Consider the following 500951-nt stretch of genomic DNA (forward strand, 5'->3'; position numbering starts at 1 on the left):
ATTTGGTCCAGATCTGCATTCAAGTCCTGGATATCTTTGTTGATTTTCTGTCTCATTAATCTGTCTGATATTGACACTGGAGTGTTAAAGTCCCCCACTGTTATTGTGTGGGAGTCTAAGTCTCTTTTAGGTCATTAAGAACTTGCTTTATATATCTGGGTGCTCCTTTATTGGGTGCATATATATTTAGGATAGTTAACTCTTCTTGTTGCATTGATCCTTTTGCCATTATGTAATGCCCTTCTTTGTCTCTTTTGATCTTTGTTGGTTAAAAGTACGTTTTATCAGAGACTAGGATTGCAACCCCTTCTTTTTTTGCTCTCCATTTGCTTGGTAAATCTTCTTCCATCCCTTTATTTTGAGTCTATGTGTGTCTTTGCATGCGAGATGGTTCTCCTGGATCTAGCACTCCATTGGGTCTTGTCATTTTATCCAGTTTGCCAGTCTGTGTCTTTTGAGTGGGGCATTTAGGCCGTTTACATTTAATGTTAATATTGTTATGTGTAAATCTGATCCTGCCATTTTGTTACTGGCTGGTTGTTTTGCCCATTAGTTGATGGTGTTTCTTCATTGCATTGTTGGTCTTTACTGTTTGGTATGTTTTTGCAGTGGCTGGTGCTGGTTGTTCCTTTCCATGTTTAGTGCTTCCTCCAGGAGCTCTTGTAAGGCTGGTCTGGTGGTGACAAAATCTCTCGGAAATTGCTTGTTTGTAAAGGATTTTATTTCTCCTTTGCTTATGAAACTTAGTTTGGCTGGATATGAAATTCTGGGTTGAAAGTTCTTTTCTTTAAGGATGTTGAATATTGGCCCCCAGTCTCTTCTGGCTTGTAGGGTTTCTGCCAAGAGATCTGCTGTGAGTCTAATGGGCTTCCCTTTGTGAGTGGCCCGACCTTTCTTTCTGGCTGCCCTTAGCATTTTTTCCTTCATTTCAACCCTGGTGAATGTGATGATTATGTGCCTTGGGGTTGCTCTTCTTGAGGAGTATCTTTGTGGTGTTCTCTGTATTTCTTGTATTTGAATGTTGGCCTGCCTTGCTAGGTTGGGGAGATTCTTCTGGCTAACATCCTGAAGAGTATCTTTCAGCTTAGATTCATTTTCTCTGTCACATTCAGGTACACCCATCAAATGTAGACTAGGTCTTTTCACATAATCCTATATTTCTTGGAGGCTTCGTTTCACTCTTCATTTCTTTTCACTCTTTCTTCTCTAATCTTGCCTTCTCATTTTATTTCATTGAGTTGATCTTCAATCTCTGATATCCTTTCTTCTGCTTGATCCCTTCAGCTATTGAAACTTGTGTATGCTTTGCAAAGTTCTCGTGCTGTGTTTTTCAGCTCCATCAAGTCGTTTATGTTCTTCTCTAAGCTGGTTATTCTCTTTAGCATTTCATCTAACCTTTTTCAAGGATTTTAGTTTCTTTGCATTGGGTTAGAACATGTTCAGCTCAAAGAAGTTTGTTATTACCCACCTTCTGAAGCCTGCTTCTGCCAATTTGCCAAACTCATTCTCCATCCAGTTTTGTTCCCTTGCTGGTGAGGAGTTGTGATCCCCTGGAGGAGGAGTGGAATTCTGGTTTTTGACGATTTCATCCTTTTTGTGCTGGTTTCTTCTCATCTTTGTGGATTTATCTATCTTTGATCTTTGAAACTGGTGATTTTGGATGGGGTCTCTAAGCAGACATCCTTTCTGTTGATGTTGAGGCTATTTCTTTTCTTTCTTTTTTTTTTTTTTCCTCCTAACAGTCAGGCCCCTCTGCTATAGGACTGCTGGGGGTCCACTCCAGGCCTTGGCTGCCTGAGAATAACCCACAGGGGCTGTGGAGCAGTCGGGATTGTTGCCTGATCTTTCCTCTGGTAGCTTTGTCCCAGAAGGGTACCCGCCTGGTGTAGCCTGAGCTCTCTTGTATGAGGCATTTTTTGGTTCTGCAGGAGTCAGGGAGCTGCTTGAGGATGTCGCCTGTCCCTTGTTTGCCTGCCGAGGCACTGCTGGCCTGACTCGGGCTCAGCCTGGCTGCTATATAGGTTTCCTCTGGTTTAGCCCTGCCTTCACAATGGCAGACTCCCTTCCTCCCACCCAGCTGGATCTTCCTAGGTGGAGCTCAAACTGATGTGCTGGCTGCAAAACTCTCAAAGCAAGAGGATTTCAGTTTGCTGGACTTTGTGGGGGTGGGACTTGCCAAGTGTATCACCTGTCTCCCTGCTTTCAGCTCTCCCTCTTTCTGGGTGGGATGGGTAGCTCTGTCTGGCAGTCGCTCTCAGTGCTAGTCAGATCGCCTGTCCGGATTTGTGCCAATGACCTGCAGCTGTTTTTTTGTTTATTTAATTTTTAGAGACAGGGTCCTGCTCTGTTGCCCATGCTGGAGTGCTGGAGTGCAGTGATGTGATCACGGCTCACTATAGCCTCAACCACCTGTGCTCAAAGGATCTTCCCATCCAGCCTCCCAAGTAGCTGGAACCACAGGCATGTGCCACCATGTCCAGCTAGCTGTTTTGTTTTTGTTTTTGTTTTGTGGAGAAAGGGGGTTCATTCTGTTGTCCAGGCTGGTCTTGAACTCCTGGGCTCAAGCGATCCTCCTACTTCAGCCTCCCAGAGTGCAGATATTACAGGCATGAGCCACCACACCTGGACACACATATATTTGCATTTGACTGACATTGCACAATATAATGATGAACAGTAAATTCATGCTAATAAAAATTTTAATTTTTCTTTATTTACAATGACACTAAATTTAAAAAGACACCATAATAAGTTGAGAGAAACTATAGAAGAAAAGAAAAAACAAATTTCAGTACTTTAGTGGCACTTTTGCCTTTCTCTCTTGAATAAAGCATTCACCATTTTCATCTTACATGAAAATGATGTAACAGGTCCTACACAATACATACCTTCCTAGGCTGTAGTTGGCTCTTTACTTGCTCAATTCCCACTAGGTTGCCATAGCTGAACACATGGTAAACAGGATGGAAATGGCAAATAAAAACAAATCTGGATGTGGGCAAGGAGAGACTTGATTCAAAATGATTATTGCAATAGGAGGAGAGGGACTACTGCAATAAGGAGAACACTCAGACCACACAATCTGCAAGTTTCTCATTGGTCTTTATAAGGAGATTAGAATATAGACATGTGCATGCACAAAGGAAGGACAATGTGAGGACACCACCGTGAGAAGACAAGGCTTCTAGCATGGCAGGCTATCTGCAAGCCCAGGAAAGAGACCTCAGAAGAAACCAAATCTGCTGACACCTTGATCTAGAACTTCTAACCTCCAGAACTGTGAGAAAATAAATTTGTGTTTTTAAGCCACCCAGTCTGTGGTATTTTGTTATGATGGCCCTAACAAATTAACAGGCTTCTTATTTTTGAGATATTTTGTGTATTCCATACACAAGTCTTTATCAGGTACACATATTGCAAATATTTTCTACTGGACTGACTTACCTTTTCATTTTCTGAAAAGTATCACCTAAAGAACATTAGTCTTTAATTTTCATAAAAAATTATTCCGTTCTTTTATAGTATGGTTTGTGCTTTTCTTTTTTTCTTTTCTTATCTTTCTTTTTTTTAAGACAGGGTCTCACTCTATCACCCAGGCTGGAGTGCATTGGGGAGACCACAGCTCACGGCAGCCTCAAATTCCTGGGCCCAAGAGATCCTCCCACCTCAGCCTCCTGAGTAGCTGGGACCACGAGTGTGCACCACCACACCTGGCTATTTTTGCTTTTTATTTTTGGCAGAGACAAGGTCCCACTATGCTTCCCAGGCTGGTCTTGAATTTCTGAGCTGAAGTGATCCTCCTGCCTCAGCTTCCCAAAGTGCTGGGTTTACAGGCATGAGCCACCACACCCAGTTGGTTTGTGCATTTTTGTGGAGTCATTCCCAAGTCACTTCTCTGCCTCATTATATCAACCAGGGATAAATAAGGAGACTAAAAACATTCCAGTTACATCAACAGAAAAGTTTAATATAAATAATTATTAAGTAGTAAATATGGTGAACTACTAAAAGAGGCAAAAGAGGATTCTAAACAGTACAGAAATAACAACTGCAGATGGTGGCTATTACCTCTAAAGCCAATGGATAGTGCACAAAGAAGAAAATTTTTAAATTTAGAGGGGGAAAGCCAGGCACAGTGGCTCACTCTTATATTCCCAGTACTTTGGGAGGCTGGGCAGGAGGACCACTTGAACCCAGGAGACTGAGGCTGCAGTGAGCCATGATCGTGCCACTGTACTCCAGACTGAGTGACAGAGCGAGACTCTGTCTCGAAAAAATATATAATAAATAAATAAATAATTTAGAGAGGGCATCTTTCCCACTAAGGCTGAGAGTCAGACCTCTCAGGAGAGGTATGACTGCCACAAAGACATTCAGCCTGCTGGTGGCATGGAAACTTCTGGAGGATGGGAGCCCAGCAAACCATCCCTGGGTGACAGAGGAACTTGGTGAAACGTACAGATCTTAGGAGGTTAACAGGACTCACTGACCACAGCTCTGGTCTCAAGATATGTATTGGTTAGTTAAAAACACTCCAAGCAGGAGGGGAGAGGGAAGGGGAAAGAGGAGGGGACCCAGGACCAAGAAGACTAAAAAAGAGCCAAACAGCAAAGTGGGGAGTAATGGAATCTGAGAGTCGGGCATTTAATGCTGCTAAAAGGATTGTCCCAACATCAATCTTTTGTATTTGAGATTTCTTTCTTCTAGCCCATCTTCATTTAATTCTATTTAACTTTTTATCTTCCCATATCTGCCTAGATATTGTCTCTTCTGGATGCCTCCTCAAACCTGCCACCAGCCCCAGCACATTGCCAGTGCTCCTTTGGCTGCCAAGCACCCTTGTACTTACCCTTGTGATAAAATTTAAGCTCCTTAAAGTAAGAGATTATGTTCTATTCTGCATTCTATCTGTGAATCATAACATACTCCTCAGCATGTTGTTGGTATTTCAACATTTGATAATTTTTAAAAATCTGAATAAATCACTCTTCTCTGTCCCTTACTCTTTTTACTTATACTTTTATCATGGAACCTACTAGCTATTACGATTTTTGTAAATTGTCTTCTCTCCCAGAAAAACGATTAACTTCTACTAATCTTTGGATTCTTTTGATTGACAAGCACTGTGCATTGCACAAAGTAAGCATTTACGATTATTTGCTGTATTAAATGTCACCAAACTCATGAAAGGTAATTGCAATGTTGCAAAACTCACTTTGTGGTTGGCTTATACACTGGCTCTGAAGATATTTTTAAAATAACTTTATCAGAGGCCAGGCGTGGTGGCTCACGCCTGTAATCCAAGCACTTTGGAGGCCAAGGCGGGCGGATCACCTGAGTCGGGAGTTCAAGACCAGCCTGACCAATGTGGTGAAACCCCGTCTTTATTTTTAAAAATAAAAATGAAAAAAAAATAATTTAATAGAAGACATTCAAGGATCTTGGAGTATTGGTTTACACTCATTTGACTGCAGGAAACAGAAACTATAAAATTACGGGTTGAGTATTCATCACTTGAAAACCCAAAATCTTCAAAATCCAAAACTTTTTGAGCACCAACATGACACTCTAAGGAAATGCTCAGTGTAGCATTTTGGATTTCGATCGTTTATACTGGGGATACTCAACCTGCAGTTTAAGTAGAAAGGAAGGAGAGTTTCTTACTATAAGGAGTAGGACTACAGCTGAGACTCTGGAATGGGCTGAAATCAGACCCTTAATTGCTGGCAGCAGTACTCTTAGTGATACTTCATTCACTCTTTCATCCTTTTCCTCCTCCTCTTCCCTGATATCAATGAATGGAATTAGAACGTAGAGGAGGGAAATGCTGTTGGTAAGCATTCTATCTGGTTGAAGATGACCCTCAACAGCTCCAGAACGCATAGCTCCTCCGTTTAAGAGATTCCAAACTGAGACCAGATTATTTTATCCTCAGTCCCAAATTGAGAGTGAAAGGACTGTTATTTACCTTTTCAAAAATCAACATTTTGTTTTTGTCAAGTGCCTACTCCTAGTCCAAGCAACTAGGGTCCAAGCAGGGCCACATAGTGCAAGAATGGCTGTAACTATGAGAACCAGGGAGTAGATGGGGGTAGCGAAGAAGGAAAACTCAGTGGAACTGGAGAGAAGCATTGTAACCTAGGACCTCAGTTTTAAAAATATTTTTTAATATTCCATTCTCTTTTTCTCCCTTCCCTTCTTCTCTTACTCCTTCATTTCTTCCCTCTCTAGACACTCCTCTCCAGCAAGGCAAGCTTATCTAATTATTATTATTATTTTTTTCTTTTGAGACGGAGTTTCGCTCTTGTTACCCAGGCTGGAGTGCAATGGCGCGATCTCGGCTCACCGCAACCTCCGCCTCCTGGGTTCAGGCAATTCTCCTGCCTCAGCCACCTGAGCAGCTGGGATTACAGGCACGAGCCACCATGCCCAGCTAAATTTTTTGTATTTTTAGTAGAGACGGGGTTTCACCATGTTGACCAGGATGGTCCCGATCTCTCGACCTCGTGATCCACCTGCCTCGGCCTCGCAAAGTGCTGGGATTACAGGCTTGAGCCACCGCGCCCGGCCCTCTAATTATGTTTATACTTAAGAAATTCCAGGCCAGGGCGTGGTGGCTCATGCCTGTAATCCCAGCATTTTGGGAGGCCGAGGCAGGCGGATCACCTGAGGTAGGAAATTCAAGACCAGCCTAGCCAACATGGTGTCTCTACAAAATTAGCCAGGCATAATGGTGGGTGCCTGTAATCCCAGCTACTCTTGGAAGCTGAGGTGGGAGAATTACTTGAACCTGTGAGGCGGAGGTTGCAGTATGCCGAGATTGAGCCACTGTACCCCAGCCTGGGAGACAGAGAAGACTCCATCTAAAAAAAAAGAAAGAAAGAAAGAAAGAAAGAAAAGAAAGAAAGAAAGAAATTCCAGAGGCTAATCTTGAAACAAACCAGGTGCGGAGTCCCAATTGCAGCCTTCTTCCACTTCGCAGGGGTCACAAACAATTAGTCCACCACCATTGGGCTGAAGTCAAGATAACGCCAAGCAGACCTCCAGATAGCATTATGCAATCTAGCCATCTGAACAAAGATGCACAGACCCCACATCCTGCACCACTCCCCCAGGTTTCCCATAGCAAATTTCCTTTTAAAAACTCTAGGATACATTTTAAAATTTAAGATAGCACTGTAGATGGCTAGTTCACTATCTTCCAGGTTTGCTGGCTCTCCAATTAAACCTGCTTTTCCTCCCACCTACCCTTACCTCTCACGTCTGGCTTTTCAGCTATGAAAAGCCAAATCTGAGTCCAGTTACAGTATCCTAATAAGTTACCCACCGTACCAAATCACCCAGTTTAGAGGTTAAAAAGAAGAAATGAAGCCTGCCAGGAAACCTATACAACTGTGGGACTGACCCTAAATTTTATAGTAAGCAATCCAGTAGGTAGAGCTGGGTCAGGTCTGATGTGACTTGGCGGACACAAAGGGCTTAGGTCTCATTCCCGTACACATCAGACACAACCACTGAGGGGGCTGAGGCTCCTTATACAGCTTGCTTAGTACTAGTAGCTTGAACCTCTGCCTCCTGGGTTCAAGCAGTTCTCCCTGCCTCAGCCTCCAGCATAGATGGGATTACAGGTGCCCAGCTAATTTGTGTATTTTTAGTAGTTTTGCCATGTTGGCAAGGCTTGTCTTGAACTCCTGACCTCAGATGATTCACCCACCTCAGCATCCCAAAGTACTGGGATTACAGGCATGAGCCATCATGCCCAGCAGGACTAAAAAATGTTGACCCTTATGATTTTGAGTGTATTTTGAGTATTAGCACTGTATTAGTTCATTCTCACACTGCTATAAAGACAAATCTGAGACTCGATATTTATAAAGAAAAGAAATTGAATTGCCTCATGATACTGTGGGCTATACAAATGTCTGCTTCTGGGGTGGACTCAGGAAACTTACAATCATGACAGAAGGTGAAGGGCAAGGAGGCACATCTTCACATGGCAGAGCAGGAGAGAGAGAGAGTGAAGGGGGAAGTGCTACACATTTTCAAACAACCAGAACTCATGGGAACGTAGTCACTATTATGAGAACAGCAAGGGGGAAATCTGCCCCCGTGATCCAGTCACCTCCCACCAGGTCCCTCTCACAACACTGGGGATTACAATTTGACATGAGATTTGGGTGGGAACACTGAGCCAAACCATATCAAGCACATTGCTAAAAATAAGCGTATCATTACCCAAGCTGATTGCTTTGAAAGGCAGTATCTGTTTATCTGGCTATGTTCTGGGAAGTATGAAAAAAATTAATTTCATTATATTGTATCACAATTCATACCATTTGTCCGATATTTATCATAGAAGATGACATTGAGCATGGTGTATACTTCATGTTTCATTTGTTTTACAAAGAAATGACAAAAAAAAAAATTAAATCCCCAAATTAGTTAACATTATGAGATCTATTCTGCTGTCTTATTGTCACATGGTAACTACTTGCCTGGAATCGTATACATTTTAAAAATCTTAACTCATAACTCACTGACCAGAACTGGTCCCATGATCCAACCTAACCACCATGTGCAGTGCAGCCAGGTGCTGATGTTGGAACGCTAGGACAACCTGGTGGCCGCAATACCAATGATTTTTTTCTCTGCCATGCCCTTTGCCCAACCATGTCCCCACCCTAACACTGTAAAGTTAAAATTCAAATAAAGTGTTACCTGAACTTTAAAATAAAAAGAAATAGTACAATCTTATCAAAACAGAGTAGATTCTTTTTGTAATAAAGACAGGGTCTTATTCTGTTGCCCAGGCTGATCTTGGAACCCTGAGCTCAAGTGATCCTCCCAACTTAGCCTCCCAAAGTGGTGGGATTACAGATGTGAGCCACCGCACCCAGCTCAGAAAGCAGATTCTTATTTTTCTTTTTCTTTCTTTCTTTTTTTTTTTTTTTTTTTTTTTTTGACGGAGTTTCGCTCTTGTTACCCAGGCTGGAGTGCAATGGCGCGATCTCGGCTCACCGCAACCTCCGCCTCCTGGGTTCAGGCAATTCTCCTGCCTCAGCCTCCTAAGTAGCTGGGATTACAGGCACGCACCACCATGCCCAGCTAATTTTTTGTATTTTTAGTAGAGACGGGTTTTCACCATGTTGACCAGGATGGTCTCGATCTCTTGACTTCGTGATCCACCCGCCTCGGCCTCCCAAAGTGCTGGGATTACAGGCTTGAGCCACCGCGCCCGGCGTAGATTCTTACTTTAAGTTGCAAGGTACATGTGCAGGATGTGCAGGTTTGTTACATAGCTAAACCTGTGTCATTGCTACACCTATCAATCCATCACCTAGATGCTAAGCCCAGCACGCATCAGCTGTTTTTCCTGATGCCCTCCCTCCCGCCACTCCCCCTGACAGGCCCCAGTGAGAAAGTAGATTCTTAATGTTGAAATGTGAGGTGTAAGACAAGGGGATTACAATGACAAACAGAAATTGGCGTAGATACAGAAATTCCTGTCCTCTCAAACGAGACGACTGCATAAACAGCTTTACTTAAACAGGTCCATGGTGCTGGGACTGTTCAAAAAGTGTTACATGCTATGGAGTGTGGAGTTGAAGGATGCTAGCAGCATTAAAGAATGTTAATTTATTTGATTCCACCTCATCCTCGTCTGTAAGTCAACATATACAAATTGTTCCCCTTTTTGATTGCCTAGAAGTAAGTACTTTTATCCATTCAATTTTTATATTCCTATGCATTGCTTTCAAATCAATTGCATGAATGAGACTCTTCTCATTCATCACATTCCTCTCCACGCCAGCGAGTCTCCTCAAGTCAGAGCACATCTACATACTGTCCACCAGATGGCGGTGGAAGCCCACCGACACTGCAGACCACCTAAGAAGAGAATTCAGATGGAAAAGGGGATAGGGCTTTGTGATTTTTTTTTTTTTTCTAACTAATCATTCGGGAGGCTGAGGCAGGAGAATCTCTTGAACCTGGGAGGCAGAGATTGAAGTGAGCTGAGATCGCGCCGCTTCACTGCAGCCTGGGCTACAGAGCAAAGACTCCGTCTCAAAAAAACAAAAACAAAAACAAAACTTAATCATTAAAATGAAGAGGACTGTTGGATTTTAAAGCCTCAGATTGGGGGATTTTTTTTAAGCACCATATTTTTTTAATTGTTAGAAAGATATGGCAATGACAAAGTAATTTTAGTGATCTAATTAGATTATATTTTTTCTTGTTTTAAATTCTGAGTAATCTGCCCATTGAAGCTAGTTGGCTGGGGAAGGAATTGAAAGTGTCATTCCTCAGTACGCTTGAAATCTCTCATACTCTTCATGCCCAACTAAGACACAGAAGAGAAAATCCTCCAAAACCTAAAATGCAATAAAAATTAAAAAATAAAAATAAATAAATAAATAAATAAATAAGAGAAAATCCTGTTAGTGGCCATCAGCAGCTGCTGGACAATGGTTTTTTTGTTTGTTTTGTGTTGTTTTTGAGACGCAGTTATGCTCTCGTTGCCCAGACTGGAGTGCAATGGCGTGATCTCAGCTCACTGCAATCTGTGCCTCCCAGGTTCAAGCAATTCTCCTGCCTCAGCCTCCCAAGGATTACAGGCGCTCACCATCACACCTGGCTAATTTTTTTTATGTGTAGTAGAAGCAGGATTTCACCATGTTGGCCAGACTGGTCTCAAACTCCTGACCTCATAATCTGCCCACCTTAGCCTCCCAAAGTACTGAGATTACAGCTGTGAGTACTGCACCCAGCCAAGAGAATACATCTTTATATCCAGATTCTGGAGTCTTTCAGGCAACCCTTCCTTCTTCCTCTTTGACTTCTATTTATCATTCAACTCACCAGATTATTGGGATAATCGTGTGTAGAGGAGATTCTCAATCTCTTTGAGTTTCAGATTTCTCATCTGAGGAATTAAAGTATCTACTCTTTTGAGGAAATAATATGTGAACAAACACTGATATCCCAATTACCCTGATTTGATCACTACACATTGTATGCATGTATCACTACCCATTGTACATGTTCCCCAGAAATACATATGATCAATTTGATGTATGATCAAATTTGATTTATCAATTTAAAAATTAACAAAAATTTAGTTTTAATAGACAAATACAAATTGGAAATATATTCTGGGGTACAATATAATGTTTTAATATCTGTTTACATTTTGGAATGATTAAGTTAATGAACAAATCCATTATTTCACATGCTTACGTTTTTGTGTGGTGAAAACATTTAAAATCTATTTTAACAATTTTGAAATAAAAAATGTGTTATTATTTATTATAGTCACCATTCTGTGCGTAGATCACTAAAGCTTATTCCTCCTAACTGAAACTTTGTACTTTTGAATCATCATCTTCCCATTCTAGCCTGGGCAACTTAGCAAGACTCCATTTCTACAAAAACATTCTTAAAAATTAGTCAGAGGAGGTGGCATATGCTGAAGGCTGAGGTGGGACGATCACTTAAGCCCACGAGTTCCAGGCTATAATGAGCTAGGAAAGAGCAACCATATTCCAGACTGGGCAGTGTGTATATATCACATTTTCTTTCTCCTTCCTTCCTTCCTTCCTTCCCTTCTTTCTTTCTTTCTTTCTTTCCTTCTTTCTTTCTTTCCTTCCTTCCTTCTTTCTTTCTTTCTTTCCTTCCTTCCTTCTTTCTCTTTCCTTCCTTCCTTCCTTCTCTCTCTCTCTTTCTCTCTCTCTCTTTCTTTCTGAGAGGCTCTCACTCTGTTGCCCAGGCTGGAGTGTAATGGTGCAATCCTAGCTCACTGCATCCTTGAACTCCTGTGCTCAAGGAATCCTCCCACCTCGGTCTCCCAAAGTGCTGCAATTACAGGTGTGAGCTACCTTTCTCCAGACCACATTTTCTTTATCCATTTATCTGATTCACCGAGATTGATTCCATATCTTACTTATTGTGAACAGTGCTACAATGAATATAGGAATGCAGATATCTCTTGGAAAAACTGATTTTCATTCCTTTGGAGATATACCCAGAAGTGGGATTATTGGATCATATGGCAATTCTACTTTTAGTTTTTTGTAGAAATTCCATAGTTTTCCATGATAGTTACATTAATTTACATTCCTACCAACAGTGCATGAGTTACCTTTTCTCCACACCTTCACCAACACTTATCTTTTGTCTTTTTGATGAAAGCCATTCTAACAGGTGTGTGGTGATATCTCATTGTGGTTTTAATTTGCATTTCCCTGATCATTAGTGATGATGAGCATTTTTTTCATATATCTTTTGACCATTCTTATATCTTTTGAGAAATGTCTATTTAGTTTCTTTGTCCATTTTTTGATTGGGTTGTTTTCTTGCTAGTGAATTATTTAAGTTCCTTACATATTTTGGATATTAGCCCCTTCGCAGATATATGCTTTGCAAATATTTTAACTCCCAATCTGTAGGCTGTCTCTTAACATTGTTTCCTTTGTTGAGCAAAAGGTTTTTAGTTTGATGCAATCTCATTTATTTTTGCTTTTGCTGCCTGTGCTTTTCATATTCAAGAAATCTTTGCCCAGACAAATATCATGGAGCTTCTCCCCATGCCTTCTTCTAGTAGTTTTATAGCTTCAGATCTTTAAGTCTTTAGTCCCTTTTGAGTTGATTTTTGTATATGGTGTAACATAAGCTTTATAAACACCCTGCCATCATAGTGGTGCTCTGACTTATCAATACTCTTTTTTAAAATTGTGTCCTTTCAAACTGAATGAGTTATGCGCAACTATTTATTTATTTATTTATTTATTTATTTATTTTGAGACAGAGTATCACTCTGCTGCCCAGGCTGGAATGCCAGTGGCACAATTATGGCTCACTGTAAGCTCAACCTCCTGGGCTCAAGTGATCCTCCTATCTCAGCCTCCTGAGTAGCTAGGATCACAGGCCCACATCACCACACCTGGCTAATTTTTTAACTTTTTGTACAGACAAGGTCTCACTCTGTTGCCCAGGCTGGTCTCAAATTCCTGAGCTCAAGTGATCCTTCCACCTTGGCCTCCAAAACTTCTGGGATTACAGGGATGAGCCACCATCCCTGGCCCAACAACATTTTTTTAGTCTGTCATTTAAAAAAATAAACAGCTGTGGTTTTTTTTCCATCTAATTGAGGTTTATCCTTTCAACTAGTAAAAAAAGTTTTTAAACCAATCCTCTGTAACATGGAAATAACCCTTCTTATGATCTTTTTTTTTTTTTTTTTTTTTTTGAGACAGAGTCTCACTCTGTCCCAAGTGGCACAATCTTGACTCACTGCAACCTCTGCCTCCTGGGTTCAAACAATTCTCCCACCTCAGCCTCGAGTAACTAGGATTACAGGTGCCCACCACCATGCCTGGCTAATGTTTGTATTTTTAGTAGAGACGAGGTTTCACCATGTTGGTCAGGTTGATCTCAAACTCCTGACCTTGTGATCCATCTGCCTTGGCCTCCCAAAGTGCTGGGATTACAGGCATGAGCCACCACACTGGGCCTCTTATGATCTTTTAACTTAGTTTTATAAATAAACATAAATCTAGCCTGAACCTGGTGGCTCATGCCTGTAATCCCAGCACTTTGGGAGGCCAAGACTGGAGGAATCACTTGAGAGACCAGCCTGGGCAATATAGTTAGACTTCATCTCCATAATTTTTTTTTTTTTTTTTTTGAGACGGAGTTTTGCTCCTGTTACCCAGGCTGGAGTGCAATGGCGCGATCTCGGCTCACCGCAACCTCCGCCTCCTGGGTTCAGGCACTTCTGCTGCCTCAGCCTCCTGAGTAGCTGGGATTACAGGCACAAGCCACCATGCCCAGCTAACTTTTCTGTATTTTTAGTAGAGACGGGGTTTCACCATGTTGACCAGGATGGTCTCGATCTCTTGTCCTCATGATCTACCCGTCTCAGCCTCCCAAAGTGCTGGTATTACAGGCTCGAGCCACCGCGCCCGGCTAAAAATTTTTTTAAAAACTAGCCCAGTGTGGTGGTGCACTCCTGTAATCCCAGCTACTTGGGAGGCTGAGGCAGGAGGATCACTTGAGCCCAGGAGGTCAAGGCTGCAGTGAGCCATGATAGCACCATTGTATTCCAGTCTGGGCAACAGAGTGAGAGCCTGCCTCAAATGAATGAATGAATACATAATCTACCTTCTGGAGCCATAGCGTATCAACTTTGCCTCCTTCCAGCAGATGGCACTAAAGATTGTGCACAGTAATTTTAGTCTAGGGCAGTGCTTCCCAGACTCTTCATGTTATAACACAGCTAGAAAATAAGGATATTTTTGTCAGGTAAAAGACAAGGTTGTTTGCAACCAAAGGAGACTAGCCTGAGGATCACTTGAGTACCCCCTTAGCTGTCCCAGCGTCTGAAGAGGATTAAAATCTTGGTACATCTTTTAATGAATTGCACTCATTCAGTGTGCCCTGGTGTAGTGGTGTCCTGATGGAGGTCATCTTTTTATTAATTTGGGGCCTATTATACTAAGTTTATGTTTTAAAAATTTGCTTTATAAATATTAATCTCAACATCTATGTCAGTGAGAAAGAAGTGAGAATTTTGAAGGTGGTAGTAACAGTGATTTGAAGATAAAAAAGAGATTTGGCCGGGCGTGGTGGCTCACACCTGCAATCCCAGCACTTTGGGAGGCCACGGCGGGCGGATCACGAGGTCCAGAGATCAAGACCATCCTGGTCAACATGGTGAAACCCCATCTCTCCTAAAAATACAAAAATTAGCTGGGCGTGGTGGTGCCTGCCTGTAATCCCAGCTCGGGAGGCTGAGGCAGGAGAATTGCCTGAACCCAGGAGGCGGAGGTTGCAGTGAGCCGAGATCGCGCCATTGCACTCCAGCCTGGGTAACAAGAGCGAAACTCCGTCTCAAAAAAAAAAAAAAAAAGGAGAGATTTAAAAATGAGGCCGGGCGCGGTGGCTCAAGCCTGTAATCCCAGCACTTTGGGAGGCCGAGGCGGGTGGATCACAAGGTCAAGAGATCGAGACCAACCTGGTCAACATGGTGAAACCCCGTCTCTACTAAAAATACAAAAAATTAGCTGGGCATGGTGGCGAGTGCCTATAATCCCAGCTACTCAGGAGGCTGAGGCAGGAGAATTGCCTGAACCCAGGAGGCGGAGGTTGCGGTGAGCCGAGATCGCGCCATTGCACTCCAGCCTGGGTAACAAGAGCGGAACCCTGTCTCAAAAAAAAAAAAAAAGAAAAGAAAAAAAATGAAAATTCGGCCGGGCGCGGTGGCTCAAGCCTGTAATCCCAGCACTTTGGGAGACCGAGGCGGGTGGATCACGAGGTCAAGAGACAGAGACCATCCTGGTCAACATGGTGAAACCCCGTCTCTATTAAAAATACAAAAAATTAGCTAGGCATGGTGGCGCGTACCTGTAATCCCAGCTACTCAGGAGGCTGAGGCAGGAGAATTGCCTGAACCCAGGAGGCGGAGGTTGCAGTGAGCCGAGATCGCGCCATTGCACTCCAGCCTGGGTAACAAGAGCGAAACTCCGTCTCAAAATAAATAAATAAAAATAAAAATGAAAATTCATAAAAATAAATATATAACAAAGTGGTATGGCCCGCTTGAAATTAGGAACAATTCTAAAAAGCAAAGAGAATCATGCCATATGAAAAATGCCATTTGCTATGGACTGAATTCTGTACCCCCCAAATCCATATGTTGAAGCCCTAACCCCCATGTAACTATATTGAAGACAGGGCCTTTAAGGAGGTGATTAAGGTTAAATGCAGTCATAAAGGCAGAGCCTTGTCCAGCAGAACTGGTGGCCTTATACCAAGAGACAGCAGACAGCTTACTCTCTCTCCATCTCTGCCTGCCATGTAAGGACCAGTGAGAAGGGGGCCATCTACAAGCCAGGAAGAGAACCTTTACCAGAACCTGACCATGCTGGCACTCTCATCTCGGGATTCCAGCTTTCAGAATTGTGGGAGAATACATTTCTATTGTTTAAGCCACCTAATTTATGGTATTTTGTTATGGCGGCTCAAGCAGACAAATTCACCATTTTTCTATAATGAACGATAATCAGTAAGAAAAAAAGTAATTGACAAAATGCCCAAACTGTTGAATATGTGCCAAGAGGATCAGTGTCAACCTTGGGTACCCATTAACTCATTAGGAGATGATCCAAGTATCTTAAAGGCCTAAGAAGGTACAGTTGTTATGGAAAGCAAGGGAAATGCTAGGCACATTTTAATCTATACAACATCAACATGAGTGGTAGCAGGTGTGAATATACTGCAGCTGCTAAGAATTTCCTTTAGGATCATCAAGGAGGGGCATTTCCTTCCTTAAGGGACTTTGAAATGTAAATGAAACAAAAAAAAAGGCCCTTTGGAACCTTACTACTCTAAGTGTGGTCCATGGATCAACAGCATCAGCATCACCTGGGAGCTCGCCAGAAATGCAGATTCTAGGCCATCCTAACCATACCCTATAAGCATGTTCATTTTAACATGATCATCAAGAGATTCATACATGCATTAGTTTGAGGGACACCACTATACAACTCATATCAGTAAAAAGGAGAAGGGTAAGTTTGGTTCTAAAGTTTCAAAGGACTGGCACACTTTTCTGTTTTCTGGAAACGTATATGTGGCTTACTTTGGACTTGTGAGTATTGGAACTAATGAACAATGAAGATTTTGGAAACTAACCTGTTCATATGCAAAAGAGTTTCTGAAGTTCCAAAATGGGTTCTATATTCCTCCTGTCTTCTGAAGCACAAGTATAGAGCATAATTTAATTTTTCTTTGTAATTGAGGGCCAAAGCTACGAGTATCTTTTCTGGTCCTGATATATCGTGATGTCATAAAGTGCTTTCAAGTTATATAGCAGGTGTTCAGTATACGATAGTTCCCTTCACTTTATTTCCTTCAGAATACTAGGTTCTAAATTTCTCAGATAGCAGAGACTTGTGGATTATGTTTATCATAATTCCAGTGGAATAAATAGGGTTGTTCAATGTAACTAATTGTCTCAGACTACTGTGCATTTTTCTTTCATTTTTTAAAATTTTCTTTTTTTCTTGAGCTTATTCTGCCAACTAATAGTGATTGCTGCTTTCAATGTACCTATATTAACAGCAGTTCCTTCGTTGCCTTTCGATTCATAGTTTCTAATCTGCTGTGGGCTAGATAAGCATGTAACTACAGATAAATTACAGCATATCTGAAAGAATAGCCAGAGTTTGTGATAATCTGAGAGAATTTCCTGTAAGTGCATGCACTACTGTTCATAGGTTGATTATGTGGTAATTATTTGCCTAATAATCTCATCTTTTATTTTCCTTTTAGTATCTTGGTTGTATTTTAGACTACTGAAATTTAATGAGAGTTAAATAACATCAACATTAGTGACCCAATATTACTAAAGTCAGTGAAATTATTTCTTCCCATGATAATGAGGGGTGAAACTCAAATTGGAATGGCATAATGAAAAGAACAAAGATTCTCAAAGAGCAAAAAACAAAAAATACAGCAAGTATATATTTTTTAATTCAAGAAATCTAAATACAAGTCAGTAGAAATATATAGAAAAGTTTCTGCATAACTTTCAGAACAGACTATATCTTATTCATTTTTGTATACCCAATACCTGGCCTATTACAAAGGTAATAAATCTGTAAATAGATGAGATAAAGGAAGAGAAAGAAGAAATTGTTTCTTCATATTAGGAGAGGGACGCCTAATAGAGAATGCCACTAAAAGAGGGCGTAATCTGCAAAGCTCAAATGTGATTTAAAAACTAGAGAATAAAAAGGCTGTTGGAGGAGTATGGAAAACCATGCTACAATAAATAATTGACATTTCTTGGCCAGGGGCGGTGGCTCACATCTGTAACCCCAGCACTTTGGGATGCTCAGGCAGGCAGATCACCAGAGGTCAGGAGTTCAAGACCACCTTGGCCAACATGGTGAAACCCCATTACCTACCCAAAACACAAAAATTAGCTGGGAGTGATGGTGCACACCTATAGCCCCAGCTACTCAGGAGGCTGATGCAGAAGAATCACTTGAACCCAGGAGGCGAAGGTTACAGTGAGCCGAGATCACGCCACTGCACTCCAGACTGGGCTGGGCGGCATTCTCTAAAAATCAAGAAAAAGAGCTGACATTTCTTAAGCTAGATATGTATTCATTTGTCCACGGCTCCCATTTCTGTTATAGAGAATAGAGTCCTAAGTTGGGAATGATAAATAGTAACACAAGTGTTACAATTTGATAGTCATCAAAAATTTTGCTTTGATACATGCAGCAGAGATTAATTCAATTACCCACTTTCCCCCTGAATGTAGACTTGGCCTCAGCATCTGCATCAACACTACCCCTCAAAGAGTCTGAGTTGACAAAGGAAACATTACAATTGGCATTTGTGATACTATAATCACGAATCTACAAAATACCACTTTTATTGGTCTAAAAAAGATTGAAAAGATGTCCTGCAAGAAAGGACCATCAACTTCCAAAGTAAAAGGGAATGAACCAATTCAGCTTAACTTTGCTATTCAAAAGCTGCGGTCCTCAAACTTTCCCAGGCATCAGAATTGCCCGGAGAGCTTGCTGTAGGGCCCTATCTAAAAGGCTTCTGAATCAGTAGGTCCCAGGTTTGGGCCAACAAATCTACATTTCAAAAACTCTTGAGATCTACATTGTAAAGTATACTGGAACAAATTCTAAGTACAAAAAACTGAAAATCCTTTGATAGCAAGGTAGTATATCATGACTAGCATAGCTTTAGGAAGAAAAATGTAAATTAAAGCAGTATAGTTTGTAGTGAAGCAATGGTCTAGAGCTAAATAAGCCTCGGTTTGATCTCTGGTTCTGCTAATTCCAGGTACATGATTCCAGGTACAAGATTACTTGAGCTCTATAAGCATTAGTTTTTTTTTTGTTGTTGTTGTTTTTAATTATTATTATTTTTTGAGATGGAGTTTCGCTCTTGTTACCCAGGCTGGAATGCAATGGCGCGATCTCGGCTCACCGCAACCTCCGCCTCCTGGGTTCAGGCAATTCTCCTGCCTCAGCCTCCGGAGTAGCTGGGATTACAGGCATGTGCCACCATGCCCAGCTAATTTTTTGTATTTTTAGTAGAGACGGGGTTTCACCATGTTGACCAGGATGGTCTCGATCTCTTTTTTTTTTTTTTTTTTTTTTTTTGAGACAGAGTTTCGCTCTTGTTACCCAGGCTGGAGTGCAATGGCGCGATCTCGGCTCAACCGCAACCTCCGCCTCCTGGGTTCAGGCAATTCTCCTGCCTCAGCCTCCTGAGTAGCTGGGATTACAGGCATGTGCCACCATGCCCAGCTACTTTTTTTTTGTATTTTTAGTAGAGACGGGGTTTCACCATGTTGACCAGGATGGTCCCGATCTCTTGACCTCGTGATCCACCCGCCTCGGCCTCCCAAAGTGCTGGGATTACAGGCGTGAGCCACCGCGCCCAGCTAAGCATTAGTTTCTTAACAGATAAAATAGGGATAAGTAAGGCCAGGCGGTGGCTCAAGCCTGTAATCCCAGCACTTTGGGAGGCCGAGGCGGGTGGATCACGAGGTCAAGAGATCGGGACCATCCTGGTCAACATGGTGAAACCCCGTCTCTACTAAAAATACAAAAAATTAGCTGGGCATGGTGGCACGTGCCTGTAATCCCAGCTACTCAGGAGGCTGAGGCAGGAGAATTGCCTGAACCCAGGAGGCGGAGGTTGTGGTGAGCTGAGATCGCGCCATTGCACTCCAGCCTGGGTAACAAGAGTGAAACTCCGTCTAAAAAAAAAAAAAAAAAAAAATAGGGATAAGAAAAATATCCCATGGAGTTAATGTTAGGATTAAATAGAAAAAAATATATATCTAAAGTGACAAGCACAGTGCCTAGTAGATGGTTCAATCCTATTCATTCAATCTTTCATCCTTTTTTTTTGCCACTTAACAGCAGTAATGGAAAATAAAGCAAATGAGTGAAATATTTTCATAAAGGTTGTAGGGTTTGTCATGTAAAAGATTCTTGTAAATGTACAGGAGGAAAAATATGTTTTCCTTCTACCCTTCTAGAAGGTGAACCACAGTGGTGACAGCACAAGGCCTGTGCATGTGGGGTCCCTGAAACAAATGAAAGGCATATGAATGTCTAATATTTAAGTAAGTTTTACATGGCACTGGAGCCTTAATAAGGAAATGAAGACCTGAATAAACCTGGTGTTTTATACCAGGCTTGATAAAAAGCAGACTGTCATGGAAAAATGTGGTAAGACAAAAAAGATGAGCTAACAGCAGTAAACTGGGGGAAACCTAGTAAGGCCTATTTATAGAGATTCCTCTTGGCATCTTTCTGTCTTCACAGATTAGATTGCTTCTTTCCTCTAGGTATAGGTGTAAGATTGCTGCTTTCCTTCATCTCTCACATGAGGGTCTTATGACCTACTTCACAGGAAGATCAGAGTCCTTTTCACACCTGCCATTTCTCAAATTCCATCAGCTTAAAATATTCAATAAGCAAAGGTGTTATATTTTGGGGCAGTGTGCCCTGAACACCATCATAAACATGCTAGAAAAATTCTACAGCAAATTAGTGGACAAGGGGAAGTAGTTTAGGTGTTAAAGATTGCAGAGAAGATCTATTAAAACACAAGGCCCCAATCCTCCTCTTAAGGAGTCTTCCCTTAAGAGACAGGGTTCACTTTCATCCCATACACTTCTGATTAAAATGGGCCTCTTATACCCAGAAGAATACATTCCAGAGGCAGAAAGCCAATTACCTAGTTATTCCCTTACCCACATAATTATAGACCTTAATCCAAATTCAAAGGACTCCTGGGAGATGCTGGAATCTGTACTTGTGTAATCTCTTGGATGAAGCACAGAGTGTGATCTTTTGTTCATGTGGGTCTAAGCTTCTGTGAAGAAGCTGGAAACGCTGTGGAAAATGGGTGCCCGTTTTGTGTATATGGATCCTAATGTAGTTGAAATTCCTAGAAGTCAAAGGTATAAATCTAACTACTAAAATTCTATTTGTAGTTCATTTTGTGTATTGAAATGCCAGTTATTAATTTATGGCAACAACTAAAAAGCAGCTTTGTGTTATTCCAGGACTAGAATGCAATTTATGCTTTGCATAATCATTCAGCAAATGACTTCTTATTGCTCCAGAAATACCATCTTGCTAGATCCCATTCTGAATTCAGTGTTTCTGAGCAATCTCATCTCCAATACAGAATGATGACATACTCAGGATTCCAAGACGGCAAAAAGACTTGGGTAATGTAGTCTAGGGCTTGCCAGTGAGGATGGTGAGACAGACCAGAAAGACTTAAAGATTCCACTAATGCAGACAAAGCAAGCTGAGCCACAACTTCCCCGAACACCAGCAGGATGCGCCAACTCTTGGCCAAAAAAAAAAAAAAAAGAAGATGAAGTTTGTCCTCCAGCATTCTCTTACTTTATTTTCCCCTTCCTCTTCCCTAGATACTTTACGGGAAAATAAAGGGAATCTAGGGGGAAAAAAGTAGATACTTTAGTGGGGAAAGTTCTGAATAATTCAATTATGATTAAGATTCTTGTGTTTATCAGAGAAGTGTTTCCTCTTTCTTTGCCAAGAAATTATATATTCCCAACAGACATGGAGCTTGAATGCTATATTTCCTTTGGAATTAAGAAAGGAGAGGTGGAGGAATCAAGAATTAAAAACCAAACCCAAGCCATTGTTCCTCTTCGAGGAAGGGCGCACGGTCGGTCGGATCTGGCGTTGCCCGAGCTCCGGATCTCACCCTGCGCGGCTCTCAAGTTCCCCTCCCAGGAATGCCGGGCCCAGCCTCGCCGCGGACGAACGGGCCTCCGCCCGAAGCGGGAACGGGTCACCCGGTCCCTTCACCCAGCGAAGCCCAGGCCTCTCGCCTCAACACGAAGGCAGCCTGGTCGTGCAGGAGCAGCCGTCGCGCGAACCCCGGGCCCGCCTCCGGCCTGGGCCACCTGGCTCCGGCCTGCAGGGGGCGCTGCGGCGGCGCCGGCGCCAGGCCCGCGCGTGCGGGGATCGACCCCAGGTTGAAGGCCCGCGGCGTGGGGCGCGCGGGGCAAGGCGGAGCGACCCAGGATCGCCGCGGCTGCGGCGGCTGAGCGGCGGCTCTCGGCTCGCGGAGGAGCGTGGGCACCTGAGCCACGGTCCCGGCGACTCCCTCGGTGACGCCAGGCGCGTTCCTTCCTCTTCCTCTCGCCTCTCCAGCCCCGCCTTCCCTTCCCTCCGCCCACCTCCCCGAAGCTGAGCCGCCGTCGCCAGCAGCGCCGTCATGTCGGCCCCCGCCGGGTCCCCTCACCCGGCCGCCAGCGCCCGGATCCCGCCCAAGTTCGGTGGAGCCGCCGCCTCAGGAGCCGCCGCGTCCGCAGGCCCCGGCTCCGCGCCGCACCAGCAGAATGGTGAGGCGGGCGGCCCGGGCGGAGAGCGGGGCCTAGCACCGGTTGGGCGGCCTGCACGGCCACATCGGGGTGGGGCGGGCCAGGAAGGGCGTCGGGGCAGGGAAAGGGGCGCGGAGCGGAGGCCGCGGGGTCCAGGCTAGGCGCGGGTGGGGGCAGGGAAGGCGCGGCGCTGGGCGCGGGGCGCGGGGCGCGCGGCGCGCGGGGGGAGGGGCGCCCCTGGCGTGGGGGCGGGGGCCGGCCTGGGAGAGCCGGGGCCTGGGCGGTTTATGTAATGCGACCGCCGGCCAGAAACCGCCGGGAGCGACTAAGGGAGACCGAAAAGGGGGAGTCCACGTAGTAAAACCCAGTTACCCAGCCTGGGCGCGGGCGAGTTGCCCCGAGCGACCCCTCGGCTGCAAGAGCGGGCCAGAAGCCGAGGCCGCAGAGTGCGTGGTCTGGGGAAGGCTGCTGCAGCGATCCGGTAGGGTGGCGTGTGCCCTCCTGTCTCGGAAAATTGCTTCGGTTCCTGAGGCCCAGCGAGCACGCTGCCTTGAGGAAACTGAAGTTTGCACTCAAGTTTGTGGACAAAAGGGTGTAAATATGCTACATACGTGTAACTGTAACCCTGACCCAGTTCGGCCTCAAGATCTGTTATTGCCGCTGTGGCTGCTGCTCGAGCGTTTGGAGTTTGCTTGTAGTGTTTGAAAGGGAGCAGGTGTAAACGGGTTTAAACGAACATCTTTAGATCTGGGTGTTTTTCCTAGCTCCACTTTCAGAGATGGCAAAACGTGCCAGCGTTGGCCCTGCTTCGAGGCAAGGCCTTCACACAGGCAGCAGCCAAATGCAACGCGAAAGCCGCTTTGATGCTAAGGTCGTGGGCTTTAGTAGGCTGGAAAATGATCGTCTCGAGGATATGCATGTCCTAATGTTGAGATTTGGAATGTTCGCAGGTCGGGGCCGAGAGTGGGGGAATTCTTATAGACTTGATAGTATGTCAGATGAGAACTCTGGAAAGTAATTGACTGGATTTAGAAAAATACCTCTGTCCTGTGTTGGTACGAGTGAAACTGCATTAGTACCCTACAGATGATTGACCTGTTTTTATCTAATTTGCTAATGAAAATCTACTGGGCTTTATGAATTAGTTTAACCAACATCTGAGTTTTACAACTGATGCCTTTCAAACGTGAAGTTTATCGTTTGTCCTGAGGATCAGAGGTTGATTTTTTTTTCATAAGCAAAAGTGATACTGGATCACCTTTACCTATCAATAATGCATGCTCTTCTCTCAGTAGTCATTGTTACTATAATGGCTTTTAGATATGACCAGTGTTATTGGTGTTGTACACCTGTTCTGAACAAATGTAAAAATACTACTTGTGAGCAGTTTTTGTCCTTGTAACCTTAATATAAGTTATTGTTTTTGTATGTTTTTAAAATAGCTTTGTGAAGGAACTAGAACACAGTAATTTAGTAAAAGAGCCCAAGTCTTTTAAAACATTGTAGACCCATGTTTACCAAGTGATTCAAGGATTGTGTCTTTCCTTGATTTTCTGAACATGCAGTTTTGAGAGTGGCAAATGTTTATTTCAGTCTTATAAATCTTGTGAACACTCAAGAATGCCAGGATATGTACTCAGCCAAATATAATCAGGATGTTAAAATCTGTAGGAACAAATCAATGTTTTGATGCCAAATATAGATGATGCCTGGGTTCTCCTGTTTACAATGCTTGAGTTTCCTTTAATGTTGCAATAATCATTTCAACATTTATTGCATGCTTATCAGTTGGGGACTCAAGGTTAGGGTAGCAGATGAGACAGAGTCCCTGCCTCTCTCCTAACTTGTCCTGTATTTGGTAATGTTTGAATTGGTTCTGGCCTTGAGGGACTTGACATGTTGAGGTGGGAGGGAAAGGTTGAATCTAGGCAGAGGTTACAGTGTGAACTAAAGTTTGAAAATAGGAAAGTGCAAGACATGCTAGGAAAGTGGAAGCAGTCAAGAGGTGCAGAGGGTGCTGGGTGGCAAGAGAAGCTAAGGCATTGAAGCTGAAAAGAACAGATTAAAAGGGGTCAGCTTGCATAAAGGCCTTAAATATTATGCTAGGAAATTTGCAAGTTAGGGTAAAATGTAAGAACTAGGGTCAGGTAGAGAAAAGGTCACCCTGTGTCTGCTGGGCTCAAGTGATCTTCATACCTCATCCTCCAGAGGGATTTTTTTTTGTTTTTGTTTTTCTGGAAGGGATTAGTTTAAGTAGAGAAGCAATAAGATTAAATCTGTTTTTATTTTGTTTGCTAATCTTTTTTTTTGAGGAGGAGTTTCGTTCTTGTTACCCAGGCTGGAGTGCAATGGCGCGGTCTCGGCTCACCGCAACCTCCGCCTCCTGGGTTCAGGCAATTCTCCTGCCTCAGCCACCTGAGTAGCTGGGATTACAGGCACGCGCCACCATGCCCAGCTAATTTTTGTATTTTTAGTAGAGACGGGGTTTCACCATGTTGACCAGGATGGTCTCGATCTCTCGACCTCGTGATCCACCCGCCTCAGCCTCCCAAAGTGCTGGGATTATAGGCCTGAGCCACCGCGCCCGGCCTTGTTTGCTAATCTTAAAAAAAAAGTTTGCTAGGTCGGGCGCGGTGGCTCACGCCTATAATCCCAGCACTTTGGGAGGCCGAGGCGGGTGGATCACGAGGTCGAGAGATCGAGACCATCCTGGTCAACATGGTGAAACCCCGTCTCTACTAAAAAATACAAAAAATTAGCTGGGCATGGTGGCGCGTGCCTGTAATCCCAGCTACTCAGGAGGCTGAGGCAGGAGAATTGCCTGAACCCAGGAGGCGGAGGTTGCGGTGAGCCGAGATTGCGCCATTGCACTCCAGCCTGGGCAACAAGAGCGAAACTCCATCTCAAAAAAAAAAAAAAAAAAAGTTTGCTACGTGGTATCAACATCTAGTAAACAGTCGTTTGGGTTTCTCATTTATTTTTCAGCCCTACCTAAAGTAGTTAGCCTTTTAATATATCTCTGTGGAATTCCAGACATGGTGAAAAGAAATAGGTCAGAAATATGAGCATAAAACAGACAGAATTGTAAAACTGGAATGGTACATAAAGATCATTTACTTCAGTGTTGTGTTGTATTGTGAAATATATTTGGCTTTCGTCCTGGGTTCCTGTAACAGCTCTTAAAACCCTTATAATTTCAAGTGTCACTTGTTACTCATAAGGAGCCCCTTTTGATCACATTTGAGTTTATGCTAATTAGATGACTCAGGATTCGTTTCCTAGACAGTCTCAGGCTGGAGCTGGTCACCAGAAAGACCAAATGATTATAGAGTTGGGACTTTCAGTCCTCACACATAAACCCCTTTGAAGGGGAGTGGATAGGCTGGTGATGAAGCTTTATAAAAACTCTGGAACAGTAAGCTTGGTGACCTTCTGGGTTGCTGAACGTGTGGAGATGCTGGGAGGGTGGCAGCACCTGCACCCATCCTTTGCCTTGTATATCTCTTTCATTTAGCTGTTCATCTGTATCCTTTGTAATATCCTTTAGAATAAACAGTAAATGTAAGAGTTTTCCTGAGTTCTGGGAGCCCTTCTACCAAAGTAATTGAACCTAAGGAGAAGGTGGTAGAAACTCCAGTTTATAGCCAGTTCCTCAGAAGTACAGATGGCAACCTGCTACTTATGATACCTATGATAGGCAACTGAAGTGGTGAGCTGTCTTGTGGGACCGAACCCTTCATCTGGGGGATCTGAGTCTTAACTTCAGGTAGCTAGTGTCAGAATTGAATTGGAATGGAGGACACCCAATTGGTGTCTGCTGGGGAAAAATGAAAACGAAAACCCACACATCTAGTCACAGAAGTAGTCTGTGCAGAAGAAAGTAGAGTGAAAACAGTTTTGGGGGTGTTTGTTTGTTTGTTTTAGAGACAGGATGTCACTCCGCCACCCAGGCTGGAATCAGTGACACAGTCATAGCTAGATGCAGCCTCAACTTCTTGGGCTCAAGTGATCCTCCGGTCTCAGCTTCCCATGTAGCTAGGACTGCAGGCACGCACTACAGGCATACAAGTACCTAGGACTACAGGCATGCATCTGGCTAACTATTTTTATTTTTATTTTTGTAGATACTGAGTCTCACCATGTTGCCCAGGCTGGTCTCAAACTCCTGGCCTCAAGCAGTCCTCCTGCCTAGACCTACCAAAGTCTTGGGATTACAGGAATGAGCCACTGTGCAGGGCCATTTTTTCTTTTACAAGTAGTTAGCAAACTGCAAATTTTTTTAAAAAAAGATTTGTTTTTCCAAAGGACATTGTGTATAGACCCCTGATAAAGAAATCAGAAAAAAGCAAAGTGGTTGTCATTAAAATAGAATGTCAGTTGTTTTTGAGCACGCTCTGAAAAACACGCAGTTCAGTGCCCTAATTTTACAGATGAAATGAAGATTCAGAAAGGTTAAGTAGATAGCTTTGTGAGGGTAGCAGCTTTTTCTGTCTCTTGTTCACGTTGTATGAGAGCCTAGAACAGTATAGGGAGGTTACAGGTATTCATGCATTAGACATGTATTAAATGAAGTCCAGTTTGTTTCTCCTAATTCCAACTCTAGGTCTCTTTTTTAAAAAATTCATTTATTTTAGAGACAGAGTCTCACTCTCACCCAGGCTGGAGTACAGTGTTGCCATCATAGGTCACTGCAACCTTGAACTTCCGGGCTCAAGCAGTCTTCCTGCCACGGCCTCCTGAGTAGCTGGGACTATAGGTATGTGCCAGCATACTCAGCTATCTTTTTTTTTTTTTGAGACGGAGTTTCGTTCTTGTTACCCAGGCTGGAGTGCAATGGCGCGATCTCAGCTCACCGCAACCTCCGCCTCCTGGGTTCAGGCAATTCTCCTGCCTCAGCCTCCTGAGTAGCTGGGATTACAGGCACGCGCCACCATGCCCAGCTAATGTTTTGTATTTTTAGTAGAGACGGGGTTTCACCATGTTGACCAGGATGGTCTCGATCTCTCGACCTCGTGATCCACCCGCCTCGGCCTCCCAAAGTGCGGGGATTACAGGCTTGAGCCACCGCGCCCGGCCCCAAGTCTTGATTATCACTTTTGCTTGTTTCCTTGGCGTAACTGCCACCATGTTTCCTCCCCTTATGCGAAGATATGGCTCGACTTGACTGAGTCTGTAAAGTCTTTCTCTTAAACTTCTTTCTTTGTTGTTGTATTTCTATCCTGCATTTTTCCTTGAGTGATGTATGGATTTTTAGAATTATTTGTATTTCCATACCAAGTATTAACTGAATATTTCTTACCTTTTACTCTGCCTTTTGGGATTCCTTCTAAAACTGAGTTCTCAACATAGGAGGACTGAGTAATATAATAACCTGGTAATGATCTTGTTGGGAGGTGAGGGGGGGCTCAGATTTAATAATAAGCTGCTGCTTTTTAATATTATTTTTAGGAAGCAAATGGTGGTCATTTCAAATGCAAGTGTATTTTAATTCTTCCATATGCCCTTTTGCAGAATGAAACTATGGTTTTATCACTTAAATTGTCAATAATGCAAGAAAGGTGAGATAGTAATGGGAATTATTAGACTTCACCATGGAAGATGTAGATAAATATACCATTCATACGGCAATACTATCGGGTCAGTCACAGGAAACCCTTCAACTTTGAGGGCACATAGAACATTTAAAATGATACAAATCTCTCTAGTATATCTCAAATAAGTTCCTTTTGATCAGAGCCACATCAGTGTCTGAGATTTCTGGTCTTCATTTATAGCTAACTCGAAGCATCAGGCCCTCTCATGAACATACCCCTATGCTATTAAAGTAACTATGTCTGAATACATAATTTCTGCCGGGCGCGGTGGCTCAAGCCTGTAATCCCAGCACTTTGGGAGGCCGAGGCGGGTGGATCACGAGGTCGAGAGATCGAGACCATCCTGGTCAACATGGTGAAACCCCGTCTCTACTAAAAATACAAAAAACTAGCTGGGTGTGGTGGCGCGTGCCTGTAATCCCAGCCACTCAGGAGGCTGAGGCAGGAGAATTGCCTGAGCCCAGGAGGCGGAGGTTGCGGTGAGCTGAGATCGCGCCATTGCACTCCAGCCTGGGTAACAAGAGCAAAACTCCGTCTCAAAAAAAAAAACAAAAAACATAATTTCCTTCTAAGTTGATTAATATACATCTCAAAGATCTTAAAGTATTCACTCCATATGTAAACAAGTGTCTATCTGGGTTTAATTTTTATTTTTTTATTGCTATATATATTGCTTTAGTTGTTCGTAATGTGTTTTCATACTTCTGGAGACTGGACATCCAACATCAGAGTGCCACCATGGTCAGATTTTGTTGAGGGCTCTCTTTCTGGCTTGCAACCAGCTGCCTCACCGACAGTTTACAAATTTTGGAGAAATTATGCTGCTGATCCCAGGGCCAGAGTGTGCAAAACTCCTGAGTCTCTGTGTGTGTGTGAGTGGCTGCTCTGCCGAGACTCCACACAGTCGTGTAACAGACCCAAGGCCCTGGTGGCGTGGGCTCAGAAGACCTCCCCCTCCGCCCAGTTTTCTGGATTGTAGCAGTAATTTTGTAAGCCATATTTATTGCCACCACTAGTATTTCATGTAACTTTTTCTTTCCAATTCATCTGTAATTCCTGAAGTATTTCATGCTAAAGGTATTAAGATAGAAGAATTTTCTTTCCTAAAAATGAAGCATCTTTATTGTCAGCATTGTTAGAAAAGATCATATTATATATATTCATCCCTGGAGAAGCCGCTATTTCCAATAGGCTAAACATACTCAGAGTGTGCTTATATGTATGCTTTGATACAGCCCAAATTTTTGTGGAGGAAATAACTTAACATGCTTTGGGGTATAATAATACCTTTCTTACAGAGTTGTTGAGAGAATTACATTAAATGAGGTACTATTTTTATTTATTATTTATTTATTGAGACAGAGTCTTGCTCTGTCGCCAGGCGCCAGGCTGGAGTGCAATGGCGCGATCTTGGCTCACTGCAACCTCCGCCTCCCGAGTTCAAGCAATTCTCCTGCCTCAGCCTCCCCAGTAGCTGGTATGAGGTACTGTTTTTAAAGTACTTAGCCCTAGAAGGGGCTTAGCAATGAGAGGCCCTCCCTTCCATTTTCTTCAGAACACCATTTTATAAATTCTTCAGATGGCAGAGCCATATGGGTTTTCTTCATCATGTGCCCAGTAGCAGCATGTAATAGGCACTCAGTTGAGTAACTGAACTTGGCTTCCTACTCATTATTGCCACTAACAAGAGTCTGTGTGTGCCAGCTCCCTCTCCGCCTTTTTTGTATTTAAGGCTTAATCACTATTTTAGTCTTCTGTTTATTTTCTTCTGCTTTCCAGTCCTCCATCCCTTATTCTCACAAATCCATTCTTGGAAGGTTTCTGCTAATAGACCCTCTACCTTAGCTAGTTTGCTGATGAAAGGTAAGCTTAATGGGTTTTAAATTTTCTAAAGTTGTGTGCCAAAAGCCATTAGTAACAGGAACTGAAGAAAAGCAGGATGAAGTAGTGAAAGGGAGTGGTAAAATCATGTCTTGCCTAGACAGTGGCCAAGTCTTAACTTGTTTGCCTTAGGATTTCTGATTAATGGGTATTATGAAATGAGCCTGGCTTTGGAACCAGCAATACCTGGCTTCATTACTGCTTAGCAACCATTTGAATTTGTATGAATTAGTGAGCTTTCATGGCCCTGTTCATTTGCCTGTAAAAGATGATAGTAATACTTCACAGAATTGTTTGAGAAGTTTATCAGATTATATGTAGAAAAGCAAGATATCTGGCTTGTAGTAGATTCTGAATCAATATTAGTTTTCTTTTCTTTCTTTCTTTCTTTTTTTTTTTTTTTTTGTTTTGTTTTTGTTTGTTTGTTTTTTGAGATAGGGCCTCAATTTGTTGCCCAGGCTTGAGTGCAATGATACGATCGCAGTTCACTGTAGCCTTGACCTCTCCGGGTTAAGGTGATTCTCCCACTTCAGCCTCATGAGTAGCTAGGACTACAGATGCATGCTGCCATGCCCTGCTGATTTTTGTAGAGGCAGGTTTTTGCCCTGTTGTCCAGGCTCAAGTGATTCTCCTACCTCAGCCTCCCAGAGTGCTGGGATTACAGGTGTGAGCCATTGTGTGTGGCCTGGTTTCCTTTTGGGCCCTCGCTCATAGCACTTGTTGTGGTATCTGAGAAGGATAATTGATGTTGTAGCAGGAATAATCTATACTTAATGCAGTGAGATTTTTTAGTCCAGTTGTTTACATAGCCTGTGTCTGTAGGTTCTGTCCACCAGCAGTGACTGGAACAGTTACCTTTGTCCTCAAGTATATTTGTAGTTTATGGAATGTAGGAGAGAAAAAATACAAGAAAACTTTTATCTCAGAGCTTAGGAAACTCTATAACTGTTAGCCTTGCATGAAAAAGAATAATCTAGGATATACAGATGTAATCTGAGACTTCTCATTTTTGAAATCACCAAGGTTTTTAATTGTCTGTTTCCTTTGGGGTGTGTGGGTGTGCAAGCATGCACATTTTTTATGCTCATTAAAAATCTGTTTTTGGCATTGTTAGTGATACTTTATTGGCAGGGAGAGTATATTAAAATATTCAGTAATTAGTACTGAGTACACTGACCACTAAATGGATACCAGCCTTCATACCAGAGCAGGCTCCTATAGAAGCTTATAAGCTTCCAGCTGTGCCAGGCATTAATCCTTCAGCTTCTGGATTATGAGAAGGTCTGGGGCTATCATGCTGGGGTAAAGCAGGGGAATAGGACCACAACTGTGACTCATTACCAACTGATTCAGTTATTTTAATATTTTCACAAAGATAATAGTTAAAATGCATACCTGGGTGCATACTGACTGTTAGCCTACTTCTTGGTAACTAAGTGTTCAATGAATTCAGTGATGAATTCATTGATTGCATTCTGAGATCTGATTCTGCCTCTCAAAGTTAGTATAAATTTATCTTAGTAGGCCAGAGGAGCTTGTATTTTGCCAACTTTGATGTTTGTGTTAGATAATGAAAACTGAAATCTGACTTTGATCTGACTGAAAAAAAAAGTTGGAATTTGATTCAGGAAAATACTAATGAAACAAATGTTTTGATATTAAAATATTCCTTTGTTGGGGAGGTGGAATAATCATGCTATTATGAAAATCTTAGAATTACACAAATTAGAGACATGGTTTTTATTTTCTCTCTTCATTTTTTTCTTTTTAAATGATGTAGTATGGTGGAAATCGTGACTTATAATCTTATTCAGGTAACTTGCTGTATGTTTCTGTTTTGCTGTATGTTTATATTACTTATCAATTTTGCACATTTATAGTAGAGTTGGTAACCTTTTTATATAAAATGTTTTTTCCAATGAAATGACTGCTTTGTAATGTTGGAATAATCCTATTTTGATGCTTTATTTTCTTTGAAGTTTCCTTACGTTTAAATTTATGATAATATCTCTTAAGTGAGCTCTCAGCACCAGTTAGTTTTGTGGTATTTCCCTGCTCCATTCCCATTGTCACATGCTCCCATGTTCCCTCAAAACCTTAATATCTTCTCTCCCTGCCTCCCTTTTCAATGATGACCCTTATTTTACTAAGAAATAGAAAGCAATCTGACAATCTGAAGATAATGTATTACTCTTCTGCCACCAAATCTATGTCTTCCTGCATATTATTATTCTAGCCTTATCTGAGACAAATTCAGATTATTTGGGTACAGAATTCCATTCTCTCTCTTTTAAGAATTTTGTCCCTCTGAGTATCTCTTTTACCATCAATTTTGACCTTAAACACCTGAAACTTATTTTATGCATTGCATATGTAATCTTGACAGTTATGTATAACTTTTATTTTTTTTTTTTTTTAAGAGATGGGATCTCACTGTGTTGCCTGGGATGGTCTCAAACTCCTGAGCTCAAGTGACACTCCCACCTCTGCCTCCCAAAGTGCTGGGATTACAGGCATGAGCCACCACACCTGGCCTATAAATTTAATTCACAATTCCTAGCAAATATTTATTTAGCTCCTCTTTATGTAACATTTTGTGCTAGATGCTCTGGGCATACAAATGTGAATGTTCTCTGCACTCCAGGAGTTCTCTACCCCTCAGTAAAAGAGGAAAGGACTGTCAGAACTGAACATCTGTTTCCTTCATAAGGGCTGTGAGAATGCTGCTGAGAGTTCTGAAGAGGGAACAGTTCTTTTTGGTTAAAGTAATAGAGAATCTTAAGGGAAGAAGTTAGGTAGAACTTCAGCTGTATCTAAAATGATGGACACATTTTGAATTGTCAGGTAAAAATGCACGAATCAAAGGTAAGGAATTTAAAAAATGTACTTTGAGCAGTAGAGGGGTACAAGGGAGAGAGAGTAATGAAAGAATAGTTTTAGCAGGGCCCGGTGGCTCATGCCTGTAATTCCAGCACTTTGGGAGGCCGAGGTGAGTACATCATCTGAGGTCAGGAGTTTGAGACCAGCCTGGCCAACATGGTAAAACGCCGTCTCTACTAACAATACAAATATTAGCTGGGTGTAGTAGTGGGCACATGTAATCTGAGCTACTCAGGAGGCTGAGGAAGGAGAATTGCTGGAACCTGGGAGGTGGAGGTTGCCGTGAGCCAAGATCATGCCATTGCACTCCATCCTGAACAACAAGAGCAAAACTCCACCTCAAAAAAAAAAAAAAAAAGAAAGACTAGGTTTTACAAGTATGTTGGGGCTGTTAATGGAGGTTCCTGGAAGTTGTCCTAAGAAGATTATACTTCATTTGGATCAAAGAAGAGCCACTGAAAATTGTGTGGAAAGGAATGTTAAAAAGTACTCTGGTGGCGTTAGTGAATTAGAGGAAAGTAGAAGTGGAATGAAGAGAGGTCAGAGAATTTTTCAAACCAAATCCTATTTCATATGCATGCCCTAGAAAGATCCTGTGATTTTTTTTTTTTTTTTTTTTTTTTTTTTTTTTGGTATAGGGACTAGATTTGCATGAAATGTTTGTTTTATAAATTTTAATTTTCATGTTATGTTTGCTTGAAGCAGGAAGAGAATCAGTTTTCCTTTAGTGAGAATCTAGTGTCTGAAAGATTATGTTACTGAGAGATACATCCTTAGGGTAGATCTTGTGCTAATTTAGTCTTGCTGAGGTGGGCATATAGAAAATCATAGGCTGTATCAGTCAGGCTGACCAGTTGAGCAGCTGTATCAAAAAGATTATGGACCATTTGTTAAAAATCTTTTATTTCTCCATTCAGATTGGTACCAGGGAGTAGGTACTGTGTTAGTATCATTTGTTTCCTTTTTTTATTTAACATACTTCACTTGACACTAAGAATATAAAAATTCTTTCGAGATTATATAAAAACTGAATTTTTTAAGTTTTATTTGTTTGTTTTTTTGTTTTGTTTTTATGCAGGGTCTCACTCTGTCAACCCAAGCTGGATTACAGTGGCACAATCACTGCTCAGTGCAGCCTTGATCTCCAAGGATCATGTGATCTTCCCACCTCAGCCCCCTGAGTAGCTGAGACTAGAGGTGTATACCACGACACCTGCCTAATATTGTGTAATTTTTGTAGAGATGGAGTTTCGCTGTGTGGCCCAGGCTGGTCTTGAACTCCTGGACTCAAGCAGTCTGCTGCCTCAGCCTTCCAAAGTGTTGGGATTACAAGCATGAACCACTATGTCTGGCCGTTTTAAAATTTTTGTTTTCTTTCTTTATTATTTTTGTTATTTTATTTATTTTTCAAGACAGGGTCTCACTCTGTCACCCAGGCTGGAGTGCAGTGGTGCAGTCTTGGCTCCCTGACTCACTTCAGCCCAGCCGGTCGAGGCTGCAGTGGCTCAGTGGCTGACTGCAGCCTCGACCAGCGGGGCTGAAGTGAGCCTAGCACCTCAGCTTCCCAAGTAGCTGGGACTACAGGCACAAGCCACCACACCTGCCTAATTTTTTATTTCATTCTTTTAGAGATGTGGTCTCACTTTGTTGCCTGGGCTGGTCTCAAACTCATGGATGCAAGCAATCTCCTTGCCTCAACCTCTGAAAGTACTGGGATCACAGGCATAAGCCACCATGCCCAGCCCATTTTTTAGTTTTTCAATGATTATTTGAAAGGCACTGTTTTGGGGTATTTAGTTGATGCAATAATCAAACCAATTATTAATTCTAAAATGCCTTTTTTTTTTTTTTTTTTTTTTACATTTCTACCTCTGAAATTGGGGTTCATTTTAGAATAACTGGGATTTTATGTACTTATTTATTTATTTTGAGATGGAGTCTTGCTCTTGTCAGGCACTGTCTTGGCTCACTGCCACCTCCGCCTTCTGAGTTCAAGCAATTCTCCTGCCTCAGCCTCCCGAGTAGCTAGGATTACAGACGTGCACCACCGTGCCCGGCTAATTTTTGTAATTTTAGTAGAGATGGGGTTTTGCCATGTTGGCCAGGCTGATCTCGAACTACTGACCTTGTGATTCACCGGCCTCAGCCTCCCAAAGTGTTGGGATTACAGGTGTGAGCCACCGTGCCCGGCCAAATCACTGGAATTTTCAACTTGCTTTCCATAAAGTGGAAGTCATGATGTAGTTGTGTGAATATCTGCCATTGAACCTGCTGTGGTAGGGTGAATAATGGGTCCCCAGCTGTGTCCATGTCCTAATCCCTGAAACCATTGTGGTTGTGATTTAAGTTAATGATTTTGAGATGGAATTTTCTTGGAACTTGATGATACGCCTGTTATAATCACAACAGTTTATTAGAGAGACACAGGACAAGTCAGAGCCAGCAGCAAAGGTAATGTGCAGACAGAAGCAGAAGTAAGAGTGCTTCTGGAGGAGGAAGCACTCTATGGAGATGGAGGAGGGGGCCACAAGCCATGGAATACCAGTGGCCACTAGAAGATGGAGAAGGCAAGGAAATGGGTTCTCTCTTCAGAGTGTCTGGGGGAAACCAGCCCTGACCCTTAACACTGACTGTAGCCCAGTGAAACTGATTTTGGACTTCTGACCTTCACTACTGTGAGAGAATAAGTTTGTGTTGTTGTAAACACTGACTTTGTTGTGGTTTGTTATAGTAGCAGTAGAAAATATACCTGTTAAGATAAAAAAAAAAAAGTGGCAGTATCAAAACACACCTTAGATGTAATGAAATACAATAGATTTTTATTTATTTTTGTTTTTTATTTATTTTTTAATACACAAACCCTGGCATTCTTTTTGTTATGAACACTGTTCTTATACTTGAACAGAGTAAAAAATGTAAAATGCCAAAGTAGAAAAAAGACCTGTTTGTTTTTGTATTATGGTATAAGTTATTTTACATAGTGAAAGCTTTTGAAGTTACTTGTTCTTTGTTTTTAAGTAGCATATAGTATTCCTTAGTGATACATTGTGATAAGTGCCTGACGCAGAAATACTTGATTGTTTACTAGACTTCATTTTATAAAAATACAGTAATAGTTTCCATGAGCCAGCTGTTACACTATGCTTTGGGGATAGGATAGAGCTAAGAGCAAACTAGACTCAATTTTTTCACTTGCAGAATTTACAATTAGACAGTTACAGTTACACTTCCATGTGAAGTTCTGTCATAGGGGTCCAGACTACTGTGGAAGCAGCATTATGTAATGGCATGCATTCACTTGTAGGATTAGAGATTTTTTCCTAGAGGCAGAGCTGAGCTGAGATCTGAAGAATAAGTTAAGAATTGGTCAGATGGGCTGGGCATGGTGGCTCACGCCTGTAATCCCAGCACTTTGGGAGGCTGAGGTAGGCAGATCACCTGAGGTTGGGAGTTCAAGACCAGCCTGACCAATGTGTTGAAACCCTGTCTATACTAAAAATACAAAAATTAGCCAGGCATAGTGGTGGGGACCTGTAATCCTAAGCTACTCGGGAGGCTGAGGCAGGAGAATCTCTTGAATCTGGGAGGCAGAGGTTCCAGTGAGCTGATACTGCGCTATTGCACTCCAGCCCAGGCAACAGAGTGAGACTCCATCTCAAATAATAATAAAAAAAGAATTGGTCAGTTGAAGCAGAAGAGGGTCTTTTGGAAGGTTCCAGGTAAAGGGAAAAGCCTATCTGAAGACTGAGAGGTGAGGAAATATGACTTGAAAAAAATGTAGTGTGATAAGGATGTGTATAGAACAGTGATTCCAGCCTTTTCATACTCAGAGTGCTAACATTTTTGGTGACCTTCTTAAAGGAATTACACTTTGAACCCTTGTATTAAGAAAAAGGTTTCAAAATAACATATATTCACTTGATTCCCTTCAGAAACCTTTTAAAAGACAGCTTAAAGTAAAACCATCTTCTGCCCTGATGAACCTCTTTTAGGGCCTCTTGAGGCAAAACTCAAGCATACAATCTTACTTGATGTTGTACAGTTTCGTCTTTGCTTTTTTGTGGCAAGCTGTATTGTTTCCCAGCAGCTCAGCATTCTGTTTGATTTGACCATATCAGTAGGCATCTGAAATGTAGCAAAATTAAATTTTATTTATTGATCAAATGTTGGCAGAGGCATATGGAAGACTTGCAGCATACTGGTATATTTAGGCATACCTCTTCAAAATTAATTGTGTGAAGAGGTGAGTGGTAAAGCAGGAGTGAGAAGCAAGGAGAGTCTTTGCATTGTTTTCTGTTTACTGCTGTAACAAATTGCCACAAATTGGTGACTTAAAACAACATGAACTTCTAAAAGTTAGAAGTCTACCTGAGCTAAAATCAAGGCGTCTACAGGGCTGCATTTCCTTCTAGAGAATCTAAGGGAGAATTAATTTCTTGCCTTTTTCAGCCAACTTCTAGATGCTGCCCACATTCCTTGGCTCATGGCCTACTTTCTCCATGTTTAAAGCCAGCAACATTGCATCTCCCTGAGGATTCTTCTGTTGTCACATCTCCCTCTGACTCTCTTCCCTGTTTTGCTTTTTTTGTTTGTTTTTTGAAGCACTCCAGCTCTGTTGCCCAGGCTGGAGTGCAGTGGCTCGATCTCAGCTCACTGCAACCTCTGCCTCCTGGGTTCAAGCAGTTCTTCTACCTCAGCCTCCCAAGTAGCTGAAACTACAGGCGTATGCCATCATGCCCAGCTAATTTTTGTATTTTTAATAGAGATGGGGTTTTACCATGTTGGTGAAGCTGGTCTTGAACTCCTGACATTATGGTCCACCCATCTCAGCCTCTCAAAATGCTGGGATTACACGCTTGAGCCACCACGCCCAGCCTGTTCTGCTTTTGAGGATGCTTTTGATTATATTGGTCTCACCTAGGTAACCAAGCATGCACTCTATTTTTTTTTTTTTTTTTTGAGACGGAGTTTTGCTCTTGTTACCCAGGCTGGAGTGCAATGGCGTGATCTCAGCTCACCGCAACCTCCGCCTCCTGGGTTCAGGCAATTCTCCTGCCTCAGCCTCCTGAGTAGCTGGGATTACAGGCATGTGCCACCATGCCCAGCTAATTTTTTTGTATTTTTAGTAGAGACGGGGTTTCACCATGTTGACCAGGATGGTCTCGATCTCTTGACCTCATGATCCACCCGCCCCCGCCTCCCAAAGTGCTGGGATTACAGGCTTGAGCCACCGCGTCCGGCTCGCATGCACCCTATTTTAAGGTCAGCTGATTACATCCTTAATGCCATGTGCAGCTTAATTTCCCTTTGCCAATTATCCGAACATATTCACAAGTTTCAGAGATTAGGATATGGACATGTGTTTTAGTGGCCATGTTAAAGAATTTGGTTTTTTGTTTGTTTGTTTTTTGTTTTTTTTGTTTTTTTTTAATGGCAAGAGAAACCATTAGAAGCCATCAAACCAGGGAGTAACAATATCAGATCTGCGTTTTAGGAAAATCACCCTGGCTATATTTGGTGTGGTCATTTGTCTACAAAATTGTGTCAAACAATTAATAGATCATTTCCAGCACCTTTTTCTAATGATGTTTAAAAACTTTGCAATAATTTTAGATTTATGGAAGTGTTGCAAAGATAGTACAGAAAATATAATACCCTTCAGTTAGCTTCCTCTAACATTAATAACTTACAAAACTGTGTTTGTTTGTTTCTTATTTTGAGGAGTCTCACTCTCTTGCCCAGGCTAGATTATAGTGGCATGATGTCGGCTCACTGCAACCTCTGCCTCCTGGGTTCCAGAGATTCTCCTGAGTCAGCCTCCCAAGTATCGGAGACGACAGGCACTTGCCACCGTGCCTCGCTAATTTTTGTGTTTTGTGTTTTTGGTAGAGATGGGGTTTCTCTATGTTGCCCAGGCTGGTCTCGAACTCCGGACCTTGATTAATCTGCCCTTTTTAGCCTCCCAAAGTGCTGGGATTACAGGCATGTAGGCACCCAGCCTATCTTCCAAAACTTTGATACATTTATCAAAATCAAGAAATTAACATTAGTGAAATACACTTAACTAAACTACCAATTTTATTGATATTTCACCAGTTTTTACACTAACGTCTTTTTTTTTTTTTTCTGTTCCAGGATTTAATTCAGGATATGTTGCATTTAGTTGTCATTTCTCCTTAGCCTGTAGTCTGGCAGTTTCTTAGTCTTGTCTTTTTATTTTTATTTTTTTTATGACCTCCTCAGTTTGAAGAGTACTGATTAGGTATTTTGTAGACAGTTCCTCACTTTGAGTTTGCTGATGCTTTCTCATGATTAGATTGGGTGTATGAATTTTTCGTGAGAATACCACACAGGTGAAGTATACTTCTTATTGAGTCAATTCAGGGTTTAGATGATACCAGCTTGTTTTATTACTCATCATGTTAACCTTGGGCACTTGGTTAAGAGGGTTTCTTAGTCAGCTCAGGCTGCTATAATGAAACACTATTGGCTGAGGCTTAACAGACATTTCTTCTTTTTTTGAGGCACTGTCTCACTGTCACCTAGGCTGGAGTATAGTGACTCCATCATGGCTCATTGAAGCCTTGACCTCCCAGGCTCAAGCAATCCTCCCACCTCCGCCTCCCAGTACACCACCATGCCTGGATAATTTTTCTGTTTTTTGTAGAGACAGTTTTGCCCTGTTGCCCAGGCTAGTCTTGAACTTTGGACTCAAGCATTATCTGCCCACTTTAGCCTCCCAAATTGCTGGGATTGCAGGCATGAGCCACTGTGCCCAGACATTTATTTTCACAACAGTTCTGAAGGCTAGAAGTTTGAGATCGGAGTGTCAGCATAGTCATATTCTACTGAGGGCCCTCTATTCATCTTGTCACTGTATACTCACATGGCCTGGCCTTGGTATGTGCACATGGAGAGATCTCTCTCTTCTTTTAATAAGGGCACTCATTCTATCATGGGAGTCCTGGCTTTGTGACCTAATGTAAATTATTTCCCAAAGGCCCCACCTCCTAAAACCATCAGATTGGCCTTCAGCATAGATTTGGGGGGTGTAAACATTCAGTCCATACTAGCAGGATGTCTACAAGGGTCATCCTCTGTAAAGTTATTTTTTCTTTTTCATGCTCTATTAGGAGTGATTCACTTAACTTCAACCTACTTTCAAAAGAAAGAGAAGCTGGATGCAGTGGCTCTCACCTGTAATCTTAGTACTTTGAAGCAGAAAGTTTACTTGAGGCCAGGAGTTCGAGACCAGCCTGACTAATGTAGACCTCATCTCTGCAAACAAAGTAAAATTATTACCAGGGAGTGGTTGCCCTTGCCTGTAGTCCCAGCTACTTTAGAGGCTGAAATGGGAGGTTTGCTTGACCCCAGGACTTCAAGGTTACAGTGAGCTATGATCATACCATTGTAGTCCAGCCTAGGTAACAGAGCAAGACCCTATCTCTTAAAAATGGGGGAGAAAAAGGGAATGGGAATTAAACTCTACCTCCTGCAGTGAGGTATAGCAAATGATTTGTGGACATATGTTTAAATCACCACAGTAATTAGTAAATATTCTATGGCAGATACTTTGAAGTTGTTCTACCATTCTTTTCTTAAAATTTCACTCATGAACTTTGCTTTCACCTGCAACAATTAGTACTGTGCAATTCTTTTTTCTTTCTCTTTTTTTTTTTTTTTTTTTGAGACAGAGTTTCACTCTTGTTACCCAGGCTGGAGTGCAATGGCTCGATCTTGGCTCACTGCAACCTCCGCCTCCTGGGTTCAGGCAATTCTCCTGCCTCAGTATCCTGAGTAGCTGGTATTACAGGCACGCGCCACCATGCCCAGCTAATTTTTTGTATTTTTAACGGTTTAGTAGAGACGGGGTTTCACCATGTTGACCAGGATGGTCTCGATCTCTTGACCTTGTGATCCACCCGCCTCGGCCTCCCAAAGTGCTGGGATTACAGGCTTGAGCCACCGCACCCGGCCCCTCTTTTTTCTTTTTAAAAAACCGGAGTCTTCCTCTGTTGCTGAAGATGGAGTACAGTGGCTATTTACAGTTGCAGTCCCACTACTGATCAGCATGAGAATTTTGATTTGCTTTATTTCCTGCCTCTGTCAGTTTACCCCTCCATAGGCAGCCTGGTGGTTCTCTGCTCCCAGGAGGTCACTGTATCTACTTAGTGTAGTTACCCAGTCAGCATAACACATTATAGCCCAGAACTCCTGGACTCAAGGGATCTTCTCTCTTCAGCCTTCCCAGTAGCTGTGACCACAGATATTTGCCACAGCACCAGCTACTATGGATTTCTTTTTTTCTTTTCTTTTTTTTTTTTTTTTTGAGACGGAGTTTCACTCTAGTTACCCAGGCTGGAGTGCAATGGCGCGATCTCGGCTCACCGCATCCGCCTCCTGGGCTCAGGCAATTCTCCTGCCTCAGCCTCCTGAGTAGCTGGGATTACAGGCACGTGCCACCATGCCCAGCTAATTTTTTGCACTTTTAGTAGAGACGGGGTTTCACCATGTTGACCAGGATGGTCTCGATCTCTCGACCTCGTGATCCACCCGCCTCGGCCTCCCAAAGTGCTGGGATTACAGGCTTGAGCTACCGCGCCCGGCCCGCTACTATGGATTTCTAATGATAATGTTCTCTTTCCCTGTTTCTTTTTGTTTGTTTGTTTGTTTTTGTTTTTTTTTAATTGCATTTTAGGTTTTGGGGTACATGTGAAGAACATGCAAGATTGTTGCTTAGGTAAACACTTGGCAGCGTGGTTTTCTGCCTTCCGTCCCCTCACCTGTATCTGTCATTTCTCCCCATGCTATCTCTTCCCACCTCCCCACCCCCCCGCCCCTCCCCCGTTTCCCCCCAACGGACCCCAGTGTGTAGTGCTCCCCTCCCTGTGTCCATGTGTTCTCAGTGATCAACACCTGCCTATGAGTGAGAACATGCAGTGTTTGATTTTCTGCTCTTGTGTCAGTTTGCTGAGAATGATGGTTTCCAGGTTCATCCATGTCCCTACAAAGGACGTGAACTCATCGTTTTTGATGGCTGCATAAAATTCCATGGTGTATATGTACCACATTTTCCCTATCCAGTCTATCATCGTTGGGCATTTGGGTTGGTTCCAGGTCTTTGCTATTGTGAACAATGCTGCAGTGAACATTCGTGTGCATGTGTCCTTATAGTAGAATGATTTATAATCCTTTGGATATATACCCAGTAATGGGATTGCTGGGTCAAATGGGATTCCTATTTTTAGGTCATTGAGGAATCGCCACACTGTCTTCCACAATGGTTGAATTAATTTACATTCCTACCAACAGTGTAAAAGTGTTCATATTTCTCCACATCCTCTCCAGCATCTGTTGTTTCCAGATTTTTTAATGATCGCCATTCTAACTGGTGTGAGATGGTATCTCAATGTGGTTTTGATTTACATTTCTCTAATGACCAATGATGATGAGCATTTTTTCATATGTTTGTTGACCTCCTGTATGTCTTCTTTTGTAAAGTATCTGTTCATATCCTTCACCCATTTTTGAATGGGCTTGTTTGTTTTTTTCTTGTAGATCTGTTTTAGTTCTTTGTAAATTCTGGATATCAGCCCCTTATCAGATGGGTAGACTGCAAAAATTTTTTCCCATTCTGTTGGTTGCCGATTCACTCTACTGACTGTTTCTTTTGCCGTGCAGAAGCTGTGGAGTTTGATTAGGTCCCATTTGTCTATTTTGGCTTTTGTTGCCATTGCTTTTGGCGTTTTGGTCATGAAGTCCTTGCCTACGCCTATGTCCTGAATGGTTTTTTTTTTTTTTTTTTTGAGACGGAGTTTCGCTCTTGTTACCCAGGCTGGAGTGCAATGGCGCGATCTCGGCTCACCGCAACCTCCGCCTCCTGGGTTCAGGCAATTCTCCTGCCTCAGCCTCCTGAGTAGCTGGGATTACAGGCACGCGCCACCATGCCCAGCTAATGTTTTGTATTTTTAGTAGAGACGGGGTTTCACCATGTTGACCAGGATGGTCTCGATCTCTTGACCTCGTGATCCACCCGCCTTGGCCTCCCAAAGTGCTGGGATTACAGGCTTGAGCCACCGCGCCCGGCTATCCTGAATGGTTTTGCCTAGATTTTCTTTTAGGGTTTTTATGGTGTTAGGTCTGATGTTTAAGTCTTTAATCCATCTGGAGTTAATTTTGGTGTAAGGTGTCAGGAAGGGGTCCTGTTTCTGCTTTCTGCACATGGCTAGCCAGTTTTCCCAACACCATTTATTAAACAGAGAATCCTTTCCCCATTGCTTGTTTTTGTCAGGTTTGTCAAAGATCAGATGGTTGTGGGTATGTTGTATTTCCTCTGAGGCCTCTGTTCTGTTCCATTGGTCTATCTCTGTTTTGGTACCAGTACCATGCTGTTTTGATTACTGTAGCCTTGTAGTATAGTTTGAAGTCCGGTAGTGTGATGCCTCCTTCTTTGTTCTTTTTGCTTAGAATTGACTTGGCTATGCAGGCTCTCTTTTGGTTCCATATGAAGTTTAAGGTGTTTTTTTCCAGTTCTGTGAAGAAGGTCATTGGTAGCTTGATGGGAATAGCGTTGAAGTTGTAAATTACTTTGGGCAGTATGGCCATTTTCACGATGTTGATTCTTCCTCCCTGTTTCTTATAAGGGAGATTTGCCCCTTTAATCCCATTTTAAAATTTATTCAATCATTCGTGTATGTAATTATAAACTCAAATATTTTATTTTTTGGGATATAATCTAATGCTATATAAATATAGAGAGAGACAAGGTCTTGCTCCATTGCCTAAGCTGGACTGCAGTGGTGCACTCATGGCTTGCTGCAGCCTTAACCTCCCGGGCTCAAGCGATCCTCTCAAGTAGCTGGTGCCATCTGCCTAGCCAAGTTTTTTTTTTTTTTTTTTTTAAGAGATGGAGTCTCACTACGTTGCCCAGGCTGGTCTCAAATTCCTTCCCTCAAGCAATCCTCCTACCTTAATTCCTAAAGTGCCAATACTATTGATACTTATTTTTGTTGCTCAGATTATTCTAGCTGTGGCCATTGGGAGCTCTTTCAGGTTGGCTTCTGTGTCCCTTTCCCCCATCCTTTTGTTGTTTGGGTACTTCCTTTCTGACACTACAAGTTACTCTTACCTTATACTTGCCCTGTTCCAACACGAAAAGCAGCCCTATGTCCAAGAGACTCTGATTTCTTTTATTGGAGGATGGTATTTAGAAACCAAGAATTAGGCCTTGGATATGCTTATTACAACTGGGGTGTCACTGCTTTAGGCTCTCAAAGTGGACAGAGCTAGGAAACGTGAGTATGTGTATGTATATGCTAACCCATCTGTAATTATTTTTGTATCTGTTTATCTGTATTAACCTAAACATCGTTCAGTTAGATTATTAGACATTTGTAATTCAAGTAGACTGATCTGTCACAGTCTGTATTGTAGCCTAGGTTTTCTTGATATCCTGGTTTATTTTTTAAGGAAACTTTGCTTATGATGTATTTCCTTTTATTGTTTATAGAGTACAGCTCTCTAGGTTTAGATAAACACATGTAATCATTTATCTGTTATGCCACCACAGTACCATATGGGACAGTTCCATCACCATGAAAAAAAAAATCCTTTTGTAGTCAGTGCCTCTCACCAGCCCCTGGCTGCCATTTCTCTGTTCTCTATCCCTGTTATTCTGAATGTCCTATAAATGGAACCATATAATATGTAGCATTTTGGATCTGGCTTCTTTCTATTTTGTTTTCCTTTTAAAAACAATTTTTTTTTTTTGAGGTCTGGCTTCTTTCACATAGCTACATTCATTCATCCAGCTGCACAGATTGATACTCTGTTTCCTTTTATTGCTAAGTAGTATTCTGTTGTATGTGTGTGCCATGATTATTTGTCCCTTTCTCTGTTGTCAGACATCTTGGCTGTTTCCACTGTTTGGTAGTTACAGAAAAAGCTGCTCTAAACATTCATGTACTGGCTTTTGCATGAACACAAGTTTGCAGCTCACTTAGGTAAATAAGAGTGGGACTATTTATAATAAATATATGCATAGTAAATATATACTTAAGTTTATAACAAATTGCCAAATTATTTTTCAGGGTGGCTGTACTATTAGGTATTCTCTCCAACAATGAGTGAAAGTTTCTCTTTGCCAGCAGTTGATATTTTCGGTTTTTGATAGTGTCTCATACTTTTACTTTGTATTTTCCTAATAATGAGCATCTTTTCATGTATTTATTTTACATTCATATATCTTTTTTGGTGATTATCTTTTCAGGTATTTTACCAATTTTTGGTTGGGTTGTCTATTTTTTTTTTTTTTTTTTGAGACGGAGTTTCACTCTTGTTGCCCAGGCTGGAGTGCAATGGCGCATTCTTGGCTCACCGCAACCTCCGCCTCCTGGGTTCAAGCAATTCTCCTGTCTCAGCCTCCCAAGTAGCTGGGATTACAGGCATGTGCCACCACGTCCGGCTAATTTTTTGCATTTTTAGTAGAAACGGGGTTTCACCATGTTGGCCAAGATGGTCTCTATCTCTTGACCTCGTGATCCACCCTCCTCGGCCTCCCAAAGTGCTGGGATTACAGGCGTGAGCTACCGCGTCCGGCCCGGGTTGTCTATTTTTTTGTTGTTGTTGAGTTTTAAGAGTTCTTAGTGTATTCTGGATACAATTTTTTAATTGAATATCTGATTTGCAAACATTTTCTTTCTGTTATTGTTTTAATTTTCCTAAACATTTTTTTGACCGTGTCTTTTTTCTTTTTTAAGACAGAGTTTCCCTCTTGTCCCCCAGGCTGGAGTGCAATGGCATGAGCTCATCTCACTGCAGCCTCCACCTTCTTGCGTTCAAGCGATTCTCCTGTCTCAACCTCCTGAATAGCTGGGATTACAGGCATATGCCACCATCCCTGTTAATTTTTGCATTTTTAGTAGTGATGGGGTTTCACCATGCTGGCCAGACTAGTCTGTAGCTCCTAACCTCAGGTGATCCATCTACCTCAGCCTCCCAAAGTGGTAGGATTATAGACGTGAGCCACAACGCCTGGCCAACTGTGTTTTATCTTTTAATCTCCCTACTTCCTTTCACAGAGCAAACTTTTTTTTTCATTTTGGTAAAGTCAACTTTATCAATATTTTCTGTTGCTGATTATGCTTTTAGTATCATAGGTAATGTTGAGGCTCAGAAAACAAAACCTCAGGCTGGGCGCAGTGGCTCATGCCTATGATCCCAACACTTTGGGAGGCCGAGGCAGGAGAATTGCCTGAGCCTGGGAGTTCGAGACCAGGCTGGCCAACATGGCGAAACCCTGTCTCTACTAAAAATGCAAAAATTAGCCAGGTATGGTGGTGGGTGCCTGTAATTCCAGCTACTAGGGAGACTAAGGGAGGAGAATCACTTGAACCCTCAGGTGGAGGTTGCAGTGAGCTGAGATCACAGCACTGCACTCTAGCCTGGGTGACATAGCAAGACTCTGTCTCCAAGAAAAAAGAAAAGAAAGAACAAAACTCCAAGAAAAAGAGAGAGAGAGAACAAAACTCCAAAATAAAGGTCTTAGAAGTAGCCTCAGAAGCAAAAGTTTTTCTCTGACTTTCTGATGCCCTCCTGTCTCTCAGTCCCATTCTCCCCTTAGGCCAGCTGTAGAAACCAGATTCCCTCTTCCCCAAGGCAGGTCATAGAAACTAGAACCGCTTTGCACCAAAGCAAGCCATTAACCTAAAAATATCACTGTAACTTTTCCTCTGCTCTATCTGTAAAAACTGGCCTTAAAGAAATTATCTCACCTACCTTGTTTGAGTATAGGTCATAAGACCCTCCTTCCAGAGAGGGTCCTGCTCCATAAGCAGAAGGAAAGATTGTATGCTCAGAGAGGCCAAGATGAATCGAAATACATAGGCCTTCCTGGGTTTCCCCATCCCGTCTATTCACATTAGATTGTACAGCCTTTTTATCCAAACATATTTCTGCATGGCTGTCCATACTTTGTTGAACCTAAGCGTAAAAATGGACAATTTCCTCTGTGTCTTTGGGTCTCATTCTGAAAGCTCCCATGTATTGCACATTAAATAAATTTCTATGTCTTTTTTCCTGTTAATCTGCCTTTTGCAAGTTGATTTTTCAGCACACCTTCAGAGGGCCAATGGGAGCTGCCCCTTTGGCCTCTATAATAAGAATTTCTTGTAAATCCCAGATTCCTTTCAAAAATCTGTATTTTCTCTTAAATGTTTAATTTACAATTAAATTATGATTCATTTTTTGTTTTTTGGGTTTTTTGGAGATAGAGTTTCACTCTTGTCACCCAGGCTGGTGTGCACTGGCACAATTTTGGCTCACTGCAACCTCCACCTCCCAGGTTCAAACGATTCTCCTGCTTCAGCGTCCCAAGTAGCTGGGATTACAGGCATGTGCCACCATGCGTAGCTAATTTTGTATTTTTGGTAAAGATGGGGTTTCGCCATATTGGCCAGGCTGGTCTTGAACTTCTGACCTTAGGTAATGCGCCCATCTTGGCCTCCCAAAATATGGAATTACAGGCATGAGTCACCATGCCTGGCCTATGAATCGTTTTGATTTAATTTTTGTTTAAAATCAGAGGTATATGCCGAGGTTTTTTTCTTTTGTCACGTGGATATTTAATTATCCCAGCACAATTTGTTGAAAGAACTATCTCCCCTCAGTTGCATTGCCTTGGCACCTTAGTCAAAAATCAGTTGACTGTTTTTGTGGGTCTGTTTCTAGACTGTTGCATTCTGTGTATCTGTCCTTTCACCAGTACCACACTTTCTTGATTGTTGTAAACTATAAAGTAAGCTTTAAAAATTGGGTAATGTGAGTCCTCCAACTTTGTTCTTTTTCAGTTATTGTTTTTGATAACTTTGCATGTCCATAGAAACTTTAGAATCAGCTTGTTGATATCTGCAAAGAAAGCCGGCTGGCATTTTTTTTATTATGATTGCATGGAATCTAGAGATCAAAATTGACTTAAGTTACATCATAATATCAAGTCTTCTAATCCATGAACACGATATATCATTCCATGTCTTTATAACTCCTTGATTTCTTTCAGCAGTGTTTTGTAGTTTTCTTTATATAGATTCTGAACATACTTCATTAGACTTATATCTAAGTACTTCTTTTTTTATGCTATTATAAATGATGCTGTTTTTTAAAATCTTAATTCCCTTTGTTACTGATCTTTAGAGACGTAATCGTTTCTTATATATTGACCTTATATTCTATGACCTTGATAGTCATTAGTTCCAGGCATTTTTGGGAAGATTTTCTTGAGATTTTCTACTTAGACAGTCATGTCATTCTGCAAATAAAGACAGTTTTACTTAATCCTTTCCAGTCTATCTGCTATTTATTTATTTTTCTTGCCTCACTGAAATAGCTGTTAGATCTTGTACATTATTGAATAGGAGTGATGAGAAAGGACATCTTGCCTTCCATGTAATTAATGTTAGGATGAAAGCAGTCTGTTTCTTACCATTAAGTATGGTTTGCTATAGGTTTTTAGTAGATAGTTCTTAAAGGTTAAGAAAGTTTCTTTCTCTTCCTAGTTTATTGACAGTTTTCATCATGAATGGATGCCAACTTTTATCTAGTGTATTTCTGTTTCTATTGATGTGATTATAAAGTTTATCTTATTTTTTTTTTTTTTAGGCGGAGTTTCGCTCTTGTTACCCAGGCTGGAGTGCAATGGCACGATCTCGGCTCACTGCAACCTCCGCCTCCTGGGTTCAGGCAATTCTCCTGCCTCAGCCTCCTGAGTAGCTGGGATTACAGGCATGCGCCACCATGCCCAGCTAACTTTTTGTATTTTTAGTAGAGAGGGGTTTCACTGTGTTGACCAGGATGGTCTCGATCTCTTGACCTCATGATCCACCCGCCTCGGCTTCCCAAAGTGCTGGGATTACAGGCGTGAGCCACCACGCCCGGCCTGGTTTATCTTCTTAAGTCTGTTAATATGGTGAATCACATTGAATGTATTTCAGATGTTCAATCAGCCTTGTATTCCTAATATGAACCCCATTTGGTCATGATGTATTTTACTTTTAGTATATTGCTGTATTCTATTTGCTGAAGTTTTGTTCAATGCTAGAGCTTATAGCCAAGTTAAACAAGTACTTTTCCTCAAGATAACATTTATACTTCAGTGTGCAATAAAAGTCCTTTACGTTTACTCCCGTTTTTATCACAGAGATGATTGTTTTTAGAGTAATAAAATTAATAATTTTTACTGCTTTATTTAGGACATTCTTAGGGCCTCTGGCTTAAAAATACATGTGAGTGCATGGTGGTGAAGGATATAGTAATAGGTAGTATTGCTTGGTGTTGTGATATTGGGGTTCAGGGGTGCCCCCTCAGTTCCCCTGAGAGGGCATTTCTCCAGGTTCTTGGTCAGTCACTCCCCAAGAATGGGTAAGGAGACCACGGTACAGTGTTCAATAAATGCTGGACTCTAGAAATGTTGTAAAAAGTGATTTTATTTAGGTAGAGGGAGAAAAAGGAGAGACAGGAACAGCTAACTCACACTGAGTGAGAGAAAGAAAAGCTACTCTCACACTGAATGAAAAGGGGGAAAACCAGAGAAGGAAAGCTCCTCTCACACTGAGTGAGAGAATCCAGAAAGATGGAATCCAGGAGAGGAAATGTTATGTTGGGGTTTAGGAGGGGAAGACAGGCTTCCATGAGAGAGTGTGGAAGGGGACTGCAGATGGAAAATCCAGGATAGAGAAAAACAGCTTCCACTAGAGAGTGCTCATGGAAGGAGATCCAAACATGGAGTCCCAAGGGGTGTGGAGGGACTTTTCACCTAGAAGGAACCCCCACCTTCCTTAAGACCCCTGGCCAATGAAAGAAGTTCCTTAGAACTTCTGCTGGAGTGATTGACTTTTGATTCTTCCTGCGTGGTGAAAATGAAAACTGTTAAATCTCCTGGATGGATTGAGATGGGAGGGGGGCGTGACTCTGGGAAGTTCTTGCCCTTAAAACTACGCCCCCTTGTGGACCTGGAAAGAGAACATTCCCTCAGTGCCACTGCTTCAGTTTGTGCCCCAGGGTTTGCATTGCCGCCATCATTGCTTTGTATCAGTAGTACAACTGTCAACACAGTGAAAAAGGCAAGTATCATCATAGTACCATTATAAAAATAGTTTTTACTCATGGATTTTCCCCAAAGAGTTTCTGGCACTGCTAAGGTTTTATATACTACACTTTGAGAATTTCTGTTCTACATCTTTATTAATTTCTTAGAACTGCTGAAACAAATGGCTACAAACTAGGTGACTTAAAACAATAGAAATGTATATTTCTGTAGGTCTGAAGAGAAATGTGTGTTTCTGCAGTTCTGAAGACCAGAAGTCTGAGATTAAGATGTTCTCAGGGCCGCTGTCTTAGTCCATTTTGTGCTACTATGACAGAATACCTGAGACTGGCTAGTTTATAACGAACGAAAATTTACTTCTCACAATTTTGGAGGCTAGGAAATCCAAGATCAAGGTGCCAGCATCTGGCTAGGGCCTTCTTGTTCTGTCATATCATGGCAGAAACCATCACGTGGCAGAGGACAAAGATGGGGGCAGAGAAAAGGAGACTAGCCCTTTTATACCAGTCTGACTTCTGCAGTAGTGGTATTAATATATTCATAAGGGCACGGCCTCTAAATACTGTTACAATGGCAACGAAGTTTCAACAGGAGTTTTGGAGAAGCAAACATTTAAACCATATCAGTCACACTCCCTTCTGTAGGCTGTTAGGGGAGAATATGTTCATTGACTCCTCTCGCTTGTGTTTGACTCTTGGCATTCCTTGACTTTTGGCTACATCCACTCTGTGCTTCAACTTCATATTGCCTTCTCTCTGTTTATGTGTATGTCCTCTCTTCTGTATGTGTATTTTATAAAGATACATGTGATTGCATTTAGAACCCACTCAAGTAATCTAGCAGAGACTCTTCTTAAGATCTTTAACCTAATTATGTCTTTCATCGTTTAAGGCAATAATCACTCTTTTCCATATAATTTTCAAAGGATTGGGAGATTTAGGATGTGCACATATTTTTGGGGGGGGGCACTCTTTAGCCCACTACATGCTTACTGATTATACAAGTGTTAGACTGCTTTGTGTTATCCCACAGGTCTCTGGGAAAATGAATTTTGTTCCTTTTTCTTCAGTCTTTTTTTTCTCTATGTTTCTTAGATTGAATCATTTTCTTGAGCAGTCTTCAAAGTTGATCAACTCCATCAAGGATCATTGAGTCTTCTGCCATGCTGTAGAGACCATTTAGCCTATTTGTTTGTTTTATTTTGAATATTTTAAATTTTTTTTTTTTTTTTTAATTTTAGAGACAAGGTTTCACCATTTTGGCCAGGATGGTCTCGATCTTCTGACCTCATGATCCACCCGCCTTGGCCTCCCAAAGTGCTGGGATTACAAGCATGAGCCACTGTACCCAGCCGAATATTTTATTTTTTAAATACTTTTCATTTCTCATAATATCCCTCCTCTGTTTACTCAACTGGAAACACTTCCCCCCTATTTTTAGAATACATATTCTTTTCGTTTTTGGGATATATTTATAAAGACTTTGAAGTCTTTGCCAAATTTAGCTTCTGGGCCCACTTTAATTCTGTTCACTACCTCCCTTTTTGCTGGGCATCTTGACATCTCCCATTTCTGCACAGTTAAGCTGCCAGCTAGGGACTTGACCCAACAATTGCAACTGATAGGAAGTTATTTTTAGTAAAGTGAATGAGCACAAAAATTTATCTGCAGATCTATTAATTATGTGGTTTATGTTAAAAAAAAAAAGTGAAAACCTAAATGGCAAATAGAAAATTGATTAAAATATGGTAAATTTATGTAATGGAATATTATTCAGACCTTAAAAATTATGGGAAGATATTCGAATCATGCTAAATGAAGAAATCATTTAAAAAGGTACATTATAATCCAACTTTTGCTTGACTAAATTATACATACATATGAAAAAAAATTCTGGGTGGATATATATCAGAAAGTTAACAGAGGTTATCTCAGGAAGATTACAGATGATTTTTATTTGATCACTTTCTCTCTCTTTTTTTTTTAACAATGACTATCACGTTTGTGATAAGAAAGTTATTTTTCATAAGTTTGACTCTATGCATAACAAATTTCTTTTCTCCTCTACAACTTTTATCTCTATTTTAGAAGTATTAAAATAACAGCAGTCTTTTCATACATGCTGCAGAATTCCAAGAAAGATCACAGAGGAATAATTACAGGAGTTTTGTCTTCAGATAAGTTAAACATAATATGTGTATATATGTGCATAATCACTGTGTTGCTCTACTCTTAGAAAAATAATTCTTTCTTGGAATATAATATTTGGAAGCCACAGAGCTTAAATAAAATATGGAAAGAAATTGAAGCAGCTACACTAGAAAAGAATAAACGGAGAAACTACTGAGGGCTGAAAATTTAATCTGTCATGAGAGGCAGAAACAACTGGAATCATAGACATATGCTATAGACTTCACTGTCCAGTGTGGTGGTCACTAGCTCTACATGGCTATTGATTGAGTACTTGACATATGGTTGATCAGATTGAGAAGTACTCTAAATGTAAAATACACAGTGATTTTTAAAGAAATAGTACAAAAAGGCTGGGTGTGGTGGTTCATGCCTGTAATCCAAGCACTTTGGAGGCCAAGGCAGGCGGTTGGAGGCCAAGGCGGGCAGATCACCTCAGGTCGGGAATTCAAGATCAGCCTGACCAACATGGTGAAACCCCATCTTTAAAAAATATATATAAATAAAAAGAAGAAATCATACAGAAAAAAAGCAAAATATCTAAGTAATTTTAAAATACTGAATACATATTAAAAATGATATACATTTATCTCTTTACTTTCAGATACTTTTTTTATGCATTTGTAACATTTAGATCTTGATGTAAAGTAAGAAATGGTAAGCATCCACATACACTTAGTTATGTTAGATATTCCTGCCCCCATGTTTTCCCAGAGTAAGTATCTTTCTTTGATAGGCTAGAAAGTAAATAGACTTAATTCTGGTGGGTAACTCACTTTTGTTAAATTTCAGCAGATAGAACATTCTTGTTATTTTTAAAAGAATGACATTTGAATGCTTGGGACATAATGATTCTTTCTTTCTTTTCAGATCACATAGCATGGATATGCCAAGTCAATCATTAAGTGGGTAGATATTTAAACAGATTTCTCTAAATCTAACTTGGCTTTTTATTGATAAATTTTACTAATGGAGAGTTTTCTGACACTATAGTGAAAGGTAGCATATCCATCTTTTAATGTGTTTAGGAGAAAGGAGGACAACATTTTACTTTTGTCGTGTTAATGAAAGATTTCTAATAGACTTCATTTCCTTAAGTAAATAAATTCAGATGATTTATGACCATGTAAAATAATCTGTAAGAAAAGTAAACTGTATACCTGGTAAAATAGTATCATCAGTATTTTGGTTCTCTGTATACTTCTTGGAATTATAGGAGGAGCGTAGATGATATTTTTCCCTTGCAGCTTGACTGTGTAAGTTATCTTTATGATGGCCATAGAATATAATTACATGATCAGAAATGAAGATTCCATTGCATTATTTAGTAGAAATTAAAACAATTAGAAAATGTACACTTCATTCTTACCTCTTTTATAAACAAATTTTTTTTTTTTTTTTTTTTTTTTTTGAGACGGAGTTTCGCTCTTATTACCCAGGCTGGAGTGCAATGGCGCGATCTCGGCTCACCGCAACCTCTGCCTCCTGGGTTCAGGCAATTCTCCTGCCTCAGCCTCCTGAGTAGCTGGGATTACAGGCATGTTGCCACCATGCCCAGCTAATTTTTTGTATTTTTAGTAGAGACAGGGTTTCACCATGTTGACCAGGATGGTCTCGATCTCTTGACCTCGTGATCCACCCGCCTCGGCCTCCCAAAGTGCTGGGATTACAGGCTTGAGCCACCGCGCCCAGCTTATAAACAAATATTTTAATACATTATTCTTTCAAAGCGTATAGGGCACTTCCTTTGTGTATTTGTGTCAGTGGAGTTAAAACGGCTTGTTAGTTTTCTGTTACATTATCCTTTCATTTGAGAGAATGGCACTGGTACCTGTTTCCTTCCACAGGACAGAAAAACTAGATTCCAAGGTAATTAAGATTTGCCCAAAACCCAAAGAAAAGTAATCAGAACTAAGACTAGAATTCTGTTGTTGGGACAATTAGCCATTTGCAGTGAGGGGCAACAGATCGTTGGTTAAAAGCATGAACTTGAGCCAGATTCCAGCCCAGTTAGTTCCTACGCATGTAACTGTGTCAAACATACTAACTTTTGTGCCTCATTTAACTTACTGATAAATGGGTTTAATACTATTTGCTTTAGAGGATTAAAGAAGTTAATATATGTTAAGCATTTAGAACAGTGAGTGGCATATCATGTTATTTAATAACATTAATATTAATAAGATTAATATTAGGATTAATATTTCGTTGGTATAAAATAAATATATGCCATTATTATCAAAGATGTAAATATATAAAAGTATAAAACATTAGAATAAAACATGGTTTTATAGTTTTATAATCTTGAAATGGAGAAACCTCTACTAAGTATGATTTAAAAATCTGTCAAGCATAAAAAAGAATTTTACTACATAATGATCAAGAAACTGTAGCAAAAGATACCATGAACAAAGTCAAAACGTAACAGTAACCCAGGGAGAATACTTACAGCACATAACATTAGGCTAATTTCCTACTCTGTGAGAACAGTTAAAAATTACTAAGGAAATCACAATGCTGTAGAAGAAAAGCAAACAGCAGAGAAATACCCAAATGAGAGTCTCAGCATCATTGAAAGTTAGCTACTGTAAACAAAAATGTTTCTCACTTTTCAGATTGGAAAAGGTTGAAATAGACTCAGTGTTGGGACAATGAGGCAATCTAAAGCATTATTGATGGGAGGTATAAATTGGTAAACTTTTTAGGAGATATTTGCCGCTGGGCATGATGGCTCACGCCTGTAATCCCAGCACTTTGGGACACCGAGGCGGGCTGATCACAAAATCAGGAGTTTGAGACCAGCCTGACCAACATGGTGAAACCCCATCTCTACTAAAAATACAAAAATTAGCCAGCATGGTGGCACACACCTGTAATCCCGCCTACTTAGGAAGCTGAGGCAGGAGAATTGGTTTTGCAGTGAGCCTAGATCATGCCACTGCACTCCAGCCTGGACAACAAAGCGAGACTCCATCTCAAAAAAAGTAGCTAGGATTACAGGCGTCTGCCAGCACACCCGGCTAATTTTTGTATTTTTAGTAGAGACGGGGTTTCATCGTGTTATCCATGCTGGTCTCGAACTCCTGACCTCAGGTGATCCACCCACCTCAGCTTCCTAAAGTGCTGGGATTACAGGCCTGAGCCACCACACCCAGTCAAACATAAACCTTTTGAACTTCCAGTTTGACTTCTAGAAATTTGTCTTATAGCTTCATCATGGAAGTTGACCTCATAAATTACATTTCACCCCCAAGATAAATATTCATCAATGGAGATTTGGTAAATAATGTTATATCTCTACAATGAAGTACTGTATGTAAATTTTTTAAAGAATAATGAGGATTTATATATGGTAACACGGAAGGATATTCAGCATATATTAAGTAAAATAAAAAGCAAGTTGCAAAACTGTAATATCCTTTTTATGTGTTTAAAAAATCAAGTAAATTGGCCGGGTGCGGTGGCTTATGCCTGTAATCCCAGCACTTTGTGAGGCCGAGGAGGGTGGATCACGAGGTCAAGAGATCAAGACCATCCTGGTCAACGTGGTGAAACGCACGTCTCTACTAAAAATACAAAAAATTAGCTGGGCATGGTGGCACGTGCCTGTAATCCCAGCTACTCAGGAGGCTGAGGTAGGAGAATTGCCTGAACCCAGGAGGTGGAGGTTGCGGTGAGCTGAGATTGCGCCATTGCACTCCAGCCTGGGTAACAAGAGCGAAACTCCGTCTCCCCCCCAAAAAAAAAAAAATCAAGTAAATTATATACATGCTTACATGTGCATTACATAGATACATGGATATACAAAGGATATATAACCATTAACTGTAACTATATCTCAGAAATAGGATATAAGCTACTAGGCAGAGATTTTTACTTTATATTCTTCATTGTTTGAATTTTTTTCTACAGTGGTTGTATTGTTACTTTTATAGTTAGGGAAAAAAAAAACTTTAAAAGTTTTGACTGTGTACAGGGGCTCACGCCTATAATCCCAGCATTTTGAGAGGTTGAGGAAGGAGGATCACTTGAGTCCAGGGGTTTAAGACCAGCCTGGGCACACAGTGAGACCCTGTCTCAACAAAAAATAAATTTAAAAACATTAGCTGGGCATTGGTGTATGGGAGACCAGCCTGGGCAACACAGTGAAATCCTGTATCTGTAGAAAATAAGTAAGTAAAAATTAGTTGGTCACCATGGTGCATGCCTGTAATCCTAGTTACTTGGGAGGCTGAGGTGAGAAGATTGCTTGAGCCCAGGAGAACAAGAATGTAGTGAACCGTGATCATGCCACTGCACTCTAGCCTGGGTTTCAGAGCAAGACCCTATCTCAAAAAAAAAAGTTTATTCTTCCAGGCTGGGTATGTTAGTTTGATAGCTGTATAACAAAATATCCCCAAAACTTAACAACTTAAAACAACAGTTTATTTCACGGTTTCTCAGGGACATGAAGGAGCAGCCTAGCTAGGTGGTTCTGGTTGAGGGTCTCTCATGAGATAAGCTGTTAGCTAGGCTGTAGTTGAATCTCAAGGCTCTACTGAGTTTGAAGGATCTGCCTGAAAGCTCAGTCGTGGTTGTTGGCAGATCTTAGTTTCTCTTTGGCTATTGGCCAGAGTTAAGTTCCTCACTGCATGGGCTTCTTTATAAGGTTGTTCACAGCTTGGAGCTTGCTTCTTTCAGACTGAGTGATCTGAGAGACGTGTCATCACCTCTGCAGTATGCTATTGTTCATACAGACCAGTCCTGGTACACTGGGAGGGAGGACTACACAAGGATATGAGTAATAGGAGGTGGGGATCATTGGGGACTTGTTGGAGGCTGGCTACCATAATGGGACTATAACAGTGTATATCTTTTTTTTTTTTTTTTTTTTTTAATTGCATTTTAGGTTTTGGGGTACATGTGAAGAACATGCAAGATTGTTGCATAGGTACACACATGGCAGTGTGGTTTTCTGCCTTCCGTCCCCTTGCCTGTATCTGTCATTTCTCCCAACAGTGTATATCTTTTGTGATAAGTTGGGATTATGGAAAAGAAAGTTATTGGGTCAACATTTAAATGGGGACTATGTTTAAAAATCAGTTATCTCTTTACTAGTCCCTGTAAATATTTGCTTTTCTTTTTCAGGTCCAGCCCAGAATCAAATGCAGGTTCCATCTGGATATGGATTGCATCATCAAAACTATATTGCTCCCTCAGGACATTACTCTCAAGGACCTGGGAAAATGACCTCATTACCATTGGATACCCAGTGTGGTGATTACTACTCTGCTCTCTATACAGTACCAACACAAAACGTGGTGACTCCTAGCACAGCAAACCAACAGCCGGTAGCACAGCAGATGTACAGCAGGGGTCCTCCTGCCCCTCATATTGTGGGATCCACTCCAGGATCTTTTCAAGGTGCTGCATCATCAGCATCCCATTTGCATACGAGTGCCTCCCAACCATACTCCTCTTTTGTGAATCACTACAATAGTCCAGCCATGTACTCTGCCAACTCTTCTGTTGCTTCTCAGGGATTTCCCTCTACTTGTGGTCATTATGCTGTGTCAACTGTTTCTAATACTGCGTATCCTAGTGTTTCATATCCCTCTCTGCCTGCTGGTGATACATATGGGCAAATGTTTACCTCACAGAATGCTCCGACTGTTAGGCCAGTTAAAGATAATTCATTCTCTGGTCAAAATACAGCTATCAGCCATCCATCACCACTTCCACCTCCACCATCACAACAGCACCACCAGCAGCAAAGTGTTTCAGGATACAATACTCTAACGTGGTCAGCTCCAGGCCTTCTATCGACTCAAGACAATCTCATCCGAAACCACACGGGATCTCTGGCTATAGTGAACAACAACCCAACAGTTACTGGTAGGTTAAATGAAAAGTTAACCAAAACATGTTTGATAATCCGTGCATTCCCAATCAAGTTATTATTTACATGAAGATTAAAGGTGGTATTGCCTAATAGAAAAATTGAAAGTTTGCTCAATTCTGTTTTTTTGCAGCATCCCTTTGAACCCTTCTCATACATTCCCAGTTAGCCACCCAACCATCTGCCTTGTCTAGCTTTGTTCCTTGACATGATCAGTCAGTATTTACTGACATATTTTATATATCTGCAATTGTTGTCTTTAATGTGAATGAGATACAGGGCAAAATGGAAGGATCTATTTTGAGGATATGTTGGCTACTATTTTCTCTTTTATACTAGTTCAACCTTGGGACAAGGCTAAAAACCTTGTTTTTTTAGCCAGAGCCGAACTTAGAAGGAAGGATGACTTGCCGCAGTGCACTGGTTTCCTCAAGTTAGCCCTGTTAGCGACTCCTGCAGAAGGTATCTTTCCTGCATGTAAACAGTATTCCTCATTTTCAGATTAGCAAGTTAGGCCGAAAGATGGGGAAGGGAAAGGAAGATGCATGAAGAATACCCTGGTATTTAGCCTTTCTGACCTTCCTAAACTACAAGGGCATTGTTAAATTTGTTCATTTAAAATGTATGTAAGGTGTAGCCTTTTTTTTTTTTTTTTTTTTTTGGAGACATGGTTTCACTTTATCACCCAGGCTGGGCATGATCTTGGCTCATGGCAGCCTCATCCTGCTGGGCTCAAGCGATTCTCCCATCTCAGCCCCACAAGTAGCTGATTACTACCATGCAGTCTTTCAATAGGATAAGTGTAGTGTTGCCATAAGATATACTCATTTTAATTCAGTTTGCGAACTTGGATTTAACAGAATCTCCTCTTGAACCGAATGAAAATGTATTTAAAAAATGGGAATTGGTAAAGCTGTGGTAACTTTCGAAATGGTGTCTTTGCATTTTGTATCATTGTCTGGGTAGCCATGCATCAAAGATGTAGAAAGGTATTCTTCTCTGGACAATTAAATTATTTAAAATTAGAACTTTAATATTAGATCTGAGTTGTACATTTGAGATCATCTCCTCTTTCATTGCTATGTCCTTTAGAAATGCTTTCAGCCACAAGCAACTAATAGTAGTTTAAACAAAAAAGGAGGTATGCCGGGCGCGGTGGCTCAAGCCTGTAATCCCAGCACTTTGGGAGGCCAAGGCGGGTGGATCATGAGGTTAAGAGATCGAGACCATCCTGGTCAACATGGTGAAACCCCGTCTCTACTAAAAATACAAAAAATTAGCTGGGCATGGTGGTGTGTGCCTGTAATCCCAGCTACTCAGGAAGCTGAGGCAGGAGAATTGCTTGAACCTAGGAGGCGGAGGTTGTGGTGAGCCGAGATCGTGCCATTGCACTCCAGCCTGGGTAACAAGAGTGAAACTCCGTCTAAAAAGAAAAAAAAGTGGGGGGTGGTATTTTCCTCACATCGCTAGTCTAGGTGGATCCAGGTGTTCTTGGTATCCTTTTTTCTCTTTCTACTCTGCCACTCTTAGCATGTAGGTTTTAGAAACAAGATACTTCTGTACCTATAGACATTCAGTCAGAATTAAAAGCAGGAAAAAAAGAGAGGAGAGAGGACTGGATAGTGGCATTGACAGACTTCATTTTACAGATCATTTGCCATAGCTGTTTAAAAGACCATTCTTAGCTTCAGGGAAGGCTGGAAAATGAATATTGAGCCTTTTTTTAGCATCCGTAGTAGAGGCAAGCAAGAAAGGAGTTAGCACTGACTTGGGTGAGTCAACTGAAAGTGTCTGTCACAGTTCCCAAATCTGGCTGTCTACCAGAATCACTTGCACAGATTGTGATTTTCAGCTACAATTTACTGAGCTAGAATAGAATCTCCAGGGTACTCTTGAGAATCTGTTTCTAACTAGATCTTAAGTAATGCTGTGAAATAGATCTAAATTTTACTGTAATCCTTTTGTTTTACAAATGAAGAAGGCTATCCAAGTTGAATCTTGGCCTGGAGGTCAGTTTCTTCTGTCTTGCTCAGAACCAGGGTTTTTTGTCTTCTAGAAAGTCTGTTTTCCTCTCTGCTTTCAGCCTTCCTTTTGCAGATCCACTTATCCTAATGTCCTTTCAATTTAAGGGTTTTGTGACTTTCATGACAAAGGAAATACAAGTAATTTCTGTGTTAGTCCTGAGGTAGGAACAGCACCCTGGATGGAACCAATTAATATTGAGGTGTGGGTCACTTGGCTAATGAACAGAACAAGTAATTGGGAAAGGCCTATCATTAAAAAGATATTAAATAAAGGGGGAGAATAAATTACAAAGCTGTTCTCTATTTGAATAACTGCTCCAATGGACCCTGTAGGCAGAGAGGCGGGATATATTTTCATTCTTTTAATCTTAGTACTATATTGTGAGTGCCATAATGAATATATTTTAGAATTTAATTTGTGTTCAGAAGTGGAGTTTTTTTCTGCCTTTAGATTGGTAAATTACTTTTTACTTGAATTTCAGAGGTTGACAAATATATCTCAGATTAATATGACACACGTGCTTTAGCATTTCAAAAGAAATAGAGGTTACTTTAAAAATCTACTTTAAAATTAAATATTGCCAAAGTTGCCAAACTTCCTCAGTTGATGTATTTCAATATTTTTTCAAGTGCCCCATGTAACTTAGTAGTAGTTCATAAGGTATTTGACACATACCACTTTTTCTTGACAATTTAAAATATTCCTTGGAAACCTGTGAGTTTGTTGCAGTATTTTGGGGAGCCTAGGTAAAAGTACCTTATACTATGTACAGGGTATGGGAATATTGAGTTTGATGTTCTAGAAAGGCAGGCAACATAATTGCTTTCGACATTCAAATTATATTTTCACCTTAAAATGAGATTCTTAGGTATTAAACATAGTTTTGTGTGAAACTCAGCCTTTGAATAATCGACAGAAATGGTTACCTTTTTAAATATTTGATTATACCAACTTCATTGTCAGATATACTAAAAGTCCTCAGTCATTTTGTATAGTTGGAGATGCAAAAGCATAAACCTGAGTTAAGCGACTATCAAAAATGTGATGATAGATGGAAACATACTGCTATTTTAAGGCAGTTAATGAATTCATATTCAAAACATAGACTGAAGGGGACCTTTAAATATTATTTGCTTTATTTTAGAAAAGCATATTAGTACATTATAATTCAGTATTAAAACTTCAATTATTTTGTTAAAAAGTTCACTCCAGGCCGGACATACAGTGGCTCAGGCCTGTAATCCCAGCACTTTGGGAGGCCAAGGTGGGTGTATCATGAGGTCAGGAGTTCAAGACCAACCTGGCCAACATAGTGTAACACCGATTCTACTAAAAATACAAAAATTTGCTGGAGCCAGGTGTGGTGGCACACGCTTATAGTCCCAGCTACTCGAGAGGCTGAGGCAGGAGAATCACTTGAACCCAGGAGGCAGAGGTTGCAGTGAGCTGAGATCGCACCATTGCACTCCAGCCTGGGGGACAGAGTCAGACTCTGTCTCAAAAAAAAAAAGTATGTGTGTTTTCCACTCCAAGTATGTGTGTTTTTAGTGCCACATTACTTGTTAACTTAGGTTGCACTTTTGGCTAGTGTTTAAAAGGTGTCATTTCATTAGGCCACTGAAAATGTTTTAAACTATCACTGTAGGTGAATCTCTAGTATAGTCAAGTAATTTAGTATAGAATTGTAATAGATAATAAGTACAGAAGCTCTTTGTTAGTTTGAGGTGAAGTTGCCTGAGTGTGACTTGGGGATGTAAAGATGCCCTTTTTTTTTTTTTTTGAGACTGAGTTTCGCTCTTGTTACCCAGGCTGGAGTGCAATGGCACAATCTCGGCTCACCGCAACCTCCGCCTCCTGGGTTCAAGCAATTCTCCTGCCTCAGCCTCCTGAGTAGCTGGGATTACAGGCGCGCGCCACCATGCCCAGCTAATTTTTTTGTACTTTTAGTAGAGACGGGGTTTCACCATGTTGACCAGGATGGTCTCGATCTCTTGACCTCATGATCCACCCGCCTCAGCCTCCCAAAGTGCTGGGATTACAGGCGTGAGCCACCGCTCCCGGCCAAAGATGCCCATTTTTGACAGCAAGATGAGTACCAAAACTCTATAGATTAATTTAAAATCATTTTCTTTGTGTGTCTTCAGTGTCTCTTTGTTTTAAAAAGCACATAATTTTAAAAATTAGCAAGATAAGTCTTGTTGCCAAAATGTAGGATTTTGACAGAAAAATTATTTTGATTAAAATGAATTATATTGAATATTTCTTGCTTAATAAAAACCACATCTTGATAGCATATTATAAAATAGTAGTGTCTGATTAATGCTGTTTTGAAATGCACAGTTTTATATAAAAGCAATTAAAAAGCTACTTGAGTAAAAATAAGCATTTTTTTTTTTTTTTTTTTTTTTTTTTTTTTTTTTTTGAGACGGAGTTTCGCTCTTGTTACCCAGGCTGGAGTGCAATGGCGTGATCTCGGCTCACCGCAACCTCCACCTTCTGGGTTCAGGCAATTCTCCTGCCTCAGCCTCCTGAGTAGCTGGGATTACAGGCACGCGCCACCATGCCCAGCTAATTTTTTGTATTTTTAGTAGAGATGGGGTTTCACCATGTTGACCAGGATGGTCTCGATCTCTTGACCTCGTGATCCACCCGCCTTGGCCTCCCAAAGTGCTGGGATTACAGGCTTGAGCCACCGCACCCAGCCAAATAATAAGCGTTTATATAATTCTTCACACTTGATCTTAGCCAAAGGCCGAGAAGTGGTATATAATTCTTGAATAAAAGTCCGCTACACATATGACAGTAAGATACAGGCACCGATAAGTTAATATTGTATTTGTCATCTCTGGGTGATAATGTGCCTGAAGAAAAGCAAAAACAAATCCTTGTAGGACATGATTGTTTGGACATAGAAATATAAATAAGAAATAAATTAGCCGGGCGCGGTGGCTCAAGCCTGTAATCCCAGCACTTTGGGAGGCCGAGGCGGGTGGATCATGAGGTCAAGAGATCGAGACCATCCTGGTCAACATGGTGAAACCCCGTCTCTACTAAAAATACTAAAAATTAGCTGGGCATGGTGGCGTGTGCCTGTAATCCCAGCTACTCAGGAGGCTGAGGCAGGAGAATTGCCTGAACCCAGGAGGCGGAGGTTGCGGTGAGCCGAGATCGCGCCATTGCACTCCAGCCTGGGCAACAAGAGCGAAACTCCGTCTAAAAAAAAAAAAAAAAGAAAGAAAGAAATTAGACAACCGCATTGGAAAAATAAAGTGCTCATACAAAATACAAGTAGTGCAGTACAAGAGACTATTTTTTAGCTTTAAAAACTTGTGTGATTGCAGTTATGGGAATAGCGTAATTTTACTCCCTCACATTCTTACTCCTTCCGTTTTTCTAAAGATACTCTTGAACCTTATCATCTTTTTTCAACTTTGTGCCCACTACTTGTAAATTTTTCTGCATGTTCTCCTCCAAGCTCAGAAGATGAGATATCCATCTTTGTGTTCACTGACTTCAGATTTTGGCTTTAACAGTTATCCTTTCTCCAGAATATCAACCTCAATTTCTCCAGGACTGTGGCATTTGGATAGGTGAGAAGAATTAATGATGGACATATGCCTTGTCCTATATATAATCAGCAGCCATTAAAAGTTTATAAGCGCCGGGCGCGGTGGCTCAAGCCTGTAATCCCAGCACTTTGGGAGGCCGAGGCAGGTGGATCACGAGGTAGAGAGATCGAGACCATCCTGGTCAACATGGTGAAACCCCGTCTCTATTAAAAATACAAAAAATTAGCTGGGCATGGTGGCACGTGCCTGTAATCCCAGCTACTCAGGAGGCTGAGGCAGGAGAATTACCTGAACCCAGGAGGCGGAGGTTGCGGTGAGCCGAGATGGCGCCATTGCACTCCAGCCTGGGTAACAAGAGCGAAAACTCCGTCTCAAAAAAAAAAAAAAAGGTTTATAAGCAAGGTGATGGCACTATCAGATTTGTGTTTCAGAACTTTCTTCTGTGAATAGTGTAGTAGATAACTGGAGGAGGAAGAACCTAGAACAGGAAAACCAGCTAGAAAGGAATTACTACAATTATCTAGGTGAAGGATGATAACTTAGACTGGATTCATTTATACAGAAGACAGATGAGAGAGATAACTTCAAGGATTTGTTGATACAGTTTATGAAGGAAAAAGAATACAAGATGATTTAAAATTTCTAGCTTGAACAACTTGAATGGGTGGTGGTACTATTAACAACTTGAATGGGTGGTGGTACTATTAACTGAGAATTTATTTAATCTCTCCTAGTTCCTAAGGAATTTTATGTGCCCAGCGCAGTGGCTCACACCTATAATTCCAACACTTTTCGAGGCCGAGGCGGGGGGATCACCTGAGGTGAGGTCAGGAGTTTGAGACCAGCCTGACCAACATGGGGGAACCCCATCTCTACTAAAATTCAAAAAATTAGCTGGGTGTGGTGGCACATGCCTGTAATCCCAGCTACTGGGGAGGCTGAGGCAGGAGAATCACTTGAGCCCGGGAGGTGGAGGTTGCAGTGAGCCGAGATCATGCCATTGCACTCCAGCCTGGGCAACACGAGGGAAACTCCATCTCAAAAAGAAAAGAAAAGAAAAAAAAAAAATCAGACACTGTGGAAAGGTTGAGAGTTTTTTCCTCAGAAAATGGGATGTAAAAAAAAAAAAAAAGAATCTTGTGCACAACTGATTAAGATAGGGCTTACTGGCCGGTCGCGATGGCTCAGGCCTGTAATCCCAGCACTTTGGGAGGCCGAGGCGGGTGGATCACGAGGTCGAGAGATCGAGACCATCCTGGTCCACATGGTGAAACCCCGTCTCTACTAAAAATACAAAAAATTAGCTGGGCATGGTGACACATGCCTGTAATCCCAGCTACTCAGGAGGCTGAGGCAGGAGAATTGCCTGAACCCAGGAGGCAGAGGTTGCAGTGAGCCGAGATCGCGCCATTGCACTCCAGCCTGGGTAACAAGAGCGAAACTCCGTCTCAAAAAAAAAAAAGATAGGGCTTACTTTTATAGGATTATATTAATAAAGGAGTATTCTTTTCAGAGGCTATCTACATACCTAATCCTCATATGTGTTATGCATGAGGAAGTGAATTCTAAGTAACTAACAGGGAACTAAGGAGTTACTGAGAACTAACTAAAGGGTGGACATGGTGGCTCAGCCTATAATCCCAGCACTTTGGGAGGCCACGGCGGAAGGATCACTTGACCCCAGGAGTAAAAGTAAAAAATTAACTAAGCAACTACCTTAATTATCAAAAACAGAATATATTCTTGAATCATAATTTTCTTCTCTCAGGAATCACAACTCAGAAACTAAACGGTGCAGCAGTGCATTTTGCATAGTTCCAGTTTTATGTGTTGTTTCTTTTGTCAAATTCCCTTTGTGAAAAGAGCAGCTTCTTGGTTGGCATTCTTCTCTAGTCCTTAATGTTGGTAGACCTTATCTGCATTCTTCCAACAAATACTTGAAGCCAACTGTGTTCCACAAGTTGTTCTAGTGTTGGGAGATGAAATAGTGAGTAAAAACACTTAATGCTAGCTATCCTCCTACTAAAGTTTGCAATTCACTTAGAGAAGCAAACATCCAAATAAACACAAACGAATGTAAAATTCCTATTATTTAAGTATCATGAAGCAAAGGTGTATGGTACTTGGGAGCATTACTTTAGGTGCATTTAGCCTGTTAGTCATGATGCCTAGAGGAAGTATTCCCTAAGGAAGTAATACTGTAGCTTTACTCTGAAGGATAAAGTCTCCATGTATAAAATTAATTGCAGGCTAAGTAAACGTGTAAATGCAAAAAGCCAAAACTTTAAAACTTTTCAGAGAAAATACAGGAGACTATCTCTAGGACCTTGGAGTAGGAAAGGAATTTTTAAGGACAGTGCACATAATGCTAGCCATAAAGGATACACATGATAACTCATTCCTAATTTAAAACTTTACTTTATTGAAAGACAACATGAAGAAGAACAAAACACAAGCTGTGAACTGGGAAAAAATATATATACTTACAGTATTTACCCAGAATACACAATGCTACATAGAAATTAATAAGGAAAAGACCAACAACCAGAAGAAAAATAATTGAATAGACATTGCACAGAAGATGAAATGAAAACATACTTAATCTCATTAATAAACAGTGAAAAGCAAACTAAAACTAGAATGGGATATCTTCTTATACCTAGTATCAGATGGGTAAAAAATAGAAAGTCTAACAATAGCAAGAATGGTGAGGACATGGAGTAACAGGGAACTCTTAGACACTCTTGGTGGGAGGGTATATTCATTTGTGTTTTAGGAAAATTTGGCATTGGTCGATTGAAAATAACCATACCCCACATCACAGCTATCCCTCTTCGATATACTCTAAAGAAGTCATCAAGCTATGCATGTGTGTCACCTGGGATCTTGTTTAAATGTAGGATAATTCACCAGATCTTTTATGGCTTAGCTTGAGATTCTACTTTGTAACAATCCTCCACATGAGGTGTTGCTAGTTTGTAGGCTACACTTGGAATAGGCCATAAGCAGCACCACTTCCTGTTTTAGATGGATGCCTCTTATGGCAAATAGTATTTTTTTTTTAAGATCCCAGACAAAGAGACTAGTCTGCTTTCTAGGCCAAAGACCTCATTTCCTACAGAGCCGTTCCCAGGGCTGAGGGATTCTACATCCCTTGCTGCACACCTCCGAATATTTGAGCTGTGGCATATATGTGGAGAAGCTCTGCCCTAGAGAAACTTGAATATCTATGCCAGGGACAAGTGCATGAGTGTTCATAGCTGCACTGTTTGTGAAAACAAAAAATTGGAAATAACATAAAATAATAGCAGGATGAATAAATAAATTATATTCTATTGGACTTTGAACACAGTGAAAATGAAATAGAGCTACACTCTTAACATGAGTGAATCCTAGGAATGTAGCACAAGAAATGTGGAAGAATACCTGCAGTATCTTGTTAAGAAGTTTACAAAACAAGCAAAAATAATATCTAGGGATGCATATATATGTGGTAAGCTATTTGAAAACAAAAACGAGAATAATAAACATGATTCAGGAGGGACAGGGGAATGCTTTCTGTGAGGAGCATATTGAGAGCTTCAGCAATATTAGAAATGTTTTATTTTCAAAATTGGATGCTGAGTTCATGGGTATTATGCTTTATATATATTCATGTGTATTGATACATACATATATATACACATACACCTGATATGATTGATTTTATATTTTTGAGACAGAGTCTCCTACTTTCACTCAGGTTGGAGTACAGTGACATGCAGTAGCATGATCTTGGCTCACTGCAACCTCCTCCTCCTGGACTCAAGCCATCCTCCCACCTGGGTCTCATGAGTAGCTGGGGACCACAGGTGCGCACCACTGTGCCCGGCTAATTTTTGTATTTTTTAGTAGAGATGGGGTTTCACCATGTTGCCTAGGCTGGTCTCAAACTCCTGGGCTCAAGCAGTCTGTCCACCTTGGCCTCCTAAAGTGCTGGGATTATAGGTATGAGCAACCACACCCGACCCTAATTTTAAATAAATACATCTTTCTCAGTTTTTATTTGTATACCGTTAAATATTTTTAATCACTGTTTTATGTTGGCAGTTTTAGTGATAATGTCAGTTATTATTGCTGGTTTAAAATAACAATGATTTATTATTTTTCTTGGTTTTATGAGTTTGCTGGGTAGTTCTGATGGTTTTTCTTGAACTCATTCATGTGAATTCATTTAGCTGGAGATTTGCAGGACTAGAAGATTCTAAGACGGCTTCACTCACATGTCTAGCAGTTGGTGCAGACACTTTACTGGTGTGCCTAGGTCTTTCTCCACATGGCTAGACCAGCTTCCCTATATGATAATCCACGCAGCATTTCATAGGGGAAAGGCATAAGCTGCGATGCTCCTTAAGACTTGAGGTCTGGGACTTGTACGCTTTTATTTCTGCCACATTCTGTTGATTAAAGCCAGTCACAGTTTGCTCCCATTCAGAGGGTGGTAAAATAGACTCCATATTAACAGAAGGAACTGTAAAATACTGTGATGATGTTTTCAATCTTCCGGAAGGACAGTTTCTCTTCCTACTAAAAATGATGAAGCAGTCAACATATTTAGACTACCTTCTGCCTTCTTTCCCTGTTCCTCATGCCTGTTTATGTTGTTTTTACACCATTAGGATATATAACGCATTTTGTTTTGTCACCATATTCCTATTTGTTTGAGTCCCAGAACTAAGATTGTTTACGTATATATATATGGTATGTGTATATATATATATATATGGTATGTGTGTGTGTATATATATGGTATGTGTATATATATATATGGTATATATATATGTCACACACACCATACAGAGAGCCATATACATATATGTGCAAGTATATGTATGTAGATTTATTCAGTATATAGTGACTGCTCACCGCTAGTCTTTTACCATAGGTTTTTCAGTTATCTCTTGGTTGGATAATCTGGAAGATTATCTTCAATAACTTACCCGTTGTTTCTCAACCAGGGACGATTTTGCCTTCTAGGAGACATTTGGTATTTTGAGCTATCACAAAGACCCACGATGAGTCATGTACACTTTATTCCAGAAGTTCAACCTCGTGTTATGGTTAGGCCCTTATTTAGTTACATGTGAAATAAGGCATCTGGTTAGAAACAGCAAATGAGAAGTGGCAGTTGATAGTGCAAAACGAGATCTGAACTGATACTGGAAGTGTTTATGGAATTCAGAGACCACATTATTGCAGAGTCAGAAACCTCTATTCATCTCCTTACCTGAGTCACCATTGCATAGTACAATAATCTGTACAATAGTTAGTGTTCGTAGAGATCATTAGTAAGTGAAAGTTGTTTGAGTTCATTTTGTTTAAGAAGGTAAGGAAGATTGTGAAATATTTTAGGAAAATTGTCAATAAAATTTGTTAAAACATTTGATGAGTTATTTTTCAATTTTTAAAAAATCCTTTGGACCACCATCTTTTCCAGATGTACTAGGTAAATGTGATACTATTGAAGTTTCTACAAGGACTTCAGACAAACTGTATTTTGTTAGTAATATATATTATTATATATAATTATAATACATAGTTATATATTACATTATTCTATATAGTAATATTTATTATTTAAATATATTTCAAGTTTCTGTGGATGAAATAGTTTCTTATCTTCAATTGCAGATTCTTTATCCTGTCCTGTTATGCAAAATGTTCAGCCTCCCAAGTCCAGCCCAGTAGTTTCCACTGTTTTATCAGGATCCTCATCAACAAGAACACCTCCCACTGCAAATCACCCAGTTGAGCCTGTGACCTCAGTTACACAGCCATCAGAGCTATTACAACAGAAAGGTATTTGAGATATTTATTATTGTATGCACACACAGACACACGTACGTATTTGAATACCTGATTTTAAAAAGTTAAACTGTAGGATCCTAATTTATAGAAGATAGGAAAAAAGTTATAATCTCAATCCAAACACAACTTTTAGAATATTAACTATGTCTCATATATGTTTTACATAATTACGTACCATTTTGTATTTTGCGTTTCTGTTTATTAAATTACACATAGTCCTTCATATATCTTTTGAGTCTTTATAGCTCTTTCTATGGCTAATTACTCATTGTGTCAATGTCTAATAGTTTATTATTTTATCCTTCTGTCATGGAACATTTATTTCCTATTTTTTAAGGGTAGTATAGTTTCTTTCAGGATAAAGTAGCCAAGACTTAATTATTTAGTGACTCTCCATATCCTATTTGATTGTTTCTGTGCTTTTTTTACTGATAGTAGAAAATAAGCTTTGACACAATTTTGCAAATGAAGGGAGGTGAAAATGAAATTGTAACCCATACTCTTGCGTCTTTGACGAACTATATGATTTATTGTTTGTTTAATATTCTCCATGTGTTAAGTAAGTAAAGGGTAATAAAATGTGTTTTGATCCTGCTTCCCCACGTTGTTTCTTTTGGCAGTTTTTTTTTTTTCTTCTCCTGTCTGGCTAAAATTCCAAAGTAGTGATGTTTTAGGTTAATATGTGGCATTTTTCATTGGATCAGAGATGATCGAATTTTTTTCAAGAATCTATAGTTTGTATGTCCAGAGCAACCATGTATTATTTTAGGGACTACACTCACTGAGTAGTGACAGCTCCTAACCTTATGTATAAAGAACCTTCTTATAGTCCAAAACTGAGAAAAGGAAAAAAGCATGATAAATTCCTAGGGTGATCTCATTCCTTCTATCTGTTGAGTGTCTATGTGGTCAACAGAGACCTTTCTATCAGTTGATCAGATGAGACATTATACATTTTCTTACTTGGTTTTTTAGGAAAAGTAACTGCAGCACCAAAGAGTATCTGTTGATTCTCAACGAACCAGTGGGTATACTGGAAATAGAATTTAGCTTTTAAAAGTATTTGCCTTCAAAGTGAAGAGCCAGTAGTAGTTTTGCTTATCACAAATCAAAAAAGCTTTTTGGATAGATCAAAGCCCTAAATGAATGGTATATTTTCTTGTTTTTCTTCTACATTGATGACTGCCTTCCACTTCTTAAATATTTTGCTTTTTTTTTTTTTTTTTTGACGTTTTACATTGCCCCTGCTGATTTCTTTCTTCCTGTCATATTTTCTTTTTGACCATCTTACTTTGAATACCATCCTACCATCTTTTTATAAATATTGTTTTGTAAACGGTTTGCCCACTTAACAATTACATTTCTTCTTTTTCTATTAAAATACATTTTGAAAGTAGAATAAGCTGCCATTTATTGTACGTACAATATACCAAGATATTTTATATCTCATTAATTCACATATTAATCCTGTGACATAGATATTCTTTCTTTCTTACAGATAAGAAAAGTGAGATTGACAGAGGCTAGGTAACTTGCCCAAGACTGCAAGTTAATAAGTAGAGTAGCAAAGCAAAAGATTTTTAACTCAGATCTCTCTGTCTTTTATTCTTTCTGTAAAATAAGGCTGAATTTTTTTTGTCATTGGCTGTTGACAAACTCCTGATTTATCTAAGATAAGTTTCTTGCTTAAGTAACAGAAAAGATCATACTAGAGACATCTGAATTGTAGTTTTTATTGTTCCTTTTTCATAAGTAGGAGAATGGCCTCTTAATGACTTCTTTGTCTTTGGATAGATCTGGGCTACACAACCTAGTTGAGTCAGGGCTACTGCATATGGTGGTGCAAATTGTCATCACATGAATGGAGCCTCTTGGAATTGTGCAGTATGTCATCTGCATAGGGTTTACTGTGGGCCTGATACGACCTACTAAAGTGGTAATACTTAAAAAGAGATTAGCTTTTTTTCTTCCAGCTGCAAAGACACCTTTGCTTGGTTGTTCTCCCAAGGCTAAGCATTTTTTACCTATTTTTAGGAGAGACATCAAATTTTTGTTTGACTAGCCCCTATATATTTTTTTAATAAACTACCCACTAGAATATATTTTAGATTGATATCTAAAATTTTTCATGAAAAATTTAAACTACCTCCTTGAACATTTTTTAGGTTGATACCTAAAATTTTTCATCAAAAATTTACTTGTAATTGTGTAATTTAACATAGTACATATGTTGTCTGACTTTTAAAACAGAGATGTTACATTAGTCTTTCAAATGTATCCTTTGAAACGATACCTACCATCAACCTTTTGCAAAAAACACAAGTAGCCCTTCTTTAGCATTTGGAAAGTTTACATTTTTCTTTTTTCTCTTTGAAGACATATCCCCTTTCCTTAATATAATAATGTAATATATTTTTAAAGTAGAAATTCTTTTATCACTCTACTGTGCTGTTCCATGACAATAATACATAAATTGAAATGTTAAAATTTATTATCTATGATTGTAAGTCTCTAAATAGTATTTTTTTTTTTCTTTTCAATTAAGGCATCAATCATTGTAACTTTTTTTTTTCTCTCTCTCTCTCTCTTTTGTTTTTATATTTTTGAGACAGACTGCCCTGTCACCCAGGCTGGAGTACAGTGGCATGATCTTGGGTTCCTGCAACCTCTGCCTCCCAGGTTCAAGAGATTCTCATGTCTCAGCCTCTTGAGTATTTGGGATTAAATGTGTGTGCCAACATGCCTGGCTAATTTTTATATTTTTAGTAGAAATGGGGTTTCACCATGTTGACCAGCTTGGTCTCAAATTCCTGGCCTCAAGTGATCCTCCTGCCTACACCTCCCAAAGTGCTGGGATTACAGGTGTGAGCCACTGTCCCCGATCATTCATTACAACTTTTACTGTTTGTATAAAATTGGTCAAAACAACATAAACATCATGAATTTTTGTGTTTATTTAAAGTATGTTTTTATTGGAAATACATCTTTCATTGAAATGAATGGGCTGTTCTCCTCTCGCCACTATAGCTTTGTATCTGAGTAGCATATGATTCATTGTTAGAATATGATAGTGTTCAGATGAGTTTCATTCCCAGTTTTTATTTTCATACATGTAATTGCTGACAAACATTGTTCACATAAAATAGATTAGAATTACATTGGAAGAGTTCTACTAAAGCAGTATCGTTCTATTTTGCTTTATTTTGCTTTGACTCTTTAATCTTCTGAGTTACATGTCAGAAATTATTGTTTCTTAGATTTTATTTTCCAGGTGGTAGTTGTTAACATTATTATTTCATATAGCAGTTTGTAATTGCAAATTCCTTTAACTTTTTCTGTCTTACTTTCTCATCACATGGAACAAGCATATCATATCTTTGCTTCCTTTTATAAGAGAGGAAATTGAAGTTTAGAAAGATTACATGTCTTACCTAAAGACCTATAGAGTCGGTAGGATAGTTACCTAGGCCCAGTGCATACCTTTTGCCTTCAAATTCAGTATTTGTTTTACTCTATCAGCAGTTACTCAAAATATTTTGAATTTCCCTCAACCATGGCCAATTTATCTTTCCATACTCTTTATTTATTATTATTTATTTATTTAGAGACAGGGTCTTGCTCTGTTGCCCGGGCCAGAGTACAGTGGCAAGATCTCAGCTCACTGCAGCCTTGACCCTTGAGCCCCTGATATTCCCATCTCAGCCTCCTGAGTAGCTAGGGCCACAGGCACACACCACCACACCTAATTCTTTAAAAAAATTATTTTTAAGGCCGGGCACGGTGGCTCAAACCTGTAATCCCAGCACTTCGGGAGGCCGAGGCGGGTGGATCACGAGGTCAAAAGATCGAGACCAACCTGGTCAACATGGTGAAACCCCGTCTCTACTAAAAATACAAAAAATTAGCTGGGCATGGTGGCGCGTGCCTATAATCCCAGCTACTCAGGAGGCTGAGGCAGGAGAATTGCTTGAACCCAGGAGGCAGAGGTTGCGGTGAGCCGAGATCGTGCAATTGCACTCCAGCCTGGGTAACAAGAGCGAAACTCCGTCTCAAAAAAAAAAAAAAAAATTATTTGTAGAGATGAGATCTTACTGTGTTGCCTCGGCTGGTCTTGAATTCCAAGGCTCAAGTGATTCCCCCGTCTTGGCCTCCCAAGTGCTGAGATTACAGGTGTGAGCCACTGTGCCTGACTACCATACCCTGTAAATGTATTTGTATCAAAAATGTCAAGCTGTTATAAAGGCCATTTATTTTATGGATGATATCTCCATGTAACCTAATTGACAAGAGCACTCCTCAAAACATGTCAAAGTATATACTACTAAGTACTAGTTGATTCACTTGTTGGTAAATACTTTTTTGTTAAAGGGATATAGAAAGTGTTAAATATTTTATAAAATACAAAAATTAAGAATTGACTATTATATTTTATCTTTAAAATGTTTTAAAATATTTTCTTACACATCTCACATTGACTCTGAAAGAAATCACAGAATTTTTTATCTGTGAGTTTTAGTGAGTATATCTTAAAAACACTTGGTAGTCCTGGAAAATATTCCATTTGGTTTTAAAATAATTATGACTAGGCATGGTGGTGGCTCACACCTGTAATCTCAGCATTTTGAGGGGCCAAGGTGGGTGGATCATTCAGGAATTGGAGACCAGCCTGGACAATATGGTGAAACCCCATTTCTACTAAAAATACAAAAAAATTAGCTGGCCTGTAATCCCAGCTACTTGGGAGGCTAAGGCAGAAAAATTGCTTGCACCCAGGAAACAGAGGTTTCAGTGAGCTGAGATCCTGCCACTGCACTCCAGCCTGGGCAACAGAGTGAAACTGTCTTATAAATAAGTAAATAGCAGGACTGAGTATACTAGTCAGGTTGGTGAGAGGTTCTTTTTTTTCTCACTAATCATGTGTCCTAAAAAGAACAGCTGAAAATAATTTAAATATACACAAAAATATGTTTTTAAAGTTAGTGATATAGCTAACCGTTATTTCGTATTTGGTGTATGTCATGCACCATTCTAAGCATGTGAAATATTAACTCATTTAATCCTTACCACAGCCATTTGAAGTGTTACCCCATTTTATAGATAATATAAATGAAGAACAGAGGTTAATAGCTTGCCCAAGGATGTACTAGTAGTAAGTCATAGAACCTAAAGTTGAACCCAGAGTCCCCATCTTTATCCATAATGTCATGCTGCTTCTCTGTTCAGTATTTCGTACTGTGTACTATATAATGAGAGACTTGTATACATTAGAGCAATGTATCATGGTAAGAATTAGGATAAGCTAAGGTCATGTGTTCCTTTTGTAAAGTAAAAGGAAGGTTGTCATTAACACAGGCACTTTGTTAGGAGGATAAGTTTGAGGAAAGAGAGTACTTACGGGAATTTATATCTGAAAACTGGTTCCCTTAAAATCATTCTTTTGTGGGGACCCTGGAAAAGTCTTTAGTATGTACTTTCTAGTTTAGGAAAGAGAGCAGTTACTCAAAAGTCTGAACTCCTGAATTTAAAAAAGCTAATCTGTCCAAGAGATTTGTTCTCTTAAGATTAGTTTGATTTATTCCTAGTATAGCTGTATCTAGGGAACACTGAAGAATATTAGCCCCAAGGATATGGTCCCCTGGAAAATTTTGCCTGAAGGTACTTTAATGGTAGGTAATTTAAACTAAATGTTCTTTCTAAAATATTGGAGCCCTTTGAGTAACAGTGCTACCTCATGTTAGATTCTATAAAGTGTTTCATGTTTCTTGTTTTAGTAGATTTATACCTTGGAAGCCCTGGTTAAGATAGAATAAATTATGATGTAACATTTGTGGTGGTGATGGTGGTGGTAGAGGTAGCTACTCCATGTACATACATTTCTACAATGGGTTTCAGGCTGAGCTCTGGGAAAGGATGTCATATTTTACCATCTTATGTAGTTGATCTATGTATCTCATACCTACATTCTGGCTCTTAAAGAGAATCTGAATTAGAGGCCCTTTGGGAAGCTCATATAGTCATTCACTTATGCTAGAATAGATGACTTGGCTATCAACCCCTTTCTGACTATAGCTCCCCATTTGTCATAGTCTGTATGTGCTGTACCCAACCTAGAGCAGGACACCATTTACTTTTTACAGAGATGGGGTCTCACTGTGTTGCCCAGGCTGGTCTTGAACTCCAGGCTTCAAGTGATATTCCTGCCTGCGCCTCCCAAAGTGCTGGGTTTATAGACATGAGCTATTGTGCTTGGCTTAAATTTTCATTTTAATTGGGCTTTTGTCACAGGAACATGCCACTCTGAATTTGTTTTTTCAGATATTAAGTTTGTTTCTTGAATTACTTGAACCTATTTTACATTGATTTTTATTTTCTCAGATCAATTTGTGATACTATTTTACTGATATCAAAAGATGTTTCAGCAAAGCTAGCAGATTTTTCCATGACTTTTTAGTCGTAGTTTAAAGATCAAAGCTTCATTCATCTAACAGTTTAACCTTTGCTTCTAAACTCTTAATTTTTTTCTTTAATAGCTTTTTTCTCACTCTGGAAATGAGTTGTTTATCCATGCTAATCAAGTATGCTGGTCACCTGAAAAAAAAATAAACAGAGCATTAAAGCACTACCATGAGATTTTGACGAGTCAGGGTTTCATCGTACCCCCCATTACTAGGAAGCATTCTTGAAAATCCCCACTATATTTCTGAGCTTTCTTTTTTCTTTTTTTCAAATTAGAGCTATGAGATTTTCCGTACAAGGATGTTTATTCTTATTTATGAAGTGTTTTCATTTTTAAGATTATTTTTATTTTCTCTCTTAAAAATTGTAAAGCCGGGCGCAGTGGCTCAAGCCTGTAATCCCAGCACTTTGGGAGGCCGAGGCGGGCGAATCACAAGGTCAAGAGATCGAGACCATCCTGGTCAACATGGAGAAACCCCGTCTCTACTAAAAATACAAAAAATTAGCTGGGCATGGTGGCGCATGCCTGTAATCCCAGCTACTCAGGAGGCTGAGGCGGGAGAATTGCCTGAACCCAGGGGGCGGAGATTGCGGTGAGCCGAGATCACGCCATTGCACTCCAGCCTGGGTAACAAGAGCGAAACTCCGTCTCAAAAAAAAAAATTGTATAGGTGTTAAATTTTAAAGTCCTGATTCTGCCAGATCAAATCATAGAAATACCCAATTACTTTTTTTTAAAGAGAAATGTACCAATACCAGTTCATTGTGCCCTTTTCTACAGAATCTGCCTTCTGTTAGTATATTTTACACAGGACCAGTCTTATTCACCTGCTTCGGACTCACATGTAGGCAACAAGATGATACTGACATGACTGGCTGTCTCAAAAAATTAAGATTTTTGTAATTGTCACACTTGTAGGGTCACAGTAAGTCCTGCAAGCCCCTTGCCCACCCCCACCCCCCAACTCCCAGAGTATCCACTGTTAGCAGAGAACTATACTGAATACAGTTTTTTTCTTTGACAGTCATTCTTTTTCCGTTATGGGAACTGAGTTGCCATCAAGGTGACATTAGCAGAAGGAAGGTACCAAGTATGTGTTTTGTATGCTGTACAAAATCAGTTCACTATAAATGATCACTGCCCACCAAAAATGCAGAATCCCAAAGGAAATATATAAGGGCCCTAAGGTCAAAGAAGATAAACGTATATATAGAGCTCAGTAAACCTTTCAGAGAATATTATTTCAGCTTCCTAAATACTAACAGTGTAATGTACAGTACATGATATATACCTTTTCACACTTAAGCCAGTTCATATTAAAGCTGCTTTTACTAAACTGCTTTGCAGAGATTTTTCTAATGGTTCTAGTTTTGATAATAAATTTGCTAATATTAATATGCATGTTGGGATGTTCTTTGGAATGTCAAGAGTTCTTTCTCACTTTTAATGCAATGTCAAAATTTTGTTTCTCATCTTTCCTGTTGGTTTGACTCTTATGTTTGTGCTTTCCACTTTACAGGCATGCAGTATGGTGAATATGTTAATAACCAAGCTAGCTCCGCACCAACTCCCTTGTCATCAACTTCCGATGATGAGGAAGAGGAGGAGGAGGATGAGGAAGCAGGTCTGCTTTAGCTTTACACCAGTTCTTGATCTTTTCCTGCTCAAATTTTCTTTTTATTTCCACAGTCTTTCGTAGCCTTTTAAAAAAGAGTCTTTGAAGATTTAGCATGATGAACTTACGAGGTTTGCATCATAGAAGCTTGTGTCACATAAAATGAGGTGTTTGTTTGCTTTGTTTTTCCTCCTTTAGACATCTTTGCCATATTGTAAATAATAGAATCCGAGTACCTCTTTCATGATAGTAAAGTGCATTCTTCCTTCAGAAATGCATTTCCTCCCATGTCACATGCAATAGAATGAGTCCTGACTAAAGCTTTTGGCTGATGATTGCTCTAGCATCATTTTAGGAATAATGCTTCATTTTCTGCTTTGCATGCTACTTTAGTCTAATCAAAATAAGCCGTGTGGATTTTATCATAGGGACAGAGAAATAGGACAGTGTTTCAGTGATGTCCTTTTGGCTCTTCTTGTCATGTATTCAGAAGGCCCAGAATTTGTAGTTATTTTATTTTCCTGCTTCATGAATTAGTAGTACATATCTTGCTAGTTGAAGAAGTTGTGTGTATGGTTATGTGTTGCCAGCTGTTGAATATCTTTTTCTGCCTTTGATAGGTAGAACACTGCTAAAAATTAAGCAGTTCAGTTCCTCCATTAATTCTAACACAGGTTGAATATCCCTTATCTGAAAGGCTTGGGGCGAGAAGTGTTTCAAATTTGGCATTTTTTCAGATTCTAGAATATTTGCATATACGTAGTGAGATAGCTTGAGGATAGGACTCGTCTAAATACGAAATTCATTTATGTTTCACATACACTTATAAACTCAAAGTGATTTTGTACTATATATGTTTTTTTTGTTTTGTTTTGTTTTTTTGTTGTTGTTTTTTTTTTTTTGAGACAGAGTTTCGCTCTTGTTACCCAGGCTGGAGTGCAATGGCGTGATCTCGGCTCACCGCAACCTCCGCCTCCTGGGTTCAGGCAATTCTCCTGCCTCAGCCTCCTGAGTAGCTGGGATTACAGGCACGAGCCACCATGCCCAGCTAATTTTTTGTATTTTTAGTAGAGACGGGGTTTCACCATATTGACCAGGATGGTCTCGATCTCTCGATCTCGTGATCCACCCTCCTCGGCCTCCCAAAGTGCTGGGATTACAGGCTTGAGCCACCACGCCCGGCTACTGTTTTTTATTTTTAAGACAGGGTCTCACTCTGTCACCCGGCCTGGAGTGCAGTGGCACAATCATGGCTCACTGCCACCTCGGCCTCCCGGGCTCACGCCATCCTCCTGTCACAACTCTCATGTAGCTGGGACTACAGGCCACCATGCACAGCTAATTTTTGTGGGTTTTTTTAGAGATGGGGTTTCGTCATGTTGCCCAAGCTGGTCTCGAACTCTTGCTGCACTCAGGCAGTCTGCCCACCTCAACCTCCCAAAGTGCTGGAATTACAGGCATGAGCTACCTCACCAGGCTTGTACAATATTTTTAATAATTTTGTACATGAAACAGTTTTTCCCATGACTTGTCATATAAGGTGTGGAATTTTCCACTTGTGGCATCATGTCAGCCCTCATAAAATTTTGGATTTTGGAGCATTTGAGATTTTGGATTTTCAGATTAGTGATGCTCAACCTATGAAATTGGACCAGTAAGTGATGATCTTTCAAGTTATTCTATGTGACCATGATTCTCCTGTTGTAAATGGGAAGATCTGTTCTACAGTCATTTTAAACACAAATTTTTCTTTCCTGTACATTTAAAAATATTCAAATCATTTTATGTGACTTTAGGGGATAAAATTAGGAGTGCCAGGTGGGAAATAATTTTTCTTACTCTATGTAAATACCCATCTATGTTTCTGAAATTTTTTTTTGTAATTTTTTATTTTAACAAAATTTCAGACTCACAGAAGTGTAAAAGCAACTCTCATGTACTCTTTACCCAGATAAACCATTTTTTCCACACTTGCTTTATAATTCTCTTTATCAATATATTTTTTTCTATACTATTTGCAAGTAAATTGGAGACATCATGAACTTTACTTCTAATACTTTATTGTATGTTTACTAACCATAAGATCAATGTCTTAACCAAAATACAGTTATCAAGAAATTGAATGTTGATACAGTAGTATCTGATAACACAATTCATTGTCAAATCTCAGTTGTCTCACGTAGATCTTTTATAGCTGTTTTCATGGTCCAGGATCAATCTGGACTATGCATTGAATTTAGTTGTCATGTTATTTAGAGTTCTTCACTCTGCAGCAATTCATTAGCCTTTCTCTTTCTTTGCCTTAATATTTTCAAAGAGTACAAACCAGTTATTTTGTAAAATGTTCCCCAGTGTGGGTTTATCTGAAGTTTCCTTATGATTAGATTCAGATCATACACTTTTCAGAGAATCACTACTAAAGCCATGTTGTGTTCTCAGTGCATCCTCTTTGAGGCACATGATGTCCGTTTGTTCTCATGTTGATGAGGTTAAGTTTTATGGTTTGAATAAGGTGGTATCTGCCAGATTTCTCCACTATAGAGTTACTACTTTCCCTTTTTGAAATTAATAAGTAATTTATGGGGAGATTCTTTGAGACTATGTAAGTGTTCTGTTGTCCGGAAAAGAGAGAGATCAAAAAGATTGAGCAGCCAGGTGTAGTGGCTCACACCTATAATCCCAGCACTTTGGGAGGCCGAGGCAGGTAGATCACCTGAGGTCAGGGATTTGAGAAACAGCCTGGCCAACACGGTGAAACTCTGTGTCTACTAAAACTACAAAAATTAGCTGGGCGTGGTGATGCACGCCTGTCCCAGCTACTTTTGAGGCTGAGGCAGGAGAACCTGGGAGGCCGAGGTTGCAGTGAGCTGAGACTGTGCCATTGCCCTCCAGCCTGGATGACAAAGCAAGACTCTGTCTCAAAGAAAAAAAAAAAAGATTTAGCATTTATAGCTTTTTTCTAATGTCTTGTTTATTGTTTTTCTTGAGTATATTATAGATTAAAAATTCCTAAGCTCTTAAGGCATTCGGTTTTTTTGTTTTTTTTTTTTTTTTTTTTTTTTGAGATGGAGTCTTGCTCTGTTACCCAGGCTGGGGGCAGTGGCACAATCTTGGTTCGCTGCAGCCTCCACGTCCTGGGTTCAAGCAATTCTGTTACCTCAGTCTCCTGAGTAGCTAGGACTGCAGGCACATGCTGCCATGCCCAGCTAATTTTTTATTTTTAGTAGTGATGGGGTTTCACCATGTTGGCCAGAATGATCTTGATCTCCTGACCTCGTGATCCACCTGCCTCAGCCTCCCAAAGTACTGGGATTATAGGCGTGAGCCCTTAAGGCAGTTGGATTTTAATAATGCCTAACGTTTTTAGCACTCACTGAACACTGGTAATAGCAGTATGGATCTAGTATGTCTCCTTTGGTTTTCGTGTCAGTTTTTCTATATTCACATCCCGACTTTGTCACCTTCTAGCTTTGTGATAATTATAGTAACAATTTCATATAGTTGTTTTTTGTTTTTTGTTTTTTTGGGACGGAGTTTCGCTCTTGTTACCCAGGCTGGAGTGCAATGGCGCGATCTCGGCTCACTGCAACCTCCGCCTCCTGGGTTCAGGCAATTCTCCTGCCTCAGCCTCCTGAGTAGCTGGGATTACAGGCACACGCCACCATGCCCAGCTAATTTTTTGTATTTTTAGTAGAGACGGGGTTTCACCATGTTGACCAGGATGGTCTCGATCTCTTGACCTCGTGATCCACCCGCCTCGGCCTCCCAAAGTGCTGGGATTACAGGCTTGAGCCACCACGCCCGGCCATATAGTTGTTTTAAGGATTGAAGATACTGTTTGGAAAATGCTTAGAAAAGTATGTGGCAAATGTTAAACATTCAGAAAGATTAGCTGTCATTACCAGCAGTGAGATTTGTGTTCTTGTCTGTTCTTCTCAACAATTCTGCAAGGAAGAAATAATCAACACTATTTTATAGATTAATTAACTGCAGCCTGAACATGTTAAGTAGCATTTGTCTGTGATCACACAACTGGTCAGTAGACAGAATAGGGATTCAAACTGAGGTGTCTCTGTAGAAGAGTATGAAAAGGAAAGTGTCTTCCTATCTAGTGAGAGACTATAAACCACTGGAGTAGGTGGAAAGGGCACATGACAGTAGTCACTACAGTATTAAACCGTGTTATCTTACTCCTGTCTTTTTTCTACTCTACAAAATAAGACTGTATTATTGACATTTGTACTAGAATCTTGGTGTTCTCTATTCAAGGTTTTTTTAAATGGTATTTTTGTTGGTTGCAAATTAAACATTCTCAGTGGTGGGAGAAAGGGAAGAAAGTCTAGCTTTAGAAGAAATTTTAATTTTATTTTTTTAAATCCTACCCAGTTACAATAATTTTTTCATATGTACAGAGGTAAAAGAAAGTGCCCGAAATTGGTATGGGGATTACATGTTAAGTGTCTTAATAAAGTAGCGATTTGGAGTGCTCTACTTCTTAAGCATTTCAGTGGTATTTATTCTCTTTATTTGTGAGATTTTTGTGTGTTTGTGTAGGATTGTTCTCCAACTTTGAAAAAAATTTATTGAACAGTGATGAAAAATCAACCAGCAGTTTTGAGAATCAGAATTTATTGGGTTAGCAGTGTTAAGTGTTGAGAAAAGTTTGGTCGAAAGCTGAGAAAAAAACAATTGGAAAATCTACTGGGAGGTATTTGTCTTGTTTTGTTTTTTCCCCCTCTGTAGCACTGTTTGGAGACAGAGGAAAGAGAACACGAAGAACATTTCCTGAGTCTCTTGCTAATATCTGTTATACATGTGATATCTGTTAAGTTGTAATAGTAGCCCTGTGTAGTAGGTGTTACTGTGAAATATGTTGTTACTAATGAGGAGCAGCTCAGAGATGTCAGGTGTTCATTTTCCCTCAACTGATATGTAGTGGACATGGATTTGAGTTACAGCCTTTTTATGTTTTGTGCAAGTTACGAGGAAATCTCAAATTATCCAGTTAATTTCAAATTTAGCAATACTAGTAAGTATATTGCCTTTGTTGACCCATGTTGCTTGTCTTTTAGAGAGAGAGAACAGCTTAAGTTTTAAAAAGGCTTAATTGCTTTCTGATACTCCTAGCTTCAAGGATTCTGAGCTATTCTTCTGATCTGTTCTCCTTCCTTCCTCAGATTTCAGCTCCCCCTCTTTTTCTCTTTCCCATTTTCTTCTTTCAAGCTGTAACATAAAGCTTGAGAAGAATGAGGGAAGATTCTTTTCAAGTACTAAATTTCATACTTGACCCCCCTTTGATCTCAGAATACTTACTGTCACTAATTGTAATGTGAAGTAACTGAGGCAAATTGATGCTGTCCAAGGATTAAGCATTGGACAGGTACCGAAGCTATTAATTCAGTGGAAATCAGCTTGTATGCTAAAAGCGGTATTTTGCTTGGTATCAGGATTCCAAAGATCAATATAGTAGCACAGCTCTGGCTATCACATACTTATAATATGATAGGAAACAGATACCATATGATGACAGTACAACTTGAAAAGTATAAGCGGACGCAGTGGCGAGTGTCTGTAATCCAAGCACTTTGGGAAGCCGGGTGGATCACCTGAGGTCAGGAGTTCGAAACCAGCCTGGCCAACATAGTGAAACCCCATCTCTACTAAAAATACAAAAATTAGCCAGGCATGATGGTGAGCGCCTGTAATCTCAGCTACTTTGGAGGCTGAGGCAGGAGAATTGCTTGAACCTGGGATATGGAGGTTGCGGTGACTGAGATCATGCCACTGCGCTCCAGCCTGGGTGACGAGTAAGATTCTGTCTCAAAAAAACAAAAGTGAAAAGTGTAGTAATTCAGGGTTGAGATTGTGCCCTACATAGGAGAGGAAATGATTTTCTATGGCCTATAGGAAAAGTTTGACAAAAGATTTGAAATTTGAAGGATGAGTAGTAACTTGCCATGTGAAGAAAGGAAATTATGGCTAACAGACCAATATGCATAATGCATAAACAGAAGAAAAAATGTAGTATTGGGTCAAGAGGCAGAAGTTTGGTCTAACTACATCATAAGGTAAAAGAGGATGGATGGTAAAGGGACAGGTGAGAGATGCAGGTGAACAGGACTAGTAGAAGCCAAATTTTGAAGTTTGTTTTAGGACAATATGAAAGCATTTAGACCTTATTTATTAAGATGGTAGGGAAATTAATGAAGCTTGTTTTTAAGTGTGTTCAGAATGTTAACATACAAGTTTTTAATAATGTTTTTTTAAAATACTCTTTTGATTTATTTGCCAGTGATGGCATGACCTCTAATTAATGCACTAATTAGAATACATTAAATAATTAGCAAAATATGGGTCTCTTTAGCTTACTGGTTTATTTGGGTTTGTAACAGTTATCATTGCTTTGATATTTTGACAGATTCAAAAACTAGATTTGCAGTTATTTTTTCTTCTGAAACTGAATTTAGACTAGCAGATTTCAAATTATTCAGTAAACAAAATAGAATATTTCTATAAAAATTAATACTTTAAAGCTTATAGCATTAGTAAAATGAACAATCTTTTTTTTTCTTTTTTTTTTTTTGCTCTGAAGTGATCATCTTTGACTCCATAAAATGAACAGTCTTTAAAATATTATCAGGTGATTTGACATGAAAGAAGCTAAACATCATAATTGAGTAGTATTATTTGGAATAAGTTGATATATAAGTAATCTTTTATCTTTGGACTTTATTTCTTTCAAGAGTAGTTATTTCTCGATATATACATTTAAAATTTTTTCTTAAAATGCCAATATTTTTAATAGCTGTTTTATTGAGAAATAATTCACATACTGTAAAATTCACGCGTTTAAATTGTGCTGTTCTGCAGTTTTTAGCATATTCACAAAGTAACAACCATCACTACTGTGTAATTCCAGAACATTTTCTTCACCCCAAAATAGAAACTTCGTACCTTTTAGCAGTCTTCCCATTCTACCCTCTCCCCACAACCTCACACAGCTCTCTATAGATTTGTCTATAGAGACAAATACTCTCTATAGATTTGTCTATTTTGAACTTTTTTAATATGTGGTTGTTACTTGCATCATCTTTCTCTTAGCATAATGTTTTCAGGGTTCATCCGTGTTGTGGCATATGTCAGTACTTTATTACTTTTTGTTGCTGAAAAATATTCCATATGTGAATATATCACATTTTATTTATCCTTTTATGAGTTAATGGACATTTGAGTTGTTTCTACTTTTTGGCTGTTATGAATAATCCTGCTGTGAACATTTTGTCGGCAAGTTTTTGTGTGGGTTTATGTTTTCATTTCTCCTGAGTAGAATTGCTGGGTCAAAACTCTGTGTTTAACTTTTGAGAAACTGCCAAACTGTTTTCCAAAGTAACCGCACTATTTTACAATCCAATGAGCGTTCTCATTTCTCCACATCTTTGGTAATAAGTTTTGGCAAAGATGTGGAAAAATTGCAATCCTCATTGGATTGGTTATAACCATCCTAGTGGCTGTGAAATGTTATCTTGTCATTTTGATTTTCATTTTCCTGATGGATAGTGATGTTAAGCATCTTTTCATGTGTTTATTGACCATTTGTTTATCTTCTTTAGATAAATATCTTTTTAAAATCTTTGCCCATTTTTCATTTGGTTATTTGTTGTTTTATTGTTGAGTTTTAAGAGTTTATTACATATTCTTGGTATGAACCCCTTATCAGATATATGGTTTACAAATATTTACTCTCGTTCTTTTCACTTCTTGATGATATGGCAACCTTTAGAGCCCAAAAGTTGTTAATTTTGATGAAGTCCAAATTATCTGTTATTTTATTTGTTGCTTGTACCTTTTATATCGTATCTAAAAATTTATTTAATCATGAAGATTTATTCCTGTATTCTAAGAGTTTTATAGTTTTAGCACTTACATTTTATGTCTGTAATCCATTTTGAGTTAGTTGTAGTGTAAGGTATAAGAAAAGGATACAACTTTGTTCTTCTGCATGTAGGTATGTCTAGTTGTTCCAGCACCATTTGTTGAAAATACTATTATTTTCCCATTAGAATGTCATGGTAAATTGTTGAGGTTTATTTAGGTAAAATACACATAATATAAAATCAACTGTAATTCAGTGGCATTTAGCATATGTACAGTATTGTGCAGCCCCCACTTCTATCTAGTTCTAACTTTGTGAAGTACTAGACATTTTCATTATCCCAAAAGAAAATCCTGCACTCATTAAGCAGTTATTCCTCATTTTCACCTCCCCTCAGCCCCTGACAACAACCATCTCCTTTCTGTCTCTATGGATTTACCTGTTCTGGATATTTCATATAAATAGAATTATATGATATATGATCTTTCCATCTGATTTATTTTACTGAGGCAAATTTTCAGGTTTCGTTCACATTGTAGCATGTTTCAGTACTTCGTTTTTATGGCTAAATAATATCTAATTTTATAGATACACCATATTTTGTTTATTCATTTATCTGTTGAATATTTGGAGACTTTTGACCTGATATATCAGCATTCTGCTTTAGTTTAAAATTCACAAATGAGCCGGGCGCGGTGGCTCAAGCCTGTAATCCCAGCACTTTGGGAGGCCGAGGCGGGTGGATCACGAGGTCGAGAGATCGAGACCATCCTGGTCAACATGATGAAACCCCGTCTCTACTAAAAGTGCAAAAAATTAGCTGGGCATGGTGGCACGTGCCTGTAATCCCAGCTACTCAGGAGGCTGAGGCAGGAGAATTGCCTGAGCCCAGGAGGCGGAGGTTGCGGTGAGCCGAGATCGTGCCATTGCACTCCAGCCTGGGTAACAAGAGCGAAACTCCATCTCAAAAAAAAAAAAAAAAAAATTCACAAATGAACAAAAAGGAAGAGCCATTACTTTCCATTCTTTATTAAGAGGAAAGATATATGTGCAAAATTGTTGTACTTATCACGAAGAAGACAGTAAATATTAGTGTCTTCTACCTATTATGTATTTAATGGGTGTCTTCATATCCACTGTCTCATTTAGACCTTATAAGAATATTAAGGCCAGGCACCGTGGCTTACGAATGTAATCCCTGCACTTTGGGAGGCCGAGTAGTGTGGATCATGAGGTCAGGAGTTCGAGACCAGCCTGACCACATGGCGAAACCCCATCGCTACTAAAAAAAAAATACAAAAATTAGCCAGGCATGGAGGTGTGCACCTGTAATCCCAGCTACTCAGGAGGCTAAGGGAGGAAAATCGCTTGAACCTGGGAGGTGGAGGTTGCAGTGAGCTGAGATTGCACCACTGCACTTCCCTTGGCCGCAGAACGAGACTCCGTCTCAAAAAAAAAAATTGTTAGCATTTTGCATAAGAGAATATTGATGATTGTAACTTATTCAAAGTTATATAGCAAGTTACCTTCACTTATTCTCAGGAGAAAAAAACCACAAAGGTATATACCAAGTAAATGACGGAGCTGATGTAACTGAAGTCTTTGCCTCCAAATCATGTTCTTTGCTGATAATAAAGTGTTCCTACACAAAAAACATAAGCTATTATGCCCTGAGTCAGTATACCTAATTCTCATGTTTATCCAAAATTATTCAATGAAAGATAATTATGCATACCTGTTCTTTTTCTATCACAGTTGAAAATTAACCTAAATGTAGTTTAAACACCAGTTATAATATTGCTAAGAGCAAGGGATAACCTCTGTAGCACAGAATTTTGTGTTACTGTGAAACAGGCCAAGATCTCTAACATAATAGAGGGATCATGCACTTTTTTTTTTAATTCATCATAATATACTCTAGCATATGTACCTAGGATAATTGTAGATCTCAATAAAATATTTGTTGAATGAAGTATATTGCATGTTTTATTCATGTGACCTGTGACCAGATTTCATCATAAATTGCCACTGAACTCTCAAATTTTACAGGTTTTGAATGAGCACACATAGTAAAAATTCTTATAGTCCAATGTTGGGTACCAGCCCCAACCCTGTTCGTGGGTACCCCGAGCCTCAGTGTTGATGAGGGATTCAGAAAGGGGATAAAGACAAAGACATAGAAATAGAGTTAAAGTGTGGGTCCAGGGGACCAACGTAAAGTGCGAAGATCACGTTGCCCCTGAGTTCTGGTTTCCACGGGTTTTTATTAGGTGCACACACTCATTAATTGAGGGGTGGAAAGCAGAGTGGGGGTTTATCAGGGAGGCCTTGAAACTATTGTGGGGCAAGATAGCTAGGGAGAAGCATGCATGATTAGAATACAATGAAACAGGTGGTTCTTCTAAGAGAAGCTAATGTAGTACACCAAGTTTTACCACTGATCATTATCGATATGCAGCTGCACCAGAACACAGCAGGTAGGGTGCCACCAGGTCTGACCACACACAATGCATCAAGGAGCTTTTATCTCCCGAGCACTGTGGACATAAGGCAACCAAAATTACCCTATGTTCTGAGAACATAGGCGGAGCAGGAGGTGTTCCACTGTCTCCACCTGGAAGGCCTTACTGCCTTGCCAGCTCCCATCTGCAAAGACCCTCCCAGATCTTGTGAGCAGAGATCACCAACTTTTCCCAGGTGTTTACACAAGCTTTCTTTATGAGACTCCTGTGCAGACCCCATGTTGGAAAGGAGTACGTGGAACCAAGGCAGTGTTTTCCTGCCTTGCAACCACATCGTGGATGTGCCACGGTTAATGGGGCACTCTCAGACGGTCTAACTTTAGGCCTCCATTACTGCTTTTGCTCGTGCTTTTACAAGCTACAGTCTGTTCTTTTTTGTGCTGTGCTTTTTTCATTCACTATTGTTTATCTCAGGGTCTAAACTTAAGTGTACCGCAAACTCTATAAGCTAATGAGCAAATCAAACTTGTATTTGTTTAATCAGTAGTAGCAGAGACAGCATATGTCTGCCTCTGGTCATCTGGGCCCACAGTCCAACATATATGTAAATTAGTGTGCCTTTCATTTATATTACTTTTTTAAGTATGGCAGGTGTTATTTGATTTCTATTCTGCAGATATATAAACTGAAACACAGAAAAGCATTGTAGCATGCCAGAGAGCAGCCTAAGCCACAGACTCCTCATTTATAAATGTCTCAAACAGCTGTATTATGATATAAATATGAGTCATTAGAATTTAATTATCTTAAAATACCGTAATTACTGATCAAATGTATTTAGTAGTATGAGATTTGGTAGATGTAATCCTTAAGATGTGACTATATTAATATTTCTGTCAACCTAAAATTTTTATTTACGTGTTCGACTACTTTTAAAAGTTTAGGGCCGGGTGCGGTGGCTCACACCTGTAATCCCAGCACTTTGGGAGGCCGAGGCGGGTGGATCACGAGGTCAAGAGATCAAGACCATCCTGGTCAACATGGTGAAACTCCGTCTCTACTAAAAATACAAAAAATTAGCTGGGCATGGTGGCTCGTGCCTGTAATCCCAGCTACTCAGGAGGCTGAGGCAGGAGAATTGCCTGAACCCAGGAGGCGGAGGTTGCGGTGAGCCGAGATTGTGCCATTGCACTCCAGCCTGGGTAACAAGAGCAAAACTCCGTCTCCAAAAAAAAAAGTTTATTATCTGTTCTCTAAGATGCCTTACGTGTTTAACTGAATTTTATCCCACTCATCAGCTTCATAGTCTCCCCACTCTCCCTTCTTTATTCTTATCCGAAATCCATTGGTTTTTAAAATGTCTTTAGACATCAGTCATTTTACTTTTTACTAGAATCAGGAATTTTCCTAGTTCAGCAAAAACATCTTTTTCAAAATTGCCAAAGGCTGCTTTCAGATACTTTTGTCATTTTAAACCTAGTAGATATTTTGTTTTTCCTTGTAGGTGTTGACAGCTCTTCTACCACAAGCAGTGCTTCTCCAATGCCTAACAGCTATGATGCCTTGGAAGGAGGCAGTTACCCAGGTAATTTGTTGTTTTGTTCTTGCTTGATCTTCATTTTTAAAGTTATTGACCGTCAGTTCCCTTCAAATGTGAACATGTATTATACATAATAGCAGGTTATATTTTTAACAGAAATAGAGGACATTTTTCTGGCATTTCTCAGCCTCAGCTTCCCTAGTGTTGTCACTACCATGAAGGTTGTTTCTGGGGCCATTATTTTTTGTTGTTACCGTACTCTTTTTATCTTTTTCTAAAAGATTTTCAATAGTTTTTCTCTTCTTTCTCCTTCTTTTTAAAGAATAACTATAATCCTTGCATAAATTTTATATTTCTATTTTCATGCTTAGGGCTTTGAATTCTTTTCAGCCAGCCTCTGAGTATAGTTTTTGACTCTTTGCTCCCTCAAAGGCTTCTGGCCACCCTCAGTGGGTAAATAGATGCTACCCCCAACTAGGGGGTAGATTTTAGAGACATCACTTTTAACCATATCTGGAAATCACTTTAGTCATTACATTCAAGTACAGCAGTGGGTAGTATTTTTTTTAAAAAACTATCATTTCATTTTAGTATCTTACCCTGTGATTTTTCTTGTTCTCCTATCACTGACAACCTGACAACTGTACCTGACCTCTCTTTTTCTAGTGATTCCAGACTTTAACAGAAAAAGCAGTATTGCCTTTCTCTTAATTTATCTCTTTGTTGATGATGCAGGGTTAAGCTTAATTGAAGTTGGAATGTTCTATACTTTAAAATACCATACTATCTTGCTATCGCTATTCTATGAATCAGTAGAAAACTTTAATCTTTTCAGCACAGTATGGAATTCCTTTGTAATATTTTAAGAATACTTGAATGAACGACTCAGTTTTTTGTAATTAAGAATTTTTGCCCTAGGATGTGTACAAGAGAAAGAGCAAGAGAGAAAGTGTGTGTGTGTGTGTGTGTGTGTGTGTGTGTTGTAAACCGTTCAAAAAATCTCTTGTCAAGATATTCTAGAAGAGTTGCTTCATTCACTAGAAGATAAACAACCATACAGTATCTCATGAGCTCTAAATTAATGTGAAGTGAAACATTTAGTGTAGGATAGTTGAAAGATTCTGCCTCCTACAGTCAGACTGGTTTCTTTGTATTCCTTCAGTCAACAAATTCTAATCTTATAATGAACTATGTGTTGAGAGTATTGCAATAGATGTGGACAAGTTTTCTACCTATTTATACTGCACCAAAATTAAAGAAATATGTGAGCATCTGTAGCAGTAATGTTAAATGAATTGTAGGTCTGCTATAGGTCAGGTACTAGGGTAGATCTCTAGAAACATAAGAATTACTGTCCTTTCCTGAAGAAGATAAGAAGATTTAGACCTTCATGTTTATAACTCCAATTTTATTATCTCTCTTTCTTTCTCTTTTTTTTTTTTTTTTTTCTTTTTTGAGACAAGCCCTTACTCTGTTACTCAGGCTGGAATACCGTGACATGATCATGGTTCACTGCAGCCTGGAACTCCTGGACTCACATCCTCTCTCCTCAGCCTCCCAAGTAGCTGGGACTACAGGTGCACACCACCATACCCAGCTTTTTTTTTCGCTACATACAGATGGGGTTTCACTTTGTTGTCCGGGCTGGTATCAAATATCTGGCTTCAAATAGTCCTTCCACCTCAGCCTCCCGAAGTATTGGGATAATAGGTGTGAGCCATTGCACCCAGCCCTAATTTTTTTTATTTCTTATGCTGATAACTTGTCAGCTTAAGAGAAGTTCTGCCCATGTTTCCATCACCATGAGGAGGGACAAGCAAGAGATCTAAAGATTATGACACTGCATTGAAGGTCTTACCCTCTTAAGAAGTCTGGGAGGTTACCAGAAAGCCAGTAAGCTGATCATTGCTTAATCAGCACAAGATGATAGCAGAATGACCAGGAGTGTATCTTCAGAATTAGAGCCGATAAGGAGATATGATTCCTCAAGGAAAAAAAAAAAAAGATTGATTCAGTTAAATGTTTCTAAGAATACATATGTGTGTGTGTGTGTGTGTGTGTGTTTATACATATATTTCATATATATATTTTTTTTATGATAAGAGAGGAGAGAGAGTAAATGTAGACAATATATTTTTGCAGAATCCAAATGCTGGTGAAGAATATGAACTAAAATGAGTGCACATTGTAGAGTTCACATCAAAATGGGACTAAACAGTCAGTATACCAAATCATTAATGCTTATGTGCAGTTTAAAGTAACTTTTAGAGTTTCTTTCTGTTATTATTGTTTTTGTACGTGATATTTAAGTTTTCTACAGTTTTTTTCGTCTTAATTCCACTTTTTGTTTTAAATTTAAATAAGGGTATTTCAAATTTAAATAAGGACATTCATTCATTAAATACGTGTTATTTGACATTACATGCTAAACATTGTTCTAGGTGTGGGACACTATTCTAGATACTATCTTTCATACTTTACTCAGAGTTTTGCCACTGCAAATAATGCACATTTCTAGGGGATTATGGAAACATGCCACTCCTTCCATAGAGTTAGTTTTTATATTGATTGTAGGGTCAGATAAAGCAAATTAGAGAAAAGAGTGAGTGGCACCCTTTTTATTGCTTGCTTTGTTTTGTGCTTCTTAGTTTCTCCTGAGAGAATTCTTTAAAACTGTATTAACTGTGTGTGTGTGGATGTGGGTGTGTGTGGGTGTGAGATATATATTGCTCTTACCTGTTAGAATTACCAACTCAAGGGGCTCATGCCTGTATTCTTAGCACTTTAGGAGGCCAAGGTATAAGAATCTTTTGAGCACAGTAGTTCAAGACCAGCCTAGACAGCATGGGGAGACCCCATTTCTATTTTAAAAATAGAAATACTAGCCAGGCATGGTGGCTCACGCCTGTAATCCCAGCACTTTGGGAAGCTGAGGCAAGTAAATCACAAGGTTAGGAGTTGGAGAACAGCCTAACCAACATAGTGAAACCCCGTTTCTAAAAACAAAAATTAACTGGGTGTGGTGGTGCATGCCTGTAATCCCAGCTACTCAGGAGGCTGAGACAGGAGAATCGCTTGAACCTGGGAGGTGGAGGTTGCAATGAGCCTAGATCTTGCCACTGCACTCCAGTTTGAGCAACAGAGTGAGACTCAATCTCACACACAAAAAAATAAAAATAAATAAAAAATAAATACCAACTAAAGTTGGTGAAATGATGTAAAATTTGGGGTGGAGTTTTCTCATAAATACTCCTGCAGAAAGGAAAAAAAAAAGATGTAGTAGGACAACACGTAAAACAAGATTAGCGCCGGGCGCGGTGGCTCAAGGCCGGGCGCGGTGGCTCAAGCCTGTAATCCCAGCACTTTGGGAGGCCGAGGCGGGTGGATCGAGAGGTCGAGAGATCGAGACCATCCTGGTCAACATGGTGAAACCCCGTCTCTACTAAAAATACAAAAAATTAGCTGGGCATGGTGGCTTGTGCCTGTAATCCCAGCTACTTAGGAGGCTGAGGCAGGAGAATTGCCTGAACCCAGGAGGCGGAGGTTGTGGTGAGCCAAGATCGCGCCATTGCACTCCAGCCTGGGTAACAAGAGCGAAACTCCGGCTCAAAAAAAAACAAGATTAGCAAAATATGGATAATTATTGAAGCTTAGTGATAGGTGTATGGGGTTCATTATTCTCCCTACTTTGTGTGTGTTCAAAATTTCTTAGAATAAAAAGCTTTAAAAAGCAAAAGGGAAATCCCAAGGGTTGTGGATTGGATCATTAGTCCAGTCTTTGTGGAATCTTGATTTTTAGTTCTTAACGTCAGGTGTTTCTATTTTTTTAGATATGCTTTCTTCATCAGCAAGCAGTCCTGCTCCTGATCCCGCCCATGAACCTGATCCTGCTCCTGCTCCAGCTCCAGCTTCAGCTCCAGCTCCTGCCCTTCCTCAGCCTTCAAAAATGGCTAAGCCTTTTGGCTATGGCTATCCAGCACTTCAGCCTGGTTATCAGAATGCTGCAGCACCACATGCTTCTGGAGTACAGCCCAGTAACCCAGTGTATTCTGGATTCCAGCAGTATCCTCAAGTATGTATTCAGTCATATACACACATTGTAACAGTTATAAAACTTAATTCTGACAAATTCCTGGTGGGGTTTGTACCTTTGATTCAAATGGATCTTAGTGACAAATATAGATCAGCCTAGGTCAAACATATGTAGAATTTGATCTCAGGTTTTTTGTGTGTATATATTTAGAAAAAGATTAAATGAAATATACATTTCACATTTTTAAAGAGGTTAAATCTAGCTCAAGATATTAGCTATGATTTTCTTCTTCATTGCGTCTTTTTCAGTCTACAATTGCAGATAATAATTTTATAATCAGAAAATTTAAGTAAACATTATGGTTTTTTTAAATTTTCTATTAAACTGGCATTCTCTTCAGAAAATGACATGGTAAAATGTGATTTGGTCTCTATTCTTCATTTGAAGAACTTTATGATACATAACTGACCTTGATGAGAGCCTCCAGATACATAAATCTGCTCATCAGTTCACATGCTCATTTACTGCTGAAGTGGCTACGATCTGGGTATAAACCTGGGGTTTGTCATCTTGTAGCCAGGAAAATTTAGGACACCTACATACACGAGTTTAGGGGTGGAAGTTTAATAGGCAGAAGAGAAGAGAAAGAGAAACAGCTTTCTCCATAGAAAGAGAGGCGTCTCCCAGCAGAAAAGACCGGCTGGTGGTTGATGCACAGGATTTTATAGTCTTATCTTGAGGAGCCTGTGTCTTTTTTTTTTTTTTTTTTTTTGAGACGGAGTCTCCCTCTGTCCCCAGGCTGGAGTGCAGTGGAGCGATCGCGGCTCACTGCAACCTCTGCCTCCCGGGTTCAAACAGTTCTCCTGCCTCAGCCTCCCGAGTAGCTGGGACTATAGATGTGCACCATCACACCCAGCTAATTTTTGTATTTTTAATAGAGACGGGGGTTTCACCATGATGGCCAGGATGGGGTCGATCTCTTGACCTCGGGATCCGCCCGCCTCAGCCTCCCAAAGTGCTGGTGTCTTATTTACATAGGGCTCACGATTGGTTCCATTAGATGTGATGTTTACATGAGGCGTTGGGGAACAGGCTGGTCACCCTGCCCTAGTCTTATTATGCAAGTGAATTATCCTTGGCCAGCACCATCTTGTCTGCTCCTTACTGTACTGTGGCAGGCAGAGAAGGGATGATGGAGCCACCATCTTGAACGTATCTAGTCCCTAGTTCCTGCCAGAATTCCCTCATGCAGGCTCGCAGCTTGCTTGTCCATGTCTGCAGCTCGACTTTACAGGCTGCTCTTTGTAGGAAAATAATTTGGGGCTGCTTTTCATTAAAAAGAAAAGCCTTACTGAGAACTCACATACCCTCACTATCTGCCTAAGTGATTTCTTCTTAACTCCTGTATCCCTTCCTCTAGGACCCATTCTGACATGACCTTTTCTGGAGCCACCTCATAAACATAGCAGTATAACAAATGATACGATATTTATACAGTGAAATGCTTAACAGGACAGTATTTCACATCTGTATTTCTTGAGAAGATAAAATATAGGGCAACTTTTTTTATTTTATTTTTTTGAGATGGAGTCTCACTCTGTCGCCCAGGCTGGAGTGCAGTGGCACAATCTCAGCTCACTGCAACCTCCGCCTTCTGGGTTTTAGGTGATTCCCAGCCTCAGCCTTCGGAGTAGCCAGGATTATAGGCACCCACCACCACGCCTGGCTAATTTTTGTATTTTTAGTAGAGATGGGGTTTCACCATTTTGGCCAGGCTGGTCTCAAGTGATCTGCTTGCCTTGGCCTCCCAAAATGCTGGGATTACAGGCATGAGCCAATGTGCCCGGCAGGGAAACAGTTTTAATGACAAAAGTATTGCTACTTATAGAAAACTGTTCTTAGTTGACTAACCTTATAGAAATTTTATAGTGAAGAAAGAATGAAAATTAGAAATAGGATAATCAGTGAGGAGCAGTGGCTCACTCATGTAGTTCCAGCTACTCAAGACTAAGGTAGAAGTATTTGGGGGTGGGCAGGGGAGAAAAAGGAAAATTATTTGTTTCTGGAATTTAACCTTAGAATTAAAGTACAGAAGAAAAAGGGAGGAGGAAAACTGAGAGAGACATTAGAGGAATATGGGTAGTTAGTACAGATTCTCTGCCTCTCATTTTGCTAGATTCTCTTTGTGGCTCTGTTGTGCCATTTGAAACAATTTTTAAGTCTGTCTTTGCCGACTCTTGTACTTTTAGGCAAATTCCTATTTGAGTTGTAACATATTATTTACTTATAATTTTAATGACAAGAAAACCAGGTTCAAAGAAAGGATTGATTCTTGGAAGTGTTGAGCAAAGAGGAAAAAAAATTATTTTGAAATAGTAAGTGGTCTTACATAATGACTTAGGACAATAGTCCACGAACCATGGACCTCTAGCCAAATCTGGCCCACTGCCTGTTTATAATAAAGTTTTATTGGAATACAGCCATGCCCATTCTTTTATGTTATTGTCTATGACTGTTTTTGCACTGCAGTGATACAGTTTAGTAGTTGTAAAAGAGATCATGTAGCTCTCAAAACTTTAAAATATTGACGGTCTGATTCTCCACAGAAAAACTTTGCTGACCCCTGACGTAGGCATATAGGAAGTATTTTTGATTTCATATTTTATGTGGGAGGTTATTTTATAAAAGTCAAGAAATTATTTTTGGAGTAAGAGTAAAAATTAATATTCTACCAGAATTAAAAAATACAACATTCTATTCTGTAATCACGATTCTTTTTATGTTCTGGGTCTAGTACATGTGTCAGAAAAGTTTGGATAAAGGGGACAAAGATATACTAAAACATTAGCTGGGTTATTAATCACACTTATGTGAGCATCATAAAGCCAAAATATTTAGAAGTAGACTGTTAAGAGAGCAACCATTTCCACCCTTTTTTTTTTTAAATATAATTGGAAGCATAGCATATGTACTCATGTCTAGATTCTTTTGCTCAACATTATGCTTATTGTGTGATTGTAATTCACTTGTTTTCATTGTTATGTGGTACTCAATCATGTGAATAGACCAGTTTGTTTATTGGTTCTATTGTTGATGGGCATTGGGGTAACTTTCCAGTGTGGGGCTATTATGAATGATGCTATTGTGAACATTTCTGTCCCTGTCTTTTAGTGAGTATATATAGGAATGGAATTGCTGGGCCATTGGGTATTCATTTTTCAATTTTAGCAGTTAAAACTAGACAGTTTGCCAAAGTGATGTTCTGACGTATACCTCAATAGCAGTGTGTGTGAGTTCAGTTGCTTCACCTTCTTTCAACACTTGGAATTTTGACTTTTTAAATATTAGTCATCTTCCTTCATTTTATGAGGAATAGAAACTCAAATAAGTGAAATCACCTGTCCAGTACCAGACTTGATTCTAAGAATGCAAAAGACCTTGCAATCAGAATTAAGCACTTTTTTCTCTTTAACTGGAAAGGACTTGTACAGTCCGATTTGATCTATGGATCTTTTCAAAGAAAATTATGAGCAGCTATTTTATTTTTTTCTGATCTGAATTTAAAATAGTCTTTTGGACACTACTGTTTTAGGGTCGGTGAACAGTAATGATTTAGATATACAGCTAGGACCTACATTTAAATTCTTACCTATTTACTAAAAAAAGATTATAAATTTAAACCTAAGATTAACACTATCAGACTTTTATAAAAGAAGCCTGTTTGTTTGTTTGTTTGTTTGTTTGTTTGTTTGAGATGGAGTCTTACTCTGTTGCCCAGGCTGGAGTGCAGTGGCGTGATCTCAGCTTACTGCATCCTCCAGGTTCAAGTGATTCTCCTGCCTCACCTGAGTAGCTGGGACTACAGACGCGTGCCACCACGCCCGGCTAATTTTTTGTAGTTTTAGTAAAGACAGGGTTTCACTGTGTTAGCCAGGATTGTCTCCAACTCCTGACCTCATGATCTGCCTGTCTGGGCCTCCTGAAGTCTTGGGATTACAGGTGTGAGCCACTGTGCCCAGACCATTTATTTTTGAAGTTCTGTGTAGGGTAAGAATATCCCATCTTAGCTTTACACTGTCTTCTATAATAAAGTTGAAATGCCTTTAAATGTTATACTTAATGTAGTGCAATGAAAGGGCTCTGTCTAAGGGCTTTTCTTTGTATTAATTAATTTGAGATGACTTTTATTAAGTAGTAGGAAACCCTAACGGTTATTTTTTTTTTTTTTTTCATTTAAAATTTATTTATTCACCTAATACACTTAAACAGTTAGATTTTGGAGGGAAAAAAAACCTTAATATTTGTTTTTTAGGGTTGAAAACCAGGAAAAAGACTGATGTTTAAAAACAAAAATAAAAATTACAAAAATATTTTCAGTGAATATATGCAAAACCAGATATAGATACTGTATAGCTTTTTTAAATTACAAATTTAGTGAGATCGATTAGGGGAAATGCAGATAAACAAAAGGAAATAACATTAATAAATATTAACCATATATCTGCCAAATTGTAAACAGCAATAGTTGGGGTCTGTCCGTCCAGGTTTGTTTCAACACACCTGTAATCCTAGCACTTTGAGAGACCAAGATGGCAGATCACGAGGTTAAGAGATTGGAACCATACTGGTCAACATGGTAAAACCTCGTCTCTACTAAAAATACAGAAATTAGCTGGACATGGTGACGCCTTCCTGTAGTTCCCAGCTACTCAGGAGGCTGAGGAAGGAGAATTGCTTGAACCTGGGAAGCAGAGGTTGCAGTGAGCCAAGATCGTGCCACTGCACTGCTGCCTGGTGACAGAGTGAGACTCCGTCTCAAAAAAAAAAAAAAATAGGAATGTTGCTTTGGAAATTTTTAAAATTTATTTACCAGTATAAGAAGAAACCTTTATTATTTCTATATATCTTTCATCATTTTGGTACTTGTATGTTTTATAATGAGTCTCCCATTTATGGGGCATAACTCGGTGTCAAAATCAGCTTCCTTTTAAGCTTGGTGTGCTTCTGTGATCCCAGTTAAGACAGGAGAATCACTTGAGCTGAGGAGTTTGAGACCAACCTGAGCAACATTGTAAGAACCTGTGACAAAAGAAAACAAATCCTTGCATGTGTACACATGCACACACATACACATATACACACATGCACACACACTTTATTATATACATACAGTTATGTGCTGCATAACGACATTTTAGTTAATGACGGGCCACAAGTATGACGGTGGTCCCATAAGATTATAATGGAGCTGGAAAATCCCTTTCACCTATTGACCTTGTAGCTGTGGTAATGTTGTAGCACAGTGCATTACTCTTGTGTTTGTGGTGATGCTCCTGTAAACAAACCTGCACCTTCAGTCATATAAAAGTATAGCACATACAGTTATGCACAGAACATAATACTTGATAATGAAAATAAGTGACTACTGGTTTATGTATTTATACTATACTTTTAATCATTATTTGAGAGTGTACTCCTACTTATGAAAAATAAAAGTGAACTGTAAAACAGCCTCACGTAGGTCCTCCAGAACTTTCTGGAGGCAGAAGAAGGCAGAAGTATCCAGAAGAAGGCATTGTTATCACAGGAGATGACAGCTCCTTACATGTTATTGCACCTTAAGATCTTCCAGTGGAACAAGATGTGGAGGTGGAAAACAGTGATATTGATGATCCTGATTCTGTGTAGGACTAAGCAAATATGTGTGTTTGTGTGTATTCATTTTCAACAAAAACTTTTAAAATAAAAAATATTTAAAATAGAAAAAAGCTTATAGAATAAGGCCATAAAAGGAAGAAATTTTTTTGTACAGCTGTACAATGTGTGTTTTACACTGTTTTTGTAAAAGTCAAAAAGTTATTTAGATTGAACAGGTAATTACAGTTCTTGCCATTGAAAGTTGTGACAGGTCAGGCACAGTGGCTCACGCCTGTAATCCCAGCACTTTGGGAGGCTGAAGTGGGCGGATCACCTGAGGTCAGGAGTTCTACCAGCCTGGCCAACATGGTGAAACTCTGTCTCTACTAAAAATACAAAAGTTAGCTGGGCGTGGTGGTGGATGCCTGTAGTCCCAGCTAGTCAGGAGGCTGAGGCAGAAAAATCTCTTGGACCCAGGAGCCGGAGGTTGCAGTGAGCCAAAATTGCACCATTGCACACCAACCTGGGCAACAAGAGCAAGACTTCGTCTTAAAAAATAATAGTAATAATAATAATAACAAAACCCGCAATTACTTTTTGCACCAACCTATAAAGAAATTGGTTTATAAAGTAAAGAAGTTACAGTAAACTAATGTATTGCAGAAGAAAGAAAAACTTTTTTCCCTCAGAGTCTCGTTCTGTTGCCCAGATTGGAGCACAGTGGCACAATCTTGACTCTCACTGCAACCCCCACCTCCCAAGTTCAAGTGATTCTTGTGCCTTGGCCACCCAAGTGGCTGGGAGATAACAGGCGCCTGCCGCCACCACACCCGGCTAATTTCTGAATTTTTAGTAGAGACAGGGTTTCACCATGTTGTCCAGGCTGGTCTCAAACCCCTGACCTCAAGTGAGCCACCCGCCTAGGTCTCCCAAAGTGCTGGGATTACAGACGTGAGTCACCATGTCTGGCCAAAAACTATATTTTTATAGGTTTGATAAAGCCTAAATGTGCAGAGTTTGTAAAGTCTACAGTATATTAGTGTCCTGGGCCTTCACCTTCACTCAACACTCACTCACTGACTCACCCAGAGCAACTTCCAGTCCTTTAAGCTCCATTCATACTAAATGCCCTATGGAAGTGTACCATTTTGTATCTCTTTTGCTATATTGTTCTTGTACTTTTTTTATGTTTAGATATACAAATATCATTGTATGCAGTTGCCTACAATATTTAACAGTAACATGATGCACAGTTTGTAGCCTAGGACTAACAGGCTATATCATATAGCCCAGGTGTGTAGTAGGCCGTACCATCTAGGTTTGTGTGTACACTCTTTGATATTTACACAAGGATGAAATCACCTAACGACGCATTTCTCAGTACATGGCCTCATCATTAAGCAATATGACTACACACGCAGATTTTATGCATTTGTATTACTATTTCCTTAAATGAAATTTCTACAAGTGGAATTACAGAATCAAAGCATTTCTTCCTTTCTTTCTTACTTTCTTTTTTTTTTTGAGATGGAGTCTCTGTTGCCCAAGCTAGAGTTGAGTGGCGGGATCTCAGCTCACTGCAACCTCTGCCTCCCAGGTTCAAGTGATTCTCCTGTCTTAGTCTCCCAAGTACAGGTGCATGCCACCATAACCGACTTAATTTTGGTGTTTTTAATAGAGAAGGGGTTTCACCATATTGGCCAGGCTGGTCTCAAACTCCTGACCTCAAATGATCCACCTGCCTTGGCCTCCCAAAGTACTGGGATTACAGGCGTGAGCCACCATGTCTGGTCTTCATTTAATTATTTAAGACTTTAGAATTTCTCTGTACTCAATAGAAGTTTATTTCTACTCTGTGGCAGAACTATTTTAGGCACTGAGAATACGAGAGGAGGCTCAGTGAACAAAACAGAGTTCCTGTTCTTAAGAAGGTTGGTGGGAAGTCAGCATTAATAAGACAATAAATAAGTAAAAATATCAAGAGCTAATTTCAAGTAGTTGCAAGTGCTATGAAGTAAGACAATTTGAAGTAATTTCCGGGGTGGAAGTGTGGTGTAGGTGGTCAGACAAAGCAGTCTTCCTTGTAGAAAGTATGTTTGAGTTAACATTTGGAAGACAAGAAAAAGCATGGAAGGATCTGTGGTTAAAGTATTTCAGGCTGAGTAAACTGGTAATACAAAGACTTAAGGCAGGAACAAGTTTGACATGTTTGAGGAATGAAGTCCCAGTGTTGCAAGAATTCAGCATGGGAAGAGTAATAGGGATGAGATCAGAGAGCTAAAGGATCACAGTCAGACGCTTAGATTTTACCCAAAGTGCAAAATAGAGGTATCGGAGATTTTATGTAATAGAATGACATCTAATTTACATATTTAGAAAATTGTTTGGCTGCTATGTGAGGAATGGATTAGAGATGGGAGTCTTGGAAAAGACAAAATGGAAGCAGGGAGACAAATTGAAGTTTTGCCCTAATTTAGGAAATTGCTTCTACTTTAACACATTCATTTTCCATCTTTACCTGTTGCAAGTATCTGGAAGTAATAACAACACTAGCGATAAGCACTTTTATCATCCAGATAATGGTTTTTAGATATCATCTCTACTTAAAAGGAGCCAAGATTCCTTTTTAGACAAACAGTTCTAGGTTTGAAGAAAAAGAGTATAAAATATTGTGTAAGAAGGCAAGGAAGCTAACAAAGACTAGTTAGGTTCATATAGAAGGACACTGGGGCCATCTTGAAAGGGCTTTCGCTGGCCAAAGATTGGGTAATTTGACCATCATAAGAATAATGACTGTAATTCATTACATCAATTTGAGTTAACAAAAAGCCATGAATTCCTTGATAATACTAAAAATATAGGAACTATAAAAAAAATAAGGCAAAACCTATTGACCACCATTGTACATTTCTGTGGCACCAACTCATTATTGTGAAAGTTGATAATTGGCAGGAGTGGGGGGACCTTGAGAACAATGGGGCATTTATCCTCTTTTTCTAGTGTAAACTGTATTTGGGGAAACCAAATTGCTAATGTTGATAAGCATTGTTGCTGAAATTTCATTGCGAGGTTTAACCTTGCTAGTAAGATTCAAATTTATTCAGGACTTTTGCTTTGAGTTTTTTTCAAGTGTGCTTTAGATTGACTGCATGTAAAGTCATTCTATTACCAAGCCAGATTTAAATTTTCTTACCTTTTTGCTTTTTCTGTATGTTGAGATATGTAGTATATAGTATAAGAAAATGTATTTATGTTTTATTGTTCTTTTGTTTTGTTTTGAATTGCTCTTTCAGCACTATCCTGGTGTGAACCAGCTGTCCTCCAGTCTAGGAGGATTGAGTCTTCAGAGTTCTCCACAACCAGAAAGCCTGAGACCTGTAAACCTCACTCAGGAGAGGAATGTTTTACCCATGACTCCAGTTTGGGCTCCTGTACCTAACTTGAATGCAGACCTCAAAAAATTGAACTGTAGCCCAGAGTAGGTATTTATTTGTTTTATAATCTTTCTTAGGTGATGAAAACATTGTATGACTTTCAAAAATGGTGAAAGTAGCATGCTGTTTCTTCGGTTGGAAGTTTTGTTAGTGTTGACTTTTCTGTTTTAGTTTGTATAGAAGTTTTGTTTTTGTTCCCATCTCAGTCTTAATCCAGTCCCATCCCCTTATCACCTAATGTTAGGGAAATTATTTCTATTTGAATGAAGGGTTTCAGGAACCCAAATGTAACTATATTTTTTATTTCTTACATCTTTTTTCTCACTTTTCAATAATAACTTCTGATAAATAAGGTTGAATCTTTAAAATTTTAGGCTTTGCTTGAAAAAAACATAGACCTCACTTATGTAATCTCAGGAACAGGTTTAGAGAAATGGTTTATCTCAGAATTTTCTTTTCCCACTCAATACAGAGTATGAAGACCATTGACTCCCAGGCTTATTAATCTAGTCTGAATCTAGACTGGATTTTCTTTAATGGCGAAGTTTCGCTGTGGCAGACTGCACTGGCAGCCACCAAGCCCTGGTGTACCTTTGTGTGGATGAGCTCTGTTACTCACTTCACAATGCTTCATGTTCTTTGTTCTTGTAAGCTTTTAGTATTTCTCTATCCTGTGAATAGGATTTTCTCCTGGTCCTAGATTCTTTTTTTTTTTTTAAGAAGACATGTTCTTGCTCCTGGAATTTCTCCTCCTCATAAAGTAAACTCTGATTCACAGAACAACATTGTCTTTTTTTTTTTTTTTTTTTAATGGGGTTTCTCTTGCCCAGGCTGGAGGGCAGTAGCCTGATGTTGGCTGACTGCGTCCTTTGCCTCCTGAGTTCTAGTGATTCTCATGCCTCAGCCACTGAATAACTGAGATTACAGGTGTGCACCATGACACCTGGCTTTGTATTTTTAGTAGAGATGGGGTTTCGCCGTGTTCCTCAAGTGACCTGCCCACCTCAGTCTCCCTAAGTGCTGGGATTAGAGGAGTAAGCCACCACACTTAGCCAGCCTTGTCTTCCTTGCATTAGGAGAATTAGCATTTTTCAGGGCCAATATTTCCCTTTTCTTAAAGCAGTAGTTTTCCAGCTTTTAAAAAATGCTGCAACTACTCTTTCAACCAAAATATTATATAGAATTCCAATACAGAAAATAGGAAGTGGAGCCACTTTGAGAATTTCCCCTGTTCTTCCACTGTACTCTGCCACAACACACCATCGTGCCTCAGGTAGTGCCAAGATCATTTCCATAAAAGTATAGAGCATCATGGATTATAGGTTGAAAACAGCTACCCATCCTTTGAATATAAATTGTTACCAGGTTGATAAGTTTGTAAATTACGACCTTGTAGTATAAATGGTTAGGTAGCCCCTACATAAGCAAATGTAGTGTCTAGGCCATACACAATAGCACATGCCTATAATCCCAGCACTTTGAGAAGCCAAGGCAGGGGGATTGCTTGAGCCTAGGAGTTCTTGACCAGACTAGACAACATGGTGAAACCCCGTTTTACCAAAAAACAAAAAAGTTAGCTGAACATACTGGCAGGCACCTGTGGTCCCAGCTACTCAGGAGGCTGAGGTGGGAGGATCCCTTGAGCCCAGGAGGTGGAAGTTGTGGTGAGTTGAGATTATACCACTGTACTCCAGCTTGGGTGGTAGAGCAGGACCCTGTCTCAAAAAAGTAATTTTTTAAAAAAATATAGCATATGTATAAGAGAACCCATAAGTAAAGAGAAGGCATACTTTTTTCCACCCAGTTATGTGTTTTTTTGCAAAAATATATCTTTTATCAAAATAACAAAAAGATAAGTAGGAGCATAGACTTTAGAGTTGATCAGACCTAAGTTCTTGCTATGGTTCTGATGACAAGTAGCTATAAAATTTTGCAATTTACTTAACCTCTCAAAGTCTCAGTTTGTAAAACAGGAATAATAATAGTATCAACATACTAAGATGAATCATTAATTCAATAAGTATCAAATGCCTTCTAAGTTAAATGCAAAACACTGTTTTCCATCTGCTGGGGATAAAGTTGTAAACAAAACAAAGTTTCTGATCTCTATGGAATCACAGAACTACATTCTTTGAACAGTCAAAGTAGTAAATATATAATGTAATGTTCAGTGTATTACAATGAAGAAAAATAAATCAGAATAGGGAGTGTGGGTGGAGGGTGTCTTTTAAATTGAGGAGTCTAGACAGGTTTACCCAAAGACTTTAACATTTGAATAGAGATCTGGGTGAAGTGAGAGAGTAAGCCGAGTGACTTCTCTGGGAAAAAAGGGTTCCAAACTGTATGAATAGCAAATGTAGAGGTCCTGAAGCAGGAACAAGCTTTTTGTGTTCAAGGAGCAACAGTGAGCCTGCAATAAATAGATATCTCTGTATCTCTACATGGTATTAATGACTCTTCTTAAAATTTCTTGCCTGGCTTTCAGTACTTCTGCTTTTTACTTCTTTGGCCTCTCCTTTTTGCAATCTTTGTTTATTGACCTTAAAACTTCATAAGTTATAAGCACCTACTCAATGAGGGAAACTGGGCTAGGGTGATACAAAGACAAAATGCTCTCTGATCTCAAGTGGTGAAGACAGACAAACAACCAATTCAATTAAATCAGACTAATTGATATCATATAGAAGCATAAACATAGAGCATGGAGAAAGAAGTCATTCCTTCTGACTTGGGGAATTAGGGGTGAGAGTGGTTATAAGCAATAACCTTGATGAGTCTTCTAATAAGAATGGGAGTTTGACAGGTGCAAAGGGGGCAGTAAAGCAGTAACAGAATAATTAAAGACAGAAATAATGCCTTTTCACTCTTGTTTTCTATGTGCTCCTATTCATGTCCTCCAGGCTAGTCATAATGGAATAATTGGTCTCCCCTGAATGTGTACTACTTTTCCACCATGAAAGTATTGACTTTTCAACTTAGATCTTTTGGCATATATTACATACATGCCTAGTTAATCAGGACCTTCTTGCTTATAGTTATAATTACATGCCCAAGTGATTTTCACTTACGTCCCCTAAGTGCTCTTAATTATCTTACCTACTTCGGTGTATTTTTCTCTGATAGCTAATATACTCCATGTTGCTTATGTTTTTTGCAGTTCATTTCGGTGTACTTTGACAAATATTCCACAGACACAGGCTTTACTGAATAAAGCTAAGCTTCCTTTAGGATTGTTGTTACATCCCTTCAGAGACCTAACGGTAAAGTAACATTTTAAAGTATGGGTACTGTCATTTATGCGCATGTACAAGGTACTTAAATTTTATATTTTCTTAGAATTTTCTTTCCATTCTTTTATTTGAAGTTAGAAATAGTTATTTCTGTAACATTCAACTTGACAAACATTTTCTGAGCACTTGCCTTGTGACAAGCTCTAAACTAAGCACTGCTAGTACAAAGATGATCAAGTCATTGAAGTTGCCACCAAAAAGTTCTCATCTAATGGGACAAAGATGTAAAAACAACAATTAACAGTGCAGAAGAATTAATACATGTAATTAATAAAATTCTTTGAGATACTTAGAGAGTACAGTATGAGAAGTGATTCCCTGTGGATACAGTAGCAAAAGTTTTCTGTAAGTGATGAACTCTGGCCTTGATTTTGAAAGATCAGTAGTTTTGGAAGGTAGAATGGCCATGGAAGGTAGACACGCTTTAGGAGTTCTTTATTAAACACAAAGGAAACACCAACAATGTTGTCTACTATGACTGAAAAGCTGTCTGATCGTTTCTTAACAAATTAAACAAATCTTTAATTAAAAAATAAACTGTTACAATGGGGATTTTTAAACTTTTAAAGTTTTAAGAGTTTAAAATTTTTAAAACTTCAAAAATAATTTTATTCAGAGGTTTTGTTTGTACTTCGTAAGTTGTGTTTCTCGTTCACACTTTTTTACTACTGTTGTTTACTACCCTTCTTACTGGTGCTGAGTTTTCTTTTGCTCTTATTCATACAAGAAATATTGATTGACTACCTGTCAAGCTGGATGCTGGAGATAACAAAGCTTAAAAAGCTTCCTTGTGAAGCTTACTTTACTATTACGAAGTATAGAAAAGATCAAAATGAATAGAAAATAAAAAATTATAATATGTAATAAGTACCATGAATTTATTCATTCAGTAAATGTTTTTAATCATCTATAATGCTCTTAAAACCTTATATCTAAACCAAGACAGTTAATTTCCTATATACATAGGTGAGAGTTTTTTTCTAAATACAGAAACCATGCATGATACCTTCTCAAAGTGTATATACTGAATTGTTTACAGCGACATCCTCTGGGATGTAGAATTCTGTAATTTTTTATGTTTTCAGTCTCAGTTAACTGTATTTCCTGATTTTTTTTTACAACAGATATGTGGTTACTTGTGTAATAATAATAATATATGTGGGCCGGGCGCGGTGGCTCAAGCCTGTAATCCCAGCACTTTGGGAGGCCAAGGCGGGTGGATCACGAGGTCAAGAGATCGAGACCATCCTGGTCAACATGGTGAAACCCTGTCTCTACTAAAAATACAAAAAATTAGCTGGGCATGGTGGCGTGTGCCTGTAATCCCAGCTACTCAGGAGGCTGAGGCAGGAGAATTGCCTGAACCCAGGAGGCGGAGGTTGCGGTGAGCCGAGATCGCGCCATTGCACTCCAGCCTGGGCAACAAGAGCAAAACTCCGTCTCAAAAACAAACAAACAAACAAACAAATAATAATATATGTGAAAAAATTAAATACAAAGATCATAAATGTTTGTGTGCAGATATTAAAAAAACAATGAAATATACTAAAATGAACCAGGTTAATTCATGGACATAGAATAACGTGATCTCTTAATCTTTTTTCATATTTTCTAACTTTTCTTCATGAATGTAAAATTCCTTTCCCAAACCAAGCATAGAGATGCGTTTTTTTAAAGGCACATTGTGTTTAGCTGCTTCTAGCCTCAGCTCCCATCAGAAGTTACTGTAGCAGTCTAATGAGCAGTGCCTAATAGTGTAGTACCAGGTGCAGTCAACAAAGACAGGCATTTGTATATGGTATATGTTTCTCTCTCACTGTTATTTCTAAAGTTCAGCTGATAAGATCTAGCTTACATTATTTTCTTGGCCAATATTTGGTATGACTTTGTTTTAACATTACGATTTGTGACAAGAGGGAGAAAACTTGATGGCTGCATCTGTTGCTCAGCACATCCCTGGATTTTTATTAATATGCTTCCATATAAAGCCACATAAAAACAGTTAAGGTTTTTGTTCAGTATATGGAGCAGAGCAGTATACGTTCTGTTTTTCCTTGGGGTGCCTTTTTCTGCTACAACTTCTTTATTTTATTTCCTAGCAATTACCAGTGATAACATCAAATACGATTGTGAGGTGCCGATCTTGCCGAACATATATTAACCCCTTTGTATCCTTCATTGATCAACGTAGATGGAAATGCAACTTGTGCTATAGAGTTAATGATGGTGAGTTTTTAGATTCTTAAAATAAATGTGTTTTCATCCTGTTTTCAACGTTTTTTTGACATTTTTGTCATTTCCTGGTTTCTCTCTTGATTTCTTCAAAAAGAATTTTTATGCCATTTTTAGCCAAAGGAATATAGGCTAAGGCTAGGAGTAGGCTAAGACTTCATTTTGGCTGAACAAGGGAATAATTGACAGTGAGGAGCGTAACAGTGAGGACAAAATAAAAAAAAAAAAAAGTCAGAAACAGTGACATTCATGCAGGTGAGCTTATGCAGACTAATTATGTTTGCCCCCGACAATAAGATTGTCTTACATTTGTATATTTGGTTAATTCAACTCAGGTAGAATTTTGCCAGTATGTCTGAATGCATGCATATATATGTGTCAGTCTCTTGTTCCCTTTATTCATTTCTTAGGTTCCCCTACTAGAGTTGTTTTCAAATTTATGTTTCTCTGATTTTTTTTCATGTCATTGATAAAATAAATAGGACACAAGTCTAAGAAGGAAGGTTACTTGCATCCTGGTTTTCTCACCTGATTTGATAACATAAGTTTTTTTATCCTTGTGATCTTTTTTTTTTAAATATTTTATTATTATTATTTTTTTGAGACAGGATCTCACTGTCATGCAGGCTAGAGTTCAGTTGTGCATTATGGCTCACTGCAATCTCTGCTTTCCAGGTTCAAACTGTTCTCATCCCTCAGCCACCCGAGTAGCTGAGACTACAGGCTTGCACCACCATGCCTGGTTAATTTTTGTAGTTTTGGTAGAGACGGGGTCTCGCCATGTTGGCCAGGCTAGTCTCGAACTCCTGGGCTCAAGAGATTCATCTACCTTGACCTCCCAAGTGCTAGGATTACAGACATGAGCCACTGCCCCCAGCCCTGATCTATTTTTTAAGGAGGACTTAAGCTATTGATTTTTACCATTTAATGTTCACAGAACTATTGCTAAACCTCATGTAAATATTGATAATAGATGTTTATTTTTAGCTATGTATATATGTGTTTAGTTACAAATTGTGTCTTAAATTTGTACTGGGACCTCTTATCTAGTTCCTGAAGAATTTATGTATAACCCCCTAACCCGATCTTATGGAGAGCCTCATAAACGACCAGAAGTTCAGAATTCAACTGTGGAGTTCATTGCTTCTTCAGATTACATGGTAACTATTCAGTGTTAAAATTTGTTGTGAAACACAATTATATTGGTCATTTGTAATTTTCTGTTAAGTGAATTCTTATCAAGATTTTGAAGTTGCTTATACTTATAATTTTTAAAAACAAATTAATGCTAAAAGTTTATATTTAACAAATAGAAAACTCTTTCTAAAGGTTATTTGATCTCCTAGAAGACTTTCTGTGAATAATAAATATTAGTTCTGTCTGTCTTATGAGCACTAGCATCTATGATTTGTAGACATTTTGATTTGATTACTTGCATGGAGTAGATATAGATACTCTTCTATCATTTAACATTTAAGACTCTCAAAATAGAGAAATGCACATTTTTGCCCGAAACTTAAGTTTTCAAGATCTTAAAGATATCACTGTTTTACTGGTTTACCAAGTACAGATATCAAGATAAGTGGATATGGACTTCTCTATTTTTTCCTTCTGTTTCAGTTAGAAAATTCTGTTTTTTAATTATATGAACTCTAAGATCTCATTCTTCTTTTCACTTCAGAAACTAATTCTTGGCCCTAAGTTCTGTTCATCATCTTTATTGTATCTTCTCATTTTTAACATATTTATAAAAACTATCAGCTGGGCGTGGTGGCTCACACCTGTAATCCCAGCACTTTGGGAGGCTGAGGTGAGTGTATCATCTGAGGTCAGAAATTCCAGACCAGCCTGGCCAACATGGTGAAACCCCGTCTCTACTTAAAATGCAAAAATTAGCTGGGTATGGTGGCACATGCCTGTAATCCCAGCTCTAGGCTAAGGCAGGAAAATCGCTTGAGCATGGGAGGTGGAGGTTGCAGTGAGCCAAGATTACCCCACAGCAGCCAGCCTGGGCAACAGGGCAACACTCCATCTCAAAAAAAAAAAGAAAGAAAACAACAACAAAAACGAAACAAAAAACTGTATCTGCTGTCGCCTCACAAAACTTGAAACTGCTGCTAGTGAAAATGATGAAAAGGAGAAACTGATGTGAATTAAATATTTGGCACCTGGCTCATCTTTATTTTTGTAATTTTTATGTTCTTTTATGTCTAATTTGGCATATGCCCACCTAACTACCATTTTCATGTTTGTTTCTATATTAACTGTAATAAACTTCCTCTTGGTCACTTTTACTCTCAGGCTCTACCTTCTTTATAATTAATTCCCAACTCCATTCTGGGTCCTTAGGAATCTTAATCTAATTGAAGTGGTAAAGCAAGAAATAATCTTTTAAGTTTTGCCATATGATTCATATGGCCCTTGGTTAGCATATTTTAAAAAAAGATTTTATATATTCTTTTAATTTTACTTATTTATTTGTTTAATGTTTACTTGAGACAGAGTTTTACTCTGTCACCCAAGCTAGAGACAGAGTTTTATCATGTTGCCCAGGCTGGTATCAAACTCCTGGACTCAAGCAGTCCATCTACCTTGGCTTCCCAAAGTGCTGGGATTATAGGCATGAGCCACTGCCTATTTCAACTTTATATAACAGTAGTTTTCAACTTACTCCAAAGAAAACAGTGTAATGAACCATCCTTTACCCGTCACCAAGCTGCAATAATTATCAACATAAGGATTTTTTTAAAAAATGTATTTATAGGCCAAGCATGGTGGCTCACACCTATAATCTCAGCATTTTGCAGGGCTGAGGCAAGTGGATCACCTGACGTCAAGAGTTCACAAGCAGCCTGGCCAACATAGTGAAACCTCCCCCGCCCCTGTCTCTACTAAAAGTGCAAAAATTAGCCATGCATGGTAGTGTGTGCCTATAGTCCCAGCTACTCAGGAGGCTGAGGCAGGAGAATGGCTTAAATCTGGGAGGCAGAGATTGCAGTGAGCTGAGATCACAGCACTGCACTCCAGCCTGGATGACAGTGAGACTCTTCTCAAAAAAAAAAAGTATTTGCAGTATCATCACAAGGACTCTTTTTACACATAGCACTTAATCATTAGGATTCAGTCACCTTCAGATAAGCCAATAGCTAGTACTAATGTTAAGTTGTTGGGATGAAAATTTATTTTTAGGAAAAGGGAAGGGATGTACATCTAGAGAGCTTAGTATTAAATCATAACCCTAATTTTTAAAAAAAGGAACTCTTAACCAGTACTTCTTAACAGAAAAACATTTAACCCATCTATTTAACTGTGGCTGTGTATCAACTGCCTTGTCATGCTTAATCCACAACCAACTAAAAAGAAAAGAAAAGCATATCATTTTCATGAGCACATATTACAAAACAACAATCCTATTTGTGTATTTTTTTGTTTAATATATTCAGTAAATGCCCAGCAGTAATAATGATATATAAAAAGAATAAATTTTACCTACCAAATGAATTACTTTATTTTTATTCTTTTCAGCTGCGTCCTCCTCAACCTGCAGTTTACTTGTTTGTTTTAGATGTGTCTCATAATGCAGTGGAAGCTGGATATTTGACAATTTTGTGCCAGTCACTCTTAGAAAATCTAGACAAGTAAGAATATTTTCAATTCATACTGTGTGTGTGTGTGTGTGTATAAATGTATATAAATATGAAGTGTTAGCAGTTTGTGGGGTTGGTTTTTATTGTTTGGTTATATTTCTCTATCAGCTAAAAGAGTTCTACTTATGTACCATAGAATAAGGATCCTGATACTCAAGTTATGATTAATGACTTGTTACCTGACTTATAAAATCATAAAAGTCTACTATTTAGTCTGGAATTTCCATCTCATCTCACTGTATGACTTAGCCAATCTGAACACAGGGGCCAGTAAACTTGAGTTAGCCAGGATATCGGGAATCTGGATGAGACTTTGAAAAAGACAAAAGATAACATGTTGGTGAGGATATGGAGAAAAGGGAAACTGCGTACTTTGGGGAATGTAAATTCGTAGAGCTATTATGGAAAACAGTATAAAGGTTCCTCAGAAAATTAAAAACAGTTGTCATATGATGCAGCAAACTCACTACTTGAAATATATCCAAAGAGAAAAAAATCGGTGTGCAGAAGATATATCTGCACTCTCAGTTTATTGCAGCATGATTCACAAGAGCCAAGATACGTAATCAAACTAAGTATCCATCCGCAGATGGATGTATAAAGAAACTGTGGTATATGTACACAGTGGAATACTATTCAGCCTTTAAAAAGAAGAAAAATTTTCTCATTTGTGATACCATGGGTAAACCTGGAGGTCATCCCATTAAGCGAAATAAGAACAAATATTGTGTGTTCTCAATGAAAACGAAACTAAAAAGGTAAATCTCATAAAAGTCAAGAGTACAGTGGTTGTTACCAGGAATTGGGGTGATGGTCGTGGGGTAGGAGGTTCCAAGAGATGCTAGTCAAAGTGTAAAAGATAGGAGGAATAAATTCAAGAGATCTGTTGTACAACTTGGTGTCTGTAGTTAATGGCAATATATTGTATTCTTGGAAAAATGCAAGAGATTAAAATTGTTGTGTTCTCACTACAAAAATAATTACTTTGTGAGGCAATGCCTATGTTCATAGCTAGATTTAGCCATTCTACAGTGTGCGTGTATGTGTGTGTGTATATATATATATTATATATATATATATATGTGTATATATTTCAAAACACCATGTTTTACATGACAGATACACACACTTTTTTCTGTCAGTTTAAATAAAATTTTAAAAGATAAAAAGGATTTTTCTTTAAAAAAGGATCTGGATGAGAGAAATCTGGCTGTAATTTATGCCTGAGCAAGGAATTTTTTTCACAAACTTGTTTTAATTGCACTGATGACAGAATGAGCTGGTTAAAGGGAAAGAGGGAACTGATTTTGTGCTAAATAAGTTAGGAAACCAGAAACTGAGCATTTTGTTTATTTATTTATTTTTTGAGATAGAGTCTTGCTCTGTCGCCCAGGCTGGAGTGCAGTGGCATGATCTCGGCTCACTGCAACCTCTGCCTTAGGGTTCAAGCAGTTCTTTTGCCTCAGCCTCCCAAGTAGCTGGGATTACAGGTGCCTACCACCACACCTGGCTAATAAATTGAGCATTTTCACACATTAATAATGAGCCAGATTATGGAAATGGAAATAGCAAGTATAGGATGTATGGCTTATACCTGGCTCTAATTCCCTCCTCTGTGTCTACCAAGATTGGCCATGAAGGAGCCCCTCATCTAGCTTTAAAAATGAACATTCCAAGGCCGGGCTCGGTCGCTCAAGCCTGTAATCCCAGCACTTTGGGAGACTGAGGCAGGTGGATCACGAGGTCAAGAGATCGAGACCATCCTGGTCAATATGGTGAAACCTCGTCTCTACTAAAAATACAAAAAATTAGCTGGGCATGGTGGTGCATGCCTGTAATCCCAGCTACTCAGGAGGCTGAGGCAGGAGAATTGCCTGAGCCCAGGAGGCGGAGGTTGTGGTGAGCCGAGATTGCGCCATTGCATTCCAGCCTGGGTAACAAGAGCGAAACTCCATCTCAAAAAAAAAAAAAAAAAAAAAATGAACATTCCAAATCTCTAGAAAATACAGTTGTTTCCACATTTCTGTTTTGCTCTTAACACCCACAAGCGATATGACTTAAGATTGTTAGAAAGAGTGGTTCACCATTGCAGCGGTTCCTAACGTGTGGAAGTGTCGGGCTTGTTATATATGAATACTTTGTCCCAAGAACTTTGATGATTCCAAAAGATTCTCCTCTGTCTTCCATTTGAGCTTGAAGAGTACTTGCCCTGTGGAGTACAACTTCTAGTCACTATAGTCTGCATATCACTGATCTTGGCCTCAAAGGAAACTGATAACATTAAGATGTTTAACATTTTAAAAATTCAGAGATATTGAGAGGTTTGCTTTTAGTGTTTGTTACTAAGTGTTTTCATGGTTTTTTTTTGTATTTGAGACAGAGTTTTGCTCTTGTTGCCCAGGCTGGAATGCAGTAGTGCAATCTCAGCTCATCGCAACCTCTGCCTCGCGGGTTCAAGTGGTTTTCTTGCCTCAACCTACCAAGTAGCTGGGATTACAGGCATGCACCACCACGCCCGGCTAATTTTGTATTTTTAGTAGAGATGGGGTTTCTCCATGTTGGTCTAGGTCTAGTCTCAAACTACCGACCTCAGATGATCTGCCTGCCTCGGCCTCCCAAAGTGCTGGGATTACAGGCGTGAGCCACCACTCCTGGCCAGAGTTTTCATGTGTTAATCTTTGGTTGAAGTATTTGCCCCTGCTTTACTCACAAGTGCTTACTTCAAAAATAGCTTTAACAGTGAGTGGCAATGGAAGACTACTCTACAGAGATACTTGGTTGGGTTGTTGTTGGTTTATTGTTGATATTTTTGTCTTTTTTTTTTTTTTTTTGAGACGGAATCTCGCTTTGTCACCAGGCTGGAGTGCAGTGGCACGATCTTGGCTCACTTCCACCTCCTCCTCCCAGGTTCAAACAATTCTCCTGCCTCAGCCTCCCGAGTAGCTGGGACTGCAGGAGTGCGCCACCATGCCCAGCTAATTTTTGTATTTTTAGTAGAGATGGGGTTTCACCATGTTGGCCAGGATGGCCTCAATCTCTTTACTTTGTGATCCACCCACCTCAGCCTCCCAAAGTGCTGGGATTACAAGTGTGAGCTACCTTGCCTGGCTTTTTTTTTTTTTTTCTTTTCTTTCTTTTTTTTTTTTTTTTTTTGAGACAGAGGCTTGCTCTGTTTCCCAGGCTGAAGTGCAGTGGTGTGTTCTCTGCTCACTGCAGCCTTGACATCCCAAGCTCAAGTGATCCTTTCACCTCAGCCTCCTGAGTAGCTGGGACTACAGGCGCACACCATCACACCCAGCTAATTTTTGTATTTTTAATAGAGACGGGTTTGCCATGTTTCCCAGGCTGATCTCGAACTCCTGAGCTCAAGTTGTCCACCCAGCTCGACCTCCCAAACTGCTGGGATTACAGGTGTGAGCCACTGCACCTGGCCTGTTTTCGTCTTTAAATACCGAGTTTTAATCCCCCAAGGGGTACACCGTTCTTGGAAGTACTACAGTACCAGGTTGATGTATGGAGTGGATGGATGGAGCAAGCTCCTATCCCGTCACTGTGCTCCAGAAATCCGTTTAATCTATTAGCCTTGTAATGAAAGTATGATATAGGAGCCACACTGACAGGGGTGATTGACAACTTGTAAATTAAATAGACTTTGCAAAAGCAAAAGTGTAAAACTGGGAGTGGAAAATGTTGTAAAAACATTTCTATTTTGATTACAGTGGAAAATAGAAGCACTGGGAAAGTAAAAGAAAAAAGTGATAGAATAGCAACAAATATATTAAGGGGCTCTAGAAAGCTTTGAGAAAGAAAAGTTTAATGTTGGAGCAGTTTCAGCTCAACTCTATATATTTTTAGCTTGGGGTAGGTCAGTGGTCTCTTCTAACCAGTAAGAAATGACCCCACCCCTCAGTGATCTTAAAAGTCTCACAGTGTGAAGATTAGTCTGTGGAAACATCACAAATATTGCCCATATTGGTAAGCTGATCATCCCCATAGCTTGTTGCATTCTATTTTCTGAAAATGCTCTTGACCTACCTTGCAGACTGTATCTGAATTAACTTGTCAATCATCCATAGCAGTAATAATGCTTCTTGCTTTGTTGCATGTTATATTTTGGCATCCTATAATATCCAAAAATATTGTAAAGACATTGCTAAAACAATAAATTATTAGTTGGTGGTACTGAGTAATATACTTATATAAGATGAAGCATCTATCTTATTAATAAAGAAAACCTGACAGGCAATGAAATGCTAATTTATTCTTTTATACTGTGGCATAGACTTTTGAAAACTGAGCTCTAACAACATTTTTAAAGATTAATAAAAATGTTTCGCCGGGCACGGTGGCTCAAGCCTGTAATCCCAGCACTTTGGGAGGCTGAGGCAGGTGGATCACGAGGTCGAGAGATCGAGACCATCCTGGTCAACATGGTGAAACCCTGTCTCTACTAAAAATACAAAAAATTAGCTGGGCATGGTGGCACGTGCCTGTAATCCCAGCTACTCAGGAGGCTGAGGCAGGAGAATTGCTTGAACCCAGGAGGAGGAGGTTGCGGTGAGCCAAGATCGTGCCATTGCACTCCAGCCTGGGTAACAAGAGCGAAACTCCATCTCAAAAAAAAAAAAAAAAAAAAATGTTTCAGTGTTCATAAATGTACATTTTGTTTAAAATTTTACACATTAAAATCTGATTTGCAGTTATATTTAGTCTTTTCTTGGAAAGTACTCATTTGTCATTCTGCCCTTAAAATGCTTAAGCAAGATATACTATTGTTCTAATATTGGAACTGGAAATATGAGTAAGTTTTCACTTTGGTCATCTTCTCTGATACATATTTGTTTAGATAGGGATAATTTTTCTGTCCCCTGTAAAAAGGCGTATGTGTAATTATCCTTAGACTTAAATTACTATTTCATTATTTTATGAAATATGTTACTCAGCACTTTGAATTTAAAATTGTCATTTTTTTCTTTAGGCTTCCTGGAGATTCACGAACAAGAATAGGATTCATGACCTTTGATAGCACTATTCACTTCTACAATTTACAAGAAGGATTATCACAGCCTCAGATGTTGATTGTGTCTGATATAGATGGTAAGCAGTCAATAAAATAAAAGTCCTTCTAACTACAGACTGAAATGGGGGCTACTTTATTTGCTATATGCTGTGAGGATAATGTCAGATACTTTAGTATTTTTTCAAAATAATTGTTTTTCTGGAAATACTTGATTCTAAGTTATTTACACCTGTGTATGTATTACACACACATATGTATAATATTTACAGAGTATGTGTGTTTAATAAAGCAATATTATGGTATACATTACGTGTATGACTTGATAAAAACTAAGATTTTCAATGTATTCTTTTGACTTCATTTGTTGATTAAAATATATGTTTTCCCTATAGATGTTTTTCTACCTACACCGGATAGTTTACTTGTGAATCTGTATGAAAGTAAAGAGGTAAGATCGATTTATTTTCTTAAAGCATAAAAATACTTACATTTCGACTGGTAACTAAAATGTTTAACGTTTATTTACTTGCTATGTTAATATTAAAATTAATAGACAATGTAAGTGGCGTATCTACTGACCACTCAGTTTCAGTCCCCAGAAATACAGTGACACATGATATATTATGGAATGTTTTAAAAGATTATTCCTTTGCCTTCTCAGTAACTCAGCTTTTGATCTTTGTTTTCCCAGCTTATAAAAGACTTACTGAATGCGTTACCAAATATGTTCACCAATACAAGAGAAACACACAGTGCCCTTGGTCCTGCGCTTCAGGCTGCCTTTAAATTAATGTCTCCAACAGGTGGCCGTGTGTCTGTATTTCAAACACAATTACCTTCCTTGGGTGCAGGACTTCTGCAATCCAGAGAAGATCCTAATCAGAGATCGAGTACAAAGGTATTTTATATTTAGTTTTTTGTCATATTCAAGATTGTGTAATTATTTGTCTACTTTATTTTAAACTTTTCTACTTCATTAATAATAAACTAACAAGAGAGTTTTTAGCTCACATTATGTTTTGTTTTTGTGTCACAGTATGTTCTTTTTATTACTTTGTAAGTCATAGAAATTTAGAAATCATTTAGTCTAACTGTTTCATTTTATAGATGAGGAAGTCGAGTATCTATCTAAAGGTTAAATAACTATTTAATGGTAAAAATATGACTTGATTTTCTGACTCCACTGTTCCTTTCTGTTACACAAGTGGTAAAACTTAGTAAATATGAGCTATTGTAATTCAACATGCACATACTAATAAATTGTGTGATTATAAAGATAACATAGATCATTGTATATAACACTTTGAAAGTGGAGAAAAGCATAAATCATCAGTAATCTAACAAGACTTAGTTATATAGGCCGGGCGCGGTGGCTCAAGCTTGTAATCCTAGCACTTTGGGAGGCCGAGGCGGGTGGATCACGAGGTCGAGAGATCGAGACCATCCTGGTCAACATGGTGAAACCCCGTCTCTACTAAAAATACAAAAAAAAAAATTAGCTGGGCATGGTGGCACGTGCCTGTAATCCCAGCTACTCAGGAGGCTGAGACAGGAGAATTGCCTGAACCCAGGAGGCGGAGGTTGCGGTGAGCCGAGATCGCGCCATTGCACTCCAGCCTGGGTAACAAGAGCGAAACTCCGTCTAAAAAAAAAAAAAAAAAAAAAAAAAAGATTTAGTTATATAAACATACAAATAAGCATAATTGGGCATCGTACATGCATATATATATATATATATATATATTTTTTTTAAACTGGCCTTTTTCATTGGAGTATATTGTGAGCATTCTCTGAAGTCACAGAGAAAGTAAATGTGAAAGTAATCAATTAATTGATTGCTTTTCAGCTATTGAATAGTTTGCCTTCAGTATTTTTTTTTTGTTTTGTTTTTTAAAAGTAGAGACAAGATCTTGCTGTGTTCCCTAGGCTGGCCTCAAACTGCTGAGATCAAGCAGTCCTCCTGCGTCAACCCTCCAGTTATGAGCCAGACCTGTATTTGCACGACTTTTTAAAAAGGGCTGAGTGTGGTGGCATCTGCTTGCAACCTTAGCTACTCAAGAGGCCGAGGCTAGAGGATCATTTGAGCTTAGGAGTTCTAAACCAGCTTGGGCAATGTAATAAGACCCTATCTCAAAAAATAACAATAATGGCCAGGTGCGGTGGCTCACACCTGTAATCTCAGCACTTTGGGACGCCAAGGAGGGTGGATCACTTGAGTCTGGGAGTTTAAGAACAGCATGGCCAACATTGCAAAACCCTGTCTCTACTAAATATACAAAAATTAGCCGGGCGCAATGGTGCATACCTGTAATCCCAGCTAATCAGGTGGCTGAGGCAGGAGATTCTCTTGAACCTGCGAGGTGGAGGTTGCAGTGAGCTGTGATCACTGACACTGCACTCCAGCCTGGGCAACAGAGTGAGACTGCCTCAAAAAAAAAAATAATAATAATAATAATAATAATAATAAAATATTATTTATTTATTATATAAAGCTGAACATTACTTGGGTTTTATGTGAAGATTTGGTCAGGGCATTTTAAAGCCCGTATTTCAAACAAATGAACTAAAATATTCATTTTTCTTCTGTGTAAGTTTTGTCTGGCTTCACTATTTATTTGAGAAAATGTCATAAGTAGTTATGAATATGAATTGAACAGTTTTAATAGTGTCATAAATCTTTAACAACATATCTAGTTTTGCCTTAGGATAAATACCTAGAAGTGAAATTATTCCTAGAAGTGAAATATTTGGATTAAAGGGCATAATCTTTATTTAAGTTATTAAATAAATAATGTTTTGTTTATTGGGTTTTTTTAAATCAAACTCTCTTCTTAAGGATTCTCATCCTGTAACCACCATTAGTGTTGCTTTTTTATTCTTCACCAATATGCTAGAGAAAAAAGGCACCATATTTCACTGTTTATAGAAATTGTATTTTTAAATTACATTTGAAAAGGAAGCTAATTTTAAGATAAGTATATTGTTTAAACTCATTAACAAGTGTAGCTGGCATTTAGTTCATTGATACATTAAATTACTGTGGTGTTTTGAACACAGGAAGCTGTTATATATTTACTGAATCATTTGATAGAGTTTCGTTTGTTTTTTTCTCATTTAACTTTCAAAAATATTTATCTGTCTGAGACTCTAAAGTTTCAGTATCTGTTCTGGTTTACATACTCCTCATTATCTTTAATTCCTTATATTAGAGTAAGCTCTAATATAATCATCATGCAGTATAATTAAGAGGCTTGAAACATTTCGTTAGGAAGTATAGCATGGTGATTAAGAATTTGGAGACACTCTCCCCAGTGTCACCTTCTCAGCTCAAGTCTTCTCATATCAAAAGAAACACCTTCTCTAATCTTTTACTCTCTCATGTTGTTATATAACAGTTTTTAATAATGGTTAATAGCACTCATGCTGTAGCCAGATTTCTTGGGTTTATATTCCAAGATTCACCTCTCAATATCTGTGTAATCTTGGTCAAGCTACTTTTTTTTTTTTTTTTTTTTGAGACGGAGTTTCGATCTTGTTACCCAGGCTGGAGTGCAATGGCACGATCTCGGCTCACCGCAACCTCCGCCTCCTGGGTTCAGGCAATTCTCCTGCCTCAGCCTCCTGAGTAGCTGGGATTATAGGCACGCGCCACCATGCCCAGCTAATTTTTTGTATTTTTAGTAGAGACGGGGTTTCACCATGTTGACCAGGTTGGTCTCGATCTCTCGACCTTGTGATCCACCCGCCTCAGCCTCCCAAAGTGCTGGGATTACAGGCTTGAGCCACCGCGCCCGGTCTGGTCAAGCTACTTAATCAGTTATTGCCTCAGTTTCTAATCTGTAACATGTAGATAAAAACCATGTGAGACATGTGTTATGAAAATTAAATTATTTAATTTGTGTGAAACACCTTAAATAGTGCTGGCACATAAGTGTTTTTTATAAAGATTAGCTATCATTATTATCATAGGAAACCACCAAATGCCTAGATGTTTCTTATGTGTAGGTTTTTTAGGTTTTTTTTTGAGACGGAGTTTCGCTCTTATTACCCAGGCTGGAGTGCAATGGCGCGATCTCGGCTCACCTCATCCTCCGCCTCCTGAGTTCAAGCAATTCTCTTGCCTCAGCCTCCTGAGTAGCTGGGATTACAGGCATGTGCCACCATGCCCAGCTAATTTTTTTTGTATTTTTAGTAGAGACGGGGTTTCACCATGTTGACCAAGATGGTCTCGATCTCTCGACCTCGTGATCCACCCGCCTCGGCCTCCCAAAGTGCTGGGATTACAGGCTTGAGCCACCGTGCCCGGCATGTGTAGGTTTTTTAATGTGATTCCTTCATTTGATTATTAAATGGCTTTTTCCATTAAAGAATAAAATATTTTGGACAATGCCAATAAATCTATGAAATTAGTATCCACATCCTAAATTAAGAGTGATGTTTAGCAGTAAATTACTATTTTGAAGTGATACACTGATGTCTTTCCTCCCCATCAACTTTTTTAAACAAAAAACAAGGCCTTTGGTTCAGACGGTGCCATCAATGGCCACCACAGCATGGAACCTGGGCTCAGTGAGAACTGCAATTTCCTGCCCACTGTTCTGTGTTTGAGCCATCTCTAGTGATTATCATTACTAGGCAATCCAGCTGGTTATACAGTTCAAGGCTTTCTTTGTTGTTATGAACCTTAAAATAGCCATTAAGACGTGAAAATAGCAGCAGATTACCAGTTTATGGGTAGTTCATTTATGTAAAACATTCAGAAAAATGAAATTTTAAAAAAACACCCGAGTTTGATAAGAGAGGCAGAGGACATCCTTTTTTTTTAATTATAAAACATGAAAATATGAGCATAAAAATTTCTAGTTCTTACTTTATGATCTGTTGACTTAGGTGGTACAGCATCTTGGCCCTGCAACTGATTTTTATAAGAAACTTGCATTAGATTGCTCAGGACAGCAAACTGCAGTGGATTTGTTCCTTTTAAGTTCACAATATTCTGATCTTGCTTCTCTAGGTAAGGAGAGTCATCATGTGTACATTTGTTTAAATAAACACGTTTAGTACATAATTAAATCTAAACTCCTCAGTAAGTGTTCTCAATATTTTAGAAAGAAAGGCATGTGCATTAGATAGATAACATCTACGAAGATTACCAGTAAACTTTAAAGCACTATACAAATATAAAATGTCACTAGTATTTTGTTTATATAGCATGGTCTCTTACCATTCTGCTCAACAGTAAACTTTATCGTATATTTTATAGATGTTACTATTTTCTCAGATGTATATGTTCTTATTTTGATGGCTTAGGTTTTCTCATGACTTAGATTTCTTCATAATATATAATCTAGAATCTGTACTACTCGGGCAAGTAGAATATTATTTCTGTAGCTAATACCTTTTATATTTTTCTCTAAAGCTTGCATGTCCAAGTATTCTGCAGGATGCATCTATTATTATCCATCATTTCACTCTACTCACAATCCTTCACAAGCAGAAAAGTTACAAAAAGACCTAAAACGGTATCTCACAAGAAAAATTGGATTTGAAGCTGTTATGAGAATAAGGTGTACTAAAGGTATGAAGTTGTAAAAATTATGCTTTATATTAAATACTTGTATCAAAGTCAGTGAGCATTCCAAGTATTGACTACCTCTGACTGTTTATTATGGAAGACTGTTTGATCTGGTTAGCCATACCATGTTTTAAATAGATACAGTTATTGAATAATCCTTGCCCAATTTTTAAAAATAGCTTGATTAAGTAGACAAAAGTAATGTTTGGTTTACTCAGAAGAACCTAAGAGAAAGCCTACATTAGAAATTATTTCAGAGGCCAGGCACGGTGGCTCACGCCTGTAATCACAGCACTTTGGGAGGCCAAGGCGGGTGGATCATGAGGTCAAGAGATCGAGACCATCCTGGTCAACATAGTGAAACCCCGTCTCTACTAAAAATACAACAAAATTAGCTGGGCATGGTGGCGCGTGCCTGTAATCCCAGCTACTCAGGAGGCTGAGGCAGGAGAATTGCCTGAACCCAGGAGGCGGAGGTTGCGGTGAGCCGAGATCCCACCATTGCACTCCAGCCTGGGTAACAAGAGCGAAACTCCATCTCAAAAAAAAAAAAGAAATGATTTCAGAAGGAGAATTAAGAGGAATAGGGAAGTCAAATTAAGGCTCTTTGCCTTCATGATCAATTAATGTATACTTCCTTGGTTTTATGTGAATACTTGTTTAATCTTTTATTTTACCTTTATATAACGTGCACTGGTTTTTTGAATTATTATTTTAGAAACTCTGCCTACGCTTGAAACTTACTCCCCAGTTACCCTTTTGATTCAAAATCTTGAACACCTTTGACTTTAAAAAGTAACTTTAGCTTGAGGTGAAGATACTTACGTTAACTTCATTTTATGTCATTTTCTTCTTTTTAGGTCTTTCCATGCACACTTTTCATGGTAACTTCTTTGTCCGTTCTACTGATTTGTTATCCCTTGCCAACATCAATCCTGATGCTGGATTTGCGGTGCAGTTGTCAATTGAAGAAAGTTTAACAGATACTTCCTTAGTGTGTTTTCAAACAGCCCTGTTATATACATCAAGCAAAGGTAATGTTAACAGAAATGAAATAAAGCGTGCAGCAGTAATTCTCCCCTCCTTTCACATGGCCTTTAGTGGAGTGGGGAGAAAGAATGAATACACAGTGGGAAGTAATGGAATTTGCATTAGTTAATCAAATATATGTTGTTATTTTCTTTTTTTAACTCCTATTTTGAATCTGCAATACACTGTTTTTAATTTACGGAAGACTTATATTCATAGAATCTTGTTTCAAAACAATTAATGCCAAGTCGAGCTGTGCCGTTCTTTGTAATATTTCTTGCCCCATAAAGTAAAAAACTGCTTAGCAATTAAGGCCTTCATTTGTTATTTGACAATCTAAGTTTTCGATATTTTACTCTTTGGGATATAATTTAGAATGAGTGATGTTAAAGTAAAAACTAGAACCTAATATTCATCTATATACAAAGTATAGCATATGTTCATACTCTGCAGATTTAGAGAGTGTTCAATTTTCTTTAAAAAATGTTAATTGTAAAACTTTTTTTTTTTTTTTTTTTTGAGACGGAGTTTCACTCTTGTTACCCAGGCTGGAGTGCAATGGCGCGATCTCGGCTCACCGCAACCTCCGCCTCCTGGGTTCAAGCAATTCTCCTGCCTCAGCTTCCTGAGTAGCTGGGATTACAGGCACGTGCCACCATGCCCAGCTAATTTTTTGTATTTTTAGTAGAGACGGGGTTTCACCATGTTGACCAGGATGGTCTCGATCTCTCGACCTTGTGATCCACCCGCCTCGGCCTCCCAAAGTGCTGGGATTACAGGCTTGAGCCACCGCACCCGGCCTAAAACTTTGTTTTTACATCGCAAAATTCTGTCGGTGATATAGTCTATTCAAAACAATAACTTGAATAAAAATTTGACTTGTAGCCAGGTGCAGTGGCTCACGCCTATAATTCCAGCACTTTGAGAGGCCAAGGCAGGCAGATTTCCTGAGGTCAGGAGCTTGAGACCAGCCTGGCCAACATAGTGAAACCCCATCTCTACTAAAGATACAGCTGGGCATGATGGCAGGCGCCTGTAATCCCAGCTACTTGGAAGGCTGAGGCAGGAGAATCACTTCAACCTGGGAGGTGGAGGTTGCAGTGAGCCGAGATTGAGCCATTGCACTTCTGCCTGGGCGACAGAGTGAGACTCTGTCTTAAAAAAAAAATCGACTTGTTTACTCTGCTTTATTTCCTTTTTGATCTAATGTATTTTCAATGACTTTTTTTTTAGGTGAGCGAAGAATCAGAGTACATACACTTTGTTTGCCAGTGGTAAATTCACTAGCAGATGTATATGCAGGAGTGGATGTACAAGCCGCCATCTGCCTTCTGGCAAACATGGGTAAGTAAAAATCAAAGGAACAGGTGAAATGTATTTTTCTACCTTAGAAACTGAAGCTTGGCCAGGCACGGTGGCTCACACCTGTAATTCTAGCACTTTGGGTGGCCGAGGCTGGCGGATCACAAGGTCAGGAGTGGAGTCTGAGACCAGCCTGGCCAACATGGTGAAACCCCGTCTCTACTAAAAATACAAAAAATTAGCCGGCATGTTAGTGTGTTCCTGTAATCCCAGCTACTCAGGAGGTGGAGGCAGGAGAATTGCTTGAACCTGGGAGGCGGAAGTTGCAGTGTGCCAAGACCACGCCACAGTACTATAGTCTGGGCAACAGAGCAAGACTCTATCTCAAAAAGGGAAAAAAAAAAACTGTAGTTAGGGTTTTCTCTTATTTAAAAAGTGTATAATTTACATTTTTATTTACTGCAAAATTAGTCTTTATATTTCTTTGCTTCTTTCAGAATCTTTGGGGGAATTCATAATCTCTAAAAATACAGTTAAAAACTGAAATGTCCTTTAAATAATGTATGCAGAAACCATGGTACACTCATACAGTAGAATATAATTCAGTAGTAAAAAGGAATGAACTATCAATACTTGAACAAACACAGCTGCCTCTCAAAGACATTGTGCTGAATGAAAGAAGCTAGACTTGAAAAGCTGCATAAGGTCCAGTGCAGTGGCTCATGTCTGTAATCCTGGCACTTTGGGAGGCCAAGGTGGGCAGATCACCTGAGGTCAGGAGTTTGAGACCAGCCTGACCAATATGGTGAAACCCCATCTCTGCTAAAAATGCAAAAATTAGCCAGGCATGGTGCCAGATGCCAGTAGTCCCAGCTACTCATTGCTTGAACCTGGAAGGTGGAGGTTGCAGTGAGCAGAGCTCATGCCATTGCACTCCAGCCTGGGCGACGGAGTGAGACTCCATCTCAAGAAAAATGAAAAAAACAAAAAACAAACAAACAAACAAAACTGCATAGGCCAGTTTTGGTGGCTCATGCCTGTAATCCCAGTACTTTGGGAAGCCGAGGTGAGTGGATCACTTGAGGTCAGGAGTTGGAGACCAGCCTGGCCAACATGGTAAAACCCTATCTCTACCAAAAATACAAGAAAAAAATTAGCTGAGCGTGGTGCTGCGTGCCTATAATCCCGACTACTTGGGAAGTTGAGGCAGGAGAATCCCTTGAACCCAGGAGGTGGAGGTTGCAGTGAGCCAAGGCTGAACCACCGTACTCCTGCCTAAGCGACAGAGCCAGACTTCTGTCTCAAAAAAAAAAAAAAAAGCTGCTTACAAATGATTTTATTTATATGACATTCAAGAAAAGGGAAAATTATCAAATAAAAGACTCATCAGGGTTGAGGCTGAAGGAGGGTTTTACTGCAAAGGGGCAGTATAGGGGAATAATTTTGGGGTGATGGAGCTATTGTGTATTCTGATTGTGGTAGAGATTACATAGCTATGCATTTGATACATAACCACTATAGAACTGTACTGAAATTAGTTTTACTACATGTAAGTCTGAGAAAATCCTTTTGAGAATTAACATAGCACTTAATGTTTTCTTTCTTTCTTTTTTTTTTTTTTTTTTTTTTTTAAATAAAGATGGGGTTTCACTGTGATGGCCAGGCTGGTCTTACACTCCTGACCTCAGATGATCCACCCACATTGGCCTCCCAAAGTGCTAGGATTACAGGCGTGAGCCACTGCACCTGGCCTTTTTTTTTTTTTTTTTTTTTTTTTAAGATGGAGTTTTGCTCTTATTGCCCAGGCTGGAGTGCAATGGTGAGATTTCGGTTCACTGCAACCTCTGCCTGCCGGGTTCAAGCAATTCTCCTGCCTCAGCCTCCTGAGTAGCTGGGATTACAGGCATGCACCACCAGGCCTGGCTAATTTTGTATTTTTAGTAGAGACGGGGTTTCTGCATGTTGGTCAGGCTGGTCTTGAACTCCTGGCCTCAGGTGATCCACCCGCCTTGGCCTCCCAAAGTGCTGGTGTTACAGGCATGAGCCACTGTGCCCAGCCAGTACTTAATGTTTTCAGTGAATTAGCCTTGTAGATTAATTCAGACATGAAACAAGCTTTGCTATTTTCCACGTAATCCTAGAAAAAGATGGTCATTAATACTAATTTGGGGAAAATTATAATAGCATTTACTAAAGGATCCAAATTTTTTTTAAATAACGGAAGTATTTAATCAGGCTGAGTGTGGTGGCTCACGCCTGTATTCCCAGCACTTTCGGAGGCTGAAGCAGGTGGATCGGATAACTTGCCCACAGGAGTTCAAGACCAGCCGGGTCAATAGGATGAGACCCTGTCTCTACTAAAAATACAAAAATTAGCCAGGCATGGTGGTGCACACCTGTGGTCTCAGCTACTCGGGAGGCTAAGGCAGGAGAATCTGTTGAACCCAGGATGTGGAAGTTGCAATGAGCTGAGATCGCACCACTGCACTCCAGCTTAGGCAACAGAGGGAGACTCTGTCTCGGAAAAGAAAAAGGATTTAATCAGATTATCTTAAATACTTAATTAAGATCAGACTTGTGTATAAGATTTTCAATGAGCTGAGATCGTACCACTGCACTCCAGCTTGGACAACAGAGAGACTCTGTCTCGGAAAAAAAAAAGAAAAAGAAGGATTTAGTCAGATTATTTAAAATATTTAACTAAAATCAAAGACTTGTATATCAGATTTTGTTTTATTTTTCAATTTTAACTTTTGTTTTTGATTCAAGGGATACATATGTAGGTTCATTGTGATGGGATCAGTTGTACCCCAAACCTCAAGATCCAAATTTTTAAAGTATAATTTTATATGTAGATTTTGAATTAATTATGCCATAACCAGTTGTTTTTCACTATAATTTTATTTTTAGTGCTTGGGCGCGTGTGTGTGTGTGTGTGTGTGTGTGTGTGTGTATGTTATCCCTATTTTAATAGAATATATTAGTGGAGAAGAATAAGTTTCTCATTACCTATCTTTTCAATGGTTGCATAAACACCTGTCTTCATTTTTCCCTTTCAAAAAATTTGTTTAGAATGCTTTACAAAAATTATAGAGGATCACAAGGTGTAACTCAAATTGTAGAATTTACATTGGTTGGGCAGAAAAAATGATACATGTGACTTGGTGTTTGAGTAATGGACACCTTCCCAAGTGTTTCTCAGAAGTAAATGGAAAATACGCATTTCACTCGTTTTGATAGCTACATGTTTCTTGGGTTTATTTTGTTTTTAGACAGGGTTCTGTTCTGTCGTCCATGCTGGAGTGCAGTGGTACGACCACAGGTCACTGCAGCTTCTACCTCCCAGACTCAAGCAGTCCTCCTACTTCAGCCTCCCAAATAGCTGGGACTACAGGCACATGCCACCATGCCCAGCTAAATTTTTTTATTTTTTGTAGAGATAAGGTCTCCTGTGTTGCCTAATCTGTTGTTGAACTCCTGGGCTCAAGTGATTCTCCCATCTTGGCCTCCCAAAGTGCTGGGATTATAGGCGTGAGCCACCATACTCAGCCTGGCTAAATAGACTTCAGAGATTAAAACAAAAATGTCCAAAATAATCTAGATTTTTTTCTGATTGTCTGATTTATTTCAGAAAAAAAAATTGTGTAAGAACACACTTGAAATGAGGGAGCAGATGAAATGCATTTTTTCGTCCAAAAAACTTAGCTAATTTTTTTTCTTAAATGATGCAAATAAATTTTCTCCCTTATAGTGCCCATTGGATTCTAATGGTTAAAATATCTTTTATTTTGGTTGCTTTATAGCTGTGGATCGGTCCATTTCATCAAGTCTATCAGATGCACGAGATGCCTTAGTGAATGCTGTAGTGGACTCATTGTCTGCATATGGCTCAACTGTCTCAAATTTACAGCACTCTGCGTTGATGGCGCCCAGCTCCCTCAAGTTGTTTCCTCTCTATGTTTTGGCCCTTCTCAAACAGGTAGCTTTTTATACATTGTTATCTTTAATAATGTATTTTAAAATTCTCAGATATGTATATGAAGAAAGGAAATCTAGGTTGTTTTTTAATACTTAACTAGAGGATTATTCACTTTAACATTGAAAGAGTTTTGAAGAATAGAAAAAGATCATTGGGGCTGAGCGTGGTGGCTCATGCCTGTAATCCCAGCATTTTGGGAGGCCGAGACAAGCAGATTGCCTGAGGTCAGGAGTTCGAGACCAGCCTGGCCAATATAGTGAAACCCCATGTCTACTAAAAATACAAAAATTAGCTGGGTGTGGTGATGTGTGCCTGTAATCCCAGCTACTCAGGAGCCTGAGGCAGGAGAATCGCTTGAACCTAGGAGGTGGAGGCTGCAGTGAGCCAGGATCATGTCACTGTACTCCAGTCTGGGCAACAGAGCGAGACTCCATTTAAAAAAAAACAAAATCAATGGAAAATGAAGATATGCAAATACATGACTTTAGTGAAACCATATTCTCACTTTCTTTAATGTGTGTGAGCAGTTTGCATAGTGGTGCAGTAATAGCTCATTCTTAATACGTCATTCTGGAAAGAGATTCTAAGGACAGAATCTAATACTTATCAAGCATCTTTCCATGTTTCTAGCACCATAAAAGGTGTTAGTACTTCATTTTATTTAATCCTTTGAACAGCCTAACAAGGTATTATTTTTCCTGTTTTTCTCATGATGACAATGTAGCTCAGTAAATAAGTAACTTGCTCCAGCCTCACAAACCTATTAAATGTCATAGCTGAGAATTGAATCAAGGTCTTTCTGATTTAAAGGCCATGCTTTTTCCATGACTGATAGGATATAACTGTTTTAATATTCATCCACTATGTTTGTATTTTACTGAAAATGTTTGTCTTTTTCCTTGTAGAAAGCATTTAGAACAGGTACAAGCACACGCCTGGATGATCGTGTACACGCCATGTGTCAGATAAAGTCTCAGCCACTTGTTCATCTGATGAAAATGATTCATCCCAACTTATACAGGATAGACAGATTGACAGATGAGGTATGCATTTTGGTGCATTTGAAATTTTTAAATTTGAATATATTTGACTGTTTTGATTCTATAGCTAAGATGATAATATACTATCAACTGGTTTTTCTTTTTAACTCTTTTCCCCCTTGTGGTAAATACATTAAATAAGGACATTGGCTGTGGATCTGATTGAATGGCAGGATTCTCAGATACCATTAATGGTTTGGAGTTTTTAAAAATAATTTCATATCAGAAGTAATTTATCCTGTAGGTTTAGTTATAATGTGTATTACAAAGCTAATTTGTAGAGTGGACGTTTCCATTTATATTTTATAGATATTGACTGCTTCAATTTTTTTTTTTTTTTTTTTAAAGACAGTCTTCTTCTGTCAACCAAGTTGGAGTGCAGTGGTGCGATCTCGGCTCACTGCAACCTCTGCCTCCTGGGTTCAAGCAATTCTGCTTCAGCCTCCTGAGTACCTGGGATTATAGGCACATATTGCCACGCCTGGCTAATTTTTGTATTTTTAGTAGAGACAGAGTTTCACCATGTTGGTCAGGCTAGTCTCACAACTCTTGACCAGGCTGGTTTCGAACTCTTGAAGTCAAGTGATCCGCCCATCTCAGCCTCCCAAAGCGCTAGGTTTACAGGTGTGAGCCACCACACCCAGCCAATATTGACTGCTTCTAATAAGATCAGTTGCAGTTTTGATTATACAGTAAACCAAACCTGATATCCAATAATAATTTTAATATGCAAATATATAGTGTCTTTTTATCTTCCTTGTGTGAAAGCTATATTCTTTGGAATTAGTATTAATTCCAGACATAATATATGTTGCCAAAGAAATGTAAAAAAGTAGCTGGCTATGCAACAAAGTCAACAGTCACACGTGTAATATATTCTGACCCCACCCTAAAAGGGAAGGGAATGTGACAGATCATTTTATGTATTCATGTTTTTACTTTTTAAATGTGAATACAGTTGAGTGTCTTGATTCTACAACCAAGGTGGTAGAATAAAATCAGTATTTTTTGCGTCATACAAAACTCGCAAGTATTATTTTCCAGTGCTTCAAAAAGGGTTACTGACCATTAGCTCCCAAACTGTGATGATAGTAATGTAATCTTATGCACATTCTGTCTTTTTCTTTTCAGGGTGCAATACATGTTAATGACAGGGTTGTACCACAGCCACCTCTTCAAAAATTGTCTGCAGAGAAGCTGACAAGAGAAGGTGCTTTCCTTATGGACTGTGGCTCTGTAAGCAACTTCTTCTGGCAAAGCTTAACACTGTTTGAGCTAACAAAAAAAAATAAAAAGAGCCGGGCGCGGTGGCTCAAGCCTGTAATCCCAGCACTTTGGGAGGCTGAGGCGGGTGGATCACGAGGTCGAGAGATCGAGACCATCCTGGTCAACATGGTGAAACCCCGTCTCTACTAAAAGATACAAAAAATTAGCTGGGCATGGTGGCACGTGCCTATAATCCCAGCTACTCAGGAGGCTGAGGCAGGAGAATTGCCTGAGCCCAGGAGGCGGAGGTTGCGGTGAGCCGAGATCGCACCATTGCACTCCAGCCTGGGTAACAAGAGCGAAACTCCGTCTCAAAAAAAATAAATAAATAAATAAAAAGAAATACTTATAGGATCCAGCTGTTATCACAGAAGCAGGCAGTGAAAAGTGAATTAGGATTAGGAGCTGAAATTGGTAACTGATACTAGAGGTCAATTTACTTAAACTTTTCTATTTGGACTTCATTTTATATTATGTTATTGATATTTGTATTGATAGTACTGATAGAGTAATATATTTTAATATGTATTGTTAACTGTCATGAATTATATATATTTGATGAAGAGAACTCATGAGGTGAATTCCTGTCTTCAGGGACTTTTCATTTAAAGTCTAGAATTTAAAAGTATTTCAAGAGTTTATCTAGTTCAACTTAGATTCATTGTCAGAAATCTCATTAATGATTAGGAGTTCAAGAGAAGTCACTGGTCAGGGGTAGTAGTTCGAGGGTGTCAGAATGGTTAAGATGGCTTCAAAATGATTCCTTTTGAGCAGAAAAAGGATTTGGATAGCCACAGAAGAGAGAGAAATGCATGATTTAAAATATACAGACAGTAATTGAAATAGTGGATGGGAAATACCATGAGTTAAATTACACTGATTAAAGGATTGTACGTCTATTGGGAAAATAAGTACAAAAGGTAAAATGTATTTTATGGGAAGCCTTAACATTTGATCAAAGAAGATGTGAACCACTCTGGATTCTTAGTATCTGATTCACAATGTAACAATTATAGATTTCCTTTTTACTCTTATGTTTGTTCCTACCTTATTTGAGGTGATAATTTTTATAAAATTAAAATGAGTTCTCTTAATTATTAGGGAGTTTTAATATGTTGCTTTTTATTTTTAGGTTTTTTACATTTGGGTTGGGAAAGGCTGTGACAATAACTTCATAGAGAATGTCCTTGGATATCCTAATTTTGCATCGATACCACAGAAAATGGTCAGTAGATTTTATACACCATTAACTTTTTGTTTGGTTCATTTTTATTTTTTAATTGATGTAAAATTCATATAATCATTTTAAAATGTACAGTTTAGTGTTTTTTAGTATTACACCATGTTTTACAACCATTACCACTGTTTAGTTTCAGAACATTAATATCACCCTAAAATGAATGCCGTATCTCGAAATTCTTCCCTATCCTTGCCCCCAGGCAGCTACTAATCTACTTTGTATCTGTGGATTTGCCTATTCTGGATATGTTATATAAATGGCAATATATGGTTTTTGTGTTTGGCTTCTTTCACTTTCTGTAATGTTTCTAAGATTCATTCATGGTGTAGCTTATATTAGTTCTTTTTCTTGTTTTTTTGTTTTTTTTTTTCTAAACAGGATCTTGCTCTGTCACCAAGACTGTGTAGTACAGTGGCTCGATAATGGCTCACTACAGCCTCGACCTCCTGTGCTTAAGTGGTCCTCTCACTTCAGCCTCCTGAGTAGCTGGGACCACAGGAGTGTGCCACCACATTAGGCTAATTTTTTAAAATTTTTTGTAGAGATGGGGTATCCCTGTGTTGCCCAGGCTGGTCTCGAACTCTTGGACTCAAGCAGTCATCCTACTTTGGTGTCCCTGGCCAGTTTGTTCTTTTTTATGACTAAAAAATAGTTAATTGTATGGACATACCACATTTTGATCATCCATTCATCTACTGATGGATATTTCAGTTGTTTCTACTTTGGGGCTTTTGTGAATAGTGCTGTGATGAATGCTTGTGTACAGTCTTTGCGTGAACATACGTTTTCAGTTCTCTTGGGCACATCACTAGGAGTATAATTACTGGGTCACATAACTCTATGTTTTAGCTGAGGAACTGCCAAACTGATTTCCAACAACTTTAACTTTGGATTTAAATCATTTTGGTAATACTAAACATAATTTTTTCAGTAGGATTTTACTGAATGTATGTTAACCAATACCAAGGAAATATGATTCTGAAAACAGATTTGTATAAATTAATTAAGTGAAGGCTGGGCGCGGTGGCTCACGCCTGTAATCCCAGCACTTTGGGAGGCTGAGGCGGATGGATCACGAGGTCAAGAGATGAAGACCATCCTGGTCAACATGGTGAAACCCCATCTCTACTAAAAATACAAAAATTAGCTAGGCATGGTGGCTCACGCCTGTAGTCCCAGCTACTCGGGAGGCTGAGGCAGGAGAATTGCTTGAACCCAGGAGACGGAGGTTGTGGTGAGCCGAGATGACGCCATTGCACTCCAGCCTGTGTAACAAGAGCAAAACTCTTGTCTCAAAAAAAAAAAAATTAATTAACTGAAAGGGAAGGCTGACCTACTTTATTGTGTTAGATACTATAAATATGTCCTTTTTCCTGAAATTAATATAAATTCAGTGTAATCCTTATTACAGTCTCTCATTGTTTTTTTAAAATGTTGACAAATTATCCAAAAGTTCATTGTTAAAACTCAACAAATGAGGATAATAAGAAAATGAAAAGGGAGAATAATACCAGCAAAGGGGGAAATATATGAAAAATAAATTCTAAGTAAAATAGTAAACCTCAATCTAAAGCTGTAATTATTTAAGTACCTTGATACTGGCATAGTAAACAGATCAGTGGAACAGAATAGAGTTCAGAAATAGATCTAATTAATGAAGAACACAGTGTGGTAAAGATTGTATTTCAAATTATTGTGGGAAAATGGAACATTAGAAAAATAATCTTGGGTCCACTGATTAGTCATTAAGGAAAAAACAAGGCTGGATATTTAACTTATTCCTTACATCAAAGTAACTTTCAAATGGATCATACATGTAAACTTGAAAAAGGAAACTATGTAGATCACTAGAAGAAATATTTGTGAATGTTTATGATTTTCTTATAATAAAATGATAAGGCCTTTGTAAGTCAGTGATTCAAAAGATCAAAAGCATAAATATAAAACATTTCTATTCGGTAAAAATAAATAAAGCCAAAATACAAACAAAATCTTAAGATTATCTGTAACTCATAGGACTGAAAAAGGGCTAACTTCTCTATAAAAAATTATCTTACAAATCTTTAAGACCTTCCTTATTTCTACCTCCTCTAAAGAAAACTGGGTAAAAGATTTTAACAGGCAATTTATAAAGGAAAAATAAAGTAGAGGTCAAATGAAACAATATTTAGCCTCACTCATAATTAGGAAAAAAGCAGTAATGTAGCATTTCTTTCATTTACCAGATTGTCAAAACTTTTTAAATTTGATACTAGGCAATTATGTTGACAGCATGTGGCAGTGGACACTGTTGAGCACTGTTGACTGGATTATGTAGTACTTATATAACCTTTCTGGAGGGCCATTTGACAATGTCTGTTAAAATCATGTTCTTTTTCACACAGTAAATTATTCTGCAAAGAATATATCCCGTAAGTGTATTCATAGAAGTAGGTATATGTACACACATGCTTATAGTATTAAATAATAGCTGTGAATTTATTAAAAAGAATACAGTCTGGGGCACTATGCTATGCACTTGTGGTTCCAGCTACTTGGGAGGCTAGGAGGCTGAGGCAGGAGGATTGCTTGAGCCGAGAAATTTAAAGCTGTAATGCACTATGACTGCACCTATGTACAGCCATTGCACTCCACTCCAGTCTGGGCAACCTAGCAAGACCCCATCTCTTTAAAAAAAAGAGAGAGAGAGAGAGAGAAGAAAAATACAGTCTGAAGTGAATAGTATCATATGATCCCCATTTGTATTTTCAAAAATGTGTTTGTGTACTTAGTAATAATTTCAAAAACATCTGAAAAAATTCACATCAAAATGGAAATGGTTTTTAAAATATTGACATGAATTACAAATATAATTAAGCCAAACTTGTCTATTTAAATCCTTATTTAAGGGTTTTTTTTAACTTTTAATTTACTATTTAATCTACAGTTGGCTTTGAAAAAGAAAGATAAATCTTACCTTTTTATGTATATATGTATATAAAAATAATAGATTGTTAGGTCCTTTTAAAATAGCTTTGCATATAGGGTTTGTTTTGTTTTGTTTTGTTTTGTTTTTTTCTCCCAAGACGGAGTCTCGTTCTGTCACTCGGGCTAGAGTGCAGTGGCAGGATCTTGGCTCACTGCAACCTCTACCTCCCGGGTTCAAGCAATTCTCCTGCCTCAGCCTCCTGAGTAGCTGGGATTACAGGCACACGCCACCATGCCCAGCTAATTTTTGTATGTTTAGTAGAGATAGAGTTTCACCATGTTGGTCAGGCTGGTCTTGAACTCCTGACCTCAAGTGATTTGTCTGCCTCAGCCTCCCAAAGTGCTGGGATTACAGGCGTGAGCCACCGCACCTAGCTGCATATAGTTTTAAAATATATATCCACACCGTTCTTTAAAATTATTTGCCTTGCCGGGCGCGGTGGCTCAAGCCTGTAATCCCAGCACTATGGGAGGTGGAGGCAGGTGGATCACGAGGTCAAGAGATCGAGACCATCCTGGTCAACATGGTGAAACCCCGTCTCTACTAAAAATGCAAAAATTAGCTGGGCCTGGTGGCGCGTGCCTGTAATCCCAGCTATTCAGGAGTATGAGGCAGGAGAATTGCTTGAACCCAGGAGGCGGAGGTTGCAGTGAGCCGAGATCGCGCCATTGCACTCCAGCCTGGATAACAAGAGCAAAACACCATCCCAAAAAAAAAAAAAAAAAAAATTATTTGCCTTTAAATTAAAGGAAACATGAAATTCTCCCAGAATGGCTATCTTTAGAAGAGGATATAGTAAGCCGGGCGAGGTGGCTCAAGCCTGTAATCCCAGCACTTTGGGAGGCTGAGGCGGGTGGATCACAAGGTCAAGAGATCGAGACCATCCTGGTCAACATGGTGAAACCCCGTCTCTACTAAAAATACAAAAAATTAGCTGGGCATGGTGGCACATGCCTGTAATCACAGCTACTCAGGAGGCTGAGGCAGGAGAATTGCCTGAACCCAAGAGGCGGAGGTTGCGGTGAGCCGAGATCACGCCGTTGCACTCCAGCCTAGGTAACAAGAGCGAAACTCCGTCTCAAAAAAAAAGAAAAAAAAAAAAAAAGAGGATATAGTATATAATTGCTAAGGGAATTTGGAACTTAATGGTATCCCCCTTCATTTGAATGTTTCTTCTAGAAGAAACATAAAGGCGCTACACAATACTGACATGCTAATTGTTGTTTATGTTTTATTTACTTCTCAAGAAAAATACAATATTCAGGTAAAGTGTTAGTGCTATACTTGTCAGTGCACATATTTTATTGACTTATCCAGAAAAAAACAGATTTTTCAACAGTTTAAATTTCATTTGTGTAGTTGCTGCTGTTGAGGCTAAGAAATTCTGTTGAGGCTAAGAGTTCTGGCAGTCGGGAGTGATAGTAGGAATGGTGATTTTGTTCTAATACTGCTAAAGTCTATAAGAAAGGAAATAGTTTTCTAATTGTATTTCTTTTACCAGACACATCTTCCAGAGCTAGATACACTTTCATCAGAAAGAGCCAGATCCTTCATAACTTGGCTTAGAGACAGCAGACCATTAAGTCCAGTCCTTCACATAGTAAAGTGAGTAATTTTGCAACTTAATTATGAAGTTGTCTTTCTCATACAGTCTGTGGAATTGCTTGTCTTCAAAACAAATTCTAAATGGTATCAAAATATATTCTGATGGTAGAATGTTGTTACTTGATTTGTATCCCCTGTATTTCATTTTCTGACATCCCCATGTATTAGTAATTTTTAATATTTATTTATTTAATTTGAGATAGAGTCTCACTCTGTCGCCCAGGCTGGAATTCAGGGGTACTATCACAGTTCACTGCAGCCTGGACCGCCCATGCTCAAGTAATCCTCCCAACTCAGACTCCCAAGTAGTTGGGACTGCAGGCACTGGCCTCCACTCCTGTCTAATTTTTAATTTTTTTTTAGATGGAGTTTCACTCTTGTCACCCAGACTGTAATGCAATGGCACAGTCTTGGCTCACTGCAATCTCCATCTCCTGGGTTCAAGCAATTCTCCTGCCTCAGCCTCCCAAGTAGCTGGGATTACAGGCACCTGCCACCATGCTCAGCTAATTTTTACATTTTTAGTAGAGACAGGATTTCACCATGTTGGCCAGGCTGGCCTCAAACTCTTGACCTCAGGTGATCCACCCCCAGCCTCCCAGAGTGCTGGGATTACAAGCGTGAGCCACCATGCCAAGCCAATTTTTAAAGTGTTTTATGAGATTGGGGATCTTGCTATTTTGCCCAGGCTGGTCTTGAACTCCTGAGCTCAAGCAGTCCTCCCATATTAGCCTCTTAAAGTGCTGAGATTACAGATGTGAGCTACTACACTCAGCCCAGTAATTTTAAAAATATGTAGTTACTCTTTTTAGAAATATGTGCTTTTATTTTATTTGTATAAATTTACAGGATACAAGTGGAATTTTATTAGATTGCAAAGTGGTGAAGTCAAGGCTTTTAAATATATTTTTAGACAAATGCCCTTTTCTTTCTTCCAGAGATGAGAGTCCTGCCAAAACAGAATTTTTTCAGCATTTGATTGAAGACCGGACAGAAGCTGCATTTTCTTACTATGAATTTTTGCTTCATGTTCAGCAGCAGATTTGTAAGTGAAGTAGAATAAAATTGAATAAGAAAAAGATCTATAACCTAGATAAAGCATAATCTGTCAAAGAAGCGTGTAGGAAATTTGAAATGAAGGAATTTGTTAATACAAGATGCAACGCACAGCACTCTGAGGCTTTGGTAAAAAGTCAAGGGGAAGAAAGAACCTGGCAGATTTTTTTCAACCCAGATTAACGGTAACGATGATGCTATTTCACCAAGTATATTTTGAATTGGTTTCTACACATTTCCAGTAGTATGGCAGTACAGTGCTCTGTTCATTGCAAGCTGGCAAATTTATGTAGCTATGTGGAATGATATGTCATGTAAAACTAGATAAATTCTTTTTTCTTATAATTAATATAACATTTCTGAACTTGAACTCTGGCAAGAGATGCCAAAAGGCAGTGGTACCGTGTTACTTGTTTATATGAATTACTTTTTAACAAGGAATGATTCTTATTCATTAAATGAATTCAACATTTTCCCTGTAAAAACAATAGAGTTTCAGTACATGAACTATAGAAAAAAATCTATATATAATGTACATAAATGTTACATTTGTAAAGAAAATGTAAAAATGTAACTATAGAATATGAATTGCTTAAACTGTGCTGCATTGTTGGATGACAACTCTTTTTGTCACAGTTAGAGAATGAGATTGACTAATGCGTATTATGAATTGAGTCCACAAAAGAACACAAAACTCTTTGTAATTCTGTTAAATCTTTTATGTGGATTTATTTATGATCAGCCTACTAATTAAAAATATTTCGCTTGACAGTATGGTTTGGTGATTTTTTGGGGTTTTTGTGGGGATTGGTGGATTTTTTTGTTGTTGTTGTTGTTTTTACGTACAGGATATATTGAATTTACTAATTGGGGAAATGCAGTGATACTGCATTTCAGTTAGTAATATATATTAATCAGACCAGGCGCAGTGGCTCACGCCTATAATCCCAGCACTTTGGGAGGCCAAGGTGGGCAAATCATTTGAGGTCAGGAGTTTATGACCAGCCTGGCCAACATGGTGAAACCTCATCTCTGTTAAAAATACCAAAATTAGCCAGGTGTGGTGGCAGCCATCTGTAATCCCAGCTAGTTGGGAGGCTGAAGCAGGAGAATCACTTCAACCCAGAGGCTGAGGTTGCAGTGAGCTGAGATCACGCCATTGCACTGGGCGACAGAGTGAGACTGTCTCAAAAAAAAAAAAAAAGAAAGTAATATATATGAATCAATACATTTTCATTATTCTGTGGACATTACGAAGTACTTATTCTGTTTGTATTCTAAAACAAATGGTGCTACTTTCAAAAATATTCTTAATACGTATAATCTTAAATTGTCTTTCTCATTTACGTTAGATGTTTTTGCCTGAACACTGATAGCTGGAAAATTCTGTGACATATGTGACTATCCCATTTATTTAAGTGACTTTAAGATTGCCATCTTCAATTTTGATGGGATTTTCTTCTGATCAAGAAATCTCTCTTTCACTAACAACTTATTTACTATAAAAAACTGTTAAGGATCCTTTAGATTATGGGACAGAATTTTATTCTGTACACTGTGAAAGTCCCCATCCAAACTTTGGAAGGAAAAGACTTGGCCAGGCGTGGTGGCTCACGCCTGCAATCCTAGCACTTTGAGGGGCCAAAGTGGGCAGATGGCTTGAGTCCAGGAGTTTGAGACCAGCCTGGGCAACATGGGGGAAACCCTGTCTCTACAAAAATACAAAGAAATTAGGGGTCATACGCACCTGTAGTCTCAGGTACTCAGGAGGCTTAGGTGGGAGGATCTCCTGAGCCAGGGAGGTTGAGGCTGGAGTGAGCTGTAACCACACCACTGCATTCCAGTCTGGCCAATAGATTGAGGCCCTATCTCAAAAAAAAAAAAAAAAAAAAAATCTTTCAAAAAAAAGAGGAAGAAAAAATACTTGGCTATGTGTAGTGAGTTCTTTTTACTGGTTTTGTGCTTTCATGGATCTCATCACATTCCCTGATGGAAATAAGCAGTTAAATGACTCACCCTAAATGATATTACTTACTAATTAGTAACAGTGCTAATAGTAAAAATCCAAATGTTCTCCCTAACCACAACCTCCTCCCACCTCACCCGCCACCCACAGGATCATGCTTGTCCCTATACCATGCTGCCCCCAGCAAGAGAGAATCTTACTGAACATTAAGAGAAACTAAGCTGGGCATGGTGGTGCATGCCTGTAGTCCCAGCTGTTTGGGAAGCTGAAGCAGGAGAATCACTTGAAATCAATGTTATGAAGAAAAATAAAGCTGGGAAAGGAGATGGAAAATACTGTTTTTGACAGTGACCAGGGAAGGCTCTTTAGAAAGGTGAGAGTTGAACAGAGAGCTAAAGCCACATAGATACCTAGAACAAGAGCTATTCAAGTAGGAGAACTTTGTGGTAGGTGAATGTAGAAGTCACCTTCTGATTCTTCTCTTCTCTGTGAAAGAAGCAGCAGAATTACCAGCTGGAAAGGGGTAAGAGGGTTAGAGGTTTTGCAAAATAGTCTCCTAAGAGAGTAAGATGTTGAATTTACTAGTAGTATGTAGTAGATTGTGAGGGCCCGTCTTGGGCTGTGAGTCACGAACTTAAAGTGAAACTAATAAGCATAACTGTGCTGCTTTCCTCTAGCTGTCTTCAGTGCTTGGCAGAAAGTTGGATTTAACCACAGCTGGGAACAAGGGAAAGAGGAGGAGCAAGGGAATTTAGAATGCTTACAAGGGAGTGACTCATTTAAGCTACAAGAGCAGAAAATGGGTGATAGAGGAGATGGGTAGTGCTGGGTAGCAGGCTTAGTTGTTTGGAAGTCCCGTTGAGGTCAAAGAGCTATTAAGACTAGATGTCGGCCGGGCACGGTGGCTCAAGCCTGTAATCCCAGCACTTTGGGAGGCCGAGGCGGGTGGATCACAAGGTCGAGAGATCGAGACCATCCTGGTCAACATGGTGAAACCCCGTCTCTACTAAAAATACAAAAAAATTAGCTGGGCATGGTGGCGCGTGCCTGTAATCCCAGCTACTCAGGAGGCTGAGGCAGGAGAATTGCCTGAACCTAGGAGGCGGAGGTTGCAGTGAGCCAAGATCGCGCCATTGCACTCCAGCCTGGGTAACAAGAGCGAAACTCTGTCTCAAAAAAAAAAGACTAGAAGTCAGAGAAAATGAGCTGGAAAGATAAAAAGTCGTGGTCAGGATATGAAAAGCTTGGAATTGAGATTTGGGGGAAGTTTAGATAATGACAAGACTAGGGGGAATGAGTGGTTCAGATATTATTAAAGATAACTGGAGGTAAGGAGGTGAGAACTTAGAGCCCCTGGTTTCAAATGGATCATCTATTTGTTTATTAAAATTGCTCCCCCAAAATGGCAGGAATAATGCTGGGGACACAAGGACTGTAAATGATTACAGTAAGGAGGAGTGGCAGGGGATATGCTGGGGATCTGAGGTAGGCAAGGAGGAAGAATAACCTGGACGACAACAGAAGGAGAGGGATGCCTGCCTGGGGTTTAGGATCAAAGACAGCCATCTTTTGACAGGTTTGGAGGAAGGTAATATCCTCAAGACAGCCAGGTTTCAGTTAGCGTGTGCAGAGACTGACATAAACCAGGATATAGGCATGACAAGAGTAATCCTAATCCTGATGGGAGCTGGATAATCCACTCTCATTGTCTCCTTGTGGGACAAGTCTCTTTGGCCATTTGCTTTGTGAGGCAGGGAGTGTTGGGTGGGAGGAAGGGGTACACCTGCCAGGAGTTCTGTGAGCTGCTTTTTTCAACTAACTAAAAGAAGATAGTGGTTCTTAGTGTTAGTGGTAGCGATGGGATCAGAATTTCCTGGGAGACTTTTTTTTTGATAACTCAATTCATATTCACCAGCTGATTAGGGGCTTGGCTGGAGATATATTAAAATGCATCCATTAATTTATTAAAAGTATTTGTACATTAATATGTATATGTATGTGGCAAACACTATTTGATGGCTGTTTGTAGATACGACTCTTACATATTCAACTTGTGAGGCTAAGAAATGCACATATTAGCAAAGTGTTACATGGAAGAAACTATGAACCCTCCTCTTCTGAGTATCTTCTCACTAAAATACTTTTGAAGACATAGGAAAAGATGAAAACTCTCAACAAAGTTGAAAATAACATTATAGACATTATCTAGATAGAACTAAAATTACTGAAAGAAGACAGTTTATTAAAAAACACTCAGCCGGGTATGATGGCTCACACTTGTAATCCCAACACTTTGGCAGGTGGAGGTGGGAGGATCTCTTGAGGCCAGGAGTTTGAAACCAGCCTGGGTGGCCTAGCAAGACCCCATCTCCTTAAAAAATCAGCCAGCTGTGGGGGTGCATGCCTGTAGTCCTAGCTGCGTGGGAGGCTGAGGTGAGACGATCACTTGAGCCTAGGAGTTTGAAGCTGCAATGAGCTAAGACTGCACCACTGTAATCCAGCCTGGATGACAGAGCAAGACTCTCTTAAAACACACACACACACACACACAGATTTTTTTAAAAATAACACCCAAGCTTTGTTTGACACATGAAACCTGAAAAACAAAAATAGGAGATAGTACATAATTCATTCATCTTTTACCTCTGAATTCAGAGACAGGATATGTATCAACCAGAAAATTGGTATCCTCCTCCTGCCTGTGTTTTTATAATACCTACAAGAAGTAGTATTTAATATAAAACAAGTGGATAGGAATTGTGTGTATATACTTAAGTGGAGAAGGTAGCCATAATCAGGGAACACAGGAGCTATTAATGTATGTATTCATTGCTTTCAGATGAGGCATGAGCAGATCCAAAAATTATTATTATTATTATTTTAGTTTCCTTTAGTAAACAGTGCACAGTTCTGCAGATTTTCATTTTTGGACCAATGAGCATTACTCACAAGTAATTACTAGTAATGTTATTACCTACTAATAAGTAAATTGCTAAAGTCCAATAAAATTTGTTTCCACAAATGAAAATCAGTGTTTTATTAGAGTTTACTTGGGACTCTGCTTCCAAGATACCTGGTTCCTGTACAAGGTTTGTAATTTTGCAAGAATGCATAAAACTGTGTATACAGATATTGTCACACAGATAGCAGGTCAGACAACTGACAGAAACTATCCCGTGGTCAGTCCTCAAGCATTTTCTTATGAATGTATCATCATTGTTGGGAGAAGCTTATGGTTTTCCTGCTATTTTTGCATTTCAGATATGTATTATTTTAGCTTGATAGCCATTGAGATTGCTATAGATTATTTGATTTGTGTGTAGTGATGTATATATGCATATTTTTCACTGTATTTTTCTAGTTTTCTATAACTGGGTTTTTAAAAATATTTTCAGTAGAAAAATAATTATGCGCTCATTGCTAAAAATAAATATGCGTAACTTACCCCTCTATATTGCTTATAACATTTTGATGATGTAGCCAGTGAATATGTGCTAATTTAAATAACTTGTATATAGAATTAAGCCAACTGCAATATTATAACTGGGTTCTTTTTAACTTAATAGGATATTGTTTTATAATATTAAATCATATGTTCAAGCTCATTCTCTTTAAAAAAATAAACAATAAGCAATTTCTGTGTATTCCTCTCAAGTCTTTATTACTTAGGAATTTGCTTTAGAGCAGAGATTGTATTTTGGATTTTCTTTAAACTTCTTATCCCACTTCACATATCCCCAAGTACTCCTCCCAAGACAGGATATATGGCAGGAACACATTTTTGTTTGTTTGTTTTTGTTTTTGTTTTTGTTTTTGTTTTTTGGCAGGAACACATTTAACTTAATTGAACACTGGAACAGCTTATTAGCCTTTCTTATAGTGGAGTCATTTCACAGTGACTCTTGGGAAATCTATAAAACAGTATTCCAGTTAGGAAGACTTTTTCCCAATTTTAATAAAAGTTTTTATGGATCTTTTCCCCCTGTAGTCAATTTCTTTCAAATTCTCCTTCTTTGGGGCTTAGGTCTTATGACTTGCATAGTAACAATAGGAAATGCTTATTACCTGCGCATTTTTTTTTAAATAGTTTGATGTATTTTAATAGCAAACATACAGGAACAGCAGAGAAGACAGATAACATTAAAAACATGTTCTTGCATGTAGAACAACTCATGCAAGAAAAGTATAGTGAATGGATGGAATCTACTGTATGATAAAAATGCTACAAACACCGTTTAATTGCCGTCAATAAGAAATTTACTTGTTTTTAAAAAATCCAAATGCTGGCATTGTCCAGAAAAATTTAACAGGTTTATTTATAATTATTATAAAGTTGAACCGCTGAAACTTGTGCACTGAAACATTTTAACTTGCATTAATGCTTTACATCTCCGCATTTATATTTAAAACTCACACACAAATGAAAATCGAAAAACTGCCAATACCTGATTTCTGTCCCCTATTTTTCCACTCGCAGTCATATATACTTAAGTACCTTTTGACCCCATGGAAAAAAAAATTATCTAACATTCAGAACTACCGGTAACAGGAAGAAAAGAATTTTTGTTGTTGTTGTTGTTGTTTTTTGAGAATGAAATGTTTCCCATCATAGTGGATTCTTAAGCACGGTCACCACGTATGAGGCGTGCTAGCTGGATGTCTTTTGGCATAATTGTTACATGTTTGGCATCGATAGCACAAAGGTTGGTGTCTTCAAAAAGGCACCAGATAGGCCTCACTTGCCTTCTGCAGAGCACCCATAGCTGCGCTCTGGAAGCGCAGATCTGTTTTAAAGTCCTGAGCAATTTCTCGCACCAGACGCTGGAAGGGAAGTTTGCAAATCACAAGTTCAGTGGACTTCTGATAATGTCTGATTTCACGGAGTGCCACAGTTCCGGCCTGTAACGATGAGGTTTCTTCAGCCCTCCAGTGGAGGGCGCACTCTTGCGAGCGGCTTTTGTAGCCAGTTGCTTCCTGGGTGCTTTACCACCGGTAGATTTGCGGGCAGTCTGCTTTGTACGAGCCATGGTATAGAGACCTCCTTTCTTTCTTTCTTTTCTTTTCTTTTTTTTTTTTTTTGTGAATAAGTTAAACTTTTATTTTTCAGAAACAAAAATGACAAGTGGCAACTTGCCTTTGTAAAAAATTTAAAGAGTATCAGGGTAATAAGCTATCTCTCATAGAGACAGAAGCCCAAGAAACACTATTACACAGCTCTCAAAGAAAGTCCTATTAAATAAATCTCAGAATAATATACTTTTAACTAAGTCAACAAAAACAAAAACCACAAAAATCAAGAGACCTCCTTTCTTACCTACCTTCTCCGCCTTCTCCTTCGGCTGGAGCTCGGCGAGCTAGAGGCGGCGCAGTGGCGGCTGTGAACCTACCTGCGCTTCTTAATGGAACCAGAAAAAATTTAATGGAATGGAAGACACTGGGCTCTTGTCTCCTAATAGTTATCAAAAGCTGGTAAGTAATTAATTACGTGCAGTTAGGAATAATAGGAATAAATGGAGAAGTTGATGAAGAAGTTCAAGTAAGAAATGTCAAAACTTAAAGCTGAGTTATTTAGTAACTAGGACCCTTAGTACTGTGTTCACAAGCCAAAAGTCGTCTTTCAAAAGGTATTTACCAAAAATGTGGTGAACCTAAATTGTCTTCATAGCGTTTATGGCACTCTTTTGGGTCATAGTCTGGGAAAGAGTGAAGACAAAATTGGGGTTGAGAATGAGTAGGAACCAGAAGGATAACCTGGAAAGGAAAAGAAGGCTAACTGTACATCATTATAGGGGCTCTTCTTTGTTCACATCCAGGCTTTGCAAATGCTGCTCCCCTGCTTGGAAACCCGTCTCTTTCATTCCCTTCCTGGCTTTCTTCACTGAATCCTCCTTATCCTTCAGAATTCAGCCTAGGGATCACTACCTCCTGGTAGCCTCTCCTGATGGCTCTCCCATCTGGATTAAATACTCCCCTTGGGCCGCGCGCCGTGGCTCACGCCTGTAATCCTAGCACTTTGGGAGGCCAAGGTGGGTGGATCACCTAAGGTCAGGAGTTCAAGACCAGCCTAGCCATCATGGTGGAAACCCCCTCTTAAATTATTAAAAAAAAAAAAAAAGATAAATACTCCCCCTGCATATATCTGTAACACATTCTTATCTCTACTATAGTCCCCATCAGACTGTGTTACAATTGACATTTTCCTTCAAATATGGGAACCAGTTTCTCTTTGTCGTAGTGCTCCCCATACCTGGCATATAGTAGGCATTTAGTAAATGTTGAGCCAATTTTTTTCCCCTTAAATACAGGGTCTTGCTAGGCTAGAGTGCAGTGGTGTGATCATAGCTCACTGAAGCCCCAAACTCCTGGGCTCAAGGGATCCTCCTGCCTCATCCGTCTGAGCAGCTAGGACTGTAGGTGTGTACTACCATGCCTGGCTAATTATTTTTTGTAGAGACAAGATGCTGCTATGTTGCCCAGGTTGATAGTGAACTCCTGGGCTCGAGTGATTCACCTCAGCCTCCCAAAGCACTGAGATTACAGGTGTGAGCCACTGTGTCCAGCAGAACCAATGTTAAATAATTCCAAGCTAGAGAGAAAATGTGTTGAACACCTGTGAATAAAAATAAAGGCAGTTTCAGTTGAATAAGCAGAGAAACATACTATACTACACTAGATAGAAATTGAAAGAAAATATGACATAGAATGGGAATGTTGCCGGAAGGTGGATAATAAACCCTATGAAAATTCAGGAGTATACCACCTCTGAAGTTGAGGTTCAGTGGTCTGGAGCATGTTGCAAGATTCCCACAAATATAGAAGACAAGCTGCTGCTCCCTGTGCCACTTCTCACAATGCTAGGCACAATGCTTGGTGGCTTATTATTATTTTTTTTTATGTTGAACTCTTTGTATACAACATTTCAGTAATTCATTACCAAGTAACATGTAAGGCTGCCAATCTGAGGTGTTGTTAGAGCAAAAGAAGGCTCTACATCAAGTCAGACTGCAGTGCAAACTGCTTTGCCACTTGGACTGTATTGACCCAGCAGATTCAACTCAGGAGTGTCTGTGGCAAATACAAATGCAGTATCAGCCCGGGCGCAGTGGCTCACGTCTGTAATCCCAGCACTTTGGGAGGCCAACGCAGGTGGATCACGAGGTCAAGAGATCGAGACCATCCTGGTCAACATGGTGAAACCCCGTCTTTACTAAAAATACAAAAAATTAGCTGGGCATGGTGGCGCGTGCCTGTAATCCCAGCTACTCAGGAGGCTGAGGCAGGAGAATTGCCTGAACCCAGGAGGCGGAGGTTGCAGTGAGCCGAGATCATGCCATTGCACTCCAGCCTGGGTAACAAGAGTGAAAACTCCGTCTCAAAAAAAAAAAAAAAAAAATGCCGTATCAGGCCTCAACCAGAGGGTCTTCTCTCGGGTTTTAGAGCAGAGCCATGTCCTTTTCTGAAAAACAACAAAACCTTATCTTTGTGAGAGTAGCTCTTAGATTGCTATTGAACTGTGTAGTGTAGGATGTCAAATGTCCTTGGGATTTATGCTGAACAGTGTGAACCAAGCAGTAGGAGTAAACATGCACAGTAACAATCTGTCATTACATGGCAGCTTAATGTTAGTATATAAGGAATCACACTCAGCAGATCCTGAAGTTGGTCGCACAGGCAGGCAGCTCCGACCCATAACACCTGCTCCTGCTGCGTTGCTTCCTTTCCCTGCATTCACGTTTATGGCCTCGTGGAGATGTTTTCCTATCGTCAGTTAAGGGAGAAACTAAAACTTAAATTTAAGACAAAATGCTGGCATCAACTGGTCTGCTATAGTATTAGTCTAATAATAAATCCTCCTTGTGGGCAAAACTTCAAGCAGTACATTGATTGCCACTTTGTCTACACTGTGAGATGTAGATCTCAAAGGATGTAGATCTATGCAGCTTCATAGACAATGGCAAGTGACTAATTAGGTAACAAAGGATTTGGCAGGAACAGGATTAGAAAATTGGTGGCAAGAAGGTTTGGAGAAGAGGGATTTGAATGGACTTCACGAAATGGACACAGCATATGAGATACTTGTGTTCTACATCAATGGACACCAAAGGACACCTGCAGCAAAATTTGTCCATCTCAATCAGGTAGAGAAGGTGACGTATCCTGCAAATGTCAGCCTCTTTCTGTAGCCACTCCAATATTTGCTTAATGGTTCATGTACAAAGTTACCAAAGGACAGAGGCTGTGTGGGGGCCAAATATTATGGAAGTCCCTTCACCAAGGCTGATCTGGCTACTGCCACTGTTATTTCTAAGTGTTGTCAGCTGAGACCTACTTTGATTCCTCAATATGACATCATTCCTTGGGGAAAACTGGTAGTCACCTGATAATGTTGATTACATTGTTCCCCTTTGATCATGGAGCATTTAGTTGTCCTTAATGGAATAGACACACAGTCTGGATATGGATTTGCCTGAGCTGCTTTCAGTGTTTCTGCCACCACCACTATCTGTGTGCTTACAGAATGCCTTCGTCATTGCCATATGACCTCCACAACATTGCTTCTCATCAAGGAACTCATAGCAAAAGAAGTGTGACAATGGGAATTCACTGCTCTTACTACATCCTATCACCCTGATATGGTTTGGATTTGTGTCCCTGCCCAAATCTCCTGTCGAATTGTAATCCCCAGTATTGGAGGAGGGGCCTGGTGGGAGGTGACTGGATTGAATCATGGGGGCAGATTTCCCCCTTGCTGTTCTTGTGATAGTGAGTTCTCTTGAGATCAGGTTGTTAGTAGGTAGTAGATAGTACCTACCCCAGATATCTCTTCCTCCTTCTCTGGTCACGTAAGATGTCCCTGCTTCCTCTTTGCCTTTGGCCATGATTGTGAGTTTCCTGAGGCCTCCCAAGCCATGCTTCTTGTATAGCTTGTGGAACTGGAAATCAATTAAGCCTTTTCTTTATAAATTACCCAGTCTCAATCATTCTTTATAGCAATGCGGGAACAGACTAATATAAACCACAAAAAGCCGCTGACCTGACAGAAAGGTGGAATGCCTTCTGATGACTCAGTTACGATAACAGTTGAAGTATCATCCTACAGGGTACAGTATATGCTTTGAACAAGCAACCAACATTTTTTTCCTATAGCCAGACACGCAGGTCTGAGAATCAAGAATTGAAAGTGAGGCCGGGCGCGGTGGCTCAAGCCTGTAATCCCAGCACTTTGGGAGGCCGAGGCAGGTGGATCATGAGGTCGAGAGATCGAGACCATCCTGGTCAACATGGTGAAACCCCGTCTCTACTAAAAATACAAAAAATTAGCTGGGCATGGTGGCGCGTGCCTGTAATCCCAGCTACTCAGGAGGCTGAGGCAGGAGAATTGCCTGAACCCAGGAGGCGGAGGTTGCAGTGAGACGAGATCGTGCCATTGCACTCCAGCCTGGGTAACAAGAGCGAAACTCCGTCTCAAAAAAAAAAAAAAGAATTGAAAGTGAAATCATTCTTTTAATATAGCCCCCTAATTTTAGGGTCTTAGTTTACAAAAGAGAGGTGCTTAGTTCTCAAAGGGACACAGCAATGTCTCCACTGTATTGGAAGTTATGAGTATTACCTGGCCATTTTGGGCTCCTTCTATCAACAGCCAGAAGGAAAGTGGTCCTGATTATGAAGAGGAATTGACTTGCTGTGACATAACAGGGCAAGAAGGACGATGTCTAACATCTAGAGGCTTTTCCAGAGTGCCTCAGTCCTTCTATGTTCAGTACTAAAAGTTAATGAAATACAGCAGCCCAATAAAAGAATGGGTCACTGATGATTCAAACTCTCAAATGTAAGATTTGCGTCTTCCACCAGGTAAAAAATGTCAACCAGCATTTCATACTGTGCTGAAGATAAATTAGAAGACAATCTGAGAGGTGTAGTGGAAATAAATTTGATAGTGTAAAAAAATTCAATTCTAGCAGTGGATCTGTCACATTGTGTTAGACTGGCTGTAATAGAAAGAATAAGGGTTTGCAAGCCAAACAGAACAAAATTTGAATTACAGTTCTTCTGTTAGCTGTGTGACCTGGGGCAAGTCTCTAAATTTCTCTGAGCCTTCATATCACTACGAGAGAATAATAGTTCCTTAGTAAGTGTGTTGTGAGAATTATATGGAACGTGTATGTAAAGTTTCCCGTGCAGCACCTGGCTTGTAATACATACTCAATAAATGGCAGTCAATTTCTTAACAAAATAACAGCACAACAGTAATAATAGTAATAATGTTTGCACATTAAGCCTGCTCTTTGCCCTCCTATCACCTGTTACTTTCCACCTTCACTGAAATTATTCCACACAGTACATGGAAAATCAAAATATTTTCATGTGGGCTGCTGCTTCCTCCACTGTGTACTGTGATCAGTGTATTAACTGCACTTTTTGGCTTCAGACCATCCAGAACAGATGCGTATACAGAAAGAAGCAAGTAGTCTCAGTTCATTACCTGCACATACCATCAGACTTAGTGCTCACCAGTAAGCCACAATTGTGGTTTTGTTTTTTCTTTCTATCTAAAGATTTATTCTAAAAAGACTTATCTCTGGCTTTTTACCTCTCTCTCTTTTTTTTTTTTTTTTTTTTTGAGACGGAGTTTCACTCTTGTTACCCAGGCTGGAGTGCAATGGCGCGATCTCGGCTCACTGCAACCTCCGCCTCCTGGGCTCAGGCAATTCTCCTGCCTCAGCCTCCTAAGTAGCTGGGATTACAGGCACGTGCCACCACGCCCAGCTAGTTTTTGTATTTTTAGTAGAGACGGGGTTTCACCATGTTGACCAGGATGGTCTCGATCTCTCGACCTCGTGATCCACCCGCCTCAGCCTCCCAAAGTGCTGGGATTACAGGCTTGAGCCACCACGCCCGGCTATTTGACTTCTTAATTATGGCTATTCTTGCAGGAGTAAGTCAGTATCTCATTGTGGTTTTAATTTGCATTTCCCTGATAACTAGGGATGTTGAGGATTTTTTATATGTTTTTTGGCTGTTTGTGTATCTTCTTTTGAGAATTATCTTTATGTCCTTTGCCCACTTTTAGATGGGATTATTTATTTTTTCTTGCTGATTTGTTTGATTTCTTTGTAAATTCTGGATATTTGTCCTTTGTCAGATACATAGTTTGCGAATATAGAAGCTCATCTTTTTTATTCATCACTCTACCATCGGCCTAGAACAGTGTTTGGCAAATCCTCATGCACTAGTAACCACAAGTATGTGTGTTCATATTATTTTTAAAGGTAGTTGTAGTTTTTTTTCTTGAGATAGAGTCTCCCTCTGTTGCCCAGGCTGGAGTGCAGTGGCGCGATTTCAGCTCACTGCAACCTCCACCTCTCAGGTTCAAGCGATTCTCCTTTCTCAACCTCCTGAGTAGGATTACAGGCATACACCACCATGCCTAGCAAATTTTTTGTATTTTGGTAGAGACAGGGTTTCACCGTGTTGCCTAGGCTGTTCTCAAACTCCTGAACTCAGGCAATCCACCCGCCTCGGTCTCCCAAATTGCTAGGTTTACAGGCATGAGCCATGGCGCCCAGCCTAAAAGTGTTGCAGTTATACTTAGAAATCCTGTTTTATTATTGTTCTATTAAATTTATTCAGCAGACATTTGAGCACCTACTACTTAGGTGCTGGTGATAGAGCAGTGAACAAAACAGACAAGGAACCTTCTGACATGGAGCTTACATTCCAGTTAGGGGAGACAGGTTTTAAAAGTATGTGTTGTGTTAGGTAATGATTAAATGCTAAGACGGGAAAAAAAGCAGAGTAAGGGCTAACTGGCAGGAAGTAGAAGTTAATGCAGCCAATAACGTTTTACAAGGCCTTCCACACTATGGTGAGGGCTTCAGGTTTCACTGGGAGAGAGGTGCAAACCCATTGAATGGCTTGGAGTGAAGTTGCGATCTGATCTGTTCTTAGCAAGATGAATTCAGCAAACCTATCTTAGGAAGCTAAAGAAGGCAAGGGTGGGCCGGGCACGGTGGCTCAAGCCTGTAATCCCAGCACTTTGGGAGGCTGAGGCGGGTGGATCACGAGGTCAAGAGATCGAGACCATCCTGGTCAACATAGTGAAACCCCGTCTCTACTAAAAATACAAAAAATTAGCTGGGCATGGTGGCACGTGCCTGTAATCTCAGCTACTCAGGAGGCTGAGGCAGGAGAATTGCCTGAGCCCAGGAGGCGGAGATTGCGGTGAGCCGAGATTGCGCCATTGCACTCCAGCCTGGGTAACAAGAGCGAAACTCCGTCTCAAAAAAAAAAAAAAAAAAAAAGAAGGCAAGGGTGGACAAAATAAACAATTTGTGAAAAAAATCAGCTCCCTAGATTGTTTAGGTGGAAGATATTTGGATTAAGAGAAGGTTACATTGCCCTGAAATTTGGAAATTAACTATGGCAGCTTGGATTAATACTTACTTGGTTATTCTTACAGTACTAGGTTTCTTTGCTAATATTTTATTTAGGATCTATTTCACCTACTTTTATAAGTAAGATTTGTCTATAGTTAGCTTTTGTGGTGCTTGCTTGCTTGTTATTAGCGTTATGCTACTTTTATTAGATGAGTTGGATAGCTTCCCATCTGTTTTAATGATTTGGAACAGTTTGTATAAAATACCTAAAATTTTGGTGTATAAGTTAGGTGTTATCTATCCTAGGGGCCTTCTACCAGGTAGCTCATTGACCACTATTTCAATCAATGACTATTAATCTAGTCAGGGTCTCTTTTCAAAAAAAAAAAATTTGTTTTATAGAGACGTGGTCTCGCTATGTTGCCCAGGCTGGAGTGCAGTGGCTATTCACAGGCGCAATCCCACTACTGATCAGCACGGGAGTTTTGACCAGCTCCATTTCTGACCTGGGCCAGTTTAGCCCTCCTTAGGCAACCTGGTGGTCCCCCACTCCCTGGAGGTCACCATATTGATGCTAAACTTAGTTCAGACACCTGATTGGCATAGCACACTACAGCCTAGAACTCCTGGACTCAAGTAATCCTCCAGCCTCAGCCTCCCGAGTAGCTGGGACTACAGGCACGCACCACTGCGCCAGGCTCAGGGTCTCTTTTCTGAGCCAAGTCGGATAGTTGTAACTTGATTGATGTAAACAACTATTAGAGGTTAGCTTTTTCTATCCTTTCTGTTATGTTTATATATTTCTTATTTCTCTTTTCTTCATTCTTGTTTCAGGCTTTTTTTTTTATCTGAGTCCCTTGTAAAAAGAACAATTTTGGGGTTTACTGACTCACTCTACTTTTTTTGTTGGGGGAGGTGGTTGCTATAGAGGAAGAGCAGAGGAAATTTGATTCATTTTCTGCTCTACCTTTATCATTTCCTTCCTCCTACTTCCTTTAGGTATATTTTTGCTGCCTTTTTTTTAGGTTCTTGGAGTGTAAGCTTAGTTTATTTTCAGCCTTTTCTGTTTCCTCATAAATTCATTTAACACTATACATTTTCCTGAGTAATAAAGATTTTAATATTAAGTGCCTTTTTGGTATTCAGTTTGAAAATAGTTCTGAACTTCCATTTATCGGTAATTTAATCTATTAATATTTATACATGTGTCAAAGTACTTAAATTCCAGTGGTAAAGATGGGGTAATGATGCTTTATCTTTTCATTAATTTTTTATTTTGTTGTGTATGTACACATTTAGTTTTATTGTAACAAAGCAATTTATACACTTTTAACATTTAAAACAGCATCATCTTTCCTTTACAGTGAAATAAAAAAATTAAAAATAAACAGGAACAAAATTACAATAGAGAATGTCAATTCCAAATGAGATCCTACAGGTTCTGATTCTCTCACTGAGTGTCAGGGCTCAAGTCATCATTAGGAGAGAATTTATTTTAAAAGTCTCATCTTAAACTGCAAGGATGTCTGTCAAACATCACAATTAGACATGCTAAAGGAGAAGCCATGTTGTCAAAATGCCCACTTAACCCACCCAAACGTCTCAAACCCACCCTTTACTGATCCATAACTCCCCCTTTTTTTTTTGAGATGGAGTTTTACTCTTGGCACCGGAGCTGGAGTGCAATGGTGTGATCTTGGCTCACTGGAACCTCTGCCTCCTGGGTTTAAGAGGTTCTCCTGCCTCAGCCTTCTTAGTAGCAGGGATTACAGGTGCCCACCACTAAGCCCAGCTAATTTTTGTATTTTTTTTTAGTAGAGACAGGGTTTCACCATGTTGTCTAGGCTGGTCTCGAACTCCTGACTTCAGGTGATCTGCCAGCCTTAGCCTCCCAAAGTGCTGAGATTACAAGTGTGAGCCACTGTACCTGGTAACCCCATTTTTAAAAGTTTTTCTTTTTTTAAACAAGAGAAAGTAGACAGATATATGTTGGTCAATGCTAAATGTCCATATTCACATACAGGCACAGTGTACTTTCTGAGCCCAATATACAGAGAAAGGAGAAAAGAAGCTAGAATTCTATGTACTGCTGCACAGGGGCCTAGCACCCTCCAGCTTCCAGAGAGCGAAGGGAGCAGGTTTTTCTTTTTTCCCACCGAGCTCTGTGGTATTGATTCCATATAGTTTTTGTTCAGACAGGAAGGGATAAAAATGAATTTCACACAGAAAGGGCTAGAGACTCTTCCCATTGTATTCTGCTCAAGGTATTTCTCCCAAATAAATTGAAAGCCTTGGTGTAGAGAAAAGAGACGTCAAGAACAGGGTGAATGAGTACAAGAGGCAAAAAAAAAAAAAAAAAAAAAAAAGCCAACAACAAAAAGACCGCACAAAAAACAGACAACAGACTACAACTTGCCCCAGGGACTGAAGAAAATTTAAAAAGGGGAAGCTTGGAATCCATCAGTGTTCTATTATTCATCTCTTTGATACTCCTCTCTATCCTCCCCTTCATCATCATCTTCTTCTTCTTCTTCTTTTTTTTTTTTTTTTTTAAGACCGGGTTTCACCATGTTGGTCAGGCTGGTCTTGAACTCCCGACCTCAGGTGATCCACCTGACTTGGCCTCCAAAGTGCTTGGATTACAGGCGTGAGCCACCACGCCCGGCCCATCATCATCTTCTTCACCTTCATCTTCATCCCCTTGTTCATCAATATCTTCTAATTCTTCCTCCTCCTCTTCCTCATTATCATCTTCTTTTTTTTTTTTTTTTTTTGAGACGGAGTTTTGCTCTTGTTACCCAGGCTGGAGTGCAATGGCACGATCTTGGCTCACCGCAACCTCCGCCTCCTGGGCTCAGGCAATTCTCCTGCCTCAGCCTCCTGAGTAGCTGGGATTACAGGCACGTGCCACCATGCCCAGCTAATTTTTTGCACTTTTAGTAGAGACGGGGTTTCACTATGTTGACCAGGATGGTCTCGATCTCTTGACCTCGTGATCCACCCGCCTCGGCCTCCCAAAGTGCTGGGATTACAGGCTTGAGCCACCGCGCCCGGCTCTCATTATCATCTTCTTCATCATCCATATTGGGAACCAAGTTGTACCGTAATGGGTTTGGCCAAATATCATCTTTGATGACCTCTCCTAACTCTTCAGCCCCTGCATCAGAATGGTCAATAAACCAGGTCAAGAAGCTCTCTGGTGCCTCACGCTGCCTCTTCCTGCTGGCTTTATTCTGCATTTGACTTGAACCTTTCGTTACATCCTTTCCAGATTTCCATTTGATTTCAGTGCACTTTGAAGATGGATTACCGCTCTCATTCAGATGAAATTCTTTGGAGAAAACTTTATTTTCAAAGTAAGGACTTTCATCAAGATAATAATTGATTTTGTAACCTGATTTAATATCTTCAAATTCTGTCACTTCAACTATGGTCAAATAATGCAGTCCCTCTTCGTCTTCTCCCCAAGCAGTGCAGACACTATAAATGACAAATGCTGTTACCCCAAAATTTAGGATTTTGGCAATCAATTCTGACCTCTTCTGAAAAAAATGGTTGGCGGAGTTTGTTGTATTTCTGTTCTATTTTCAAAATCGCCTCACTGGCTTCTTCATTAAGTCTATCTATTTCATTTTATATTTCATCAATGTGTTTAATTGCTTCTTGCTGTTCTTTTTTGCCCTGCTTCAGCAAGCCTATGGAGGCTGAGGTTTCCTCTGGTCTCAGAGCAGGATGTGATTTTGGTGTCTTCTTTTAAGGCAGGAGGGGAGATTGGCATTTGGAGGCCATGCTGCTAGGGAAGCCGAAGAACCTGACCACCAGTATCCCTGCTTGTCAGGAAGCAGGCGGAACACTCTAATTTCTTTTATTTAATTTCATTAACATAGCCTATATGTTAAAAAGTTTAAGGTCATTTTAGAGTTTTCCTTTGAGGCCTACTATGTGGTCATTACACTGTGAATCATCCATATGTGTTTGAAATAATATGTACTCTCAAATGGGTACAGAGCTCTTTATGACTATTAGAAATGGAGGTCTAGGACCTGGAGGCAGAATAGGGAAAAGGAATATCTTTCTCTATTTACCATTAAAATTCAAACCAAGTGGGAGGCCCAGTGGATAACAGGAGTATTCCTGGAAGCCATTCCTACATTGGCATGGCTAGCAATACCTTAACAATACATGGAAATGACCGTGAGCCACACAAAAATATCCCACTAAACCCAAAGTAAATGGATCTCTAACTCAGCTTGCTCTTTGGTTCCTAGAGAGACTAAAAGTAGATGATTAGTAGTTGCCTGGAGCTGGAGATAAGAGTGGAGAGTGATGCAAATGAGCCTCAGGAATCTTTCTAGAGCGATGGAAATGTTCTAATTTATTATGGTGACTGTTGCGTAACTCTGTAAATTCGCCAAAAATAACTTTTAATAAGTGAAAGTTATGATACATAGATCAAACCTTAATAGAGCCATTTACAAAAATTTTTTTTGAAAAGCAAGATCAGAGATTCGAATGTGAAAAGGCTGTGACATATAAGTAATACTTCTGAACTAGCTCACATTGAGTAATCGTTTTGTCTCATCAAGAGTCCTATATACTGGCCGGGCGTGGTGGCTCAAGCCTGTAATCCCAGCACTTTGGGAGGCCGAGGCAGGTGGATCACGAGGTCAAGAGATCGAGACCATCCTGGTCAACATGGTGAAACCCCGTCTCTACTAAAAACACAAAAAATTAGCTGGGCATGGTGGTGCGTGCCTGTAATCCCAGCTACTCAGGAGGCTGAGGCAGGAGAATTGCCTGAACCCAGGAGGCGGAGGTTGCGGTGAGCCGAGATCGCGCCACTGCACTCCAGCCTGGGTAACAAGAGCGAAACTCCGTCTCAAAAAAAAGAAAAAAAAAAAGAGTCCTATATACTATGGGAAAGTTTGTTGTGCACCCAAAACAGCTATGTGTGCTGAGTGACTTTGTATACAGTGCCTCCCCAGTAAACTCACTCTATCTGCAGTGTCCAGAGCTTCTTCCACAGTAGTTTGCTGATCCCACCTTTGCGGCCAGATTCTGTGCTGCAAAATGGGCATCTCCTCCCCTTCTTCTCCATTTCCCTCCTTCCTAATAAAACTCTTTTCTGAAGAAGCTGAGGTCAGCATCAGATTTGAAATATTTAAAGTGGATACAAAACTATTTCAGCAATGCAGACAATTAAGTGCATTGTTGTGGTTAATGAAGCTGTTAGTAAAACATGTCTCCTGATATCCTATACAACAAATTTCCATCCTAATACATACAGACTGTTTTTGACAACTATGCACTCACAGTATAATTGGTGCAGAGCCATATACTCTTGAATTTTTAATACTGCAGGGCAAGAGGATTATGACAGATTATAACTGCTGAGTTAACCACAAAAGGTATATGTCTAGTCTGTTTCTCAATGGTCTCTCCACGTTAAAGTGTGAAAGAAAAGTGAGTGCCTGAGGTAACTCACCACTGTCCAAAGCCTCCTTTCTTGCTCGTCAGGACCCAAACTGATCTCAGAGATGATCCATCTATTACTGAGAAAATCACCAAGAACAAACAGAAACCTGTCACTCCAGAGACTGATGAAAAGCCAGCCCGAAACCTGAAGGCTATCAAGTATATGGACGGTCCCGCACTCACACAGCAAGACCTAAAGAATGGATTTGACAAAGCACTATTGGCTGTCCTGGAGCCTCCAGAACTGAAGAAGGGCTGCAACCCTGTTATGCTATGAGCATCTCTCCAAAGCCCTTTCTGCACTGCTGATGTAACCATCATACTAAAATAAATGTTTAAATCTAACAAAAGATTAAAAATTAAAATTCGGCAAGGTGCTGTGGCTCACGACAGTAATCCCATCACTTTGGGAGGCCGAGCCAGGTGGATCACCTGAAGTCAGGAGTTCAAGACCAGCCTGGCCAACATGGTGAAATCTCATCTCTACTAAATATGCAAAATTAGCCGGGTGTGGTGGCACACGCCTGTAGTCCCAGCTACTCCAGAAGCTGACAGGAAAATTGCTTGAACCCGGGAGGCAGAGGCCACAGTGAGCCGAGATGGCACCACTGCACTCCAACCTGGGCAAGACAGCAAGATTCCAATCAAAATTCAAAATACGTATAAATTCATTTTTGCAATAATGAGAAATACACTGTATCAACCCACATGCATCCGTTTGAGACAGGGATTATAGGTATGGCCCCCTTCTCCTTCCCAATACTAGTTAATTCTGAGTAATTGTATATTGTTAGAAAAGTAATCAGTACTCATTTTTGGTTTTTGTTTTAAAAAACAATTTTGTTTCTGTTTAAAAGCAAGTCATGCTTGTGATGACTGTGTAACAGGCTAATTGGAATTGTTGAATCTGCTCCCTGACTCCATTCTGGAGAGTAATCTGGGGAATCTTAGTGGGGTTTTATTTTTCCTCTTTTTTTGGAGGGGGAGTGTTTGTATGGCTTGTTTTTTAGTCTTTTTTTTTTTTTTTTTTAAATTCATTAACCAGTGATCAGTCCATAAGAGGAGAAAGACAGATTGATTCCATATGCGACTTCCTAGATCTAGTTTAGAAAACATGTTCCTTATCTGGGTGCTTTTAGGAAAGAATATAGTAAATGCCTTATTTAGTATTTCTTTTTGAAATTTGCCTTTTATCTCCACCTTTGAGTAGGTTCAGTATTTGATGAAACTCGTGAAAGTGGGTGGAAATTGTCTTGCAACTGCTCTTTTCTGGGATCCACTAAATAATGTGACTGTGACTTTCAAGGTAGTTTGCCAGTTGCTGATTTTTGGGGAAGTTAATTTCTAACTTCTTTCACTGATGAATAAATTGCACCTTTGAAATGCAACAAGTGGATTGAGTTTGTAACTTAAAAAAAAATTTTCCCTGTCAGTCATTGTCTTATATGCTTATTATAGATTTGCAATCAACAGTCTATGGTGTTTCTAGAATGCAGCTGAAGACCTGGTATGTAGAGGGAATGTGAAGGGTGGTACCAGAGGACTGACGTCTATAGAACGATTCACACCCTCTCAAGTTATGAGGATGGAGACCTGCTTCGTGAAGAAGCTGGGGTGTGGTGGGGATGGGTAGAATACTTAACAACATGGCATCAATCAGGGGAATCCCCTTACTTCTGTTTCGCAGATGAGGAACCCTACAGCCGCCAGATGAGGCGCTCTAGTTTAATAAAAATCATGGAAAGATTCTGATCAAGACTCTTCTCAAGTGTTAGAGATTTTATCAGCTTATTTTAGTTGCAGTTTCCAATTTCCAAAAATGTTTAGGTAATCTTTACACCTTTCAAAACCTAGTTCATCAGTGCTGAACCAATGCTTTCTCATGTCTCAATTCTTTGTATAGGCATCCTTTCCAGATGTATTAAACAAAAACCCTTCACAACAACAAAAATACACATTTCATTTACTTTAAAAACCCTTCACAACAACAAAAACAATACACATTTCATTTACTTTTTTTTTTTTTTTTTTTGAGACGGAGTTTCGCTCTTGTTACCCAGGCTGGAGTGCAGTGGCGCGATCTCGGCTCACCGCAACCTCCGCCTCCTGGGTTCAGGCAATTCTCCTGCCTCAGCCTCCGGAGTAGCTGGGATTACAGGCACGCGCCACCATGCCCAGCTAATTTTTTGCACCTTTAGTAGAGACGGGGTTTCACCATGTTGACCAGGATGGTCTCGATCTCTTGACCTCGTGATCCACCCGCCTCGGCCTCCCAAAGTGCTGGGATTACAGGCTTGAGCCACCGCGCCCGGCGCTTCATTTACTTTCAAAAACCCTTCGCAACGACAACAACAAAAAAATAAAAACAATACACATGTCATTTACTTGGAGCTAATCGGAGCAAAAGATACAGGCAAGGTAATTTACCTTCCCATAAGAACTTAAAAGTTTAATGTGTCGCGCTATCCATCTAGGGCAACTGTATTTTGAAAGACAGACGCTAGTTAACACAGGTGAATCAGTCTTTAATGGTGATGAAGTCTTTACTACGGTAGAAACTTCCGATTCTTTCTCTTTTCAATACGGAAAGGAGACTACCGCCAGGAGTGATTTGCCACTTGCTGCATGTTTGCCAACTTTGATTGACTAACTGAAGCCTCTTGCAAATTCATCAGATAAAAATGCGGGGTGCCCGGTTAAATCTGAATTCAGATAAACACCAAATAACTTAGTACAAGTACAACCGATATTTCATTTTTAGAAGAATAAATGTGACCCATGCAATATTTGAGACATGCTTCTCCTAAAACACTATTTAGCTAAAATTCAACAGGGCATCCTATATTTTATCTAACAACCCTATTGTAAGCTAGCTGTGCGAAAGCTTGGTTTAGGTTGCTCTTAAATGCTTTTGGTTTGTGTTCAAAAACAAGAAGTCTCAAAACAAAGCATTCGATTTCCCAGCTGCTAGAAGGACTCAATTCCGGTTCCGAAGCTTCTTCAATGACAAACGTGCTTCAAAACAGAAGCCAATTGTGTGGGAGATACTTTCCCAAAGAGCTACCGTTCGGGCCGCTCTCCGTGAACTGCAAACCGCAGGGACAGGCCCGGGGCTGCCCGCCTGGCGCCGCGCTCGCCCTTGGGCGGGGACCCAGCACCGCAGCCCCCAGCACAGGCCTCGGAGGCCGCCGAGGTGGGGGGCCTCGACCGACCCGCCTAGCTGCGTCTTCTCCGCTCCCGGGCGAAGACCAACTTCCGGAGCGGCCCTGCCCCCTGCAGTTGCCGGACGCTCTCTTCCTCTCATCCCCCACTTCTCTCCCCGTGCGAGCTGCATGGAGAAAACGGCGCTCAGAGCACGCAGCCCCCAGGAATGAATTAACGGCGAGTTTTGAAGTCGAGAGCTCGCGCGGCGAGCGTCGCCTGCTGCTGTTCATTCCAGAGGGCCTTCTGCGGGAGGAGGAGGAGGGGGTCCTCGACACCTGCGATCCGGAGGCCGGTTTGTTCTCGGGCTCCCTCTCTTTTTTTTGGTCGGAGGAAAGAAAACAGCTCTGCGCCCGGATGCGTAGAGAGCCGTCAAGTGGAAACGGGGACACACCCTGTTTCCCGCCCGCCCCAGCTGGAGCCGCGGCGCGCGGAGCCGGCAGGCGGGGCGGGGAGGCGCAGGGCGGGAGCGCCCACAGCGCGGAGCCGCCGGGCGCTGACGAGGAGCCAGTCCGCGGGAGGATGCGCCGCTGACGCCTGCAGGAGCCGCGCGCCAGGGCGGGAGGATGCTCCCGAGGGGCCTTGGGTTGTGGCGCGCACGGCTGCTGCCGATCCGCGGCACCTGGGGCCCTGCGAGCCCGTGGCCGCTGCCGCCGTGGCCCCAGGTAAGGGCGGGCGCGGGGCCGCGGCGTTCCGGGGTAGGCGGGTGCAAAGTTTGCGTCGGGCAACTTCGGCGGGAGCCAAAGCCGAGCGGCTGAGCAGTCGCCTGCGTTTTGCTGGCTGCCGGGCTCAGCGCGCCGGGAGGTCCCCACAGGTGGTGGCCGGGCGGCAGACGTGGGTCACGGAGGCCAGGGCGGAGGTCAGGACCCCGCGCCCCGGGAAGGTGAAACCAGAGCGCCGCGGCTGGGGGCGCCTCACCCGGGCGGAGATGGGGTGCGGGGACCACCAGACTTCGGCCCGGGAGCGGCAGAATAACCCGGTAGGCAGTTTCTGCGCTGCAGCCCGTGGGCAGGCAGGGGTAAGTTTCCGGAACCGCGGCGCGGGGGGCCGGTTCCCTCCCAGGGGTCGGTGCCCGAGCCCCTAAGGGGGTCGGAAACGATGGTCCGGGCAGTGACTATCCTGAGTGAGGACGGTCGCAGGAGAGTGAAATTTCCATCCTGAAATCGGCGAGCACTTCCCTTTCCCGGAGGGAAGAAAAACTCGCGTTTGGTTCAGACGCCCGAGAGATGGGTGAATCATGAGTGTGCGGCTGGTGAGTAACAGTTGGCCCGACACCGTTGTGTTGTGGTCTGTGGAGAACCGTGGCTTGGAGGAGGAGGAGGGAGAGGATGTGCACCAAAAAAGACACAAGAAGGAGGGGAAAGCGCCGCGTTTAACTAGGATTACGATCGAGCCCGACGGGAGCCCGGGAGCCCAAACGCTTACCCTGATGAGGAAAGACAGCCTTTAAAAAAAAGCGTTCAGGCTGTGTGTGGTTGGGGAGGGAGCCGTTTCTGAGTTTTAGTTTGTTCCTCCCCCGCACTGTTAGATTAGTTTCAGATTGTTAAAGGGAAAAAGCCAAAAGTAAGCAGTGCTATTCTCTAGTCACTTTCACTTCCTCTTTATTTTGTTCTTTTATTTTTTTCTTTTCCCCATTTTCCTCTATCTCAGGGCTTCATTTTCAATTGATGCAGGGAATATATAAGTGTATTTTTATTCCTTTTCATTGCGTTTGTGCCCAGAGGATTTAATGCATTTAAACAATCAATTCTGGTAATGTTTGAACCAGAATGAGGAAGGCCATGTTGTTACTAAATGTAAGAAAAGGGGCAAACGCCTTACAGTGGAAAATGGTAGACTTATAAAGTCATTGGAGAGGTAGGCTTTTTACACTTTTAAAGATTGTACTTTTACTATAAGTGTTGCATTTCCTAGTCAAAGATACGCTAAACATTAAAACAACCCAATACAAGGAACACTTTTCACACACCATTTAAACACAGGTGATTGTTTTCTTTTTCTTTTTCTTTTTCTTTTTTTCTTTTTTGTTTTTGTTTTTGTTTTTTTGAGACCGAGTCTCTCTCTCTTACCCAGGCTGGAGTGCAGTTGCGGAATCTTGGCTCACTGCAACTTCCGCCTCCTGGGTTCAAGCGATTCTCCTGCCTCAGCCTCCCCAGTAGCTGGGATTACAGGCACGTGCCACCACACCTGGCTAATTTCTGTATTTTTAGTAGAGACGGGGTTTCACCAGATTGGCTAGATTGGCTGGTCTCGAATTCCTGACCTCGTGATCCTTTTGCCTTGGCCTCCCAAGGTGTTGAGATTACAGGTGTAAGCCACCAGCACCTGGCCCCAAGTGTTTTCTATGAAGCCCATCTAACACGTTGAGTAGCATTTTTATGAATCCCAGGACTGCCTGTCCTTTCTTAAATTATCAACTCCAAACCCTTTTCTCCATAATTCCCATCAGATGCTGTCTGGGGTGGTGCCATTGCATACCTTAGCAGGAATGTGGATGCCCTTTTAAAAGAAAATGGCCTAATAACAGGGAAACAGTAGTTAGTACTTTGCCTCTAGGAATTATCCTAAGAAGCCTTATGTTTGAATGTTTCCAATTTGCACATTTTTGTTTTAAGCCAGCTGTCCAGCTGTAAAGACAATTTTCAGAACTTAAGAAGTGGAAATGCTTCAAGCATCATTTTACTGGTCTGATAAAAGACCCGCCCCGCCCCCCCCCCCCCAGGGTGGGGGCGAATCAAACCTGTGAATCTGCTTTTTTTTTATTTTTTATTTTTTTATTTTCTTTTTTTTTTTTTTTTGAGACGGAGTTTCACCCTTGTTACGCAGGCTGGAGTGCAATGGCACGATCTCGGCTCACCGCAACCTCCGCCTCCTGGGCTCAGGCAATTCTCCTGCCTCAGCCTCCTGAGTAGCTGGGATTACAGGCACGCGCCACCATGCCCAGCTAATGTTTTGTATTTTTAGTGGAGACGGGGTTTCACCATGTTGACCATGATGGTCTCGATCTCTCGACCTTGTGATCCACCCGCCTCGGCCTCCCAAAGTGCTGGGATTACAGGCTTGAGCCACCGCGCCCGGCCTGAATCTGCTTCTTTATATACAGCTTTTAAATTTTACCATGAAGCAACCGATAGAAATATTCTGGCTCTTGAGGACTTTTTTTTTTTTTTTTTTTTTTTTGAGACGGAGTTTCGCTCTTGTTACCCAGGCTGGAGTGCAATGGCGCGATCTCGGCTCACCGCAGCCTCCGCCTCCTGGGTTCAGGCAATTCTCCTGCCTCAGCCTCCTGAGTAGCTGGGATTACAGGCACGAGCCACCATGCCCAGCTAATTTTTTGTATTTTTAGTAGAGACGGGGTTTCACCATGTTGACCAGGATGGTCTTGATCTCTCGACCTCGTGATCCACCTGCCTCAGCCTCCCAAAGTGCTGGGATTACAGGCTTGAGCCACCGCGCCCAGCCTCTTGAGGACTTTTTAGCTAGGACTACTAAACCATTTTCTGCAAATCATCACCTGGCTATCGGGACATTTTTCATTCTAAGGTTTCACTGTTTTGTGGTTTTCCCACTTGATATGAAATGTCCTGTGGCTAAAGGCAAGTATGATTTCTATATATTTTTCCCACAAACATTCAGACCCCTAGAGCTTATGAAGCAGCTAGAAAAACAAGTAGTTTGTGACCTGACAGCTAATAAAATCCTGGCTTGCAAGGACTTGTCATAAGCAGTATTTCAAGTAAGTGTTCCCAGTTATAATTGGTCTTTCTGAAGTCTTTCACACTCCTGTGAGTGTGCCTTACTTAATAACTTTGAAAAATCCACAATTCTTATCCCTCATGTGGTCCATGAGCAATTGTCTGCCAGTGTTTTCTGGGTGAGGGGAAAAAGGCTGTTGACATGGATATACAGAATTGTTTTTTAAAGAACACATTTAGTCTGAAGCATAGTAGAGCAAGAGCATATTGTATTATCTTTGGCCAAGGCATGGCCTGGTGGCCATAATCACATTCCATTGGCAGCATCTCTACTTGTCAGCACTCTAGCCTAGTGGTTGTCAGGGCAATCCATGGCTCCTGCTGATGTTTCTGTGCACAAGGACTCAGCTTTGAGTAATTATGGTGCTTGGTGAATTACATCTAAACAGAAAACTTCTGCCTAAATGTGCCTTTCTTAATTTGGGTTTTCTGCTACTTAGACTGAGAAACTCCCTGATATGATTTCATGTCCCTAATACAGCATTTGAGTCCCTACATAAGCTATGTTTAAAAAATTTTTGCATCAAGCACTTTGCAGAGCAGCTTAAGTATTGAGTATGCCTTTTTTTAACTTCTAAAAACAAAGTATATGACTGTTTAAATTCCACCATAAGATATCAATTTAGAAATTGTTTTCATCTTTTAATGTAATGAACACATTCGTTCTTGTTTGACATGTTCCTACTATTCTCTTGTATTTGCAGTTGGTGCCCTGTGTTCTATAAAACTAGCTTCAGAGCCCTCTCCTGAGGAGAGCAAGTTGGTTATGTGTTGGCAATTGTATTTACAGTATGGAAAAGACATTGATGCTTTGATCTCAAAGTAGTGCTAGACCAGCTTGTCTACTAAATATTAAACATTACCACCTTCACAGTATTTAAGCGTTAGTGCTTGATGTTATTTAGATTTTACTTTTTTATTATAATTAAATGGTATTAGTGCTGTTTTACATATATTCTAAGCTGGGGAATCATTTGCGTCTTGGCAGAAAGATATTTGTTGAATGAGGTACCTGTGAAACTAAGGTAGAAAACCTTGAGGTACATATTGATTAACATCTGCTATATAAACTAAATGCGTTTGGGTCATTGAATAGAAATGAGCAGCTAATTTGGTTGGTGTTAGGCTAGCAACGGGACACATGAATGCCTGCTAACCTGGTCCTACCACCACTTAGCTCTGTGAATTTAGTTGAGTCATTCAGTCTATTTGGGCCTGTTTTGTCCCCTTCTCAAAACAAGGAGATTTGTCTAATTGGCCCTGAAAGTTCTTTTCTTCTCTAAAATTGCCATTTTGTTGTTTTACCAGGGGAATATAAATACACCATTGAACAAAGTCTTGTCAATGTCAGAATAGTCAATGGTTGAAAAATTCCCTTTTATGATCTTAGGCAGTCAATAGAGTGGTAGTTTTACCTAGTGTTTGTAATAACTGTTTTTCCTTTCAAAAGAAATTGAAATTTTGCTGGGCATGGTGGCTCATGCCTGTAATTCCAGCACTTTGGGTGGCTGAGGCACGAGGATCACTTGAGCCCACAGAGTTGAGACCAGCCTGGGCAACAGAGTGAGACCTTGTCTCTACAAAACACACACACACACACCAGTTGTGTTGGTGTGTGCCTGCCTGTAGTCCCAGATACTTTAGGAGGCTGCTACGGGAGGATCACTGGAACCCACCAGGTTGAGGCTGCAGTAAACTGTGTTCACACCATTGCGTTTAAGCTTGGGCAACAGAGCAAGACCCTGTCTCAAAAAAAAAAAAAAAAAAAAAAAAAAGAAATGTATTTGATGGGGTTAGCATAACATAATGAATTATAATAAGTCTCTCTCTAATACTTCATTCTGTTAACAGTATTTTTATCTGAAATGTTGCTCATTCAGGAGTATCATCAGAACCCTAAAACCATTATGTAATAGACAACTTAGGTTATACTATAAGTTATCAACTGTTAGATAATGAACAAAACAGCTATCTTAGCCATATTCTAGAAGAATCTTTTTATCCCACTTACTTTAACTATTAATTTTCCTTGCTTTTTAAACACATACCAGCTCTCTGTTCTCTGAGCTATGTATTTAGCTTTGTGGCACAGGATCCTTAACCCAAATGTTTTCACTGAATTTTCCACGTTGGCATACCTTTTAAGAAAGAGGTCAGTTTGTTTACAAGTCAAGCGCTAAATAAAAATTAAAAAAAAAAAAAAGAGATCAGTTAAAAGGTGCCCATTAAGAGGACCCATGGAGGAAATTGCTGTCTAGTCTTAATTTTTGGAATAGTTGGGTTTCTCCAGAGCAGATGCGGGATTTGTTATATAGACAGTGAAGCGTATAGCCAGTGGTATTTATACAATGGATGTCAGAATGCTTAGGATCAGATTTTTGACCCACTTTTAACAAATGCGAAAGCCCTATGACAGGCATGTTATGTATTTATAGTACTCATAGTTTTATCTTCTCTACCTTCATTTTCCTCTATTCATGTCATCAGCCATTTTTCCATAATCATCTTTTAATGGAAAAAAAGTGATATAAATAAGGTTTTAAGAAATTTTAAAAATCAACTCTTTGATATTTGAACAAATATATTCTAAGTAGTTAATCGTGGAAGTGACGCAGACCAGTCTCTTTCTTGTTCACCTTGTCTTTGCTGTTTTGCCCATCGAAGGTGCTCAATACATATTGATGGTGTTACATGGAGTTGCTGTAACAATCTAATTTTGATGCTACAGTTATCTCTCAAAGAAAGGTGGGAGTACTGAAGTTACTCACTCTCCTCACGTAAGGAAATGGATTCCTCTTTTTTTCTGCTGCCCTCACCTGCCTTAAATCTTCCTATTTCCTAATGGCCGGGCGCGGTGGCTCAAGCTTGTAATCCCAGCACTTTGGGAGGCTGAGGCGGGTGGATCACGAGGTCGAGAGATCGAGACCATCCTGGTCAACATGGTGAAACCCCGTCTCTACTAAAAATACAAAAAATTAGCTGGGCATGGTGGCGCATGCCTGTAATCCCAGCTACTCAGGAGGCTGAGGCAGGAGAACTGCCTGAACCCAGGAGGCGGAGGTTGTGGTGAGCCGAGATCGCGCCATTGCACTCCAGCCTGGGTAACAAGAGCGACACTCTGTCTCAAAAAAAAAAAAAAAAAAAAAAATCTTCCTATTTCCTTGCTACCTCAACCCCACCTGTGCCCTGGATCACGTTGGGGTCACCACCTGCGAAGTCTGACCTGCAGACCCTGACTCAACGACGGTCGAATGAATGCACTTTCACACCAGAGTGTTTCAAGTGGGCTAGCAATTGCTGTTGGTTGCTTTTAGAGGGTGAAATGCAGCCAATCAACCCAGACCCTCTGTCCTTTCACACTTCTATCCTGTCAAGATTTTACAAAGAGATTCTAAGTTAATACACTTGTGGATAATTAAGATGGTTAAGAGAATGGTTTTACGACTGGTAAAAGCTTTAGGTTCTGGGGCCCAGAGTAAATGCTGTTATTAACAGTACTTCCCCTTTGATCTTCCCCGGATAGGGCCCCCCAGCACAAAATTAACATGAGAAAACAGAGCGGAGACGGATAAGTGTGGGGTAAGACCTTTGATCAGTCTCTGTTTCTTTCCTATGCTAATATGAATGAGGCAGCTGCCTTGAACCTGCCTAAATAAAAATTTACAGCCTTCCAAAAGGTTTGAGACTATAGTCTGTAACTTTCCCTAAATATGTTCTGTAATACTTTGCCAACCACCCCAAGTGAATAGCAACACCCACCTGAGTTAAAATGTAGTTTGCATCAACCACCAAGCCCCGTAAATCCATTTGCTCTGAGAGTTTCCTGTTTCATGAACTTCTAAATGGTGTTGATTTTGCATCATTTTTGCCTTAATTACAGGTTTATCACAAAGGAAATAGAATGTATTGCAGACAAGGTTTGTATTTTGGCAGCTCTTTAGGGAATAGATTTCTGGCTAGGATTCACAATATTGATAAATGATCTATGAAATCTGCATGATAAGTAAGGACTATTAAAGATAAGGTTTTTTAAAAATAGATTTGAGGATAAGAAATAGGGAACAGTGAAAGAGAGGCAAGATATGGGCTAGACTTAAATGCGTATAGCCTATAAACAGGAACAAATGACATAAACCATTGAACCTTACATCAAGAAACTGAGAGGTTCACAAAGCTTTGTTGTGGTAAACTTAGAGAGGCAAAGTCTTGAAGGCTGGCAAGGGTCACCCCACAAATATGAGTTCTTCCTTAGGATCTTATGATATTTACTAGATTGGGTAGATGGTTGGGTCTGGTTTTTTCCTTTTTTTTTTTTTTTTTTAGAAGTGCTGTGGGCTGGGTGCGGTGACTCTCACCTGTAATCTCAGTAATTTGGGAGGCTGAGGAGGGCAGATCATGAGGCCAGGAGTTCAAGACCAGCCTGGCCGATATGATGAAACCTGCTCTGTACTAAAAAATACAAAAAAAAATTAGCCGGGTGTGGTGGCGGGCACATGTAATCCCAACTGCTCAGGAGGCTGAGGCAGGAGAATTGCTTGAACCTGGGAGGTGGAGGTTGCAGTGAGCCAAGGTTGTGCCACCTCACTCCAGTCTGGGTGACAGAGGGAGACTCTTACCTCAAAAAAAAAAAAAAAAAAAAAAGAGGCTGGGCACGGTGGCTCACGCCTGTAATCCCAGCACTTTGGGAGGCCGAGGCGGGTGGATCACGAGGTTGAGAGATCGAGACCATCCTGGTCAACATGGTGTAACCCCGTCTCTACTAAAAATACAAAAAATTAGCTGGGCAAGGTGGCGCGTGCCTGTAATCCCAGCTACTCAGGAGGCTGAGGCAGGAGAATTGCCTGAACCCAGCAGGCGGAGGTTGCAGTGAGCCGAGATTGCGCCATTGCACTCCAGCCTGGGTAACAAGAGCGAAACTCCGTTTCAAACAAACAAACAAACAAACAAAAAAAGGTACTATGGACACAGGTGGTAGTCCTATTATATTCAACTACATATATAACTTTTTAAAAAAGTGATAAATACATTGCTCAAATTATATTTCTGGGACCTAAAGATTAAATTTCCTTATTTTCAACTTATTGGGCATAACAGTAAATAATGAATGCCCTGATCCTGTGCTGAGGAAGGAAGAAAGCATTATTATTTTTGACAAATCCTTCTTGCTTTTTCTCTGACTCTGCATAGTACTGTATGTGTTCCTGTGGGGCTCTCTCCTTTGTTAAACATTTTGTTTGTTTTTGGTTTGTGAGTTTTCCTAGTGGACTTTTTTTTTTTTTTTTTTTTAAATTTTGAGATGGAGTCTTGCTCTGTCACTCAGGTTGAAATGCAGTGGCATGATATCAGCTCACTGCAACCTCCACCTTCCAGGTTCAAGAAATTCTCCTGTCTCAGCCTCCTGAGTAGCTGGGATTACAGGTGCCCAACACCACGCACAGCTAGGTATTTTTAGTAGAGTCGGGGTTTCACCATATTGGTCAGTCTGGTCTCGAACTCCTGACCTCAGGTGATTGGCCTGCCTTGGCCTCCCAAAATGCTGAGATTACAGGTGTGAGCCACCACTCAGTGAACAGGGACTTTTTAAAGATGTTAAAAAATAACTCTTCTTTCTAGAGACTGTAATGTGACTATAAACCTGGGGGAAAATTTGTTTTAGAAAATGTTTTATAAACAGATAGCATTGGCCCTCTAAGCCCTTGCTAGAGAATATTTGTTAAGACATTTTATAGTCTAATACTCATTTCTGCAGCTCTGCTTTGGGAATGTTTTAGAAGATAGAATTGGTATAATAAACCCATTTTCACTATTCAAGAGAAAATATTGTTCCTTCTGAACTTGTAAATACTTTTTTATGGGTTTGTTACTGTGAAATAAAGGTAAGCAGGTAAGCAAGGAATCACATTTCTGGGTCCTAAAGATGAATTCCCTTATTTTCAACCTGGTTAAACTGCAGTTGAGCCAGAACCAAGCTCTGGCCTCATCCCTCCAGTTGCATGTTGTGCTCCATGCCTTACATAGCCCTGTTTCAGCATTGTCTGAACTAATTCCTCCTCCTCTTGTGGCTTGTCATATATTTTCAACCCTCACTGTTGATGTTTATGGTGTTCCCCAAGCGGTAGTGTCTCTCATCCCTTTACCCTCCTTCACCCTCCTGACTTCTCTTGTTTCAGGCCTGAGCTTCAATAGCCACTCTTCACATCCACACTGACCCCTCTTCAGTTTTCATGAGATCTCTTCAGATCTCTGCAAGTGGATTCAGTTTATACTTTGTTTTTCAGCCCCACAATACTTACAGAACTTAAATCATTTGACCATACATTATAGTTAGTTGTGCTTATATGACTTTCCCACCTGGATTCTCTGCAATTTGTGGTCAGAACTGTTTGTTCTCCATTTCTCATCACCTCTGCCCTGGCATAGTAGGTACATAACAAATGCTTGTTGAATAGAGCAATGAATGGATAGATGACAAAGAACAAAATAGCATATAAAGTTCCTTAATGATGTATTCTCTTCAAGTCTTAGCTTCTCAATTTCCTCTTCTCTACTTAATCTAGGCGGAAAACCTGAAGCATTCTTACCCACTTTTTTTGATATAAGCCTTGAATAATTGAAGATTTTTGAAAAGTTAACAAAAAGAACCTTTAAACATATTATATTTTCTATTAAAAGTGATTGGTAGTCTTAAATCATATTTTGATTTCAGATATACTTTCATATCAGGATTTTTAAAGGGCATAATTAACAAAATTTAACAAAACACAAATTATGAAAGGACTGCCTGGCTTTTAAGTATTTTCTTGGCTGTTCTTAAAGTGTGGTATTGATTTAGGAAGGTTGTTTTGATGTGAAGAAAACAGCACTTTTTTTCATAGATCAGAAACTTTTTTTTTTTTTGAGACGGAGTTTCGCTCTTGTTACCCAGGCTGGAGTGCAATGGCACAATCTCGGCTCACCGCAACCTCCGCCTCCTGGGTTCAGGCAATTCTCCTGCCTCAGCCTCCTGAGTAGCTGGGATTACAGGCACGCGCCACCATGCCCAGCTAACTTTTTGTATTTTTAGTAGAGACGGGGTTTCACCATGTTGACCAGGATGGTCTTGATCTCTTGACCTCATGATCCACCCGCCTCGGCCTCCCAAGTTGCTGGGATTACAGGCTTGAGCCACCGCGCCCGGCCCCCCTTTTTTTTTTTTTTTTTGAGACGGAGTTTCGCTCTTGTTACCCAGGCTGGAGTGCAATGGCGCGATCTTGGCTCACCGCAACCTCCGCCTCCTGGGTTCAGGCAATTCTCCTGCCTCAGCCTCCTGAGTAGCTTGGATTACAGGCATATGCCACCATGCCCAGCTACTTTTTTGTATTTTTAGTAGAGACGGGGTTTCACCATGTTGACCAGGATGGTCTCGATCTCTTGACCTTGTGATCCACCCGCCTCGGCCTCCCAAAGTGCTGGGATTACAGGCTTGAGCCACCGCGCCCGGCCAGAAACTTCTATAAATGAAATTCTCAGAGAATTAAATTTCTTTCTTTCTTTCTTTTTGAGACAGGGTTTTCCTCTGTCACCCAGGCTGAAGTGCAGTGGCATGAACACAGCTCACTACAGCCTCAACCTCCTGGGGTTAGGTGATCCTCCTACCCCAACCTCCCGAGTAGCTTGGACCACAGGTGCACACCACCATGCCCAGCTAATTTTTAAAACATTTTTTGTAAAGACACGGTCTCACTATGTTGCCCAAGTTGCCATTAAACTCTTAGGCTCAAGCCTCCCAAAGTACTGAGATTTACAGGCATGAACCACTGTACCCATCCTAGATCATATTTGTTTTAAATTCATGATGTATTGCTTTGTGATTGCCACAAATTATGAATATTAGTACTAAAAATTTTATTATTAAAATAATTTAGAACATTAATTTATAAATCAATTATAAAAACATTTATTTGTAAGACATAACTCCTGGGTAAAATATAAAACTGAGCTTTGGAAAATGAACCCCAAAAAAAGGGATATAAATTTTGATATTAGAAACAAGCAGATTCTTTTGGGATGTATTCCCCTTTGGTATGTGGAGTTGTTGTGAATAAGATTGTCATCCATTGGTCTTCCAAGGGCTTGGGAACCCATTGAAGGAGGCTCTTCAGGGTGCATAGCAAAGTTTGTCAAATACTTTTGAATGTCCAAATATTGGATAGGTAACCCAGCGCAGTGGTTGCCATTTATCCATTTAATTATGCAGCCTAGAATCTGAGGTCTTTTTCATGTGAATAGGGACTTAATAAATAAATCTAGAGGTTCGTGTAGGCACTGTGGCCACTGTTGCAATATTTCTAGACTTTGGGGAGCAGCATAGTTAAATAGGATAGTAGGGCTGCCACCACTGATCAGCTCCAATACCTTGTTCCACCTTGATTCCTAAAAATGTTTTAGCTGAAGGTTTGGCTCCCATTTCCTCCTTCCTTATTAGGTTGGTTTACTGTGATTTGTAGATATGGCTTCTCATGCTTCTGATCTTTCATAATAAGTCCAAGTTCATCATATTTTAATTGCTCATAATTCCCTTACCCCTAGAATGAATTTTGCCTTTTCCCTAAGCCCTGAGATCTCAGTGGGAGGGGTTTTAGTGGTTCATGTCAAGTCTGAAAGCTTGCATACAAGACCCTTAAAATGTAATAGAAACAAGATACCTACGTATAAAAGACATGTGTGTTCTTTCCTCGGTTAGCTCATGAAGGTCAAATAAATGTCAGAGACAATAAATACTAGGATAATTTAGAGAAGGAACATCATTAGAAATTACAGAGAGGAAGAGAGGTGAGATTTCAACAAGCACTGAAAGCAGGCCAAGGGCTTAACAACATATTTTGAATGGGAAGAAAGAGCATAAGCAGAGACTGGAGTCTCCAAGGGATTTGAGGGACTTGTAAGCGCTGATCAGATCAGGCTGCAGGAAGTATTCCCAGTGAAATGTGGTCATTTATTTTATTCCCACTAGAGTTTTAGACATCATGTTAAAATGTTAAATTATGTGGGTTTATTTATTTTATTTTATTTTGAGACAGAGTGTTGCTCTGTCACTCAGGCAAGAGTGCAGTGGTGTGATCTTGGCTCACTGCAGCCTCCATCTCCCGGTTTCAAGCAATTCTCCGACCTCAGCTTCCCAAGAAGCTCGGATTACAGAAGTACAACATCACGCCCAGCTAATTTTTGTATTTTTAGTAGAGATTGGGTTTTGCCATGTTGGTCAGGCTGGTCTTGAACTCCTGGACTCATGTGGTCTACCCGTCTCCGCTTCCCAAAGTGCTGGGATTACGGGTGTGAGCCACTACGCCCGGTAGAAATTGTGTTTATTAAACTGTGTCCACAAACTGATATCCTGCAGAGAATATTTCCTAGGATGTCAGTGTTCCTAGAAAGAAATACTTTGTTTTTATAATTCTGAAGAACTCTTTGCTTACCTATACCAGGTTAAATGGGTTCCTCTGCTACAGACTTTTTGGGATCTTTACTTTGCTAATGTGCGTTGTGACAATCTGAGAATGGGAAAGAGTTTGATCACAGACTCTTTTATTCTGCAGCATTCCCAATAACTTATCCCAGAATAGTGATCTAGAGAATAGTTTGGGAAACACCGTATTAAAAAATTAGATTAGGGATGAATTATGTTGAAAAACACACGATATCCTATTATTTTCTAATCTATATAACTTTGTCCTTCTGGTTGTTGCATTTTGGACTATTCCTGAATATTCTCTTCTTTTTTTTTTTTTGAGATGGAGTTTCACTTTTGTTACCCAGGCTGAAGTGCAATGGCGTGATCTTGGCTCACCACAACCTCCGCCTCCTGGGTTCAGGCAGTTCTCCTGCCTCAGCCTCCTGAGTAGCTGAGATTACAGGCACGTGCCACCACACCCAGCTAATTTTTTGTATTTTTAGTAGAGATGGGGTTTCACCATGTTGACCAGGATGGTCTCGATCTCTTGACCTCGTGATCCACCTGCGTTGGCCTCCCAAAGTGCTGGGATTACAGGCTTGAGCCACCGCGCCCGGCCTGAATGTAGCCTTCCTTGTAGCCGGGTATGGGCATATGACAAAATTCTGCATATCCTATATGACATGGAAGTAATAAGGGCAATGTTCAGTTCACATTTTTAATTAGGTGATTTCTCTTTTTGTTCTCCCTTCTGTGGGCTAGAATGCAGATGTAGAAGCAGGGAGGCAGCTTGGAACTTGGGAGAAGTATATAGCCCTGTCAAGGTGGTAGAGCACTAGATAGAAGGAACCTGGGAAGCTGGATGACCTTAAGGTCATCCTGCCCTCACCTGCCTCCTAGGAAGCAAACATCTCTTTTGTTTGAGTCCCGTTGTATTTTTGGGTCTTGTTTTACAGCAGCTCTGCCTGTGCCTTATCTTGTCCAGTGACTGACTAGCCAACCAAAAGTTTCTGAATAGATTTCGAGATGAATGCTATTGAAGGGTGGCAGGAAGCAATACTACAGAAGTCCCAAGAATGTTTATCCACGGTTAAACCTGATATCAAAGAGGGGATGTAATACATGTTATAGAGCATAACAGTTTGTCTCATGCTGTCTTGGCCTGCCGCTCACCCGTACTATTTCTGGTTAAAAATCCAGCTTTGACATCACTACTTCCATAAATAAAGCTTTTCCTGATTATCTAGATGAAAATCACCTTGCCTCCTTCTATCTCTATGTAGTGTATATTTTTTTATTGCCCGTTTGGTCCTTCTGTACTCCCTTGTATTAGGGCTTTTTGTATATTGAGCTTGCCAGCGTGCCTGCATCCCCACATGTACCTTCTCTTTCTCTGTACATTGTAATCTTGAAGATCAGGCGCTATATCTTTTATATCTTTGGGCATGCATATCTTTGTATTTCTTTTTTTTTTTTTTTTTTTTGAGACGGAGTTTCGCTCTTGTTACCCAGGCTGGAGTGCAATGGCGCGATCTCGGCTCACCACAACCTCTGCCTCCTGAGTTCAGGCAATTCTCTTGCCTCAGCCTCCTGAGTAACTGAGATTACAGGCACGCGCCACTATGCCCAGCTAATTTTTTGTATTTTTAGTAGAGACGGGGTTTCACCATGTTGACCAGGATGGTCTCGATCTCTTGACCTCGTGATCCACCCGCCTCGGCCTCCCAAAGTGCTGGGATTACAGGCGTGAGCCACTGCGGCCGGCCTATCTTTGTATTTCTTATTTTGCTAGTATGGGTACTTGTCCTAGTGTTAAATGAATGAGGTATAAGGAGATAGGTGTCATTGTCTTTATGAGAAATGATGTTGGTCTATACCAGAGGTTGGTAAAATCTTTCTATAAAGGTCCAAATAGTAAACATTTTCACTGTTGGTGGCCTATGACCTCTGTCCCAACTACTCAACTTTGCCACTGAAGTGCAAAAGCAGCTATATATAGTACATAAATGAATAAGTATGGTTGTGTTCCAGTAAAGTTTGTTTTCAGAAATGGCCATAGGCAAGATTTGGCCCATACGCTGTAGTTTTGGCCAGCCTCTGATCTAGACTCATTATCAAGATTTTGGAAGTACTAATACAGATGTTATACTAGAGGATTAATTTAGATATAGCAATCTGGTATATATAGAGTGGGATGAGGTAGGTGAGTGCATTAATAAGGACCAATCATGAAGTCGTGGTTATTTTACATGGAGTTGAAATAACAGGAATGGATACAATGGAAAAGCAAGAGGAAGAATGTGAAGATATGTGGAGATTTCAGCAGTTTTCTGTGTTAGACTTTAACCATGAGGCCACAGTACCTGGCAAGTATGAGAGAAGGAAGAGAATGGAAATGCTAGGACTAAGATATAGAATGAAGCCGGGCGCAGTGGCTCACGCCTGTAATCCCAGCACTTTGGGAGGCCAAGGCAGGTGGATCACGAGGCCAAGAGATCGAGACCATCCTGGTCAACATGGTGAAACCCTGTCTCTACTAAAAATACAAAACATTAGCTGGGCATGGTGGCATGTGCCTGTAATCCCAGCTACTCAGGAGGCTGAGGCAGGAGAATTGCCCGAACCCAGGAGGCGGAGGTTGCGGTGAGCCGAGATCGCGCCATTGCACTCCAGCCTGGGTAACGAGTGAAACTCTGTCTTAAAAAAAAAAAAAAAAAAAAAAAAAAAAGATATAGAATGAATTGCTGTCTGAAGTCAAGGGAAGAATCAAAGTCAGTAGTGAGTTGCATTTCCTATGGGAGAAGTGATGTGATAGGTGAAAAGGAAAAGACTTGGTAAAGAACGTTCAGGGCAATGCATTGGCACAGGTTTTTATTTCAATAGGTTTATTTCTCTTTGGAATCATCATTAAACCGTGGGTATCTTTCATCTAGCCCAACATTGGAACTTAGTATGTGTATTTTTTCCTTCTTTTTTCTTACCCAAACTGTTTTTTAAGAAATGAATTTTGCATATCTTTCTTGTTCAGAGTAAGCTGTGCTGCTGAAACAAAAGACCCAGTAATTAAACTTATTCATTGTTTTTTGTTTTGTTTTGTTTTTTTAAGACCAAGTCTCACTCTGTCACCCAGGCTGGGGTATGGTGGTGTGATCTCGGCTCACTGCAATCTCCACCTCCCAGGTTTAAGCAGTTCTTCTGTCTCAGTCTCCCTAGTAGCTGGGAGTACAGGCACATGCCACCACGCCCAGCTAATTTTTGTATTTTTAGTGGAGACAGGGTTTCACCATATTGATCAGTCTGGTCTCTAACTCCTGACCTCAGATGATCCATATGCCCCAGCCTCCCAAAGTGTTGGGATTACAGGTGTGAGTCACTGCTCCCATCTATTCTTAAAGCCAGTTTTTTCCTCTTAAGGAATGGTTCTGAGATGAGCTCTACAGGTAAAGCAGTAGTTCTGGTCTACACAGTCATTCAGGGACCTAAGCTGACCTGTTCCTTTGTCATCTTCTACATGTGACTTACAAAGTCAAAAGTGCACAGAGGATTTTTCAGTCTTGCAAGATGTTATGGGCTAGGCCTGGAGTGTTACATATCACTGTGTTCATGTTCCATTTGAAAATATAGATATGTTTTTTGAGACAGAGTCTCACTCTGTTTGTTGCCCAAGCTGGAGTACAATGTTCTCATCTCGGCTCACTGTAACCGCCGCCTCTCAGGTTCAAGTGATTCTCCTGCCTCGGCCTCCTGAACAGCTGAGATTACAGGTGCATGCCATCATGCCCAGTTAATTTTTGTATTTTTAGTAGAGACAGGGTTTCACCGTGTTAATCAGGCTACTCTCGAACTCCTGACCTTGTGATCCAACTGCCTCAGTCTCCCAAAGTGCTGGGATTATAGGCATGAGCCACAGTGCTGGGTTTCCATTGAATATTTTATTGAATTTATCACATTGCCACATTTAACTTCAAGAGAGTTGAGATTATGTAGTCTTGGCCAGGAACCACATTCAAGCTAAAACTTGATTTCTGTGGGAAAAGGAAGAATGGTTTCTAGCAGATGTTTAACTATACCTGCCACAGTCCCCTTCTCCAGAAACAGGGTAGTTTTGTTTTAGAGGTCACTGAATTTCCAAGGCACTACTGAGCATCAATTGTAAGTATTCCTCAGCAATAGATATTTACAGGAAAACTTTATTTCTCTCTGAGAAACTTAAAAAGCAATTTGAGCTAGAACAGGAACATTTTACACCTTATTGGGTTCATTATAAGCTGCCCTCCAGGCTGTACCATAATAGAAAAGGATGTAGTCATGTACACTTACACACTAAGCTAAGGAGGAGCAAAAAATACATTCTAATGGTTAAATTAGAATTTGAGGCCAGAACTCAAGTTTATGCAATGACATCTGACAAGGAAGAAAATAAATATAGCTGAGAAAAGATGCTGATGATACGGTTTTTGGGAGGACTTACTTTAGAGAAATTCTGGTGATTAATAGCTAAATGAGCAATAATAAAAGTTATTAAAAGTATTATGCGGCCGGGCGCGGTGGCTCAAGCCTGTAATCCCAGCACTTTGGGAGGCCGAGACGGGTGGATCACGAGGTCAAGAGATCGAGACCATCCTGGTCAACATGGTGAAACCCCGTCGCTACTAAAAATACTAAAAATTAGCTGGGCATGGTGGTGTGTGCCTGTAATCCCAGCTACTCAGGAGGCTGAGGCAGGAGAATTGCCTGAACCCAGGAGGCGGAGGTTGCGGTGAGCCGAGATCGTGCCATTGCACTCCAGCCTGGGTAACAAGAGCGAGATTCCGTCTCAAAAAAAAAAAAAAAAGAAAAAAAAAAGAAAGATGTTAACTATCTTATAATAAAATGTATCTTAGTTTGTAATATCATATGGAGACTAATTCACTCTAGTTCAGGGTATATTTAGAAAGAGATTTATTTGCATGACTTTGTATAATGTTTTACTATGTTACTTAATCACATCATTTTTTATACACATGGTTTTTAAATTTTAATTTGTCAGATTTGGATGTCATTGATCAGTTTCAGATGCATAACTTTGAGATATTAGAAATATTTTTCTTTTAATGATTTTTCATACTATTACAGTATAATTACTGTTTTATATAGTGAAATGGCTAGATTGTTATAGCTACATATGTATTTCTTGAACTAGTCATTCTGCGTATTGTCTGTGAAACATTTGTAAGACTTCAATTAATGAGTTGTCCAAAGTGCTATTTATAATATGAACATATGTATGTAGCATTAGAAGTATTGAATACTATTATTACTGATATAAACGTTATGAACTGTACCTGTGCCCAGCAATGTCAAAACATAAAATATCATTGTAGATCCTGTAGAATTGTCTTTTTCTGGAGTCTTCTTATTCTCATCCCACACTGCACCAGACTAATCTGGGCTCAGTAAGCACACATTAACTGTTGCTTTAAGAGTAGTAGGAACAAAACCAATTTAACAATGCTAGGAAAAGGTTGTTTCTCTAATGAAGTAAAAAAGTATGTATGGGATGAGTGAGTCCTGGCTTGGTAGTTGTATACAAAGGATCTGGGAGTTTCTGTTGATCCACTCATGAATGATGAGTTCCAGAAACTAGTATACCTCCTAACTAATCAAAGAGAAGTGCAGCATCTGATTACAGCAAGAAGCAGTTCCATTTCATTATATTGAGATTGTCACATTGTCAGACTGCATCAAGGGCATTATGTTTTGTTACTGGGGCAGTACTTTACAAAGGACACTGACGAAGCTGGAGAGGGAGATGCATTCAGAAGGTGATTAAGATGTTGAGGGTTCATGTAGTAGATGATTAAATGGGCTGAATTTTTTTTTTTTTTTTTTTTTGAGATGGAGTCTTGCTCTGTTGCCCAGGCTGGATTGCAGTGGCGCAATCTTGGCTCACTGCAACCTCTGTCTCGCAGTTTCAAGGCATTCTCCTGCCTCAGCCTCCCAAGAAGCTGGGATTACAGGTGCACCACCACCTGTGGTAATTTTTGTTTTTAGTACAGACAGAGAACCATATTGGCCAGGCTGGTCTTGAACTCCTGGCCCTGTCTCCCACAGTGCTGGGATTACAGATATGAGCCACCATGCCTGAATGTGACTGCCTCTGTGTGTGTGTGTGTGTGTGTGTGTGTGTGTATACATATACATACATATATATATATATGTGTGTGTGTGTGTGTGTGTGTATATATATATATATTTTGAGACGGCGTCTTGCTGTGTTGCCCAGGCTAGAGTGCAGTGATGGAATCTTGGCTCACTGCAACCTCTGCCTCCTGAGATCAAGAGGTTCTCCTGCCTGAGCATCCTGAGTAGCTGGGACTACAGGCCCCTGCCACTACTCCCAGCTGATTTTTATATTTTTAGTAGAAACGGGGTTTCACCATATTGGCCAGGCTTGTCTCGAACTCCTGACCTTGTGATCCGCCCATCTAAGCCTCTCAAAGTGCTGGGATTACAGGGATGAGCCATGTGCCAGGCCAGGGCTGCATATTTTAAATTTGGTGGAAAGGCAGCCAAGGAAAAGCAAGATATTTGTATTAAGTTATCTGAGATGGTTTCATGTGAAAGAAGGTTTTCATTCTGTGTTGCTTCAGGGCAAGGAAATTACTCCCAAGATAGAGCAGAATAGGTAGGCAGAGTTCAGCTCAGTTCAAGAAAATTTTTGTATCCATTCTGGCTGTTTCCTTTTTTTTTTTTTTTTTTTTTTTTGAGACGGAGTTTCGCTCTTGTTACCCAGGCTGGAGTGCAATGGCGCGACCTTGGCTCACCGCAACCTCCGCCTCCTGGGTTCAGGCAATTCTCCTGCCTCAGCCTCCTGAGTAGCTGGGATTACAGGCACACGCCACCATGCCCAGCTAATGTTTTGCATTTTTAGTAGAGATGGGGTTTCACCATGTTGACCAGGATGATCTCAATCTCTCGACCTCGTGATCCACCCGCCTCGGCCTCCCAAAGTGTTTTTCCTTTTTTAAAGATGGGGTTTCACCATGTTGGTCAGGCTGGTCTTGAACTCCCGACCTCAGGTGATCCACCCGTCTTGGCCTCCATAGTGCTTGGATTACAGGCGTGAGCCACCGCTCTGCCTCTGGCTGCTTTATTTTATTTTATTTTATTTTGTTTTTTTTTTTTTTTTGAGACGGAGTTTCGCTCTTGTTACCCAGGCTGGAGTGCAATGGCGCGGTCTCGGGTCACCGCAACATCCGCCTCCTGGGCTCAGGCAATTCTCCTGCCTCAGCCTCCTAAGTAGCTGGGATTACAGGCACGTGCCACCACGCCCAGCTAGTTTTTTTGTATTTTTAGTAGAGACGGGGTTTCACCATGTTGACCAGGATGGTCTTGATCTCTTGACCTCATGATCCACCCACCTCGGCCTCCCAAAGTGCTGGGATTACAGGCTTGAGCCACCGCGCCCGGCCCTCTGGCTGTTTTCTAATAGACTACTTCTTGAAGTATAGGACTCTTAGGTTTCTAGAAGAACCCAGGCAGAAGCTAAAGAAGCGCTGGAAAAATGACCAACACAGCTAGAGTCTGGCGTTGGAGAAGCCATCTGTATCTATGCAGTAGGAGCCTGCGAAGTGAACATAACTGAACCAGGAAGCAAAATCTTTTCCTCTGTCAGTGTCTCCCTAGTGTCCTCTACTGAAAAAACTTGAGTGCCATTCAGAAAACACACACACACACACACACACACACACACACACACACACTTAAAGATCCCAGATCTATTTTCATAGAGCAGTCAAAAAGGGAGAATTTGAGGATATATACAAGACATTAATAACCATCATACGAGGAATGAGGCAGCAGCTGTTGTTCAGTATTTGAAGGCAGCAGCTGTACTCATGAGCACTGCCACGTTGGTCAGGCCAAGGAGGGATAGGAGGCAGAGCCAGACTAGTCAGGAATTGATAACGAAGTGCTCATTTTAAATACAGCATTAGTGCCTAGAATAGAAATCAGGGAAGCAGCACTTGTTCCAGGGACAGAGAATCCAACCCAAAGATGGATTGGGTAAGACAGATCCAAAAAAAGTATGAGACTTATAATTGCATGAGCAAGTTAGACCGAGTAGAAAGGAAGATGGATAGATTATTGAGAAGGCAAAACGTTAGTTTGAGTAGTGGCAGTTGAGAACCAGGACAACCCCAGGTCAGAATGGAAGCTGAGGTGATCTTGATCGCTAAGCTTCCTTTCATCTCTGATGATCTCTGAAGTCCCTTGGGTACCCAGCTTTGATATCCATCACAATGTCAGAAACCGCTGACGTTCGGAGATTAATAAACTCAGATGGCTTGCTAAAATTAGCCTACTGCTGCCAGCATGGTGGCTCACGCTTGCAATCCCAACACTTCGGGAGGCCAAGGCAGGTGGATCACCTGAGGTCAGGAGTTCAATACCAGCCTGACCAACATGGAGAAACCCCATTTCTACTAAAAATACAAAATTAGCAGGGCGTAGTGATGCATGTCTGTAATTCCACTTGCTCAGGAGGATGAGGCAGAAGAACCACTTGAATCCAGGAGACAGAGGTTGTGGTGAGCCAATATTGCACCATTGCACTCCAGCCTGGGCAACAAGTCGGAAACTCCATCTCAAAAAAAAAAAAAAAAAAAAAAGAAAAGAAAAAAAAATTAGTCTGTTGCTCTTTATCCCTTGTTCTGCCCACTCCTTACCATTTGCCTTCCCCATCAAGGAGAAGCTTTAGCTTATTTATAGTGTAATAACTACTTAGCGGGAGTAATTTTGTTTTAGCTTTTTATTGACATATTATTAATCTTTCTGTAAATGGTCTTTTGGTGTTAGATTGTTTGAGGTTTTTCCTGTGAAAGCAGCTTGAGTTTGCTACTGATAACTGTTGTTCATTTGAACTTAAGCTTGGCTGCTGTACCGACAGTTACAGTCCATCTTGGCATATGAAATTCACTTTATAACGAATCAAGGCAGATTCGTTTCATTAGTTTATTCAATTTAGTGGGATTGTGCTGCCATTTAATTAGTGGAGTCTGAATTTGTGCCAGTGACAAAGCATTGTAATCAACAGTTGTTGTTATGGCTGCAATTATGTGAAAACTGATACCAAAGTCTAACCTCTATTGGAGAGAAATTATACTATCTTATTGTATCTTTCACCCTAAATTAGGGTGAAATATCTTAATATTTGTAGTTATCCCATTTTATTTATTTATTTTTTTGAGACGGATTCTTGCTGTCACACAGGCTGGAGTGCAGTGGCACAATCTCGGCTCACTGCAACCTCTCCCTCCTGTGTTCAAGCAGTTCTCCTGCCTCAGCCTCTCGAGTAGCTGGGATTACAGGCGCCTGCCACCATGTCTGGGTAATTTTTGTATTTTTAGTAGAGACGGGGTTTCACCATGTTGGTCAGGCTGATCTTGTTGCTGGGTTTTGGGGTGCAGGGGAGGCACAGCTCCCCTGAGGATGTTTTTCCAGGCTCTTGGTCCCTCACTTACCCAAGAATGGGAGCGAGGACCACACCAGGTGCAGTGCACTTGTAAATTAAATATCGGACTCCAAAGAGTTTTTGCAGAGAAGTGATTTATTTAGGTAGAGAGACAGAGAAAAAGAGCTAGCTCTCACACTGAGTGAGAAGAAGGAAAACAGCTTGCTCTCACACTGAGTGAGGAAGGGTTCCCAGAGGGGGAAAACCGGGAAGAAAAGCTGCTCTCACACTGAGTGAGAAGGGTTCCCAGAGGGGGAAAACCAGGGAAGAAGAGCTCCTCTCACACTGAGTGAGAAAATCCAGAAAGATGGAATCCAGGAGAAGAAAAGCAGCTTCCATGAGGATTGTGGATTGGGACCCAAGTATGGAATCCAGGAGAGGAAAAGCAGTTTCCATGAAAATGGAAGGGGACCCCAGAGGGGGAATCTACCCGGATGAGGGAGACAGGGACTTTTAAGCTGGGAGGAATTCCCACCTTCTCCAAGTCCCCTGGCCAATGAAAAGAGTTCCTTTAAACTTCTGCTGGAGTGATTGACCTTTGGTCCTTTCCCATGCCCAGAAAATTTAAACAAAGACCATTAAGTCTCCAGGAAGGAGAGAGGGGAGGTGGGCATTGGCAAGTTCTTGCCCTTGAAACTACGCCCCTTTGTGGACCTGGGAAGAGAATACATTCCCTCAATCTCAAACTCCTGACCTCATGATCCACCTGCCTGGGCCTCCCAAAGTGCTGGGATTACACATGTGAGTCACTGTGCCCAGCCAGTTATCCCATTTATTTAAGGCTAATAGACATTAGAAAAAGGGTCTTTCATAAGTATAGCAGTGGCCATTAAAATTATTAATTATAATAATTAGCATAGTAATGTTCTTGGTTTTGAAACTTTAGAACAGCTTTGTGGTCTATGCTAGTCACATTACTTTTCTGAGAACCTTTTCACTTTTATCAATCAGTTTAATTGAATTGGCCATCTTACTCCAACCAGACCTTCAGTCAACTGGCCACCTGACTCAGGAATTTGGAATTAGGGGATTCTCAGCTCTGCTGGCTGCTCTTTCGAATAGTAGAGTTGCACTTGGAGCCCTTTGGTGGTGACCATTTTCTTTCTTTCTTTCTTTTTTTTTTTTTTTTTGAGATGGAGTCTCACTCTGTCACCCATGCTGGAGTGCAATGGTGTGTTCTCGGCTCACTGCAACCTCCGCCTCCCAGGTTCAAATGATTCTCCTGCCTTACCCTCCCAAGTAGCTGGGATTACAGGCACGTGCCACCATATCCGGCTAATTTTTGTATTTTTAATAGAGGTGGGATTTCACCATGTTGGCCAGGCTGGTCTCAAATTCCTAACATCAGGTGATCTGCCCACCTCACCGTCCCAAAGTGTTGGGATGACAGGCATAAGCCACCGAACTGGCCTGTGGTGACCATTTCCTACCATGTGGACCAGAAAGCAGTGACAGTTCATTTTATAGTGATAAGTAGAATGATGCTGACAGGCAGACAGGAGGTGATGAAATATGGATCAAGGGGACTTCCCAACCTCAGTGTAACGCTCCAGTTCCTGATCCTGAGTCCATTCCTGAGGCTTAATTGAATCCTGTGTAGCCTCCATAAGAGACATTCCTAAGTCCTCAGAATAAATTTCCATTCTTACGGTAAGTCAAGTAGGTATTTGTTTCTTTCATCCAAATAACAAACATATATGAAGTGAGTGAGTATTCAGACTTATCAGAAATATATTAAGAGTTTAGTAGAGAAATGGGTAAAAGACGAATGGTTTTCAGAACAGGGAATAAAAATGCAAATAAACATGAAAAGTGGTCAGCCTCACTGATCATCAAAGAAATGCAAAACAGTAGTAGAAAAAGATAACATTTGCCCTTTTTTTTTTGGCCTGTCAAATTGCCGAAGAAAAACTAAAAGCTCAAAGTGTAAAGCAGGGGATGATGTGGGAACTCTTTTGAGTAGCTAGTGAGAGTGTAAAGTGATTGTATAATTCATGGTCCAACAGGAAACAGATGGCCCACTTAGATTAGGATAATTAGAGGGAAGTTTATACACAAAGGATTATTCACAGAGATGTGGGTGCAGGGGAACCACTAGGGATGGTGCACTAACGTTGGACTAGTATTGACGGGCGGCAAGACGAAGGGGTTGTGGAGCACAACCCTGTGTCAAGGGCCAAGCCAGATACTCAGAAATTATTTCTTTCTTTTTTCTTTTCTTTCTTTTTGAGATGGAGTCTCACTCTGTTGCCAGGTCAGAGTGCAGTGGCCCCATCTTGGCTCACTGCAACTTCTGCCTCCCGGGTTCAACCAATTCTCCTGCCTCAGCTGCCTGAGTAGCTGGGACTACAGGTGTGCGCTACCACACCCAGCTAATTTTTGTATTTTTTTTTTTTTTTTTTTTTTGGAGACAGAGTTTCGCTCTTGTTACCCAGGCTGGAGTGCAATGGCGTGATCTCGGCTCACCGCAACCTCCGCCTCCTGGGCTCAGGCAATTCTCCTGTCTCAGCCTCCTGAGTAGCTGGGATTACAGGCATGCACCACCATGCCCAGCTAATTTTTTGTATTTTTAGTAGAGACGGGGTTTCACCATGTTGACCAGGAAGGTCTCGATCTCTTGACCTCGTGATCCACCCGCCTCAGCCTCGCAAAGTGCTGGGATTACAGGCTTGAGCCACTGCGCCCGGCTAATTTTTGTATTTTTTTTTTTTTTTTTGAGACGGAGTTTCGCTCTTGTTACCCAGGCTGGAGTGCAATGGCGCGATCTCGGCTCACCGCAACCTCCGCCTCCTGGGTTCAGGCAATTCTCCTGCCTCAGCCTCCTGAGTAGCTGGGATTATAGGCACGCACCACCATGCCCAGCTAATTTTTTGTATTTTTAGTAGAGACGGGGTTTCACCATGTTGACCAGGTTGGTCTCGATCTCTCGACCTCGTGATCCACCCGCCTCGGCCTCCCGAAGTGCTGGGATTACAGGCTTGAGCCACCACGCCCAGCTCTAATTTTTTATTTTTAATGGAGACGGAGTTTCACCATGTTGGCCAGGATGGTCTTGATATCGTGATCTTGTGATCCGTCTGCCTTGGCCTCCCAAAGTGTAAACCTCAAATTTAAAGCAAAGCAGGACCACCACATAGCATTAGGCAGGTTTTGCACTTAATCTAGGGTACTTCATGTAAGGAGTGGCATTTTCATTGTGGATAGATAAATTTATCATGCTTTTCTGGCAAATGACCATGAATGCATCGAGGAAGGGGAGCCAACTTTTAAATTCACTCAAAGGCACCTGAGGGTCAGTGCAAAAATTGTGACCACTGCCACATAGAAAAGATCTGTGTGTTATTGCCAACCTTAAATTTATCCGGAGAATGAGTCAAAATAAAAATGGTATTTAAAGTCTGACTGAAAATAACAAAGAAGAAATAATCAGATCCCCCAAAATGACCTTAAAACTTTAAAAAAATGTTACAGTTTTGAAACAAAAGTTTATAGGAAATGAGAATATTGTCTTTAAAAAGTTGCAGTTTTTTAGTAAGAAACATAAAGTAACTAATTTATAAAGCTGTTTGAAGTGTTGCAGTAAGTATTGAGTTCAAAACCTTAACTTTTTCTAAGAAATAGACTCATAAAAATAAGAGAAACAAGTCTATGCTGGAAGCTTTGTAAATGAATTCAAAATTGTTTTCTCAGTTATAGTAAGTAATAATTGGGCTGCCTTATTGCACTGAAAAAATTGCAACAGTCAAAATGAAAACTTGATACCTATTTCATAGATTTGAAATAATTAGCAAAATTCTAAGTGGTTAGTAGCAATAATGTAATTTAAAATACAGAAACCTTGAAGAGTTGCATTAAGTGGACAGAGCTAAAAAGATTCATTTGTTTCTCTTTTAAGGAGTTTTAACTACTTAGTTTCTCAGTAGCCTTTACTTTGATAATTGTAGAAGCCAAATTAAAATTTTGTGATAGCCTCCTCATGTTAGTGTCCTAACTGAAGGGCAACATAGGATTGTGGTTGACCTGGCAAGAATATATCTTTAACAATTTGCCATCTATTTCTCATCTTTTAAAAATATTCATGCTAAAAGATGACACATTGAAGTGAGGGTGAAATTTTGCAGCCAAATAGATGTGTTCCTCATTTTGCAGTGGTGATGCAAATCGTCAGGTAACTCGTTCCCTGTCCTTGGGCAGCAGCCGAGAAATTGCTGTGTGACTGCAATGAGAATGAGCTCTGTGTTTGAGTCACTGAATTCAGTTGCATTTTACTCTGTGCTAGCTAATCTGACATTTCAGTGTTTCCTGTGGAGATTTTGATGTTTGCATTCTGATGCTAAAGCCATCAGCTTTTAGCAAAGTTTGATATTGGAAATGGGTAATAACATTGGAAAAAAAAAGATTTTGTTTTACTGCCTCTCCAACTCCCCAAATTGAAGATTCCATCTGCTATTTTATCTCTTATGAAGGATTACATTTCTTAGTTCAGTATCAGCAAAAAATTATCTCCTGACAAACTGACGTCTTTCTGTTAGGTAATGAGTGTACATATGTCAGCCTGACTTTTCCCCCGTCATTCGTATCAAGAAGACAAGGGCCAAGTTTTATGCTTCACTCTGATAGCTTTCCATAGCTCACACCATCAAATCTTGGCGTTTTTAAACACCTGCTTTGAATGTCTATCAGTTCTGGTAAATCCATATTTTTGTGGGGACTAAATTGGATATAAAGAATGATTGATAAAAAGGCAGTTTTTCATACAACCTATTAAAACCATTTTTGAAATTCATTGGAAAAAGAATAGAACAATCTAGACCATTCTGAAAAAGGAATAATGAGGAAGGGACTTGTCCTAATAGATGTCATTAAGGCAAGTTTAGTTAACACAGAGCAGCATTGAATATATTGTGCTTTTTGAAATTATTTTCATGTAACTATATTGGCATCCTTCTGATAGTCCTCCAAGTGAGAGTTACTGGTGCCTTCACAGATTTCTTTGTAAGGTAGAACCTGAAGTATAAGATCTTGACTCAGTTCTTTTGCCTCAAGGTACAGGCCATGCCTGACCCAGCAGTTCCTCCTTGGTGGCTGTTCCCAGAGAACCCTCATTGTCAGAAGGCAAGGCAGCACTAGTTTGACTCCTTGGTTTAGCTCATTATCTACACTCTGGCATCTATCTCCCCTCTACGAATAACTTTCCAGGGAGTTTACTGAAAACTCGGTTCATTCTAACCCAGGAAATGCTTCCCCTCTCTATAAATACGAATCCTATGCTGGATACTTGAGCCTTCATGCCACTTTAGAACAGTAGAGAAAGCCTTTAGTTTAGGGATCTTGGGCAGAATCTTACAAATAACATTCATTTTAGTTGCCATCCCTTGTGCTGGGATGTGGAAACTGAGACATAGAATGTTTTATTGAACTGAGTCTCTTCAGTAGTGTTGTTCACACGAATTCCTGGATAAGCTTTAATTGCAACTTACTGAAATCAGAATATTTCTGGTGGTGGTTTTTTCTTCTTTTTTTTTAGATCTGATCAGTAGGCTCTATGAGGGGAGGGATTACGTCCTATTTACTGTTGAATCCTCAGGTGCTGACAGGGTGCCTAAGCACAGAGTGGGTGCTCCATACATACTATTCACCTGACTGACTTTTGTCCATCTGCCTGAGCAGGCAGTAACTCACACTTCTTTCTCAGACATGGCCTTTATTTAGAACTGCCGTATCATATCTTAGATAAAAATGTTAGGAACATCTTGTGTTTCTTTCCTCTAGTTGATACAGATCCAAAAAATTTCCATCAACCAGTTTGTCTAGTGGTAAGCTCTCTATGTTGTTCCTTTTTTTAACTAGGGAGAAATATTCCTCAATTAAGAAAATTCATATCATTTATCTGTTTCATTTTTGTTATTTTCTAAGAAAGGAATATTCTTAAAAGTTGACTTTTAAGGACATTAGAATTATGCTAAAAACAATCCTTTTTCTTAATCCTGAGAGTTAAGTAATAACCCTCTAATTCTCAATTTCTTTGCCAATTAAAAAAAAGTATAAAACCTGGGATATATTTGAAAGTATTTTATGGTCAGTATGATGTTTATAATTGTCATTGCTCTATAATTGGCTTACCCTTTTGCTTTTGTTTGCTTATAGTTTAAATATTTTGTACTCCAGTTTTGAAACATTGATCAGAATAGTGAAAACTAAATGTAATGCAGTTTCCATGTGTTATCTAGCTTTTCTATGGGATTTTAAAAATTGAGCTTCTTTTAATAATATTAGAAAGCCCATGTAAAAGGAGTTAAAGAAAAAACGATTGGGTTTTTAAAATTTAGTTTTTATTCTTACCAGGTTTATATGTATGTACATTACAAATCAAATAGTTTACAAATTACTATGTAAGACAGCAGACCTCCATGCTTAAAAGAGATCACCGGCTGGGTGTTATAGCTCACACCTATAATCCCAGAACTTTGGGAGGTTAAGGTGGGTGTATCACGAGGTCAAGAGTTCGAGACCAGCCTGGCTAACGTGGTGAAACTCCATTTCTACTAAAGATACAAAAAATAAAAATAAAAATAAAAAAATGGTGAAACCCCATCTCTAGTAAAAATACAAAAATTAGCCAGGCGTGGTGGCAGGCGCCTGTAATCCCAGCAACTCAGAAGGCTGAGGCAGGAGAATCACTTGAACTTGGGAGGTGGAGGTTGCAGTGAGCCAAGATTGCACCATTGCAGTCCAGCCTAGGTGACAGGTGGAGACTCCATCTCAAAAAAAAAAAAAAAAAAAAAAAGCGTTCACTTACTACTATTAACTGGTAAGTTTTATTTACTTTCATGGCTCTGAATGATACGCTTCTGTTGCTGTCACTTGATATTTCAGTTTTGGCGATTTTTTTTTGTTGACCTCTATAGAAGATGAGGATTTAGCTCTTTTTACTCCTGCCCCATACTTGTCTCTCCTTTTCTCTATAAAGTGTTACCATAATCTTAGCTCAGTATTCAGGGTTTACTTTGTTGTGACTACATAAAGGCTGTTCACTGGTGAGCCATGTAGAGAACCATGATTACCTTGTCTTTTCTTCACGAGGTAATCATGTCTTGTCAGAAGATAAAAATTGTTGTTATGCATGCACCCACATTTGCAATTAGTTTTTCTTCATGCCACTTAGTAATTCAATATCAAAATCGTAAATGTTCCTTCAACTGTGTAAATCTCTTCTCAGTACATTGAAACTCATTGGAAATTCTTTCAGTTTTATCTTCTTGGAAATCTTCCCTGAAGACTTCTGACATGCCTTTCCCATCTACTGCACAACTGCCACTTTGTTCTTTCACCGTCATCATCTCTCATCTTAAATGTTATATTCTGAGGTGTTTGTTGTTGTTGTTGTTGTTGTTTTTACTTTGAGAGAGAGTGTCACTCTGTTGCCCAGGCTGGAATGCAATGGTGTGATCTCGGCTGACTACAACCTCCACCTTCCTGGTGCAAGCGTTTCTTATGACTCAGCCTCCCAAGTAGCTGAGACTGTAGGCGTGTGCCACCATGCCCAGCTAATTTTTGTATCTTTTTTTTTTTTTTTGAGACGGAGTTTCGCCCTTGTTACCCAGGCTGGAGTGCAATGGCGCGATCTCGGCTCACCGCAACCTCCGCCTCCTGGGCTCAGGGAATTCTCCTGCCTCAGCCTCCTGAGTTGCTGGGATTACAGGCACGTGCCACCATGCCCAGCTAATTTTTTGCACTTTTAGTAGAGACGGGGTTTCACCGTGTTGACCAGGATGGTCTCGATCTCTCGACCTCGTGATCCACCCGCCTCGGCCTCCCAAAGTGCTGGGATTACAGGCTTGAGCCACCGCGCCCGGCGCATTTTTGTATCTTTAATAGAGACAGGATTTCACCATGTTGGCCAGGATGGTCTTAAACTCTTGGCCTCAGGTGTTCCACCCTGCCTACCTGGGATTACAGGCATGAGCCACAATTCCAGGCCTCTCGTGTAAAATCCTGTTGTGTAGACTTTGTTGGTTCAGTTGTTCAATTTGGTAGAAGACCTCTTTCGGTAGACTTGGGGGACTGGGGTGCATATATGTGAGTGGTATATGTTTTTCAAAGACTACACTGGGTAGTTTGGTTGCATTGACTACGTTAATAAGTTGAGGGAGAATTTTTGAGGCATTTCTCCATTATAAGTCCCATTATTTGTTAGTTTTTTGAAATGAAGTCACCTCTGTCACCCAGGCTGGAGTTCAGTGGTGCTATCTCGGCTCACTGCAACCTCTGCCTCTTGGGTTCAAGCAATTCTCTTGCCTCAGCCTCCTGAGTAGCTGGGATTACAGGCGCCCACCATCACACCTGGCTAATTTTTGTATTTTTAGTAGAGACAGGGTTTCGCCATGTTGGCCAGGCTGGTCTTGAACTCCTGACTTCAAGTGATCCACCCACCTTGGCCTCCCAAAGTGCTGGGATTATAGGCATGAGCCACCTTACTCAGCCTGGGTCCCATTGATACTATTTAGCCCAGTACCACTCAGATTCTTGATCCTCAGTATGCATCCTATTTTTTATTTTTGAAAAGTTACAGGGTCTTTTCATTGTCCATGGTATTCAGAAATTTCAGAAAGATGAGCTTGGAGCAGATATTATTGTCTTAGTTATTTGGTACCCTTTCAATCTCAAAACTTGGTTCTTTCAGGTCTGGGAAGAGTGTGTGTGCGTGTGGTGGGGGGTTTAATTGATTATTTCCTCTGTTCGTTCTTCTGTATTTGAGCTTTCTAGAAGAAGTCTTAATATTTGGATATTGGACTTCCAGGACTCATCCTTTACTTTTCTACTGTTGTAATCTTTTTTCTTTTAATCTCCATTTCTTAGTCTTTTGCTTCCACTTTCTGGGAATTTTTTTTTTCTTTCTTTTTTCTTTTTTCTTTTTTTTTTTTTTGTTTTGAGACAGAGTCTCCTTCTGTCATCCAGACTGGAGTGCAGTGGAGTGATCTCAGCTCACTGCAACCTCCGCCTCCGGATTCAAGTGTTTCTCCTGCCTCAGCCTTCCGAATAGTTTGGATTACAGGTGCCTGCCACCACACCCAGCTAATTTTTGTGTTTTTAGTAGAGACGAGGTTTGACCATATTGTTGGCCAGGCTTCTCTTGAACTCCTGACCTCAGGTGATCCACCCACCTTGGCTTCCCAAAGTGCTGGGATTACAGGCATGAGCCACTGCACCTGGCGTCCAAGGGATTTTTCTTAACTTGATCTTTTGTTTATTTTTATTTCTATTTATATTTTTTAGTTGATTAAAAAATTTTATTTAATGTTGGTAACTAACAAAAGATTGATAAGTACTGTGACAGGATGGAGGCTGAACAAAAACGAACTAGAAGATACATAGCAACAGAAACATCACCTTAGGAAATGCTTTCCCCAATAGAGAAAATATGAAATTTGGTTAAGGTTTAATTAGATAAATATTAATACTTTTATTTTTATTTTTATTTTTTATTTTTTATTTTTATTTTTTTTTTGAGACAGAGTTTCGCTCTTGTTACCCAGGCTGGAGTGCAATGGCGCGATCTCGGCTCACCGCAACCTCTGCCTCCTGGGTTCAGGCAATTCTCCTGCCTCAGCCTCCTGAGTAGCTGGGATTACAGGCACGCGCCACCATGCCCAGCTAATTTTTTGTATTTTTAGTAGAGACGGGGTTTCACCATGTTGACCAGGATGATCTCGATCATGACTTTGATTTTTAAATCATACTAGTGTGACATCATATTTTTGCCAGTCTAAATCTTCAGTGGATCAAATTACTTGTGGTAATCATGGAATCTCCCTGGCACCTTTTAGTTGAAAAACTGTACAACAAATAGCATATAGCTATTTTTTTTTGAACACTTATTATTTGGCTATTATATACTTGGTAGGAGAGATTGTTTCTCTACTTATATTATTGGTTCTGTAGTGAGACTAAAATATTAAAAATTGTAGAAAAAAGAGCTGGGTGTGGTGATATACACCTATAGTCCCAGCTACTTGGGAGTTTGAGGTTGCCTGAGTCCAGGAGTTTGAGAACCACCTGGGCAGCATAACAAGGCTACATCTGATTTATGTATTTATTTTGAAAATTAGATACTAAGTTCTGGGGTACATATGCAGAATGTGCAGATGTTTCTGTTGCATAGGTATACACGTGCTATGGTGGTTTAACTTGATCTTTTAAATGTTCTTTTGAGGTTTCTCTTTCGGCTGTTTAATTCTTTAATTTCCAGGAACTGTATTTTATTTGCTGAATTTCCTCCTTCAATAAAAATGCAGCTGGGCACGGTGACTCATGCCTGTAATCCCAGCTCTTCGGGAGGCTGAGGTGGGCAGATCACTTGAGGTCAGGAGTTTGAGAGCAGCATGGCCAACATGGTGAAACCCCATTTCTACTAAAAATACAAAAGTTAGCTGAGTGTGGTGGCACATGCCTGTAGGTACTCAGGAGGCTGTTAGGAGAATACTTGAACCCGGGAGGCAGAGGTTGCAATTAGCTGAGATCAAGCCACTGTACTCCAGCCTGGGTGACAGGAGGAGACTCTTATCTCCTGTATATATATCTGTATATTTTATAACACACTGTAGGTATTTTTATGTAACACAAACATGCCACAGGTTTATATTTGAAATCAACAACTCCAGTGCCACACTTAAGATTACATTCTCATCTTCCACATTTCTGTAACTGATTATTCAACAGGAGGAAACTGACAGCCATTATTTCAATATATTTAAGCATTTGCTCAAGCCTAGAACACCCAGAGAGTAGTAGTTTCAAACTGCTATTCCATGCCACTGCAAAAAATAAATCTGTAGTTCCATACTTGTGGATAGTTCTTTTTTAGATAAAATTTACATTAAATGGGCCAGGTGTGGTGGCTCACGCCTGCAATCCCAGCACATTGGGAGGCCAAGGTGGGCGGATCATGAGGTCAAGAGATCGAGGATATCCTGGCCAACATGGTGAAACCCCATCTCTACTAAAAATATGAAAATTAGTTGGGAGTGATGGTGCGCACCTTTAGTCCCAGCTACTCGGGAAGCTGAGACAGGAGGATTGCTTGCACCCTAGAGGCAGAGATTGCAGTGAGCCGAGATTGCGCCACTGAACTGCAGCCTGGCAACAGTGCAAAACTCCGTCTCAAAAAAGAATTTTCGTTAAATGAAATAAACACATCCTATGTGCACACTTTTAGGGAGTTTTGATAATACACAGACCTATTAACTCATACTGCTATAAAGATATAAAACATTTCCATCAACACCAGAAAGTTCTCTCATGCTTTCTCTTAGTCATAGAGATAATTTGAAAACACTAATGTACACATGGATATTTTGAGAGTAACAGACTCAGAAAAAACATTTTTAAGGTATTTTCTGTTATAAATCCCTTTTTATGCATTTACTTGGGAGACACCACTCATGATTTAATTTTTTCTTCAGTTATTTCTGGATAACAGACGAATGCTTTTTCAGTGCTGAAAATACCAATGCTCACTTCAAGGCTAAAGCAAGTTGGCTCTGTGTGTGTACAAATATAAAGCATACATCTTTCTCATCTGTTGGCAGGGATGGGGGCCAGTGAAAAGGGGCAGTGTGGCTAATACCCAAAGGTATATTAAGAATCTTATTTCATGTCAATCAGTATTTTCCTATGTAATTTAAAATAGAGTTTTCCTTAAAGATTGGATGAGTCTATAGGGAATCACTTGGATAATAAGAAGCAGTATAGTCTTTCGTTGTAAAGTAAGCTTGAGAAAAGATACCCATTGTTGGTTATTTCCAGTTTTCCCATGGAGTTGGGTAAAGCACCTACTGGAACTTTAAGCCCCACTTGATACAGCACTATTTCCTTTTTGAAGCACCTAAGGGGGAGTGATTCAGAGACTGGATGATTATCTGAGATCACGCTGAGGCTTCTGAAAAGTGTGTCCATTCCTTTCCGTGTCTGCATGAATAGTGATCCGCAGGTAAAGTGCCCAAATTATGAAATGAATATTTTTATTGAAATTTGTTTAGAACACCAAGTGAATATTCTTACTCAGAAGGAAGGAAAAGACTTACTTGAAAAACAGCTCTATAATTAAGAAAACCTGATTATCTTAACATTGCTAATGCAATATACCCTTAGATCTCCCCCTTTGGATCTAGTCATAAAAGTAAGCTAATTATGTCACGTTAGAAGCTTCAGCTGTTTTGATTTTTTTTCTTTATTTTATCATCTTTAGTAATAAAATATAATAAATGGTTGTTTTACAGATCTTTTAGCTCAGTTTCTCCCAGGCATCATTTCATAGATAGGAAGTCAGTGGCTAGAATTTAAGTCTGTATAAATTTCACTAGTGTTGCCTCTGTGTCTTTTGGATACTATATAGTCTAGTCAGTCCAAGGGTAATGCTAGCACTCTACGAATACATGTCAGCTTGACCTGTTCCTTGACATGAATTATTGGCAAATGGTTGCTCAGTCTCACTAGAGAAGAAGAGCCTATGGGAGGAGGTACAGCCTTAGTTCTGGTATAGCTCAATGCTTCCATTTATTTTTAATGCAACCTGCTGCCAACCAGCCTGTCACTTCTCTTCCAAATTCAGCAGATCCCTGAGAATTTCTAAAACAGAGTATCATGGGTTACAATCTACGTGGATGTTGGGCATTCATTAAATATCTGTCTAAAAGAATTGCTTCATAGATTCTGTGAAGGTTGTCGAAAAGTATAATTTTGTTGTGAGGGTTACAGTAGGGTCCAGTTTGCACATGTTCTTAAGGAATGTCACAGCGGTCTACCTAGTGGCCTATTAGCCTCAGATTCCCAAAGCTTTTCAATAGAACTGTGAATTACTAGACACTGGCATTGAAAAGAGGGAGGGAAAGGCAGCCCCCTCAATAATCCCTGGAGAGAAAGCCTCAAGAAGACAGAGCAGCTCAGCCTGAAGTCAGGATGGAAGGGAGAGGCCTCCAGAAAATTAGGTCAAATTCTCTTTTAATTATGATCTGGGCCCTTGAATTTTCATATTGCTGGTGAATCCGGGTTACAAAGCGTTTATTAGAAAACATCAAACTGAGACTTCTCATTGAGTTCCTTGACTTTTAAAATACATACATGCTCTCAGCTACTTGGGAAAAGAAAATTTAAAAAAATACATATATGCAGTTGTTCTTTCCATAGTTAAGTGGTTAATTTTATTTTCTCTAAATTGGTAGCAAAAGAAATAATTGGAAAGCATATCCATAGACCAACATATATATCCAGCTGTTCCGAATATAGTAAATTAGCTATTCTCTATCAGCCAAATGTTGTCAGAATAAATAGGCTAGGCATTAATCATTTATGAAGGTTAAATTTTGACTTTTGGATGAAAAAGTATTGAATGTCCTTTACATTTAATATATTTTTAAAAACCTATCACTTCATTTGGGGAGAAAAGGTGAAAGTAGAGAAGGTCTTCTTAACAATGGATATTTAATTAAGCGCTGTGGTCCAAGAACAGAATTGAATATTGTGGCTTACAGTGGAATTTGAAGCCTTACTTAATCTAAGTGCTGAGCTTTGCTTAGGTTTGAATGTCAAATCAGGTGAAACTTGTTTTACGTAGTTTCCATTTAAAGCCCCATTTCACCCTTTGCAGCTTTGTTTGATCCTCTTCTTCAGCCTCCTTTGGCTGTGTGTCTTCTGTGATTGAAAACATCTTGGGCGTTACGGAGACCACCAGAACGACAGGAAATAATTTTGCAGCCTTTACTCTTTTTTCATTTTCAGCTCCGAAGTATGTGGTTTCAGAGTATCTGAGGACTTTATACTTAGTAGTGTTGAGGGAAGTCTATCTAGAAGGTCCTTAAATGTAGCTCTGCTTTTGAATGTTCTTTGATGAATCCTGTGAGACTGAGGATTCAATCTTGGTTTTGTCAGTTCCCTTGGGTAGTCTGACCCTAGAGAAAAGTAGACTGTGTTGGGCAAACTTATACCTCTTATTAAAATCATGTTGCTATTTATTCATTTAAGACAGAATCTGTGTTGCCCAGGCTGGAGTACAATAGCACAATCTTGGCTCACTGCAGCCTCCACCTCCCAGGTTCAAGCAATTCTGCCTCAGCCTCCCGAGTAGCTGGAATTGCAGGCATCTGCCGCCACGCCTGGGTAATTTTTGTATTTTTAGTAGAGACAGGATTTCACCATGTTGGTCAGGCTGGTCTTGGACTCCTGACCTCAAGCAATTCACTCGCCTCAGCCTCCCAAAGTGCTGGGATTACAGGCATGAGCCACCACGCCTCATGTTAATATTTAGAGTCTGAAGTGTTGTATGTTGTACTCAGGACAGTGCTTTCCTAATATTGAGGCATCTTGGAGATGCAAATCAATCAGAAAATTGTTTGTTGGACCAGGATTTAAGGAATATATTATCTAGGCTATAATGAACAACACATTTCCACTATAGGAAATACAGATTTTTAGTGGTTAAATGGCAATGGCATTTTATTGTGACACCATTTTATTTCATTTAAGAGATCTTGGTTCTAGTTTTAGTTCTGCTACTACCTGTGCTACCTTAGCAATACGTGCATCTTTTTAGGCCATGGAATCCTCATCTGAAAAATGATTCCTCAACAGATAGAAGTAGGTGACCTAGAGTCTATAAGCCTAGGATGCAGATTTTCCTTCTCTTACTAGTCCTTAATGCCTGTAACAAATTCCATTTCTCATTTAGATGCCATGAGTATGCTACCTTTCCGCTTTCTGCTTTTCTATTTCAATACAGTAAAATGGTAGATTCATAGGTTAAAAGCTCTTTTAAGGATCAGTCCAACATAGTATGTTGGGAGAAGTTCTTGACGTGTGTGTGGTGGAGTGTATGTTGTTTGCTGAGAGGCAGTGGAGAGGAACACCAAGCCATCTCCAGGTAGAAAACTGCTAGAATAGTAAGTAATGTGTATTGGTCATGCACTAGTTAAACCAGTTCCTCAAACACAGGATATATGACCTTGTCCCCATTGCTGACTTGAAAAGAGTGCTTTCTAGCTTATTTCTGTTTTAGTAGTGAACAGGCACTATCTGCTTGTTTAGTCTGTCTTTATTCTACAAAGAAAAACTGAGTACTTGCTTATTAAAAATAATCACTTGTTCACAAAGAATAAATACGTGGGTCGGAGTCTGCTCTAGGCTTTTCAGCTGGGAAATGCTGTCAGCCCTCTGATGTCTCACTCTGATCTCACTTTTGTACTCTTTGTGTCTGTTTCTTAATTCCTTCCACAGTGCCTGGGTTGGGGTCTCCACGACTGAGCTGGTCTCAGCACAGTCACCCATCTGATGCTCTGGGGAGCCCACACTGACCTAAATGGGGTTAGCTCTTTAGGAATAAAACACTGCTTTAGGTAATTGGATATTCCTGCATTTCTGTCAGCTAGTGGTAGGAATAGGTCTGAGAGGTGACTGAGAAAAACCCTGGTTCCTAAAGTTAGCTTTGAGAACAAGATCTAGTTAGGATGAGCTGGAATTGAGAGGCCTCCAGCTCTCCATGGGGTGACTTGAGTTTTTGACACAAGTTTTTACTGTATCTTTAAAAAAAAAAATTCTCAGTTTTTGTGGGTAAATAATAGGTGTATATATTTGTGGGGTACATGAGATATTTTGATACAGGCATGTAACGTGTAATCACATCAGAGTAAACGGGGTATCCCATCAAATATTGATTCTTTGTGTTATAAACAACCCAGTTATACTTTTAAATTATTATTGACTATAGTCACCCTGTTGTGCTATCAAATACTAGGTCTTATTCTTTCTTTCTTTTTTTTGTTTTTTTGGTACCTGTTAACCATTCAACTTCCCTACCCTATCCCTATTACACCACCACCACCCCACCTCTGGTAACCATCCTTTTACACTGTCTCTCTCCATGAGTTCAGTTGTTTTAAATTTTAGCTCCCACAAATAAATGATAACATGCAAAATTTGCCTCTTTGTGCCTGGCTTATTTCACTTAACATAATGATTTCCAGTTTTGTTCATATTGCAAATGACGAGGTCACATTCTTTTTTTATGGCTGAATAGTGTTCTGCTGTGTATATGTACCACACTTTCTTGATTAATCTGTTGATGAACACTTAGGTTGCTTACAAATCTTGGCTATTGTGAAGAGTGCTGCAGTAAACATCGGAGTACAGATATCACTTTGATACTGATTTCCTTTCTTTTGGGTATATACCTAGCAGTAGGATTGCTGGATTATATGCTAGCTTTATTTTTAGTTTTTTGAGGAACCTCCAAACTGTTCTTAGTGTGGTACTAATTCACATTCCTGCCAACAATGTATAAGAGTTCCCTCTCTCCACATCTTCACCAACATTTGTTACTGCCTTTTGTATATAAACTATTTTAACTGGGGTAAGATTGTATCTCATTGTTAGTTTTGATTTGCATTTCTCTAATGATCCATGATGTTGATAGACATTTGCCATTTGTATATCTTTTTTTGAGAAATGTTTGTTCACATCTTTTGCCCATTTTTTAATTAGATTCTTAGTTTTTTTTCTTAGAGAGTTGAGTCCTTAATATATTCTGGTTATTAATCTCTTGTCAGATGGGTAGTTTGCAGATATTTTCTCCCACTCTACGGGTTGACTCTTCACTTTGTTGTTTGTTTTCTTTGCTGTGCAGAAGCTTTTTAACTTGGTGTGATTCCATTTGTCCGTTTTTGTTTTGGTTGCCTGTGCTTGTGGGGTATTGCTCAAGAAATCTTTGCCCACTCCAGTGAGTTTCCCCAATGTTTTCTTGTAGTATTTTCGTGGTTCAGGTCTTAGATTTAAGTCTTTAATTCTTTTTTTTTTTTTTTTTTTTTTTTTTTTTTTTTTTTTTTTTTTTTGAGACGGAGTTTCGCTCTTGTTACCCAGGCTGGAGTGCAATGGCGCGATCTCGGCTCACCGCAACCTCCGCCTCCTGGGTTCAGGCAATTCTCCTGCCTCAGTCTCCTGAGTAGCTGGGATTATAGGCACACGCCACCATGCCCAGCTAATTTTTTGTATTTTTAGTAGAGGCGGGGTTTCACCACGTTGACCAGGTTGGTCTCGATCTTTCGACCTTGTGATCCACCCACCTCGGCCTCCCAAAGTGCTGGGATTACAGGCTTGAGCCACCGCACTGGGCCGTCTTTAATTCATTTCTATTTGATGTTTGTATATGTCAAGAAATAGAGGTTAAGTTTCATTCTTCTGCATATAGGTATCCAGTTTCTCAGTACCATTTATTGAAGAAACTGTCTTTTCCCCAGAGTATGTTCTTGGCACCTGTGTTGAAAGTGAGTTCACTGTGTGTGGATTTATTTCTGGGTTCTCTATTCTGTTCCATTGGTCTGTGTGTCTTTTTATGCCAGTATTACGCTGTTTTGGTTATGATAGCTCTGTCATATAATTTGAACTCAGATAATGTGATTCCTCCAGTTTTGTTCTTTTTGCTTAAGATAGCTTTGGCTATTCTAGGTCCTTTGTGGTTCCATATACATTTTAGGATTGTTTTTTCTATTTCTGTGAAGAATGCCATTGGCATTTTGATAGGGATTACATTGATCTGTAGATTGCATTGGTAAGTATTGACATTTTAACTATAATCCGTGAACATGGAAAATATATATATATATATATATAGTTGTTGTTTCCTTTTCAATTTCTTACATCTATGATATATAATTTTCATTGTAGGAATCTTTTACTCCTTTGGTTAATTCCTAGATACTTGATTTTATCTGTGGTTGTTATAAATGGGATTACTTTTTTATTTCTTTTTTCAGATTGTTCACTGTTGGTAGAGACAAATGCTACTGATTTTTGTATGTTGATTTTGTGTCCTGCAACTTTTTGAAATTTATCAATTCTAATAGTCTTTTGGTGAAGTTTGTAGGTTTTTCCAGATACAAAATCATATCATTTTCAAGTAAGGATAATTTGACTTCTTCCTTTCTAATTTGGATGTCCTTTATTTAATTCTCTGGTCTGATTGCTCTAGCTAGGACTTTCCATACTATGTTGAATAACAGTGGCGAAAGTGGGCATCCTTGTCGTATTCCAGATCTTGGAGGAAAGGCTTTCAGTTTTTCCCCATTCAGTGTGACACTAGCTGTGGGTCTGTTGTATATGGCTTTTATTATGTTGAGTTAAGTTCCTTCTCTACCCAGTTTTTCAAGGATTTTTATCATGAAAGGATGTTGAATTTTATCAAGTGCTTTTTCAGCATTCATTGGAATGATCATACGGTTTTTGTCCTTCATTCTGGTGATACGATATATTACATTGATTGATTTGCTTATGTCAAACCATGGTTCCATCCTTGGGTTAAAACCTACCTGGTCATGGTGAATGACCTTTTTAGTGTGTTCTGGATTTGGTTTGCTAATATTTTGTTGAGGAATTTTGCATCAATGTTCATCAGGGATATTGACCTGCAGTTTTCTTCTTTTGATGTGTCTTTGTCTGGTTTTGGTATTAAGGTAATACTAGCCTTCTAGAATAAGTCTGGAAATATTCCCTCATCCTCTATTTTTTGTTGAGGATTTTTGCATCAGTGTTCTTCAGGGATATTGACCTATAGTTTTCTTCTTTTGATGTGTCTTCATCTGGTTTTGGTATTAAGGTAATACCAGCCTTCTAGAATAACTTTGGAAATATTCCCTCATCCTCTATTTTTCACAAGTTCGAGTAAGATTGATACTAGCTCTTTTTTAAATGTTTGGTATAATTCAGCAGTGAAGGCATTGGGCTCTTGGGCTTTTCTTTGCTGGGGGACTTTATTACAGCTTCAATCTTGTTACTTGTTATTGGTCTGTTAGATTTCTTCATGGTTCAGTCTTGGTAGGTTGTATTGGTTCTTTGACCCCCTGGTCATTCAGGAGCATGTTGTTTAATGTCCATGTGTTTGTATAGTTTTCAAATTTCACCTGGCTATTGATTTCTAATTTTATTCTATTGTAGCCAGAGAAAATACCTGATATTATTTCAATTTTTTGAATGTTTCAAGACATGTTTTGTGACCTGACATATGATCTGTACTTGAGAATTATCCATGTGCTGTGGAGAAGACTGTGTATTCTGTAGCCATTGGATGAAATGTTGTGTAAATATCTATGAGGTCCATTTCGTCCATAGTGCAGTTTAAGTCTAATGTTTCTTGATTGATATGTTTCTTGATTGATTTTCTGTCTGGATGACCTTTCCATTGGTGAAAGTATGGTGTTGAAGTCTCCAGCTATTGTTTTGGGGCCTGTCTCTTTTGAGCTTTTTTTTTTTTTTTTTTTTTTTTTTAAGCTCTAATAGTATTTGCTTTGTATATTGGGAAGATCCAGTGTTGGGTACATATATATTTATAATTGTTATGTCCTCTTGCTGAATTGAGTCCTATCTCATATGAGAGAGAATATTACCTATTCTAGGGTAGTGACCTTCTTGTCTCTTACAGTTTTTGTCTTGAAATTTTTTTCTCATGTAACTGCTCCTTTTCATAGGGGGAAAGGCGAGGGTTCCATTAGCATGGAATATCTTTTTTCATCCCTTTATGTTCACTCTATGGGTTTTTTGTTTGTTTGTTTTGAGATGGAGTTTCACTCTTGTTGCTCAAGCTGGAGTACAATGGCATGATCTCGCCTCACCGCAACCTTCGCCTCCCAGGTTCAAGCAATTCTCCTGCCTTAGCCTCCCGAATAGCTGGGATTACAGGCATGCACCACCACACCTGGCTAATTTTGTATTTTTTTTTTTTTTTTGAGACGGAGTTTCGCTCTTGTTACCCAGGCTGGAGTGCAATGGCACGATCTTGGCTCACCGCAACCTCCGCCTCCTGGGTTCAGGCAATTCTCCTGCCTCAGCCTCCTGAGTTGCTGGGATTACAGGCACACGCCACCATGCCCAGCTAATTTTTAGTATTTTTAGTAGAGACGGGGTTTCACCATGTTGACCAGGATGGTCTAGATCTCTCGACCTCGTGATCCGCCCGCCTCGGCCTCCCAAAGTGCTGGGATTACAAGCTTGAGCCACTGCGCCCGGCCAATTTTGTATTTTTAATAGAGATGTTGTTTCTCCGTGTTGGTCAGGCTGGTCTCAAACTCCTGACCTCAGGTAATCTGCCTGCCTCTGCCTCCCAAAGTGCTTGGATTACCAGGTGTGAGCCACAGTGCCCGGACAGTCTATGTGTGTTTTTACTGGTGAATTATATTTCTTGTGGTACTAGATAATTGGGCCTTGTGTTTTTTTGTTTTTTTGTTTTTTTTGTTTTTTTTTTTAATCCATTTAGCCACTCTACGTCTTTTGATTGAAGAGTTTAGTCCATTTACAGTCAGTGTTGTTATTGTTAAGTAAGGACCTACTCCTGCCATTTTGTTATTTCTTTTCTGGTTGTTTTGTGATTTTCCTTTTTTTTTTTTTCCTTCCTGTCTTCCTTTTAGTGGAGGTAGATTTACTCTGGTGATATGATTTAATTTCTTGCTTTTTGTTTCTTGTGTATCCGTTGTATTTTTCTATTTGAGTTTACTATGAGCCTTTCAAGTACTGTCTTATAACCCACTATTTTAAACTTAACATTGGTTGCATAAGCAAGCAAACTACCAAAGAGGTGTAAAAAAGACTAATAAAAACTCTACACTTCAACTTCATCTCCCTGCTTTTTAACTTACTGTTATTTCTTTCTTTTTTTTTTTTTTTTTTTTTTTTTTTTGAGATGAAGTCTCACTGTGTTACCCAGGTTGAAGTGCAGTGGCACAATCTCAGCTTACTGTAACCTCTGCCTCGCTGGTTGAAGCAGTTCTGCCTCAGACTCCGGAGGCTGGGACTACAGGCACATGTCACCATGCCTGGCTAATTTTTTGTATTTTAGTAAAGATGTGGTTTCACCATGTTGCCCAGGCTGGCCTCTAACTCCTAAGCTGAGGAAATCTATTTGCCTCGACCTCCCAAAGTGCTAGGATTCCAGGCATGAGCCACCGTGCCTGGCCTGTTGTTTCTATTTATATCTTATTTTACTGTATCTTTAAAAGTTATCATAGTTATTATTTTGAGACAGAATTTTACTCTTGTTGCCCAGGTTGGAGTGCAGTGGTGCAATATTGGCTCACTGCAACCTCTGCCTCCTGGGTTCAAGCGATTCTCCTGCCTCAGCCTTCCAAGTAGCTGGGATTACAGGCGCCCGGCACGACACCCAGCTAATTTTCGTATTTTTAGTACAGACAGGGTTTCACCACGTTGGCCAGGCTGGTCTCGAACTCCTGATGTCAAGTGATTCACCCACCTCAGCTTCCCAAAGTGCTGGGATTACAGGCATGTGACACCACACCTGGCCCATAGTTATTATTTTTTATTGGTTCATCTTTTGGTCTTTGTACCTAAGATAAGAATAGTTTATACCCAACAATTACAGTGTTATAACAGTCTGTGGTTTTTTGTGTGTATTTATTACTGGTGAGTTTTGTACCTTCAGATAATTTCTTAGTGCTCATTAACATCCTTTTCTTTCAAATTGAAGAACTCTCTTTAGCATTTCTTCTAGGACAGGTCTGGTGTTGATGAAATCCTTCAACTTTTGTTTGTCTGTGAAAGTCTTTATTTCTCCTTCACGTTTAAAGGATATTTTCACCAGATATGCTATTTTGGGGTGAAACACTTCAAATATGTCATACCACTCTCTCCTGGCCTATAAGAGTTCCACTGAAACATCTGCTGCTAGACATATTGGAGCTCTATTGCATGTTATTTGTTTCTTTTCTCTTGCTGCTTTTAGAATCCTTTCTTTATGTTTGACCTTTGGGAGTTTATTAAATGTGTTGAGATAGTCTTCTTTGGGTTAAATCTGCTTGGCGTTCTGTAATCTTCTTGTATTTGAATATTGATATCTTTCCCTAGGTTTGGGACATTCTCTTATTTTATTGGTATCTTTCCCTGGGTTTGGGACATTCTCGTTATTTCCCTTTATTGAATAAACTTTTTAAACCTCTGTCTCTTTCTCTTCTTCTTCTTTAAGGCCAATAACTCTTAGATATGACCCTTTGAAACTCCTTACTAGATCTTGTAGGTATGCTTCATTTTTTAAAATTATCTTTTTTCTTGTCTCCTCTGTTACGTATTTTTAAATAGCTGTTTTGAAGCTCACTGATTCTCTGCTTGATCAGTTCTGCCAGTAAGAGACTGATGCATTCTTTAGTATGTCCATTGTGTTTTCCAACTCCAGAATTTCTGCTTGATTTTTTAAAATTATTTCAATCTCTTTGTTCAGTTTATCTGATAGAATTCTGAATTTCTTTTCCTTTTTATTTTGGATTTCTTTAAGGTTACTTAAAACAGGTATTTTATAATCTCTGTCTAAAACGTCTTGTGTCTCTGTTTCTTCAGGAGTTGTCTCTGATGCCTTATTCAGTTTGTTCATTGACGTCATGTTTTCCTGGATGGTCTTGATATTTGTAGATATTCGTCGATATGTGGGCATTGAAAAGTTAGGTTTTGTTGTGTGTGTGTGTGTTGTTTTTTTTTTTTTTTTTTTTTTTTTTTTGAGACAGGATCTCATTCTGTTGCCCAGGCTAGAGTGCAGTGGTGGAGTCACGGTTCACTGCAGCCATGACCTCTCTGACTTAATCTATTCTCCCACTCAACCTCTTCAGTAGCTGGGACTACTGGCATACATTACCTCATTCAGCTACCTTTTTTTTTTTTTTTTTTTGGTGCAGTGTTTTGCCATGTCACCCAGGCTGATCTCAAACTCCTACCTTTGCTTCCCAAAGTTCTGGGATTAAAGACATGGGCCAACATACCCGGCTTAAAGAGTTAGCTATTTATTGTAGCATTTGCAGTATGGGCTTGTTCGTACCCATCTTTGGGAGGGTTTCCAAATATTTGAAGGGACTTAGGTATGTGATATAAGCCGTATCTGCATTAGGGAGCACCCTAAGCCCAGTAACACTGTGATTCTTGAAGACGTGTAGAGGTACTGCCTTGCTTGTCTTGTATAAAACCCAGACTTCTCTGGATTACCAGGCAGAGACTCTGTGTTACCTTCCCTTACCTTCTTCTACCCTCATTCCCTCCCTCCCTCCCCATTCCGGTCTTCTCTCTCGCCCTCGCTCGCTCTCCCTCTCCCTTCTTGTCTCTCCCCCTCCCTCTTGCTCCCTCTCTCTTTCCCTCACTCTCCCTTTCCCTCTCCCCTCCCCCTCTTCCTCCCCTTCTCCCTCCCCTCCCCTCACCCTCGCCTTCCCTTCCCTCTCCCCCACCCCTCCCCCTCCCCTCCCTTCCCCCTCCCCCCTCCCCCTCTCCCTATCCCCTTCCCTCTCCCTCTTTCTCCCCCTCCCTCCCTCCCCTGAGCTGCCTGGAGCAGAAGCAAGGTGACACAATTACTAGAAAGGGCTCCCAATCCAGACCCCAAGAGAGAGTTCTTACGCCGCGCGAGGTGGCTGAAGCCTGTAATCCCAGCACTTTGGGAGGCCAAGGCGGGTGGATCACAAGGTCAAGAGATCGAGACCATCCTCGTCAACATGGTGAAACTCCGTCTCTACTAAAAATACAAAAAACTAGCTGGACGTGGTGGCGCGTGCCTGTAATCCCAGCTACTTAGGAGGCTGAGGCAGGAGAATTGCCTGAACCCAGGAGGCGGAGGTTGCGGTGAGCCAAGATCGTGCCATTGCACTCCAGCCTGGGTAACAAGAGCAAAACTCTGTCTCAAAAAAAAAAAAAAAGAGAGAGAGTTCTTGGCCCTTGTGCCAGAAAGAATTCAGGGTGAGTCCACAGTGCAAAGTGAAAGTAAGTTTATTATGAAAGTAAACGAATAAAGAATTTCTACTCTATAGGCAGAGCTGCCCAGAGGACTGCTGTTTGCCCATTTTTTATGGTTATTTCTTGATTATATGCTAAACAAGGTGTAGATTAGATTATTCGTGCCTCCCCTTTTTAGATCATATAGGGTAGCTTCCTGACTTTGCCGTGGCACCTGTAAACAGTCATGGTGCTGGTGGGGGTACAGCAGTGAGGACGACCACAGGTCAGTCTTGTCACCCTCTTGGTTTTGGTGGGTTTTAGCCAGCTTCTTAACTGCAACTGGTTTTATCAGCAAAGTCTTTATGACCTAAATCTTGTGCTGACCTTGTGTCTCATTCTGTGACTGGGGAAATGTCTAACCTCCTGGGAATGTAGCCCAGCTGGTCTCAGCCTTACTTTAATTGTTTTTTTTTTTTTTTTTTTTTTTTTTGAGACGGAGTTTCGCTCTTGTTGCCCAGACTGGAGTGCAATGGCGCGATCTCGGCTCACCGCAACCTCCGCCTCCTGGGTTCAGGCAATTCTCCTGCCTCAGCCTCCTGAGTAGCTGGGATTACAGGCACACGCCACCATGCCCAGCTAATTTTTTGTATTTTTAGTAGAGACGGGGTTTCACCATGTTGACCAGGATGGTCTTGATCTCTTGACCTTGTGATCCACCCGCCTCGGCCTCCCAAAGTGCTGGGATTACAGGCTTGAGCCACCGCGCCCGGCATCAGCCTTACTTTATCTAGTCCCTACTTAAGACGGAGTTGCTCTGTCTGGTTCAAATGCCTCCGACACAATCACCCCTATGGTCACCACCACTGGGACTGCACTGGCCCAGACCTGAAACGAACACAGCACTGGGTCTTGCCCAGTGCCCACTGCAGCCTCTCCTTGGCTACTGCCTGTGTTCACTCAAGGCCCTAGGGCTTGACAGTCAGCAGATGGCAAGGCCAGCCAGACTTGGGTCCTTTCTTTCCAGGCAGTGAGTTCCCCCAGGGCTGGAGCAGGTCCAGAGATGCCATCCAGGTGCCGGGGACTAGAGATGAAAACCTTAGAAATCTGCCTGGTTTTCTGTTCTACTGAAGCTAAGCTGGCCGTCAAACCACAAGACAAAGTTCTTCCTGCTCTTCCCTCCCCTTTCCACAGGCAGAGGAGCCTCTCCCTGTGGCCGCCCCCACCATAGGCCCATGGGGATTGCAGCCATGCTACTGCCAATATTAAGGCCCAGGGCTGTTCGGTGAGCTCATGGTGAATGCTACCAGGCCTGAGACTTGCCCTTGAGGAAGTGGGCTCGCCTCTGTCCTGGAGCAGGTCCAGAAATGCTGTCTAAGAGCCGGCGCCTGCAGTGGGGGACCTGAAGAGCCTGCTCAGTGTTCTACCTTGTGTGGCCGAACTGATACCTGATTTTTGGTTATTATAAAGGAACTTGTTTTGTGTAGATAGTTGCTAAATTTGGTGTTCCTGTTGGAGGTTGGGGATGATCAGTGGTGGCTTCTATCTGGCCATTTTCTCTGCCCCTCTCCTATTACATCTTTTAATTTAATGAGTCTATAAGCATCTCTCATCTCTGGGGAAGCTTTTCTCTTAAGATGAATCTGAAGAAATATATTGAGAGATAGTGTTCATTTTCTAGTGGATGTTCCCTTTCTAACCTGCTTATTTGATCTTAGATCTGCTGTTCCTTACTGTTTTGTCAAGACTGTGATGTTAGTATACTTGTAAAGTTATGTGAGATGCACACAAATAAATACAGTCACATGTCATTTAATGACAGGGATACATTCTAAGAAATGCATCCTTGGACAATTTCATCACCATGCAAACACCAGACTGTACTTAGGCAAACCTAGGTGGCGTAGCCTGTTACACACCTAGGCTATATTGTATAGCCTATTGTTCTTATACTACAAACCTATACTGAATACTGTAGCAGTTGTAATGCTATGGTAAGTTTTTGTTTATCTAATCATATATAATGTACAGTAAAAAATACAGTAACTGCAGAAAGATGAGCCTCATTCTCCATACCTAGATCCATAGGCATGTGATGAGAATCAATGGAAATCTTTATGCTAGTGGCAGGTTTCACCCCATGGGAAAGAGAGAGTAATGTATTTTCCCTTTATACAGAAAAAAGGTAGCTACCCACTTCCTCTTCTAAAAAGAGAGAAAAACTTTTGCTCCTTCAAGATAGGATAAGAAGAATCTTGAGTTCTTATAAACTATTTGGAACGTAAATATCACTTTCCAAGGGGCAGATAAGCATCTGTGTCATGGAGAGAGTGAGGAAGTTATTACCAGGAGATGTTTCCAAGGTCTAGGCTTTTGTAAATACCCAGAAAGAGTCTTTCTGGCACTTTGAAACTTAGCCCAGGGGCCTGTTCTGGGCTCTAACCATTTGGCCCACTTGTAGAGATAAGTTTTATCATCCTTTTGGATTAGAGCAATTAAGTAGACAAACGGCTATAGAGCTAATCCTCAGGGTATGTGGAAAGTAAAATGCTTCTAGGGGAAGTGAAAGCAAATTCTCTAGCTTTATGGTGTATATATTTCCATGTCCCCGGAGGCTAGGGCTTTTCACAGAAGCTAAGTAAAATCTAGAGAAGTCTGACATTTACAAAGAATACTTACACAATTGTGATGTTCCCTATTATTTAACAACAAAAAAATTGTGGCTTACTGGAGATAATAATGATATTCAGTTACTTAGATATCATACAAGTGAGGATTTCTCAAAATTAGGACCAAACCTCACTGTAGTTCAAATAGAAGCCACAATCTAGACATGTATTTCTTTTTCTCTCTGTTAAAAAAAAAGGCTGATGATTTGAAGGCTATTTCTTTTTATTGGTATGGTTCATGCCTGTGAAAATGAAGCAGATGGCAAACTGGGGCATTTTAAATTCTGCTAGCTAAAACCATAAGAAGAAAATAAAGCCCTATGATTATGCTACATTGATCAAGTGATTAAAATGAAAGAACATTTTGTAACATAGAATTTCTCTTGATCTCCTTGACTAGACTTGTAGTGTGAAAATTTTAGAATAACTCATTTAAAACAGACTGCTGGTTAATTTTGTCTCTCATTAATTGTGTTGGTCTTGTGGTGTATTAGTCTGCATAGTCTGCTGTAACAAAATATTATAGATTGGGTGGCTTATAAAGAGACGTTTATTTCTCACATTTCAGGAGGCTGGGAAGGTACAGGAAGATTTCCTGTTGAGGGCTCTGTTCCTGGCTTGCAGATGGCTACCTTCTTATAGCATTTTTCAACAGGGGGAGAGAGAAAGCTTTGGTATTTCTTTCTTTTCTTCCTTTTTTTTTTTTTTTTTTTTGAGATGGAGTCTCGCTCAGCTGCCTAGGCTGGAGTGCAGTGGTGTGATTCGGCTCACTGCAACCTCTGTCTCCTGGGTTCAAGCGATTCTCCCATCTCAGCCTCTCAAGTAGCTGGAATTACAGGCGGCCCCCACCATACCTGGCTAATTTTTTGTATTTTAGTAGAGATGAAGTTTCACTGTGTTGGCCAGGCTGGTCTTGAACCCCTGACCTCAGGTGATCCGCCTGCCTCGGTCTCCCAGAGTGCTGGGATTACCTGCATGAGCCACTGCGCCCGGCCTCTTCCTCTTCTTTTAAGGGCCACTGATCTTAACATGGGGGCTCCATACTCCTGACTTCTTTTAAACCTAATTATCTCTCAAAGACTCAGCCAGGTACCTTAGTTTATGCCTGCAATCCCCTTATGAAGGCCTAGGTGGGTGGATCATGAGGTTAAGTGATCGAGACCATCCTGGCTAGCAAGGTGAAAGCCCACCTCTACTAAAAGTTAAAAAAAAAAAATTAGCCCAGTGTGGTGGCACACACCTGTAATTCCAGCTACTTGAGAGGCTGAGGCAGGAGAATCTCTTGAACCTGGGAGGCGGAGGTTGCAGTGAGCCGAGATCATGCCACTGCACTCCAGCCTTGGTGAGAGAGTGATACTCCATCTCAAAAAAAAAAAAAAAAAAAAAAAAGGCTCAATCTACTAATACTATCACATTGAGAGTTAGGGGTGCAACATATAAACGAGGGAGGGGAGATATACATATATTTAATCCATAACAGGAGACCTGGGGTGATTTCCAGTAAAAGATTGCAGGTTTGACAGATACATAAATTTGGTTCCTGAAATCCTAACAAGAATACAGGAATTAAAAAACATATCAGCCCACAAGGATAAAGAGACTGGGAAAGGAGACAACAGCAACAAAATATTGGAATAGAGGGACAAATAGTAACAAGCTTCTATTAATTATCTACTATTGCTATTAATGTTGCCCAACAAAATATGCCAAAACTTAGTGGCTTAAAATGGCACATATTTATTAACTCTGTTTCTGTAGTCCAGGAATCCAGGTATGCTGAAGTCACTTGCAGGCTGAAATCATGGTGCTGGCTGAAACTGTAGTTATTACAAGGCTGTTGCAAAGCTTTCAAGTGCACTCACTGGTTGTTGGCTGGATTCAGTTACTTACAGGGGAATGGGCTTTGGATTTCCTTTCTCTCTGGCTGTTGCCCAGTGGTTGCCCTCAATTCCCTGCCACCTGGTCCTCTTCAACATGGAAGCTTGTTTCATCAAAATATGCAAGCTGAGAGGCAACAGAGTGAGTCTAGCAGACAGAAGTCAGTCATTTGTTATTTAATCATGGAAAACACATCCCATCATTTTTTCCATACTCCATTTAATAGAAGCACATTACCAGTCCTGCCCACATTCAAGAGGAAGAGATTATACTTACATAAGGGTCAGAATACCAAGAGACAGGATCACTGAGTGCCATTTTCTTTATAAAGTATTTATTGAGATAACTCCAGACTCACAGGCAGTTTGTGAGAAATAATACAGAGAAATCTGGTATATACTCTATCCACTTTCCCATAAAGGTAACATTTTGCAAAACTGTAGTATAATATCACAACTCGGATATTGACTGATATTGAAATTGATACAATCCACCAATCTTATTTATATTGTTCCAGTTTTTGTTTTTTTTTTTTTTTTTTTTGAGACAGAGTTTCGCTCTTGTTACCCAGGCTGGAGTGCAATGGCGCGATCTCGGCTCACCGCAACCTCTGCCTCCTGGGTTCAGGCAATTCTCCTGCCTCAGCCTCTTGAGGAGCTGGGATTACAGGCACGCGCCACCATGCCCAGCTAATGTTTTGTATTTTTAGTAGAGACGGGGTTTCACCATGTTGACCAGGATGGTCTCGATCTCTTGACCTCGTGATCCACCCGCCTCGGCCTCCCAAAGTGCTGGGATTACAGGCTTGAGCCACCATGCCCGGCCCATTGTTCCAGTTTTAATTGTGCTTATTTGTGTGCATGAGTTTACTTCTATATACTTTTATCACGTGTAGGTTCATGTATCCACCACCACAATCAGGGATTTCTGCTGTTTAGAGGACTGTATTTGAAAGCTGCATACAATAGTCTACAATGGTTCACATCCCTCCAACATGCAAAAATACATTAACCTCTCCCAGTGCCCCAGAATTCTCAGTCCATTACAGCGTTAGCTCAAAGTCCAGAATTGTGTCATTTGAATCAAGTCCAGCATTGAGTACAGCTTCAAATGCAGTCCCTTTTCATTTATAAGCCCATGCTATAAGATTGAGGACTGAATGTTTGTGTCACTGTAAATTATATGTGGAAGCCTTAAGCCTCAATGCAGTGGTATTTGGAGATGGAACCCTTGAGAAGTAATTAGGTCATGAGGATAGAGCTCCCATGGTTGGATTAGTGCCTTTATAAGAAGAAACAGGACAGAGTTGCTTCCTCTTTCTGCATGCCGCTATGTAAGGACATAAAATAAGATAGCCATCCACAAACTCAGAAGATGACCCACACCAGAACCCAACATGCAGGCACCCTAATGGACATCCCAGCCTCCAGAACGGTGAGAAATAAATTTCTGTTGTAGATAATTAATAGAAAACCACGTAGTCGGCCGGGCGCGGTGGCTCAAGCCTGTAATCCCAGCACTTTGGGAGGCCGAGGCGGGTGGATCACGAGGTCAAGAGATCGAGACCATCCTGGTCAACGTGGTGAAACCCCGTCTCTACTAAAAATACTAAAAATTAGCTGGGCATGGTGGCGTGTGCCTATAATCCCAGCAACTCAGGAGGCTGAGGCAGGAGAATTGCCTGAACCCAGGAGGCGGAGGTTGCGGTGAGCCGAGATCGCGCCATTGCACTCCAGCCTGGGCAACAAGAGCGAAACTCCGTCTCAAAAACAAAAACAAAAACAAAAAAACAAAAAGCAAAAAAACAAAAACAAAAAAAAAAAAAACACGTAGTCTGTGGGTTTCTTTTACAGCATCCCTGACTGACTGACTGAGACCCTCAAAGACTCAAGGTTGTGCTTGTGGTTTTCATCTTGGTTTGCATTTCCCCACTTTGCATCCATCTCCCTTTCCTGACTTCTACCCTGTGGACTTCAGCTCTAGCATCAGACATGAAGAAAACAGCCTTACAGAGACTGCTTAACCAGCTCCCACAGTTGTGCAAGTCCAAGTCTTTGTAAGAAATCTTTATATAGTCACACATGTACATTCATAGTAGTTGCTTCTCTGCATGAACCCTACTGATACATAGCACAGAAAGCTTATCATTAGGCAGCAATGGAAAAAGCTGCAAATCAACCAATGTATACCATTTAATCTTAGGATTTGACAAAACAAGTCCTTTCAGAAATATGGGGTAAATTGTGGGCTATAAACATGGTAATTGATTGAAAATCTGCTTCAAAAGCTATTAGATTCCTAACTCCTTTTCTACTCTGCATAGCTGGGCAAGTGCTCTCTTTCCCATCTAGAAGGAATTGCAAAGTGTTCATTCTTTAGACTTGAGGCTATCTGGCACAGTTGAGAGCTGGCATACTCTGTGGGAAACATATTTGGGTGAAAGTTAACTTAGGGAAGTTGAGTCATCTTTCTTTACCCATACTGCAGATGTCCACCTCCAGGATTATATCTTCTAAGCAGATGAAAAGAGTCTTTTGTGAGGAATATGGCCAACACAGAAGAAGAGACTTAAAGAGACTGGCATTGTATAAAATTCTCAACCAAAAAAAAAATTCTCAACAATATTATTGTAATAGATGTGAATTTATTTGCTAGGTCTCAGCAAGCTAAAACAAAGATTTAAGGTGGTTTTAGGACAAGTATACTAATCAAAGAGAGTCTTCCTTTATCTGTGAAAGACTCTTTTCCAAGTGCACATCTGAGAAGGATTACTATGTGTAGTGCTGAGGGAGAGGGGACTCTTGACTAGCAACATCTGTCAGTCACATCAGTGCTGGCGATCAGTGACAGGTGTCGTCATCACCTGTGCAGCATAATGTCTATTTAGGACAAGAAAAGAAAGTATCTCCAACATGGTGAGTGGTAATTTATGAAACTGGTTGCCACAGAAAGGGCATAGCCAAAAATTTAAGTTCCAAAAGGATATATGTAAAATGATCAGTGATAAATCCATAGTGCCTTGCAGTTAGTTGTCATTCAGTAAACATTTGCAGAGTGAATAAATGAATATTTTGCTACTTGTTTTTCTCCTTTAGTGCATATTTCTAGATTGCCTTTTACTTATTTCCTTCCCCAGGAACCAGCTTTGCTTAAATTGTAACTACATCCTGCTAGGGAATTCTGCTTTATATTTACTGCTTTATCTTAGTAGTTGGACAAACTTTTATACCTTTATTATGTATACTGTCCCGACTAATGTACCTTTTACTTCTGTGAATCTTGCAGAGAATTTCTTCATAGTACCTACTTCTAGAGGAATATGCACAATGGGGCTGTATTGTCCATGTCGTGAGCCATTTATCACACAACAGAATAACCAGCTGTGAGAAGAAAACATAGCCCTAAATCTTGTCATCCGCCCCTTTCATGCAGCCCAGCTCTATTTTGCTTTAACTTGGACCTGACACTTTAAACATGTTTAACTTAGCCTGTCTTGCTGACTCATGCATTTTCTTGAGAGAGTTGCAGTTGTAGATCTTTCTTTAAGAAATTTCAGTTAAGAAGAAAAGGAAGACCTCTGATAATTCCAGCATTCCAAAATAACCATATTAATATTTTATTATCTTTTCTTCCAGTCTTCTCTGTGCATGTTTGTATATATTTTCTTAAAAACATGTACTAAAGTCAAAAGGACAAAAGTATAAAATATGGTTTCTATGGATTTGCCCTCTTCCAAAAAAGAACATGTATTAAAAAATTGCAAATTATATATTTTAGGTACACTTAGTGTTTATGAATTTCCAGTATTTGAACATGGGCTTTAATTTTGTTTTTAAAATTTATAACAATATATGCATATTCAGTTGGCCAAAGCCTGAATATCTAGTTTTATTTTAGTTACTATTCTTTGTACCGCTAATTGATTTCTTTGTCCTAACCATATTGTTGTGATTTCTTTGCTATGTAACACTATCAGCATTTTTTAATTTTTATTTATTTATTTATTTTTTTTGAGACGGAGTTTCGCTCTTGTTACCCAGGCTGGAGTGCAATGGCGCGATCTCGGCTCACCGCAACCTCCGCCTCCTGGGTTCAGGCAATTCTCCTGCCTCAGCCTCTTGAGTAGCTGGGATTACAGGCACGTGCCACCATGCCCAGCTAATGTTTTGTATTTTTAGTAGAGACGGGGTTTCACCATGTTGACCAGGATCATCTCAATCTCTTGACCTCATAATCCACCCACCTCGGCCTCCTGGGATTACAGGCTTGAACCACCATGCCTGGCCCCACTATCAGCATTTTTATTTACCTGTCTTCACTGTTTTACAAAATAATAATGATTTATGCAAATTAATAGACCCAGTTTGCCTCAACTCTGGCACAGATGCTTGCAAAACTGAGTTGTTGACTGGTATAGGATCATTCTACGTGTTTATTCCCTTAGGTCATTGTTTTTACTTACGGCACTCTGCATTTTGGTAGGGCAGTTTTTTGGTAGGTTCTGTTTAGTGCGTTGTAGAATGTTTATCATCTCTGGCCTTGTATACTATATGTTTTTAGCACCCATCAGTCAATGTGAGAACCAAATAAGGCTCCCCACACATTTACATTTAGTGTGTTGGGGGTGGGAGGGAAGACAATGGCTGGGTAGCTGATGTACTGAAGTCCAGATTTCATGTAAAGGTAGTGTAGAAGTGAAAATGTATAATTATCAAAGTGCTGGTTTTGAAATGTAAGAAATTTGCAGACCATATTTTCAGTCACATTATGTATAGTTTGGGGTCTAAAATCTTCCAAAGTGTCATTGTCACGAATCTTTTCTTGTATCATAAATATTTTCTTGAAAACAATTGTAATGAATGCATAATAATCCTATGTTACAGATTCATAATTAACCCTTTTATTATTGGACAATTGTTTTCCATTTTTTGCTGTTATAAATAATGTTGCAGTTAACATCTTTATACATGAAATCTAATTAGATATTTATTAAACCCACAATAAGAAATATGCAAATATTTTATTTTCTCTACTTTTAATCTCTTTTTATTCCTGCTCTAGGTAAAGATGTTCTCAGAGCTATTTGGGGAAGGTCAGAATAAAACTAGATCCTTTTATTTCTTGGAAAGGCCTGGGAAGTCGTCTTTACACATGTAACTTCTATGTGTAGGAGACGCCTTTGATCCTTGCTCGCTTTCATTTTTGCCCACCTCTGATTTCATTTGTAACTGGTGGATAGTTTCTTGCAAATACAGACTCACTTTTCATTGCTGGTGTTCCATCTCAAACCCACGCTATACCCAGTCTTTTTGTATCCTGTTCAATGCCTTCAGCAGCAGCATAGGAACTAGGAACTAGGAAGTTTGCTGAGCCTGTGTACCAAGTGCAGCCTGCAATGGCTGCTTTCCCACTCTACCTCCCTTCCACTCCCATATCAGGGAGCTAAGGACAACCCTCAAATGGCAGAATAAATGTTTCAGCCTCTTGTCTTTCAAATGGACAATTGTGAGTGATATTCTAAGTGCTACTCATAGGTAATGTCAGGATTCCCCTGTTGTCTATAGCAGTGACCTCAGTAGTTTTCTTACATTAGCTCTTCCTTCCCTGAATCATGCCTCCCATTCTCTTTCTCCTGCTTTATGAGATCACCTCCCAGAGAGTTACTACACCCAAATTCTTGTCTTAGGCTCTGCTTCTGGGGAAACCCAAACTAAGATTCGTATGTTAGGACATTTTTGTTTACTATTCTTCTTCTTAAATTCATGTGGTATACTTTAACCTAACTAAATGGCAAGTGAGAAAGCAGCCTGGTAACAGATTATATAATTAGCAAAGATAAAAAATCAGTGGGCCAAAGCTAAGTAGGACCTATAGGGGAAATAAAAATACTGTATGACCTAACTGAGGGTATTATTTTCTAGTAAATATCATAAGTCTTTAAATAGTTAAATAGTCTAAAATGTGCTTAGAAGTAATGATCTTTTTCTATAGAATCTTTCTTTCTTATGACTTACATGCAATAAATAAAATTGCCAACATATCTATAAGCTTCTTAGAAGATGCACTTACTACCTTCCATAAATGTATACACCAGAAATCCCAGCTGGTTTCAAGTTCATTATTGAGCATTAAATCAATCAGTCAATCAATCAATCAATCAATCTGTCTATCTGTCTGTCTGTCTGTCTGTCTGTCTATCTTCTATTGAGACAGAGTCTCACTCTGTCACCCAGGCTGGAGTGCAGCAGTATGATCTTGGCTCACTGCAACCTCTGCCTCCAGGTTCAAGCAATTCTCCTGCCTCAGCCTCCCCAGCCTCCCAAGTGGCTGAGATTATAGGTGTCTGCCACCACACCTACTAATTTTTTTGTATTTTTATTAGAGACGGGGTTTCACATGTTAGCCAGGGCTGGTCTCGAACTCCTGCTCTCAGGTGATCCACCCACCTTGGCCTCCGAAAGTGCTGGGATTACAGGCATGAGCCACCATGCCCAGCCCATTAAACCTCTTTCTATGGTGTGTTGCTCTTGAAACAAAAAAGCTAGGCCGGGTATGGTGGCTTATGCCTGTAATCCCAGCATTTTGGGAGGCTGAGTTAGGTAGATCATGTAGTCAGGAGTTCAAGACCAGTCTGGCCAACATAGTGAAACCCCATCTCTACTAAAAATACAAAAATTAGCTGGGCATGGTGGCACACACCTATAGTCCCAGCTACTCTGGAGGCTAAGGCAGAAGAATCACTTGAACCTGGGAGGCAGAGGTTGCAGTGAGCCAAGATCATGTCACTGCACTCCAGCCTGAGCAACGAGAGCAAAACTCCGTCTCAAAGAAATGAACAAAGCTTTTAGATCATCAATAAGTTAGTCTATAATTGTATTTTGGGGACGTGTTGCTTCTGCCTGAGAAGTTACAATAATAATAGTTATAGTAATAGTGATATTGTGGCATATATCAGTTTACAGAAAACCTGCTCATCTTAAATGATGTGTCAGCCTTGTGAAGTAGGTACTATTATCCCCAACGTATAGATAAGGACACTGAGATTGAGAGAAGTTAAGGTAACCTGTGTCACATAGCTATTGAGAGACAGTGTGGATGCCCATCCCGGCCTGCCTAATTGAGCTCTGCCTTTAAACTCCATGCCAGTTCCCTATCTCATTAGATAGTTCCTGAGCCCCCTAGGGATCAGCCAGATATCCCTAAGGATAGTGTTGGAGGAACTGCTGAGTGAATTCATGGTCAACTAACAAGGGTTCTGTTCCTTCTCATTTTGCTCACAGGCACAACAAATGCCAGACAGATGCCTTGATTATCTCCAACTCCAATGTTAATTTAAATTCTGTTATCCTAAAATAGAGATTTTCAGAGGGGCGAATCGAGGCACAGTAACTTCAGTAACAGGTCAGGAGTGAGGCCTGTCTGTGCAACCTGATTTCTTTCTTTATGGCACACTGTGGGCAGGAAATATTTCATCACTGGACAGTACTAATTACGATTAATTACTGCATCAAAATTTGACTCAACTATATCATAGAAGGATTTTAGTTGCCACCACTTGCCACTAAAATTTATTGTACATGTGCTCTAAAGAGCCATTTATGAAGAAACTTCAGGTAACTTACTAGATATAACAGGAGAACATAGTAGAAGGTAAGTGTTTGCTGAGACCCTTCCAAGTGCTAGGTCTTATAGTCTCATGCATGTGTAGATTAGCATTCAATTTTTGGGGTTTTTTTTTTTTTTTTTGAGATGGATTCTCACTCTGTCTACTAGGCTGGAGTGCAGTGGCATGATCTCGGCTCACTGCAACCTCCACCCGGGTTCAAGCGATTCTCCTGCCTTAGCCTCCCAAGTAGCTGGGACTACAGGGCACGTGCTACCACACCCAGATAATTTCTTTTTGTATTTTTAGTAGAGATGGGGTTTCACTGTGTTAGCCAGGATGGTCTTGATCTCCTGACCTTGTGATCTGCCTGCCTTGGACTCCCAAAGTGCTGGGATTACAGGCGTGAGCCACCATGCCTGGCCAGCATTCAGTTTTTATCATAACTGACTCTGTGCTTTAGTGATTCTATAGCAATAATTGTGTTTTTCTCTTTGTTTTGATGTAAAGACATAGATATTAAAAGTAAAGAGTATTGATTATATTAATAACACATTGTCTTTATGATACTTCATAATTCACAAAGCCTCTTGCTCTAAGCTTTTGAGCAACTCAAGGTAGTTAGGAGGCAACTTTTATCCCTACTTTTACAGGTTATGCAACTGAAGCTCAGAGAGGCTAAATAACTCACTCAAAGAACAAGAACTTCAACATTCTTCTAAGTGTTTTTTTTTGTTGTTTTTTGTTTTTTTGTTTTTGAGATGGAGTCTTGCTCTGTTGCCCAGGCTGGAGTGCAGTGGCATGATCTCGGCTCACTGCAACCTCTGCCTCCCCGATTCAAGTGATTCTTCTGCCTCAGCCTCCCTGGTAGGTGGGATTACAGGCACCCACCACCAGCCAAGCCAATTTTTTGTATTTTTTAGTAGATAACGGAGTTTTGCTATGTTGTCCAGGCTGGTGTTGCAGGTGATCTACCTGCCTCGGCCTCCCAAAGTGCTGGGATTATAGGCGTGAGCCACCACACCCAGCCACATTCTTCTGACTTTTAAACCCCACAGTAAATCTTACCAGTTGGATTTTTTTTTTCCAGTGACTATTAATAGACTGAATTGATTAGAAAGCAAAAATGGATGAAGAGTATCAATTAAGAGACTTTAGAGTTTAGTTGATTCCATAACTGGTATAAATTATACAATTGAAGGCTTCTCTTAGAGTCTAGGTGGTACAAAGAGTTTATATACTCATCTACCATCTTTATCCTGCATATTTGAGAATAAAGGTGTTTACCCTAATTATTTCTAATATATCACACAGAAATGTTGCAAGATAGATGAAAATGAATGCTGAATGACATGTTGAAATGCTTAGAAGAAAAAGTATATAAATTTAAGTCAGCAGTATTGAATTCTAATACCCCGAGAGAAAGGAACATAATGTTCTACAGTAGCTATACACAGAAGAAATAAAGCAAATTTTATCCCTTAAGCTTTTACACTGTAATAAAATAAGGGGCAGACTATATTAAATAGAGCATTATCATTTTGTACTTGTTCCTGCTTAACGTCAAGTCACAAAATATAATGTGCCTACCAGTTGTTACCCAGGGATAATTAAATCACAATGAAATGACTAGTGTACTTGCACCTCTGTTGTTTATCCATAGAAAACATGAGACTTAAAAAATAATGTGGGGATTTTAGAGTTTTTTTTTTTTTTTTTTTTTTTTTTTTTTTTTTTTAATTTTTAGATGGAGTCTCACTCTGTCACTGAGGCTCGGGTGCAGAGGTGCAATCTTTGCTCACTGCAACCTCTGTCCCCACTTCGGGTTCAAGCGATTCTCCTGCCTCTGCTCCCAGGTAGCTGGGTTTATAGGTGCCCACTACCACACCTGGCTGATTTTTGTATTTTTATTAGAGATGGTGTTTCACCATGTTGGCCAGTCTGGTCTCCAACTCCTGACCTCAAATGATCTGCCTGCTTCGGTCTCCCAAAGTGCTAGGATTATAGGCATGAGCCACTGTGCCTGGTGAGCATTTTTAATAAATATATGTATATGTTTCTTAATTATAAAAGTACAACATGCTGCTTATAGAAAGATCTTTCATTGTCTCTTACTTCACACATCCTGTGGCAACCTGTAGTGTATATTTGTTTATTTTAAACAAAAAGTTTTTAAAAAGGAATAGAAAATCTAATGTTTCTGAAATTTGGGATAAAATATGTAAAATAACCAATTATTTATTGGCCAGGAGATTTAAATGGATGGAAGCTAAAAGTTAATCTAGGAAAGATCTTTTTTTTTCTCTCTCTCTCTCTCTCTTTGAGGAAAGTAACTGGAAATACGAAAGATCTTTGGAACTTCAGGATTCTAAAAAGCAATTCTGGACTTAAAGGATGTTTCATTTCTTATAGAAATTTCAGTTTGATTTAAAATTGAGGATGATCTGAGGCACTTTAAAAACCAATCATCTAGATTGTAATTTTGGTAATATCTGCTGTAGTCAATTGAAGATTAAATCATGTATATGCCTCTATGGGTATGCCCATAGCACCCCAAACTTAATCTATCATAGACCTTATCACATTGTCCCTGATTTATGATGGCTTTGACTTTATGATGGTGTGAAGCCATGTGCATTTGGTGGAAACTGTACTTTGAATTTTGATCTTTTCCTGGGTTAGCAATATGCAGTACAATACTCTTTCTGATTTTGGGCAGCAGCAGTAAGCCACAGCTCCCAGCCAGCCATACATCATGCAAGTAAACAGCCAACTGTCCCTTGTGTACTGGGTGGCTGGTGTTTTTTGGATGTTGTGTTTTGTGCTTTCGCGTCCTGTCATGTCTACAGTATACCCATCTATGCCTCCTGCTTCTGGTGAGAAGAGGAGGAAGGCAATTACTCTTGAGAAGAAACTCAAGATAATTGCCCTGCATGAAAGTGGCAAGTGAGTAATGGTCATTGCACAGGAGTTGGAACTTTCATGATCCATGATATTAACCATGTTAAAGGATAAGAAGAGAATCAGGGAGGCAGTGAAATCATCAGCAGTGGTTAAATCCACTATCATCACGAAGAAAAGAGCTTGGCTGACCAATAATATGGAAAAATTACCTGTCCTGTGGATAGAAGACCAGATATAGAAGGGCATACTGCTTAGCTTACTGATGATCCCAGCTAGGGCAAGAAGTGTTTTTCATTACATTAAAAGAGTAAACAAATGTGCCGCTGATCCTATTATACACAAGTGTTTATGGCAAGTCGTGGGTGATTCTAGTGCTTCAAAAGATGTCATAATTTTCATAATGTGAAGGTCAACAGAGAGGCAGCAAGTCCTGATACTGAAAGTGTCAAAGCTTTTAGGAAGAACTGTGTAGGATAATTGTGGATAATACATATTTGCCAGGACAAATATTTAATGTCAATAAAATAAGGTTGCTCTTGAAGCATATACCAGAGCATACATACTATTTTCAAGAACTTAAGGCATTCAGACTGTGTAATGCTGCTTTCTGGTGGAAATGTTGCAGGGTTCAAATTAAAGCTTTTCCTAATTTACAACTCAGGGAACCCAAGAACACTCAAGAATGTGAGCAAGCATTTGCTTCTCATTTATTATCATAATAAGAAAGCCTGGAGGACCTCAGCATTGTTTGAAGACTGGCTTTTGAACTGTTTTTTTTTTTTTTTTTTTTTTTTTTTTTGAGACGGAGTTTCGCCCTTGTTACCCAGGCTGGAGTGCAATGGCACGATCTCGGCTCACCGCAACCTCCGCCTCCTGGGCTCAGGCAATTCTCCTGCCTCAGCCTCCTGAGTAGCTGGGATTACAGGCACGTGCCACCATGCCCAGCTAATTTTTTGCACTTTTAGTAGAGACGGGGTTTCACCATGTTGACCAGGATGGTCTCGATCTCTCGACCTCGTGATCCACCCGCCTCGGCCTCCCAAAGTGCTGGGATTACAGGCTTGAGCCACCGCGCCCGGCTGAACTGTTTTTTATTCCGCAGGCAAGAGAATATTGTAAGCGAAAAACCATTTTATTGAAGATTCTTTCTTTTTTATTTTTAAAGACACAGAGTCTTCTCTGTCACCCAGGTTGGAGTGCAGTGGCGTGCTCATAGCTCACTGTAACGTTGAATTCCTGGGCTCAAATGATCCTTCTGGCACAGCTTTCAAGTAGCTAGGACCACAGGTGCACACCAGCACATTAGACTGATTTTTTAAAATTTTTTTGTAGAGACAAGTTCTTACCATGTTTTCCAGGCTGGTCTCAAACTGCTGGCCTCAGGCCAGCCTCCCACCTCAGCTTCCCAGAGCACTAGGATTACCAGCATGAGCCACTGTACCTGACCGCATTCAAGATTCTTCTGATCTTAGACAGTGCTCCAGGGCACCCACAGCATATAGGTGACATGCATCCTCATGGAAAGTTATGAATTTGCTGCCAAACACAACCACACTCATTCAGACAGTGTATCAAGATACAATAGCTACATTCAAAGCATATCGTCATGCCAGGCATTTGCTCAGGGTGTTGAAGTGAATGGATCTGGCTGAACACTCCTAGGAGTTTTGGAAAAGTTTTAACATTTTAAATGCTATCCAGAATATCACTGGAGCATGGGAAGAAGTCACACGGCAATGCATGAATGGCATTTGGAAAAAAGTTTTGAACAGGTGAACACATTCAAAGGCCTTAAAGATTCTGCTGTTGATGAAATTAGTAACAAGATACTAGTGCTTGGAGACTAGCTTGAATTGGACATTGATGAAGAGGATATTTATGAGCTGCTTGGCATTGAATCTGAAGAGATTTCCAATGAAGAGCTGACCAAACTGGAAGAAGAAAGAAGTTGAGAAAGAGCAAGAAGTTTTATCTGAGGCCACAATCAGCAGTGTCATTAAGAAGTTAGAAGAAAGGAATGTCATTATTCACAGGAGCTGACATGCAGTATAGGTGCTCTTGCTTGCTATAGAGAAATATGTAATGAAAAGGAGAAACAAACTGTATAGTCCAAACTTGATGTCGGCCAGGCTGGTGGCTCATGCCTATAATCCCAGCACTTTGGGAGGCCGAGATGGGTGGATCATTTGAGGTCGGGAGTTCAAGACCAGCCTGGCCAACATGGTGAAATCCTGCCTCTACTAAAAATGCAAAATTAGCTGGGCATGGTGGAGTACACCTATAGTCCCAGCTACTCAAGAGGCTGAGGCAAGAAAATCTCACGAACCTGGGAGGTGGAAGTTGCAGTGAGCAGATTGCGCCACTACACTCCAGCCTTGGTGAAAGAGCAAGACTCTGTCTAAAAAAAAAAAAAGATAATAATTTTTAAAAATAACTTGACCTTTTCCTGCAGAACACTGTGCCTGCTAAATCGTTGACAAGTATTGATGCCCCATTGCCTTCTCCCAACCACTCTTAAGCCTCATCAGAAGAGAAATTGATGACCCTGTTGCAGTAGCATCCCCATCATCCAGCAATTAATTTTAGTTTAATGCTTCAAACATTGTTCAGACCCAGTGTGTGTTCACCTGTGTTTACTTAATGGTGAGTACCCATACAGCTATCCTGTTTTTTTGCTTTCAATGATTTTTTTTTTTTTTTTTTTTTTTTTTGAGACGGAGTTTCGCTCTTGTTACCCAGGCTGGAGTGCAATGGCGCGATCTCGGCTCACTGCAACCTCCGCCTCCTGGGTTCAGGCAATTCTCCTGCCTCAGCCTTCTGAGTAGCTGGGATTACAGGCACGCACCACCACGCCCAGCTAGTTTTTTGTATTTTTAGTAGAGACGGGGTTTCACTATGTTGACCAGGATGGTCTCGATCTCTCGACCTCGTGATCCACCCGCCTCGGCCTCCCAAAGTGCTGGGATTACAGGCTTGAGCCACCGCGCCCGGCCTTTTTTGCTTTCAGTACAGTATTTAATAAGTTACAAGAGATATATTCAATGCTTTATTATAAAATGGGCCTTGTGTTAGAAGATGTTGCCCAACTGTAGGCTAGTATAAGCATGCTGAGCACATTTGAGGTAGGCTAGGCTAAGCTGTGAAGTTTATTTTAATAGGTTAGGTGCATTTTCAACTTACAGTGCGTTCATGAAATGAACTCATCATAAGCTAAAGAGCATCATATTACAATTACAGTCACTCTTTGATCTCATGGAATAGGGACTGTATCTTGTTTACCAGTGTATTACCAGAGTCTAGTACATTATATAGCAAATACAATGAATGGTCAGTAAATGGTTTTGGGGGAAAGAGACCAATACAAGGTAAGGTAGAGCATCTCATCATTCTGAGGAATGCAGTTTCCACTGGGTAAACAGTAGTCAGAAAAATCTTTGTTTATATTGTCTTAAATGAATACAAAAGCTTTGCAGAAAAATTTTTGTTTAGGTTGTTGTCTTTTCCTTATTGATTTTTCCAGAATGCATTGGTCCTCCGTGTTAAAGCTCAGAAGGGATTGAGTTTTAACCTTTTTCTGTCATTGTTTTAATTACAAATGCATGTCCTAGATTATGGTTTCTGTTGGCCAGTGTCCTATATTCTGAGGTAACTCCCCCACATGAAATTTAGGTTCTAAGACTGAGACTAAACTGACTTGTTAGCACTGTTTACAATAAGCACTTCATTCTCTCCTGCATAATTTCCTTCTGACTAATTTTACAGTTCTCACCAATCCCAAATTCCTTCCTGAAATTCTTAGGGGAAATATGTAAAATTTGAAGATTTTCCTGGCAGAGAAAAATTACAAGAAAAAAAGTTCCCATCACAAATTTTCTTCTCTAGTGATTATAAATAAGCTATTTTAAAGAAGAGTGTTAAAGGTTTTATAGAAGAGATTTAATAGATTTAGTACTCAAAAATTTAATACTCAGGCATTATGGCTATAGTACATATGTGCTATCATCTTTTTCGCTACACAGATAAGTAGTTACAACTCTAAATACACAGACTCATGAAAAGTTTTTTGAGAATCAGGATTTTTTTTTTTTTTTTTTTTTTTATTAAAAAGAAATCCTGGACTGGGCGCAGTGGTGCATGCCTGTAATCCTAGCATTTTGGGAGGGTAAGACAGGTAGATCACCTGAGGTCAGGGGTTTGAGACAGGCCTGACCAACATGGCGAAACTCTGTCTCTACTAAAAATACAAAAATTAGCTGGGCATGATGGTGAACACCTATAATCCCAGCTACTTGGGAGGCTAAGGCAGGAGAATCACTCGAACCCAAGATGCGGAGGTTGCAGTGAGTCAGGATCATGCCACTGCTTTTCAGCCAGGGGAACAGAGCAAGACTGTTTAAAAAAAAAAAAAAAAAACCTGGATAGCCCTCGTGCTTGCGAGACTGTGGTCATCACCTTGAGAAGCATTTGCTGCAATTTGGCACATTATAATTAAAACAGGCTGATTTTCTTTATTTTAGGACAAAACAAATTTTATTTCACGATATTTGTTCATTATTAAGGGATAAATAGAGCAAAGAAGGACAAAACATAGGAATTAATGTGTTAAAATTGCCAATGTTATATGTTGAATTAATGAACAAATTTTTCCATTTGTTTGCTAGGGAGATTTTCAGTTCTAATATACCATTATTACTATTTATAAATTTTGTTTTTTGATATTTTCAGAAATTTTCTCATTATACTATGTTTATGCCCAAAGGAATTCTAATTCTTCACTTTTTTGTGACTGACAAAAGATGACCAGTGTTTGCTGGCATATATCTGGAAGCATTTTGGAAGGAATGACAAGAGAAGTAGTTTAGTTTTTTGTTGTTGAAGAAAATTAAATTAATCTCAGTGATTACTTAAGGATAAGGCCGTATGATACATGATTTCAGGGAATTGTAAGAGTAGATTTTGCCTCCTCAAATGGAATTTGTCAAACAGTTTAGGAAATGAACAGCTTTTTTCTGTGCTCCCATAGCCGTTTTTCATAACTCTGTTACAGTGGCTGTCACATTATATTGTAGCTGTTCATACAGTCTTTCCTCCATTCAGCAGGTGTTTTCATGAGTGCCTGCCATGTGTCAGGCATGGTCCTTGGTGCCGCAGATAAAGTTGAGAGCACAGAGACAATATCCTTGCTCTCTAGACCAAGCATGGTAGTTCACACCTGTAATCCCAGCACTTTGGGAGGTCAAGGTAGGCAGATCACCTGAGGTCAGCAGTTCAAGACCAGCCTGACCAACATGGTGAAACCCTGTCTGTACTGAAAATACAAAAATTAGCTGAGCATGGTGGCGAGTACCTGTAATCACAGCTACTCGGGATTGTTTGGCTTCATGGTTAGAATGATAATAGGCTGGAATCTAGGACAAAGGGCATTCAAGGCAAAGGAAGCCATGGCCAAAGGTATAGAAGCCACCAAGGAGCAAATCATTTGGAGCAGCAGTTTATAGTTAAGAATTATTTTGGGGACCTGTTAGATAGGGTCTTAGAGAAATTTAGATCATATTTTCTTCTTCTGTAACATAGCGAGCCTAAAGTTAGAACCTAAGCAACGCCATTTTATGAAAGAAAAAGCTGTTTTTGAAATAAGTTGTAACGGCTGCCCCATTCTCCTCACAATAACTGCTGGCCTTGGCTTCTGTAAATAAAACTGCTAGTTTGCTCTGCAAAATGCCCGCAAAAGCTGCTCACCTTCTCTTATCAGTAACTGCCAGAATTGCCAGCCTTTGCTTACCAGTAATGACCAGGACAAGCAGCTCAAGCTAATTCCATCTTGACTCCTGCGACTTGTAATAAGTAACTAAAGTCTGTAAACTAATGTTTATCTTGACTTCTGTAAACCACTTTAGTAACAATTGGAATGACAAAAGTCCCCTGGCCCTCAGAATGTCTGGAGCCTTTGTCTCCGCCCAGGAGGTGATTTATAGAATCCACAAGCCCTCGGAATGTCTGAAGCCCTTCGCCCCATCCCCACTCCTCACCCCCACTCCCAAGGTGGCTTTTTGGGTATTAAAAGTATTGGCACCCTCCTTTTGACGCCACAGGTTGGAGAGATGCGAGTCCTCCATGGCCGCCGGCAATAAAACCCTGCAATTTGGCATACTTTTGTCTTGGTGTTGACGTTCTATGCTCGGTCCAGTATAACACTTCATCTCCCTAAATAAAAATTTAGTCTGTCCTCCTTAGAACTTTTATTTTTTCTTATTTTTTATTTTCTTGAGATGGAGTCTTGCTCTGCCACCCAGGCTGGAGTGCGGTGGCGCAATCGCAGCTCACTGCAACTTCTGCCTTGTGGGTTGAAGCGATTCTCCTGCCTTGGCCTTCTTAGAACTTTTAAGAGCTTAAGTTTGAGCTTTTCTCCGGCCTAGATTGTTTATTAGAAATTTGATTCGAGGAATTTGAAAATACAGGAATAAAAACCAGTGTTTTTTTTCTATTCTCTTACTCTACAACAATAAACACTTCTGTGACCTCTAGTCACGAAGAATTGCATGGAGATTTCTCCCACCAGTAATCAGTCAGTTAATTCTGCAGTGGATACCAGCTGGGCATCCTCCAATTCAGTTCTGACACCATATCTGGAGATAGCTTCCCAAGTTAATCTAAAGACCCTAATTGTTTTACCTGTGCTTCTGACTGACTATAAATCAGGGTTCCTATTATAGTCTTCTCCTCGGGTTTTATTAATTTACTAGAGTGGTTCACCAAACTCAAGGAAACACTGTACTTACATCTACTAATTTATTATAAAGGATATTACAAAGGATACAGATGGAGAGATGCATAGGGCAAAGCATGTGGGAAGAATGTGGCACTTTCATCTCCTCTCTGGAGGTGCCACCCACCAGGAGCATCTATGTGTTCAACTACCTGGAGGCTCTCCAAACACAGTCCTTTTGGATTTTTAGGGAAGCTTTTTTATGTAGGCATGATTCATTAAACCTTTGGCCACTGGTGGTCAACTTAGCCTTCAGCCTCTCCCCCACTTCCTGTAGATTGAGTGCTGGGGCTAAAAGTCCCAGCTTTCCAGTCCTGCCTTGGTCCTTCTAATGAGTAGCCCCTGTCCTGAAGCTACCTAGGAGCTGGCAGCAATTAGTCAACACATTAGCATATAGAAAGACACTTAGCACTTCCAAGATTCCAAGGATTTTAAGAGCTCCTGCCAGGAAATGGGGATGTAGACCAAATACATATTTCACAGTATCACAAGAAACATAGCTGCTTTTTTTCTTTGTATCAGATTAAAAGACTCCTTTCTTGGTTGTGGTGGCTTGTGCCTGTAATCCCAGCTACTTGGGAGGCTGAAGTGGGAGCATCACTTGAGGCAGGAATTCAGGACCAGCCTGGTCAACATAGCGAGACCCTGTCTCTGAAAAAGTAAAATAAAGAACAATCAGCCAGGTTTCGTGGTGCAAACCTGTAGTCCCAGCTACTTAGGAGGCTGAGGTGAGAGGATAACTTGAGCTCAGGAGTTCAAGGCTGCAGTGAGCTATGATCATACCTCTATATTCCAACCTTGGTGACAATGTGAGACCCTGTCTCTAAAAAAAATTTTTTTCTTAATTATCTTTTTTTTTCCCTTGGGAGTTTTTTTTTCAGTCAATTATATAAGTCAGATGATACATAAATGATTTTGGCTGCAAAATTGTCTTTTTATTCTTGCATTAAATGTACTGCATTTCCTGAACTTTCTATTAAGAGTTCCTGAGCTTCACCATTTTACAGACTTCACAACATACAGAATTCCTTTTGATTCTTTATATGATAGTTTCTTCTCTTTTTCACCTTTTCTGCCTAGATAATCAATTTCTGGACAGAAGTCAGTGGAAACTCAGATGGGATCAAGCCAGTATAATTTGCCATAGAAGATAATCTTTCAGAGGAAGCAAGTTATGTAAAGAATTTCTGCTCAGTTAGAAACTGAGTATGCCCCCAATCTGTACAGTTCTGTTTGTTGTGATGTTTAACACCACACTACACACAGGCACTTGATTTGTGGCTTTTGATGTCAAAACATTTCTAGTTTATGAGCTTTACCCATTTCTTATGCTTTGTGACTCTAGAAATCTGTTTTTCAACTATCACATTTCTATTTTTTTCTCCCCAACTAGATAACTGGATAGGAATGTGAAACTCTTTCACATAGCTCTTTTGTTATTCAGAAAATAAGTTACATAATAGAGTAAAATTGAGGGCCCGTGGCATGTGTACTAACTATAGTAGTAAATATTAATATCATAAGCTTTGGACACAATACATCCTTGCAGGATTTTTCTTTTAAAAATGCAGTACAAAGTGCAGTAAGGGAAAAAAGAGGAAGTATAGTTTCAGGGGAGTGCCAGTTATTAATTTATTATCTGTCAGCTCCAAATCTATGGTTCTTTACCCTGCTTTGTGATATTGGAGTTGGACCTTGTAAACATTTCTCCTTTGCCAGCAGTGCGGCTTTAGGCTTTGTCAGCACAGGACCTGCGGGGGGACAATGCATGGTGATGATAGTAGGATGGCACTGTCCTTCCAGTTCTGGTTCACCTTCCTTTATTCAGCCCAGGCGTCCTCGCAGATCAGCTGAAGCAGCACTCTCAGATCTTTCTCTGCCCACCTGCCAGCTGTTTCTGAGGTAGCTCCAGCCTGGCCTTCAGGCTGGTTTCCTCTTACCAAGAGGGTCAGTTCTAGAAGACAGCTTGGTCCCATTTACATGGCTGACAAACAGCAGGCCCCTTTCATAGCCCACCTCTGGCTCTTTGGTGCCTGTGCTTGTGTATTTCTCATGTAGCCAATAACTGCACCCTCTTTGAAGAGGTCCAGATCTTAGCCTTAGATAAATACTATTAAAGAGCACTAAAATCCAAAGAACTCAATTGAAATAATATCTCCCTCCATTATGAAACTTATCTAGAGTAGAGGTCAGTGTACTTTCTCTGTGAAGGGCCAGATAGTAAATATTTTAGGTTTTCTGACCACATATGGTATCTGTTTTATATTCTTTTTTTTTTTTTAAACAATGTTTTGTAAAGGTAAAAAAAAGTCTTAGCTCATGGGCCATGGTTTGCTGACCCCTGGTTCAGAGTATGAATAAAGTAAAATCTTTTTTCAACTAGAGACATCTAAAATGGAAGTCTGAATTTTAGACTTAATTCTTCATTGCTGCATAACAAATCTCTCTAAAACTTAAGCAACAGTAATAATTTATTAGCTCCTACAGTTTCTATGGGGCAGGAATTTGGGAGCAGATTGCCTAGGCAGTTCCAGCTTATGTTTTGAATGAGGTTGTAGGTGCTGGTTAAAGTGTTGATGATTTTTTAGTGGTTTTAAAATTTTTTATCCCTTTTATGTCCTCTGTCATTACCAATTTTTATATCAACCCTGTCTTGATAGGTGTGAGGGTGGAATGGCCAAGCGCATGTCAAGCCCTGAGGCTGATAATGTCAAAACAATGACTGTGCAACTACGGTACAGGCAAGAAGGCGTGAGGTCAGAAAGGAGAGATGTAAGGAGGTGTTGTATGCTAGAAATACACATTGTATTATAGGAAGGGATACAGAATGAAAGGTGTGACTCTAAATTTACAGCATTAGGAGCGACAGAAGTGAAGAAATAGCTATTAAAAAAAAATTTAAAACATTCCAGTTTTCAGATGAGGTCTTTTGTTTTGCATGTATTTGAATAGAACATAATATTTTATAATGAATTTTTAAATGAAACTATAACTGCATCACTAAATGTGCCTGAAGTAGAATAAATGTAAAGCATTTTAAGTGTTGATTTGCACGACTTGAATAGAGTTGCCAACTGTGCTACCCCATGTGGCTCTCAGCCTTCTATCATCTCAGACACCCAGGCATCAAAGCAAAAAAGACAACTTTGCTAGCACCATCTGGCTAGACCGCCATGTAGATTCTCTTCCTTTGAGACCATGCTTGACAATAATTGGCTTAGGTTAGGAGGAAAAAAATTGGTATATATTCTTATCTAAGAGACACTCCTCAATATACAGTTTTCCTTCCTAAATTATTTCTTTCTCTGGGACTCTATTATACTTTATTCTCATTATTATCACACTTATTTGCATTATGTTATTCCTGTCCTAACATAAAGAAATCTCAGGTGGGTGTAGTGGCTGTCGCCTGTAATCCCAGCACTTTGGGAGGCCAAGTTGGGTGGATCACCTGAGGTCAGGAGTTCGAGACTAGTCTGGTGAAACCCTGCTTCTACTAAAAAAAATATAAAAATTAGCTGGATGTGGTGGCGGTCGCCTGTAGTCCCAGCTACTCAAGAGGCTGAGGCATGAGAATCGCTTGTTCTTGGGAGGTGGAGGTTGCAGTGAGCCAAGCTCATGCCACTACACTCTAGCCTGGGCAACAGAGCGAGAATCTGTCTTTAAAAAAAAAGAGAGAGAAAGAAAGATAGATCACCAAGGAGAATTTAAATATCAGTTCAGAGATCCAGTCCAGATTTAGCTGAGAATCTTGAAGAATAACATTCACACAGAAAATGTATAGTCCATAAGTTTATTGGGTGATCATGCCATGCAGTTAGAATCCAGGAAAAAACAGAATGCTGTCAGCACCTTAGAAGTGTCTCCATGCTCCATTTTAGCCACTACCTAAGCCCTGCAACGTTATCACCATCCTGACTTCCAACACTGTAGATTACTGTTGCCTATTCTTCAAATTTATAAGACTAGAATCTCACAACATACAGTCTTTTATGTCTTTTTGCTAAACTTTATGTTTGTGAGATTCATCCATGTTGTTCCATTGCTATCATATTCCATCTGATGAAGATGCTGTAAACCTTATGTTTGCCTTTTAAGAACATATGCAATTTATTCATTGTGTGGAAAGAGTTACTAAGGAATTATTTTAGGCCGGGTACGATGGCTCACACATGTAATCCCAGCACTTAGGGAGGCCGAGGCGGAGCGGATCACGAGGTCAAGAGATTGAGACCATCGTGACTAACATGGTGAAACCCTGTCTCTACTAAAAATACAAAAAATTAGCCAGGCATGGTGGCACATGCCTGTAGTCCCAACTACTCAGGAGGCTGAGGCAGGAGAATTGCTTGAACCCGGGAGGCGGAGGTTGCAGTGAGCCGAGATCACGCCACTGCACTCCAGCCTGGGCAACAAGAGTAAGACTCTGTCTCCAAAAACAAAAACAAACAAACAAAGAAATTATTTTAGGCAGATAGAAAGGAAAAGGGTCCTTAGAAAGTTTTTATTTTAAAGCAGCTCCTTTTTTTTTCTTTTTTCTTTTTTTTTAAATACACTTTTAAGTTCTGGGATACATGTGCAGAATGTTCAGGTTACATAGGTATACACGTGCCATGGTGGTTTGCTGCACATATCAACTCATCATCTAAATTAGGTATTTCTCCAAACGCTATCCTTCCCTGAGCACCCCCGCCCCAAACAGGCCCCAGTATATGATGTTCCCCTCCCTGTGTCCATGTGTTCTCATTGTTCAGCTCCCACTTATGAGTGAGAACATGCGGTATTTGATTTTCTGTTCCTGTGTTAGTTTGAGAATGATGGTTTCCAGCTTCATCCATATCCCTGAAAAGGACATGAACTCATCCTTTTTTATAGCTGCATAGTATTCCATGGTGTATATGTGCCACATTTTCTTTATCCAGTCTATCATTGATGGGCATTTGGGTTGGTTCCAAGTCTTTGCGATTGTGAACAGTGCTGCAATAAATGTATGTGTGCATATGTCTTTATAGTAGAATGATTTATAATCCTTTTGGTATATACCCAGCACTTCGAGCCAGGCCAACAACTTTTAATATGCAAATGCTGGCCATTAGAAACTGTGTCTACCCAAACATGGCAATTCCTGCAGCCATGTTGCTTTTTCTCAGGCTATGTAAATGACTTGCCTGATCAGTCCTCTGTGCCTTATGCAAATCAGACACTGCCTCCTCCAGCCTCTCTATATGCCTGGCTAGTTTCTGCCTTACTTGGGGTTTCCTCTTTTGGCTTTGGAGCCTCCCTCCCTCTATCTTTGTACAGGGAGCTGCTTCCGTCTTTCTTCTCCTATCCTTCTTGCCTGTTAAATTCTCTGCTCCTTAAAACTACTCTATGTGTGTCCATGTTGTTTCAACTAATACAGTGTGAAATAAAAGCCCTGGTGTTCCTCCACTTATCAGAGCCATATCATTTGTACTGATGACAAAGATTGTGTAGTTTCCAGTTTTGCTTATTATTAAGAATGCAGCTGTAAACCTTATGTTTGCCTTTTAAGAACATGTGCAATTAATTATTTTGGTTTATACTTAGGAGTAGAATTTCTGGGTCATTAGGTATATGTGTATTTAGAGATACTGCCAGTTTTCCAGTGTAGTTGACACTCCCAACAGTAATGTACAACAGTTTTATTTTGAACATGGACTTTTAGTCTCAATCTAATTCCTGGATTGGGAATCTAATTGACCCAACTTGGAGCAAGTTGTCTGGTCAATTACAATGAGGAAATTAAGGGTCACATAGTACAAACATGGTTTTGGGAGGCCCACTGTTGCTACCCTCTAGGTGGAAGTAGAGGCATTTTCTAAAAAAATAGGAGATTGTATGAACTGGGTAGATACCCTAAAATATTTCAGTCACATATGTACAAATTAGATGCACAAGGAGAGTTTCTGGATTGGAGATACAGCTTCAAGCCATCAGCAAAGTAATATAATTGAAGCACTGTGACTAGATGAGCTTGCCCAAGGCTGCTGCTTAGAGTGAGATGATAGAGAGGGTAGCCTGTGGTAGAACTCTGGAAAACATCAACATTTAAAGGATGACAAGAAGAGGAATTTCTAAACCAAGAAGGTTTAATCAGAAATCCAAGGGAATGTGATGTCATGAAAATTAAGAAAGAGAATGTTTGGCTGGGTGCAGTGTCTCACACCTGTAGCACTTTAGGAGGCCAAGACAAGCAGATCACCTGAGGTCAGGAGTCCAAGACCAGCCTGGCCAACATGACAAAACCCCATCTCTACTAAAAATACAAAAATTAGCCTGGTATGGTGGCGCACACCTGTAATCCCAGCCACTTGGGAGGCTGAGGCAGGAGACTCATTTGAATGTGGGAGGTGGAGGTTGCAGTGGGCCAAGATCGTGCCACTGCACTTCAGCCTGGGAGACAAGAGTGAGACTCCATCTCAAAAAACCACAAAAAAATGTTTCAAGGAGAGAGAGTGATCAAAAGTGGTGATTGCTTCTAGATCAAATGAAAAGCTTTCATTTGATCTAGAGACCAGTAGACCACTAGCCTTCTGAGAGTAATGTTAGTGAAATGATGGAACAGAAGTCAGATTGCAATTGATAAGGAATGTGTGAAAGATGAAGAAATAGAGGTAATGTCACCAACCCATTCAAGTCATTTAGCTACAGAAGGAAAAGGAAGTGGGCATAGAGAAAAGGCAGGCAGAAGGCAGGAAGATCTTGAGCAGGCTTACCTGCTGATGAGGAAGATGCAGTTGAGAAAGAGATTCAGTAAAGTCAAGTCACTCAGAAGGGGATACGATCCTGAGCTGAGGGGAAATGTGTCAGCCTTATGGGGACACAGGAAGACTTCTTCCATTGTAACCATAAGGGAGCAGGGAAAAATGGCTGGTTTGATGGCTAAAGTTTGAAAGAGGCTAGTCACTCAACACATACTAGGTGTTCAGTAAAATTAGCTGAATTAGCCGGGCGTGGTGGCTCATGCCTTTAATCCTAGCACTTTGGGAGGCCGAGGCGGTCAGATCACCTGACGTTAGGAGTTTGAGAACAGCCTGACCAACACGGATAAACCCCATCTCTACTAAAAATACAAAATGAGCTGGGCATGGTGGTGCATGCCTGTAATCCCAGCTACTTGGGAGGCTGAGGCAGGAGAATTGCTTGAACCTGGGAGGTAGAGGTTGCAGTAAGCTGAGATCTCACCGCTGCACTGCAGCCTGGGCAGTAAAAGCAAAACTCTATCTCAAAAAAAAAAAAATTAATTGACGACTAAATGACTTTAGATAGGTATCTACCCAGAGAAAAATAAGTCATTATATGAAAAAGATACTTGCACATGCACGTTTATCACAGCACGGTTTGCAATTGCAAAAATATGGAACCAGCCCAAATGCCCATCAATCAACAAGTGAATAAAGAAAATGTGTGTATGTACACACACACACACACACACACACACACACACACACAGTGAAATACTACTCAGCCATAAAAAGGAATGAAATAATGGCATTTGCAGCAACCTGGATTGAATTGTAGACTAGTATTTTAAGTCAAGTAACTCAGAAATGGAAAACCAAACACTTTATGTTCTCACTTATAAGTGACAGCTAAGCTATGAATACACAAAGGCATAAGAATAATACAGTGGACTTTGGAGATTCAGGAGAAAAGGGTGGGAGATGAGTGAAGGAATATATACTATACATTGGGTACCGTGCTGTTTGGGTAATGAGTGCACCAGAATTTCAGAAATCACCACTGAAGAACTAATTCATGTAACCAAATACCACCTGTTCCCAAAAACCCATGGAAATTAACATAAATAAGTAAATTTTTTAAATGTTTAAAATGACTGTTTGTTTCCAGACCACTACAATAAAGCAAGTTTTGCAACAAAATGAGTCACAACATTTTTTTTGGTTTCCTAGTGCATATTGAAGTTATGTTTACAGGTGGGGCCCAGTGGCTAACACCTGTAATCCCAGCGCTTTGGGAGGACAAGGCAAGAGGATCACTTGAGCCCACCTGGGCAACATGGTGAAACCCCATGTCTACAAAAAATACAAATTTTAGCTAGACATGGTAGCACATGCCTGTAGTCCCAATTACTAGGGAGGCTGAGGTATGAGCATCGCTTGAGCCCAGGAGGTTGAGGCTGTAGTGAACGGAGATCATGCCACTGCAATCTAGCCTGGGCGACAGAGCAAAACTTTGTCTCAAAAAAGTTACATTTATGGCTAAGCTTGGTGGCTCATGCCTGTAATCCCAGCACTTTGAGAGGCTGACGCGGGTGGATTATGAGGTCAGGAGTTCAAGACCAGACTGGCCAACATGATGAAACCCCATCTTGACTAAAAAATACAAAAATCAGCTGGGCATGGTGGCTCGTGCCTGTAATCCCAGCTACTTGGGAGGCTGAGGTAGGAGAATTGCTTGAACCGGACCCTGGAAGCGGAGGTTACAGTGAGTCAAGATCGTACCACTGCACTCCAGCCTGGGCTACAGAGCAAAACTCCATCTCAAAAAAAAAAAAAAAAAAAAAAAAAAAAAAGTTACATTTGCTAGTCTAAAAAAAGTACACGTACATTAAGATACTTTATTGCTAAAAATGCTAACAATCATCTGAGCCTTATCAAGTCATAATCTTTTTGCTACTAGAGGGTGTTACCTCAGTGCTGATGGCTGATGACTGATCAGGATGGTGGTTGCTGAAGATTGGAGTAGCTGTGGCAATTCCTTAAAATAAGAGAACCATGAAGTTTGCTGCATCAATCAACTATTCCTTTCATGATGGATTCTCTGTAGCATGTGATACTGTTTGATAACATTTTACCCATAGAAGAACTTCTTTCAAAATTGGAGTCAGTCTCTCCAAACCCTGCCACTGCTTTATCATCTAAATTCATTCTAAATCCAGCATTGTCACCAAGAGTAGATTCCATCTTGGGAAACCACTTTCGTTGCTTATCCCTATGAAGCATCCCCTCATCTTCTGGATAACTTGCTCCAACTTCTACATCAGCACTTGCTGCTTCACCTTGCACTTTTATGTAATAGAGATGGCCTCTGTCCTTAAACCTCATAAACCTACCTCTACTAGCTTTCAACTTTTTTTCTGCAGTTCTGTTTTCCCTCTCTCATACTTTACAAATTGAGAGAGTTAAGCCCTTGGTCTGGTTTAGGCTTTGGATTAAGGGAATGCTGTGGCTGGTTTGATATCCAGACCACTAAGAATTTCTTCATATCAGCAATAAGGCTGTTTCACTTTCTAATCATTCATGTGTTCATTGGGGTAGCACATTTAATTTTCTTCAAGAATTTCTCCTTTGTATTTACTACCTGGTTAACTGGTACAAGACCAGACTGGCCAACATGATGAAACCCCATCTTGACTAAAAAATACAAAAATCAGCTGGGCATGGTGGCTCGTGCCTGTAATCCCAGCTACTTGGGAGGCTGAGGTAGGAGAATTGCTTGAACTGGACGCTGGAGGCGGAGGTTACAGTGAGTCAAGATCGTACCACTGCCCTCCAGCCTGGGCTACAGAGCAAAACTCCATCTCAAAAAAAAAAAAAAAAAAGTACATTTGCTAGTCTAAAAAAAGTATAGTTTTTTTTAAAAACAAGAGGTCTAGTTTTCAGCCTATCTCAGTTTTTGACATGCCTTCCTCAATAAGCTTAATTATTTCTAGATTTTGATTTAAAGTAAGAGATATGCCACTCTTCCTTTCCCTTGAATACGTAAGGACCATTGTAGGCTTATCAGTTGGCTTAATTTTAATATTGTTGTTCTCAGAGAATAGGGAGGCCCCAGAAGAGGGAGGTGGGAAGCGAGAGGTTGGCAGAGCATTTAGAACACATACAATGTTAATTAAGTTCCCGATCCTATAGGGGCATGTTCCCTGGTGCCCCAAAACAATTACAGTAGTAATTGTTACATCAAAGATCACAGAACACCATAACAGGAATAATAGTAATGAAAAAGTTTCAAATACTGTGAGGATTACTAAGATGAGACATAGAAACAAAGTGAGCACATGCTATAAGAAGAAACGGTGCTTACAGACTTGCTTATAAGCGGTGTTGCCACAGCCCTTCAATTTGTACAAAAGGCAATATTTGTGAAGTGTGATGAAGCACAGTAAAATGAAGTATGCCTGTATTTTCAGGCACTATATACTACCATTTCGTTTATCAGTTATCTGTGTATCCAAATCTCCTGTGAGGGAATCTTCTGTGTTCCGTATTCACTACAAGAGTGCATAGTGACTTAGAATTCTGTGCTTTAGAAATTCAGTTGTGTTAGGCCAGGCGCGGTGGCTCAAGCCTGTAATCCCAGCACTTTGGGAGGCCGAGGCGGGTGGATCACGAGGTCAAGAGATCGAGACCATCCTGGTCAACATGGTGAAACCCCGTCTCTACTAAAAATACAAAAAAAGTAGCTGGGCATGGTGGCATATGCCTGTAATCCAAGCTACTCAGGAGGCTGAGGCAGGAGAATTGCCTGAACCCAGGAGGCGGAGGTTGCAGTGAGCTGAGATCGCGCCATTGCACTCCAACCTGGGTAACAAGAGCGAAACTCCGTTTCAAAAAAAAAAGAAATTCAGTTGTGTTATCTTCATGTAGTTCCCATTTGTTTCCCAGTTTGGAATTACTACCTTTGTCATGCAAAAATATTCAAGTACTTCAGCTTTATATAAAAGTTGTGACTATAAATACGTGTATTCATATAAATAGTATGTGTATGTATACCAAATTATATGATCTAGATGCATATCTAAGGAAATACTATCTTTGGTTCAGGAAAATAGATAATTGTCTTGATTTAACAAAATATTGTGACTGCATTTTTGGAGTTGTTTATAGATCTTGAAACGTATTTTGAAGATCTTTAATGGTGATAAGAATTTAACTTTTCAAGGGAAATTTGATAATTTTGAACAAGCAAATATTGAGAACCAAGTCTATTGCTTTTTCTTACCCGGTTTTCAGCTTCTGTCTTAAATCTTTTTAAAGGAAATTACATGATGTAATGATATCTGTGGAATATGACTGAGTGAGCCCTGAAACAGCAAGAATAATGGAGTTCTCACTCATGGATATGGAAAGGGCAAATTGTGGCACCATATTATTTTCGAAAGCTTCATACTGAGATGAGTGTCAGATGTGGTGCTTTTGTAGCAGGGTAATTAAAGTCCTTAAAAGACTTATATTTAGCAGTACATTGTTTTTATTTATTTTTCTGTATCAGTGTATTAGCTGTTGTTTTTCAACTAAGAAATCTAAACTGCTACCCTCTGATTCATAGTCATCATGAAAATTATGCTAATCCCTGCTGTTATCCATTATATATCAGTATTTTTTCTTCAACCCAGGTTAGAAATTGTTTTCCTTTTGAAATCAGGCTGCCGCATCTTATTTTCTGCTTGAGCTCAACTTCTTTTTAGGCTATACGTTCTACTTCTTGATGCTTGACGTTTTTCTAAGTCTTCTAGAATAGGAGGTTGGATCACAAAAAGCTGCTATTTCTACCTTAAAGAGATGAAGACTGACATTTTTTTTAACTGAATGTTCTTTTTGTCACACTCCCTGACATACTGATTTTTGGTTAAAATGGTATGTGGGCCGGGCGCGGTGGCTCAAGCCTGTAATCCCAGCACTTTGGGAGGCCGAGGTGGGTGGATCACAAGGTCGAGAGATCGAGACCAACCTGGTCAACATGGTGAAACCCCATCTCTACTAAAAATACAAAAAATTAGCTGGGCATGGTGGCGCGTGCCTGTAATCCCAGCTACTCAGGAGGCTGAGGCAGGAGAATTGCCTGAACCCAGGAGGCGGAGGTTGCGGTGAGCCAAGATCACGCCATTGCACTCCAGCCTGGGTAACAAGAGCGAAACTCCGTCTCAAAAAAAAAAAAAAAAAAAAAAAAAAAAAAAAAAAAAAAGGTATGTGGTAGAGTTATTGATATACAGTACTCTCAGCTAGATTTTAATGTAGAAAACAACTTTGTAACATTCAAGAGAAACAGTATTATTCAAATTTGAATAGTTCAGATTTGTTGTTATTTTTTTTTTAATTTTATTTTTGAGATGGAGTCTCACTCTGTCTCCCAGGCTGGAGAACAATGGCTACAATGGCACAATCTTGGCTCACTGCAACCTCTGCCTCCCGGATTCAAGGGATTCTCCTGCCTCAGGCTCCTGAGTAGCTGGGAATACAGGCATGCACCACCACACCCAACTAATTTTTGTGTTTTTAGTAGAGATGGGTTTTCACCATGTTGGTCAGGCTGGTCTCCAACTCCTGACCTCAAGTGATCCAACCCGCCTCAGCTTCCCAAAGTGCTGGGATTACAGGCATGAGCCACCACGCCTGACCTTATTTTACTTTTTTATTTTTATTTATTTTTTTGAAATGGAGTTTCACTCTTGTCACTCAGGCTAGAGTGCAATGGTGCAATCTCAGCTCACTGCAACCTCTACCTCCCACAAGCAATTCTCCTGCCTCAGGCACCTGAGTAGCTGGGATTACAGGCATACACCCCCATGTCTGGCTAATTTTTTATTTTTAGTAGAGATGGGGTTTCACCATGTTGGTCAGGCTGGTCTTGAACTCCTGACCTCAGGTGATCCGCCCACCTTGGCCTCCCAGAGTGCTGGGATTACAAGCATGAACCAACCGTGCCTGGCCCAGATTTATTTTATAAGTAACTGATGCTTGTTTTTAAACCATTCAATCTGTGGTACATTGTTACGGCAGCCCTAGCAAACAAATACAAACACTAAAGCTGTAAAACACGTTGGTAAATAAACTATTCACCATAAGACTTGCTTAGGAAAAATGTTAAACAAGATTTGGGGGAGCCTCTCTGAACCTATTCTGGTTTGGAGGCTGCCCGATTAAAAAAAATTAGGTAAGGCCGGGCGCGGTGGCTCAAGCCTGTAATCCCAGCACTTTGGGAGGCCGAGGCGGGTGGATCACGAGGTCAAGAGATCGAGACCATCCTGGTCAACATGGTGAAACCCCGTCTCTACTAAAAATACAAAAAAAATTAGCTGGACGTGGTGGCGCATGCCTGTAATCCCAGCTACTCAGGAGGCTGAGGCAGGAGAATTGCCTGAACCCAGGAGGCGGAGGTTGCAGTGAGCCGAGATCGCGCCATTGCACTCCAGCCTGGGTAATGAGAGCAAAACTCCGTCTCAAAAAAAAAAAAAAAAAAAAATTAGGTATATTATATTCAGTGGATTCTTAGAATATGTGAAAGTCTTTGTCATGTTCAGTAGAGGGGCAAAGATAAAAAATCGAGGCTTTGTTAGAAAAGTTATAGTTAAATATGTGTGTATGTTAGTATAGTTTAGTCAATAGAGTATGTGTATACTTTCTAAAGTGGTAGAAAATAAATAGGACAAACTTTTCCAGGAAAGTAGTAAAAGGAGCAAAAAAACTATAAAACAGAAAACTAAATAAAAACACGAAGGAAATAAATGTAATAAAAGTCATTGTGGCCTGTTGGTCTGCAGTCCAATGCTCTTGCGCTTGGAGGAGGCAAGGCTATGCATCCGAGGCCAGCCTGGGCAACATTAAAACCTCTCATCCATTAAAAAAAAAAAGTCATTGTGGAAAATTTGGAAAATAGAGAAGACAGAAAACGAGCAGCCACAATCCCACTAACTCCTGACTTTTTATGCCAATCTTTCTGTAGATGGATATGCTCACATTGTTACAGTCAACTAAGAGCTAATTACTAACATTTTCTAAACATATACCCATCTCATTAAAAACTTTCATAAGCAAAATAATTTAAATAACTCTTATCACATCTTGTCCTATGGATATAACAGAATTTACTGTTTACCTGTTTTTGGGCATTTCCGTCTTATATACTATTTCCAATTTCATTTTTCCTCTTTAGAAAGGAATACATTCTCATTTTAGAAAATGTGTAAATCACAGGCATGCAAAAAGGAGAAAATAAATCAATAATGGTGTTTGATGTATACTTTGCAGTTCATTTTCTATGCATTGTATGCAGTTTTTCACCATTACACCCAAATTGCTTCTAAACATCTTTGCACGTAAATCTTTGTTTGCATTTTTATTTCTTTAGGATAAATTGTGGAAAGATGGGATCATAACGTATGAATAGCTTTAGGATCCTGATAATGTGTTATCAAACTTTTTCGTGTTGTTTTTCTCAGCATAATCCCAGGTTAGTAGTAGTCTGAACCCAAACAAGCAAATCTTTATAAGGTTTGGAATCAAATAATAACACACACTTCAGCATTCCTGGAGCAAAAAGCCCCCCTCTTGATATTCAACTCCCACACATGTCTAACAGATGTCTTCACTGCAATAGTTCCCAGGCACCTCAAACTCAGCATATTTTGAACTGAGTTCTTTCTCATTCTTCTGTAAACCTGATTCTCTCCTTTATTCTTTTTCTTGATAAACTGGCTCCACTACTAATCATTAGAACTAGGAGGTTAAGAGTTTATCCTAAGTTAATATTCCCTAAAATCAACTGGTAGAGGTTGTACCAGTAGTTACAACTGAACTGTATTAATAGTTAGGAGCCCCTACCCTCTTAAATGTGCCACTGAACCACCACCTTATGGTGAAAGGGATGTAGAACTGCACGTGGCCCATGTTATTGTTTGTCCGCATCTGTTGGGACAGTTTAAGGAAGGGGTGCTGGGCAGATAGCAGTAGTAGCTGTTAATACCAGCTTCCACACTATTGAAAACCATATAAAAGAAGGCTACCAGGCATAATGGATCTGAACTAGAGGAAAAAGTACTAGACATTTCTATTACAAACAGATCGTAAGAAACTGCATTCACACAATGATGTTGAAAAACTTTATTAATTATAAATAATGTATTTTTAAGCCAATGTATAAATATTTCAATATTGTTTTCTAACAGACCACAGTAGGACAGGAAAATTAGTCTAACATCTCTTCTCTGAGTTGTAGTCCTTCATTATCTACTTTCAAAAACAATGTCCTGTTGAAAGGAATGGAGGGAAGGAGAGAGAGAAGGAGGAAAATGTATTTATACAAGAAAATAATTTCAGAGGTCCTGCTGAGATCAGTTCTGAAGGGATGACGGACTTTTAAATGCCTAGTTCTCAGAGGGATGTAAATGTGGCCTGGCCGAGAGGGATCTGGTTGAGAAATTTCAATATGTGGACGTTATTGTTAGCTACTAGCCAAATGTATATTACTTCTGTTTCTGTTCTGTTTAAATCATGTTGTGGATTAACTGCTCTTCTTGTACTGTCCAGACCAGAAGGAAAAATTTATTTTCACAGTGATGATTCACATAGTACTTGAGAGAGACTGAAATATTAACTGCTTAGTCTGTGCTACAAAATGTAATTTTTGTTAGGGGGAGATATATAGATCTAGAGGCAAGTAAGAGTTCAACAGAGAGCTCCTATCTAGCAGTTGATTTTTTTTTTTTTTTTTTTTTTGTACAGAGAAGAAAAAAAAAATCATTAAAGCTTGGAGCTCAGTGTGAGGTTCTACAAAAGATCATGATGCACCACAGGATGTAAAACTAATGAACCCAAAGACAAGCTTCAAAGCCAAACAACGATTTAACTGAGGAGTTTATAAAGCAGCCTAACCCCAAAAGCACCATTTTTCTTGCTACACAGAAGAATTTCTTGTTTCTATAGAGTACAGAAGTACTCTACATTAAGTGGCCCAGAAAACAGCATTTAAAATGATGTAGTTTTTATTCATTTTATGCATATATTTTACCAATTTTCTTGTTCAGTATTTCTCATGCATTCTGATTCCCTCTTTCTGTTACATTTTGTTCACTACAGCTTAGAATAGTGCCTTCAGTGAGAGCGTATGGGTAGTAAACCCTCAAGTCTGTGTTGTTATAAATCCAACAACATCTGCCCTTTTAAATGTTGAGTTTAATCTGTTTACATTTGTTGTGATTTCAGACAAATGTGGGTATCTATCTACCACCTTATTCTGTGCCTTCTGTTCATCCTGATTTTCCTGTGCTAATTTTTTCTCCTTTCTTGTCTTCTCATAATTTGACTAAAATTTTTTAATACCCTTTTATCTCTCTTGGTTTGGAAGCACACGTTATTTTCTGTTCATTTAGTTTTATACCCTATGGTGTGTGTAAGTTTTCTTACATCCTGTTTTCTTATGTGTTTGATTTCCTTTTTCCTGCAAAATGCTTTCAGTAAACATGTTTTAGTCCCTCAGTCTCAGTTTTGTTGAAAGTGGTAGCTTATCTGGCCATTGAGGTTGATTGTTACTTCCCCTCAGAACTTTGAAGATACTCCTTTGCCTCTGCCCTCTATTAATTCGCCTTCTATAAATTTAATGGTTTTCCTTTGTAGGCAACCTCTTTTTTTTAAAGTGTTTAAAGAATTTTTTGTTTCTGGGTTCTGCAGTTTTATCACATTGTGTAAGGGACAGAGTTAATTTCATTTTTCCTGCTTATGACTCATTTCTTTATTAATTTTACACACACACACACACACACACACACACACACACACTTTTTTTTTTTCCTTTTGAGATGGAGTCTTTCTCTGTCACCCAGGCTGGAGTGCAATGGCATGATCTTGGCTTTGTGCAACCTCCACCTCACGGATTCAAGTGATTCTCCTGTCTCAGCCTCCCAAGTAGCTGGGATTACAGGCGTCTGCCACCATGCCTGGCTAATTTTTGTATTTTTAGTAGAGACGGGGTTTCACCATGTTGGTCAGGCTGGTCTCAAACTCCTGACCTTGTGATCTGCCCACCTTGGCCTTCCAAAGTGCTGGGATTATAGGCGTGAGCCACCGTGCCCGGATGTATTTATTATTTTTTAAAGTTAAAATAGAAATAGGGTTTCACCCCGTTGCCCAGGCTAGTCTTAAAGCCCTGGGCACAAGTAATCCTCCTGTCTCAACCTCCCAAAAGTGTTGGGATTACATACATGAGCCACTGTGTCCAGCTAGGACTCATTATTACTTCTTAAATCTAAGGATTCATCCTGAGAATCCTTAGATTTGAGAATGGGGGCCTGATGTGGGGAATCTGAACCCAGGTGTGGTATGGAGGGGCAGCCTGGTTAACTGGATGACGTGAAAACACAACACACTTGGTTCTTACCATATGTTTGTTCAAAACCATCAAATCCCCCTTGATAGGGAATGGTAGGCTTTCCAGGATGGGTTGTGAGGTGAGGTGTAAACTAAAAGGAAGGACCTAAGTTTTGGTGAGTCATTCTTGAAATTCAGCTCTGCATATGTGGTTAGTTTGTGTAAAATTTTCAGAATTTTAATAATAACCCTCTAAAAAGGCTTGTTGTAGGATATGGTGGTTTCTCTGTTAAGCTTTACTAACATGTCTGAGGATTGTCAATGTTCTTGGAGTTTCTAAATAAAATCTTATACTGGAGTTTCTTTGCTTTAAAATTTTTTTTGTTTTCAATTTCCCAAGTAACCACAGTCTCCTACTGGCATGCAAAAAAGGTCTATTTAATATTTGACTCCTTCTTATTAATCACTTATCTCTGGATATGGTAATTTTTGTGTTTTTCTAAACCTATTATTTTTGAATTATTAATTTTTTTTACTTCTGCCTACCGGTCTCTCAGAATTGCGTGATTTTGAAACAGTCTCAAACATATAGAAAAGTTGTGACTGCAGTAGGAAGAATATTTTGTTTCTGAACTATTGGAGTATACATTGCTGACCTGATGCCAGTTCCCCTGAAATATAAGAACATTCTCCATTTTAATAACAACCATCAAAATCAGAAAATTACTGTTAATACATTACCACCATGTAATTTTTAGACCTCATTAAAATCTTGCCAATTTTCCCAATAATGTTCCTTGCTGACAAAAGTTCAGAATCACAGTTTAATTTAGCTGTCATGTCTCTTTCATTCTGGATCAGTACAACATTCTTTGACATTCATTATTAGATTCTTTCAAAGATTACAATTATTTTGTAGAATGCCTTTTTTATATTTCCTTGTGATTTGCTTCAGATTATATAGCATTTTTGTCAGGAGTATCACAGAAGTATGCCATATATTCTCATTGCATGATTTCAACTCACTCCATTACTGATAATATTAATTTTGATCATTTAAGATGATACCTGCCAGGCGTCTTCCCTTTGAAGTTATTTTTTCTTTGGGATTAATGCTTTTGTGTGAAGGCATTTTAAAACTGTAAATATCTCATTATTTATTAAACTTTATTCACTTAATTATATCAGAATACACTCATGGGTTTTTTTTGTTTTTGTTTTTGTTTTAGACAGAGTTTCACTCTTGTCACCCAGGCTGGAGTGCAATGGCGCGATCTTGGCTCACTGCAACCTCCACCTCCTGGGTTCAGGCAATTCTCCTGCCTCAGCCTCCTGAGTAGCTGGGATTACAGGCACGCGCCACCCTCGAGCTAATTTTTTGTATTTTTAGTAGAGACGAGGTTTCACCATGTTGACCAGGATGGTCTCGATCTCTTGACCTTGTGATCCACCCGTCTCGGCCTCCTAAAGTGCTGGGATTACAGGCGTGAGCCACTGCACCCGACCCTCATGGTTTTTTTTTAAATCTCCTTCAGTGGATTATAATTTGTTGCTATCATTATTTAATGCTAAAAATTGTTCCAGATTTAACCATCAGAACCCGCTTCGACCTGCCTTCTGGGTTCTTTTGATAAGTCTCCCATCATTGAACACTTCCTTGCTTTATAGCACAGCGAGATGTTCTAGGTTCATTTTGTCCTTTCCATGCTCAGCCCTAGAATTAGCCATTTCTCCAAAGAGCTTTGTTTGGTTCCTCTTAGGTAAGCAGATATTTGGTGCCAATATCTGGATGCTGGATGTTTATTATTGGGGGTGTCACTGCTCATAGGCTCTCTCAGAAAGACAGAATATACATATATATGTACATATATGTAAATATAAAAACAAATGTGCAAAATTTAAAATTTATACACACATTCTTGAAACATTTGCTTCTTTTAAAAGTTTTAAATTGATTTTTATTTATGTTTCTTTATATTTTTAAATATTAAAAACCATGATTTCATAATAGTACTTTCAGCTCCAATCTAACACTGCAGGGTTTATTCTAGTCCTTTTCCATAATTATAGTTCTATTCTTGGACAGCATAAATCTGGCTTCCATTATTCTTGATATATTCTCCTTTTTGGTCAGTCTTCTGTATGTGACAGTCTCCCAAGCTCCACCAGCCCTCCTTCCCCTGCAGAGGTGGCTTTCTTACCCCGGTTGGGCTCCAGCACTTTTGTTTGAGCCTATTTTCCATGCAGAGGCCCTCTTCATCCCATTCGGGCTATGACACCCACAGTAATTGCTCCTCCACTGTTTGGACACCCTCCTTGCCACGCTTCTGTAGGCCAGAAGTTAAAATCCAAGGTGTTGGCTCAGTGGTTTCTCTCTACTTGGCTTGTACATGGCTATCTTCTCCCTGTGTTCTTACACGGTCTTTCTTCTGGGTGTACATATCTGTCCAAATCACCTCTTCTTGTAAAGACACCAGCTATATTGGATTAAGAGCTACACTAATGACCTCATTTTAACCTAATAACCTCTTTAAAGTACAGTCACATTCTGAGGTACTAGGGGTTAAGACTTCAATATATGAATTTGCAGGGGCTGGGGCACAGTTCCGCTCATAATAGTGTTGTATTCGGCTTCCACTTGGGTTTAGTTCTCTTCTTCCTGAAGAAGTTCTTTCGCAAAAATTTGTGGAAAGAAGCCATGATCTTGGATATACCTATAAAGCTCATTTCTTTCAGCCTTGCTGTAATCTGTTTTGTACTGCTGTAACAAGAACCATAGACTGGGTAATTAATAATGAACAGAAATGTATTTAGTTCACAGTTCTGGAGGCTGGAAAGTCAGAGATTGAGAGGTCGCATCTGGTCAGGTTCTTCTTGCTGCATTATCGCATGGCAGAAAGTGGAAGGGCAAGAGAGGGAAAAAGAAAGATCAATCAAACCCACAGCCTCAGGCCTTTTTGTAATTGGCATCAATCCATTCACGAGGGTGGAGCCCTCATGACCTAAACACCTCCCATTAGACCCCACCTCCCAACATGGTTGCATTGGGCATTAGGTTTCTAACACATGAACGTTGGGGGACACATTCACATCATAGCAAGCCTGAAGTAATTTTCCTGAGTATAATATTCTAGATTGGTAATTATTTTCATGACATCTTGAAAACATTCCTGTGTTCATGTAACATGTATTTATTGAGGTCCTGTTATTTGTCAGGCGCTATTCTAGGTGCTGGGGATGCAGCAGTGAACCAGACCAAGTCCCTGCCTGCTCCTGGGGAGTATGCACTCTAGTGGGAGGAAATGAAATGGCATTTGTACAAGTTGTATGAACATGAGCTTTTATTTCTCTAGGGTAAAAAGCTAGGGTGGGATTGATGGGTTACATATACGTGTGAACTGCCAAATATTTTCCAGAATAATTGTACCATTTTACATTCTTGCCAGTGATGTATGCGAGTTTTCTTAGAGTTTCTATGTCTTACCTGTGTGGTACCTAGGAGAGTTATTGTCCAATTCATTTTCTTTTCTATTGACTTTATTCATACTAGAATTTGTCTAGGCTATTAAGTGGGTCCTGTTTTTTGTTTTTTTGTTTTTTTTTTTTTGAGATGGAGTTTCACTTTTGTTGCCCAGGCTAGAGTGCAGTGGTACAATCTTGGCTTACTGCAACCTCTACCTCCTGGGTTCAAGCAATTCTCTTGCATCAGCCACCTGAGTACTGTAACTGGGATTACAGGCATGCATCACTATATCCAGCTAATTTTGTATTTTTAGTAGAGACAGGGTTTCACCATGTTGGTGAGGCTGGTCTTGAACTCTTGATGTCAAGTTATCCATCTGCCTCGGCCTCTCAAAGTACTGGGATTACAGGCATGAGCCATCACGCCCAGCCTAAGCTGGCCTTTTTATATGTACGTAGACTTTTTCATTTCTAGGAATTCTAATTAGTTATTCATAGTCACTCATTTTTGTTTCTACTAACTTTCGTATCATAATTTCTTGTTCATTTTCTGGAAGCCAGTTAAGACCCCAAATATAATTTATGTTAACATCAGTTTTGCATGATTCTCTTATTTTTCTCTAAAGTAAATTATTCTTCAAAATAAATTTGTTAATTTTTTTTCTTAGCATTTAATTCCTCATGTATTAGAATTTTGGATTACAGATTCTAAGTAGGAATTTATCCTTCTTTCTGCACTTGCCCTTTTCTGTCTAGTTAAATTTCATATTGCCCCCAGCTGGATTCCTGTGGCCTAAGCCAGCTCTTACATTACCAGCATAAGGTCACTGTTCTGGATGTTATGGTGATACTTAAGATACAGATCGGCCAGCTGCAGTGGCTCACACCTGTAATCCCAGCACTTTGAGAGGCCGAGCAGATGGATCATTTGAGGTCAGGAGTTCAAAACCAGCCTGGCCAACATGGTAAAACCCCATCTCTATTAAAAATACAAAAATTAGCTGGACATGGTGGTGGGTACCTGTAATCACAGCTACCGAGGAGGCTGAGACAGGAGAATTGCTTGAGCCCGGGAGGCAGAGGTTGCCATGAGCAGAGATTGTGCCATTGCATTCTGGTCTGGGTGACAGAGTAAGACTCTGTCTCAGAAAAGAAAAAGATGTCATAGATCAGATTCTTAAATCACTAGAAGGCTTAGCTTCATCTAGACATGGGCCACTTTTAGTGTTTCCTACCAACAGAATGTCAAACTTTCAGTTACTTCTTGTTTTAGACAACTGCAAGATAATTTTCAGAAATAGGTAAATTCACAATGCTCATACAGGTTACTATGATCTGTTTCTACCCACAGAAAACTTTTGACAGCACATGTGTGGGTATTTTCCTCATACTAACAACCAGTTCTCCAACTTTTAAAACACCATCTGGGTGTCCTGCAATTTAAATCAATGCTGACACTATCTACTTGGAGTTAACATCAGATCCCACAAGTTAAGAGCTTAGTCCCACAAGACTGAGCCACTTAAAATGCCAATTATAAGGCCGGGCGCGGTGGCTCAAGCCTGTAATCCCAGCACTTTGGGAGGCCGAGGCGGGTGGATCACGAGGTGAAGAGATCGAGACCATCCTGGTCAACATGGTGAAACCCCGTCTCTACTAAAAATACAAAAAATTAGCTGGGCATGGTGGCGCGTGCCTGTAGTCCCAGCTACTCAGGAGGCTGAGGCAGGAGAATTGCCTGAACCCAGGAGGCGGAGGTTGCGGTGAGCCGAGATCGCGCCATTGCACTCCAGCCTGGGTAACAAGAGCGAAACTCTGTCTCAAAAAAAAAAAAAAAAAAAAAAAAATGCCAATTATAAGTCCTAGGCCTCTAATATTTCTCACAGGAGACTATAAATCAGGGGTTCCCATGACTCCCTCCTTGTTATGGTGAACCTCAAGTTTCTCTTCAAAGAATCAATATGTTAGTATATTCAACTGTCTTACTCTTTTTTTTTTTTTTTTTTTTTTGAGACGGAGTTTCGCTCTTGTTACGCAGGCTGGAGTGCAATGGTGCGATCTCGGCTCACCGCACCCTCTGTCTCCTGGGTTCAAGCAATTGTCCTGCCTCAGCCTCCCGAGTAGCTAGGATTACAGGCACGTGCCACCATGCCCAGCTAATTTTTTGTATTTTTAGTAGAGATGGGGTTTCATGTTGACCAGGATGGTCTCGATCTCTTGACCTCGTGATCCACCCACCTTGGTCTCCCAAAGTGCTGGGATTACAGGCTTGACCCACCGCGCCCAGCCTTCAACTTTCTTATTCTTTAATTCTCTGTTTTAAAGTTTATCTTCCTTGTAATTCCAGTAAACAACCTTCTCTACTAGTTCTAATCAGTAGTTCACATCTGTTCCCCCGGCCCCTGGCTCCATCCTGACTCATCCTGACCCTGACTCACCCCCGTCACCTGCTCCAGTCACTTTTTTTGACCTAGGTCACCCCGGCTACCTGCTCTGACCCACCTATAACCATCCTTACCACCAAAACACCCACCCTGCCACTCCAGCTCGGACCCCTGCTCTCTTTAAAATAACCAGTCAGGATTAGTCTAGCTTGTGCATTCTAGCCCTAGCCAATAGGAGAATGACACAGCAGTAGGGACGCCCCCATCAGGCATAAGTATCCCTTTCCCCCTTGTCCGAGCGTGTGGGCACCACTGCTCCATCTGTATGCTGCACCCTTCTATAGAAGTAAACTGCCTTGCTGAGAGGAGAGGATTTATCTTGTAGTGCTACTTCTTTTGCGGCATCGAAATTTTACTGATAACATCCTCAACCTCAGTTATTTACTAAAATGGCTCATAAAACTCAGGGGAACACTTTACTTATGCTTACTGGTTCATTATAAGGATATTCTAAAGGATATAGATAAACTGTTGGATTAAAAGATAAAGCAAGGTATAGTTTGTGTGAACATAAGTTTTCAATGTTTGGAGGTCCTGAGCCCAGAAGCTTCTGTCTCTTGAATTTAGGTTGTGTCACCCTCCCAGCATGTGGTTACATTCACCAACCTGAAAATTCCCTGAACCTCATTGTTTAGGGACTTTCATGGAGGTTTCATCATGTGGGCATAATAGATTTGTTAACTCAATCTCCAGCCTCTCTCTCCTCCCTGGAGACTGAGAAGATGGGGCTGAACATTCTAGGCTTCTAATCAAGGTTTGATCTTTCTGGCGTCCAGTCCCATCCTGAAGCCATCTAGCATCCCACCAAGAGTTGCCTCATTAAAACCACTGAGACTTCAATCTCTGTGATTTTAATCACCCAGGAAATTCCAAGGGATACAGGAGCTCAGTGGTCAGGAAACCAAAGTGCTTCTGTTACTGTTATTAAAGAGAAGCCCAAATCATCTTTTGCCCTGATACCAAATTCCATTTAAAGGCAGTAACACTTGACCAGGCACTAAAATTTGGAATTCAGGATGATTCTGTGCAGAAATTTAGCATGGTGCCCTGAAGCCTGGAGTGGCAGCATATGTGATGTGTGTGGTGGTGTGAGTTGGGGAGAGGTTCACTAAAGCCCGGCTTCTCAAAGTGTGGTCCTCATGGTTGAAACTTCAGTTTACCTCTGGAGTTTATTAAAAATGCGAATATAAACTGACCTTTTAGATTAAAAATCTGTGTGTGTGTGGGTCCAGGAATCTGTGTTTTTAACAGGGCTTCCAGGTGATTCTTAGGCATGCAAAAGCTTGAGAAAGCCCTGCTGTTTTTCTCTGCCCACTCTGCCTTCTTTCAGCATCTTCTGGTTGTTGTGTGCCTCTTTACAGTACTTCTTCAGTAGTACACCTGAAATTTTATCAGTATATTTAACGATACTTTGTGATCACTGAATTATCACCAATGGCATTTAGGAACCTGACTCAAACTGTCTTTACCATTGTTCAGACTCTAGCATAGAATTTGGTAATGTGTAGAAAAAAATCTGGAAGGATACACGCCAAACTACTAGCCGTAGTTACCTCTGGGGAGACTTGCAGGATTATAGGGAAGTAAACGGAGGGGCTTTAACTTTCGCTCCTTTTTTTTTGAGACAGGGTCTCTCTGTGTGGCCCAGGCTGGAGTGCAGTAGCTGCAATCTTGGTTCATTGTAGCCTCCTCCTCCTGCCTCAGCCTCCCAAGTAGCTGGGACTATAGGCATACACCTCCATGGCAGACTAACTGATTTTTGTATTTTTTGTCAAGACAGGGTTTCACCATGTTACCCAGGCTAGTCTCGAACTTCTGAGCTCAAGCAATCCATCTGCCTCGGCCTCCCAAAGTGCTGGGATTATGAGCATGAGCCACCATGCCCTAGCCTACTCCCTACCTTCCTGTATTTGACTTTTATGCATGGAAAATTATTTGTCTCATTAAATATTTTTATAGAAGTATTTTGATAGAGAATTCTGATGTGTCTTCAAATGGATACATTTTATCTCATTTTTATGCAGTTTTGCTAAAAGTAGTAGACAGTATTGTAATATCCATTATCCACACTTGGAGAATGTCTACCTGTATTTTTTATTGAGATTTGCATCTATTTTAAGACATCATCTGCCTTTTTCTTCTCATCTTAGTAGTGAGCTACATTTTTAGAAATAAAGCTCTGGTCAGGTGTGGTTGCTTATACCTATAATCGCAACACTTTGGGAGGATGAGGCAGGCAGATCACTTGAGGTCAAGAGTTCGAGACCAGCCTGGCCAACATGGTGACCCTGTCTCTACTATAAATACAAAAAATAGGCCACGTGTGGTGGCAGGCACCTATACTCTCAGCTACTCAGGAGGCTGAGGTAGGAGAATCGCTTGAACCCGTGAGGTTGCAATGAGCCAAGACTGTGCCACTGTACTCCAGCCTGGGCAACAGAGTGAGACTCTGTCTCAAAAAAAAAAGGAAGCTCAAGTGAACAGCCTTACTGTAAAAGATGATGTTGTGTTGACACAACTTACTGCCTATGTTGTATTTAATACTAAAGTACATATTTGAATGTTTTGTTTCACTTATTTGATGAGATTCTTTTAATTTCGAGCATAATAGAGTGTCATTTGGGTCAGTGTCATCTTTATTTTTTGAAACAGTCAGCACACTTTTAACTGCTGATTTATTATTTTATTTTAGTTATTTATTTTGAGATGGAGTTTCACTCTTTTTGCCCAGGCTAGAATGCAATGGCACAATCTTGGCTCACTGTAACCTCCACCTCCCAGGTTCAAAGCGATTCTCCTGCTGTAGCCTCCCAAGTAGCTGGGATTACAGGTGTGAGCCACCATACCCGGCTAATTTTTTGTATTTCGTAGAAACGGGGTTTCACCATGTTGATCAGGCTGGTCTCAAACTCTTGACCTCACGTTATCTACCTGCCCTGGGATTACAGGTGTAATTTATTATTTTAATAGTGTACCCTCAGGCCAGGCACAGTGGCTCAAGCCTGTAATCCCAGCACTTTGGGAGGCTGAGGTAGGTGGATCACGAGGTCAAGAGATCAAGACCATCCTGGTCAACATGGTGAAACCCCGTCTCTACTAAAAATACAAAACATTAGCTGGGCATGGTGGCGTGTGCCTGTAATCCCAGCTACTCAGGAGGCTGAGGCAGGAGAATTGCCTGAACCCAGGAGGCGGAGGTTGCGGTGAGCCGAGATCGCGCCATTGCACTCCAGCCTGGGTAACAAGTGTGAAACTCTATCTCAAAAAAAAATTGTGTACCCTCAAATCCTGAAAAATTTTAAAATGCAATTTATAAAAGAATTATTTATTGCACAATTACTGGCAAACTTATTGTTAATAAACTACTGTAAGGTGATGCATGCAAAAATATGGATCAGGGCCGAGCTCAGTGGCTCATATCTGTAATCCCAGCATACTGAGAGGCCAAGGAGGGCAGATCACTTGAGGTCAGGAGTTTGAGACCAATGTGGCCAACGTGATGAAACCTTGTCACTAATAAAAATACAAAAATTAGCTAGGCATGGTGGTGGGTGCCTGTAATCCCAGCTACTAGGGAGACTGAGGCAGAAGAATCGCTTGAACGTGGGAGGCGGAGGTTACAGTGAGCCGAGACCATTCCACTGCACTCTAGCATGTGCAACAGAGAGAGACTCCATATCAAAAAAAAAAAAAAAAAAAAAAAAAAAAAAAACTACGGATCAGTGTACAGCCACCATGTTGTGACTTTGGTACTAATTTCTCTGGCACAAATCCTTTTGCGTTCCAAATGCCTATGAACCAATTCCTCAATGTCCGTTCTTTCTGCTCCCATAGTATCTTTGTTCACACAGTGCACCTCGATATCATTAGGTCTTCCTTAAGCACCAATGCAATTGTGTAAACACAAACACCAATGCAAGCCCCCAAAACATGTTCCATGGTGAGGTGGCCATTCAGATGTTGTCGACTCAGCACTGCTGTCCAGTAGAACTTTCTATGATGATAGAAATATTCTATTCCTGTGCTTTTGCTTTTCAGTGAGATAGCCAGTAGACATAGGGAGCTTTTGAGCACTTGAAATGTGGCAAAGGTGACTGAGATTCTGAATGTTTATGTACATAATTTTTTGTGGTTGCTGTTTATAGGAGACAGGGTTTCACTATATTGGGCAGGATGGTCTTAAACTCCTGAGCTCAAGCAGTCCTCCTGCTTCGGCCTCCCAAAGTGGTTGGATTAGAGGCGTGAGTCTTTGTGCTCCACCTGTACATAATTTAATTTAAATAGTCACATTTAACTAGTGTTTACCATGGTAGACAGCACAGAGCAGTGTGAACTCTAATGTGCATGTGACTCATCTAAGGATCTTGTTAAAATGCAGATTATAATTTAGTAAGTCTGGTCTGAATCTGTGACTCTGTGTTTTTAATGAGCTCCTAGTGGTTGCTGATGCTTCTGGTCTGGGGACCACATATCGAGAATCATGTATCTAGACTGTATATACTTTTATTTATTTATTTATTTATTTATTTATTTATTTATTTATTTTTAAATAAAGACGGGGTTTCACCATGTTAGTCAGGCTGGTCTTGAACTCCCGGCCTCAGGTGATCCCGCTCACCTTGGCCTCCAAAGTGGTGGAGGATTACCTGTAATCCAATCACGCTTGGATTATAGGCGTGAGCCACCACGCCCGGCCTAGACTGTATATACTTGTACCCATTTGTTTTCGATTATTACGTGAAAGGAAATAGTGTTAAACTTCTCACAGAACTCTGGAATTTTCAGGGGGCCTCATACTCCAGTTTGAGGACCATGTCCCATGTGTTACTGCTACAGCATACATAGTAGCAGGCAAGCATACAGGTGGGAAGGTTCAGTGAGTTTACCAAGGACTCACCCTGGGATATGTGACAAATTGAGTTTTCCATTGTGCTTTTCATATAGTATTAAGAAGAATCTTCTGGTAAAATAAACACACTTATTTCATCTTTTCCACTCTTTAAAAAAAAAAACAACTAATCTTTCCTTCTTGTAGGTTTTGTATGTGAAGCTATGTGGAAATCTGAAATACTACAAGTCACACCATTGTAGTACAGTGGTGCCACCTGATGGTAAGCTTTCTTAGTATTTATTCATATGTTAATTATGTTATTAATATGTTATTTTCCTTTCTTCTAAGTTAAGAGCTGTCAGTTTTGAGCAGAATAGATCATCTTACACTATCTGCATCCCACCCCACTCCCTGATTGGGTTCACTTTCATCCGTAATATAGCTGCTGTCTTTTGTCAAATATCCACCTCAGCAATCAGAAGAGTTAGAGATGATAAGAAATAGTTGGGTGGGCACAGTCACCTGTAATCCCAGCACTTTGGGAAGCCAAGGCGGGCAGATCCCTTGAGCTCAGGAGTTTGGGACCAGCCTGGCCAACAAAGCAAAACCCCATCTCTACAAAAAGTACAAAAATTAGCCAGGCATGGTGGCACATGCCTATAGTCCCAGCTACCCAGGAGGCTGAGGTGGGAAGATTGCTTGAGCCCAAATAGAGGCTGCAGTGAGTCATGATTGTCCCACTCTAGTCTGGGCAACAGAAAAAGACCTGGTCTCAAAAAGAAAGAAAGGGGAGTTGCGGGGAGGCAGGGGGAGGGGGGAAGAAAGAAAAAAAGTTGTTTCTGTCCTCAAAAACTTAACTAGAACTTAACTGTTTACCTGGGAAGACTTTCTTTTTCTTTTTCAATTTAATCAGGGTCTAGCTCTGTCACCCCAGCTGGAGTGCACTGGCACGATCTCGGCTCACTGCAACTTCTCCTTCCCAGGCTGAAACCATCCTCCCAGTTTAGCCTCTTAAGTAACTGCAACTACAGGCGCACACCACCGTGCCAGATTAATTTTTGCATATTTTGTAGAGATGGGGTTTCGCCATGTTGCCCAGACTGCTCTCAAACTCCTGGGCTTAGGCGATCCACCCACCTGAGCCTCCCAAAGTGCTGAGATTACAGTCATGAGCCACCCCACCCACCACTGGGAAGACTCTAAGCAGATAATAAAGTGTGGTACATGCTACACCAAAATGTTGCAGAGTGGTGGGGAATATGTAAGCTGTAGTATAATGAAGGCACTATACGAACAATTTACAGATTCTTATAGGACTTCAGAGGTTTGTGAATTTCATGTTTGAGGATTTCTTCTAGAATTCTTGTATTTTAAGTTTTTTTTTCTTAAAGTAAATTTTACCCATTCCTATATTATCTTTTTTTTTTTTTTTTTTAACAGAAATAGCAGTTAATTATAGACATGGCCTTCCCTTGATAACACTTACCTTGCCATCTAGAAAAGAACGCTGTCAATTTGTAGTCAAACCAATGTTGTCAACAGTTGGTTCGTTCCTTCAGGACCTGCGCAATGAGGATAAGGGTATCAAAACTGCAGCCATCTTCACAGCAGGTATATATGGATATATATATTTTACAACTTTGTCCCAGGGTTTCTGTCTTCTGAACTTTTTATTGGTTCTTTACTTTTCTAGAAAGAAGTATGTTCATTAGGTAATAAATGGTTGGTCCTTACTCTTTCATTTTTAGGCAACAGCACTATTTAAAAAACTGTTTTAATTTCATTGAGTGAAAAATTAATGGAATAAATTTAATGTAAATTTCAGTTACTTATTTTATAAACTTAGCCTTAAAGGTTTTTCTCAAGAAAATCTTAGTGGCACAGGCATTGGTGTGCAATTCTCAGCAAAATCTGAATAATTAGAAAACAAAATGCAGTTTTAATGATTAAAATAAGCCAGTACACAAAAAAATTCATTCAATTCTATTATAAAGCAGTTACAGTCTAGTATGTTTTTTCGGCAGAATTAGTTCATAGGAAGAATATACATTTTTTAAAAAACTGGAAGTATTGCATCGTTTTGACATTTAAAATTTAGAATATAGCTTTTATGCTCATGGTCTGAAGTGATCTTAGACCAGCTTTCCCTAAGATAAAGAATTATTTACCCTAGCCCAATATATAGAAACTGTAAATATAGATAAATTAATAAATTTGCATTATTTTATTATGATATTAAATGCTTAGAATAAAGTTATTTGAGTTGATGATTTCTGCTGCAGTTCTGAAAGGGAAATAAACGTTATTTTTCCCTATCCAAGTTCCAAATTAATTAAAGAATAGATACAAAAGTTGGAAAATGGAGATTAATTGGTTCGTTCAATGAATATTTATTGAGCACCTAACATAAGGCAGGCACTGTTCTGCATGCTAGAGGTAGTGCAAAGAACAAAAGGGATACAAACTCCTGCCCTTATGGAGCTCATATTTAGGTAAACAAGATAAATAAATTATGTGTTATGTTAAATAATAAGTGTTATGAAGAAAAAGCAGAATGTGGAAGGTGTGTGTGGGCAGGGTTGAGCTTGCTAAGACATTTGCACAAAGACCTGGGGGAAATGAGGGAGGAAGTCATGTAGAGGGAGGAGAGCTCAGGGCTGAACAGTGGCTCATGCCTGTAATCCCAGCCCTTTGAAAGACCAAGGCAGGTGGATCACCTGAGGTTAGGGGTTTGAAACCAGCCTGGCCAGCATAGCAAAACCCCTTCTCTTCTAAAAATACAAAAATTAACTGGGCATGGTGGTGCACCATCTGTAATCCCAGCTTCTCGGGAGTCTGAGGCAGGAGAATCGCTTGAACCTGGGAGGCAGAGGATGCAGTGGGCTGAGATGGCACCACTGCACTCCAGCCTGGGTGACAGAGTGAGACTCTGTTGAGATGGAAGCCTACTAGACAGTGGCTGCAAAGGAGGGAGCTGGGAGAAAGGAGGAGTTCTGAAAGGTGGGGAAGGGCAGATGAGGAAAGGCTTATTAAGTAGGTTGTTTTAGGATTGTAGATTTAGCTGGAAGGGGCCCTTTCTTCCTGCTGAAACCTGGATCAGAGAATAAGATTTTAGCCTTATGACACGATCGGCTTCTAATATTTCATCCTTGAGCTAAACAGACATTCTCCCCAGGCACAGGAACATTGGATGTCCGTGGGTGTTTTCCATGGATCAGGACCCACCTTTCTGAGCTTCTAGGGGCAGACAGATGCAAACCTGGAAGTCAGAAGGCATTACACTGAGCAGTGCTTGCCTGATGGTGTATACTCAATTATTATTGAAGCGAATGAGATAAGAGAGGTTAAAACAATGATAGATGTTTGCCCTGCTTATTTCTAAAAATAAAGTTATTAGCTTTGAAACAGCACAAAGAGAATAGAAATCTTAGAGAAAAGGGACTTTTTGGACTGATTGCAAACACCTTATTGGGGGTTTAAATTGATATCCAGAATACATGAAAAATTTAACACTGATTGCTAGTGCTTAAAAATGTTTCACGTCAATCTTTTGCTATTCATACCTTTGTATAAAGGATAATGTAGTATCTCAACTGAGAAATCATATTCAGTGGATGTCTTTTTATAGTAAGATTTTAAGGAGCTGGTTTGAAGTAATTTACATGTAAATTTTTTAAATGACACTTGGAAAGATAAAGCAATTGGTGTGTCGCTGATTTTTTTTTTTTTTTTAAAGATACTCTGTGGGTGGAATTTGCCTGCATTTAATTTGGGCTTGAAAAGAATGTTCTAAGCTTGTCACAGTTTTGCCCATCGTGTGGGTTGAATTATTTGGCAATTTTTTGGAAAATGATCTCACTGCAACTGATGAACAGCAACCCAAACAGCCAAATTCTAGGAACAGACGCAGGTGCAGACTTGATTTACAGCCTGATAGAACAAAAGAACTACAGGGAGGCAGAGAGGAGGCAGCAGCCAGGCTTTTTGGATGCTACTAGTGGTAGTCCTGTCATCACACATATTAATGGAGCTAAAATCGCTCTGGTTGAATGTAACCCAGTGAATGCCAGGCCAGGATTGGAAAATACACATCCAGCATTTTCCTGGACTTAATTTCATGTAATTATACATGAACTATTCTAAAGGGAAAATGATAGGAAAAGAAACCTTTGCCCAGCACCAATTTTTTGATTATCCTTCAGTGAGTTTGCTTTCTTAACACCTGGATTGCATTAAAGTTTGATTCAAGCCAGGTGTGGTGGCTCAAGCCTGTAATCTCAGCACTTTGGGAGGCTGAGGCGGGTAGATCACGAGGTCAAGAGATCGAGACCATCCTGGTCAACATGGTGAAGCCCCGTCTCTACTAAAAATACAAAACATTAGCTGGGCATGGTGGCACGTGCCTGTAATCCCAGCTACTCAGGAGGTTAAGGCAGGAGAATTGCCTGAACCCAGGAGGCAGAGGTTGTGGTGAGCCGAGATCGCGCCATTGCACTCCAGCCTGGGTAACAAGAGCGAAACTCTGTCTCAAAAAAAAAAAAAAAAGTTTGATTCAAAAATATAATAAAAACCAGGCTACATGAAAAGCTGTGCAAAGCACATTGTGGTTAAAAATTTTCAAGATTTTTTTTTTTTCCTGAAATACTCCTAGGATATTTGAAATTACTATTGGAATCTCTCGTACCTCTCTCCCCCTCCACAAAATAAACCATATAATGCAAACTTATTTCTTAGGCATAATTACATTCATTTATCCTCACCTCCTTGACAGTTTGCTTGTTCATTTTTTTCAAGCTCTAAAAGGAGATGAGGCTACTAAATTTTTAACCACCACAAATCAGTTACCTCTAATAATTAGAAATAAGAGAAAGGCAGGCTTTTAAAAAAGTTATACCCTTATGCCTACATGTGCCAATCAGAAGCTTGGCTGTTAAGCAGCAGAATGGACTCTGGCCAAGCAGAGGAGTATCTCAACAGGCTGTCATGTTGCAAGTGACAGAAGACAGTCTCAGAAGAGGGCAGGAACTAAGAGAAGACAGGAACAGAGACCACGTTAGCCCAGGAACCACTTGATGGGCTGTGCTGCCTACACTCCACCCCCAACAGTGCCACCCACCACTGCTCTGGCATTGCTGTGAACAGTTTTCACCTCCCCTGAATTTTTGCATGACCCTCCACAGATGCAGTTTCACCAAGGGCATTACTTGGATTCCAGCACAGCTGAAATGTGCAGTAAGGTGGGAGAGGGAGTGCCTGCCTGTTGTGTTTCATCCAATGAAATGGGAGGCAGAGCAACACAGGAAGATTCCCCTCAGTGGGAATAGTCTTTGGGTTTGGTGACACCCCCCAAAATGTAAATGTCCACTATTACATTGTAAAGACCAGGGTTAGTAATTTTCTCTGTGTTAGAAAATAGTTCTTACTGCTCTAAAACAAAGACATATGCTTGTATGATGTTTTTCTTTCAGATGGCAACAGGATTTCCGCTTCTACCTTGATGGATATTTTGCTAATGAATGATTTTAAACTTGTCATTAATGAAATAGCATATGATGTACAGTGTCCAAAGAAAGGTAAGAAACACAGGTATCCAACAATTACTTTTCTTTCTTTCTTTTTTTTTTTTTTGAGATGAAGTCTCACTTGCTCTATTGCCCAGGCTGGAGTGCAGCGGTGTCATCATAGCTCACTGTAACCTCAAACTCCTGGGCTCAAAGAATCCTCCCACCTCAGCCTCTAGAAAAGCGGGGACTAGCATGTACCAACATGCCTGGCTAGTTTTTTTTTTTTTTTTTTTTTTAACACTTTTTTAGAGATTGAAGTTCCCTATGTTGCCTGGCCTGGTATCTTAACTTTTACCTTTAGCTGTGAGGTTTTTAGAAGGAGCAAAGTTTATGGTAAAAATCTTTTAAATTTATCAGATGACCAAAAAGCCTTTGGAAAACCAGTGTTTAGGCTTTTCCAGCAGGGGTATAAGTGATCACTAGCAGTAGCCTAGCAGGGCTTTAAGTCCCATACCCTTTTTAGACTTTAAAAGTTTTACTTCGCCGGGCGCGGTGGCTCAAGCCTGTAATCCCAGCACTTTGGGAGGCCGAGGCGGGTGGATCACGAGGTCGAGAGATCGAGACCATCCTGGTCAACATGGTGAAACCCCGTCTCTACTAAAAGTGCAAAAAATTAGCTGGGCATGGTGGCACGTGCCTGTAATCCCAGCTACTCAGGAGGCTGAGGCAGGAGAATTGCCTGAGCCCAGGAGGCGGAGGTTGCGGTGAGCCGAGATCGCGCCATTGCACTCCAGCCTGGGTAACAAGGGCGAAACTCCGTCTCAAAAAAAAAAAAAAAAAAAAAAAAAAAGTTTTACTTCAGGATCTTGAATGCTTAATCCAACATTATTTGGTTAAGAGAGAGGTAGGGTCTGAAAATCAAGAATTCGGCCAGGCACGGTGGCTCAAGCCTGTAATCCCAGCACTTTGGGAGGCCGAGGCGGGTGGATCACAAGGTCAAGAGATCGAGACCATCCTGGTCAACATGGTGAAACCCTGTCTCTACTAAAAATACAAAAAATTAGCTGGGCATGGTGGCGCGTGCCTGTAATCCCAGCTACTCAGGAGGCTGAGGCAGGGGAATTCCCTGAACCCAGGAGGTGGAAGTTGTGAGCCGAGAGTGCCATTGCACTCCAGCCTGGGTAACAAGAGTGAAACTCCGTCTCAAAAAGATAAATAAATAAAAAAAAAATAAAATGAAAATCAAGAATTCAAGTTTAAATGGCTGTATAGCTCTTAACTTTTTTTTCCTTAAAAAAAGATGGGGTCTCCCCATGTTGGTCAGGCCGGTCTTGAACTCCCGACCTCAGGTGGTCTGCCCGCCTTGGCCTCCCAGAGTGCTGGGATTACAGGCGTGAGCCACCTCGCCCAGCCAGCTCTTAACTCTTTTTAAAAAAATAAATTGTATTATTTCAAGTAGTTTTAGGTTCAAAGCAAAATTGAGCAGAAAGTACAAAGAGTTCTCATATGCTTTCTGTACCCCATGCCCCTTACTATCAATATCCCACAGCAGGTTGGTGTATTTGTTAAAATTGGTGAACACACACATCATTGTCACCCAAAATCCATAGTTTACATTAGGATTTACTCTTGGTGGTGTACATTCTATGGATTATGACAAATGTAGAACTACATGTATTCATCATTAATGTACATAATGCAAATTATCTTGTTTTTATTAATCTTTCTTAAATGTATATATAGCTCACATTTATTTCCATATTTAACATTAAAAGTGTTTTTGGGTCTTTATTTACAAGTTTGGTGATGTTTTTATGACCAGAAATATGCTGTAAGAACCTAACTCTTGGGCTGGGCGCAGTGGCTCACACCTGTAATCCCAGCACTTTGGGAGGCCGAGGTGGGTAGATTACCTGAGGTTGGGAGTTGGAGACCAGCCTGAACAACATGGAGAAACCCCGTCTCTAAAAAAAAAAAAAAAAAAAAAAAAAAAGAACCTAATTCTTGCTTGTTTCAATTAGCCTACAGTAAAATTGGTTTCCTTGTAGTTATTTCACTTAAAGTTGCAGTTTTCAAGAACCTATCTATGACATTAAGAGTTATTCATAATAGGGCCGAGCACAGTGGCTCATGCCTGTCCTGTAATCAGCACTTTGGGTGGATGAGGCGAGTGGATCATGAGGTCAGGAGTTCGAGACCAGCCTGACCAACATGGTGAAACCCTGTCTCTACTAAAAATACAAAAATAGCCGAGCATGGTGGTGTACACCTGTAATTCCAGATACTCAGGAGGCTGAGGCAGGAGAATTGCTTCAACCTGGGAGTTGGATGTTTCAGTGAGCCAAGATCACGCTACTGCATTTCAGCCTGGGTGACAGAGTGAGACTCCATCTCAAAAAAAAAAAAAAAAAAAAATATATATATATATATATACACACACACACACACACACACACACACACACACACACACAGAATAATTTTGTTACCAACAAAGCTGTTTCCCCAAAAGATGAAATCTTTCCCTATTCGGTGTTGCAAAGCCAATATGTAAAATCAAAATTGGGTGTCAAGCAGTGCAGGCTTTAGTGCATGGCTGTGGAGTTGAGAAGCAGGATAGTGGCTCACAAATCAACTTCTCAGCTCATGAGAGCCTGGAAGCCACAGATATAGGACATCTTTGTTGTTGCTCTTGTTGTTTTGTTTTTGAGATGGAGTTTAGCTCTTGTTGCCCATGCTAGAGTACAACGGCAGGATCTTGGCTCACTGCAACCTCTGCCACCTGGGTTCAAGCGATTCTCCTGCTTCAGCCTCCCGAGTAGCTGTGTTTACAGGTATGTGCCACCATGCTTGGCTAATTTTGTATTTTTAGTAGAGTTGGGTTTTCACCCTGTTGGTCTGATGAGCTGCCCGCCTCGGCTTCCCAAAGTGTGGGATTATAGGCTTGAGCCACCCCATCTTTAATGAAGGGGTTGTGCATTAAAAGCAAGGGGAGAAATATTCATGTCTTGGAATGGGCAGAGAACCACTTGGAACCATTCCTTTCATGGTTTCTTCTGGTCATTGTCATGGTGATTGTCAGCTGACATGGTGCTGATGGGAGTGTCGTTTAGCATGGAAATTAGATTATAATGAAGCTAAACGTTCTTCAGAGGTCACCTGAGGTCAACTGAGTTGCTGTCTTGTATCCCACAAGTATCGACCAGTTTGGTCACGGGCGGAACCAGAGGCATCCTGTTTCTTTCTTTTTTTTTTTTTTAATGAGACGGAGTTTCGCTCTTGTTACCCAGGCTGGAGTGCAATGGCGCGATCTCGGCTCATTGCAACCTCCGCCTCCTGGGTTCAGGCAATTCTCCTGCCTCAGCCTCCTGAGTAGCTGGGATTACAGGCATGCGCCACCATGCCCAGCTAATTTTTTGTATTTTTAGTAGAGACGGGGTTTCACCATGTTGACCAGGATGGTCTCGATCTCTCGACCTCGTGATCCACCCGCCTCGGCCTCCCAAAGTGCTGGGATTACAGGCTTGAGCCACCGCGCCTGGCGGCATCCTGTTTCTTAACGATAAGTAGAGTTAAGGCAGGGTAGAAATTCAGCTAGGTCACATAGTCATTTCACCAGTAAAAGTTTCACTGCTCTTTAAATCCTCTCTGCTCCACCTATTCATGACCCTTCTTCCCTGCAAACCCTGGTAACTATTAATCTTACTGTTTCTGTTTTGTCCAGCCTGGAATGCAGTGGCATGATCGTAGCTCATTGTAACCTCGTTATTTCCAGGATGTTATATAGTTGGAATCATCTGGTATATAGTCATCCCTCGTTGCCTGTAGGGGTTGGTTCCAGAACCTCATGGATACCAAAATTCAAGTATGCTAAAGGCCCTGATATAAAATGTTGTTATATTTGCGTATAACCTACATACTCCTCTCATATACTTAAAATCTCTAGATTACTTATAATACCTAAGACTGTAAATGCCATGTAAATAGTTGTTATAATATATTTTTTAATTCTTTTTTTGGTGTTGTATTATTAATTTTTATTGGATTTTTTTCCCAAATATTTTCAATCCATGGTTGGTTGAGTTCACGGATGCGGAACCCACAAATAAGAAGGGCCGATTGTATAGCCTTTTCAGATTTGCTTCTTTCTTTCTTTTTGGTGGGGGTGGGTGCACATCACAGTAGGGCCAGGGACATGAGAGAGCTGGGGAAGAGAAAACAGAATATTTAAAAAAGAAGGTACAGGGCTGGGCGCGGTGGCTCGAGCCTGTAATCCCAGCACTTTGGGAGGCTGAGGCGGGTGGATCACGAGGTCAAGAGATCGAGACCATCCTGGTCAACATGGTGAAACCCCGTCTCTACTAAAAATACAAAAAATTAGCTGGGCATGGTGGCTCGTGCCTGTAATCCCAGCTACTCAGGAGGCTGAGGCAGGAGAATTGCCTGAACCCAGGAGGCGGAGGTTGCGGTGAGCCGAGATCGCGCCATTGCACTCCAGCCTGGGTAACAAGAGTGAAACTCCGTCTCAAAAAAACAAAAACAAAAACAAAAACAAGAAAAAGAGGTACAACAGGGAAAAATACTAAAGAGTGGGAGAGAGGAGTGAATAAAAGAGGGAAAGTGGGAAGTAAAAAAGGAGAAAGGCAAGAGGGGAAAGGAGGAGGAGGAGAGGAAGAGAAGAGACAAGAAAAGGGAGCAGCAAAGCAGCAAGGGAGGAGACAAGAGGAAGTAAAGAAAGTGAAGAGGAAGGCCAGATTGGCTTGTTTCACTTAGTAATACACATTTAAGGTTCTTTCATGTGTTTTCAGAGCTTGTTAACTCATTTCCTGAAAAACAGTCCATTATCTGTATGTGCCACAGTTTATTCATTCACCTACTGAAGGACATCTGGGATACTTCCAAGTTTTGGTAATTATGATTGAAGCTGCTATAAACACACATATGCAGGTTTCTGTTTGCACATAGATTTTTCAGATCATTTGGTTAAATACCCAGGAATATGATTGCTGACTCATATGGTGAGAGTGTTTAGTTTTGTGTAAAACTGCCAAGCTGCTCTTCCAAAGTGCCTGTGCCATTTTGTGTTCCCACCAGCAGTGAATGAGAATTCCTGTTGCCCCATATCCTTGCCAGCAATTGGTGACATCAGTGATTTGTATGTGATTTTCACCATTGTAGTAGGTGTGTAGTCATTGTTTTAATTTGCAGTTTCTTAATGACATACGATGTTGAGCATCTCTTGAACTGCCTATTTGCCATTTATGTCTTCTTTGTTGAGGTGTCTTTTCAGATCTTTGCCCATTTTTTGATCAGGTTGTTCATTTTCTTTTGAGTTCTTTGTATGTTTGGGATCGGTCTTGTATCAGATATGTCTTTTGCATATATTTTCTCCCAGGCTATGACTTGTTTTCTCATTGTCTTTCACTTTAAATCTCTAGATTACTTATAATCTAGAAGTTGAGAAATTGCCCTCTGTTCCTGGTTTGCTAGGAGTCTTCATTATGAATTGGTGTTGGATTTTGTCACATGCTTTTTCTGCATCATTGATATGATCATGTGATTTTTCTTCCTTAGTCTATTGATGTGTGATGGATTACATGAATTCATATTCAAGTGTTAAGCCTTGCATACCTGGATAAATCCCACTTAGTTGTGGTGTAGCTATCTTTTTAGACATTGTTGGATTTTATTTGCTATTATTTTGTTGAGAATTTTGGTGTCTATATTCATGAGAAATCTTGGTGTATGGTTTTGTTTTCTTATAATGTTTTCATCTGGTTTTAGTATTAACGTAATGCTAGCCTCATAGAATGAGTTAGGAAGTATTCCCTCTGCTTCTGTCTTCTGAAAGAGATTGTAGAGAATTGATACAGTTTCTTCCTTTGATGTTTGGTAGAATTCACCAAGGAAATCCATCTGTATCTGGTGCATTCTGTTTTGGAACTTTATTAGTTATTGATTCAATTGCTTAATAAGTATAGGCTTATGCAGATTGTATCTTTTAGTTTGAATTTTGACAGATTGTACATTTTGGAGAATTAATCCATTTTATCTTGAATTTGTGGTCATAGAGTTGCTCATAGTATTTCTTTATTTTCCTTTTAATGTCCATGGAATCTGTAGTTAAATCCCCTCATTTCATTTCTAACATGAGTAACTTGTCTTTTTTTCTTCATTAACGTGGCTAAAAGTTTATCAATTTAATTGATTTTTTTCAAAGAGCTAGCTTTTAACATCATTGATTTTTCTCTGTAGATTTCCTGTTCTCAATTTCACTGGTTTCTACTGTATTTATTATTTATTTTCTTCTGCTTGCTTTTCATTTCATTTTCTCCTCTTTCTCCAGTTTCTTAAAGTATACATTTAGATTTTTAAATTTTAGGTGTTTAGTCTTTCCCATTATATGTATTCAATGCTATAGATTCCCCTCTGAGCATTGCGTTTGCTGCCTTCCATAAATTTTGATAAGTTGTATTTCCATTTATTTAAAAATATTAAAAACATTTTTTTCTTGTGATTTCTTCTTTCACCCATATGTTAGAAGTGCATTATTTAATATCCAAAGATTTTGGGATTTTCCAGCTATCTTTGGGTTATTGATTTTTAATTTAATTCCACTGAAATCTGAAAGCATACATTGTATTTTTCTTTTTTTACATTTACTCATGTGAGTTTTATAGCCTTGAATGTGATCTGTTGGGTACCAGCCCCAACCCTGTACGTGGGTGCCCTTAGTTCCGGTGATAATGAGGGACTGAGAAAAGGAAATAAAGACAAAGACAGTGTAGCAGGAGCAGCCTCGGGAAATGGATCTCTCGGGCACCAAATACAGGAGGAAGGAGGGTTTATTTGGCCGGGAGCCTTGAGTGGTAATCTGTCCAAAACCCAGCTCCCCTAACAAAGGGAGGCTCTGCCTTTATATAGACTTATACTTTAGATGTTACACATGGAAGAATCTTAGGTTTATAGCTTTACATATGAAAAGGGTCTCAGTTTACAGTCTCAGGAATTACATATGAAAGGGGTTTCGGTTTACAATCTCAGAAATTACGTATTAAAAGGTTTCGGTTTACAGTTTTAGGAATCACATAGGAAACGGGGAAGTTGATCTGGGATGCCTTGGTCTCCCTCTTCAACCCAAGATAAGTTACAGCATGGGTCCAGGGGACCAACACAAATGTGGGAACCGTGATGACCTGGAGCTCTGGGCTCCAGACACTTTTATTATGTGCATAATCTCATTGATCTTATGGGCTTAGAAGGGAAGGATAAAGGGGTAGGTAAGATAACTGTGGAGAGAGCACTTGAGATCTTCTAAGACATGCTAAACTAGTGCTCTGAGTTTATTACCTATTGTTACCCAGGTGCAGCTGCATCAGAAGTTTAGCGAATGAGGAACCACCCAGTCTGAGGACACCCAATGCATCAAGGGGCTTTTGTCTCCTGAGCATTGAGGATATTAGAGCAATTAAAATCACTCCATATTCTGAGAACCTAGGCAGAGCCTGAGGTGTTCCATGATCTCTGCCCTGCAAGGTTTTTCTCCTCCTTCCTGGTTCCCATCTGCAAAGACCCTCCCTGATCTTGTGACCTTGTGAGCAGAGATCGTCTCCCTTCTCTGAGATCTTTGCACAAGCCCTCTTTGCGAGACCCTCCTGCAGTCTCCATGTTGAGAAGGCATTCATGGGACCATAGTAACATTGCCTGCTCTGCAACCACTCCTTGGTGTTCCCCCATGTTACTGTGCTCTTGGATGGTCTTTACCTTAGGCCTCCTGTTGCCGTTTGATTTCTAATTAACTGTACCAATCACATAGTTTAGTTTGGTGTATAAACTTCAATGTACTCTGAGCCAAACAAGCTTATAATTATTTAGCTAGAATTAATATAGGTCTCCCCCTGGCCATCTTGACCCACAGTGATCTATGTTGGTGAGATGTTTCACGTGAACTTGAGAAGAATGTATATTCTGCTGTTGTTGGGTAGTCTATAGATGTCACATTTATCTCAGTTGATTGATGGTGCTATCGAGTTCAACTGTGTACCTCCTGATTTTCTGCTTGGCAGATCTGTCGATTTCTGGTAGAGGAATGTTGAAGTTTGCAACTGTAATCATGAATTCATCTATTTCTTCTTGTAGTTCTATTAGGTTTTGCCTCATGTACTTTGATGCTGTATTAGGAGCATACACATTAAGTATTGTCATGTCTTCTTAGAGAACTCGCCTTTTTATTATGTAATGTCTCTCTTTACTCCTGGTAGCTTTTCCTTGCTCTAATGTCTGTTTTGTCTGAAATTAATATAGCTATTTCAGCTATCTTTTCATTAGTGTTAGCATGATATATCTTTCTTCATCTCTTCGCTTTTCATCTATATGTCTTCATATTTAAAGTGGGTTTCTTACAATATGTAGTTGGATCTGGTTTTTTGATCCACTCTGACAAGCTCTGTCTTTTGATTGGTTTATTTAGATCATTGGCATTCAAATTGATTACTGATATACATAGTATCTACCATTTCGCTGTTGTTTTCTATTTGTTGCCCTTGTTTTTGTTCCTGTTTTGTCTTCCACCTTTTTATGGCTTTTTTGGTTTTTATTTATTTATTTATTTATTTATTTATTTATTTTGAGACGGAGTTTCGCTCTTGTTACCCAGGCTGGAGTGCAATGGCACGATCTCGGCTCACCGCAACCTCCACCTCCTGGGTTCAGGCAATTCTCCTGCCTCAGCCTCCTGAGTAGCTGGGATTACAGGCACGTGCCACCATGCCCAGCTAATTTTTTGCACCTTTGGTAGAGACGGGGTTTCATCATGTTGACCAGGATGGTCTCGATCTCTTGACCTTGTGATCCACCCACCTCGGCCTCCCAAAGTGCTGGGATTACAGGCTTGAGCCACCGTGCCCGGCCCTTTTTTGGTTTTTAATTGAGCATTCTATATATTTCATTTTCTCTCCTTTTCCAGCATATTATTTATACTTCTTTTTTTAGTGGTTGCCTAATTGTAATATACACTTACAATTATTGCAAGTCCACTTTCAAATACCAGCATACTGCTTCATGGCTAATGCAAATACCTTATAATAACAAAATAATCCCAATTCCTCCCTCATGTCCGTTGTCTCACTGCTGTCATTCATTTCAGTGATTCATAAGCACAGGTATATAAGCATATATAGTGAAAAACAGTGTTACCATTATTCTTTTGAACCAACTGTTATCTACTAGATCAATTAAGAATAATAAAAATAAAGGTTTTTATTTTACCTCCACTATTCCTTCTCTGATTCTCTTTTTTTCTGTAGAGCTAAATTTTCATCTAAATCATCTTGCTTTTCTCTGAAGAACTTTTTAATATTTCTTGCAGGCCAGACTGCTCGCAATAAATTCAGTCAATTTTTGTTTGAAAATATCTTTGTTTTTCCTTTTGAAGGATAATTTCACAGGGTACGGAATTTTCGACTTTTTTTTTCTCTCTCTTCAACACTAAATATCCCACTTTTTGCTTGCATGATTTCAGAAAGTCAGGTTTAACTTCTTCATTTTCCTCTGCTATAGCTAAAGGCTCCCACCCCCGCACCCTGGCTTCTTTAAGAATTATATTCTTAGGCTGGGCGCGGTGGCTCAAGCCTGTAATCCCAGCACTTTGGGAGGCCAAGGCGGGTGGATCACGAGGTCAAGAGATCGAGACCATCCTGGTCAACATGGTGAAACCCCGTCTCTACTAAAAATACAAAAAATTAGCTGGGCGTGGTGGCACGTGCCTGTAATCCCAGCTACTCAGGAGGCTGAGGCAGGAGAATTGCCTGAACCCAGGAGGTGGAGGTTGCGGTGAGCCGAGATCGTGCCATTGCACTCCAGCTTGGGTAACAAGAGCGAAACTCCGCCTCAAAAAAAAAAATAAAAAAAAAAAAAAAAAAAAAAGAATTATATTCTTTATCTTTGATTTTCTGCAGTTTGCAAATAATATACTTAGTGTAGTTTTCTTTTGGTATTTGTTCTGCTTGGTGTTCTCTGAGCTTTCTGGATCTGTGGTTTGCTATTTGACATTAGATTGGGAGGAATTCTCAGTTATTAATCAAATAATTCTTCTGTTCCTTTCTTCTCCTTCTGGTGTTCTCATTGCATACATGTTATTCCTTTTGTAGTTGTCCTAAAGTTCTTGGATATTCTCTTCTGGGTTTTTTCTTTTTTCTTTTTTTTTTGAGACAGAGTTTCGCTCTTGTTACCCAGGCTGGAGCGCAGTGGCGCCATCTTGGCTCACCACAACCTCCGCCTCCTGGGCTCAGGCAATTCTCCTGCCTCAGCCTCCGGAGTAGCTGGGATTACAGGCACGCGCCACCACGCCCAGCTAATTTTTTTGTATTTTTAGTAGAGACGGGGTTTCACTCTGTTGACCAGGATGGTCTCGATCTCTTGACCTCGTGATCCACCTGCCTCGGCCTCCCAAAGTGCTGGGATTACAGGCTTGAGCCACCGCGCCCGGCGGGTTTTTTCCCCCCCAATCTTTTTTCTCTTTGCTTACCAGTTTTGAAAGTTTCTAATGAAATATCCTTAAGCTCAGAGATTCTTTCTTCAGCTATGTCTCATCTACTAATAAGCCCATTAAAGGCATTCTTCATTTCCATTACAATGCTTTTGATCTCTAGCATTTAATTTGGATTCTTTCTTAGAATTTCCATCTGTCTTCTTACATTACCCATCTGTTCTTGCACGTTATCTACTTTTTGTAGTAGATTGCTTAGCATATTATTTGTAGTTATTATCAAGTTGCTAGTCTGATAATTCCAACGTTCCTGCCGTGTCTGGCTCTGGTTCTGATGCTTATTCTGTCCCTTCAAACTGTGTTTTTTGCCTTTTAGTAAGTCTTGTAATTCTGTGTTAAAAGCTGGATACGATATACTGGATAAAGGGAACTGTAGTAAATAAGCCTTTTGTAATATAGTGGTAAAGTAAGGTTTGGAGGTAAGTGTTCTGTACTCCTATGATTAAGAGGGCTAGGTCTCAGTCTTTTAGTGAGCCTGTGTCCCTGGACTGTGAACTTCACAAGTGCTTCTCAGCCCTTCCCCTACCCCCCATCACCTTAGGCAGGATAGGATGGTTATAGGGTGCTGAAGTTGGGCTTTTCTTTTCTCCTAGGTTAACTAAGCTCTAATGAAATCCCAATAGGTTAGGCTCTGGAAAAATAATTTACCTTGTGGACAGTCCTTGTTAAAAATAACAGAATTTGGCAGGGCATGGTGGCTCACACCTCTAATCCCAGCACTTTGGGAGGCCGAGGTGGGCAGATCACTAGGTCAGGAGTTTGAGATCAGCCTACCAACATGGTGAAACCTTGTCTCTACTAAAAATACAAAAATTAGCTGGGCATGGTGGCAGGCACCTGTAATCCCAGCTACTTGGGAGGCTAAGGCAGGAGAATTGCTTGAACCCAGAAGGCAGAAGCTGCAATGAGCTGAGATCACACTGCTGCACTCCAGCCTGGGCAACAGAGTGAGACTCATGTCTCAAAAAAATAAAAATAGGCCAGGCGCGGTGGCTCACACCTGTAATCCAAGCACTTTGGAGGCCAAGGTGGGTGGATCACCTGAGGTCAGGAGTTCAAGACCAGCCCTACCAACATGGTGAAACCCTGTCTTAAAAAAAATAAATAAAAAATAAAAATAAAAATAAAAAAGCGAGGCACGGGGGCTCATGCCTGTAATCCCAGCACTTTGGGAGGCGGAGGCAGAGGCAGACTGATCATCTGAAGTTGAGAGTTCAAGACCAGCCTGACCACCATGGAGAAACGCTGTCCCTACTAAAAATATAAAATTAGCCGGGAGTGGTGGTGCATGCCTGTAATCCAAGCTACAGGCTGAGGCAGGAAAAGCACTTGAACCTGGAGGTGGAGGTTGTGGTGAGCCGAGATCGGGCCACTGCACTCCAGCCTAGGCAACAAGAGAGAAACTGTCTCAAAAGAAAGAATAACAGAATTCTCTTGTGCGTTTCAAAATGACTACTTTTCCTTTCCTAACGCCAGAAGGAGATTTTTCTTCAGTTTTTACTGTGAGAACCTAGTAGAGCTCCCAGAAGTAAAACTCACAAAAGTGTGGGTATGCCCCCATCTATGGAACTCCCTGAAGTGTTTTACATTTCGAGTTGTCCACACTGAGCCTCCAGCAGTTTGTCAGTTACATACAGTTCAGGTTTTTCTAGCCTGGTACTGATTCTTTGCAGATTTCTACTCATGAGTCTCTGCTTCACTAACTTGTGATTGTATTTATCTATCTCTTCAATTCTGGGGATAGCAGTTTTCCCTCTAACCTTAGTTTTCTTATGCATCAAGAAGAGTTGTTGATTTTCAGTGTATTCAGCCATTTATTAATTGTTAGGATAGAGTGGCAACTTCTGAGTTTTTTCTTTTTTTTTTTTTCCTGGAGACAGAGTCTCACACTGTTGCCCAGGCTGGAGTGCAGTGGCACAATCTCCGCTCACTGCAACCTCTACCTCCCAGGTTCAAGTGATTCTCCTGCCTCAGCTTCCCAAGTAGCTGGGGTTACAGGTGCCCACCACCATGCCTGGCTTATTTTATGTATTTTTAGTAGGGATGGGGTTTCACTATATTGGCCAGGCTGGTCTTGAACTCCTGACCTCATGATCCGCCTGCCTCGGCCTCACAAAGTGCTGGGATTACAGGCGTGGAGCCACCGCACCTGGCCACCTTAAGAGTTTTTTATGTCAGATAGGAAACTGGAAGTCTTGACTCTTTCTTTGAGAGAGCTTTTTCCATCTTGAACTACCATTTTGGCCACTAGCAATATTCTTTCGGACAATTTTCAGCCATTATTAGTTCAAATATCGCTGCTTTTCCTTTCTTTTTTCTTCTTCTGATAGTCCCATTATGCCTAAGTTACACTTTTGCAATTGTCCCACAGTTCCTAGATATTTTGTTGTTTTTTTTCCCATTCTGTTTTCTCCTTGACTTTCAGTTTGAGAAGTTTCTGTTAGCATACCCTGAAGCTGACTGATTCTTTCCTCCTCATTGTCTAGTCTACTGATGAATCCATCAAAGGCATTCTTCATTTCTGTTACAGTGGTTTTTATTTCTACCAGTTCCTTTTGGTTCTAAGTTTCTGTCTCTCCATTTACATTACTCATCTGTTCTTGCATGTTGTATACTTTTTTCCATCAGAGCCTTTAATCATAATTGTTTTACCATCTTACTCTGATAAGTCCAAAGTCTCTGCCACATCAGAGCCTGGTTCTGATGCTTGTTTTGTCTCTTCAGACTGTGATTGTTACTGTTTTTTTCTTTGCCTTTTAGCTAGTCTAAATTTTTTGCTGAAAGCTAGACATGATGTATCAGGCAGTAGAGACTGAGCTGAATAAGTCTTTAATGTGAAGTTTTATGTGGCTTCACATAAAGTTTTATGTTAAGTTTTATGAGTTAGATGTTTAATGTTTGCTGTAGCTGTCGGTTATCAGAGGCTTTCCTCTAATGTTCTTATTTTTGTTTCTACTATGTTTTGGGGTTCAGCTATAAATTATTTCTCAAATAGAATCTGTGCCTTATATAAAACTGGAGTTCTATTAATGTAGTAGTAAGATATTGAGGAGAAGAATCATTCTATAATCTTATTATTAAATATATATATCTTTTTAAGTGGGCTTGTATCTCTAGGCTGTGACCTTTACAAGAGTTTCTTAACCTCTTTTATTTTCCAGTGTGAGACAGTAAGGCTAGAGGGATCTGTAGTTGACTAATTGCCCTTTTTCCAGGTCAGATAAGGCTCTAGTTTCTATTATGGAGGATGTGTGCTCAGGGCTATGCTATTTCAGAATGGTTATTTTTCCTTTCCTCCTGCCCAGAGCAGGGACGGTATTTTTCTCTGATCTCTGATTTTCACTGTGAGAACCTAGTAAGATTCCAGGAGATAAAATTCATGAAAGTGTGGGGGTTTTTACTTCAAAGCTAGTTCATACTCAGTGTCCAGCAATTTACCAATTACAGTTTAAGAATTCCTGCTAGTATTGGCTCCTGAGGCTTCTCCCAGTAAGCCGCAATTATAGACTGTTAAGGGTAGGGGGAAGAAATTCGTAAGTCTATGCCTTAATAAATTGGTGATAAAATACATCAACAAATAATAGAAGGCTCTTACTTACAGTGAGATGCTGAGCATATTCTGGTAAATGTGGGATGGTTTCTGGAGCTGGAAAATCATCATTTTGCAACCAAATTCTAGATCAGGCAAGAGCCATCAACAGGGAGGGAATTTAGATAAGAAATTGATTTTTTAAAAAGACCTCTCATCTTTCTTTCTTTCTTTCTTTCTTTTTTTTTTGAGACGGAGTTTTTTTGCTCTTGTTACCCAGGCTGGAGTGCAATGGCGCGATCTCGGCTCACTGCAACCTCTGCCTCCTGGGTTCAGGCAATTCTCCTGCCTCAGCCTCCTGAGTAGCTGAATTACAGGCATGCGCCACCATGCCCAGCTAATTTTTTTGTATTTTTAGTAGAGACAGGGTTTCACCATGTTGACCAGGATGGTCTCGATCTCTTGACCTCGTGATCCACCCGCCTCGGCCTCCCAAAGTGTTGGGATTACAGGCGTGAGCCACCGTGCCCGGCCTAAAAGTCCTCCATCTTGGAGCAACTCCAGCTAGTCATATCTGGTACAGTTTGAACACCAGTGACTCCTGTGTCTTTGTTACTTGCTCCCTCTCCTGCCTTTTTTGTAAGCACTTTCTTACTTTTTGGTATAGAAAGATAATCCAGGTTGATCTTGTACCTATCATGTCCCATCACTGTTATCAGCCATTTCTCTAAGGATCTTTCAAACAAAAATAAATTTAAAAAATTTTAAATTGTATGTTTGAACATTATATGGGATTTTCAAATATAAACAAGAATAAAGAAATTAAAGTGAATTACTAAGGCTGGGTACAGTGGCTCTCACCTGTAATCCCAGCACTTTGGGAGGCCGAGGCAGGCAGATTATGAGGTCAGGAGTTTGAGACCAGCATAACCAACTGGTATAACCCCATCTCTACTAAAAATACAAAAATTAGCCAGGTGTGGTGGTGCATGCCTGTAATCCCAGCTACTCAGGAGGCTGAGGCAGGAGAATCACTTCAACCTGGGAGGTGGAGGTTGCAGTGAGCCAAGATCATGCCATTGGACTCCAGCCTGGGCAACAGAGCAAGACTCTGTCTCAAAAAAAAAAAAAAAAAAAAAATCACTCATTTTAACACTTACAAACTTTCTTCCATTCTGAATTCTCTTTTAACATCAGGGTAGTATTTAACTTTAAAGAGAGAAGGGGAACAGGAATTGAAAAATATGGAAGTAGAAATCACTGTTAAAGATTTTATACAACTTTCATGTCCAGTGAGTTTCGTTTTTGTTTTTTTTTCTCTCCCAAACCCTGTATCTAGTGAGTTTCTGACACCCTGGAAGGTCTTTCACTTCCTGTTCTTTGGGTTGCATGTATGAGCAAATAAGTGAAAATAGATGTTTACAGGCCATCCCATTACTCTACGTGACCTTCCCATCCCTCAAACCACCACATAGACTGTAAGCTTTAGGTCCAAGTGGAATGAAGCACGACCTCCCCACTCCTGCCAGCTCATTAGGAAACCCCTCTTGCTGCCTGGAAGGGCTGTTTGTTGGGATTGAACTTCTCAGGCAGAAGCCTCCCTGGAGATGGTAGGTCAGTGACCCCAGGTTTCACTGGAGCCTCAGCTTATGAAAACTGTATCAGACTTGCCAAGTCTCACAGTGTAAAGTAAACAGGGACACAGCATAGTTCAAAGGAAAACAATAACAGAGGAATCATACTGGCTTAACTGAACATGAAATTTATGAAATTACAAACTTGGAGTTTTCAAAAAAATTATTTAAACTCCATTTAAATGAAATATTCCTAAAACATTGCAAATTTGGATTTGAAAATTTGGGTTATAAAAATTAAGTTCACATAGAAGACACATATACAAGAAATAAGCAGTTTCTGAAGAAAAGGAAAAAAATAATTCTCTCTCATTTTTGGGCTTTATTAGGAGATGCCACAGACAAATGGTATGAGTCAGTTTAGGTTGGTGGTGTGACTACTGAATTCTGTGGTGCTCATGTTTCTTGAAGAGCAGAGCCAAGGCCACTCATTGTTGAACTCAGATAAACATTTCATGGCCACTTGACAAAGACTCTCCCCTTGACTAAACTTTATTCAGGTTCCTCTGAACCCTCTTCTCAACTAGGCATCAACCATGGCCTATAAAAACTGTCAGCTTCCAGCACAAATTTTGTCAGTACTGTCCCCCTCACACCACACACACTAAGAGACTTGAACAAACATTTGCATAGTTTCTAATAGCTCAAGGCCACATCATTTGGATGACAACTCCAGTTCCCTTATAATGCCTGTCTGAGAAAACTCAATACCATCTGGAAAATTTACTGTTTATTCCAGCCAAAACCTGGTGATAGGTCAGTAAGCCATAGAACCTCATCTTTAGAGTAATTCTGTACTTTGAATATATTCCCCAAAGTTTATGTGTTAGAAGCTTGATCCCCAGTGTTGTGATGTTGGGATGTAAGGCCTATTGCGAGGTGTTTGGCTCATGGAGGCACTGCCCTAATGAACAGATTAATGACATTTTCACTGGAGAGGTTCATTATCATGGCAGTAGGTTCTTATAAAAGGATGAGTTTGGCCCCTTCTTACGCTGTTGTGCATACACACTTGCTTTTTCTCTGCCTCCCTTTTGCCATGGGATGATGCAGCAAGAAGGTCCTTACCAGATGCCAACACCTTGGTCTTGGACTTCCCAGATTCCAGAACCATGAGCAAATAAAATTTTGTTCTTTATTAAGTTGCCCAGTCTGTGATACTCTGCTATTGCAGTAGAAAACATACTAAGACAGAAAATTGGTAATAGGAGTGGAGTTATTGCTATAACAGGTATCTGAAAAGGTGTTAAGTGGCTTTGGAATTTGGTAATGAGCAAAGGCTGGAAGACTTTGGAAGAACAGACTAGAAAAAGCCTATATTGCCATGAACAGAGTATTAAGGGCAATTCTGATGAGGGCTCGGAAGATAATAGCTGTAGGGAAAGTCTGAAAGTTTTTAGAGATTTACTTAAATGGTCATGATCAAAATCTTGGTAGAAATATAGATGGTAGGCTGGGCCTGGTGACTAATGCCTGTATTCCCAGCACTTTGGAAGGCCAAGGCGGGTGGATCACTTAAGGTCAGGAGTTTGAAACCAGGGTGGCCAACATGGTAAAACCCTATATATATAAAGATGATATATATATAATATTTTTAGTAGAGACATATGGCAAAGAATATATATATAATCTTTTTAACACACACACACACACACACACACACACACACGCACATGGCAAAGGCCAATCTGATAAGCTCTTTGAATGAGGAATATCTTAATGGAAGCTGGAATAAACACCATTCTTGTTATGGACTTGCAAAGAACTTCCAAGCCCTCACCAGAATTGCCCTTAATACTCTGTTCTTGCTAATGCAGGCCTTTTCTAGTCTGCTTTTCCAAACTCTTCCAACCTTTGCCCATTACCAAATTCCAAAGCCACTTACACCTTTTCAGGTATTTGTTATAGCAGTAATCCCACTCCTAGTACCAATTTTCTGGTAAGGGCCTTCTTGCTGTGTCATAATGTAGCAGAAAGCATCACATGGGTGAGAGAGAGCAAGCAGGGGCCAAATTTGTCCTTTATTAAGCAACCCACTGCCAAGATAACAAACACACTCCCATGAAAATGACATTAATCCATTCATGTTGGTCCTCATGACCTAAACACCTCTAAAATGTCCTACCTCCCAATACCTTTGCATTAGGGATCAGGTTTCTAACACATGAACTTTGAGGCACACATTCAAACCATAGCATTCTGTCCCTGGCTCCCCAAATTCATGTCCTTCTCACATGCAAAATATATTCACTCCATAGCAGTAGTCTCAAGCATCTACTCAAAAGTCCAATTCCAAAGTCTCATCTAAATCAGATATGGGCAAGAATCAAGCACAATTCATCCTGAAGCAACTTCTTCTCCAGCTATGAGTCTGAAATCAAACTCACAGCTGGTGTTTGCACTTCCAGAATACAATAGCTGTATTTTGGCAAAGCCACGAGGGCAGAACTGCATTGATCTTGGATTTCCCAGCCTCCACTAACAAATTTTTGTTCTTTGTAAATAAACAAATTTTTGTTCTTTGTACGTTACAGGGTCTGAGGTTTTTTGTCATAGCACTAAGTAGACACAGACAAGCAGTTACTTCAGAGAGCTTGCAATTACGAACCTTCTCTCCTGCTTTGAGGTATGATTTTTTTTTTTTTTTTTTTTGGAGACAAGAGTCTCCAAAAAAGCCTGTCCCCTAGGCTGGAGTGCAATGATGCAATCTCAGCTCACTGCAACCTCCGCCTCCCAAGTTCAAGCAGTTCTCCTGCCTTAGCTTCCTGAGTAGCTGGGACTACAGGTATGCACCACCACACCCAGCTAATTTTTGTATTTTTAGTAGAGACAGCATTTCACCATGTTGGGTGGGCTGATCTTGAACCCCTGAACCCAGGTAATCCACCCACCTTGGCCTTCCAAATTGCTGGGATTACAGGCATGAACCACCACACCCAGCCTGAGGTATAACTTTTTTTTATTACCCAGACCTGTCTTCTCAAGGACTTGGGAGTCTCTCTTTGAAATGCTAATGTTCAAGGACATACTCTTGCTCTTACTCCCAACCTATGGGTGCCTTGCTCTGACTGGCATCCTGTCATAAGATATGGTAAGTTTGTTTCTCTTCTGGATAGCTGCTAGTTAACAAACCCAGATGGCCCAGTAGCATTAACCAACTTCCCACTTTTTTAAGTTTTCACTTCCCTTACTCTGTTCAAGCCCCTGCTGTTCACCCTGCCTATTCTGCCACTCTCTTAAAACAGTCACCTCAGCCAATCACAGTGGCTCACGCCTGTAATCCCAGCACTTTAGGAGGCCGAGGTGGGCGGATCACAAGGTCAAGAAATCGAGACCATCCTGGCCAACATGGTGAAACCCCATCTCTACTAAAAATACAAAAATTAGCTGGGCATGGTGGCGCACGTCTGTAGTCCCAGCTATGTGGGAGGTTAAGGCAGGAGAATTGCTTGAACCCAGGAGGTGGAGATTGCAGTAAGCCGAGAACATGCCCTGCACTCCAGCCTGGCACCTGGCTGATAGAGCAAGACTCTGTCTTATCAAAAAAAAAAAAAAAGTCACCTCTGCACAAATTGAAGTTGAGTTCAGTTCATGCTGGACCCTATTGCAATAGTTATTAATAAAATTTACCCTTGCTGTTTTAGTGTCCAGCTTTGTCTATCTTTGTTACATACTTTACAGTTTTGGACCAAATTTTGTCCTAGCTATGCCTTTTCTCTGTATATAGCTCTTTTATGTATCAATACATTTTTTTTTTTTTTTTGAGACGGAGTTTCGCTCATGTTACGCAGGCTGGAGTGCAATGGCGCGATCTCGGCTCACCGCAACCTCCGCCTCCTGGGCTCAGGCAATTCTCCTGCCTCAGCCTCCTAAGTAGCTGGGATTACAGGCATGCACCACCACGCCCAGCTAGTTTTTTTTTGTATTTTTAGTAGAGACAGGGTTTCACCATGTTGACCAGGATGGTCTCGATCTGTCGACCTCGTGATCCACCCGCCTTGGCCTCCCAAAGTGCTGGGATTACAGGCTTGAGCCACCGCGCCCGGCTCAATACATTTTTTATTAACAAAAGGACACTCACTCTTCTATAGATTTCAAAGCCTAAAAGGGAACGCCCAGCTTTCATTCCTGTATGCAGCTATAGCTTAGAATATGGAAGAGGGTCAAGACCACAACAGTCTTGAATTGGGTAGTGGTGGAAGAAAAATAACTTAGGACTACTGACACAAACTGGAAAACTCACTAGGCTGATACTGACTCTAGACACACATCTGCTGCCTGGTGGGAAGGTCCCTCTCCCTCAGGTTCTCTTACAGTGATAATGAAAAATTACAGCCCTAAGAAAAGTATCAACCTGAAGGACTTCTCAGAGGCTGAACCTAATTTTACGTGGACTTAGAAACCCATAGAGAAGGCAGGAAGAGGGAAGTCTGCAATCAAAAAACTTTATATTAAAAACTCTGAAACTCTAACTCCTGTAAATATTAAAAAATAATTTTCCCTTTTCCCTTGGTTCTTAGCAGGGATGGACCCCTGTAACAGATTACTAAGAAAAAAACAGTAGTTTAGTAATGAGTGTATTTCATAAACACATGGGAGGTATCCAGGGAATGAGTAATTCTCAAAGAGGTGGCTCTGAACCTCAGATGATAGAGCATCTTCTACAAAGAACAGTACATCTTTAGAATTGTGACAATACAAAGGAAAAGGGCCTTGAGTCTCTAGGGGCAGCAAATTGTGGAAAAGCAAATTAGTTAGTTAAAGGTAGTTAAAAGCTACTAAAGTTTGTCATGTAGATTCCTCTGGTGCAATCTCTAAGCTGAAAAGGATCTAAAGTGTTTTTTCTGGTAGAGAGTCTTTGTCAATTTGTGTCCTGCTTTTAGGCAAATAGGGAGAGGTAAGAGAGCCTTTCTTGTATCTGTTTATTCTCAATTGCCTTCAGCTCAAAATAATCCTTATGCCAAAGTGGCATGTTTTTTGGTTACTTTTTTAAAACTTGTCTATGAACTGCCTTTCAGATCCACACTTTACTGTGACTCTCTTTGTTGAAAAGAACATACACTTGAACTGCCTTTCAAATGTATATTACACCTTTGTTTACATGTTTGTACGCCAGCTACCTTACCCTGTGGATTCTAAAATAATACTTGGAAAGGTAATTGGGGAAAGACTTACACACCCTGCAGGAACAATGTGGTGACTGGCTTGTTTCCCTTGTGTCTGTTCTCAGAAAAAACAAGTAATGAGCACACTGCTGAGATGGAACACATGAAATCCTTGGTTCATGGATTATTTACAGTCTTGCATTTAGAGGAGTCTCAGAAAAAGAGAGAGCACCATTTATTGGAGAAAATTGACCACCTGAAGGAACAGCTGCAGCCCCTTGAGCAGGTTAGGAAGCATCATGGTTGAGTATATTTAAAAATCATACCTAGTGTTTTTTAAGTGCTCCTCGTGTTAGCATTTTTCTGAATGCTTTCCATATGCTGATTTTCTCCTTTATTCCTCACAAAAAATCATGTAAGTTCAGTACTGTTATCTTCCTCATTTTTCAGATGAGGAAACTGAGCAACAAAGGTATATAGCTAATACAAGGTAGAGCCTGGACTTGAGCTCATGTGGCCTGTGTTGAGAGCTGCCACCTTAAACACTATGCCATGCTTCCTCTCCACAGATCAGTCATCATGTCTCTGTAAATAAGTGCAATAAGAGCAGGGAAGCACTAGCTGGAGTCCTACCTCCCTTTCCTTTTTAGAGAATAGGCCCAGCACCTGTGCTTTGCCTAACAGAATTGCAGCTGGAAAGGTGGTAATGGCTAGCCTCAAGTGAAATCAATAGTGTGGAAAAAGTAACTTTTGTTTGAGGGGATAGTTGGGGAAATTTGTTTCAAGGGAAAGAATTGCATTCTTTAGACTTACCCATTTGTGATTTTTATTTAAATGGGAAGGTATATGTGTATCTTTGAATATGAATGGAAAGTTTCTGGAGATGTAAGGAAGTTTTTTTTTTTGAAGACAAGAGTCTCACTCTGTCGCCAGGCGCCAGGCTGGGGTACAGTGGCACAATCTCGGCTCACTGCAACCTCCGCCTCCTGGGTTCAAGCAATTCTTCTGCCTCAGCCTCCCAAGTAGCTGGGACTACAGGTGCACACCACCACGCCCAGCTATTTTTTTTCATTTTTATTTTTAGTAGAGATGGGGTTTCACCACGTTGGCCAGGATGGTCTCAATCTCTTGACCTTGTGATCCGCCCACCTCGGACTCCCAAAGTGCTGGGATTACAGGCTTGAGACACCGCGCCCTGCTGATATAAGGAAGTTGTTTTTTTTTTTTTTTTTTTTAGACGGAGTTTCGCTCTTGTTACCCAGGCTGGAGTGCAATGGCGTGATCTTGGCTCACCGCAACCTCCGCCTCCTGGGTTCAGGCAATTCTCCTGCCTCAGCCTCCTGAGTAGCTGGGATTACAGGCACGCACCACCATGCCCAGCTACTTTTTTGTATTTTTAGTAGAGACGGGGTTTCACCATGTTGACCAGGATGGTCTCAATCTCTCGACCTCGTGATCCACCCACCTCGGCCTCCCAAAGTGCTGGGATTACAGGCTTGAGCCACCGCGCCCGGCCTCCATAAGGAAGTTTTAATAGCAATTACCTCTAAACATATTTGGAGGATAGCAGAGAGAGGGACTTGTTTTATTTTTTGATTGTTTACCATTTTTTTTTCTTTACTTGTAATATATTTACTTGGATTAAAATTTTATTTATTTATTTATTTTTATTTTTTTATTTTTTTTGAGATGGAGTTTAGCTCTTGTTACCCAGGCTGGAGTGCAATGGCGCAATCTTGGCTCACCACAACCTCCGCCTCCTGGGTTCAAGCAATTCTCCTGCCTCAGCCTCCCGAGTAGCTGGGATTACAGGCACACGCCACCATGCCCAGCTAATTTTTTGTATTTTTAGTAGAGATGGGGTTTCACCATGTTGACCAGGATGGTCTCGATCTCTCGACCTCATGATCCACCGGCCTCGGCCTCCCAAAGTGCTGGGATTACAGGCTTGAGCCACCGCGCCCAGCCTGGATTAAAATTTTAAAACCTGGCTGGGCGCAGTGGCTCACGCCCGTAATCCCAGCACTTTGGGAGGCTGAGGCCAGTGGATCACCTGTGATTGGGAGTTCCAGACCAGCCTGACCAACATGGAGAAACCCTGTCTCTACTAAAATTACAAAAATTAGCCAGACATGGTGGCACATGCCTGTAATCCCAGCTACTTGGGAGGCTGAGGCAAGAGAATCGCTTGAACTGGGAAGGCAGAGGTTGCGGTGAGCTGAAATCATGCCATTGCACTCCAGCCTGGGCAACAAGAGCAAAACATTGTCTTAAAAAATTTTTAATCTAAAATTTTCCTCCCACCTTATCTTCCCAGTTACTATATTCTCCACACCTATGAATCATTTCAGATTTTACCTATATACAAATATATTTTTATTTTGTTCTCTCAGAAAAGGAAGCACACTATTTTACACTATTCACATCTTTTTTCCCAGTGTATTATAGAAATCTCCCCTTATTGGCACAGAGCTTTGTTACAGTTGTGTAATGTCTTGACGGGCATATGGATTATTTTGGACTTCTGCTGTTAAGAATGAATCCGTAATAGGTTTTGTGTATGCAGTTGGGAGTTGTAGGATACATTCCTAGAAGTGGAATTGCTAAGTCAAATAGGCCTCTAATTTTAGCTGGAGTTCAGAAGATGACTTCTGAGTTTTTCATTGTATACTTTTCTATACGTTTCATTTTTTCAAGGGCAGCTATTACCTTTATAATTTTTAAGATTAATGAGCTGACTTGGAAATGAGTAACTCATTCATGTATGTTTCTATTGTTCTTCCATATATCTGACCTCTTCAAAGTAAGAGTTCCTTTTCATCTTGCTTATTGTCCCCTTTAGTTGGTATATCTGTAAACGGAATTAACAGTTTTTCATTCCCCCTCAGGTGAAAGCTAGAATCGAAGCTCATTCAGAAGCCAAAACCAGTGGACTCCTGTGGGCTGGATTGGCACTGCTGTCCATTCAGGGTGGGGCACTGGCCTGGCTCACGTGGTGGGTGTACTCCTGGGATATCATGGAACCAGTTACATACTTCATCACATTTGCAAATTCTATGGTCTTTTTTGCATACTTTGTAGTCACTCGACAGGTGAGTAGTTTGTTAGGAAAATGTAAGTTAGAACATCTTTGCAAATAATGTCTTATCTAAGCATTGAACAATAAAGCTTTTTTATTTACTGAATTACTGCCATCTGGGCTTTTATGAGCTGGTAAATTTTTTATTTGTTTTTCACGAGACTGGATGAAGACTCACAGAGAAACTATATATAACTTCTCTGGAGAAATAATTAGTATAACACAGAAATTCCTCCATTGGGATAAACATGTCAAATTTGTGTTCTGTGTTCTCATTTATAAATAAAACTGAATTTGCATTGTAAAACATTCAGTAACATTAACTTTGTCTCATGGTTATTTAATATGCCAAAAATCTCCCTTTTTTCTTCCTCCTGCTTTCCCATTATGTGTCATTTCTCTTTCAAGTTTGCCTGCTTTTGAAAGGAGCAGGAGATCTTAAATGAGACTGAATGTTTTACTTGTGTTGGGTTATGCTTACCCTCATGGCCACTGCAAATATTTTACTCATTCATCTGCCTTCTTTTGCTTTGGTGTTGCCGAGTCAAGTATCTTTCTTGCCAGAAGCATTATGTTCATTCAAAACATGTTATTTTCTTTTGTTTTTTTAAGGATTATACTTACTCAGCTGTTAAGAGTAGGCAGTTTCTTCAGTTCTTCCACAAGAAATCGAAGCAACAGCATTTTGATGTGGAGCAATACAACAAGTTAAAAGACGACCTTGCTAAGGTATTGTACTACAAATACATCTCATGGCTGGTTTGTTTGGGAGCCAGAACTTACTATCAGGGAGATACAATTGGTGGCTCATCCTCACAAGTTAAATCTTGGTCCTGGATTTCTATGTGCCGTGGGATTGTTCATTGAAACAGTTGACACATTTCATATTAATCTCATATCCCAGTTTTACTCTTCTGTACATGAAGATAGCTTTAAATGCGTGTGTTAAATTTTTTAAAATGACTTGAGATAGTAAATAAAAGTTTTCACTGGAAATCCATTTCTAAGTAAATAAAAATTAGAATTTTAGGAAGGCGAACACTGTGATAAGGAATTGAAAGCATGTATATGTTTCCTTTCCCTAAAGATAGAAGAATCATAGTATTCCTCCCTTCATCTTCTCTATAAAGTGAAGGAACCATGGTATGAACACAAGTTTGATTTCGGAGTCTATTTTCTTAAGTACTTTTTCACAATCTGTTTGTCAGGCAGTTACCTCTGGTCTCCCAACTTACTCATTAACTTTGTTCAGATGGTGACTTCTCAGCACATCACTGGATTTTTCATTTTTATCAGTAATTTCATAACAAAAAAGTTCTGATAAAAATATCCTCCATTGCTCAATGCATGCTTGTTTAGTATGCATCCCTAAAATTTAAAAAAGAATTACTCAAATTTTGTAGTCTAAAAATTGTAGAGCCTTTATTTATTTATTTTTCCCCTTGAGATGGAGTCTTCTTGTTACTCCGACTAGAGTGTAGTGGCACAATCTCAGCTCACTGCAACATCCGCCTCCTGGTCTGAAGCAATTCCTCTGACTCAGCCTCCTGAGTAGATGTGATTACAAGTGCCCGCCACCATGCCTGGCTACTTTTTTGTATTTTTAGTAGAGACGGAGTGTAATTGTGTTGGTCAGGTTGGTCTCAAACTCCTAACCTCAAGTGATCCACCTGTCTCAGGCTCCCAAAGTATTAGGATTACAAGCGTGAGTCACCATGTCCAGCCAAGCCTTTTTAAAAATATTTATTTTATATAATCTTTCTGTAGGAAAAATACAATGCTTTAAAAATCTTTTTTTTTTTTTTTTTTTTGTGTGTGAATTCCCTTATATTTGAATAATCCCATCTAAGAAGGCTAAGGAATATTCTTTCAGCTCATTTATATAGGACAGTACATTTGAGATTTAGAAGGAAAGCCTGGCATGATCCCAGTGATTTGGGAGGTCAAGGTGGGAGGATCTCTCAAGTCCACAAGTTGGAGAGAAGACTTCATCTCTACAAATGTTTTGAAAAAATTATCTGGGTACGGTGCTTGTAGCCCCAACTTTATAGCTACATGCTTGTAGCCCCAGCTACTTGGGAAGCTGAAGCAGGAGGATCCCTTGAGCCCAAGAGTTCAATGCTGCAGTGAACTATGATCACACCGTGGCACTCCAGCGTCAGTGACAGAGTGAGATGAGACCCCCATCTCTAAAAAAAGAAGTTTAAATGTAACACTTTGTTAAAGTTTTATTAAGGTAATAAAGTAGAGTTAAAAAGATAAAGTGGTAGGTTAAGGGTATTTTTTTTTTAAGAATATGAACTGGAAAACCATTATAAAGGGGATAACGTAGTATTTTTTTTTAAAAGGCCTAAGGATGAATTAGTAAACTTAAGCTCATCTTTTAAAAAGATCCATAAACAAAATTGAAATATTTATCCCATCACTTTGGGAAGCCAAGGTGGGCAAATCACTTGACTCCAGGAGTTCAAGACCAGCCTGGGCAACATGGTGAAACTCCATCACTACAAAAAATATCAAAAAAAATTAGGCAGTCATGATGGTAGGCACCTGTGGTCTCAGCTACTTGGGAGGCAGAGGCAGGAGAATCACTTGCACCAGGGAGGTGGAGGTTGCAGTGGGCCAGGATGGCACCACTGCACTCCTGCCTGGGTGACAGAATGAAACCCTATATCCAAAAAAAAAAAAAAAAAAAAAAATAGTTTAGCCATTTGCCAGTAGTAGTTTTAATATTTTATTGCCGTAAGGAGATGTTAAGTTTATAGAATTCCTCTCAAGCAGTAATGTTAGTATGTTTCTCATTCTTTCTGACCACATGCTTTTTCTTTTTCCCATGACAGGCTAAAGAATCCCTGAAACAGGTGCGCCATTCTCTCTAACTGCAAATGCAAGTAGAGGAACTCAATGAAAAGAATTAATCTTACATTTTTAAATGTCATTGGATTTTCCATTATGTATTAATTTTGCAACTTAGGATGGGACCATGGTTCACTTCAATTTGATCGTTCAGTTGTTTTTTTGGTTAATAAATTCTTGTAAAACAGAGGTATTGTTTGAAGTTCTCAACTGAGATTTTTACTTTGTGGATTTTTATGACTTGCTAATGTTAGAAAGGGCTTGTATGTGTCTATCAAAGCAATAGTGGCTGCTGTTAGCCAAAAATCCTTTCAGCTTGTCCCATGTTTATTCTCTATGTGGAGGTGAAAGGGTCTGTGCTTGGCATTCACTTTCACTCTTAGACTTCATTTGGAATCATCTTTAAAAAAAAAATTAGAGACCAAGTCTTGCCAAACCAAACTCCTGGGCTCAAGCGACCCTTCTGCCTCAACCTCCTATGGAATCATCCTGTTATTAACTTCTTTTTTTAATATGCAATCGTTGTGATTAAGACCTTTTTTTTTTTTTTTGAGATGGAGTTTCGCTCTTGTTACCCAGGCTGGAGTGCAATGGCGCGATCTCGGCTCACCGCAACCTCCGCCTCCTGGGTTCAGGCAATTCTCCTGTCTCAGCCTCCTGAGTAGCTGGGATTACAGGCATGCACCACCATGCCCAGCTAATTTTTTGTATTTTTAGTAGAGACGGGGTTTCGCCTTGTTGACCAAGGTTGGTCTCGATCTCTTGACCTTGTGATCCACCCGCCTCGGCCTCCCAAAGTGCTGGGATTACAGGCTTGAGCCACCGCGCCCGGCCGGGATTAAGATCTTTTTATCAGTTATCAAAAAGGCATAAATGTTCACTAACCATAAAGTATAGTTGATAGTTTTTGAGCTTCAACTGAAACTGTGTATATAAATGATGGCTTTTGAACCTGCAAATCACAAGTTTCAGGTATCAAAGCCCACTTAACCACCTTTGGCCTCTGTCAGGTTATTAACAAAACAGTATTATTCATATTCTGTATATCATATTAATAAGAATTGAACCTTAAGGGTAGCATCTATTATTAATGTGATCGTGTGTGAAGAATGGGTCTGATGACCGCTGGACTGTTTCTTGGAACTTAACATGGAAGATGCTGACACAATCAGAATTTGCAGATGTTCAGCCTATAGTGGCTAAGAATTACTATTTTTCTGTTTCATCCTCAGAATGACATATAACTCTGAAATGCTGATTTTTTAAAAAGTAGGAATTAAAGTCATACACAAAATGTGGTAATTCACATGTAGATGAAATATTAAACGTTTATATGACCAAGTAAAAACTACAAATTACACAAATGAATAAGAATGTTAGAAAAATCTAATCAAATATGAATTTCAAATATTTTATAAGGGATGATTTAATTCTTGGATTTCAAAAACCTTTAAAAACAACTTTTTTTAATAAAAACTTTCATAAAAAATGTGACAAAATACTAGTTAAATCAGCCAGATTTTTGTGTAATCCTGCAGTTTACTAAAAAATATTACAAATGCTTGTAAATTATTTTTCTAATTTCCTGAGGATTTTGTTTCTGCATATCAAACCCTTTCACCATGGCCAACATGAACTTTTTTTTTTTAAAGGCAGTTCTTTGCTGGGCATTAAACATTAAAACATTTGAATCACTGACCACACGCTTAACCTAACGATATTTACAGACTGTAAGATAAGATCGCCCCTATTAATTAGACTTTGGAAAGAAATGCAGCTTTTTAGTTAGCATTGAGGCAAAGCAAGGAACCTGCTTCTTCCCAATGGCACTTGGGTCTTTGCAGAAGTCCACGCGGCGCTGAGAAACTTTCCTGTTCACCAGTGTGAGGAGTTCTGTGAACTCTAAGGAGGAGCCATATTTTCCCAACATTTCACACAAATCTTGAATGTACCATGAGCCATTGATCGTTTCCCGGTGAGAATAATATCCTAAAAAAATGAGGAGGAAAATGTAGCTGTAGTTTTCCAGCTTTCAATTACTATGAGTGAGAAATAACTTTATACTTTACAGAAGTGTAAGTTCTTAAAAATCCTTAGAAAAGACTAAGATATGTCCATGATATATATGGTTAAAAAATTTTGACTCTTCTCAAATGGGGAAAGAGAGTAATTCTGTATAGTTTTATATATATGGGGTTAATTCTGTATAATTTCCTCCATTTCCTAAAAAATTCCCAAGATAGACAATGATTTTGAGAGACATGAGATTACTAGAAAGAAGTCAAACAAAATTATTTACTATGAAAGCAAAGAAGAACCATTATCAAAATATTTTTCAGCCAGGCATGGTGGCTCACGCCTATAATCACAGCACTTTGGGAGGCTGAGAGAGGCAGATCACTTGAAGTCAGGAGTTTGAGACCAGCCTGGCCAACATGGTGAAATCCCGTCTCTACTAAAAATACAAAAAATTAGCTGGGCGTGGTGGTGGGGATCTGTAATCCCAGCTGCTCAGGAGGCTGAGGCAGGAGAAACGCCTGAACCCGGGAGGCAGAGGTTGCAGTGAGCCGAGATTGTGCTACTGCACTCCAGCCTGGGAAACAGTGAGACTCTCTCAAACCAAAAAATATTTTTCATGCTGGGTGCAATGGCTCATGCCTGTAATCCCAGCACTTTGGGAGGCCACTGCCAGAGGATCACTTGAGCCCAGGAGTTTGAGACCACCCTGGGCAACAAAGCAAGACCCAATCTCTAAAGAAAAATTTAAAAATTAGCCAGGCATGATGGTACATGCCTATAGTTCCAGCTACTGGGAAGCTGAGGTGGGAGGATTGCTTAAGCCTGAGAAATCAAGGCTACAGTGAGCCATGAACATGCCACTGCACTCTAGCCTCAGGGACAGAGTGAGACCTTGTCTCCAAAAAAAAAAAAAAAAAAAAAAGCTTTCTATGACAATTACCACAATGGCACTACCACTCTCAGTAACTGATGGTAAGCTGCTAATATTAATACAATTAGACCTGTTGCTTTACTTAATATCTGTCAGGAATGCTTTTTCTGTAAGGTGTTTTACACTTTCACTTAGTCTGTGCCCTGTGGTCAAAGAAATTCTTTCTAACTCTGAGTTTCAGGATGGAATCACTATGTCCCAATAGAAAGACCTGACCCATTTAAATGAAAGTTGCCAGGAAAAAAAAAAAAAGACCTGACCCAAACCAATCAAAGGTGAAACTTACAGAACCTTAGACAAGAGAGGCAAATTATTTTGTCTTAAAACACCACACACCTTCTGCAACAGAGTAACACATGAGGAAGTCTGCTCCAGCAGGCAGTGTGTAAACGGAGGCTGCATCCACCTCAGTCACGTTCGTGTCCAGCTTGTCTGTCTGATTATCTACGACATCCAAAGGAATGACCGGTACATCGTGCTGGTTTCCCCGACACGCCTACAAGACAAGGAGAAGAAAACCCACCTCTGCCTACTGTGTCCTTCCTAGTGCTTAATGTGTTCAGTGAATGTATAAACCAGTACACCTTCATTACAACGGAAACCACATGCTGAGCATTTCATAAGCAATACGTTCAGGTTTAAAGGGAACTTAAAGCCAACGAAGTTGTTTCCCTACTTATGTTTTCTTTTAGTTAATAAGAACAAATTGGCATCCCCAAGTATACATTAAATTATGTTGGTTGAAAGGTATACTGTAGAGGAAACGCTTGTGGCACACCCAGGGCACACTGCGTTACCTTCCCTTTAAAAAGCTCTAGTATTGGCCGGGCGCGGTGGCTCACGCCTGTAATCCCAGCAGTTTGGGAGGCCGAGGCGGGTGGATCACGAGGTCAAGAGATCGAGACCATCCTGGTCAACATGGTGAAACCCTGTCTCTACTAAAAATACAAAAATTAGTTGGGCATGGTGGCGCACGCCTGTAGTCCCAGCTACTCGGGAGGCTGAGGCAGGAGAATTGCTTGAACCCAGGAGACAGAGGTTGTGGTGAGCTGAGATCGTGCCATTGCACTCCAGCCTGGATAACAAGAGTGGAACTCCGTCTCAAAAAAAAAAAAAAAAAAACCTCTAGTATTTACCTAAGCATTTCTATTTAGTCAGACAGTAATTCCAGATTGTTTTGCTTGCCTGGCTGCTGCTATAAATTGTTAGGAGTTAAAATGACATCCAGTCTGACCTGAGGAGATGCACCTTTTTCCTTGTGTGCCTGTTAAAAAGTGAGGTGTCCAGGCTGGGTGCGGTGGCTCAAGCCTGTAATCCCAGCACTTTGGGAGGCCGAGGCGGGTGGATCACGAGGTCAAGAGATCGAGACCATCCTGGTCATCATGGTGAAACCCCGTCTCTACTAAAGATACAAAAAATTAGCTGGGCATGGTGGCATGTACCTGTAACCCCAGCTACTCAGGAGGCTGAGGCAGGAGAATTGCCTGAACCCAGGAGGCGGAGTTTGCAGTGAGCCGAGATCGCGCCATTGCACTCCAGCCTGGGTAACAAGAGCGAAACTCTGTCTCAAAAAAAAAAAAAAAAAAGAAGAAAAAGAGAGGTGTCAAATGTTTATCCACTAATTCAGACCCAGAATTTACATTAAATTTAGACTCACTCAGAATTAACATTAAATTCTGACTCACAAGTGACTTCTTTACAGGCCAAACTGTGTTCCCCAAAAATTCGTATGTTGAAGTCCTAACCCTAATAAAATGAGATGGTATGAGTGACCCCAAATCCAACATAACCAGTTGTCTTCTTCATAAGAACCTGGGACACAGACATGCATAGAAGAAAAACCCTATGAAGGCACAGGGACAAGACGGCCACCTACAAGCCAAGGGAGGCCACAGAAGAAACCAACCCTCCCCACACCTTCATCTCAGGCTTCCAGCCTCCGGAACTGTGGCAATAAATCCCTGCTGTTTAAACCCACAGTCTGTGGTACTTTGTTATGGCCACCCTATACACGAATGCAGTCACCTAATACGATTGTTTTAACATTATAAATGCATCAATCAGTTCTGAAATGGTCGAAGAATTACAAGCACCAAAAAAGTCCCGATTTCAAATCAAAAATAGAAAATCCCTAATATCCCATTTTTATAGGGAGATTTTAATCTTGGTATCAGCAGGTTTATTTACAGGCCTTGTTTTCTACTGTCCTTCCTAAATATGACATAGAACACCTTTAACCTGATGACATCACCTGCCAAGTCAGCTGCAATAAGAGGGAGCCTTTACTGATGGCTTGCCATATGCCAGGCCCTATTCTAAGTGGCTTTCATTCATTAAGTCAGGTGATTTTGCCCTCAACAACCACCCCATGAGACAGGTGCTATTTTTACCCTGGTTTCACAGATAAAGAATCTAATGCATAGAGAGATAAAGTCACTTGGCAAACAACTTCCTTCCATTGTGACTTTCTTCCCATAGTAGCTCATTAGTTATTTCCAATTCTCTTGTTTGACAGTGTTGGCCACTCCTTTTTCATGAAACAATCATGTCATTCTTTGTGTCTGACTTTTCTCCTGGTGTCCATCCTCCTCAGTATCTTCCTTCTTCAGCCCATTAACTCATGGGTGCCCCGTGGTTTTGTTTTACACTCATTTTTCAGGCTATATTCAACATGGGTAAGCTCATCTAATCCCATGGCTACCTCCTGATTTATTTCTCCAGCCAAGGCCACCAGTCTTAGGTTCTACACCTGTATCACCAATTCCATGTTCTACAGATATTCCAATGCAGGTGTCCAAACCAGAAACAAGGCAGTCATCCTTCACTTTTTTTTTCTTGAGACCGATTTTCACTCTTGTTACCCAGGCTGGAGTGCAATGGCATGATCTTGGCTCACCACAACCTCCGCCTCCTGGATTCAGGCAATTCTCCTGCCTCAGCCTCCGGAGTAGCTGGGATTACAGGCACGCACCGCCATGCCCAGCTAATTTTTTGTATCTTTAGTAGAGACGGGGTTTCACCATGATGACCAGGATGGTCTCGATCTCTTGACCTCGTGATCCACCCACCTCGGCCTCCCAAAGTGCTGGGATTACAGGCTTGAGCCACCGCGCCCGGCTGTCCTTCACTTCTTATAGCCACTTCCTTGCCCCAAAACAAGGCTTTATGGTAGGATGCGAAATGAGTTTCACGTTTGATATGGTTTGGATGTTTGTCCCTTCCAAACCTCATGTTAAAATGTGGTTCCCAGCGTTGGAGGTGGGGCCTGGTGGAAGGTGACGGGATCATCAAGGAGAAGCTCTCATGAGTGGTTTAGCATCATCTCCTTGGTGATAAGTGAGTTCTTGTTCAGGTCACATGAAATCTGATTATTTCTAAAAGAGTCTGGGACCTCCCCCTTGGTGAGCTCTTGCTCCCACTCACCATATCATATGCTGGCTCTCCATCGTCACCTTCCACCATGATTGTAAGCTGCTTGAGGCCTCACCAGAAGCAGATGCCAGCACCATGCTTCCCGTACAGCCTGCAGAACTGTGAGCTAATCAAATCTGTTTTCCTTATAAACTACCCAGTCTCAGGTATTTCTTTATAGCAATGCAATAGACTAACATAATTTTGTTTCATGTCCTCTATGCCATTCATGGTCATATAGAATTGTGGCACTGTGTCAGGTTTCTCTCTTGTAGGTCAAAATTTTTGGCTGGGTGCAATGGCTCACGCCCGTAATCCCAGCAATTTGGGAGGCCAAGGTGGGCAGATTACCTGAGGTCAGGAGTTCAAGACCAGTCTGACCAACATAGTGAAACCCCGTCTCTACAAAAACACAAAAATTAGCTGGACATGATAGTGAGTGTCTGTAATTCCAGCTACTTGGGAGGCTAAGGTGGGAGAATTGCTTGAACCTGGGTTGGGGGTGGGGTGGAAAGGTTGCAGTGAGCCAAGATTGCACCTTGCACTCCAGCCTGGGTGACAGAGCGAGACTTCATCTCAAAAAAAAAAAAAAAAAAAAAGCCTTAATGATGTGCCAATAATCTATGCAAAAAAAATTTTTTTGGTTTTGTTTTTCTGAGACAAAGTCTTGCTCTGATGCCCAGCCTTGAGTACAGTGGTGCGCGCTCAGCTTCCTGCCGCCTCCGCCTCCCAGGTTCAAGCAATTCTCGTGCCTCAGCTTCCTGAGTAGCTGGGATTACAGCTGCCCACCACCATGCCTGGCTAATTTTTGTATTTTTAGTAGAGATGAGGTTTCACCATGTTTCCAGATGGGTCTTGAATTCCTGACCTCAGGTGATCTGCCCACCTCTGCCCCTCAAAGTGCTGGGATTATAGGCATGGGCCACCATGCCCACCCAAAATACCTTTATCCCTAAAACCAATTTGGCATAGGGGAAACAATCTTGGTTTAAGGGGAAATGTGAAAGGCATGAGACAAGGCTTTATCTTCCATTCTTTACACTGCTTTATATGCTGTCCGCCTCCAAAGAAGCAAACTTAGTCTGATGATGCCTTGCACGGCACTCTTCAATCAGCAGGTACTTTTTCCAGTGGCTCTACCTTGATACCAGGCTCTGCCAGGGAGTAGCCTCCTAGTTACTTTATGAGTTGCTTCAAATGTCAATCCAAATGCTGTTATTTTATAATACAGATAATGAGAGTGTCAATTATTACTAACAGCTCAAAGTGCCACTCTGGCCAGAATTCAAAAGTGGCCTGTCCAATTACTGGAGAAAGTTACTTTCAAAATTGGCTTTTAGACCTTTATCACATGTTCAGAATAACAGACTTTATAGTTAAGATGATAATGTAGACCGGGCATGGTGGCTCATGCCTATAATCCCAACACTTTGGGAGGCGAGGCGGGTAGATGACGAGGTCAAGAGATCGAGACCATCCTGGCCAACATGGTGAAACCCTGTCTCTACTAAAGATACAAAAATCAGCTGGGCGTGGTGGTGCGCACATGTAGTCTCAGCTACTCGGGAGGCTGAGGCAGGAGAATCACTTGAACCCAGGAGGGGGAGGTTGCAGTGAGCTGAGGTCAAACCATTGCACTCCAGCCCAGGCAATGGTGTGAGACTCTACCTCAAAAAAAAAAAAAAAAAGATTGATAATGCAATCAGTCTTACCTGAATGATAAATATCTTAGGTTTTCCAACGAGGCTCCGACACTTGTCTCCTTTGAACAAGCCAGTTAATGTCTGAATTTCAATTTTAGCATCATATGCATAAATGTGATTGCCTTCGCCATGGCTCAGGAAGACACACATAAAGCAATCGGCATCTGTGTGGCTAGAGGCTGACACTATAAAGGCCCCAAAGAGAATATAGAAATGAAAATATGCCTGTTATCTACACATAAAAATTCTGTTTACTAATACTAAAGTTACAGCCACATGATTGGAAAGGAGAAAATATTATTACTGTCTCTTTTTTGTTTTTCTTGAGACAGAGTTTTGCTCCTGGTGCCCAGGCGTAGGCTGGAGTACAGTGACGTGATCTTGGCTCACTGCAACCTCTGCCTCCTGGGTTCAGGTGATTCTCCTGCCTCAGCCTCCCAGGTAGCTGGAATTACAGATGCATACCAACACACCTGGCTAATTTTTGCATTTTTAGTAGAGATGGGGTTTCACTATGTGGCCAGGCTGGTCTCGAACTCCTGACCTCAGGTGATCCCACCACCTTGGCCTCCCAAAGTGCTGGGATTACAGGTGTGAGCCACCACGCCCAGCCTATTCTCTAATACGTATAAAATATCTGTAATAAAACTTATTTTTGTCTGTAATCAAACAATAATTTATACCCTACTGTATCTGATTGTTTTAAAAATCCAAATTTATTAAAGTTCAGAGTAATAGAATTTGACCAAACTTCATTAGCCTTTTAAAACACAGAACGATGTGGAAAACATAAAGGGATTATGATAGGGAAGCTCACTTAAGATCCAAGTTACTTTGGCAATAAACTAAAAATTTCCTTGAATTAGCAGAGACTTTAGAGCAAACTGGAAAGACCCAGAACTGCTGCTCAACAACTCCACACGTGCTGCTGCACTTTCACTACAGGAATACAACACTCAGGGCTCGGCATGGTGACTCAAGCCTGTAATCCAGCAGGTAGATCACTTGAGGCCGGGAGTTCGAGACCAGCCTGGCCAACATGGTGAAACCCCATTTCTACTAAAAATACAAAAATTAGCTGGGCGTGGTGGTGAGCTACTTGGGAAGCTGGGGCAGGAGAATCGCTTGAACCCAGGAGATGAAGGTTGCAGCGAGCCAAGATCATGCCACTGCACTTCAGCCTGGGGGACAGAGGGAGACTCTGTCTCAAAAGATTACAGCACTTAGAGCTTCCAAAAGTGTACTCAAGGCCACGTGCAGTGACATAAGACCGATGTCCTCCAAAGCTGCTGAGCAAAGTTGAAAAGCTGGTAAGCAGACAAATTAAAATGATGTGCAGTTTAAAAAAGAGCTCTGAAGAAAGTTTAAAGTAATTATGCAAATATAATGGTTGGCAAATGATTTGAATACCCATGGCATGCAGTGATGATTATAATATAGGTTGTAATTAGAATACCTACCACATATTGATGTTGTGGGAATTAAAGGAGGTAACGTATGTAAACCAACATTACTTGGAAACCAGTGAGAAAATGGGGCCTGAAAGGAGTTAATGGGAAGATGTAGTTTGCATTTTAGGCTTTTACTGCCAGTTGAAGGGTTTATCTCATTCATTTCTACAGTAATAGACTGTAACTAGTGGTATGTTAAATATAGACTTTAGAGGCCCAATTCTTTGCAAGGGTCTCTAAACGTGCTGGCTAACAGAAACATAGATGCATACCCCAAACCTGTAACCTGTGCTAAATTAACACTATTTTTTGGTCACACAAGTAATTACTTGTACCTGTCTTTACAGAGAGGATAAAGGACTCAGTCTCATTAGAGGAAGATGAACTATGTAATAGCAAAACTACCTACCCTCATGAATTTTGAGCAGTAGTTCTTCTGCTTTAAGATCGTTAAAGCATTTCACTTCAAATCCTAGATCTGAAAACCTAGTGATATATTAAATGAAACGTTAGCCTATAAACTTTTCAAAGTCATCAAATACCCTTACTTTGGAGGAATCTATACACATTTTAATGACACATAAATTGCCTTCTTTAGGAGAAAAGAAAATAAATATAACAATGGTGATTTTCCCTTCATTCACCATGGTAAGAAAGAATTTAATCATAATGATAGCCAAATCAATTTAGAGTATTGTTCGCTACTATGCAAATGTTAGTAAAAATGCAAAGCCTGTCAACATTTAATAGAACAGACTAAGGAAGATAACTCAGACAAGTTCTTAAGGGAGGCTAACTGAGGCCCATCCTTAAACACTCTTGATCTGTTATCTCATTAGTGTTGACAAGTTATAAGTAACTTTTTTCCCCTACTTCTAGGAGTCTGGAATTTTAATTAAGAACTTTTTTTTTAAGTTTTCTTTTGGAAGCCTGGAAAAAAATTATTTCTTATTTTAGAGAGAAGGTCTCACTCTGTCACCCAGGCTGGAGTGCAATGGCATGACCACAGCTCATCACAACCTTCAACAGGATCCTAGGCTCAAGCCATCGTCTCCCCTTCAGCTTCCAGAGTAGCTGGGACCACCGCCACCATGCTCAGCTAATTGATTTTTATTTTTTGTAGAGACAGGGTCTCGGTCTGTTGTCCAGACTGGTCTCAAAATCCTGGCCTCAAATGATCCTCCCACCTTGGCTTCCCAAAGTGCTGGGATTACCAGCATGAGCCACCACACCTGGCCAAAAGTGATTGTGTTATCACTTAACTGCCTCATCTCGATATGCAGATAAAACTACTACCTGCGGGTAAGATTGTCTCGGTCTGCGCTGGTGCCCCGCCTATCTGGCAGTGTTAAGTGCCAAAGGAACCTCTCATGATTGAAGATTAAAGCGATTCCTCTCCTCCTGTGGTCCATTTTGTACTTTTCTGCCGGATCAAATATTTCTCTGTTAATGAAAAGTTCAAAAACAATCACTTCAAGTCACATTAAATGAGCCCCTCCAAGTTCTAGGTCAACATGTAGATAGAGAGCTGAGCTTCCTCCTCCTTGCCAGGCTGATGTTCCACTGGAGTGTTTAGTAAAGGCCACGCTGCTAAGGAAAGTCCTGAAACATCTCTCTGCCAATTGGTAAATGGTAGCCGTGTGCCATGCTGACACATCCCTAACCCTCTGCTGTCTTTCCCCGGACCCCCAGGATCCAGCAACCAGGAATAACCGTGTGGCTCAGAACCAAGCTCTCGCTCTAGGCTCATGCCATGCCAATTCAGACATACCGTATTCTGAACATCACTCCAGGTCCCTCGACAACCAGGGGCAGCACAACCTGTCTGTCTACAAATCACCTCCCCAAAGCTAAAACCTGGCCTACTCAGTTCTACTTTGCAGTGCCCAGGACCCATTCTTGCTTTTATTTCTGTAGGCTGACTGTGACCATCAAAGGAAGAGACCTTTATTAGAGAAGAGCACAGCTTTACCTTTTATAGAAGGCATCTGTTTCTGTCATGTTTTGTTCCCCACCTATTAAAAAAAGTTGATTTTTGTTAATTATTTTTTACTGTGGCGGTGAAGTCCAGTAGGAACTCCCATCCTCCTTCCAACTCCCAAACTCTAAGACCCTTCTGGTTTGATTAGTTTAAAAGCCAAAGTATATGACGAGAAGGAAATCAAAGAATATGGCTTACTAATAAACTATAAATTAACAGCTCTATGCTTTCTCACCCCCAACTTGACCTGCAAAATAACATAAACAGAAATGGAGAAAATAGTACACAAATGCGTTCACTGCAAAATATGCCTAGAGTAACACAGTTCTGTGATTATGGAGTTAAAATGAAATATGGGCCGGGAGCAGTGGCTCACGCCTGTAATCCAAGCACTTTGGAGGCCAAGGCGGATGGATCACCTAAGGTTGGGAGTTCAAGACCAGCCTGACCAACACGGTGAAACCCTGTATTTAAAAAAAAAAAAAAAAGCTCTAAAATGAAATACGAAGTTGCTTTGTTATACAGAAAATGTTTTTCCACATATTTTCTGAAACAAAGAATTGAGTCCTACAGGAGAACTGAAATTCAGTTTGTGGTTACTGCTGGATTACCAGTGGCGAAGGCCTGGAAGAGATGGACATTTGGGTGGACGAAGGGAAGGGCAAGGGCGAAGACATGGACCTTGAATCTCCTGCATGCCACATCTGCACTTCCAACCCTGTAAGGGGAGCCTTCTGCTCTCCATTCTCTCTCTCTTTTCTCTTTTTTTTTTTTTTTTTTTTTTTGAGATGGAGTTTCGCTCTTACTACCCAGGCTGGAGTGCAATGGCTCGATCTCGGCTCACTGCAACCTCCGCCTCCTGGGTTCAAGCAATTCTCCTGCCTCAGCCTCCCGAGTAGCTGGGACTACGGGCGTGCACCACCATGCCCAGCTAATTTCTGTATTTTTAGTAGAGATGGGGTATGTTGACTGGGATGGTCTCGATCTCTTGACCTCGTCATCCACCCATCTTGGCCTCTCAAAGTGCTGGGATTATAGGCATGAGCCACTGCACCCAGCCTGCTCTCCATTCTCAATCAATCGGACTTCCCTACTCCCTAGACAGCCTTCCACTGAATTCCTCTCCACTCTCTCTTTTTTATTTTTATTTTTATTGTTTTGAGACGGCGTTTTGCTCTTGTTACCCAGGCTGGAGTGCAATGGCGCGATCTCGGCTCACCGCAACCTCCGCCTCCTGGGTTCAGGCAATTCTCCTGCCTCAGTCTCCTGAGTAGCTGGGATTACAGGCACGCGCCACCATGCCCAGCTAATTTTTTGTATTTTTAGTAGAGACGGGGTTTCACCATGTTGACCAGGATGGTCTCGATCTCTTGACCTCGTGATCCACCCACCACAGCCTCCCAAAGTGCTGGGATTACAGGCTTGAGCCACCGCGCCTGGCCTCCCTTCCACTCTCTAGAGCAGTGCTATGTCATGGAACTGTCTGTGATGGCAGAATTGTTCTGCATTTGCACTGTCTCATAAGGTAGCCACTGGCCACATGTGTCTACTGAACACGTGAAATGCAGCTAGTACAACTGAGGAACTCAATTTTAATTTATTTTCAATTAATTCAAATTGGCCAGTGGCTTCTACACTGGACACTGCAAAAAGTGTGGCATCTTCTACAACAAAGGCCCCATCCACTCATGGATCTGTTTTACTTGATAGCTCAACAGCTTAGAGGGGAGACAATAATGAATAAACCAAAATATTAGCAATATAGCAAGATGAACACTTCCGCTGAGGAAGAATGACCCTAAAGCATGGACTCTTGCCCATCATCTCCTAGCTAAAACGGTTGTGTTCTCCTCTCCTTATGGATCTCCCCATTACTAGCCCCATCACCTGACTGTTCTAACCTCATTTCTCCTCGAAAAATATACAAGGTAGAGAATTCAGTTCAAGTCCCCTTTAGCCTACTCCTCCTCGAACTAACCCAAGCAGTCAGACCCAACTATGACCCCACTAAGCCATCCCTCTGTCCATACACCCTAAGTCAGTTTTGCTCAACCCTATGCATCAGAATTCCTGGTATAGGTGTTAAAATGCAGATTCCTGGATCCTGAGACAGAATCAGAATCTTGGAGGAAGGAGGTGACAACCTGCATTTTTCACAAAGCGATTTTTTTTTTTTTTTTTTTTTTTTTTTGAGACGGAGTTTCGCTCTTGTTACCCAGGCTGGAGTGCAATGGCCTGATCTCGGCTCACCGCAACCTCCGCCTCCCGGGTTCAGGCAATTCTCCTGCCTCAGCCTCCTAAGTAGCTGGGATTACAGGCACGTGCCACCACGCCCAGCTAGTTTTTTTTTTTTGTATTTTTAGTAGAGACGGGGTTTCACATGTTGACCAGGATGGTCTCGATCTCTCGACCTCGTGATCCACCCGCCTCGGCCTCCCAAAGTGCTGGGATTATAGGCTTAAGCCACCGCGCCCGGCCACAAAGCGATTTTTACACTAAAGTTTGAGAGCCAAAAGCAACCTCTCCAACTGGTCCCCACCCCACCCCCCACTCCACCGCGCCGCGCCCGGGCACAGCAGATGAGAAAGCTGTTTGGTCTGACCACTGCCCTAGGTGAGCATGGTACCCAGGTGCTTCCTACTCCACACACCGCTCTATTAAGACAGCACGGGGATTTCACTCTTTCCATTTTCAAAAGTTGTCGGGATCTACTGCCTTTTGATAACTTCACTTGTGGGTCAAGATGGCCAGGGCGAGACCCATGTTATTTCTAGCTGAATAATTATAAGCTTGCTTGGCTCAGAGTACACGAACTAAACCGTATTACTGGTGCGGTTAATTAGAAATCAAGCAGCAACAGGAGGCCTAAGGTAAAGACCATCCGAGAGCGCGGTAACACCGGGGAACACCGACAGGTGGTTGCAGAGCAGGCAATATTACTATGGTCCCACGAATGCCTTCTCAACATGGAGACTGCAGGAGGGCCTCGGAAAGAGGGCTAATGCAAAGATCTCAGAGAAGTGAAGCGACCTCTGCTCACAAGATCCGGGAGGGTCTTTGCAGATGGGAGCTGGCAAGGAGGAGAACAGCCTTGCAGGGCAGAGATCACGGAACACCTCAGGCTCTGCCTAGGTTCTGGAACGTGGAGTGATTTTAATTGCTCTGTGTTCTTAATCCTCAGGAGACAAAAGCCCCTTGATTTATTGGGTGTGGTCAGACCGGATGGTTCCTCATTCGCTAAAGTTCTGATGCAGCTGCACCCTGGTAACAATTGGTGATAAACTCAGAGCACTAGTTTACCATGTCTTAGAAGGATCACAAGTGCCCCACCATGTTACCTATCCCTTCACCCTCCCACACCCGAAAGATCAATGAGATTATGCACATAACAAAAGTGTTTGGAGCCCAGAGTTCAGGACCAACGGGGTTCCCACTTTTGCGCTGATCCCCTGGATCCATGCTATAAATTCTACTTTCGTGGCTCTCTGTATTTCCTTTTCTCAATCCCTCATCACTGCTGGGACTAAGGGCACCCATGCATGGGGTTTGGGCTGGTACCCGACACTCATCTCCTTATCTTTTAACCAATTATACTATAAAAAAACAATAGCTTCAAGAAAATTAATCCCGTATGTCCGAACCATCCTTACCCATCAAAATTCTGCACAACTTGGAAAGTACTCAGTGTCTTCCTTGGTGGTAGCAGGCCAGTGTCTCACCTCCTGGGGCTGCTGCTCCATACGGACTGCTGAGCAGAAGGCGGCACACAGCCCACCTCTAGGAAGCTGGGCCAAATGGCTGCTGAGCAAACTAACTCAAGTCCCTCAGGGTGAAAACACTGGAGATACATTCTTGCTTGGGTCTTTACAACTCCTGTTTCTCATATGCCCAAAGTAGCTTCACAGTTGTTAGCTGATATATTAATAATGGAAGACGTGAGTTTGGGCTGTCACAAATATGCTCATGTTAGTCAAGACCTATAGGCTTAGGAATGGCTAACTAGCATTAAGTAGCTGCTCAAGAAAATCTGTTGAAAATGACGTTCAGGCTGGGAATAGTTGCAAACTTATAGTCCCAGTTACTTGGGAGGCTGAGGCAGGAGGATTTCTTGAGCCCAAGAGTTCTAGGACCTAGTGTGCTGTGACTGCCGCTGTGAACAGCCACCATACTCCAGCCTGGGTAACAGAGCCAGACCCCATCTCTTAAAATAAGACATTCAGTTTCAAAGTTAACAGATTTGGCAACCTCAGTGAGGAATTTTTTAGGTCTTTTGTTGTTGTTGTTAATGCTATGGATGTAGGAAAAAGCCAAGGCTCGGGACACCTTGGTTCTGACCCTGGCCAGCTGTAACCTTCACTCTCACAAAGTGTACCCTGCACACTGCAGTACCAAGCAAACACTGAATCAGAACAAAAGGCCATGGAACAGATGTCAGGACCTAAGTTCCAGTACTTCTCTGGAGTTGATAAACTTTACCCACAGGTTTCAGAGAAAATAACACATCAGGACTACTGGCATGACCACCCTGAGCTATGTATACCAAGCAGACAAGCTTTCCAGAAAGGGGCTCTTAACAAGTATCATAATGCTGCATTAATATTTTTTATTTTATTACTATTTTTTTGAGATGGAGTCTCGCTCTGTCACCCAGGTTGGAGTGCAGTGGCCTTATCTCCACTGACCACAACCTCCACCTGCTGGATTCAAGTGATTCTCCCACCTCAGCCTCCCGAGTAGCTAGGACTACAGGCATGTGCCACCATGCCCAGCTAATTTTTTTTTTTTTTGTATTTACAGTAGAGACAGGGTTTTGCTGTTGTCCTGGCTAGTCTCAAACTCCTGGCCTCAAGTGATCCACCCACCTTGGCCTCTCAGAAGTGCTGTGATTACAGGCGTCAGCCACCAGGCCTGGCCTGCATTCATATTTAAAAACCTGGATAAAATCAGAAATAGCTTTGTTGACATGGAGAAAATAAATTTTAATGAAGGAGCTACCCTCTATAACAGATAAAAAAAAAATCCTTTTCATCTGTAATCTACTTATTAAAAATGTGCCCTTCATTAAACCTGATTCTTGACCTCTTTTCACCTTTTTTTGAAACAGAACCTCCTTTTGTTGTCCAGGCTGGAGTGCAGTGGTGCAATCTCGACTCACTGCAACCTCCGCTTCCCGGGTTCAAGAGCTTCTCCTGCCTCAGCCTCCGGAGTAGCCGGGACAATAGGTGCCTGCCACTGCGCCCAGCCCTTTTTTCGTTTCTGTTCCTTTCCACGATAATGTAACTATCACCTCCTTATTCTTAATTTAGGTCTCGCAAAACTCATCATTCCTTTTTCATCTCACTCTAATTTGATAATCCTTCCAGATAATTCTGCCAGCTACCATTTGTTGATGGCCTGACGCCTTAGATTCCTTATGTCACAGCTCCACAGCCCAGGAACAGGAACAGAGAAAGTGGTCCAGCTTTGTCAAGAGCGGCGCAGTGCAGTCGGAAAAGCCAGGTGCACCAGCAGATTCCAAAGGCTCTGCAGGCCCAGTCTCCACGCAGCCCCTCCCACCCCAGCCAGACCAGCTACCTTTCTAAACTTGGTTCAACTTCCCCAACTACTTCAAGTCATTCTACTGTCATCGTCTTCATTCACGAAAATCTCCCGATCGGCTCTATCAACAATATGTTTAGTAACCGTACACTGAGAAACCCCATCAGGCCTAGAACAGGTCCTGAGGAGTGGGATGGAGAAACAAGAGGAAGGGAGCAGGTGAGTGGAGGGGAAAAAAAGAAATGGAGTGGGAGAGGTGGTGACTAGTGGCGGCCATCCGGGACCCCTGCACCGGCTTCCTGACCCTCGAGATTGCGGCTGGATCCTGCACTGTGCCTGCCATACATGGCTACCTATCTACTTCCTCTGCGACCATGTGACTTTTACAACTTGCTTCTGGAGCACTGCTTCCTTTGCGCAGCAAAATATAAAAAGCTCTGAAATAAAGCCACTCTAATCGACTGCAGGCGTTTCTTTTTTTCTGATCCGAAATCTCACTCTGTCGCCGAGGTTGGAGTGCCCTGGCGCCATCTCAGCTCACTGCAACAACCTCTGCCTCCCGGGTTCAAGCAAATTTGCCTCAGCCTCCCAGGTAGCTGGGACTACATGCGCGCGCCACCACGCCCGGCTAACTTTTCTGTATTTTTAGTAGAGACGGGGGTTTCACCGTTTTGGCCAGGCTGGTCGCGAACTCTTGACCTCAGGTGATCTGGCCGCCTAGGCCTCCCAGACTGTCTAGGCCTCCCAAACTGTTGGGGTTACAGGCGTGAGCCACCACGCCCGACCGACCGCAAGCGTTTCGACCTTTCGTTTGTCTTCCTCTGGCCAGGTCTGAAGTTTCTGAACTTTACCAGTAATAACTAATAAGAGACACAAAGTACGCTCTCAGCAGTTATTTTGTAGAGAAAAGTTATTGTGGTTTTGGCTCAAACCGACAGACAGCAGCAGGTTTCCTGGATGCAGAAGAGATACCAGGTGTGCTGCCCGCCAGGAACTGGCCTTCGCCTCCAGCTTGAAGCCCAGGTGGACCCAGGGGCCTCTGCCCGGGCACCCCGCGGGTCAGTTATGCTTTCCTTATGACTCGGCGGAACCCCTCCTTTTTACTTTTCGAAGTGAGCAAACAAATATCCAATTCCAAAAGTCATCAATTCAAACGGCCAAGTGTGGGGGAACGCCCCGCCCGGGTGAGGCCAGCGTTTTCAGGTTTAAATAGCCGGGGCGCCCGGAAAGCACTCACCGCCCGGAGGACAAAGGCGGCAGGGGCACGCCCCGGCGCCTGCGCCGCTACCCCGGACCGCAAGGAGGCCGCCAAGTCCCGGAGTGTTTCTTAGACTGGAGCGCGAAGCCGTCCCCAGCGGCCCTGAGTGCTGCAATGCAAGCCCCCAACTTCTCCAGGCCGCCCCGCAAAGCCCAAGGAACCCGCGGCCCCGCTGCGGCCCGCGCGCCCGCCCCGCTAACCCTTGTTTCCCCCTAGGCTGAAGCAAGACGCAGACCCGCCCGGCGCCCCCTACCTACCTGCGGGGCGCACCTCGCGGGGCCCCGACGCCGTGCTCATCGCGACCAAGGTCGCAGCCAGACGCTCGGTCCTCCACTTCCTGAAACCAGGGTCTCCCCGTGGGGCCTGGGGGGACCCTGGCCCCGCCCCCGGCCCTTCCTTTGCGGCCCGCCCCCTGCGCCCAGAGTTGGGGCCTGTTGGTTCGGGCTGTCTTCGCGTCAGACCGGTCCCTCCCCAGTTAGCTCCTCCCGTTGGCTCCCGAGCCGCGGGGGCCGGGGCACGGGGGCGGGGAGAGGGACGCGGTCTCCGCCTCCGGACCCGCTGGGCCTAACCCGGCCCTGGAACAGTTAACACCTGGGGGACACTCAGACCGCCTAGCTCGAGGCAATTTCGCAGCACGTGTGTGAGCTCGGCCTCATTCAATCCCAGCAGCTGCAAACATTTGCTCTTCCTACGTAGATTGTTTTATACCGCTTAACAGATACTGCCTTTATTTCAACAACATTGGCTCACTCTGTGTCTCTGTGTCACACTTTGGTGACTCGCAATATTTCAAAATTTTTCATTGTTATTATGTCTGTTATGGTGATGTGTGGTCTTTAATATTATTTTAATTGTTTTGGGGGCACCGTGAACCACACTCACATAAGAAGGGGAAATGAATCCAGAAGCCCTGTATGTGTTCGGACTGCTCCACCGACATTTCCCTGCCCTCTCCCTCTCCTGGGGCTTTCCTGTTCCTGGAAACACAATATAGAAATTAGGACAATAATCCTACAAAGGCCTCTAAGGGTCCAAATGAAAGGAAGAGTGTGTCACTTTAAATGGAAAGCTAGACATGTTAATCATTAAAGTTAATGAGGAAGGAATGTTAATGAGGAAGGAATGCTAATAGGCAGAAAGCTAGGCTTCTAGCTCCAGTTAGCCAAGCTGTGAATATAAAGGAGAAAAGCCAAGTCATGAATGCAAAGGAAAAAATTTTGAAGGAAATTAAGAATGCTACTCCAGTAAACATACAAAAGATAAAAAAGCTAAACAGCCTTATTGCTGATATGGAGAAAGTTATAGTTTGTCTGGATAGAAGATAAAACCAGCCACAATATTCTCTTAAGCCAAAACCTAATCCAGAGCAAGGCCCTAACCCTCTTCAGTTCTACGAAGGCTGTGAGAGGCGAGGGAACTGCAAAAGAAAAGTTGGAAGCTAGCCGAGGATGGTTCCTGAGGTGTAAGGAAAGAAGCTATCTTCGTAACATAAAAGTGCAAGGTGAAGCAGCAGGTGCAAAGGTAGAAGCTGCATCAGGTTATCCAGATCTAGCTAAAATCATTGATTGAAAAAGGCAGCTACACTAAACAACAGATGTTTTGTTTTTGAGACGGAGTCTCCCTCTGTCACTAAGGCTGGAGTACAGCGGTGCGATCTCGGCTTGCTGCAACTTCTACCTTCTGGGTTCAAATGATTCTCCTGCCTCAGCCTCCCAAGTAACTAGGATTACAGGCATGTGCCACCATGCCCAGGCTAATTTTGTATTTTTAGTTGAGATGGGGTTTCGCCATATTGGCCGGGCTGGTCTTGAACTGATCTCAAGCAATCCACCTGCCTCGGCCTCCCAAAGTGCTGGGATTACAGGTGTGAGCCAACATGCCTGGCCAAAACAGATCTTAAATGTAGATGAAATGGCCTTCTATGGGAAGAAGATTCCATCTAAGACTTTCATAGCTAAAGAGAAGTCAATGCCTGGCTTCCAAGCTTTAAAGAACAGGCTGATGCTCTTGTTAGAGGCTAATGCAACTTGTGACTTTAAAGCCAACATTGATTTATCATTCTGAAAATCCTAGCGCCTGCAAGAGTTATGTTAAATGTGCTCTATAAATGGACCAACAAAGCCTAGTTACTAACAGCAAATCTATTTATAGCATGGCTTACGGAATATTTTAAGGCCACTGAGCTCGAGTGCTCAGAAAAAAAAAAAAAAAAAGTTCCTTTCAAGATATTACTGCTCATTGACAATACACCTGGTCATCTAGGAGTTCTGCTGGAGATTGTGTATCTGTATCAAACTGATGCTGTTACCATGCTTGCTAGCACAACATCCATTCTGAAGCTCATGGATCAAGGAGAAATTCTGACTTTCAAGTCTTATTTACAAAATACATTTCATGAGGCTATAGCTGTCATCGTGATTCCTCTGATAGTTGTGAGCAAAGCAAATTGAAAATCTTCTGGAAAGGATTTATCATTTGAGATGCCATTAAGAACATTCATGATTCATGGGAGATCAAAATATCCGCTTATGGTGTTTAACTAGAAATGAGGGGAGGAGGGGAACAAAAAAATGAAAATTTAAAAATTTATGTATTAGCCACAATGGCTTCTGCCTGTAATCCCAGCACTTTGGGAGGACAAGGTGGGAGGACTGCTTGAGGCCAGGAGTTTTCAGACCAGCCTAGGCAACAAAGTGAGACCCTGTCTCTACAAAAAAATAATTAGCCAAGAGTGGTGGCACATACTATTCTCAGCAACTCGGGATGCTAAGGTGGCAGGATTGAGTTCAAGTTTGAGGCTGCAGTGAGCTGACTGTGCCACTTCACTACAGTCTGGGTGAGAGTAAGACCCTCTTTAAAAATATATATACATAATTGGCCGGGCGCGGTGGCTCAAGCCTGTAATCCAAGCACTTTGGGAGGCCGAGGCGGGTGGATCACGAGGTCAAGAGATCGAGACCATCCTGGTCAACATGGTGAAACCCCGTCTCTACTAAAAATACAAAAAAAAAATTAGCTGGGCATGTTGGCGCGTGCCTGTAATCCCAGCTACTCAGGAGGCTGAGGCAGGAGAATTGCCTGAACCCAGGAGGCGGAGGTTGCGGTGAGCCGAGATCGCGCCATTGCACTCCAGCCTGGGTAACAAGAGCGAAACTCCCTCTCAAAAAAAAAAAAAAATATATATATATATATATATATAATTGATATATAAAAATATTTAAAAATATTTCAATTGGCACATTGGGTGGTATTTCACTGGCAGGACAACATGCCTACCCATTTTATATATACACACATACGTTATATATAAGTGTGTGCATATATATATATCTCTCTCCACATTAACAGAAGCTTAAAAGAAGTTGATTCCAACCCTCATCAATGATGCTGAGGGGTTCAAGACTTCAGTGGAGGAAGTCGCTGTAGATGTGGTGGAAGTAGCAAGACAAATAGAACTGGAAGTGGAGTCTGAAAATGCAACTGCACTGTTGCCGTCTCATGATAAAACTTTGATAAATGAGGAGATGCTTTTTACGGATGAGCAAAGAAAATGGTTTCTTGAGATAAAATCTATTCTTGGTGAATACTGTTTAAATGACAACAAAGGATTCAGGGTATTAGTTGACAAAGCAGTGGCAGGGATTGACCCCAACTTTGAAAGAAGGTGGTTGGGTAAAATGCTGTCAAACAGCATCACGTGCTTAAGGGAAATCTTTAGTGAATGGAAGAATCAATGGATGGCCAAATGCAGCGGCTCACGACTGTAATCCCAGCACTTTGGGAGGATAAAGCAGGCAGATCACTTGAAGACAGGAGTTCAAGACCAGATTGGCCAACAGGGTGAAACCCTTTCTACTGAAAATACAAAAATTAGCTGGGCACAGTGGCAGGCACCTGTAGTCTCAGCTACTCAGGAGGCTGAGGCAAGAGACTTACTTGAACCCAGGAGGCAGAGGTTGCAGTAAGCCAAGATCATGCAACTACACTCCAACCTGGGTGATAGAGGGAGACTCCATCTCACAAAAAAAATAAAAATTAGGCCGGGCGCGGTGGCTCAAGCCTGTAATCCCAGCACTTTGGGAGGCCGAGGCGGGTGGATCACGAGGTCGAAAGATCGAGACCATCCTGGTCAACATGGTGAAACCCCGTCTCTACTAAAAATACAAAAAACTAGCTGGGCGTGGTGGTGCATGCCTGTAATCCCAGCTACTTAGGAGGCTGAGGCAGGAGAATTGCCTGAGCCCAGGAGGCGGAGGTTGTGGTGAGCCGAGAACGCGCCATTGCACTCCAGCCTGGGTAACAAGAGCGAAACTCCGTCTCAAAAAAAAAAAATAAATAAATAAAAATAAAAATTAAAAAAAAAAAGCCGGGCGCCTTGGCTAATGCCTGTAATCCCAACACTTTGGGAGGCTGAGGCGGGTGAATCACAAGGTCAGGAGATCAAGACCATCCTGGCTAACACAGTGACACCCCACCTCTACTGAAAAAAAAAAAAAAAAAAAAAAAAGGTTATCTGGGCATGGTGGCATGCGCCTGTAGTCCCAGCTACTCGGGAGGCTGAGGCAGGAGAATCGCTTGAACTCAGGAGGCCGAGGTTGCAGTGAGCCGAGATCAAGCCATTGCACTCCAGCCTGGGTGACAAAGTGAGAATCCATCTCAAAAAAAAAAAAAAAAAAAAAAAAAAAAAATCTAAAAATAAAAAAAATAAATAAATAAAAAGCAAACTTCCTTAAGAAATTGCCAGTCACCCCAGCCTTCAGCAACCACCACCCTAATCAGTCAGCAGCCCTCAACAAGACACCCACCAGCAAAGACTGTAACTCGCTGAAGGCTCAGATGATCCCTAGAATGTTTTAGCAATATTTTTAAATTATGGTATATGCATTATTTTTTAGACATGTTATTGCATACTTAATAGACTACACTTTAGTATAAACAACTTTCATATGCACTGGGAAACCAGAAAATGTGTTGACTATTGGCCTGGAACCAAACTGGAAATCTGAGGTATGCCATAGGGGGTGGTGCGTGTGTTCCTGCACTGCCAGTTACTTTGTAGGACTTGCAGTAACCTCTTTTAAATGCTTTTTGTTTGTATAGGTGACTTGGGCCAAAGTAAACCGGATGTAGCTCCTGGTATTTTTTTTTCTTTCCTTCGAGACAGAATTTTGCTCTTTTTGCCCAGGTTGGAGTGCAGTGGCACAATCCTGGCTCACCGCCACCACCACCTCCCACGTTCAAACGATTCTGCTGCCTCAGCCTCCCGAGTATCTGGGATTACAGGCATGCACCACCACGCTCAGCTAATTTTGTATTTTAGCAGAGATGGGGTTTCTCCATGTTGGTTAGACTGGTCTTAAACTCTGGACCTCAGGTAATACGCCTGCCTTGGCCTCCCAAAGTGTTGGGATTACAGGCATGAGCCACCAAGTCTGGCTTTCATAAGTAGAGCTAATTCAGGGACAAAATCATGCAGAAATTCACAGAACGATGAGGTCTCTAGATTACGTCGTTTCTTGGAGCGAGAGTGTTGTCCTACCTATAAAATACGACCCAGTGTGCCAATGAGGTGCCATGGGGTGCTCAATATCGCATTTAATCTAGGTCCTCCTTGGGTGGCTGGCTGTTGAGACATTTCCTTTGGCAATGCTTTCAGATTTGATAAAATGGTGGCTTCATCTACTATAATTCCTCTGGACCTTGTAATTTTAAAAGCAACCAACCTTGGAGTGGGAAAAAAATTAAAATGTGTTAAGCCACCATTTCTTTCTTTCTTTTTTTTTTTTTTTGAGACGGAGTTTCGCTCTTGTTACCCAGGCTGGAGTGCAATGGCGCGATCTCGGCTCACCGCAACCTCCGCCTCCTGGGTTCAGGCAATTCTCCTGCCTCAGCCTCCTGAGTAGCTGGGATTACAGGCACGTGCCACCATGCCCAGCTAATTTTTTGTATTTTTAGTAGAGACGGGGTTTCACCATGTTGACCAGGATGGTCTCGATCTCTTGACCTCGTGATCCACCCGCCTCAGCCTCCCAAAGTGCTGGGATTACAGGCTTGAGCCACCGCGCCCGGCAATTTAAGGCACCATTTCTTAATACATTAAAATAAGTATAAGGAGTACTTAAGAAACAGGTATAAGGGACTCATCTCATACTATTATTTGGGAGAGAAACATCTAATTTGATAACTTCTACATATGCCTGTCGTTCAAGTCTTAATGTCATTAGAGTATGAAATCCAAGACGGGTTTTTACTCAAACCATTTACTGTTCATTTTATTGTGTGCATAAAATCAGAAATCACTTAGTAACTTATTCTGCAACTAAGATATGAAATATCCCTATCTCTCTTGTATGGTGGTTGTGATGATTGGGTTAAGTGACTGTGAAGAGCTCAATGAATATTGGTTATTACTACCATCTTGTACTCATTGGAAACAGAAGCGGCATTTTTTGGTTTGCTCATTACCTACCCCAGTTGCCCTGCATGTAGCTCAATATTTAGCCACTGACTATGATTCAGGGTTTTAACATTTACACTCTGGCTTTTATCTAGTCTGAATGAGTTATTTGACCACCAGAATTTCTGGTCCTTTGGCCTCACTTTCAGGGTCTCTGTTTCAGTCCTGAAAACACTCATTCTACAGGAGTGGAACTCCAGTTGGCTGACTTTTCACTTACCTGAAAAGAGCAGATGGAAGGAATTTGTCATTTTTTTCCGCCAAGTATCTTATCTCAGAATGTTACTACTGTAGTCTGTGGTTACGTATTTTAAAACGAGATTTTTGTCTACCTTTTTTTCCCTCATTCACCACTGATCAGAATTTTGTCAATCTTAAAACATAAATAAGCCAGGTGCGGTGGCTCATAACTGTAATCCCAGCACTTTGGGAGGCCGAGGTGGGTGAATCACCTGAGGTCAGAAGTTTGAGAATAGCCTGGCCAACATGATGAAACCCCGTCTCTACTAAAAATATAAAAAATTAGCTGGGCATGGTGGCGGGTGCCTGTAATCCCAGCTACTTGGGAGGCTGAGGCAGGAGAATCGCTTGAACCAAGGAGGTTGAGTGAGCTGAGATCGCACCACTGCACTCCAGCCTGGGCAATAAGAGCTTCATCTCGGGGGGAAGGGGACATAAATATGAAGCATTTTCTTGGGTACTTATTTTGGAGTTACAAATGTGTAATTTTAGCCTCTTAAAGCAACAGCTAGCTACAGTAAAATGGCTAAGTCCCTGGGACTGGGAAATGCGCTGCCCAGGTTCTAGTCACAGATCCCCCATTTTATTTGCTATTAGACATTCAATATGTAATACAACTTAACCTCTCATAGCATCAAACTCGTTGCTGTAATATGGGGCCCAAATCTACTTGAGTTTTTGAGACAGTAAATGCCCAACTCCTATGACAGTACTGAACCCATAGCAAGCTTTCAGTACATTATTTTCAGCACTGATGATCATCTAAACTACTTCCCAAGCTGCAGTCTATGAACCAGCAGTATTAACATCACCTGGGAACTTGTTAGAAGTGCAAATTTTCCCATCTTCCCCAGACCTACTGAATCAGAAACTCTGGGGGTGGGGTCCAACAGTGAGTTTTAAAAAAGCACTCCAGTGATTCTTACACGTGCTCATGTTTGAGAACCGCTAACAGACCGGAATCCAACCGATCACTCTCTTCCCTCTCAAAGAAAAAAATCCCCAAAGCAAATCTGTTAAAATTCCCATACACTAAGTTAACTGATAGGATGACTTGATTCCTCCTATATCTGAATAGTTTTCCATGAAAGTGACTTATTGAAACTGATTTGCCCTCGTATCTCAAGCATGTCTTCATTACAGATTCTCTGTGCTCAATGTCTCCTTTATGAAATAAACAGAGCCATCTCTGTCCCTGGAAGAAGAGTGTCAAAAGATTTTAAGTAGACGAGCATTATTCGAAGGCAATATATTACTTTAAAATATAAATAAAAGTGGAACTTTTTGAAACTGAAGGTCTTGGCTTGTCACTGATCATAGGCAGATGGCTGGTTTTTGTAGGGTTAAGCAGTGAAAAACAGCAGACTAAAGGGGCTACTTCAAATACAGCACCAGTCACTACACAAGACTTAAATCAATATACTGCAAGTAATTTCTATGAATTCTGAACAATGCAATGTAGTGTATGTGGAAAGATCTTGCCTAAGTTTCATTCTACTCCTCAGTACTCCTAGTTACTGAAGCCAGTCAACTATTAATAACAGAACTTTTTTTTATATAAAGATTCCATCTTCTTTACTAGATTTTATACCTGTCTTGTACTAGGACAAAATAATAATCATTGTGCATCACATCTTCTGATAATCTTGTACTTCTATATATGCTGAGAGAAATAATCATTTTTTTAAATTTAGGGAGAGTTGGTTTCAGGCTAGCAATTTTTTTTTTCCCCCAAGAATGAGTCTGGGTTTGTCACCCAAGTTAGCGTGCAGTGGTGCAATCTTTGCTCACTGCAACTTCCGCCTCCCAGATTCAAGCAATTCTGGTGCCTTTACCTCCTGAGTAGCTGGGATTACAACCATACGCCACCGTGCCCGGCTAATTTTTGTATTTTTAGTAGAGACAGGGTTTCACCACGTTGGCCAGGCTGGTCTTGAGCTTCTGACTTCAAGTAATCTTCCTGCCTTGGCCTTCCAGTGCTGGGATTACAGGCCTGAGCCACCATGTCCAGCCTCTAGCAACTAATTTTAACAAGTTTTACTAGACTAGTTTACAGGTTCACTGAAAGAAAGGTTACCTAAGAGGATGTGTTTATTAGCTTTTGCCCTCATATCTCAATTCTGTCTTCATTACAGCTCTATGCTGTTTCTCCAACTATGAAATAAGGAACTATGTCAAAAGATTTTAAATAGACAGGCATCATTTGAAGGCAGTATTATTATTATTATTATTATTTTTAATGAGACGGAGTTTCGCTCTTGTTACCCAGGCTGGAGTGCAATGGCACGATCTCGGCTCACTGCAACCTCCGCCTCCTGGGTTCAGGCAATTCTCCTGCCTCAGCCTCCTGAGTAGCTGGGATTACAGGCACGTGCCACCATGCCCAGCTAATTTTTTGTATTTTTAGTAGAGACGGGGTTTCACCATGTTGACCAGGATGGTCTCGATCTCTCGACCTCGTGATCCACCCGCCTCGGCCTCCCAAAGTGCTGGGATTACAGGCTTGAGCCACCGCGCCCGGCGTCAGTATTATTTTTAAATATCAACATTATATTTCTTGCAAAGAGCTGCTGAAAGTTAGTTTTTGGTTTTTTGCGCTTTTAATGAGTTTATTGTGTCAATAGGGAAAATATCAACTTTAAAATCTAAATATATGCCACAAAATTGTGGGACAAATTTTGAGTTGAAGATGGCAGTACAAACTCACGTTTAGCTTTGTACACACATACAGTATTTTAAATGTGCACATGTGCATGGATTAATACACATACGTATTTCTCAACTCTGCTACAAACAGGGACATCCCAGTAGCAACAAGCACATCTAGTGCCCAAATCTTGGTTTCTAAGTATCATTCTCCAACAAAAGGAACCAGGGCTCTTTAGAGCAGGGGCCAATTCTAGGGCTGAGGCAGGGAATATACAAGATGAACCTGGAGCATCTTGTAGTGCCAGAAAGTAAGGAAGTGCTCGGTATTCGTAAGGATGGGCAGGCACATCAAAGGAACATAGGAGCCAACCATGACAGGATTCCTAATAGCCAAGCTGGACAATGTAAGCAACAAAATAAATACTGTGTTACCCAAAATATAAAATATATATGAGTCCATACTGATGTAAACAAATCAGGGTGGAAGGGAGAGACAAATTTTCCATACAGAAAAATTCCAAGTACTATCTATGGATATTCCCATTTCCAGGAGGTTGAATGTAATCTTAACCACCCACCACCTCCCATGACTGGACTTAGTGACTGTTTTCCAAAGAACCAAAGTACGGAAAGGGAAAATAAACAGTAATTTTCAGCAGTGAAAACCAACAGACACTACCTTAACCAAGTGTCCAAAGTTAATACACCATCAAGCTGATAGTATGTAACTCCTGACATGATGCAGTGAGAAGGACCTTCACCTCTGATATTCTTCCTAAAAATTTGTAACCCCATTCTAATATTGAGGAAAACATCAGACAAACCCAAATTGAGGCACATTCTAAAAAACACCTGACCAGTACTCCTCAAAACTGTCAAGGTCAAGAAAAACAAAGACAGACTGTGGAACTATCACAGACCAGAGGCTGATTAGGCATGATGACTAATTCAGTGTGGTATCCTAGACTGGATCCTGGAAAAGGAAAATGACAATAAAAATACTAGTGCAGCCAGGCACAGTGGCTCAAGCCTGTAATCCCAGCACTATGAGAGGCTGAGGCAGGTGGATCACGAGGTCAAGAGATCAAGACCATCCTGGTCAACACGGTGAAACCCCATCTCTACTAAAAATGCAAAACATTAGCTGGGCATGGTGGTGCATGCCTGTAATCCCAGCTACTCAGGAGGCTGAGGCAGGAGAATTGCCTGAACCCAGGAGGTGGAGGTTGCAGTGAGCCGAGATCACGCCATTGCACTCCAGCCTGGGTAACAAGAGTAAAACTCCATCTCAAAAAAAAAAAAAAACAAAAAAACAACAACAACAACAAAAAAAAAACTAGTGCAATCTGAAAATAAAGTCAAGTTCCATTAACAGTTAATTACCAATGTTGGTTTCTTAGCTTCTGACAAATGCTTCATGGTTAAATAAAAGGTTAACATTGGGAGAACTGAGTGAGTGGCACACAGAAGCTCTCCATGTATCTCTGCAACTTTTCTGTAAATCTAAAATTATTCCAAGTTTTTTTTTTAATCTGAATTTAAAAAACTGTTTCTACTGATTTTTGTGTAATTTGTGATCATGAATTAATTACATCTTATAAAGATACTGCGTTTGTCCTTTTGAGAAAGCTAATGCTGCTAGGAAAATACCTGACTTCATTACAAGTTTAAAGTTACCTGGACAAGTATTTCAATAATAAATATTGATAAACCATTAAGTTGTTTTTAAGACAGAGTTTCGCTCTGTTGCCCAGGCTGGAGTGCAGTGGCACAATCTTAGCTCACTGCAACCTCTGCCTCCTGGGTTCAAGTGATTCTCCTGCCTCAGCCTTCCGAGTAGTTGTGACTACAGGCATGTGCCACCACGCCCAGCAAATTTTTGTATTTTTAGTAGACGGCATTTCACCATGTTGGCCAGCTGGTCTCAAACTGCTGACCTCAAGTGATCCACCCGCTTTAGCCTCCCAAACTGCTGGGATTACAGCATGAGCCACTGCACCCAGCTGATAAGCGTTAAGTGTTAATAATGGCTTACAAAACTGTACCTTTTATAAAGCTTTGAAATAAAGTATCAATTGAGAGTTCCAAACATTTAAATGGAATCCCAGTTTGCTCAATTAGCCACAAGGTATACATGTGCCTTGTCTCAGTAGAACAGACCAATTCAAGTTGGATGATACTAGGTTCCTGGCAATGACACATCTCCAAAGTGAGGAACATGGCCCTTTCTCCAGAAAATATTTTTTCTTCTGCCCTGTTCTATCTGTAATGACTTAAAAAGAACCACCTCTCCCTATGGTGTCCTTCTCTAACTTTGAAAGTCAGTTCATCTTAATAACTTTGGCCATGGGTTACCCAAAGGCTACATATGGCTTGAGGGCTGGCACCAGGGAAAGGTTAACAACAAGCAAAGACCAGCCTAGGAACAAAACTGAGCATTCCAAGAGATTGAAAAGTTTTCAACATTCATAGACATCTTCAGAAGCTGCTGAAGTTTTCTGGGATTTGCTCTAAACATACGGTAATAATTTTCAATGTAAATAAGAGATCTATAAAAGGCAGTCATTTATGTCTTGCCTTTTCCATCCCTTTGGCTCCAGTTAAAGGTTTTTTAAAAAGCAGTATCAAGCACAAATTTTAGTAAGACCACAGTTAGTAAAAGGTTACAGTCTTTAAAAAAAATCTATAAGGAACAAGTGCTGGGAAATAAATATCAAAGCACAACAGCAAATAGTGCCTTGATGAATTATATTAAATATATTTTCCTTTATCTCATCAAGTCCATCTTTACTCCAATTTGGCAAAGGTTATAGCAAAATAGGACATTTATCATGTGAGTAGCTCATAAAATGAAAGTGGCTATAATTCTGAATTGTGTTCCCATCACCTTCAAGGCGTATGACATTTAGATATCCCGGGTTTGCTCTCTACGAGTTTATCAGCTGACAGTTCCAATTTTACAACTGGAAAAATGAAAACCTTGTCCTTGTAAGTAGTCCCAATAGAAATGTGACTTACTCAGATGCTCAACGGGCTACAGAGAAACAACAAACATTATGCTGTATTTTAATTACATATGTGTAATTAAAAGAGATAAAACAGCCGGGTGCGGTGGCTCAAGCCTGTAATCCCAGCACTTTGGGAGGCTGAGGCGGCTGGATCACGAGGTCAAGAGATCAAGACCAACCTGGTCAACATGGTGAAACCCCGTCTCTACTAAAATTACAAAAAATTAGCTGGGCATGGTGGCACGTGCCTATAATCCCAGCTACTCAGGAGGCTGAGGCAGGAGAATTGCCTGAACCCAGGAGGCGGAGGTTGTGGTGAGCCGAGATCGCGCCATTGCACTCCAGCCTGGGTAACAAGAGCGAAACTCCGTCTCAAAAAAAAAAAAAAAAAAAAAAGATAAAAAATTTTTAAAAGTCCGTTCCTTCTAGGCTTAAATGTGTATTTAAAATTTCGTAGTAAACAAATACTTGTAAGTGATGCTTTTCCCATATTTCCAAATAAGATAATGTTGAACAGACCTTATAATGAGTTTTACATTTGATCTGTTTTTGGTAAATATAGGTGTGCAAAACTGAGTTATATACTCTTCTTTTCAAAAATTCTCCCTTTAATGAACACTTGTTTTTGACACTGGTCAAGACGTTTGGCATACTAAGGGAGCAGTCTCCAGGAAGATACCTGAGAAGACAAGCGTGCCCTCCCCTTATTATCTCCCTTTTTTTCTTTGAGGTTTTAAGATCAAGATATAAGTTATTTTAAGGTCTCAAAATAATCCTTTCACAAAAATAAGAGAGTTTTATGTCGTAAAAACATTAGTTATTTGTCAAAGGTTATGTTCTTTGGTCTTCTTCCATCACCAGCTGTCAGCATCTCCTAAAGATCGGTTTTTTCTTCATAATGACACCTGCATGCGGCTCGCTGGCTGTCCAGATATGGTTTACAACCTAAATGTATAACACTGTCAAACAAGAGCTCCACTGTTGTTTCACAGGCTGCAAAATAAGAAAATGCGATTACTCTTGGGCAACTGCAAAGCACGGCTCTCTCTTCACCTATGTTACACATTACAGCACAGCGACAAGCACATCCCTAGTGAGCACTGAAATGTATGCTAGATCAAAGTACCGAACTGTCACAGGCCAGTAGCATATTTACATACACACATGTATGTATCTACGGACTTCCAGTTTTAGTCTTGTTATCATGCATCTTATTTTTTGTTTGCATTCAACTGTTCAACCCAATTTTTTTTTTTTTTTTTAAGACAGGGTCTCACTCTGACACCCAGACTGGAGTGTCACGGTGCAGTCACAGCTTACTGCAGTCTCAACATCCTGGGCTAAAGTGATCCTTCCACCTCAGCCTCTGAGTAGCTGGCACTATCATGGCCAGCTAATTTTTAATTTAAATTTAATTTTTAATTTTAAACAGACACATGACCACACCCAGCTAATTTTTTTACTTTTTAGTAGAGATGAGGTCTCACTATGTCGCCCAGGCTGGTCTTAAACTCCTAGGCTCAAGCAATCCTCCTACCTTGTCTTCCCAAAGTGCTGGGATTACAGGCATGAGCCACCATGCCTGGCCCAATTGTTTAAACTAGACAAATATGTCTTTTAAAATAGCACTGATTAATCAGTGTTAACTTTCTTTTTATTTGAAAAACATAATCACTAACAGATATGTCTGATAATACTCTTAAATTTTCATTTCTTGTTGTTGTTGAGACAGAGTCTCACTCTGCTGTCAAGTGCCAGGCTGGAGTGCAGTGGCGCGATCTCGGCTCACTGCAACCTCTGTCTCCTGGGTTCAAGCAATTCTCCTGCCTCAGTCTCCTGAGTAGCTAGGACTACAGGTGTGCGCCACCACGCCCAGCTAATTTTTGTATTTAGTAGAGATGGGGTTTCACAATGTTGGCCAGGATGGTCTCGATTTCTTGACCTCATGATCTGCCCGCCTCAGCCTCCCAAAGTGCAGGGATTACAGGCACGAGCCCGTGCACCCAGCCCTTAAATTTGCATTTTGAGAAAAGATGTTTTATGTGCAGAAGAAACAAAGTTTAAAAATTGAAACCTCAAAACATTTCATTATGGCCAATGGCTTCTGAGGACTGATCATATATCAGTTAAGAGGCGTAAAGTAAATGGAACCCAGTCTCTTTGACCAATGTCCAAATTTGACTGGGGGGCACAGGAGCATAGAAATAAAAAGTATTTTTCTCTAGTCAGGTTTATTTTATCTATTTATTTTTTGAGACAAGGTCTCACTCTGTTGCCCAGGCTGAAGTACAGTGGCATGATCTTGGTTCACTGCAACCTCTGCCTCCTGGGTTCAAGTGATTCTTCCACCTCAGCCTCCTGAGTAGCCAGGACTACAGGCATCTACGTCCGACTAATTTTTCTATTTTTTTTTTTGTTAGAGACAGGATTTCACCATGTTGGCCAGGCTGCTTTCAAACTCCTAGGCTCAAGTGATCCACCAGCCTCGGCTTCCGAAAGTGCTGGGATTACAGGCGTGAGCCACTGCACCCAGCCCCAGCCAGGTTTAAAATTTTTTTTTAAGACTATAAAAGGATAATTTATTTACTTTTCTTATTCTAAGAAACCTGAAACATCCAGGTGAGATTATCTTAATGTGTTACACTTACAGAGCTATAGCACAGACTGGATTTTAGTTATCTAAAAACTTTTCATTTCAAATATGTATGTTAAGGAAGAAACTTTTCATTACGAAATCTTAACATTTTCAAAGTTCTCCAAAAGGCTGCCATTAAGAAACAACCAATCACAGAAGTGCAGAGACTATGACTATTAAATAGGAGGTTACAGGATAATTGGTTTCACATTCTCCTTAAATCAGAAAACAAGAAATAAAAACAAGGCTGTGACTATTAAATAAGAGGTTATGGGCCAGGCGCGGTGGTTCACGCCTGTAATCCCAGCACTTTGGGAGGCCGAGGCGGGTGGATCACGAGGTCAGGAGATCGAGACCATCCTGGTCAACATGGTGAAACCCCCATCTCTACTAAAAATACAAAAAATTAGCTGGGCATGGTGGCGCGTGCCTGTAATCCCAGCTACTCAGGAGGCTGAGGCAGGAGAATTGCCTGAACCCAGGAGGCGGAGGTTACAGTCAGCCGAGATTGCTCCATTGCACTACAGCCTGGGTAACAAGAGCGAAACTCCTTCTCGGAAAAAAAAAAAAGGAGGTTATAAGATAATTGGTTTCACATTCTCCTTAAATCAGAAACAAGAAATTCTATGCTTCAGAAGTTTATAGCTGGTTTACCTTAGCCAAAAGCTGCAAAGGGATACAGAGGCTGTAAATTCAAGATTACCTGCAGCAGAGATTTCTTCCTTGACATGAATTACTGGGATATTAGAATCAGGGTTACAATGCGAGACTATTTGGAGAATATTGTGAAATAGACAGAACACAGATTTTAAAGTCAGTTAGGCTAAATGCTCACTTGGGGCAAGTTACTGTATTCTGAACCTTTGTTTCCTTCCTTCAAAAATGGTAATACCACCTACCTCTTTAGGTTTTTGTTGGCATCAAATGAAAACACGAATAAAGTGTCTAGCACAGTACCTTATGATAAGTGCTTAAAATGTTATTTTCCTTTCCCACCTTGCCTCTTCTGATTGCAGTGTATGGTATGTTCTTTGGCTTGACAGTAGAGAAATCTTGTAACTACTAGTATTTAAATGGTGATTTACTTGTATTTCTACAAATATTTCATTTCATTCTTATGACAACTCTATGAAGTGAGTATTATCATTCTCCTCATTTTAAAAATGACATCAAAGGGCCTTTTCCCTTTGCTAGTTTGGCTTCGTATCACTTCAACATATATATCATGGCAGGGAGTATATATGCTGAGTCCTGTGAGTCCTCTTAGTGAATCACTGAACCTGGGGGTCATCTGGGGACCTACCCAACAGAAGGGAGTGTTAAGTCTTCCAGAAATTCCTACTCCAAATCTAGTGTGTTAAACTCTTTTTTTTTTTTTTTCTGAGACGGAGTTTCGCTCTTGTTACCCAGGCTGGAGTGCAATGGCACGATCTCGGCTCACCGCAACCTCCGCCTCCTGGGTTCAGGCAATTCTCCTGCCTCAGCCTCCTGAGTAGCTGAGATTACAGGCATGCGCCACCATGCCCAGCTAATTTTTTGTATTTTTAGTAGAGACAGGGTTTCACCATTTTGACCAGGATGATCTCGATCTCTCGACCTCGTGATCCACCCGCCTCGGCCTCCCAAAGTGCTGGGATTACAGGCTTGAGCCACCGCGCCCAGCCGTGTGTTAAACTCTTAAATTCACTGGTGGTATGATCCAAATGCTGTCTCTCCAGAATTCATGTTGAAAACTTCACCTCCAAAGTAAGGAAGTAGAAGGTGAGGCCTTCGGAGGTGTTTAAGGTCAAAAGGATGGCGAATATGATTAGTGCTCTTATAAAAGAAGCCCCAGAGAGATATCTAGTCCTCTCCACTAAGTGATGACACAGTTGGAAGGTTATCTTCTACGAACTAGAAGATGCGTCCTCATCCTATACCAAATCTGCTAGTGCCTTGATCGTGGAATTCCCAGCCTCCAGAACTGTACAAAATAACTTTCTCTTGTCTATAAGCCGCCCAGTCTATGGTAGCAGTCCAGACGGACCAAGACAACTGGAATTAGAGTTTCAAACTTTAGCTACTTCAGGTTCTTACATGATGACTGGACATATATTTCAGGGCACAAGGTAGATGAATTCTTCTCTCTCTCGGCCTGACACCCCCACTATCCCAAGGTTTCCTAATGCTTTTTGCTTCTGTGACTATAAATCATTTTAAGTCACAAAATCATCAGCTCCTCACCCCAGAAAATTGAAGTCTGTGTCACAATAGATAATATATGCGAACATTTTCTATTGGTAAATTCTGTACTAAAACATAAAGCATTTGATAAAACTTTAAAAAGTATACTCATCCCCAAGCGGCCAGATCCTTACCCTGAACATGCTGAGTTAGTCCTAGTGTTTTCTGTACATCTCGGCAGATCTTGGAGAGGCAGTACTGGAACTCCTCGTCGCAGTCATTCTTGCTTTTGCCACAGGTCTCATAGCACCTGTCATGTTGGTTGCAGCATTTTGTCAGGGAAGGGATACCAATGTTAAGCTGAAAGAGGCAGTTGGATGGATTACTGTCAATGAAATGCTAAACTCCTCTGCTGAAGTACCGCATTCAAATAGACTAAATGGATACAAATGACAATGACTGCCGTAGAGATAGTTCCAAACTCTGTCTCTGCCTACAAATACTTTGTGTTATAAATCTCCTCATTACACTTACCCATACCCACCCATGTTACTCTCTCAGCCATGCCTCACTGCTCCCTATTCTGCAGCATTAGAATACTCAGTTACCTGTCAGTAACTAACACAATTCCCGTTTGTCCAAAACACAAAATGTAGTTTTAAAAACAGAAAGATAAGGCTAAGTCTATTAAAAAGTCCCCAAGGGCTAGGCAAGTATGATTTTTGGATATTCAAAGTGTTTTGTGGCCTCTTCTTTGAAATAAAATTTACTTTATGTGAAATACCACAGAAAACTTTCCTGTAACTCAAATTTTACTTTTTTCATCTTTAAATACTTCTACATTCCCCAAAGATACTATTATTCTGAATCTATAATTTCAATTAAATAACTTTATATATAAAATCCTTGTGTCTAGGAATCATTCTCATAAACACTTTTTTCCCATAATTCTTGGCTTAGATCCAGCCTTTCCTACAACAACCACACAGCTATCCCACTTGGCCTTGTTTTAATGTAGAAAACATGCTTTATCTATACTTTTTCCCTCTAAGTAGTATTACTTCTGTACTCCAAACTTTTCACCTATGTATGTGATATTAGGAAATATTATTAAAATAGTATTAACATCTATAAGATTCAAAAATAAAACAATTTACTTCATTTACTTTTGTTAGAAGTTTTGCCAGAAAGAATCTAATAAACCTGATCACTATGACGCCCAGCTAAATTATTTGTGTATCTGAGAACATGGTGGTAGTCTTATATCTCCCAGAAGTATTACATGATTTACCAGTCATAAAATTTATCAAATAAAAGACAATATTTACATGAACACCAAACAGTGGAGAGCCACATCCATTCGGTGGGGAGGGTTTATAACCATAACGTGGGAAAGGCTTAGATCCTATAAAATATAAATTGATACCATAATTAATTTTCAAATATGATAAAAATAAAATACATACTCAAAAATGTCCATAATATGCTAGACTAGCCTTAGCAATATTTAGTATTTATTTGGATGCTAACATAAGTGTACATGTCTTTATTCTGATGAGCATTAAGAATGCTAATTTGACTTTTTTTATTTCTCCTGTGGTGAGGAATATATACAATGTCCACATACATACACATACACATATATAGCAGTTCATAAAATGTAATTATTTGTAAACCTATGCCATACAAAACATACAAAAGCTTATCCTGCACTTCTGGAGATTTCAGAGGTCACTTGCCAGATGGGGTCCATATGTATGAAAGATAAATCCACCCTGTTTTCCTGTACATTCCAACACTTTGTATTTTTAGAGCTACGACAGTATCTTCCCAACCTCCCACAAATGCTTCATTGCATAGAAACCTCAATAACCATTAACTAACCAGTTTACCCGGCCAAAGCCTAAGGCTAAGGAAGACAAGGTCATCTGCTGATCATTTAATAACCTTAGTACTACAAGACATTACAGGACCACACACTCTGCCTGATGCCCTCCCACCCAGTCAACCATTTCACAAATATACTCCTTTTCTATCTAAGGAAAAGGTTACCTTTTCCTTAGATACCTGGAGAACTACAGAACTTCTGGGATATCGCAGTTCTAATGAAGTACTTCTAATGAACAGAAGACTTGGAAGGCTAATGTTCCCCAGTTGCATCAAGCGTTCGGTAACAAGGAAAAAGATGACATAATCATAGCAATCTTAAATTTTGAAGGGTACTTCAGAAACATCTCACCTCATTTAATACAGGCTTACCTCAAAGATATTGCAGGTTCAGTTTCAGACCGTCACAATAAAGCCAATATAACAATAAAGTGAGTCAAACAAGGTTTCTGGTTTTCCAGTTCATATAAAAGTTTTGTTGGCTGGGTGTGGTGGCTCACACCTGTAATCCCAACACTTTGGGAAGCTGAGGCGAGTGGATCATGAGGTCAGGAGTTCAAGACCAGCCTGGCCAATACGGTGAGACCTGTCTCTATCCAAAATACAAAAATTAGCTGGGCGTGGTGGCAGGCGCCTGTAATCCCAGCTACTCAGGAGGCTGAGGCAGGAGAACCGCTTGAACCTGGGAGGTGGAGGTTGCAGTGAGTCGAGATCACGCCACTGCGCTCCAGACTGGGCGACAGAGTCTAACCCCAAAAAAAAAAAAAAGTTTTGTTTACACTATACTGTAGTCTATTAAGTACTCAATAGCATTGTCTAAAAAAATCAATGTACAGACCTTAATTTAAAAATACTTTATTGCTAAAAAATGCTGACACAGAGAGACTAAGTGAGCACATGCTGTGGGAAATATGGCGCCGACAGACTTGCTTAATGTAGGGTCACTGCAAACCTTTTAATTTGTTTAAAAAACAACCACAATTATCTGTGAAGTGCATTAAAGCAAAGCACATTAAAATGAAGTATGCTTGTGTAAAAATCAGTTCAGCCTACCAGCCATCTAGTATCTTTTTGAATGTTTCTCACAATCCTCCTATATCAAGAAATAACCTATTCCACTGTTAAATGACATCAACTAAGGCCATCTGCCTTCTTGTAAGTTCTACCCATAAACAATCTTCTGCCCCTTGGGGAATGAGAAAAATAAGCCAACTCCCTATTTTACATAATAATCCTTTCAAATGTTTGGGGCTGCAATTTATCTTTCTTTCTAAATGAGATATTCCCAGGTATTTTACCCTAAGACATGGCAGTTTGCAAATACAACCCCACAGTTGGAAACATAGGATTGACACAAAGTATTCCACCAACTTTCATTTAACTAACATTTATTGGTAGGAGACTTAAATAAAGACAAGGTTACCCTCCAAAAGTAAACTGAGAGTAAAAAACAATGCTTTCAGTAATTAACCATCAAAATAAGTAATTCCTCAAAGTAATGATTGAAAATGGTTTCAGGCCAGCATGGGGGCTCATGCCTGTAATCCCAATACTTTGAGAGGTAAAACTGCCTGAGCCCAGGATTTCGTGACCAACCTGGGCAACATGATGAGACCCTGTCTTCACTTAAAAAAGAAAAAAAAAAAAAAAAAGAACTAAAAAAAAAAATTTTAAAAAGAAAGAGAAAAAAAATGGTTTCAGTGAGTTGCTCAGAAGTTCCATGCTCAACTGAGGTCACCACATACAGCCTCCATTGGGTAGTACAATCTCATGAAGATATAAAGCTACAGTCTGGTAGGGTTTGGTGGCTCAGGCCTATAGACTCAGCACTTTTGGAGGCTGAGGTGGGCAGATCACCTGAGGTTGGGAGTTCAAGACCAGCCTGACTGACATGGAGAAACCCTATCTCTACTAAAAATACAAAATCAGCCGGGTGTGATGGCGCATGCCTGTAATCCTAGATACTCAGGAAGCTTAGGCAGGAGAATCACTTGAACCCGGGAGGTGGAGGCTGCGGTGAGCCCAGATCATGCCATTGTACTACAGCCTGGGCAACAAAAGTGAAACTGTGTCTCAAAAAAAAAAAAAAAAAACCATTAAAAAGGTATAGCCTGCTCTGCCAATGCTAAAGGAACAATGTATACAAAAAGGAATGGTTAAGATGAGTCTAGAAAGGGGAAGGCCAATGACAGCACTTGGTCTTGTTTCTCCAGCCCTGTCCAAGGGGAAAGATTGTTTCTGGACCCTTGCAAGATGAGGGTAAGATGGCTCAGACTATCACAGACTAGTCACCATGATCCTTCAATTCTTATCTGCTTTAGTCTTTCATTCCTTTTTTTTTTTTTGAGATGGAGTCTTGCTTTGTCTCCCAGACTAGAGTGCAGTAGCCTGATTCTGGTTCACTGCAACCTCCGCCTCCTGGGTTCAAGCTATTCTCCTGTCTCAGCCTCCCAAGTAGTTGGAATTACAGGTGTGTGCCACCACTCCTGACCAATTTTTGCATTTTTAGTAGAGGCGGGGGTTTCACCATGTTGGCTGAGCTGGTCTCAAACTCCCGACCTCATGATCCCTCATGATCCACCCGCCTTGGCCTCCCAAAGTGCTGGGATTATACGTATGAGCCACCACGCCTGGCCTAGTCTTTCATTCCTAAGAAAACAGTTTATGACTTGGCTTCCTACTTACAAGGGCCTACAGAGGAAGAACATACTAACCATAAACACTTGGATGTTCAGTGGGCATCGCAACCTGTCCCTCCTGACATTTACCTCAAACTTGCTCCATTCACAGTTCCCTGTTTTCAGTTAATGGTGACTCTGTCCTTCCAGATGCTCAGAGCAAAATGTCAGCCATTTTTGTTTATGTTCTTACATTCTTACACCCCACATTCAATCCAACAGTGTAATCTGTTGACTCAACCATCAAAATATTCAGAATCTAATCACTTCTTACCACTACCACTATTTCCATCCTGCTCCAAGCCACACTGGATTATTGCTATAAACTCCTAACTAGTTGCCCTACTTTGGTTTCCCTGCCCCACACTAACCCCCATAATCCAATCTCAACACTGAGCATGAGTCATCTTATTAAAATACGTTAGAGCAAGTCTTTCTTCTGCTCATAACCTCTCCAATGGCTTCTCATCTTATTGACAGCAAAAGCCAAAGTCTATACAGCCTATAAACCCTGTATAACCTGGTCCTCCCATGATTTCTCTGACCTCATCCTCTTCCTATTCTCTCTCTTCCTTTCTTCCTCAATCCATTCCTCTTTGCTGTTCCACAGACACTGCAGGTCTGCTCCTGCCCTAGGGCCTTCAAACCTGCTCTTACTGAATATGGGTGCTCTTTCTCCTGATAATACATAGTTTCTCTTTTACTGCTATGGTTTGAAAGTTTGTGTCACTCCAAAATTCTGTTGAAACCTAATCACCAAGGTGATGGTATCAGGAGGTGGGACTGTTAGAGGTGATTAGGTCATATGGACATATCCCTCATGAATGGAATTTGTGCCCTATAAAAATGGCCCTGAAGAGCTACCCTTTCCCATCTACCACCATGTGAGGACATAGCTAGAAGGTGCCATCTATATACAAGTAAGTGGATGCATACCAAATACTGAATATGCCAAATGCTCCATCTTGGACTTCGCAGCCTCCAGAACTGATGAATAAACTTCTATTCTTTATAAACCACCTAGTTTAAGGCATTTTGTTATAGCAGCCTGAACAGACCAAGACACTCATCTTCTCAGCAAGTCTTCCCTGACCATACTATTTGTAGCACATATGACCTTCTAACATACTATATCACTAATCTGCTTATTTTATTATGTCTCCCCAGACTAAAATGTAAACAAACTCCTTGAGAGCAGATATTTTTGTGTTTTGAATTCCCAATGCCTAGAGCAGGGCCTGAAATAAGTATGTGATGAATTTTTGCAATAAGTATATGATGAATTAATGAAGAGAAGACTTGGAAGGCTAATTTCCATGCGGTTAGAATATTCATTATAAATGGAGATTACCCATTGAGAAATCCTGCTGTTTACCCTTCAGTCTCTTTTGAGTTTGGTGAGCATTCATCAACCTCCAAAGACTGATCATTTTTAGTTTGTCACATCTCTTTAAAATATGGCACCTAAAACTAAATATTGTAGGGTAAGATGGGCTTAACCTTTTGAGCTGGATAAAGTACGTGTATTAACGCAGCCTAACATAGTATATGTTTCAGCTGTGCCCCATTGCAAACATATATCAGACAGTAGTAAAAAAAATCCTCAGTTCTAAAATGGACTTTTTAATATCTACTGCTAGAGGCTTAGCACTTCTGCGATTTAAGTTTGAGCCTAAACATAAGATTGTATATAAGATTCAGCTTAGTTTCAGTTCACCATTCTCAACTGTTCAGCATTTTTTAAATCTAGAGCGCTTCACCCAATGTTACCTGTTGCTCTCAGACATTCACAAACTTAAGATGTAGGTATTAATCAGGACAGAGGTCCACTACAGATGAGTCCTCTCTCTAAGCAGCCAGGAAGTCATCAAATCATAACCAGTTTTTCTCACAGGAATATCATGAGAAACCATACATTTATCTATGAGTTTCTTTGCCCGAACACACTAGAAACCTCTTCACAGAAAAGGAGAGAGGCTAGATCAGCATTTAATTCTTGGGGAGCCCATTCGAGTTCCTCAAGTTCATCATGAACCTCTCTTTCTTCAGGGTTTTAACAATCAACTGTTTAAAATGTTTAGCAACTTATTTAGAAATACACATTAAATAATGGATCAAGTTGTTAATCTGAAAAAAGTACAACACACCAGAGAATGTTCAAGAAGTCTGGAAACAGGAATAGCGTATTTACAATATATGTTGTACAGGTTAATAACTGGACTGCTTTAAATTTAGAAGTATATCACCCAAAGAAGGTGTCTAGGCCAGGCACAGTGGCTCATGCTTGTAATCCCAGTGGTTTGGGAGGCCAAGGCGGGCAGATCACAAGGTCAGGAGTCCAAGACCAGCCTGGCCAACATGGTGAAACCCCATCTCTACTAAAAATACAAAAAATTAGCTGGGTGTGGTGGCAGGCACCTGCTGTAATTCCAGCTACTCAGGAGGCTGAGGCAGGAGAATTGCTTGAACCCGGGAGCAGGAGGTTGCAGTGAGCTGAGACCACGCCACTGCACTCTGGCCTGGGCAACAGAGGGAGACTCCGCCTCAAAAAAAAAAAGTGTCTAGTGGTTGATGAAAAACATATTGAGTGTGTCATTTGAAAATATAATGTTCATCCTATGTTTCCAACTTTTTAGACACCTTGTACATTCCCCCCTCCCTCCCATCTGTCAGTCTACAGATTTCTGGAACCTTACCCTCTTACATGAGGAGCAAAGATTACCACCCTCAGACAACTGATATGGGCCTAGGGTTTTAAAGGCATGTGTCTCAATTGCCTTTTTTTTTTTTTTTTAAAATCAGAAAAGTATTTCCCTCAATGTACATACAATAGCAGTACTTCTGTTTTTCCTTCCCTTTGTATTTTAGCAAAATCCATAGACTTTGATTTCAAATCTATAAAAACATTCCTAATGCTCTGATGTGTGTAACGATAGTGATACATATGTGTATGCATGTATATACATATATAGGCATTTTCTCATAAGAATTAATTACCTTTTTTTTTTTTTTTTTTTTTTGAGACGGAGTTTTGCTCTTGTTGCCCAGGCTGGAGTGCAATGGCGCGATCTCGGCTCACCGCAACCTCAGCCACCTGGGTTCAGTCAATTCTCCTGCCTCAGCCTCCTGAGTAGCTGGGATTATAGGCACGCGCCACCATGCCCAGCTAATTTTTAGTATTTTTAGTAGAGACGGGGTTTCACCATGTTGACCAGGATGGTCTCGATCTCTTGACCTTGTGATGTACCCGCCTCGAGAAATAATTACCTTTTAATGGGAGAATGATCAGACACAAATGAAGTGAGAAAAACTAAAAACATGTCCACCGTAGGAGAATAAAGAGGAACAGAGATAGTATGGAGGTCAATTGGCAAAAATGAGAATGGAAGTACGAGGAAGTAGGAGACTGCTGTGTCAAACAGGGCTAGTGGTTGTAATTGTCCTCAGGAAAAAAGTTGATAAAAATCAAGTAATAAAGAACCAACACCTACTGTACATGAAAAATTGGATAACACCATGACATAAATGCTGGTAAAAAGTGGCTCCCCAGTGTAAATGGCAAAGGGACATATGTGTTTGGTTTTTTAGTTTCTTTCGAAGCAAACTCCTGTCATTTTCTCAGAGGGGGCCTTCCCTTCCTACCTCATCTAAAATAGCACCCCCTCTCTTTCTAGCATTTACTGACCAAATTAATATTAACATTAGCCAGTTTTTATGAAGAAAGGAACTTAGTCTTGCTCACCTAGAAGATATTTAGCACACAGTGGGTACCCAAGAAATTCTCAGATTAAAGAAATGGGAAAGCATTCTTTGATGAAATTAAAATAATTCTTTATTCACAGCAAAGACTGAAAACTTGGAAGTAATTAGTTTCCTGAGAAATTCTGAAGTATTTTGAAGTTCTAAATTCACCTTTAAATTAAAATAGTTGTTTCTGAACCAGGGAAGTTATATAGACAGTTCTTTTTTTTTTTTTTTTTGAGACAGAGTTTCACTCTTGTAAGCCAGGCTGGAGTGTAGTGGCACAATCTCGGCTCACTGCAACCTCCACCTCCCAGGTTCAGGGAATTCTCCTGCCTCAGCCTCCCAAGTAGCTGGAATTATAGGCACCTGCCACCACACCAGCTAATTTTTTATATTTTTAGTAGAGGCGGGGTTTCACCATATTGGCTAGGCTGGTCTCAAACTCTTGACCACAGGTGATCCACCTGCCTCGGCCTCCCAAAGTACTGGGATTACAAGCATGAGCCAGCACGCCCAGCCTATAGACAGTTCTTTATTAGAGATTAAGTTGATTCAGATACCAATGTTACAAATGTATTAACATTTTAAGTTTTGTTATAGTGTTATAAATGGCTAAGCATTTTAAAAATTAGCATTTCTACTGGTTCCAGATTTTACAAATAAAGCAAAAACTCAATAATGGAAGAAACAAAATCAGAGTCACACCAAAACACCATGATGTGTTGGGGCCACTGTCCTCTAAAATTTGCAAGCAGACACAAACCAAATCCACTGTGTATAACTTCATGGAAAGACTATTCATCAATTTCAAGTTTTGACTTAACAAATAGCTCCTTCTCGATCGTTTTATCATTTACATCGACTGCTGAAATCTAAAGATTTTCGTAGACTGAGACAAACTTGATTGTTTTCCATGTATTTTTGCTAAATTCGATGCAAGTACTTCCAAGTAGCCCAACGGTTTTCACTGGAAAGAATATGAAGACGACAAGCAGAAGAAGTCGTCTGCTGGGTCACACAAAGATCTCACCACCAAGTTTTGTAAGATTCCAACCTACACTCCCAAACACTTGAGACTTTTTAAGTACTCATGATCGTCAATCTCCATAGGGTCCTTATGTGACTTTATTTTTGTAGTCTGTTCACTTTCCTATTTTCCTCAAATCTCCAACATCCCCATTCCCAATTTCTAGAAGAGCAGGCAATCAGGAGAACCTGAACATCCACCCACTTAAATGCATCAGGCATCAGTTATCATATCCGCTACCTGTGCTCCTATTAACAGGGCTATGCTACATGTTCTTGGCCAAACTCTCCATGTATATACTAGAAACCATCCCCTCTCACTTACCCAAGGCTATGACTCCAACAATTCCCTCCCTTATCAGTATTTCTACTCTCCACTGAACCATTCTCAAAAGCATACAAATACGTTATTTTTCCTAATGCCTGAAAACTATTCTTTCCATGGTCTTCCCCATTTCAGTTAATGGCAGTCGTTCCAGATGTTCAGGCCAAAACTGTGGTATTATTTTTGACTTAACTCACACCCAACTTACAAGCCATCAGCAAATCTTTGAGGTCCTTCCTTCAAAATGTATCCAAAATGCAACTACTTCTCATTACCTTTATTGCTACCAACCTGAACAAAATCACCCTGTCTTTTGTCTGGACTCCTGCATGTGTCACCTGCTTTCATTCTAACTCCCCGACCCCCTTGACCCCTTTTGTTCTCAGCACAACAGCCAGAGGGATCCTGTGAAAACATATATCACTGAATGAATTAATGACTTATTCATAATTCTAAAAACATTTACAAGCCAGTTTTGTGTTCTATTTTTCAAAGAAAATTGAAAAGTTTTCTTCCTTAAATCTTCCTTGTTGTCAGTGAGAAAAAAGTTTAAGAAAATAATGATCATCAAATTTATTCCCCTAAATACTTAACTCACTAAACAGAAAGCCTTTTTTCTACCCAAGAGGGGGTTGCCAAAAGTAAGGGAGCAAGTCTCCATAATGCCTGTCCCTTAGGTAAAGCAACGACATGTGCCCTTTATTTGACCAACCTCTTCCTACCATTAACTCAGTCTCTCTTTTTTTAAAGCTCCCTTGATCTGTTTCTTACAACTAAAAACACCCCTTAATCACCATGTTTCTCTAGATTTGGGATTGTTCTGTTTGGTTCTGATTTGCACACCTGAATTCCAAGATACAGGAAAGGCTGAATCATTGTTCGAGGGAAACTGTTCAAGTAACAGCAATTTTTAAATTATATTTACTTTTTATTTTTGGAGAATAAATTCTTGCTCTGTCACCCAAGCTGGAGGGCAGTAGCACCTCTCAGGTTCAAGCTATTCTCCTGCCTCAACCTTCCATGCAGCTGGGACTACAGGTGTGACCACCACCCCATCTAATTTTTGTGTTTTTAGTAGAGATGGGGTTTCATCATGTTGGCCAGGCTGGTCTCAAACTCCTGACCTCAAGTGATCCGCTCACCTCAGCCTCCCAAAGTGCTGGGATTACAGGTGTGAGCCACCACACCTGGCCTAATTTTTTTTTTTCATTGAGATTGATTTACCTCTCAGTATGGTGACTTGGACTTGAAACCACATGTCCACTGAACAAAAAAATTTTCACTGAGGCATATAACATTTCTTAAATTCCCAAATTCCTTTGTGTTTTTTTGTGCCAGAGACCTTCCTCTAAACTCCAAATAGTACATTTTGAGAAGCCTACAGAAGATGAAAAAGACTAAAAAGAAAGATTAAGCCAGGTGAAGTGGGGGCATGCCTATAGTCCTAGCTACTTGGGAGGCTGAGGCAGGAGAATTGCTTGAGCCCAGGAGTTGGAGGCTGTACTGAGCTATGATCATATCACTGCATTCTAGCCTGGGCACAGAGGGAGACCCTGCCTCAAAAATATTTATAAAAAATAAATGAAAGAAGCCGGGCACGGTGGCTCATGCCTGTAATCCTAGCACTTTGGAAGGCTGAGGTGGGTGGATCACCTGAGGTCAGGAGTTCAAGACCAGCCCCGCCAACATGGTGAAACCCCATCTTAAATAAATAAATAAATAAATGAAAGAGATTAAAACAGTATGTTAACAAGACTGGTATTCATTCGACCTCAGGGATGTTTTAAAAGTAAATAAACTCTAGAACCCTGGACTAATAAATCTACGAAGATGACTCCTTCCAAGCCTTCCCTACCTCTGTATATGGCAACTGTATCATTTCTTTGGCTCAGGCCAAAGCCTCCAGAGTCATCCTTGACCGGCCTTTCTCCTCAGGTCTGTTGCATTTGCTATTCCTTCTGCCTGGAATGCTTTTTCTCCAAATTACCACAGTGTCCCCCTTACCACTTGGAGATTCTCTCATCATTCGGCCTTAGCCAAACAACCCATTTAGATGAGTAAGTTGCCTCCAACATGGTCCTCATGTTCCCGGCTCAGACTCGAAACTCCCCTGATTTTACTTATTTACTAGTTAATTACTCATCTCTCCCTCACAAGAACTCAAGCTCCACAGAGATTTTCGTCTGTTTTATTAACTAATGAATCTCAAATTAGAACATCTGACACACAGTTGGGACTTAAACAACTGTATAATGAATGGAAGTGACTAAGTAAAACTATAACATTTGCTTCAAGAAAGGCAATCATGTGATCCTTAAATTATGCACTTAGTCCCCCTAACAAGTTCTACAAGAACGAAAAATATCTTTTTTTTTTTTTTTTTGAGACGGAGTTTCACTCTTGTTACTCAGGCTGGAGTGCAATGGCGCGATCTCGGCTCACCGCAACCTCTGCCTCCTGGGTTCAGGCAATTCTCCTGCCTCAGCCTCCTGAGTAGCTGGGATTACAGGCACGCACCACCATGCCCAGTTGATTTTTTTGTATTTTTAGTAGAGACGGGGTTTCACCATGTTGACCAGGATGGTCTCGATCTCTTGACCTCGTGATCCACCCGCCTCGGCCTCCCAAAGTGCTGGGATTACAGGCTTGAGCCACCGTGCCCGGGCTAAGAACGAAAATATCTTTATCTAGCATACTGGTGGTAACGTTTAGGCACAAATTTAAGAAGCAAGAAACATGCCTCAGCACCTGTTCAGCGCTTTAAAGCATACAGGATACAGTTCATCCTTTACTTCTACTAACATAAAACAAGAAATTATCTTGAAAATTGCAGGGAGCAGGTGGCATCACAGCTTTACATGATATCAGTTCCTTTTACATACAATCAGGTTCCAACCATGAAGTCACTGGATGCCCTATTATTTTCAGCTGCCAGCATTAATGAGACTCTAACCTTGGCTAATCTTATTGGAAACATGATCTCCCAAGTGCTCTGCTAACATTTTCAATTTCCAAATAAAAGTCCAATATTTTTCTGACCTATTAAAATATTTAAGCATTCAAAAATGTGCTACAAAAGAACCATCTCTGCCTGAAGTACTGAGTTGATTAGTACTCATATTGCCACCAAACAAGTTCTCAGATTCAAAGAGAAAGTTCAAAAAATATTAAAAGAGTAAATGAAAATAACTATTAACGTTAACTAACAATCGGTGGGGGGGGGGTCACTGATATCTAAGGAAAGAAGAGTTACGGAACTCTTTCTCAACACTCGAGTACACCAAAAGTCTGTACAAAGGTCGCAAGTTATTTTCTGTGGCTTTGCAGAAAAAACCATCTAATATCAGTTATCGAGAAAGTTAATACGGCATGGTTTTTAAATTCTCAGTTTCGCATGTTCATCCAATTTACAGAAGCAAAAACAGAGCTAAAATCAGTCTGTTCTACTCCATTTCCATGATTCCTACGTCAGTAAGTTCTTGGGCAACTTGGTGCAATTGGGAGAAAAAAGGTTAATTCAGAAACAATGAAAACGGAACGGACAGTACACTCAGGTGACTCTCACATTCTAACAATAGCGGTGCGAACTTGTTCCCTGCTTGCTCAATCACCAGAACGGCAAGGTTCTAGCAGTGGTGAAGCTTTTCCACAGCCGAAGGGCACCGTCAGGGTCCGCCTTGCAGCTGCCACTCACACCCCCATGACCTCCGCCACCCCCATCCCCCGAAAGCACAAGCCCTCGCTGGGCCCGGGTGGCCCCTCACCGTCACTGCATTTATACTGGCAGAGACCGTCCTCGCCTCCCAGGAGGTCCAAGGCGGCGTTCAGGTACGTGTCTATCTTGTGAACGCCGTTCCGGATGGTCTTCAAGGTGGCCCTCCAGTCGGTGGTCTGGGCCTGCTCCTGGCACCTGACAACAGCGGCCGCGAGGAGCAGCAGGAGGATGAGCGCGGGGCGCGGGAGCAGGGCCATCCGCGCAGCGCGGGGCTCTACGGGTCCCCGAGCCCGGCGGCAGGCGCGTCCCCACGGAGCCCCCGGGACGCGCTAGGCAGCGGAGCGGGCCCGGGGCTTGGCAACCGCCGGCTCCATATCCACGCCTCCTTCCCCGCTGGCCCGCAGGGCCTCGCTGGCTTTACGGGAACCGCCTCTGGGAGGCAGCGCAGTCCCAGAGACGCTTCCGCTCACCTAGGCCAGCGACCGTCCCCTGTGCGCCTGCGCCGGAGCGCGGCGGGGCGGAGCGCGGCGGGGCGGGGCGGAGCGCGGCGGGGCGGGGCGCGCAGGGGGTGGGATGAGGCGGGGGTGGGATAAGGCGGGGGCGGGGAGCCGGGGGTGGGAAGCGCGGAGCAGCGGACGGGGCGGGGCCTCCTCGCCTACAAGATTTCCCCGGTTCCCTCACAAGGCCCTCGGTCCTGGTTCACTAGAGAAGTTTAAAAAATACCCAGGCCCAGGCCCCTTTTCTGGGAACCTGATTACTTTGGTCCTAGGTAATAGGACCTCGGACCAGTGGGCGTCGGTATTTTTTAAAAGCTCTGCGGGCGATTAACCGTGAAGCTGGGGTGCAGAGCTAACCTCGGTGTCCTAACCTGACCAGTCGGGGTTTTCAGCACAGTAGCCCCGAGAGACAGACTTTTCTGGTTGTGGACCATATCGGAGAAAGTAACTCCTGTGTTCGCTTGCAGGGAGCGCTGCGAGAGGTCCAGCTGAGTCTGCGGCTGGAAGACGTGGTTCCGCTGGCAACGTGGGCGGAGTCGGGATCTCAGCTCGAGGAGGGCTTTGCCTCCTCGCATCCTCTCCAGGCCTGCGGTGGCCGCGGTTGCGGGAGCCGGATCTGGGAGATGCCAAGCCAGGCCTTGGCAATGCCTGACTCTAATCAGGACTAGCTAGATGCTAGTTTAGACTTTCTGGGAAAAGAAAATGGTCCAACAGTAAAACTCTTCCCTGGTAAGGAAGAAACAGTCGTGTAAACTTAAATATAGTAAAATAAATAAATAAACTCTTAACCAAGGAAATCACTGTTTTCCTACTCAAGGGATTTTGTAACTTGATAGTTCCAGTGACGTTTGTTTCTCTGTACCCACCCTTCTGCCCCAGCATTGTGCAGAAACCATAAATAACTATTGCAGTAGTACTTTCTACCAGTTATAAATACCTGGTTATCTTAGAATCACAGCAGTTTCCAAGAATTTTACAGTAAGATCCAGCGCAACGTTGAAAGTATTGGACAGGCCAGATACGTTGGCTCACTCACGCCTGTAATTCCCAGCACTTTGGGAGACTCTAGGTGGGTGGATCACTTGAGGCCAGGAGTTCGCGACCAGCCTAACCAACGTTATGAAACCCCGACTGTACTAAAAATGCAAAAAATTAGCCAGGCATGGTAGCAGGCACTTGTATCCCAGCTACTCAGGAGGCTGAGGCAGGAGAATGGATAGAACCCGGAAGGCAGAGGGTGCAGTGAGACAGCGCCACTGCACTCCATCCTGGGCAACAGAGGGAGACTCAGTCTCAATAAATAAATAAATAAATAAATAATAAAAATAAAGTATTGGGCATAGGTGTGTCCTTTCTATAAGAATTACCAGTAAGTTCTAGGTTTGCCCTTTTGTGTTTGTTACAAACTTAAGGAGCTTATAATAAATGTTCAGTGCGTAGTTCATAAAAATTTACTGAGTGCATACTGTGTGCCAGGCACTTCATGAATATGATCGGTTAAGTTCAGAACACTGCTTTACAAGGATGCAGCCTTTGGGTAAGTTAGAAACATAGAAAGGCATTCCCCCTCTACCAAAGGGGTAGCCCAACCCCAGGCTGGAGACTGCCTGGACTTGACTCAGCCCCTCAACGAGGAGTCTTGGGCAGTGATTAATTCCTACCACAATGGAGAATGGGGAAGAATGTTCCCTAGAAGGTATTATTATCTTCACCTTTTACAATCAAAGAGTTGAGGTGAGAAGTCATGTGACAGTATCTAGTCCAAACAAAGGCCTCTGTCTTCACAAAATACCAATGATATTTTTATTTTTAAATTTTTAGACAACACATTTCAATGCATTTAAAAAAGGGAATTTAGAATTACTGTCTTAGCTTTCTGGGACATTGGTTTCTGAGCTCCAAAGTATGGAAGTCAGATTAGATTACCTGTGAGATACCACCACCCGAATCCTTACACCAGGCTTAGTTCTTACAAGTCTTCTTCCAGAGAAACTCCCTAGGCCAGGGATAAGTCTTGAAAGAAAGGACAGAATGTTGTAAAATAACCTGGTTCCAGCTCTCAGTTATGACCCAAAGCCTCTCCTTCTCCCCCTCCACTTCTCTATTTATCTATTCCTTTGTGATCTTTAATTTCTTATACCTTAACTACTACTACTTTGAGGACTCAGAAGTAGTTTGTATGTCAGATCTCTCCTTAGGGATTAACTTCTCAAATGCCAGTTCTTCTGGCTGATGGAGCTGTTCTCCTTCTCTCGCAAGCAAATCTTTTTCACTATCTTTCCCATGGGAATCACCACCATTTTTGTAGAAAACAAGACTCTTAAGTTTTATTTTCACATCCTTTTCACATTTAATCATTATATATTTGTTGTTCTGCTACAGTAATTACAAATTACTTTTTCCTCTTAATTGATGCTGTCAAACACCAGGGATCTGCACTGACCACAGACTATCTATATAATTTGTAGGGCTCAGTGCAAATAAAAATAGAGACACTTGCTCAAAAATTGAGAATTGCAAGGTGATAACAGCAGAGCATTAAAGTAAGTGCAGAGCCCTTTTGAGTGTGCAGTCTTGTGCCATTACACAGGATGCATGCCCTGATTCACCATATCATATAACTTTATTTTTTTTGGACACCGAGTCTTGCTCTGTCATCCGGCTGGAGTGCAGTGGATCTCGACTCACTGCAACCTCTGTCTCCCAGGTTCAGGCAAGTCTCCTGCCTCAGCCTCCTGAGTACCTAGGACTACAAGCACGTGCTACCATGTCCAGATGACTTTTTTAAAAAGTTTCAGTAGAAATGAGGTTTCGCCATGTTGGCCAGGCTGGGGTCTCGAACTCCTCACCTCAAGTGATCCCCTTGCCTTGGCCTCCCAAAGTGCTGGGATTACACACAAGAGCCACTGTGCCCAGCCCATATCATATAACTTCTAGATGACCCACTTCCGTCCTTTCTTCCCAAATTTTGGCATAAAATGTTTGAAAAGAGCTTTCTTTACAGAAAACTTTCATTTAACCAGTAAAACCTGTTATTTTGATGACAGACACCATTAGTTGCAAATCCACAGCTGTCTTTCAGGTCTTTCCTGCTAGAGAGTGGCTGGCTTGTCTATATATTCTTTGACTGTGGTGGCAGGAGCTGAAGATAGGAAGTTACTTAGGATACAGTAAACTAGGTTAAGGCATTAGTATGGCTTGGTCCAGGAAAGGAGAAGTGGGGGTATGAAAAGTGGTCATATTCTAGATTTAACTTGATGGTAGAGCAAAAGGGATTTGCTGATGTGAGAGAAAAAGAGGAATCAAGGATGGCATTGAAATTTTGGCCTAAGCCTTATGATAGAGTTCTCGCTAACTGAAATGGGGAGGATTGTGGAAGGAGCAGGTTTTGGGGGAAAATTTAAGAAATTCATTTCGGTCACACCATGTTCAAGAAGCTTATTCTGAGTCTGCAGTTCAGCATACAGGTTGGAAATATATTTGGAAGCTGTCAGGATAGAAATGGCTTTTAAAGTCATGGGACTGGCCGGGCGCGGTGGCTCAAGCCTGTAATCCCAGCACTTTGGGAGGCCGAGGCGGGTGGATCACAAGGTCGAGAGATCGAGACCAACCTGGTCAACATGGTGAAACCCCGTCTCTACTAAAAATACAAAAAATTAGCTGGGCATGGTGGCACGTGCCTGTAATCCCAGCTACTCAGGAGGCTGAGGCAGGAGAATTGCCTGAACCCAGGAGGCGGAGGTTGCAGTGAGCCGAGATCGCGCCATTGCACTCCAGCCTGGGTAACAAGAACGAAACTCCGTCTCAAAAAAAAAAAAAAAAAAAAAAAAAAAAAAAAGTCATGGGACTTTGCTGGGCGCAGTGGCTCACACCTGTATTCCTAGCACCTTGGGAGGCCAAGGTGGGCAGATTGCTTGAGTCCAGGAGTTCAAAGCAGCCTGGTTAACATGGCAAAACCTTGTCTCTATAAAAAAATACAAAAATTAGCCAGGCATGGTGGTGCATGCCTGTAGTCCCAGCTACTTGGGATGCTGAAGCAGGAGGATCCTTTGAGCCTGGGATGCAGAGATTGCAGAGAGCCGAGATCGTGCCATTGCACTCCAGCCTGGCAACAGAGCAAGACCCCGTCTCAAATAAATGAATAAATAAATAACACGGGACTAAGTGAGATCCTCTAAGAAGTAAGTGTGCACAAAGAGGCAGAGCAAGGTCTAAGTCTTAGGAGGTCAAGGAACAAAGAACAAATAAGGATCCTAAGAAGGAACAGCCAAGTGCAGCAGAAGTGGAACTAAGAGAATGCTGTATTCTGGTGTGTCAAAGAAAGACAGAACCATCAATTCTGCTGATGCGAGGAAGGTGAGGGCTAGATATTGACTACTAGATTTAGTAACATGGAGGTTATTGGTGAACTTGACAAGAGTCTCATTGAAGTACTGGGGAGAAAACACAGTTGTAGTTAGAGGAAGAAAAGAATTAGGAATGTCAATTATAGTGAATATCAACATAAATTATGAAAATATAAAATGTACTATATTTGTGCTGATTCTTGTCTGAATGATATATTAATAAATGCCTTGGAATGGGAGATTCTGGGTGGCCAAGGCTAGGCTTTCTTTTCTTTTCTTTTTTTCAGAGACAGGGTCTTATTCTCTCACCCAGGCTGGGGTAGCATGATCATAGTTCACTGTAACCGTGAACTCTTGGGCTTAAGCAATCCTCCTGCCTCAGCCTCCTGAGTAGCGAGGACTACAGGTGTACGCTACCATGACTGGCTAATTTTTGCTGTTGTTATTATAGAGATGGGATATCCTTATGTAGCTCAGGCTGGTCTTGGACTCTTGGGCTCAAGTGTTCCTTCTGCCTTTGAGGGAATGTGTTCTCTTTCCGGGTCCACAAGGGCGCGTAGTTTTAAGGGCAAGAACTTCCCAGCGCCATGCCCCACACCCATCTCTCTCCATCTGGGATATTTAATGGTCTCTGTTTTAATTTTCGTGGGCGTGGGAAGAATCAAAAAATTAATCGCTCCAGCGGAAGTTCTTAGAAACTCCTTTCATTGGCCAGAGGTCTAGGAGAAGGTGGGGGTTTCTCCCAGGTTAAATTCCCCTTCCTCTACACCCCTTTGGACTCCATGTTTGGATCGCCTTCCAAGAACACTCTCTTGTGGAAGCCTGTCTTCCCCTTCTAAACTCCATCTCTCTCTGTTAATTCCTTTCCACCCAGTGTGGAAGCTCTTTCCTCTCCTGGATTCCATCTTTCTGAATTCTCTCACTCAGCGTGAGAGGAGCTTTCCTTCTCTGGATTTCCCCTCTCGAGTCCCTTTCCACGCACACACTCTCTCTCATGTGAATGTTTCTCTCTCTTCTCCTTTTTTTTTTTCTCTTTCTCTACCTAAATAAATTCACTTTCTGCAAAAACTCTGTTTGGGATCCTGTATTTACTTTGCGAGTGCACCTGGTCCCCTCTCATTCTTGAGAGAACAGGAGACCAAGAACCTTGGAAAAACGTCCTCTCGGGGAGCTGAGGGCACCCCTGAACCCCTGAACCTCAACACCTTGGCCTCCCAAAGTGCTAGGATTACAGTCATGAGCCACTGCACCCAGCCCTACACTATATTTTCTATAGTGAACTTCCCAGAACAATAATAAGGATAGGCAGTCAGATCTCTTCTAGAAACACCTAATGGTTTCTCCTATATATACGAACATCATGAAACATGATAGTATTAATGAGATAAGAATGCATAATTTGGGGGCTTTAATGTACCATATTAACTTAGAACGCTTGGAAACTACAATATTACACAATGCTTTGTGTTATTTTAAATCAATAAAATATTAATAATCAACATCAGTTTCTTTTTCTTTTTTTTTTTTTTTAGCTTTTTCCAGTGTCTCACTAATGGCCTCGGCAGTGTTAATTGTGATGAAAATAAGAGCCACACGGTGAAAACAGTTCCAGCCATAGTGGTCAATTTTTGTTCAGGATGAAAATGAAAGCCACATGGTGAAGCAATTCCATCCATAATGATTAATCTTTGCCTAGTGCCAAGGCCTGGAAGATTAATCTCTAAAAGGGAACTCAAATTAAAGAGAAATAAGTACTAGGTTCCAGCCTTGGCTAGAAAGTCAATGGCATCAATAGCTTTCAAGCTGGGACAAAGTGAAGGGCAGGAGATGGCTGCACCAGCTCTATGAGCATGGGCTAGCTCCAGAATATGTTGAAGATAATGATCCTCTGCTTGGGTATAGCGGAGGCTCTACCATCAAGAAAATTTGATCACAGAGATATTTTCAAGTTATCATTATTTTTATTATTTATTTATTTCTTAAGATGGGGTTTCAGGGTTTCACTATGATGGCCAGGTTGGTCTTGAACTCCTGACCTCAGGTGATCCACCCACCTTGGCCTCCCAAAGTGCTAGGATTACAGCCATGAGCCACTGTGCCCGGCCTCAAGTTACCTTTATAGGCACAATGTAATATTGCTTGGCACACAGAGAGAAAGCGCTGGAGGGATGGAAAGGAAGCCACTTAGGTGAGACTGCAGGGCTTTAAGCCATCAAGACAGAGTCAGTATGTAGTTTTTCTAATTAGGGTTCCTGACTACTTCCAAACCTCATTGATTTTATCAACCCTCGTTGATTTTCAGCTTTGTATTTCCTATCACATACTGTACACCTTCACTGGGCTTCCCCTAACTGTGTAAACTTGATTGTACAACAATAGGCATGTACTTAATGTCACTCAACTTTACACTTATAGTTAAAATTATTAATTTTATGTTATATATATTTTATCACAATTTTTTTTTTTTTTTTTTTTTTTTTAAAGACGGGGTTTCACCATGTTGGTCAGGCTGGTCTTGAACTCCCGACCTCAGGTGATCCGCCCGCCTTGGCCTCCAAAGTGCTTGGATTACAGGCGTGAGCCACCATGCCCAGCCTACCACAATTTTTAAAAGAAAATCTGGGCAGTAACTGATCATGGAACATATGCAAAAATCAGTATTTATATTATTAAATCAACTGGGCTGTATCCAAAACTGACCCCAAATAACATAGTAAAGATAATATTTATGTGAAACACATATGTCTACCTTCAAGATAAGAACAACTGTGCTTAAAAAAAAAAAAAAAAGGCTGGGTGCAGTGGCTCACGCCTGTATTACTAGTACTTTGGAAGGCCGAGGCGGGCAGATCACAAGGTCAGGAGATTGAGACTGGATACAGTGAAACCCCATCTCTATTAAAAATACTAAAAATTGAGGCTGGGCATGGTGGCTCAAGCCTGTAATCCCAGCACTTTGGGAGGCCGAGGCGGGTGGATCACAAGGTCAAGAGATCGAGACCATCCTGGTCAACATGGTGAAACCCCGTCTCTACTAAAAATACAAAATATTAGCTGGGCATGGTGGCACGTGCCTGTAATCCCAGATACTCAGGAGGCTGAGGCAGGAGAATTGCCAGAACCCAGGAGGCGGAGGTTGCGGTGAGCCGAGATCACGCCATTGCACTCCAGCCTGGGTAACAAGAGTGAAACTCCGTCTCAAAAAAAAAACCTAAAAATTAGCTGGGCGTGGTGGCACGTGCCTGTAATCCCAGCTACTCGGGAGGCTGAAGCAGGAGAATCACTTGAACCTGGGAGGCAGAGGTTGCAGTTAGCCGAGATCACGCCACTGCACTCCAGCCTGGGTGACAGAGTAAGAGTGTCTCAAAAAAGAAAAAAGCGGCTAATGTTTATTCACTGAGCACCCTTATGAGGCAAGTGCCAGCGATGTAGCCAGAAGACAAATTAGGTCACTCTTGTCCCGTGTCTTATGTCATAGTTGGGGGAGGCAGTGTTGGGAAGAGGTAGACAACCCAATCAAAACAGAATATACCGGCCGGGCGTGGTGGCTCAAGCCTGTAATCCCAGCACTTTGGGAGGCCGAGGCGGGTGGATCACAAGGTCAAGAGATAGAGACCATCTTGGTCAACATGGTGAAACCCCCGTCTCTACTAAAAATACAAAAAAAAAAAATAGCTGGGCATGGTGGTGCGTGCCTGTAATCCCAGCTACTCAGGAGGCTGAGGCAGGAGAATTGCCTGAACCCAGGAGGCGGAGGTTGCGGTGAGCCGAGATCGCGCCATTGCACTCCAGCCTGGGTAACAAGAGCGAAACTCCGTCTCAAAAAAAACAAAACAAAACAAAACAACAAAACAAACAAACAAACAAACAAAAAACAGAATATACTGGGGGAAGACAAATGCTATGCTGAGATTAAAGCAGGTGTGACAGAAGAAGACAGGGCTCCTACAGTAGCCCTGGCTGGGGGTGAGGGTGCTACTTTCTGTAGGTTAAGAAGGAGCAACCGTTGTGTTTAGGTTGACCACTTTGATTTTGAAATGTTGCTAGATATCCACATGGCAATGGTATATACTAGTGTTCAGTGGCATATACTAGCCTGAGGTTCTAGGAAAGGTCAGAGCTGAAGATCCAGGTTTGTGAATCACTAGACTGTGAGAGGGATTTAAAATAAAGTCCAGATCAGATTACCAGGGAAAGTGCAAAGTGAGAGAAGCAACCAGAAGGAAGAGGCTGAGAATAGCAGCAAGGGAGGAGTGTGATGCCCTGAGGGCTTAATGCTGCTGGGATGAGAACGGAAGTGACTGTGAGGTCTGACACCATGGAGGTCAGTGGTTGTACTGAAGTGTTTGTGGAGAGGTTTACAGAGAGGATCAAGGAGTACTTGTGAAATGGGGGAGCAAAGGCTAATTTTTCAAGAAATTTTAATATTTAAGCAGGGACCTGGTGTGGTGGCTCACGCCTGTAATCCCAGCACATTGGGAGGCAGAGGTGGGAGGATTCCTTGAGCCTAGGAGTTTGAGACTGGCCTGGGCAACAAAGCAAGATGCCTTTCTACAAAAATTTAAAATTAGCTAGGCATGGTGGTGTGCACCTGTAATACCAGCCACTCAGGAGACTGGGGTGGGACGACTGCTTGAGCCCAGGAGTTCGAGGCTGCAGTGAGCTATGTCCAGCCTTGGCAGTCCAGCCAGGGCAACAGAGGGAGACTTTGTCTCAAAAACAGAAAGACAGAGCAAGTGAGAGAGAGAGAGGAGAGAAAGAGAGAGAGAGAAGAAAGAGGAAGGAAGGAAGGAAAGGAAGCAGGGAAATGGGACAAGAGCCGTCAAGTCAGTTATTACCCTGTGACAGGTACCATGCCAAACATTTGTGTAAGTATGTAGTTTCATTTTCACACAATTCCAGTATTCATTTTATAAGTGGAAAAGGAGATACAAAGAAGATAATAAATTGTCCAGGGCATAGTAGGTGACAGAGTTAGGATTTGAACCCAAGCTTTGTGAGTTCAACGTTATTCAATGAGTTATACCTTTAGTCAATAAATCACTCCTGCGTTGAGATAAATGTAAAATTTTCTGATAAATAAAACTTGTATGCTTGACCAACACATTTATTTGAGAATTATACAACAAAACTCCAATATGTCATAAACTTTGTGGAGACCTTTGAAAATATCCTATGAGATTTGCTTTATTTTTCCCCTAGAGAATTATTAATTATTCAGTTTTATTTCCATTAAATGGAACTCTTGGGAGAAAAATAATAGAAAGAAGAGGGAAATCACAACTTTATATATTATGCTGAGAAATAAGAGGCCTTCCCACATGGTAGCTAATCCAGTCAAAATAATTGGCTACTTTGGTGTAAACACCTGGGAACTCTGGTTTTCCACAGTTTTCCCCCCAACTCACAACACCCCAGATGTAAGCCACATTGTTGGCATCCATACAGACTAAGGGGCCTCCAGAGTCCCCTTTACAGGCATCGATGGAACCATCATATGTACCTAAGAAAGAAATGGGAAAGAGAAATCACATATTTCCTTCCATTTGTCAAGGCTGCCATGCCTCCTCCATGACCTTTAATGACTCTGGCTTTCTTATACTTTCCTGACAGCAATAGCATGGGCTCTGCTTAGAAGCCCCAGCTGGGCTTGCAGAATTGAAGAGATGCAGGTTGGGAAATACTTAACAAGTTTTCCATTTATTCCCCCAATTCAGCATGTTCTTCCTGTGTTCTCTACTTTATGCAACTGAGTACTGAGATGAGATTGCAACGTGGAGGGTGCATCAAATGCTGAGTGGGAACATAATAGAAATACCTACTGCTTCCTGAGTACTAAATACGTATTAGTCATTTATTGTCTTAATTCTCACCACAACCCTGTTAGGCAAATATTGTTATTATTTAACTTGTCTAAGGTCACATAGCTAACAAACGACAGGGCCTGGACTTGAACCCAGGCACCCACACCCCAGAGCCTGTCCTCTTGACTATGATACTCCCTCTGGCAGATTTTGTGCTGTTCACCCCTTTGTCCACTGTAATCCTGAACTCCATTTCAAGATGGAAGACACTTTCTTCTCACTCATGACTTTCTGAGATTTAAAAATCACTGTATCCAAGAAGTTATAGGATGTCAATAACTACCCTTTTCAGTAATACACTATTTAGAAATGGTTTCAATAAAGCACCTAAATACACTATACTGGCTGGGACCCTGCCTTTGTATCACCGCCAAAATCAGGAGCCGCCATTGTTGTACTGGGCAGGAGAATTAGCTTAACCATGTTATCAAAGGAGTCTGTGGCATAAGAAATGCACTGTGATTTCCATGGAGGAAATATTTACTTCCAACTGGAAGTAAATCTCATCTCATTTGAGATGAGATAACTTGAATTTGTATTTAAAAGCAATATAGTTTTGATCCTGGGTATACCACCTCTTGTCTGTAAGACTTTGGGCAAATTATGTAACTGCTCTGCATCTCAGATTCCTTTTCAATGATCCTCAATTTTACAAATGAAGAAACCTGCTCAAGGTCACATGACTGTCAATTAATAAAAGCTGGGATCTAAAGCTGGGTCTGATTCCAGAGCTCGTTCTCCTAGTCACCTTGCTGTACTGCTATAGAATTGCTTAAGGAAGATTTTTCCTCATAGTATTAGAGGAAGAAACCTTAGCTACAGGGAAAGGACTGCAAGAGTTTGACAGTGCTACAGCTAAAAGGCAAACTGGAGGGAATTAGGGCCCAGCGCATGGGGGCCACGCTGTGGGAGGAGATGTTTGATGGTGGGGCGGGGTGGGGGGAGGGAGGGGGTGGGATATATACATCTTGGATAAACCACTTGGCACTTACCTGCGCATTCCATTTCTTTTTCATAGAAACGATTTCCGTAAAACTTAGAGCAGTTGCTTATTAGTTTAACTTCACCCCACTGAAGTGAATAGACTTTTTTGTTTTCTAAACAAAGTAAGAAAACAAACATTTAGAAGTCACAAATGAGAACTCTAAATACCTACTCTCATAACTTAATAAACTGTTAGGATTATGAAAGGATATATAGTCTTCAATACATATAAATTTTTGAGGACACTTCCTTAGCCTGTTTAATCATACCCTCTTCATATATCCACTTCTAAAATTGGATGGATAGTCAAGGGGGTCTATCGAACATATGGTTTGAAGTCACACTCATTTAATAAACAGCTGATACCCTAAGATGAATGAAAGAAAATCTTTCCCTTTTTGGCTGCAGAACTCAGCCAGGCAATTGGATAGGAATCAGTGATGAGGTCTTCTCACATAAATATGTCCTATCTTCTTACAGTCCCTTATTGGAGAGTTTTTGTTAAAGCAAAAACGTTTAAATGTAAGAATTTCAAATAAAGAAAACATATATGAGTTTTTGTTAAAGCAAAAACATTTAAATATAAGAATTTCAAATAAAACATATATGAAGTTATCAATATTTGTGTGTTTTTTGTGTGTCTGAGAAGAAAAATCCATCTCCTAAATGATTTGAAGTTATTTAAAATGGGATTTAGGATTTTCTTCCTCAAGTGATCTGCCTCCCTCTGCCCATCAAAGTGCTGGGATTACAGGTATAAACCCTTGTGCCCAGCCAGGAAGGATTTTATTTTTTTTTCCTTTCAAGCCCTACTTCAAGTTAGTCTCCAGATAGTTGCCTTCCTCAGAGCAAGAGCTTTTTAAAGATAGCAATTTATTATTTCCTCTAATTTTGGAAAAGCCTTTAAAACTGTGAGCAATTCTTAATGGCTCAGGAGATAGCTAGTGCTTGGCACTCTTGTAGGCTTCTTGAGGCACTTGTCACATTCTGCTCTCTGATGGTAGCTGAGGCAATGAAAGGGCAGAATTTTAACTACTAGACTTTCTTTTTTTTTTTTTTTTTTGAGACGGAGTTTCGCTCTTGTTACCCAGGCTGGAGTGCAATGGCGCGATCTCGGCTCATCGCAACCTCCGCCTCCTGGGTTCAGGCAATTCTCCTGCCTCAGCCTCCTGAGTAGCTGGGATTACAGGCACGTGCCACCATGCCCAGCGAATTTTTTGTATTTTTAGTAGAGATGGGGTTTCACCATGTTGACCAGGATGGTCTCAATCTCTTGACCTCGTGATCCACCCGCCTCGGCCTCCCAAAGTGCTGGGATTACAGGAAACTACTAGACTTTCAGGCGGTCAGTAAGCACCTTGAAAGCTGGCCTTCATCTTTCAGCCTTGGAAGTTATCCATTTCCTTGTTTGTTGACTGGGTCCATATTTTCATCAGTGAAATCCTAGCACTTTGGCATTGCTATCTGGCACACATAGTAAATCCTCAATAAATATGTTAAACCGTTATTGATAAATGTGTTAAACCTTAATCAATAAATTAATCATTGATTAAGGACATATCTAACTACCAGATTATATGAAGTACATGGAATAAGAGAACATGTTAAATGCTAGATCAGGCTGGGTGCAGTGGCTCATGCCTATAATCTTAGGACTTTGGGAGGCCGAAGTAGGAGGATCACTTGAGCCCAGGAGTTTTTAGACCATCCTTGGCAAACTGGCAAAATCCCATCTCTACAAAAAATACAAAAATTAGCCAGGCATGGTAGTCCTAGCTGCTTGGGTGGCTGAGATGGGAGGATCGCTTGAGCCCCGGAGGTCAAGGCTGCCGTGAACTAGGTTTGTGCCACTGCACTTTAGCCTGGACAACAGAGCAAAACCCTGTCTCAAAAAAAAAAAAAAAAAAAAAGCCAGATAAAGAATGTGATTAGCTAAATTCAAGGCACAGACATTCTAAAATAAGAAATACCCATTTTCTTTAGTGATTAAATTTTAAGTAAAAGGAAAGGGTAGCTAATCTAGATTAAAAGAGATTTAAGAAAAATAGCCACCAAATGCAATGTGTGGACTTTGTTTGGATCTTGATTCAAATAATTTGATTATAAAATTTTTTAAAAAATGAATGAGGAATATTAAACATGGGCTGGTTACTGGATCATATTCAGGAATCACCTTTATTTTGTGGGGTATGAAAATAGTGTTGTGTCCTTATCTGGTGAAGATACATACTGGAGTATTCATGGGTGAAATGACATGACATCTGGGATATGATTTAATATACTCCAGGAAAAACATGTGGGGGAATATGTTGAATAGCTTCTGAATGTGCCTCAGAGCCATTCTCTACCCTTCAATGCCCTGCACCCTGCCCTAAGAGCCTGACCTGCAGAGACTGCCTGAACAGGAGTCACTTGGCCTCTGGTTCCCAACTGGTTTTGAACAAAGAGAACCCTAGCAGGAGAAAGAAAAGGAAAGACGGAGGCTAGTGAGATTGGGCCTAGCTATATCTTTTAACCCAAGATCCTTGCTTCTCTCAAGGCAGCCTGCTCTACCTGAGACTACTTCTTCATCTAGTAACTTCTCCTACTTTTCCGCCTTCAGATTCAGGAGTTAAGACAGCTCTGATACCTTTAGTCCTGGGAACCTTCGTAGCCCCTGTGATTCCCCAACCCCTTAACTGTATCTCTGTAATAAACCCCGTTATAAATAAACCTTCCTAATTGCTCCATTGAGAACCTAATTAATACAGGGAGATAAAACAAGAATAGCAGAATGCTGATAACTGTGAAAATTGGATGAAGGATGAGTTTATTATATTTTAATCTTTACTTTTGTGTATACTTGTAAATCTACATAATAAAAGATGGGAAAAAAACTATCATGATGAATTAAATCCTAATACAATTTGGTGTTTTATAAGTTTGGGGTATTGAGACATACCACAAATCCAGATTAATTTCTACATATATTTTACACCTTCCAATGTGGCAATTATAATGAATGTGTTGGAATATGAGTCTACAAGATCAATGCAATGAAGGTACTTAGAGTTGCTGCTAACAAAGAGAGTTTAAGATGTTGAAAGAAGCCAAATTGTAAGGTTAAATCTTTTTTTTTTTTTTTTTTTTTTTTCTGTTATGCTTGTAGTTGTTTTGAGACAGCGTCTCCCTCTGTCACTCAGGCTAGACTGCAGTAGTACAATCGTGGCTCACTGCAACCTCAACCTCCTGGGCTCAAGTGATCCTCCCACCTCAGCTGTGCTCAACCTCCAGGAGCTGGGACTACAGGTACTCACATCTAGCTAATTTCTACATTTTTTATAGTGAGACCCAGTCTCACTTTGTTGCCCAGGCTGATCTCAATCTCCTGGGCTCAAGTGATCTACCTTGGTCTCCCAAAGTGCTAGGATTACGGACATGAGCCAATGTGCTCAGCCCAAGGTTAAATCTTCAAGATGAAGGGAATGATGTTGGCTAGTTTAATTCTAATCTAATCTCTAATTCAGCAGGGCTTTCTAATAATTTGTCTCTGAGTGTCTACATCTTTTATTCATATGAAGTATTCAACTCAAGTCTTCTTAGAAATTCAAAAAATGAATTCATGTTATTTTTTCTTTGTAGAGAAGGTAGGACATGGGGAATAGGGAAGGAGACAGGAGGGGAGTGAGAAGGAAGGGAGAAGGAGGGTTGTGGGCATCAGCGATTCAACATACACCACGGCTATCCCTTGGTAAACCTTTTTTATCTTTTACCCACATTTCCCAACAAATCCTAACAGTCCACACTATATGTCTCCCTGTCTCTATATTTTCTTTCTTGGTGAGTGGTTACCTTCCAAAGTTTGCCTCAGGATCATAGAGAGAATATATACGTCATTTGAAAGCCTAGATAAGGACTGCTTCCATAATTTGCAGAGTCCAGTGAAAAATGAAAATGTGGAATGGGGCCATTTCAAAAATTATGAAGAATTTCATGATGGTGACAGCAGAGCAACAAATCAAGTCTTGGGCCCTTCTGAGCATGAGGTGCTGGGCCGCTGCACAGGTTGCAAACCCATGAAGCCAGCCATGGCTGGATGTTTACTTTTCTGGATATTATGTTATGCTTCTTTCTGAGTGCTAGGAAATTAGCTCCCATGCATTTCTCTTCTCATTCATTTCCAATCCCTGAATTTTGATGAACAAATTGTAAAACATATACCTTTTTCTCGCCCCCAGCCAGAAACGATGCATGTGTCATTAGGTTGAAATAGATAAGGAGACCAGGGGACACAGGCAGGAACAGAATGAGGCAGCTCACAATCCTTTTGGTTTCCCTCTTTTTTCATTTCAATCAAAGCGATGTCATTCTGGAAGGTGTGTCCATTGTAGTTTTCATGGAAAATAATTCTATTCACCAATTCAACTACTATCTGTTCAGTGTCGGGATGTACCCAGTCTACTACTGTTGTCCATATTTGGTAACGGTGAGTTTTACTGGCTCTATAACAGAAAAACAAAAAGAAGAGAAATAAAACATACTGAGAAAAAAATAGGAATTCTGACACTTCACTTTTATGTTTTTCCGTTTTAAAAACCATTTTCATTTCCCCAGTTTTTTTAATCCTTGCTGTCATGAAGCAATGAGATTAAATTTACTTAGTACAGAATAAGGTCAATGGTAAATGATAAAGCTAGGAATAATCCATGTAACTGCTCAATATGAGTAACATAAAGAACTCACTAACACAACTAGAGATGCCCAGAAGTGGAATGAGTTTGCTGCCTCTGGAGTGAGGCTGCTGTCACTGCAGGTGTTTAAGCAGAGACCAGACAGCATCTTGCCATAAATGTAGCTCAGGAACTACGGAGCTGGACCACACAAACTCTTGACTCTGCCAACCCTGGAGGTTCTCAGGGTGAAGGCCACAGCAGTCATTATCCTGACCCTTAAGACTAACTTCATTCTAACATTGCACTGTATTTATTTGTTCACATGCTTTTCCTCCCACTAGACTGTGCCGCTTGAAGCCAGAGATGGGGTCTGATTCATTTATGCAACCCTGGTGCCTACTATTATATCTGGAACATAGTAGCTGTTTTAAAATCCTGTTGAAATGGTGAATGAGCTAAATATTGCCTATTTTTGTGCTTCACTCCATTTTCATACCAAATTTCTTTCTTCCTTTCTTTCTTTTTAAGACACAGACAGGGTATCACACAGACAATGTATCACTCTTTTGCCTAAGCTGGAGTACAGTGGTGTGATCATAGCTCACTGTAGCCTTGACTCCTGAGCTCATGAGATACTTCCACCTCAGCCTCCCTAGTAACTAGAACTATAGGAATGTGCCACCACACTAAGCTAATTAAAAAAAAAAATTTATTGCCGGGCGCAGTGGCTCAAGCCTGTAATCCCAGCACTTTGGGAGGCTGAGGCGGGTGGATCACGAGGTCGAGAGATCGAGACCATCCTGGTCAACATGGTGAAACCCCGTCTCTACTAAAGATACAAAAAATTCGCTGGGCATGGTGGCACGTGCCTGTAATCCCAGCTACTCAGGAGGCTGAGGCAGGAGAATTGCCTGAGCCCAGGAGGCGGAGGTTGCGGTGAGCCGAGATCACGCCATTGCACTCCAGCCTGGGTAACAAGAGCGAAACTCCGTCTCAAAAAAAAAAAAAAATTTCTTTAGAGATAGGGTTTCACTGTGTTGCCCAGGCTGGTCTCGAATCTACTGAAGTGCTGGGATTACAGGCATTAGCCACTGCACCCAGCCTCATACCAATTTTCAACTCATAGTTTCAAGCAAATTGGGCAGCTACCATCCTCTTCTGATGGAAAAGTATAGAGTCACTCCAGCAAAGTATTATAGCTTAGTATTTTTGGTTTGATTTGAAGTAAGGTGCTAAACAATGACCTCATAGTCTAACATTTCCAAAAAATAAATTATTATATAGAATGAATTTTCCTTAAGCAATAAAACTTATTTTTAAACAGTTTAATGGGAATCTTTTCAAAAAATATATTATTTATATCAGTGGTTCCCAACCTTTTTGGCACCAGGGAAGAGCAGGTTTTGTGGAAGACAATTTTTCTATGGAACTGTGGAAAACTGGGGTGAGGAGATGATTTCGGGATGAAACTGTTTCACTTCAGATCACCAGGCATTAGATTCTTATAAAGAGTGCACAGCCTAGACCCCTCACATGTGCAATTCACAATGGAGTTTGCACTCCTATGAGAAACTAATGGCACTGCTGATCTGACAGGAGGTGGATCTCAGGGGTAATGCTTGCCCACCGCTCACCTCAGTTCCTAACAGGCCACAGATCAGTACTAGTCCTCAGCTCAGGGGTTCAGGACCCCTCATCTATGTAACTTTTGCTTTCTCAAACAGCATTAGCTGAACAGAATTTATCTGTACATAAGGGTGATTCAGATAATCACCTTACAGTTAAACAGTGATGTCCCAGGAAATAATGAGATGTTCAGGATCCATTTATTTATAGTGTTCCAAGAATGCTATCCTTCATATTAATTTTCATGGTTTTTTGGGGATCACAGGTTCTAAATATTACTTATTTAGACAATTTATTCAACAAATACTTAGTGTGAACCTATATGTACCAGGCACTGCGTTAGGCACTGAGATGCAGAAATGAGCAAAATCAGAAACAGTTCCCGCTTTCATGGAGTTCAGGGTCTAGGGAAACATGCAGCAGTAAGTGGGTTATCACACTGATGCATCCCACCCTGAAAAGTGAGAGGAATGAACAATATGTGGACTTTTAAGAACTTATCAAGAGGGCTTTGACTAAAGGGAATCACGGAAGGTTCCCCAAGGAAGTGAAGATGGAGCTGAGATCTGAATAAAGGGTAGTACTAAGTAGGGAAAAAGGGTAAGGAAGATCATTTCTGGCAGGAGAAACACATATGGAGGTCCCTTTGCAGGAGGGGCAAATACACTTGAGTAGCAGAAAGCAGTCCAGAGTGCAGGTGGTGGAGTGGGGAGCAGGAGGTGGCTCTGGGGGACAAGATAAGACTGGCAAAGGTTAGCAGAGGTCAGATTACATGGGCTCTCATGGGCCATGTTAAAAATTTTTGTTCCAATTTTTTTCCTAAGGGGAATGCAAAGTCATTGCATTTTAAGTGACAAGTAATCAAAACTAGGTATGGAAACATGACTCTTGAGCCACACAGCAGAGAAAATACAGGTGCGGGACAGTGGAAAACAAAATGTATGTAGTACCTACCCACTCTCCCACCCTGCAAATGAGCCAAGTGAAGTAATTTGGCAGCTATGGGTTTGATCTGGCTTTGCCAGTGAGATCAGCAATTTGGTCTGCGGAGCACACAATAGATTCTATGGGATTGGCCTCTGGAATTCCGGTCGTGAATACAAGAGGATCACTTGCAATTAATATGCTGGAGTTTGTCAATACCTTTTTCAGATATGCTTTGCCACAATCTCTATTACTCACTTTCATTGTTTCAGGAAATCTAAAATGTACTGAAGAAATCTTTTACCTGAGACAATGTGCAGCAGTCAGAATCCAACAGCCACCAATATAAATTCCCCCACAGGTGATTCCATTGGCATCCTTAATTCCCACCTGCCATGGGAGGTCTCCCTGTAAAAGACATTTGTGTGGTCACTGCCATTCTAACAGATGACGATACAAATAGCCCTAAGATATTTCTGTGGCAAGACTCCTGGTCTCTTGTAACATCATCTCTCGGCCCCCTTTTCCCTCAATTTAGGCTGCTTCTGGGCAGTTGCATCGTGGCTTTTCAGGCGAGCTTACCAGTTTTGCTGGCTTTCCTCCCACAACTCGCTTCCTCCGTACGTGCATTCTGTTTTTAACTCCGCAAGATATTGTAGGTAATAATGACTTTATCCGTCTTCTTTCTTCAAGAAAGGAAGAGATTACATCATTATTATTTTGAAACCCTTTTTAACACACTTTTTTTTTTTTTTTTTTTTTTTTTTGAGATGGAGTTTTGCTCTTGTTACCCAGGCTGGAGTGCAATGGCGCGATCTCAGCTCACCGCAACCTCCGCCTCCTGGGTTCAGGCAATTCTCCTGCTTCAGCCTCCTGAGTAGCTGGGATTACAGGCACACGCCATCATGCCCAGCTAACTTTTAGTATTTTTAGTAGAGACGGGGTTTCACCATGTTGACCAGGATGGTCTCGATCTCTTGACCTCGTGATCCACCTGCCTCGGCCTCCCAAAGTGCTGGGATTAAAGGCTTGAGCCACCGCGCCCAGCCACACACTTCTTGATCTATGCAATAAAGTCAGCAGTCACAGCTAGTAGTAGACAGGCTGGAATCATTAGTAAGTTATTTTGAATGCTAAACCATACTATTTATTTTATTTTAAAATTCGAGCTTGATATTAAAATGGTCTTGATTCTCTGAAGTTCTGCCTAAAGATGGACTAATGGCAGAAAGGGGCTGGCCAAAAGGTTAAACATTTACCAGCCTCTAGCTGATTAAGGATGCCACATCTCCAGGCACTGTGACAGTGGCAGCTCAGAAGGGAATCACATTCTGAAATCATCAGGATAAACTGACAACATGGCAAACTGTATCTTTTCGCTCTCATAGTTTTTCCTTTTCTTTTCTTTTTCTTTTTTGAGATGGAGTCTTGGTCTTGACGCCCAGGATGGAGTACAATGTTCCCATCGCGGCTCACTGCAACCTCCGCCTCCTGGGTTCAAGAGATTCTCCTGCCTCAACCTCCTGAGTAGCTGGGATTACAGGTGCCCATCACTACACCTGGCTAATTTTTATATTTTTAGTAGAGATGGGGTTTCACCATGTTGGCCAGGCTGATCTTGAACTCCTGACCTCAGGTGACCTGCCTGCCTTGGCCTCCCAAAGTGCTGGGATTACAGGCATGAGCCACCATGCCCAGCCATACCTTTTATTTTCTAGAGGCTCTTTACATGGAACTCTTTTATTAATATCAATGTTAACATAGTGAGGTTAGTATCAAGTACTTTCTATATGCCAGTACTGAGTCTTTGTATATAGTTTATCTCATTGAATCACCATATTAACCCTGAGAGGTGATGTGCCAGTGACCCCAAGACAAGTGGGTCAGCGGGCTTGGGAGTGTTTTTTAGCCATTTGACATCTGACAATATTTCCTTCCTCTATCTGTGAGCATGCAGACGTCTAGCATATTTGTCACTGAGAAAACATGGTAGAGCAAAGTTTATGACATGAATTTGCAAGAGAATTTATGACAACTGAAGAATGTAAAAGATACCCCCTTTATTTTCTCTCTGTATTTTAACATGTCATAAAAATTTTTGTAAACTTGCTTCTTAGCCCCAGATGAGAAAGGAAAATGAATATTGCTGTTAATAATTTCAGGCATACCAAAGGGAGTTAGGCTTCCAAGAAAGAGAGGTTGTAGTATGGAGGTTGAAGCAACTCCGTCTTGGATACTAATCTGCCATGTTAGCTTCTGATTAGCCCCAATTCTGGGAAGGCCCCGAGATTTCCAGCTTATCTATTCTTCCTTACGTAACAGCATGTACTCACTGTAAATCCTGCCATTAGGGCAAATTCCTACCCATTAGCTCTGAAGCACTGTGCCCTTCCTCTACGGTATGTAATCCCTGGGTCCATAGAGAACTAGCACAAGGATCCGCCATCTTCTCTCACCATTGCCCAAAACACAGACATGGCTTCCATTAGTAAGTCCCTATTAAATGTTCTTTGTAAGGAACTGGATATGTCAGCCTCTTTCTTAGGCTTCTCAGCTTCCTCAGACTTTGGGGGCAGGTTTGTGTGAACCTGCCCACTGTGAAACACATTGATAGAAGATAGTTTTTTTTTTTCTTTATTCTTACCCATCCTAAGAACTGGGATGGGGGAAGAGTGTGATGGTAAGTTTTTGCTTAGACCTTTGAGAGAAGAGGGACCACATGCTCTGAGGACTGTGAAACCAGCTTAGGTAGTATCTGAAAATGAATGTTATATTGTGTAAAAATAAAGGACCTTTGTTGAAAATCCCTTTTGACTAATATCTATAGCTTTAGATCTAAATCTCTCTTTTTTTTTGAGATGGAGTCTTGCTTTGTTGCCCAAACTGGAGTGGAGTGGCACAATCTCGGCTCTGCAACCTCCAACTCCCAGGTTTAAGCAAGTCTCCTGCCTCAGCCTCCTGAGTAGCTGGGATTACAGGCACCTGCTACCACACCTGGCTAATTTTTGTAGTTTTTTAAAGTTGGGGTTTCACCATGTTGGCCAGGCCGGTTTTGAACTCCTGACCTCAATCCACCTTCCTCTGCCTCCCAAAGTGCTGGGATTACAAGCCTGAGCCACTGCACCAGCCTTAACTCTTTTACTCACTGCCTGATTTTTAAAAATTGTTACTTAATTTTGGTTACTGACAATTAGAAAGAAGTCTTCACAAACTTATTTAAAAAATTCCACTGAAACAGGGAGCTATTTTATTCCCAATTTATATTTGAGGTCAAGTTACTCTCTTAAGTTACATAATAGCTAATACATAACTGAGTCAGGATTTAATGTAAGTCTGTCTGACTAGAAATCTCTAATCAATTGCTATCTTTCCAAGAACTTAATACTTTAATTTAATTTGGCGCTCTTAGTACACAACTGGCCAAGGTACAGATCTTCAAAGGTCTCCTATTACCATGATTTAAAACACTGTGAAAGAATGGCTAATTCAATTAACATCTATTATTTTTTCATTTAGAAAAATTATGTCATGAGTCATGCTTGAGAGCTGGTTGTTTTTGACAAAACTGACCTGACAAAGTTCATATCAAATAGAAAAAGCTTATATGGGACTAAAGTATTGTTTTCACTTCAAAATTAGCCATATGAATTAATCCAGTTTTAAAAGCAGTTCTCAAGAATTACTTAAGCTTACTTTCCTTAGAAGTGGTAGGGAAAGGAGAAGAATAATGCTATATTTTTCAATTTAAATTGATAGCAAAATTAATTGTTGCTTGAATCAATTATATATAGATGCAAATGACATTGAAATTTCAGCCTAGACCAGTAAGCAAACAATAAAAAAGGATAACGTCAACTTACCTGCATCCATATCGGCAGTCAACATTTCTGTTTCTTCTATGATAAAACAAAAGATTCCAATGTTTAGTTGTTACTTATAGTCAAATTAAATCATTAAAATCATTTAAACACTGATAATAATTTTCTGCCTTAAAACTTGTCCTCCTTTTATAAGGGACTGTACAAAATCCCCAGGGCATGCCATCTTATTTCCTTTCTATAATGAGGTAATTGTAAAGACTCAAGATACACTGTATGGAAATTCCTGCTGGCACAAACTAGAGATATCTGTTGGTACTAGTGAATATGGAGACTCATGGTGTCATTGTTTTCTGTAGTTAGAGCAGGCAAAATGCACGGCCCAGAGAAGGAAGGCTTCTCTTTCAATGCTCTGCATCCCCAAGGTGTTTACATAAGGTAGGGAGCAGTCATCTGCAGTGACCAAGGAAGTCGTGAGCTGACGTGGAAAAGGCTCTCTCAGTGTGTACAGGCATGGGTTAGCATTAGGCATCTGGGATGCAGAAGTCAAAAGAAAAAAGTAATCGTTTCTTCTTTCGATTTTTTTTCTTGAAGTTATACTGGATGTTTTCACCTTTGCTCTGCCATTCTAGAACATTTCTGTGGACAGAATCATGATTTCCTTGACCTGGGGATCTAAAGGTGAATTCCCACCACGTTGCTCTGTCATGGATGAGGATACGGCTGGGGATAGCATTGCCCAGAATGGCAGTGTCACTTTGCTGCAATCCTGTGTCCCATCACAGAATTTGCCAAATTCTCTTTGGGGTAGGCATATGAGTATTTGTTATGCCACACACTAAATTGTTTACTGGGGCAGAGAGAGGCTCTGCTCAGATGTATTCACAAAAGCACCTTTCTGAATCAAATTTGAGTCTTCTTGAGAGAAGACTCAAATATTTACATTCAAAGCCCAACAAAGGAAGAAGGGAAAGTCCAATGTAGCTGAGGTATACTGGGTATTAGAAGAACAGGACAAATTTGATTTTATATAATCAAAGCTAAGGTGTACTAGGTATTAGAAGAATGGCTAGTACACATTGGATTATATAAAAATTAAGGATTTCTATTCAACAAATCTCACAGGAATAGAGTTAACATATGAGTGACGGAATGGAAGGAGGTATTTGTAATGTCTAAAACTGTTAATGGATTAATTTCCAGACTGTAAAAGAAACCCCTGAAAAGCAATAAGAAAGATTACAATGAAAGAAATATAAAATTAAGCAAAGGATGTGAACCAGTGAAAGGATAGAAGAAAAAAAAGGAAGATGAAACTAAAAAGCTAGTATGCTCATGCAGGGAAACTCAGAATCTTTGGTTAATATAAAAATTCAAGTTAATAAACAATGCCATCACTTGACAGCTGGAGAAACGTGCTTGATGTTGGTGGCACTGGAGAGAACCCTCAGGCTATTGGTGGAAGTAAGGACTGGTATATAACCGCACTGCCGAAGAACATACTGGCACTAGCCATCAAATTAAGCATGCATACTCCAAGACTCAACTTGCTACTATGGGTTGAATGTGTCCCCCAAAGTTCATGTATTGGAAACTTAATCCCTGACACAACAGTGTTGGGAAGTGGGGCCTAATAAGAAGGGATTAGGTCATGAGGGCTCTTCCCTCATGAATAGATGAATGACATTATCTCAAAAGTGGGTTAGCTATAGTGAGAGTGGGCTTGTTATAAAAGTGAGTTCAGACTCTTCTTGTTCCCTTGCTCTCTTGCCTTTCCACCTCCTGCCATGGGATGCTGCAGCAAGAAGGTCCTTGACAGATGCAGGCCCTGTGACCTTGGACCTCACACCCTCTAGAACTGTAAGAAATTAATTTATTTTCTTCATAAATTGTCCAGTCTGTGGTATTCTGTTATAGCATCACAAAACAAAAGAAGACACTTGCCCAGCTAGATGCCTCCGAGAAATCCTCCCACACATACTTAAGGAGAAGATACATCATAGAGTGAATGTGGGCTAAAAGTCCATTACTGTGAAAGTGGAGAGTAAATTGTTCAAGATAAACACAGTGGAGTATTTTATACAGCAGAAGCAACAGATTAGATGAGCACAGAGCAACATGGACAGGTCTTTAAAATGTAATGAGTTGTGAAAAGAGGAAAAAGAAATATAGATCTATAACACCAAACTATGTGAATAAAAAACGTATGCTTGCAAAGTAACAATACACATTGGATAAGAATGCATACAAACAAAAAGACACGCACATTAAATCACTTAAAAATGGCTGCCTATTGCGGGAGAGGAAAGGGAGTGAGCTTTAGTGATAAAGATGGATAAATGATTCAAACAAGACAGGGGCCTTGCTGGACCCCTGATGACCATGTATAAAGAAAGAGCTGAGGAGTATCATTAACTCGTCACTTTACCCCTGAGATCTGAAACTAGGGAGGAAGGAAAGGAGGGAGGGAAAGAGAGAGGGAGGGAGAAAAAAAGGAATAGAGAAGAAGAAGGAGGAGGAGGAAGAGGAGGGAAGAGAAGGAAGAAGGAGAAAAGAGAAAAGAGAAAGAAGGAGGAGGAAGAACAGCAGCTTCAGAGGGCAAAATGACAAGTGAGAGGGAATACAATGAAATAATAGGCATTTAGAGCAAAGGGTGGTCTTGAGCTAGCAAGTCCCTCAGGAATCCTAAGAAATCCTGAGGAGGATCATGAACTTTGACATTATATGAACTGGGGATGTGAGTCATTTTACATGAAAAAAAATTTTTTTAAGGTCTATGTTCTTTCTTTTTTTTTAAAATTGTACTTTAGGTTCTGGTGTATGTTACATGAATATTTTTTAAAAGGGTGGTCCCAAAGAGCTGGAGGATTTGGGGATATCTGGCTGATACAAATAAATAAGAAAATGCCTATCACGAAAAGATGTTATCTTTTCTCCAGTGGTAATTTCTTGAGGAGCTACCTTGAATTTGAGGAAAAATGAAGAGGAGAAAGGTATGTGGCAAAGGTGAAATGGGCAGGGAAGAGTCTACTCTGGGTGGTGTTTTGGTGAGCAGGCTGTGGATGGGGTGTGTAAGAGTGAAAGTTTATCACACTGAGAAAGGGCCTCTATGCCTAAGCTAATGTTGAAGCTGGTTTATTGCTAAAATGTGGTCATATCATGCTTCATTAACACTTACATTAAAATATAAGAAGACAATAATAAAACCTGAGTTTTGTTTCAATTTTTCAATATCCCAAAATTTTAATAAAAATTTTACCTGGAGCCACAGATGCAAAACCTGAAGAAAACAAAAACAACAGAAAATATCACAGCAAAGGATACTTTTTAATTGGGAAAAATGAATACTATATCAATATACTATATATATGTCATGAAAACCATAGCACCTTATTTCTGTTTTCTTTGGTAATATAATTTTTTTATTATAAAAATAGATTTACCTTGAATTGTAGAACGTCCAGCTGCTAAAACAAAACAAAAAATTCACTATAGCAAAGAGATCACTTTGATTTAAATAAAATATGCACAAATTATTGAATTTCAGACTAGCACAACTTAATAGTTAGAAGCATTACTAAAATGTAAAAGGCAGAGCTCATCCCCGAATAAGAGTAAACTGAAGTAACAATGATAGTTGGCTAAACGTGTTTTTGTAGATTTTAAAAAGATAAAAGGAGGTTGAGTGCAGTGGCTCACGCCTGTTTATCCCAGCGCTTTGGGAGGCCGAGGCGGGCGATCACTTGAGGTCAGGAGTTAGAGATCAGCCTGGCCAACATGGTGAAGCCATGTCTCTACTAAAAATACAAAAATTAGCCAAGCATGGTGGTGAGTGCCTGTAATTCCAGCTACTCCAGAGGCTGAGGCAAGGGAATGGTTTGAACCCAGAAGGCAGAGGTTGCCGTGAGCCGAGATGGTGCCACTGCACTCCAGCCTGGGCAACAGAGCAAGACTGCGTGTCTCAAACAAACAAACAACAAAAAAGATAAAAAGAAACCACAGTATGTCATCTTACTTTGATTTTTAATACTGCGTAACAAAATTTTCAAACACGTCAATTTCACCATGTCTAGGAAATAGTTTTAACTTGAATTTTAAAAGCAGCTTAGTATATAGATGCATTTAAATACATATTCAACAAGAAACTTACTATACTGTTATACAAAATTTATAACTATTTTTAACTTATATTAGATAAAGGACAGCTTATAAAAGATAAATTCCTTGAAGATCTAATACAAACCTCCCTCGATTTAGTGATTCTGACCTGGCCACTTAAAGAAGTCAATGAATATATAATGTTTATTTTGCATCTCTGTTCTCACTTGTACTTTTTTAGAGAGGGAAAAAATAGAACCATTACTGAAAGGCAGAGCTCATCCTAAAGAGGGGTAAGCTGAAGTAAGAATGACTAAATGTATTTTTGATACAGATTCAAGAAATCGATGTGAAAACAAGATTTACATTATAGTTACTCTTGCAGTAAGATTTTTTTTCTCATAAACTAATAAATTATGCTCCTTGACCTTAAACTTCAGAGTTTTAAATTTAGGGAAGGAGAAGGCCAAGAATAAGAGGAGGAAGAATTAAAAAACCACCAAAGTATTATTTTACTGAATAACTCAAACTGTAGAGCTTCACTGGCAAAAGTCATGCAGTGGCTTTTGTCCTCCTGGCTGAAAAATTTTTCTTCCTTCTTCTCAAGGACTGAACTAAATGTAATGACCATAAAAGTGCTTTTGCTTAACTGCTTATAAAGCCTTCAGCAGAAATAATATGATTTAAAATTCTAAAATGTGTATTCTTTAAGAACTGATATCAATGGAAAACTAAAATTTCACTAAAGTCTAATAAACTCACCCACTTCTCCTACAGCCTTCCCCATCCTCGTGGCTAGCCACTCCCTTTCCATTCTCAGGCCAAAAACCTGGCAGCCATCCCTGACTGCTCGTTTGCTTTCCTACCCTATCCAGTCTATTGGCAAATCTTGTTGGTTCTGCCTTCAAAATACATCCTGAATCTGACCGCTTCTCCTCATTTCCATTACGACCAACTTGCCCTAGTCAGGCTCATGCCTACCTTGAATGGCTGTGGTACTTTCCTAACTGGTGTCCCAGCTTCTCTCCTTGCCCTTGTACAGCCTATCCCACAGCCAGCACAGTCTCTGTCTCTGTTTTTTTCTTTTCTTTTCTTTTTTTTTTTTTCAGAGTCTCTCTCTGTGGCCCAGGCTGGAGTGCAGTGACATGATCTTTGCTAATTGCAACCTCTACCTCCTGGGTTCAAGTGATTCTTCTGCCTCAGCTTCCCAAGTAACTGGGATTACAGTTGTATGCTGCCACACCTAGTTACTTTTTGTATTTTTAGTAGAGACAGGGTTTCACCATGTTGGCCAGACTGGTCTCAAATTCCAGACATCAGGTGATGAGCCTGCCTGGGCCTCCCAAAGTGTTGGGATTACAGGCGTGAGCCACCGTGCCCAGCTGCAGTCTCGATTTAAAGTGAGTCAGATCATGTCACTCCTCTGCTCAAAGCCATGGAGTGGCTCTGCACTTCAGTTGTTAGCAAGCCTTACTTGACCTGCCCTGACACTTCCAGTCCCTATCCCTCTAGCCTCTCCTGCTGTTTGTCTCTTAATGTCTCACTACCACCACTGGTAATGACTGTCACACTAACCACCTTACTGCTTGTTTCTCAAATAGCAAGAATTCCAGGCTATTGCTTCTGCCTGGAACTCAGTTTTGCAGATATCTGCATGGCTGGCTCCATCATTTCTCCAGATCATTATGTAAAAGTAGCCTCAGCGAGAGAGGTCTTCCCAGGCCACTTTACCTAAACTTCAAAACTTACCCTACACATTTTATACCTTTGTCCTTGCTTCATTTTTCTTCTTAGTACTTGTTATTTTACTTATTTCTCCTATTTATTGCCTTTCTTCCACCACTAGAATGTAAGATTAGTGAATGGGCAGGGATTTTTTTAAAAAAACTAATTTGTTTTATTTTATTTTATTGGTTTTTGAGACAGAGTCTCGCTCTGTCACCCAGGCTGGAGTGCAGTGGTGCAATCTTGGCTCACTATAACGTCTGCTTCCCAGGTTCAAGTGATCCTCCAGCCTCAGCCTCTCAAGTAGCTGGGATTACAAGCACGCACCACCATGCCCAGTTAATTTTTGTATTTTTGGTAGAGATAGGGTTTTGCTATGTTGACCAGGCTGGTCTTGAACTCCTGACCTTATGTGATCTGCCTGCCTCAGCCTCCCAAATTGTTGGGATTACAGGCCTCAGCCACCGTGCCTGGCCAGGGCAGGAATTTTTGAAGTGTTATTCACTAATGAAACCCCAGCACCTAGAACAGGCACTGGCATACATAATAGCAACTGAATAAATATTCATTGAGTAAATGAATGAATATAATAACTTAAAGAGATTTTTCCTCCAGAAAGCATTAATGGAAGCAGAGTCAGTCTGTGTAGCCTAGAATAGGTACATAAGAAATATTTTTCACCATTGGAGGTTATCCAGAGCACCAAATCATTGCTTTGAAACTTGGTAAGTAAAAGGAAAGAACTAAGCATTATTTTGTCTGTCTCTAGATTTCTAGTAAATAAGTCCAGAAGGCATGGTAAAATTAGAAATTGCCATTTTACAGCCCCTATAGACAAAATGGATGTAGGCAACAATTTAAAAGGCTGCTAAAACCGTTAGGAAAAAGATTGTGGGGGCACTTTTAAATGGACACACCAACCTGATCTGGTAATCATCTTAGCAGCACTAGAAGGACAGCCAGACAAGAAGACATTATGTGTAATAGGAAATACATACAATACTCATCAAGAATTCTTGCCTAAGACCAGGCACAGTGGCTCACACCTGTAATGCCAGCACTTTAGGGCATCGAGGCAGGCAGATCATTTGAGGCCAGGTGTTCAAGACATGGCGAAACCCTGTCTCTACTAAAAATAGAAAAATTAGCCAAGTGTGATGGCACACGTCTGTAATCCCAGCTACTCAGGAGGCTGAGGCAGGAGAATCACTTGAACCCAGGAGGTGGAGGTTGCAGTGAACTGACGATGCACTACTGCACTCCAGCCTAGACAATTGAGCAAGACTCTGTCTCAAAAACAGAAAATAAAAAGAATTCTTGCCTAAAATATTAAACCTTGCTCTTTTTTTTTTTTTTTTTTTTTTTTTGAGACGGAGTTTCGCTCTTGTTACCCAGGCTGGAGTGCAATGGCACGATCTCGGCTCACCGCAACCTCCGCCTCCTGGGTTCAGGCAATTCTCCTGCCTCAGCCTCCTGAGTAGCTGGGATTACAGGCACGCGCCACCATGCCCAGCTAATTTTTTGTATTTTTAGTAGAGACGGGGTTTCACCATGTTGACCAGGATGGTCTCGATCTCTCGACCTCGTGATCCACCCGCCTCGGCCTCCCAAAGTGCTGGGATTACAGGCTTGAGCCACCGCGCCCGGCCCAAACCTTGCTCTTTAAAAAAAAAAAAAAATTGTCACTGACTCGAAGCTCAAAACCTTGCTTATAATCAAATCTCTCTAACTCCAGGAGTATCCAATAGGCAAAAAAAAAAATTAGGGTGGGGAGGTAGGGAAGATAACTCTTAATGAATAAAGAAGACTTAAAAAACTTAATAACCAAAGAGAACATTCAGATTCTTTTAGATCCTGATTTGAATGCATTCATTCAAAAAAGACATTTTGGGGATAGTTGAGAAAATTTAAACATGGCTGTTACTAAATGATGTTAGTGAATTATTATTATAGTGAATTATTATATCTAAAAATATCTATTTTAGATACACTAATGAGAGAATGGTTTTATATATATAGTGCTTTTATTATTGGAGATGCATATAAATAATGTGATCTGATATCTAAAATTTACTTTAAAATATTCCAACAGGCTAGGTGCGGTGGCTCATGCCTGTAATCCCAGCACTTTGGGAGGCCGAGGTGGGCAGATTACCTAAGGTCAAGAGTTTGAGACCAGCCTGGCCAACATGGTGAAACCCTGTCTCTACTAAAATACAAAACTTAGCCAGGCATGGTGGCAGGTGCCTGTAATCCCAGCTACTCAGGAGGCTGAGGCAGGAAAACCGCTTGAACCCTGGAGGTTGAGGTTGTGGTGAGCCAAGATCACGCCGCGGCACTCCAGCCTGGGTGACAGAGCAAGACTCATCTCAAAAAAAGTAATAATAAATAAAATAAAATAAAATCCTGCAACAAACATACAAACAAACAAACCGGAAGAGAGATAACAAGATGGCCAAACTATCAGTAACTTGCTGGCGGAAAATGGGTACTTTGGGGTTTGTTCTAATGGTCTATTTTTTGAATGTACAGTGAGAACTTCTTTTAATAAAAAGCTCTAAAATAACAAGTAGATATTTAGTGGATGAAAATATGAGGAGATGAATATTCTGTAGTTCTGCCAATGCTACACCCACTAATGGTCCTCTTAAGATTATATTTTACCTAAAGAAAAGTTTCAGAATCCCTGGATTCAATAATGAATGAAATCACCCCAAGACTTAAAATTACCTTCACAGCCAACTTCATCTTCCCCTGTAATACAGTCCACCTCACCATTGCATCGGTACTGGCTTGGAATGCAAACACCCGATTTACAATGGAAGCTCTTGCCTCGGCATGCTGTGCAAACATAAGTAGCAGAGGTATTTTTCAATCCTTAAAATTGAATGAGCTACAGTATGAAATTCAGTGGAAAAGCTGTTTTTCCTCTTTTACTCAGAAAAATGAAGAGCATTTGGAGGCTAGATTTATGCCTACCTTTACAACACAGTTCATCACTTTGGTCTCCACAATCATTGACACCATTACAGGCCTCCGTCTGAGAAATGTATTTCCCATTCACACACTGAAAGGAGTCATCAGTTGGAGAATCTGTAAAGAAGGAATTATCTTTATGAAATTTATTTATGGAGTGATGGCACAACATCTTTATCAGATCTTTGGGATAATGGAGTCATTAAGAGAAAGTTAAACTTCAAAAAAAAGATGTAAAATGTATTGGTATTATCAACATAGTATATATGACTCATACAGAAAATAAATGTCAAAGTTGGCTTATGGAGGCCCTTTTATTATGTCTGAAAGTCAGTATTTATTGTGAAAGCCTAAATTTGCTGAAATGGGGAGAAATAAAGAATATCTGCTGACATTGACAAATGCTGTTTTCCACCCACCCATTTCTTTCTTCCTTTTTTTTTTTTTTTTTTTTTTAAGACGCAGTCTCGCTCTGTTGCCCAGGCTGGAGTGCAGTGGCATGATCTTGGCTCACTGCAACCTCCACCTCCTGAGTTCAAGTGATTCTCCTGCCTTAGCCTCCTGAGTAGCTAGGATTACAGGCACAGGCCACCATGCCTGACTAATTTTTGCATTTTTAGTAGAGACGGGATTTCACCATGATGGTCAGGCTGGTCTTGAACTCCTGACCTCAGTTGATCTGCCCACCTTGGCCTCCAAAGTGCTGGGATTACAGGCATGAGCCACCATGCCCAGCCTCCACCCATTTCTTTCATGCTGCTATACTCAGTCATCCTTACCCCTACTCCCAAGACTTGCTTGGGTAGAGCCATTTGTTTACATTTTGATGGTACTTCTTTTTAGCACTGAAAAGGGATGGGTATAGCTTTGGTCTTTAAAACTAAACATGTGACTAAAATATTCCAGTGTCAGGAAGGAGGAGAAAAGTGGCAATGACCGCCTGAAAACTGAGGCACCGATGTGGTCACTTGAAAGTTTTAAATAAATTTATATACACTGGCCCTCTTAAAGGAGATGCTGAGGTTTCTTCTTATGTTTGATTAACTTGTGTTTGCTGTAGTAACTTTAATCCAAATGTTCAAATGAAGCAAGGGGAGTAAGGCAACTTTACTTCCCATATATGAACCTGTAGAGAGGCAATGTTTGAATGGCAATAAGGGAAAGGCACCAATTTAGACTCTAAAGCCCAAAACTTGATAGAATCCATATTATTGCCTCTGTGACTGGCAACTAGACATCAATCATTTGTTTACTATAGGCTTGATGTAAAATAAACAACCTTAAAGGAAGGGAAAATAATAGGCAAATATTCCACCAACCTGCTTTCTGTGTGTAACACACCACATCAGCTAAATCCTGGTAACCCACAGTTCGTCTCTTAGTAAAAGTGCATTCACTCAAACTGGTCTCTAATCCCCGGCAATGCACATGTAGACATTCAGTGGCATTTATAGAGAGATTAGACGACTGAAACCTTCTTTGAGTATCAGCACCTCTGCAAATAGAATAAAGGAAACATTATGATAGAATAATTAGTACTTTGCATTTATAACCCTACTGTAGCAGGGAAGAAACTAGAGCAATGTCCTCTCAATCTCTATATAGGAGTTACAGATTGGGAAGATACTTGCCCTCTGTAGCATTAGTGCCTTCATCTATAAGAGGGAATATAAGTACTTGCCTGGATTTTGTAAAGGTTAACTAAAATTTGGCCAGGGGTAGTGGCTCACACCTGTAATCTCAGCACTTTGGAAGGCTGAGGTGGGTGGACTACCTGAGGTCAAGAGTTTGAGACCACCATGACCAACCTGGTGAAACTCCCATTTCTACCAAAAATACAAAAATTAGCTGGGTGTGGTGGACCATACCTGTAGCCCTAGCTGCTTGGGAGGCTGAGGCAGGAGAATTACTTGAACCGAGGAGGAGGAAGTTGCAGTGAGCTAAGATCACACCACTGCATTCCGGCCTGGCAACACAGCAAGACTTTGTCTATTAAAAAAAAAAAAAAAAAGGCTGGGCATGGTGGCTCACACCTGTAATCCTAGCACTTTGGGAGGCTGAGGCAGGCAGATCACAAGGTCAAGAGATTGAGACCATCCTGGCCAACATGGTGAAACCCCATCTCTACTAAAAACTACAAAAATTAGCTGGCTGTGGCAGCACATGCCCATAGTCCCAGCTACTTGGGAGGCTGAGGCAGGAGAATTGCTTCAACCTGGGAGGCAGAGATTGCGGTGAGCTGAAATCGCGCCACTGCACTCAAGGCTGGTGACAGAGTGAGACTCCGTCTCAAAAAAAAAAAACTTTTCCATCTTTTCCTTTGCCTGTCCCATGCTGTAAACTTTGGCTGGTTGATTCCATTATTGCCTAAGACTTGGGAGGTTAGGTTAGTTTAATTCCTGTAGGTCAATTTTGCTTTATAGTAAGCTACATTTTCACTTCAGCCTTGACAGTATTCAGGTGATATTTTGGTATCTGTATGCCACTGTTTAGACTTCTCAATTTGTTCAGAATTTGTGAGAAGAGGCTGCCTCAGTGACCTATCATCCTAAAGATGATGATTTACAGTGAACTAGTCTTCTAGGACTTTCTTTCTTTTTTTCTTTTTCTTTCTTTCTTTTTTTTTTTTTTTTTCTGAGATGGATTCTTGGTCTGTCACCAGGCTGGAGTGCACTGGTACGATTCCAGCTCACTGCAACCTCTGCTTCCCAGGTTCAAGCGAGTCTTCTGCTTCAGCCTCCCAAGTAGCTGGGACTGCAGGAACGCACCACCAAGCCCAGCTAATTTTTGTATTTTTAGTGGAGACGAGTTTCACCATGTTGGCCAGGATGGTCTCCATCTCTTGACCTCATGATCTGCCCACCTCAGCCTCCCAAAGTGCTTGGGATTACAGGCTTGAGCCATCGTGCCCAGCCTCTTCCAGGACTTTCAATTGCTCCTTGCTTCTCTCTAGAAGTAAATGGGGAAAATAGGTTAAAAATTAAAAATTGAGTGAAGGTCCACCAGGTAAATGGAAACAAAAATAGAACAGTAATAACAATATAAATATTAGATAGACTAACTAGGATAAAAGGCAAAAAGAGAACAAGGAGGGTATTTTTTTTTGTTTTATTTTTATTTATTTATTTATTTTTGAGACAGAGTGTCGCTCTTGTTACCCAGGCTGGAGTGCAATGGCGCGATCTTGGCTCACCGCAACCTCCGCCTCCTGGGTTCAGGCAATTCTCCTGCCTCAGCCTCCTGAGTAGCTGGGACTACAGGCATGCGCCACCATGCCCAGTTAATTTTTTGTATTTTTAGTAGAGACGGGGTTTCACCACGTTGACCAGGATGGTCTCGATCTCTCGACCTCGTGATCCACCCACCTCGGCCTCCCAAAGTGCTGGGATTACAGGCTTGAGCCACCACGCCCGGCCTAGGAGGGTATTTTAATTATTTCAAATCATGAATCTGTGTCATGAGAACCAACAAGAACCATCTGAGGCAATCTTATAGGTTAATAATCTAAAAAACCTACCATCCTAAAAATATCTAAAAATACTATATAAAATGTCATCTTTTTCCTCAATGAGTTCTTAAGGAAGTAAGGGAAATCTATACTGGTTAAAATTAGAGATGTCTGTTCATTAGCTTATGTAAAATACAAGAGCAAAATGCTGAGAAATCAAATACTAAGAAAATCTGCCAGTAGGCTGAACCATAAGTTGTAGGTAACAAACTGATGAAACTCAGAAATAGTCTATGGCTCAATTTAACAATATAAGAGACTCTCACTAATGAACTACTAGCAGATGTGCTTTAAGAAGAAGAAAACTGAACCTAGAAAGAAGGGGTAAAATACAAGAAGGAGCAAACCAAGGAGTTGGTAAACATTAAGTAAATCTGAGTAAGCAATGACTTAACAGTAAAATAATGGCTTATTATACCATCATAGTGATTAACTTCTGGGATATAGAAAAATAAGTGAAACTCAATATTGGAAACTTCATGGGCTAATTACATTTCTTCTATTATTACTGAAGAAGCTGAAGACTTCCTAAATCAAGGATTTATGGTATAAATTCAAAGGTAACTAAAGAAATAGAAATACGGACTCTCGCCAAGACGGCCAAATAGAGCAGCACAGCGCCAGTCTGCAGCTCCCAGTGAGAGCAATCCAGAAATTGCGTGATCTTCACATTTCCAAACGAGGTACCAGGTTCATCTCATTGGGACTGGGTAGACAGTGGGAGTAGCCCAAGTAGGGCAAACCAAAGCAGGATGGAGCATTGCCTCACTTGGAAGCACAGGAGCCAGAGAACTCCCTCTCCTAGCCAAGGGAAGCCATTAGGGACTTTTCTGGACACTCTGGCACTCTGGATTAGACACTGCTTTTCCCTTGGTCTTCACAAGCCGCAGACCAGGAGATTCCCTCTGGTGCCTACAACATCAGCACCCCGGGTTTCCAGCACAAAGCTGGGCAGCCATGGTAGCTGCAGCAGAGACAGAAACATTCATTCCCCTGAAAAAAAGGGGACTGAAGCCAGGGAGCCAACTGATCAGGCCTGGTGGGTCCCACCCCCAGCGAAAACCACCAAGCTAAGATCCACTGGCTTGAAATTCTCGCAGCCAGCACAGCAGTCTGAGCTTGACCTGGGACGTTAGAGATCAGTGTGGGGAGGGGCATCCACCATTACTGAGGCTGGGGTAGGTGGTTCTAAACTTGCCTGTGTAAACAAAGACACCGGGAAGTTTACACAACAACCAGGCAGAGCCCAAGGCAGCTCAGCAAAGCCTCTACAGGCAGACCGACTAGACTCCTTTCTTGCTGGGCAGGGCATCTCTGAAAAAAGGCAGCAGCCTGTCAGGGACTTATAAAAAATGCCCCCACCTTCCTGGGACAGAGCACCCGGGAAAAGGGGCACTGTGGGTCCTGCTTCAGCACACTTAAACGTCCCTGCGCAGCAGCTCGGAAGGGACCAACTGAGCTCAGAGCATAGCACCTGAGCTCTGAGCTCTGCCTGCTCAAGTGGCTCCCTGGCTCCCATTTATCATGAATAATAGACAGCACATATGGGAGAGCTCTGGCTGACATCTGGCAAGTACCCATCTGGGACAAAGCTACCACAGGAAGGAACAGGCAGCAACCTTAGCTGGTTTGTAGCCCCCATGTGTGATTTCCAGGCAAGCAGGGTCTGGAATGGACCTCCAGCAGACCTGCAGCACAGGGGCCTGACTGTTAGAAGGAAAACTAAAAAACAGAAAGAAATACCTTCAGCATCAACAGAAAGGGTGTCCACTCATAGACCCTATCCAAAAGTCACCAACTTCAAAGACCAAAGGCAGATAAATCCACGAAGACGGGAAGAAACTAGCACAAAAAGGCTGAAATTGCCAAAAACCAGAATGCCTCTTCTCCTCAAAGGGATCACAAGTTCTCACCAGCAAGGGAAGAAAACTGGACAGAGAATGAGTTTGACAAATAGAAGCAGGCTTCAGAAGATGGGTAATGACAAACTTCATGGAGCTAAAGGAACATGTTCTAATCCAATGCAAGGAAACTAAGAACCTTGAAAATAGGCTAGATGAAATGCTAACCAGAATAACCAGTGTGGAGAAGAACATAAACAACTTGATGGAGCTGAAAAACACAGCATGAGAACTTCGTGGCGCATACACAAGTTTCAATAGCTGCCTCAATCAAGCAGAATAAAGATATCAGAGATTGAAGATCAACTCAATGAAATAAAAAGATAAGGCAAGATTAGAGAAATAAGAGTGAAAAGAAATGAACAAACCTTCCAAGAAATATGGGATTATGTGAAAAGACCAAATCTACGTCTGATCAGTGTACCTGAATGTGATGGGAAGAATGAATCCAAGCTGGAAAACACTCTTCAGGATATCATCCAGGAGAAATTCCCCAACCTAACAAGGCAGGCCAACATTCAAATTCAGGAAATACAGAGAACACCACAAAGATATTCCTCAAGAAGAGCAACCCCAAGGCACATAATCATCAGATTCACAGGGGTTGAACTGAAGGAAAAAATGCTAAAGGCAGCCAGAGAGAAAGATCAGGTTGCTCACAAAGGGAAGCCCATCAGACTCATAGTGGATCTCTTGGCAGAACCCTACAAGCCAGAAGAGAGTGGGGACCTATATTTAACATCCTTAAAGAAAAGAATTTTCAACCCAGAATTTCATACCCTGCCAAACTAAGCTTCATAAGTGAAGGAGAAATAAAATCCTTTACAGACAAGCAACTGCTGAGAGATTTCATCACCACCAGGACAGCCTTACAAGAGCTCCTGAAGGAAGCACTAAACATGGAAAGGAAAAACCACTACCAGCCACTGCAAAAGCATACCAAATTGTAAAAACCATTGACACTATGAAGAAACTGCATGAACTAATGGGCAAAATAACCAGATAGCATCAAAATGGCAGGATCAAATTCACACATAGCAATATTAACCTTAAATGTAAATGGGCTAAATGCCTCAATTAAAAAACACAGATTGGCAAATTGGATAAAGAGTCAAGAACCATTGGTGTGCTGTATTCAGGAGACCCATCTCATGTGCAAAGACACACATAGGCTCAAAACAAAGGGATGGAGGAAGATTTACCAAGCAAATGGAGAGAGAAAAAAAAAAAAAAAAAAGCAGGGGTTGCATTCCTAGTCTCTGATAAAACAGACTTTAAGCCAACAAAGAACAAAAGAGACAAAGAAGGGCATTACATAATAGCAAAGGGATCAATGCAACAGGAAGAGCTAACGATCCTAAATATATATACACCCAATACAGGAGCACTCAGATATATAAAGCAAGTTCTTAAGACCTACAAAGAGACTTAGACTCCCACACAGTAATAGTGGGAGACTTTAACACTCCACTGTTCATATTAGACAAAACAGCGAGACAGAAAATTAACAAGGAAATCCAGGATTTGAACTCAGATCTGGACCAAGCAGACCTAATAGACATCTACATAACTCTCCACCCCAAATCCACAGAATATACATTCTTCTCAGCACCACATCACACTTACTCTAAAACTGACCACATAATTGGAAGTAAATCACTCCTCAGCAAATGCAAAAGAATGGAAATCATAACAAACATTCACTCAGATCACAGTGCAATCAAATTTGAACTCAGGATTAAGAAAATCACTCAAAAACGCACAACTACATGGAAACTGAACAACCTGCTCCTGAATGACTACTGGATAAATAATGAAATAAAGACAGAAATAAGGATGTTCTTTGAAACCAATGAGAATGAAGATACCATGTACCAGAATCTCCGAGACACATTTAAAGCAGTGTCTAGAAGGAAATTTGTAGCACTACATGCCCACATGAGAAGCAAGGAAAGATCTAAAATCGACACCCTAATGTCATGATTAAAAGAACTAGAGGAGCAGGACCAAACAAACTCAAAATCTAGCAGAAGACAGGAAATAACTAAGATCAGAGCAGAACTGAAGGAGACAGAGACACAAAGAAGCCCTTCAAAAAATCAATAAATCTAGGAGCTGGTTTTTTGAAAAGATCAACAAAATAGATAGCCCACTAGTCAGACTAATAAAAAAGAAGAGAGAGAGAAGAATTGAATAGATGCAAAAAAAAAAAAAAAAAAGGTAAAGGGATATCACCACCAATCCCACAGAAATACAAACTACCATCAGAGATTACTACAAACATCTCTATGCACATAAACCAGAAAATCAAGAAGAAATGGATAAATTCCTGGACACTTATATCTTCCCAAGACTAAACCAAGAAGAAGTTGAATCCCTGAATAGACCAATAACAAGGGCTGAAGTTGAGGAAGCAATTAATAACCTACCAACCAAAAAACGTCCAGGACCAGATGGGTTGACAGCTGAATTCCACCAGAGGTACAAAGAGGAACAGGTACCATTCTTTCTGAAACTATTCCAAACAATACAAAAAGAGGGAATCCTACCTAACTCTTTTCATGAGACCAACATCATCCTGATACCTTGCAGAGACACAACTAAAGAAGAAAATTTCAGGCCAATATCCATGATGAACATTGATGTTAAAATCTTTGATAAAAAACTGGCAAACTGAATCCAACAGCACATCAAAAAGCTTATTCATCACAATCAAATTGGCTTCATCCTGGGGATGCAAGGCTGGTTCAACATGCGCAAATCTATAAATGTAATCCATCAAAAACAGAACCAAAGACAAAAACCACATGATTATCTCAACAGATGCAGAGAAGACCATCAACAAAATTCAACAGCCCTTCATGCTAAAAACTCTCAATAAACTAGGTATTGATGGGATGTATCTCAAAATAATAAAAGCTATGTATGACAAACCCACAGCTAATATCATACTGAATGGGCAAAAACTGGAAGCATTTCCTCTGAAAACTAGCATAAGACAAGGATGCCCCCTCTCACCACTCATATTCAACTTAGTATTGGAAATTCTGGCCGAAGTCATCAGGCAAGAAAAAGAAATAAAGGGTATTCAGCCGGGTGCAGTGGCTCAAGCCTGTAATCCCAGCACTTTGGGAGGCCGAGGCGGGTGGATCACGAGGTCGACAGATCGAGACCATCCTGGTCAACATGGTGAAACCCCGTCTCTACTAAAAATACAAAAAATTAGCTGGGCATGGTGGCGCGTGCCTGTAATCCGAGCTACTCAGGAAGCTGAGGCAGGAGAATTGCCTGAACCCAGGAGGCGGAGGTTGCGGTGAGCCGAGATTGCGCCATTGCACTCCAGCCTGGGTAACGAGAGCAAAAACTCCGTCTCAGCCGGGCACGGTGGCTCAAGCCTGTAATCCCAGCACTTTGGGAGGCCGAGGCGGGTGGATCACGAGGTCAAGAGATCGAGACCATCCTGGTCAACATGGTGAAACCCCGTCTCTACTAAAAACACAAAAAATTAGCTGGGCATGGTGGCGCGTGCCTGTAATCCCAGCTACTCAGGAGGCTGAGGCAGGAGAATTGCCTGAACCCAGGAGGCGGAGGTTGCGGTGAGCCGAGATCGCGCCATTGCACTCCAGCCTGGGTAACAAGAGCGAAACTCCATCTCAAAAAAAAAAAAAAAACTCCGTCTCAAAAAAAAAAAAAAAAAAAAAAAGGGGTATTCAATTAGGAAAAGAGGAAGTCAAATTGTCTCTATTAGACAATATGATTGTATATTTAGAAGACCCCATCATCTCAGCCCAAAATCTCCTTAAGCTGAAAAGCAACTTCAGCAAAGTCTCAGGAACAAAATCAATGTGCAAAAATCACAAACATTCTTATACACCAATAACAGACAAACAGAGAGCCAAATAATGAGTGAACTCCCATTCACAATTTGTACAAAGTGAATAAAATACCTAGGAATACAACTAACAAGGAATGTGAAGGACCTCTTCAAGGAGAACTACAAACCACTGCTCAAAGAAATAAGAGAGGATACAAACAAATGGAAAAACATTCCATGCTCATGGTTAGGAAGAATCAATATTGTGAAAATGGCCATACTGCTCAAAGTAATTTATAGATTCAATGCTATCCCCATCAAGCTACCATTGACTTTCTTCACAGAATTGGAGAAAACCACCTTAAACTTCATATGGAACTGAAAGAGAGCCTATATAGCCAAGACAATCCTAAACAAAAAACAAAACTGAAAACAAAACGACAACAACAAAAAAATAAAGCTGGAGGCATCAAACCACCTGACTTCAAACAATACTACAAAGCTACAGTAACCAAAGCAGCATGGTGCTAACACCAAAACAGAGATATAGACCAATGGAACAGAACAGAGGCCTTGGAAGTAACACGACACATTTACAACCATCTGATCTTTGACAAACCTGACAAAAACAAGCAATGGGAAAAAGTTTCCCTATTTAATAAATGGTGTTGGGAAAACTGGCTAGCCATATGCAGAAAACTGAAACTGGATCCCTTCCTTACACCTTATACAAAAATTAACTTCAGATGGATTAAGATTTAAACACCCAACTTAAAACCATAAAAACTCTAGAAGAAAATCTAGGCAATACCATTCAGGGCATAGGCATAGGCATAGGCATAGGCAAGGACTTCATGACTAAAACACCGAAAACAATGGCAACAAAAGCCAAAATAGACAAATGGGATCTAATTAAACTAAAGAGCTTATGCACAGCAAAACATATTACCATTAGAGTGAACTGGCAACCAACAGAACAGGAAAAAATTGTTGTAATCTATCCATTTGACAAAGGGCTAATAACCAGAATCTACAAAGAACTTAAACAAATTTACAAGAAAGAAACAATCCCATGAAAAAGTGGGCAAAGGATATGAACAGACACTTCTCAAAAGAAGACATTTATGCAGCCAACAAACATATGGAAAAAAAATCTCATCACGACTGGTCATTAGAGAAATGCAAATCAAAACCACATTGAGATACCATCTCATGCCAGTTAGAATGGCAATCATTAAAAAGTCAGGAGACAACAGATGCTGGAGAGGATATGGAGGTTGGAGGGGTGTAAATTCGTTCAATCATTGTGGAAGACAGTGTGGCAATTCCTCTAGGATCCAGAACCAGAAATACCATTTGACCCAGCAATCACATTACTGGGTATAAACCCAAAGGATTATAAATCATTCTACTACAAAGACACATGTGGCTGGGTGTGGTGGCTCACACCTGTAATCCCAAACACTTTGGGACACCACAGTGGGCAGATCACAAGGTCAAGAGATCGAGACCATCCTGGCCAACATGGTGAAAACCCATTTCTACTAAAATACAAAAATTAGCTGAGTGTGGTGGTGCACACCTGTAGTCCCAGCTACTTGGGAGGCTGAGGCAGGATAATTGCTTGAACCCAGGAGGCAGAGGTTGCCGTAAGCTGAGATCATGCTACTGCACTCCAGCCTGGTGTGTGGAGACAGAGTCTTGCTTTGTCTCAAAAACAAAACAAAACAAAACAAAACAAAACAAAACACAAGTACACATATGTTTATTGTGGTCCTGTAGACTTGGAACCAACCCAAATGCCCATCAAAGATAGACTGGATAAAGAAAATGTGGCACATATATACATGGAATACTATGCAACCATAAAAAAGGATGAGTTCATGTCCTTTGCAGGGACATGGATGAAGCTGGAAACCATTATTCTCAGCAAACTGACACAGGAACAGAAAACTAAACACTGCATGTTCTCACTCATAAGTGGGTATTGTGCAATGAGAACACATGGACACAGGGAGGGGAACATCACATACGGGGGCCTGTCGGGAGATGTGGGGGTTAGGGGAGGGATAGCAATGGGTGAGGGGATTGGAGAGGGCTAACATTAGTAGAAATATCTAATGTAGGTGACAGGGTGATGGATGCAGCAAACCACCATGGCACGTGTATACCTATGTAACAAGTCTGCACATTCTGCACATGTACCCCAGAACTTAAAGTATAACTTAAAAAAGGAAAAAAAAAAGAATACAATGCATAATTTTCAAACCAACTACAAGTGGAAAAGAGGAAAGATTTTTAAAAAATCTTTAGTAGAAATTAGAAAAGAAAAAAAGACAAAAGCACTCAAAAAGTAGGCTAAATAATAAGCCTAAAAACAAGAGGAAAAATAAATTCAACAATATAAGTAATTACAATAATGTAAATGGACTAAACTCTTCAGTTAACAGTGATTATAATCCTGAATTAAAACAAATTTACATATGTGCCTTTTATAAGGAACATGCTTAAAATCTAAAGATTTAGAAAGATTCAAAGTAAAGAAATAGAAAAAGAGCTAAACAAAGCAGCTATCAACTTTGCTAATTCTATTAATAACAAATAACATTCTTATTATTTAGAACCCTGCACTTGGAGCATTTGAAAAATACTCTGCTACAAAGCAAGTCTCAACAAATATTTTAAAAAATTGTTGGCCAGGCGCGGTGGCTCAAGCCTGTAATCCCAGCACTTTGGGAGGCCGAGGTGGGTGGATCACGAGGTCAAGAGATCGAGACCATCCTGGTCAACATGGTGAAACCCCGTTTCTACTAAAAATACAAAAAATTAGCTGGGCATGGTGGCGCGTGCCTGTAATCCCAGCTACTCAGGAGGCTGAGGCAGGAGAATTGTCTGAACCCAGGAGGCGGAGGTTGCGGTGAGCCGAGATCGTGCCATTGCACTCCAGCCTGGGTAACAAGAGCGAAACTCCATCTCAAAAAAAAAAAAAAAAAAAAAAAAATTGTTATTATACAGAGATATTCTCTGACCGCAATGCAACAGAAAATCAATAACACAAAGTTAACCAAAAGCAAACTAATATATTAATTAAAACAAATATTATAAGAAAACTTCTAAATTATACATGGAGCAAAGAAGAAATTATATTGAAAGTAAGAAGATATTTTGAAGCAAACAATAAATAAAATACCACTTATGAAGGCTGATGGCATGCAAATCAAACATTACCTAGAGGGAAATGTTGAACCTTAAATATTTATGTTAGGAAAGTAAGTAAAATTGAAAATGGTCAAGCCAAGTATTCAACTCAAGAAATCAGAAAAAATACAATAGGGATAAGAAGGGAAAATAAAAAATTACAGCAAAGATTATTGAAGTAGAAAATAAAGAAACAAAAGACCATTTTAAAATATAAAAATCAAAAAGACCAGTTAAATAGACAAACCTCTAGAAGGTTGATCAAGGAAAAAAGAGAAAAGGCATATATAAACTATACTATAAATATAACTATATAAACTGTAAACTATACCAGTTATATATAAACTATGTCGTTTATACTACGTGAAGTATAAACTATACCATAAACTTATACTAGCTATATAGTTCATACTATAACTATATATTTTATAATCACTACATAAACACAAGTATAGTTTATATAGTTACTATAAACTATACTCACACCCAGTATATATAGTACACTGGGTGTGAAAAAGTGTACATAATTATAGATGAGTAGAGACAAACAGAAATGAATGTGTTTGTGACTCTCAGAATCACTGAAGGATTCACATCCAGATACTTCAATAGCTTTATTATCCATGCTCTGTGGTCATCAGGGTTCCAAGGGCTGGGTAAACACGAATGCACTTCTTCCTCATAACAATGCTATGATGCACGTCGTTCATTTTCTTAGGTTATATATGTGGAAATTAATACACATAAAGATTAGGTAATCAAAAAGCAAACAGAACAATGAAATCAACCACGAGAAAATCCACTGATACAAGCACTCACTGTTGAAATCCAAGGTCAAGGCAGGCCACGTTGGCTTCCCTCATGGTCCAACTGCTTTTGCATATGAACATTGTCTTATCTTGGTCCACAAGTTTTACTTCAACTATTCCCTCTGAATCTGTACTTCCATACTTCAAGGAAACACTAAACTTTCCTAAAATTAAAAAAATAACGAACAATAGGTAGCCATTCACTTTTTCTCTCTTAATTAAAAGTCTTTAAAAATAATAATGTACTTAATTTCATGTGAACTTTGAACATCATGACGATTTTAACCGTAATAGTAAGCAATTATGTTAAGAGTGCTTACTATGAGTCAGTAGCTGTGCTATTTGGTTCTATAGAGGATCATTAAATCCTCACATCAGCACTATGAGGATTAAGCCTATGTTTATTCTCATTTTTACACATGAAGATCCTAAATCGAGGGAAACTTAAGTTCACGGCCCAAGTGGTGAAGCCAGGATTTGGAACCCATTCAATTGATCTCACTCCAAAGTTCATGCTCTCAAAAGCAAGCCCAACAGTGAAAATGTAAAAATGTAGAAAGAGCTTATGTATTCTCATATATTTAAGGCATTTAATGCCTCAAGAGAAGAAAAGTCTGACACTGATGAAATAACCTCCACCATTGCCTTTCTCCTTTCCCACAGGGATTACAGATGAGCTCAAACAGGGAGCTGTCTCCCTCCTTTTCCACAGTATCTCAACATCTTGACTCAGCATCTCACAAACATACAGGCTGCTGTGAGCTGGTATATGTCATGGTGCCTTTAAAAAGGATGTTTTAAGGGTTTCTATGGCCGTGAAGTGTCCATAACAACTTGGTATCAGAAGATAATTTGCCCAAGCTTTGCTGTCATACATAAAATGTAACAAGTACTTTCTGCATGCCGAGCACTGTGTGAAGAGCCTTGCATACATGTTTTATTTAAGTTTCACAAGAACTGTTCAACTTAGAAAATTCTATTATTCACATTTTTCAGAAGAGGGAACTGGAGTCCAGTGAGGTCTCACAACTTGTCAATAACCAAGGCGGGGTTTGGAAGGACTTGAAACTCAATTGGACTGACAGTGAAATCCCTAATCATAGCTGCCCACTAATCTGAATCTGAGGGCCCCAGCCTCCTCAGTACATGAAGCAACTGGAGGGGCTGTAGACATGCTCTCTGCTCTGACATCTGGGTTTGCTAGGTTGGAGTATGTCCCAGGTCAGCAGTGGCTCAAGTGCCCCTTGGATATTTAGGGACAATAGGGTCAGGGCTCAGGGAAAGAGTTGGGAGGTGGGGGGATGGATGTTGAAAGAAATCACTGGGGCCACAGGGGGGCCAAGGCTTGACTAGCCTATATGTGAGTATCAACCTTACTTGAAGACTTTCACTGGGTTCTGAACCAGCTTGATGGGCCTGGGAATAATCTCATTAACCAAGTAGAAGTGAGGGTGGGGACAATTCTAAAGGGCTGGGCAGCAGAGAGTGGCATAGGCACTGAAGGGATGGTCTGGACTCAGCATCCCATGCTCGGCACTCAAAGACTGGTTGGATTCTGGTGACCCCTGATTTCTTTGGTGATTACCCCAATTATTATTGAGAGCCAAGAAAAGAATTTTGAGTTGTCATAATATACACAAGAGAATTATTTTCTGATAGAAAGCATGGCATACAAATGGCCTCTTATATCACAGAATGACTTGAAAACTAGGCTTTTGCTACCTTCAGCTGTGCATGTTCCATTATTTAAAAACTTTGTCCCTGGACGAAGACATTCCAAACTCTTTAGTTGACAGTATGTTGGGAAGTTTCTCCTGTTAGTTGCACACACCGCAGTGCCATTCTTTGGGCACTGATATGGTAGTTTACAAATACAGGTGCCCTCAATGCATTTCTGCCATGGCTGGCAGAAGACTTTATTGCAGGAGAGGTGAGTATATTTTTTTGCTAAGCACTTTTTCTCCACCAGTTCCTCTTGAGATGTATGCAATGTTAAAGAGACCTGTAAAATGCAAAATAAACATTAACTTAGCAACAAACTAAAGACTCCTGTTTGAAGATGAGTAAGTGAAGGAAAAGAGCAAAACAGATACAGCCCACAGTACAGATGAGGGTGGTGTGGTCTGCTGGCTTTAAGAATCAGACAAACCTGGCTTCTAGACCCAGTTTTAGCATTTACTGTTATATGGCCCAGGGCACGTGACCCTCATGAAAAGTGAATTTCCTCAACTGTAAAATGGAGGTAGTATCTCCTATTTTGCAAGACTAGAAATACCATGTGTGTAATGATTGGCAGGTACTAGGCATGACATTTATGAGAGCTATTATTACTCTGCAGGACTCCAGTGGAAATAATATGAGGGCTGGGAACAGGCCAATTGGATCAAATGTCAATTTGCGAAGAAAAGCCAGGGTTCTCTCCCTGTCCTCCAGAGCTTCCTCTAAGGATGCACCTCCTGTCCTCTGGTCTCCCCTGCTGCCCGCAGTGAGCCCTGCTCCTTCCTCAGTGCCCTGCAGCTGCAAACCATCACACTGGGGCAGACAGAAATCAGACAGTCTTTAAATGCCATTATTAAGACAAATAAGCTGATTAAAACCATGCAAACATTTGGAAAGGCTGTCAAAGTCATTCTCTGTAACTTACTTTTCAGTAACTTTACAAATAACTACACACACACACACACACACACACACACACACACACACACACAATGACAAATTGGTCATTTGGAAACTGGCCTTCAATATAGTGATCCAGAATGAAATACGCCAGTTACACGCTTTTCATGGTTCTACGTATCTCTTTTTGGCACTTATTAGAGTTGGAATTTTTGTAATAATTTATTTTTCTTTTCTGTATCTTTGACTGACCAGCTTGCAAGTGTCGTGACAGCAGAGACATTTTATTGAAACAATGATACTCTCATTGGGTGAGATATGCACATAGAAAGCAACTTGATTTTTTTTCTACCTTTATTCCTTTAAATCCTTTCTGAAATCTTATTCCCCTTGATCTTTGGATATAAACTTTGGGAAGTGTCATAACTTTTTCAGTCACTCTTAGATTTAAACAAAAACAAAAAAATTAAAGGATGTTTAGTCCCAGGAATAGTCACTAAATAGCAATGACAATGTCTAGTGCTGTGGAACCACTGAAGCTGTCTTCATGTCAGGTGAAAGCCTCTCTTTCCTTCCAGCTCAGACTTGCTTCCAGGGTGTGTGATGGGTTCTTTCTCAGTTCTCCTCCATTCCACAGCTTTCAGGTCACGCTTTCCACCTCTCAGAAGGGGAAGAAAGGGACAGCAGCTGGGTCTCATCTGATTCTTATGGCAGAACTAGCCTTTGCGAGGTTGGGGGTAGAGCCAACTTTCTCATGTGAGGTACTGTGAGGTTCTCTGGAGATTGCACTACTGCGAACATTTGATGTCAACTCACGCAATGCTGGGAGTGCTTCTCCTCCAGCTGGCTACTCATGGTCCATGTCTTCTTAGCTCCAGTATCCAACAGTACTAGCTCCTTTCTGCTGAGGTTGCTTACCCTTGGCAGGGAGCCAAGGTCTTGGGCAAACGTCCTATTTCTGATGGTCCCCAGGATCATTCCCTCCTGAGGGCCCATACCTGTCTGTTGCCTGCCCTGCTTCCTACCATTGAAACAGAGCTTGCTCCAACACAGCCGTCTCTCTTTTCTCTGCCACCAGGCACCTCCAGCCTTGGGTCCTTATTCCTTTCAGGTATGGGTCAAATACCAGTTCTTTTGCCTCCTCAGGCTTTAGGGAACACCATGCTAAGCACTCCAAGGGAACCTATGGGAAGCCCTTTCACAATGAAGAGAAGCATCGGCACCTTCCATCCTCATCGCCTGTGGTGGAGGTGTTACTCACTCTGTTACATAAAATTATGGGAAGGCATTTTTTTGAACTGCACTCCTGCACCAAGCCCAACAGACCAAACCAAAATGGAGTCACTTATGCTAAATGCCATGTAATTCCTGAAACTTTAAGGAAATGGGAAATCACACATTGGTGAGTTGAAGCTGGAATAGGAGGTGAGGGAGTGGAAATAGTAGCTTGACTGGTTTTGGCCAGCCGAAGTGACTCATGCCTGTAATCCCAGCACTTTGGGAGGCTGAGGCAGGCGGATCACTTAAGGCCAGGAGTTTGAGACAAACGTGGCCAACATGGCAAAAACCCATCTTTACTAAAAATACAAAAATTAGCTGGGCGTGGTGGCACCTATAATCCCAGCTACTTAGGAGGCCGAAGCAGGAGAATCACTTGAACCTGGGAGGTGGAGTTTGCAGTGAGCCGAGATCGCACTATGGCACTCCGCTTAACAGAGCAAGACTCTGTCTAAAAAAAACAAAAAAGTTTGACTGTTTTTGCCATTTAGACATGAGGACATGAACACAGACCAAAAAAAAGTGAAAGAAAGAGAGAGAAATAAAGAAAGAGAGAGAGAGAGAGAAAGAGAGAGAGAGAAAGAGGAAGGAAGGAAGGAAGGAAGGAAGGAAGGAAGGACATCTTGTCTCTTCTCCAAGCTCTGTTAAATTGAGAATTAAGGAATTTTTTAAAGGGCATAAACAATAAGATCAAAGAGAATGGAGAGAGGACTGCAGGGCATAAGATATCAAAATGTTGGAAACTAGAAAACAGATGGGCTAGTGGTAATGGATTTAGCAGAGAACTGAAAGCTAAGCCCCACAGAACCCCAGAGAGGCTTAGGAACCAGGGGACCTAGTACCCCTGAAGAAGGAGTGGCTAAGTTGAAAGAAATGGTTGTATGAACATGTCACTGAGAAATCGGTTGTAAACAGCAGAAGAAAGAGCAAAGATTTAAAAGTGGTTGCCCCTCGTGATAAGGGTGTTTTTCATTTTAAGTAAGGTCTGATGTCCTTATGCTATCAGTAGAGAAGTAGAAGATTAGGGCTGGGCGCAGTGGCTCACGCCTGTAATCCCAGCACTTTGGGAGGTTAAGGCAGGTGGATCATGAGGTCAGGAGTTTGAGACCTGCCTGGCCAACATGGTGAAACCCTATCTCTACTAATACAACAACAAATAATTAGCCGGGCAGGCTGCAGTGGCTCTTGTCTGTAATCCCAGCACTTTGGGAGGCCGAGGTGGGCAGATTGCCTGAAGTAAGGAGTTTGAGACCAGTCTGGCCAACATGGTGAAACCCCATCTCTACTAAAAATACAAAAAAAAAAAAAAAAAAAAAAATTAGCCAAGTATGGTGGCATGTGGCTGTAATCCCAGCTACTCGGGAGGCTAAGGCAGGGGAATTGCTTGAATCAGGAAAGTGGAAGTTGCAGTAAGGTGAGATCACACCACTGCACTCCAGCCTGGGTGACAGAGCGAGACTCCATCTCCAAAAAAAAAAAAAAAAAAAAGAAGTAGATGATTAAGTGCTAGGCTCTAAAGGAGGAGAACATTTGATGGGATAGTAGTGTAATATGGGGGTTCAGGGTGCCCTCAGCTCCCCTGAGAGGACGTTTCTCCAGGTTCTTGGTCTCCTGCCCTCTCGAGAATGAGAGAGGGGACCATGGCGCAGTGTGCAGAAAATGCCAGACTCAAAAGTGTTTGTATAAAGTGATTTATTTAGAGAGAGAGAGAGAAAAAAAAAAAAACAGGAGAAGGAGAGAGAAACAGCTAACTCTCACACTGAGTGAGAGAATACAGAAAGATGGAATCCTGGAGAGGAAAGCAGCTTCCAGACTGAGTGGAAGGGAATAGAGAGAGAGATGGAGGTTAGGAGGGGAAGACAGGCTTCCACAGAGAGTGTAGAAGGGGACTCCAGAGGGAAAACCCAGGATAGAGAAAAAAAGCTTCCACGAAGGGATTGTTCATGGAAGGGGATCCAAACATGGAGTCCGAAGGGTTGTGGAAGAAGGGGACTTTTCACCTGGGAGGAACCCCCACCTCTAAGACCCCAGGCCAATGAAAGGAGTTATTTAGAATTCCGCTGGAGTGATTAATTTCTTCCCATGCACCCCGAAAATTCAAAGGTAAACCATTAAATTTCCTGGATGGAGAGAGATGGGAGGGGGGCATGGTACTAGGAAGTTCTTGCTCTTAAAACTATGCCCCCTTGTGGACTGGAAAGAGAACACCTTCTCTCAGTAGCATAAAGGGTTACAGAGTAAAGAAAGGGTTTTGTTTTCATTAGGATAGAAGACATTTCATCATGATTACAGGCTAAGGGGAGGAATCTAACAGAATGGGAGAGATTGCATTTTTAAGAGGGAGAGAGGGGGAATGGTTGAAACAAGGTTAAGGAGGGGGTAGGAGAAGCAATCAGAGCATGGCAAAGTTCATCTTAGAAATTAAGCAGTTTCCTATATTTACAATTTCCTATTGCAAGTTGGAAGCAGCTTCTTTTTTTCTTTCTTTCTTTCTTTTTTTTTTCATATTCACAGCAGTTCCCAGGCAAGTTGGAAGCAACTTTATGATAACATTACCATTTTAAATTTCAGATGGGTGGTAAAGGATAACACCAACACAGTGGCTGTTAGTTCACAAGGGCAATATTAATCAACAAAGGGACAGAAAATCACTGTGGGACAATAGCTGGGCATATCAAGAGTGTTTTTTATTTACACACTGTCTAAAACATGATGACAGTAGCTTTAATTTAAAAGAATTGGTAAGTCACATGTAACTCAATGTCTAGAACAGTAGCTGCCAAAATACGGGCTGATGATCTTTGAGGATATTATTAAAGAGGTTTGTAAATGCATGTGTACACCAGGCTTTGCCTGAAGACAAAATATAAATGATATGGGTATGCCTCATATGTTTATGTACACCTATCTTTTGAATGTAAATGCTATTATGGTTAATAAGAAAAATTATTTAAATCATCCTTGAAACTATAGTGACTGTCATTTCAGTCTCTCCCACAATAACAGATATTAAAATAACAACTAGTATTATGTGTGTTTTGGGTGGCTTAAGATGGAGTGGTGAATCTAATCATCTCTTTTTTTTTTTTTTTTGAGACAGTCTCACTCTGTTGCCTAAGCTGGAGCACAGCAGTATGATCATAGCTCACTGTAACCCTAAACTCGTAGGCTCAAATGATCATCCTGCCTCAGTCTCCTGCGTAGCTAGGACTACAGGCAAATGCTACCATGCTCAGTTACATTTTGCTTTTGATTTTTTTTGTAGAGATGGTGTGGTGGTGCATGCCTGTAATCCCAGCTACTCAGGAGGCTTGAGCCAGGACCTGGGAGGCAGAGGTTGCAGTGAGCCCAGAGAGCACCACTGCACTCCAGCCTGGGCAACAAGAGCAAGACTCCATCTCAAAATATATATATATATATACATATATTCTTCTTTCAAGGAAGTATGTAAGGCAACCCTTTTTTTTTGAGATGGAGTCTTGCTCTTGTTGCCCAGGCTGGAGTGCAGTGGTGTGATCTCAGCTCACTGCAACCTCCGCCTCATGGGTTCAAGCGATTCTCCTGCCTCAGCCTCCTGAGTAGCTGGGATTACAGGTGCACGCCACCATGCCAGGCTTATTTTTGTATTTTTAGTAGAGATAGGGTTTAACCATGTTGGCCAGGCTAGTCTTGATCTCTTGACCTCATGATCTGCCCGCCTCGGTCTTCTTAAGTGCCGGGATTACAGATATGTGCTACCACATCCAGCCTAAAAATTCTTTCTTTGGTATTTGCAGTGACATAGCAATTATTACATAAATTTTATCTTTTTTCTCTAGGCAGGAGACCAATGAAACAATTTTAGATCATTAGATCTAAATTAAAATCATTAGTTGTTCATTAGAAAACAAGAAATAAAACAATCTTCTCTTTCTGAACCTGATCAACTCAGTATATAGCTACATACCTTATCTTCAGGTTTCTTCATTGCCCTGTTTTGTCTGTCTGTTCCATATTTAGCCTATAAACAAATTAAAAAAGATGATCAACTATGATTAAAGCAAGGAAAAGTCCACCCCTTTCTCTTTCTTCTGGGTATAATCGGAATGTTCCCCTTTTATTGCTAATTAGTTGTATGATCTTGGATGACTATCATTGTGATCCTGTACTCTCTTACATAAAATGTAGAAAATAAAAATAATGTTCACACAAAGATACTGTGAGGATCAGATGAAAATACATTGGAAACACAAACATTTAAGATCCTGTATAAACGTGAGTATGATGATGATTTTGGTAGATTGCCTATAACGCCCCTTGTTCTATCATCATTTCATCCTAGTTCTTTACTGTATGCTTTACTGGGGACAGGGTATATTTCCCTGTTCTTTGAAAGATGCTTGGAAAGTACTTGTGCAACTGGGTTTGTCCTTGTGTTTCTCTGCCATAGCTAGGAGAAGAGCATGACCAGGCTAGCACAGACATAAAAAGAACCAACCCTGCTGAGCCCAGCGTAGGTCAGCTGACTCCCCACTGACCTACAGACTTGTATACTAAAGTTGTGTATGACTGAGATTATGTGGTGCTTTTGTTATTATGGCATTAACCAACTGGTACAATGACAATTTCCCTGGAAAACACTGAGAAAAAAACTGGAAAACTTTCAAAAACTGTCAACAATATAAATGTTGTCTTTCTTCCCGAAGTGAATGAGCAACTTGGATCCCAAGAGTTAACAACTCTATCAGAAACCTTTCCATTCAAAGAGTTTTAGGTCCCCTATGGCCTTAGTTCTCCCCATCATGGTCTTTACCAGCAATTTTTCCTTCACTTTTTTCTCTCCTTGGAGCTGCCCATTTTGCATTGTACCTGGGAGCAACACTGCTTTTGACATAGCGATGCCACAGACACCCTTCAAACCAGCAACCATTCTATTCAGATTAAAAAATAGGGAGTACAGAAAAAAAAAAAAAAAAAAAGGAAAGGCTGAGGCAGGAGAATTGCCTGAACCCAGGAGGCGGAGGTTGCGGTGAGCCGAGATCACGCCATTGCACTCCAGCCTGGGTAACAAGAGCGAAACTCCGTCTCAAAAAAAAAAAAAAAAGAAAAAGAAAAAAAAAATAGGGAGTTCATGTTTCTCTGATAATACCTATGAATGAGTTGTTCCAATTCACATAAGAAATTTGATAACTTGTTGTTTTTTGTTTTTATTTTAAAAATAAATACCCTTCTGGCCGGGCGTGGTGGCTCAAGCCTGTAATCCCAGCACTTTGGGAGGCCGAGGTGGGTGGATCACAAGGTCGAGAGATCGAGACCAACCTGGTCAACATGGTGAAACCCTGTCTCTACTAAAAATACAAAAAATTAGCTGGGCATGGTGGCGCGTGCCTATAATCCCAGCTACTGAGGAAACTGAGGCAGGAGAATTGCCTGAACCCAGGTAGCGGAGGTTGCAGTGAGCTGAGATCGTGCCATTGCACTCCAGCTTGGGTAACAAGAGCGAAACTCCGTCTCAAAAAAAAAAAAAAAAAAAAAAAAACAACCCTTCTTTTTCCAGAATCAGCATGTTGTTGGGAATTGTGGGAAGATGAATGTATGCTGTAGTCAGGTAGGATGGATTCTTGAGTGCTATTTTTTAGTCTCTAAAAACTGGAAATATTGTTTTGGGATCCACTTCATTATTTTTGTCTCAGAGATTAAAAATAAAACCAGTTGTCTAGTTTTCTGGTCTTGTTTTATTCATAATGAATGCAAGATGGCTAAAATTTTGTCTATTTTTAAGTTTTTAACAGATATTTTTTGAATAGGAAACAGAAATGTTCAAACAGGTTCAAAAATGTGCCTGTAAAAGTTATGTTTCCTTACTTGGCTTATCCTCTCAACCCACTCAGGTCCCACTTCAAAGGTAACCATTTAACAGCTCTTTATGAGTCTTTCAGAGATCATGAATGTATACATGAGCCCATGTAACTCTCCATTGTGTACCCCAACATCAGTGCATTTGTATCTAGTGACCCTATAACCAGCCCCCAAAGAGCATTTAGATAGTGTCTAATGTTTTGCTATTATAAATAATGCTATGATTAATATCCTTAAATAATACACATCATTTCTCACATATGCTAAGTATATCTGCCAGATACTTTCCTGAAAGTGAAATTGCTGAATCAAAGAAATCAGTAATTTTAATATCCTGAAAGATACTGGCTAATTTTGCTTTACAGAAGTTGTTTTAAATTTCATTTTCATCATCAATATATGACAATACCTAGTTTCCATACTCTTGACTACAGAGTATATATTATCATACTTTTTGATCTTTGCCAATTTGATATGTAAAAATGTTACCAGAGCACACTTTTACTTGCATTTTTTCCTATGAGTGTAGTTGAGCATCTTCAGTATGCTCAAATTTTAAGAGAGATTTTTCTTCTTTCTTCACATGCTAACCATATCTTTCACTGATGTAATTATACTTTTTTCTTGTTTTTTTTGTAGTAACTCCTTACATATTAAAGAAACCAGCATTTTATCTGGAATATGACTGGCAAAAATTGCTCGTCTACTGACTAAAGGCAAGTCTAGTATATTTCTCACACAGCACAGATACTTTTAAAACATCCTCATACCAGAAATTATTTTAGCAAAAATGAATTATGAAGACAATGCAACCAATGAATATTTTAAAATGGAAATTCAGATACATAATCAAATCTGTAAACTTTTAAAAAATTAAATTTAAAATACATATTATAGTATGAACAGCATCCAACAAGGCAAAATTAATAATATTTGACATTTAATACAAAATAGTAGGGCATGCAGAGAAATCATAAAATATGACCCATGATATGGAGAAAAAAACAGGCAATTGAAACTTACCTAGAATTCAAAAACAGATGTTAGCATTACCAGGCAAAGAGATTTTAAAAGTTATTATAACTGTATTCCACATGTTCAAAAATAGAGACACAGATAATATAAAAAGATCTAAACTGAACTTCTAGGGAGCAAAACTACAATACACTTGATGAAACCAAAAACAAATAAGACACTGCAGAAGAAAAGACTGGGAAACTTAAAGACATATCAGTGGAAACAATCTACAATAAAATTTTAAAAAATAAAAAAAATGGCCGGGCGCAGTGGCTCATGCCTGTAATCCCAGCACTTTGGGAGGCTGAGGTGGGGAGACTCCAAGGTCAGGAGTTCGAGACCAGCCTGGCCAATATGATGAAACCCCATCTCTACTAAAAATACAAAAAACTAGCTAGGAGTGGTGGTATGTGCCTGTAATCCCAGCTACTCTGGAGGCTGAGGCAGGAGAATCACTTGAACCCAGGAGGTGGAGGTTGTGAGCAGAGATCATGCCATTGTACTCCAGCCTGGGTGATAGAGCAAGACTCTGTCTCAAAAATAAATAAATAATAAAGAACAGAGTATAAGTGAACTGTGGGGCAACTTCTAGTAGATCTGAAATTTGAGTCTCCAAAAAAAAGAGGACAAAATGAGGGAACAAAAACCATATTTGAAGAAATAATGACTGAAATTTATCCAAATTTGAGAAAGTTATAAACACACAGATCCAACAAATGGGGAATGGACCCTAAGCAGGAGAAACATGAAGGAAACTCCATCAAATACACCATACGCAAATTACTCAGAAACCAAAAACGAAAAGAAAATCTCCAAAAGAGTCAAAGAAAAAAGACAGACTATGTACAAAGAAACAAAGATGGGTATGACATTTCTCATTAATAATGCAAATGAGAAGACAATGCAGCAACATTTTAAAAGTCCTGAAAGAGAATACTGGCAACGTATAATTCTATACCCAGCAAAACTACCATTCAAAAACTTCGGCAAAAGAACAACCTTTTAAGACACACAAAAGCTGAAAGAATTAGCCAGCAGCATATCTGCACAAGAAAATTTTTCTTAAATTCTTTCAAGAAGAAGGAAAATTATCACAGAGGGAAATCTGGATCTACACCAATAAACTAAGGATACTGGAAATCTTTGGGAGTTTTTGATATGGTGTGAAGATAGTCTTTATCTCTATTCTGCAACTTTTCTTGTGGTATCTTTGACTTTGGTATTATGGTAATATTGGCCTCACAGAATGCACAGGTAGATCTACCTTTTGAAAGTGTTTGAGAAAATTTAGTATTAATTATCTTTTTGTGTTTGGTAGAATTCACTAGTGAAGCCATTTGGTTATAGATAGTTCCTTTTTGGGAAATTTTTAAATTACTGACTTAATACCTTGACTTGTTACAGGTCTGTTCAGATCTTCTATTACTTTTTAAATTAGTTTTGGTGATTTGTGTGTTTCTAGGAATTTATTAATTTATCTAGGTTATCTAATTTGCTGGCATATAGTTGCTCATAGCATTCTCCCCCCCCTTTTTTTTTTTGAGATGGAGTTTCGCTCTTGTTGCCCAGGTGGAGTGCAATGGCGAGATCTCGGCTTGCCACAATCTCTGCTTCCCAGGTTCAAGCAAATCTCCTGCCTCGGCCTCTTGAGTAGCTGGGAAAACAAGCATGTGCCATGATGCCTGGCTAATTTTGTATTTTTGGTAGAGATGGGGTTTCTCTGTTGATCAGGCTGGTCTTGAACTCCTGACCTCAGGTGATCTGCCCACCTTGGCCTCCCAAAGTGCTGGGATTACAAGCGTGAGCCACCAAGCCTGGCTGCACTCTCTTATCATTCTATTTCTGTAAGAACAGTAGTAGTATCTACAATTTCACTTCTAATTTTGGTTACTTGTATCCTCTCTTTTTTTTCTTTTTCAGTTTAGCTAAGGTCTGACATTATGTGGCTATTTCCAAAGAACCAACTTGTGATTTCATTGATTCTACTGTCTTACTATATATTTTTTCTTTAATTCTAATTTATTATTTCATTTATTCCGCTAGCTTTGAGTTTAGTTTGCTCTTCCTTTTTCTAAGGAAGTTGTGCTTCCTAAGTTGTAAAGTTAGGTTATCAGTTTGAGATCTTTACTCTTTTTTAAAACTTTTAAGTTCAGAAGTACATGTACAGGTTTGTTATATAAGTAAACGTGTGTCATGGGGGTCTGTTGTGCATATTATTTTATCACCCAGGTATTAAGCCTAGTACCCATTAGTTATTCTTCCTGATGCTCTTCCTCCTCCCACCCTCCATCTTCTGATAGGCCCCAGTGTGTGATGTTCCCTCTATGTGTCCATGTGTTCTCATAATTTAGCCTTCACTTATAAATGAGAATATGTGGTATTTGGTTTTCTGTTCCTGTGTTTGTTTATTGAGGAAATGGCCTCTAGCTCCATCCATGTTCCTGCAAAGGATGTAATCTTGTTCTTTTTTATGGCTGAATTGCATTCCATGGTGTATATGTACCACATTTTCTTTATCCAATCTACCATTGGTGGGCATTTAAGGTGATTCCATGCCTTTGCTATTGTGAATAGCACTGCAATGAACATATGTGTGCATGCATCTTTATGATAAAACAATTTGTCTTCCTTTAGGTATATACCCAGTAGTGAGATTGCTGAGTTGAATGGAATTTCTCTTTTTAGGTCTTTGAGGAATTGCCACACTGTGTTCCACAATGGTTAAGCTAATTTACACTACCACTAAATATGTGTAAACATTCTTTTTCTCTGCAACCTCACCAGCATCTGTTATTTTTTGACTTTTTAATGTAGCCATTCTGACTGGAGTGAGATGGTATTTCATTGTGGTTTTGATTTGCATTTCTCTAATGACCATTGATGTTGGGCTTTTTTCCATATGATTGTTGGTGCACATAAGTCTTCTTTTGGAAAGTGTCTGTTCATGTCCTTTGCCTACCTTTTAATGTTTTTTTTTCTTGTAAATTAGTTGAAGTTCATTATAGACACTAGATATTAGACCTTTGTGAGATGCACAGCTTGCAAAAATTTTCTCCCACTTTGTAGGTTGTCTGTTCACTCTGTTGATAATTTCTTTTGTTGTGCAGAAACTCTTTAGTTTAACTTGATCCCATTTGTAAATTTTTGCTTTTGTTGTGATTGCTTTTAGTATCTTCATCATGAAATCTTTGCTCATTCCTATGTCCAGAATAATATTGCCTAAGTTGTCTTCCAGGATTTTCATAGTTTTGGGTATTACATTTAATTTTTTTAATGTACCTTGAGTTAATTTTTGTATATGGTCTAAGGAAGGGGTTCCAGTTTCAACTTTCTGCATATGGCTAGCCAGTTATCCCAGCACCATTTATTGAATAGGGACTCCTTTTCCCATTGCTTCTTTTTGTCAGATCTGTAGAAGATCAGATAGTTATAGGTGTGCAGTCTTATTTCTGGGCTCTCTATTCTTTTTTTAATGTAGGCATTTACTGCTATACATTTCTCTTTAATGCTGCATATTATATGTTTTGGTATGTTGTGTTTTGTTTTCATTTATCTCTAAGTATTCACAATTTCCCTTGCGATTTCTTATGTGACCATTAGTGGCTTAAGAATGTGTTGTTTAATTTCTACATTTGTACATTTTCCAATTTTCTTTCTGTTATTGGTTCCAGTCTTATTCCATTGTGGTTAGAGAAGCCACTTTGTATAATTCCAATATTTTAAAAATATATTAAGACTCATTTTGTGACAAAAAGTCTTACACAGTCTATCTTAGAAATTGTTCCACATGCACTTGAGAAAAATGTGTACTCTGCTATTATTGAGTGCAGAGTTACATATATATCTAGTTACTAGGTCTACTGGGCTAAAAGTACTGTTCAATTTCTCTATTCCTTATTGACCTTCTATTTACTATAAAAAATGGAGTATTGAAGCATCCAACCAATATTATATTCTTGTCTATTTCTGGTCAGGCATGGTGGCTCATGCCTGCAATCCCAGAACTTTGGGAGGCTAAGGGTAGATCATCTGAGGTCAGGAGTTCAACACTAGCCTGTGCAACATGGTGAAACCCTGTCTCTACTAAAAATACAAAAATTATCTGGGGGTAGTGGTGCCAACCTGTAATCCCAGCTACTCGGGAGGCTGAGGCATGAGAATCACTTGAACCAGTTGCAGTGAGCTGAGATCATGCCACTACACTCCAGCCTGGACAACTTGGTCTCAAAAAAAACCCAAAAATCAAAAACAACAACGAAAAAACGAATTGTCTATTTCTCTCTTCTATTCTGTCACTTTTTGTTCGTATCTTTTGGGGCTCTATTGCTTAGCGTATAATGTTTGTAATTGTTATGTATTCCTGATTAATTGATCCTTTTATTAATATACCATGTAATTTATCTCTTGTAACAGTTTTTGACTTAAGGTATATTTTGTCTGGTATTAGTATAGCCAGTTTAGCTCTTTTTGGTTGTTATTTGCACATAATATCTTTTCCATCCTTTATTTCTTTGGACCTAAAGGGAGCCTCTTTAGACACCATATAGTTGAATCATAATTTTAAAAACATTGATTCTGACAATTTCTGTCTTTTGATATCAGAATTTAATCCACTTTCATTTAAAGTAATTGCTGATAAGAAAGGGCTTACTCTTCTATTTGCTATTTGTTTATTGCATGTCTTTTAACTGTTTTGTTTCTCATTTTCTTCATTACTGCCCTTTTTTGTGTTTAGTTGATTTTTTTGTAGTCAACTCTTTGGGTTCCCTTTTTATATTTCCTTCTGTATATATTTTTTAGGTATTTTCCTTTTGGGTGCTACGAAGATTACAAAATTATAATTACATTTGTAATTACAATAGTAATTACATTTATAGTCTAGTTTGAATTGATAACAACTTAGCTTCAAGAGCATACAGAACTCTGTTCCCATACTGCTCCATCACCTTTTATGTCATTATTGTCATACGTTACATCTTTATATATTGTGCACTGTTAACACAGATTTATAGTAATTTTATACAGTTGTCTTTAACTCATGTGGGAAAGAAAAAGAAGAGATACAAACCAAAATAATATAATACTGGCTTTTAATATTTACCTGTGTAGTTACCTTTATTGAGGTTCTTTATTTCTTTACTACTTTATTACTTCATTTCTCATATTACTTCAAGTAACTGCCAAGTGTCCTTTCACTTCAGTATGTAGGGTTCTCTGACTTGTACTGCATTTCTTTATTTTAAATTAATTTTAGAGATGATCTCATTCTGTTGCCCAGGTTTGAATCAAGTGGTGTAGTCAGAGCTCACTGCAGCTTTGAACTCCTGAGCTCCAGTGATTCTCCCACCTCAGCCTCCTGAGTAACTGAGACTACAGATACATGCCACCACATATCACTAATTTTATTTTTTATAGAGATGGACTCTTGCTGTGCTTTCCAGGCTAGTCTTCAACTCCTGGGCTCAAGCAGTCCTCCTGCCTCATTCCCCTAAAGTGCTGGGGATTATAGGCAATGAGCCACCACATCTAGTTATTTGTAGCACATTTCTTGTAGGTCTATTAGCAGTGATCTCCCTCGGCTTCTATTTATCTGTGAATTTCTTCATTTCTCCTTCATTTCTGAAGGATAGTTTTGCCAGATATATAATTCTTGGTTGACAGATTTTTACTTTCAACAAATAAAATTGTCATTTTACTCCCTTTTGACCTCCACAGTTTCTGATGAGAAAGCTGCTGCTAATCTTATGGAGAATTTCATGACTATGCTGTTTTCAAGACTTTCTTCATCCTTGGTTTTGACAATTGGTGTTGAGATTCACTTGGGGTGGTTGGCAAAATGTTACAGAAAATATTTAGGGAAAGTTATAGATTATATAGATTATGGTCTCAAACCTTTTGGAAGGTAGAAAGGTTTTATTAAGTTAGGGAGAAGATAGAGACAAGGCTTTCCCAGTTAAGTCTGTTTACCCCACATCCCTTTGTCTCCTGTTTACTCATGTAAACTTTGTGCCGGATGACTCTCTCAGTGGGAGATCAAAGGGGAATTACCTGTCAAAAGTGTTTACTCTGGGCCCAGAACCAAAGCTTTTATCATTCATATAACCACTCTTTTAACCATGTTAATTACCCACAGTGTGTTAACTTTGAACCTCTGTTATGAATAAAAGTGTGGATGAACAGGGAGTCTGGTTCAATTGGTTGCATTTCGCCCTCTGAAAGCAGCCAATGGCCATCTGTATCCCACTTGAATCACTGCAATGGTGTGAAAGTGCATTCACTCATTCATCAGTCCTTGAGTCAGGGTCTGCAGGTCAGACTTCAGCAGGTGGTGACCCACATCTCAGGTGGTGACCCCAATGTGATTGAGGTCATAAATTGGATTATAATATGTCTTGGTTTGGACTTTTTTGTTTATCCTTCTTGGATTGCATTGAGCTTTTTGAACGTGGACAGCCATGCATTTGATCAAAATGTGGAAAGTTTTCAGCCATTATTTCTTTATCTGTTCTCTCTTACTTTCTCATTTCTCCTTCTGGGATTCCCATTATGCATATTTTGGTATGCTAGATGGTGTCCCACAAATCTCATAGGCTCTGCTTAGTCTTTGTAATCCTTTTTTCTTTCTGCTCCTCATACTGGATAACTAATTGAATGATCTTTAAGTTTGTTGACTATTTCTTCTGCCTGCTCAAATCTTCTACTGAAACCTATTAGTAAAATTTTCATGTTTGTTATTGTGCTTTTAAACTCCAGAAATTTTGTGTGGTTCCTTTTAAAAATTTCTCTTTGTTGGCAAGGCATGGTGGCTCACACCTGTACTCCTAATACTTCAGGAGGCTGAGGTAGGTGGATCACTTGAGGTCAGGAGTTGAAAACCAGTCTGGCCAACATAGTGAAACCCAATCTCTGCTACAAAAAAAAAAAAAAAAGAAAGAAAAAAAAATTAGACCAGTATAGTTCTAGGCACCTGTAATCCTAGCTATTCGGGGGGCTGAAGCAGGAGAATTGCTTGAACCTGAGAGGCAGAAGTTGCAGTAAGCCAAGACTGTGCCAGCACTCCAGCTGGGGTGACAGAGCAAGACTCTGCCTCAAAACAAACAAACAAAATACATATATAATATATGTTTTTATATATATATATATATATATATATATATATATATATATATACACACTAATATTCTATATTTGTTTATACATTATTCTCAGGGTTTCCTGCAGCTCTAAACACATTTAAGACAGTTGAAGATGTGACACTGATAAGATGGTGGAACAAAATGTCCCAGCACTTGTCTTCCCACAGCAACACCAATGTAACAACCATCTGTGAATAAAAATACCTTTATGAGAGCTCCAGAATCAAGGTGAGAGGTTACAGCATGTGAGTGGAACAAAGATATGAGAAAATATTGAAAGGATAAGAAAACAAGTTTCATTTTATAGAGTCACCCCTTACCCTACACAGCATACACAATGCTGAAAGAGATTCCTTTGGATCATGAGCTCTCCTATGGGGGGAAAAGAGAGCAAGTCTGACCCTGGACACTAGTATCAAGATTGACTGTCCACCCACCCAGTGACCATGGCACCAAGTCTGCCCATGGACTGTAGCACTGGGCCCACTGACAGACCCAGGTACCAGGTCCACCCACATGGTCTCAAGCAACAGGCCATTCACACAGGTCCCACCAGCTGGCCAACCCAGAATCTCTGGCTGGGCTGACCGGTGAATGGCTTTTTCTGCCAAAGTCAGCCTATGAAAACTGAAAGAGGTGGCTGCTTCTTCAAACATGCAGACACTAATACAGGCTATAGGATTATGAAGAAAAAAGACACCATCCAAGGAACAAATAAAGCTCCCAGTGACTTTAAAGAACTGGAGACATATAAATTGCTTGACAAAGAATTCAAAGTAACATCTTAAAGAAACTCAAAGAGCTATAAAAGAACACAGATAAACAACTACACAAAATTAGGGGAAAATATTTCATGAACAAAATGAGATGTTCAACAAACATATAGATATCATAAAAAAGAATTAAAGAGAAATTTTGGACGTAAAAAGAATACAATAATGGAAATGAAAAATTCAATAGAGAGCTTGAACACCATACTTAGTCAAATAGAAGAGAGAATCAGTGAACTCAAAGACCAGTTATTTGAAATTATAAAGTCAGAGGAACAAAAAGAAAAAAAGAATTAAAAAGTATAAAAAAAGACTACAGGACTCATAGGATACCATCAAGCAAACCAGTGTATGCATTATGTTATTTATAGAAGGAGAGGAGAAAGGGAAAAGGAAAGAAAGTTTATTTAAATTAATAATGCCTGAAAACATCTCAAATCTAGGGAAGGAAATGGACATCTGGATTCACGAGGGCCAAAAGGATCACAAAGTGATTGAACTGAAAAAGGTCTAGACTGAGACATGTTATGATTAAATTGTCAAATGTCAAAGACCAAAAGATAATTTTGAAAAAAAGAGAAAAACAATTTGTCATATACAAAGGAATCCCTATGAAACTATCAGTGGATTTATTCTTTAAATTTCTTCTTCTTCAGAAACCTTGCAGGCCAGGAAAGAGTTCAATGATATATTCAAAGTGCTGAAAGAAAAAAACAAAAAACCCCAAAACCACTGCCAACCAAGAATATTACACTGAGAAAAACTATCCTCTAAAAATGAGAGATAAAAACTTTCCCCAATAAACCAAAACAGAAAATACATCAACTGTCTTCCAAGAAATGATAAAAGGTTTTATTCAAGTTGAAATGAAAAGATGATAGCAACGTTAAAGCTTCAGGATATAAAATCAAAATACAAAAATCAGTTGTGTTTCTATACACCAATAATGAACTGTCCCAGAAAGAAATTAAGAAAACCATCTCAGGCCAGGTGTGGCAGCTCATGCCTATATCCCAGTGCTTTGAGAGGCAAAGGTGGGAGGATCCCTTGAGGCCAGAAGTCTAGACCAGTCTGGGCAACATAGTAAGGTCCTAATGCCACAAAAAATCAAATGGTTGGGCATGGTAGTGTGCAATTTTGGGTCACAGTTACTTGGGAGGCTGGGGTAGGAGGATCACTTGGGCACAGGAGGCCAAGACTGCAGTGAGCTATAATTTGTCATTGCATTTCCACCTGTGCAACAGTGCAAAACCCTGTCTTTAACAAAACAAAATGAAACCAAATAAAATAATCTCATTTACAATAGCAGTTACAAGAATAAAGTACTTATAAATAAGTATAACCAATGAGGTGAAAAACTGGTACCCTGAAAACTGTAAAACACTGCTGAAGGAAATTAAGGTAGGCACAAATAAATGGCAAGACAACTCACATTCTTTCACTGAAAGAATATTGCTAAAATCTTTATCCTATCACAAATAATCTACAGATTCAATACAATCCCTACCAAAATCTCAAAGGCATTTTTTTACAGAAATAGAAAAAATAATTCTAAAATGTATATGGAATTTCAAAAGACATCAAAGAACCAAAACAGTTTTTTGAGCAAGAAGAACAAAGCCAGAAGTATCACACTTCCTGATTTCAAAAAATGTCACAAAGCTGCAGTAATAAAAACAATATTATACTCTCTTAAAAACAGACATATAGACTTATGGAACAAAATAGAAAGTTCAGAGATACATCCATGCATACATAATCAATTTCTCTTCAACAAGGGAAGCAAGAATGTACAATGGGTGAAGGATAGTCTCTTCAATAAGTGGTAATGGGAAAACGAGAAATCCACATGCAAAAAATGAAATTGGACCCTATATTTTTCACACAAAAATCAACTCAAAATGGATTAAAGACTTACATATAGATCTGAAATCATAAAACATTTTATGGCATTTTATTTTAGAATAAAACATAAAGAATAAGCTTCTTGACATTAGTCTTGGCAATAATTTATTGACTATGATGACAAAAGCATAGCCAACAAAAGCAAAAATAGACAAGTGGCACTATATCAAGCTAAAAGCACAGCAAAGGATACAGTTAACAAAATGAAAGACAACATACAGAATGGAAGAAAATATTTGCAAGCTATATAGCTGGTAAGAGGTTATTATTTGCCTAAAATACATAGGGAATTCCTACAACTCAACAGCAAAAAACCAAATAGTCTATTTTAAAAAGTAGACAAAGGAGCTGAATAGACATTTCTTCAAAGAAGATATATAAATGGTCAATAGGTACTAGAAAATATATTCTAAATCACTAACCATTAGGGAAATGAAAATCAAAATCACATACCAGTTAGGATGGCTATTGTCAAAATAACCAAAGGTAACATATGTATGTAAGGACATGGAGAAAGGGAAGTTCTCCTATAGTTGTGGAAGAATTGATAAAGAAAGTGTGGTATATACATGCAATGAAATATTATTTGGCCTTAAAAAAGAAGGAAACCCTGCCATTTGTGACAATATGGATGAAGCTACAGGACATTAATCTAAGTGAAACAAGGCAGGCGCAGAAGGATAAATATCCCATAATACCACTTATATTAGGAATCTAAGATAGTCAAACTCATGGAGCCACAGAATGGAATGGTAGTTGCCAAGGACTGGGCAAGAGGGAATCAAAGTGGTAGTCAAAGGTATACATTTTCAGTTATGCAGGATGAATAACTCTTAGAGATCTAGTCTACAGAATAGTCCCTATTGTTCATAATATTGTATTGTATACTTAAAAATTTGTTAAGAGTATAATTTTTTGTTAAGGTTGTTATATATACACACAAAACAATGAGGGTAAGAGGAAACTTTTGGAAGTGATGAATACGTTTATGGCATATGTTGTGATATTTTCACAGACATATACTAATCTCCAAACTCATCAAGTTATGTACACTAAATATGTATTGTTTATTATATGTCAATCATAATTCAATAAGGTGTTTTTTTTTTTTAAAGATCATTGATTAAGTCTTTGTTTAGTGAGCCCAAACTTTGTGCTTCTTCTGGAACAGATTCCATTCATTTCTTTTGTAAAGGGGCCATACTTTCTCATGTCTTTGCATGCATCACAATTTTTGGTTGAAAACTGGACATTTTGACTATTATAGTAACTCTTGAAATCAGACTCTCCCTTCTGCTTGGAGTTTGTTTTTATTGCTTGGTGTTTGATGACTTTTGTAAACTATTTTTGGTAAGTCTATTCTTTAACACATATGGTTTTTGAAGTCTGTTTCTTTGGCTTATATTCAGCTAGTGCTTAGACAGAGATTTCCTTCAATGCAACAGGAGAGACGGGGGGGGGGGGGGGGGGAGGGGGAGAGAGAGAGAGAGAGAGAGAGTGAGTGAGAGAGAGAGAGAGAGAGAGAGAGAGAGAGATGCAGGCTCAGAGTCTTCTGAGGTCTTTCTGAACACGTGTCCTGCCCTGAGCGTGTATGTTGCTTCCTAAACTCCCCAATACACACAGGCACTTTTGAATGACCTAATTTCCCAGAGGATCTCTCTGTTTTTCCCCATGCTTTGGTGTTCTGTTGTGTGCCTCCACTGTAATCCTTTGCCCCAGACAGCTGAGATTGTTCATTAATTTCACAAGGCCTGTGCTTTGTAATACTGATGCTTTTCTTCTCTGAGTTCTGAGTTAGGTGAAACCATGACAAGTGCCTGGGGTCTGTCCTTCAGGTAGGTCTTAGGATAGAAAAGACAAACACAATTCTTTTTGAATAAGGTCTTCTCTCTTCTTTCCAGTGCTAGGGAACAGGGCCCTCCCTGCGTGAGAAACGTACACAGCTATTCTTCAAGACCAATGCCAAATCAGGGAGAGTATGGGGCAAGGACACAAAAGACACACACACAAAATGCCACAAAGCTTTTCTACCATTTTTAGTTGCCTGTTCCTTCATTCAACATTTGCTTAGGTGCTATAAACCTTTGACTGTTTTCCAGAGTTCTAAAACAACTTGGATCTGACAGCTTCTCTTTGGTTTTTGTGGAAGTGGTTTTTTTGTTTTCGTGGATCTGCCTACTCTGCCATTTCCGCTGCCATCACTTGCACTGCACACCCTCCTGTGTGCCACCCCTCCTTTCCAGGATGCTGTCATTCTGCTTAACATTATCCTGGTTCTTTCTCTCTAAAATACCACCCTTATATGCCCGAGTTTGTAATAAAATTTTAGGGTAAAATAAAATTTAGGGTATCAATTGGGGATTATGTCACAGCACAGTTATAGTAGGTAATTATGCTGACTGAAACATTTGGCTTCTGTTTTATTTTATTTATTTATTTTTGAGACAGGATCTTGCTCTGTCACCCAAACTAGATTACAGTGGGATGATCATAGCTCCCTGCAGCCTTTAACTCCTGGGCTCAAGCAATCCTCTTGCCTCAGCCTTCCAAAGTACTGGCATTACATGTGTGAACCCCCAGACTCAGCCAGCTTCCTTGTTCTTGAACATCCTTTGGTTACTCTTACTATCAGAAGGTCCCAGCAGCCACTCCCACTGTGCTGTGGGTTTCTTTTTCATCTTTTCTGAATCGCCTAGTTTCCTTTTCTGAGTAGGTTCAGTAAAACTGCTTTTCTTATTTTACTATTCAGAACGACTTCATTCTATCTCACTGCCATCTATCCCAGTCATTGATATCATCTACCTTTGCATCAGTCCCTCAGGAGGTTCTGATTAAACAACAAAAAATAAGGAAGGAGATACTTTGTATCCCTCAGGCAGAAATCTACCTCCAGCTCTTACAAATTTATCCCAGCTGTACATACTTCATTTAGTTTTGAAAACTTAGATTTGCTTTAAAACTATATGAACACTAATTATACTATCTGTAAGAGGAACCATTTAAAATGGTTACTTCTCAGCAAGCAGAATTTAAAAATTCCACTTTCTTTCATAAACAAGTATTTTAAGTTCTGAAATTTTCATGAATTTGAGATTAACCCTTTTTAAAATGCTGTTTCTTAAAGCACTGAAGGCAACTTTGTTTTTGAAAGACTGTTCAATAAAAGAAAGAGGCTCTTTTCAGGAATGGAAAAGGGAGCTGAAATATTTCTTATTTTCAAAAAAGTAATTTTTCTAATTATAAAGTAATGTATATTCATTTTAAATAAAAAAAGAAAAATTTTGAATTCTGAAACTCAGAAATGTATAAAATAGTATCACCAGTAATCTTATTAGCCAATGATAGCAACGATTAACTAGTTGATGCATGTACTGCAAGATCTTTTAGTCATATGTATAAGTAGGTATAAGTATGCATTTATGTATGTATGCATATAAACACACATATGCCTGTGTTTTTCTTCAATAAAAACAAAATTGTAGTAAGGACTTCATTTCAACAAATATGTCATTTCAATAGCTACATACTGGTTCAATTTTGGATATACAATAATTCAACCAGAGTCTCCCTCTGTCACCAGGCTGGAGTGCAGTGGCACGATCTTGGCTCACTGCAACTTCTGCCTCCTGGGTCCAAGCAATACTCCTGCCTCAGCCTCCCAAGTAGCTGGGACTACAGGCGCACACCACCAGACCCAGCTATTTTTTATTTTTTGTATTTTTAGTAGAAATGGGGTTTCACCATGTTGACCAGGATGGTCTCGATCTCTTGACCTCATGATCCACCTGCCTTGGCCTCCCAAAGTGCTGGGACTACAGGTGTGAGCCACCACTCCTGGCCTCCAGTGTCTTATTAATAAGAATTTAGTTATTTCCATTTGTTCTCTATTACAAACATTGCAATGATGATGCCAAGTATTTTAGAAATTACAAAAATCTTAAACTGTGTTTTCTTAAGTATTTAAATATTTTCTTCTACAAGCTGGCATTAAGACAAGATAGTTTTGGATTGCCACCAAAGTTGGTAATCGTCAGTAATTATCTAAAATGTTTTAAACATGTTTCACCTTAATAGACAACACTCTAACTTCACTATGACATGTCATTTCAGTTTCGAGTACCTTTGTACTCCACAAAGCCTTCATTATGATCAAATTGTTTCATTTATCTTGAGGGGCCTTGTACTTTGCTGCCTTCCTATGGTAGCACTTGCTGCTTTTCCTGGCTGGAAAAGCTGGAAATCATTCCTCTTTCTCACCACTGATCACATGTAATCCAGAATTAAAGGTTCAGCTCAAATCCTACTTACCTATAATCTCTTCATGACCTCTCAGCATGAAGTGATTTGTCCTCTCATTAAAGTCTTTTACTACATATTTGTATCACTTTTGGCAATTAAATGTATGCTGTCTTGTAACTTGTACTTTTGTGTTTTCAGGTGTTTCACATTTGCTTATTATTTTCCCTTTCTATAATTATAGAGTGTACTAAAGACTTGAAGGAAGAGATCAGTCTATCTTCCTAGCACTGCATCTTATACACAGGAGGCACTTGGTAAATATCTTTGATTTACTACACAGTAAATCTCAGCATTGTATTAGTAAAACTCTTGTTCAGTTCAATGTCTCTGCATGTATCAGCATATAAAAAGAAGTATTTTTTTAAAACTCTTTTATCCAGATACTAACATAAAACATTTGTGCTGACTATAGGGCGGCATTGTTGGTAACTGAACTATGTAGTATTTAAGTCAAAATTATATATTTAAAATTATTTTCTATATTTTTACTACTTTTAAACTATTAATTAAATAATTTGCATAAATGTTGATTTACTTACCTGGCAAAAACTTAAGTGGAAGCACAAAAATAACAGAAAAACATGAGGAAGCATGTTGGAGGTGTTCAGGGTCTCTGTCTCTGCTGAGAACTCTTTTCCACTGCAGATATTCTTTTGAAATTTAATTTTTAACCTTTGAAAAAATATTTCAAAAGAACAAGCCTCCTGAAGAGCTTTGTACTTTTGAACTCTGAAAGAAAGTGGCTGATATCCAGAGATTTACCGTAACTGAAACTAAAAACTGGCCGTCCCAGTAAAGAGCTGAGCAAGGTGACCAATAGGAATTTGTTTTCACCAGAAGAGACTGATTTTCCCCAACCCTGTTAATGAGCAATGCCTCCATTCTATATTCTGGGGAAGAGAGATAGTATACTGGAAGCAAATTTTTGATTTTTTTTGTAAAATAAAAATATAATTTTTTAAACTTAAGGTTGAAGACTAGGAGACAGTAAGACTAAAAGTAGATCATAGTGAAGGATATGTAAAATACATTTAAAACTCCCAGAAACCAGCTTCTTTACCATGCATTTGTTGTGCTGTGATCAAATTTTATTTTTGGAGTACAAGAAATTTAAAAACAAGTATTCTTGATCCAGTATCAACTATTATGCAGGATTTCTCTGTTTATGAAATAAATCTCTGATAGCAGCAATGCTGATACAGTTTGGGTTCACCAGAAGCAGAGACTTGAGACAGAGTGAGCATGGAGTAAAAGTGTTTGTTAGGGATCAACACCTGTGCAAGGAAGGGAGGGGAAGCAGGCGTAAGCCGAGGGAAAAGTTGAACTGGAGTGTGACATGTCACTGTATTCCTGGGTTCAGTATAAATGGCTGAGCTGTTATATTCTGTCTGGCTCAGTCCCCTACTATATGTTGCCCAGGAAGGGCATACACTTAGGTGAGGCAGTTTTCTGTAGCTGACGCAGTCACGGAAGGATCTGACACTTACGTACTATCAGGAGGAGGTATCTTCTGACTATATTCTTTACAGCCAGAAGCCAGGTGGCAAGACCCTCCTTGACATGGGATCTGGGAAACTCATCTCTGTGTCTTTCAGAGTACATACTTGCACCTTTTAGATCAATGTTCCATATGTACTCTAAGAGTGGCTCCTTAAAATTTTCAGTGGGCCTCTATTCTTAAGAGGAAACTTAGAAGAGGGAGTTAATGGGAAAAACTACAGCTCCTACCTTTGCAGTTGATCTTGGGGCTCACTCTCAGCTCCGCTCCTACCCATTTTAGATTCCCTTTACCCTGACCTCCCACCTCTGCTGGTCTCAGTGACTTACTGGATGACATGATCCACAATCTCTTTTAGGAGTGGTCTGTACTCCTGGTTACCTTTTACTTCTTAGGCAAAAGTTGCTATTTGTATCCCTACTGTCACAAGACGCAGGCCAGACATGGTGGCTCACTCCTGTAATCCCAGCACTTTGGGAGGCCAAAGCAGGAGGATTGCTTGAGGCCAGGTGTTTGAGATAAGCCTGGGCAACACAAGAAGTTGATGCTGCAGTTAGCCATGACTGCGCCACTGCACTCCAGCCTGAGTGACAAAAAGAGACCCTCTCTTAAAAAGGAAACCTCCAAAAAAGATACCCCAGTAGGTTATGTGGGTTGCACACATCTTTCTCACTGCCCATATAGTAGTAACAGCAGCCCTACTTCCTAGGAATGAGGAGGATCAATTACCCCTGTGGATTATGACTCTTTTTCTTTCTTGCTGGTCCCTAGACACAAAGAGCTCAGTGTACGCCAGGCAACAGCTCTAGTTTATAATTCCATGGGATTCTTGCTGTCTCCCTGGTGAAAGTATAGTCCTTTGGAGACCAAGACCAGGAACCCTGCAGAGTCTACAGTTGTGGAGACAAGATGCACAAAGCCTCCAATTGGTCAGTGGGAGTGATGGTAAGTATGGTCATTCTTGCCTTTATTCCTTGGTTCCCAGACCCATGTATTCTTCCTATTGGGAATACGGTGCTATATGAAGGTCTTTGACTGAATGTATATCCTGCTTCCTGGAGTACAGCACCCCATTCTCACAGTTTTGCATTTAACTGGCACCTCAGCTCTGCCCATTCCAACATTCTATCAGTCCACCAGCTTCTGAGTGGTGTGGTATGTGATATGACCAGAGGATTGCATGGTCACAGGCCCAGTCCTGGGTCTGCTTTGCTGGAAAGTGGGCACAAAGATCCCATCCTTGTCTGGCAGGATGTGATCGTCGCTAGAGGATTAAGCATTCTATAATTCTCTGGATTATAGTGCTAACGGAGGCCCTGCAGGCAGGAAAGGCACACCCATACCTCAAATATATGTTTTTTTTTTTTTTTTTTTTTTTTTTTTGAGACGGAGTTTCGCTCTCGTTACCCAGGCTGGAGTGCAATGGCGCGATCTCGGCTCACTGCAACCTCCGCCTCCTGGGCTCAAGCAATTCTCCTGCCTCAGCCTCCTGAGTAGCTGGGATTACAGGCACGCGCCACCATGCCCAGCTAGTTTTTTGTATTTTTAGTAGAGACGGGGTTTCACCATGTTGACCAGGATGGTCTCGATCTCTCGACCTCGTGATCCACCCGCCTCGGCCTCCCAAAGTGCTGGGATTACAGGCTTGAGCCACTGCGCCCGGCAAATATATGTTTATTCCTATAAGAATGGACCACTGACCCTTCAAAGAGTGAAGAAATCAGATGTCGTTAATTTGCCATTAAGTGACTAGTTGGTCTCCTCAATGAACTGTGCCATCTTGTGGGCACAGTATTAGTGTCAGCTGCTGTCAGGTTGGGTATTTAATGGTGGAAGCTAGATAAGCTTTGTTGGGCCAAAATGGCTGAGCCGTTTTGTTGGTTATTTTGTGCCTTTTCTCTGGTGGATGCTTTCTGGTAGGCCCGACATGTGATATAAAGATTTTTATACTTCATACCCACTCCTATATGTACATGTATCCATTCTAAGTTCCCTTCACTCTGACCTCGCACCTCTGCTGGTCTCAGTGACATACTCAATGACATGACCCACAATCGCTTTCAGGAGTGGTCTGAGCCCTTGGTTACCATTTGCTTCTCAGGCCAAAGTTGCTGTTTGTATCCCAGAACTTTTTGCTCTTGATTTTTGAATATTTTCATTTTAAGAACAAAAGATGATCAGGAAATCACTACTGCCTGTGATTCCATCTAAAGTCTAACCTCAGGCCACCTTTTTTCCACACAAAGTGGATGATCAGGTGTACCACCTGCAGCTCTGCCCACTGGGAGGACTTTCTCTCACCACTGTCTTTCAAAACCACTCCAAAGTGCGGCTGTAATGCAGTCTCTATTTTCAGCTTGTACTTATATACTGAGCCAATACATCTGCAAACAAAATGTGACCTTTCCTCTCTTTCTTTAGCTGGTCATACCAGATTCCCCAGAGAGCTACAGGTGTGAGCTGAGGAAGAAGCATGAGTGCAACTGTTTGGTTGCTGCGGACAGGGGGCAGTCTGGGCTACCTGCTACCTGCTTATGCACCTTGCTCATACCTCTGGTCCTGTTTGTGTTTGGCTCTGGATGTCGCACTTCTAGCTTACAATACATTTTTGCTAGGCTTGCTGGACCTTACACTTTGCAGGTCCATTTGGACTCAGATCATAACGGGCAGGTCTGGCCATATGGTGATGTAGTGTCCTATGATTCATTATTCTACATTTATCAGGAACCAGTAATACACTAATTGGTTTTCAAAAGGTATACCATTCTCTGCTGTAGATGGCATGGCCTTGCTCCAGAACCCTGAGGTCCTATATTGTGGTTCTCTCACAGGATCCTCCTCAAACACTACATAGCATTTTTCCCCCATCAATGAGACTTCTGATGCCATAGAGTCTGCTGGACCACTGCAGAAGCCTTTTCTGCTTTGGCAGCTGTGGCAGTATTCCCTAGTGCAGAATATTTGCCCCCAGAGTCCAAAAAGCCTCATCAGGTTTTGTGCTTCCTTCTTTGTTAAAGGAAGTACAAGATACAATATCTTTTACATTATAGAAGATGTTCTAGCAGGTTCCCGAACACTGGTTTCCTAAAAATTTTACTGATGTGCCAGGCTTTATCTCCGACCCTCTGGAGCACGTGTTTATCAAAGTATTTAGCATGCTCATCTCCTCTGATCAAGGTAATGCTATCAGTGGAAAAACAACCAGAATGTCTTACGGGAAATCCAGATGATCCAGATCTCTGCATATTACATTATGTCAGAAGGTGGCAGATAAGGCCTGGGGAAAATGTTAAGTGTATATGTTGCCCATTCCATGTGAATGAGAACTGTTTCTGATCCTTTCTGGTTAAAATATCCCCTCTCTCTTGCTCCTACTCCAGCCATGTAATGTGTGTTTCCATTTGCCTTCCGCTATGGTCATAAGTTTCCTGAGGCCTCCCCAGAACCTGAGCAGATGACAGCATCATGCTTTCTGTACAGCGTGTGGAACCATGAGCCAATTAAACCTATTTTCTTTATAAATTATCCAATCTCAGGTATTTCTTGATAGCAGTGCAAGAATGGACTAATGCAGCAGTTAACAAAAAGATAATGCAAACTGCGCATGAGGACTGACATTTCATTCAGTTTAAGTCTCTTTCCTCCTATGATTGTAATGAAAATAAATATAAAAATAAAAGTAATTCCATTGCACCATTGAAAAATGAGGAAGGATTCATTAATATGATATAAACAGTGAAGAATTACTAGAATACAGATAGCAGACAGGAAGATTAACTGCAAAACTTAAAGGAGTTTAAGAAGTGTCAAATTCATGTAAGTGACTAGTTGGTTTCCTTGATGAATTGTGCCATCTTGTGGGTGCAGTATTAGTGTCAGCTGCTATCAGGTTGGGTATAAGAAAGACCATAGGATAAATAGAAACAGTAGAATCTGAGAGAAGTGATGGACTCAGTAATTAACAAATAAAAGGAAGAACATTTGAGCCAGTGCCCCGCATGGGGGCACTTGAGCATTTATCCCATGCTAAAGGCTATAGTAATGCTCTCTGTAGCAGCACATGTTCTAATCCAGAACTCCTTGAGTGGACACTGAGGCAGAAGCAGAGAGGCACTCTAGATGACACTAGCCTTCACGAAGTTGAGGAAGTCTCAGCACTTAAGAGGCAAGCAATAGGCAAGGAGGCCTCGTATCCCACCATTCTCCTGCACAGTCATTGAAGGCAGAGCTCTATTATCAGAATCCGCAAAAACGAAATGCACAACACAACAAAAAGACCAACCTCACTTATGAATATAGATGCAAAAATTCTAAACAAAATATTAGCAAACTGATACAAACAAAATCTTAAGCACTACTCAGTAGTCTTACTGTTTTTTTGTTTTTTTTTTTTGAGACGGAGTTTTTGCTCTCGTTACCCAGGCTGGAGTACAATGGCACGATCTCGGCTCACCGCAACCTCCGCCTCCTGGGTTCAGGCAATTCTCCTGCCTCAGCTTCCTGAGTAGCTGGGATTACAGGCACGCGCCACCATGCCCAGCTAATTTTTTGTATTTTTAGTAGAAACGGGGTTTCACCATGTTGACCAGGATGGTCTCGATCTCTCGACCTCGTGATCCACCCGCCTCGGCCTCCCAAAGTGCTGGGATTAGAGGCTTGAGCCACCGCGCCCGGCGTCTTACTGTTAATAATAATACTTATTCGACAACATATATATATACATATATATATAACAACATAGGCCGGGTGCGGTGGCTCAAGCCTGTAATCCCAGCACTTTGGGAGGCCGAGGCGGGTGGATCACGAGGTCGAGAGATCGAGACCATCCTGGTCAACATGGTGAAACCTCGTCTCTGCTAAAAATATAAAAAATTAGCTGGGCATGGTGGTGCGTGCCTGTAATCCCAGCTACTCAGGAGGCCGAGGCAGGAGAATTGCCTGAACCCAGGAGGCGGAGGTTGCGGTGAGCCGAGATCGCGCCATTGCACTCCAGCCTGGGTAACAAGAGCGAAACTCCGTCTCAAAACAAACAAACAAACAAACAAACAAACAAATAACAACATATATATATGGAGGCTAAGGCAAATAATTATGCTAATGTCATAAGAAAATTTCAGGGCAAGACAGACACAAGTTTAAATTCAAAGAAACAGAAACTCTGTAGTTTTAACTTTGAATTGGAAATATCACTGTGAACCACAATTCTTTTCTTTTTTTAAAAAAACAATTACCTTCTAGTTGTCCATTGTACTGACAGGGCCTAGAAGTCGTAACAATCCAGAGCAATGAGCCGGGCTGTCTTCTCTACATACCATTTTCCACCTAAAAAACCAAGGCTCTTTGGAGAATGAGCTGATTCCATGTCTGGGCTTAAAATGTAAAAGAAATATTTTGTACCAGAAAGCAAGAAAGACATCAAAGGGGGTCGTGCACGGTGGCTCAAGCCTGTAATCCCAGCACTTTGGGAGGCCGAGGCGGGTGAATCACGAGGTCAAGGGATCGAGACCATCCTGGTCAACATGGTGAAACCCCGTCTCTACTAAAAATACAAAAAACTAGCTGGGAATGGTGGCGTGTGCCTGTAATCCCAGCTACTCAGGAGGCTGAGGCAGGAGAATTGCCTGAACCCAGGAGGCGGAGGTTGCAGTGAGCCGAGATCGCGCCATTGCACTCCAGCCTTGGCAACAAAAGCGAAACTCCATCTCAAAAAAAGAAAGACATCAAAGGCTAGTTGGTGATATTAAAAGACTTGAAGGGGCTCTCACAAGCCAAAGATGAAATATTTTAAGCATTATAAGGAACAATGAGAGGAAAACATTGAAATAAAAATATTAAAAAAGGAAATTTCTTTATTTCGGTCAATAGTTGCAAAATAAATGATAGAATTATCATATTACTATTTTGCAATACCTTATGAGTCAATTGATGATCAGCAACAGCTGCTAAAACCATTAGGTGAAAAGCTAGCAGGGACCTAATAGGTTGATGAGGCTGAAAACACTGATCCCACTGATTAATCTCCTTCCCAGAGAGAGACAACCAGACATTACGTGCCTCCCCATGGGACGTCTGGAAGTATTCTTGCAGGAGGAAAAAAAAAAAAAAAAAAAGAAAGAACCTGAACACAATCAAGTCTCTAGATCTTATTATCAATTAACTAACAGTTTAACAGTTTATGGGAAATACAGAGGATAGAAAAACAATGTATACCACCGTGAGGATGTAATCAGTGAGAAAGTGGGGAATTATACATGACAAAAGACTCAGTTTTTTCAACAAATAAATGCCATGGGAAGAAAAAGCAAAACAGGGAGAGGAAACTGACACAGAATACAAGAGACTTAAGAGATATATCAATAAAATACAAGGTATGGCCCTTGTTTGGATCTCAATTTGATAGATCCAACTATTTAAAGACATTTAAAAACCTGGGAAAATTTCACATGGACTAGATTATTTGCTAATACTAAGAAAATTTTATTATTATTTTTGAGATGGAGTCTTGCTCTGTCGCCCAGGCTGAAGTGCAATGGTGAAATCTTGGCTCACTGCAACCTCTGCCTCCGGGTTCAAGTGATTCTCCTGCCTTAGCCTCCCAAGTAGCTGGGACTACAGTCGCCCACCACCAGGCCAGCTAAATTTTGTATTTTTATTAGAGATGGGGTTTCATCATGTTTGCCAGACTGGCCTTGAACTCCTGACCTCAGGTGATCTGCCTGCCTCAGCCTTCCAAGGTGCTGGGATTACAGGCGTGAGCCACCGTGCCGGGTCTGATTTGTGCTTCTACAAGTTTTGGATTTCTGAGAAGAGCAGCTTGACATTTATAGGAAAGTAATAAACATTTTTGACATACTTTGAAATTTCTTGTTCAGGCAATTTTTTCTTATTGAGTACTTACGAAGAGCAAAGACAGCATCTCATTTCAGTTCAAAATGAAATCTGTGTGACAATCTTAAGTCAAACTCAGAATTGAGCAGATACACAGCAAAAGACAAGCAAAAATTTCACACTAAACATGTAATTTTCATTTTTTTCTTTCAAAAATAATACTTTTATGCATACACAGGCCCACAAAAGATCGACATTCATTAAAATCAAATTGCAACATTTACTAAATTAAAACAAAAAGAAAACGTGAAGTTTCCTCTCTCACTTGTTTTTTATTTGTTTGTTTTGAGACCAAGTCTTGCTCTGTTGTCTAGGATGGAGTGCAGTGGCGGATCTCGGCTCACTGTAACCTCCGCTTCCCGGGTTCAAGCGATTCTCCTGCCTCAGCCTCCTGAGTAGCTGCGATAAAAGGCGTGGACCACCATGCCCGGCTAATTTCTGTATTTTTAGTAGGGTGGCGGGGTTTCACTGTGTTGGCCAGGCTGGTCTCGAACTCCTGGCCTCAAGTGATCCAGCCGCCCCGGCCTCCCTAAGTGCTGGGATTACAGGTGTCAGCCACCGCGCCCTGACTACAAAGGTATTTTAAAACCCCATTTACAATAACCCTGTCAATTAGATAGGTACCAAGTTCCACCCTCTTCTAAACACGAGGTAGTCAGCTGTGTCAAATATCAAGGTAAGGTCTCAGAGGGCTTGGGTATAAAAGACTCCAACCAAATTTAATAAATGGAAGGTTACTACCTTTATTTGTGAGAGAAGCTCTGGAGAATGTGGGGGAAGCTGATGTCAAATATAAGGGGCTTAAGGAGAGAAGCGGGAGAGGAGCTTCGAGCGCAGAGTGGTTCACAGCCTGTCGGTGCTTAAAATATACTTGAATGAATACCTGATACAAAGAAAAAAAAGACGGTTTGGTTTTCTATAAGACAGCATAAAAAATTAAATAAACAGACGCATTGTTTTTCTTCCTCTAATTCGTGAGACCACAGAACAAAAGAACAGGCACAGTTCAACCCACAATTGTGCGAAAATCAATAGGTGAGAAGAAACAAGAACCTCAGATAAACGCTTCCGCCGGCTGTGACAGGTTCTGCCGCAGCCAGATCCACTGAACAGAGTGCGGCTCAGAAACCTTAGAGACCCGTCTGCACAGCTGCTGAAGTTAGCAACAAAGTGGTGAGCACGTTTGGCGACAATTTCGTGAGAAGGAAGCGCACCCCGCTAGTCGGCACGGACTTTAAGAACCAACCTTATTCCTGCAAGGTGCTTTCGTTCCGGCTGTCAGCGCTGGAAGCAAACTGGAACCCGCCCCGCCCCTGGGAGAGAGGGCGGATCTCTAACGCCAACTATCTCCAAGAGCAACATTTCAGCAGCACTTCCAGGACGTCGCCCTGCAAAGGACGCCGCTATTATACGTCACTTCCGCTGCTCCACTCTGGGCAAGTTGACTTCATGGTTGTAAATTAGTGGTTAAGGTTCGATATTATTGCCCCTTTTCCAGCCCTGAAGGCTGTTTTGGAACCAAGTGTCTCTGGTTTCGCGGGTGACTGGCTTTTTTTTTTTTTTTTTTTTTTTGGCAAGTCAGTCATTCGAATTTCTGGTATTAAAAAAAAAACTCTGGCGGTACGGTAGCCGAGGAGGTTCCAGTGCGGCGGAAGTACCCCGCGGGTGGGTGTGTGCGCGCGCAAGGCCGGGACCAGAGGTGCACGTGGCTCCGGTGAGTTGCCGCAGAAGCCGGAGGATCTGAAAATGCTGGACGCGGAACCCAGCTGCCTGAGGGAGGGAGGAAGAAAGGGGATACGGTGCGGAGACCTTGCTGTCTGTGGGTGGAGGAGGTACTAATCCTGGGGCGGCCAGGCTGGTGTGTGGTCGGTCGGCGCTCCCGAGACCATAGGGAAGTAAACTCTTCACCCTAAAGGTTGGTCACTGGCGGTCTGACCGTGGGTGACGTGACAGGGCTGCTATTGTTCCCTTCTGACGGCGGCTCCAAGGGGTTGGAGTGTACTCAGAGGCTACAGTGATCAGAAGATACTGCTCATTTATTTTTTCACCAGGGAGTGAAGAGAATGTCTTTTCGAGGCGGAGGTCGTGGAGGCTTTAATCGAGGTGGTGGAGGTGGCGGCTTCAGCCGTGGCAGCAGCAGCAACCACTTCCGAGGTGGAGGTGGAGGCGGTGGCGGAGGCGGCGGCAATTTCAGAGGCGGCGGCAGGGGAGGATTTGGACGAGGGGGTGGCCGCGGAGGCTTTAACAAAGGCCAAGACCAAGGACCTCCAGAACGTGTAGTCTGTATGTAGTCTTCAACATTTAGCCCATTTGAAGGAGCTGGGGTGGGTTGTGGGTTTGTGTTATTAGTCAGCAAGTTTGGGATACACAAGCCTGTGTGGAAAATGATGTAAACTGACCTCTAATCGTACAGTAACATGTAAAGGTGGGGATGGGGAGATGAAGAAAGCTGTGGGATACTTAAAATGCATCATGGAGGTGGAACTTGAGGGTTGACAGGAAGATATTAAAGACGGCAAGTGAGTACTTATCCCTAATACAGATGAGAAAACTGTGATTCAGAGTGAAATTTTTTTGCTAGGGTCATAGGGTTAGTGATAAGCGATCAGGTAGTGATACAGTTGAAATACAGGCTGGGTGCCGAGGCTCACGCCTGTAATCCCAACTTCGGGAAGCTGAGGCGGGAGGATCGCTTGAAGCCAGGAGTTAGAGACCAGCCTGGACAATAAGCAAGAGACTCCCTGTCTGTACAGAAAAGAAAGAAATACAAAGCCGAGTATTCTGAGTTCACAGCCCATGCTTTCGTTACTACTCAAAAGTAGGTGAGAAAAAAAATTTGCTTGAGAGGGAAACTGCTAGAGAGGAAGTCGAGAAAAAGACCCATTTAGGGCAGTTTTAGAGTAATTAACAATGAGATTGGAATGGAAGTCACAGAAAATAAAGCCTACTACATTAAAGATGAGAGAGGATGAACAGTGTCTAATTAAGGAGGATTTGAAAGGACCAGTGTCTAGAATAAAAGGTCCCAGCCCAGAAGATGTTGCACCAGTCCATATGTAAGGCATTCAGAGCGTGATTCAGGATGGTGACAGTGAGGAAAAAGAGGAAGGGTTAGATAGGAGAGATTTCAAAGGAAACAATCAGTAGAACTTAGCTAATACTGGCAATAAAAAGTTCCAGGTTTTGAGCTTGGGCGATAGGCATGGAGAGTTGGTTTTGCAGGAATGTGGTAAGTATTTAAGTTTGGGTGATAGTCTAGTTAGTTAGAAATAAAGGTAGTTATTTTGAGATTCCAGATGTCTTTGAAAAAAATGAATCATTGTTAAAGAGTTGGTAGTGGGAATTCGAAAGTTGAAAGGCAAGAGAAAAAAAAAGAACTAAGGCTGATTCAGTTGGGGGTTGAAAACAAGGAAGAACCAGGAGAGTGAAGCAGAGTTTTGAATCAGATAATACATTATAATAAGATAACTGTTTAGGTTGAATGGTCTCAGTGTGCCAGGCACTATTCTAAGCACTTGACATTCGTTATTCCATTTAGTCCTTACAGTACTCTTTTAGGTATAGATATATATGATATGTTATTAGTGCGTACTAAAGATGAGACACTGAATTAGAGACAGAATGGGTGACTTCTCTTAGGTCACAGAGCTAGTGTGTTGTGGAGTCTGTATACCAGCCCAGGAAGTCCACACTTTTTTTTTTGAGGCGGAGTTTCGCTCTAGTTACCCAGGCTGGAGTGCAATGGTGCGATCTCGGCTCATCGCAACCTCCACCTCCTGGGTTCAAGCAGTTCTCCTGCCTCAGCCTCCTGAGTAGCTGGGATTACAGGCACGTGCCACCATGCCCAGCTAATTTTTTGTATTTTTAGTAGAGACAGGGTTTCACCATGTTGACCAGGATGGTCTCAATCTCTTGACCCGCCTCAGCCTCCCAAAGTGCTGGGATTACAGGCTTGAGCCACCGCACCCGGCATGGAAGTACACACTCTTAATGACTGTGGTCTTCTGCCTCACAGGAGATTAGTTATGGTGAAGTGCCCAGTAGCCAAGAAGAAAGCTTTCAGAAGTTGGTCAGTATCATTTGAAATAGTTCTATGTTTTAACATTTTCTTGTCCTATTTCAGTATTAGGAGAGTTCCTGCATCCCTGTGAAGATGACATAGTTTGTAAATGTACCACAGATGAAAATAAAGTGCCTTATTTCAATGCTCCTGTTTACTTAGAAAACAAAGAACAAATTGGAAAAGTGGATGAAATATTTGGACAACTTAGAGATTTTGTATCCTTTTTAATTGGCATATTCAAAGGTTACTATTTGTATTTTTCTGAGGCAGTTAAGTATAAATTAAACTTTTTGTTTTATTTAATTAGACAGTATTGCTACATATTGGACCATGAAGGAGAATCAAGGGGAGAATGTATTTATCCATAGATATTAAAATGACAGACCCTAGAAAGGTGAGTTTTTTTGGGGAAAGTTGTAGAAATGATGGCCATTTGGCTAAGTCCTACAGGATTACGTTGGTCGATTTGGATATAGTGGTGCCACTGGAAATGTAGAATTAGAAGTTGCTTGGTGCCCCCACTACTGTGGAAACTCTTCTCTCCTCTTCCTCTTTCCCTTTTTTTGAAATAGAGACTCACTCTGTTGCCCAGGCTGGAGTACAGTGGCACGATCTCAGCTCACTGCAACCTCTGTCTCCTGGGTTTGAGCAATTCTCATACCTCAGTTTTTCAAGTAGTGGGGATTAGGTGAGTACCACCTTGCCCAGCTAATTTTTATATTTTTAGTAGAGATGGAGTTTTACCATGTTGGCCAGGGCTGGTCTCAAACTCCTGGCCTCAAGTGATCAACCTACCTTGGCCTCCTAAAGTACTGGGTTTGTAGGTATGAGCCACCATGCCCAGCCCCCTGGAAACTCATTTTTTATTTTTCCTATATATGTCCACGTATTCTAACCTTGTTTTTGAAATTATGCATAAAATCATAAGGTTCGATATTATCTTTCATCGTAATTGCTAATTTGTTCCTTAATGAAAGTAATAGTATTTTTCAGTTAAATTGTCAGAAAATATGAAGGCTTCATCCTTTAAAAAACTACAGAAGGTGAGTCGTACTTATGATACTTGGGATCCTTGGTTTTATAAGGGAATGACCTATCTTAGGAAAGTACTACTTAGGGCATTTGAGACTTCCCCAGTATATCACTAGCAAAGCTCTTAAACTGAAATATTCTCTGCTATAAATATTGAACATACTAATTTTTAAAAGTAAGTTATTTGATACAACCTTTTAGAAAGTAAAAGTGACAGATTTTGCTCATATTACCAAGACCTGTAACTGCTATAGTAAGAGTTTTTTGTTTATGTAGAACTCATATTGAAAAACTTTCATGACCAAACACTCTAGGTAAAATCTTATGTTATTTGAGAACGTAGGTACTGAATGATTTCCCAGGAAATCAATAACATATGCTGTGAAAGAAAACTATAGGTTGCCATGAGAAACTGTAGTGCCACCAACTTTAGTCTGTAGTGTTTCCTGAAAAAGTGAGCTTGACGCTTAGGCCTGATTGTTGACTAGAAGTGATTTCCACACCTGGTGGCATGTCATAGTTATCTTGGGGAGCTTTTAAGAAGATGTACTTCTAGTTTCCACTTGAGAAAATTTGACCTAGAAGCTCTTAAGTAGGGTCCAGGATTCAGTTGTAAAAAGGAAAAAGCACTTGGATAATTTTGATGTAGTTAGGCAAATACTTGAGAGCTGCTGAGCTAGTCAAAGAGAAAGAGGAAAGTACATTCCAAGTAGAGAAAAGAGTATATACAGTCTCTAAGACAGCAAGCAACTGAAAGGAAATAAAAAGGCGGAGGTATAGGTTGGGAATGAAACATTTAGGAGAGGTTGGGAAAGTTGTGAATTAAGACCAGAGAGGTAGGAGGGGGCTTGATTAACTTAAGCCTTCAGGTCATAGGAAAGAGCTTAGACTTTAGTTTCAATTGTGTTCTGCTTTTTTTCTTGAGATGGAGTTTAACTCTTGTTGCCCAGGCCGGAGTGCGACGGCATGATCTAGGCTCACCGTAACTTCCGCCTCACAAGTTCAAGTGATTCTCCTGTCTCAGCCTCCCGAGTAGCTGGGACTACAGGCATGTGCCACCATGCCCGGCTAATTTTGTATTTTTAGTAGAGATGGGGTTTCTCCATGTTGGTCAGGCTAGTCTTGAACTCCCAACCTCAGGTGATCTGCCTGCCTCGGCCTCCCAAAGTGCTGGAATTACAGGTATGAGCCACCACTCCCGGCCATGTTTTATTTTTGAATAATGGGATAATACAGTTAGTTGTATGGTTCAGAAGAACACTGGGAAGATAAAAAAACACCGTGGGAAGAGGTCACTATTGTGTGAGGAGACAGGTAGGAGGCTATGGTAGTTCTAACTATCAAAAGTGGGTGGATTTATGAAAGGTACAGGAAGTAGAATCAATAGGATAGGAATTGAAGAAGTAAAAAATATCACCATCTTTCAGATGTCTGATGTCAACATCTTTGTGGGTGATAGTACTGTTTAATGAGATGAGCAACAATGCAGAAGGGGGGTTTGGAGAAAGATAATGAGTTCAGTTTTGAACATAGTGAGGTGAAGGTACTTGTGAGACAGTCAAATGGTCAGGAGTTTAAAGGAAGAGTCTAGACTGGAGATAGATTTGGGAATTTGTTAAGTATACAGACAGTACATGAAACAGTGTAGGAAGAAAGAATGAGAGGAAAAGAGCACCTATGAAGAGTTTTGGGACACCTCCTAAAGCTAAATGTCTGTTAGTGGAAACTCAGTTAGTGGAAATTGCCAGTTTGAAAAAAAAAGGCAAACCACAAGCTTGTCGTAAAAGTGGTATCACAAGAATTGAAAGAGTGTTTCCAGGAGGGACTGCTCAGCTATGGCAAAATGCTGCAAAGTGTTCATTGGAAGACAGCCACGTAGACGTCAGGGAGTCAGGGAGTCATGGAGCCGGTGCAGTGGTGGGCCCAGGAGCCAGAATGAAATGGGAAATGAGAAGGAGACAATAGCTTATTGTTAGCATATGGCTGCTAGTTGTGGAAACCTTGGCAGGTACTCACAGGAAATTGCTTCAGGTGCGCCTGGCGCTGTTGGGCCCAGAAAGAAACAATGCTAACGAAGGATTCCCATTTTGTGACCTGAAATAAAAAATTGCTGGTAATAGCCACTTAAATTGATCAGAATCCCTCTCCCTTTCTCAGAATTATTTATTTGAGGGCTTATTATTTAGTTTTTTTCGTTTTTTTTTTTTAACTACAGATATTAACTTGAGTGCTTTCTACCTCTCCCAGTTTCCATACCCCCTGCTATGTTGAGATTCAGCCCTCCTTACCCAGCCTGCGTTACTGTGAAGTCTGTAGACCAGTGTCCTCTACTTGAACGTTCTGCAGTGATGGAAATCCCTGCCCAGTAAAGTAGCTCTTAGCCACACATAGATTTTGAGCACCTGAAGTATGGCTCATGTAACTCAGGAACTGAATTTTTAATAGTTAATTAATTTAAATATCAGTATTTAAATTAATACTGTGGCTCATGGCTACCACATTGAACAGTGTAGATGTAGACAATATTTTGAGATGATGGGCTATGAAGGGAAGATGAATAATAAGGTGATATCTAGAGAGGGATTCAGATATCTTATTATAAGTAATGTATCAGTTTTAAAATCCTCATGTGTTTTGTGTAGAAGAACTATGATACAATATGCCCTTTACATTTCATTATCTGAGAAATGTCCTCTTTAGCCGCAATTATAGGATGGGTATAGTTTCTATGTATGCTTCATTACTTTCTGTGTTCAGAAAATAGTTACCCTTTTGATCCTTTATTAAAGACTTGAAACAGCTAGTTTGTGAATGCTTTATTTTGAATTTTAATGCTATGTTTTTTATTTTATTCAAGAAAATGCTATGTTTTTAATAGTTTTATTTTTCTTACGGCGGTTCGTTGAGTGGAAATGTTAAACCTATTTCTAAAGCGAAATGAGATTGAATTGGTCTTGATTTTTTTTATGTGCATACTCTTTATTTTGTGCCAAAATGCAAGTGCCTTATATACATCACTTTTGATCATCACACAAACATGCAAGCTAGATATGTATTCTCTACATTTTACAGATAAAAAAACTAAGGCAAACTACCTCAGAAACAGAAAACCAAACACCACATGTTCTCTCTCGTAAGTGGGAGTTGAACGATGAGAACACATGGACACATGGCGGGGAACATCACACACCTGGGCATGTTGGGGCATGGGGGCAAGGAGAGGGAGAGCATTAGGACAAATACCCAATGCACGCGGGGCTTAAAACCTAGATGATGGGTTGATGGGTGCAGCAAATCACCATGGCACATGTATACCTATGTAACAAGCCTGCACATTCTGCACGTGTATCCCAGAACTTAAAATTTAAAAAAAAAAGATAAAAGAAAACTAAGGTAGTAAGAAATTAAGTCCTTACCCAGAGATACATTGTGGAAAGAATTAAATCGCAAAACAACCCAGTGGGTTTTGACTCTATCATGTAGCTTCTGAATTATTATACTGTCGTCCCCCAAGTCATCACACAATTGCTTCTATTATGTTTCCAGTTTTATATAGACCCGTATAAGCTGCTGCCACTGCAGAGGTTTTTACCTCGACCTCCTGGTGAGAAAGGACCTCCAAGAGGTGGTGGCAGGGGAGGCCGAGGAGGAGGCCGAGGAGGAGGTGGCAGAGGTGGTGGCAGAGGCGGTAAGTTACTTGGGGAAAATTTCTGATGAGATTTCAAAGTCACGACTAAATTCATATAGTACAATTTAGTTCTGTACATAGCAAATTCTCCCTTATGGTAAAGCTGCTTTCAAATATTGACAGATTGTCCATAATAATAATGCTTCATTTCAACAACTTAAAAAGAAAAAAAAAATCTACTGTAGTGTACTTTTGAGGGACTTTATTTCTTTGGGCTATTCATGTTTTCTTGGGCATTTTAATAAACCGTAAAATCATCTTAATTTTAATATCATTGAGTATAGATTGCATGCTGAAAGCTGGTCATACCTTCTTTTAATTTCTGTGTATATTCTTCTAATCTCAACGAAACCTTTTGAGATAGATGATATCCTTGTTTTATAAATGAGGAAAATGGAGACTTAGAGAAATTAATTTGCCCCCGTCGAACAGTTGTCAGACCCAGAATTAAAATGTGTATCTTCTGATGTCATGTCAAGAACTATTACCAGTAAATTCATTGCTGTGATCTCACTGTTTTGATTTATGCCTTTCCCCAAGGTTTTGGCACATTCGTCGTTATGGGCAGCTAGGTGATGAGCAGGGCTCTGGGGAGTGGGGCTGCCATGTCCTGTGAGTAGGGGGAGGGTGAGTGATGGGGTACTACTGGGCAGAGCCAAAGTGGAAAGGGAGCAGAGCTGAAAGTTGGGCTTGGACAGCTTTTGTTACTGGATCAGAAAAAGAGAAGGAACGATTCGCTTTTGCGTCTCTCAATTTAATCATCATTTCACTCCATAAATGTACTTGTTTGGATCCATACAGGTAGCAAGGAATATCTTTAAAAAATATCAACATATTTGTCTACAATATTTTCAGGGGTACCTTTTTGAGAATTTGATGAATAGAGATTCCCCCATTCTCATTTGAGTGTCATTTAACATTTCAAAAAATTCACAACTATCTTATTTTTTAAAAATCTTACCTATGTAGCTCAATTAACCTTAACTATCGTATTTATTATCGTGCCCCCAGAGCCAAAGCACCCATAGGTACCACCCTTTGTTCTTAGGATAAAAAGCCTCAGTTCCATCAAACTATCCGTTGTTCAATCAAAAAAGTCTTTGTCATAAGCAAGAGCTAAGGTGATAATCATACATTTAACAAAATTGAATTATACTTTAAAGTAGCATGTTTTCTAGTTTATTAAAATGGAATACTTGTTTGAAAGGATCTGGGGTTTTATTTAGCCTGTTGCCCAGTTGGTAAACTGCTACAGTCCCTCCATTTTTATCTTCTAAAATTTTTTCCATGATAAAATATATGAATCTATATTCATTATAATTATAGTTATTGTACTGATCTTTGTAGGCTTAACAGCGTAAGAGGTTATATGGTTAATAACTGTTAGTGTTTATTATTTATATTATTATTTAAATATTTTGCATTATTATTTCATAATTGTTTTTTAGGTGGTTTTAGAGGTGGAAGAGGAGGTGGAGGTGGGGGCTTCCGAGGAGGAAGAGGGGGTGGTGGTTTCAGAGGTGAGTATCTTAAAAAGTCTTTAAATTGCGGACTTTTAGAATTGATATTAACTGGCATTTTCTGTTTTTGTTTAAGTTTATTTTTCTCTGCCAGCAAGTATGTAGAACAAACACCATGATGTTCTTTGCTTAGCCTAATTTATGGTTTCATTTTATATCACTTTTGTTTTGCCTTTTCCTTTCAAGTTTTTCACCTAATTCTAATTTGGTTTTGCTTAATTATTAATTTGAAAAATGAAAGTGTAATATGATTGACAGTTAAGTTTGGTAAAATATGTTTGCTAAACGTTACAGAAACTAATGCTGATTTTAAACTTGAGTTTTAGGTTATAATACTATTAAGAAATCCATTTTCTGTGCGCTTAATACTTTAATTTTCTCTTAATCAGGGAGAGGACATTAAGTGAAATAGTTGACAGACATCACCAGTTGACTTCTGCATAAACCTGCATGATCTGTTTCTACTGTGGATTGGAAACTTGTTTCTTGAGCAAGTCTTGAAGATCTTGGTTGTTTTATGACAATGGATCTAAAATGTCAGCATTACACCAAGTGCAACGGAATAGTGGATTTTGCTCTAAAAGAGCATGAACAAATCTTTTTAATGTTTTGTATAGTGCCTGGCACTCTGTGGGTGCTTAATAAATGGACAGGAGTTTTCATTTGAAGCATATTTGAATTTTTAAAATAAAGTGTTTATTCCCTGATTTAGAGCGTGTTTATTAAAGAAACCCATTTTTTTGAAGTAGAAAGGAACAACTAAAGCTTAAACCCAGTGAACTGCAGATTGAAAAAAGGATTTGTTTACATATATTACCGATCTTTTAAAAAATAGGCTATTGGAACAGTACTTTAAGATTATTTACAAATTATTACCCCCTTTCGAAACCGTGGCCTTTTACATATGAGAACGTAGCTCTGTGTTTCCCTTTTGTGTTTTGATACATAAATCAGTTAAGCTGTTTCTATAATTGCATTTAATTATTGATTTAAAAATTTTCCATATTCGCAATGTATTGAAGATGGAGTAGCTCTGTTCAAGTGAAAACTGTAGTTCAAGAAATTTCTAAAGAAACGGTTAATTTTTCTCAGCCAACATAAATGGAATATGAAAAGTTTTACTGAACATTATTTCACTTTTACTTTTTAAAGGGACTCTAAAAGTTTAAGGTGTTATTTACTATATATGAATATCAATTGCATGCCACATGTTCAAATTGCTGGGTAAAGATGTTAAAAATGAAATTGGTTTTGGTCACTGTTGCTAGTGGAGTGTAAAGAAATGACCATGGTAGCAAGTTACAGTGCCATGGTATGGAGCTATTTATCCTGCCATTCGTTTTGCACTTCTCAGAAGGAATGATGTTTCTATATCATTTGTTAAATTTTCTAACATGCTTAACCCTTGAATGCTCTTTTGAGGAGCATACAGTGTTGTCTGTGTCAGTATTTGGGATTTTATATATTTTTTTAATTGATGGAATTGTAGCAGGATTAATAAATACATAGGCCATTAATATATATGATGAGTAAATGTGTTGAAAGTTACAGTTTTTACAGGAATAGGCAGTTATGCTTTTACAGCTTAGGATAGATCATTTGATTTAGAATTGTGGTGATGAAATTTTCATGGAGTATAGGGCCAGAGTTTTTGCTCTTGGTTTGAAAAGGAAGTTAGTGAGCATGGGTGATGGCATTGTCCCAAGGACAAATAGTAATAGTGCAACATTTCTACAGTTTTTTTTTTTTAACATTAACAATAAATCTATAACGGCAGTGTTGGATATAATGTGATTAGTAGACAAACCACTTGGAGATTTCAGCTTTTAGCTTATATATATCTTTTGGTCATTGGTCATTGGCCATCTTTAAGCTCTTATTTCTACATCTTTCCCTTTTTTTCCTTACAGTTTCTGGTTTTTTGTTTTTTGGTTTTTTTTTTGAGACGGAGTTTTGCTCTTTTTTGCCCAGGCTGGAGTGCAATGGCGTGATCTCGGCTCACTGCAACCTCTGCCTCCTGGGTTGAAGTGATTCTCCTTCCTCAGCCTCCCGAGTAGCTGGGATTACAGGTGTGTGCCAACATGCCCAGCTAATTTTTGTATTTTAGTAGAGATGGGGTTTCTCCGTATTGGTCAGGCTGGTTTCGAACTCCTGACCTCAGGTGATCATCGCCAGCCTTGGCTTTCCAAAGTACTGGGATTACAGGCATGAGCCACCGTGCCTGGCCTTGAGGCATTTTATTTTTAATCAAATTCACATGTATTCTAAGCCTTATCCCAATACAGCTTTTCTGTATCACTCATGAAGGAAGCATAAAAAAGAACTTTGACTGCACCTACCTCACTTATATCAAAACTTGCGCCTGCAGCAGAAAGCTGTCTTTGAAATTACCTTTGTTTCAGTTCTTAGAAATATTTCTGGAAAATCTTTAATGGATGCTACAACTAGGTATAACTTACTACAGAAGAGGAAGGTAGTATGACCCAAAGCGAATTTGAAAATTTTAAGTTTTATTTTGCATACTGAATGAAAGAGAAGCAAGCAAGAAAAAACAGATTTTTTTTTAAAAAAGGGAGTGATCTCCCCTTAGTTATGTTTATTGCTCTAGGGTCATTTGAAAACAATACTGATGAGATTTGCTTTTCTGGTATAGGTATGATAACAACATTTACATTTATAAAATGTGAGTATGGGTAGCTAAAAGATTTGGGACAGGTAAGTCAACCTGTTTACCTTGAGTTTATACACAGGCAAGAGAACTGAGGCGAAAGGATTATCTTAGTCAGGCATCCCCAACCTTTTTACACAGGGGGCCAGTTCACTGTCCCTCAGACCGTTGGAGGGCCGCCACATACTGTGCTCCTCTCACTGACCAATGAAAGAGGTGCCCCTTCCTGAAGTGTGGCGGGGGGCCGGATAAATGGCCTCAGGGGGCCGCATGCGGCCTGCGGGGCCCTAGTTTGGGGACGACTGACCTTAGGTTTCTTTCTCCTGTGCCATTCTAGGATTTACAAAAGATTAAACTAAGTGGGTAAATATAGCCCTCTAGTGGTTCTGTTTTATGCTTGCACTGTTAACTTTGGTGCATCTAAGCATTTCTCTAATGTTTGCTGATTTTAAGAAACTTGCTGAGAAGAATCAGATTTTAATAACGTGAATGGAATAAAGGATATGGGAAAAAAGGTAATAGGGATACCTTATTATTCTAACAAAACATGTTTGGGTTACTTTTCAGGTTATAATGTGATAACCCAGAATATTTTTACTCTGCTTTACAATATCAGTGATTGGATTCAGATACTTTGGCAATGTATAAAATGATTACTATCATCAGATAATTTTGATTACATGCATATCAAACTATAGGATAATTTTTTTTTTTTTTTTTTGAGATGAAGTCTTACTCTGTTGCCCAGGCTGGAGTGCAGTGGCACAATCTCAGCTCACTCCAACCTCTGCCTTCCAGATTCAAGTGATTCTCCTGCCTCAGCCTCCTGAGGAGCTTAGATTACAGGTGCATGCCACCATGCCTGGCTAATTTTTGTATTTTTAGTAGAGATGGGGTTTCACCATGTTGGCAAGGCTGGTCTTGAACTCCTGACCCTCTGACCTATAATCCTCTGCTGGGATTATAGGTGTGAGCCACCGTGCCCAGCCAACTATGGGATAAATTAACTGAGGTGGATGGTGGAGTTGATCATGTTATATCCATGCTACGAAATATAGAGCTACGAATAAATCAGACTTTATTACATTCTGAGATTATTGACCTACAATTTACAATACAGCCTTAGGGGAAAATAAGTTGCATTATATATGCATTATATATATACATATATACTTATTTTCCTCATTTTTGTTTATAAGAAAAAAGTGCAGGAAACCTTAAACACTTGTATGAATGTATATTTGTATAAGCAGAGAAAAGCATAAGAAAGAATATGCACCAAACAATAACTGGTACCTTTAGGAGGGGGAGATTCGAAAGTAGGAAGGAGATTACTTCTTTATCACTAATATTTTAATTAAGGAGAAACAAACAAAAGGAGCCGCAATGGAAAAACTTGAAGGGTCAACAGAAAACAGGGACCTTAATCTGAATAGTTTCAGAGGACTAAGACTGGCTTTTAATATCAGAACTGATTTCCAGCAGAAACCGTTTAAGTCTGCTCCTGCACTGATTTCCTGAGTTTGTTTATTGTTTAATTGTGATGTGTGTACTTGATAATCTCCTTAGACTGAAGACTGATGCCCAAATAGGTTAAAATGTGTAGTGCTTGGTATTTCTTTTTGTTTTGCTAATAAGCTTTTCCCTTATTCTGGGAATTAAAATCCTTTCCTCTTTAGCCCAGTTAAATCTGTTAAGGGAGGGCCTCTATGAAAAGGCCCTTCTTTGAGGTCTCTAAGTGGAAATGATTGGTCCTGAAAGATCTTTCCTCAGTAGCTCATAAAACAGTTCATAATTATCAAAGGCTTATTATGAAGGGTGTCTCAGTATCTTCCCTTCAAAATGCTAAGAAATAATTTAGGCAACAGTTCAGACTCTAAAAATGAAGATGGCTCGGTCTTTTCACAGACTGAACACAATATTGTTGCAACTTACTTGATTATGGCAGGTATGGATGTTTAACAGTTATCTTTCTTTAGGGCGAAGAAAGGCAGAAGTTTTCAGCATAAGGCATGCATTGTTTCAAGTTCCATATTATTGGCCAACCTTGAGAAGTCATTCATCCGACTTGGCTTGCTCGCTTGCTCGTGTGGTAAATGAGGATGAGGATATTCTATTTCTGGGCTGTAAATCAAATAAGAGAATGTGGGTGAAAGATAAGTGAAAGCATTAGTGATGGCCATTGTCGCAGCTTATTTTGATGTTTGATAATGTAAGAGCAGTGAAGTGGGGCTGGGAGAAGTTTTCTATGTAATAAATAGTTCTTTTATAAAAATCTATATATTTGGTTATTGCATTGTCAAAGTTTTTATTGGAGAAGAGCATGTACCATGGCAAAAATGTATTTTTGTATCATTTACTATTCTTACACATAATCCTCATATTTTTGTTCTTGGTGGTAGAATTTAACTAAGGACTTAAAGATTCTGGAAAGAAAAAGTCCTAAGAAGACAGAGCAGAGTATATTGTCGTTAAGGACAGAGTTTGAAAATTCAGCTTGCTCTAGAATACTTATTGGAAAACTCTTAAATTTTGGATTTCATGTTTTAGCATATTTGCAACTGTGAGCAAGTTCCTTCTCCTTTTTGTTTTTCCATTTTCTCACCTGTAAAACAAGGATAAGAATAAGTTACCTGTCATGATTGTTATAAGGTATAAAATTAAATGATATATAAATGCCAGTAGTAGGTGTTGGGCAAATATTTGTTTCTTTTTCCCTTTCCTCCTTAAGCACTCATTGATGTAAAGGATTATTTGCAGAAAAAAAGGGATGGGGGAAATGACAGTAGAAACTCCTTATCTTTTGATTGTATCATTGAATCGTGTAACTTTTATATTGAGCAATCACTTAGTTTTCAACTTTATACTCCGTAACGAGTTTTAGGAGTCACTGTATTATACTGGGTTCATTATTTTTCGGGTGGACTTTTATGAACATTTCAAACATATTCAAGAGTAGAGTGAAAAGTATAACACATCATCCTATACCCAGTTTATAATTGTTTAGTTTCTTCCTTATAATTCAGCATATTACTTCCAGTGCTAGAAATTGTGAGTTCCTCAGTTAAGTTTTGTGATTTCAGTGACATCTCGTTCATTTGAATACCTCTTTATGATAAGTACTAAACAAGTTCTAGTTTGTTATTGCAGAAAAGAGAGAGAGAAAATCTTGTAACAATTACATAGAAATACTTTGTATACAAGTGTTTAGTTTAGTTCTTTGTAGATGACCGGAAAAACAAACAAACAAACAAACAAACAAAAAAACCAGAAACAACCAGAACTATCCTTTTTTGACCTGGTTACAAAATTAGCATGCAGAGAATATTCTATTTAGTTCTTATCTCTGTAACAGTAGTAATAATAGTAATCTTACTACTGCTACTAATGTTATTATTTGAATACTTACTATATGCCAAGCACTGTTCTAAAACCTTACACGTACAGGATAATTCATCCTTACACTAATTCAGGAAGTTACTTTTCAGTTTTATTTCTCTAGTTTATACCGATGAAGAGCTTAAGAATCTTGTCCAACACACACATCTGAGTAGCTACACAAGGATCTGAACCCAGGCATTTTGTTTCAAGAGCCCTCACCTATAACTCCAAGAGTCAGCTTTATCAAGGTATACAACGAGTATGTGTTTGCTTGTGTTGCTTATGGAGCAAGTGAAGGAAGCAGATCTGACCTCTTCATGCTTTTGTTCAGACCCTGTATCAAGCATCTATTTTTCTTTAGATCCCCTAACTTTCCTCCTTTAACAAAATCCATGTAAACTTGCAAATCAAAACCAAAAGTATGAGGAAAGGGTGTAGTGAAAGCATTTACTTCATTTGTTACTTTCACCAAGAGCCTATTTAGATTTTTTATTTAATCTTTTATTTAGATTTTGGCTCCTATAAACTGTTAGCAACTTCCAGTGTGACAGACATTTTGTTAATTTAGTGTCCTTGAGCACTCTCCCTTTCCCCAATTAAGGCTGGGAGGTAAGAGGACATGGTGAATTTGAGGACCTGAGATAAATCATTATGGATGAATTGTAAAATGAAGGGTGAGAGATATGTTGAAAATGATGGCTGAGTATCAGACAGTGATGAGCCATGTAAGTTTTAAAGGTGACAGGGAGTCACTAAAGGATTTGAAACCGAAGTGACATGATCTGATTTGCGTTTTAGAAATGTGCTATAGTGGTAGCTAAGAAACCACATAGGAGGCCATTGCAGTGATTCTGAGGAGGGAATAATGGCAGTGGGGACAGAAAGAAGTAGATACATTCAAGAGCTAGAAGGTGGAATTGATGATTGGATGACAAGACCGTGGGAGGAGAGGAAGCATCAAAGATGACTCCTAGGTTTCTTTTTTGAGCTACTGAATAGACGGTGATGGTCTTCATCAAGATAGAAACACACCTGGGGAAGAACAGGTTTGCGGCAGGTGAAAAAGTCAGTTCAGTTTGAGAGGTGTCCAGTAAAAAGCTGGACACATGGGTTTGAGTGTCTGGAGGCTGGAAAGTATCAGGATATAGCCTTGGATATGAAGAAATCACTCAGAGTATGTGAAAAGAAAGGGATCCAAGACAAAGTTGGACAATGCACATATTTAATGAGTCAGATGGGGAAAGAAAGGCCAGGAAGTAGATCAAGAAGGGTCTGTCCAAGAGATTGGATGGAAATCACAAAAGACAAGAGAAAAAATGTTTGAAGGGTGAAGGAGAAGTCAACATCAAGTGCTACTTAGCGTTTAGACTGACTGTGAGATGGGACTTAACTAAAACCTAATGACTAGGTGAACTATTGCATACCCATTAGAAGACCTGCATCTGGGGAAACAAGGCAGAGTGATTGGCACAGCTGCAGAGAGAATAGAGAAAAGCACTAAACTGTTTACTTCATAACCCCCATTATTTCTGAGACTCCCAGGATTATCGTTACTTTAATCTAGTTGTGTACTTGGTAGGCAGCAATTTACGGCACTGTTTTTATCTAACTTTAAAAAAATCATTGAACCTGTAGCTAGCCCAGAAAGATTCTTTATTAAATTCTTCAGAGTATTTTTGCATACACGCAACAATCGCAGATGCTAAAAATAAGGCCAAAGAATCATCAAATTTGCTATCATTGTGTGCTCATTATCTTGAAGGAATGATAGAAACTAAGCAATGTGGGTTTTAGTTGTAGCCACTTGTTAAATCGCTGTATGTCACATAATCAAAAACCACAGAAATAATGAGGAACCTGAAATCTACTTGAAAAGACTAGGAAAAGTGACAGTTAAATTATATAGAGTCACGTAAGACTATATTATAAGCAAGTCATTCGGAAATTTAGCAAGGAGAGGATAGGGTGGGTAGGAGAAGGGTTAGGAGCTTGAACTGAAGTTTGAAGGATGGATGGCATTTGGATAGGCAGAAGGAAGGGGCAGGATGCTCCAAGTGGGAGAAATATGAGTCAAGCATGGTGTAATCTGGGACATAACTAGAATAGAGAGTTCATTTGACAAGTGTAGAAATTTGCTTCTAGAGAGTAACAACAGATTGAGGCAAAGAGCCTGGAATATCAGGTTGGGACATTTGGATTTTATCCCACGGCCAGTGGGGAACATTACAAGTTTTCGAGAGGAGAAGAACCGTCGTTAATTCTATGTTACAGCAAGCTGATTCTGCCAGAAGCAAGGAGGGGAAATGAACAGGAATCTGGAAGGTTAGCATAACAGGCTAAGACGGGAGTTCTGAATGAAGCGCCAAGATATGATAAAAGTTTTTACTGAGCTGGTATTGTTGTATGTTGGTGCTTGGAAACTGTCCCTCTCTAACAATTATTGGGGATTGATCACCAAGTAATTCTTCTCTTGATGAGGAATTCAACTCTATTCCTGCTTGCTGCACAACCCTCCTTTAGTCTCTAATAATCCAGTAATGATTCTAGCTTCTTGGCTGAAATCTATTCACACCCCAGCCCCCACACCCCGTTAGGACCTAGTATGGCCCATATCTGGCTTTTGCCCTTTATAGCATGTAGGGGATGTTGAACATGCACATTCAGTACACTCAACAATACTTTTCAGTGTAAATTAATGCAGTGGCATTCTGGTTGGTAAATGTAGTTATCCGTCTGCCTCAGTGCAACCAATGTGGAGCACTGACAACCATGAGGTACTGAACCTGCAAAGAGTCGAGAACTTGATTAGGCTGGTATCAGCTGTGAGGCTTCTCTATGAACCAAAAAGCTGGCTCAACTTCCTCTCTGGATAGTCAAGTCTTATAGTATGCATTCTTCTATCGGGGTAGGGGTGTGTGTGTGTGTGTGGTGTGTGTTGGATGAAGAATTTGGACATGTTGAGTTTCAAGAAATACTGGAATAGTCATACAATTTTACATATGGTAAATGCTTAGTAAATGTTTAATGACAATGAGTTGAAGGAAAAGAGAAGATGTGGAACTGGAGCTTGTGTCATGACTGGAAATAGTGACAAAAATGCTATCAGGATAGTATAATAATTGAAGCTTGATAAAGGCAACTATAGAAAAACAAGAGCCCCAGGACCCAGGAAGGAAGAGAAGGAAGTTAAGCTGCCAAAAGGAGGGTATGGTCAGTCACACATTTGTCCTAAAAATCAGCAGGAATGGTGTGAAAGCCAATGAAGGAAGGTCAAGGACAGAACACTCAATAGTGATGACATTAAAACCAGCCTTCAGTGCTGGCTTGTGCAATTGGCAGAGTCTTTGTGTTTTAATTTTCTTGTTTCACAGAAGGGATGTGAATACTTTACACACAGTTTTAAGAACAGCAGGAGCTCTTCAAATAAATGAACTAAAATAGATCTGTTATGTTTTTAAAGGGGCTTAAATATTTAATTTTGCGTCTACTTTGAAACATTCAAATTAAGCAAAATGCATCATATTTTTTGTGTGTGTTCTCAGGTATGATAAGTATTCTCAGCAACATAATAGTTCTGGGCATCTTCATGAAGTACAAAGAACTTCGGACACCCACAAATGCAATTATTATTAACCTGGCTGTTACTGATGTAGGGGTCAGTAGCATTGGCTATCCCATGTCTGCTGCCTCAGATCTGTATGGAAGTTGGAAATTTGGATATGCAGGCTGTCAGGTATTGGAGATCATTAGAATGAAAGCAAAATAAATAGATTAAAGAAATGTAAATTTAAATGTCTAAAATGAATCCCAAGAGTCTAAATCGAATAAGATATTGTAGGAGAATAGATACAGTGCTTTTAAGGAAAACGACTTCAGAAGTGACTGGGAATATATTATTTAATAAGAGAAATAAAATTACTACTCATTGTTACATTTTCCAAATTCTCCCAACCCAAAGGAAGAAACAAACAAAACAACTAGCATTCAACTGAGTGAGAAGAGTGATGATTTGCATATTCAGCTGAAAATTTGCATATTGCAAATTAAGAAAGAAATACCCTGCTTTCACCTGAAACAATAAAGCATTTAGTGATTTAATCATAATATTATGGAAGATAGTTAAGCTACCATGTTGTTGAATTTTCTCCTATAGAAAGACCTCCATGAGAATTGTTACTAAATGTATTTGTTATTTTTTACTAAAAAGAAAATGTATTAATAGTAATTTGCTTTAAGATATTAGGCAAATATTACTTTTGGCCTAATTCCTTTAACAGTTTGCTATCATAAGCTAAAAACTATAGAGAATAATGTAGTAGTGAATACACAATATCCACATAAGTTCCAACCAGTTTTGTGAAATCTTAATGTTTTACAATCTGCTTCAGATTGTTTTACTTTTTAAAGATCTAAAACTATACAGATACTGATACAAAAGTGCTGTCAGGATAGTATGATAATTGAAGCTTGATAAAGGCAACTATAGAAAAAGAAGAGCCCCAGGCCCCAAGAAGGAAGAGGAGAAAGTTAAGCTGCTAAAAAGCAATCTTATTCCTCCCATGAATGTTTTTCTATCTTACATATGTGCTCATAAATCAGTTACTGTCTAAATACTTTAGGTTTTGTGTAAATGATGTCATATTGTTTGCATTATGCAATTTCCTTTCATTGTTAGATATTATGTTTTTGAGGTTTATGTTGATGGATATGGCTGTAAGTCATTCATTTTAACTGCTATATAATATTCCATTTTATGAACATAGCCCAATATACTTTTTTATTTTACTCTTATTGGACATTTGTACCCATTTTTTTTTCTATCACAGACAAGACTTCAATAAATGTTCCTATTATGTTTTCTTCTGCAATATGTGAGTTTCTCTAGACACATTGCCTAGGAGTGGAATGGTAAAGTTGTAGAGAATGTTCATCTTCAACTTTATCAGAAGTAGCCAAATTGCTGTCCAAAATAGTTATTCAGATTATGAGAATGTCTATTACTCCACCTTCTCCTTAACACTTGGGATTGTCAGACTTTTAAATTTTCATTTTCATGAGGGTGAAATGCCATCTGATAATCAGTATTTTTTTTTGAATATTTATTGTAGTTGTATGTCTAATGTTATAAATATTCAAATGCCAATGGGCCTGTGTGAATAACCCATTCATCATCTGGTCATTTTTCTATTGAGTTTGTCTTTTTTTCTGGTTGAATCGCCCATCTTCAGAGTACTACTCTTTTGCTGGTTTGTGGTTGTTCTGCATACTGTTTATAGAGTATTGTACAGAAATTTCACTGTAAGTCTTAAAATTTTCAAAAGGTTCATTTCAGTTAATAAAATTACAAACTACTTTCCATAAATTCTTTTATTAAACAAGTTACAATTTGATAATGAAGATATATTTTAAAGTAATAAAGTAAAAAACATTTAGTATATTTGAGATATATTCTAACAATGGTACAAAAATCTAAATGTTTCTTGGGAGGGTGTTTAGAATTGTAGAGTCTTTTCAATTTTGGTTTTCAGGTTTATGCTGGATTGAATATTTTTTTTGGAATGGCAAGCATTGGATTACTCACGGTTGTGGCTGTGGACCGATATCTGACCATCTGCCTTCCTGACATAGGTACAGCACTTTTCTCAGCTTTCTTAATGAATCATTTCTTAACTAATGACCACTCAATATGTGTACACAAATATATAAACCTAATGGTTTGTAGTTAGGGTCAGTCTTATTTCTTTGGCAATAATTGTTCAAATGTTTCAATGGCTTCCTATTGTACTTAGAATAAAATCCAAATTTCATAAGGCCACCCACACTTTGGGGCATGGACCAAGCCCAGAACGAGGCCTTCATATTTGCTGTTTTCTTAGGTCTGGAAAGCTCTTCTTCCTGCTTATCCTCTGGTTGATTCTTTTCTCCTTTAGGTTTCAGCTTAAATGTCATTTTTTCCAGAATGTGAACTTACATGTATAGGCTTGGTAAAAAGGGAGAATATAGTTGTTGTTTTATTTGGAGTTGCATCCATGTTTTGGCTCCTAAGGCCAACTAAAGTGCTCTGTAAAGAATTTACTTGCTAACACTTACGAATCAAGCAAGTTTTAAAAAGTGAGTCCCATCAATGGCAAATGGTGCTAATATTTTCTATGCTTGATAATAGGGAGGAGAATGACCACCAATACTTACATCGTCATGATTCTGGGAGCCTGGATTAATGGCCTGTTTTGGGCTTTGATGCCTATCATTGGGTGGGCTAGTTATGCCCCAGATCCTACTGGTGCTACCTGTACCATAAACTGGAGGAAAAATGATAGGTAAGAGACAAGTTTACATGTTATAATCAAATGCTTCTAAGGTAGACATTTTCTCACCCTTTCAAATTTAAGATGAGATCATATATTCCTCATAAAGAGAGAGCAAAGTGCTTACTTGGTAGTGATGATGTGATTCTAGCAAAAGTCAGAATTGAGAAAAGTGACTTATGCTTGTTTGCAAGTAAAGGTCATCCAGCTCTTTGTCTCCCTTACCCCATTCCTTCCTTCCTGCCCAGTGCTCTCTCTTAAGGCAGCAACGCAGGGTACCAATCACCCTTCCAATATCTGCACATCTCAAAGGTAGGATCATGAGCAGGGAAAGGGTTAGTGAGGCTAGACAGAGTGTACAGCTCTGTCAAGAGCCCAGGCTGCCTCCTTGCCGTCTTTTCAGGATGGTCTGGTGTTCAAGCACATTCTGAGAACTGCACAGCAAAAGTAGAAGCACTGCAAAGATTTGCCCACTAGTGAGGCTTCTGTATCTTTTCCAGGAACAAGAGGATAATTTAGTTCATTAAAAGAAATGAAGGATGACATTAAAAACTCCTAAAATCTCAAACCAGAAAATTTCTAAATCTCAAACCAGATCTAAATCTAAAATATCTTCTGTAGATTCAAAACTTAAAGGCTGGGCACGGTGGTTCATGCCTGTAATCCCAGAACTTTGTGAGGCAGGGGCGGGAAGATCACTTTAGCCCAGGAGTTTGAGACCAACCTGGGCAACATATTGAGACCCTGTCTTTAAAAAAAAAAAAAAAAAGAGGAAAAGAAAAATTAGCTGGGTGTAGTGGTGCAAGACAGTGGTTTCAGCTACTCAGTAGGCTGAAGTGGAGATTGGTTTGAGCTGGGGAGTTTAAGGCTACAGTGAGATGTGATTTCACCACTGTACTCCAGCCTGGGTGACAGAGCGAGATTCTGTCTTGAAAACGATTTAAAGTAAATAATTTAGGCTCTACAGGCCAGATGGTCTCTATCACAGCTCTTCAACTCTGTCATTATCCTGTAAAAGCAGCCATAGCCTATATGTAAATGAGAGCACATGGCTGTGCTTCAATAAAACTTTATTTACAAAGATGAGCGATGGGCTGGAATAGGCCTGTAGTCCACAGTTTCCCAATTCCTGGCCTAAATGAACTAAAAATCAAATATACTTCTTAAACTATTTAACAATATAATGACTACCGGTGTTATTTTTAATAATTATCTCCTCTTTCCTCTTTCCCAATTTAGTACATTAAATGAGCAATCATGATTGCCTTTTCTTATTTTCAGATCTTTTGTGTCTTACACCATGGCAGTTATTGCGATAAATTTTATTGTACCCTTGACAGTGATGTTCTACTGCTATTACCATGTCACGCTGTCCATCAAACATCACACTACCAGTGACTGCACTGAGTCCCTCAACAGAGACTGGTCAGATCAGATAGATGTAACAAAGGTAAGAGGTCACAATCCTTGAAAAATTGTTGTCATGGAGCTTTTACCCATTCATAGGTGAGAGTCCCTGGTACCACCACAGTCTTCTCCCCCTCATCTCCAATTCTCACTCCTCCGTTCTTTCTTCTGTGTTTGTCTCCTTATTTCTTTTTTTGTTTTTGTTTCCATTTTTTTTAAAAAATGGAGTTTCACTTTTATTGTCCAGGCTGGAGTGCAATGGCATGATCTAGGCTCACTGCAGCCTCTGCCTCCTGGGTTCAAGTGATTCTCCTGCTTCAGCCTCCTGAGTAGCTGGGATTACAGGCGTCTGCTGCCATGCCTGGCTAATTGTTTTGTATTTTTAGTAGAGACAGGGTTTCACCATGTTGGCCAGGCTGGTCTCAAACTCGTAACCTCAGGTGATCCGCCCGTCTCGGTCTCCCAAAGTGTTGGGATTACAGTCATGAGCCACTGCGCCCATCCACTTGCCTCCTTATTTCTGAATGATTATGCTGTTTGCTCTTTTGGATGTTTTTGTTGGCCACCATCTCTTGATTTCCTACTATGGATGGTGAGGTTGTATTCCCTTACACCACGCAGTTGCTTGCCCAACTTTTCTTCCACACCTTTCTCTCTCCTTCCCTGTCAGTATAATGTTAACAATATCTGGCTAAAGAGACTCTTTCCCTGCTCTCAGCATGTTTGAACACACCACAGAAGTGATGCACTTTATCCTCTTCTTGCAGCCATCCTCCTGGTTCTCTGGGGCCTTTTGCTCTGGTTTGAATTGGTTTCTCCTGAGGGCTGCTGCTCAGAAAGCCAACATCCTCAGGTCTCTCTTCATCACCAGCTTGGGATGCTTTTGCCTCCTTCCAGGATCAAATCCCCTGTTTTCTGGAATGCTTGTCTTCCTTTTTTTTTTCTTCTTAGTTTATTTTCTCTGATTTGGTGGAACACATTCTCCAATTAATTCCTGAGGTTACAGGAGAGGTAAATTTTTTAAGACTTTGCATAACTGAAAATGTCTTAATTTTGCCATCATGTGTGACTGTTTTCCTGGTCTAGAATTCTAGGTGTAAAAGTAATATTTGAAGAGTTTTGAAGGCATTGCTCTATAGTCTCCTAGCTTCCAGCACTGCTGCTACAAAGGCTGATGGCATTCTGGTGGCTGATGCTCTCTGGTAATCTGTGGGTTCTCTCTGGAAGCTTATAGGATCTTCTCTATGTCTCTAGTTTTCTGAAAATGTATACTGATGTGCCTTGGTATGAGTATTTATCCAGTGCTGGGTACTTGGTGAGTACTTTCAGTGTAGAGACTCTTGTCTTCCTCTTCTAGGATATTTCTAGTATGATTTCTCTGATGATTCCTGTCTCTGTGTTTTTTCTTTGCTCTTTCCCTGGAATTCTTTTATTTGGATATTTCATCTTCTAGACTTATCTACTAGTTTTCTTAAATTTTATCTCCCATATTGTCTATTTTCATTTGTTTGTTTTGTGGTGGTTGTTTGTTTTTGTTTCTACTTTCTGGGAGATTTCCTCAACCATATCTAGATCTAGGATAAGAGTGAGGAAAGTGAAGGCCAACCCTTGGGTACAAAATTCAAGCAAGCACCAAAAAACTCATTAATTAAAAAAAGTAGTTTAATCTAGTACTTAAAAAAACAATATTGGGCCGGGTGTGGTGGCTCACGCCTATAATCCCAGCACTTTGGGAGGCCAAGGCAGGCAGATGACCTGAGGCTGGGAGTTTGAGACCAGCCTGACCAACATGGTGAAGCCCCATCTCTACTAAAAATACAAAATTAGCCAAGCATGGTGGTGCATGCCTGTAATCTCAGCTACTTGTGAGGCTGAGCCAGGAGAATTACATGAGCCTGGGAGGTGGAGTTTGCAGTGAGTCGAGATTGCGCCATGGACTTCAGCCTGGGCAACAAAAGCGAAACTCTGTCTCAAACAAAAATCCAAAAAAACAACAAAAATAATATTAGTATAAAAATTATGTTGAACAAAATACAAATTTTAAATAAAAATGGGATCTGACCCTGCACTTAGATAATTTACCTGATTCACCTCCCCGATCCCACTCTGATAATATCATACAACCTTTCTGTTTTTAACATTCTACTCTCAACTTTTACAGATAGGATAAAAATCATTTTTAAAAAAAATTTCCAACTTTTATTTTAAGTTCAGGCGTACATGTGCAGGATATATAGGTTTGTTACATAGGTAAACGAGTGCCATGGTGGTTTGCTGCACAGATCATCCCAGGTATTAAGCCCAGCAGGCATTAGCTATTCTTCCTGATCCTCTCCCTCCTCCCTCCCTCTGCCCTCCGACAGGCCCCAGTGTGTGTTGCTCGCCCCCATGTATCTATGTGTTCTCATCATTTAGCTCCCACTTATAAGTGAGAACATATGGTATTTGGTTTTCTGTTCCTGCATTAGTTTGCTAAGGATAATGGCCTCCAGTTCCATTGATGTCTCTGCAAAGAACATGATCTCATTCCTTTTTATAGCTGCATGGTATTCCATGATGTATATGTACCATATTTTTTTAATCCAGTCTATCATTGATGAGAATTTAGGTTGATTCCATGCCATGTCCATGATTGCTATTGTGAACAATGCTGCAATAAACATACATGTGCATGTGTGTTTATAATAGAATAATTTATATTCCTTTGGGTATATACTCAGTAAAATAATGGCTGGGTTAAATGGTATTTCTGTCTCTAGGTCTTTGAGGAATTGTCACACAATCTTCCACAATGGTTGAACTAAGTTACTCCCACCAAGAGTGTAATAGTGTTTTCCACAGCCTCACCAGCATCTGTTATTTTTTGACTTTTTATTAGTAGCCATTCTGACTTGTATGAGATGGTATCTCATTGTGGTTTTGATTTGCATTTCTCTAATGATCAGTGATGAGCTTTTTTTTTTTCATGTTTGTTGGCTACATGTATGTCTTCTTTTGAGAAATGCCTGTTCATATCGCTTGCCCACTTTTTAATGGAGTTGCTTATTTTTTCTTATAAATTTAAGTTCCTTATAAATGCTGGATATTAGACCTTTGTCAGATGCACAGATTGCAAAAATTTTCTCCTATTCTGTAGGTTGTTTTCTCTATTTATAGTTTTTTTTTTTTTTTGCTGTACAGAATCTTTTTAGTTTAATTAGAGCCTATTTGTCAATTTTTGCTTCTGTGGCAGTTGTTTTTGGCATCTGCATCATAAAATCTTTGCTTGTACCTATGTCCTGAATGGTATTGCTTAGGTTCTCTTCTAGAGTTAAAAACCATTTTTATTGCTAAAACAACTATTTTATACTCTATTCTCTCCTTGTTTTATGGATGTATATTTTCTGTCATTTCTGTGACATTATGTATATATTTATATTTCCTTCTGTTTACCACATATTTTTGTTTCTCCTCAGTTCCTGCACTGTTTTTTTTTTTTCTTTGCCTGTCAATGTAAAAGTTTTCTTAATGTCTGGTGGTCAATGATTGTCCGCTCATACTTAAGAGTAATGCATTAAAAATGCTGATTGTAAGCATGGAGATGCTTATTAGTAAGATGTTTCTTTCGGGAGAATTTCAAGTTGTCTCTGTAGGTATTATTATTATTATGACCATTATCACTGTGATTATCTGCTAATCAAAACAACAACAACAACAACAACAACTTTCTAACTTGCATACTCAATCTGGAAACAAATATAATTCTGTCTTGAGCTCAGTGAATTCTAGCACAGGCCATTTCTGCTGGATATATATTACACACAATGCAGGTAATTTTGTAAAGGAGCTCTCTTGTATCTTGTTTAAATGGAAGAATATATTTTTCATGTTGCTCTCTCCTGATTGCCTTCTAAAATGATGGAATAGAGGTTTGGGAGAATTTCTAACTGTCTAGGTATTTTATTCTGGGCAGATCAGTTTCTTTCATGTTTCTAGGTAGGAGGTAAAAGTCTATGTCCAAGTTTTTCACACTCAGTGCAGGAAGTGGTCAGCACACAGACATCCCTCTTTTCAGTATAGTACTGAAGTGCTTAGCTGAATCTGGTGTCCCTGTGTCCTGAGTTTCCCAAACTAGCCTTTTTAAAAATATATATACTGCGCCTCTGGAAGTCTTCCAGGGAGAGGAAGGGAAAGTTATTGAGTAGACTGAGTAGACAGGGTGAAAGATTTGGAAGTCTAACTACTTTCTTTTCTTTTAGATTTCAACCAGTTCTATCGTGAGCTCCATGGACACCCCTACATCGAGAGTTTTCTGGTACCCTTTGTTACTAGGATTTCTGTAGCTCTGTAGTAGGGATTGATCTGCACTTGGTTTTCCCTCATAGTTGGCTTTTTAACATTATTTATCTACTTATTTATAAAATTATTTTCATGTTTCTTACATAATTTGCCACTTGTCCAATGGTCTTTGTTTCCATTAGGAATATATATTGTCTAATCTCTGAGTTCTCTGTCCTTATGGGTTTATGTCTTTTTTAACCTCTGTTCCCTAATTTTAGCAGGCAATCCAAAGAAGGAATATAAAAACATAATTTTTCCATTGAAACAGAATGCAAGAAAGCTCCTTTACAGAATTATCTGCACCGTGTGTAACATTTATCCAGCAGAAATGGCCTGTGTTAGAATTCATTGAGCTCAAGATAGGATTGTATTTGTTTCCAGATTGAGTTTAGAAAGTTAGAAAGCTATATTTTAGTTTAGCAGATAATTCCAGTAAGAGCAAACAATGACAGTGATAATAATAATAATAGCCATGCCAGCAGTTCATAGCACTATGACTTGAAGTGGGGTAGGGTGGGTTTTCATCAGTCTTTCGTTCAAGTTAGCTTTAATACTCTCTCCTAGAATACAGAAAGAAGAGGGCATTCTTACATGTGTGTAACATTCTTTTTTTTTTTTTGAGACGGAGTTTCGCTCTTGTTACCCAGGCTGGAGTGCAATGGCGCGATCTCGGCTCACCGCAACCTCCGCCTCCCGGGTTCAGGCAATTCTCCTGCCTCAGCCTCCTGAGTAGCTGGGATTACAGGCACGCACCACCATGCCCAGCTAATTTTTTGTATTTTTAGTAGAGACGGGGTTTCACCATATTGACCAGGATGGTCTCGATCTCTTGACCTCGTGATCCACCCGCCTCGGCCTCCCAAAGTGCTGGGATTACAGGCTTGAGCCACCGCGCCCGGCCATGTGTAACATTCTTAAAAGCAATGTTACATATTCTTGATATATCCATTTCGCAAGGTCTCATTATCACAGATGACTTCAGGCACCTGAACAAAGAACATGGAAGGCAAAAAACTCAGCTATTTCCTTTATGTCATCAACAACATAAATATATTCAAATTCCAACCGAGATAGATTTTTACCCTACTTTAGATATATTCATATTTAAATATTTTATATATTGGGCTTAGTGGATATTTATTTCTTTTCAGATGTCTGTGATAATGATCTGCATGTTTCTGGTGGCATGGTCCCCTTATTCCATCGTGTGCTTATGGGCTTCTTTTGGTGACCCAAAGAAGATTCCTCCTGCCATGGCCATCATAGCTCCATTGTTTGCAAAATCTTCTACATTCTACAACCCCTGCATTTATGTGGTTGCTAATAAAAAGTAAGTAATGTCTAAAATGCTTGCAAATACAAAATAAAACTGATATAAAAAGAATGTTAAGACTTTTTGGGAGAAAGTGACAGAAACCCACTTTCATCTAGCATAAAGGTTATTTGGCTCATGTGACTGGAGCAGCATCTAGGACCTTAAATGCCTAGAGCTCCAGATCTGTAACAGACTCTTCCCAAATAGTGGCAGAGATTATTGTGGGCAACCCAAGACCCAAGTTCTACCAGCAAAGCATCCCCAAATGCCAGCTGCATCTCAGCTCTCTGGCAGAAAAGCTCCTGGAATGTCAGTGGTCAGCTTGGTTCAAATGGTTACCCCACTCCAAAATACATGGAATAGTGGTTTCCAAAGAAAAGAGTGATTCTATTACTGAAAAATAGACGAGGCAATATTGGGCTCCCTTGGTGGATAGTATAGATGTATGTTTACAAAAAAGAAGACGTATCATTCAAATACAAGAGAAAAGTTCGGTGCCAACATGAAAGGCTTCAGGATACTAGAGAATTCTTCCATCCTCTCTTATTTGGATTTCTCAGCAAAGTGTTCCTTTCCTGCCTTCTCTGTGAAGTTTAGATTGTTTCATTTGTGTTACTGCTGGAAAGATGGAATAAATCAATCTACTGTGCTTAAATATTTGGCCAGAAAATTTCAGCAGAAGTTAGATAATTTTATCCTGGAATGACAATGTTTGGGAAAGCAGCTTTAGCTACAGGTATGTGAAGAAACATAAAATTTTACAGACCAAACAGACCACATAAGAAGAATGAAGAACACATTTTAAAATCAGAATCTGCTGGTAGTTCTTTTGGAAAATTCAGTCATTCCCAAATTCCCTTAATTTTGACTGGCCTTTGCTGGGAAGAACAGAGGCATGAAACACACATTGTTAGTTCAAATAAACAACTCATGGCGTCTGATATTAGAAGCATCCTTTTAAATATATATAAATATTTACCTTTATTAGATGTCTTCAATCTATAGAATCAACAGTGCAAAACTGGCCTTTAACTGTACCTTATATATGTATACAGGTTCTCAATAGGAAATCTGTAGAATCAACAGACAAAAGTGGTCTTTAAATGTACCATATACTTTATGTATTTATAAAGGTTCTCAACAGGAGATATTCAAGTGGGAAGCAGCAATCTATCCAGAGATGTAAATTAACGGTAGTGGCATCAGCCATATTTTAAAATGCTTTAGAAGTTTCAAATCATTATGAGTTAATGCCAGATTTTTCTTTTTTTATTGTAGGTTTCGGAGGGCGATGCTTGCCATGTTGAAATGTCAGACTCACCAAACAATGCCTGTGACAAGTATTTTACCAATGGATGTATCTCAAAATCCACTGGCTTCTGGAAGAATCTGAAAGGAAAGAAAAGGACATACTATCAAAACACTGTAGTTTTTGGCAATGCTTTTATTTTAAATATGAGTCAATTTAGATCAAATGCAGACATAGATCATTGATTGTCCTGTTAGACTGTAAGTTCCTCAGGTGCACTCATGCTTCTTTTGTTTGTGCCTTGGCTGCTGTCGTGCATGCTTCTCTATGTCCTGATATGTCAACTTGTTGCTTATCTCCTTTGATGAATTAGGATCTGAGGTTAAGGCCCCCTTTCTTTCTCCCTATTATGGCATGCATTACACTGCACTGATGACCTTTAACTTCTCTGGCTCCTCCATTGGAATAGAAGCAGTCACTAATTTAATGTCAGGATAAATTAATAATACCAATAATAATTAATAATTCTAGGTAAATATGAAATGATGTTGGATGTTCCCCGTTAGAATAGAAAGCATTTTTACATTGCAACATTTTAATATTTAAATCAATTATTAACTTATGTTATTAAACAAAAATAATCAAATGAACATTAAACACAAAGGTTTCTAAATAAAATGTTAAGTCAATTCATATATATATATATAATATAGCATTATAACCTCTGTGCATATTTTTATGTTTTCTGAAATTTTTATTATCATTTTCTGCATATCTACTCCATATATTTGCTACCAGAGTTAACATCAATCGGAGTGGAGATTTTTATGTTTGCTCTTTGATGGATCCTTATCACATGTACCCAATGCTGTCTGGTACGTAGTAGGCAGTCAGTAAATATTTTTTCAATGTTAAATGAATTTGGAGACTCACGTATTTGTCATTTTAAATGACTGTTAAGCATAGTACAATATACCATTGTTTATATAGCAGACAATTAAATTGCTTTCCAATTTTTAGTTTCGTGGATGTATCACTGAGAACATTTTAGTATAAATACATTTTTTCTTTGGGAGAAGTTATTCTATTTGAGTGGTTTTTTTCAGACTAGAAATACTGGATACAAATACAAAAACACTATTATTGTTGCTAGTTTGCTTTCTGGAAAGATAGAATTAGTTTACTCTGATACTGGCAGTATCTAAGTGAGCTTTTCACTGCATATTCCTGCTAATAGTGCTGTATATATTTAAATTACGAGTTATATACTCAAACTCAAATTCATTTTATTTCACATTGCTAGTGAGGCTGTGTCTTTGCATATTGTATTTTTTAATCTCTATTTTGTCTTCCCGTAAATTGTCTCTTTAGCATATTAAGTACAATCTAGGCATTAATTTTATGTGTACAGTCCTCTATGCATATGGAGAGGTAAACTGCTATAGTAATCTCTACCTTATCTCCTCCCTTTCTGGCTTTCCCACAGCAATCAATACATACAACTGCAAATCAATACAACTTCATAGCTAATCTTTTAAAAATAAAGTTCCAATGCCCGAAGTCTTACAAACCCCTCAGCTGGATTTTCAAGGCCCTCTTTAACATACCCCCAAAGGGACGTTTCAGCTTTTTGTCTTTCTTCATGGCTAAATAGAATGTTTAGTGTTCCCAGAGAGTTCTGAATGCATTGTGTCGCTAGCTCTTTGCTCATCCTGTCTACTGTAGCTGAACCTTTTTACAGGAAGAGTATAGTGAAATCTGTGCCCAGAGCCCTGAAATCTGTGCCCAGAGTCCCAAAGCCATTAAAAGGCCAGGACAACATCTGTAATAATGTCTAGAAAAATGGACTCAAGAGTTCCAGTTTGCAAGGCCGTGAACTCATTTCCAGTGATAAGTAAGAAACAACTTTGCCTCAAATGTAAAGGAGTTCAACGGTGTACAGTACTTATATTTCAATGCGATATTATCAATTAATTTGCTTATATGATAAAACTAGGAAGACCTGGCTTTGATTACATAGTTCCCTCTAACCTCTTAGTTTACTAATTTCTGATTTTTTTTTTAATCTTTAAACAGCATTTCTATACTCAATTCGACACGTTTTGCCTCCGTGTAAGTCGTGACATCCGTGAAATTAATAATTCAAAAAATCTCTTGGTCATTTGGTGATCAGAGCTTTACCCATCCTATTTCTCCTTCCTCTTGTGCTCAAAAACTCAGTTAGGGCCATCACCTCTCACTGCATCTCCAGCACTGGGAAACCTGAGGGTTGTTTTTTAATCCTTCTTCATCCCTACACCTAATCAATCATTTCTCTCACCTGCATGTTTCCTGAAGCTGCATTATCCTATTTCCAGCACAGCAGTCAAGGCTGTAGCCTGATGGCTGCTCTCCTGGACTATAACCACAGACATCCACCCGAAGCCTCCTGCTTTCTTGCTGCTTACTCTATCTAAACGTTTTCTCCACACAGAGAATTCTTCCTAAAAGGATAAGCTGATGTGCCACTCCCAAGTCTAACTTTTATTGCTCCCATTGCCTACAGGCTGAGCGTAAGCTCTCCATCCAATCAAAGGGTTTCCTTGAAAACATCATCCCCACTTACCTCTCCAGCTTTATCTTCTTTAACTCCCTGCCTCAAAATCTTACGCCTGAGGAACGAGAAGTGCTTGCAGTTTTCTGAAGACAATGCACCCATTCTCTCTTCTCTCCCTTTGTTTCCACTATTCCCTTTGCTTGCAATGCCCCTCTTTGGATTTTTCCATAATGCACCATCATGCACCCTGTAAATGGCAGCCAGGCACCACCCACCTCAGGAAGTCTTGCTTGACTAACAGCAGCTGGGTTTGATGCTCTTTTCCTGTGCTGCTTCAGTACTCTGTGCCTCTCTTTATCGTGTGAGTTCCTTACGTGTAATAACGGTCTTGTTCATCTTTTTACCCCTCAGTGCTCAGCAGAGAGTAAGTACTCAGTAAATATTTGATGAACAAATGAGTTGTGCAGAATCTGGAAACCTGCAGTGTTTTATTTTAATCGAGCACAGTTTGTCAGACTATGGTTCTTTTTTTTTTTTTGAGGAGGAGTTTCGCTCCTGTTACCCAAACTGGAGTGCAATGGCGCGATCTCGGCTCACCACAACCTCCGCCTCCTGGGTTCAGGCAATTCTCCTGCCTCAGCCTCCTGAGTAGCTGGGATTACAGGCACGTGCCACCATGCCCAGCTAATTTTTTGTATTTTTAGTAGAGACGGGGTTTCAGCATGTTGACCAGGATGGTCTCGATCTCTTGACGTCGTGATCCACCCGCCTCGACCTCCCAAAGTGCTGGGATTACAGGCTTGAGCCACCACGCCCGGCCCAGACTATGGTTCTTATATGAATTCTATTAGTGTTCAACATTTCCTGTAATATGCTTATTTTTATAGATTTACTTTTCTTTTTAAAAAGTTTGTAGTTTAAAGAGGATGCTTAGAAGTGGCCACTAAGAAGGTTAAATGACATATATTTATTTCTTAAATCCTTGAGTGACTTCGTGAATTCTCCATTTTATGTGTGTGGAGATAGTTTTATAATTTAATTACATATAATTCATATTTTCTGATAGAGCCTAATATAGCTAAAAGAATTAGAGTTGATCTTCAAATATGGCTTTGGTGCAGATAACTTGGGAAACTATTGAATAGCGATAGATGCCTGCATTAAAAATAAATGTGCTGGGATAAACCTTCCACACACTGAGATGATCTGGAAGAGTCTTAGAACACTTTCTCACTGGAGAACTTAGTCCTGCCACCTGAGTGGTTGGTTGAAGCATTTTCCCCATAAAATCTATGTAATGGACTTGTTTTACTTTATTTTTAGAGATAACCAGTATGTGGCAACATCAATACCTCTTTTCTAAATCATTCTTTTGTCATGTGCCTCTATTTTTAAAACTAAATTTTGTAGAGCCGGGCGCGGTGGCTCAAGCCTGTAATCCCAGCACTTTGGGAGGCTGAGGTGGGTGGATCACGAGGTCAAGAGATTGAGACCATCCTGGTCAACATGGTGAAACCCCGTCTCTACTAAAAATACAAAAAATTAGCTGGGCATGGTGGCGCGTGCCTGTAATCCCAGCTACTCAGGAGGCTGAGGCAGGAGAATTGCCTGAACCCAGGAGGCGGAGGTTGCGGTGAGCCGAGATCGCGCCATTGCACTCCAGCCTGGGTAACAAGAGCGAAACTCCGTCTCAAAAAAAAAAAAACCAAAAAACAAACAAACAAAAAAAACCTAAATTTTGTAAAACTGAATTAGTTATGCATGCTGGCAAAAACCAAATGTAAAATGTTTTATAATGTTGTAACATGTAAATAATCTACAGAATTTTCTAGCATCTGCCAAGATCAAATTATTTTTAATGTTAAGTATACTTTTAAGGTGCAGTGGTAAGTACATCCAGAGGAAAGGGATTTAATAGGCATTTCCTTGCAAATCAAGCTATGGATAACTATTGAAATTGCTTGTCAGGTGTTTGATTTTCATTTTCCTTAGAATGTGTTACTTTGCTGAAACTGTATTCAAAGGCTGGGTCAATTGATCTCCTGCAAGATACACTTGAAGGTTAAGTAACTACAGATCTCAGCTAATCCTGTGTAATCTGCTATTACTAAATGGCTGTTTGCATTCAGGGCACACCAGTTTCTGAATGCTTAGGACTTGGTTACCTTTTGTTTAAATAGCCTCTGAAAGGAGCGATGCATCTCTTTGCATGTCTGTGCATTGTCCTTAGCATTTTGGAAGGAGTGGGCTGTTCGTGTCCTTCACAGTGCACCTGTGATTATCACGGCAGAAATGACGGCTTGGGATTAAGGTATGCTCCTCTGCTTGCTACTAAATGTTCTCACTATTTTGACAAAAAGGACTAAAACAAGAGAGCCTACTTTTGAAAGCAAATGTTTGAGGATCAGAAATCACAGAAGAGAAGGTTTAATGTCCATAAAATTTAACTTAATTGTATTAATACTGGTCACCTACTCCTTCACTGTTTTCATTTCGAGCAGTTTGACTCTTAAAGGCCTCTCAAGTTACTGGAAATTTCTAAACACATTCCGTGTTCCCCAGTTTTTTTTATGCTCATGTTCGCAAAATGTTGCTTGAGGTCAAACCATTTAAAGATACATGGCCAGCTCAGCCCTTGATTATAGAAAGCCTAAGAGAGCAGGGCTGAACAGGAGCTGTGGGACATGCCCAGATCCTTTGCTTTCGGGGCTCTCTACTTCCTTTGAGGATTATTTGGCAGGAAGGAAGATCTCAAGCGTAAACTCAGAGAGGTTAATGGAATATTTCATTTTAAGCTGATTGAATTTACAAAGTAAAGAAGATTGAAAAAAAAAATACTGTTTGTTGCAGACACTGAAGGATCCTCACAGAAGTTATTCAATCTCTGGGTTGCTTTCGCATCTGCTTGTGTAGTGAGAATAGTTATTTGCTTATAATGTGCATGAGGCCTTTTAGATATGTGAAATGCAAAACAGAATTCTTGCTAGCTAAACACGGTAGAACTTGAATTTTTTTTTTTTGAGAGGGCATCTAATAACAAAATCAGACTATTTGTGACTTGGTTGAAGTAAATGGTGAGTCTCAGACAAAATAATTTGTGAAAAGAATTGCCCAATTTATGTCTTACAACTTTAAACAAATAAATAATAATAACTAAGCCATATTTGTTAAAAGCTTATCTTGTTATTATATAAACTTTACTTAACCAATTCTTGGTATTTTTTGAGATATTCACTGGGTGGTTAAAGACGATAAAGAGAATGTAGCAAATTAAAGATCTACTTGTCCAGGGATGTTCAGCAGTGAAGATCAGGCCAGGCTACTTTTGAGAAACAATCACAGGAACGTTTCCTTGTCTGTGGTGACCCCATTATTGATGGATTTTTATAAAAATTATAGAATATTAGCCCTAGTAAGAAATAATCTAGTTCAACCCATTGTCAGTTTATACATGAAGAGACTAAACTGTACGGAGACCAAGTGACTTGTCCTAGGTGATATAATTGTGTTGATGTAGTAGCTAAGGTGGTAAAGACGCTAGATCTTTTTGTGTACACACTAGGCTTTCTTCTATGATAGAATGCTGAAATACTTTCTTAATGAGTAGAAACTGGTATAAAGTAGTACTGAAATCTGTGATGCAAAATAGAGATGCAAAGTAAGAGATATCCCTAGAGAATTTCAAAGATTCCATGAGGTCTTCTCTTGAAGTTATAGAAAGGAGATAACACACTGCAGCTTTATGCTGCTTACATTTATATACATTATGAGCAGCTTTTTAGGTCCACCGATTTAATGTGATTTTCACTAAAGGGTGAAATATTTTTCACCCTTTTTATTGCAATTATGTATTGAATTTATAGTGTGCTATAATTTGTATGATATTTTGCAGAACTTCTTATTGTTCATTTTTAGTAATTCAGATGAGTGTATCATAGGAGACAAATAGGTCTTTTCCAGGCTAAAATGAATCTAAATTCTCAGATTCCTCATACTTTAAATTTACACATGGGACAGTGTTGTTTTTCTTTTCTCTTTCTTTCTTTCTTTTTTCTATTTTGAGATGAAGTCTCACTCTGTCACCCAGGCTCGAGTGCAGTGGTGCAATCTTGATTCACTGCAAACTCTGCCTCCTGGGTTCAAGCGATTCTCCCACCTCAACCTCTGGAGTAGCTGGGATTACAGGCATCCACCACCACACCTGCTTAATTTTTGTATTTTTAGTGGAGATGAGGGTTCACCATGTTGGCCAGGCTGGTCTGGAGCTCCTGACCTCAAGTGATCTACCCGCTTTGGCCTCCCAAAGTGCTGGAATTACAGTCACCTTGCCCAGCTGGTACAATGTTGTTTTTCTATGGCTGTTTTATATGTGCCAACAAACAAGATCAAAATGTGACTGGCTCAAGGTCAACTCCTAGTTTCTGGTTTATTCCTTAGACAGAAAGCAATGTGCAAGTCACATTGTTAAAACAGAGCTCAACTTTAAACGTGTACTGTGAACACTTGTTTTTTCTTTCACCTAAATGAAGTATCCTCTTAAAAAGTATTGATTTATGATTTTAACAGGCGATTCTTTTAAAATGGGCCATTTCCTAAACAGGTGCACTTTGAAGATGGACAGAAGTGGTTTTGAAAGGTGGCTACAAAACCCACTAGTTGGGTGACCTTGGGAAGTTACTGAATGTTGGTGGGCCCCCGTTACTTTCCATGTAAAACCGAGGTTATTGACAGTAACAGCAAACGCCTACTGAGTATATATTACGTGCCAGGAAGTTGTAAAGTTTTACATCCATTGTAACTAATCATCATAACAGTGCCAGATGGGAAAATGAGGTGGAGACACTGGTGAAGTGGCTTTACATGGCCACAGAAGAGGTGGCAGACTTTACACCCTGGATTGTTTTGATTCAAGATCAGTGTGAGTCTAAAGCAGGCACTTTTACCTGTTACCCAATATCTGCCTCCTGGGATTGTTGTGATGATTAAATAAAGTCATGGATGTGACCTTGTTGAGCAGGGCTTGCATGTAAAGATCTTCATAAACATTAGGTTGGACCACATGAAATTGCTGATATTTGATTATTTTTTACTATCTTGTCTATTTCATATGGTTCAACCCAAAAGTAGCTGCTGTCATGATGAGGAAGAAGATGATGCAATATTAGAGAACAGGTTAACCAGAATAAATATTTTTTGAACACTAAGAGGTAATAAAATTTTATATATATTGAGATGGAGTCTCACTTTGTCACCCTGGAGTGCAGTGGTGTGATCTTGGCTTACCGCAACTTCCACCTCCTGGGTTCAAGCTGTTCTCCTGCCTCAGCCTCTTGCGTAGTTGGGACTAAAGGTGCCTGCCACCACGACCAGCTAATTTTTATATTTTTAGTGGAGATGGGGTTTCACCACATTGGCCAGGATGGTCTCCACTCCTGATTGCAAGTGATCTGCCCATCTTGGCCACCCAAAGTGCTGGGATTACAAGCATGAGCCACCGCCTGGCTGAAAATTGATATTTTTCAAATGAGAAATATTTTTTTCAAATGGATGTTGGAGAGTGAGTTTCCTCATATTGCTCTTTTTGTGACACTAGGTTGGTGCTATGTAACGACATGGATATGAATGAGCTCCCTACAAACCTCCCCGTGGATACCGTGAAGCTTCGCATAGAGAAGACTGTCATCCGCAGAATCTCTGCAGAGGCCTTCTATTACCTAGTAGAGCTTCAGTACCTCTGGGTGACTTACAATTCCGTGGCCAGCATTGACCCCAGCAGCTTTTACAACCTGAAGCAGCTGCATGAGTTGCGCTTGGATGGAAATTCTCTGGCTGCTTTTCCTTGGGCATCTCTGCTGGACATGCCGCTTCTGAGGACCCTGGATTTGCACAATAATAGAATAAGCAGTGTGCCAAATGACGCACTCAGGTATCTGAAGAACCTTGCCTACTTGGATTTATCAAGCAACAGACTCACCACATTGCCACCAGATTTCCTGGAGAGCTGGTCTCATTTAGCTACAACACCTTCTGGAGGCTGGGACCTTTCCCCAAGCAGGGTTATTCTTGGTAAGCTTGTGAGCCTCTAGGCTTTTCATCTGTAGATAGTCTGCTATGCATAGCTTTTGTTGTCCAGTCTTTTAAAAATCTATTGGATTTGGTTTTTTACTCTGTGATTGCAATTTTAGTGGAATAGTACCTTACTGATTAACCTAGGTCAAGTTACCTCTTTCCCCTGTGTAAATTGTAAGGGCTGTGTGTGTGTGTGTGTGTGTGTGTGTGTGTGTGTGTGTGTGCATGCCTGTGCGTACATACATGAGTGAAGAAAGTGGAGGAGAACTTGCATCAGAAATGGAGACAGGACCATTTCTCTTAAAGAGCCTCCAGCTGAGAGACAGAATCCACCAACCTGCATAGACTCTAGTGAGCACAGTATTGCTCCATACTCCGGTACAAACTTCTGCTCAGTTTGCTTTTGAACTCTTCATTAGGTTCTTTCTGGCGTCTTTATGCGATAGCAGTGGCTTCATTAGTTAGGAAGAATAGTGTCTAAATTTCCTTAATCTAAAAAGAAATGGGGGAAACACCAGTTATTTTACTGGCCCCAAATGGTTCCCCTAACTGATTTGGTCTCTTAGTTTAGTTGTGACTAGTTTTGGAGTTTTGAACTTGGCCTTGTTTAGGTTCTATGTTAGGATTCTCTTTTTCTTTATTATACTTTATGTGCAGAATGTGCAGGTTTGTTACACAGGTATACTAGTGCCATGGTGGTTTGCTGCATCAATCAACCCATCATCTACATCAGGCATTTCTCCTAATGCTATCCCCTCCCTAGCCACCCACCCCAACAGGCCCCGCTGTGTGATGTTCCCCTCCCTGTGTCCATGTGTGCTCATTGTTCAACTCCCACTTCTGAGTGAAAACATACAGTGTTTGATTTTCTGTTCCTGTGTTAGTTTGCTGAGAATGATGGTTTCCAGCTTCATCCATGTCCCTGCAAAGGACATGAACTCATCCTTTTTATGGCTGCATAGTATTCCATGGTATATATATGCCACCTTTTCTTTATCCAGTTTATCATTGATGGGCATTTGGGTTGGTACCAAGTCTTTGCTGTTGTGAATAGTAATGCAATAAATAAAAGTGTGCATGTGTCTTTATAACAGAACGATTTGTAATCCTCTGGATATATACCCAGTAATGGGATTGCTGGGTCAAATGGTATTTCTGGTTCTAGATCCTTGAGGAATCACCACATTGTCTTCCACAATGGTTGAACTAATTTACACTCTTACTAACAGTGTAAAAGTGTTCATGGCCAGGCATGGGGGCTCATACCTGTAATCCCAGTACTTTGGGAGGCTGAGGTAGACAGACCACATGGTCAAGAGACTGAGACCATCCTGGCCAATATGGTGAAACCCCATCTCTACTAAAAATACAAAAATTAGTTGGGCTTGGTGGCACCAGCCACCATGGGAAACTGAGCCAGGAGAATTGCTTGAACTTGGGAGGCAGAGTTTGCAGTGGACTGAGATCACGCCACTGCATTCCAGCCTGGTGACAGAGTGAGACTCCATCTGAAAAAAAGAAAAAAAACATTCCTATTTCTTCACATCCTCTCCAGCATCTGTTGTTTCCTGACTTTTAAATGATTGCCATTCTAACTGGTGTGAAATGGTATCTCATTGTGGTTTTGATTTACATTTCTCTAATGACCAGTGATGAAGAGCTTTTTTTTCATATGTTTGTTGACCACAAAGAAGTGTCTTCTTTTGACAAGTATCTGTTTATATCCATTGCCCACGTTTTGATGGGGTTATTTTTTTTCTTGTAAATTTGTTTAAGTTTCTGGTAGATTCTGAATATTAGCCCTTTGTCAGATACATACATTGCAAAAATTTTCTCCCATTCTGTAGGTTGCCTGTTCACTCTGACAATAGTTTCTTTTGCTGTGCAGAAGTTCTTTAGTTTAGTTAGATCCCATTTGTCAATTTTGGCTTTTGTTGCCATTGCTTTTAGTGTTTTAGACATGAAGTCTTTGCCCATGCCTTTGTCCTGAATGGTACTGCCTAGGTTTTCTTCTAGGGTTTTTATGATTTTAGGTCTTATGTTAAAGTCTTTAATCCATCTTGAGTTAATTTTTGTATACGGTGTAAGGAAGAGATCCAGTTTCAGTTTTCTGCATATGGCTAGTCAGTTTTCCCAACATCATTTATTCAATAAGGAATTCTTTCCCCATTGCTTGTTTTTGTCAGGCTTGTCAAAGATCAGATGGTTGTAGGTATGTGGCATTACTTCCGAGGCCTCTGTTCTGTTCCGTTGGTCTATATCTTTGTTTTGGTACCAGTACCATGCTGTTCTGGTTACTGTAGCCTTATAGTACAGTTTGAAGTCAGGTAGCATGATGTCTCCAGCTTTGTTCTTTTTGTTTAGAATTGTCTTGGCTATATGGGCCGTTTTTTGATTCTATATGAAATTTAAAGTATTTTTTTCTAATTCTGTGAGAAAGTCAGTAGTAGCTTGATGGGGATAGCACTGAATCTATAAAATACTTTGGATAGTATGGCTATTTTCATGATACTGATTTTTCCTATCCATGAGCATGGAATGTTTTTCAATTTGTTTGTGTTCTCTCTTATTTCCTTGAGCACTGATTTGTAGCTCTCCTTGAAGAGGTCCTTCACATCCCTTGTAAGTTGTATTCCTAGGTATTTTATTCTCTGTAGCAATTGCGAGTGGGAGTTCACTGATGATTTGGCTCTCTGTTTGTCTATTATTGGTGTATAGGAATGCTTATGATTTTTGCACATTGATTTTGTATCCTGAGACTTTGCTGAAGTTGCTTATCAGCTTAAGGAGATTTTGGGCTGAGATGATGGGGTTTTCTAAAGATACAATCATGTCATCTGCAAGCAGAGACAATTTGACTTCTCTTCCTATTTGAATACTCTTTACTTTTTTCTGTTGCCTGATTGCTTTGGCCAGAACTACTAATACTATGTTGAATGGGAGTGGTGAGAGAGAGCATCCTTGTCTTGTGCCAGTTTTGAAAGGGAATGCTTCCAGCTTTTGTCTATTCAGTATGATATTGGCTGTGAGTTTGTCATAAAGAGCTCCTATTATTTTGAGATACAGCCCATCAATAACTAGTTTATTGAGAGTTTCTAGCATGAAGGGGTCTTGAATTTTATTGCAGGCCTTTTCTGCATCTATTGTCTATTGAGATAATCATGTGGTTTTTGTCACTGGTTCTGTTTATGTGATGGATTACGTTTATTGATTTGTATATGTTGACTAGCCTTGCATCCCAGGGATGAAGCCAACTTGATTGTGGTGGATAAGCTCTTTGATATGCTGCTGGATTCAGTTTGCCAGAATTTTCTTGAGGATTTTCGCATTGATGTTCATCAGGGGTATTGGCCTGAAATTTTCTGTTTTTGTTGTGTCTCTGCCACGTTTTGGTACCACGGCGACGTAAGGCTGGTTCAACATAATAGCTGGAAGATACTATTTCCCTACCTATCTTTCTAAGTTTCCTGGAAAGTAATTATTGGTTCTAATAGGATTACCCAGTGGAGTAATATAGTAGAAAATAAAATTCAATTACTACATTGCAATTAATAGCTTTCTAATGATCAATTACTAATATTACTATGAAGAAGCAATTTATAGAATATTCATATTTTTTCCTTGGGAGTTAAAGCTGGATGGGAACTTAGGGATCAAAGGGAAAAGGTTATGAAATTTTACTAGCCATAGGAAGTTACCTAAACAGTTTTAACTGCATTTTAGGGTCCAGATTTTTTAAAAGCAATAACATGAAAATACTTTTGTATAACATTAAATTGTAAAAACAGGCTATGCAACTGTATAAAAAGCATGAACATAACTATTTAAAAATGTGCAAAAACAAAGACTGAAAAGAAATTCACTACCCTGGTTAACTGTTTTCTTTGTGTGACAACTTTTCATTTTTTTATGTTTCCAAAATGTTCTGCAATGGTCTTGCATTACTTTTATAAAGATAAAAATAATCATGATAATAAATAACAAAGGATAGTTTGAAGCATGTTGAGTGACATCTGACCTTAGCAAAGCCATGTTTGATATGTTACCAAAAAAAGAAAAAGAGAGGACCAATTGATATGGATAAATCGCACACAGAAAACTCAGTTTTTTTATCTGGAAACTGGTGATGGTAGGGCTTGCTCCATTTTGTTTATAGGACTGTAATGAGAAGAAATTGAAATATTTTATGTAGCAGTTCTTTAGAATATGAAGTTCACAGTTTCTGAGATTATGCTTTTAGATCAATGATTATCTATAGAAGCTGTGACTGAGATGGGAGTGTCCTCATCCCAGTTGTCCCCCTCATCTTTTGTTGTCCCCAAACAAAAGACTTATTTGTTTGGTCTTTTTGTTATTCCAACAATATTTGAATCTTTTAGTTGTGTCACTGAATGTAGTGATGAGAACCAGTCCTAGCTTTTCTAGAACATAGTGTTTAAGTATAGCAATTATATCTTTCCAGGTGTCCTGTAGAATTTGCTTCTGTTCTGTTATAGTGGGATATAGTCTACTTTTATTTAATCTTCACTACTCTCTGTTGATTATTGTTAGCAGATGGGGGTTCTATTTGTAATAATAATACTAATAGTTAATTTTATGGAATGACTCAATGCCAACCTAGTTCTTATACTTGACCTATGTGACTTCTAGTCTCACATTAACTCTATAGTAAATACTACTTCATCCCCATTTTATAGTTGAAAAAATAAGAAACAAGTTAAGCCACTTGCCCAAATTCACTCATCATATAGTGGTGGAGCTGGGTTTTGAGGACAGGTCATCTGGCTCCAGACCCCAGGTCCTTCTCCCCTTCTTTATAATGTGAAGTATATAGTAACAACAGAGTTCCTTTCTTTAATATATTCATTGCTGACCGCTTTAGATCATATATGTATGTAATAAAAACATTAAGGTGATGCTTTTCAATTACTCTTTCTCTTCTACAGGAGGAAAAAGATCAACTTAGTAAAATTGTCATTTATTATATCCATGAAAACTTAAACTATTGCCCTGCAAATAAACATTGGAATTAACTATAAAATTAGATTTTAATTTGCAATACAGGTAAATTTCCATGGCCTCTTTCTCAAGATTAAGCAAATATTTACACAGGCATATTCTGTAAGGCCTTGACACTGTTTGTCTTGGAAAGAAAGGTCTGCAGTAGGAGAAAACATAAAATGCTTTTTTTGGGTGTTGTTTTACTTGTACCCAAATTTGCTCAATCGTAAACATGGGCTCTTTTCCTATTTGAAATGGAGTTTGCCTGAAGGTCAGTGGCAGCCCTAGTATTTCCAGACTTTTCTAAAATGGTGTCAATTTAGTTCAAAAAACACATCAATCTCTGCAGATGTGCCACATTCTTTTTTTGGTTTGAGGAAACAAATTCACATAGTTAAGGTTTATGCCTTGCTCTAATCTTCACCCTCTTTCTACAGCTGGTAAGAAGGCAGAGTTAAGCTTCAAATTTACAGTTCATCTCCAAAGATATCACTCTTTAATTTTTAAAACTTTGTTTTTAATTGAGACATTGAGGTATACTTTGGATAGGTGAAAAGCAGGATTGTAAGTCTACAATTTGGTAAATTCTGATAAAGGTATAGCCTTACATAACTCACACCATCATCAAGATACAGAATATTTCCATTACTCCAGAAAGTCCTGTGTTTCTTTCCAGTCAATCTTGCCTCACTGTTTTGAATTTTCTTCACTATAGGCTAATTGTGCCTCCTCTAGAATGTTATATAAATGGAATCATACAAGATGCACTCTTGTGCCAGGCTTCTTTCACTCAGCATTATGTTTTAGAAAATCATCAATTCTGTTCCATGTATTGGTAGTTCCTTATTGAAAAATTCTATTCAATTGAATGAAGGGAGCAACTGTTCATCGTTTCTCCTATTGTTGGACACATGGGCTGTTTTGAGTTTGGGAACATAATAAATTAAGCTTCAATTAACATTCTTGTACAAAGCTTTTTGTGGCACATGTTTTCATTTCTCTTGGATAAATTCCTAGTATTGAAATTGCTGGGTTACAGAATGGCTGTATGGCTGGGCACAGTAGCTCATGCCTGTAATCCAACACTTTGGGAAGCTGAGGCAGGCAGATCACTTGAGGTCAGGAGTTTGAGACCAGCCTAGCCAATGTGGGGAAACCCTGTCTCTACTGAAAAATACGAAAATTATCCAGGTGTCATGGTGCACACCTATAGTCCCAGCTTCTCAGGAGGCTGAGGTAGGAGAAACCCAGGAGGCGGAGGTTGCAGTGAACTGAGATCACGTCGCTGTACTTCATCCTGGGTGGGGAAAAAAAAGAATGACTACATGTATAACTTTTAAGGAAACTGCCCATTTTTCAAAGAGGCTGTGTAACATTATACATTTCCACAAGCAATGTGTGACAGTCTGGTTGGTCCATATCCTCACCAACACTTGATGTTGTTGGTCTTTCTCATTTCAGCTATTTGGGGATTGGGTGGGTCAGGAAGCGGTTTTCATTTGCTTATGGGTCACTGTATATCTTCCTTTATGAACTACCTTTTGCTTAATTTTTAAGGGTTATTTGTCTTTTTTTCATGATTGAATATAAGTCTTTTGTCTGTTACAGCATTATGAATATTTTTTCCAAGGCTGACTTGCCTATTCAGTTTTCCTTGTATCTTTGGTAAAAAAGGTTTAAATTTTGATGACATTTGATTCATTAGTTTTTTCATTCACAGTTAGTGCTTTCTGTGTACCACCTAAAAAAATTTGCCTACCTCAGTATCACAGATATGTTATTTTCTTATAGTTTCAGACTTATACTCAATTTTTAACTGTCTATTCTTAGCTCTTATACTTATAGCTATTATCCATCTAAAAGCAGTTTTTGAGTATTGTGTGAAATAGGGGTTGAGGTTTATATGTTTGCAAACACATGTCCACTTGTTCCAGCACCATTCATTAAAAAGATGTAGTCCAGGCACAGTGGCTCACGCCTGTAATCCCATCACTTTGGTTGGCTGAAGCAGGTGGATCATGAGGTCAGGAGTTCAAGACCTGCCTGGCCAAGATGGTGAAACCCCGTCTCTACTAAAAATACAAAAATTAGCTGAGTACAGTGGTGGGGACCTGTAATCCCAGCTACTTAGAAGGCAGAGGCAGGAGAATCACTTGAACCTGGGAGGCGGAGGTTGCAGTGAGTCGAAATCGTACCACTGCACTCTAGCATGGGTGAAAGAGCAAGACCCTGCCTCAAAAAAAAAAAAAAAAAAAAAGGTTGTTCCTTTCCCCACCGAATTGTTAAAGACTGTTGTCTCCACAAAGCTGAGTAGGCATGGTCTGTACCTTCAAGGGCTTATAGTCCTCAGAATAACTTTTGTGCAAGAATTTATTGCTCACTTTTCACACACAAAAAAGCACATTTTGTCCAACTATTCTGATGCATATAAATATTATTCTTTTAGAAAGATAAAGTTCACTTGTCCCCTCATCAAATAATAGTTATATAAAGTAAACTAATTAATGCAAATTAGTGTAATTGTGGTTGATGTGTTGCCTTGAAGGAATGCAGTGCAAGTAACACTTTAACTTAGAGAGTTCTCCCACCTTTGTCCTCAGAAGAAAAAACACTTTGAGAGTTCTCCTACCTTTGTCCTCAGAAGAAAAAAACACTTAAATGTATTCAGTTCTTGGTCACTGCTTTTTAAAAAAAATGTACCTTTGACCTTAGATGTTTCAAGCTGGAATAGTCATTTTATTTTTGAGGGATTTAAAAATATTTATATAACTTTGAGATATAACCCGTTACATTAATTTTTGAAAGAATTTTGTTTTATCATTAATACATTTTAAAATAATTTCAAAGCATGAAATAAATTGTTAACGTTGTAGCTCTTGAATCTTTTCCTAAACATTTATACTCCAGATTTTGCTGCTTTAACATTTTTTAATTTAATTTAATTTTATTTTGAAAGAGTATCTCACTTTGTCACCCAGGCTGGAGTGCAGTGGTGCGATCATGGCTTACTGCAGCCTCCACCTCCTGGGCCCTGTTGATCTCCCGACCTCAGCCTCCTGGGTAGCTGGGACAACAGGCAAGTGCTGCCACCCAGCTAATTTTTGTATTTTTTTGTAGAGACAGAATCTCGCCATGTTGCCGAGGCCGGTCTTGAACTCCTGAGGTCAAGCAATCTTCCCACCTCAGCCTCCCAAAGTGTTGGGATTACACGTGTGAGACCGTGTGTCAAGAGCAAGCCAATTCACTGAAGAGCTCGGCTTATTACAACCGAGACCTGCATCTTCACCTGGATGAACATGTGCCTGTCGTTATTGGACTTATGCCGCAGGACTACATTAAGTAGACTGTGCTTTTAGATGAGGGGATGTATCCTTTGGAAGGATTACGTAGCTGTTGTCTCGACAGTTCTTCTCCCATTGAAGTCTCTGCGGTTCCTCCTGAAGTGGGAGGGTGCTGTTTCCCTGAAGTCGAGAGTCAGGTAGACCAGGACCTAGTTGTTGCCCCAGAGATCTTTGTGGATCAGTCGGTGAATGGTTTGTTGATTGGCACCACGGGAGTCATGTTGCAGAGCCTGAGAGCGGGTCACGATGATGTCCCTCCACGCCCACCATTGCTACCTCCAGTGCAGAATAATCCAATCCAAAGGAACTTCAGTGGACTTACTGGCACGGAGGCCCACATGACTGAAAGTATGTGCTGCCATTTCAATTTTGATCCTAACTCTATTCATGGGGTTGCAAGAGTTTGACTCAGTGCAAAGTAGTGGTCCCATGCTTGTGTCAAGCCTCACAGAGGAGCTGAAAAAACTTGCAAAACAAGGATGGGACTGGGGACCAATCACATGTTGGGAGGCAGAAGCGAGCCTAGCAAACGTGCCAGATGGTTCTTTTCTTGTCTAGGACAGTTCTGACGACCGTTACCTTTTAAACTTGAGCTTTTGCCCCCGTGGTAAAACACTTCACAGTAGAATTGAGTGCTCCAATGGTAGATTTAGCTTTTACGAACAGCCAGATGTGGAAGGACATACATCCATAGCTGATCTAATTGAGCATTCTAATCAGGGACTCTGAAAATAGAGCTTTTTGTTATTCAAGGTCTCGGCTGCCTGGATCTGCAACTTACCCCGTCAGACTCACCAACCCAGTGTCCTGGTTCATGCAGGTGTGCTCCCTGCAGTACTTGTGCCGTTTTGTCATACGTTAGTATACCAGGATAGACTTAATTCAGAAACTGCCTTTGCCAAACAAAATGAAGGATTATGTACAGGAGAAGCACTACTGAAAGACTGAGAACCCTGCATCTTGCATGCTGGGAATAAGAAAAAGAGATTGAAACACAGTTTACAAACTTTCATAGCTATCAAAACCTTTTGCTGCCAAAACCATTTCAGTTTTATGTGTGAAAGAGTCATCAGTTTGTTTAGGGGTGGGGAAGTGTCAGCAAGGCGTCTTGGGTTTCTTTTGGTTCTTTAAAAAGGGAAGTCTTGAGGTTTTAGAGGTGTGAATTATATTTCATCAATGTGTAGAGTAATCACAGTGTGAATTATCAAATTCTCCTCAGTAGCCCCCGCCCAGTCCTTTGCTGCTATCCACTGTGATTTTTATGCATTAAAGGCACGCTTCTTGTGTATTCAACCCTAAGTAAAGTTGAATGAAACTTACAGCATGAAAATTGCTATGTCTTTTTAAATGGCCCATTTTCAAAAGATAGTGTTGAATAAACATACCTGTGTGATAAAACACAGAATTTACATACACACTGAAGATGAGTTTTTAATCTCTTACTTTAAAAAGATTTATTTAGAACCATGAATTGACATAATCTTGGGGAATGGAAAGGAGATCTGCAATGTATCTTTTAACAACACTTTTTTCTAAATTATTTCTGAGGTTGTGCTATTATTTTTGGTTGTGAAAAGTTGAATTTTTCTGTTGCCTTCATTTTCATCTTACAGTTTGTCTATTTTAATAAATGGCCTTACATTAAAAAATTATAAAGAAATGTATGCCACCAATTTAGAAATTGTTGCCTTTTCTGTAATTAAACTTGGATACAAGTTGGCATAACATGAAAACCTACGGAACTAGAATTATTATTAAATAAATATTAGATAAAAAAAGAAAAAAGAAAAAATCTGGCATAAGTTGAAGTGTTTTCAAAGTATTTTATTCCAATATTTTATACATATTATATAACTGAATAAATTTGATGTGCTGCCAGATTTAGAAATTAATCTTAAAATCAAATGATAAAAAGCTCTGATGAGCATAGCTTTTATGTATAGAATATTGACACAAATTTATAGATGTAAGAAATAAGTAATCTTTTATTTCAATATAAATGTTTTAGAATCATTCTATTTATGAATTCTTACGATATTAAGGTGGGTGCTTACGCGTTGGGTGCTTACATGTTTTGTTCTAAATCTTTTGATTGTTTTTATTTAACTTAAAATATGCCATCTTCTCCTCTTAGGCACTATGATAACATGTCTTTGCCCTGGAAGACACTTGCCAGTTTGTGTCCTGTGCTCTTCTCTTTGCTGGTTTTATCTTGCGCTCAGGGAGCAGACACGTGATTGGATCTTCACTTTGAGACTTAATTATCTGTGGGAGGCACACCATATCTTTATTTCATTGATTTCTTGCAAACTACAGCTCACAATTCTGACAATACCAATTGATAGCAACATTTTACATCTTTTGTAACTTTTTGTAGAGGTTACTGGAACATTACACACCAACTGACTTGATTAGTTTGTTAAACCATGTGGGTCACAGTCGAACAATCTAATCCTAAATCTAGTTCTTTATAATATTTAAATGTGTATAAGGCAAAACTGGTTAATGTAAAAAATAGGCATACAAAGTAAAATAAGACTACTGAAGGGATTTCAGCCTTTGGAAGAATTTCGAAACTGTAGTAATTCCCCCTTCCCTCCATTTTAATAAGTAAAATCAGATATATTGTTTATAAAAGGAGAATTGACTACCTTTACTCTTGACTACCTTTACTCTTTATTGTAGTCAAAGTTGATAAACTGGTTTCATTTTGTATGATATTCATATTTTAACTGTGTATCAATGTAGACATAGAAGGGTCACAAACTTGAAAGATTTAACTTTTAAAAATAAGTGCTATTGGGCTGAGTGCCGTGGCTCACGCCAGTAATCCCAGGACTTTGAGAGGCCAAGGCAGGCAGATCACCTGATATCAGGAGTTCAAAACCAGCCTGACCAACATGGTGAAACCCCATTTCTACTAAAAATACAAAAAATTAGTTGGGCCTGGTGATGAGCGCCTGTAATCCCAACTGCTTAGGAGGCTGAGGCAGGAGAATCGCTTGAACCTGGGAGGTAGAGGTTGCAGTGAGCCGAGATCGTGGCCACTACACTCCAGCTTGGGTGACAGAGCGAGACTCTGTCATAAAAAAAGCACTATTAGGACAGTCTAGATGCACAGATTATCTTTAGCACCTCAATCAATAGAGATAAAAATGTTACAAATTAGGCATTCTATCATATTCTGCTTTTTACTGAGTGATGGATTTTAGTGTTAATTTGTTGTTCCATCTTTGGTTTCTTTTAGTCTATGATCATTATTTTTATTTTATAGGCTGATAGAACATATGGCTGTAAAAAGCTCTAGCATTTATCTAGTCAACTCTCCCATTTTGCTGATAAGAAAACTGAGGCTCAGCAAGGTTGCATCATCCAGGGCACAGAGTTAGTGGTTGAGCCTCATCAGGAACCCAGGCACAGTAAAGTTTGTGAGAATGTCATTTCCTATTACTTTTTAAATTTATCTTTCATATATTTAAATCTGGCCTTCACATATCAGGTCAACTAATATATACAATAATGATTGAATATCTAATGTGGTGTCTGTTGGTGAAGTGAGTTTTTGAATATCTATGAACTGACTTCATTATTATAGATATTTCAGTATCTATCAGATCACATCTCCACCATTTCTTATGTACTTGTTTTGAATTCTTTTTTAGTAGATGTACAGGTTGTATTACATTTGGTTTCTTTTGTTAAGATCTAGAAAATATGGACCCTAGTATAGGGAAAATGTTTTATGTGTATGAAATTTCTTACATATTCAGAGGTTGAAATAACTATATTTTACAAAAGGTTTTAAGTACTATGTTTAGCAAGAAAGGTTAAAGTTCACAGAGATTCTACTAGGAATAAACCATTGCTCCAGGTAATTTCCATGAATTATGTAATTTAAAATTCACGCAACTCTGTGAAAGAACACTGCATTCTGTAGATGAGGCTGAGAGGTTGTTATTATAGACACCTACTCATGGGGTGAAACTTGATAGGACCGAGATTTCAGCCCAGACATTAGGTTCCAGAGCCACACTTGGTCATAGCAATATAAAATAAACTAGAAAGTCTGCTTATCACATAAAATTGGATGAAAGAGCCAACACTTAAAAGAATACAATTCAAATTAATATTGATTCAGTAACTAAGTATAGGTTCACAAGGTTAAGTATAAGAGGAAAAGTTTAAAGTTATTCACCCGTGGAAGGGAAGCAAACTTCTAAAACAGGAGATGAAAAATAAACTTTTGCCATTACTGGTAGAAAAACATGAGCCAATCATGACTTGCTATAATAATCTTAAAAAGTATAAAAGAAATATAGAATTTATGAACTAACAGTTACATTTCCACCATGGTTAGAATTTGTAAAATTGTTGTTCTGTCTTTTCTTCCCAATTTAGTAAAAATTTTCTTCCACTCCGTTAGTAAAAAGCCATAACCACAAATCTCTGTGATATTTTTTTTTCTATCTTGGGCTTTTTGTGAGGCTGTTATGGAACATCACTCCTAAGATCCTAGAGAGAGCTTTGTCTGGCAGAATACTCTAAAGCTCCATCTTAGATCCTTCTGAGGTTTTAGCACATAATTTTATAGTCCCATCTGGATTTGATGTTTGCTCTGAAGTTCAATCTTAATTTGAGAATTTTGGAGAGGCTGAGAATAAGAAATAGTTTTTAAATCGAACTCAGCAAGTTTTGATTCCTTTATATTTAACAGATTTTTAACTGTAGCCCCTTCTTTATATTTTATTAGTAAACACCAGGGAGTAGTTTCAACACTCTGTTTGGAAATATCCTTGGGTAGACCACATTGCATTGAATAGGCTTTTGACTTTCCGTGTGGATCACAGGTGACAGTGCTGCTAAAATTTCTGCCACTCCACAGCAAGGATCCTCTTTCCTCTAGTTTCCAGTAACATTTCCTTCACTTTCCTCCAAGCTCTCACTGATAGTCTCCTTGAAGGCTCAAAGCCTTCTGCTAACAATTCTGAAAGTGAGACAGATCCTGAAGATGCTTGTGACTGGAAGCTGTCAGCTAACCACATTGCTTGCAGCTGATTCTCTTTTGAAGGGAATTCTCTTTTGAAGGTGACCAAGTCACCTTCGTGGTCATCACATATGACATTCATGCTAAGCCATGTTTTTGCTTCTACTAGCCCTTCTAGGCTTCTCACCAGCTATAGCCAGCATCTCACTCTATGTTTTTTGCCACACAAAGCTTGCATTACCTCAATACACCTTCAAGTCACATAAAACCATAACTTATTCCAGGCTGAGTTAGGTGCCTCTGAGCACCCTATAATACTTATAATACTGTAAATATTTCCATAGCACCTTTGAAAGATCTTTATTACTCTATTATGGCATTCTATGGTACCTGGATTAAAATCTTGGCTCTGACACTGATTAGCTATGTGACCTTGGCCAAGTTATTTGGCCCCTCTGTGTCTGAGCTTCATCTTTAACGTGGGGATAATATCATTTATTATAGGGTTATTGGGATTAAATGTGATAGTAAGTGCTTAGAACATAATCTAGCACAGAGTAAATGTTCAGTAAGTATTAGCCATGATTATTAATGATCTGAACTAATGGATAGGACATGTTCATTGAAATTGTTGGATTGCAGAGCAAAACTGACATAGAGGTGACTCTGCTTCACTTCTGTTTTTAGGAAGACAGTGTAGATCCCTACTGTCTCAACAGACAGGATGTAAACTGAAGTTATCAGAATAACCTTTGTTATTCTTTCCTACCTTCTGTTTTAGGTCTACAGGACAATCCTTGGTTCTGTGACTGTCATATTTCCAAAATGATTGAGTTGTCAAAGGTTGTAGACCCGGCTATAGTGCTTCTGGATCCACTGATGATTTGCAGTGAACCTGAGCGCCTCACAGGAATTTTGTTTCAGCGGGCTGAGTTGGAGCATTGTCTGAAACCATCAGTGATGACCTCGGCCACCAAAATCATGTCTGCTCTGGGTAGTAACGTTCTACTGCGGTGTGATGCCACTGGCTTCCCCACCCCACAGCTCACATGGACCAGATCTGACAGCTCACCAGTTAATTACACAGGTATTTTCTTGATTCAGCCCTACGATCAAAGGAGTTTACAAAGCTCTGAAGTTAACATCATGTTTTGTGTAATTTGAAATTAGCCAGTTAATACTGACAAAATATTTCAAGAGTATTGGGTGCAAGGGATTTGAAAGGTACATTTTATTGGTCAATATTCTCCTCAGATTATCTAACTACCTAGATAAAATTAGACACTCGAAACTCTTTTTCTCAGGTAGAATAAAACAATGCAGTGGATAGATATGGCAGACAAGGCCTTTGTCTTGCTTCATCATCTTGGATACAGCTCACTTTAAAATGTACAACCATTACATTTTTTTAAAAAAGGGCCTTTTGCTGGCCGGGCGTGGTGGCTCATGCCTGTAATCTCAGTACTTTGGGAGGCTGAGGGGGGCAGATCACCTGAGGTCAGGAGTTTGAGATCAGCCTCGTCAACGTGGTGAAACCCCATCTCTACTAAAAACACAAAAATTAGCCAGTTGGTTGTGCGCACCTGTAATCACAGCTACTCAGGAAGCTGAGGCAGAAGAATCACTTGAACCTGGTGGGCAGAGGTTGTGGTGAGTTGAGATCATGCCATCGTACTACAGCCTGGGTGACAGAGTAAGGCTCTGTCTCAAAAAAAAAAAAGATGGGGGGCCTTTTGTACAAGTCTCTCATTTTCAGGTAATTATTTAAATAATAAATTACATGGAGACCTTATTATGAATCAAAAAGTATAATTTTAATAAATATTGATTATATAGACTTTTCAGATCCCGGTGTGACAATGTGCATGCTTTGTGCCCAGTTTTAAGAGTGATATTCTGAAAATTAAAATGATATGTTTTTAAAATTCTTCAAAATTAAACTAAACTTCAGGTTGAAATAATGAAACCTGATGGAAATAAAGAAGTTAAGGCCTAATGTTCCCGTGTATAGGTAGTCAATGGTCCACTGTTTCAGCTAGTGAGTTAAGTTTTGGGCTACTGGGATACTGTTCTGTGCATTATTATTTTTTGAAAAGCTCCTGAAATCAAGACAGAATGAAAATATACCCAGATGTCAGAGTTTAGGATAGCGAAATTCTGATTTTTTAAAAAAACCATATGTAATTCTGCAAACAAAAGAATCTGTGATTTGCTAGTTTACCTAAGTTAAATATAAAATAAATTATTTGGAATACAAATGATGACTCTGCCACGCCCAAAAATGATCTGCTACACCCCTGGCTATAGGGATACATGCGTTTTATTACCATGAAAATGTATCATAAGAAATACTTAAGTAAGGTCTTATGATAAACATTTTATAGAATTACAGTGACTTAAAATTCTATAAATTCTACAGGGACCTTTGAAATCACTTTATCTCCTTCTCTTATTTCGTAAATGCAGAAAAAGAGGCCTAAAGACATGAATTGACTTATCTACAACTACATAGTATTTAGTGGGCAAAAGTTTCTAAAACCCAAGTCTCTTGATTCCCAGTCTTTTGTCCTTTAAAAATACTGTTCCTTATATAGACCTCACAACACCTGGCAGGTCCTAGACCTTGATGTAAGCAGTTTGCAGAACCATCGCCCATTGCCAGAGACTTGGAAGATGCCATTGCCCTCTTGGCTTTTGTGAGAGGATGCAGATAGAGCGGATAGCTGTTTCCTCCTCAGTTGGCATGGTTGCTTGAATTTTCCTTTTTTCCCTCACAGATTATACATTTGTTTTCTTTCAGTAATACAAGAATCTCCAGAGGAAGGAGTCAGATGGTCTATAATGAGCTTGACAGGCATTTCTGCCAAAGACGCTGGGGATTACAAATGTAAGGCCAAAAATCTGGCTGGGATGTCAGAAGCTGTGGTTACTGTGACAGTGCTTGGCATTATCACAACCACGATATCACCAGACACTTCTGAAAGAACTGGAGATCATCCTGAGTGGGAGGTCCGGCCAGGATCTGGAAGATCTACGTCTGTATCTAGTGCATCACCATACCCTTGGTCCTCTTCCTACCCCCCCACATCTTCTTTGTCTGCTTCTACTTTGTCTCCTCCCTCTATTTCTTCCTTCTCTTTATCTCAATCCTTCTCCTCCGCTGCTTCTTCAACCACGACTCTGAGCACGAGCATCTCCGCAAGTACCACCATGGCCAACAAGCGATCACTCCAGCTCTACCCAGATGGGAAAAGAAATTTAAAGGTGGCAAAGAGTGGAAGTAAGCTTCCTCCAGCCAGCACAAGTAAGAAAGAAGAGCTGGCATTGTTGGATCAAACATTGCTTATAAACACAAATGCCACAATAGAAAACCTCAGGGTGGTCAGCGAGACGAAAGAGAGTGTGACATTGACGTGGAATATGATCAACACCACACATAACTCTGCAGTGACTGTGTTGTATTCCAAGTATGGTGGGAAGGACCTGCTGCTGTTGAATGCAGACTCCAGCAAGAACCAAGTAACCATAGATGGCTTGGAACCCGGTGGCCAATACATGGCCTGTGTCTGTCCAAAAGGAGTGCCTCCCCAGAAAGACCAATGCATCACCTTTTCTACTGAAAGAGTTGAAGGAGATGATTCTCAATGGTCTCTCCTTCTCGTGGTGACCAGTACTGCCTGTGTTCTTGTCTTACCATTGATTTGCTTCTTGTTGTACAAAGTTTGCAAGCTGCAATGTAAGTCAGAACCTTTTTGGGAAGATGATTTGGCAAAAGAGACTTACATTCAATTTGAGACCCTGTTTCCCAGGTCTCAAAGTGTAGGTGAGCTCTGGACACGAAGGCACAGGGATGACTCAGAAAAATTGCTGCTTTGTTCTAGGTCAAGTGTGGAATCTCAGGTGACTTTTAAAAGTGAAGGTTCCAGACCAGAGTATTATTGCTAAGGTTCTGCAGCTCAGGTGCATGTGAGCTACAAAATTAGCATCTAAGGGTATAATGACCCTAGGTTTGGATGACTTTTGGACAGACTTTCACATTGTTAGTGAAAATCATAAATGGATGCTTTTAAATGTGTTTTAAAGATACCATGAGACCTCTGAACTGAAAAGACAAATAACTTTGATTTTTTTTCTTGTGTGGAAAAGGTCTGAGGAAATAATTTTTAGAGTGGTGCTTAATGAATATTAATACTTTTTAGGGTAATGTTTCAGTTCTTAAAAATAAGTTTATGTGAAAGTAGAAAGTAAACTGTATTTAAACATACAGTTTTTTAAGTAATGAGGAAACATTAGCGTAACCAGCTAAGCCTTGATGTTTATTCATGTTCAAAGTGCATTATGACATTTGCTGTGGACATTTTCTGACATTGCCTAATGGTGAGCATTAGATCATAAAGGATTTGACATCCACTAAGGTTAAATCCAACTCACAGGAGAGGGAGGGCTCTGTCTCTTGGTAACATTATGCATTATAATACTGTAGAGTTGTGTTCATATTGCATTTAAGAAAAATTTTGCTTTTCTTTAGAAATATAGGTATTAGCAAAAATAAGTATACAAAGAGGATCATGACAAATAGACCATTTCTTTAAAAACGGCAACTGTTGCATTTACACGCATCTGCTGACAGACTGTATGGATATTTAAAAATAACTTTAATCTTTTAATTATTTTGCTATTTGCTCTTCTTTTCTTCTTTCTTTTATCCCTCCTTGTCTTCCCTCCCTTTCCTTTTTTTCATTCCTTCTTTCTTCACTTCTGCTATGTCAGAAGATGTACAAGTAGCCAAAGGACCATGAGCCAAGCTGTTTGTCTTTTGCCACGTTATCTTGATTCTCTTGATAAAGAGAAAGCTTTTGAAATTATTTACTGCCCTTTGAAAGTCTGTTGTAAAACCCCAAAGGATATTTTAGGATTTTGAAAGGGAAGCTTCCATGGATTCATTTGGGTAGACTCTTTTCCTAGGTTAAAAACATCAGGGAACTTAAATACATAGGAAAGGAGTTTATCAATAAAATTTGTTTTTTTAAAAAAGAGCATTTTAATAACTATAGTACACTACAAGAGACATCTCATGGCTTTAAGATTCATGATAGTGATAAAACCCACTCAAGCATCTCACAGAGGCAATACTACATGTCACTTAGCAGGATGATGCAACCCGGCCCAGGGGTATCCAGGAGACAAGGCCACATCAGCGCAGAGGCAACTTTCATAAATCTTAGAACAAAGCTTGAACTTACTAAATTAAACTTGCTCTATGAAAAACACCTGGTAATGGACCCAGACTGAATACATGTGTAAGAAATGGGAAAGATCTCTGAAACTCTGAGAATGGTCTTCAAATAGAAGCCCTCCCACTCCGTTGGTCATCTGACCCCTGACTGCATCTGGCCCATGACAGCAGCCAGCTCCTGCTTTCTGTCTTGTAAGAGCACTGCTGGAATAAACTGCTCGGACATTAGATGGTGTCTAAGACTCATCTTTGATGAGATTTAGACTGACAGGGATACATCATCCTTGGGAAGCTGGCTAACTGGGACCACCCAAAACCTCAGACCACAACGAGCAATGAGGATGAAATCTGAGTAAGCCAATGAGTGATGACACCCATTTCAAGAGGAGAATCGAGGGAGAGTGACCGGGATCTGGCTCTGATCAAGAGACTGGATGAGGCCCGTGGAACACTCCACAGTGGTCTGCAGTTTTTGTTCCCTTTTCGGATCTGTTGCTGCCTTCTACATTCACCTTGTGCCTCTGTTTTGGAAGTCGCCACCAGGCAAAACTCACCAAAATTACTTTTAAGACCGCTCTGGTTTCACAGGAAGGTGGGTTCCTAGGAGGAGGGTGATAGGGACGGTGTGGGCTGAGGGATATCCCGGGCTTGAAGAGCCAACCACCAGCTGCTGTGTCTCTAGCCTTGGCTGTGGGAGAGGAACTCCTTGTCTCCAAAGATCCTGACATCATGACTTCACAGACCAAGAAGGCTTGGGTACAGCATCTCCACAGAAAGCTTTTCTGCTGTCCGCTAACCAGAGAAAGAGACTCCACCAATAGACCCCTGGTCTAATGCCGCTAGCAAAGTCACCAAATCACCAAAGGGCATGTGGCTGCCATCCCTGTTTCTCTGCCTGCTCCCAGTGAGACAGTGCAGCTTCTCAAGGGCTTCACTACCCCCTGCAATGCCTGCTGGGTGCTGCCGGCAGCAGCCCGTGAGCAGTACATCCAGTTCACAGGGGCTCACCGCAGACTTACGACTCTGTGCCTGGCTGGCCTGCAGGCCTGTGAGCTGTGGCGTGATCATCCTGAGTGTGCCAGATTCCCGCCAGTGGCACCACAGGCATTGCCTGTCATCACTTGACCACAGTTAAGAAAGCAGCTGCCACCTCCATAAACAGCTAGGGTGAGGAAGAACGAATCCCAGATCCCAAAGCAAGCATTCTCTCTATCAGGACTGGATTAGTAACCGTCAGAGCTGGTGGTTACACAGTGATGTTCCTCCTTGCCTTGACCCCTCTGGCACACCCCACTTCCTTTTCCACTTCTCTGCCATGCTGTGACATGGCAGAGGCCTCGCTGGAAGCTGACCAACATAGTGGGCAGATCTTTGACTTCTAGGCCTCCAGAATGTGAGTCAAAATAAACCTCTCTTCTTTATACATTACTCAGTTTCAGGTATTCTTTTATGACCACAGAAAACAGACTAAGAAAATTCTTACGGATAAAAGATTCATTCTTACCTTAAATCTTAGAAACCTCAGCATATGAGGTGTTTTTTTTTGCTTTCTTTTTTGTTTTTTTTTTAAACCTTATTAAGTCAGGAACTTTCACCTTTTCATGTAAAGGAAGCACTTTATGCTTCTCGTTGACATATCCAAGTTGCCTGTGTCACTATTCTTGTGTTTCAGGACCGCTGTCAAGTAAAACAAGGGTTACTAGAACCCAAGGACTCTGATACCATGACAGTCCACCTGATAACCAAGGCAGCTCCAAAGAGACCGATGGGCTGGGCGTGCATCGTGTGGATCCTCTAGACAAAGGGATGACTTACATCCTGGGTGGATGGAGCAGGATGGCAAAAGATTTCATCAGACGACTCACAGCCACACCTCCTGGAAACACTTAGAGCCCTACTTGTGCTTGGCAGCCATCTGGAACAGACAAAACCTGAAACTCTAGCTTGATTGGACCACCTCCAAGATCAGCTTAAAATTGATGAATTGCTTATTTGTAGATTTTCCATTAAAAATGTTGGGACTGTGGTTGAAGTTGGGTATTTGAAAACATGGAAAACAAAACCTCGAGTAAGGGGGTGCTGCTGTAGGCCCTTTGATACAGGCGGAAATCTGGAGCCTGCTCAAAGACCTGGTGCAGTGGCCCAACAGGAAAGGTGCCACCGGGCTGTACTGTGCTTACTGAACAAGAAGGGATCTGTAATTCACAGGCCAAGAATACAACAGCTAGCAGCTATCTCCAAAGATGGGAAGATTGATTTCATCACCTAAAGATCCTGTCCAGCTTATCCAGGAAGCACAGTCAGGTGGGACTCTGGGCCCAGAGCAGGCAGGCATGACAGAAGCTATTCCTGTACTCTGTTGCAATGGCTGTTCACGGCCTGGCAAGCAGCAAGCTCCAGCATAAGCCTCCTTACCCTCCCCTCCTCTCCCCTCCCCTCCCCTCACCCCGCCCTTCCCTTCCACACCTCTCTCCTTTCCTTTCTTTCAGGCCTCATTGTCCTTGGTGCTTTCATCACTCAGTGCATTGTCTAATGATCTAACAGTTTTCAATTTAGTATTCATTGTGAACAATGTTAAAAAAATATCTTTTGCAGACAATTTTGTGTTTAGCTTAAATTTATTTTAGATCAACTTATTTTAAATTAAAAAGTTACAAAACTTGTATACCTTTACTCTGCTATAGATGTCATGCAATTTCATTGCCATGAATTTAAAAGGCGCATATAAACAGACTACTAAAATACTACCAATATTCAAAATAATATGAGTGTATGAGAATATTAGACTGCTGAGCCAAATGGTGGATATGGAAAGGTGCCTGAACTGTACAAAGGCAGGTTATCTGTCCAGGCAGTTTAACTTGGACCATCCGGATCAGATAAATTACTTACTGTCCTCATAATGAAAATCAAGCTAAGCCTGGACTTAATTTTGATGGAGTAAGAAAACTAGTTGGTGGTGTGGAGAGGGTTAGAAACCTCAGGAGAAAATACCTGAATTATTTCTCAGCTGGGTTTTGGTACAAGAGGTGTGTTCCAAGTAATTTATTACTAATAGTGAAAGCACTAAAATAACACATGATCTGCTTTCTAAAATTACATACATTTGAGAGTAAAGTTATCTCAATAATATCATTGCTCTCATGTTCTTACAAGTATGTTTTCTTGAGTGAGAAAGAAAGATTGGTGTTAGTGAAAATAGCACGGAATGCCACATAATCAATAGCTTGTTTATCAATATCCCCAGAAACATTGTGGACAGCAATTCTTACAAATATATAGTCAATATTTGTGGCAACTAAAAATGATTACAACGTTTTATTTTCAGGAAAAATGTATTTGAGTTTTGTGAAAGTTGTGGAAGTGAGAGTGTGTCACATACCAGTGAGTGTGTCATGGGTGGGACTATTATCAATGATATGCTGTGACATGAAAATTGTGAACGTTCAAAGCTCTTGTCATGGCCAGAAAAGGGGAGCTCGAATAGACTCAGGCAAATACCTTGGCTTTGGGGAAACTTTAAAAAAATTCAAGGAAAAAAATAGCTTTGACCCATGAAATTGAGTCTCAAATAAGATTCTGGCTAATGAAGAGAGATTTTTTTAAAACCAAGAAATAATTCAAATAAAATGGGAGACAGCTCAGGAAAGTCGAATGGTTGTCTATTAATCTCAAATTTCAAATGACATGCTTATAAGAAGGAAGAGTAACCAAAGGTGAATGCGGAAATGTAGCAAATCTACTATAAAAGTGCTATCAAGTAAGACCCTAATGAATTGAGGATGTGAAAAAAAAAAAAAAAAGGTAAAGATGACCAAAAGAAGCTGTGAGGCTTCACTTTATTTATTTATTTTGGTAGAGATAGGGTCTCACTGTGTTGTCCAAGCTGGTGTGCAGTGGCACGATCAGGGCTCGCTGCAGGCTCAGTGTCCTTGCCGAAAGCTCTCCTCTCTCCTTGGCCTCCCAAAGTGCTGTGATTATAGCTTTTAGCCACTGCATCAGACAGACGCTTTTTTAAGTCAAAAAGAACAAGGAGGGGAGAGTGAGGACAGCAAGATGTTGAATAGGATGTCCCCGACTTCATGTCCCTTCAACAAAAAGTCCAGCTAACAGCTATCCACAGACAAGAACTTTTGTGAAGAAGCCCCTAAATTGGGAATGAGCCTGACTCCAGTGTGGACCACGGAACGAGATAAAAACCACATTAAAGGGTAAGAGACATGGTCTTATTTTGACCACATTTCTCCTTTTTCCCCTCAAGTTGGCACAGGGCCACACAGACAGAATTCCCCCTGGGTCCATGATTTTATTTTATTTTTTCCTTGGGCCATAAAACTTCATTGGCAGATCAGGGGAAGAGCTAGGGGTATGTATCTCTTCCTTTCCATTCTCCTACTCAGGAGACACCCTCTAACGGAGAGCAGAAGCCCAGGAGCCTGCTGCGTTAGAGGATCTTGGAGGTGGACAGGCTGTTGTAGTGATCTTCCTGACCCTGGAGCAGGCTGAGGAAGGTGGCGATCTCCTCCTCCACCCGCGACTTGATGTCCATGAGGTGCTGGTATTCCTGATTCTGCCGCTCACTGTCAGTTCACACAGAGCCCAGCTGAGCTTCAATACTGATGATCTGTGCCTGGATCTGTGCCAGCTGAGCTCCAAAGTGCATCAGTGGCCTTCCAAGGTGGCTTTCATGCTAAGCTGCCACTGCAGTTCAATCGCAAGACCCTGGAGGGTGCGCCCCAGGTCAGTGACCTTGGACATGTTCATCTGGAGCTGCTCTGTGTGGCCAGCAATCTCCAGGTTTAGTTCCTCAGTCCAGCTGGTGAGCCAGGCTTCACCATCCTTCCAGTTCTGCTCGGCCATGACCTCATATTGGCTCCACATGTCACACACAATCTTGGCAGCGTGGGTGCCCACAGCCGAATCCACTTCCACATTGACCTGACCTCCCACTTGTCCCCTCAGGGCCTTGATATCTTCAGGTAGGCCAGCTCTTCCTTCAGGCCTTCAGTCTGCGTCTCCAGGTCGGTCCTGGCCAGGGTCAGCTCAATCGGCACCCTGTGCAGGCCATTATGGCAGCCTCCACACTCATGAGCAGAGTCCGCTCCCTCTCATACTTGGTTCGGAAGTCATCTGCAGCCAGACAGGCACTGCCGATCTGCAGGGCAGTCCTGGACTTCTCAATGATGGCACCAAGAATCTTGTCCTGCAGGTCCTCGAAGGCCTTATAATATGGCTGTAGTCGTGGGAGGGCCTGGGGCCCACAATTTTTTTTTTTTTTTTTTTTTTTGAGACGGAGTTTCGCTCTTGTTACCCAGGCTGGAGTGCAATGGTGCTATCTCGGCTCACTGCAACCTCCGCCTCCTGGGTTCAGGCAATTCTCCTGCCTCAGCCTCCTGAGTAGCTGGGATTACAGGCACGCGCCACCACGCCCAGCTAATTTTTTGTATTTTTAGTAGAGACGGGGTTTCACCATGTTGACCAGGATGGTCTCGATCTCTCGACCTCGTGATCCACCCGCCTCGGCCTCCCAAAGTGCTGGGATTACAGGCTTGAGCCACCACGCCCGGCCCACGATTTTAAAACAGGAAAACAACCAGAGACAGACATCCAGCTTCCCTAGCATTCCAGGGTGCATCCCAGGAAGCTCACACCAGTCTTGCCTTATGGGGGACACTGGGAGTAATGGCATGGTTAGACTGTCTGGGGTCAGTTAGAAACAAAGGAGGCAGAGCTCACAGTGACCAGTGTGCAGATCTTGGCAGTAGCTCTCTGTTCCTGCCAGCTGTGGCACTCAGTCAGAGATACCAGCCAACAGCACAGGCCACATGCAAAGCTGAATTGATCACTCCCAGAAGCATGGTGGGAAGTTCAACCTGGCTTTAGTCTCTAGACATCCAGCATCAAAGCCCAGCCTCAGAGCCCATTACAAGGCCCTGCCTCCTCAAGGAGATGCCCACAACATTGCATTCTTCAAAACACAGGTGCTAAACCTGCCGGACATGGGAGGCCAATCAGTGACTTGATCTGGTCCCAGAACCCACATCAAGGCACCACCCAAGCAGGGCAGCAAGCCTCAACTGTGAATTTCCATGGAGTGTAGCCTCTGGTCCCATTTGTCCCAAACAGCAACTCTGTTAGCAACAAAACCCAGCGCACGGCCCTGCCCAGCTGTGGAACCCAAACAGTGATACCACTCAGCCAGGGGATATACCCGGTGACCTGGCCTGATCAGGGGCCATCATATTGCTTGGCCATCAGCTTCACCTGATAGCAAAGCCCAGCCAGTGGTTTCACTTCACAGCAGAGCCCAGCCAGCAGCCTCACACAACCTCAGAGCAGTGGCAGCGGCCCAGCCAACCAGGGAACCCAACAGCAACCTCTACCTACCTGTGGCCATTACCAGCTGACCTATCCAGAATCACAGGGTAGACTAAATAGTGAAAGTCTATCCCTACCAAAGAACAGCTGTAGACGGTAAGAGGTGGCTGTCTTTTCAAATACACAGACACCTATCCAGGACACAAGGATTATGAAAAATCAGGGAATCATGACACCTCCAAAAGAAACTAATAAAGCTCCAATGATGGACCATAAAGAAAGAGAAATGTATAAAATGACTGACAAAAACCTCAGAATAATCCTTTTAAGGAAACTCTGAACTACATGAATATAATGACAAAAAATTAAAAGAAAGTTAGGAAACAGTACATGAACAAAATGAGAGGTTTGACAAATAGGACCTTTAAAAAAATCCTAGAGTTGAGGAAATATAATGACTGGACTGAAAACATTGCATAGAAAACTTCATCAGCAGACTCAGTCAAGAAAAAAAACCTCTGATCTCAAAGACAGAACATTTGAAATTATTCAGTCAGAGGAGAAAAAAAAAAAGAATGCCTACAGGAATTATGCAGAACCATCAATAGAACTAACATGCGTATAATAGGAGTTCAAGAAGAAGACAGAAAAAAGTATTAAAAGCACATTTGAAGAAATAGTGACTGAAAACTCTCCAAATTTGGAGAAAAGATGCCAGTATTTAGGTGTAGGAAGTGCAGGAGTTTCCAATCAATTTCAATTCAAAGAAGAGTTAACCAAGACATGTAATAATCCAACTATCAAAAATCAAAGATAAAGAAAAAATTCTGAGAGCAGCACAAGATAAGAAACATATCACATATAAGGTAGTCTCAATGTCAGTGGATTTCTTAGCAGAAATGAGGGAGAAATAAAAGCTTTCCCAAACAAAGAAGCGCTAAGGGAGCTCATTACCATAAGCTAAGGGAGCTCATAAGGGTAAAAAGTTTCAGTTAGACAGGAGGAACAAATTATTTTAGATATATTATGTAGCATGGTAATATAATAATGCATATTTCAAAATTGCTAAGAGAATAAAATTTAAATGTTCTTGCCACAAAAAAGATAAGTGATGAATATATTAATTAGCTTGAATACACACACACACACACACACACACACACACACACACACACAATTGTAGTTTGTCAATCCACAATTTCAAAAAGAACAAGGAAATAAGTCTACTTCTTAAAGATAACAGAAGGTATATCAGAGATGTGATAGCATCATTCAACTTCTATTTTTGCTTCTCTCTTTTCTAGATTGGGTTTTAAATTGAATATGGAGAATAAACTATGAAAAGTTGAAATTGCAACCCAAGATGAAAGAGCAATTGGCAAGCTAACTCCAAGGTGTTTAAAATAAGACCAGATAAATTTTGTACCAGGGTGGAAACAGAATTTCCAGCTATAAGCTCAGAACTACTGTTTGGTAGTCTGAAAAGTCATGGCAAATAGGAGAGGTGCCACAAGACCACGGATGGGTACATTTCGTCTTTATTTTTATTTATTTATTTTTTTTTTTTTTGAGACAGAGTTTCGCTCTTCTTACCCAGGCTGGAGTGCAATGGCACAATCTCGGCTCACCGCAACCTCCGCCTCCTGGGTTCAGGCAATTCTCCTGCCTCAGCCTCCCGAGTAGCTGGGATTACAGGCACGTGCCACCATGCCCAGCTAATTTTTTGTAATTTTAGTAGAGACGGGGTTTCACTATGTTGACCGGGATGGTCTCGATCTCTCGACCTGGTGATCCACCCGCCTCAGCCTCCCAAAGTGCTGGGATTACAGGCTTGAGCCACCGCGCCCGGCCTCGTCTTTATTTTTAAGAGAGAAATAGGATTCTGGAAATTAAAGACAAATTAATTCATATTTTCAGATTTAACAACAGATTGTTAAAAATGCTCTAGTTTTTGAGCATTCAGAAATGAATGTTAAGGTCATTAGTAATCAACAAATGTAAAATAAGGACAAGCTTTGATACACTCATCTGATTTATTTTTTATGAGGTTACTAAGCACGTAGATGAAAGGATTGCTTGAAAATCAAATTGAAGCAGCGAGCAATTGGTATTCACCTTGACATGGTGTAGCAATATGAAATTGTCTGTTTTCAGGAGTGTCCATTAGCGACTTTATAGTCTCCAGTAGTATGCTTTTACCCTATTACATTCAGCATTTTCACCAATGGCTGGGTGAACATAGAGGCTTCTCAACTTTGCAGAGGGCATGAAAATAGACAAGGTATCTTATTTCAGTGCTTCTCATAGTTTTTCACTGAATATTTCTCCTGATGGAGGAGAAATAAACATGTACACCTGGAGAAACTAGTCAATCTTATTTCTCGAGGTAAAACTGGCATTTCTGTTTCTTTGAGTATCTTCCATATTCCCCTAGAGGTACTCTGTTTATCTTCACCCAAATCAATTATGAAAACTTCAAACTGAATGGCATAAAGGAAAGAGACCAGTGGCTATTACATGCTTTATCGTGCCGTATAAAGCCATCAATAAATGATTTTATATGATAGATGAAGAAACTGAAAATTAAACATTATCTTAATGAGATGGCATATTAACACAATTAAATTTAATAAAAATAAATGTAAAATTTTGCACTTAAATTAGAAGTCATATAGCACAAACATGGAAACTCAAATGAAAACCTGTGACTTTGATTGACTATAATCATTCTCTGAATTAATGGAATTATGTCATTTAAAAAAATATAAATAGTAGTTAGATCAAGGGAGGTAAGAATCCCTATGTACTCTGCATTAATAACCATCTCTACAAGGTCAGGCTTAATTTTTGGGACCAAATTTAAATACAGACTTTGATGAACTATAACATGCATAGAAAGACAACTAGGATTACAAAGCATCATGTTTATCATCAAGTTTATCATGGAAGGGTTAAGAACCTGGGAAATGCCGGGCGCGGTGGCTCACGCCTGTAATCCAAGCACTTTGGAGTTCCAAGGTGGGCAGATCACCTGAGGTCAGGAGTTCAAGACCAGCCTGACCAACATGGTGAAACCCCGTCTCTCAATTAAAAAAAAAAAAAAAAAAAAAAAAGAACCTGGGAAATGACTATGGGGGTGACAATTTAGCTTAGTGCAGCAAATGGCATGATTGCTCTAAAGGACCATGCTTAGGAGCATCTGCTTAGGTTGTTAAAATCCTGACCACTTGGCTCTACATGTAGAACCTCAAATTCAGCAATATGGGCTTTTGGAAACTGCATTTTGATACTCAACTCAGGAGAATGAGGTGAATTAATGACCTTGAAAAACACGTTCTATAAAATGTATGTAGAAGCAGTACTGGAATTGGCACAGAAACAGTGTGGTTTCACATTTTTTAAAAAATACACTTTGTTTTGTTTGATTTTTTTGTAACTGTCAGAGTTAGAAAACAGTGGAGTAAGCCTTATTATATTAATTTTATTGAGAACATTCATGGGTATTCCAGGAGTCAGGCATGCAGCAGAAGAGACACTGAAAGACATTGTAAACTAAACATCTTCTAGTCAATTATTTAGACTAGAGCAGAAAGACAAGAAAAACTTAGAAGGAGAAGTAGTGAAAATTGAAAAATTGAAAATCATTATTAATGCAATTAAGGTGTGTCTTTCAGTCAATGGTGCACATGTATTATTAGAATATGACTATATTAGGCAGGAAGTTTTGGTATTTGCTTAAATACAATCTATGCCATTTAATAGCCAATGTCAAAACACAGCAGCAGATTCTCTTTCTTCTGGAAAAATGAAGTCCTTAATCCTGGGAAACACTTATAAACTCAACATTTATTGAATTAACTTCCCTTAGGACTTCATCTTACCCCCAACCCTGCCCACACACGCCTGCCAATCCTGATATCCTTTTACCCTTAGCAGAATCTTATTTCACTCTAGCAATGCACACGTTTGTAAAATGGAACATCTAGGGTTTTCGTTTTCAAAGCATTGCTCAAGAGGTGTGTCCCTACTTGTTGGCTTTTAAAAATACGTATGTGTGTCTGTGTGTGCACGATTGTGTGCCTGCAAGACAGTCTGCTTCTTGATAAACTGGCTCTGTAGTCATCTCTTGGAGTTCAAATAGATTTCTTGATGCATGGCTTTAAGTTTATTGACTGTGATCACGTTTTAGACACCAAACTCTTAGAAGGAAATGACCATGTCTGTCAATTTATCAAAACAACATATGATTGTTTCACGTGTGTTACTACGATGACCAAGGAAAGAAAGTGTTTTGGAGAATACAGTTTTATGGTTCTGATATTCACTAATATTTTTGATTTGTCTGAGCCAAATTAATATCTTTTTTACTTGGTGGCAGAAGAAAGTCCTTATAAAGGATAATTGAAGATTAAAATAGATCAGTTACTTCCCCATCAAAAAATCAGGTCTTACTATAGTCAGCATTGTATTCCTTGATTTGTTAATTCATTCATTTTCTTTTTCACTAGGAAGATACTTCATGTACTTGTAATTACTGGAGGTTGAAAAAGAAAAAATAAGAATGCTGGGCTCCTTTTAAAGCCAATTACATACAACTGGTTTGCTTTGTAATGCAAAAATTACTAATCATAAATTTTATATGATTAACAGCTGAACACAGAGGCAGAGCATAGAGAAGGAGCTCAAAAAGCATTTGCTTGATAAAATTCTACAAAATGTGGCAGTCTTTGTCAGGCTCAGCCCTTAAGCTTGTAGGCCCCATAGTGAGGCTGTTTGAAGGGTCTATTTCCTTTCAAAGGGGCCCATGTATCCTTGGGAGTTTGCAAATGCAGGCACATGGGCTACAGTATCACAGAGGGGAGGTATTTGTTTTGTTTTTCTAAAATGGAAAGAGCTTTTTTGTGTTTGGTGATTGTTAATGTTTTTTTTTTTTTTTTTTTTTTTTTGAGATGGAGTTTTGCTCTTGTTACCCAGGCTGGAGTGCAATGGCGTGATCTCGGCTCACTGCAACCTCTGCCTCCTGGGTTCAAGCAATTCTCCTGCCTCAGCCTCCTGAGTAGCTGGGATTACAGGCACGTGCCACCATGCCCAGCTCATTTTTTGTATTTTTAGTAGAGACGGGGTTTCACATGTTGACCAGGATGGTCTCGATCTCTCGACCTCATGATCCACCCGCCTCGGCCTCCCAAAGTGCTGGGATTACAGGCTTGAGCCACCGCGCCCGGCCAATGTTTGTTTTTTTTAAAGCAACTTAGAAATGCATATAGTCAAAATTTCTTACTTGTTCCATCTGCCACTTCTCCTAAAGATAATAATGATTAGTAATTTGTATATAGCTTTCTAGACTTTTAAATTTAAATAAATGTTTAAAAAAATTTTCTAGACTTTTAAATTTAAATAAACTTTTTTCATCTAATTTTTTTAAATGAAATGAAATTGCACATGTTGTTCTGAAATTGGCTTTTAAAAACTAGCAATATATTGAGGACATCATCTCATGTCAGTAGATAAAGACCAACTTCATCCCTTCACCATTTCCTCTAATAAGGATGAAGCATGTTAATCTAGCCAAGTTCCTATCGATGAATAATGAGGTTGCTTCCACATTTTTTGCTATTATAAAGAATGTGCCAGTAAATATCTTAATTTGTTCATCTTTGCCCACATGTCCTGTTTTCTCAGGATAAACTCCTAGACAGGATTGTTGAGTCAAAGTGTATTGAAAAACTGTAGCACATATTTTCAAACTACTCGTAGCTGAAAGATTGGACTCCAGTGGTGCATTGAAATGTCTGTTTCCCACACTATTGAAGTCACTGGCATTATCATATCACGGCCAGTCAGATAAGTACTCAAACATTTCATCATTATTTCCATTTCCATTTCTTTTTTTTCTTCCTGAGACTGAATATCTCTTCACCTGTTTTGGTTGTTTATGCTTCTTTGTGAATAGTTTATTTGAAGACTTTACACATTTTCTGTTAGGTTGGTAATCTTTGCCTTCTTAGTTTGTAAAAACATTAAACTATTAAGGATATTAACTATTCATCAGCTATATATACTGCAAATATTCATCCCCTGTTTTTTCATTTGTTTTTCAGCTTTTATTTACGATCTTTTGAATAAAGAAGTTTTACGTCATCGTGTAGTATCAGTTCATATTGCTTTTACGGTTTCTGGCCTTATAACCATGCTTGAAAAGACCTCCTCATCCTGAAATTGCTTACATATTCTCCAAATGTTCTGGACTTTTCACAATTGTATTTTGCACTGTAGTTTCTAATCTGTATACAATTTAATTTATGTATGATATGAAATAGAGGGGAAATCTAATGCCAAACAGGATGAATTGAAATTAACTTGGTTTGTAAACATAAAATATTTTTTGGAACTATATGGTAAAAGATCAGACTTGAAATGTATGAAATGTAATACATTTACAATGAACATTAGGCAAAATAATATAGCTGAGAAAAACATACCTCACTGATTATCTCAGTCATCTCTGAGGTGAATTGATTGCAAGGGTTACTACTTAAGAGTTGTGGGGCCGGGCGCAGTGGCTCAAGCCTGTAATCCCAGCACTTTGGGAGGCCAAGGCGGGTGGATCACGAGGTCAAGAGATCAAGATCATCCAGGCCAACATGGTGAAACCCCGTCTCTACTAAAAATACAAAAAATTAGCTGGGCATGGTGGCGTGTGCCTGTAATCCCAGCTACTCAGGAGGCTGAGGCAGGAGAATTGCCTGAACCCAGGAGGCGGAGGTTGCAGTGAGCCAAGATCGTGCCATTGCACTCCAGCCTGGGTTACAAGAGCAAAAAACTCCGCCTCAAAAAAAAAAAAAAAAAAAAAAAAAAAAAGAATTGTGGAACACCAAACCACATGACAGATATATGATCTGCTTAGGTAATCTGCATCATGGGACAAGTGAATGACAGATGTTTTGGCCCTTTGGGTGAAACATTCTATACATTCTAAGAATTGTTGAGGGGGTGGAGTTCCACTGTTTTTTTTTCTAAAGCAGAGTTCTCAATTTTAAATGTTACATAGGAATCAATTGCTTTTATTTTGTTTTAATTTTTGCAATCAGCTTTCTCAGGTTGACATAAACACCTGCTTTTTAAAAAATGTTCATGCCAGACCCTGGAGATTCTGATTTTATTGGTCAGTGCCTAGCTGTCTTGGATTTTAAAAGCTCCCCAGGTGATTACATAGTGCGTGGCTAAGGTTGAGAACCACTGCCTTAAAGATTCCTAGTGATGCCTATCTGATATTATTTGCTAAAAGTTTAACCATTTTTCAAGAATATTTCTCTAAATTTCAGTTCTAAGGCCCTGCCATCCTGGGCCATCATCAGTTGTTCTAAGGAAACCACTAGGACCTTGGGTTGATAAAATCTACACATCCTTCTAAGTGCATTTGAATCTACACAATGGTTTTAAGAGAATTGAAGAACTGATCGGTCTAATAAAAGTTTTCAGAATAATTTCCCATGACAGTGAATTTATTAATTTGTTTTATAAGTATTACTGTCTATTACAATTTAATTGCACATTCAAAATGGAAAACTTTCACAAGAGCTTTGTAAGGCAAAATGTTATCATCAGTGTGTTCATTTTTCATTTTCCTTTTTAATAAAGCAACATAACAGCATACCAATTACGGATACTAGAGCCCCTGTTGGCACACAGGTTTCCTTACTTTCATGCAGGTGAATTACTTAAAGCCAAGTGTTAGACTAGCAGAACAGAATTTGCTAGTTACTGAACTAAATATCCAGCAGACTTTTGCTCAACATAAACAGCATGAAAAAAACGCATGCAATCTAAGGGGAACTCAGGTGAAACACATTCCCTTGAGCATCAACTGAACATTCTTGGTGCCAGGTAGAAAACGTGATTGGGAAAATAGCTATGAATATCATTCTTTCTGTGCCCGAGAAATGTCACCTTCTTAGGAATGCAATTAACTGAGTGTTCAGGAACATAAAAAAGCATGTGAAATAAACTGGTGGGTGCTGAAAATTTTCCTTTATTCATTTCAAAATAAATAGCATGCATATAGCAAACTAAGCCAAAGGCCTATTATTGGGTTTTGGCGAGCCTAGTGTTCTCTAACTCTTGATTTGGTTACTCTTAATCAGTAACTTCCAGGTCAATGTTAAGCACGGAGCCGGTAAGTGTGAATTACCCGAAGCCATGTGGTGTGTTGGAAAATATAAGAACAAGGTGTCATCAAATGAAGTTTTAGTTTACAATAAATTCTAGCACAGATCAATCATTCCTATCACCTGAGCCATAGTCTTCTGACTTTGGTCTCAGTTGGCCTTCTCCTTGTCCCTCCCATCCAAGAACAGCATGGACAGCTGTGACCCAAAACAGGGTGTGTCTCTGGCTATGAGACTCAGATGCCACACACTAGATTTTCTCTCTCATCATGGCATTTGAGGTTGAGATCCACATGTTGACTTTGCTTCCTGGGCAGCTGGGAGGTTGTATAGGGTCACAGGGCTTCTCACATGGGTGCATTGCTTCCCCTTCCCAGGGACCTCATTTCCCTCTAGGGTAGAAGTGACACATTTCTCTTTCCCTTGGAGATTCCTCAAAAGTTTCCAAATGATCAGGTAGGTTTTTACCTTGGACCGATGCTATATTTTGGGGACAATTTCCACAGAGGAGAGGCACCTTACGTAACCATCAGCCTTGTGAAGGTGGCTACTGAATTTTCGAAAACTATTTGCCTATGAGTCAATTTTTAAAGCCTTTGTTTGTGTACATATGCACACACACACACACACACACACACGGAAAGATTTTTTTTTTTTCTGCTTCTTTTCACTTTTAAACTGTTGGTCATTCATTTATTTACTTGACAAAGACATACTGAGTGCTTGCTCTGTCACAGACACTGTCTCTGGAATGGCAAACTGTCTAGTTGGTCATATGACTTAGGAATCTGGTAGAAGCACTTTGGAGAAGTTTCCTCTGAGATAATTAACTTTAAGTAAAAAACAAGGCAGTCATCAAGCAGTAATATATTTTCAGGACTCACAAAAAGAAAGAAGAAAAAGAAAGAAAGAAAGAACGAAAAAGAAAGAAGGGAAAATTTCAAGACCCAGGCTCTATTCCCAACACAAGCCTTCTCAGTTATGTAATTTTGAGTTAATCTGAAGGCTTTGGTGTAGTTTCATTTGTTCTTGGAGTACTATAGGAATCAGTTTCCTATGTTGAAATGACACCAAACCCTTCAGATAAATGCCAAGGCTATATTAAATGGTTTTTTTTGAATCCAGAAGAACGTAGGAGATAAGAAATTGTTTTTCTCCATAAATGAAAAGTCTTCAATTTATAGCCCAAAGACATGTCTTTGTCTTTTAATCCCTATGCCAATATAACCCAGATTTGATTACCCTCATGGGGGCTATGTTTTCTGCCACTCTCAGGACTAGGCATTTATGTTTTCCTCAAAGAATCGTGACTCATGAGACCAACTCTTCTCAATGAAGACTCAGATGTGGATAAGATTGCTATATATGAAACATTCCACATGGAAACTGGTTTAAAAAATCTTTAATGACCAGGGAAATGCCAATCAAAACCACAATGTGATACCACTTTACCTCTGCAAGAATGGTCATAATAAAAAAATAAAAACATAGATGTTGGCATGGATGTGGCGAAAAGGGAACACTTTTACACTGCTGGTGGTAATGTAAACTAATATAACCACTATGGAAAACAGTGTGGAGAATCCTTAAGGAATGAAAAGTAGATTGCCATTTGATCCAGCAATCCCCCTGCTAGGTATCTACCCAGAAAAAAAGAAGTCATTATATGAAAAAATATACTTTCACACACATATTTATGGCAGCACAATTCACAATTGCAAAAATGTGGAACCTACCCAAATGCCCATCAATCAACAAGTGGACAAAGAAACTGTGGCGTATATATGCAATGGAATACTACTCAACCGTAAAAAGGAATGAATTAACAGAATTAACAGCACATGCAGTGACCTGGATGAAACTGGAGACTATTACTCCAAGTGAAATAACTCAGGAATGGAAAATCAAACATCGTATGTTCTCACTCTTAAGTGGGAATTAAGCTATGAGGATGCAAAGGCATATGAATGACACAATGGACTTTGGGAATTCACGGGGAAAGGGGGAAAAGGGGGTGAGGGATAAAAGACGACAAATCGGATTCAGTGTATACGGCTCTTGTGATGGGTGCACCAAAATCTCAGAATTCACCACTGAAGAACTTTATGTGAACAAACACCACCTGTTTCTTAAAAACCTATGGAAATAAAAAAATAAAAAAATTGTAACTGCATTACATTATTAACACTTACTTGAATATAAGAAAAACATTTAATACTATGAAACCAATGAACTTGATAGAAAGTTAATGGAAGGTCTCATCTTGAAGAGACACAGAGGTGGGCTAACTCCAAATATTCTTAAAGGAGTTTTGAAAGAAATGCTTTAATACATCCATACATATATATCAAGAAATAGACTGAAGGAAAGCTAGTTAAGTAAGGTAGAAATAAAAAACTATCATACAAAATAGAACTGATTAAGCACATGTATTACCAAGATATCCCTAGTTTCCACCATTATGTTATGCAAACTATATTTTTAGTCATTGGGGAAAACTATCCTGTTGAGGCTTTGTGTTTCTCTTTCTATGCTGGAAACGTGCTGTGTTGATAAAAAATTAATTTGCTGGTCATGCGCAGTGGCTTAGGCCTATGATCCTAGTACTTTGAATGGCCAGGGCAGAAGGATCAGTTGATGCCAGGAGTCCAAGACTAATGTGGGCAAACTTAAAAAATTAGCCAGACATGGTGACAGGTGCCTGTAGGTCTAGCTACTTGGAAGACTGACGTGGGAGGATTACTTGTGCTGAGACATTTGAAGCTGTGGTGAGCTATGACTGTGCCACTGCACCCCAGCCTGGGCGACAGAGCGAGACCCTGTCTCAAATTAACTTAATGACAATAAGCAATATAGAGACTTGAAATTTTAAGTCATACATCCTCTGGAGAATATTTTTATCTGAATACCTCAATTTTTAAACAGAACATTTGTTTTTGACTCAGAATGTTTGATGTGAACTATCAGAACTAGGTTATAGAATCCTTACATATGAAGTCTTGAATTCTGCATGAAAATTTCAGTAGTCTAGCTGTGACTCAGCTAGGAGCAGGAGAACACTCTAAAGAGTCTGATATGGTTTGGTTCTGTGTCCCCACCCAAATCTCATGTTGAAATGTAATCCCCAGTATTGGGGGAGGGACCTGGTGGGAGGTGATTGGATCACCGGGGCAGATTTCCACCTTGCTGTTCTTGTGATGGTAAATTCTTATGAGATCTAGTTGTTTAAAAGTATGTAGCACCTCCCCCTTCACTCTCTCTCTCTCTCCTGCTCTGCCATGTGAAAATTGTGCCTGTTTCTCCTTTACCTTCTGCCATAATTATAAGTATCTCGAGGCATCCTCAGCCATGCCTCCTGTGGAACTGTGAGTAAATCAAACCTCCTTTCTTTATAAACTACCAAGTCTCAGGCTGTTCTTTACAGCAACGTGAAGGTGGACTAATACAGCCTTCCTTTAAAAAGTTTTTTCTACTGGTTTGATCACCAATATCCATGATTTGCTCTTTAAAGATAAATTATTTATCAGAGCTCTAGAGCTAGAATAAAGTAAGTTATATTAATCTGGGTTCCTGCAATTAAGTCTGCAAAATTATTTATTTGATTGGAATGGCTTTACTGTTGCATTGTTTATACAGAAAAATTTTGCTACTTTGCAAATTAGTATGCAAAAGTTTGCAGTGTCTTATTTATCTACTTTAAATCCATTTTTTTTTTGAGAAAAGGAAAGTTCTCAAACTTCTCAGTTTAATTCTGTATTACCAGATGTTCCTAATTATGATGTTGTATGTTGTTACTCTCTCCTCTTTTTCCTTCATGGGAGTTTTAAAATATGTTTTTATTATGACTCTTATTTCACTGTATTATAGTATTTAGGGCATATCTTTTCCTTCTTAAATAAGGCACTATTGAATTGGGTCTTACTTAGTTTTTTAAATCTAGTGGTCTGCATAAATAAATATTTGTTGAGTGAATAACATTAACTCAATAACAATAAACATTTGTGAGTGCTTTCAATAAATATTTGTTGAGTGGATAAAGGATAGAATAATGACTAGTGTCTGTCTGAAGAGATGCTGTAAGGCAAAAGAAAGTGTCAAATGGTGACAGACTGCAACTAGAAGTCCCGAGGTGACAGTTTTACCATTAAGGGAAGAGTAGGTAGTTTGGTAGTGAAGGCAAGGAACGTAAACTTGACTTTTCAAAAAATTAGGTTAATTCTTCCTAAATTAACACTTCCAACTCCTAGGAAGTATCTAGAGGGTTCTGGGGTGTTTTCAGTTATCAGAATAATTGGGGGGGATCTAACTGGCAATTATTGGTAGGGAGACAGGAATGCTAGATGTCCCCATGTATTAGAAAGTCCCATACCATAAAGAGTTTTCCAAATCTCAAACAGCCCTTGGATATTCTGCTGGACTTTCAGGCTGATGAAGTACATTTTTGTGTGATTATCTGAGCCTAGACCAGTGTTTCTTAAACTTTAATATGTATATGACTCACTTGGGAGCCTTTATGTAATGAAGGTTTTTTTTTTGCATTTTAAAAATTGATATATCATAGATGTACATATTTTTGAGGTATGTGTGGTGTTTTAGTACATGTATACAAGGTAGAATGATCAAGTCAAGTAATTAGGACATCATTAACTGAAACATTGATACTTTCTTTGTGTTGGGAACATTACAATTCTTCTCTTGTAGCAATTTGAAACATATAATAAATTATTATTTATTATAATTTCCCTACTGTATTATTGAATATTAGAACTTATTCCTTCTATCTAACTATATTTATATAATGTAGATTCTAATTCTTTAGGTCTTATATGGGGCTTGAGAGTCCCATATAACCAGCTCCAGGTGATGCAAGACATTAGTGCTTGGGTCCCTCCCAGAAGGTGTGATTGAACCAACTGGGGTGAGTCCTGTGCATCTGGAGCTTTGAAGGATTCCTGGGCTGTTTTAATATGCAGTCATGGTTAACAGTTACTAGCCTAGAGCCCAACTCTTTTTACATGTAAACACAATGTATTTTTTACACCGTTTTATGCAAGGGAATCTTTTATGACAACATGTGAATGGAAGAAAGACTGTACTTTGATTTGTTTTGAACTGTTCCTAAGAACTGTTCACCACTTTCGAAAGTTGAGCCCCTGATGGCAAGACCAGTCATGGTATTTGAGATGTTAATTCATTCTATCTGTGTTACTTACTTTTGAATTCACAGTGATCCACCTACTTTAGTAAGTTTTGGACACTTTCAATGGGGCTTCCCTAGTATAATCATGCCCAAACATTTCTATATAAATATAATAGATTTATTTTCTATATAAAATATAATTGATTTACTTTATTTTTATTTCTCATTTGTAATACAATTAATAATTACATTGATTTTTAAAAAATATGTAGGCAGGGAGGTTATTATCTGTCAATGTCATTTGGGGATATTAGTGGGGGAATTGGGTCTGATGGAGCTGAAAACTTCTGAATCAGAGTGAAGGGCAGGGGAGCGCCATCACAGGCAGCAGACTTGAGGAAAGGGGCTTTAGGCTATAAAGAGAACTGAACACAGTGTCTTCACTTGAAGGTCAGTTGATGGCTTAGAAAGTCTCATTAAAATTATGCCTTTTTTTTTCTTTGAGACAAGCCTCACTTGGTCACCCAGGCTGGAATGCAGTGGTGTGATCTTGGCTCATTGCAACCCCTGCCTCACCAGTTCAAGTGATTCTCAAGCCTCAGCCTCCTGAGTAGCCAGAATTACAGGTGTGCTACCACACCTGGCTGGTTTTTGTATTTTTGGTAGAGACAGGATTTTGCCATATTGCCAGGCTAGTCTCAAACTCCTGACCTCAAGGGATCTGCCTGCCTCGGCCTTCCAAAGTTCGGATTACAAGCGTAAGCCCCTGCGCCTGGCCTAAAATTATAACTTTAAATAACAAAAATTTAAATAAAAAAGGAAAAAGCCGATAATCTGACTGCCTATTCAAATAGACTATTTTCATTTTTTCTGTGTTTCTTATCCATGTATATGCAATAATAAATACTGTAATTATAAAGTAGCTATAATTTTTTTCCATTAATATTGTGGTAAACATTTCCCTTTTAATGACTGTATCATGTTCTTATAACAACATCTTAATCATTTCTCCAATTATAATTAATGTTTATTATATTAATTATAATCAATTATAATTATAATTAATGGTTATAAGTAAAATTAATGGTTTTAAATATTTACAACTATGAATAAAATTACAACATATGTTTATATGATTAGAATTTCTTTTTATAGTGGAGAGATTATTCCTTTAGGGAGAAATTGCCAGGAGTGAGATTACGTGGTCAACACTTATGAATATTTTTATGGCTCTAAAATATGTGCCAGATAGCTTGCTGAAAGGGCTATACCAAAGGCAAATTGGCTTTTAAAGGTCAAACTTATTTTCATGTAAGATCCACATATGTGCTACATTACCCATCAACTGGTGAGAAACAAAATATGTCATGTCTTAACATACAGAATAAAAATATAATCCAGGAATTGTGCCAAAATCTTCATGTTATGAATGGCCAGGCAATCACAAATCTCAGTTCACTTCATTTTTGTCATTTTTTTTTTGAGGCAGAGTCTTGCTCTGTCACCCAGTCTGCAGTGCAGTGATGAAATCTCGGCTCACTGCTATCTCCGCCTCCTGGTTTCAAGCGATTCTCCTGCCTTGGCCTCCCAAGTAGCTGGGATTACAGTGCCCACCACCACACCAGGGTAATTTTTGTATTTTTATTAGAGACAAGGTTTCACCATGTTGGTCAGGCTGGTCCTGCATTCCTGACCTTTAGTGATCTGCCTGCCTCGGCCTCCCGAAGCGCTGGGATTACAGGTGTTAGCCATCTCACCCTGCCATTTGGTCATAATTTTAAAGTACAGCCCCTCTTCTCTAAGTCACATTTTGGACAGACTGTGGTCCAAGCCTCAGGTATGATTATTTCAATTCCTCTTTTTGCCACAGCATACGTGGGAGGGTCGAGGCCATAATTTTACTTGTGTATATGCATGTTAAATCTCATTTTACTTCAAAATCTCCGGCACTTGAGAGGATTAAGAAAGAAAATTATGGCCGGTGAGGTGGCTTACACCTGTAATCCCAATACTTTGGGAGGCTAACATAGGAGAATTGCTTGAGCCCAGAAGTTTGAGACCAGCCTGGGCAACATGGTGAACCCCATCTCTACAAAAAATTAACAAAATGAGCCAGGAATGATGGCACATGACTGTAGTCCCAGCTAGTTGGGAGGCTGAGGTGGGAAGAGCCCTTGTAGGATTGAGGCTGCCATGGGCTGTAATTTTGCCACTGCACTCCAGCCTGGACAACAGAGTGAGATTTTGTTTCAAGAAAAAGAAAAAAAGAATAAAAATTACAACTTGTCCCCAAACTTCTTGGAAACAACATAATTTTTTTCTTAAAAAAAAAAAAAAAGTCAGCTTCTGAGATATAGTTTTAAAAATATCTTACATAAACAATTTATCTGCATAATGCCAGAGGTGCATTATTTTATTATTCTTGGTTAGCAGATGCATTTCATGAAAGGGCTAAAATATATATGTGAAAGCACTTAGGGAAATTGGAGTCATAGGTGACCTCAGAGAGAATGGACATTTTCCATGACATCAATTTAAATCAGGTGACAGGATCTGAGATCTGGTGTCTTTAAAATTGCCTCAGGATGACTTTCAGTCTTAGCAAAAGTGACTAGATTCTTTCCTTTCTTTTTCCTCCAACATACTTAACATCTTTGTGTAAAATTTGGAATAACACCATTTATTGGCTATTTCAGAAGTAAGACACTCACTTGCATTCATTCTTGGGGTTGTTTTCTTACATTCTTATTGGATTTTCCTCTCTTGAGTCCTGACTTAAACTTCCTCGAAGATCAGGTCATCTGTTTATTTAATTTCATGGCTGCCTCTTTTTCTTATTATCTCCGGGCACATCTTTATGGATCACTGAAGAAGAATACTTCATTTCTCAAACAACACAAATTACGACATTCAGCAGCAGCCAGAGATACCTTATGAAATGTGAAATACCTTATAAAAATGTGAAATTTTAAATGCAGGGGAACACCAGATAAGTTGGCAAAACCAGGAAGAATGGATGGGATGGTCTCAGGAGCAAGCATGGGGGAATGGGTGCTCATTATAACATTATTAGTGAAATAAAATCAACCTTAAAGAGTGTGTTTTAGGTTCATGTACTAGAGATAGTTGTGAGACCTTGGGCAAGTTCTTTATCTTTTCTTTTTTGAGACAGTCTTGCTCTGTTGTCTGGGCTGAAGTGTAGCGGCACAATCATAGCTCATTGCAGCCTCTGGGCTCAACAGATCCTCCCACTCAGCCTCACAAGTAGCTGGGACTACAGGTACATAAACCACCACCACTCCCAGCTAGTTTTTAAATTTTTTTGTAGAGAAAGGGTCTCACTCTGTTGCCCAGGCTGGTCTCCAACTCCTGGCTTTAAGCAGTCCTTCTGCCTTGACCTCCCAAAGTGCTGGAATTGCAGCTGTTGGTCACCATGTGGAGACTTCTTTAACTTTTATAACCTCAGATTTATCTTCTGTAAATGGAGTTAATGCCTACTTTCATCAAGGTTAGATAAGGCATTTCTTCCTCAATTTTCTTCCTTGTGTTGGGTCCTGAATGATGGCAAAGGAAAGTGGGTAATATTTGAAAAAAACAGCTAGGCATTCTACTCTATTTAATTTTTTAAATTTTACCTCTAGTATTCAGGGAGAAATATTAGCCTTTGGACTCAATAAACAAACTCCAGATATAATGAAGTATTTAGCAAGGTGGAAAAATACAAGGTCCATATACAAAACTCAATTTTATTTCTATAAAGCACCAGCAAAAAATTGGAGTATAAAACTAAAACTAATAAAAGTAACCTATTTATAAAAGCATCAAAAAAATACAAAACAAAAATAAATTTAACAAAAGGTGTGTAAAGCTCTACACTAAACAGTAAAAAATAATGATTAGAGAAATTAAAGAAGTTCTATATAAATGGAGAAATATAGGTTGAGAGACTCAATATTGTTAAGATTATTCTTCCCAGATTGGACTATATATTCAGTAACATCCCAATCAAACCTCCAAAAGAAGTTTTTGGTAGAAATTAACAAACTAATTCTAAAATTTATATGAAAATGCAAAGAACCAAGAATAGCCAAAAATAGTCTTGAAAAACAACAACAACAAAGTCTGAGGATGTACCCTACCAGATTTTAAAGACTTACTACCAAGCAATAGTAATCAAGACCATGTGGTACTGGCATGAGGACAGACCAAGCAATCAACAAATTAAGTCTTAAAAATGGACTCACACATAGATGGTCAAATAATTTTTCGGTAAGTGTCAAAGCAATTCAAGAGTAAAAAAAACTCTCTTCATAAAATAATGCTGAAGAAATCGAATACCTAAATGGAGAAAAAAAACCCTTCAACTTCAACTTTACATAATATACAAACATTAATTAATATGAATCGCAAACCCAAACATAAAACGCCAAAACTCCAAAAGTACCCAGCAAAAAATAGAATGATTTATTACGATTTCTACAAAATCTACAAATGCAATGCAATTCCCATTGGGTACAGTGTACACTGCTCCTCAGGTGATGGGAGCACCAAAATCTCAGAAGTCACCACTAAAGAGAAAACAAAAAAATGTTAACCACAAAAGAAAAAAGCAATAAGATATTGAACTTTATGAAAATTAAAATTGCCTGCTTATCAAAAGACACTATGGTCCCAGCCAGAGCAATCAGGCAAGAGAAAGAAAGAAAGGGCATCCAAGTCAGTAAAGAGGAAGTCAGACTCCTGCTGCTTGCCCACGACATGATTGTGGACCTAGAAAACCCTAATGACTCATCCAAAAAGCTCCTAGAACTGGCAAATGAATTCGGCAAAGTTTCAGGATACAAAATTAAGGTACACGAATCAGCCCGCTATACACCAACAGTGACCAAGCTGAGAATGAAATTAAGAACCCAACCCCTTTTACAATAGCTTGAAAAAAATATATAATACATAGGAATATACTTAACCAAGGAGGTGAAAGACTTCTACAAGAAAAACTACAAAACACTGGTGAAAGAAATCATAGATGACATAAACAAATGTAAACATATCCCATGCACATGGATGGGTAGAATCAATATTGTAAAAATGACCATACTGCCAAAAAAAAATCTACAAATTCAATGCAATTTCCATCAAAACACAACCATTGTTTTCGTAGAACTAGAAAAAAAAATCCTGAAATTCATACGGAACCAAAAAAGAGTCCACATAGCGGAAGGAAGACTGAGCAAAAAGAACAAATCTGGAGGCATCACACTACCTTACTTCAAACTATACTATAAGGCCATAGTTACCAAAACAGCATGGTGCTGATATAAAAACAGGCACATAGACCAATGGAAGAGAATACAGAACCCAGAAAAAAATCCAAATACTTACAGTCAACTAATCTTTGACAAATCAAACAAAAGCATAAAGTGGGGAAAAAAAATCCTATTCAACAAATGATGCTGGGATAGTTGGCAAGCCACATGCAGAAGAATGAAACTGGCTCCTCATTTCTCATCTCTCATCTCGTAAAAAAAAATCAAGTCAAGATGGATTAAAGACTAAAATCTAAGATCTGAAACCATAAAAATTCTAGAAGATAACATCTGAAAAACCCTTCTAGACATTGGCTTAGGCAAAGACTTCATGACCAAGAATGCAAAAGCAAATGAAAAAACAAAACAAAACAAAACAAACGAACAAACAAAACAACAAAGATAAATAAATGGGACTTAATTAAACTAAAAAGCTTCTGCACACAAACGAAATAGTTGGCAGAGTAAATAGACAACCCACAGATTAAGAGAAAATCTTCACAATCTACACAGCCAACAAAGGACTAATATCCAGAAACTACAAGAAATTCAAGCAAATCAGGAAGAAAAACAAACAAACAATCCCGTTAAAAAGTGAGTGAAGAACATGAATATACAATTCTCAAAAGAAGATCTACAAATGGCCAAGAAACAAGAAAAAATGCTCAACATCACTAATTTTTGGCATGTTTGTGGCAGCACAATTCACAATTGCAAAAATATGGAACCAGCCCAAATGCCTACCAATCAACAAGTGGATAAAAGAAAATGTGGTACATATATATCATGAAATACTACTCAGCCATAAAAAGGAACGAAATAATAGCATTTGCAGCAATCTAAATGGAATTGGGAACCATTATTTTAAGTGAAGTAACCTAGAAATGGAAAACCAAACATCATATGTTCTCACTCGTAAGTGGGAGCTAAGCTATGAGGACACAAAAGCATAAGAACAATACAAAGGACTCGGGACTGGAGGGAAAGGGTGAGAGGGGTATGAGGGATAAAAGACTACATACTGGGTACAGTGTACACTGTCTGCGTGATGGTGAACCAAAATCTCAGGAATCACCACTAAAGAACTTATTCATGTAACTGACACCACCTGTTCCCCAAAAACCTATTAAAAAAAAAAAGACACTATGAAGTAAATAGAGGACAGGTGTGTCGGCTCATGCCTGTGATCCCAACACTTTGGAAGGCCAAGGTGGGAGGATGATTGCTTGATGCCAGGAGTTTGAGACCAGCCCTGGGCAACATAGTGAGACCCCGTCTCTACAAAAAATAAAAATATTAGCCAGACATGGTGGTGCACACCTGTGATCCTAGCTACTTGAGGGGCTGAGGCAGAGGATTGCTTGAGCCCAGAAATTTGATGTCACAATGAGCTATGATTGTGTCACTATACTCCAGCTTAGGCAATAGAGTGAGACCATATCTAAAATAAAAAAAAAAAAAAAATAAAGAAAAAAAGGAAAAGAGGAGTGCATAAGCCCCAGACTGTAGGAAATATTTGTAACACAAAGATTTGACAAAGAATTTGAATCTAGACTACATAAAAAGAACTTCTACGAATCAATAATGAAACTTCAAACAACGCAATAAAATAAGCAAAAGATTTGAACTGATGTCTCACAAAAGAGAATACTTAAAGGATCAACTAACCAAAAAAAAGATGATAGTCGTACGTCATCTGGAAAAGGCAAATTAAAATTACAATGTGTTTTGTCACATGTAGAAAAATGGTTAAAATTTAAAAGACTAACAATACCAAATGTGGGTGAGGACATGGAGCAATGGACGTCACATACATTGCTAGGGAGAGGATAAAGTGGAACAGCCACTTCGGAAAAATATTTGGTTGTTCCTTATGAAGTTAAACATATGTCTACCCTATGAACTAGTAATTAAGTATTAACTGTTGAGAAATGAAAACATTCATTGAGCCAAACCTGGAAGCAATCCAAAGGTTCATGAACAAGAGAATAGATAAACGAATTGTATTATAGCCATACAAAAATATTTCCCAGCAATAAAAAAGAATAAAGTACTGATATGCACAACCTACATGAATCTCAAAAAGATTATATTAAACAAAACAAGCTAGACTCAAAGTT

The 500951-nt window shown here is 40.2% G+C and overlaps 8 protein-coding genes and 4 pseudogenes across 21 annotated transcripts; 6 read left to right on the forward strand and 6 right to left on the reverse strand.

The window, feature by feature from the left end:
* The first annotated feature begins 22075 nt into the window (after positions 1-22075).
* SEC24B (SEC24 homolog B, COPII coat complex component) lies at positions 22076-142198 on the forward strand. 3 transcript variants are annotated; one of them, XM_039468402.2, is made up of 24 exons: positions 22076-22435; positions 57184-57930; positions 69199-69366; positions 77352-77456; positions 89287-89367; positions 93153-93394; positions 102286-102470; positions 105584-105686; positions 107816-107942; positions 108999-109108; positions 111474-111586; positions 116574-116692; positions 117008-117063; positions 117307-117513; positions 121506-121629; positions 122035-122193; positions 123051-123224; positions 124453-124563; positions 128325-128500; positions 129406-129543; positions 130672-130776; positions 131939-132031; positions 136516-136619; positions 137558-142198. In XM_039468402.2, exons 1-24 carry the CDS (start codon positions 22309-22311, stop codon positions 137670-137672), a joined length of 3789 nt encoding a protein of 1262 aa, XP_039324336.1. In that variant the 5' UTR covers positions 22076-22308; the 3' UTR covers positions 137673-142198. The 3 variants fall into 3 exon arrangements, with proteins under 3 accessions (XP_039324336.1, XP_039324337.1, XP_074252658.1); XM_074396557.1 differs by lacking the exon at positions 22076-22435 and adding an exon at positions 22691-22895; XM_039468403.2 differs by lacking the exon at positions 77352-77456.
* Positions 142199-144222: 2024 nt separating this feature from the next.
* LOC141584035 (histone H3.3A-like) lies at positions 144223-144679 on the reverse strand (annotated as a pseudogene).
* Positions 144680-154489: 9810 nt separating this feature from the next.
* LOC101054390 (protein SET pseudogene) lies at positions 154490-155807 on the reverse strand (annotated as a pseudogene).
* Positions 155808-157207: 1400 nt separating this feature from the next.
* Positions 157208-157983, forward strand: LOC101054067 (cell division control protein 42 homolog pseudogene; annotated as a pseudogene).
* Positions 157984-161194: 3211 nt separating this feature from the next.
* On the forward strand, positions 161195-289183 carry MCUB (mitochondrial calcium uniporter dominant negative subunit beta). Of its 3 annotated transcripts, none has more exons than XM_074396559.1 (9): positions 161195-161359; positions 256930-257005; positions 258166-258336; positions 262194-262298; positions 264970-265062; positions 283168-283328; positions 285931-286134; positions 286734-286850; positions 288962-289183. In XM_074396559.1, exons 1-9 carry the CDS (start codon positions 161261-161263, stop codon positions 288998-289000), a joined length of 1065 nt encoding a protein of 354 aa, XP_074252660.1. In that variant the 5' UTR covers positions 161195-161260; the 3' UTR covers positions 289001-289183. The 3 variants fall into 3 exon arrangements, with proteins under 3 accessions (XP_074252660.1, XP_039324120.1, XP_074252661.1); XM_074396560.1 differs by lacking the exon at positions 161195-161359 and adding an exon at positions 161745-161946; XM_039468186.2 differs by lacking the exon at positions 264970-265062.
* A 1313-nt stretch (positions 289184-290496) lies between these two features.
* CASP6 (caspase 6) lies at positions 290497-307720 on the reverse strand. The gene is made up of 7 exons (XM_003929464.4): positions 307527-307720; positions 300465-300507; positions 299789-299935; positions 298902-298978; positions 297051-297226; positions 292264-292423; positions 290497-290966 (listed from the first exon to the last, which is right to left on the reverse strand). The coding sequence occupies exons 1-7, from the start codon at positions 307564-307566 to the stop codon at positions 290728-290730; spliced, it is 882 nt and encodes a 293-aa protein (XP_003929513.1). The 5' UTR covers positions 307567-307720; the 3' UTR covers positions 290497-290727.
* Positions 307721-319267: 11547 nt separating this feature from the next.
* Positions 319268-338301, reverse strand: PLA2G12A (phospholipase A2 group XIIA). Its single transcript, XM_003929548.4, has 4 exons — positions 337846-338301; positions 325750-325826; positions 324616-324781; positions 319268-320616 (listed from the first exon to the last, which is right to left on the reverse strand). The coding sequence occupies exons 1-4, from the start codon at positions 338051-338053 to the stop codon at positions 320498-320500; spliced, it is 570 nt and encodes a 189-aa protein (XP_003929597.2). The 5' UTR covers positions 338054-338301; the 3' UTR covers positions 319268-320497.
* A 6753-nt stretch (positions 338302-345054) lies between these two features.
* Positions 345055-417126, reverse strand: CFI (complement factor I). 6 transcript variants are annotated; one of them, XM_074396564.1, is made up of 17 exons: positions 417031-417125; positions 416526-416667; positions 414128-414218; positions 390380-390433; positions 384259-384538; positions 382547-382700; positions 370626-370801; positions 369310-369423; positions 369061-369171; positions 363951-363974; positions 363767-363787; positions 360550-360585; positions 357272-357375; positions 356994-357097; positions 353688-353968; positions 349496-349600; positions 345055-348142 (listed from the first exon to the last, which is right to left on the reverse strand). In XM_074396564.1, the coding sequence occupies exons 4-17, from the start codon at positions 390398-390400 to the stop codon at positions 347925-347927; spliced, it is 1749 nt and encodes a 582-aa protein (XP_074252665.1). In that variant the 5' UTR covers positions 390401-390433; positions 414128-414218; positions 416526-416667; positions 417031-417125; the 3' UTR covers positions 345055-347924. The 6 variants fall into 6 exon arrangements, with proteins under 6 accessions (XP_074252665.1, XP_010338379.1, XP_039324118.1 ...); XM_010340077.2 differs by lacking the exons at positions 414128-414218; positions 416526-416667 and having other exon boundaries at positions 417031-417126; XM_039468184.2 differs by lacking the exons at positions 414128-414218; positions 416526-416667; positions 417031-417125 and adding an exon at positions 407938-408384 and having other exon boundaries at positions 363951-363971.
* A 29-nt stretch (positions 417127-417155) lies between these two features.
* GAR1 (GAR1 ribonucleoprotein) lies at positions 417156-427218 on the forward strand. 3 transcript variants are annotated; one of them, XM_039468180.2, is made up of 7 exons: positions 417156-417498; positions 417836-418067; positions 419908-420062; positions 420831-420890; positions 424426-424567; positions 426016-426087; positions 426477-427218. In XM_039468180.2, the coding sequence occupies exons 2-7, from the start codon at positions 417848-417850 to the stop codon at positions 426488-426490; spliced, it is 663 nt and encodes a 220-aa protein (XP_039324114.2). In that variant the 5' UTR covers positions 417156-417498; positions 417836-417847; the 3' UTR covers positions 426491-427218. The 3 variants fall into 3 exon arrangements, with proteins under 3 accessions (XP_039324114.2, XP_039324116.1, XP_039324115.1); XM_039468182.2 differs by lacking the exon at positions 426477-427218 and having other exon boundaries at positions 417156-417616; positions 424426-426033; XM_039468181.2 differs by lacking the exon at positions 426477-427218 and having other exon boundaries at positions 417156-417583; positions 424426-426033.
* A 105-nt stretch (positions 427219-427323) lies between these two features.
* Positions 427324-450048, forward strand: RRH (retinal pigment epithelium-derived rhodopsin homolog). 2 transcript variants are annotated; one of them, XM_003929459.3, is made up of 7 exons: positions 427324-430703; positions 435679-435869; positions 437665-437764; positions 438300-438453; positions 439723-439891; positions 445320-445498; positions 446762-450048. In XM_003929459.3, exons 1-7 carry the CDS (start codon positions 430598-430600, stop codon positions 446874-446876), a joined length of 1014 nt encoding a protein of 337 aa, XP_003929508.2. In that variant the 5' UTR covers positions 427324-430597; the 3' UTR covers positions 446877-450048. The 2 variants fall into 2 exon arrangements, with proteins under 2 accessions (XP_003929508.2, XP_074252667.1); XM_074396566.1 differs by lacking the exon at positions 445320-445498.
* A 714-nt stretch (positions 450049-450762) lies between these two features.
* Positions 450763-477619, forward strand: LRIT3 (leucine rich repeat, Ig-like and transmembrane domains 3). Of its 2 annotated transcripts, XM_003929458.4 has the most exons (4): positions 450763-451579; positions 454862-455334; positions 469445-469750; positions 471464-477619. In XM_003929458.4, the coding sequence occupies exons 1-4, from the start codon at positions 451464-451466 to the stop codon at positions 472606-472608; spliced, it is 2040 nt and encodes a 679-aa protein (XP_003929507.2). In that variant the 5' UTR covers positions 450763-451463; the 3' UTR covers positions 472609-477619. The 2 variants fall into 2 exon arrangements, with proteins under 2 accessions (XP_003929507.2, XP_074252666.1); XM_074396565.1 differs by lacking the exons at positions 450763-451579; positions 454862-455334 and adding an exon at positions 463594-464027.
* Positions 477620-478343: 724 nt separating this feature from the next.
* On the reverse strand, positions 478344-486720 carry LOC101052789 (keratin, type I cytoskeletal 19 pseudogene; annotated as a pseudogene).
* Between the last annotated feature and the right edge of the window lie 14231 nt (positions 486721-500951).

The sequence above is a fragment of the Saimiri boliviensis genome, chromosome 3, assembly GCF_048565385.1.
Source record: "Saimiri boliviensis isolate mSaiBol1 chromosome 3, mSaiBol1.pri, whole genome shotgun sequence".
NCBI classification, from domain to species: Eukaryota; Metazoa; Chordata; class Mammalia; order Primates; family Cebidae; genus Saimiri; species Saimiri boliviensis.

What these genes read in the sequence shown, in the direction of transcription:
- CASP6 (XM_003929464.4), bottom strand. Translation starts at nt 307,566, where the DNA reads ATGAGCACGGCGTCGGGGCCCCGCGAGGTGCGCCCCGCAG. An exon ending in ACAGATGCCTTCTATAAAAG is followed by an intron (nt 299,936 to 300,464) that starts GTAAAGCTGTGC and finishes TTTCATTAACAG; the next exon opens with AGAAATATTTGATCCGGCAG. An exon ending in ACTGCTCAAAATTCATGAGG is followed by an intron (nt 297,227 to 298,901) that starts GTAGGTAGTTTT and finishes GGGCCTTTATAG; the next exon opens with TGTCAGCCTCTAGCCACACA.
- PLA2G12A (XM_003929548.4), bottom strand. Translation starts at nt 338,053, where the DNA reads ATGGCCCTGCTCCCGCGCCCCGCGCTCATCCTCCTGCTGCTCCTCGCG. An exon ending in CTCCACTGTTTGGTGTTCAT is followed by an intron (nt 324,782 to 325,749) that starts GTAAATATTGTC and finishes TGCCTCTTTCAG; the next exon opens with CTTAACATTGGTATCCCTTC. An exon ending in ACTAACTCAGCATGTTCAGG is followed by an intron (nt 320,617 to 324,615) that starts GTAAGGATCTGG and finishes CTTATTTTGCAG; the next exon opens with CCTGTGAAACAACAGTGGAG.
- GAR1 (XM_039468180.2), top strand. Translation starts at nt 417,848, where the DNA reads ATGTCTTTTCGAGGCGGAGGTCGTGGAGGCTTTAATCGAGGTGGTGGA. An exon ending in TTGGACAACTTAGAGATTTT is followed by an intron (nt 420,063 to 420,830) that starts GTATCCTTTTTA and finishes TGAAAGTAATAG; the next exon opens with TATTTTTCAGTTAAATTGTC. An exon ending in CCTTTAAAAAACTACAGAAG is followed by an intron (nt 420,891 to 424,425) that starts GTGAGTCGTACT and finishes TTATGTTTCCAG; the next exon opens with TTTTATATAGACCCGTATAA.
- RRH (XM_003929459.3), top strand. Translation starts at nt 430,598, where the DNA reads ATGCTAAGAAATAATTTAGGCAACAGTTCAGACTCTAAAAATGAAGAT. An exon ending in ATCAGATAGATGTAACAAAG is followed by an intron (nt 439,892 to 445,319) that starts GTAAGAGGTCAC and finishes ATTTCTTTTCAG; the next exon opens with ATGTCTGTGATAATGATCTG. An exon ending in TATGTGGTTGCTAATAAAAA is followed by an intron (nt 445,499 to 446,761) that starts GTAAGTAATGTC and finishes TTTTTATTGTAG; the next exon opens with GTTTCGGAGGGCGATGCTTG.
- SEC24B (XM_039468402.2), top strand. Translation starts at nt 22,309, where the DNA reads ATGTCGGCCCCCGCCGGGTCCCCTCACCCGGCCGCCAGCGCCCGGATC. An exon ending in GGAGGAGGATGAGGAAGCAG is followed by an intron (nt 77,457 to 89,286) that starts GTCTGCTTTAGC and finishes TTTTCCTTGTAG; the next exon opens with GTGTTGACAGCTCTTCTACC. An exon ending in TTCTGATCTTGCTTCTCTAG is followed by an intron (nt 121,630 to 122,034) that starts GTAAGGAGAGTC and finishes TTTTCTCTAAAG; the next exon opens with CTTGCATGTCCAAGTATTCT.
- CFI (XM_010340076.2), bottom strand. Translation starts at nt 407,991, where the DNA reads ATGCTTCCTCATGTTTTTCTGTTATTTTTGTGCTTCCACTTAAGTTTT. An exon ending in TTTTGCATCTGTGGCTCCAG is followed by an intron (nt 360,586 to 363,766) that starts GTAAAATTTTTA and finishes GTTTTATCATAG; the next exon opens with AAGAAACAGAAATGTTGACT. An exon ending in GAGGAAAGCCAGCAAAACTG is followed by an intron (nt 357,098 to 357,271) that starts GTAAGCTCGCCT and finishes TGTCTTTTACAG; the next exon opens with GGAGACCTCCCATGGCAGGT.
- MCUB (XM_074396559.1), top strand. Translation starts at nt 161,261, where the DNA reads ATGCTCCCGAGGGGCCTTGGGTTGTGGCGCGCACGGCTGCTGCCGATC. An exon ending in TACAGTGGTGCCACCTGATG is followed by an intron (nt 257,006 to 258,165) that starts GTAAGCTTTCTT and finishes TTTTTTTAACAG; the next exon opens with AAATAGCAGTTAATTATAGA. An exon ending in TGTACAGTGTCCAAAGAAAG is followed by an intron (nt 262,299 to 264,969) that starts GTAAGAAACACA and finishes TGCCCATGCTAG; the next exon opens with AGTACAACGGCAGGATCTTG.
- LRIT3 (XM_003929458.4), top strand. Translation starts at nt 451,464, where the DNA reads ATGCATCTCTTTGCATGTCTGTGCATTGTCCTTAGCATTTTGGAAGGA. An exon ending in AATGACGGCTTGGGATTAAG is followed by an intron (nt 451,580 to 454,861) that starts GTATGCTCCTCT and finishes TTGTGACACTAG; the next exon opens with GTTGGTGCTATGTAACGACA. An exon ending in CTCACCAGTTAATTACACAG is followed by an intron (nt 469,751 to 471,463) that starts GTATTTTCTTGA and finishes GTTTTCTTTCAG; the next exon opens with TAATACAAGAATCTCCAGAG.